Here is a 576,716-nt window from a genome sequence, read left to right on the forward strand (position 1 = left end):
GGTTTCATCTCCTTGCAGTTCAAGGGGCTCTCAAGAGTCTTCTCCAGTACCAGAGCCCAGCTTTTTTTATAGACCAACCCTCAACATCCGTACACGACTACTGGAAAAACCATAGCTTTGACCATACAGACCTTTGTCGGCAAAGTGATGTCTCTCTTTTTTAATACACTGTGTAGTTTCGTCGTAGCTTTACTTCCAAGGAGCAAGCGTCTTTTACTTTCGTGGCTGCAGTCACCGTCTGCAGTGATTTTGGAGCCCAAGACAAGGAAATCTGACCCTGTTTCCTCATTTTCCCCATCTATTTGCCATGAAGTGAATGGTGTGGAGGCAGGAACAGGGAACAATGTAGCGGGAGCTTTGGTCCAGGCCAGAGGCCAGCGCATCCTTGCAGCATGCTCTGTTCAGTTCTAAACGTGGCCTTGACTTTTAGTCTTCATGAAATATGTGCTAAGAGGAAAGGAGGAAACACACATTTCTTATCAGTTTTATTAGCTTTAGTTTTGACTTTTAAACATTTAGACATATGGAATATAGATTTTTTGCCTTACACCCGCTAATGTTAAGAGCCAGCATGCCTGGCTCTCAACTAATTATGAGTATTAAATAAAATAACATATATATAAGAAATTCTAAAAAAAAAAAAGAAATTCTGCTTCAGAAAACAAGACCATGTATCTGACCAGTAATCTCCATATCTTTCTTAAAATGCATCAAAAGCCATCTTTGTACAAGTTTGAAAAAAAGTGATTTGGGGAAATCACTCGATCACTAAAACATTATATTGAAAATTAAAGTTTAAATCTTAACCTTGGAAGAGTAACACATTCAACTATGATAACATTGGCCTAAATGCATTTGTGAAACTATCTTGATAGTCAGCAGGCTGGGGTCTGAGGGGACAGCAGAGAAAATAGGCAAGTTTCAATGAGGAAGGCGACCTTTGGATGGCAGCACAGCCCAGAATTGAGAGATCCAGGAAAGGCCCCACAGGTGGGTGGAGGACAGCAAGGAACAGTCTGAGGAGTGGGGAGGAACTGGGGGAGAGGGCCAGGAAAACCTCAGAGGGGGCTGTGCCCTTGAGAACTGTATTGGAGTCGACCTCAGAATTGCCTGCAGCAAAGGGTTAGGATCTAGGAAAGGTGTGTGTGTGTGTCTAAGTGTACAAGGATTCATTTTGAGACCTTGATAAAAAGTTTCTTCAAATCTTCCTGGCTGAGTGGAGTACATCTCTAATCAAGACTGGAATAACAGAAACCCCCAACAGCAAACACATTAAAAGCATACAAAAAGGAATGATGCACAGTATAATAACCCTTGAAATAGCGTAAGATTCTGAAATGCCTTAATAATTATAAAATATTCAGTTATTGTTAATAGAGATTAAAATGTTAAGTGTAATTCACTGTGTCTCAAGATTTGCAAGTTGGCAGTTTCCAGTACTTTTGAACTCAAAGAATATCTATTGAGGCTCCGCTTTTCCAGGTACTATGCTCGGCACCAAGATATAGTGATGGACAAGACACTTAGTCCCTGCCCTGAAGGAGTTTAGAGTAGAGTGAGGGCAATAAACTTGGGTACAGACAGAAGAGTCTGAGCTCGAGAATAGCAGGGCCAGAGCATCTATTGGTCAGGAAAGGGCTCTTCCGCATAATAATATTTAAACTGAAAGATGCAGGATGAACAGGACCCAACACATTCCTGCATGAGGAAATAGCACGTGCAAAGGCCCTGAAGTTAGAAAAAGTCAAGGAATTTGAGGTACAGGACATCAGCTGGAGAGGTGGTTAATCGGGGCTTCCTTCTAGGCCATAGGAAGGCTTCTGGATTACATTCCAAGTTTGACCACTATTATTTACTTGCTAAGCCATGTCTGACTCTTTTGAGACCCCTTGAGCTGTCCATGGAATTCTCCAGGCAAGAATACTAGAGTGGGTTGCCATTTCCTTCTCCAGGGGATCTTCCCCATCCATGGATCAAGCCCACAGCTCCTGCTACATCTCCTGCATTGCAAGTGGATTCTTCACTCCCGAGCCACCAGGGAAGCCCTCCAAATTTGATGGGAAACCGTGAAAGGGCTTGAGATGGGCAGTGACGTGATCTGACTTTGATGTTAAGGAACGCTCTCCAGCGCTGTGTAGAGAGCAAACCTGCTCAGGAGCCTGTAGTGGAGGGGGATAGTGAGGAGGCTGGGGAGGAGTCTTCATCAGGGCAATCTGAGCCAGGCAAGCGGCAGAGGCGCAGACAGCAGTGTGTGGCTCTCAGAGGTGTTTGGAGTAGCACTGATGCCCCTTGTTGGATGGGGGTGCGTGAGACGGCAGTAGGGAAGGCAGAAGAATGCTTAGGATTCTCATTGGAGCGTCTTGATGAGGGTGAATTATGGAGGCGAGGAAGAGCATAGTCAAGAAGCAAGCATTTAGTTTGGTGTTAGATATATATAGATGCTTGTGTGATGTCTGAGAGAGACTACGGAGTGGGTGGCTGGATGCATAATCCAAAGTTCAGAGAAGAAGGCTAGACTGGAGCCGTGAATTTTAGATTCATTATCTGACAGATACTGCTTAAAGCAGAGAGAATCGGTAAGATGACCTAAGGAGACATTATAAAGAGAGAGGAGAGCAAGATACCACCATTCAGATACCCTCAGACTCCCACAGATACCATCATTAAGAAATCAGGTAGAAAAAAAAATCTGAGAAGGGGATTTAGATGGAATACCAGCAAAGGCGAGGGAGGGAGGCTGATGAGAAGGGAGGGTTTCAAGGAGGGAGGGGTCAGCTGGTGGAGTTAAGACACCGGGAGAAAAGGATTCTTCTTTCAAGTTTTTGGTGAACTTGGCCAGAAACATTTCAATAGAGTGGTGGAACGGCAATTCTTTAGTAACTAGAACATTTAGCCAACTAAATATAACGTCTATTCTTCAAACATTTTGAATAAGTGAGATTGAAATTAAGTACTGTTATCCTCCAAGTGACTCGAATATTTTGGGAAACCCCAAGATTGAACTCATATGCTTACGCCTATAGCTCTCTGCTTCTTTGTTCCTGAAACAGGGACCAAAGCTTCAATGAACATAGATTTTTAGGATGCTTTGGCACTTCTCCATTCTTCAGTTATTGCTGTCAATCTCAGGCTGAATAGATAAATATAATCATAAATTTTCACTTGTTACTTATGCATATGTGGAGTAAAACAATTATAATAGCAGAAACTTTGTTGAACACTTACTGTGTTCAGTGCCCTGTGATATGCTTTCTCCATGTATTAAGTGATATAGTTGTAGAATTATTCTCAGTTTTCAGATGGATAAATGAAGTCTTGATGAAATTACATAGTGTCCATAACCAGGCAGAGCCTAGGCATGAAGTTTTAAACACTGTACTACACTGCTAATTTATCAACTCATAAAAATCACTTTGGTTAAAAATGCAAACAATCAAGCATATCTCTGAAGTTGAGATCAATATTTGTGAGCTCATTTATTTGAAATAAAACTGTTTTAACAGCTACCAACTGACTTGAAATAATAGCTGGGATAAGTTTGTAAAGTCATATGAGGATTATGACCGTAGATGGATGAAAGAGTTCAAAAGAAATAAGCATAAAACCAGCTGTTTGATTTTTAGAACCACACATGTGGTTTTCATATTGAAATTACTGCTTCTAGCTATTCATGCAGAAATATCTAAATCTTGAATTAATTTTAAAATGCTAATCTAGGTATTTGGCACAGGCAGAATATCAAAGATGGTGGCTTTAGTTTTTTTTTTTCCTAAAGAGTGTCTATTGACAACATCTAGCCTTTAGTGTCATGCATTCTTTTCTATTTGACTTGAATAAACTTTGAATTTGGAGAAGGAAATGGCACCCCACTCCAGTACTCCTGCCTGGAAAATCCCATGGACGGAGGATCCTGGTAGGCTGCAGTCCATGGGGTCGTGAAGAGTCAGACACGACTGAGGGACTTCACTTTCACTTTTCACTTTCATGCATTGGAGAAGGAAATGGCAACCCACTCCAGTGTTCTTGCCTGGAGAATCCCAGGGACGGCGGAGCCTGGTGGGCTGCCGTCTATGGGGTCACACAGAGTCGGACACGACTAAAGTGACTTAGCAGCAGCAGCAGCAGCAGCAGCAGCAAACTTTGAATTATGGCAAAAATGGTATAATATGATTTGTATACTTAAAACTCTTACAATAGCTATTCTAATAATACTGCAATTAAATATACTGAGAGGGCCATTATATTTTTACTTGCAGTCTGTTTCCATGTTTTTGTTGTTGTTCAGTCACTCTGTCGAGTCTGACTCTTTGAGACCCCTTGGACTAAAGCATGCCAGGATTCCCTGTCCTTCACTATCTCCCAGAGTTTGCTTAAACCCAAGTCCATTGAGTCAGTGATGCCATCCAACCATCTCATCCTGTGTCGTCCCCTTCTCCTGCCTTCAGTCTTTCCCAGCATCAGGATCTTTTCCAATGAGTTGGCTCTTCCATCAAGTGGCCAAAGCAGGAGCTTCAGCTTCAGCATCAGTCCTTCCAATGATATTCAGGGTTGATTTCCTTTAGGACTGACTGGTTTGATTTCCTTGCTGTCAAGAGTCTTCTCTAGCACCACAGTTCGAAGGCATCAGTTCTTCGGCGCTCAGCCTTTTTTATTGTCCAGCTCTCACATACATACATGACTACTAGTAAAACCATAGCTTTGCTTATATGGACCTTTGTAAGCAAAGTAAGAAGGCAATGGCAACCCACTCCAGTGTTCTTGCCTGGAGAATCCAATGGACAGAGGAGCCTGGTGGGCTACAGTCTATGGGGTTGCAAGAGTCAGACACAACTGGGTGACTAGACAATGACGACAAAGCAAAGTGATGTCTCTGCTTTTTAATACGCTGTCTAGGTTTGTCATTGCTTTTCTTCCAGGGAGCAAGTGTATTTTAATTTCATGGCTGCAGTCACCGTCTGCAGTGATTTTGGAGCGCAAGAAAATAACGTCTGTCACTGTTTCCATTGTTTCCCCTATGCATGAAGGGATGGGATGGGATGCTATGATCTTCATTTTTTGAATGATGAGTTTTAAGTCAGCATTTTCACTCTCCTCTTTCACTTTCATCAAGAGGCTCTTTGTTTCCTCTTCGCTTTCTGCCATGAGAGTGGTGTCATCTGCACATCTGAGGTTATTGATATTTCTCTCTGCAATCTGGATTGCAGCCCGGCATTTCATGTGGTGTGCTCTGCATAGAAGTTAAAGAAGAGTGATAATAAGAGGCCCTGATGTACCCCTTTCCCAGTTTTGAGCCAGTCTGTTGTTCCATGTCCGGTTCATGTTTCCATGTTAGTTACTTCAATATAAAAAAATAGCTTAAGTAACGTTTATGTTTTTCATTACAGGGATTTGTTTTATTAAAATTTTTATTGTGGTATGTACAAAGTAGTAACCTACATCAGAAAGACAAACAATTATGAGAGGTAACAACTAAAGTTAAAAATGATGCCAAGTCAGGCTCAGATGAGATAGGCATTACATATATCCTTTGTTTTTCTTTAAATAGAAGGAAAGATTACTATTCAGAAGAGAAAAAAAATTGTGAAAAATATAATTCTACTTTTAAAATATAAATCATATGACCAAAAGGACAGGCCGAGTGAAAATCACTCAGTTATGTCCAACTCTTTGCAACCCCATCGATTGTAGAGTCTGTGGAATTCTCCAGGCTGGAATACTGGAGTGAGTGGCCTTTCCCTTCTCCGGGGGATCTTCCCATCCCAGGGATTGAACCCAGGTCTCCTGCATTGCAGGCAGATTCTTTTCCAGTTGAGCCACAAAGGAAGCCCTAAAGGACAGGCAAGAAAAGAAAAAGAAAAAAAAAAAAAACAGATAAATTAAACTACATGAAAAAAAAAAAAACAACCTTCTCTGTAGCAAAGGACGCAATTAACAGAGTGAAAAGATAATCTACAACATGGAAGAAAATGTTTGCAAATCATTATGACTGATAAGGGGGCTTCTCTGGTGGCAATGCAGGAAATGTGAGTTCAATCCCTCAGTCAGGAAGATCCCCTAGAAAAGGGCATAGCAACCCACTCCAGTATTCTTGCTGGGAAAATCCCATGAGCAGAGGAGCCTGGCTGGCTACAGTCTATGGGGTCACAAAGAGTTGAACATGACTGAAGTGACTGAGCAAACACGCATGTCTGATAAGGGATTAATTTCCAAAATATACAAAGAATTTCTACAATGCAACAAAAACAAAAAACAAGAAAAACAGATTAAAAAATGGGCAAAGGATTTAGGTAGACATTTATCTAAAGAAGATATACAAATATCAGATAAAAGATGTTCAAATCACTAATCCTTAGGAAAATGAAAATGAAAACCACAATGAGATACCATTTTACACCCATTAGGATGACTGCTATTTAAAAAAATTAAAAAAAGAAAAGAAACAAAGCAAAAAACCAGAAACTAATAATGTTAGCAAGGACTGGAGAAATTAGACCATGGTTCCCTGTTGGTGGAAATGTAAAATGTTGCAGCTGCTAAGGAAAACAGTATGGGAGTTCCTCAGAAAATTAGAATTATCATATGACCCTTTCTGAGTATGTACCCAAATCGAAAGCAGGGACTTGAACAGATTTTTGCACATTCATGTTCATAGCGGGATTATTCACAATAGCTAAAGGATGGGAGCACCCAGTGTCTCTCAGTGGAGGAATGGATAAACAAACTGTGGTATGTACATAGAGTGGAATGTTATTCAGCCTTAAAAAGGAAGAAAATACTGACATATGCTATGACATGAGGACACATGCTATGAGGACATTACTCCAGGTGAAATAAAGTCACAAAAAGATAAGTACAGCATGATTCCCCATATATGTGATTTAGGGCAGTCAGATTAGTAGAGACAGAAAACAGAACGGCGGTTGCCAGGGGCTGGGGGTGGGAGAAATGATGAGCTATTGTTTCATAGATACAGAGTTTCAGTTTTGCAAGATGAAAAGTTATAGATGGTGGCGGTGAATATACAATGTGAAGTACTTAATGGCATTGAACTATACTTTTAAAAATGGTTACAATGGTAAATTTCAATATTTGTGTTTTACTAGGATTAAAGGCTCCGCTGTCCTGGAATTCTCCAGGCAAGAATATTGGCATGGGTAGCCGTTTCCTTCTCCAGGAGATCTTCCTGACCGAGGGATCAAACCCAGGTCTCCTGCACTGCAGTCAGATTCTTTATCATCTGAGCTGCCAGGGAAGCTCCCCTGCCACCACCCCCAATAAAGATATATATATACAAATCATTGTATACGTGGTGTGGTTTTAAAAAGATTTCAAAGAAGAGAAATAAGAGGGTGTATGGACATTAATAAATAGGAACTAATCTGAAAATATTTTCAGAGCTTTCTCATGCATAATAAAGTCTACATTAATATATAGTATCTAATTATAAGAAAAACTATGACAAATGTAGACAGCATATTAAAAAGCAGAGACATTACTTTTCCAACAAAGTTCTATCTAGTCAAAGCTAAGGCCTTTTCAGTATCATGTATGGATGTGAGAGCTGGACCTTAAAGAAGGCTGAGCACCGAAGAATTGATGCTTTTGAACTGTGGTGTCGGAGAAGCCTATTGAGAGTCCCTTGGACTGTAGGGAGATCAAACCAGTCAATCTTAAAGGAAATTAACCCCGAATATTCATTGGAAGGACTGATACTGAAGCTGAAGCTTCAATACTTTGGCCACCTGATGCGAAGGGCTGACTCATTAGAAAAGACCCTGATTCTGGGAAAGATTGAAGGCAGGAGGAGAAGGGGACCACAGAGGATGAGATGGTTGGATGGCATCACTGACTCAATGGACATGAGTTTGAACAAGTTCCAGGAGATGGTGGTGAACAGGGAAGCCTGGCATGCTGCAGTCCATGAGGTCTCAAAGAGTCTGATGTGCCTGAGTGACTGAACAGCAACAGCAAATTATATATAATCAGATATCCAATTACATAATTATATATAATGTGAAAATCTCTTGTGTTCTCCTTGGTGCTGAGGATTTTCTGGGGATGATAATGAAAGGAACTGCATACACTAGCTCAATTCAGACATTCTGTTCTGTTGCAGATCTGTGGCCACTGGTTCCCATGGTTCAGAGGCGCCATGAGGCTCGCTGGCTCTTGGAGGCTTTGGCTCTGGGCAGCAGCGTTCCTGCTTCCTGCTTCCGCTTCCGTGATGAGCAGAGACAAGCCAGGTATCCAGGTCACCTTTGTGTCCAGTCTTCAAATGTTATTTATAGTCTTTATTTTTAAAAAATTATGAAAATAAATCTTATGGTTAAAGAGGACATAGATTAAATCTACAAGTAACAAATAGATAAGAATTTATTGTTTTCCCCATTGACCTTCAAGTCACACATTGAGAATGCCTAAATTTACATTTTTCAATGTATGTATTAGTCTAAATAGCTTTTGTTTATCTCATTGATATTTATAAATATAAGTATGCATTTTGCATCCATGTGTCTATTTCTCCCTTTCACCTTTAAATGATGTTACTTAAATTATTCAGATTATAATATGGAAACTCATTCCCAGTTAGTATTAAGGGATGTATCTAATGTTAATTAGGGAAAAGTGAAAACAGACTAAAATAGAAAAAGAAATGTAGCTTAATTATATGTCAGTTTTGTAGTGTCTGAGATGAAGTGAACAGGAAAATAACAGTCTTGAGAGCACTTTTTGACCTAAATAGATAATTGTTGTTATTTAGTGGCTTCGTTGTGTCCGATTCTTTTGCAACCACATGGACTGTAGTCCGCCAGGCTCCGCTTCCATGGGATTTCCCAGGCAAGAATACTGGAATGGGTTGCCATTTCCTTCTCCAGGGGATCTTCCTAACCGAGGAATCGAACCCACTACTCCTGCCTTGACAGGTTAATTCTTTACCACTGAGCCATCAGGGAAGCCCTAATATTTACATGCAATTGTTAAATTATCAACCTCATAAATATTTCCAAAGGACTTGAAGGCAATTTGAAACAGTTATTTCCATCTCTGATTTTTAAACATGATCAAGTGGCTAATTTGGAAACCTTTTCTTGAACATTGAGTATGTGTAAGTTACTGAACTACATGCATTCTATATTATAAAGTTTAACTAGACCCACTGAAAGGCCATTTGTTAAACAAAAAGAAGCTTTGACTTGCCTTCTGTGCAAATGACCACACATGATGAATTCTGACAATAGTCACATATGATGATATGTCCTGAGAGTGTGAGTTGCCTTGTGCTTATTCTTTTGAATATTTCTTTCAGAATTTTGGCTAACAAGGTATATACAGGTTTATAACACACCCCAGTAGAGACTTTTGAGACTTTTATAACAATCTCTTATAAAGATATAACACATCTGAGTCTCTTGAACATTTTGTAAGTCTTTATGATTTTTCACTAATTTGGCAGGAGGTACATTTCATAAAATAATCTACATGGGAGTTTGAATATGCTAACACCATACCAAACATATCCTGTGGCTCTCATACGTTTTTGGGGTGGGGGAAACACTTTCTTTTATCAGAAAAATCAGGAATGACTCATGGCAAAAAATAGTACATAGGGCAGGGAGTTTATTCTGATAATGTTGCAACTTTCCTGAATTTTTTTAATGTCTCTTCATTTTAAGAGACATAGCAGGTAATGCAAGTAATTACTTAATCAGAGGGGATAGGACTTTTTTGGCTAGAAAGGAGAGTGCATCAGTTTCCAGGCACATGCTAGTGTGTAATAAGTGTTCCTGATGATGATCTGAAGGATCTACCCAAATGGTTTTCCAGTTTTAGTGTGAATAAGGATCATCTGGAGTATTGATTCCCCGGTCCCACTCCAGAGACACCTATGATGCAAGGCAGCCTGGGGCGGAATTCAGTAATTGGCATTTTTAACCAGCTTCCCAGGTGAATCTAATGCCCCGTGTTTTAGGGAAATAAAGAAACACTCGCCTTTTTGATAATTGTCTCTTTTTTCCTCAGCTGGTTATCTTGTACCAGGTTCCTTTTATTTTTTATTTGTTTACTTGTTAATTTACACTTCAATAACTCTTTTTGGAGGGGTAAGAACATTTAACATGAGCTCTACCCTGATAAGACATTTCTTTATTTTTATAGCTGATCTGACCTTCCATTTATTTATTTTTAAAATGTATTATTACTTATTGATTGTTGACTCTGCTGGGTTTTCGTTGCTACAAAGGGTTTTTCCTAGTTGTGGCTAGTGGGAACCGTGCCGCAGTTGCAGTGCACGAGCCCCTCATTGCAGAGGTTTCTCTTGCTGCGGAGCTCAGGCTCCAGGGCGCACGGGCTTCAGTACTTGTGGCACGTGGGCTCAGTAGCTGCAGCTCATGGGCTCCAGAGCACAAACTCAGTAGTTGCAGTGCACGGAGCTCTTGCTCCGCGGCATGTGGGATCTTCCTGGATCAGGGGTCGAACCCATGTCTCCTGCATTGGCAGGCAGATTCTTTACCACTGAACCACCAGGGAGCCCCACACTTCTATGTGTATAATAGAGTACTGTTCGCTGTGGATCTCCAGAAGGTAATCATCTTGCAGAACTGAAGCTCCGCCACCTTGGGATTTCCCTGAATGTGATGCTCCTGTACGTTGCTATCCCAATTCTTTAATCAGGTTTACTGTATATGGGGAAATTGGAATGCATATGTTCTGGCTCAATTTACTCTACCACATTAATCTTTCTGAAAGAGTTTCCTGGGTGTGAATTCCAAGTTAATCAAAAGTCTAGTAAGCTTTATGTAACTTGAAGCATGGAGGGAAATGACTAAAGATGAAAAGTTGATTTTATTAGATTGTCTGGTAGGAGGTGCTCGTGAAACAACTCACCCTAAACCTGCCGTTGAAGTTACTTGATTGAAAGTATCATTTGCATTAATTGAAAACGTCAGCACAGCCTGTCATGAGGATTACTGGAGAGGATGACATTCCGAGCCTGGCCTGACAGGGGCTCTTCTCGTGTCTTGTGTGTCTGATTCACACGCAAGATTCCCTTTTTAGTTTCCTCATGTGCAGACCTGTGTGTGTGGTCACTAACCATTTACCGGAGGGAAGTGATTACAGCTAAAAATAAAATATAACAAATCTGAGGGAGAGGCTAGGATTTCAACTCTGGAGTCTGTGAAGTTGTCAACAGTCTGCTGTTAAACTTAAATATACGAAGGATAATTCGAGTCTTTTAATTGCTTTACTGAACTCAGTGGAGTACTTAAAGGTTACTTGCAATATTGGCCCAGTTGAGATAGAATCAAGAATAATACAGAGAGATTCAATAACACCTTGAAAATTAAAATCCTGAAGCTATTCAGAATTAGTGGTTTCATATACTTGGTCAGTGTTACCATTATGTTGAGATTATAAGACATACTTGAGTGTTTTCACACAGCAGATAAACAATTTGAATGTGGCCATTTCAGCTCAGTTGTCAAAAAACGGTGGGGAAGAAACTTGTATTAACAAATATATATTGCATGCATTAGCTCCAGACTGCCTTTAATCACTTTCTTAAAAATTTCCTCTATGATAGAAGCTTATGTATCATATGGTTCCTCTTTATCTTCCACTCTCCTTAATCTAGGAGCTTCTCAGTTGGCTCTGTGATGTGCTGTGCTAAGTGGCTTCATCCGTGTCCAACTCCTTGCAACCTTATGGACTGTAGCCTGCCAGGCTCCTCTGCCCATGGAATTCTCCAGGCAAGGATACTGGAATGGGTAGCTTTTCCCTTCTCCAGGGGATCTTCCCAACCCCAGGATCAAACTTGGGTCTCCCACACTGCAGGCGGATTCTTTACCCTCTGAGCCACCAGGCGCTAGTAGTAAAGAACCCACCCGCCAGTGCAGGAGAAGTAGCAGACACTGGTTCTGTCCCTGGGTCAGGAAGATCCCCTGGAGGAGGAAATAGCAACCCCACTCCAGTCTTCTTGCCTGGAGAATCCCAGGGACAGAGGAGCCTAGTGGGCTGCTGTCTCTGGGGTGACACAATTGGACACGAATGAAGCGACTTAGCAGCAGTAGCAGCAAAATATAGTGTACAGGGGTCCTAAGGACAACTAGTAACAATCAAAAGAAAGGCCTCTGTCAATAGGGAGTCTGTCAGCCTTAAAAAAAAATGAAAAGCACCTGAAAGTTCTTATTTTGATACATTTTACCCACTTCAGTGTTCTTGCCTGGAGAATCCCAGGGATGGGGGAGCCTGGTGGGCTGCCGTCTATGGGGTCACACACAGTCGGACACGACTGAAGCGACTTAGCAGCAGCAGGAGCAGGATGAAAAGAATACAAGCTAGTTCTATGTCTGTGGTAAACTGCTGTTCACCTTCTCAATTGTAATCCTGAGACAAATGTCGTGTTGTGAGTTTTGTCAGTAGAGGTAAAGAGAACAATGTTCCTCAACACATGTTAGACAACAAGAGTAAGGCCTGTCAGAATGGGTGCCCCCAAAGAGACCACAGTTGACGAACACTGGCGAGGGTGTGGGGAAAAGGGACTCTTTGTACACTGTTGGTGGGAATGTAACTTGTTGCAGTTGTTGTGGAAAACTGTGTGGAGGTTCCTCAAAAAACTAAAAACAGAGCTACCGCGTGACCCAACAATTCCACACCTGGGTATATATGTGAAAAAAACCTCACTAATTTGAAAAGATACATGCACCTCAATATTCATAGCAGCATTGTTTACAGTAGCCAAGATTTGGAAGTAGCCTAAGTGTCCATCAATGGATAAAGAATAAAGGATAAAGCAGGTACACACACACAAGCACACACACAGTGGAACACTCAGCCATAAAAAGGAATGAAATTTTGCCATTTGCAGCAACATGGGTGAACTTGGAGGGTATTATGCTAAATGATATGCCCCATGGACTGTAGCCTGCCAGGCTCCTCTGTCCATGGGATTCTCCAGGCAGTAATACTGGAGCCAGTTTCCATTTCCTTCTCTGGGGAATCTTCCTGACCCAGGGATCAAACCTGCATCTTCTGCATTGGCAGGCAGATTCTTTACCACTGCGCCACCTGGGAAGCCAGACAGAGAAAGACGGAATCTAGAAAGCAAAATGAACTACTGAATGTAACAAAAAAGAAACAGACCCACAGATGTGGAGAACCAGCTAACAGTTACCAGTGGAAGAGAGAGGGGGTAATATAGGGGTAGGAGATTAAAAGGTACAAGCTATTATGTATAAAATATGCTACAAGTATAAGCATTGGCACTTGGAATATAGCCAATATTTTATAATAACTATAAATGGAGTATAAGCTTTTAAAATTATACAACTGTGTTGTACACTTGAAACATATAACGTACATCAACTATACCTCAATAAAAAAGAAGAGTGGTAAACAGAACGCCTGTGAAACTAGACAGACTTAACTGTGATTATAGAGGTAGTAATTCCATAATACTGGAGAAGGAAATGGCAACCCACTCCAGTTCTCTTGCCTGGAAAATTCCACGGATGGAGGAGCCTGGTAGGCTACAATCCATGGGGTCACAAAGAGTCGGACACGCCTGAGCGACTTCACTTTCTTTCTTTCTATAGTTCCTTTTGGAGAAGGAGGTGGCAACCCACTCCAGTGTTCTTGCCTGGAGAATCCCATGGACAGAGGGGCCTGGTTGGGCTGCGGTCTATGGGGTTGCAAAGAGTCAGACACGACTAAGCAACTAACACACACAATTCCATAACACAGTATGTGTACTCCTGAGGATATGAAGAAATAGAAAAAATAAAGCAGTCAAAACAGACAAGAGAGAGACCTGTTGCAGTTTCTCAGGAGGCAGCTGATGCCCTCCTTCCCTGCTCTCGTCGCACACGTTGCTCCCATGTAATCCCTTCCTTCCCTGTGCTATTTGAGAGGAGAAAGAAGGAATACAAACTGCCTTTCATGAATACCAAACCGACGACTTTTACATATAAGTGGGCGTGGAAAGACCAGAGCAGTGATAGGAAAAATATGTTTCGAAAGGCATGTGATCTAGTTTCTGGACTAGAACGCTTACCAGTTGAATAGGAGGCCAAGTCAGCAGGTGAGAACAAGGAGAAGGATTTAGAGATTAAGGCAACAAGTGATTTTTTTCAAGCACATGTTTCAAACTGAGAGCAAGGACAAAATACATTTCTACTAAATAAAGAGAATATCATAGGTACTGTTTGTTTGGAATGTGATTTTGAGAAGCATGTACAATACAGGGGGAAAAGCAGGACTATGGGAAATGAGTTTTATTTCATCACTGCCATCAAGTCACTGTGTAATCTGGGGGGAAGTCACATAACTTCTCTTAAATGACTTGTTCTCGGGCCCTCAGGTTTCTAATTTTTAGAGGAAGAGAAGGATAAAAATCTTTTTAAAATATATGTAATTTTTGTAGATAGTCTCGATGAAATCAGATAATCTTTCCCAAATCTGACCTAGCCTTCCTGTCTGGTGCTTTATCCCCTTGCGGTATCCTTCCAACCCTATGAACTGCCCGGGTCCTTCAAGCTAAGTCAGGCGGAAAGGGGGTCTGACAGTCACCGACAGCATCTTAAATCTGACAAGACTTCTGCGTTAATATTTGGAAAGGTCTGTTGATTAAGGGCCCCCAAGTAGTGCATCTTTGTGGTGAATTTTTAGTAATTACTTTTGAAAGGTTACCACGAGCCTTGGAAATGCTGCTGCTGCTGCTGCTGCTGCTAAGTCGCTTCAGTCGTGTCTGACTCTGTGCGACCCCATAGACTGTAGCCCACCAGGCTCCCCCGTCCCTGGGATTCTCCAGGCAAGAACACTGGAGTGGGTTGCCATTTCTTTCTCCAATGCATAAAAGTGAAAAGTGAAAGTGAAGTCGCTCAGTCGTGTCAGACTCCTAGCGACCCCATGGACTGCAGCCTACCAGGTTCCTCCATCCATGGGATTTTCCAGGCAAGAGTACTGGAGTGGGTTGCCATTGCCTTCATTTGAAATGCTACCCCTGCCTAAATTCTCCTATCTGACAGGATGCTTGGATATGTGGGTCTTATAAGTAGTTCTTCAAGATACATGCACATTTACCCCAAAAGTATGATTTACTTTGTATTAAAATGTATCATTGCTTAAAGAAATTAACATATCCAATTTTTTATATCTACTTATATTGTATTGCCTTTTTTATGCAATGAACAATGAGACCCATGCATTCAGCTTATTGTACCTTGAGTCTTACACCCAAGGAATTAACATTTAGTTGTTTTATTTTCAACAGAAATATAGTTGACTTACAATATTGTGTTAGTTTCAGGTGTACAGAAAATACATATATATATATATAAACATATATATATATATATATTCTTTTCAGATTCTTTTCCATTATAGGTTATTATAAAGGTGCAGTATAGTTCTCTGTGCTATATAGTAGGTCTTTGTTGTTTTTCCATTTTATATATAGTAGTGTGTGTATCCCCACTCCAGTACTCTTGCCTGGAAAATCCCATGGACGGAGGAGCCTGGTGGGCTGCAGTACATGGGGTCGCTAAGAGTCGGACACGACTGAGCGACTTCACTTTCACTTTTCCCTTTCATGCATTGGAGAAGGAAATGGCAACCCACTCCAGTGTTTTTGCCTGGAGAATCCCAGGGATGGGGGAGCCTGGTGGGCTGCAGTCTATGGGGCTGCACAGAGTCGCACACGACTGAAGCGACTTAGCAGCAGCAGCAGTGTGTATATATGAATCCGAAACTTCTAATTTATCTTTCCCCAACTTTCCCTGTTGGTAACTGTAGAAGTTTGTTTTCTATGTTTGTGGGTCAATTCTGTTTTGTAAATATGCTCCTTTGTATCATATTTTTAGATTCCACATATGAAGTGATATCATGATATTTGTCTTTGTCTGACTTACTTCACTTAAATTAACATTTAGTTTTCATTTTTTTGTTTAGCTTTTCATAACAGAGCACATATACTAGAGATATAAAGCTGTATTTGAATTTTATAAACTGAAGACTTTAGTGAAAAGCATTTTCATAAATATTATTGGAAATGTTCAATTTTATTTACTTCAAAGTGACAGGGGTATTATCTTGGCATCATCATATATTCATTAAGTCCGCAGAAGAATTTAAATAAGATATATACTGTTTCCAACTTGGCAATAAGCTGACATACCTTCCAGTCATTACCAATGCATCATAGTAGGAAGTTCCTTCCATAGTCTGGATGTGTGCTTGCCAATCATCTGTTGGAGTCTCCCTATATACATTGTGAAGAACTTAAAGTTAACCTCATTTACAACAGTCATACAGTCATTCAAAGTCATTGTAAAAAATTTGATCACAATTTTGGTGTTTTGTTTTATAAAAATTATTTTAGCTTACAGTGCTTTCTCAAAGACAAGCTGTTTTCCTCACTCTGTTGAGGTATTACTCACACAAAGGTCCACAAATCTTAGGTGCACAGTGCAGTGAATTTTTGCATAATGTATTTACACACCTGTGAAACTGCCTCTCAGATCCTATTATAGAACTTTCCAGAACCCCAGAAGACTTTCCTGGATCCCATCCCAGCTGACACCCTACCAAGGTAACCAGTACTCTGATATAGATAAGTCATACAATCTCTTGAACTTCATATAAATGGAATTCTAAAGTTTATATGACCAACCTAGATAGCATACTCAAAAGCAGAGACATTACTTTGCCAACAAAGGTCCGTCTAGTCAAGGCTATGGTTTTTCCTGTGGTCACGTATGGATGTGAAAGTTGGACTGTGAAGAAAGCTGAGCACTGAAGAATTGATGCTTTTGAACTGTGGTGTTGGAGAAGACTCTTGAGAGTCCCTTGGACTTCAAGGAGATCCAACCAGCCCATTCTAGAGGAGATCAGTCATGGGTGTTCTTTGGAAGGAATGATGCTAAAGCTGAAACTCCAGTACTTTGGCCACCTCATGAGAAGAGTTGACTCATTGGAAAAGACTCGGATACTGGGAGGGATTGGGGGCAGGAGGAGAAGGGGATGACAGAGAATGAGATGGCTGGATGGCATCACGGACTCAATGGATATGAGTTTGGGTGAACTCTGGGAGTTGGTGATGGACAGGGAGGCCTGGCGTGCTGCAATTTATGGGGTCACAAAGAGTTGGACACAACTGAGCAACTGAACTGAACTGAAAGTTTGTATTCTTTGGAGGACGGCATTTTTTTTCACTTATTATATCTATGAAATTCATCCAGGTCATTGCATAGAGCAGTGGTTCATTCCTTTTTATTGCTACACTTTTTCATTGTATATACCACAATTTGTTTATTTATTCTTGTCAATGAACATTTGGTGGTTTCCAGTTTTAGATGCTTATGAGTAATGCTGCGAGGAATATTCCCTTCTAAAAGAGCCTTTTACACCATTTCTGTACTCCTTTTTCTTGGGTTATTGATGTTCCAGGTTTTGAGTTCATGATTATTTAGCTTTAAGAAATGCTATGAATTTTCTTAAGTGGTTGTATTGACTTCCACTCCCATGAGCAGCAACATAGGGAATCTCTCCTGCTCCACATCCTCATTAGCACCTGTGCCGTTCTTTAATTTTTAGGCGTTTAGTGGTCTCTCTGTGATTTTGCTTTGCATTTCCCTGATTACTAACGGCGTTGAGCACCTTTTCATGGGCAGGTTGGCAATATGAATATTCTCTTTTGTGAACTGCTTAGTTTTTTTTTTTTTTTTCACATTATCATGATAGGGTTTTCAAACTTTTCCCAGTCAAGTTGTGAAAATTCTTTTTATGTTCTGGATATGATCCTTTGTTGGATATACATATTGTAATAGTCCCTGGATAGCCTTTTCACTCTTTTAACATTGTCTTTTGATTATTAAGATTTCAATGAAGGCCAATTTGTCAACCTTTTGTGCTTTCTGTGTCCCTGTCAGTGAATATTTTCTACCCTCAGTTCATTAAGATTTTACATGTTTCTGTAGTCCTTTATTGCTTTACCTTTCACATTTATGTCTAAGAGAATCTCTAGTTAATTTCTGTGCATGGTGTGAGGTAAGGGTTCAGTTTTGTTCTACACTGATGTTCCATTGGTCCAGAATCACTGATTGAAAAGACCATCCCTTTCCCATTGGAACTGCACTGGCCCTTTTGTGGTAAATCCGGAGATCATGTGTGCACAGGTCTGTGTCTGGACTCTCTGTTCTACTGATTTGTTTATATGTGCAGCAGCACTACATTATAAAAGTCGCTGGTGTACAATGTTGTAGATCCTCTGGCTTCTTCTTCAGTTTTGTCCTAGCTGGTCTAGTTTTTCTGCAGTTCCACTTAAATTTGAGAATCAGCTTGTCAGTTTTCACATACACACTCACATAGGAATACACACACAACCTGCTGGGATTTTAATTGGTACTGAACTACACCTAGAAATAAAATTGAGAATTGACATCTTAACAATATTTAGTCTTTCAGTCTAAATACTTGGCTAGTCCATTAGGTTATTTAGGACTTTAATTTCTCTCTGCAACACCGTCTAGTTTTCAGTCCAGAGATCTTGATGGGATATTTAGTTTTTATAAAAATGATGATGAACTCAGATAAAAATGGATATGACTTCAATTTTCTTTAAAAAAAATGGGCAGTATTTACAAAATATCCAGTTTTGTTATCATGTTAAGATATCTGAGATAAGAGTTTCCAAAGTAGCTAAATATTCTTTAAAATTATTCAGTACTACATGTTTTAATTGTGTGTGTCACATCTTATACGTCTGATTAAGTGGTAGTACTATTTATAACTTGATTTATCCTTCTGGGTAGGTATATTAAGCTGAGGCCGTGTCACCACCCTTGAAGTCTACGATGCATTTGTTAAGTGAAGGATTGAGAGGCTGAGCAGTTGACCAGGAGAATCAGTAGTTTCCACTTTCCATGGAGCAGGACACAGTTTGATTTTCAGCAGTTCATCTCTGTGTCATAAAATCTTTGAGGTCATTAAACCCAAACCTGAATTTCAGAAAACATGAATTTTTGGAAAAATAAGGTTGTGATTGTAAGATGGCAAAATATTTCATCAATTTAGGTTAAGAATTGTCTAGTTGTACAGTTGGCATATTATAAAAACTGGCTGCAATTATGCCTGAAATGGCTATTAATTTCTTAGAATCTTGTTGTTCAGTTACTAAGTCATGTCTGATTAGAACTGCAGCACACCAAGCATTCCTGTCCTTCACTGTCTCCCAGAGTTTGCTCAGACTCATGTTCATTGTCTTGATGTTGCCGTCCAACCGTCTCATCCTCCGTCGTCCCCTTCTCCTCCTGCCTTCTATCTTTCCCAGCATCAGGGTCTTTTCCATTGAGTCTGCTCTTCGCATCATATGGACAAAGTACTGGAGCTTCAGCTTCAGCATCAGTCCTAATGAATATTCAGGGTTGATTTCCTTTAGAACTGACTGGTTTGATCTCCTTGCTGCCCAAGGGACTCTCAAGAGTCTTCTCTAGCACCATAGTTCGAAAGCATCAGTTCTTCAGTGCTCACCCTTCTTTACAGTCCAACTCTCACATCCATACATGACGACTGGAAAAACCATAGCTTTGACTATATAGACCTCTGTGGACAAAGTGATGTCTCTGCCTATTACTAAACTGTCTATGTTTCTCATAACTTTTCTTCCAAGGAGCAAGCGTCTTTTAATATTGTGACTGCAGTCGCTGTCAGTCAGTTCAGTCACTCAGTTGTGTCCGACTCTTTGCGATCTCATGGACCATGGACTGCAGCAGGCCAGGCCTCCCTGCCCATCACCAACTCCCGGAGCTTACTCAAGCTCATGTCCATTGAGTCGGTGATGCCATCCAACCACCTCATCCTCTGTTGTCCTCGTCTCCTCCTGCCCTCAATCTTTCTCAGCATCAGGGTCTTTTCCAGTGAGTCAGTTCTTCACATCAGGTGGCCAAAGTACTGGATTTTCAGCTTCAGCATCAGTCCTTCCAGTGAATATTCAGGAATGATTTCCTTTGGGATTGACTAGTTTGATCAACTTGCAGTCCAAGAGTTTTCTCCAACACCATAGTTCAAAAGCATCAATTCTTCGGCAATCAGCTTTCTTTACAGTCACTTTTGCAGTCATAGTAGTCTGAATTAAATTTAAATATACCCCAGATAATAAGAAATTAGTGTATACATGTATAGTATTATATTAGTATATCGGGATGCAATGAATATGTAAATCCACTGTGAGTGTAAGCAAACTTGATCATTTCTTTGAACATCATTAACTGCCTCAACACATAATTAGTATTTTCTCAATGATTTTTTGGAGAAGGCAGTGGCAACCCACTCCAGTTCTCTTGCCTGGAAAATTCCATGGACAGAGGAGCTTGGTAGGCTGCAATCCATGGGGTGACGAAGAGCCGGACACGACTGAGTGACTTCACTTTCACTTTTCACTTTCATGCATTGGAGAAGGAAATGGCAACCCACTCCAGTGTTCTTGCCTGGAGAATCCCAGGGACGGGGGAGCCTGGTGAGCTGCTGTCTATGGGGCTGCACAGAGTCGGACACGACTGAAGTGACTTAGTGGCAGCAGCAGCAATGATTTTTATCTCGTTTATTTTTCACTATAGACCACTTTAGTATAGCAGAAGTCTGCTTTTGCTATTTAGTTTTATTTTAATAACTTATTTCAGGCTGCTCTAACAAAAATACCATAGTGTTTGGAACTTAACCTACAGACATTTATTTATCACAGTTCTGGAGACTAAGTCTGAGATCAGTGTGACAACCTGGCTAAGTTCTTGTGAGAACCCTCTTCCTGAATTCCTCACAAGGTGGAAAGAACTCCTATTTCTCCAGTTTTTGTAAAGGATATGAATCCCATCATGAGGGCTGCACCCCTATGACCTCATCCAAACTTAATCAAGTCCTAAAGGCCCCACTTCCAAATACCGTCACACTGGGGATTAAGACCTCAGCATAGGAATTTGGGGAGGGACGCATTTAGTCCATTGCAGTCTCCTTCTGCTCTAAAGTTTAATATCACTAATATCAAAACCTGAATACAAGTTATGTTAAAATAGTAGTAGTTCACTTGTTCTAATATTAGAATATACTTTGAATATGAAAATTTAACAATATTAAAGCTAGCTAATTTCCTACTGTCAAGTATATTGTAGCAATTAGAATATTAGAGCAATAAAATTCTAACAATAGCTAAGACTAACAAGCATTGTCTGTATTCCAGACACTTCATGTATATAACCACATGTAATTCTCATGAACACACAATTAAGTGGGTAATACTCTTATCCTCGTTTAAAAGAAATTTAATAAAAGGATTTAATTTCTTTCCATTTTATCTTACATTTCTGGTTGTGTTACATGATTCACATTTATTCAAAGAAAAATAATAGACCCTATACTGAAAATTCTCAATATTTTTTTTTTTTTAATAGAAAACCAGTGTCCTATACTGAGAACAGAGGGACGCCGGTTTAGAAAAGACAACAGAGATAAACTTGAAGTTTCAGGTAAGCATGATAATCTTTCACAAGGAAGCATTTTTGTGTAAAATTATAACCAAACATGTGTATTGTAGGTGACTCCTTGACATTGTAATTTAAGATGGTAAGACCAATATCAATAAAATTAAGAGCAAAGCAGGCAGATGATATACAAAAACTTCTGAAAGCAGAGTTCTACATTGTTTAACCTGACGACCAACAATTCAACCTCTTGGAGAACAAAAGTTATTTGAAATTATAAAAGTCATATCTATTGTAGAAAATGTGAAATAAAGAAAGTATATGAGAAAGAAGATCTCAATACCCCAGTATGGTGACGGCGCTCATTTTGGAACATACCTACCCTTCTTTCTCTTTTCCCTTTAATCCTCCATTTTCTCTCTCCACCCTCCCTCCACTCTGACTCATGCACGCATAATCATAATCCATACACTGCATTTGAAATCCACGCATTTCCCCACACCAACATATATTTTTCTAAAGCATGATATTTTTAAAAAGGCTGCTTAGATTTCAGTTGGATGGGTTATGCTGCTGCTGCTGCTGCTAAGTCGCTTCAGTCGTGTCCAACTCTGTGCGACCGCATAGACGGCAGCCCACCAGGCCCCGCCGTAATAGTGCTTTTTATTTAACTAGTTTTCTGTCTTTAGCTATCAGAGCTGGTACAATAAGCGACTCTGATTATTTATTTAGAATCATTCCCATATCAAAGAAAATTAATATTTGAATCTCTTGAAATATATTTTGTCCTCTTACAGATTCATGTTGATGTATGGCAAAACCAATACAATATTGTAAAGTAATTAACCTCCAATTAAAATAAATAAATTTATATTAAAAAGTAATTTTACAATTTAACCTGAAATAATGAATCTGCAGATAATGACTACAAAAATACTATTTAAAAATCAGTATCTCTGTGAGTTTACTATATTTAATAAAACTGCTGGATTAAATCATTTGTTACACTTCACAGGTTTTGACCTAGCAGAGCGATTTTCTCTGAAACATGTGTTTTGTGAAGGTGATAAAACCTGTTTCAAATTGGGAAGTTCACTTCTTATTAGAGACACCATGTAAGTAAAATAATAATTTTTCTTTATGTTTTTTAATACTATATAAACTACTTTCTAAAGAGATTCCAAATAACTTGTTTAAAAATAAAAAGTTATCTTGACAGTATCACAATCATTTGAATGCTGCAGTAAATGTGATGTTTTTATACTGTGGTTTTTAATAATCTGCAAACTGATCTTGTTCTGTGGTGTTAATTTACATGTATAGATAGAGGCATGATTATTATAAAATAGTAATTAAATCTATTTTTGAAGAAATATTATTTATGTTTAAACAAATTAATCAAAATTAGATTTTAAAATGTGAATTTGAAACATAAGACCAATGTAGACTTAGAGACAAAAGACTGATATTTATTATATTTATTTCCACATGCTTCATGCATAGGGATAAGCTCTATGATAAATTAAAAGAATTTACCCCTTATTTATTGTATATATTGTATAGAGTAAACAGTAGGATAAAAAAACTTTTTCTTTTTTTTTTGATCTTGATATTTATTTCAAAATGGATTTACCTAAGGCTTTTTTATTGTTTGTTATCTTTATTATACTTCTGATAAATGAGACTAAAAAGAATCACTTTCCACTTGAATATTTCCAGTTGACCAGCAATTATACAAAGCAAGCATTCACTGTATGGCTGACTATAGGTAACTGGAGGATGGATCAACAGTAAATCAGAAAGCCTGAGTCATCAAGAAGGCAGATAGAACATATATGGTTCTGATATTCAGCCTTTGAGTCCAAGGTGAACATTCCAGTGTATGACTACACTGCAATGAATAAAGCATAAAATTCTGCTTGGTTTAATATGCAACACAGATGTTTTTGTGTGAAAACACGCATGGATGTTTCCACTTCCTGATGGGTATTCTAATATTTGAGTTACCAGGTAGAGTTGTTGAGAATCTCAGCTTTGAAATTCTCAAAGAGAAATAGCATTAATTATCTCGTTGCCCATCCTCAGAGGTATCATGTAAACCAGGTTCCTAACTCCTTGAGAAAATTTTCTTTTAAATTTTCTATTTTGTGATCCTTTAGATACTTTTAGTTTAGTGATATGGTTCCTTAAAAGTAAACTGCTCATTAATTGTAAAAAATCAGAGGGCTAAGGAAGAGGGTAATTTGATATCAGGGAATGTAACAGTGATTGTCTGCTGGAGAACTTCAGCAGATGTCACTGTACAGACCTGTGCTATCGTGGGTGTCTTAAGCCTGAAAGTGGCTTCACACGCACACATTAAACCCTCAGGGCTTGACAGCTCCCTGTTTGGGTATTCATATGCAGTAAAGAAGAGTCCGTTTGTGTCTCATATATTTCATATATATTGCTTTAGATGTTTCTTAAACATAAATTAATTAATGAATTTAAGAAAGGCAATAAATCCTTTTCCAAAAATTAAAATGCATGTTCTCTCTCACCTTCTCCTGATGATTTAAACCCCTCTAATTCTGGCCAGGTGGCCAAAGTATAGGAGTGACAATTTTAAGTAGCTACATTGGAAAACTTGTTGCCACATTTAGACAGTGCCATTCTCTTTTGAGTATGCGTGGTAATAAATACTGTGTATGACTTGAAATTTATTTTTTGATTTTGGGCTCTAAATCACTGTGCTACTGCTGGGCAATCGATGTAAGTTAATTCTCCAGCTCTGCACAGGAGAACTCTGGTCCCTCCACTTCAGGAAACTGGAGGGGATCTGGTTAAGCTGACTAGTGAGTGTCAAGTAGCTTGGCTCATCTCCACTTACATTTTGCTCTGTGAGCCAAAGATGCTAGGATGCTTCTCTCACATGATGCCATCTTGATTTTTCAATGAGACTGGAGTAAAGTTGCAGCTATTTATATATTTGTAAATGAGCTGCCTTGCAGAATCAGCATGTGAAAAGGCAGATGCTAATTCACATGGAAATTGGGACTTTTTCTATGCCTGAGCTTGTTTTTTTTTTTTTTTTTTTTTTACTGTTCTGGCATCTTCCAGGTTTAGGAGGGGAGATATCTTATGAACTGTTGGTCTCTACCCAATGGACACTTTGTGCCTTTAGCCTGGCTTAACCTGGGGACCCAAAAGCAGCTCTTGCAAGGGTCCTTCAGGAAAACATTGTTGTCCCCAGAAAGGTCGCACGGGTACAGGAACATGTGACGAACTGTCTATGTTTGGTTTTCTTTTCAATTCATGTCCATCTTCAGTATTCCTTCGGATAGGAAATAATAAGTATTTGGGGCTTGCTACTTAGTTTTCTAGAATCATCTTTCTGGAGGAAATTCCCTTAGCATTTTTTTATCTACAAGTTACATATCTGGTTATGTAGAAGAAATAGTGATTTCTATACACATTGAGAGCAATATTCCAGATGATCATGCTCTGATTATCTTTAAATTGTGTTTCAGCAATTATCAGGGAAAGTGGTGAAGTTCTGAGAGAAAATTTTATAAAACATGCATATGGTATGAAGCACCTTATTTATTTGGTTTAATATAATTCTTTCATTAGTTGCTTGTATATAAGCATGTTTTTAAATAAAAATGTCTTAGTAGTTGAATAAATAAATTTAAAATGTAACATAAAAAGTGAATTTCCTGATTTATTATTGAATTCAAGGATGGTTAAGAGCCTTATCTCTCAGATTTTGTGTCTGTACAGAATAATGTGTTGAGAAGGATTCTGAGGCCCTATTGAGTTCAGTATGTTGGAGTGTTATGGCCCATTAGCAAAAAGAGGGGGGAAGGGAGGGTTCACATATGTCTCAAGTCTGTAGCTTCCTAATTTAGGATGATACATGTGAGTCGGTGGCTTTTGCTACTGAAACAGTTCCCAAAAGTGGGGGAAAATGAGGCTATGTGTGAAAAAATAATCAGCACGGATTAGTAAGATTTTATGAACTTGGATAGTGTAGCTAGAAACAGTTGGAATAATTGACTGATACGGTCCTCTTTGCTTTTATTATAAACAAATACATCTCCAGTGAAGAGGAGTTGTCTCTCTGTCTCTTTCATTAAACTGGTGGTTGCATTCTGGAAGCAAAGGTCTATTTAATTTCACAGCTTTACATGGAAAAAATGAGCTGGAGGAAGATCTTCAAATTTGTGTTTTGTAATATATAATAATCCTCAGCAACTAGGAAACCCCACACTATATACATAGAAAATGTACAGAGTTTTTAAGAAGATTTTCAGTTTTGCTTTTTTTTTTTTTAATTGTTCTGGCATCTTAAGCCTTAACAGTTCCCTTGGAAATATTCCTAAATATGGGAAAACTGTTATGTGTATTGCAGAGCATCATCAGCCCCCAGTCTTTGCTACTATTGAATGGTTTACACTATGGGCATATCTTTTCTACACAAACCTTCACATTATGCTCAGACTTTTATTACTGTATTATATTAAATAACACTACAATGTACCAGAAGGTTGCTTCCTCTGTTTTTCTAACTAAAGAAGCCAGTTAAGACCCACCACTTACTCATCCATTGCCTCTTTGTTTATTCTTCACATATCCATTCATTCAGTAGATGTTTATTGAGCCAAAAAAATCCATAAGATTGATGTTTCGAGTAGAAATCCAAGCTTGTTTTTAGAGATCTTGCTCTATACTTATAATTATGTTCCATCATTTTTTACCCATCTGTTTGCATTTGATATGCAGATATCACCCAATTTCTTCAGTGGCATTAGATATTTTTGTTATTAAGTTCTGTGTTTTAACTCAAAACTTGTAACAATTATAAATAAAAGTCATAGCTTACTGTAAAAAGTATTTTAGGGGTTCCTGAAATTTTCTTTTTTGCTAAGGGTTGAATAAGAGGGAACATTCAATAAGTCACTGAAATGAATCCAGTCTGGTCCAGAGCTCATCCTTTCATTTAACATTTACTAGGCACCCCACTCCAGTACTCTTGCCTGGAAAATCCCATGGACGGAGGAGCCTGGAAGGCTGCAATCCATGAGGTCACTGACGGTCAGACATGACTGAGCAACTTCACTTTCACCTTTCACTTTCATGCATTGGAGAAGGAAATGGCAACCCACTCCAGTGTTCTTGCCTGGAGAATCCCAGGGACGGGGGAGCCTGTTTGGCTGCCGTCTATGGGGCCGCACAGAGTCGGACACGACTGAAGTGACTTAGCAGCAGCAGCTTCCAATGGCCTGAGCACTTCCTTAGGCTCTGGGACTGCCCTGGGGAAGGATGCAGGACTAATCTTGCCTTCCCAGAGCCTGCTGGAAAGACACACAATGCAAACAAAAGCTGCACTCTGTTCTTACCTCGACCTGAGAAGAAACTGAACTGTGTTCTCTCATTTGAGCATAGGCTGCCGGACTCAAAGCCCACAACTCCTCTTGTAAAAGCTACACTTCCTTAAGCATCACACACAGGCTGATTTTCAGTATCTTCATTCCTTCCCTCATAAGAGCCAGTTTTCTAACCATGTTTAATTTTTATTACTCTTTGGGACCTCTCCAAGTTCTCAAAACCAGTTAAATTCTAAATCTCAAAATTACGTTCAAAACTCTGATACTGAAGCTTCTCATTGCTGAAAATTTTGGGAGGATTACTTCATCATTTCATTAAACTATAGAAAATGAATATTTATGCATTCCTTGGATTTCATTTGGGGCATTCTATATAGGAAGTTTCCCATGTAATGAAATGTGACTTAGTAAAAAGCTGTCCAGCTGTTTACATGAGATTGACTGACAGCTGCACATAAGTCTGTTAACCAGTCCAAGCTCGTGCTGCTCTCTGCACCGCAAGCCAATGAGGCGAGAGAAGATGGTGGACTAGTGTCCCAAAGAACCATCTTACCTGAGGTGGAATTCAAGCTTCTTTTCTACTGAAAGGGGAGGGAGTGTTGCTGGTTGTTGCAAACATCTTGGTGTTGGAATCCTTCGTTCTTGCAGCATCCATAGGTCTGGTGTCATAGTGTTCCTATAAACCCTCAACAAGACAAATGCTATTCTCTGTTCTGCAACTTTTTATCTCTGTATGAATGGAAAAACACTATTCCTTTAAAGGTTAGAGTCATGAAAATGGGCTATCGTGTATATTTCAGGCTATAGGTAACATTTTTTTTAATAGATTCAGTTCAGTTCAGTTCAGTTCAGTCACTCAGTCGTGTCCGACTCTTTGCGACCCCATGAATTGCAGCACGCCAGGCCTCCCTGTCCATCACCAACTCCCAGAGTCCACCCAAACCCATGTCCATTGAGTCGGTGATGCCATCCAGCCACCTCATCCTCTGTCATCCCCTTCTCCTCCTGCCCCCAATCCCTCCCAGCATCAGAGTCTTTTCCAATGAGTCAACTCTTCGCATGAGGTAGCCAAAGCACTGGAGTTTCAGCTTTAGCATCAGTCCTTCCAAAGAACACCCAGGGCTTATCTCCTTTAGGATGGACTGCTCAGATCTCCTTGTAGTCCAAGGGACTCTCAAGAGTCTTCTCCAACACCACAGTTCAAAAGCATCAATTCTTCAGTGCTCAGCTTTCTTCACAGTCCAACTCTCAGATCCATACATGACCACTGGAAAGACCATAGCCTTGACTAGACGGACCTTTTTGTTGGCAAAGTTATATCTCTGCTTTTGAATATGCTATCTAGGTTGGTCTTAACTTTCCTTCCAAGGAGTAGGCGTCTTTTAATTTCATGGCTACAGTCACCATCTGCAGTGATTTTGGAGCCCCGAAAAATAAAGTCTGACACTGTTTCCACTGTTTCCCCATCTATTTCCCATGAAGTGATGGGACCAGATGCCATGATCTTAGTTTTCTGAATGTTGAGCTTTAAGCCAACTTTTTCACTCTCCACTTTCACTTTCAAGAGGCTTTTTAGTTCCTCTTCACTTTCTGCCCTAAGGGTGATGTCATCTGCATATCTGAGGTTATTGATATTTCTCCCGGCAATCTTGATTCCAGCTTGTGCTTCTTCCAGTCCAGCGTTTCTCCTGATGTACTCTGCATAGAAGTTAAATAAGCAGGGTGACAATATACAGCCTTGAGGTACTCCTTTTCCTATTTGGAACCAGTCTGTTGTTCCATGTCCAGTTCTAACTGTTGCTTCCTGACCTGCATACAAATTTCTCAAGAGGCAGATTAGGTGGTCTAATATTCCCATCTCTTTCAGAATTTTCCACAGTTTATTGTGATCCACACAGTCAAAGGCTTTGGCATAGTCAATAAAGCAGAAATAGATGTTTTTCTGGAATTCTCTTGCTTTTTCCATGATCCAGCGGATGTTGGCAATTTGATCTCTGGTTCCTCTGCCTTTTCTAAAACCAGCTTGAACATCAGGAAGTTCACGGTTCACATATTGCTGAAGCCTGGCTTGGAGAATTTTGAGCATTACTTTACTAGGGTGTGAGATGACTGCAATTGTGCGGTAGTTTGAGCATTCTTTGGCATTGTCTTTCTTTGGGATTGGAATGAAAACTGACCTTTTCCAGTCCTGTGGCCACTGCTGAGTTTTCCAAATTCGCTGGCATATTGAGTGCAGCACTTTCACAACATCATCTTTCAGGATTTGAAATAGCTCCACTGGAATTCCATCACCTCCACTAGCTTTGTTTGTAGTGATACTTTCTAAGGCCCACTTGACTTCACATTCCAGGATGTCTGGCTCTAGGTCAGTGATCACACCATCGTGATTATCTGGGTCATGAAGATCTTTTTTGTTCAGTTCTTCTGTGTATTCTTGCCATCTCTTCTTAATATCTTCTGCTTCTGTTAGGTCCATACCATTTCTGTCCTTTATCGAGCCCATCTTTGCATGAAATGTTCCCTTGGTATCTCTAATTTTCTTGAAGAGATCTCTCGTCTTTTCCATTCTGTTGTTTTCCTCTATTTCTTTGCACTGATCACTGAAGAAGGCTTTCTTATCTCTTCTTGCTATTCTTTGGAACTCTGCATTCAGATGCTTATATCTTTCCTTTTCTCCTTTGCTTTTTGCTTCTCTTCTTTTCACAGCTATTTGTAAGGCCTCCCCAGACAGCCATTTTGCATTTCTTTTCCATGGCGATGATCTTGATCCCTGTCTCCTGTACAATGTCACGAACCTCATTCCATAGTTCATTAGGCACTCTATCTATCAGATCTAGTCCCTTAAATCTATTTCTCACTTCCACTGTATAATCATAAGGGATTTGATTTAGGTCATACCTGAATGGTCTAGTGGTTTTCCCTACTTTCTTCTATTTAAGTCTGAATAGATTAACTTATAGAAAAAGCATTAGAACCTTTAACAAAGGTTAAAATAAAAGAAACAGATCCAATATAGAGTCAGATTTGTTCTCTGTTATAATTTTTCTGTCACTGTATTTCCTAAACTATAGTTTGGCATACCAGAAATGTGCAGTGAGTCCTTAAATCATACATTCTTAAGACAAAGGCAAAAGCTGATCGGTTCACAATTAATAAATTTTTTAAAATCATACAACTTACCCAAATTTTATTTTATTTTTTATAATTTCTTTTATTGAAGTATAGTTGATTTAGAATATTGGGTTAGTTTGTGCTATAAAACAAAATGATTCAGTAATACATATATATTAACAAATTCTTTTTCACATTGTTTTCCTTTATGAGTTGTCACAGGATATTAAATGTAGTTTCCTGTGCTATCTAGCAGGACTTTACCGCTTATCCATTCAATATACTATAGTTTATATCTGTTAATCCCAAACGCCCAGTACATCCCTCCACTACTTCTTCTCCCCCTCTGCAACCACAAGTCTGTTCTCTGTGTCTGTGAGCCTGTTTTTCTGTTCATAGATAAGTTCATTTGTGTCATCTTTTAGATTCTACATATAAGTGATATTGTGTGGTATTTGTCTTTCTCTGACTTGCTTCATTGTAGTATGATAATCGCTAGGTCCATTCATGTTACTGTAAATGGCATTATTTCATTCTTTTTAATGCAATTTAGGCAAATTTTATATATTAGATAGAAAATAATTTTAAGAGTATTATACATATTTTAAGAATGCATGGAAATATTTACTTCTCTATCACAAAAGCCTCTTATCTTTTTCTAGAAAATTAAGGGGTAATCAGTTCAGTTCAGTTCAGTCGCTCAGTTGTGTCCGACTCTTTGCGACCCCATGAATTGCAGCATGCCAGGCCTCCCTGTCCATTACCAACTCCCAGAGTCCACCCAAACCCATGTCCATTTAGTCGGTGATGCCATCCAGCCACCTCATCCTCTGTCATCCTCTTCTCCTCCTGCCCCTAATCCCTCCCAGCATCAAAGTCTTTTCCAATGAGTCAACTCTTCGCATGAGGCCAAAGTATTGGAGTTTCAGCTTTAGCATCAGTCCTTCCAAAGAACACCCAGGGCTGATCTCCTTTAGAATGGACTGGTCAGATCTCCTTGCAATCCAAGGGACTCTCAAGAGTCTTCTCCAACACCACAGTTCAAAAGCATCAATTCTTCGGTGCTCAGCTTTCTTCACAGTCCAACTCTCACATCCATACATGACCACTGGAAAGACCATAGCCTTGACTAGATGGACCTTTGTTGGCAAAGTAATATCTCTGCTTTTCAATATGCTATCTAGGTTGGTAATAACTTTCCTACCAAGGAGTAAGCGTCTTTTAATTTCATGGCTGCAGTCACCATCTGCAGTGATTTTGGAGCCCCGAAAAATAAAGTCTGACACTGTTCCCACTGTTTCCCCATCTATTTCCCATGAAGTGATGGGACCAGATGCCATGATCTTAGTTTTCTGAATGTTGAGCTTTAAGGCAACTTTTTCACTCTCCACTTTCACTTTCATCAAGAGGCTTTTTAGTTCCTCTTCACTTTCTGCCATAAGGGTGGTGTCATCTGTAAGGGGTATTAGTACATTCCATTAACAGCTTATGTTGAGATGGTTCCTTATTGGTTCACAACCACAGAAATTCCCCAGATGAAATATGAAATTGGCCCCTGTACACAGGGGGCAAGGGGAAACTGCAGAAAAAGGCAGAGCAACCCAGATGGGTAGTTGGCAGGTTTACTGAGCAAGGCAACTTACATGTGAGGCTTTTCTTGCATGCCAGAAGAGCAGTAGATCTCTACAGCCACGGGCCAGAATCACAGTTTATATAGAGCCTTCATGGGGCTCAGTCATGTACACTGTCCAGATGGTCTCAGCTATAGATTACTCTCCCAAGGCTGCACCCTTGAAAGAACTTCTACCACGGAAACGGCAGGCAGAAAAGTACATTCCAAGGACAGGGGAGAGGGTTGCCTCTGGCGGTCCCTCTGGTTGCCCAGGACCAGCTCACAGGTCATCTGGTGGGCAAATCCTGTCAATGACCTCTTCCAACACTTCTAAAATATAATATAATATGAAATATCAGCTTTGTATGTCCATTTAACAGAAACATTTAATATTATCATCAATTTAAGTAAGGATTTTCCTCCTTCAGATTTTATGTAATTATATAATTGAATTTTATATAATTTTATATAATTAAATATTTGACGGTAAAATGAAAAAGTGTCAGTAATTGATCATATCTATATAGATTCTACCTGGGTTGGGAAGGGTAACCTTTCCATGAAGGAGAGCATGGAAACCCACTCCAGTATTCTTGCCTGGAGACTCCCAAGGACAGAGGAGTCTGGCAAGCACATATAGATTCTACAGCATTCATATCTCATTTATTTTGTTTTATTTTATTTTGGAAACATCATTTACCATATCTACCATCTTGAAAGAAGTGAAAGAAAGTGTTGTTAGTGACTCAGTCATGTCCAGCTCTTTACAACCCCATGGACTGTAGCCCACCAGGCTCCTCTGTGGAATTCTCCAGGCAAGAACGCTGGAGTGGGTAGCCATTCCCTTCTCCAGGGGGTCTTCTCTACCCAGGGACTGAACCCAGGTCTCCTGCATTGCAGGTGGATTCTTCACCATCTGGGCCACCAGGGACCCATCTACTGTATTAATGAATGTTTAAGTGGGACGACGGAGCCTGGTGGGCTGCCGTCTATGGGGTCGCACAGAGTCGGACACGACTGAAGCGACTTAGCATAGCATAGCATAGCATGTCATTGCTGACTAGAGGTGTAATGTTGTACAGCAGATCTCTAGAGTTTATCTTTTCAATTATAGTTAATTACATGTAAATTATCTTAAATATCCTTATTCCACTTATCTTGAGAATAGTGAAGTACCAGTTAAATCTACTACTTAGGAGTCATAATAATGCAGATATTAGCATACAGTAATAAAATTAAGATGTCCTATTTTGGTAATTACTTGGGCCACTTTGACAGTCATTAATTAAATGTACTTGTATGGTTGGATTATATATTACATTTTTTACTTCACCTGTCTTTTTATCTTATGAATCAAATCTTATAAGGGACAACAGCAAAGAGACTTTGCTTGGGTGCAGGTTATATATATGTATCTGTGGAATGTGCACTGCAGGTTTCCAGAATACACAAAGGAAAGAAAGCATGGAGGCACATCCTTGAGTCATCTTTAATCTTATTTGCCCCATAAAAATGCTATGACGATTAATCCGCTATTAATCTTTAGTGGTGGCAAATATACTGCTTTTACAATGGCAATAAACCCAAAATTAAGCATGACCTTAAATTTATGAGTTACCCAGAGCACTGATTGTAGTAATATATGATGTTTTGTTATACTAGTGCTTGAGAATAGCTTTAGATTTTTTTTTATTGACAGGACTTCCTATTTCATGAAATAGCACTGGATAGTCTAATCCTCATTCTCAGACACAGAATCAGATAGGAAGATACAATTATGATTTCAGTGAGAAACTTTGAAATCTATGTCAATTCAAGAAAAATAATTTTGTCAACTAATAAGTCATTAATTTATTATCACTTCAGTTCTTTCAACTTAACCATAAAAGCTAATCAGAAAATAAGCATGGAAGTCATAAAGCTTCTCGTGTAATTTTATGTGACTCACACCAGTACGGTAATACCTTGTCTATGCCTTGGTTTAATTAGCACTTACATTTCCTAAAATACATTTTCCAGATTAGGTTAAAGTTTTTATCATTTTAAATGGAAAAGAAATATACTCAAATAATTGACTTTAATAATTTCTCTCACACTGGCTGTGTAATTTAGAAGCAATCACAGGTTCAGTGAAATCTTAAACTTATGTGGACACGCGTGATCATGCCATGTAGAATTAACATCTGGTTGGTTGACTATGAGACTGAATTGACCAGATGTTGGGTCAACAATTATTTCTCTTAATTGAACCATCTCAATTTGGGCTTTCCACCTTGGAATTTCTATGCTTCGGCTGTCCTCTTCCAAGGGGAACCTCCGGTTTCCAAGGTTAACCCCCTTCAATTGTGCTCCTAATCTTCTCTTTGTCAACCTCCTTTGAGACCTTGATCCACACATGATCCCCTTTGCTCTTGTTTTTGATACGCTCTTCACAGGATCCTGTCCCCTTAATCTACAAATACATATTTAATTCTTCCTTGTTCTAGAAACATGTTCCCTTGACAGCCCCTTTTCCTCCCAAACTGCCCAAAGGAAGAATGTAACTGACCACTTTCACTTCCTCACACACCCTGTAACCCATTCAGATATGACTAGGACTCCTGAATACTGTGGAAATGTCTCTTTCCGAGTCAGTGGTGACCACTGTCCTGCACCCAATGCCAGTGACCTCAGTGTGGCTCAGACCTGCCTTTGTGGACTCATTTCTCTCTGTCACAGTTGTACACCATTTCTGCACAGTGGAATCCTGCACATTCTAGACAGTTGAGCTTCTACACTGCCCTCACTGATGTTCTCAAGCAAGTCTCCTTAATGCTGAGCTCTCACTCTGGCTCAGATAATCTAAATATTCCCAGGACTCCTTACTGTGTGGGTTCAAATCATGTCAGAGTAAGATCAGTGCCTACATTGTTAGGAGTCCTACTTTTTACCCGCACAACTGCAGAACCTCAGCTCCCTCTTAAAGGCTGTGCTTATTATTTCTGAGAGCCTCTTGAGTGTTGCACATACGCTCATGTTCAGAAGGAAGTGTGTCTCTGTTCTTTGTGTATGTGTGTGATTTATTGCTTTCTTATAACATCACAGTTAAAATTTTAACCATTTTTCAGTGTACGGTTCAGTGGCATTAAGTAACTTCATGTTGTTGTGTAGGCATCACCACCGCCACTCCCAGAATTTTTTCACCTTCCCAAACTGAAACCGTACCCATAAAACAATAACTCTTCATCATTCTTCCCCTAGCCCCTGACAACCATCATTCTACTTTCTGTCTCTTGACTCCTCTAGGGTTGTGGAACCCTACAGCACTGGTCCTTCGGGGTCTGGCTTATATCACTTAGTGTGCTTCTGTTCCTGTGTCCTAATCTCCTTCTAAGTGCTTGTCACCTCTGCCTTTGCTCTGGTCCCCTCCATGAGAAGGCTTCTCCCTAGGACCCAGTCAACCTCCACTCATGACTGCTTATCATCAGCCTTCAAAGCCAAAGCTGCTCTGCAGTCTGTGGCTAAATGGGGCTTGTGTGTGCTTTGGAGGACGGTGGCATGGGCTCTGTGACCCTTAGCTGTCCTGTGGATCCCAAGGCGGTGCAGCTTGCATGCAGAGCCTCACAGTGAAATTTTGTTCGGCTGGGTGGTGAGGCTTGTGGGATCTTAGTTCCTGGACTAGGGACTGAACTCAGGCCACAGCAGTGAAAGCACTGATTTATAACCACTGGACCCCAGGGAATTCCCTCTCACAGTGTATTTAACAAATATAATTCACCAACTCTTGGCAACCAACTCTGTGGAGCTCAGAAGCCCATTGATACGGATACTAGGCAATCCTCTCTAATATTTTCATAGACAATAGCTCTCTTCCCATTTATCCATGATAAGAATATGAAATTCCCTTTGCTTAAGAGAGCTGTGTAGGCAAAAGTATTCCATGATATGGTCCCCATTATTTCCAAGTTCATATTTGGTGCCAATGAAAGAAGAAATTCTAATGAAGTATTTCACTCAATTCCCAAATAATACTGAATACTCACTCTATGCCAAGCACCAAGGATTTAAGAATAAAAGTCCTGGTTATTTCTGTCTGGGAATTACAGAATTGCAACAGTCTTTAGATATTAAGTATAGAGGATGCTGGAAGAACCAGAGAAGCCTTCAGGAAAGCTTCACAGGGGATATGAAAAGTAGAAGCTTGAGGATAAGCACAAATTTACCAAGTGGTAGTTGGAGGAGGTGTTGTGGTGGTTTTAAAGGTCAACATAATTTGCATACTGGTGAGAAATCCCACATGGTTAGTAAACACAGCGGGGGTGAAGGAGGCTGAAGGGTGCCTGAGATGCTGTTCTGAAAGGCCTTCTGGGTCAGGCTAAGGGATTTGAACTTTACTCATATGAAAAAAGGTAAGGAAAGGTGAAAGATGTCTGGACTCTGAAGAGAAATCAATTATACCTCAACAAAGACATTTTTTCAAAACAGTGAAAGGGAAATAATAGTGTTCTATTCTAGAAAAAGCTAAGTATACACCACTGGGAAAATCACAGCTTCAATAATGTCCTGGGGCTCCCAGGCTGATTCGAAAGCAGAACCCAAACCTCCAGACTCAGAAGCACACTTCACAATTCAGAGGATCTTTTGAGGGGGTTGTTGGGTTTGACACGGGATTTGTTCTCTATTTTGCGGGGTGGGAGACCCTTAAAAAACACTTTCTGAAAGGTAGGTTCTCTGGTCCATCCTCAGTTTTTGTTATCTGCTGCTGCTACTGCTAAGTCACTTCAGTCGTGTCTGACTCTGTGCGACCCCATAGACGGCAGCCCAGCAGGCTCCCCCGTCCCTGGGATTCTCCAGGCAAGAACACTGGAGTGGATTGCCATTTCCTTCTCCAATGCATGAAAGTGAAAGGTGAAAGTGAAGTCGCTCAGTCGTGTCCGACCCTCAGCGACCCCATGGACTTGCGGCCCACCAGGCTCCTCCATCCATGGGATTTTCCAGGCAGGAGTACTGAAGTGGGGTGCCATTGCCTTCTCCGTTATCTTTGTTATCTGAATGTCATCTAAAAGGAGGGCTTGTTTTCAAGGGGAAGTCATTTACAATGTCACAGTGAACAAGTGCTAACTGTAACAGCCGTAATATTAGAGAGCCATCCAAGCTTTGTTTTCCCATTAACAACCTATCTGCCTGAATCCCCTCGGCAAACACAAAAAGGCTAAGATTTCAGAGTCTCTGTGGCTCTGGAACTCAAGCATCATCCCCCAGCTTGGAGAGAAGGCATTTCAGACAAACCCTCAGCCTCACGAGCCAAATTGCTTGTAACGTGACAGGTGATGGTGGATGTCAGCTGGACAAGAAATGACTTACTATAAACTCCAAGCATCTCTCACTTCACTCTCAGGAAATGTAACTTGTATCAGATTTCTCTTCCTGGAAGATATTCAGCAAGTCAAAGGCTCCACTGATACTTGTAAATACGGAAGTTCTTCATAAACCCTGCCTCACGCCTATTTAGAATGGAAGAATTAATTTGGAAGCCAGTTCTTGATATTTAAAAATAGACTTTTTTCCATTTAGCCATTTCATTTTTAAAGCAAAAAAAAAAAAAGGTTGGTCCTACTAAATATGATCTGGAAAACTAACTTCAGCTCTACCAAAATAGACTTTTTAAAAAAGGGCTTTGCTTCGAGGCTTGTGCTATGAGCTAGTGGAATTGCCCCTGGAATCATTGCCTAACACTCCTTGTTATTTAGTTAGGTGAAAGAGCAAAAAAGAAACTGGTAGTCATGGGTTTTTCTTTCTCATCTTCTCTTATTCTGTAGTTTGCTTTTGTCCTTTATTTTCCTATACATGAAATAGAGATATTACTTGCCACATGACAAACTGAGATTCATTTAGGAATACTGAACAAATATATCAAATTGAACTTGTACAATGAAATTGCCAGTTACTTAATATTCTAATACGTAAAGAAATTTGTAAGTTTCATTATGGTCTTTATTCTTCTTGACAGAAACCACCAGGGTATACTGAGAAAAAATAAGATCTACTCCCTAGTTCCATCTGTCTGTAAAACAACTTTATCAATAAATACTTACATGTACTTTACAATGGTGCATTATTTAGTATTTTTAAAGATTTTTTTGATGTGGACCATTTTTAAAGTCTTTATTGAATCTGTTACAATATTTCTTCCTCTTTTTTTTTGTTTGTTTGTTTTTTTTTTTGGCCATGAGGCATGTGGATCTTAGCTCCCTAACCAGGGATCAAACCCACACCCCCTGCACTGGAAGGTGACCTCTTACCCACTGGACCACCAGGGAACTCCCTAGAATGCATTATTTTTTTAATTTAATGATTTTACTTGGCTTTTGCATGCTTGCAGTGCTCTCCATCTGGAAGGGAGTATGGAAAAGCACTTTATCCTCATAAAACAGTGCTTATTGGTATCTCATGAACTGGACTTCCAGGACCACCCATTACTTGTTCAGTTGACATCCTCCTGTCCCTGAGAGACCAGATGCCTCTCCTTCCCTAAAGTAACTTTATGTACAGCTCTGTTAGTCATGGATTCCACAGCTCAAGGGATGAATAGAACGGAAGCTTCCACTGACTCTTGGGCCAGGGAAGCATTAATGGAGGGTCAGTGCTCAGGGTTCTCTTTCTTTCCATAATCTCTTGAAATAGTCACATTAAGGATCATTAATTTTACATCTCAGGGAATTCCATGTCTTTTTAGTTTGGTAACCATTCCAGTGATCGTCTCCCTAAGGTATTAAAATCCCAACATATTGCTTCTCACCAGTAGGATAAACAATGGAGGCAGCTTTTATCAAAATACTTCATGCTTTTCTTCACATTACATGGTTTTTAATATATACACTGTTCTCACATTTTTCAGTCTTTCCCCCAAATTGTACTCATTTTAAAGAAAATGCTTGGTGAAAAATCTTATATTTTTCTAATAAACGATCTCTAAGGAATACATTCTTGCCTGGAGAATCCCAGGGACGTGGGAGCCTGGTGGGCTGCCGTCTATGGGGTCGCACAGAGTTGGATACGACTGAAGCGACTTAGCAGCAGTAGCAGCAGCAGCAAGGAATACAGAGAGAATATTCCTGATTGGTTATCGTCTTCTGTAACATGCATGTCTTGCTAAAACCCAACAGACACTATCCCTATTTTAAAGATATTACTGTGTGGTTTATGATACTTCCTGATATGTGCTCAAAATATCATTAGAAGAAGGAGCTGTAATAATCTACCCCTCAGGACTACTGGTCACCTAGGATCTGCAACTGTCATGATGAATCCTTGCTCAGAGCCCAAAATATGATTTATTGTTGTTATTTATATTATAGTATGATGGTAAACATTTTAATTACTTACTCATTTCTTGACATTAATATTTTACATTTACACTGACCCTGCCCCCACCCGATACTCAGAAAAATAATTTTTTCTCCCTTATAGTCCTCAAACATTACTTTTAAGTCAGGTCAGTAACGATGAGGGAAACTTTATCTTTAGCCTAGAGGATGCAAGCAACTTGATATACTGGAAAAATCCGACCTTGGAATTAGGAGTCCCAAGTTCAAGTCCCATCCTGACCTCTGTTATTTAACAGCGGTCGTTATTTCCCTTCTGTGGCTTTAATTTCTCATTTGTCGAGTGAGATGGTTGCTCTAAGTCACTGTTCAGGTGCCTTTCAGCTTTACAAGTGGAGGACTACAGGAAACTGTCATTGTGATTTCTTTTTTAAAAAAACAATTTAAAATAATCGTGTTTGCTTATTTTGGGCAGTGCTGGGTCTTGGTTGCTGCATGGGCTTTTCCCTCGGTGCAGCGAGGGAGTGGGGGCTACTCGCTAGTTGGTGCACAGGCTTCTCATCGTGGAGGCTTCGCTTGTGGGGCTTGGGCTCTGGGTGCGCAGGCTTCAGTAACTGCAGCATGGCAAATGGGCTCAGTAATTGCGGTTTCCAAGCTCTAAAGTGCAGGCACAATAGTTGTGGTGCGTGGGCTTAGTTTCTCTGTGGCCTGTGGGATCTTGCTGGATTAGGGATTGAACCCGTGTCTCCTGGATTAGGGACTGAGCCACCAGGGAAGCCCTCATGTGTGGTTTCTTATTGTGTTTTTTCCGGGAATTGTTTTGTGTCAAATGTTTTTATTAACCTGCTTTAGGATTGCTTAAGGTTTGTTTCTTCTTGCAGTCTTTTTCATGCTGAATGTGACACAGCCCAGTCTTATAAGGCCTTGACTTTTAAGGCATGGTGCAGAGTAACACAGACTTCATACTGAATAAAATGTTTGACACCTGCCAAGACTGGTCATAGGCATCACCATGGATTTTCCATGAATGGAAATGGACACATTTTTATGAATGCTTCCTATATGCTAGGGGCTGGTCTAGATTCTTGATTTAGAGCAACAAGTCTGGCAGAGCCCCAGTTGTCATGAAAATCACATTCTAGTGGGTGGAGACAGGCAATACATATGTAAACTAATACTTAAAAAAAAAAGTTGGATTGTTATAAGCCTATGAAGAAAAAATAGAACAAAAGTAAGTCTTATATTATATAGACCTTTCAGAGAAGGGACATTAGAGCTGAGACCTGAATAGTGAGGAGAAGCATCTTTGGGATGACTCCTGGGAACAACCATCCTAGGAAGGAATCAGGAAGTACAAAGGCCCAAGACCTTGATGAAAATGATGCGTTCAGGAACAAAATTCAGATCGCTGTCACTGCAGTGCAGGTGCCACCCAGACACTGGACTAGGAGGCAATGTGTCAGAGGAAGGCTAGGGTCAGAGCATTAGGCTTTGTGAGCTATGATCAGTGATGTGCATTTTATTCTAGGAACCATGGGGCCCTGCAGGGAGGTGATAAGGAAGGAAGGGACCTGGTCTGATTTCACTTTAAAAGCTCATTCTAGCTACTCTGTGCTGGCTGTACATCACAGGAGGAAAAAGAGGGAGAGCAATCAAGACATGTAGCAGGAGTCCAGGGCGAGAGGTGGCAGCTTGCAGTGGGGAGTGAAGGTGGAGCTGGAGAGAAGTGGACAGAGTCAGGATCCACTATGTGGTGGAAGCACTTGCTAGTGACGTGCATGGGGTGGCGGGCATAAGGGAAAGGCAAAAATCAGGTATTTTTAGGTGTTTGCCTAGAGCCCCTGGGTGCATGGTCATGTGTTTTACTGAGATGGGCAACCCTCATAAAGGGATGTGTTTGGTAGAAAGCAAAGAGTTCATTTCAGTTATTTAATTAGAGATTCTTTTAATATCCAAGTAGAGATGATGTGTAGGAGTTTGGGTGTGTGAGTTCACAGTACAGATAAGGGGAATAGTCAAGGTTTATCTTGGTCGCATCTACTCCTAGGCTTCACTCCTCTCTTTGGAACTTTCCTCCTAAACTCCTTTCACAGGACACTTTTGCTGCCCAGGGCATCTCATCTGGGTCTGGCTAACTTAGGGCATTTCCTGTTCTGGGATTTATTCCTCCTGCCTTGTGCCGGCCTTATTTAAATTTCTGTGCTTTATAACAATTCCTGTGGATCCTGGATCCATGCTTTCCAAGGAGAGAATTAATTATTAGATGGTTTGTTATTAATAGTAAAGTGTCTGGTTTCTGGGGACTGTTTTAATGATAACAGAGCTTCTGTTTATAAAATGCATTTTCCAGAGAGAAAGAAAGCTCCCTCATAGTAGAGTATTAAGTGTTTTGGCTTCTCAGTGAAAGAACTTCACAGTTAGGGAGAATGTCAGTGTCTCTGAGTTCATACCATGTATACAAAAGATAGGGTTTCCCAGGTGGTGCTAGTGGTAAAGAACCTGCCTTCCAATGCAAGAGACAAAAGAAATGAGCGTTTGATCCCTGTGTTGGGAAGATCCCCTGGAGGAGGGCATGGCAATCCACTCCAGTATTCTTACCTGGAGAATCCCCATGGACAGAGGAGCCTAGAAGGCAACAGTCCATAGGATTGCAAAGAATCTGACATGACTAAAGCTACTTATCACAGCACATACAAAAGACAGTGAGTGAAGAATTCCATTGCATATATAATAACAAATACACACACACAGGGACTTCCCAGATGACTCAGTGGTAAAGAATTTGCCTGCCAGTACAGGAGATGTGGGTTGGATCCTTGTCCAGGGAGATCCCGTGAAGAAGGAAATGGCAACCCACTCCACCTTTCTTGCTTGGAGAACTTCATGGACAGAGGAGCTTGGTGAGCTGCAGTCCAGGGGTCACAAATAGTTGGACACAACTTAGTTACTACACAACAATATACACACAGAGTAATTAAATGCTTCATCCTGTGCCAATATTGTTCCTGTAATACAAATGCCTTATATATCATCATTTGATTTGTATTTTCTAATGATTTTAAACAACAAACCTAGACAGCATATTACAAAGCAGAGACATTACTTGGCCGACAAAGGTCTGTCTAGGCAAAGCTGTGGTTCTTCCAGTGGTCATGTATGGACGTGAGAGTTGGACCTTATATAAAAAAACTGAGCACTGAAGAATCGATGCTTTTGAACTGTGGTGTTGGAGAAGACTCTTGAGAGTCTCTTGGACTGCAAGGAAATCAAACTAGTCAATCCTAAAGGAAATCATCCCTGAATATTCATTGGAAGGGGACTGATGCTGAAGCTGAAGCTCCAATTCTTTGACCACCTGATGCAAAGAGCTGACTCACTGGAAAAGACCCTGATGCTGGGAAAGATTGAAGGCAGGAGGAGAAGGGGCCGACAGAGGATGAGAAGGCTGGATGGCATCACTGACTTGATGGACATGAGTTTGAGTAAGCTCTGGGAGTTGGTGATGGACAAGGAAGCCTGGCGCGCTGTAGTCCGTGGGGTCATAAAGAGTCGGACATGACTGAGTGACTAAACTGAATGATTTTAAATAAATTCTGAGCAAGAGAGGATTTTTCATTAGTCAAGTGGGAAGGAAGATCTAGAGAATGTAGTGTATGTGTGCTCAGCTGCTCAGTCATGTCCAGTTCTTTGTGACCCTATGGACTGTAGCCTGCCAGGCTCCTCTGTCCATGGGATGTTCCAGGCAAGAAAACTGGAGTGGGAAGAAAACATTTCTTCCTCCAAGGGATCTTCCTGACCCAGGGACTGAAGCCCCATCTCCTCTGTCTCCTGCTTTGCAGGCAGATTCTTTACCACTAAACTTCCTGGGAAGCTCCCTAGAGAATGTAGCTATCATGCTATTTATTTATTTTTTTTAATTTTTTAAATTTTATTTTATTTTTAAACTTTACATAATTGTATTAGTTTTGCCAAATATCAAAATGAATCCGCCACAGGTATACATGTGTTCCCCATCCTGAACCCTCCTCCCTCCTCCCTCCCCATACCATCCCTCTGGGTCGTCCCAGTGCTCTAGCCCCAAGCATCCAGTATCGTGCATCGAACCTGGACTGGCAACTCGTTTCATACATGATATTTAACATGTTTCAATGCCATTCTCCCAAATCTTTCCACCCTCTCCCTCTCCCACAGAGTCCATAAGACTGTTTTATACATCAGTGTCTCTTTTGCTGTCTCGTACACAGGGTTATTGTTACCATCTTTCTAAATTCCATATATATGCGTTAGTATACTGTATTGGTGTTTTTCCTTCTGGCTTACTTCACTCTGTATAATAGGCTCCAGTTTCATCCACCTCATTAGAACTGATTCAAATGTATTCTTTTTAATGGCTGAGTAATACTCCATTGTGTACATGTACCATAGCTTTCTTATCCATTCGTCTGCCTAATTAACCTTAAAAGCTTCTGCACATCAAAGGAAACTATTAGCAAAGTGAAAAGACAGCCTTCAGAATGGGAGAAAATAATAGCAAATGAAGCAACTGACAAACAACTAATCGCAAAAATATACAAGCAACACCTACAGCTCAATTCCAGAAAAATAAATGACCCAATCAAAAAATGGGCCAAAGAACTAAATAGACATTTCTCCAAAGAAGACATACAGATGGCTAACAAACACATGAAAAGATGCTCAACATCACTTATTATCAGAGAAATGCAAATCAAAACCACTATGAGGTACCATTTCACACCAGTCAGAATGGCTGCGATCCAAAAGTCTACAAATAATAAATGCTGGAGAGGGTGTGGAGAAAAGGGAACCCTCTTACACTGTTGGTGGGAATGCAAACTAGTACAGCCACTATGGAGAACAGTGTGGAGATTCCTTAAAAAACTGGAAATAGAACTGCCTTATGATCCAGCAATCCCACTGCTGGGCATACACACTGAGGAAACCAGAAGGGAAAGAGACACGTGTACCCCAATGTTTATCATGCTATTTAGACAAATATTATCCATTTTTAAAGTCCTATAAGTCCCTTATGATTAATAAGATGATAATTTTTTAATCTAACTCCACAAATATATTACTAGTTCTTTGTAATTAAATATAAAACATATGGAGAAAGTCTTGGAAAAGGTGTATTTTTATTTGCAGTTTCTCACCTTTTATTAATACCTCAGTGACTTACTTATCATGAAAGCTATGAATTAGGATTTGTAGATTTTATGACTCATATTTTACCTCCCATAGTAGCAAAAATAAGGTTTATTAGTGTTAATTCTTCCTCATCTCTATCTTTGAAGAATATAAGGTGAATTTATAGGTCATTTAAGGTTAGGATTATTTTTTCCTAAACTGAAAATAGTAGTATTTTGAAAAACAATGGTCACTCATATAATTCATGCTCATTGCAAAAATTGAGAAAGTAGAGAAGATACAAAGAAGAATAAAAATCTCTTAATTTTAATACCAAGAAGGAAGCATTGTAATGTAAATATCTTCATGAAATCAATTTTGAGGTCAAAGTCTCAGATGTGGACATTGCCTTCTGCCATAGCTGGTCATTATAAGGAGTCCCACTTCTGATCTTCCACCACTTCCCCTACAGTTTTATAGCATTTCCTCCAACATTATGATTGAACTGAAGGCTGCTATGCATAGAGAATATCAGAAAGCAGATGAAAACTAAATTTTAGAGTTTTTTTTTAACAATCTAATAAATTGTAAGTTCAAAAGAGTCTAAAATATGCAAAATACAAAGGGTTTCAGAGGCACTCCAGATTATATCTAGAACTCTCAGGAGCCGGTGTAAAAAGGACTTCAGAGGCAGTAAGTTTCTTGGGCATCTTTGGGTAATTTGAAATGCCTTTATTTTGGGTCTCTATGACTTTTACTTACTCATATTTTTTAAAAATTGATTTCAGATTGAACATTTTGTTAATTTGGTATACTTCTGCACCTGTCTATGAATATTTAAGTGACTTTCATTTATGTGAATAAAAGTAGAAAAAAAAAGTAGAAAAGTAAAAATAAAAGATTAACTATATTTAAATTTCACTAAATTTTGGCTCTTTAAAAATAGACCAATATTAATTTCTGTGGATGAATTATTCATTTACAACTTTAAACTAGATCCAATGTGTATAAAATGGAGGGAAGGTAGAAAATATTCCATTGAGAATTTCTAGCCTAATATACTTATGAATGACTTTGGCAAGCAAGGCTCAACAATATTTTTTTTAATGGGCGTATCACTGAATAAGCAATGGATAGGATTTCTTATAGGAAATTACACTCCATTCAAAAATATTCAAGCATGGATATCTTAGACATTGCAAACTGTCATTATATCTCTTTGGTAACAGCCCAGTAATCCAATATGGCCTCATTTATAACAGAAACTTTGGCAAGATGCAGCAGAATTATTCTGTGTCACATTAAGTGTTTGTGCATGTGTGATATAAACAAAAAGCATTGCTTGTAGTCTTTAAGAGTTGTTACATTTTGTAACTTATTATTTTTTAAATGCAAAAATTTTTTTTCAAAAATTACAGTCTTGGCAAGCAAAATCATACTTGGCCTTGAAAGCCAGAAAGGTAAATATAGTAATTATAAAGATTTTCATCCATTATAAACTTAGGCTAAGAAAAACTAAATTTTTCTCTAAACATAACTAAATTTATTTCAATGTATTATTTTAAAACTATATTTACTATAAACATTATTGATACTATTAATATTATTTTGTTTTATTATTTTTTTGTCAGAGAAGAAATCTTTCATAAAATATAAAACATTTCTAATTTTTTGAGTTATATTTTAATTTTTTGAAATAATTATATTTAGTTTTATTTATGAAGTATTAAAGAATCATATCAAAATAGCTGCTTCATTTGCTGGATTGCTCACACCACTTATTTAACAAATGATTATAGAGTGCCCTGTTGGTATTGTACTTAAGCTTTGTGGGTGATATAAAGATAGATTAAATGCTGTGTTTGCCTTCAAAGAATTGTAATCTCATGATGAAATGTGACAGGTACCTCTGTGACTATAATCCTGAGTAGAAAATGAGGGAAAGGTGTTTTCATTATTTTTCCTTTGTCACAAGCCACTGCAAAACTAAGTGGCTTAAAAGAACAATTTATTATTTCTCGTGGTTTTGTGAGTTAGAAAAGGCCGGGGATTTATCTACGTGGTTCTGCCTCCTGAGCTGTTCACTCAGGTCACTGAGCACCATTAAGCTTGCTGTTGGTCTGCACTGGAAGTGCAAGAAGATTACTGATGATGTCAGCAGGAATGGTAAAGTAAGAAAAGCTTAGAAAATGTACTTATTCATAAAAACAATGAGGACATAGTATAAATAGTCAAAATCAATATTTCAGAACTCTGGAAATTAACCAAGGGCTTGCAACAATTAATGGGTTTTATTTAAGAAAGACACTGACTGTTAATAGAATAGCTTTGTGGCATTTTAAACTTGTCCTGTTCACATGGCTCTCCAACACAATAGTAGGCTTGAAAACCAACAGCTCTATAATCACGAGTGCAACCTAGCAGTTATTGAAGGGAGGAGAATGAGTTTAGAGGTCAATAAAACCCTATTTCTAGAGAGTTGTCATTATTTTACCTGACTAGTTGTTTCTTGGAAACCCCTACTCACAGTGTTTGTCTTTATTTGACCTTACTCAGCTTACACAGCAAGAACAGCCCTTTCCTCCTGACATTTGTTGAAAATAATCAATAGCAATTGTTTAACATTGCAGCTTCCCAAGACAGCAATTACAATTGGGGCAAATGAGAAGATGACCAAAACATTTAAAAGGAAAAGTTGGGGGAAGAGATATCCATAGAAAGCGTTAGAAAGCTTCAGTGTATTTTTTCAAATCTATACCTATGTGTGTGCAGAGGGATTTGTGGAAACCCAGGAAACATCTGTAAAGGCCCTATGTTCATTGCCCTGACCAAGTCTGAAACTCTGCACATGCAAATAAAGAAGGCTGAAGAGGCTTCCATATTAAGGTATGGAAGCAACCTAGGTGTCCATCAGTAGATGAATGGGTAAGCTGCCTGCCTGAGCATTGAAGGCATTCTTCAGCATGCACACACAGCACCTCAACAGAGGCTTGAATGCTTACAGATCAAAGTCACTTAATTGTTTGATCATTAGCTCCACTAAACTAACTGAGCAGACTCCAGTGGTCACACATCACGAAGAATGCACAATTTACAAAATTAGTTCAGGAAAGTGACTAAGCAAACAAACAACCACAACCACCACTATGATAAAAATAACAAGTAGCAACAATAGCATAATATGGATGGATGGAGAATAATTTGATTCCCAGAGTTGCCACACTATATTATTTAATATTTCTACTATTCAATAAAAGATATGCAAAGAAAAAAATATGGTCTACACACAGAGAAAAGAGCAGTTAATAGAAACTGTTCCTAAGGAAACCTAGTAATTAGACTTATTAAGTAAAGACTTTAAATCAGCTATTTAAATATATTCAAATAACAAAAGGAAACTGTCTAATGAACTAAAGGAAATTATAAAAATGGAGTCTCATCAAAAGGAGCAAAGGACATACAATGGAGAAAGAATAATCTCTTCAATAATTAATGCTGGGAAAACTGGACAGCCACACGCAAAAGACACACAAAAATCAATTCAAAGTGATTTAAAGACTTGAATATAAGACCTGAAACCATAAAATTCCTGGAAGAAAACATAGGCAGTATGCTCTTTGGCATCAGTATTAGCAATAAGTTTCTGGATGCGTTTCCTCAGGCAAGGGGAACAAAAACAAAAATAAGCAAGTGGGATGGCATCAAACAAAACAAACAAAAAAAGACAAGCTACCAAATTGAAGAAAGTATTTGCAAATCATATATCCAATGAGGGGTTGATATTCAAAAAATATAAAGAATTCATATAATTCAAGAAAAAAAAACACAATTTGATTTAAAAATTTGTCAGAGAAGATGAATAGACACATTTCCAATAGCATACAGATGGCCCACAGGCACATGAAAAGATGTTCAACATCACTAATTATTTGGAAAATGCAAATCAAAACCACAGTGAGATGTCACCTTATGCCTGTTAGAATGGCTATTATCAAAAAAGATAAAAAATAATAAGTATTGGTGAGGATGTGGAGAAAAGAGAACCCTTACACACTGTTGGTAGGGATGTAACTTAGCACAGCCACTGTGGAAAACAGTAAGGAGATAGCTAAAAGAGTTGATTTATCATATGATCCAGCTATTCCACTTTTGAGTATTTATCTAAAGAAAAAAGAACACTAATTTGAAAAGCTATATGCACTCCTATTTATTTTGGAGCATTTTTTATGGTAGCCAAGATATGGAAGTAACCTAAGTGCTCATCAATGGATAAAGATGTGGCACATACTTATATATACAATGGAATATTACTCAACCACAAAAAGATGAAATCTGCCATCTGCAACAACATGGATGGATCTAGAGGATATTATGTGAAGAAGTGAAATAAGTAAGATAAAGACAAATACTGTATGATTTCATTCATATGTGTACTATAAAAAGCAAACAAAAATAAAACGAACATACCAAACAAACAAAAAAAACATGTAAATACAGAAAACAGAATAGTGGTTACTAAAGGGGAAGGGGCAGGGGGTGAGTGAAGCAAGTGAGTGAAGGAGGGCAACTGTATGGTAATGGATGAAAACTAAATCTTCATAAATGAAGATGAAGCTAAGATTTTCTAGACGAAAACCTCAGAGAATTCATCATCTGAAAATCTGCCGTACGAGAAATAGTAAAGGAATTACTTCAGACTGAATGAAGGGAAACTAGACAGGAACTCAAATTCACACAAAAAAATAAAGTTAACTGCATCAGATCAGATCAGTCGCTCAGTCATGTCCGACTCTTTGCAACCCCATGAATCGCAGCACGCCAGGCCTCCCTGTCCAGCACCAACTCCCAGAGTTCACTCAGACTCACATCCATCGAGTCAGTGATGCCATCCAGCCATCTCATCCTCTGTCGTCCCTTCTCCTCCTGCCCCCAGTCCCTCCCAGCATCAGAGTCTTTTCCAATGAGTCAACTCTTCGCATGAGGTGGCCATGGAGTTTCAGCCTTAGCATCATTCCTTCCAAAGAAATCCCAGGGCTGATCTCCTTCAGAATGGACTGGTTGGATCTCCTTGCAGTCCAAGGGACTCTCAAGAGTCTTCTCCAACACCACAGTTCAAAAGCATCAATTCTTTGGCGCTCAGCCTTCTTCACCGTCCAACTCTCACATCCATACATGACCACAGGAAAAACCATAGCTTTGACTAGATGAACCTTTGTTGGCAAAGTAATGTCTCTGCTTTTGAATATGCTATCTAGGTTGGTCATAACTTTCCTTCCAAGGAGTAAGCGTCTTTTAATTTCATGGCTAGATAGACTTAAAAAACAGTATGCATTTTGTATACAAAACAAAATGTATTTTATTTGTTAACTTTTTCATTCCCAGCAGATTTAAAGTATAGTTGTATAAAAAACAAAAAATAAATAAAACAGTAATTATAAATCTAAGTTGATGGGCATATAAAGTCTAAAGATACAGTTTGTATGACAATAATAGCACAAAAGAAGGAAGAGGAAACCAAATATTAGGGGTAATATTTCTGTATACTATTGAAATTAAGTTAGTTTTCATCTGAACAAGATGGTTGTAAATTTAAAATGTCAGTTGTAATTCTCAGGGCAACCACTGGAGAAATAACTGAAAAAATATATATAGTAAACAATACAAAGGAATAAAAATGGCACACTGGAAAATAATCTACACAAAAGAAGGCAGTAGTAGAAAAACAAAGAAACTAAAAAAAGGCATTAAAGATGTAGAAAACAAATAGGAAAATAACAAACACAAATCCTAGTTTAGCAGCAATTATATTAAATCTAAGTATTAAACACAAAGGCAAAGATTTGCAGGATGGATTAAAACAGAAAACATAGTTTAACTATGTACTATCAAAAAAAGATACACATTAAATTCAAAGTGAAGCTAAAAAGGATTCATTAAAAGTAAATGGAAAAAATCATATATCATGAAAGCAGAAACTGAAAGATCTTTGAGTGGCTACAGTATTTGTTTTTGTCCACTTGGGTTGCCATAACAAAATACTATGGACTAGGTAATTTAAACAATAGAAATATAGTTTTCACAGTTATGGAGGCCAGAAATCCAAGAGTAGGGTACTAGATGGTTGTGTTCTGGTAAAGACTCACTTGATAGCTGCCTTCTCTCTGTGTCTTCACGTGTCACAGAAAGAGAGAGAGAGGCTGAGGGAGAGCTCTCTAGGTGAGGACAGGAATCCCATCATTAGGACTCCACCTTCATGATCTCTATGAACCAATTACTTCCCCAAGGCCCCATCTCCAAATACAATTTCATCGAGGGTTAGGGCTTCAACATTGTAATTTAGGGGAGACATAATACACTCCATAGCACTAATATCAGACAAAATGAATTTAAGGAGAAAATATTAAAGAGACAAGGAAAGGTGTTTTAATAATGATGAGATGTCACCTCACACTTGTCAGAATGGCCAACCTCAAAAAAAACAACAACCCACAAATAAAAAATATTGGCAAGGACATGGAAAAAGTGAACTCCTGTACAGTGTTGGTGGAAATGTAAATTGGTACAGCCCTTGTGGAAAAAAGTCTGGAGGCTTCTCAAAAAACTATGATACAGCAATTCTACTCCTGGGTATATAGCCAAAGAAACCAAACCACTAATTCAAAAAGATATATGCACCCCAGTGTTCACAGTAACATTATTTACAGTTATTAAGGTATGGAAGCAACCTAGGCGTCCATCAATAGATGAATGGGTAAAGAATATGTGATGTATATATAAAAAGGAATACTACTTAGACATAAAAAGAATGAAATAATGCTATTTGCAACAAAATGGATGGACTTGGAGGGTATTCTGCTAAATTAAATAAGTCAGAGAAAGACAAGTACTGTGTGATATCACTCATGCATTGAATTTAAGTAATACAACAAACTAGTGAATAAAACAAAAAAAGAAGCAGACTCACTGATATAGAGAACAAACTAGCAGTTACCTGTGGAAGAGGGAAGGGGGAAGAGCAACTTTGGGGTGGGGGGTTAAGAGGTACAAACTACTATATATAAAATAAGTTAGCCCACAAAAAGGTTGAAAGCTGACACAACAGAGCACACTCACCGCTCTAGCAGAGGTATACTCAGTGGCTCCTCTCATTGTGGGAGCACTCCAGTCATGCCTACTCAGTACTGCAGATCAGAAATGCAGCTCAGAAACGCATCTGGGAGCTTCTAGTCCTACAACCAAGGAGCAGACCCTGCCCCTGACAGGGCAGTGATAACCACAGAGCAAAAAGGAGGTCCTGCTCAATATCCAGGGCAGGCTCTGCTCACCGTAACGTAAGTCACCCTTCCTATCAAGGATATAATGGTCAGCATACACTGAGGAAAGAGGTGTCAGGCATCCATACTGAAAACAGCTCTCACATCAAAAAATATTAAACTCAGGCAGGCTACACAGGGGTGTTCCCATGTAAAAAAAGATTACAAGATGAATCCCTCCAAGATTACAGTAGATAATTGTTTCTCCTAAGTTAATAGATAAGAGAAATATAAGTTAAATGAACCACTCCCAATTAAAGATCAAGAACAATGAAACAGACCTTCTCAGTCTAATAATCACTGAGTTCAAAACGGAGATAATGAAAATGCTGAAAGAATTAAGAAAGGTTATCAATACAAGTGCAGATGACTGTAAAAAGGCAATAGAAAGTATAAGGAGAAGCCCAGAAAAATTAAAGAATTCATTTGAAGAGACAAAAACTGAACTAAAGACTACAAATAATATAACAAATAATACAGAAGGATGAATAAGTGATCTAGAATAATCTTCTAGATCAAGAAGATGTAACAATGGAAATCAGCCAATTAGAACAGCAGACAGAAAACCAAACCCCCAAAATTGAAAGCAATATCAGAGACTTATGAGATAATACAGAGCATGCCAATCTATACATAATAAGGATCCAAGAAAGAGAATAAAGAAAAAAGGAACTTGAAAATGTATTTGAAAAAATTGTGGTTGAAAACTTCCCAGACCTAAAGAAGGAAACAGATATCCAGAAACAAGAAGTACAGCGGGTCTTGAACACCATAAATCCAAACAGACCTACATCAAGACATATTACAATAAAAATGGCAAAAGTTAAAGAGAGGATTGTAAAGTCAGCAAGAGGAAAAACCAAGAGTCAATTATAAGGGACCCCCCCCCAAATAAGGCTGTCAGCTGATTTCTCTACAGAAATGCTGCAGACCAGAAGGAAGTGACAAGATACAGTCAAAGTCCTGAAAGGGAAAAATGTGCAATCTAAGATACTCTACTGAGCAAGATTAACATTTAGAATAGAAGGAGAAAAAAAGAATTTCTCAGACAAGCAAAAACTAAAAGAATACAGCAATACTAAATCTACCCTAAAGGAAATATTGAAAAAAGTCTTCTATAAGTAGAAATGAAGTAAGAATACATAGGGAAGAGAAAATCACAACTATGAACTAAATCACTTAAGGCAGTATACAGATTTAAAAAACAACAAACAGAAACCAAAATAATTCTGGGAAAGTGATGATAACAAGAGTAAACAGTAAAAAGATGAACATGAGGATGCAAAAGAGGACTTCAAAATTATAAAATGTGTGGGAGGAGAGTAAGAAAACATAGATATTTTTTCTAGAACATGTTTGGGCCTATATGACTACCAATCTAAAAGCAAGCAGATGTAAGAAGGGGTTAACATACTTGAAAAACAGGATAGCCGCAAAAAAAAAAAAAAAATACAATAGATTCACAAAAGACAAAAAGAAGAGAACAAAGCATAATACAAAAGGAAAATCATCAAATCACAAAAGGAAAAAGAGAATAGAAAATAAAGTCAATGGGAAAACAAGGTTTAAAATGGAAATAAATACACCGTTGTTGTTTAGTCACTAAGTCATGTCTGACTCTTTTGTGACCCCATGGATTGTAGTCCCCCAAGCACCTCTGTCCGCAGGATCCTCTCAGGCAAGAATACTAGAGTGGGTTGCCATTTCCTTCTCCAGGAGATTTTCCTGACCCAGGGAGCAGACTTGCATTTCTTGCCTTGCAGGCAGTTGTTTACTGCTGAGGCACATCTATCAATAATTACCTTAAACATCAATGGACTAAATGCTCCATTCAAAAGACATGGAGTGGCAAATCAAATTAAAAAAAAAAAAAAAGGAAGAAAAAGAGCTTACAACATACTGCCTTACAAGAGACACACGTTATGGAAAAGGACACACATAGATTAAAAGTGAGGGGAGGGAAAAAGATATTTCATGCAAACAGGAATAACAAGAAATAGGGGTCACCATACTCATATAGATAAAATATATTACATCTAAAAAATGCAGAATACACATGCTCTTTTCAAGTGCTCATGAAAGATTCTCTAGGATTGACCACATACTAGGGCACAAACAAGCCTGAACAGATTTAAGAGTATAGAAATTATTTCAAGTATCTTTTCTGACCACAATTATATGAAACTGGAAATCAATCATGGAAAAAGAAACAAACAAAAAAACCCAATTACATGTAGATTAAACCACATGCTCTTAAAAAACCAATGAGTCAATGATAAAGATCAGAGAAGAAATTTAAAAATACCTTGAGGCAAATGACATTGAAAACACAACTATACAAATTCTATGGGATGCAGTAAAAGCAGTTCTAGAGGGAAGCTCATAAGGATACAGCTCTTCTTTAGGAAACAAGAAAAATCTCAAACAACCTAATCTACCACTTAAAAGAATGAGAAAAAGAAGAACAAGGAAAACATAACATTTGCAGAAAGAAGGAGATAATAAAGATCAGAGAGGAATTAAAGTAGAGATTTAAAAAATAGAAAGTCAATAAAACCAAGAACTGGTTCTTTGAAAGGGCAAATAACATTGACAAACCTCTGGCCATTATCACCAAGAAGAAAAGAGAGAAGACCCAAATAAGAAATGAAAGAGGATAAATCACAACTGATACCTCAGAAATACTAAAAATACCTTAAGAGAATACTATGAACAATTATATGCCAAAAGATTTGACAACCCAGAAGAAATGGGCAACTTTCTAAAAACACAGAGGCCACCAAAGCTGAATCAAAAAGAAATGGATAATTTGAACAAACAAACCAATCAATAGAAATGAAATAGTAACTGTAATAAGCATGGAAATATATACATTACCATATGTCAAATAGAAAGCCAGTAGGAATTTGCTGTATGACTCAGGGAACTCAAACTGGGGCTGTGTGACAACCTAGAGAGATGGGGTGGGTTGGGAGATGAGAAGAAGGTTCAAGAGGGAGGGGACATATGTATACTTATAGCTGAGTCATGCTGATGTATGGAAGAAACCAACCCAGTGTTGTAAAGCAATTATTCTTCAATTAAAAATAAATTTTAAAAAAGCTCCTGACAAAATTCCAGGACCAGAGGACTTCACTGTGGAATTCTACTAAATATACAAACAATAGCTTATACTGATTATTCTCAAAATGTTCCAAAAAACTGAAGAGGAAGAACACTCCCAAAGACATTCTATGAAGTCACCATCACCCTGATACCAAAACCAGATAAAGACACTACCAAAAAAAAAAGAAAATTATAGACTAATATCTTTGATGAATATAGATGCAAAAATTATTAAGAAAATATTAGCAAACTGAATCCAACAAAAAAGGTCATATACCAAGGCCAAGTTGGATTCATCTGAGTCACAAGGATGGTTCAATATATGCAAATCAATCAATGTGATACACCAATCAATGAGAGAAAGGACAAAAACCGCATGATCAAGATGCAGAAGAAGCATTCAATAAAATCCAACACCTATTCATGATAAAACACTTATTAAAGTGGTTATAGAAGTAATGTATTTCAACATAATAAAAGTTATTTATGACAAACCCATAGTCAATATATTACCCAATGGTGAGAATCTGAATGCCTCCCTGCTAAAATCTGAAAGAAGACCAGGATGCCTACTCTCATGACATCTCTTCAACATAGTATTGGAATTCTTAGCCACAGCAATTATACAAGAAAAAGAAAAGGTATTGAAATTGGTAGGGAAGAGGTAAAATTGTCATTATATACAGTTGACATGATAATATATATAGAAAACCCTAAAGATTCCAAATAAAAGCTGTTAGAACTGATAAATGAATTTAGCAAGGTAGCAAGATACAAGATTAACAGGATTAACAGGATTTGGTTGCATTTCTTTACACTAACAATGAAATATCAGAAAGTGAATGTAAAAAAATAATGCCTTTTAAATCATACCCCTCCCCCAAAATAAAATACTTAGGAATAAACCTCACCAAGGAGGTGAAGAACTTATATGCTGAGAACTACAAAACATTAGTAAAGGAAATTAAAGATGATTTAAAGAAATGAAGACTTCCCTGGTGGCTCAAACGGTAAAGCATCTGTCTACAATGTGGGAGACCCAGGTTTGATCCCTGGGTTGGGAAGATCCGCTGGAGAAGGAAAAGGCAATCCACTCCAGTACTATTGCCTGGAAAGTCCCATGGACAGAGGAGCCTGGTAGGCTACAGTCTATGGGGTCGCAAAGAGTCGGACATGACTGAGCAACTTCACTTAAAGAAATGAAAAGATATCCCATGCTTTTAGATTGGAAGAATTGATATTGTTTAAATGACCATATTACACAAAGCAATCTACAGATTTAATGTGATCTCTATTAAATTACACATGATATTTTCACAGAAATAGATCAAGTAATTCCAAAATTTACATAGAATCATAAAAGACCAGAATTACCAAAGGAATCCTGAGGAAAAAGAACAAAGCAAGATGCATAACTCTCACAGACTTCAGACTATACTATAAGGTGATGGTAATCAAATAGTATGGTACTGACACAGAAACCAATGTACCTATCAGTGGAACAGAATAGACAGCAAAGAAATAAACCCATACACTTAGTCAGTTGATCTTCAACAAAAGAGGCAAGAATATACAATGGTGAAAAGACAGTCTCTCCAGCAAGTGGTTTTGGGAAAGCTGGACAGCCACATGCAAATCAATAATGTTAGAACACCCCCTCACACCATTCACAAAAACTCAAAATGGATTAAAGACCTACATATAAGACAAGACACCATAAAACTCATAAATTGTACCAGTGTTTTTTTTAGTTCAATCTCCCAAGGCAAAGGAAATAAAAGCAAAAATAAACAAATGAGATCTAATAAAATGTATAAGCTTTTACACAGCAAAGGAAAGCCCAAAAGGAAACCATAAGCAAAGTTAAAAAGACAACTTAAAGACTGGCAGAAAATATTTGCTAATGATGTGACCAACCAGTGATTAATTTACAGTATATATAAACAACTCATACAACTCAACAACAAAAAACAGACCCAATCAAAAAATGAGCAGAAGACCTAAATAGATATTTCTCCAAAGACATACAGATGGCCAACAGACACAAGAAAAATGCTCAACATGCTAATTATTAGAGAAATGCAAATCAAACCTACAATGAAGTGTCACCCAACACTGGTCAGAATGGCCATCATGAAAAGTCTACAAACAACAAATTCTGGAGGGGATGTGGTGAGAATGTAAATTGGTGCAGTCACTATGGAAAACAGTATGGAGGTTCCTTAAAAAACTAAAATAGAGTTGCCATAGGATCCCACAATCCCACACCTGGACATACATCCATACAAATCTATAATTCAAAAGTACAGGCACTCCTATGTTCAAAGCATCGTTAATTACATTAGCCATGTAATTAGAAAGACAAGACATGGAAACATGGACAAGACAACCATGGAAAGACAAGACATGGAAACAACCTAAGTGTCCAAATACAGGTGAATGGATATCGAAGATGTATCTTCTTTATCCATTCACACACACACACACACACACACAATGGAATACTTCTCAGCCATCAGTCCAATTCAGTCGCTCCATCGTGTCCAACTCTTTGCAACCCCATGAACCACAGCACACCAGGCCTCCCTATCCATCACCAACTCCCAGAGTCCACCCAAATCCATGTCGAGTCGGTGATGCCATCCAATCATCTCATCCTCTGTCATCTCCTTCTCCTCCTGCCCTCAATCTTTACCAGCATCAGGATCTTTTCCAATGAGTCATTTCTTTGCATCAGGTGGCCAAAGTACTGGAGCTTCAGCTTCAACAGCAGTCCTTCCAATGAACACCCAGGATTGATCTCCTTTAGGATGAACTGGTTAGATCTCCTTGCAGTCCAAGGGACTCTCAAGAGTCTTCTCCAACACCACAGTTCAAAAGCATCAATTCTTCGGCACTTAGCTTTCTTCACAGTCCAACTCTCACATCCATACATGACCACTGGAAAAACCATAGCCTTGACTAGACGGACCTTTGTTGGCAAAGTAATGTCTCTGCTTTTTAATATGCTGTCTAAGTTGGTCATAACTTTCCTTCCAAGGAGTAAGCACCTTTTAATTTCATGACTGCAATCACCATCTGCAGTGATTTTGGAGCCCAAAAAAATAAAGTCTGACACTGTTTCCACTGTTTCCCCATCTATTTGCCATGAAGTGATGGGACCGGATGCCATGATCTTAGTTTTCTGAATGTTGTGCTTTAAGCCAACTTTTTCACTCTCCTCTTTCACTTTCATCAAGAGGCTCTTTAGTTCTTCTTCACTTTCTGCCATAAGGGTGATGTCATCTGCATATCTGAGGTTATTGATATTTCTCCCGGCAATCTTGATTCCAGCTTGTGCTTCTTCCAGTCCAGCGTTTCTCCTGATGTACTCTGCATATAAGTTAAATAAACAGGGTGACAGTATACAGCCTCGACATATTCCTTTTCCTATTTGGAACCAGTCTGTTGTTCCATGTCCAGTTCTAACTGTTGCTTCCTGACCTGCATACAGGTTTCTCAAGAGGTAGGTCAGGTGGTCTGGTATTCCCATCTCTTTCAGAACTTTCCACAGTTTATTGTGATCCACACAGTCAAAGCCTTTGGTATAGTCAATAAAGCAGAAATAGATGTTTTTCTGGAACTCTCTTTCTTTTTGATGATCCAACAGATGTTGGCAATTTGATCTCTGGTTCCTCTGCCTTTTCTAAAACCAGCTTGAACCAGCTTGAAGTTCATGGTTCATGTATTGCTGAAGCCTGGCTTGGAGAATTTTGAGCATGACTTTACTAGCGTGTGAGATAAGTGCAATTGTGCAGTAGTTTGAGCATTCTTTGGCATTGTCTTTCTTTGGGATTGAATTGAAAACTGACCTTTTCCAGTCCTGTGGCCACTGCTAAGTTTTCCAAATTTGCTTACATATTGAGTGCAGCATTTTCACAGCATTATCTTTCAGGATTTGAAATATTTCAACTGGAATTCCATCACCTCCACTAACTTTGTTTGTAGTGATGCTTCCTAAGGCCCACTTGACTTCACATTCCAGGATGTCTGGCTCTAGGTGAGTGTGAGTGATCACACCATCGTGATTATCTGGGTCATGAAGGTCTTTTTTGTACAGTTCTGTGTATTCTTGCCACCTCTTCTTAATATCTTCTGCTTCTATTAGGTCCATGCCATTTCTGTCCTTTATCGAGCCCATCTTTGCATGAAATGTTCCCTTGGTATCTTGAATTTACTTGAAGAGATCTCTAGTCTTTCCCATTCTCTTGTTTTCCTCTATTTCTTTGCATTGATCGCTGAGGAAGGCTTTCTTATGTCTCCTTGCTATTCTTTGGAACTCTGCATTCAAATGGGTATATCTTCCCTTTCCTCCTTTGCTTTTTGCTTCCCTTCTTTTCACAGCTATTTGTAAGGCCTCCTCAGACAGCCATTTTGCTTTTTTGCATTTCTTTTTCTTGGGGATGGTCTTGATTCCTGTCTCCTGTACAATGTCATGAACCTCTGTCCATAGTTCATCAGGCACTCTATCTATCAGATCTAGTCCCTTAAATCTATTTCTCACTTCCACTGTATAGTCATAAGGGATTTGATTTAGACCTGACTGGTCTAGTGGTTTTCTCCATTTTCTTCAATTTAAGTCTGAATTTGGCAATAAAGAGTTCATGATCTGAGCCACAGTCTGCTCCCGGTCTTGTTTTTGCTGACTGTATAGAGCTTCTCCATCTTTGGCTGCAAAGAATATAATCAATCTGATTTTGGTGTTGACCATCTGGTGATGTCCATGTGTAGAGTTGTCTCTTGTGTTGTTGGAAGAGGGTGTTTGCTATCACCAGTGCATTCTCTTGGCAGAACTCTATTAGCCTTTGCCCTGCTTCTTTCTGTACTCCAAGGCCAAATTTGCCTGTTACTCCAGGTGTTTCTTGACTTCCTACTTTTGCATTCCTGTCCCCTATAATGAAAAGAACATCTTTTTGGGATATTAGTTCTAGAAGGTCTTGTAGGTCTTCATAGAACTGTTCAGCTTCAGCTTCTTTGGCATTACTGGTTGGGGCATAGACTTGGATTACCGTGATATTGAATGGTTTGCCTTGGAAACGAACTGAGATCATTCTGTCGTTTTTGAGGTTGCATCCAAGTACTGCATCTCGGACTCTTTTGTTGACTATGATGGCTACTCCATTTCTTCTAAGAGATTCCTGCCCACAGTAGTAGATATAATGGTCATCTGAGTTAAATTCACCCATTCCAGTCCATCTTAGTTCACTGATTCCTAGAATGTCTACATTCACTCTTGTCATCTCCTGTTTGACCGCTTGCAATCTGCCTTGATTCATGGACCTAACATTCCAGGTTCCTGTGCAATATTGCTCTTTACAGCATCGAACTCTGCTTCCCTCACCAGTCCCATTTACAACTGGGTGTTGTTTTTGCTTTGGCAGCAACATGGATGGACCTATATAGATTATCACACTAAGTGAAGTAAATCATACTAATTGAGCAAACTCATAAGGTGGAAAAGTAGAAGGACGTGTGCTAATTCTTCATGAAAACTCCAAAATGCAACCAACCACTGAACAACCATCAGCAGGAGAATGTTGGATTCCACCCAAAAAAGATACTCCACATCCTAGGGCAAAGGAGAAACCCCTAACAAGATGTTAGGGGCGGCAAAATCACATTTAGAATCAAACCCCATACCCGCCAGAGACTCTTGGAGGGTTCAAGCAAAACCTTGTGTGCACCAGGACCCAGGGACACCACAGGAGACTGACCCTGACCTGCCTTTGAGTGTTTGAGTGTCTCCTGTGGAGGAACAGGTCAGTAGTGGTCTGCTGCAGGAACAGGAGCTCTGGCTGAGGCAGACTTGAGAGGGGCGGTATGTGAGCCCCACCATAGAGCCACTGAGCAGACAACCCACAAACTAGAAAACAATTATATCAAAGAAGTTCTCGCACTGTTGCAAAAGTTCTAGGGCCCACCACAGAATTCACAACCTGGTGATCCTGCAAAGGGACAGAGAACCCCCAAGGAATTTGACTTTGAAGGCCAGTGTGATTTGATTACAGAACTTCTACAGGACTGGGGAAACAGACTCTTGGAGGGCACAAACAAAACCTTGTGCACACCAGGACCCAGAAGAAAGGAGCAGTGACCCCTCATGAGACTGAGCCAGACTTGCTTGTGAGTGTCCAGGAGTCTCTGGCAGAGATGTGGGTCAACAGTGGTCTGCTGTGGGATCAGGGCACTTAATACAATAGTCCTGGCATAAATCCTTTGGAAGGAGTTATGACTCCATAGTCCTTTTGACTCCATTACCCCCACCATAGTTTGGCCTCAGGCCAAACTACAGGGAGGAAACACAGCCCCACCCATCAATAGAAAATTGGATTAAAGATTTACTGAGTATGGACCCACCCATCAGAGCAAGACCCATATTCCCCCACAGCCAGTCCCTCCCATCAGGAAGCTTCCACAAGCCTCTTACTTTATCCATCAGAGGGTGGACAGAATGGAAACCACAGTTACAGAAAACTAACCAAGCTGATCACATGGACACAGTCTTGTCTAACTCAATGAAACTATGAGCCATGCCATATAGGGCCACCCAGGACGAATGAGTCATGGTGGAGAGTTCTGGCAAAACGTGGTCCACTGGAAAAGGGAAATGGCAAACCACTTCGGTACTCTTGCTTGAGAACCCATGAACAGTATGAAAAGGCAAAAAGATAGGACACAGAAAGATGAAATCCTCAGGTTGGTAGGTACCCAATAAGCTACAGTGGAGAAATACTTCCAGAAAGAATGAAAAGGCTGAGCCAAAATGAAAACAGCACCCAGTTGTGGATGTGACTGGTGAATGAAGTAAAGTCCAACGCTGTAAGAACAATACTGCATAGGACCCTGGAATGTTAGATTCATGAGTTAAGGTAAATTGGAAGTGGTCAACAGGAGATAGCAAGAGTGAACATCAACATTTTAGGAATCGGCGAACTAAAATGGATGAGAATGGGCAAATTTAATTCAGATGACCATTGTATCTACTACTGGGGGCAAGAACCCCTAACGAGAAATGGAGTAACCCTCAAAGTCAACAAAAGAGTCCAAAATGCAGTACCTGGGTGCAGTCTCAAAAACAAGAGAATGATCTCTGTTCGTTTTCAAGGCAAACCACTCAGTATCACGGTAATGCAAGTCTATGCCCCAACTACTAATACTGAAGAAGCTGAAGTTGAACAGTTCTATGAAGACCTACAAGACCTTCTAGAACTAACACCAAAAAAGATGTCCTTCTCATCATCAGGGACTGGAATGCAAAAGTAGGAGGTCAAGAGGTACATGGATTAACAGGCAAGTTTGGTCTTGGAGCACAAAATGAAGCAGGGCAAAGGCTAACAAAGTTTTGCCAAGAGAATGCACTGGTCATAGCAAACACCCTCTTCCAACAACACAAGAGACAACTCTACACATGGACATCACCAGATGGTCAATACTGAAATCAGATTGATTATATTCTTTGCAGCCAAAGATGGAGAAGCTCTATACAGTCAGCAAAAACAAGACCAGGAGCTGACTGTGGCTCAGATCATGAACTCCTTATTGCCAAATTCAGACTCAAATTGAAGAAAGTGGGGAAAACCACTAGATCATTCATCTATGACCTAAATCAAATTCCTTATGATTATATAGTAGAAGTGAGAAATAGATTCAAGGGATTAGAACTGATACACTGATAGACATAGTGCCTGAACTATGGATGGAGGTTCATAACATTGTACAGAAGGCAGTGATCAAAATCATCCCCATGAAAAAGAAATGCTAAAAGGGAAATGGTTGTCTGAGGAGGGCTTACAAAGTGTTGAGAAAAGAAGAGAAGCAAAAGGCAAAGGAGAAATGGAAAGATATGAATGCAGAGTTCTGAAGACTATTCAGGAAAGATTAAAAAAAATTTTTTTAAAGGCCTTCCTAAGTGATCAGTACAAGGAAATAGGGGAAAATGATAGAAAGAGAAAGGCTAGGGATCTCTTCAAGAAAATTAGAGATACCAAGGGAATAGTTCATGCAAAGATGGGCACAATAATGGACAGAAATGGTATGGACCTAAAAGAAGCATAAGATATTAAGAAGAGTTGGCAAGAATACATAGAAGAACTATACAAAAAGATCTTTATGACCCAGATAATGACAATGGTGTGATTACTCACCTAGAGCCAGACATCCTGGAGTGTGAAGTCAAGTGGGCCTTAGGAAGCATTACTACAAACAAAACTAATGGAGGTGATGGAATTCCAGTTGAGCTATTTCAAATCCTAAAAGATGATGCTGTGAAAGTGCTGCAGTCAATATGGCCACAAATTTGGAAAACTCACCTGTGGCCACGAGATTGGAAAAGCTCAGTTTTCATTTCAATCCCAAAGAAAGGCAATGCCAAAGAATATTCTAACTACCACATAATTGCACTCATCTCACACGCTAGCAAAGTAGTGCTCAAAATTGTCCAAGCTAGGCTTCAGTGGTACATGAACTGAGAAGTTATAGATGGTCCAGCTAGATTTAGAAAAGGTAGAAGAACCAGAGATCAAATTGCCAACATCTGCTGGATCACAGAAAAAGCAAGAGCATTCCAGAAAAGCATCTACTTCTGCTTCATTGACTACGTTAAAATCCTTTGACTTTGTGGATCACAACAAACTGTGGAACATTCTTAAAGAGAATTCTGTATGTAAGTAAAGAAGCTACAGTTTGAACCAGACATGGAACAAGACTGGTTCAAAATTGGGGAAGAAATACATCAAGGCTGTATATTGTCACCCTGCTTATTTAACTTATATGCAGAGTACATCATGAGAAATGCTGAGCTGGAGGAAGCACAAGCTGGAATCAAGATTGTCGGGAGAAATCAATAACCTCAGATATGCAGATGACACCACCCTTATGGCAGAAAGCTAAGAGGAACTAAAGAGCCTATTGATGAAAATGAAAGAGGAGACTGAAAAAGCTGGCTTAAAACTCATTCAAAAATGAGGATCATGGCATCTGGTCCCATTACCTATGGCAAATAGATGGGGAACAATAGAAGCAGTGACAGACTTTATTTTTTTGGGCTTCAAAATTCACTGCAGATGGTGACTGCTGCCATGAAATTAAAATACACTTGCTCCTTGGAAGAAAAGCTATGACCAACCTAGACAGTATATTAAAAAGCAGAGTCGTTACTTTACCAGCAAAGGTCCGTCTAGTCAAAGCTATGGTTTTTCCAGTAGTCATGTATGGATGTGAGAGTTGGACTGTAAAGAAGGTTGACCATCGAAAATCTGATGCTTTTAAACTGTGGTGTTGGAGAAGACTCTTGAGAGTCCCTTTTCTGCAAGAAGATCAAACCAGTCAATCCTAAAGGAAGTCAGTCCTGGGTGTTTATTGAAAGGACTGATGCTGAAGCTGAAGCTTCAACTCTTTGGCCACCTGATGTGAAGAACTGACTCATTGGAAAAGACCCTTATGCTGGAAAACATTGAAGGCAGGAGGAAAAGAGGATGATAGAGGATGAGGTGGTTGGATGGCATCATTGACTCGAGGGACATGAGTCTGAGCAAGCTCTGGAAGTTGGTGATGGACAGGGCAGTATGGCGTGCTGCAGTCCATGGTGTTGCAAAGAGTCAGACACGACTGAGTGACTGAACTAAACTGAACTGAAGGGTAGTAATTTAGAAAGAGAACCACAAATACCTTATGATGTCACTTACATGTAGAATCTAAAATATGACACAAATCAGTATATCTATGAAATAAAAACATAGGCACAGATACAGAGAACAGACTTGTAGTGCCAAGGCAGATGAGCGGTAGGGGAGAGAAAGGTTGGGAGTTTTGGACTAGCAGATGCAACCTATTATATATAGGATGGATAAACAACAAGGTCCTAATGCATACCACAGGAAACTCTATTCAGTATCTCATGACAAACCATAACAGAAAAGAATGTGAAAAAGAATAAATATATGTATAATACACACACATATTGTATCACACACACACACATATATATGTAAGTGTGTCACTTTGCTGTACAGAAGATATTAACACCATATGGTAAATCAAGAATACTTCAATAAAATAAAAAATAAAGATGGCAATGGAAAAAGTAAGCTATTATATAAGAATAAGTATAACACAGAGAATATAACTAATGTTTTATAATAGTAACCAAAATAAGATTATAACTTATAAAAATTGGAAATCCCCATATTGCACACCTGTAAGATATACTGTACATCAACTATATAACTTATACTGTACACCAAGTCAACTCACAGAACTGAAGGGAGAAATAAACAATTCAACAGTAGTAGTTGGAGACTTTAATACCCCATTTTAAAAATCAATAGAACATTAGACAGGAGATTAGTAAGGAAATAGAAGCCTTGAGCAAATATACAAGCCAATTACACCTAACAGACTGTAGAACATTCCACCCAACAACAGAACAATACACATTTTTCTCAACTGCACATGGAACTTTCTCCAGAGTAGGCCATATATTATGTTATAAAAAGCAAGGCTCAGTGATTTAAAAGGACTGAATCCTTCCCACTGTTATAGGATTTTAAAAGCAATCCCATTCCTAATAATACTTTTTCCATTCATAACCTTGAGTTCTAATTTTGTCCAGGCACTGTATTTACCTACTGTCTTCCAATTTATATCATTTCCTTTTATTTTCTGTGGATGTTTTTCCTCTACTGATTTTAAAAACCAATTTGGGCAGGAAATTCCCTTTTACCATCTTTATAAGCCTCCGTGGGTATTCAAGAAACATTTGTGCATATCCAAACTTTGCTAACTAGCAGTCGTTGATTTGGTTTTGCACGATGTTGGTCTGGACAGTGTTTATGAAAAATCCGAAATAATTGCCCAAATTAAAACTCTAAGCTTTTCAGAAAAAAATCTGGGTTTTTGGCTTAAAAAATTGGGCTGAACTGGTAACACTGGACCTGCTTCCCTATATGGTAAGAGCTGGGGAAGCTAATTAGCAGCTGTCCCTGTGACTGGGCTGGGCTCTACATTTCCCTTAGTCTACATGCATGTCCTCTACATGAGGACAGCTACCAATGCTGTTAGCAACTCACTTGCTCTATTAGCTTTTCCTATAGAATTCTTATGAAAAAAGTGAAAATTTCTTATATGGACACTTTTATTCATGATAGAAAATCTAAAGCTAGACTTAGAAGGGGCCATGTGTTATTTTTCATTTTGTTTTTGTTTTCAGATATTTAAACCTGAATTACATTCATAAACTGATTCCTTTAATAATATTTATTGAGTGCCACCTTGCCTACTATTCTAGATGCTGGTGGATAGGATAAACAAGGAACCTCGGGAAGCTTACATTCTAGTTTCCTGGCTGGGCTCTAAAGCCATGTGGTTGTGACTCTTGGTTTATATCACTGAGGGAAGGATGTCTTCAGTGTTAAAACCTTCAGAAGGATGGAGGGTAGTGAGGATTGAGAAGAGACCAGTGGGTTAGGTGATTGGGAATGATTTAGTTCATAGGTGGGGGGTGGCTGACTGATTTTATTAGTTTTACTCAAAGGACATTAAAGACAGATAAGCACAGAGACATCTGCCATCGTGCTGATCAGAAGCTAGTAACGGAAACAAACACTTTCGAAGTCAACATTTTGGGTTCTCAAACATGGTGCCAGGTCTCTCATGTGCACAGAGATTGCATGCTCCTAATGACTTTCCATATCGGAAAGAACTCTGCATGAGAAGTTGCAGGAAATGGCCTGAGGCCCACTCCCTCGCCACTAGCCATCTGGGTGACAGTGTCTCTGGGTGAAGAGTGAGGAGCAGAACTCCGGGTCGTCTGGACTCCAGCAGCGGGGGAGTACTCACCGTGGGTCTACATGGAGGTGGGAGTGGCGGGGACTGCAGTCCTGCCATGTGGGAGCTTGGGTGGGGAAGGAGGAGCTCAAGGACCACGCCCTGGGACACACTTCTCTGGGGCTGGACTCGGGACAGTGGCTCAGGACACTGTCCTCTGGGGCCGGACCCCACGTCCCAAGCATGCTGGGTCTGGAGTGTGGAGGAAGGAGACAAGCTCCAGGATTGGGTTGCAGGGGCATCCCGCAGAACCACCCTGTGCCCTGTCCCTTGGAACCACTGTGGGCCCTGCCCCTCGGATGGTATGTAGCTCCATTCTGGCCAGTCCTCCCCGAGTGTGGTCTCAGCCCCAGGCAGCTTGGGAAAGACACTGCTCTTCCACTCCCTCAATCAGTGCTCCCTCCTTGGTCTACATCGAGCGTAAAAGGGACTTCTCCGGATATGTCAACCAGGCCTTCCACCTGGCCTTCAGCTGCCATGGCACCTTCAGCCTCTTCTGTGATGCCAGTGACATCTTCCTGCAGAATTCAGTTCACTGCAGCCACTGTGCTGGCTGGTGGGTCACTTGACCTCTCCTCCATCCAGGTAATGGTGACCATGGCCTCGCCCACAGCATTTTCAATTTGCCTTCTTCAACAGTTACCCAAAGAATCCTTCCCAAGGCCAAGATTTGGCCTAAAATCTTTGTCAGATCCCACCTGAAAGCTGTTCCTCAAGTGGCTCAAAGGCGCTCGGGACTCGGGTGTGCAAACAGAGTGCCCAGGGTTGTCAGTTTTCTCACTGGAGGAGATTTAGGCACAGGAATGGTGGAAACTGAAAGAGAAGGAGGTCATCTTTTTAGTGCGATATGGAGTGACAGATGGTGCTTCAATATTCCACACGCTCCAAAATGACCAGCTTGCCAATGTCTGGGTGAGGAGGATTTAATAAAGTTTAAAAGGGGGTTATCGTCTCATTATTTCATTGTTTTCCAACATCCCAATTAAAAGCAGAGACAGAAAATAAAAACGAAACAAAACAACACAAAAAAATCTGCAAGCTTTCACAGCAGGGATATTCTAGAACTTCAAGGGAGACATTTCTGATGGGTTCTGTGAACAGTACAAATCCCAAAGTTACTCATTATGGATGGAAAATCCATTTGGAGATAAGTGCATCTGGTTCTTATATTAACTTCTTTTTAAAATTAGTTAATTTATTTTAATTGGAGGCTAATTACTTTACAAACTTGTGGTGGTTTCTGCCATACATTGACATGAATCAGCCATGGGTATACACGTGTCCCCCATCCTGAACCCCCCTCCCACCTCCCTCCCCATCCCGTCCCTCAGGGTCATCCCAGAGCACCGGCCCTGAGCACTCTGTCTCATGCATTGAACCTGGACTGGCGATCTACTTCACATTTCAATGCTATTCTCCCAAATCATCCTACCCTTGCACTCTCCCACAGAGTCCGAAAGTCTGTTTTTTACATCTGCGTCTCTCTTGCTCTCTCGCATATAGGGTCATCATTACCATCTTTATGAATTCCGTATATATGTGTTAATGTATTGGTGTTTTTCTTTCTGACTTTCACTCTGTATAATTGGCTCCAGTTTCATCCACCTCATTGGAACTGATTCAAATGAATTCTTTTTAATAGCTGAGTAATACTCCATTGTGTATATGTATCACAGCTTTCTTATCCATTCGTCTGCTGATGGACATCTAGGTTGCTTCCATGTCCTGGCTGTTGTAAACAGTGCTATGATGAACACTGGAGTACATGTGTGTCTTTCAGTTCTGGTTTCCTCGGTGTGTATGCCCAGCAGTGGGACCGCTGGGTCGTATGGCAGTTGAATGAACAGGCTGCTCTATCTTTGCCATTGGTGGCTGCAGCAGCTCCCAGCTCGTCTGGAGCTCGCCTCAGGAGGTCGCTGCCGCTCACTGGTCCACTGAGGAGAGTTCTTTGATTTGGCTGGAAAAACAGCAACCTGCTGATTGGGTGAGGCTGTATCACGTGATGGTTGTCACGGAAGGAGTGTGCCGAGCATCCTCATGAGAGCAGAAAGCGATGCTTCCAGATTGCAGGACAGCTGACCACTGAGGCATATGACAGTGTAGGTGTTCCCAGTACTCGTTTAAGAGGTTTGATGGATATATACAGGTAATATTAATATACTGTTACAGTGAGGATGGAGAGAACTTTGTTTATTTTACAGCAGGAAGAGGATGAAGATATGCGTATATTTATAAACCAAGATAAGAGGGGTATTGGTGAGGGAGAGGTGGGAGACATAAATGGAGTTTGAACATATGAAGTACAAAAATGGTTGTAGAATGGGAGATGAAGCAACAGAGAAAGAGATGATACATTCCTGGAAGACAGGAAGCAGTGGAGTCACAAGCACAGAGGAAACTGCTAGGTGGGCGCTGTTGGCACATGGGCCAGGATACTTCCCCAGGCACCAGGAGAGGCTCAACCCAGGAGGAATCAGAGAGCGTCTGTGGAGGCTGGAAAGGGGGTGGTGTGTGTGTGTGTGTGTGTGTGTGTGCGCGCGCGCGCACATGTGCATGTGCGCATGCATGTGATGAAAATGAGATCCTGGGTTACATCCTCATTCATCATCCAGCCAGACAAGAGAGCCAGATAGCCTCCGGGCTGGGGGTGAGCAGATTAGTGAAGAAGGTAAAACCAGAGTTTATATCTGTATCTGTGTATATACAGACCAACCTCCTTTTATTGTGTTTCACTTTCCTGCGCTTCAAAGATATTGGTGATTTTTCTTTTTTTCAATATTGAAGGTTTGTGACATATGTGTGTTGTCAAATGATGGCTAGCATTTTTTCTTAGCAATAACATTTTATGTACATTTATAGATATAATAGAGTACAGTATTGTGTAAATACAACTTTTACATACACTAGGCAACCAGAAAACTTGTGTGACTCACTTTACTGCGATATTCACTTCATTCCAGTAATCTGGAACTAAGCCTGCAGTATTCCTGAGGTATGTTGTGTACATGTATGAACATATACATATATGCATAATATGTGTGTACATGTATTTAACCAAGTAAGAACTTTAGGCCAGCATAGCTTTTTCATATTTTTTCCTGATTTCCTTACTACATGTGACTTTGTCTCTAACACAAACTGTAAAACCAAAGTTCCAGAATTCTCCATGAGTTTGGTTGTCAGTTTCAGTGGAGCTTGGTGTGATATTCCCAGTGTCTGACTCTTTGCAACCCCATGGACCGTAGCCCGCCAGGATCGTCTGTCCATGGAATTCTTCAGGCAAGAATACTGGAGTGGGTTGACATTACCTTCTCCAGGGGATTTTCCTGACTCAGGGATCGAACCTAGGTCTCCTGCACTGAAGGCACATTCTTTACCGTCTGAGCCACCAGGGAAGTCCCAGTTAGTAGTTACTATCTCAATATATGATATTTTATGTATATAAACAACCTCTGGCCGTGTAAGCCTCAAGAGAATTTGTGTCTGCTACACATGATTGTTTAAAAGAAAAGCAAGATTCCTGCCTTGCTGAGTGTTTATATACAATGTGGTTAAGTTTATATTTTTGAGATTAGTTGTTTGTCAGTTGCTTCATTTACTATTATTTTCTCCCATTCTGAAGGCTGTCTTTTCACCTTGCTTATAGTTTCTTTTGTTGTGCAGAAGCTTTTAATTTTAATTAGATCCCATTTGTTTATTTTTGCTTTTATTTCCAATATTCTGGGAGGTGGGTCATAGAGGATCCTGCTGTGATTTGCAGCTCAATTCCAGAAAAATAAACGACCCAATCAAAAAATGGGCCAAAGAACTAAATAGACATTTCTCCAAAGAAAGACATACAGATGGCTCACAAACACATGAAAAGATGCTCAACATCACTCATTATCAGAGAAATGCAAATCAAAACCACTATGAGGTACCATTTCATGCCAGTCAGAATGGCTGTGATCCAAATGTCTACAAGCAATAAATGCTGGAGAAGATGTGGAGAAAAGGGAACCCTCTTACACTGTTGGTGGGAATGCAAACTAGTACAGCCACTATGGAGAACAGTGTGGAGATTCCTTAAAAAACTGGAAATAGAACTGCCATACAACCCAGCAATCCCACTGCTGGGCATACACACCGAGGAAATCAGAATTGAAAGAGACACATGTACCCCAATGTTCATTGCAGCACTGTTTATAATAGCCAGGACATGGAAGCAACCTAGATGTCCATCAGCAGATGAATGGATAAGAAAGCTGTGGTACATATACACAATGGAGTATTACTCAGCTGTTAAAAAGAATACATTTGAATCAGTTCTAATGAAGTGGATGAAACTAGAGCTGATTATACAGAGTGAAGTAAGCCCGAAAGAAAAACACCAATACAGTATACTAATGCATATATATGGAATTTAGAAAGATGATAACGATAACCCTGTATGCGAGACAGCAAGAGACACAGATGTAAAGAACAGTCTTTTGGACTCTGTGGGAGAGGGAGGAGGGGGATGATTTGGGAGAATGGCATTGAAACATGTATAATATCATATAAGAAATGAATCGCCAGTCTAGGTTTGATACAGGATACAGGATACTTGGGGCTGGTGCATTGGGATGACCCAGAGGGATGGTATGGGGAGGGAGGTGGGAGGGGGGTTCAGGATTTGGAACACGTGTACACCCATGGTGGATTCATGTTGATGTATGGCAAAACCAATACAATATTGTAAAGTAATTAGCCTCCAATTAAAAAAATAAAAATAAAATAAAAAAATAAAATCCAGACTTTGTAGAGGAAAAAAAAAAAAACAATGTGGTTAAGTTTAAAAGTCAACATGAAGGAATGTGTTTCTCCATGTTTTCCAATGAAAATCTAAATATAATGTGTGTTCACTGTGTATTTTTTCCCCAAAGTTTCTTCATGGATCCAGTGAGACCAGTATTTTGAAACAAATTGAGGCAAAAGTATACTTGGACTGTCTTTAGGTTTCTCTCTGCTACCTAGGAAGAATTTGAGTATTTTTATTTCCTGTAAGAATGAAAAAATCAGCTAAAATGCCTTTATGGTATTTAGTTTCAGTCTTAAATTGATACCTAGGAAATCAGAATTAGGAATTTATTTTGCAAGAGTTTAAGTGGTAAAACTTCTTTGGAATAATATACATGTAATTGTTAATAGTGCTCTTTAAAATCCCCTGTACGTCTCTCTACTAATAAAACCAGGAGATAGTATCTATTTTCTTTATAACTGTCTGCTGTTTGCAAGACTGCAGTGAATTCCGAGATTCTGTGGGAATATCTTGTTGAGTAAAGGAATATCACCCCACAGTACAATAGTCTGAAAGTTGCTCACTTTTACATACCTCAAGCTTTAGCAACACTTTATCAGGAAATTTATAAAAAGGGAAAGAACAGGATAAAAATTCCATAGGTAACTGTAGGTGTGACTGCTTCTGTATTCATTAGGTAGATAACTGTAATGAGTTATAAATTCATTGAGAAAATACAGCTGAGATACTGAGTTGTAGAAACCTTCATACTGAGATACTCTGTCCTTGCCTCCTTCAGTTTCCACACAATGGTTCTTTGTTTTCCTCCCACAGTAAGATATTTCCCAAAGGCCTTCCTGAGGAGTTCGCCATAGCTGCCATGTTTCGGGTGCGAAGGAGCGCAAAGAAGGAACGGTGGTTCCTGTGGCAGGTTTTAAACCAGCGCAACATGCCACAGGTAAGGACGGAACCAGAGAGGGATGCTGATGAGTGTTCTCTCTTGAAACTGTGGGCATAAATTTGGGAGCAGACCTCATATAGGAGTATTCTTTTAGAGGAATCATCCACAGGAAATGCAAGAATTCTTAGCGTTCGGGGTGCGGGGTGGTGTCTCACTGAGATACATAATTGGAGAGCCTGGTGGGTGAGACAAGATTAGAGTTTTGTTTTGTCTTGTTTTTTTTTCTGGATTCCTGTTTTGTCTGAAGGCACTCAAATTGACTGCCCTTTCTGTACAACTGCTTCATTGATGCCAAGTGCATCTCACTAACAACTTCTTCATCTCCTATCATTTCTGATATCTCCTATTATATATTTAAAAGCTGTTAATTGTTTCATCTGACATCCCTAATGAATTAGGGAATGAGATATAAATATTGATTCCATCAATAGAAAATAATTGGACACATGCTAGATGCTAGTTAGTGACAAAATAAGACATTGGCAAAGCATGATTCCTGTTCTCAGGGAGCCTAAGGTCTGGGGATGCCACACCGGAGCACGATCGCAGGGTAGCGGTGGCCGAAGACAGTTTGGAGTTGGGTGAGAACTGTGGGAGTGTGGAAGAGACAACTCCCCAAGATGGCCCATGAAGGGAGCGGGGATCTAGGAACACTTGTGAGAGAGGTTGGTCAGAAAGGAAGGGAGCAGGTACTCCAGGGAGTGAAGGTAAACATCACGGTTACTGATGGGCATCATCTATCTGTGTTTATTTCTGTACATATCCATCAAAATGTTTTTATTACCATACGTGAAATAGATTGCCACTCCAGGTTCGATGCATGATACAGGATGCTCACAGCTGGTGCACTGGGATGACCCAGAGGGATGGGATGGGGAGGGAGGAGGGAGGGGGGTTCATGATGGGGAACACATGTACACCCATGGCTGACTTGTGTCAATGTATGGCAAAACCCACTACAATATTGTAAAGTAATTAGTGTCCAATTAAAATTAATTAATTTTTAAAAAATTTTAAAAAATGTTTTTCATTTTACTGATCTTTTATATCTGTTATCATAGTCAGAATTTTATGATGGAAATATGACTTGAACAGGAAGAATATGCACTCTGTGAAAATGTATTTTCTCTGCACCATGCAAATCATCAAAGGTTAAAGAGGTTGATCTCAGTTTCCATGCTAAGGGAAGTGATCATCTCTTATTTTTATTATTATTATTATTTTTTTTACTTTACAATATTGCATTGGTTTTGCCATACATCAACATGCATCCGCTATGGGCGTACACGTGTCCCCATCCTGAACCCCCTCCCACCTCCCTCCCCATACCATCCCTCTGGGTCATCCCAGTGCACCAACCCCAAGCTTCCTGTATCCTGCATCGAACCTGGACTGGCGATTCGTATCTTATATGATATTATACATGTTTCAATGCCATTCTCCCAAATCATCCCCCACCTCCTTCTCCCACAGAGTCCAAAAGACTGTTCTATACATCTGAGTCTCTTTTGCTGTCTCGCATACTGGGTTGTCATTACCATCTCTCTAAATTCTATATATATGTGTTAGTATACTGTATTGGTGTTTTTCTTTCTGGCTTACTTCACTCTGTATAATAGGCTCCAGTTTCATCTACCTCATTAGAACTGATTCAAATGTATTCATCTCTTATTCTTTTTACATTAGTAACATTTAATTCTTGAATTACTTATACAGAGTTTTTTTATACACACACACACACATATACTCCTACATGTCCTCTCACAAAAGGAGCATACTGCACTCACCAAATACCACATATTTAAATCATTTTTGTAGCTGGATGTTTACTGTTCTTTTATGTTAAGAAATCTGATGGACACAAATGTCATTTAGAACATTTTACTGAGTGCCCCAGTTCTACTAACATGAAACTTGAGTTTTTATTTGTATCTTTAATAATTTTTAAAAATGAATTTCAAACATTTAAAGATAATTTGCATTTTTGCAGGTTTCTGTAATAGTTGATGGTGGAAGGAAGGTGGTGGAATTGATGTTCCAAGCTGCCGAGGGAGATGTGTTGAACTACATTTTTAAAAATCAAGAACTCCGTTCTTTGTTTGATCGTCAGTGGCATAAACTGGGCTTTGGTATACAATCCCAGGCCATTGCACTCTATGTGGACTGTAACTTAGTTGCAAGCCGACACACTGACAGAAATGGCACAGTGGACTTCCGTGGGAGGACTGTTATTGCTGCCCGAGCTTCAGATGGCAAACCTGTGGATGTGAGTTGTGGACTAGTAACTTTTATAACTTTAAAGAAAATGTCTTATTAAAACCTTTTTGCCTTTAATAGCTATATATTTCTTTCTCAACACTGCTTAATTTGCTATCGGATGTGTGAAGCATAGCTATGTATTTCCAGTCACATTTTCACATATATTATTTTCTATCTGTTTTCACTTATTTTTCTCTAGCCTGTGAATTTGAAAGAACTAGGTAATGCCTTAAAAATAAAGTTATTAAAATTAAATTTTAGTAAAATTTGAAAATATTATACAAAACTAAGCTTGATCTAGGCTTCCCAGGTACTTCAGATGGTAAAGAATCTGCCTGCCATGCAGGAGACCTGGGCTCGATCCCTGGGTTGGGAAGATCCCCTGAAGAAGGGAATGGCAATACTCTACAGTATTCTTGCCTGGAGAATTCCATGGACAGAGGAGCCTGGTAGGCTACAGTCCATGGGGTTGCAAAGAGTCAAACAAGACTGAATGCCTAACACATACATACACGTAAGTTTGATCTAAGTTCATATGCTTTGAATAGAAAGTCTGGAAAAAGATGAAGTTAAATGGTTCCAGATTATCTGAAGTTTACATTCAAGAACAATAGGCTCTTTATTCATCCTCAGATTCACAAGTATTTGTATTGCAAACTATTTTTCATTAATTCATAACGGTTTTTCAGAGTTTTGTTGGATAAAAGGGGAGGGGAAGTATATCTAAATTTGATGACTTCATGTGTTCTTATGGGTGGAATGATGGAAAAACCCATACAAATAATCTGAGTGCAGACCACCAACAGGAATTGTTAACACAAAGCACTTCACAGTTAGGTTTTATTTCAAAAGTATGATTCTGTGCAAGTACATGTTTGGCTAGCATATTATTTTTAAAAGTTTCTGTGGAAGACATCAGAGATGGATGACAGATAGATATATAGACAGATATTACACAATAGAATGGGACAGACTAGAGATCTCTTCAAGAAAATTAGACATACCAAGGGAACATTTCATGCAAAGATAGGCTCAATAAAGGACAGAAATGGTATGGACCTAATAGAAGCAGAAGATATTAAGAAGAGGTGGCAAGAATACACAGAAGAACTGTACAAAAAAGACCTTCATGACCCAGATAATCACGATGGTGTGATCACTGACCTAGAGCCAGACATCCTGGAATGTGAAGTCAAGTAGGCCTTAGGAAGCATCACTACAAACAAAGCTAGTGGAGGTGATGGAATTCCAGTTGAAATATTTCAAATCCTAAAAGATAATGCTGTGAAAGTGCTGCACTCAATATGTCAGCAAATTTGGAAAACTCAGCAGTGGCCACAGGACTGGAAAAGGTCAGTTTTCATTCCAATCCCAAAGAAAGGCAATGCCAAAGAATGCTCAAACTACCGCACAATTGCACTCATCTCACACGCTAGTAAAGTCATGCTCAAAATTCTCCAAGCCAGGCTTCAGCAATACATGAACCATGAACTTCCAGATATTCAAGCTGGTTTTAGAAAAGGCATAGGAACCAGAGATCAAATTGCCAACATCTGCTGGATCATCGAAAAAGCAAGAGAGTCCTAGAAAACATCTATTTCTGCTATATTGACTATGCCAAAGCCTTTGACTTGTGTATCACAATAAACTGTGCAAAATTTTAAAAGAGATGGGAATACCAGACCACCTGACCTGCCTCCTGAGAAATCTGTATGCAGGTCAGGAAGCCACAGTTAGAACTGGATATGGAACAACAGACTGGTTCCAAATAGGAAAAGGAGTATGTCAAGGCTGTATATTGTCACCCTGCTTATTTAACTTATATGTAGAGTACATCATGAGAAATGCTGGGCTGGAGGAAGCACAAGCTGGAATCAAGATTGCCGGGAGAAATATCAATAACCTCAGATATGCAGAGGACACCACCTTTATGGCAGAAAGTGAAGAAGAACTAAAGAGCTTCTTGATGAAAGTGAAAGAGGAGAGTGAAAAAGTTGGCTTAAAACTCAACATTCAGAAAACTAAGATCATGGTATTTAGTCCCATCACTTCATGGCAAATAGATGGGGAAACTGGCTGTTTATATTTTTATTTTATATTTTATATAGTGGCTGACTATATTTTTCTGGGCTCTAAAATCACTGCAGATGGTGATTGAAGCCATGAAATTAAAAGACACTTACTCCTTGGAAGGAAAGTTATGACTAACCTAGACAGCATATTAAAAAGCAGAGACAGTACTTTGCCAACAAAGGTCCGTCTAGTCAAGGCTATGATTTTTCCAGTGGTCATGTATGGATGTGAGAGTTGGACCATAAAGAAAGCTGAGCGCTGAAGAATTGATGCTTTTGAACTGTGGTGTTGGAGAAGACTCTTGAGAGTCCCTTGGACTACAAGGAGATCCAACCAGTGCATCCTAAAGGAGATCAGTCCTGGGTGTTCATTGGAAGGACTGATGTTGAAGCTGAAACTCCAACACTTTGGCCACCTGATGCGAAGAGCTGACTCATTTGAAAAGACCCTGATGCTGGGAAAGATTGAAGGCAGGAGGAGAAGGGGACAATAGAGGATGAGATGGTTGGATGGCATCACCGACTCAATAGACATGGGTTTGGGTAAACTCTGGGAGTTGGTGATGCACAGGGAGGCCTGGCATGCTGTGGGACTTGGGGTTTCAAAAAGTCTGACACGACTGAGCAACTGAACTGAACTGAACTGAACTGAATGACAACAGTCCTAGGCAAACCTTTCAGAAAGGTCTCTCCAGAGTCAGAGGAGGAATTGGGTCTCAGCAGCTAAACCTGAGATGTGACTTCCAGCAGTGGGAGCAATGTAGATACATAGGAAATGATCCTCAGGGAATTCTGAGGACAATAGTAGGGAGTGATGGTTGCTCTTGCTGGAAACACTGCTGTTGAGTGGAATCTGCATGGCTGCTGCTGCTGCTGCTAAGTCGCTTCAGTCGTGTCCAACTCTGTGCGACCTCATAGACGGCAGCCCACCAAGCTCCCCCGTCCCTGGGATTCTCCAGGCAAGAACACTGGAGTGGGTTGCCATTTCCTTCCCCAATGCATGAAAGTGAAAAGTGAAAGTGAAGTCGCTCAGTCATTTCCGACTCTGAGCGACCCCATAGACTGAAGCCTACCAGGATCCTCCATCCATGGGATTTTCCAGGCAAGAGTACTGGAGTGGGGTGCCATTGCCTTCTCCGCCTGCATGGCTAGTGAGGGCAAAGTGGGGAACTGCGGGAACCAAAGAGCTTTAGGATTAGGAGGCTGCAATGAGAGAAGAACAAGTTATTGCAAGAGTGGGTTCTGGCTCAGACCTCTGCTCTGGAGATTGAGTATTGTGTCCTGTGTTTCATTAACTTATTACTCAAGGAAACAATCTGAGACTAAAGGATATCTGTGTGTCCTGATAAAAACACACAGTGTGAACATTGTCGCTTTACAATGGTTTTATGGTTTAATGTGGAATCTTAGTTCACTTAAGAATAATATTAAACCATTATCACAATGATGGAGCTTTTAAAAGAGATATTCACTATTTAAGTTGGACAAGTAAAATACATTTTATTTTTCAAAGATTGTTAATCCTACTAAAACTCTAAGTAGACTAATTATTTTTATCATCTCCATAAAAACTCTGTGATTTATAAGATCTGTTGTAATGTGAAAGTGTTTTGTTTATTCAGAATGTAATTTATTGATAAAAAACTTCTAGTGATTGCATTTTATTGCACATGTACTATCCATGTGCTTTTGTGTAGAGAAATAGGTGACATAACTGATAAAAGTATGTTTTAAAATTCCTTGTGACAGTCAGTGTATTCATATTCTAAAGCACTGCACTGTGTCAATGAAAGATTCTAATGTAACTAATGAATTAAAAAAGCATAATTAAACTAGTCTGATTGTAGTTTCAGTGTCATAGGTACTTTATTAGGTTCTAATCCATGAAAAATTGGTCATCTATCTTCAGTTAAGTAAAATAATTCATATGAAGGTCCTAAAACAGTGGATGATACATAATAGAATTTCAGTATTTATTGACTATTCAGGTAACAGTGTTGATGATAAATTAGTTTTAGTTAAGGAAAATATTAATGGGAGTCTCCTCATTCTTCATCCTATATAATGGGTATGTTGCTGCCTGATGTTTCATTAGACTGTGTAAGACAGTGTATTTAAACTTTATAAATAAAAGCTTACTTCAGTAACCTTGGGAAAAGTTATAGAGAAGAAATCATTACGTTTCATTTTTCATTTCATCTCAGAATTTTGCATTGACTGCAAATCTTAAGCTGCTCATGAATCCGAAAGGCGTCTGGCATTCTTAATGCTTTCTATGAGCTGAAATGATTCTGTTCATTTCAGTGTAGAGAATAATTACGGCTTTTTTCCTCCTTTCTTGCTTTTTTGGTGTTGGGGTAGAGATTCAGAGCTAACCACAGATATTTGCTTTCTGTTATCATAGAATTAACTGTTATGTTATTACAGTTGGGTCTCACTGTAGAAAATAATGATCTCAAAGAAATACATAATCTACCTCTGTTACATTAGGATACAGAGAAAGAGGGGAAAGAGAAGAGGAGAGAGAGAAAGAGAAAGATGGGGAGGAGGAAGAGAAGGCAAGGGGGAAGATGTTGTTTATGGGCTATATTGTATGTCAAATCATCATATGATTAATTATTAATAAATTATTAAATTTGAAACCACAGACTAATTTAAAACAGTGCCTCTGCCCATCTATTATGTTGAAATTTTGTCAATAGTCTGTACCATTTGCTTTCTCTGATGTGGTTATTTGGCCTTGCCTTTACAGGAATGACTGTACTTCCTGAAACTACTTTTAATTTCATATCCAAATGCCAACAAATGTGAATTTGCTGAGCAAAGAGAAGAATCAATTATTTTTGTAAAAAGATTATGCGTCTTGGTCAGGTGTATGCCATATAACATAAAATCCATAGGTATTAAACAGAATCCATGAAAAATAGATAAAACTAAATACCATTTTTTTCCCCACTTTGGGAAGTGAGCATCTGTTTTAGTCTCTCAAGTTGGAGGCCTGGAACTACAGATAAAGGCTTTTCCATCATAAGCTCATACCTTTTACTTTACTTTTTCTCCAGAATTTTTTTACTTTGAAATATTCCTCATTTTGTGAGCATACTTTATTGTAGTGCATTATCTCTAATTAAATACTTCTTTTTTCATGGTTTGAAACAAGGAGCAAAGATTTGCAATTGCTCTTATTATGTGATTTTCTTTACATAGAGATCTGTCTCAAAAACTGGCTCCATTACTGTTTCTCAAATGGTCCATAAAATTATGAATCCTAAATGAAATAAAACCCCAAATATCTGCCAGTGCTTTATTTGTATTAACTTATTTTTTTCTTTCCAGTTAACATCATTCTCAAATGCCCGAATGTGATTTTCAAACAACATTAATGATATGTCTTATTACTAATTTTTTAATAGATTGAACTTCACCAACTTCAGATCTACTGTAACTGGAACTTCATAGCCCAAGAAACATGTTGTGAGATATCAGACATTAAGGTAAGTTCATTTTCTCGTGTGTGAAGACCACAGAAGGCCAGTTGCCTGGGCTGTAGAGTCATATGTAGAGCAGCCCAGAATGTGTGCTGTTGAAACCAGTTGAGCAAATAGTTCTGAGCCAGAGACCCCTCTCAAGGCCTTCCCACCATTTCTTGCCACCATTTTAATCCCAGTGTTTTATCCTGAACTTCAGGAATGATATGGCCTTACTTTGGACTCAACATGAGTAAAAGAGAATCCATCCATGCCTTTATTCCTAAACTATGTTCTGACATGTTCTGATGGAAGGATCATTGTTCTCCAGTTATAGGGATTTTACATCTGTGATCATGTTATTCTTATTCACTTCTCTCTTCTAGCCTGCCACCCATTCTGGGCAGTTTTCCTTTGTGAGAGACTTTTTCCCACTGCATCTTCCCCTGCTCCTGTTTCTGCCTTTACTTCGTGCCTAGACTGTTGCATTGTCATGCCATCAGCCTTTCCCATCCCCAGCACAACCAGAATAAGTCTCCAAATCACTGCTTTGTAGATTCATTTACATTCTTCCACTGAACATCTGTTATTTGAAAGCATTGATCTTTTGGGCATTGTGCTAAGGAACAAGGCTAGCTAACATGAATAAGGCGCATTCCCTGCCCTCTACTCATCCCTCTGTTCAAGCCTTTGGTCACTCTCTGTTCACAACAAGTAATACATTCAGTTTCTTAGCCTCTAATTCTTAATATCCTCCACCTAATTCTACAACTATTGCTTTCTTGTGGTAACCTTTCATTCAAATAGTACTCAATTCAGTGCTTTAGGTATATCTCATTGCAATGGCCATGTGGGCACCTTATATCATTAGATATAGTTGTATTTGTTTTTAATTTATTCAGCTACCTTTTAAATTCATTGACGGGATTATACTTTTGTAAGCTTCTTTTATGATTCCTAGTGCTTTGTTTGTAAAAGGGGTCAAAACATTGTTTCTTGACTCTAGTTTGAAAGGGATTAATTCTAAGAAGTCTTTAACAGAAAGAACATATAAAAAGTAAAAGCAAAACATGAAAATATTATTCTTTGTGTCAGATTTCCCAGAAGTTCCACACTTAAACCATTGAAAATAAAATTTTATTAATAATTTCATAATTAAAAACATTTTAAACTTTTATCACTCACTTTGGGTAGTAGAATAATAATGTGACCAACTGACTCAAAGCATAGCTAAATCTCTAAAAATTGTTTATTTTGCTTATGTAACTTGGTTTAATAAATCGTATCTCCAACCTAGTTCATGGATCTCATTTCAATGAAAGCCAGCCAAATATCTTTCTATAAATATCTGAAAAGATAATTGAGAATGCCAATATACAGACTTGAAATACCTAGACTTCCTGGAGCCACACATTTAAATCTTAAAGATGTGAATTCTCCAAAAGTTTTTCTTTCATTAATTACGCTTCTTTTATGTGAGAGCTCTTTAAACTAATAATTTTCCTTGATTGAAAAGTAATATAATGATTTTTTAAATTATTGCTTCATTTTCTTTTTAAAAAAATTTTTAATTGAAGGATAATTGCTTTACAGAATTTTGTGGTTTTATGTCATACATCAACAAGAATCAGCCATAGGTATAGCCATGTCCCCTCCCTCCTGGACTGCCCTCCTATCTCCCTTACCATCCCACCCTTCAGCCTGTTGCAGAGCCCCACTTGAGTTCTCTGAGTCACACAGCCAATTCCCATTGGCTATTCATTTTACATATGGTATTGTAAATTTCTATGTTACTGTCTCTATACATCTCCCCTTCCCACCATGTCCATAGATCTGTTCTGTGCCTGTTTCTCCATTGCTGCCCTGAAAATAAATTCATCAGTGCCATCTCTTCAGATTCCATATATACGTGTCAGTATCAGCTTAGTTCAGTCATTCAGTCGTGTCCGACTCTTTGCGACCCCATGAGCCGCAGCACACCAGGCCTCCCTGTCCATCACCAACTCCCAGAGTCCACCCAAACCCATGTCCATTGAGTCAGTGATGCCATCCAGCCATCTCAGCCTCTGTCATCCCCTTCTCCTCCTGCCCCCAATCTTTCCCCGCTTCAGGGTCTTTTCAAATGAGTCAGCTCTTTGCATCAGGTGGCCAGAGTATTGGAGTTTCAGCTTTAGCATCACTCCTTCCAATGAACACCCAGGACAGATCTCCTTTAGGATGGACTGGCTGGATCTCCTTGCAGTCCAAGGGACTCTCAAGAGTCTTCTCCAACACACAGTTCAAAAGCATCAGTATACAATATTTATATTTCTCTTTCTGACTTACTTCACTCTGTTTCGTCCACCTCATTAGAACAGGCTCTAGTTTTGTTCACCTCATTAGAACAGATTCAAATGTGTTCCTTTTTATGACTGAGTAGTATTCCATTGAATATATGTACCACAGTTTCTTTATCCATTCATCTGTCAATGGACATCTGGGTTGCTTCCATGTTCTAGCTATTGTAAATAGCACTGCAGTGAACACTGGGGTATATGTGTCTTTTTCAGTTTTTATTTCCTCAGGGTATATGCCTAGGAGTGGGATTGCTGGGTCATATGGTGGTTTTATTCCTAGTTTTGTAAGGAGTCTCTGTATCATCTTTCATAGTGGCTGTATCAATTTACATTCCCACAAGCAGCGCAAGAGTGTTCCCTTTTCTCCACACCCTCTCCAGCATTTATTGTTTGTAGACTTTTTGATGATGGCCATTCTGACTGGTGTGAAGTCTCATTGCACTTTTGATTTGCATTTCTCTGATAATGAGTGATGTTGAACATCTTTTCATATGTTTGTTAGCCATCTGTATGTCTTCTTTGGAGAAATGTCTCTTGAGGTCCCTTTCCCACTCTTTGATTGGGTTGTTTGCTTTTCTGGTATTGAGTTGTATGAGCTGCATGTATATTTTGGAAATTAATTCTTTATCAGTTGTTTCATTTGCTATTATTTTCTACCATTCTGTGGATTGTCTTTTCACTTTGCATGTAGTTTCCTTTGCTGTGCAAAAGATTTTAAGTTTAATTAGGTCCCACTTGTTTTTATTTTCATTACTCTAGGAGGTGGGTCATAGAAGATCTTGCTTTGATTTTATGTCATCGAGTGTTCTGCCTATGTTTATCCTCTATGAGTTTAATAGTTTCTTTTCTTATATTTAGGTCTTCTAATCCATTTTGAGTTTATCTTTGTATATGGTGTTAAGTGGTGTTCTAATTTCATTCTTTTGTATGTAGCTGTCTAGTTTTCCCAGCACCACTTATTAAAGAGGCTGTCTTTGCCCCATTGTATATTCCTGCCTCCTTTGTCAAAAATAAGGTACCCATAGGTGCATGGGTTTATCTCTGGGTTGTCTATCTTGTTTCATTGGTCTATATTTCTGTTTTTGTGCCAGTACCATACTGTCTTGATGACTGTAGCTTTGTAGTATAACCTGAAGTCAGGAAGGTTGATTCCTCCAGCTCCATTCTTCTTTCTCAAGACTGCTTTGGCTATTTGGGGTCTTTTGTGTTTCCACATGAATTGTGAATTGTTTTGTTCTAGTTCTATGAAAAATACCAGTGGTAATTTGATAGGTATTGCATTGAATCTGTATATTGCATTTGGTAGTATAATCATTTTCACAATATTGAGTCTTCCTACCCAGGAACATGGAACATCTCTCCATCTGTTTATGTCGTCTTTGATTTCTTTCATCAGAGTCTTATAGTTTTCTGTATACAAGTCTTTTGTTTCCTTCAGTAGGTTTATTCCTAGATATTTTATTCTTTTAGTTGCAATGGTGAATGGTATTGATTCCTTAATTTCTCTTTCTGATTTTTCATGTAATGATGTTTTGATGTACCTAAATATTATATTCTTGACCAATAGTCACTCCAACTTGAATTATAAGAAAATTGTTTAAGGAAATAGGCAATACATTCAATGGTATGATTTGATAATTAAAAGCAGTGACATGACCCCACACATGAAAAAAATCATGTTTTAAAAAGATTTAGTTTTAAAGAGTAGAAAATAAGGTAGGAATTCATCTCCAAGCTTGGAAAAAATAATACAAGACCTCTTCTTTTCCTGCTCACAAGTATTTATGGGCAACATTACCATTATGTTCATGTTAAACAGGAAATAGAACATTCTACATTTACATTTAATGGAAATGTATGTTTTAGAAAGCTAATTCAGTACATCTGCTATAATTCTGGCATCAACTATATATTTTTTTTAATATTTGAACTTAGGAAATTTTAATGTACTTGCTTAAAAATCTAATTTTGTCCTGTAATTTCAACTCAGACATCCTTTCTGTTATTAATATTTTAAAGCATATTTCAAAAGTGAGATTTATTCAGGATAATCTATAAATATATTTCCTTGCTGCTATTAATTAGATTTTCTAAAGCAGTCAGGTTTCATGACTACAGACCTAGACAGAGAGAATGAAGAATAAATAAGGAGAGAAAGAGAAAATCAGCAACATTTGTTGAAAATAAATGAGAGAGATTAGTAAAATGTTGAGGGCTAATTAACTGAAATCAAAACCAGAGGTTTTATGAAGAAAGGGGACCTTACTTGTATGTTTTATGTTCTATGTTGGCACTTTTTGGAATGTGTGGGCAGCTTTATAGTGAAGCCTGAGACATGTTTTTAAAGTCATTTAAATCCCCAATGTAAAATAGTGAATCAGTTATCCACAGCAAAATTGTGAGCTTTGACTGCATCTCGATTACCTTAACTGAACCCATGGGACACAGGGCAGGACCTGGCTGGAAAACTGTATCAAATCATATAAGATAAATGGACTGTTTTAGTGATAATCCTGTGTATTTAATTCTAATGTAATTTTTAGACTATAGACTTGGAAATTTAATGTCAATAACTAAATAGATAATCATTAAATCTGCACATAGTAAATTTGATAGAACTAGTGATAAAGACAGGAAACTATTTGTAGTTTTTCTGGGAGCTATTTTTCTTATAGTGTTTACTGTGTTCAAAAGCATTAGAATGCTACCCATTTTTCAAATTTTTTTTTGTTTGAAAAGCAATATATGTTTACTATATAAAATTTGGAAAATATAGCCACATTCAAGGAAGAAAGTAAATATCAACTGTGATCTCACAGCGATAAATAACCACGGACAATATTTTAACTTTGTATCCTGACAATACTTTCCCAGGCATATATAACTTGTAGTATATAAAGTAATGTGTGAAGCCTTCCCCCTAAACTGCGAATTCAGAGATATGAAATTGTAAATGCATGAAATTGCAGATTCAGAGTTACAAACCATGGTAAGGACTCTTGTAAATGATGTTGAGGGGAAAGGAAACATTTATCTTCTTCAGATGCTCCATCTGGGTTTATTTTTTGATAGAAAAAAAGTTCATTGCTTTGAAACCAAATTTTACTTCCTGTGGCCCCACATGTTATAAACCCAGTGGAGAAGTGATGAAAATCATCACTTTGTTACAGGGAAGATTTTAATAACTTTATAGAACAATGGAATGGAATACGATATACGTATTTTGAGTAAATATATACCACCTTAGAGCGTAAAAGAGTTTATATTTTACTTTTACATGTCTTTATCATCATCCTGTTGAAGTAAATGTTTTAAAAGTTCGAATTACATTCTTTTTTCCTAAATTTGTTTCCAGAACACACATATCAATGTTATTTGTGTAAAGCATTTTACTGTAACAATTCAGTTCTTATAAATGTTTGATGTTGCTGTACTTGTCATAAATTCACATATAATAGCTTTAGAATTTCTCACCAAACCTGGCATTTTAATACACTTCTAGTGTGTTGTCATTGTAATAGATACTAGGAGGCTAGTGAAAGGGTGAAGTTGTTATGGACTTTCACATGCTGGGTGAGCCTTTGGTTGTTAGAAGGAAGTTCTTGCAGGTAAACCCAACCATGCCTAGTTTGGTGGGAGTCAGTGCTGGGAATGTCACGGTGTTTGGAATTGACTCTGTATCCTAAAGCCTCTTTTTGGATTTCAGTGCCCAGAGCAGCCTGGCTTTGGAGGTACTGCAGCATCACCAGCACCTGCTCATGCCAGCAGAATGTCTGCATTTTTGCCAGCAAAGCAGGAACTCACAGACCAGTGCCAGTGCATGCCACACAAGGTATGCTCGTCTTCACCTGTGCCCAGGGGAAAGGCACTCCACACTGTGAGCCAGGCCTATGTGTGGTCCTGGTGCACAGAATGCAGCTTGCTCTCTAATGCAAGTTAAATCAGGCGCCTGGGCCCCTCAGTCCCTGGGTGAGTTAAAGAGAAACGCTTGGGTTAGGATTCCCTGGATTTCAATCTGGATAGTTTCGAGGCCATCTGACCTTCTTTCCTGAGTGGGAAGTAGAATGAAAGGAAAATAAAGGGTACGACAAGTACCCTGTGCAACAAGTTATGTGTGAAGATGAAACACATGTGAGGAATAGACTTAAGTCATGGAAATTCTGGAGAAGAAAATGGCAACCACTCCAGTACTCTTGCCTGGAAAATCCTATGGACGGAGGAGCCTGGTAGGCTACAGTCCATGGGGTCGCAAAGAGTCAGATACAACTGAGCAGTTCACTTTCACTTATGGGAATTCACAAGTTGAGGGAAACACAGAGCCTGCCCTTCAACACATACCCAAAGGTATTCCACATACTGTGTTTCTGTCGTGTGGAGACTGTATCTGTCCACTACTTCAAATACCCACTCAGATTTCCCCTCTGCTGTGAGTTGTATAGGGAATGCAGAAGGGCTGTTATTGCCCAAAGAATTTGTTTCGCTTGCCCTTCCCTGGCCAGGAAGCCTGAGTCCATTGAGGGACATGAATGTCTTTTGTGGATGTTAATGGCATTGTGGGACCTGTCCTTGAAGTAGGCTGAGTGACCTCTGGACAGCTTCCCTCTATACCAGTACCCAAGGGTAGGAAAACTTGTCCTAACTCCTAGAGGTCCAAAGTGCTGTGACTTCTTGCATGCTCAGGCTCAGGGCTTCCTGTCCTGGCTGGAGGAGTGGGGAGGAGTGTAAGTTAGAAATTTAGAGGAACCTTGCATTTCCTCTACCAACCAGTACTACAGTGTGAGCTCTGTGAGAAAGGCTATACGAGGTACAGGGGGCATGGAGGACAGCGCGTATCCCAGCCCATGACAGGTCTCCAGGAGGAGATGATGCTGGCAGGTGTTTGGAAGAGGTGGGTAGTGAGCCTTTGATGAGGGCAGAAGAGACTCCCTGCAGAGGAGGGAGTGCTCCCAGGAGAGCACAGCTTTGTCTTACTATTGTCAGCTGATTTATAAACTATATGTATTTAGTTCAGTGTGACCGAATATGTGTTAACACACAATTCATTTCTGCTCAGGGAGAAGCAGGCTCACCTGGACAGAAAGGAGAGCAGGTAAGACCCCACCGAATGCTGTCAGGATGAAAGAGGATATGCTCAAAGTTGACTTCAAACTTGTTTCCATCTGATTTTTTCTGTGTCCCACACAAATGTGCATTTCTGTAAAAAGCTATTGAATATATTTAAGTGCTGATTATTGAAATACGGAAGACTGTATCAGCATGTAAATCTGTTTTTGCGTTCCTAATTAGGCTGGTCTATTCTCCTGCTATGCAGGAGATCTGGGTTCGATCTCTGGGTTGGGAAGATCCCCTGGAGAAGGAAATGGCAACCCACACCAGTACTCTTGCCTGGAAAATCCCATAGATGGAGAAGCCTGGTAGGCTACAGTCCATGTGGTCGCCAAGAGTCGGGGTGATTTCACTTTCAAAATGTACCTGTAAACCACAAGCAAAATTGTGAAGCAAGAAAGTCTGTTTCTTAGCTGGTGTTTACCCTTGTTTAGCATTTTCTTCTCCAAATACTTGACAAACTCCTGTTTGCTGACAGGTCTCCACTGGAGATTTTTCATCACTTAATTCAAACAGCTTACCTTTGTTGAACACCTTCTCTGCATGAGGCCTAGTACTAGATGTTATAGGGAATAGAAAGAATAGGATATGTTCCCTGTTGGCGAGGATTTTTACATCTGCAAGGAGATAGAAGACCTTACAAGGCCACACATAATAGGTCCTGTAGAGGATTACAGGGACCCTAAGGGAACAGGCATTGGGAAGATCCCCTGGAGAAAGAAATGGCAGCCCACTCCAGTATTCTTGCCTGGAAAATCCCATGGATGGAGGAGCCTGGTCGCAAAAAGTCAGACACGACTGAGCAAAGGGAAGAAGAAGGGAACAGTCTGGGGACTGGAGAGAGAGTGTGCTGGAGGAGATGGTGACAGCCAGATGGGTGTGGATCTGATTCTAGCCAGGATTCATGCTTAGAGACTTACCTTCCCTTCTCCCCATCCCTCTCAGAATGCAACTGTCCTCTTCCCCACTCTCTGAGTCATGTCTTTTTTTAGCTAACTACTAGATATATTAATTCCTGCTAAGGTTAGATATTGATTATGTTCTTACTGTTTTCCAAGGTAAAACAGGTTTAAGTTCTTTTCATGTCTTAACTGGGAAGTCCATGGTTTTAAATTATTTACATAATCTACATGGACTTCTTATTTTAAAAGATAAGAGACTGAAGTCTGCTAAATGACTGATCCATCAAAGTTGCACAGGAAGCTTCAACCAAATTATCCTCACCAGCACCTGTTATATCTTGTCTTTTTGATAACAGCCTTTCTAGCAGTTGTGAGATGTTATCTCATTGTGGTTTCGATTTGCATTTTCCTGATGATTAGTGATGTTGGCCTTCTGTATATCTTCTTTGGAAAAATGTCTATACAGATTTTCTGCCCACTTTGAATAGGATTGTGCGCTTTTTTTCCTGTTAAGTTGTATGTCCTCTTTATGCATTTTGGGTATAAAATTATATATGCCTTACCAGATGTCTGATTTGCAAATAGTATTTCCATTCAGATTTCATGTATAAGCAATATCGTATCATATTTGTCTTTCACCGTCTGGCTTACTTCACTTAGCATGGACCTAATCTCTTGGTCCGTCCCTGTTGCTGCAAATGTCATAATTGCATTCTTTTTTATGACTGAGTAATATTCCACATCTTTTTTTTTTAACTTATTTTATATTGGAGTATAACTGATTGGCAATATTGTTGTAGTTTCAAGTGGACAGCAAAGGGATTCAGCCATGAATATGCATTTATCCATTCTCCCTGAAACTTTCCATCCACCCAGAGTGCTACATAACTTTGAGCAGATTTCTCTGTGCTATACAGTAAGACCTTCTTCTTTATCCATTCTTCTGTCAATGGACAAATTAGGTTGCTTCCATGTCTTAGCTGTTGTAAGTAGCCAACACTATATATTGAAGAGACTGTCCTTTCCTCAGTGTATATTCTTGACTTCTTTGTCATAAATTAATTAACCATACATGTGTGGGTTTGTTTTTGGGTTCGCTGTTCTGTTCCATGGGCTTCCCTGGTGGCTCAGTGGTGAAGAATCTGCCTGCTAATGCAGGACATAAGGTGTGATCCCCAGGTTTGAAAGATCCCTTGGAGAAGGAAATGGCAGCCACTCCAGTATTCTTGCTTGGGAAATCCCATGGACAGAGGAATCTGGCAGGCTGTAGTCCATGTGTTCACAAAAGAGGTAGACATGACTTAGCAACTAAACAATAACAACATTCTGTTCCATTGATCTATATGTCTATTTTGTGCGAATACCATACTGTTTTAATTACTATAGCTTTATAATATGGTTTGAGAACAAGATCCATCTAAATACTACCTACAGTTCACTCACTTTAGATATAAATACACACACAAACGGAAAGTGAAGGGATGGAAAAAGGTATTCCATGGAAATAGAAATCAAAAGATAGCTGAGGTAGCTATGCTAATCCGACAAAATAGTCCTTAAAGAATGTCAAAAGAGACAAAGATGACTTTTATATAATGATAAAGTGATCATTCCAACAAGAGGATGTAACATTTGTAAATATTTATGCACCTAATATATATAAAGCTAAATATATTAAGAAAATATTAACATATATAAAGGGAGAAATAATAAGTAATACAATAATAGTAGGGAATTTTAATGCCCCACTACATCAATGGATAGCTCATCCAGACAGAAAATCAATAAGGAAACATTAGCCTTAAATGATAGATGAGCCAGATGAATTTAAGAGATATATATAGAATATTCCCTCTTAAAGCAATAGAATATATTTTTCTCAAGTGTAAATGGAACATTTTCTAGAATAGATTGTATTTTAGGCCATGAAACAAGTCTTAATGAATTAAAAGGATTGAAATTATATCAAGCATATTTTTCTCACCACAGTGGTATGAAACTTGAAATTAATTACACAAAGAAAACTGGAAAATTCATAGATGTTGAGATTAAACAGTATGCTACTGAGTAATCAATGAATGAAAGAAAAAATAAAAAAGAAATTAAAAAGTACCTTGAGACAAATAAAACTGGAACTATAACATACCAAAACTTGTGGGATGCAGCAAAAGCAGTTCCAGGAAGGGAGTTCATAGTGATAGATGCTTGCCTCAAGAAACAAAAAGAGGCTTAAATAAATAACCTGACTTTCTACCTTAACAAGCCAGAAAAAGAAAAATGAATGAAGTTGAAGTTAGTATAAGGGAGCAAATAAAAATTAGAACAGAAATAAATGAAATAGAGAATAAAAATACAATCGAGAAAATCAATGAAGCTAAGAGCTGATTTTCTGAAGAGATAAAAAATTGACCTGCCTATTAGCTAGATTCACAAAAGAAAAAGAGAGGACTCAAATAAAATAAAAAACGAAAGAGATCATGTCACAACTGATATCACAGAAATACAAATGATAATTATTAGCAGGTTTATTAAATGCCAAGCCTATAAAATATACAAAACTGTATGAGTTATAATGTATTAAATAATTGTCCATTTATGATACATTTAAAAAATACTAACATTTGTTTTAACTTCCAGACTGCCCAAAAGTCATAATGACAAGAGATTTTTGTGGCAAGGCAAAAACAACTGGGATAAAATATATTGATAATCCAGAGAACAAGGCAAATAATTAAATGATATACTTACTTTATTATTTCAGTACATGCACCAGCATTTAATTAAGCCAGCATAACCCTTGCTGTGCAAATATGAACTCAGATGACCATAGCATGAATGTTATCAGCTTTCTTTGCACTTGTAATAAACATAGGTGTATTGTTTTCTTTTGAGAATTTGATTATGAGTAAATTTCTTGTTGTACTTTCTGATTCTGCAGCTTTAATGTACAGTAAATAAAGATGGCTTTCCATCTGTGTTTGAGTCTTGTGTATAATTTTCATTATTAGAGTAGATGCTCAAATTAGTGCCTGCACAGTTTGAAGATCAGAAGTCATTTTTGCTCTTAGGCATTTTGAATAGTCAATTTTGTGAAATGATCAGAAGTAGAGTGTTACTGAGGCAACCAGATAGTATTCTCAAAGTTTTCCTTTTGGTCTGTTAAGACCAAGAAAGGATATTGAGGTTGGTGGGGCAGTGTATTAGCAGGAATACCACTTTGGAGCCTGAATCATTTGGGATTCAATCCTGTCTATCTCTTACTTGCTTTGAAACTGATGCTTTATAATGCTGAGTCAGCAGCTTATTATGAAGAGTAAATACTTAGTACTAGGAGAAGGCAATGGCAACCCACTCCAGTACTCTTACCTGGAAAATCCCATGGACGGAGAAGCCTGGTGGGCTGCAGTGCGTGGGGTCACGAAGAGTCTGACACGACTGAGCGACTTCACTTTCACTTTTCACTTTCATGCATTGGAGAAGGAAATGGCAACCCACTCCAGCGTTCTTGCCTGGAGAATCCCAGGGATGGTGGAGCCTGGTGGGCTGCCGGCTATGGGGTCGTGCGATGGACACGACTGAAGCGACTTAGCAGCAGTAGCAGCAGCAGGAACTGGCACAGAGTAGATACTTAATAAATGTATGTTTTCTCTGCTTTCCTATCTACAGTGTAATTGCTTACATGTTGAAAGAGAGGTGGAGATAATCCTTTTACATTGAGTTTAGTTTCTTTTACGGCTTGATCCAGAGCAAACAAATCTTTGTGAAAGAGTCCCTTAGAATTTTCAGTTGATTAAATGTTTTAGGTTATAAAAATTTTGAGCTGTTATTATATGGCTACTTATAATAAATAGTAATAATTTAATGATAGTTATTTCTTCAAAAGATCCATGATTTAAGTCATTCATTCAAATCTGTGTTTATTTTGTTCCCAATATTATTTGACAAGACTTTTCTTAAATATAGTGTGCTAGTTTTTCAAGAGATTCCTTACATTGTTATGCTTAGATGATGCTGGTTAGGAACCATCCAGAGGTAACTGTAATTTAACTTTTTTCATTAACTATAAGGTATATATTACTAGTCTTTTGGTGCACTGTACTTTTGGCCCAAGGAGATAAAATGGAACAGGTTTTGAGAACACGGTTTCCAAATCTCTTTTCAAATTATGTACTACTCATTACAATGTTCCTAAAGGTGTTAAGTTTTGAGAATCCTTACTGTAATCTGTGTCTGCTTCATAAAGAGCAAATTTTACTTTTATTTATGCCAGTTCACTATGAGTTAGACTGTTCTGAATAGTCCTGTAATTAAATCCTGTTTCACGTGGATCAAAACCCACCAGTGGCTTCCTGTTTCCCTCAAGGTAGTACTGAAGCTCTTTCCAGGGGCCACAGTGTTCCCCACAATGAGTCAAGCCCATCCTAACTGGACTAACCGTCTCTCCTGCACTCGCCCGGTTCATGTCTGTTTCAGGGTCAATGTACCAGGCTACCTATACCTGGAATTTTCTTCTGGATTTTCACTTGGCTCTTTCCATCACATCATTTAGGCTCTGTCTCATAAATCACTTTGAAATAGAAAGGTCTTTATGACATTGCTATGTAAAAAGCATCCTTTCATTCTACCTCTATGTTCTTTATCTTCATAGCCCTTTTATTGTTACTTGCCATGTTATTATTATGCCTCTGTTTATTTCCCCACTAGAATATGAGTTCCGCAAGCACCATACACAGAACAGCACATAATAGGAGCTAAAAATATGCTGAATGAATGAATGAACGTTATACCACAAAGAAAGTCTAAGTCATCAACTCAGCTGTTTCTAGAACCTGTGAATTCTGTGCCCCGTTGCCCAGGGGCCCTTGCCAGGCAAGGCGAAGAGTCAGGTTGTAGAGAAAGAATTAGGCAAGCTAAATCATAAAGAACTGTTATATTATTCACTAATGTTCTATTATACTTTTTCCTTTAAAAACCAAAAGCTTTAGAAAAAACTTTTACATAGCCTTAGCTTGATATTGCCAACTAGATAGTGAAGAATCAGAAATATTTGGAAAAAATGCCCCAAGTTTTGGCTTGACTTAATGTTTATCTGTACTGCCTATTTTCTCCTCCACACTGTGAAGCTTCATTAGTCTGATTTACGGCTGCTTTTTTCTTCATAAAGCTGATGACCCGCTCTCATGGAGAAAGGTGATTTGAGATTCAACCACTGCTCATAAGACACGCAGCTGTGGTGAGCATTCTGTGTCAGGTCACCTAATCAAACCATTCTAACCATGCCCTCTCTCCAAGACTAAACTCTGGATGACATTACATGAAATAATAATTAATGGTTTTCTTTCATTTAGACTCAATTATTGTAATTTTATGAAATCTTTTAATTCCCTTTTCTTAGCAAGTATAGTTAGCAACCTAATTACTTAGCAACCGCTTTACTTTCTCAGTTTTTTAAGACCCTTGTTAATACCTTCACCCACTTCAGAGTTGATATGCCCTCCGTTTTATAAAAGAGCAGCTCACTTTCAATGTTCCTGAACCTAAGGGGAAGTATGATCTGAGGTCTATTTGGGGAATAATTTTCCAGTTTATTTTTGTATTATTATCTTCCCTATAAAGTTCATTTCACCCAAAGTATAGGCTTTTTGAAATAATTGCTTTGCTGGTATAGTTTCAGAGAAAATCAAAATAATTTAAGCTGAAATAAGTTAACTTACTTGACTCTATAATGAAAAACTTTAGTACTGATTTTTTTCTACTACCCCTACCCTCTAATCTCAGTCTATGAAAGTTTCCACTCTGACTTCTCTAGTCTGTTGACTCAGAGATTACTAGTGAATTTCCCTTTATTTCCGATCCAGCATTACTTATATGCCCCTTCCAAAGGACACACCACACCAATAATAAATAATTGAATCAAAATATGTTCATAACATTTAAAGAAGGAATATTTCCCCTTAGTAGTAACCTCAGAGAAGTAGAATTTAACATTTATGGTTTTGACTTTTGGTCTATGTCATTATGGAAGTAAAGAATATTTTTTCATCCTTTCTAATCCAATATTGAATGTATTAGATTAATTGACAAGTTTTTTTTTTTTTTTTGGCAACTTTACTGCATCTGATATAATCTCATCTAATCTGTAGGAACTCGAAGGTGACATTTTTTTGTGTACCTTAAATAAACATGTAATATCAGTGTAATAATGGTATTATATACTCATAAAATTCTGATGTATTTATTAATCTCTACTAAGCATTAGTGATAGAGAAATTCAAAGAGTTTACATTAGTTTCCACTGTCTCAAGAATAAGTTTATTAGCCTGAATTTGTGAAAGAGCCATCAAAGCAATTAAAGGTAGCTCATCAGCTTCACTGAGCAAATTTTTCCAGGCAGGTGGAAGGCCAGGAAGCAGATAAATGGTGTAACCCAACTTCAGGGATTTTCCTGGGGGATGCCATGGAAGGTCAGGCACACTAAATATAAAAATATAGGTGTCTTGGAGTCTGAAATTTCATAACTTACTTGATTTGAAAGCCCCAGGTACTAGTTGAAGGAACAGAGAAAGAGTCATTCCCTATCTTTGATAAATGTAAAAGAAATAACAAGCTAAATTGTTTATGTCTGTGTGGAGAATGTTTGAGTTTTGATTAGCACTTTGATAATTATTGCTAACTCTCTATTGGTTTATTGTCAGCAGTGTAATTTAATAATTTGTGAATAATATGAAGAAAGAACTTAAGGTATATTCTTTGGTGCAAGCAAAAGCAACTCATACTCTTTGGTGCACGCAAAAGCAGCTCATCTATGACAACCTGAGCAGTTAGTACACATTTGAAAAACTCCGAATGACTATTCCTATATTTCAGTGTGCAGTTGGTCTTAAAGGTGAATTGGGTACTCCTGGAATTCCTGGGGAAAAGCTATGCTGATTTGCTACTTGGTTAAACTTTGTGGCTGTTTTACTCAGTTGTATCACATAGGAAGGGAAAGTGCCCAGAAAAGTCTGGTATTTGGGAGGAGGTGGAAGTGAGTCAGCAAACTGTGGCCCTGCGGGAGGGCTGCCAAAAAATGCCTGCTGTGCAGTTTTGTAAATCAGGTTCTACTGGAACATAGTCATGCTCATGTGTCTTCATAGAGGCTAAGGCTGCTTTTGTGGTACACAACGGCGTTTGGTGATTGTAGCAGAGATTCTAAAATGTTTGCTGTCTGGTCCTTTGCAAATAAACAGTTGCTCCAGAACATTGGCCATTATTCTAAGAGACCCAAGGCTTCTCTTAATTTCACTATTTTATGTTTGGTATAGTATCTTTTCTGTGATTGTGGTTTTCATTCTGTCTGCCCTCTGATGGATGAGGATAAGAGGTTGATGGAAACTTCCTGATGGGAGAGACTGACTGAGAGGGAAACTGGGTCTTGTTCTGATGGGCGGGGCCAGGCTCAGTTGATTTTCTGTTGATGGGCGGGACTGTGTTCCCTCCCTGTTTTTTGACCCATGGTGAAGGTATTGAAGATAATGGCCACCTCCTTCAAAAGGTCCCATGCACGCACTGCTGCATGCACTGGCCCAGGCCCTGCAGCAGGCCACCACTGACCCACACCTCTGCTGGAGACTCCTGGATACTCCTGGCAAGTCTGAGTCAGTCTCCTGTGGGGTCACTGCTCCTTTTTCCTGGGTCCTGGTGTGCACAAGGTTCTGTTTGTGCCCTCCAAGACTCTGTTTCCCCAGTCCTGTGTACGTTCTGGTGGCTCTATGGCTGGGTTAATGGCCACCTCCTCCAAGAGGGCTTATGCCATACCTGGATCTGCTGCACCCAGAGCCCCTGCCCGTGCAGCAGGCCATTGCTGACCCGGACCTCCACAGGAGACACTCAGACACTCAAAGGCAGGTCTGGCTCAGTGTCTGTGGAGTCTCCTGGTGCACAAAAGATTCTGTTGAGCACTCCGAGTGTCTCTGGAGGGTACGGGGTTTGATTCTAAATTCAATTTTGTCCCTCTTACCGTCTTGCTGTGGCTTTTCCTTTGCCCCTGTTTGTGGGGTATATTTTTTTGGTGGGATCCAACATTCTCCTGTAGATGGTTGTTCAGCAGCAAGGTGTAATTTTGGAGTTCTCGCAGGAGAAGAGCACATGTCCTTTTACTCCACAACATGCATGGGGAGAGCTCTCTGATGAGATGTAAAACCCTCAGGCCAACTGTGAACTCAAGTGTGTTTCCCAGGTTCCCTGGTCCTGGTTTGGCATCAGCGGCTCCAAGCCCCCAGCCATCCCCGAGCCATGGCCTCTGGTTACACCCCGTCACAGCCACCTGTCAGTCTCTCTGGCCCCGCTGGGTACACGGGGAAGGAGAAGGAGAAGTAGGGAGGGAAGCAGGGGGAAAGAGAGAGGAAGAAAGTGGGGAAAACCTTTAGACCATTCAGCTATGACCTAAATCAAATCCCTTATGATTACACAATGGAAGTGAGAATTAGATCCAAAGGACTAGATCTCATAGACAGAGTGCCTGATGAACTATGGACAGAGGTTCGTGACACTGTACAGGAGGCAGTGATCAAGACCATCCCAAAGAAAAAGAAATGCAAAAAGGCAAAATGGCTGCCTTGAGGAGGCCTTACAAATAGCTGAGAGAAGAGAAGCTAAAGGCAAAGGAGAAAAGGAAAGACATACCCGTTTGAATGCAGAGTTCCAAAGAATAACAAGGAGAGATAAGAAACCTTCTCCAGTGATCAATGCAAAGAAATAGAGGAAAACAGTATTATGAGAAAGATCTCTTCAAAAACGTCAGAGATACCAAGGGAACATTTCATGTAAAGATGGGCACAAAAAAGGACAGAAATGGTATGGACCTAAAAGAAGCAGAAGATATTAAGAAGATGTGGCAAGAACACACAGAAGAACTGTACAAAAAAGATCTTCATGACCCAGATAACCATGATGTTGGGATCAGTCACCTAGAGCCAGACATCCTGGAAGACGAAGTCAAGTGGGCCTTAGGAAGCATCACTACAAACAAAGCTAGTGGAGGTGATGGAATTCCAGTTGAGCTATTTCAAATCCTAAAAGATGATGCTGTGAAAGTGATGCACTCAATATGCCAGCAAATTTGAAAAACTCAGCAGTGGTCACAGGACTGGAAAAGGTCAGTTTTCATTCCAATCCCAAAGAAAGGCAATGCCAAAGAATGCTCAAACTACAGCACAATTGCACTCATCTAACACTAGCAATGGCACCCCACTCTAGTACACTTGCCTGGAAAATCCCATGGACGGAGGAGCTTGGTAGGCTGCAGTCCATGGGGTCACTAAGAGTCGGACACAACTGAGCGACTTTGCTTTCACTTTTTACTTTCATGCGTGGAGAAGGAAATGGCAACCCACTCCAGTGTTCTTGCCTGGAGAATCCCAGGGACGGTGGAGCCTGGTGGGCTGCTGTCTATGGGGTCACACAGAGTCGGACACGACTGAAGTGACTTAGCAGCAACACTAGCAAAGTTGCCGCAGTTCTGCTTATGGGGCAAGAAATTACAAATTTAAAGATTAAGTTGTCTTTAAGGTGCCATGCTGAATTTAAATGGATGTGCGTTACCCCTCTACAAGTGAATGAGTCCATGCACTCTTGGGAACGCATTAGGAATCATATTTTAGGCGTCTGGAATCATTCAGATTTTAGTATTGATATTTCTAAGTTACATCAGGATATTCAGAATATGAAGCAGGTGGAGTCTGACTTTTTCTCTCAATGGCTTTCTAATTCCCTCTTTAAAAATCTGGAGGGGTATCTTTCCCATGGATCCTTTTCTACAATAATGATTAATACGGCCATGTGCTTATGCCTTGAGTTGTAATTTGTGTAATGGCCCCGTGCCTTTTCAGAATACTCAGCTGAAGTGTTTCTGCTCTGTCTACTGAGTTTCATACCTATGTTCTAAAAAATAAAAAAGGGGGAGATGTCAGGAGCCACGTTAGGCATTACTGACAAAATGGAGGCACGGCCCCAGCCCCCTCCCTTCATTCCGCAGGCACCGACATGGGATGAAGGAGTCAGGCCTTGTAATTTTGACTTGTTTTTTCCTCTCCTCAGCTGAGTTGACTGAAAAGGAATATTAAGGTGCTTATTGTTCTTGAGAGGAGCATGAGAAGGCACAAAGCCTTCTGCAGCTGTGCTCAGAATAATTCATAAAGTTAATCATTGACATTTGTTTAAGGACTTTTACAAAAGAGTGTTCCAGGATGAGCACAGAGGCCGCAGCTTGAGGCCATGGGAGGGATTGCTATCTGAAGCCTATTTGTGAGGAAAATGTTTATGGCAAAGGAGTTTACTGAATTTAGGGCTTAGAAATAATTAAAATAGTTAGAAGTTAAGGATTTAAGGAATGTTGTAAAGTGAGCATATTTTACTACAGCTTATAGAGGTTAGGAATTTTAGAGATACTACAGCTGCTGCTGCTGCTGCTAAGTCCTTAGGGGCAAACAGGATTTGGAAAGATAAGAAATAAACTGAGGAATGTAGCATGAGTTACAATGTAATCACAAGTTAACTATAGGACACATAAGAGGAAGTAGATAGTAAAGCTGATTCAGAGAGAATCACTGAAGCAAGAACTCTGTTTGAAGAGCAACAATGATTTATGGAGATAATAAATCTGGGTGAGGGGGAACTGAAAATGTCAAACCTCTGACCTAATGTTTTTGTAAAAGTATAAAAGAGAATCTTAAACTTGAAATAAACAGGCCCTCCAAAAAACTGAGAGGCTGTCTCGTTCACCGACACCGTTCATCTCTTCAGGTTAAATCCCTGGCTGCTGAACTGGACTCTGGCACAAAGTAATGCTCAAAATCTTCCAAGTCAGGCTTCAACAATATGTGAACTGTGAACTTCTAGATGTTCAAGCTGGATTTAAAAAAAGGCATAGGAACCAGAGATCAAATTGCCAACATCTGATGGATCATCAAAAAAAGCAAGAGAATTCCAGAAAAAAAACCCATCTACTTCTGTTTTACTGACTATGCCAAAGCCTTTGACTGTGTGGATCACAACAAACTGGAAAATTCTTAAAGAGATGGGAATACCAGACCATCTGACCTGCCTCCTAAGACATCTGTATGCAGGTCAAGAAGCAACAGTTAGAACTGGACATGGAACAACAGACTGGTTCCAAATTGGGAAAGGAATACGTCAAGGCTGTATATTGTCACCCTGCTTACTTAACTTACATGCAGAGTACATCATGCAAAATGCCAGGCTGGATGAAGCACAGGCTGGAATCAAGATTGCTGGGAGAAATATCAATAACCTCAGATATGCAGATGACACCACCCTATGGCGGAAAGCAAAGAACTAAAGAGCATCTTGATGAAAGTGAAAGCGGAGAGTGAAAAAGCTGGCTTAAAACTCAACATTCAGAAAACTAAGATCATCACATCTGGTCCCATCACTTCATGGCAAATGGATGGAGTAACCATGAAAACAGTGAGAGACTTTACTTTCTTGGGCTCCAAAATCACTGCTGATGGTGACTGCAGCCATGAAGTTAAAAGACGCTTGCTCCTTGGAAGAAAAGCTATGACCAACCTAGACAGCATATTAAAAAGGAGAGACAACTTTTGCCAACAGAGGTCCGTCTAGTCAAAGCTATGGTTTTTCAAGTGGTCATGTATGGATGTGAGAGTTGGACTATAAAGAAAGCTGAACACCAAAGAATTGATGTTTTTGAACTGTTGTGTTGGAGAAGACTCTCGAGAGTCCCTTGGACAGCAAGGATATCCAGCCAGTCAATCTTAAAGGAAATCAGTCCTGAATATTAATTGGAAGGACTGATGCTAAAGCTGAAACTCCAATACTTTGGCCACCTGATGCAAAGAATTGACTTATTGGAAAAGACCCTGATGCTGGGAAAGATTGAAGAAGGAGAAGGGGGCGACATGGAATGAAATGGTTGTATGGCATCACCGACTCAATGGACATGACTTTGAGTAGGCTCCTGCGGTTGGTGATGGACAGGGGAGCCTGGCGTGCTGCAGCGCATGGGGTCACAAAGAGTCAGACATGACTAAGGGACTTCACTTTCTTTCTTTTTCTTTGATTTACAAGGTTTTGTTAGTTTCAGGTGTGTAGCAAAATGATTCTGTTACACTGATATGTATCTATATCTATATAGATATATCTGTTTATATAGATAGATACTAATAAAATAAATCTACACTTTTCCAGCTTCTTTTCTCCTACAGGTTATTACAAAATATTGAATATAGCTCCCTCTGCTATATGTGGGCCCTTGTTTATCTGTTTTATGTCTAGTAGTATGTATATGTTAATCCCCAACTTCTTATTTATCCCTCCCCTGCTTTCCTCTTTGGAAACCATAAGTCTGTTTTCTATATCTGTGACTCTATTTCTGTTTTGGAAATAAGTTAATTTATATCCATTTTTTTTTTTTAGAATCCTCAAATAAGCAACCATATGATATAGTATCTTTTAATATGCATTTCACCACAGACATAAACTAAACATTTAAAAATATAGTACCATATGAGACATGATAAACAACAGTACAAGAAATCTATTTCAATCCATGAGTAAAATGGCTTTTACATTGTCTTCCCTGATACTGTAAAGATGATTCTAAATGATGAATCTACTCATAAGAAGTTAGCATGCTTATTCAGCAAACTTGAAAAAAAATGCTATATTTGTAAATTAAACTTCAATTACCTTGTCTTGTTTTTCACTTAAGTTGTTAAATTATTAGAGTTCGCATGTTTGATGCTAAGAAAATTCTCTTCTTCAGTAAAATAAGTTTAACATAGATCTCCATAGCTGTTATAGCTGCACTAATTACTGCCTCATTATCTAGATGGTTGTGACCCTGTGGTTATTAACCTAACATTGTCACTAGAGTGAAGCTGAAGTGCTAGGAGGTTCTGAAGGTACTTTCTGAGTCCTTCTTAAGCATGTTTCGGATGTCTGAATGCTTCTTTGTTGCTGCGTTGTTTTTCTTAGGAATTATTCAGTCTAATATCCAAATTATTTACTCTTGTAAATGTCAAAATCTGTAAAACCGAACAAACTTTGTCAAACAGTGATACCTTGCTGCAAGGTATTTGGGCTTATTTGTGTTGCTGTCATTAAACGAAGGCTCTTCAATAAGTAAAAGTTCCTTCAGACACCTGTTTAAAGGTCTAATTCCTGCAAAATGCAGTATCCTCCAGAGAACACTATGAAATTTCCTAACTCTTAAAAGAGATTGCTCCATCCACATTTGCTTTGTACATTCATTTCACCAGTCTCTTCCTAAAATAACAATTAGATCGTTAAGATTTCAGATCATTGGGGTTTGAAAAATTACTTGAATATGCAAACTTTTTTTTTAAGCCAAGTAAAGAATCACTGGAGGACTTGGACTATGAAATAGACTATTAGACTTCTTTATTTTGGGGTGTAAAGTAAGATTTATATGTGTTTACATGATGAATGATGGGAAAGCAGATAAAATTTGCCTGTTGTACTCTAAAACATAATTTACTAAGATTGGTATTGAACACTGTTAATTGAATTCTGTGCACCAAGATGACATTTCTTGGATCCTATTTGCAGAAACTCCAAAACATATAAAACTAGGTATAAGGTTGTCTGTGAAGGAAGCTCTCAACTCCCGAGAAGTTGCTCTCAGCAGACGGGGCTCAGTACAAGAGCTTCAGAGGCTCAACCCTGGCAGAAGTTGATCAGATCCATCTTCATCAAGGGCCATGAGAGCAAGAAAGCAGCAGGCAAGGAAGTGAATAACGCAAGTCAAGAAACTCTCCAGAAAAATACAGGGTTTCTTAAAAAAGAGAGGGCATTTTAGGCTGAGTGAAGGAACTGGAGCAAAATGTGGTGTTACAGAGACAAACACGACTCAGAATTCAATATGCTGCTGCTTTTTTTAGAAGCCCAAATTTGTAGAGAACATTTCATGTGGTGATTCATCCTACACTCTACCTATAGTAAGAGTTCAATAGATACAAGAGAACATTCCAGCTGGAGATGATTCATTTGGACTTGGTATTTCTGGGAACAGGAATATTCAGCCCCAGGGGCCCATTTGGTCAAAAAGATGACAGAAGTGAGTCTCACAAGATCTGAGTGAAGACACCATCTCCGGGAAACTTAAAAGCTAGCGTGGTAGAGGAGTCGTGGCCGTGCTGCAGTTGTCCTGGCAAACCCGGTTTCATGTTTCCCACAGCGGTTTGCTTGGCTCGAACTTACTTGAGTTGCTCTCAAAGAGCCTCACAGATAAGCAGAGAACCTGTGAAGCCTCCTGTGGGGCTAAACATGGTATCGGGCTGTGCTCAGCTCTTGGGTCCCGGTTTCCCGCATCTTCTGGGACCTTTGCAGTGTCTGTAGAATCATCAAGTTGTTGACCATAGCCTTTCTTCAAGGTCCCACTGATGGGGCTAGGTCTGCTTCTAACATGTCATTCATTTAGCTGTTAGAGGGCTATAACATTCATCAGTGAAGAAATGTCACCTCAAGAGTGTTTTTCTCATTTCTGTAATCCACAGGTTACCATTTATTTAAAATATCTCTAATAAATATATGCAAAATGAAAAGAGCAATAAAGCTGCTATGTTATCTGATAGCATGATTTGTAAGTTTTCAATATTTGACTCCAATGAAGATACATCAATTTTTTTATTTTAGACTTGCAGAAATTTTAAATTATATTGTAAAGATGGGTACTTATGTCTGGGGTAAAATATTTCCATTGTTTTATAATGAAAATAACTTGATTCTAAGTTTCCATAGAAAAATCCTTCCTAAAGTATCATGTAGCCTCAAAGGTGTGCTCCCACAGTCTTAACCCATCACCTGAAGTGACCACACAGCATCTCCAAGCTTATCTTGGACTCTGCTTCTCCGCGTTTATGACTCTCTGGGGTTCTTGTTTTAGAAGTGCTTAAGAGTTCTGTTACAAGGCAAAATAAAACAAGGTGAATGGGTTCACTCGGAACAAGAACACATGCAAAGTGCCATAGAACATATATCTCAGGTATCGTATTCTCAAAATGAAGTTTCTTTTAAGGTTTAATATTTAAACTAGACTTCCCTGGTGGCTCAGACGGTAAAGCATCTGTCTACAATGCGGGAGACCTGGGTTCCATCCCTGGATTGGGAAGATCCCCTGGAGAAGGAAATGGCAATCCACTCCAGCTACTGTTGCCTGGAAAATCCCATGGACAGAGGAGCTTGGTAGGCTACAGTCCATGGGGTCGCAAAGAGTCAGACACGATTGAGCGACTTCACTTTCCTTTCACTTTAGTCATGTTAATGAAGGGAAGCCTACCCTCAGCAGCACAGAGTAGAATTTGTATAATAACTGCACTTTACACTTATGTACAATGTGATACATGTATTAAATTCAATGATTTGCATTAAATCCCATTATCCTAAAATAAACCTATACTTTGAAGTTTGATAGCAGTAAATATTTTTAAATCAAGGCCCTGAACAAAGTATTAGTTTCTTAAGGTGGCATTTTTCTTCTGGGGCCCAGGAGAAAAATAGTATAGTGAACACTATATTATGAAATCAGTTGATGGATTATGGAATCATGAGGACTTTAAAGATAAGAACTATAATATTGTAAAGTAAATAATAATAATTAAAATTTAAATTAAAAAAAAGAACTATAATATTTAATTATGCTTTTTTGTAATTATAATATGTATCACCTTGCACAGATTTGCATAGATTTTCTAACCTGATAATATATGTGACCTTACTGCCAACACATGGCAAGAAAATAACTGTTCCCTTTACAATTATTCAGCTTAGCTAGGGTTTTTATAAGAGATTTGGTTAGCTTCCCATTCTGGGTTCATATAAGAAAATATACTCTATGTAGCAAATGTTCTTAGATGTTAGTCACTAAGGACTTCTGGTAAGCTTACTTGGACAGAAACCGCTGTGAGTCAAAACGAGGACTTTGGATGGTCCAGTTTCCAGGAACAGTGAGTGGTTTAATAAGATCACACAAGTGCGTACATACATATATACAGCATGCACACACACATATGTGTACTCACGACTCACATCCTCATGATGTGCAGTGGGAAAATGAGATGTGGACACTGGGAGCAAATCCTGCCCTCTGTGTTACCTCCAGACTTCTCACTCAGAGCATGCTTGCCTTCATTACTTGCCTTCATTACTTCATTACTTCATTACTGCAGATAAAAAACCGCCTTACTCCCTATTTCATGTATCAGATATGCTTTTTAAGGATAGTTTTTTAAAATATGAATAATTATAATCTTCATCCTAATAATGTGATAGTAAAAAATTGAATAAATATAGAGCCTGATTTATGCTAAAACCAATTTTTTAATCTTCTGAATTATTTGGAATTTGTCTTAAAATGTTTATTTTCGAGGGAAAACTTTTAGAATGTTAATTTTACTTTTCATGGAGCAAGTGTGCAGTAAGTGATAGCCATCATTGTTCTACCATTCAGTTATTAAATACCCAGAGTTAGAAACATCTGGGATTTGAATCCCAGCTCAAAGCCTTGCTCTGTGTAATTTAGGGCACATCACTTATTGTTTCTAAGTTCTCTTTTTATGAAATAAAAATTATATTGTATCAATTTCCAGTTTTGCTTTAAAGATGAGCTGAAATAATTCATGAGAGTCCCAGCTCAGGACCTGATATATAAATATTTGGTGAACAATAGAAATAATTTTTTAAAAAAGCAGTTTGATTATTTTGTTATTCTAAACTCTAGCTTACTAAAAGACTAAATAAACTAGAACTCATTTGAGTGAATATGTATTATTTATTCAAAATATATCAAGTGGAAAATTTAAAATAAAAGTTGCATATCTTAGATAACTTTGACTTCTTAAAACAAACTGGATATTAGGACTCTAATGAATTTTCAACCTAACTGAAAATTTCATGAGTACAAACTTTTACAATAATAATAGCAGCCATTTGCTAAATGATTATTATGTGTTAAATGTTTATTATGTGTCAAGAGACTTCTTTACATTATTTCATTAATTCCCCACTATATCTCTATGAGGTATGATTTATTGTTATTGTTTCATAGATGGAGAAACTTCCCCCAATTTTCACCACTAACTCCGGGACTTGGTGATGGACAGGGAGGCCTGGCGTCCTGTAGTCCATGGGGTCGCAAAGAGTCAGACACGACTGAGTGACTGAACTGAACTGAATAAATAGTGGAATCAGAATCTGAATCTCTACCCACATGAATCCATGGTTTTTGCACCTTTACCATGTTTTCTTCTCTGAAGGGCCCCTGAGCTGCTCACATTTTTTTTTTGCAGACAGTTCCAAATTAGATCTTAAATTTGTTTGCCTGCAGCCTAGAGAGGGAACTGCACAGGGGGCTTTCCTCCTTCCTGTTCCAGGGAGAGCAGTGTCCCTTGTCTTGAAGTCTATGGGTTCCTTTTTTTAAAATTCTTTCTTTTTTAAATTATGAAAGTATGATAGCACATTTACAGGAGACTTGGAAAATACAGAACAAAGTTATGTATAGTTCAACTGTATATTGCAATTACTTTTTAAGTAGATAAATTAAGATTTTAATTGGACAATATCAAACTCTCAAAAATTTATAGAATGGACAGAAAAGTAGGAGGATATAGTAGACCTGAAATGCACTATGAACCAATTCAACATAATTAAGATTTATACAATTTTCATACAACAGTAAGATACAAATTCTGTCTAAGTTCCCATAGACTAAGAGACACTGGAATATATTCAGGGGGACAAAGCAAGGTGCAAAAACTTCATGGTCTAAAGGTATTGAAATCACATAGAGTCTGTTCTCTTATTACCGTGGAATTGTTATTATAGAAATTCAATATCAAAAGATATTTGAAAATAGCCCACATAATTTAAGGTGCAATGTGACATTTACCAAGAGAGATCTTTGACTTAGCCATTGAAAGCCTCAGTAAAGTTAAAAGACTGACGAAACACAGAGGGTTATTGCAGAGAAAAAAACATTTAAATGAAAAATTAACATCAAAATGAAAAATTAATATCAAGTATACTTTAGAAACCCCATGTATTTGGAAATTAAATGTGAAATCTATAGACCCTTATTTTAGGCTCAATATTTTGATTTAGTAGGAAAAAATGAAATTTAGTTTGCTTATTTAAAATACATTTGAACCAATAGTACATAAGTGTTCCTTTCTCTGCATCTTTGGCAACAGTTGTTATCTTTTGTCTTTTTTTAGAAAAGTCATTCTAACATGTTAAATGATATTTCCTTGTGGTTTTGACTTGCATTTCTTTAAGTTAATGATCCTGAACACCTTTTCATGTACATGTTGGTCATTTGTACGACTTCTTTTGAGAAATGTCAATAATCTGCCTGTCCTTAGAGATAACCCTCCCAACCTCAGAAAATTATGTCTACCTCTTGAAAATCATCAGCATGTTTTTCACCAAATGAAAGGATTTTGTGTAGCTTTACCTTCTGAAATAAGTACTATGAAAACAATACAGTTTATTTTGTTTGGTTTCCAAATTCAAAATTATATTTGAAATATTCTTTCGAGTTTGCCACACCTGACTCTCTGGAGATCTTGTCTGTCCTGCACATCCACCTCCAGGCAGGCCAGTCACGGGAACACTCTCCAGATTAACCTAATCTCAACATCTAACCAAAAAATTCTCTTTATGCTCTCCACCAAATATGCGTTTGATATCTAAATATGTATATTTTTTATTCACTTAACCAATAAGATTTAGATATTCATTTGATCAAAAATACAAGTGCTTCACTTAGTGTCATGACTTTATTAAAAAAAAAAAAAATCAAACTTCTAGAGGTAAAAAGTCACATGCACTAAGGCGCCAGAGTAGTGTATCTGATAACGTGGAGAGAGTTGCCAAGTTGCACTTAAAAATAGCCAGACTAACTATCCTCATTGTGATCTGTTTTGTGTGACGGGTCTTTTCACCATAAACTCTGAAGCCCCCAGTATTTGTAGCAGGATGAGACTAAACCAGGCAAATCCATTGTTCCCTAACTGTCTTTGTATTTCTTTTCTGTTGGAAAATGAAATGACTCTGATCTTTGCATCTCAAGTTTCCCTTAAAAAGACATTTTATGAGAAGACTGCAGCTTCAGGAAAAAAAGGCAGATGCTGTTACAATTTATAAAAGCACAGACAAGGGTGGTAGCTGTTGTGAATTATAATGAACTCTACAGCAGCCCTGGTCCAGATGTAGCATTAATGTCTGAGAAACTCTGAAACTTACAGGAGTGTTTTGAGAAAACTACAGAATTTTTGTCATTTGGCTTTCTCCCTGTATTATCTGGTTTCACCCAGCTTGCCAGTGAAATTAAGAATTAAGACTAATTTCAGAGTTCTTCCCAAGTTAAAAAAGTTAAAATATCTATTTATACGTGACAACTTATTGTCTGAATTGCAAACTAAATAAGGAGAAAAAAAAGTGCAACACAGCTTTATTCTAAAAATGGGATATTTCCGTTCTGTGAATTGTCAAGATTTGTAAAACTGGTACGGGCTCTATGTTAGAGAAAATACCTCTTAACAGAGAATCACATGTATACTCTTGTATTTCAGAGAATTCTGCAGTAAATGAAGGGATAGTTAAATCTGGACATAGGATTGAACTTCTTATCATAAGCAATGTCTATTTATGGAAAAAAAAAATGACCGCAAAACAGTTTTGTCACACTACTTGTTGGCTTCACTTACTAAAGTTACAAGAATGATACTTGAATTATCAGTGAAAAAGGACTGCCTTTACCTAGGGTGAGTCTCATTTAATTGTCTTATCTGCGGGCAGTCTATTGATACAGCTAGCACCAAAATAAACAGAAACCTGAGAAGGGCAGAGGTAATAGAAGAACAGGAAAAAGAAAAAGAAACTTGCTCACTCCGCAGTTGATTTTATTTCTTAATGGTTTCTTATTCCCTCCTAATGCCTTCCACTCACACCCCAAGTGGAGCAGTTGGCAGAGAACACAACAGATGGATGACAGGCTCGACACATGCAGTCTCTCTGGCACCCAGGCACTCGACTTTTATTTGCTAAACAGTTAGCCAGATTTTAAGACGCTAGTCTGCTCATGTTCCTGTTTGGTTTAATGCACCGTGAGAATCTAGCACACAAATATTAAAACATTGCCATAAAAAAGATCACATAGTCTCTGTTTCTCTGCGTAGTTTAGTGGCTAATTGTTTTATTTCTTTTTTAGAATTTATTTTATTGAAGTGTAGTTGATTTGCAATGTTGGGCTAATTGCTGCAAATTGATTCAGTTATACATGTAATATACATATATATATACATACATACATATATACATACATATACATCGTCTTTCATATTCTTCCACATTATGCTTTATCACAGGTACTGAACTCAGTTCCCTGTGCTGTACAGCAGGACCTGGTTGTGTGGCCCTCCTATATAACAGCTTGCATCTGCTGTCCCAGCCTCCCACCCCACCCCACCCCCTGCCCTCCTGCACCCACGTCTGTTCTCTACGTCTGTGAGTCTGTTTCTGTTTTGTAGAGATATTCCCGTGTGTCATTCTTTTAGATCGCACATAAAAGTGACATCACATGATACTTGTCTTCCTCTGTCTGACTTATTTCAATAGTATGATCATCTCTATATTCACCTATGTTGCTGCAAATGACATTATTTCATATTTCAATTTATTTTATAACTGAGGCTTCCCTGGTGCCTCAGTGATAAAGAATCTGCTTGCCAATTCTTTGAGACTACAAGAGATGTGGGTTCGATTCCTGGGTCAGACAGATCCCCTGGAGAAGGAAGTGGCAACCCACTTCAGTATTCTTGCCTGGGAAATCTCATGGACAGAGGAGCTTTGTGGGCTACAGTCCAAGGGGTTGCAGAAGAGTCGGATAAATCTTAGAAACTAAACAACAACAAACACCAAAATACTCGATTCTATATGGGTGCCACATCTTTATCCATTCACCTGTCAGTGGCCATTTAGCTTGTCTCCATGTCTTGGCTATTGTGGCTAGTGCTGCTTGAACACAGGGATGCATGTGTCTTTTCTAATTGCAGTTTATCCTCATTATTTATTCCTGGTGTAGATTACTGAGATATGCAGTAGTGGGTTTAGAGATGCACTTGGTATTTTCTATAGATGTCTACAAGCCCAGATATTAGGATTTTCTTAATGTGGATGGGTCTACATGAGATTTTAGCAGCTTGGTCAGGGATGTCATAGCGCATGGAAGGTCCTTCCTGAGCCTGCTGGGTAAGAGAAGAAAGTTCTAGAGGATAACCACAGACAGTCAGTATGTTTCTTTCCTCCCACCATCACTGCATTTTCACAGATTACTGAATTCAAAACACAAGAAAAATTGCATCTTTTCCATGACGGCTTCTTGGCCACGAGGCAGAATTAGCAGCCCTGGACTCTGCTCACATAGCACTTTATTTATATTACCCACATAGTCTGTGTTCCAGTCCCCTGTGTGAGCTCCTGGAGAACAAGGGCTAGGGGTGCCCCTCATGCCTGTCACCCCATCACCCGGCCAGCACGTGGCATCTGCTTGGTTCTGCCTAATGCTTGCTGAGTTGTTCAGAACTCAGGGGGACTTAGCTCCAGGACAATAGATAAGAGAAACACAGGGTGATTGTCAGACAATCATTCTGAGGAGGATTGGAAAGGCCCCCAGATGCTGAAAGGCTTCAGTGAAAGTCTCTTTCACTGTCTGTGGAAGTGGGGTTTGGGGAAGCAGAAACAGAGGGGAGAGTGTGCAGCCCCAGAACTGGCTTCCCATCTCCCCAGGAACAAGCAGGCTGTCCCTTTTCTCTCAAGCAGAAGTCTCCAGGTGATCTTGCTGTCTTGTCCTCTGTGTTAGGTTTGGAAATCTCCTGACTTTCTTACAACATTGCAAAGGTGTGTTCTTCCTCCAGACTTTCACAACCGTTTCCCTCAGGACTAAAGATAAGTAGCTGGTGCCTTCAGCGCCTTCAGTGTGTTGAAGTAACTGATATGGAGTAGAACTATAAATTACCCAACCCGAGCACTACGGACCGGAAGTAATTTGCAGTTCCGGGTGTCTCACTGTCCCCAACAGGAGCTTACTGATGACACTGTCCCCCTCGTTATGTCTTCAGTTGTCATCCATGTGTTAGAGTACTTGATTCAGATGTCCGCTCCTCCTCTCCAGATACTTCAGTGGATGATTCGCTTCGGTTGTCTTCTGTTTCCTGGTACTTTTGTGATGCTTCAACATCACCTCAAGACTGCCTTCCAGCTGCTCTCACAAGAAAGTGAACTATCCGCACACTCATTGTTAACAGATCCACTGTAAGAAAGCCATTCCGATGACATAAATCTGGAGCCCAGATTTTGTAATGAGGTCAGCAACATTGGCCAAAACTCAAATCCCTAACTTGGCTATAAATGGAAAGAGATGTTTACTTCCCCAAACTATTTCAAAATTTTTTGTTTTTTATTTGAATAATGTGGCTTAGATGGTACAGAGTCTGGCTGCAGTGCAGGAGACTTGGGATCCCTTGGTCAGGAAGATTCCCTGGAGAAGGGAATAGCTGGCTACCCACTCCAGTATTCTTGCCAGGAGAGTGCCATGGACAGAGAAACCTGGCAGGCTACAGTTCATGGGGTCACAAACAGTTGAATATGACGGAGTGACTTTCACTTTCTTTCTTTCTTTTTTTCCAGTGTAATTTGCACTCCAGTAATTTGAAAAAGGATTGTAAAAATATCCTCTTTGAAAGGAGAACTTAGCAGTTTTAGTTGACCAGACATTTACTGTATATACAAGCAATTTAACCTTGAAAAAGCAAGTTATAGTAATGCAAGTATTGTCTAATATCCAGAACAAGATTGTGTGTGTGTGTGTGTGTGTGTGAGTGAGTCCTAATCTCTACTCTGTGCACTTGAGATTATGTGTGGAATAAATAATGTGCTGAGTTCTCAGTGTCACATTTTAAAGGAGTGTGTGTGCCCAGGGGACAGTTACTATGACATTAAAGGACTCCAAACACTCATTTGAAAAATGATTGGCTTGCTGAATAAGCTTCATGCTGACAGAAAGGGATGTCGTGTGTAAGACCCATATAATATTTGTCCTGTGTGAAATAAGACCAGTGGGCAGAAATTTGGGGCTCAGAAGACACTGTTTCAGTATCCACACATCAAACTGTGTTGTTTTGTGCTCCACAATACGAATTAAAAGCAAACATGCCTGACTTTAAAGAGCTTTCAGTAGGGTCAGTACCTTAATATTCTTTGGTGAAACTGGTGGACACAAATGTATCAATTTACCCCTGACCCTGTGTTTAAGAATACTTCCCCTGCTTGTTTTCTCCTGTGTTCCTCTGCATATACTGTGCACACACATAGACTCAGGTTAAAAGTTTCTACTAACAGTAGATGTTGAGTTCACCTGTTACTAACTCCCCATGGTTATATTACTGTGATTAAGACATGTATTGACCATGTATTACCTTTGGTGGGCTGGCTTTCTCTTCTTTGAAAGATTCACAAAAATAAGTAATAATAGGATCTCATTCATTTTTTTATTAAGAATATTTTAAATTTGCCTTATTCTGAACATTCACGTGAATATATCCCCATGTGTTAGCTGCATAAAGGATCCAACAAATACAAGAATTAAAAAAGTTTGAAGTTTTCAATCCTATGCAGTATATAGCTTTTTTAATTTAACAATTTAGCTTTTGAAATGAAGTCTTCACACATAGGAGGAAAAAATACTCCTCCCTGAAATAAAAGGACTCTGATTGGATGAAATATCTGAAAAAAACATAGGAGGTGTATGTTTTATTTCCTAAAATATTTAGTTGAGTGGCAGGAATGTAAGAACCATATAAAAATTCAATCATGAAAGATTATGGTCTAAGTACAGCAGGACTGTTGTCAGAAAGGCAGAGGTCAGGCTGCTCCTGCTGCTGCTGCTAAGTCGCTTTAGTCGTGTCCGATTCTGTGAGACCCCATAATCGCCAACCCACCAGGCTCCCCCGTCCATGGGATTCTCCAGGCAAGAACACTGGAGTGGGTTGCCATTTCCTTCTCCAATGCATGAAAGTGAAAAATGAAAATGAAGAAGCTCAGTCGTGTCTGACCCTCAGCGACCCCATGGACTGCAGCCTACCAGGCTCCTCCGTCCATGGGATTCTCCAGGCAAGAGTACTGGAGTGGGTTGCCATTGCCTTCTCCGGAGGTCAGGTTAGTGATACATAAAATCAAAATCAGATTTACTTCTGGCTTCCTCCTTTATTGGTTTTCATGTTAGGATTCTGGCATTTCACTTCAGATATTTATTTCAGCTATTTCACTCAGCACTCAATTTAAGTAAATTTTCTATTAATGAATATGAATTAATTAGTGGGAAAAGGTGATGGGATTCCAGTTGAGCTATTTCAAATCCTAAAAGATGATGCTGTGAAAGTGCTGCACTCGATATGTCTAGTGCTGAAATTTGGAAAACTCAGCAGTGGCCACAGGACTGGAAAAGGTCAGTTTTCATTCCAGTCACAAATAAAGGTAATGCCAAAGAATGCTCAAGCTACCACACAATTGCACTCATCTCACACACTAGTAAAGTAATGCTCAAAATCATCCAAGACAGGCTTCAGCAATATGTGAACTGTGAACTTCCAGATATTCAAGCTGGTTTTAGAAAAGGCAGAGAAACAAGAGATCAAATTGCCAACATCCGCTAGATCATCAAAAAAGAAAGAGAGTTTCATAAAAACATCTATTTCTGCTTTATTGACTATGCCAAAGCCTTTGACTGTGTGGATCATAATAAACTGTGGAAAATTCTTCAAGAGATGGGAATACCAGACCATCTGACCTGCCTCTTGAGAAACCTGTATGCAGGTCAGGAAACAACAGTTAGAACTGGACATGGAACAACAGACTGGTTCCAAATAGGAAAAGGAGTACATCAAGGCTGTATATTGTCACCAAGCTTATTTAACTTATAGGCAGAGTACATCATGAGAAACGCTGGGCTGGAAGAAGCACAAGCTGGAATCAAGATTGCCGGGAGAAATATCAATAACCTCAGATATGCAGATGACACCACCCTTATGGCAGAAAGCAAAGAAGAACTAAAGAGCCTCTTGATGAAAGTGAAAGAGGAGAGTGAAAAAGTTGGCTTAAAGCTCAACATTCAGAAAACGAAGATCACGGCATCCAGTCCCATCACTTCATGGCAAATAGATGGGGAAACAATGGAAATAGTGGCTGACTTTATTTTTCTGGGCTCCAAAATCACTGCAGATGGTAATTCAGATCAGATCAGATCAGTCGCTCAGTCGTGTCCGACTCTTTGCGACCCCATGAATCCCAGCACGCCATGCCTCCTTGTCCAACACCAACTCCCGGAGTTCACCCAGACTCACGTCCATCGAGTCAGTGATGCCATCCAGCCATCTCATCCTCTGTCATCCCCTTCTCCTCCTGCCCCCAATCCCTCCCAGCATCAGAGTCTTTTCCAATGAGTCAACTCTTCGCATGAGGTGGCCAAAGTACTGAAGTTTCAGCTTTAGCATCATTCCTTCCAAAGAAATCCCAGGGCTGATCTCCTTCAGAATGGACTGGTTAGATCTCCTTGCAGCCCAAGGGAGTCTCAAGAGTCTTCTCCAACACCACAGTTCAAAAGCATCAATTCTTTGGTGCTCAGTCTTCTTCACAGTCTAACTCTCACATCCATACATGACCACAGGAAAAACCATAGCCTTGACTAGATGGACCTTTGTTGGCAAAGTAATGTCTCTGCTTTTTAATATGCTACCTAGGTTGGTCATAACTTTCCTTCCAAGGAGTAAGCGTCTTTTAATTTCATGGCTGCAGTCACCATCTGCAGTGATTTTGGAGCCCAGAAAAATAAAGTCTGACACTGTTTCCACTGTTTCCCCATCTATTTCCCATGAAGTGATGGGACCAGATGCCATGATCTTTGTTTTCTGAATGTTGAGCTTTAAGCCAACTTTTTCACTCTCCACTTTCACTTTCATCAAGAGGCTTTTCAGTTCCTCTTCACTTTCTGCTGTAAGAGTGGTGTCATCTGCATATCTGAGGTTATTGATATTTCTCCCGGCAATCTTGATTCCAGCTTGTGTTTCTTCCAGTCCAGCATTTTTCATGATGTACTTTGCATATAAGTTAAATAAACAGGGTGACAATATACAGCCTTGATGTACTCCTTTTCCTATTTGGAACCAGTCTGTTGTTCCATGTCCAGTTCTAACTGTTTCTTCCTGACCTACATACAAATTTCTCAGAGGCAGGTCAGATGGTCTGGTATTCCCATCTCTTGAAGAATTTTCCACAGTTTATTATGATCCACACAGTCAAAGGCTTTGCAGAAATAGATGTTTTTCTGGAACTCTCTTGCTTTTTCCATGATCCAGCAGATGTTTGCAATTTGATATCTGGTTCCTCTGCCTTTTCTAAAACCAACTTGACGTCAGGAGGTTCATGGTTCACATATTGCTGAAGCCTGGCTTGGAGAATTTTGAGCATTACTTTACTAGCATGTGAGATGACTGCAATTGTGTGGTAGTTTGAGCATTCTTTGGCATTGCTTTTCTTTGGGATTGGAATGAAAACTGACCTTTTCCAGTCCTGTGGCCACTGCTGAGTTTTCCAAATTTGCTGACATATTGAGTGCAGCACTTTCACAGCATCCTCTTTCAGAATTTGGAATAGCTCAACTGGAATTCTATCACCTCCACTAGCTTTGTTCATAGTGATACTTTCTAAGGCCCACTTGACTTCGCATTCCAGGATGTCTGGCTCTAGATCAGTGATGATTGCAGATAGTGATTGCAGCCATGAAATTAAAAGGTGCTTACTCCTTGGAAGGAAAGTTATGACCAACCTAGACAGCATATTAAAAAGCAGAGACATTACTTTGCCAACAAAGGTTCGTCTAGTCAAGGCTATGGTTTTTCCAATAGTCATGTATGGATGTGAGAGTTGGACTATAAAGAAAGCTGAGCACCGAAGAATTGATACTTTTGAACTGTGGTGTTGGAAAAGACTGTTGAGAGTCCCTTGGACTGCAAGGAGATCCAACCAGTCCATCCTAAAGGAGATCAGTCCTGAATATTCACTGAAAGGACTGATACTGAAGCTGAAACTCCAATACTTTGGCCACCTGATGCAAAGAACTGACTCATTGGAAAAGACCCTGATGCTGGGAGGGATTCAAGGCGGGAGGAGAAGGGGACGACAGAGGATGAGATGGCTGGATGGTGTCACCGACTCAATGGACATGAGTCTGGGTGAACTCTGAGAGTTGGTGATGGACAGGGAGGCCTGGCGTGCTGCAGTCCATGGGGTCGCAAAGAGTCGGACATGACTGAGCGACTGAGCTGACCTGAGCTGTGAAGTTGAAGACATGCTATGTATTGCAGCAATAACATAGTGACAAGGCTCTCAGCAGCAATGATAGATTTTTTTCCCTGCTTTTTATTACTCATATTCATCTGTGGCCCATTTGGACCTTGAATTCCTAATAAGAAAGGAGCACAGGCCCTTTGATGGATAAACCTGAGAGAAGCTACATGCCACAGAAACAAGCTTTGAACATTATAGTAGAGACAAGAAGCATTGATTGTAATTTTCTTTCAATAATGGGCTAAAATACTGATGGGAAGCCAAAGAAACTTCTTAATTCTTCCTGTGCTGAGACTAGGAACACCGAGGGACAGCAAGAGTTTAGAAAAAACAGCTAATGTCAGCTCCACCAGTAATTTCAGGCAGGCATTTACTGAATAGAATTCAATTTGATCCCAAGCTGCATGGGCACAAGAGTTTTGAAACTGTGATTCAGAGTTGGGAAGGCTCATTCTATTGACACAACTTAGGTTTTAGATAAAATCTTGACAGGAGAAACATAGTCTGTTAATCTCTTAAACAAAATTTTGCTCTTTAAGACTATTATTTCCTTCAGCTGTTATGCTATGCTGTGCTTAGTCGCTCAGTTGTGGCTGACTCTTTGCGACCCCATGGACTGTAGCCCGCCAGGCACCTCTGTCCGTGGGGACTCTCCAGGCAGGAATACTGGAGTGGGTTCCCACGTGCCATGCAATCCTCCAGAAGATCTTCTCAACCCAGGGATCAAACCAAGGTCTCCCACATTACAGGCGGATTCTTTACTTTCTGAGCCATCAGGGAAGCCCAAGAACAGTGGAGCGGGCAGCTTATCCCTCCTCCAGGGAAATCTTCCCGACCCAGGAATCACATGAGGTCTCCTGCATTGCAGGTGGATTCTTTACCAGCTGGACCACCAGGGAAGGCCAGTTGTTATGCTACTTAATAATATTTTGGGATAGAGTCGAAAACAAATATGCTAACTTGTCCCTCAGGGACTGGAAAAATGCCAAATGGTTTTAAATGATTATAAGTTTCTATGACAGACCTCTCTGGTAACTTTAAGAAAATCTGTGAGAAGAAAATAAATATGTTTCTGAATACCAGAGTTGCACAGTTTAAGCATCAAAAGTTTCCTGATATCTCAAAATCTTCCACATGTTATTGTGTCCTGTGAAGCCAACTCATTTCCTGGGAGAATGATCAGTGCTGTCGATTGGGGTATCATGGAGTTTATTTTATTTTTTTTTTAATTTTTAAAGTAGTTTTATTTATATTACCACTTTAATTATTCTGTAATTTGTTTTGTGTATAGTGTTCTAATTAACCTAAATTTAAAGGGCTAATCATACTTAAAAAAATTTTTTTTTATTATTTTTATTTTTTAACTTTACAATATTGTATTGGTTTTGCCATATATCAACATGTATCTGCCACAGGTATACACGTGTTCCCCATCCTGAATCCTCCTCGCTCCTCCCTCCCTGTACCATCCCTCTGGGTCGTCCCAGTGCACCAGCCCCAAGCATCCAGTATTGTGCATTGAACCTGGACTGGCGACTCATTTCATATATGATATTAAACATGTTTCAATGCCATTCTCCCAAATCATCCCACCCTCTCCCTCTCCCACAGAGTCCAAAAGACTGTTCTATACATCAGTGTCTCTTTTGCTGTATCGTATACAGGGTTATTGTTACCATTTTTCTAAATTCCATATATCATGGAGTTTAGAATTATGTTTACAAAACAAATTTTTGGTCAGGAAAGATCAGAGATCAGTTAACACTGGCCATAGGAAAACATTTTCATTATAACAGTCATAAGACCAACGTCCATCAAAAAGAGAAGCTTTCTTCCTCTTAAGGACTTTTGGTACCCAGTTGCCAGATCATCCAGGTGTGACCCTAACCTGACATAACCCCAGAGGCGGGTCTTTAGGTGCCAGTTCTCACAGCACATGGTATAGAAGAGTGAGCCGTGAGCAAAGACAGCAGGGAGCTACTGGTACTCCTCTCCTTTTTCCAAAAAGTATTTTTGGCAATGTGCACTGTGTCAGCGTGCTTTACTGGATTACATACCATATCTTGTTATCATGTGTAACTTGTAAAATGATATAAAACGTTATATTGAACCAACCCATGAAAATAATTGTGTTCCTTATGGACAAATGGACATAGTTCTGTGATGAGTAACAGAAGCTGTTTCCACAGAATGCACCCTGGGGTCAAATCTGAATGTGCTTTGACTATCACTTTATTAAACAAAATGGGAAGTTTCTAATGTAATTGTGGGATGCCTGAGGTCTAAAACTATATACCTTTTTAAGTAATCTAAATATATTTATTACATAGATAAGAACATAGTATTTTATTGCTGCTTCAACACTTCTTAAACTTAGCCACAAAGTTTTGCCTTTGCTGTCCAGTATATTCTGTGATAAAAGCAGTTTTACTGTGCAACACAGATAATTTAACTGAAGAAAAGCCTTCATCTTTAAAATTATGTGCACGTATATCGCAGTATGGGGCATCCCAAGTGGTTCAGTGAGGAAAGAATCTGCCTGCCAATGCAGGAGACGCAGGACATGTGAGTTTGGCCCCGAGTCAGGAAGAGCCCCTGGAGGAGGAAATGGCGACCCACTCCATTATTCTTGCCTGGAAAATCCCGTGGACAGAGGAGCCTGTCTGGCTACAGTCCATGGGGTCACAAGGTATTGGACACGAATTAGCAACTGAGCACACACATAGAGCAGTCCGCTGTGGCTAAAAATGATGGAACCTTTCCAGAAATGTACTAACTGATGAAATGATAAAGATCTTTCTAGGCTTAAACAGAATATATGATTGCTATTTTAAAATTTGAAGACATGATTTTTTTCTTCATATATTTGAATTTTATTTTAAAAATTCTAAGAAGTGATATCTAACTTCATTCTAGGTAATACTTTAAAAAAACTAATGTCTTAAAAATGTTTGCCGGAAATAAAGTGGTCAATAGAATTGCTAGTTTGTTTTGAGCTTTCTAAACCTGGAAACTCGGGAGCCCAAGTCACTTCCTTGGAGCAGCTGAATTCCTGAGGCTCCACTGGGAATGTGCACATCCTCCCTGGGTATCTCATTCTAGTTCATGTGCTGTTTGCAAAGCAGGCTTGTCAAAGAGATGGCCCGTGAATTCCAGTAATGGAAACTGATAGGCCTCTGCTGAAAACCTTCAGACCCAGCAAAGGAACCAGATGGACTGGGAAGAACTGAAAATTCTCCCAAGTAACTCTTTCAAGTAAAACAGCATCAGCATGTTTTTAAAACTGATCTAAAGACAATCGACAGGAATGAGCAAGAAAGTATATGCTCTTTATATGTGTGTGTGTGCGCACGTGTGTGTATACACATATGCATATATATGTATATATATGTATATGTATATCAGTTCAGTTCAGTTCAGTCGCTTAGTCATGTCCGACTCTTTGCCACCCCATGAACCGCAGCATGCCAGGCCTCCCTGTCCATCACCAACTCCCAGAGTCCACCCAAACCCATGTCCATTGAGTCGGTGATGCCATCCAACCATCTCATACTATGTCGTCCCCTTCTCCTCCAACCTTCAATCTTTCCCAGCATCAGGGTCTTTTCAAATGAGTCACCTGTCTGCATCAGGTGGCCAAGTATTGGAGTTTCAGCTTCCACATCAGTCCTTCCAATGAACACCCAGGACTGATCTCCTTTAGGATGGACTGGTTGGATTTCCTTGCAGTCCAAAGGACTCTCAACAGTCTTCTCCAACACCACAGTTCAAAAGCATCAATTCTTTGGTGCTCAGCTTTCTTTATAGTCCAACTCTCACATCCATACGTGACCACTGGAAAAACTATAGCCTTGACTAGATGGACCTTTGTTGGCAAAGTAATGTCTCTGCTTTTTAATATGCTGTCTAGGTTGGTCATAACTTTCCTTCCAAGGAGCAAGCATCTTTTAATTTCATGGCTGCAATCACCATCTGCAGTGATTTTGGAGCCCAGAAAAATAAAGTCAGCCACTGTTTCCACTGTTTCCCGATCTATTTGCCATGAAGTGATGGGATCAGATGTCATGATCTTAGTTTTCTGAATGTTGCACTTTAAGCCAACTTTTTCACTCTCCTCTTTCACTTTCATCAAGAGGCTCTTTAGTTCTTCTTCACTTTCTGCCATAAGGGTGGTGTCATCTGCATATCTGAGGTTATACACATACATATATGTGTGTGTGTATATATATATAGTTGTTGCTGTTGTTAAGTCACTAAGTTGTATCTGACTCTTTGTGACCCCATGGACTGTAGCATGCCAGGCTCCTCTGTCCTCTGCTATCTCTCTGAGTTTGCTCAAATTCATGTCCATTGAGTCGGTGGTGCTATATATATATATACATACACACACAAACATATGTATACACACACACACACACACACACACATAGATACACACACATAAGTTTTTAGATAAGAGGTCACCAGAACAAAATCTTTTCCATGAGACAATGAAGAGGGGCGGTTAGATGCACAGAAGTGAATTATGTGAACTCTAATTCCAGTTCTATCTCCTGATTGTATAATCATCTGTAAGAAGATGGTCATAACTGTGTTGTCAGAACAGTACTTGGCCCATAGAGAACCTGTGTCAGACTAGAACATTATGCCCAGAGATTTGAAAGAGAAAATAAAACGAAGGACACTAAGTAGCAAATGGGAATGCATGGGCTGTCGAATCAGAGAGACCTACGTTCAAATCTTAGGTGATGCTCCTAGTTAGGTGAAACCTGTCAGAGCCTCCGCGTTCTTATTTTCTGAATGAAAGCGCTAGTCCTGGCGCTGGCAGCTGAGGGGTGGATGCAAAGCCCCTGTACTCACTGAACATTCAGCATTAGGCTGCCTTGCCCCACAACTCTAGAACTGATGGTTATCAATGCAGAATTTCTTCATTCATTTGTGTTTTGTGACAATGAAATTTATTCTGTATGTTTCTTTTAGGGTGAAAATGGTTTACGTGGTACTCCAGGCTTACCTGGTCAAAAGGTAAACATTTTTTTTTTTTAATGTTTCATGTTAGTTAAGAACTTTTAACATCTCAAAAGTTGAAGTTGCACATGATATAGTGAAGATACAGGAAATTTGGTGAGACTGAATTAGTCCCCTGACTTGACCACCACTTGATCTTTCTTCTCAAAGAGAACCCATGGTAGCAATCCCTTCTCAGAGGAGCTGCTCTAGGGCAGAGCTTTATGAGAGGGGCTTGGCCACATGCTTCTCTGGAGAATGGATAGTGGTGCTTTCTGGGGCCTGGGAGTGTGACAGCTGCTCTGGGAATGTTTTCACCAAGAGTCTAAATTTTGGTGGTGTTTAGTCACTCAGTCGTGTCTGACTCTTTGGTGACCCCATGGACTGTAGCCTGCCAAGCTCCTTTGTTCATGGGATTTCCCAGGCAAGAATACTGAAGTGGGTTGCCATTTCCTTCTCCAGGGGATCTTCCTGACCCAGGGGTCAAACCCAGGTCTCCTGCATTGGCAGGTAGATTCTTAACTGCTGAGCCCCCAGGGAAGCTAAATGAAGTCTAGAACAGGATTGACTGCTTTTGACTATTTGTGGTTACTTTTTTTCCTTTTTTGTTATTTCCCAGATTGAGCTAAATGTAATAGTTACAATGGCATAAAATAGTAAATATTGCAAAGATGTTGCAAGTGATCTCCTCAAAAAATGTTTCAGAATGATAAACTTGTACATAATAAGGATTTTTGCATTGGCCAGATTCTTTGAGCCTAGAATCTTTCTTTTCACCAAGCTGAACTTCATTTCATCCTTTACTGTCCAAAGGCTGATTTCTTCCCCTGAGGAGAAATATGATTGGATGTGACCAGCATTATTGGAAACACAGAGACTGGCTTATTCCAGTTTTCTGAAGAGATGAGGGGCCACTTTGGGTGGGGCCAGCTGTCATGATACCACCCAGATAACCCACCACAGGGGAGAGCATTATTGATGCAATATTAAATGCCCACCAGTCATGTCATTTCTATGCTCTGAAGATGTTTCACAGACTTCAGCAACCGGAAGTCAGAAGTTACTATAGCATCTAGGTTTTGCTCTGTAGCTAAAAAACTACCATAAAAAGATAGGCGGTTACCTATAGTTATAGCTTTTGAAGAAATCTTCCTTTACTTGCTTGATGAAAACACCAAGACTGATTTGGCAGAGAAGAAATAGCAAGCCTCTGCATTTCTTCCCAGCAGTTCTAGACAAAACCCAGTAATACAGCATGTGCCACATCTGTGAGTCGAGTTGCCAGCCAAGGGATGTGTAGATTTATCTGCTGGGAAACAGTTTTGGACTCTCCAGAAGTTGTTTGTGGTGGCTGCTTCATGCTGGCGTTGTGGCTGGGGTGCTGGGCCATGTAGCAGCTTCATGTCAGCTTGAATCAACAGGTCAAGTTAAAGTCTGTATTTTAGGAAAAATAGAAGAAAAAGATAGACCACACATTCAGTGGCAAATGTACACAAATCTAACTTGCTTTCTTTCCTGGTACCTTTTTTGAGGATAGATGAAGCAGAAAGTGAAAGTGTTAATGGCTAAGTCATGTCTGACACTTTGTGATCCCATGGACTGTAGCCCACCAGGCTCCTTTGTCCATGGAATTCTCCAGGCAGGAATACTGGAGTAGGTAGCCATTCCTTCTCCAGGGGACCTTCCCTACCCAGGGCTCGAACCTAGGTCTCCTGCGTTGCAGGCAGATTCTTTACCATCTGGGACACCAGATGTAATTATTTAATCATGTATATATGTGTCCATATACACACATACATATGATTTTTTATATATAGTATACACAGACTATATATACACATAGGAAAGAGCTGCATTTTGTTTCAATGTATAATGTAAATTGTATTGTGTCACTTTGTTTGAAGAATTGCAGAAAAAAAACTGGAGATAAAAAGCCCTTCATCCTCTTGTCTTGGTGCACTCAGGAAATGTTTACTGCGCACTTCTTGTAAGTGAAGGGGTGTGTATGACCCTCCCCAACATTTCCTTGCTGGCTATATTGTCATGAGTGCCTGACATACATTTGGCATTCAATGAATAGTTACTGATTTTATGAATGAAACATCAGTGCTCTAAATATCTGTACAGAGTTAAGTGGGAAAATAAGCTTGTCAGATGAGAGAGGTTTAGTTGAAGAATAGGGGGCTTCTACCTCCCAGAGTCAATATGGTGCATGAGAGCCCACCGTGTTCTGTGCTGGAGAGGCAGGCCATCTGGGTGGGAAGGAGCCTGGCGCTGGCCTCAGAGCTGGAGCCAGAACTCTCGGCTCGTTCATCACACACCTCTCCCTGGAACAGTCTTCGTGGAAGTCAGCTTGAGAAGGACGTTCCTACTGCGTCTAGTGGCATCAACAATGAGAGTAGTAATAGCAATAGTGACTGACAGTCTTTGCCAGGCACAGTATTTGATGCATTCAATTGTCAAAAAACCTGAGAAAGGTCTTATGGATGGAGAAATTCAGGCTTGTGAGTATCAAATTGCATTGGAAGTAGTGAAACTAGAGCTTGTACCCTGGAAAATCATTCCTTCAGTGAGTAATTAAAATTTTGTATAACTTTAATATTGGTTTTCAGCTTATATTTTAGAAACACTTTAATATATACAGTTATTGATTTTTCAAATTTAGAAACTATTACTTTTATTGTAATAATTACATGTGTTAAAAGTAGCGTACCTATTATTATACACGTCGTATTCCTCTTCTGCAGGGAGAGCAAGGTTTTGAAGGCAGCAAAGGAGAAACTGGCGAAAAGGTAAAGATCACTTTTCATACTTAACTGTGAGAACAAGCTGTGTTCTTGAAAATATTCTGGACTAGAATATCTAATTTGATTTTGTGCTTTCCATAAAATCAGTTCAGTGATTTTATAGAAATTCTATAAAATGTTTGTCTCACTCAGAGTAGACTTAGCAAATCAGTGACTGTCAGACATCTTTCTAAACTTGTTTAAGTGGTAGTTATTTCTACACATTTCTAGTGAAATCATTCCACTGATATAGAAATGATTCAAATATTTACGGTGTTTTTGTGCCACAACAGCACTGATGGATGATGACGTGTCCAAGTCTAAATAAATGCTTTATTTATATGCCATCAGCAGAATTTTCCCTGAGGAAATAAATAGGTAGAACTAAATAAATTGCAATAGACAGGATCCAACAGAAAATGGGTGGCACATTCAAAATAAAACAGTGTGAAAGAGTTGAATAAAGGGAATATTTAAAAGGCAGAGGCAATGTTTTGGAACATCAAGACTGTGTGATACCACAGATCGGACATAGGGAACTCCTGAAATCCCCTCAGACTGCTGGTTATCAGACTCAGAGGTAAAGAGAACTCACATGGAAAGGGCTGCAGATTAGAGCCGAGGCAAGTTGTTAACCCCTCTGTTCAAGCAATCATTCTGAATCAATTCAAGCTGAAATCATTTGAATTTCAGTTCAAAGCAATTGGCTTTGAATTGAAAGCACGAAAGATAGAAGTGTCTTATTGTTGTTTAGTTGCCAAGTAGTGTCTGACTCTTTTGTAACTCTATGGACCGTAGCCCACCAGGCTCCTCTGTCCATGGAATTTTCTTTTTTTTTTAAATATAAATTTATTTTAATTGGAGGCTAATTACTTTACAATATGGTATTGGTTTTGCCATACATTGACATGAATCTGCCACGGGTGTACATGTGTTCCCCATCCTGAACCCCCCTCCCACCTCCCTCCCCATCCCATCCCTCTGGGTCATCCCAGTGCACCAGCCCCAAGCACCCTGTATCATGCATCAAACCTGGACTGGTGATCTGTTTCACATATGATAATATACATGTTTCAATGCCATTCTCCCAAATCATCCCACCCTCACCCTCTCCCACAGAGTCCAAAAGACTGTTCTATACATCTGTGTCTCTTTTGCTATCTCTCATACAGGGTTATCCTTACCATCTTTCTAAATTCCATATATATGCGTTAGTATACTGTATTGGTGTTTTTCTTTCTGGCTTACTTATATAATAGGCTCCAGTTTCACCCACCTCATTAGAACTGATTCAAATGGATTCTTTTTAATGGCTGAGTAATACTCCATTGTGTATATGTACCACAGCTTTCTTATCCGTTCATCTGCTGATGGACATCTAGGTTGCTTCCGTGTCCTGGCTATTATAAACAGTGCTGCGATGAACATTGGGGTACACGTGTCTCTTTCAATTCTGGTTTCCTTGGTGTGTATGCCCAGCAGTGGAATTGCTAGGTCATACGGCAGTTCTATTTCCAGTTTTTTAAGGAATTTCCACACTGTTCTGCACAGTGGCTGTACTAGTTAGCATTCCCACCAACAGTGTAAGAGGGGAATTTTCTAGGCAAGAACACTGGAGTGGGTTGTCATTTCCTACTCCAGGGGATCTTCCTGACGCAGGGATTGAAGCTGCATCTCTTGCATTGGCAGGTGGCTTCTTTACCACTGAGCCACTGTATAGGATAGAAGTGTCTTAGTTATCCAGAATTTCCCTTCACACAATCGTTTGCGTTCTTCTGCATTTCATATGTCTAGCTTTATCTTCAAATAGAACAAAAACAGCACCATTCTTTTGTTTCATAAAATGCCATGTAATTGGACGGCCAGAACGGAGGCTAGAAGGGGAAAAAGATCATCTCAAATTAGACTGGATGGCCTGTGTTGAGTTTTCTGGGCAGTGGTCAGTAACTTGCTTCTTCATTAGGTATTTATAGAGAGAATGAGCATCTATTATAAGATAAATTATGCATGTTATAAGCTATTTGGTAATTACATTTCCTCACAGAACAGTGAGAGGGAGTCAGGACAGCCATACAATAAACCTGTAACTGAGTCCACTGAGTGATGATTATTTTTTTAAAAGAATCTTCCTTCTTAGGAGTCTCTTGAATATTTTTGCTTTAGAATAATGGTCATTGCAAGACCATGGCATTAAATGAATGCTTTATTTACATACATTCCTATTTTATTAATGGGACCTTACCTGTAGGAATAAATGAGAATGAGCAAGAAAAACAGATATATTCTCTGTAATTTAAAGTCACCGTCTCACTAAAATCTTGGTGGCTATTTTAATATTTTACATATAGAGTTGGTATTGCTCAGTAATAAATAGTTTCTCACAGGTTATGAGTTACAGAAAAACATTCAATACATTTGTCTTCAAAGATTTTCCTTCTAATTCTTTATGTCTGTTAACTGTTGCCTTCAGATAGTCCATCTCACCAAGAGTGAAAATACTTATGGAGAATATGGTTGAGATATCAGAAAGAAAGCAAGCACCAAAGAGAAAAGACAATATCTTGAATGATAAGCACAATTCAAGTGGTTAATGGTCAAATGTAAGATTTACATAACAATCTTTACGTTAGAAAATGTGTTCTGTTTTGATTATTATTTACCATTTGTGGGACGTTTTAGTTTTTTCAGTGTTAATGCTGTTTGATTATGATACATGACCACACATATTTTTCCATAAGATAAATGATTGACATCAAGCCTTCATTTCTAGATTAGTAACTTTTTGTTTCTGGATTAAACAGGAAAATTATGTGAGGCACTCATTTCAGTGTGAAGCCAGAATGAGATTTTTGGACTGCTTATGTCCCAATTTGTTTTCTGAACAAAGACAATCTCATTTGAATTTCAGTTCTTTGTGGAAAACTGAGTATGCAGGGAAAATAAGACTCACCTTTCTTCCTTAGTTACTTTAATGTGGCCTTTACTGTGTTTATTTTTTTCTATTTTATTTTTTTATTTTTTAACTTTACAATATTGTATTGGTTTTGCCATATATCAACATGAATGTGCCACAGGTATACACGTGTTCCCCATCCTGAACCCTCCTCCCTCCTCCCTCCTCCCTCCCTGTACCATCCCTCTGGGTCATCCCAGTGCACCAGCCCCAAGCATCCAGTACTGTGCATCGAATCTAGACTGGTGAATCGTTTCATATATGATATTTAAAATTAGACTGTTATAAATGACATAATTCATTAGTTGCAAAGTGAAATAATTCAGGAAGTTATTGTTAGAGATATCGTATCTATCACAGCCACGTGGCTACTGACCAAAAAAGAAAAGTTTATCAACTAAAAGAAAATGCCACATAAAGGTTTTCAGGTGATATTTCTATAACCCAATATAATAAACCAAGTAGAGAAATCTGCTGCTTTTCTTTATGGCTAGAAAAGGAGCTTTCAGGGTGGCTTAATCCAAACCTGTCACATGGTTCCTCAACGTACTGAAGATGCTGCACTCAGTTCAGACACACACACACAGTGAAACTTGAACAAGTATAGAGGACCTCATTTGAAAGCATATTCCTGAGTCTATTGCAGTTTATAACATGAGAGAAACATAAATAATTCATTACCTGGACATGGACCAGACAAGTCAGTCCTGAAGTGAAAATTACTTGAGAGAATCATTCTTCCCCTCAAAGGTTAGTTTATGGTACTGGTAGGACTCTCCCAGAAGACAGCCCTCTTCAGATTCACCATGTTTTGGTTTATCTTAGGAGTGACCTTGACTCACCACCCTGTTCCTGGTTAGAACATCATCCAGGGATCCCTGGATCTCTGACAGCATGGCCCAGGAGTCAGGAAGGGAGAGGTCTATATTCTGGCTGAGGAACTGACCCTCAGCTGAGGTCCATGTTGGAATTTCTCTGTTTCTGTCAGAGTGGTCATAACCGTACCTTCTTTGAGAGATTTTCCTTAGGTTCCTTCAGTATTACCATAGATGTTATGTGGCTACTGCTAGCAATAAACAAAGAGAAGAGTTCACTCTTATTTTTTAAATTCATATTATTAAAGAAAGGATAGTTGATTCCCAATGTTGTGTTAATTTCTGCTCTACGGAAAAATGACTCAGATATATATATATATATATATATATATATATATATGTTCTGTTTCCTATGCTTTTCCATCATGGAAAATTCCACAGGACACTGTCGTTCCCTGTGCTATGTGGTAGGGTCTTACTGTTTATTCATCTGTATGTAAAAGCTTGCATCTGCTGATCCCAACTGTTAGTCCACCCCTCCCGCAGCCCCTCCCCTTAGTAGCAACAAGTCTGTTCTCTGTCGGTGACTGTGTCTATTTTGTAGATAGGCTCATTTCTGTCACATTTTACACTCCACGTGCCTTTCTCTTACTCTTATTTGGTTTCCTCTTAGATTTGCTTCACTCCGTATGATAATCTCCAGGTGCATCCATGCTTCTGCAAATGTCATTACTTCATTCTTTTTTATGGCTGAACAATATTCCATTGTATATACGAACCATATCTTCCTTATCCATTCCTCTGTTGATGGAAATTTAGGTTACTTCCAGGCTTCTTGGCTTTTGTAAATAGTGCTGTGGTGAACATAGGGGTGCATATATCTTTTTTGAATTATATGAATAGTCTTCTCTGGATACATGCCCAGGAGCAAGATTGCTTTGCACTTCCCTCATAGCTCAGTCAGTAAAGCATCTGCCTGCAATGCAGGAAACCTGGGTTCGATTCCTGGGTTGGGAAGATCCCCTGGAGAAGGAAATGGCAACCCACTCCAGTATTCTTGCCTGGAGAATCCCATGGACAGAGGAGCCTGGTGGGCTACAGTCCACGGGGTTGCAAAGAGTCGGACATGACTGAGAGACTAAACTACCACCATGGTGGTTCTAGTTGTAATTTTTCGAGGAACCTCTATTCTGTGGTCCCTAGTGGCTGACCAATGTATATTTCCACCAACAGTGCAGGAGGGCTCACTTTTCTCCACACCCTCCCTAGCATTTATTGTTTGTAGGTTTTTTTAATGATGAGCTTTCTAACTGGTATGAGGTAGTGAAGAGTCTGCCAACTCATTTGATGTAGCCAAATCATTTCTTGTTATATGGCCAGAAATAAAGGCAATAATTAGACTATGAATATTACTTTAGAAAAAGACCATTTGGCAGAGGTTCAGTGAGGTGATATTTATTCCTAAACTTCATCCCAGTGTTTACTTTAGATCTTTGTGAAAATAGGAATATTACTTGGCTGCATTTATGAAAAGAAAGAGTAAATAGAAAAGCAAATGTAAACATCTGCTTTAAAACAGAATTCAATATTTGTAAATAGTTGTTTCAGATCATGTAATTTAGTTTGCTTTTAAAATTATCATTTTTGTATTGTCAATCAAGCCTTACTGCTGCTGCTGCTGCTAAGTCGCTTCAGTCGTGTCCGACTCTGTGCAACCCCATAGATGGCAGCCCACCAGGCTCCTCTGTCCATGGGATTCTCCAGGCAAGAACACTGGAGTGGGTTGCCATTTCCTCCTCCAATGCATGAAAGTGAAAAGTCAAAGTGAAGTCGCTCAGTCGTGTCCGACTCTTAGCGACCCCATGGACTGCAGCCTACCAGGCTCCTCTGTCCATGGGATTTTCCAGGCAAGAGTACTGGAATGGGGTGCCATTGCCTTAAGTTTAAAAACTAATTTCTTCAGCATTAAACTTGATTCTGCTCTATGTTATTGTTAAATATCATTTAATCGTGAAAAACATGCAGTAGCAACTGTTACTCATGTCACAGTGTTTCTGATATTTTCTAGCTAAAATATTGCCCATTTTTGGTTTATTCAACAGTGACATTTAAGATAACATGGGTACATGTGTGCATGCTAAATCACTTCAGTCATGTCCAACTCTTTGCAACCCTGTGGACTATATAGCCTTCTGGGCTCCTCGGTTCATGGGATTCTTTAGGCAAGATTACTGAAGTGGTTAGCCATGCTCTCCTCCAGAAAATCTTCCCGACCCAGGAGTCAAACCCACATCTCTTATGTCCCCTGCATTGGCAGGCGTGTTGCCGGGGTCCAGCCCCGGCTGATCCAGGGTATTCGAAGCGGGGACGGCGTCGGCGAGGGTCAGGATACAATAGCTTCAATTAGATATTAATTAAAGATATAAAGAGTAATAGAATAAGGATAGCTCAGTAGGAAAATTCAGTGGAGAAAAGAGGCTGAGTGGCTTGGTTTACGCGGGAGACCAATAAAACTTCAAGACAAGAAGTTTGCACCACTTACGTAGGCTGCAGGCGTCCTTCCGTTCTCCCGAAGGAGAGGAGACACTGAGGCCTCCCCGGTCGGGTCTTAGAAGCCCAGGCATAATTAGTAAGCATGGTGGGTTCCGCGCTCCAGATGGAGACTCAGCCAGAGTGAAAGAGAGAGAGACATGGGGAGACCAGTATTTCGAGAAACTGATCCCAATTCTTTATTTTCCAGAGTCTGTTTTTATACACTGAGATGTTATGCAAAAATCACGCGGGGTCAGCTGTCCTGACTTTTATCAAAGTCAGGTGCTTCACACAAATGTATACAGAGGTCTTAGGGGTGTTACATCATCTTCTGGCTAGGGGGCCTGCTGACAATTTACGACACTCTCCTTGTGACGGTGGTCAGTCAACCAGAACACTTTTTTCTCCAAGGGTGATTATTCTTAAAACAGATGCCACCCAAATAAAGTTACATTCCTATAGGGTGAGGGTGTAGTGGGTTTTAGTTAAGGAAAGAATTTACTTAGCCTAAGGTCTAATGTGATTAATATCAAAGGTTAATACTTATTTCTTCTATATATTCATTAATGTGTGTAAGGGCAGGGGATGTGGAGACTTAGCAACAAACATTGGCTCAACAAATGAAAAACCCTTCACCAGTACAATTTCTAATCAGCCCATTATACTTATACTAATAGTTTTCTAACTTTTCTAAGGAACCTGTTTTTAGAAGGTTTAAAGCATCTCGTGCCTCTCACGGTTGGGAGGCTGTGAGTGATCACATGTGGCCAGACAAGCCTGTCAGGCAGGCCAGAGAACCTTCAGAGGAGTTTGTAGGTTAAAACACTCTTGTCACGCCCAGGAGTTTTTATTAACTGGAGCTCTAAGTTAACTCCTTCTCCGAAAGAGGTGGTGGGGGACAGCCCCCCGTAAAGTCAGAGGTGTAGGTGGGAGCACAAAGTAGTAAAGTAGGCAGGCTCTGGTTATGGGGGTAGATGCTCGAGGATTTCCAGGGGAGTCCTGAGGCTCAATCCCGCCTTTGCGTATGTCGAGCCTCCTTCCTCATGACCTTTGTCACGGGCGGGCGGAGTACCTCACTCTGGCCCCCAACAGCGTGTTCTTTAGCACTAGCAGCCCTGGGAAGCCCATCATGCGCACACATGGCAGCAGATTCTTACAAGGATCTCAGATGCTTCAGCAAGTGTGAGACTTTCCATTAGATATTAAACTTATTTGATCTCCTCAAGATCTTGTAAGTTTAGTGAAAAGGAAAAGAACCACCAAATTACTTTTGTCCACAGCTCCAGGAGATGTGACAGTGTACAACAGTTGACATATTCTGAAGCCCACATTGTTTGTGATGCAGCAGGTTCTAACTCATTTTAAAAATTACAGGCAGCATCTTGATCAATGATCTTTTCTCTTACTCTGAGTTAAACTAATAACAATAACTGCAAAACTAACAAAAGCATATGATTCCTGCTTTAATTCATCTCTTAAAACTTTGGAAAACAGGTTGCTGTAAATTTCCAGTGACTTCCTTGTGATTTTCCTTTTCTTTTTTTTTTTTTATTTGACATGCAATTTATTTATGATAAATAAAACAAACACAATTTTAGGTTTGTAAAAGTGATACAGAAAATAGAATGTGACCTCTTTTCAGATTAAGACTTCATTGAAAACGTGGTGCTTCAGAACACAGTCTGATGTTTATCCTTAAAGTGAATATACATCAATTCCCTACAGAAAGCAATTTCATCCTTCTTATCCTGAGAAAGCATTGCTTTTCCTTTAGCAGTATTTTTAGTTCCATCATCACATCTCATTAAATATTAAAGGAGATTACTTCATAGAAGGCTACCTAAGTATCACAGAAAAACGGCCACAAAGCCAAACGTATTTCAAGTTCAAAGAAAGGTAAACAGTTTATACATCAGCACTTCAGTGTCACTCAGTCGTGGCCAACTCTTTGCAACCCCATGGACTACAGCACGCCAGGCTTTCTTGTCCATCACCAATTCCAGGAGCTTACTCAAACTCATGTCCATTGAGTCGGAGATTACAAGAATGTTGTCTAGGTCCTAAAGTACCTTAAAATATATTTGTTTAAACTAGAAAATCACATTTAAATATTTATTACTCTGGTTTTGTAGCTGTTGCAAATATTTTATCTGACAGAAATTCACTGGAAAAAGTCTCACTGTTGCCTGTTTTTAGTGAATTTATTTAACACATATTGTTGTATTATATTACCATCATATAAGTAATATAATCTGTAATATTCTTTTGTAGAAAATGTGATGTTCAAATAAATAAAATTATTAAAATACCTATTGTAATGTACAGTTAAGTATGCTTTATTAATCCAGAATTTTCTGCATCCAATCATTTGTATTTCTTAATTTTCAGATGACATAGCTCAAATTTTCGTAGGCCAGCCTAGAATAAAATATGCATTTAGACATAGTGTTGATTTTATGTATGATGTTCAGCCTTTTGCCTTTGATGGGTGCTTCTAAAGATGTGCTAGGAGAAATGGAAAATGCTTACTAGAAAATATCCTTCCTATCTATTTTATAACTCATGAACTCTTGGTTTCCACTCAAGTGAATATTGAAGAGCAACAGCACTGAGTCCATTTCCTGTTATTCTGATGCTTTTTATTTTTAATATCAAAAATATATCCATGATACATCATATATTGTCTCGATATATAAATGCTAGGCTAATGAGAAAGATCCAACCAGTCAATCCTAAAGGAAATCAGTCCTGAATATTCATTGGAAGGACTGATGCTGAAGTTGAAACTCCAATACTTTGGCCACCTGATGCGAAGAACTGACTCATTGGAAAAGACCCTGATTCTGGGAAAGATTGAAGGCAGGAGAAGGGGACAACAGAGGATGAGATGGTTGGATGGCATCACAGATGCAATTGACATTAATGTGAGCAAGCTCTGGGAGTTGGTGATGGACAGGTGGGCCTGGCGTGCTGCAGTCCATGGGGTCGCAGAGTCGAACATGACTGAGCGACTGAACTGAACTGAATGAGAATGACTGAGGGAAGGAGGAGAAGGGAGAGACAGAGGATGAGATGGTTGGATGGCATCATTGATTCAATGGACATGAGTTTGAGCAAACTTCGGGAGATAGTGAAGGACAGGGAAGCCTAGCATGCTGCAGTGCATGGGGTCGCAAAGTGTCAGACGCAACTGAGTGATTGAACACCAACAATGAGAATGATGGGCATTTCTTTAGTAGTATTTCATTGATTTATTTCTCATAGATTGATTTAAATTTTTTATTCAATGGATAACAAAAGTTGGAAGTTAACTATTTTTATATTCAGTTCAGTTCAGTCACTCAGTCGTGTCCAATTCTTTGCGACCCCATGAATTGCAGCACACCAGGCCTCCCTGTCCATCACCAACTCAAGGAGTCCACTCAAACTCATGTGCATTGAGTCAGTGATGCCATCCAGCCATCTCATCCTCTGTCGTCCCCTTCTCCCTCTGCGCCCAATCTCTCCCAGCATCAGGGTCTTTTCCAATGAGTCAACTCTTCGCATGAGGTGGCCAAAGAATTGGAGTTTCAACCTCAGCATCAGTCCTTCCAATGAACATCCACGATTGATCTCCTTTAAGATGGACTGGTTGGATCTCCTTGCAGTCCAAGGGACTCTCAAGAGTCTTCTCGAACACCACAGTTCAAAAACATCAATTATTCGGTGCTCAGCTTTCTTCACAGTCCAACTCTCATATCCATACATGACCACTGGAAAAACCCTAGCCTTGACTAGACGGACCTTTGTTGGCAAAGTAATGTCTCTGCTTTTGAATATGCTATCTAGGTTGGTCATAACTCTCCTTCCAAGGAGTAAGTGTCTTTTAATTTCACGGCTGCAATCACCATCTGCAGTGATTTTGGAGCCCAGAAAAATAAAGTCTGACACTGTTTCCCCATCTATTTCCCATGAAGTGATGGGACCAAATGCCATGATCTTAGTTTTTTGAATGTTGCACGTTAAGCCAACTTTTTCACTCTCCTCTTTCACTTTCATCAAGAGGCTTTTGAGTTCCTCTTCACTTTCTGCCATAAGGTTGGTGTCATCTGCATATCTGAGGTTATTGATATTTCTCCCTGTAATCTTGATTCCAGCTTGTGCTTCTTCTAGCCCAGTGTTTCTCATGGTGTACTCTGCATATAAGTTAAATAAGTAGGGTGACAATATACAGCCTTGAGGTATTCCTTTTCCTATTTGGAACCAGTCTGTTGTTCCATGTCTTCTAACTGTGGCTTCCTGACCTGCATATAGGTTTCTCAGGAGGCAGGTCAGGTGGTCTGGTATTCCCATCTCTTTTAGAATTTTCCACAGTTTATTGTGATCCACACAGTCAAAGGCTTTGGCATACTCAATAAAGCAGAAATAGATGTTTTTCTGGAACTCTCTTGCTTTTTCCATGATCCAGCAGATGTTGGCAAGTTGATCTCTGGTTCCAATGCCTTTTCTAAAACCATTTTAAACATTTTTATATTAGTACCACAAATAATTGATTTTGCCTGCCTATCAGTTCAGTTCAGTTCAGTCTCTCAGTCATGTCCAACTCTCTGTGACCCCATGGACTATAGCACGCCAGGCCTTCCTGTCCAACACCAACTCCCGGAGTTTACTCTAACTCATGACCATTGAGTCGGTGATGCCATCCAACCATCTCATCCTCTGTTGTCCCCTTCTTATCCTGCCTTCAATCTTTCCCAGCATCAGGGTCTTTTCCAATGAGTCAGTTCTTCACATCACGTGGACAAAGTACTGGAGTTTCAGCTTCAGCATCAGTCCTTCCAATGAATATTCAGCACTGATTTCCTTTAGGATGGACTGATTGGATCTCCTTGCAGTCCAAGGGACTCTCAAGAGTCTTCTCAAACACCACAGTTCAAAAGCATCAATTCTTCAGTGCTCAGCTTTCTTTATAGTCCAACTCTTACATCCATACATGACTGCCTATAAATAACTAAAATATTGATTTCTGGCATTGAATATCATCTGGTTATAGTCAGTAAGTCAATCAATAGTAATCATTTACTACTAGAAACAACAATTATGTCTTAAACTAAGTCAAGATCTTTTATACTGGAAGATATTTTCACTTTACATTAGTCAATTTTCCATCCAGTTTTTGTTATCATAATTTCACATAGAACTTGAGAATATGAAGGCATAGCTGTAATATTTTTCCCATTTAAAAATTGAGTATGAAAAAGAGTGGAGTATGGAGTATGAAAAAAAAGCCTGAATGAGTAAGCCTATACAATATGCATAAATTAGTCTCCAGAACCTTCCAGGATAGCATCTAGGTCATTTGACAGGGAACAAGCATTTCTAGTGTTCATTGTGGAACTGAAAGTGAGCTGTGGTGGCATAAATGGATTCACATTCCTGTGTCCCATGTTCTAGCCCAGCTTTGCCCTGCCAGCTGTGTGAATATGGACATGTCCCTTGCTGTCTTTACCTTAGTCTCCCTTTCTAGAAAATACAGTTCCTATCTTACAAGATTATTGTGGGAGTAAAGTAAGTAAATAAAAGGTATTCAAGAAATACTTATATCCCCAATAGCCAAAAATGTGGGAAAAATGTCAATATTGATATTTGAGAAAAATAGATTTGATATAATTATGGTCTAATTTTTTATTTGCCTAGTACTATTTCCTATTCTAAGTAAGTAAACAAAAGACAAGAGGATATATTAGCTACCTAATATCCGTGTGTAACGAATCACTGCAAACTTTAGTAGCTTAACATGACATTCATTTGTTTAGCTCATGCTCCTTTGGTTTAGCAATTTAGACTGGCTTAGCTCAGTGAGTTTGTTCCCAGCTGGTCTTGTAGAGGTTTGCTCGTGAGCTCTGCTTGGCTGGCAGGTTGGCTGAGGATGGCTGGTGTAGGTTGGGCTTTGATGGACAACATGAAACTCCAGATGGTCTCTCATCCTCCAGCAGTTATCCTGGTCTTGTTCTCAAGGTTAAGGTGGACCAAAGAGAGCAGGCAGGAGCAGATAAGGCCTCCTGAGGCACCTGGCTCAGAGACAGCATGCCATCACCTTTGCCACACTGTGTGGGCCAAAGCAAGTCCCAAAGCCATCCCTGATTCAAGGGGTGGGAAACAGACGCCACCCCTTGACAGCTGAAAAATCTCATGCAAAGGGTATGGATACTTAGAGTGACGAAAAATGGGGTCATTTTTGTAAGAAATTGAACACAAATAAAACAAAGGTTCCTTGTCTGAGGATAACAGTTGAACTCTACCTCGGTGCAAAATGGGTGAATAGATATTTCCTGACTTCATTCACCCTCTCATTCTCCCCTGACTTGCAGTAGAATTCTTAAGTTATGTTTAGACAGTGGGACTTGGAGACTGTGTCAAAAGATATTTCCATATTTGAAATCGTACAGATGCTTTATGTATAATAGGAAAATATTATAGAAAATGAATTCGTAATTAGAATGGAAATAGAGAGTTACAATGTATCAGATAACTAAGTCAAGGGATAACTTGTTCAGATCAGTTCAGTTCAGTCGCTCACTCATGTCTGACTCTTGGCGACACCGTGGACTGTGGCACACCAGGCTTCCCTGTCCATTACCAACTCCCAGAGTTTACTCAAACTCATGTCCATTGAGTCGGTGATGCCATCCAGCCATCTCATCCTCTGTCGTCCCATTGTCCTCCCACCTTCAATCTTTCCTAGCATCAGGGTCTTTTCCAATGAGTCTGTTGTTCCCATCAGGTGGCCAGAGTATTGGACTTTCAGCTTCAGCATCAGTCCTTCCAATGAATATTCAGGAATGATTCCTTTAGGATGGACTGGTTGGATCTCCTTGCAGTCCAAGGGACTCTCAAGAGTCTTCTCCAACACCACAGTTCAAAAGCATCAATTCTTGGTGCTCAGCTTTCTATATAGTCCAACTCTCACATCCATACATGACTGTTGGAAAAGCCGTAGCCTTGACTAGATGGACCTTTGTCGGCAAAGTAATGTCTCTGCTTTTTAATATGCTGTCTAGGTTGGTCATCACTTTTCTTTCAAGGAGAAAGCATCTTTCAATGCAGTCACCATCTGCAGTGATTTTGGAGCCCCCCAAAATAAAGTTTGTCACTGTTTCCATTGTTTTGCCATCTATTTGCCATGAAGTGATGGGACCAGATGCCATGATCTTAATTTTCTGGATGTTGAGTTTTAAGCCAACTTTTTCACTCTCCTCTTTCATGTTCATCAGAGGCTCTTTAGTTCTTCTTCGCTTTCTGCCATATCTGAGGTTATTGATATTTCTCCCGGCAATCTTGATTCCAGCTTGTGCTTCATCCAATCCAGCATTTCTCATGATATGCTCTGCATATAAGTTAAATAAGCAGGGTGACAATATACAGCCTTGACGTACTCCTTTCCCAATTTGGAACCAGTCCATTGTTCCATAGCCAGTTCTAACTGTTGCTTCCTGACCTGCATGCAGGTTTCTCAGGAGGCAGGTCAGGTGGTCTGGTATTCCCATCTCTTTAAGAATTTTCATTCTCTCTAAAAATGACTTAGTACTTTTTTACATAGTCTCATGTGGTTATCAATTTTAGCTAAATACTGAAACCAGAACAACTGGAAAAAGCAGATCAGAGTTGAAATGTATTTGTAACATTTCACCATTAAAGCTTTCTTGGCAATTATGCCTAGTATTCAAACTAGTGCAAGAATGTAAAATACTGTTATTAATAAGTATAGTACTTGCTTATCATCACTTTAAACAACTGTCAACGTGTCTTCTCATTTCCTATGAATTTTTTCTTGGTTCCCATTGTAGAATCTAATGAACATGTTGGATGTTGGACAATGGTTTCATTTACCTTGGTAACATGTAACATTTCTGCAACTTTTAGGAAGGGCTTACTTGTTTAATTTGACAGCTGACTTGAAAAATGAGCAGAACAGATGGAGCAGAGTAAAACTATGATTTCAAAATACACAGCAATTTATCTGTGGCCAATGCCAATTGGTATGAGAGCAACCATGCCAATTTTCAATTAGCCGTGGCAGCAGGCAGTGGGGAAGTGTAATGATAATCCCACAGCCAAGCTGGAGGCTTAACATTAGTCTCCACCGATCGTGTATCATTTTCTTCATTCTTTACAGGGCCAGTGAATAACTCTAGATTATGTCAAATATGTTGCTGTATATTTTAATAGCAGTTATAGAAAAAGTATAATATCAAAAAAGCAAGATATGAAAAAGAGAAGAATAACCATCTGGGGCTTCTATTTCATGGCTATTAGTCTTTCAAAACTTTATTTTTAATAACTGCTTAATATTTCACTGTTTGGATATATAATATTTTATTTGACCAATGCCTTGTTGGAAATATATTCTTCCTGTTTGTATTTTTTTAGATTGCTTCAGCTAGTACATGTAATGCAGAATCAGCATACTTTGACAGGCATCTTTAAGTATATCTCTTGTTCTTTCTTTAAATTGGATTTCTGGAATGGGAATTACTGAGTTGATGAATATGCAGAATTTTAAGATTCTTGGTACATGTACTCAAATAACTTTCGCCAGAGTTTTATTCAATCCGTTTACAAACTAGCTTTAAGTATTACATTTTTCAATTTTTAATCAACAAACATTATTTCCCTTTAAATTTTTATTTCTTTAATGACATCAAATTAAGCATTTACACATACAACAATTCTACATCATATATATTATGAATATTGTTTTCATCATAAGGTTTGCCTTTAGTATTTACTGTTAATTGATATACAGAAATTCTAATTTTTTTGGTTGATGGTGTTTCTTTTCTAATTCTTTAATTCCTTATATGTTTTGATATCCCATGCTTTCAAGAAATCGATTAAATACTCACTCACATTTCCTTCTAGTTTTCCTTTTACACACTGTAACTCTTTCTTCTACCTAAAATGCATTTTGGTGACTTTACTGAGATGAAGATGAAACAAATTTTCCTTCAAAACCCGTCTGATAGTAATTTCCTTACACATTTGTTCATGATGCCTTCTTTTCCATATACTAATTCTTATATACTAAGATCATGTTAGGGATATCTATCTGTTAACTGCTATATTTCTGCCACATTATTTTAACTTTTATGATGCATTTTAACACTGCAAACAAAGGAGCTTCCCATGTAGCCCAAGTGGTAAAGAATCTGCCTGCAGTGCAGGAGACGTGGGTTTGATCCCTGGGTCAGGAAGATCCCCTGGAATAGCGCATAGCAACCCAGTCCAGTATTCTTGCCTGGAGAATCCCCATGGACAGAGGAGCCTGGGCGGCTACAGTCCATGGAGTCATAGAGAGTCAGACACGACTGTGCAACTAACACACACACTGCAAACAGAGTTTCATTACTCTTCTTTTAAAATATTTTCTTGTATATTTTCACCCATTTATAGTGCTACTTGCTACATGTTTAAATTTGGGTGGTTACCCACTCTTTGATTTCCTCATCCTTGAACACAGAATGATAATGATACTTATTTTATTGGTGTCAAACTTAAATGATGTTATCATCAAAGGGTCCTAATCGGTGCCTGGCATAGAGTAAGATGTTGAAAAACTGTTTACTTTTATTTTTGTCTTCTTTATGAATTTAATTTTGTTCTCCTAGTTCCAAAATATATCTATTGGTAACTTTATTGGTTTTATTGTAACTATACACATTGCTTTGGGATAGAGCAGAGTGTGCTGAGCCTCAGGGGATTTGGTTGGAGTCAGGAACTAAAGAGCCATTAAGAACCAGGACACTTCTGCTTCCTCCACTTTTTTCTCTGGCTCCACAATCTCTCCTTTTGTGTGAAATTGCTCTGTTCTCCTGCTTGTCTTACAGCCTGACTCTGCTTGCTCGTTGGTACACCTACTATTAGATGGGAGAGTGGCAGCCTTGTTCCCCAGCTTGCACGCCTACATTACCCCATGCTAATCACGCACTGCCGTCACTGGGTCTCATGCCCATATTCTGAGTATGGAGACTCTAGGTGATGCACCTCTGGTTCCATCACTTGAGTCTGGAAAGCCCTGCAGCCAACTTAGCCAACTTACAGAGAGCACACAGAATTTTCAAGAATGAGTGTGAGGTGAGAAGAGGGTAATACGCAGTCATAGGACTGAATATTGCTGACCTAGGGGAAAGCTCTTCATTTTTGTATCTTTATTTACTCTCTAGTCACTTTACTCAATTCTCTTATTGATTCTAGTTGATAATTTTATCAACTGTATTAATTTTTCCACTGAAAGCAATGGGCTGTATGTGACAGTGTCATAGAGAATATGTATTTTGGCCTCTTTATTCCAATTGTTTTAATTCCCTTCAAGTTTCATGTCTTTCCCTAGATTGGTGAAAAGGGCAGGATGCAAAGAGTACATGTAGGGTGAATACTTAGGAGATTCTGCAGTAGCCAAGCAAGAGTTAATTGCAGCTTGTAATTTTTCCAGAGGTGGAGAGAAGTAGACTGATTTCAAGTATAACTTGGAGAGAGCTCCAGCTGATTTTGGTGACATGGGAATGAGAGAGAAGGTGGTGGTGGTAAGAGATTATTGTCACATTCTGGCCATTGTATGTTGGAAAATGAACAGATTTGGGTGGTGGTTTGTACCATGAGTTTGAGGTGTGTGATGCATCTAATCAAATCTTAGCCTGGCGTTCAGAAAAAAAAAAAAAATCTGTACTCCCATTGAAAATGGGGGGTGATAGGCTGTAGAAATGGGATTGCATAAGGAAAGGAGTTAGAAGTAGAAATCCTATGCTTGTGAACCAAGAAGCTTAAACATCCAGAAGTTGAGTGGAGGGAGAAAAGCATAGGGAAGATTCATCTGGGGAAGTACACGGAAAATCAGTAAACTATGTTACCACATAGAAAAAAAGTGTTTAGATGTTCAAAATGTTGCCTAGCAGTCATATCGGATCACAATACAGCAAGTTCCCAACATACGAACCTTCAAGTTGTACACTTTCAAAGATGTGAACATGCATCCCATCAGATGTGCGTGAAATTGCAGCTTACCCTCGGTCTCCCATTGCTGAGGGCCCCTCAGCTCTACCCTCATCACATTCTCTCCACCCTCCAGTCAGTATCTCTTCTTACCTGTCACTCAGTGCCAGCCCTGTATGCCAGCCACTGGGCTGTACTACTGTACTTTTCAAGGCACTGTACTGTAAGATTAAAGATGTTTTTTGTGTCTTTGGTTTTTTACATATTATTTGTGTAAAGAGTCTTATAAATCAACTATAGTACAGTACTATGTAGCCACTTGTGTTAGTTGGATACCTAGAATAACTTTATTGGACTTACAAATGTATTGGACTTATGATCGTGCCCTCAGAATGGAACTCATTCATACATAGGGGACTGTACTGTATCCATAGCTAATATTTATTAAACACTTACTGTACATGGGCATTTTTCTTCCATGAGCTTCATAAGACTTATTGCCTCATTTAATCCTCCCAGCAGCTCTCTGCTGTTATTATCCCCATTCTGCAGATGAGAAAACAGGGGCAGAAAGTAGAGGAAACACCAGAGCTCTAACTCACTGCTTCCCTAGATGAGTGTGTGAAATCGTCCCTATACGGCCCTGGTGACTTTGGGGGAAAAATAAGGACTGACTTCAAGCACAGTTTGTTGAAGAATAAGTCACAGGTGGAAAAGTGAAGAGAACATGCAGATAACCCTCTTGAGAATGGTCTGTGAAGGGGGCACAGCAGTAGCTGAGGGATGTGGATTATGGAAGAAGAAACTTTAATGCACCAGGATCCAAAGAAAGCATGAGAACTTGAGAGGAAAATATGCTTGATGAAGATGGAACCCAAAAGAATAGTACGGACCAAGCTCACTCATACTGACAGCTGTAAATGTCTTACATTTCATGAGGAATCACAGACTTATGCCAATAATAATAAAATATCTAAGAAATTCCCGTAAAAATCAAGAAGAAAAAGGTAACACCACTATTATGTAACAGTGTTCTGAAATCTTCAGCAAATGTCAGTTTCCCTTCCAAATTATAGTTCTTCTCTGTCCATTTCTCTCCATAGCCCCCGATCCCAACAAGCTGTGATCATTTTTTATCAGCCCCTGACTAATCTTCTCTTTTCACTCTGGCTCTCCTCTCATCCATCCTCTGATTGTAGAGTCAGATCTTACAAGGCTACTCATGGGCCCTTTGTGCTTGAAATATTTAGTTGCTTCTCATTAAGTTAAAAATCCCAAATTCCTGTGGTTGCCTCTCATCGCCCATTCACTCCTCTTTTCTCCTTCTGCTCCAGCCACTGACCTGGTTTCAGTTCTTTGAACTCGCCAACCTTCCTTCTGCCTCAGAACTGTCCAACACTCTTTTACTTACCACATGTTAAAGTCGTTTTTCTCAGGGGAGGCTGCCTTGATGTTCCAGTGAAAACCAGCTCCTCTTGTTTAATTTTTCATTATACCTTGGATATTACACTTCATCCTTATACCACATAAATTTACTCACGTGGGTTTGTTTTTTTTTTTTTCCTTTCTATTTTCCCCAGTAGAACAGTAGCTTCATAAGAGAAAGACCATGTCTGGTTACATCTTTATCTCAGATAACCAACATAATGCTGAGTACATAGAAGAATTCAGCTGGTTAAGTCAGTGCTGGAGGAGATTAGCGTAGACAAGGCTTAGTGTTTCCTTTCAACCTTCTGAAGTATTTAATAATGGTTATTTTTATTTATTCAGCTCAGTATCAAACCTTACCTCTTCAGATTTCTATTGAATTTGTGAGGTGGATGTAAAAATTAGTTTCATATGTATGAAACTTAAAATTCTTTTTTTATGGTATTTGTCTTTCAAAGATGTCACATACGTGGAGTCTGAAGTATGACACAAATGAACATATTGATGACATTGAAACAGGCTCACAGATGTAGAGAACAGGCTTGTGCTGGCCAAAGCGGTGGGTAGGGGAAGGCTTAGCTAGGAGATGAGGATTAGGCAGCTGCAAACTGTTGTGTGTCGAATAGATAAACAACAAGGTCCTACTGTATAGGACAAATAACTATTTTCTGTGATGAACCATAATGGAAAAGAATATGAAAAAGGGTATGTGACATATATATATGACTGAATCAGTTTGCTATACCCCAGAAACTAACAAAACATTGTAAATCAACTATACTTCAATAAAATAAATTAAAAAAAGAAATTGTGTTTCAAAAAAGACAGTATATAAAACATGGCTATATTTCAGTTCAGTTCAGTTCAGTCGCTCAGTCATGTCCAACTCTTTGGGACCCCATGAATTGCAGCACGCCAGGCCTCCCTGTCCATCACCAACTCCCGGAGTTCACTCAGACTCATGTCCATCGAGTCAGTGATGCCATCCAGCCATCTCATCCTCTGTCGTCCCCTTCTCCTCCTGCTCCCAATCCATCCCAGCATCAGAGTCTTTTCCAATGAGTCAGCTCTTCGCATGAGGTGGCCAAAGTACTGGAGTTTCAGCTTCAGCATCAGTCCTTGCAAAGAAATCCCAGGGCTGATCTCCTTCAGAATGGACTGGTTGGATCTCCTTGCAGTCCAAGGGACTCTCAAGAGTCTTCTCCAACACCACAGTTCAAAAGCATCAATTCTTCAGTGCTCAGCCTTCTTCACAGTCCAACTCTCACATCCATACGTAACCACAGGAAAAACCATAGCCTTGACTAGACGGACCTTTGTTGGCAAAGTAATGTCTCTGCTTTTGAATATGCTATCTAGGTTGGTCATAACTTTCCTTCCAAGGAGTAGGCGTCTTTTAATTTCATGGCTGCAGTCACCATCTGCAGTGATTTTGGAGCCCAGAAAAATAAAGTCTGACACTGTTTCCACTGTTTCCCCATCTATTTCCCATGAAGTGATGGGACCGGATGTCATGATCTTCGTTTTCTGAATGTTGAGCTTTAAGCCAACTTTTTCACTCTCCACTTTCACTTTCATCAAGAGGCTTTTTAGTTCCTCTTCACTTTCTGCCATAAGGGTGGTGTCATCTGCATATCTGAGGTTATTGATATTTCTCCCAGCAATCTTGATTCCAGCTTGTGCTTCTTCCAGCCCAGCGTTTCTCATGATGTACTCTGCATAGAAGTTAAATAAGCAGGGTGACAATATACAACCTTGACAAACTCCTTTTCCTATTTGGAACCAGTCTGTTGTTCCATGTCCACTTTTGCTGTTGCTTCCTGACCTGCATACAGATTTCTCAAGAGGCATATCAGGTGGTCTGGTATTCCCATCTATATTTAGTAGTATACTAAAATGTGCAGAGAAGGAATCAGTTAACATAGGTCCATTTTTCACTCCTTGCCTTTGGCAGCCACTGTTTAGCTCCTTATTCTAAAATGACAAAATAATACAGTTCTTTTAATACCAGTGTCTTTTTAACTTCATTGTGGTGTTAATGGTGGTCTGTTGAGTCTGGTGTCATAATTTTTATTTGCAATTACAGTGGAATTCTGGAACTGTTAATAACAGTGACCTTAGGTTGGTTTTACAAGGGAATTTATTCAATAACTATTTTGTGTAATTTAAGGACAAAGATATATGGAAATTTGGGGCACATAATGAAAGATAAGTAGACAAGGCACAATCCTCATTTATATGATGATTAAGACAACTTGACTTTGGGTAGTTTTTCGCATTAGGAGGAGCTGAGTATTCTGAAGGGGTGGTTTACTGTTTGAAGTTTGCTTTTGTTTTGACCTTTATTCCAGTTATCCTGTTTCTTCACTCCCAGCTCCGGTGCTGGCTCAGGCGTCCATTCCTCTGCTGTAGCCTTCCCCCTCCCTTGCTCAGGGTCACCCTCTGCATAGATTCAGTCTCCTCCACTCTCCCGGGCTCCTTTTCCCACAACATCTCCGTAATCTTGCCGACTCTCGGGCTTTCTTTCCCACCTCTTCTGCTTTCATTTCATCCAAGCCTGAGTCTCTTTTCCAATTCCTTTCTTTCCATTTTTATTTCAGGTAGCTCTGAGAAGGGAAGATAAATTTTAATATAAACATATAAATTCATGAACTGGTGACTTGAGTATTTTGTGGATTCAGTAACAAGGAAAAGATCTGCCATGTAGCTCTCCTCTCACATGAGAGCATTCCTTAATCAAACTAGGTGTTAAATTAAGAGGAAGGTAAAGGTAACAGAGATTTTAGTATACAAGAAAGATGTGGTTTTTACAAATTAGAAAAATAAATGGACTTAAAAATTAATCTGGCAATTGCTTCTGCTTAATACAATCATCAAATATTCAAAATGTCTCACTGTTTGCACTGAATCTCAGTTAATAAATATACCTCATTAATTACATCTCTTTGTTGGAGGTGATTCCAGATGGTAGGGAAATAATTAATTCAATGTCACCAAATATTAGATGACAGGTGCATCATTTTTATTTAGAACCCAGTGGCATCTGAGCTTCTCTCACAGTCAATGTAAAAGCAATTTGCTGTATAGTCTTCACTGAACAAGTGTCCTGCCAGCCTGACGTAGCAGAATTCCACTGCGCAGAAAGCAGAGGTTTCAAGCAGCTGCTGTCTTAGTGGACATTGTACAAACAACTGCCTATGTGACAAATTATTGCCTGGGCTTATGATCATCTATTGCTTCTGAGTTTAATATCTTAAGGAATTTAGTTTTGGTTTTTATTTTGCTTGCCAATCCTCACAGTCTTTTTGTAAGACATAAAAGTAACTCCCATCACCTGTTCTAATAACAATAGAGGATGAATGAGAGAAGCTACAGAAAGCAATCAATACTGGCTTTGTCTTTTCTGCCTTCTTCCTTGATGTTCTTCATGTTCTGCTGAAAATCATACCGTGAGATCAAAAATAATGACAAAACGGTATAAAGCATGAATGCTTTGGGCAAGCATTTTGTGGAATGCTGTTTTAAGTCCCGCACTTGCCCCATCCTGGGGTGGACTCTGGCAATGCAGATGGCGTCACCCGCTGGCTGGGTTCCAGGGCTCATGGGCAGTGGTCCTTCCTCCTATTTAAGGTTTCCTTGTGTGTATTCATGGAGCTGGGTCCTGGTGAAAACTCAGGGCCAAGTCCCCAAATAGCACTCAGTGGACAGAGGTCAAACCAAGGTCTCTTCCTTCTAGGGGAAACTCAGTAGGTCATCTCCTCTGACCCTCATTCTTTGTTTGGATTTTGACAGCTTCCAGGCTCTGGTCACTAATGGTAATAACAGACAATTCTAAGTTCTTTAAGTCAAAGGTATTCCCTGTTATTTTAATTAGTTTGTCCCAGTTTGACCAATTTATGCCCTTAGCATTCTCAGATTGTTCTTCAAGATACTGACAGGCTTTCAAAGAGTTGACAATGGTGTATGCCTTCTCCTGAACACTCTATGTCAGGATTTCCAGTTTTTCTTTCGTACCTCATGGTTCCATAAGCCCTCATAGCCTTCCCCTTGTGTTGCTGTGGCTTATCAGGGTACTGTTGCTGTGATGCTTACAAGTTGACAAGATCATCCAATGTGTATGTGAAGTGGGTAATACAGGCTGTAAAACAGAGTGAAGGAACCTGGGTTTAGTGTGGGTGAGTCCTAACCCTGGCTCCAGCTCTAGCTGATTGCATGGCTGTTCCGGAATCTCAACTGCTAAAGAAGAGGAGGAGGCAAAATTACCTCTAAGAACCACAAATATATAGAGCTAGAATGAACCTCAAAATATAAAAGATCTGTACTATTGTCAGGCAATAGGAATTGTGATACTGTACTATTGCTTGTACCAAAGTGTAAGCATTTATATGTGCTTTTATTTGGGGGTTTCCCCCTGATTTTCCTACTTTTAAACTTTAACTCTTGATTCTGACATCTATTTCAATAGTCACTTTTCAACTTTGTAATTTTGTAATTTCAGCCATTAATTTTGCATATATAAATTCTGAGTTTTTGAGTAACTGATATAAATATCGAATAAGACGAGGCCTCGTGCACAGCTTGGTACAACTCTCTTGGAGTACTCTTTCTATGACAACTAAACGTAAATGGATATAAAATTAGTTTATTTAAACACTTACCTCACTGCAGTTTAACCCACATTTATCTGACATCCCAAGAAATTTTGTTAAATGTCTTACTGAATGAAATAAACTAATCTTTTTTTTTTAATTTAAATTTATTTATTTTAATTTGAGACTAATTACTTTACAATATGGTATTGGTTTTGCCATACATCAACATGAATCTGCCATGGGTGTACACATGTTCCTCATCCTGAACCCCCCTCCCACCTCCCTCCCCATCCCATCCCTCTGGGTCTTCCCAGTGCACCAGCCCCAAGCTTCCTGTATCCTGCATCGAACCTGGACTGGCGATTCATTTCACATATGATATTATACATGTTTCAATGCCATTCTCCCAAATCATCCCACGCGTGCCGTGAGTGGGGGCCGGCCCAGGGTGGCTTAAGTCCAAATCCTGAAATAAACTAATCTTTTAACATTGAATAATTTTTGTTTCTCAGTTCAGTTCAATTGCTCAGTCATGTCTAACTCTTTGTGACTCCATGAACTGCTGCATGCCAGTCTTCCCTATGCTAAGTCACTTCAGTCGTGTCCGACTCTGTGCAGCCCCATAGACGGCAGCCCACCAGGCTCCCCCGTCCCTGGGATTCTCCAGGCAAGAACACTGGAGTGGGTTGCCATTTCCTTCTCCAATGCATGAAAGTGAAAAGTGAAAGTGAAGTCGCTCAGTCGTGTCCGACTCTTAGCGACCCCATGGATTGCAGCCTACCAGGCTCCTCTGTCCATGGGATTTTCCAAGCAAGAGTACTGGAGTGGGGTACCATTGCCTTCTCTGCCAGTCTTCCCTGTCCATCACCAACTCCTGGAGTTTATCCAAACTCACGTCCGTTGAGTTGGTGATGCCATCCAGCCATCTCATCCTCTGTCATCCCCTTCTCCTCCTGTCCCCAATCCTTCCCAGCATCAGGGTCTTTTCCAATGAGTCAGCTCTTCCTATCAGGTGGCCAAAGTATTAGAATTTCAGCTTCAGCATCAGTTCTTCCAGTGAATGTTCAGAACTTTAGGATGGACTGGTTGGATCTCCTTGCTGTCCAAGGGACTCTCAAGAGTCTTCTCCAGCACCATAGTTCAAAAGCATCAATTTTTTGGTGCTCAGCTTTCTTTATAGTCCAACTCTCACATCCATACATGACTACCGGAAAGACCATAGCTTTGACTAGACAGACCTTTGTTGGCAAAGTAATGTCTCTGCTTTTTAATATGCTATCTAGGTTGGTCATAGCTTTTCTTCCAGGAAGCAAGCATCTTTTAATTTCATGGCTGCAGTAACCATCTGCAGTGATTTGGAGTACCCCCCACCCCCCCAAAAAAAAGTCTGTCACTGTTTCCATTGTTTCGCCATCTATTTGCCATGAAGTGATGGGACCAGATGCCATGATCTTAGTTTTCTGAATATTGAGTTTTAAGCCAACTTTTTCACTCTCCTCTTTCACTCTCATCAAGAGTCTCTTTAGTTCTTATTCACTTTCTGCCATAAGGGTGCATCATCTGCATATATGAGGTTGTTGATATTTCTCCCAGCAGTCTTGATTCCAGCTTGTGCTTCATCCACTGGCATTTCACATGATGTGCTCTGCATAGAAGTTAAATAAGCAGGGTGACAATATACAACCTTGACATACTCCTTTCCCAATTTGGAACCGGTCTGTTGTTCCATGTCCAGTTCTAACTGTTGCTTCTTGACCCGCATACAGATTTCTCAGGAGGCAGATCAGGTGGTCTGTTATTCCCATCTCTTGAAGAATTTTCCACAGTTTGTTGTGATCCACACAGTGAAAGGCTTTGGTGTAGTCAATAAAGCAGAAATAGATGTTTTTCTGGAACTCTCTTGCTTTTTTAGTGATTCAGCAGATGTTGGCAATTGATCTTTGGTTCCTCTGCCTTTTCTAAATCCAGCTTGAACATCTGGAAGTTCATGGTTCATGGTTTTTGTTTCTAGATACAATGTATCTTTGGATAATCATCTTATTCTTTACTAAGAGCATAAAACCAATTTTGTTAATAACTAATTCTAGAATTTTTCCAAGAATCAATATTCATCTTACTCATTATTCATGGATATTTTTAAAATGAGGAAATACTGTTAGATCTAGATTTATTCTTTCTTTTTCCCAGATTCTCAGAAATTCATGTCAGTGGCTAATTTCCATGAGCTGTTAGTTCTCTGTCCTTAATCTGTCTTTTTGTTCCTTAATGTCTGTCTTGGTCTCAAGGGTAGTTGTCTAGAATCAATGAATTAAAAAGCCTTCAATTTATTTTCAAAGTAATTTGATGGCAACTGGAATCCAATTTGATACTGGTTTCCTTCAAAACATGTGCTAGATTTTAGAACACATTTGTTTGTTCAGTTGTCCATTTACTTGATTGTATATTATCTACTGTATTCTGGACACTGTGTTCAGCACTAGTACAGCAGATAAAAGAGAACACATATTCAGAGAGCATATGTGAAGTGTTGGATGGTCTGTATAGGACGCTGTGGAAGGAAGAGAAAGGAGAGAAAACTCTACCTGGCAGACGGATGTGAGCTGGGGAAGGCTCATTAATGAGTCTTGATGCATAGGTAGGCGTTCTCCAGAACAAGGGAAAGGAAAATGGACTAGTCCACTTATAAAGAATAAGAGTACATCATGAGAAATGCTGGGCTGGAGGAAGCACAAGCTGGAATCAAGATTGCCGGGAGAAATATCAATAACCTCAGATATGCAGATGACACCACCCTTATGGCAGAAAGTGAAGAGGAACTAAAAAGCCTCTTGATGAAAGTGAAAGAGGAGAGTGAAAAAGTTGGCTTAAAGCTCATAAAATGAAGATCATGGCATCTGGTTCCATCACTTCATGGGAAATAGATGGGGAAACAGTGGAAACAGTGTCAGACTTTATTTTTGAGGCTCCAAAATCACTGCAGATGGTGACTGCAGCCATGAAATTAAAAGATGCTTACTCCTTGGAAGGTAAGTTATGACCAACCTAGACAGCATATTCAAAAGCAGAGACATTACTTTGCCAACAAAGGTCTGTCTAGTCAAGGCTATGGTTTTTCCAGTGGTCATGTATGGATGTGAGAATTGGACTATAAAGAAAGCTGAGTACTGAAGAATTGATGCTTTTGAACTGTGGTGTTGGAGAAGACTCTTGAGAGTCCCTTGGACTGCAAGGAGATCCAACCAGTCCATCCTAAAGGAGATCAGTTCTGGGTATTCATTGGAAGGACTGATGTTGAAGCTGAAACTCCAATACTTCACCCACCTGATGCGAAGAGCTGACTCATTGGAAAAGACCTTGATACTGGGAAAGATTGAGGGCAGGAGGAGAATGGTACAACAGAGGATAAGATGACTGGATGGCATCACAGACTCGATGGACATGGGTTTGGGTAGACTCCGGGAGTTGGTAATGGACAGGGAGGCCTGGAGTGCTGCGGTTCATGGGGTTTCCAAAGAATTGGACACAACTGAGCAACTGAACTGAACTGAAGTGAACTGAAAGGGTAAGAGTGGGGCAAATAATATCAGTTGAATGGGGAACCAGACAAAGTGTATTGTTCCAAAAAAAAAAAAAAAGAGAGAGAGAGAGAAGAAAAGCAAGAACCTCCAGTAGGAAAAATAAATAAATAAAAGAGAAGAACTTAAGAAAAAAGAAAAACTGACCAAAGCACAGCTTTAGGCAGAGCACTCAAGCAGGAGAATTGTCAGCAGAAACTAGCAAGAGACTCCCTCTGAGCGGCCAGTTCAGCTCACTGTCACCTGGTGGGAGCACTGCCTGATCCCAACGCAGGCAGTCAGTACAGTGGGGAGCCTTGCTGTTATGAGAGAACCCTTGCTCCAGAACACCCGTCTGAAGGCCAGCGTCCCTATGAAAGACTCAGGCTGGATTTATTAAGACTAGTTCAGCCTTTTGCTTGGCATGTCCCAAGGATTTCTGAAGCTCTCTAATGTCTTTATTCTTGCCATTTATAGAAACTGGCAGTTTTAGCCTAAGAGGAACAATGGATTTGACCTGTAGTCTAGGTTTATTCTGCTGTTTGTGGTTTTGAAGCTATTTAATCTAATTTAAGTTAGCTTATCCTTTATTCAATTAAAGAAAGAAAAGGTCATGAAATATAGCCACTTCTTTCATGAATCAAATGAGTTTTTAGCCTTTGAACATGAAGTCTAAGGGGTGAATTCCCATGCTAACAAATAGCCATGGTCATACTTATAGACAAACCCAATTACTGATCTAAATTTCAGTAATTACAAAGCAGATGTCGAGACTTTTCTTGTAATCTCCCTCCTAAACTTGTCACTAGACCCCTCAGGAATTCTCTGCGTGTCACCTCTGATCACTGTGTGAGTCAGCAGTAGGTCTTGCTGCTGCCTTTACCTCTTTTGGTTCTTGAGAAGAAGAGGAAGAAATTTCAGGTCTAATGTGAGCTGGCTCCTGCAGGTTTCTCTGTGTTTCTGTTCCCTTAGACTGATTGCTGGGAGTGAAACAGCCAGAGAGACAAAGGGGGAGAGTCAGTTATCCAATAGATGATCATTTTGTATGTTCATAGAAAGTTTAGTAAAAATTATGATTCCTTGGGAGAAAAATAAGTTTAAAAGGCAGACATTTTGAAAGATACATTCCTGGATATAAACAATAATGAATTAGGAGATGAAGAAAAACACTCCTAAATATAACCCTTGAGCCAAAGAGTTAGTAAAAAAGATAATTCATAGAAATTAATGAACAAGAAAATACTTTATATCAAAATTATGGAGCATGAAAAAGCTATACTATGGGTGAAAATATACAATGCAAAACATGTTTAAGTATAAAGGAGAAAATAAAGAGAATAAACTTTTATACAATAATGAGAGCAACAAATCAAAATAAAAGAGCAGAAGAGATTAATAAGTATAATCATTAAAATTGATAAAACAATTTTCATTGACATATAGTTGATTTAAAATGTTATATTAGTTTCAGGTGTACAATATAGTGGTTCAGTATTTTTATACATTATATACCAGTAAAAAGTTATTAAAAGATAATAATTCCTTGTGCTATACAGTGTATCGCTGTTGCTTGTCTAATTTATACATAGTAATTTGTGTCTGTTAATCCCATACCCCTAACTTGTCCCTCCCCCTGCCCCCTCCCTGCTGGTAACAGCCAGCTTGTTTTCTATATCTGTGTCTTGTGTTTTGCCATATATATTCATTTATATTATTATTTTTTAGATTCCATGTGTAAGTGATATAAAGTATAAGATGCAAATACTTATATCTCTGGCAACTTATTTCACTAAGTATAAAGTCTTCTAGGACTGTCCACACTGCTGCAAATGGCAGGATTTAATCCCAACAGGATTTTTTTAAAAATTGCTAAAAGGAAAAATAAATCCAAAATCTGGTTTAATAAAATGACCGATAAAATAAATAAATAAAATTCAGTTAGGAAATAGAAAACTTAAAAAAAGAAATGAGACAAATTGGAAATAAGAAAGAAAATTCATAAATATAAATTTGACAGTAGATACCATGTGGACTAAAAAATTCTGAGAGACTACTATATGTAATTCTAAAGAAAGGATTTTTATGACCTGGAAAAATGGATGATTTTCTCCCCAAAATACAAAAAATATATCAAAATAGTTGGAAATTATGACTTCACTAATTATGTAGAAGAAATTGAAGAGATGATTTAAGATCTACCATTGAAATAAGGACAAGGACTAATTTACTTCTTTAGCAGGGTTTATTTAGCTCATGTTATTTAAACTATTTTAAACCAAAGAAAAAGTGGACAGAACTTAAGAGGTCAGCACAATTTTAATAACCAGCCTAATAAAAAATATATAACTGGATATTATTTATGAATATACTATAGATACATATTTTAAAAATAAAATGCTAGAGAATAGAATTCAACAATTCAGTAAAAGAAAGTTCAATACTAGAAAGTCAAAGGTGATTCAATTTAAGGGATTTTATCAACATACTACATGATATCAACCATATAAAGTGTAAAAATTATGTGATCATATAGATAGATAAAGAATCTTTGGATAATACATAATAATGCAATAATCATTTATAATCAAATCTCCAAGTAAAATAGGAATTGATGGAATATTTTTACTAAACTCCAACAGCAAATATTATTCTTTAAAATGGGGAAAACTATATTAGAAATTAAACAAGCAAAGTTAAGATCAAAGGAGTTAAATTGTCATCACCATTGTATCACAAGAAAATAAAATAACTTGTATGCTTTGGAAGGACTCTCCTGGTGGCTCAGATAATAAAAAATCCGCCTGCAATGCAGGAGGCCTTGGTTTGATCCCTAGGTTGGAAAGATTCCCACTCCAGTATTCTTGCCTGGAGAATCCCCATGGACAGAGGAGCTTGGTGGGCTAGAGTCCATGGTGTCGAAAGAGTCGGACATGACTACTAAGCACAGCACAGCACACACGCTTTGGAAAAAAGAGATGAACCTCTACCTTTTTTGCTAAAGTCTGGATTGCATATGTAGAAAGCCCAAGAGACTTTCGTGGGAAAAAAATTTTCGATTTCTTAGAGATTTGGGTAATTGGTTAGATATCAGAGATATATTGAAAAAGCAATAGATTTTCTTTAGCTTAGCCACAAACATTCACAAGGGTAAATAGGAAATATTCTATTAATAAAAGTTGTAAAAGCAGTAAGACTTGGGGAATTTTGATTAAGAAAGGAATATGGTGTATACAAAGAAAATCAAAGCATATGAAAAAGATCTAATTTCCTTAAAAGGTTAAATATTAAAAGTCCAGTAATTCAAAGTCAATATGTCAACTTGATGCAATACAAATAAAAATGCTGAGATGTTTTAAAGTTGGATTTGTTTTGAAATTGGATAAGATTGCTTAAAATTTATAGGGCCAAATAAATACCTAGAAATAGTAAAAAAGAAAAAAATATTAAGAACAATATTAAGGGTAGACTCGCTCTGCCAGACATAGTAACATTCTATAAAGTTACCATAATAAAATAAATGTGGTAGGTAACAGGTAGTAAAATATAGGCGGAACAAAACTGAGCATTTGGAAATTAACCTCTGATTTTATGAGAATTTAATAAATACTGTATTTCAGTTCAGTAGAAATGGATGGGTTGTTCCACAGATGTGCTGGTACCACTGACTCTACACGTGAAAAATATCTTATACCCCATACAAAAATAAATTCCAAATGGACCAAATTCCAGATGGAACATTTTTATGGAAAAATTAAAACAAAAGAGTAAATATTTTGCATTTGTACAATCTAAGGACAAGGATATATTTACCATGATTTTGAAGCCAAAAACTGTAAAGTAAATGACAAATATATTAGATAAAAATTAATTCAATGGTGAAGGACTGTAGTCAAAATTAATTAGAAAATAATTGTTCTGGTAATATTACAATGTAATTAAAAGGCAACCTGTTAACACATGTAATTTTTCAGAAAGTTTTTAAAAATGGATGAGAATGGATGAACAATTTCATTTTCAAAAGTGAAGAAAATATATGAACAGGTTGTTGAGTAAAGAGAAAACTCAAAATATTAACAAACATATAAAAGGCTCAGATTCACTAGTAGTCAGTATGTAATTTAAAGCAATTTTGAGTTATGACTTTACACGACAGCCTGGCACCTGTTGCTGGGTGTGATTCAAAGACAAAGGCATTCCCATACATTGCTATGGTATGTTTAGAGCTGCAGACTCTTTTGGAAAGCAATTTGGCAACATCTATTTTAAAAGACATTTAATGCTTAATCTTAAGACTCTGATCTAGGTAAAGTATACTGTATGTATTATGTTTATTGCAGTGTAATTCGTTGTGATAGAAAGGTGGAAATAGAGAATAATCATTAACAAGAAAACACTTGAACAAATTATGGTACATCTATATTAGAGAATATCATGGAACTATTGAAGAGAATATATTAGGACTATACTGGGTAATCTAAATTGATTTATAGAAAGCAATGTTGGGGGAAAAAATAAGATGCAGAAAATGTGTATATTATAACCAATTTTAAGGCAAAAAGAGATATGACATTCATAGTGGGTGTGTAATCCCGTGTGTGTGTGTGTGTGTGTGTGTGTATGTGTATCCAGCAATGATTATATAAGTTTGGATGGAAAGTTTGGAAGGTTACCTACAAAGTTGATAGCAAAGATCTAGCATTCAGAGAAGGAATAAAAACAAAAAAGTGTGGGAAAAGGAATGTTATTTAGTGTTATACTTCATTATTTACATTATATATGTATACTTTATATTTTAAAATATTTTATATCTGAAACATTTTGTATTTATAAATTTAATATATCATACTTATAAATTTTATACTCATAAAATATATGTATAAATATTTACTTATTATATAAATATACAGATACATATATTTTTGAGAATATGTCAAATATTTTATACAACAACATTTTTAAATCTAAAATATATTTTATGCGATCATGTTTAGGAATTTATGTAAAATTTCCATATGTTTTAGGTTATTTTTAAATTTCTTAAATTTTATTTATTTTTTAATTGAAGATAATTGCTTTAGAGAATTTTGTTGTTTTCTGTCAAGCCTCAACATGAATCAACCATAGGTATACATATGACCCCTCCCTCTTGAACCTCCCTCCCATCTCCCTTCCCATCCCATACCCCTACGTTGATACAGAGCCCTTTTGAATTCCCTGAAACATACAGCAAATTCCCATTGGCTATCTATTTTACATATGGTAATGTAAGTTTTCATGTTACTCTCTCCATACATGTCACCCTCTCCTCCCCTCTCCCTGTGTCCATAAGTCTGTTTTCTATGTCTGTTTCTCTATTGCTGCCCTGAAAATAAATTATTCAGTACCATCTTTCTAGATTCCATATATATGCATTAGCATATGATGTTTTTCTTTCTCTTTCTGACTTATTTCACTCTGTATGATAGGCTCTAGGTTCATTACCTCATTAGAACTGACTTGAATGTGTTTCTTTTTATGGCTGAGTAATACTCCATTGTGTATATGTACCACAACTTCTTTATCCATTCATCTGTCGATGGACATCTAAGTGGCTTCCATGTTCTAGCTATTGTAAATAGTGCTGCATGAACATTAGGGTACATGTATGTTTTTCCATTTTTATTTCCTCAGGGTATATGACTAGGAGTGAGTTTGCTGGGTCATATGGTGATTTTATTCCTAGTTTTTTAAGGAATCTCCATCAGTTCAGTTCAGTTCAGTCACTCAGTCGTGTCTGACTGTTTGCAACCCCATGAACCGCAGCATGCCAGGCCTCCCTGTCCATCACCAACTCCCGGAGTTCACTCAGACTCATGTCCATCGAGTCAGTGATGCCATCCAGCCATCTCATCCTCTGTCATCCCCTTCTTCTCCTGCCCCCAATCCCTCCCAGCATCAGAGTCTTTTCCAATGAGTCAACTCTTCGCATGAGGTGGCCAAAGTACTGGAGTTTCAGCTTTAGCATCATTCCTTCCAAAGAAATCCCAGGGCTGATCTCCTTCAGAATGGACTGGTTGGAACTCCTTGCAGTCCAAGGGACTCTCAAGAGTCTTATCCAACACCACAGTTCAAAAGTATCAATTCTTCGGCACTCAGCCTTCTTCACAGTCCAACTCTCACATCCATACATGACCACAGGAAAAACCATAGCCTTGACTAGACGGATCTTTGTTGGCAAAGTAATGTCTCTGCTTTTGAATATGCTATCTAGGTTGGTCATAACTTTCCTTCCAAGGAGTAAGCGTCTTTTAATTTCATGGCTGCAGTCACCATCTACAGTGATTTTGGAGCCCCCAAAAAAAAAAAAAAGTCTGACACCATCTTCCATAGTGGCTGTATCAATTTACATTCCTACCAACAGTGTAAGAGCATTCCCTTTTCTCCAAACCCTCTTCAGCATTTATTGTTTGTAGACTGTTTGATGATGGACATTCTGACTAGGGGCTTCCCTGATAGCTCAGTTGGTAAAGAACCTGCCTGCAATGCAGGAGACCCCAGTTCAATTCCTATGTTGGGAAGATGCCCTGGAGAAGGGAAAGGCTACCCACTCCAGTATTCTGGCCTGGAGAGTTCCAGGAACTATACAGTCCATGGGGTTGCGAAGAGTCAGACATGACTGAGCCACTTTCACTTTGACTTTGACTTGATTCTGACTAGTGTGAAGTGATAATCTTATTGTAGTTTTGATTTGCATTTTTCTAATAATGAGTGATGTTGAGCATCTTTTCATGTGTCTGCTCACCATCTGTATGTCTTCCTCAGAGAAATGTCTGTTTAGGTGTTTTTCCCACTCTTTGATTGGGTTGTTTGTTCTTCTGGTATTGAGTTGTATGAGCTGCTTATGTAGATTGGAAATTAATCCTTTGTCAATTGTTTCATTTGCTATTATTTTCTCCCATTCTGAGGGTTGTCTTTTCACCTTGCTTATAGTTTCCTGTGCTGTGCAAAAGCTTTTAAGTTTAATTAGGTCCCACTTGTTTACTTTTGTTTTTATTTCCGTTACTCTAGGAGGTGGGTCATAGAGGATCTTGCTTTGGTTTATGTCATTGAGTGTTCTGCCTATGTTTTCCTCTAAGAGTTTTATAGTTTCTGGTCCTACATTTAGGTCTTAATCCATTTTGTGTTTACCCTTGTGTATGGTGTTAGGAAGTGTTCTAATTTCATTCTTTTACATGTAGCTGTCCAGTTTTTCCAGCACCACTTATTGAAATGGATGTCTTTGTCCCACTGTATAGTCTTGCTTTCTTTGTCAAAATTAAAGTACCCATAGGTGTGTGGATTTATTTCTGGACTTCCTATCTTGTTCCACTGGTCTGTATTTCTGTTTTTGTGCCAGTACCATACTGTCTTGATGACCTTAGCTTTGTAGTATAATCTGAAGTCAGGAAGGTTGATTCCTCCAGCTCCATTCTTCTTTCTCAAGACTGCTTTGGCTATTTGGGGTCTTTTATGTTTCCATATGGAAAAGGCAATGGCACTCCACTCCAGTACTCTTGCCTGGAAAATCCCATGGACGGAGGAGCCTGGTAGGCTGCAGTCCATGGGGTCACTAAGAGTCGGACATGACTGAGCGACATCACTTTCACTTTTCACTTTCATGCATTGGAGGAGGAAATGGCAACCCACTCCAGTGTTCTTGCCTGGAGAATCCCAGGGATGGTGGGGCTTGGTGGGCTGCTGTCTATGGGGTTGCACAGAGTCAGACACGACTGAAGCGACTTAGCAGCAGCAGCAGCAGCAGCAGCATGTTTCCATATGAACTGTGAATTTTTTGTTTCACTTCTATGAAAAATGCCATTGGTAATTTGATAGGGATCGCATTGAATCTGTTGATTGCATTTGGTAGTATAATCATTTTCACAATATTGATTCTTCCTGCCCAGGAACATGGAACATCTCTCCATCTGTTTGTGTCATCTTTGATGTCTTTCATCGGTGTCTTATACTTTTCTGTATACAGTTCTTTTGTGTCCTTAGGCAGGTTTATTCCTAGATATTTTATTCTTTTTGTTGCAACGGTGAATGGGATTGATTCCTTTGTTTCTTTCTCTGATTTTTCATTGTTAGTATATAGGAATGCAAGTGATTTCTGTGTATTGATTTTATATTCTGAGACTTTGCTAAATTCACTGATTATCTCTAGTAATTTTCTGATACTATCTTTATGGTTTTCTGTGCATAGTGTCATGCCATCTGCAAACAGTGCAAAAATGCTGCTGCGATATTATGAGACCACCCTAAAACCTTTTCATAAGACATTGATAATTTTCTTCACTTTAAAGAAGGAGTTATTGCAAATACAATAACCAAATTAAGAGCTTCATTTAAGAGCTGGTTGCACTTGAGGGCAATTGATTGTTTTTTAGACTTAATTTGGAAAAGTATCAGTACAAAAAGTCTCTCTACCTGAGGAGCTGGGTCAAAATATAAAATATACATCAAACATGCCTTTTAGGAAAGAGATTTTTTCCCCTGGGCATTTTAATACTTGAAAAAGAGTTTATCACTATTGAAATTCTGACAGTACAAGGTTAAAACTTACATTTAACCTGAGTTTTATTGTACAGGAAGGTCTTGGATTCTTTAGCTTACCGATTCCGTTTGTAACAGGTTCTAACTTTCAGCAGAAGAGACTCCAGGTGAATCAGTGGAGAAGGACTAATGCCAAACATGGAGGCATTACAATCACTTCTTTACTGTTTCCACTGAGAAGAAACACCCATCTGGACATCCAGTTCCATGGTCCAGTGTGAGTTCAGCGCTGTTAGAAAAGATGAGGATGAGAGGAGACACAGAGACTTTGAAGTTAGGTCTGTTGGAGAGAGAGCTTAATCCAAAAAAGCCAGGACCACTGGAAAGTGAGTGAAGACGATGGGAAGTGGAAAGCCACAGGGACCCTGGGACCTGTGTTCCTTTACCATCACTGAGCGTATTCAAAAGTTCCTGAAACATTTCTTTGTCCTCAGAATTATAATAATTTACCTTATTTCAAAAATTTCACTTAAAAAATATCTTCTGGGAGTCTTTGAAAGTTCAGGTCATTTAAAATGCATATTATTAATTTTACCGAGTTAATAGCCATTATGGTCTAGCAGTATGTATAGTATATATCAGAGGACATCTTCAATTTATGATACATTATCATAAAATGTATATTTAAGGGCTTTCCACCTACATAAATTGAATTTAATAAATTGTAACAACTACAGTGGGACTATTAGGATCTTTGTAAAAACACAGTTCAGGGTCTTGTTAAAACATATTTTCTCTTGGTGTCATATTCTACTTAGGGAATTTGTTCTAGTAACCAAGAGCTTGAATGTGTTTGTCTTGCTGAGTTAAAAATAAAAATTGAAAAGTAAGATTTTTTTTTTCAGTGATACAGTCTAAGTCAAGAAGAAAGCAAATTTTGCAAGCAACTGTATTGTTTTTAGTTTCAAATCGTGTACAGAGAAAAGGGTCAATTGAAAATAATAGCTGTCAGTAAAAGTTTTATTATTATGTATTAAAAAAGTCTTCCTTCTGTGTGTTAGAAATGTGAAGGTATCTGTGTTTCAGTTAATCTGAGATTATTAATTGTTACTTATCATTGGGTATATTTAATGAAATCACTGAGTGTTTTTCAGAATGTGATCCTCAGACCACCTATATCAGGGCCTCCTGGGTACTTAAATGCCTGCTTCTGAGTCCCAAGCTAGTCTACTGGACCAAAAGTCTAGGCATATGCCTTGCAATTTACATTTTAATCAGTTCCCTCACAGATTCCTGCACATTAAGAAAAATTTAAGAGCAGCAGTTATTTTAATCTACAAACCTATAATGTAGTCCAATCCTGGAGTCTTATCTGGACTGAACCCTGCTACCTGCACATGCACTCGGACCTCAGAGTATATTCTATCACGCCTTAAACATTCTTCACAGGATACATATCATGTTGATTCTTAAAAATCAAAAGACACCACTCCAGAGGTACCCACTCAAGCCCTAAGGATGTTCAGCGACGGCACTGACTCTCACCTACAGCATACCACTGTAGGTGTCTGACCCACCAGCATCAGACACAACGAGCAAAACCTCTGCTGTGTTGTCTCACTCTGTCATCTGCCTCAGAAATCAAATTATATTAATAACAAATAACCCTATCTCTATATTTTTTCACTATTTTCTCTTATTTTAGAAGTACAAGCAATAGCCTCTCACCAGTGAAAATTGCATTTATCTGTGGCCCAGCTACAGGGCTACATTGAAGGAAAATTCCTCATTTGCTACAGAGACGCATCAACTCTGATGGTTGAAATAAATTCAAAACAAATTTCACACCAGTGGTTAAAGTCCTTAAAAGGATGCCCTGGTTACTGGTTTCACTCACAGTAAAGTGGTTGTAACACAGAAAATCATCTAGAGGTACTTATGTGCTTGAGAAGCTTTCTAAAAGCTAGAGTCATAAGCACCACCATCGGTATCAAAGCTCTTCAGTTCATAGGCTTCTAGGACCAGGACCAAACAAAATGCCTCCCGACTGTGCTTAACTGCCTTGGAGGGGAGGTGATGGTTCTTGATTGTGGAGAAGGATTCCCACCTGTGCTTACTTAGGAGCCCTCTGAATAATACTCTTCCTTTCCCTGTGGAGAACCCCTATCAGAGTTGTTAACACCATAAAATTGCCCCATAAAATCTCGTGAAGTCATGGGCTTTCATAACCCACGGCTGCAATAAATGGAAATGTGAAAAGTTTGAAGTTAAGTATGAACATCAAGTTCTGACATGGGAGGAATAAACCAACTTCAAAAAATACAGTATTTGGATCCCTTAAAGCTTTAAACTAAGTATCTGACGTATAAATTTTGGGAAACATTCAGAAGTGATTTGCTGTTGGCCTTGCTGTTAGAAACAGGCCTTTATTTTAGTTTTTAAAGATTTTAAACTTAAATTAGCCATTATTTAAATGTGCAAAAGCATAGAGTTCTTACAGTTTTCTCTCCTCATTCGTGTAGTTTCATTCGTAACTAACTGCAGCCTTATTTGTCAGTGGTTTGTTGTGTTAGAGACAGGTGAAAACTTGTATCATTTCCTCTACTTTTCCTACTGGCTAGACTTGACCAGTGGAGAAGGTGATGGCACCCCACTCCAGTATTCTTGCCTGGAAAATCCCATGGACATAGGAGCCTGGTGGGCTGCAGTCCATGGGGTCGCCAAGAGTCGGACATGACTGGGTGACTTCACTTTCACTTTTCACTTTCATGCATTGGAGAAGGAAATGGCAACCCACTCCAGTGTTCTTGCCTGGAGAATCCCAGGGAAGGGGGAGCCTGGTGGGCTGCCGTCTATGGGGTTGCACAGAGTCGGACACGACTGAAGCGACTTAGCAGCAGGAGCAGCAGCAGTCTTGATGAGTATTCTTGCCTGGAGAATCCCATAGACAGAGGAACCTGGCAGACCATGGGTCGCAAAGAATTGGACATGACTGAGCAACTACTTGATGACGTGTGAGACTTGACCAACAATTCAATAGTGAATCCTGACATGATCACTTTTTGAGGAGTAAAGGCCAGAAGATAAAGATGACTCCGTATAGAGTTGTATATCTGAATGATCTGGAAAGGGTTCTTTGTCCTGCACTACAGGTTTGGTTTGGGGATTGGCCTTTTCCTATTAGTTGGTTCCCGGATGAAACAGTAAGGGAAAACAAACAAACAAACACCCTCGCTATTGATAAATAAATGCTGTACTGGCATCATTTGGGAGATTAGAACTCTGCTTAGGAAAAGACTCCTAGCACCTCTCATATCTCCTTATGAATCAAACAAGAGAGTTTGCTGAGTCCTATGCTAGATGATTCGGGAGAGTTTTAAAAAATATATGTTATGGAAACTATCTACGTGTCCATCAACAGATGAATGGATAAAGATGTAGTATATATATTACACATATATACCACACACACACACAACAGAATACTCTTCAGCCATAAAAAACAATGAAGTTTTGCCATTTGCAGCAAGATGGATGGACTTGGAGAGTATTGTGCTTAGTGAAAAAGTCAGACAGAGGAAAGCACTATGTGATTTCACTTATATGTGGATTCTAAAAAAATCAACAAATTAGTGAATAAAAAGGAAGCAGGCACTGATGTAGAGAGCAAACTAAGGGTTACCAGTAGGGAGAGGGGAAAGAACCAAAATTCAGGGGTAGGAAAAAATTGTTATGAAATTATATGAAATCATGTGTGTAAAACTTTTGAAAATTGTAAAACGGTGTAGAATTTAAAGAGTCTTTCTTTCCATAAAAATTATTGAAGGAAAAACTCTCTGTGTTAGGAAACTCATAACAGTGTTGGAAATTCAAACCAAACTACCTCCCTGCTTCCCTTTGGTAGACTCAGTTTGTCATATCAGTTCAGCCGTCACCTCTCAGGAGGATGGTTCCTAAATCTATGCCCTGCACCTGAGTTCTCTCCTGGAGTTTGGTCCACTTTCCAAACAGACCTGTCCTCCTGGGTATCAGTGCCCCAGACAAAACCCTTCCACATCCCTCTCTGTCTGCTTCTTTTCCTGCACTTGCTCTTCTGTGCTTGCAGTAATGACCTCACTGTCCTCCTAAGCTTTGTGCAGGCCCAAACCTCTAGTTTTTGTTAACACTTTTCTCTTTATTCAGTGGCATCTCACTTCTCACAGCTGCCCTGCTTTCCCATTCCTGCACCGTTGCAGGAATGTGTCCTACAGGCCTCTCTCTTTTCATCTCCATAAAATACAGTGCCCATCTTCTGCTCAGAAAGTCATTGCCTCCACCATGGCTACCCAAGGATGTCCTCACTCCCTAACTTACCTTTGCAACTTAATCCTCCCTGTCTTCTGACTTCATTTCATAACACTGATCTTGTACAGAATCCTGTGCTTCACCCAAACCTAGGAACCTACTAGTCTTCAGATCTCTGCCTTACTCTTACTTTGGCCTTGTTTTGAAAGAGCCTTCCCTCTTTTATTGTGATCTGGACCATGCCTAAAACATGCAAACTTTCCCAGAGATTAAGTACAGAGTTGAATATAGACTAAAATTGAAGAGCCTTAGCCCTAGAATGGAATTGCTAGAGTTCAAACCCTAGTTCTCCGAGATATTTTATCTTACTCTACTTCAGTTTCCTTACCTAGAATATGGGGAAAACAATAGTACTTACTGCTCTGGTGAAGATTAGTTACTCGAAGTAAAATCTCTGAGAATAGTGTCTCATGCATATAAGATCTTCTATAAATTCTAGACACCATTTGTGAATGGGTAGCTGTTATCTTCATTTGTAGAACTTTACCTTCTAAGAAAATTCTCATACAGGTATCAGAAAGTTTAATTATGAATATGTATGAGTATATAACTTATCTCTATAGTTGTCCAGTCAGCAATTCGTGTCAAAGTCCCCATTATCCCATGGACTGCCACACGCCAGGCCTCCCTGTCCATCACCATCTCCCAGAGTTCGCCCAAACTCATGTCCACTGAGTCAGTGATGCCATCCAACCATCTCATCCTCTGTCATCGCCTTCTCCTCCCACCTTCAATCTTTCCCAGCATCAGGGTCTTTTCCAGTGCGTCAGTTCTTCATATCAGGTGACCAAGTTTGGAGTTTCAGCTTCAGCATCAGTCCTTCCAATGAATATTCAGGGTTGATTTTCTTAGGATTGACTAGTTTGATCTCCTTGCTTCTCCAGCACCACAATTCAAAAGCATCAATTCTTTGGCACTCAGCCTTCATTAGGTCCCAACTCTCACATGTGTACATGACTGCTGGAGAAACCATAGCTTTGACTGTACAGATCTTTGTCGGCAAAGTGTTATCTCTTCTTTTTAATACACTGTCTAGGTTTGTCATAGCTTTTCTTCCAAGGGGCAAGCATCTTTTAATTTTGTGGCGGCAGTCACTGTTCGTAAGTGTGAAAAAATACACTTTACATATCTTTATGTAAAATATAGAACCAGTACTCAGGCATGTTAAAGACATTATTAAGGACCATTTCAAACAATCACAAAAGTCAATAGCAGAGGATTATGAATCCCTCTATGTACGTAGATGGCTTTGACTCCTGGCTGATCTTGTCTCAGCTCTTTGTTATTGTGGGACGATCCCTATGTTTCATCTATTAACAGTTCAGTAAGTGTCTTCAAATGAGAGCTTTTAAAAAACATAACCACTATACTACTTTCACACTTAAAAAATTTTTTTTCAAAAGTTTTAAATTTTATTTTATTTTTAAACTTTACAATATTGTATTAGTTTTGCCAAATATCGAAATGAATCCACCACAGGTATACCTGTGTTCCCCATCCTGAACCCTCCTCCCTCCTCCCTCCCCATACCCTCCCTCAATTTCTCAGCATCATTAGGTCATCATTTGTTGTTCAGATCTCCAAGGATGGAATAAAAGTCATAAGGTTTTTAAAAACAGTTTTCTTGCATCGAACCTGGACTGGCGATTCGTTTCTTATATGATATTATACATGGTTCAAAACCAATACAATATTGTAAAATAATTAGCCTCCAATTAAAATAAATAAACTTAAAGTTAAAAAAATTAAAAATAAAAAAAAAATAAAAACAGTTTTCTTTAGTCAGGATCTAGATGAAGACTCACACATTCCAGTTGGTTACCATGCTTTAAGGTGTCTATTAATCTGTCATTTCCTCTCTCTGTGTCATTTTGTTTTCATTATATTATTTGTTACAGAAGCAGAGCTGTTTGTACTGAAAAGTTTTCCAATGGGGATTTGGTTACATCTCCGTGGTGTAATTTAATATGTTCCTCTCTCCTGTGTGTCTCCTTTAAATGGAGACTTAGGTCAGCCTTAGGCATGCTGTTTGGGGCAAGACGAATTCAGAAGTGGTGTGGCATTCTCCTATCAGAAGGGACCTAATCTCTGGAAATCCCTCTTTTTGTGGGGATAGCAGCCACTGATCATCAATACCTATGCCATTAATTCATTTAGGGTTGCACGATGGTAATAGTTTAATTTCCTCATCCCCTCCACATTTATTGGCTGGAATATTTCTATAGGGAGGAACTTCCCCTCATCTGCTCTCTGACTTCTCAGGGGTGTGGCTCACACAGGAAAGTCCTGCTAAATGCTTGATTCTTTCCATTCCTATACCATTTTTCAAAATAATGAACTGATTCTCTAGTATCTTCCCATGTTTACCACTTATTTTTTGTTTTGCTTTTCAGTTTTGTGAGCCTGTTTTTCTCTATTGTAGTCATCATGGAATCAGTTTGATTGCTTCATTTTCTCTAGTTACATAGACTTAAAATACATAAGCCTTCAAGAATTTAATGGAAATAATCTTGCTTATTATAGAGTTTGAGAATCTTAAGGATTGGTAGTTTAAGACATCCTGATCTTGTGTGTACAATCTTTCTTCAGTCAAGATTCAATGAGTAAAATTAAATGACAGACTTTCTAAAAATAATATCAGCAAAAGTTATAAACAAAATATATTACAGAAAACACTGATATATTCTTTACCTCATATGGTAGATCATTTGTATTCTTCTTCTCTCTTAATGTCTCTCTCCCTCCCTCTTCATATCTATCAAATACACATATAATATATACATCTATAAAATGCATGTAACATATTTAATATAATATATTACATAATAATGTACATAATATATTACATGCGTAAATATATATAAGATTATGTTTTATAATGTAAATATAATTCTAATATAAAATATTAATATGTAAAACATGTTTGTGTATTATACATATTTATGTTATATAATCATGTTTACATATAGTTTTTTCCAAATGATTTGAAAATAAGTTATTTAAATCATGGCCTCTTAGCCCTGAATACTTGATTGTGTATTTTCTAAGAATAGACCTATTCTCTTGTATAACCACAGTACAGTTATCAGCTTCATAAGTTTACATTAATTTATTACACGGTTTGATATTTAATGAAAAAGTAACATTTGTGGGCAGGTTGTAAGCACCTTTCACAGGCAGCAGCTCAAGATCAAGCCAAGAGATAGAAGGTATTAGACTAAGTCTGTTCTGACCCCTGATTCCCGTCATGCAATCTACTGCCATAACTGTCTAACTTTCCCAATGTCAGGCACCCTCTTCTACTAGTCTCACTCAGTCTTTCATCTCCTTAGGTGTCCTAACACATCTTAGGCCTTCCCAGGTGGCGCTACTGGTAAAGAACCCGCCTGCCAGTGCAGGAGACACAATAGATGAGGGTTCGATCCCTGAGGCGGGAAGATCCCTTGGAGGAGGGCATGGCAACCCGCTCCAATATTCTCGTCTGGCGCATCCCCATGGACAGAGGAGCCTGGTGGGCTACAGTCCATGGGGTTGCACAGAGTCAGACAGGACTGAAGTGGCTTAGCACATATGCGCATTTATAAGGAAACAAGCCTACAAAGGCTGTGATTTTACTGAGGTTAAGTTCTTGGCTCTTTACATCTTGCTAACTCTAATTAAAGTGAGACTTCATAGAAAAGTTTATAGAAGGTTTATTTTCAAAACAAGCTAGGAAGAGTTTCATCCTAGTCAGGCCAAGAGCTGGCAGCCGTGGGAAGAGTGAGTCATCGGGCTGGTTGAGATTTGCCCTTGATGACTGTGGAGAGTTTCCTTGTAGATCTGTCATCCTCCCTGGGTTCTCAGGAAGCAGCTGCGGTGGACTGAGCTGTCTCTCCCATTTGAATATAAGGTTTCAGCTCTTTTCCTCATCAGCAAAATGAAATGAAATGGAGAATTTTGCACAGGCCTGAAATATTATTACAGACATTGCTGTGATGTGAACATTTTCACACGAATCCACAGATGATTTGGTAGTTTTGAGAATTCGTTCTACATGTACTCCAAATCAGCCTTCGAGACTGTCATTTAAAATGCCTTTGTTTTACTCAGAATTCTTGCTGATGATACTTCATACAGGGGACATTTGGGAAGGCCTACTGTGTGCCTCTGCCTGCAGGCACCTGAGATGAGGCAGACAAACCCAAGCTGGGGAGAGATGAGCACATCTCACATCCTGCCCAACCTCATGCCCTGCCCGGCTCACACATCACCTTAGGCCTGGTTTCCACAAAGACTCAGGATTATTACTGCTGTTGTGGCTCCCTCCTTTTTAAAGTCTGGTTCATTCATATTCTTTCTCCCTTTCTCTCCCCTCGGTCAGTATAAAAATAACCTGTGTCTTTTTATTTGTCATTCCTAATGTAGTCACCACAATTTTAGGCAAAGGAAGAGGGTGGGCTGTGACATGCCAGCTTGTCAGCCTGGTGCACTGGGACCATCTCTGCAGATGCATCAGTTTACTGCCATATATTAGTTTCTGTAGAAGTTGCAGCATCAGACTCTTTGTGACCCCATGGACTGCAGCACGCCAGGCCTCCCTGTCCATCACCAACTCCCAGAGTTTACCCAAATGCAAGTCCACTGAGAGAGTGATGCCATCCAACCATCTCATCCTCTGTCATCCCCTTCTCCTGCCCTCAATCTTTCCCAGCATCAGGGTCTTTTCAAAGGAGTCAGCTCTTCAGGTGGCCAAAGTACTGGAGTTTCAACCTTAACATCAGTCCTTCCAGTGAACACCCAGGACTGATTTCCTTTAGGATGGACTGGTTGGCTCTCCTTGCATTCCAAGGGACTCTCAAGAGTCTTCTCCAACACCACAGTTCAAAAGCACCAATTCTTCAGCGCTCAGCTTTCTTTACAGTCCAACTGTCACATCCATACATGACCACTGGAAAAACCATAGCCTTGACTAGACGGACCTTTGTTGGCAAAGTAATGTCTCTGCTTTTTAATATGCTGTTGAGACATAATTAGTCACATCTTTATCATCATCATTATCCCTAATAACAAATGACAAAACTGGTACCAATTACAAGCTATATTAAGATGCTAAGTCACAGATATTTTAAGTTAGAAACAAAGTTCTTATTTGGAAAATTAAAGTTCTATTTTGTAACTGATTTTCATTAACTAATCTATGCATATGTGGGTTAGTAACGCAGTTACCTTTAAATTGTGCAGGTTCACTTACATGAGTTTTTTCAACAGTAAATACTACAGTATTACACCATCTTTGGTTGGTTGAATCCATGGAGGTGGAAACTTGAATGTGGAGGATCAGCAGATATGGAGAGCCAACTATAAGTTATATGTGTATTTTCCATTGCTGAGAGGATCAGTGCCCCTGATTCCCTCACTGTTCAATAGTCAACTGTATACTACAGATGTATTCTTTTAGCTTTCAAATTTGAAACATTTAGGCAAAAGAATTTTGCTTAAAATGGTATTTCTTAACTTACTGATTCTTAATGGTGAATGGAAAACAATATATTTTAATGGTTTAAATTAGTTATGGAAAAATTAATTATGTTTCAAACTTATTTGAAAGCTTTAAACCTTAACAAGAAAGGTTGTTAAGGTTTCTTCACAAAAGAAATGTGTTTTAATTGTTTCTGATCTCCTATATTGAGTAGATTTATCTTCATTCCAATAGGCCAGATAATAATGAATCAGATAGCTCCCATATTAAGTTTATTTTGTTAAAGGTTTAGACTGATGCACACACAGAGTGACCTTTGAATGACTCTAGGTATTAGGGGTGCTGTCTGTGCAGCTGAAAATTCTGGTATAACTTCATAGTCAGTCTTCTGTATATGCAGTTCCTCGGTTACAGATTCAGCCAATCACAGATTTGTAGTACTATATATATTTACCATTGAAAAAAAATTGTCTTTAAGTGGACCCCTGCAGTTCAAACCTTTGCTGTTCAAGGTTATGTTATATGAAATATAAAATTCATATATAGGGTGGAAGGATGGTTGGTAAACTCTATGCATATGTAGGAGAAATCCAAATAAGCCCAATAAAATCCAAAGATGACTTGAAAAAGGACTGCAGCTTTGAATGCATTCTCCAAACCATCTATCAGAAAAGGATGAGAGCCTTATGGGCTTGAGGTGCTAGAATACAATTCTTTTCAGACCACTGAATGATGACTGAGCTATTTGGACAGTGGAGTGATCTCAGTGAGACAAGCCAGTTATGTAAGGAGAATCCCAGAAGGAAGAGAGATGGATAAACAAGCCAGAAGCAAGAGTCAAAAACTTCCCAAGTTTGATGGAAAATATGAAGGTACAGACCCAAGAAGCTCAGTAAATCCAAAGTAGGATAAATACAAAAAGAACCACATCTGGACACATCATAGTCAAACTTTTGAAAAACAAAGATAAGCAGTAAGTCCTGAAAGCACCAAGAAAGAACTCATGTATATGGAACCACAATAAAATCAATGGCTAATACCTCTTCAGAAAAAGTGTAGACCAGAAGGCAATAAAATGACATATTCAAAAATGAAATATCAACCAAGAATTCTATATCCAGTGAAACTATATTTTAAATATGAAAGCAAAAGTAAAGATAACAAATAGCAAAATTACTTATTTGCTAGCAAACATGACTAGAAGAGTTGCTGAAAAAGTCTTTCAAGTTTAAAATAAATGGTATCAGGACTTCCCTGGTGGCACAGTGGATGAGAATCCACCTGCCAGTACAAGGGACATGGGTTTGATCCCTGGTCCAGGAAGATTTCACATGCTTTGGAGCAACTAGGCCCACAAGCTGCGATGACTGAGCCTGTGTGCCCCAGCTACTGCAGCCTGCATGCCCAGAGCCTGTGCTCTGCAACAAGAGAAGCCTCTGCGGTGAGAATCCCGCACACGACAACAAAGCCCACTTGCTGCAACTAGAGAAAGCCTGTGCAAAGCAACAAAGACCCAGCACAGCCGAAAATAAATGAATAAACATTTCTTGAAAAATAAAATAAGTGATACCAGATACCTGTGGACGTAAGTCCATAGAAGGAATGAAAAGGGTTAGAGTTTTAAAATAATTTTAGCAACTGTCTGAGATGCTTTACATCTAAGAAGGTGCATACTGAATCATACTATTCATTTGCTTTAAAGTTTCAGAAGATTTCAAACTTTCAGGAAAAATTGGAATGTCCCTTACCTTTTCTTTCTCAGGATGTTGGGTAAATTCTGCTTTTACAGTTCAGCAGTCTACTGCAGGGCTTGCTTTCAGGTTCTTTAATAAGAAAGCTGGATTTTCATTCAGCTGCCATGTTGCTTCAACTGAAAATTATAAATATATGGGTAAATATAAAAGATTTTGTGTATAGCTATTTATACCTATCTGTTTATATACTTTTCTATTAATTTTTAAAAGCATATTTTAAAGCAAAACTATAATACTGCACTGTTAGGTTTATAACATATGGATATAACATATATGACAATAATGGTACACAGAAAGGGGGAGGAAAACGAGCAAATGTGCTATAGTTCACTGAAATTAAGTCAAGATTAGCTAGAATAAATTGTGATAATTTAAATTTGCATATTGGAGAAGGCAATGGCAACCCACTCCAGTACTCTTGCCTGGAAAATCCCAGGGACAGAGGAGTCTGGTGGGCTGCAGTCCATGGGGTCGCAAAGAGTCAGACACGGCTGAGCAACTTCACTTTCACTTTTCACTTTCATGCATTGGAGAAGGAAATGGCAACCCACTCCAGTGTTCTTGCCTGGAGAATCCCAGGGACGGAGGAGCCTGGTAGGCTGCCACCTATGGGGCCGCACAGAGTCGGACACAACTGAAGCGACTTAGCAGCAGCAGCAGCAGCAGCAAATTTGCATATTATGTGTTAGAACTTAATTGCTTTACAGAATTTTGCTGTTTTCTGTCAAACCTCAACATGAATCAGCCATAGGTATACATATATCCCCTCCCTTTTGGAACTCCCTCCCATCTCCCTCCCTGTGGTATGTATATAGAATGGAATATTACTCAGCCATAAAAAGGAACACATTTGAGTCAATTCTAATGAGGTGGATGAACCTAGAACCTATCATACGGAGTGAAGTGAGTCAGAAAGAGAAAGATAAACACAATATTCTAACACATATATATGGAATCTAGATAAATGGTACTGAAGACTTTATTTACAAGGCAGCAATGGAGAAACAGACATAGAGAATAGACTTATGGACATGGGGAGAGGGGAGGAGAGGGTGAGATGTATGGAAAGAGTAACATGGAGACTCACATTACCATATGTAAAATAGAACAATGACTTTTTAAAAAAATCTCAAAAAAACTAAGTACTCATAAAACTAAAATATTATGTTAAAAATGCTTTTTGAGCAAGTTAAGGCAGTAAAGAAAGAACAAAGGAGTGAATAAATGAAATATTGAAGTCAAACACAAAACAGAGTCATTTTCCTAGCCCAGTATCACAAAAGATTTCTTCTATATTTTATTCTAGAAATTTTATAGTTTTAGATTTTACATTTGAGTCTAAAATCCATTTGAGTTAATTCTCAGTAGGGCATAATATTATGGATTGAAGTTCATTTCTTGCACATGGGTATTCACCATACCAATAATTACATTAAACATGATGTAAAAGTCATACAGAAATACAAGTGACCTGGTATACAAACAACTTGGGGGGGGGTAGGTGATACAAAACTAAGTGACTACAACTCCCTGGTTTCAACATTTATGATAAAGTAATCAAGAAAGGGTAATGTGAGTGTAATAGCAGGCAAACAGACAAATGCAAAAGTATAGAATCCAGAAATGACCCCAATATATACATACAACTTATTTTGTAACAGGAAAAACTCAGTCAATGGATAGTTTTTCAACAAGACTATTGGAACAATTAGACATTCATGTCAAAAAGGAAGAATTTTAATCCACATCTTCCACATTATCTATTACACTTATCCATTTATTTATAAATAAGTTTGTTTACAAATTCTTAGACAGGACACTAAAAGGACAATCCATTAGAGATAAAGTTGCTTGACCTTATCAAAATTAAAACTGTCTTTGATTAGACTTTGCCAAGAAAATGAAAAAACAAACCACACACTGGATAAAATCTTTGCAAAGCACAGAAAAGGTGAAGAGCATTTATCCAAAATATGTGAATTATGCTAAACAATCCAGTTTTTAAATGAATAAATAATTTGAGTAGACTACTCAAAAAATAGAGATCACAAATAAACATGTGGAAAAATGCTCAACATAGTCACTTTGGAAAATGCAAAAATAACAAATTTTAAAAGACCATACAAATGGGTGTTATTTTAATTGTTTTGATGGTTTCATTGTTCTGTACATATGTCAAAACATCAAATTGCATATATTTATTATGTGCAGTTTGTCAGTTTTATCTCAGTGAATATGTTACATTTTTTTAAAGTTTAAAAAATGCCATTACAAAAATAAAAAACCAAACCACATTCTGGGAGCAAATATTGACTAATCATATCTGATAAATGACGTGCATATGTAATAGTATGTTATTCGCTCAGTTGTGTCCAACACTTTGAGACTCCATGTGCAATAGCCCACCAAACTTTTCTGTCCATGGAATTCTCCAGGCAAGAATACTGGAGTGGGTAACCATTCCCTTCTCTAGGGGATCTTCCCAATCCAGAGATTGAACCTGGGTCTCCTGCAATGCAGGCAGATTCTTTACTATCTGAGCCAACAAAATGACCTGGATAACCACGATGGTGTGGTCACTCACCTAGAGTCAGACATCTTGGAGTATGAAGCCAAGTAAAGCTAGTGGAGGTGATGGAATTCCAGCTGGGCTATTCAAAATTATAAAACTTGATACTGTTAAAGTGCTGCACTCAAAATGTTAGCAAATTTGGAAAACTCAGCAGTGGCCACAGGGCTAGAAAAGGCCAGTTTTCATTCCAATTCCAAAGAAAGGAAATGCCAAAGAATGTTCAAACTACCATACAATTGCATTCATTTCACATGCTAGCAAAGTTATGTTCAAAATTCTTGAAGCTAGGCTTCAGCAGTATGCAAACTGAGAACTTGCAGATGTACAAGCTAGATTTCTTAGAAAAGGCCAAAGAACCAGAAGTCAAATTGTCAGCATTCATTATATCATAGAGAAAGCAAAGAAATTCCAGACAAACATCTATTTCGGCTTCATTGACTACACTAAAGCCTTTGACTGTGTGGATTACAACAAACTGTGGAAAACTCTTATAGAGATGGGAATACCAGACCAAGTAGCCTGTCTCCTGAGAAACCTTTATGCAGGTCAAGAAGCAGCAGCTAGAACCAGACATGAAACAATGGACTGGTTCAGAACTGGGAAAGGAGTAAGTCAAGGCTGTGTATTATCACCCTGCATATTTAACTTATATGAAGATTACAACATGCAAAATGCCAGGATAGATGAATCACAAGCTGGAATCAAGATTGAGGGGAAAAATATCAACAACCTCAGATATGCAGGTGATACAGCTCTCATGGCAGAAAGCCAAGATGAATTAAAGAGGGTGAAATGGATAAGGGTGAAAAAGGAGATTGCAAAAAGCTGACTTAAAACTCAACATTAGATCATTGCATCTGATCCCATCACTTCATGACAAACAGATGGGGGAAAATGTGGAAGCAATGACAGATTTTATTTTCCTGGGCTCCAAAATCACTGCGGATGGTGACTGCAGCCACAAAAGTAAAAGATGCCTGCTCCTTGGAAGAAAAGCTATGACAAACCTAGACAGCATATTAAAAAGCAGAGACATCACTTTGCCAACAAAGGTGCATACAGTCAAAGTTGTGGTTTCCAATAGTCATGTACAGATGTGAGAGTTGGACAATAAAGAAACCTGAGCATTGAAGAATTGATGCCTTTGAATTGTGATGCTGGAGTAGACCCTTGAGAGTCCCTTGGACTGCAAGGAGATAAAGCCAGTCAATCCTAAAGGGAATTCACCCTGAATATTCATTGGAAAGACTGATGCTAAAGCTGAAGGTCCAATACTTCTGCCTCTTGATGCAAAGAGACAACTCATTGGAAAACACCCTGATGCTGGGAAAGATTGACAGCTGGAAGAAAAGGGGACAACAGAGGGTGAGATGGTTGGATGGCATCACCAATTCAATGGGCATGAGTCTGAGTAAACTCCAGGAGGTGGTGAAGGACAGGAAAGCCTGCATGCTGCAGTCCATGGGGTTGCAAAGAGTCGACAAAACTTAGCAACTGAACAACAGATGTAATATTCAAAAAACTTTTAAAGCTCAATAATAAGAGAAACATTAAAAGCAGGCAAAATATTTGAATGGACACTTCACTGAAAAAGATAATGTGAATGGGTAATAAGCACATGAAAAATCATTAATTATTGAGAAAATGCAATTGAAAACCAGTGAGATACCTCCATGCACTCACTAGAATGACTATAATTAAAAAGACTGAAAATACCAACTACTGGTGAGAAGCAGTAGTAATTTGACACCTTTACATTGATGAATGATACAGGCACTTTGGAAATTGGTTTGGAAATTTCCCAAAAGTTATACATACACTTATAATGTGACCTGGCTATTACACACCTAGGCATTTTCCCAAGAGAAGTAAATCCATGTCCATACAAAGATTTTTATGCCATTGTACATAGGAGAATTTTTTTTTTAGAATTACTGAAAAATGGGAAACTAGTGAGTGGATAAACTAATGTGATATATGCATACAAAGAACACTACTCAGAAGTAAGAAATGAACTACTTACCCATGTAGCAACAGAATTATACTGCATCAAAGAAGCCAGACTGAAAAAAAAAGACTCCTTGGTGTGTTGTCTATTATATGAAATTTCTAGGAAGCAGGCAAAACTGTAGACTAAAATCAAATCGGTGGTTGCCTCAGCTGCAGCTGTTAGGGGCAACTGACTACAAATGGGGACAAGAGAATTTTTTTACATGAGGGCATTTTAATTCTGAATTGTGGTGAACTATATAAATTGCAGAAATATATAAATTTACAAAAACTCAACCAACTGTACCTATAAAGCATGTCAATATTGTGGTATATAAATTATACCTTAGTAAAACTATTAAAAAGATGTTTAGCCTGTAAGTAGAAATTTGAGGCTCATCAGCATCTAGATGACTCTAGCTATAAAAGTAGAGATGACACAGGAAAGTCTGCTGAAAAGGGAAGCCGAAGAAACTGTTTTCTACAGATCCCTGTAGAATAGCAGTATTTAGACGATGCAGCAAAAAAAGAAAATGTGGCTACAGACATAGAATAATAATGAAAGGAATGTAGTGTCTCACAAGCAAATAAGCTGGTTAAAAATATATCAAATGCTACTGATGGATCAAAGGAGGAAAAAGACTGAAAAGTATTTAGTGGTCAGACAAAACCTTAGCATGAGTGGTTTTTGAGCGGCAGGGAGGTTCCAAATCAGCTTGAGTGGCCTGCAAAGTGAGCGAGAGGTAACAGAATGAAGACAGGAAGTATGGGAGCCTGTTTCCAAGAGTTTATCTGGAAATGGAAGGAGCAGATGAAGCAGAAACTGACAGGAGAGAGGGAATTGAGAGATTTTTGTTTTAACAGAAGATTCAATAGTGTATTTCAATGGAACCAAGAGGATGGAACAGAGGATGAAAGAATTCCTCCATGCTTTAGAATAGAGGAAAGGACAGTATAGATGTAAGTGAATTCATAGATTTCAAGGCATTAAGGGGACGCTTGTGTGGCAGCCTCTGTAGGGAGCATGGTCATGGAAGAGAAAAAGCAGGAGTCTTCATACCAAGAGTTTGAAGGAAGCAGTAGTTTAAGGACCTAGAATGAGGTTAGTGATCATGGCTTTATGGTGATACTTAACCCGCCCAATTGTGTGACTCTCTCTAGGATTAGTCAGCAGCCAAAGAACAAGAGCGAAGGTGGATAGTTGGACTCACTGAGGATGGCTCTGGCAGAGGGACAAGAACAAGTGTGTTCAGAGTGGTGGTAACAGCAATTGAAGTGAGAGATCACGGATGTGGGCAAAAATGAAGACATTGTGCGCTAATAGATATTTTTCTCACTTGACTTCTTAGAAGCAGGTAGTTTATTTAAGAGGGATCTCAAGAAACAGGAGTAAGGAGATGGGGAGAATAAGTCAGGAAACAAGAAATAGATAATAAAAAAGGCACAACTGGGGCTGAGTCTTGCTGGGGACCCCTGAGAAGTTGACACATTAATATACTGACTCCTATTATGCTTTGGTAGAGGATTACTTCAAAGGGGTCTTAAATTCTCCCACCCCCTAAATGTTGACAGCATCTAGAAGTCCATAGGAACTGAAGTCAGCTTCAGCTGAGAGCTGAGCCTAGGGCATGTGGTACAAGGTAAATTATAGCGAGTGAATGAAATCCCCATGAAGTTAAAGTAACTAAGCAAATAACTTGGAATGACAGGAGGAGCTCTTCGGCTGTGTGAAAGTTACATTTGTCCTGTTAGCTGTTGATTTGTCATTAGTAAAAGGTGATGAGAACGTGCAACTTGCAGAGTTACTTCTAGAATTAACATGAGCCCTTTCTATGTAAAGTGCTTGGCACAGAGCCTGGCAAATAGTAAAGCACATAGAATGGAAGCTAGTGTAATATTGCTACTATCTATTAAAATATCAGTAACATTAATAACTATCTGCATTGTGGATAATAATAGATTAATTCAAACTCTAAAAGAGCTTCACTACTTACCTGAATGCAATATTTTGGCATTGCACTGCAATTTTGTTTCAAAGTACATTAAGTTTTGGTATAGTTTTTTTAAATTTTTTAATTGAGTTATAATTAATTTACAATATTGTGTTAGTTTCAGATATATAGCAAAGTGATTCAGTTATGGGTGAGTGTGTGTGTGTGTGTGTGTATTGAAGTAAAAGTTGCTCAGTTGTGTCCGACTCTTTGCTACCCCCTGATCTATACAGTCCATGGAATTCTCCAGGCCAGAAGCCTTTCCCTTCTCCAGGGGATCTTGCCAACCCAGGGATCGAAACCAGGTCTCCCGCATTGCAGGAGGATTCTTTATCAGCTGAGCCACCAGGAAAGCCCAGTGTGTGTGTTTGTGTGTGTGTGTGTGTGTGTGTGTGTGTGTACACGTGTGTGTGTGTGTGGGGGCGGGGGGCGGGGGTGTATCTGGAAGCCCTTTGTGTGTGTGTGTATTTGGGTGCCGAAAATGTTCCTTCAGATTTTAAATGAAAATAAAAGACCCGTTTTTCATTTTCAGCAAGAACTTTATTGATCAGTGTAGTCACTGCTTTGCTCCACTGCCTTCTTCCGTTTTTCAGGCAACTTCATAATCCCGTCTTCCCAAAACGTTTTATCTTTTTGAGCAGAAATCTGTCATAGATGTTTTACAGAAGCCTTTCCAGGGAATTGAATATTTTCCATAAGAGAATTTTGTAAAGACTGAAATCAATGAACATTCAAAGGTGCAGTGTCTGTTGAATACAGTGGATGAGTCAGAACTTCCGCCCAGCTGTAACCATTTTTACTGCGCATCAAAGAGACATGAGGTCTTGCATAATCCAGATGGAAGATTATGCATTTTCTGTTGACTAATTCTGGACGCTTTTTGTCAAGTGCTGCTTTTGGTTGGTTTAATTGGGAGCAGTAATTCTTGGAATTAAGCTTTTAGTTTTCTGGAGGGAACCCATAATAGAGAACTCCCTTCTAATCCCATCTTATACACAACATCACCTTTTTTGGATAAAGACCAGCCTTTAGTGTGGTTGGTAGTGATTTATTTCACTTGCCCCGTAATCTCTTCTTTTCCACGTTATTGTACAGTATCCAGTTTTCATTGCCCATCACAGTTTGTTTTAAAAGTGGAATATTTTCTTTATGTTTCAGCAGAGAACCAAATGGAGAAATATGATCAAGAATGTTTCTTTTCCCCCTTTACTTATGTGGAACCCAAAATGAACAACATAACCAAGCTGGTGTAAATTACTTTCAGCATTTTATTTGGATATCTTGAGGATGCCAACTGTCTCCCACATATGTGTGCATTGATTGTTCTCAAGTCTTGATATGTTCACTATCAGCTGCAATTGGTCTGCCTGACCATGGAGCATCGTCCAGTGGGAAATTGCCAACATGAAACTTCACAAACCACTTTTGACACATTTGTTCAGTCACAGCACCACCTCCATACTGCACAATTTTTTTTTTTTTTTTGCATTTCAGTTGCATTCTTACCTTTCTTGAAATAATAAAACACAGTATGCTAGAATGTTGCTTTTTGCCTTCCATCATCAGTATTAAAATGACTACACAAATATTCACCAATTTTGGTAAGTTATTAAGGCACACTTATATGACAACCGTCACAATACAATCTAACAAAATTGTTTTGAATTAAGTTAAAGACAATTAAGTGCTACTTAGTTCAGTTCCTCAAACGTGTCTGACTCTTTGCGACCCCATGGACTGCAGCATGCCAGGCTTCCCTGTCTTATCACCAACTCACAGAGCTTGCTCAAACTCATGTCCATTGAGTCGGTGATGCCATCCAACCATCTCATCCTCTGTTGTCCACTTCTCATGCCTTCAATCTTTCCCAGCACCAGAGTCTTTTCCAATGAATCAGTTCTTCCCATCAGGTGGCCAAAGTATTGGAGTTTCAGCTTCAGCATCAGTCCTTCCAATGAATATTCAGGACTGATTTCCTTTAGGATGTTGAATCTCCTTGCAGTCCAAGGGACTCTCAAGAGTCTTCTCCAGCACCACAGTTCAAAAGCATCAATTCTTCAACATTCAGCCTTCTTTATAGTCCAACTCTCACATCCATACATGACTACTGGAAAAACCACAGCTTTGACTAGACAGACCTTTGCTGGGCAAGTAATATCTCTGCTTTTTAATATGCTGTCTAGGCTCAGTTGATAAAGAATCCACCTGCAATTCAGGAGACCCTGATTCGATTCCTGGGTTGGGAACATCTGCTGGAGAAGGGATAGGCTACCCACTCCAGTATTCTTGGGCTTCCCTTGTGGCTCAGCTGGTAAAGAATCCATCTGCAACGCGGGAGACCTGGGTTTGATCCCTGGGTTGGGAAGATCCCCTGGAGAAGGGAAAGGCTACCCACTCCAGTATTCTGGCCTGGACAATTCCATGGACTATACAGTCCATGGAGTCACAAAGAGTCAGACATGACTGAGCAACTTTCACTTCACTTCACTTTGCTTTCTTCCAAGGAGCAAGTATCTTTTAATTTCATGGCTGCAGTCACCATCTGCAGTGATTTTGGAGCCTAAGAAAATAAAATCTGTCACTGTTTCCATTGTTTCCCTATCTATTTGCAATGAAGTGATGAGACTAGATGCCATGATCTTAGTTTTCTGAATGTTGAGTTTTAAGCCAGCTTTTTCACTCTCCTCTTTCACTTTCATCAAGAGGCTCTTTACTTCCTCTTCACTTTCTGCCATAAGGGTTGTGTTATCTGCATATCTGAGGTTATTGATATTTCCCCTGGAAATCTTGATTCCAGCTTGTGCTTCATCCAGCCCAGCATTTCTTATGATGTACTCTGCATGTAAGTTAAATAAGCAGGGTGACAATATAAAGTCTTATCGTACTCCTTTCCCAATTTGGAGCCAGTCCGTTGTTCCATGTCTGGTTCTAACTGTTGCTTCTTGACCTGCGTACAGATTTCTCAGGAGGCGTGTCAGATGGTCTGGTATTTCCACCTTTTGAAGAATTTTTCACAGTTTGTTTTGATATACACAGTCAAAGGCTTTGGTGTAATCAATAAAGCAGAAGTAGATTTTTTTTTCTGGAATTCTGTTGCTTTTCTGATGATCCAGCAGATGTTGGAAATTTGATCTCTGGTTCCTCTGCCTTTTCTAAATCCAATTTGTACCTCTGCAAGTTCACGGTTCACATATTGTTGAAGCCTGGCTTGGAGAATTTTGAGTATTACTTTGCTAGCATGTGAGATGAGTGCAATTGTGCAGTAGTTTGAACATTATTTGGCATTGCATCTTATGGAAAAACCAAATGAAATCTTTGGCCAACCCAATTTCATTTGGTTATATATATATATTACATACTATATATATATTGTATTAGGTGGGCCAAAAGATATATACATATATATGTATGTGTGTGTGTATATATATATATCCTTTTGCAGTCTTTTCCAAGTTTTTACAAGGTATTGAATATCATTTTCTCTTCTATACAGTAGGTCCTTGCTGTTTGTCTTTTTATATGTAGTGAGTTTGTACATGTTAATCCCAAAGTCCTAATTCATCCCTCCCTGTCCTTTTCATACGTTTATTTTCTATAATAGTGAGTCTATTTCTGTTTTGTACATAAGTTCATTTGCATCATTTTTAAAGATTCCACACGTAGGTGATATATGATATTTGTCTTTGACTTAATTCACTTAATATGATAATCTCTAGGTCCATCCATGTTGTTGCAAAAGGTATTAGTTCATAAATTTTGGTATAGTTTTGAAAATAGTTTCATCAAAGAGTGGGTATTGGAAAAATTTTCATGAAATCTAATTTTCACTTATCTTGTTTCCTTTGGTTAGGATCACATTTATGATTTGTCAGACTAGAATGATTTATTGTATTTTCAAAGAAATCTCCTGAAATGTTCTGTTGGTTTTGTTCTTTAATCTTTTCTGCTTTTGAACGTATCTAAGCACTGAGAAAAAACATAAATGGAACTACTGTCTAACAACCTCCGGTGTCAAATAAATTTTCTTTAATTCTAGCTTATTAAAGCCATAGTTTTGTTTTCACTCATTTTCTTCTCAATGGAGGAAAAAAGGAACAGCTGGTTACTATTGTCAACTTTCTTTTGTTTGGCATTTATTAAGTATGCAATTCTTGAGTATTTTTTTTTTTTTTTTCTGTCTGGATGTAGAACTCCCACTGCTTTCAAAGAATGATAGAATTTACAATAAAGAGCTCTAAATTTACAATACTGAGCTCTACAGCTCACTTAGTACCTGTTAAAATAGTCACAATTGTCATTTAGCATTTCTTTTGTATTCCTTGTGGGTAGTTGCCTGATGTGTCCTTTGCACAACTTCTGGTTGGTATATCATTGTTTTTCTTATGAATGATAAAACCTCTGTGTACTAATGATGTTAAAATTTAAACCATCATATGATGCTTTTCCCATTTTATCATTTACCCTTTAGTTTATAATATTTTTGCCTTACAAGGTTATAATGAATATTTTGTAAAATATATTATTTTTTATTATGAATGTCTTCTTTTGTCTCTACATTTAGACACCTTACTCACCATGAGCTCTGAGCTATGTTTCACTTATATTTCCTTCTGATCATTTAATATTTTTATTTTTAAGTGGGTTCTCTAACCCATGCAGAATTAACTTTAAAGCAAAATTGCACAGTTACTCCTAATCAAGTCCATGGTGCTTATGATAGCATATTGTTTCAGTCTGCTGTAACATTTCATATCATGAATCTGTATTATATATACATATATATTCATAATACATATCAATAGCTCTGAGGTGGAAACAGTTTCACCATCCATGCGAAATTTGGCAATATCTGGAGACATTTTGTTTGTCAAGACTGAGAACAGAGAGCGTGTAGAAGAGACTGGCTACTGGCTAATAGCGAATAGAGGCCAGAATGATGCTAAACATCCTGTCACGTACAGGACAGCCCTCACAAGGAAGAATTGTCAACAATGCCAAGATTAAGAGCTTGATACGAGAGAGGAGAGGAGAGAGACCTTTGCCAGTTACAAGCTCAGTAGTAATGTTACCTGGCTGATGCCTGTGGGAGGCATTGTCAGAGACTTTGCCTCCTGCTTTGCCGAAATCCCGATTTCTACACTGCATTTTCAGTTTTCCCTGGTCTATTTTAAAACTAATGGGCTTAATAGTTTTAAGAGCGCAGGCTGTGGAGCCTGGGCTAAATTGGCATCCTACCCCTTTTAAGTTATATGACCTTGGGCAAGTTACTTAACCTCTCTGTTTTCAGTTCCTTTATCTGTAAAATGAGGGTGATAATTGTATCTTTACTCTAGATCGTCATAGAATTTCAGGATGCTTAAAGCAGTGCTTGGAACATAGTAAACATTATAGAAACATTGGTAGCAATGATAATAGTCAAGTAAATGACTTTTTTATGAACCTTATTTGATCACAGTGGCCCCCTAACTATATACTTAGTTTTTACATTAAAAATAATACTTTAAAAATTCATTGCCAATTTTTGCCACTGATTAATCTGAAGCAGCACATTTCTTCTTTAACTGTCTGCCATATCTCTTGTCCTCTTCCCATGCAATGTAAACCCCATCAGAATATCAACTCTGTTCTCTATGTTATTGTTCATATTATTATTATTATTTAACTTTTATTACTGTCAAGTTGAAGGTTTTCTCGTAGACACTTACCTCTTTAGTATATAGAGTTGCTTATGTTTTCTATCAGAGCCTTTAATTTTGAATAAAGACTATATTTATTTTTAGTTGCATCTGTAAGTTGATGATTATATCTATGGAATTATATTTGTCTTCTAGTGTCAAAAATTTCACTTTATTAACTTGTACTGAACATATTTTATATCAATATGTAAACATGTGTTGTTTTGTATCCTCTTACTAAATATTTTCTTCTGGGTATTTCTGAAGCTCTTAATTCCTATTTTGTTTTCTGTCATACGTGCCACTCTCTGGATTAGCATAGTCCAGTGGAATTTTCAATGGTGATGTAAATATTTTAACCTTCACAGTCCAATATACCCAGCACTACTGAGCACTTGAAATGTGGCTAGGGTAACGGAAAATCTGAATTTTAAATTTTATTAAATAGCCATGTGTGGCCAGTGGCTACCATCCTGGAGAAACCACTCTATAGGCATCTCTTTACCCTCCATTTGCAGTTCAACATCTTCAGTTTCATTCTAACTTAACCCTATTTCACTGAATGACTAAATGTGTTCATGTGGCCTTTTGTTTGCCCTGTATATAATATGGATTTCTTATATTCCAAGTATAACCGAATTATTTTTTGCTTCATTTCCTGCATTTTTCAATAGGGTAATAATGTGTAGTCTTAGATGATTGTTCAGTAGTCGAACATTTTTCCCTTCTTCCCTTCTTGGTCTTTGGCCTAATAATTAAATCAACAAAAGACAGATTAACAGGAGAAAAAGTTTTAGTTCAAGAGCCCTATAAAAACATGACACCTAAAGGTAAGCTGAGGTTTATCTGCCCTGGGAGCTAAGGAGTGCGATGGGCCAGGCTTCAGAGAGAAGACAATTCACAGGCGGATGAGAAGGGCATGTGTGTGGTAATCAGATGTTTGCCTGCCATGCAGTTAAGTCTTTGGATAAAAGGTGAGCTCTGGTAGTAGCTCCGTTTCTGGGCCAAGCCCCCTAGTAAATTCTCTGAGGCAATGAAGGGAGAGAACAAAGCTGTTCCTGAGAGTTATGGTGGCTTAATTGCCTTTAGAGCGAAACAGTCCACGTACCGCATACGAGCGGCACCTTTTGGGGTGGCGTGTGCTGTTGCTGCTTGTTTGGAACTGCACCTGTGTATTTCTACTTGTAGACTATTTAAAATATTCTCTCTTAAAATCAAGTGCTTGCTCTTTTAATTGAAGTATAATTGATGTTTAGTATTACATTAGCTTCAGGTGTACAACATAGTGATTCAGGATTTTTGTAGAGTATACGCCATTTAAGGTTACTACCAAATAACGGCTCTATATTTCTTGCTGTATAATATACTGTTGTAATGTATTTATTCTGTGTATAGTAGTTTGTACCTCTTCATCTCATATCTCTATCGTGCCCTTTTCCTGCTCCACTGATAACCATCAGTTTGCTGTCTGTCTTTATGAGCCTGTTTCTACTGGGTTATGTTCATTTGATTCATGTTTTAGAATCCACAGGTGAGTGACAACATAGAGTGTTTGTCTTGTGTCTGACATATTTCACTAAGCATAGTGCCCTCCACATCTCCACATACTGTTGCAAATGGCAAAATGTCATTCTTTTTATGGCTGAGTAGTATTCCATGGTGTGTGTGTACATCACATCCTCTTTATCTATTCGTCTGTTCATGGACACAGACTGCTTCCATATCTTGGCTACTTGTAAATAATAATGTGAACATTTGGGTGCATGATACATTCTCAAATTAGTGTTCTTGTTTTCTTTGGATATATGCCCAGTAGTGGAATTTCTGGGTCATATGGTAGTTTTATTTCTAGTTTTTTTAAGAGCCTCTATACTGTTTTTCACAGTGACTACACAAATTTGCATTCTCCCCAACAATGTAAAAGGGCTCCTTTTTCTACAAATCCTCACCAACATTTATCATTCAGGGTCTGTTAGATGATAACAATTCTCACAGGTATGAGGTGATGTCTTATTGTATTTTTGACTGGCATTTTTCTGAAGATTACAGTATTAAGCATTTTTTTCCTTGATTGATGTATATCTGTTTGTCTTCTTTGGAAAAACGTTCAGTCTTCTGTCCATTTTCAATTGAATTTTTTTTTTTTTTTGCTACTGAGTTATATGAACTGTTTATGTATTTTGGATATTAACCCATTATCAGTCATATCATTTGCTAAAATATTTTCCCCATTCATTATGGTGTCTTTTTGTTTTTGTTGCTGTGCAAAACTTTATGTTTAATGAGTACCAATTAGTTCTTTCTCTGCTTTTGTTTCCTTTGCCTTAGGAGACAGATCTGTGCAAACTTTGCTATTATTTATGTCAGTGTTCTATGTTTTCTTCTAGGTATTTCATGGTTTCCAGACTTACATTTAGGCTTTTAACCCATTTTTCTTTTCTTTTTTTTCCTCTTTATTTTATTTTTATTTTCTTTACTTTACAATATTGTATTGGTTTTGCCATACATCAACATGAATCCGCCGCAGGTGTACACGTGTTCCCCATCCGGAACCCCCCTCCCACCTGCCTCCCCATACCATCCCTCTGGGTCATCCCAGTGCACCAGCCCCAAACATCCTGTATCATGCATCAAACTTGGACTGGTGATTTGTTTCTTATATGATATTATACATGTTTCGATGCCATTCTCCCAAATCATCCCACCCTCTCCCTCTCCCACAGAGTCCAAAAGACTGTTCTATACATCTGTGTCTCTTTTGCTGTCTCACATACAGGGTTATCATTACAATCTTTCTAAATTCCATATATATGCATTAGTATACTGTATTGGTGTTTTTCTTTCTGGCTTACTTCACTCTGTATAATAGGCTCCAGTTTTATCCACCTCATTAGAACTAATTCAAATGTATTCTTTTTAATGGCTGAGTAAATACTCCACTGTGTATATGTACCACAGCTTTCTTATCCATTCATCTGCTGATGGACATCTAGGTTGCTTCCATGTCCTGGCTATTATAAACAGTGCTGCGATGAACATTGGGGTACATGTGTCTCTTTCAGTTCTGGTTTCCTCAGTATGTATTAACCCATTTTTCTGATAGTTCATTAGTGTATAGAAATGAAGCAGATTTCTGAATATTAATTTTGTATCCTGCAATTTTACTGAATTTATTGTGAGCTCTAGTAGATTTTTGGTGGTGTTTTTAGGATTTTCTTTCTAGAGTATTTTTTTTAATTTAAATTTATTTATTTTAATTAGAGGCTAATTACTTTACAATATTGTATTGATTTTGCCATACATCAGCATGAATCTGCCACGGGTGTACACGTGTTCCCCATCCTGAACCCCCCTCCCACCTCCCTCCCCATACCATGCCCCTGGGTCATCCCAGTGCACCAGCCCCAAACATCCTATATCCTGCATTGAACCTGGACTGGCGATTCGTTTCTTATATGATATTATACATGTTTCGATGCCATTTTCCCAAATCATCCCACCCTCTCCCTCTCCCACAGAGTCCAAAAGATTCTTCTATACATCTGTCTCTTTTGCTGTCTCGCATACAGGGTTATCATTACCATCTTTCTAAATTCCATATATATGCGTTAGTATACTGTATTGGTGTTTTTCTTTCTGGCTTACTTCACTGTGTATAATAAGCTCCAGTTTCATCCACCTCATTAGAACTGATTCAAATGTGTTCTTTTTAATGGCTGAGTAAATACTCCATTGTGTATATGTACCACAGCTTTCTTATCCATTCATCTGCTGATGGACATCTAGGTTGCTTCCATGTCCTGGCTATTATAAACAGTGCTGCGATGAACATTGGGGTATTTTACTTTGTATAGTGTAGTATTGTACTATACTATACAAAATACTTTGTATAGTATTTTGAGTTTATATAATATGAGAAAATGTCCTAACTTTATCCTTTTACATATCCAGTTTACTGAGCACCACTTATTGAAGAGACTGTCTTTTCTCCATTATATATTCCTGCCTCCTTTATCAGAGATTAATTGAGCATAGGTTTATGGATTTATTTCTGGGCTTTCTTTCCTGTTTCATTTCTCTATATGTCTGTTTTTTGTGCCAGTGCCATGCTGTTTTGATTATTGTAGAATTGTAGAATAGTCTGAAGTCAGGGAATGTGATACCTATAACTTTGTTTTGTTTTCAAGATTTCTTTGGCAATTTGGGGTCATTTCAGATTCTATAGAGATTTGAGGGTTAGGTCTTCTAGTCTGGAAAATTTGGTCTTCTAATCATAGGGATTAGTGTATAGAAATGCAGCAGATTTCTGTATATTAATTGTGTATCCTTCGATTTTACTGAATTCATTGATGAGCTCTAATAGATTTTTGGTGGTGTCTTTAGGGTTTTCTATGTATAGTGTCATATCATGTGCAAAAGGGACAGTTTTACTTCTTACTAATTTGGATGATTTTATTTATTTTTCTGTCTGATTGCTATGGGTAGGACTTCTAATACTATTTGACCTTAAGTGTTGATAAAAGACATCCTTGGCATGTTTCTGATCTTGGAGGAAATGTTTTTGGCTTTTCCCTACTGATTATGATGTGAGCTATGGGCCTATTATATATGGCTTTCATTATGTTGAAGTATGTTCCCTCACTACCCACTTTGTGGAGAGTTTTTGTCATAAATGCATGTTGAATTTTGAAAAATCTTTTCTGTATCTATTGTGATGATTATACGACTTCTATTTTTCACTTTGTTAATGTGGTGTATCATACTGACTTACAAATATTGAACTATTCTTGTGTCCCTGGAGTAAATTCCACTTGATCATGATATATGATCCTTTTGATCTATTTTTGGATGCAGTTTGCTATTTTATTAATGATTTTAGCATCAGGGATATTAGTATATAGTTTTTTCTTTTTTGTGATATTTTTGTCTAGTGATGTTAGATTTGTAGAATGAGTTTGGAAGCTTTCCTTCCTCTAATTTTTTTAGAATAGTTTGAGAAGGATAGATATTAACTCTCCTCAAAATGGTTGGTAGAATTCACCTGTGAAGCTACTTGGTCCTAGACTTGAGTTTTGTTACTGATTCAGTTTTATTACTGGCAGTTAGTCTGTTCATATTTAGTATTTCTTCCTGGTTGAGAGAGTATACATTTCTCAGAATTTGTCCATTCCTTCTAGCTTTTCCATCTTATTGGCATGTAGTTGTTCAGAGAAATCTTTTATTGTCCTTCGTATTTCAGTGGTGTTGATTGTAACCTCTCCTTTTCCATTTCTGATTTTATTGATTCAGACTCCCCTTCCCCGTTTTGTGATGAGTATGGCCAAAGGTTTATCAATTTTGTTTATCTTTTCAAAGAACCAGCTATGATTTCATTGATATTTTCCATTATTTTGTATTGTTTGTCTCTATTTCATTTATTTGTCCTCTGATCTTTTTTTTTTTTTTTTTTTTTTTCCTACTGATTTTGGATTCTGGTCGTTTTTCTTTCTCTAGTTCCTTTAGATATAAGGTTAGATTGGTTATTTGAGATTTTTCTGGTTTCCTGAGGTAGTCTTGCATATCACTATAAACTTCCCTCTTAGAACTGCTTTTGCTTCATCCCATAGGTTTTTTAATTATTGTGTTTTCATTTTTTTATTTATTTTTTCATTTATTCTCAGATTTATTCAGGGATTCATTGGTTGTTTAGTAGCATATTGTTTAGCCTTCATGTGTTTGTGGGGATTTTTTGAATTTTTTTCTTGTAGTTGATTTCTAATCTTAGACTACTCTGGTCAGAAAAGATGACTGATATAATTTCAATCTTCTTAAAAATGAGACTTGTTTTGTGGCCTAGAATGTGATTTATCCTGGAGAATGTTCCATGTGCACTTGAAAATAATGTACATTCCTTTGTTTTTTACTGAAATGTTTATATATTTAACTCAACTGATCTAATATGTCACTTAAAGCCTCATTGATTTTCTGTGTGAATGACCTGCCCATTGATGTATGTAGGATGGTAATATCCCCCTACTATTATTGTGTTGGTTACAATTCTTCATTGTCTGTTAACATTTGTTTTATGTATAGAAGTGTTACTGTGTTGAGTTCATATATATTTACAATTGTTATATCTTTTTAGATTGAGCCCTTGGTCATTCTTTGTCTCTTGTTCACAGTTTTAAAATCTATTGTGTCTGAAAAATTATTGCTACTCCATTCCTTTTTGTTAATTTAAGTGTAGTTGACTTACAATATTTTATTAGTTTCAGGTATATAATACAGGGATTCATTATTTTTACAGGTGATATTCTCTTTAAAGCTATCACAAAATAATGGCTGTATTTCCCCGTACTGTACACTACATTCATGTTGCTTTTCCATTTTACCCATAGTGATTTGTATCTCTTGCAACTGGCTGGCAGGGCCAGGTCCTGGGGTCTCTAGTGCAGAGCCCAGGGGTTCCAGAGCTGCTTTGGGACCACTAGTAGAAGAGCCTGATTCCTGACATAGCTAAGTGCAAAGTCTGTGGTGTTCTGAAGCTTGTTTCAGCCTGGTGATGAGTGGTGTCAGGTCCCAGGGCAGCTGGCTGAGTGGCCCAAGGTGTCTCAAAGCTGATGTTGGCCATCTGGTGAGTGGAGCTGAATCCCAGGGTGTCCTGTAACTGGCACCTGCCTACTGGTAGGTGAGGCTGGCACTGAGTCTAGAGCAGGCTGGATGGTAGGCCCAGGCCATAGGTCTCTGGCTACAGGGCCCTGGACATCCCAGGTCGAGTGTGTGCACACTAGTGTGTGAACTGGATCCTCAGTCCACTGGTAGGCAGGGATGTATCCAGGGGCATCTGTGGGCTCGGTTAAGACCGGGGAGTCTTATTTTCCTTCTTCATAACCTGTCCCTCTCTACTCTGCCTTTTGACTTTAGTTCCTCACTGCTTCTCTCTTTGGTTCTATAAAAGAACCTGGCATTCAGACCCCAACAGATGGTTATTGTGTGACATTAGTCTGCTGTCTTCTCAGACATTTTTCTGAATCAGGTCTTATTCCTTGCCTTGACAACAACAACAAAATCTAGGGATTCTTAAGGCATCCTGCTTTCTGATGAGCTCTGTCCTCACCCAGTTAGTTCGTTGTTCTAAGACATCCAGCGCTGGCACCTACACGTCATTGAGTTAGCGCAGGTCTGGGCTCTAGGGCTAATAAGCTAGAGAAGATTTCAAAGTTGTACTTGCCAGCACCAGTGTCCACGTGGTAGAACGAGCTCCCCATAATTGCTGCTGCTGGTGTCTGTGTCGCCAGGATGAGGTCTACCTGCCTCCTTATTCTCTGAGAGACTCCCCAAGATCAGCATGTGGGTCTGCTCCAGGCTTCTTTCAAATTACTGCTTCTGTCCTGGGTACTAAATCATGTGAGTCTTTGTGTGTGCCCTTTAAGTGCAGAGCCTCTATTTTCCACAGCTCTCTGGCTCTCCTGAAGGTGATCCCCACTAGCCTTCAAAGCCAAATATTTTAGGGGCTCATATTTCCAGGGCAGGATCCCAGAGCTGGGGATCTCAGTGTGGGGCTTGGATCCCTTGCCTCTTGGGAGAACTTCTGCAGTTGTAACTATTCTCCCCTTTGTGGGTTGCCCACCTTGGAGTATAAGATTTGACTGTACCTCGTCTCCATTCTCCATTCCACCTACCTGTCATTGTGGTTCCTTCTTTATATCTTTAGTTGTAGAAGAGCCCTTCTGTTAGTTTTCATTGGTAGATGTTGTATAAATAGTTGTGATTCTGGTGTATCTAGGAAAGCAGGTAAGTTCAGGGTCTTCCTACTTCACCATCTTGGCCCAGGAAGTGCTTGCTTTTCTTTTCTTGCAGATAAAAATAATAATGCTTATTGTCTTAAAAAGCAAAGAGCAAAAGAATATATAAAGAAGAGAATAAAAGTCACCCTGGTGGCACAAAGCAGAGATAACTATTAATACTACTGCTGCTACTACTATTACTACTTTACACACAGAGAGTAATGTGCAATGCACTTAGGGCGGAATGAGTTCTTTATACACACAGCATATTCTCTTATTTTTAAACACTTTACAAATTATACACATAATACATGTTTATTTAAAAATTGAAAAACATTGAAGAATATACTGAAGAAAATAAAATTTCCCATAGTCATAGACTGCATAGATTATTTACTTTTATTTTTCTGATTTGTTTGCTTTCATTAGTTCTTCTGAGACTCATAGGTAGATTTAGACACAGGTAGATAGGTGGATGGTTAGGTAGACAGACTTAAAAAAATTTTTTTTTAATTATACCATAGATATGCAGCATGCATACTCAAGCGCTCAGTTGCATCTGACTCTTTGTGGCCCTCTGGACTGTACCCTGCCAGGCTTCTCTGTCCATGGAATTTTCCAGGCAAAAACACTGGAGTGGGTTGCTATTTCCTCCAACAGGCAATTTCCCAACCCAGAGATTGAACCCACATTTCTTGCATCTGCTGCATTGGCAGGCGATTCCTTAACCACTGTGCCACCTGGAAAGCCCACCATAGATATGCAGGGTATACCAATAAAAGCATATACCTTTCAGATAGTAATCAAACAAAAATACCAGCAACTATGAGATGTGTCATCAACAATGTTATTAGTGGCCATTATGAACACTTGTAGCTTTACAGTAATAAAAACAGGTATTCATTAACATTTATTCACTAAATTTGTTAAATAATTGTATCTTTTTATATCATAAGAGCTTTCCTATAGTATAAACTAAAATTCATAAACATGATTGTAATGGTTGGAGCATATACCATTGTATCTCTATGCTGTAATGTACCCAGTTCCCTAGTACTGGACATTTAGAATGTTTCTCTTCTTACTACTATGAATAGCACTGCGCTCTACATCTTAGTGCATAAAACTTTTCATCTCTGTTTATTTTCTTGGGATTCATTCTTAGCAGTAAAATCACTGGTCCCAATGAAATGAACATATTTAAGACCCTTGTTATATATTAACAAATTGCCCTCCTGAAAGTTCTTTGTTGCTTATAGAAAAAAAAATAATCCTTGTTCTATTTATACACTTTAATCATTTTTATGCAGCTTTTCTTTGAACCTTTAAACTTCTTTTTGGTTTTAGGATTCAGAATTGTTTTTTAATAAATGTTTCTTTCAAGGGATTAGCAAAGTAATCATGTTGTTATAAATACCCAAACAATGTAACTCTTTTATTTTCTCTTAGTAAAGATCTTCAGATTTAACATTTTTCACTGTATAAATTGTTTCTTTCTAGGGTGAACCAGGAGAGAAAGGAGATCCAGGTTTGTCAGGCGTTAATGGACAAGATGTAAGCCTAACTTTCTTTTTTCTAACACAGTGTTTACATTTGGCCACTGAAATATGCTTATTGTCTAATGCTACTAAGACTTGACTATCCTTGGAAGAACTAGCTACAATTATTCAATTATTGCAAAGTAAGAATCAAGGTAGTTTGTGTGTGTGTGTGTGTGTGTGGCTCAGTAGAGGCCCAGTTTTTCTTGTATTTTTTTTTTTTGAAGGCCACAGACTTTATTGATTTAAAAAGCTTTACAAGGACAGTGACTGTTCTGCCAAAAAGAGGGAAAATAGCATAAAACAGACCAGGGAATGGGGGGGAGGGCTGCGTGATCGTTGGTCAATTTCTGGTGCTAAAGAAAATTGAAGACCTTTTCCAGGAATGACTGAAGGACACATGCGGTGCCAATGCCAAGCAGGCCTAATATGTTTACTGTCGAAACTACCAGGTAGTTCACTGGTTTTATATACCTCTTATTATACTCATTCTTCACGGTCCTTTCTTCCTTGATAGTCTGGCTTCCATTTCTTCTCTCTTCCTTTCTCGGTCTTTTTTCTTTTTACATATATGCTGCTGTGACCTGTGTTATTACCCAGGCTACACTTTGCATCTTACCCCCAGTCTTTGTCTGCTGAGGGGTCTATTGAGGTCATATCTCAGGGATGAAAAGAAAAAAAGGAGGGGACCCTGTGTATCCGTGTCACTCCCCCTCCATTGCACCTGTTCCCCAATCTCAGGGCTCCTGTCCTAGGTGTCAAGTCCTCCCACCTGCCCCCTCACCCCAAGGCAGTTGTCCCCCCAGAACTTCACTTGTATTCTCATGATGGAATTTAGAGGGTAGATAAAATCTTGATTTTCCTTTAAATGTAGACTACTCTCCTTTCAGACCATAAGATTCACCATTTACTGTAGATATACTCCTTATTAAGGCAAGTATCCACAATGAGAATTATTTCTTTTCCCATGGTTTCCCTTCTTCACTTCATAAAAATGTTTTAAGAAAGTTCTGAGGGCCATACTACTTACTTTTTGGACAGAGGAATAGAGAATAAGCTAGATCGGGTTCCCTAATGCCCAGATGTTGTAAAATCCATCTGGGTCTGCAGCACAGAGGGAAGGGAGGCTGAACACTGTAATCCTGGGGCCTATGAACAAAATAAGACCTGGAGGGTTTGTTGTTGTTGTTCAGTTCCCACTTCATGTCTGTTCTTTGTGACCCGATGGCCTGCAGCAGGCCAGGCTTGCCTGTCCTTCACTGTCTCCCAGAGTTCGCTCAAGTTCGTGTCTATTGAGTCAGTGATGCCATCCAACCATCTCATCCTCTGTTATCTCCTTCTCCTTTTGCCTTCAGTCTTTCCCAGCATCAGGGTCTTTTCCAATGAGTTGACTCTTCATATAAGATGACCCCAATTGGAACTTCAGCTTCAGCATCAGTCCTTCCAATGAATATTCAAGGTTGATTTCCTTTAAGATTGATTGGTTTAATCTCCCACTGTCCAAGGGACTCTCAAAGAGTCTTCTCCAGCACCACAATTCAAAAGCATCATTTCTTCAGTGTTCAATCTTCTTTATGGTCCAACTCTCACATCCATACATGACTCCTGGAAAAACCATACCTTTGACTAGACAGACCTTTGTCAGCAAAGTGAAGTCTCTGCTTTTTAATCTTCTGTCTAGACTTGTCATAGTTTTCCTTCCCCTGGATGGGGAGGGGTCCAAAGAGAACCATCCCAGAAGCTAACCCGACTAATTGACCCAAGCTTGAGGCTCTGGCCCCCACAGTTTTCTTCTCTTACTTCCTAAGAAGCCCTATTTGCACCTTTAATATGACATGCTTCTTGTTCCTATCTTCTTAAAAGGATTTTTCTCCACCAGAGAGAGGGAGTTAGCACCAGTGTCTTGGAGCTAGGGGAGTCTGCCTCTCTCTGCCTCGTTACAGCACACTAGGGTGCTGGATGGCCACTGGCCATTGGCCCCTGCAGGTAGTAGAGCTACTAATTCCCCACTGCCCTGTCACTGGAGATACCTGCTGTAGTGGTCAGAGTTCTACGGTGGGAAGCAGAGCTGAATGTGTGTCCCAGTTCTGTCACCTGTGGAGAAAATCACTTCTCAGAGCCTGTTGGGTTCTGAAGCCCCCATCACTGCAATGTCCTCTCATCTAATACAAAGAGACCATTAAGACTGGTTAGGATTAGAGTCTTGAGAAGTACGATGGAATTTGAAGCCTTCATTCGGGCTTTGGGGACTCCAGTTGCATGTAGGGAAAACACAATGAGAGTCCATCCAGCTGGAGCCGGGCATGGACAGTGCTCTGTGTGTGGAGGTTTGCCCTCCCTCCTCTGAAGGGGGGCATGTGGATCATGCTGTGTTCACGTGAAGATTCCTTTTGCAGTGGGTTCTACAAAATGGACAGAACTGAAGCTTTTGCCTGTGGCTCTGTTCTTTCTATCGTGTTCTTTATGAGAACAAAGACCATTTCTTGGATGCTCAGTTCAGTTCAGTCACTCAGTCTTATCTGACTCTTTGTGACCCCATGAATCGCAGCACGCCAGGCCTCCCTGTCCATCACCAGCTCCCGGAGTTCACTCAGACTCACGTCCATCGAGTCAGTGATGCCATCCAGACATCTCATCCTCTGTCATCCCCTTCTCCTCCTGTTAGTACTTAGTAAATGTTTGGAGTGAAAAAGGAGTAGTTGTTTGCTAAATTTTCATACTAAAAATTAAGATATTATTATAATAGCCTAAAATACAAGTGATTAGAACCTAAACCAGGGAAACAGATGGAAGAGAGGGCACAGTGATATTGCAGAGGTTGAATATATGCAATTTGGTGCTTGGCTGCAGCAAAAAATAGCCCAAGGTTTCGACCATTCATTACGGAAGGATGTTATCTTCTCATAAACATAGGAGTGTTGAGAGAGATTAACTCCACTTGCAAAAGGTAACCAAGCTACATGTATGGCGGCTCCCTGGAATACAGGAGCAAAACAAAGATTTCTAGACGTTTGTTAAGATAGCATTAGAGTAGAAATAGAGAAAGAATTTATCCAAACACTCAAAACTGAGAGGAGGTTTGAGCAAATGGAGCCTGAAATATATTCATGTTAACTTAAGAGATTTGGAAATTTTTTCTATGGGATCTGAAAGTAAAGTGATTTGACTTTTCAGAATTAATCAGTTGTACACACATATTTGCATGCTTTCTACTTGCTCAGATCTAAAACTGTCTTCCTGAGAGAGCTCCCAGCCTCATGGGCAGTGTGACCTTTCCTCTTTGACAATGATCTGGGAAGAGTCCTTCACATACCCCGACCCACAAGTGCGTTATTCCTTCAGCACTATCACTGCCTCTTATAGGTCATTAGGTACATTATAAAGCACAACAAAGCATATTTGCTCACTTGGTTACTTAATTAACACATAGTTGATATCATTTCTTTTCCTTAATTTTGCAAAAGGTATTCAGGAGTCATGACTAAGGATGAATAAGAAAAAGTAATGACAGTTCTCTTTTTCCCTTCTATTACAAAAGCACTCTGCTGTTGTTCAATTACTCAGACATGTCCAGCTCTTTGCGATCCCATGGCAAAGAGATCCCATGGCAAAGCACCAGGCTTCCTGTCCTTCACTATCTCCCAGAGTTTGCTTAAACTCATGTCCACGGAGTTGGTGATGCCATCCAACCATCTCATTCTCTGTAACCCCTTCTCTTCCTGCCCTCAATCTTTCCCAGCATCAGGGTCTTTTCCAATGTATTGGCCCTTTGCATTAAGTGGCCAAAATATTGAAGCTTCAGCTTCAATACCAGTCTTTCCAATGAATACTCAGGGTTGATTTCCTTTAGGATTGACTGGTTTAATCTCTTTGATATCCAAGAGACACTCAAGAGCCTTTTCCAACTCCACAGTTCAAAAGAACCAATTATTCAGTGCTCAGCTTTATAGTCCAACTCTCACATCCATACATGACTACTGGAAAAAGCATAGCTTTGACTATATAGACCTTTGTCAGCAAAGTGGTATCTCTGATATTTAATGTACTATCTAGCTGTGCCATAGCTTTTCTTCCAAGGAGCAAGTGTCCTTTAATTCCATAGCTGCAGTCACCATCCACAGTGATTTTGGAGCCAAAGAAAATAAATTCTGTCACTGTTTCCACTATTTGCCCATCTATTTGCCATGAAGTGGTGGAACTGGTTGCCATGTTTTTAGTTTTTTGAATGTTGAGTAGGGGTAAAGAATCATATGCTGTTATTTATTCCATTGGTGGTGGTGGTGGTTTTAAATATTAAAAAACCATACTTCAAAAACTGGTTTCATGAGGAATTTGAAATTCAATCCTTACCTCAATTTTATGGCTACAAAGTGCAGGAGGTAAGAGTATCCCTATTTTTAGAGTAAAGAAATAGAGCTTAGGAAAGTAAGAAATTTTCTTTTAGAAAATGGTAAAGTGAGTCTTTACCCCTGTTTGACCGAAAAGTCTATTTCCCCACTAAGTCACACCACATTTCTCATTGTCTATTTTTCAATGCTAAAATAAACTGACTCCACAAACCAAAATCACTCAGCATTTATGACAGTTCACTCTGCCTTTCAGTAAGTGTAGGTACACATTCTTAGGGAATGAAAGGCAGTATAAGAGCTATCTCAGTCTGTACTGAAGTCAAGCCATGATGGAGATCATAATTTCAGGAATATCCTGTTGGAACACTGAATAACCTCAATACGTCAGCTCACTGCAGCTACTTAATACCTCAGAGAAAATTAAAAGAATTTAACATTCCCATGAAATGAATTCAGAGCCTTTTTATGGTCTTTATTCTTATATATTAAACATATATTGATGTAAATGTACCTTTTGGTAATAATTTCTTCTGTGCCAGCTTTCCCACATAGTGGACAAGCTCACTTTGGAAAATGTAAACCTCCTTTAAAGGGAAGCATGCAGCAGTTCAGCTTGCTTAATGGGACACTCTTGCATGTTGGTCAAGATGGTACTCTGCCTCATGGGACTGTCTTGCAAAAGCAGAATGTATAGAATCCTTCATGCTCAGCAGTAACAACTCTTAGTCATTAGGGCAAAAAAATTGCTTTGATATCTTTCTCAGTGCATTCTTGACTGTGTGTGTGAGAGAGAAAAATTTGATTGATCCTCATGGTACTGGAATATTGGGCTCATATTTACCTTATAGTTTAAATAATGCATATCAAACATATTGAAATTGTCAAAATTTTGAGTTGCTAGAATTTAGCCTTCAAAATATAAGACCTTAACTTTTCACACATTCTAGTTTATAATTAAATGATTTTGACTGTGACCTACCATGAGATATGTTCAACATTGGCATCTGAGAACGCACTTGAGGGAGCATCTCATAAAGTTAATGTGATCCTTGAAACCAATGATCTGGGCTCGAATTCCAGCTCTGCCACTGCCCACCTGGTGTACTAATTAGCACATTCTTCATTCTCTATGTGCCTATGTCTTCATTTGCACAATGGAATAATAATATTAAGAGCACTTAACTCAGTCTTTTTTTAGGATTAAAGGGGTCATCAAACATAAAGCATTTAAGTCAGAGTCTTGCATACAGAAGAGCTATATAAACATTTGCTATTATTAGAAACTGGGTTAGAAAACACATTTTATCTAATAGATATAGAGATAGATAGATCTTTTCATTTATTTTTTGTGGAGTTATATAATCTTGGAAAAGTGAATTTCAATCATTCAGTTTAGTCTCTTCCACTGCAACTTTATTATTGTCTTTCAAACAACTCTTATCAGAATTATAGCATCTGATGTTTCTAAAATTGTCATGTTAATCTCCTTACACCAATGCAATCTGTGTACTGAATACAAAAATGTTGGAATCACAAAGCTGCAATATTGGCTGCCGACAGCTGGTGCCATTGCTAGGGAAAAAGCAGCAGTCAATAGAGGATGAGGAAAATGATGAATAGATGGGTAAATGTTTTTAACAAATACCATTACTTTGTATCAAATGATCTTTAAAGATGCTACATACTGTTAGTAAGCAGCTCTTGCAATGAAAATTAATTCATAGTCTACCTGCTTTTATAACTCTAGCTGTGATACTGTCCTTCAGCTTTCATTGTGCATTTAAAATTTTTATTGAAATATGGTTGATTTACAATGCTGTCTCAGTTTTAGGTATCCAGTAAAGTGATTCAGATATATATTATTTTTTAGATTCATTTCCACTATAGGTTATCACAAGATACTGAGTGGAGTTCCCCGTGCTATACAGTAGGCCCTTGTTGGTTATCTATTTCATATATTTTAATCCCAAACTTTTAATTCATCCCTCTACCCCTTCTCCTTTGGTAACAATGTTTGTTTTCTATGTCTGTGAGTCTCTGAATCTGTCTCTGTTTTGTAAGTAAGTTCATCTTGCATTTGGATAAGAGTACCTGCCTCTCATAACATATGGAGCCCACTACTGTGCTTTTGAGTATCTTTATTTACAAACATTTTATAGATAACAGTGGTAATAGATGCCTGTCTTATTCATTATTAAATGTGGACTCTGTTTCATTCGATTCTGTATGCTTTATGGTGAGCGCTATGTCTTTTTTTCTCCAATACTGAATAGCCATTGATAGCAACTCTAGTGTCACATGAGGAGAAAAATTACACTTGAGGAAAGCATGACTGATCTGTTCTTAGAGCCTGTCATGATGCCATGACCTTAACAACATGCTGCGTGAGCTCCATGGACACACTTCAGTGGCCAACGACAAAAGTAGAGGCTTGATGAGGGCTGCTGCTGCTGCTGCTGAGTCACTGCAGTCGTGTCCGACTCTGCGACCCCATAGACGGCAGCCCACCAGGCTCCCCCATCCCTGGGATTCTCCAGGCAAGGACACTGGAGTGGGTTGCCACTTCCTTCTATGTGAGTTAAAGGACAGTTGTTACATGTCCATCAAACTGACTACAAAACTGGACAGAACAATTAAGTATCCCTTGGAATTCAGCTTGAAAAGCACAAGCAACATTTATCAAGTACCTTAGATGTGCCAAGTATTTTTAAACAAATGAGTGTCAGAACAACTTTTCAAGACAGATATTATCTTTTATTGAAGAATAGTTGATTCACAATGTTCTATTAATTGCTGCTGTACAGAGTGATTCAGTTATATGCATACATACATTATTTTTATATATATTCTTTTCCCTTATGGTTTATCATAGAAATATAGTTCTCTGTATATATAGTAAAACCTTGTTTTTTATCCATTCTATATATAAAAAGCTTATATCTGCTAACCCCCCCTCTTCCAGCCGCCTCTCCATTGGCCACCACCAGTCTGTCCTCTATGTCTGTGATTCTGTTTCATGGGTAGGTTTATTTGTGTCATATTTTAGGTTTCACATATCAGTGACATCATACGGTAGTGGGCTTTCTGTTTTGGACTTAACTACACTCAGTGTGACAATCTCTATGTCCATCCATATTGCTGCACATGGCCTTATTTCATTCTTTTTTATGACTGAGAAGTCTTCTACTATATATATGTACCACATCTTATCCATTCATCTGTCGATGGACATTTAGATTATTTCCATAAAGACAACTATTACTTATACCTATTTTATCGGGCTTCCGTGGTGGCTCAGACGGTAAACTGTCAGCCTGCAGTGCAGAAGACCCGGGTTTTATAGGGAAACTTAAATAACTTACTTGAGAAAAATGCATGAATCCTTTATTGACTCTTCTGAACTCCACATGTCTGAAGTCATGAGCATCTCCAGGAGAGTCAGGCATCTCCAGGACCTGCCCCCTTCACGCAGGCTGGCACATGTATCGTAGCCCTCAGCGTTTATGTCTCCTGTGGCTGGTTGCTTTATTACCACACCTTGTCCCTGACCATAGACAGCATATTCAAAAGCAGAGACATTACTTTGCCAACAAAGGTCCGTCTAGTCAAGGCTATGGTTTTTCCAGTGGTCATGTATGGATGTGAGAGTTGGACTATAAAGAAAGCTGAGCACCGAAGAATTGATGCTTTTGAACTGTGGTGTTGGAGAAGACTCTTGAGAGTCCCTTGGACTGCAAGGAGATCCAACCAGTCCATTCTGAAGGAGATCAGTCCTGAATATTGATTGGAAGGACTGATGTTGAAGCTGAAGCTCCAATACTTTGGCCACCTGATGCAAAGAACTGACTCATTTGAAAAGACGCTGCTGGGAGGGATTGAGGGCAGGAGGAGAAGGGGACAACAGAGGATGAGATGGTTGGGCGGCATCACTGACTCAATGGACATGGGTTTGGGTGGACTCCGGGAGTTGGTGATGGACGGGAGGCCTGACGTACTGTGGTTCATGGGGTCGTAACTGAACTGTCCCTGACCATAGACGATTGAACCAGAGATAGTTCAAGTACTTCTTGATGCATCGGCAAGTAAGTCCCTTTTCCAGAAGGTGCAATTACAGTTGGTCTGTCAGGTAGGAATGTTGAAAATTTTTAATGTATTAGTTTATACTTCAAATAGTATTTTTGTAACGTGTAACATATATGATGATTATGAATTGTAGAATGTACTCAGAAATCAACATAATGCCATGCCCACTCCAGAGTTAATCATTTTCCTGAATATTGTGTTTCATATTCCTTCCCATTATTAAAAATAATTTCTTCCTACTCATCTGTTCACGGTAATACAGGGTTCTGTCTTGCATGTGTATAGATGTTCCATAATATTTGTTGCAGAAATGAATATTCACTGTCTTTCTCAGCTATTTCTTTCTTCATGTTCCCCCCCTCCACCCCGATGATGTTCTACCAGCAGGAAAAGACCCCTCTTTAGTACACTTCTCAGCTTAGTAAACAGCCCAGACTCCTAGCCAGTCCTGAAGCCAAGTACAAACCAGCCTTAGTCCCTCCTTTCCCAGGGCCCACCTCCAGCATTTCTGCAACTCCATTCCCACTTCTGGCCATCTTGTTCTCTTGCCTGCAAAGCTGTGAGAGCCCCTTTCTGCTTTTGCTCTTGCTGCCTGCAAGTCTATTTTCGTGTTGTAGCCAAAACTCTCTTTTTTGGGAAACACCGTCAAATCCTAAATGGCTTCCCCTTGCTCCTAGATCAAAACCCTGCCTTCTCTCCACAGCCTACAGTTCTCTATGTGCCATGACCCCTGACTACCCTTGAGTTCACGTCGCACTCCTTGCCTCCTCACTTGCTCATGACACTCCTTCCATCCGGGGCTGTTGTGCTTGCTGGTCCCTTACCCCTCCCCCAACACTGTTTCCCAGGATCGGTGCAAGGCTGGATCCTATACAACAACAAACACTCCCTCCACACAGAGCCCATTTCCAGCTGCTACCCTCACTGCCCTGCACTCAGCACATTCAGCCTGTGGACCTGGTCACTGCCAGTCACCCTCCTCGACACCACGAATTCCGCTGCAGCAGGAAATCTGACTTTGCTAAGGGAAAAATTATTCTGACACTTGCTAAAATGGTGAAAAAGTAGTGAAAGTGTTAGTCGCTCACTTGTATCTGATTCTTTGCAACCTCATGGACTGTAGCCCGCCAGGCTCCTCTGTCCATGGAATTCCCTAAGCAAGAATATTGGAGTAGGTTGCCATTTCCTTTTGCAGGGGATCTTCCCAACCCAAAGATCAAACCTGGGTCTCCTGCATTGCAGGTAGATTGTTTAGGGCTTCTCAGAGCCACCAGAGAAGCCCTAAAATGGTAAAGAAGAGTTTTTAGTCAAGGTTATCACAGTACGAGTATTACAATAGGGAAGAGAGATTGGCCTCAATTCTGAATACAGCAAGGATGAGTGGGAATTTATAGCCAAGGAATAGAGAGAGGTGGTCATTGAATGGAATATTGCCAAGAACAGACATCAAGGCTGGGGGATTTTCTTTAAACTAAGTTAACGAGATTCCTGCTAAAACTGGGCCAGACAGGCCATTGATGGACAGAGGCCAGGGTTGAGGCCTAGTCAAGGAGAGGACTCAGAGGAACCCGACTCAGATTTGCTTAATGAGAGTCTTTTTGAACTTCTTGTTCTTTTTTTATGTCTCTAAATAACACTATCTAATTTAAATAAAATATATAGTATATAATATTATGTGTATACAATAGATTTTAAATATAATTTCAAGACAAATATAAATATGCTATACTTTCTCATAGCCACATTTTAGAAAGTAAAAAGAAGCAGGTGAAAAGAATTTTAATAATAGATCTTATTTAATCTCATATGCACATTATCTTTTCAATACACAAAAGTGAAAGTGAAATCACTCAGTCATGTCTGACTCTTTGTGACCGCATGGGTTGTAGCCTACCAGGCTACTCCATCCATGGGATTCTCCAGGCAAGAGTACTGGAGTGGGTTGCCATTTCCTTCTCTAGGGGATCTTCCTGACCCAGGGATCGAACCGAGGTCTCCTTCCTTGCAGGCAGACGCTTTACACTCTGAGCCACCAGGGAAGCCTTTTCAATACATAACCAACATCAAAATTACTAATGAGCTACTGTACATTCATTTCTTTGTACCAAATGTTGAAAACCCAATGGTATTTTACACTCATGGCGTATCTCCATTCAGACCAGTCACATTTCAAGGATGAAAAGCTACATGTGGCCCTGGGCTACATATTGGGCGGTGCAGAGCTGATGATTGTAGTGGTGACTGTACAAAGGGTATCCAATAAATGTCCGCTGAATAAATGGATGACTGAACTTAGAATAAACTTGATTCACAGAAATGGCCATTTTCTTTCTGCAAGTGTTCAGAATATGTTGGTGCCAAGTTTTACTCGAGGCATGTATAAACAGAGTATGTGTTGCTTGATATGGAGAGGAATGGATATTTCAAATAAGAAGAGAATATCACATTTCAATTATAATTTAATTCTTCACTCATCTTTGTTTTATAAATACCCGGAGGTAATAAAGGAAGAAAGCATAGCTATGAATTTTATCCATGAAGGAGTTTATGCAACCACAAAGGTGTTTTGAATTTTTCTTTTTTAACCAATTAGGTATTTTCATCTATTAAATTTTTTTCTTAAAGTATAAGATTGCAGTTTTCACAAGATAACAAATTTTAATAAGATTATTTTAAATATCTGGTTTTCTTTTGTTCCTTTAAATTCATCATCAGCTTCTATATTGGGTAGCTACAAGTGATAGCATTTGGCATTGTTTATTCACTGTAAAATGTCAGAGCAGTAAGAGCTGGATTCCTCAACTGGGAACAGTAAGATGCCTGGATTTACTGTGCATTGTGTGGCTTCAGAATATTTTTTCTGTTATTGTTCTTCCCTCATCCAGTGTGTTAAGAAAAAGTATTTTTCCTATTTACCACATAGGACATGTCTGTCTTTTCTTCCTGTTTACACTGAAAACATTCAGCTGTAGCACTGATCTCCAGTGAAATCTATTGTGGTGTTCCTAACAGCTGTCAAATTCTGAATCAGATCAACCATATACCCACTAAAACACCCAACAGTCCAGAAGACTCATGAATATGTTTATCAGATATGCTATGTCTTATATAGTTTTACTGCTGTCTTTATAAATCCAGGTTAAAAAATGAAATAAGAATTAGAGAAACAAACCAGGCTTTAAAACAGGAGAGAGACTGCATTTTAGCTCCAACTTTATGAGGGATGGGAAAACAATATATTCTTCATCCCTTTTCCCCTCCAATTAGATTTCTCCATAGAGACAAAAAAAAAAATTTTTTATTTAAACCTTGAATTTTAGGGGCAAGCTTTAAAAAAGCCAAATCAATGCTAAATCAGAGGTATTTACAAGATCGACAAATTTAAGCCAAAGTGGATACTTAAAAGCTCATATAGATCTTTAGATGATGCTCTCCCAGATGGTGAATTAATGTAATTTTAGCAGGAAGCAAAGTTGCGCTAATACGCAGTACTGCGGCCTCGCACTGACTTAATGTATCTGTACCCACCACAGCACAGATGTTGTATATCATTTTACTGCCAGTTTTTCTATACCACACACTGAAGAATGGGATATGGGAGTACAGCAAATTATGATTTTAAATTTTGACTAGTGACTTGTTAGAAATTGAAGCTTTCTGTGAACTATGTATAGAAATCACATCGGGTGTGTTCTTTGTACAGGGTGTGAAAGGCGACTCGGGTCCTCGTGGTCCACCTGGCCCAAAAGGAGACAAGGTACAGTATTTACCCAGTCTTTTCTCAAGAAAACCCCGAGAACCTATGCAGTGACTTTTCACTGATATGTTTAACAGACAAAATGTAATTTTGTTAAAATTAACCAAAGGCTATTATGTTTAAAAAAAAACTGAACAAGAAAAGCCTTTTGGTTCATTCAATTAGTTTGAAGAGACTAAATGCACAATTGCTAGTCAACAGTAATTTGTGTTTATAAGATTTCCCTTTTCTGTCCCTCGCTCAGCACCGTTAGGTGTTCATTCCATCACACATTCGCAGCTATGTGCTGCGCTGGGGACTTTGCCAGTAGCGCTGAAATGCTACCGTGGTGAAGCAGGTGGTCTTTGTGGGGAAAGAGGGTAATTGTGCATCTCAGTCTTAATCTGAATGCCCCTCTTCCTGCCACAAGTTCTCATGTCATTTTATAGTGGCCTATCAGCAGGGACCTTGAAAAGAAAAGTACGAGATAGTAAAAGCAAGAGTTGTTTTGAGAAGGTCATTGGGTGATCCTAGTTTGATGACAGTTGTACATATGGGCATTTTGCACTGTATTTTGTTCTTCATTCTCAACATATTTAGAAATCTATGTCTGTCTCCAGTATTTACCTTTGCAATAAAGTTGGCTGCAAATTGCTCCCTAATGACTGATTTAAACTTCATCAATGTTCTTTAACAACTATTGGTTATTTTTATTCAGTTGTTCCCAATATAATGATTACACAAGGCTAAGTCTTCACTTTTCAGGTGATTTTGTTAAATGAGAAAAGAGAATGTTGTAGAGATCCTCCCACATGAGAATACGGTATCCAGTGCCCCCTGCCATACAGTGTTGGTTCCATAATGTCCACTTGAAGAGGGGTTATGGCAGCGATACTTGATTTTTTTTTCTTTATGCAATAACTTTATTTAATTCACCATCAGCACTCTGGGGTTCAATATATTTATCTACAAAATGAGGGGATTTGATGAGATGGAGGGTCTCTAATTGTCAATTTTAACATTTTAAGACTTACCTTTTAAAAATGTATTCACTTTTTATTGAAAAAGTGAAAATGTTAGTTGCTACCCCATGGACTGTAGCCCATGAGACTCCTCTGTCCATGGGATTCTCCAGGCAAGAATACTTAAGTGGGTTGCCATTGCCTTCTTCAGGGGATCTTCCCAACCCAGAGATTGAACCAGGGTTTCCTGCATTGCAGGCGGATCCTTTACCTTCTGAGCCACCAGGAAAGCCCCCCCTTTTTTTTATTGAAGTATAGTTTAATTTGCAATATTTTATTAGTTTCATATATACTAATCAGCATGGTGATTCAAAAATTTTATAGCTTATATTCCATTTAAATCTATTATAAGATATTGGCTATCTTCCCTGTGTTGTACAATATATCCTTGTAGCTTATTTACTTTGTGCATAGTGGTTTGCACCTCTTAATTCCCTACCCCTGTCTTGCCTTTCTCTGTGATGCTTGATCTTAATGACCAAGAGTTCCCATGAAATAAACACATACGGTGACACAATAAAGCATATAGGTGACATATTTATAAATTGAAAAATAATAAACATTTAGATTAACCATATTCTTTAGATTTTGAATAGTTTTTCAATATATCTACCTGGTAATTTGTATTCATGTAATGGTCAGCAAAGCAACATTAGTATTTAAAATTTCATGACTATAGGCAAAGCCTCTTACAAATGTTCACAAGTGCAAGGCCAGTTCAGCAAAGCTTTAAAAGAGGCAATGGGGCTGCTGGAGGTGTGAAATGGGGAGACCCACTTATTATTTTTGCTGACCCACTTATTATTACTGTGCTAACTTTGTCAGAAATATAATCTGTCATTGTGACATTTCCCAGCTGCTCCATTGGCAAGTAACCATATTTGAAGAGATACTCTTTCTAATTTTGGATTAGTAGACAAAAAAATAGAAATTAGATTATTTTAGCTTTTCAAAACAAGTTCTGCTGCTGCAGAAAGCATGAAGATGCACAAGGTGATTTTTATATCATGATAGCTAAAAGCATGTAATAAATTTTTCATTGTGAAGACACTTTTATCAAGATAAAATTCTAGTTTTCTTTCCATCCAGATTTATCTAGATATTGCTTTGATCCATTCTTAAAATTTGTAAATATGTGGGCAAGAAGGGACTATTGGTAATTGCAGCTTTTCTTTCATCCTTTAGGGAGATATGGGACCGCCGGGACCACCAACCCTAACTGTAAGTATTTTTGAAGTCAAAATTCATAACTGAAATATGTTACCCTGTTTACTGCTCACAGTACATCATGACTATACCAGAATTTAAGCCATTGGATATTTTGAGAACTGAAAGTGACTTCAAAGTAGATCTAAGCAAACCTCCAGATTTTAAAGATGGAGCTTCTACCCACAGCAGTGAAGGGCTTAACCTGAGGTCATGCAGGTAGTCACTGGAAAAGTCTGGAAGCAGTACTTAACCTAAGCAATTTTCTCCACCCTCCATATGGTTCATAATTTTTCCCCTTCAGGGTTTGATTATACATTCTTAACATGACATTTAAAGTTAATGGAAGCAGAGACAGTTCTTCTTACTCTAAAAACTATAAAAGAATAAACTATAATCACCCAATGTGTAAAAATAGCTACCTGTTTAAACTGATTGTTACATTCTCCAAAATCCATTCAAGCCCATTGCTTTTTCCTATGTGAGTTGCTTCTAAGATTTGAAAATGATAAAATAGAGATATTTCAGTGACAGATTTATGAGAAAAGTTTATAATGTCCACATAATGGCATTGCTCTCAATTAAATGGTTCATCATTTATTAAACATTTAGTCATAAATACGTAATGCTTTCATATTTGGATACGATTTGCTGTTATAGATTTTCTTCATAGGCCATTAAGGTTTCTCATTTAAGTTAAAGATTTGGTCTGAGAATGACACTAAGCTTAATGGAAAAGAAGAAAGATGTTTAACTAAGATCATGTGTAGCCTGAGGCCTCTCAAATTTTATGTTGATATTAGCTAATAACATAAATTAAGAATTTAAATCATCAGTTTCCTGAGACCTATGCTGATCATAGAAGACCAAGTTTAAAGAAATCTTCTAGCATCTGGATGAGGATCCTCCCATTTGGGCAGCACAGGACTTGCAAAGGCTATGTGGCTTTGATAACATTTATATTTATCTTTGTACTTGAAAATATCATTCTGAACACTATATAAATACCGTCTTACACAAATAATCTTTGCAGTGCTCACTTAGAATGCAAATATTTCTTCATAAATGGAAAATCTAAGGAAACAAACAAATGACTTTCTTAGGAATAGCCAAATTCAATTTAGTGTGGAATTCTGTGTTTGAAGCTTTGATTTTCAAGACAGGAATAAAAACTATTTGAAAGGAGGTTTTAACTGCATACTATTCAATTTTTTGTAATTTATGGAGTTTATTTCTTAAATTATTTGGCAGTGATTTACTTCCCTTTCACTTTTTACTTTCATGCATTGGAGAAGGAAATGGCAACCCACTCCAGTGTTCTTGCCTGGAAAATCCCAGGGACTGGGGAGCCTGGTGGGCTTCCGTCTATGGGGTCGCACAGAGTCAGACACGACTGAAGCGACTTAGCAGCAGCAGCAGCAGCATTTTATTTAAATCACGTTTATTTTTCTTCAACTGAGTTATGTGCTCAATCATTCCATGTAGTTATCTGATTACACAGTCATTTGCAACTTGTGTTTGAGGACTAAAATGTAATCTGTCTGTATCATTTCGCCTGATAAGCAAATTTGGCCCCTCAGCCAGAATATTATATTGGAATATGTCAATGTCAAGTGACAACTGACATCTTTCTGCCAAGTAACACCCTTTAGATGTCTCTTCGCACTATTCAGCGGCCAGACACTAAAGGAGTACAAACTGATTTTCATACCTGTCTAAAGATAGAGAGAGACTCCAAAGTGGGAGGTTAAGAGAGTGAATTAGAAGGATGTGGAGCTTACCATCTTCCAAAACACATCAAAAAGACATCTACACGTGGTCAAATTGTCATTGAAAACTAGCAGAAGACCTCTTACGCAGCCAAAGCTGCAAGAAAGATCCCCACATAACTGGTAGGATAACAAAAAGACATTGGAACAGGACCAGTGCCCCTGGGAGGGAGCTGTGAAAGAAGAAAAGTCCATACAGATGACCCCTTTCCCTGGGAACCCCCTTCATTGGCTGGGAGGTCCATTTGGCCAGATAGAGGATCTGGAGGGGCGTGGACACTGCCCATGAGGAGTCTGCATGTGCTGGCTGGTTAGCTGTTGGGACAGAGAGAGACTGGCTCTGATGGCTGCCACCTCAATGCACTTTCCAACCTTATATGTCCTTCAGGTGGAGCTGCTAGTACATTGAGTGGACAGCTGCTGAAACTTGGGCTTCTGTGGATGGACCCTGGGAATGGACTCAGTCTAGATGTGCAAAAGCAGCCCAGAGGGCAGGAGTGTAGTCCAGGCCTAACCTCCAGGCCAGGCTTACATTAGGTCAGGGACAAGCACAACAGAGAAAGGGATGTGACTTGAACTGCTTCTGAGCAGAACCGTGGATGCCTGCATAAATGGTGCATTGGTTCACAGTGACCACGTGGGTCTCTGTTGCTTCGGCACTCACCTCCTTGGGACGGAGCACAAACTTAAGGGCCTTTTCAAATGCAACCTTCAGGGCTTCTACTGCAACAGCTGGGGAGCAGAGCCTGTTGTTGGCACACACATGGCAGGGTGTAGATTTACCATTAGAAAGCCCACTGTTAGTCTGCTCGTGGCAGGGCACAGCTCCACTGGCAGGCTTTGTGAGTACACACACCATGGGGAAGAGGCTGATTTCTGAGCCCATAATCAGCGCTGTCAAAGCAGGGACATGTGGGGTCAGGGGGTCCTGCAGCAGCAGACTTTGTTGGCGTGCACATCAGGTGAGAGACATAATCCACAGAATCACATGTCTCCAGTGGACGGGCCCTAGGGAGAGGCTTGCAGTGGTTCCTTTCCCAGCAGAAGTGCTCCAGTTCCACCCAGCTCACACAAAGCCTGAAGCTAGAATCTAGGGGGACAGGCCCTGGGAAAGCCCTACCACAGAGGCAGCTCAGGTCTCAGGTGGCAGCTCAACCACTTCAATTTCTGCAGCCACAATGCCCTGATCCACAGGGCCAGCCTTACACTAGGTCAGGGACAAACACAACAGAGAAAAGAATGCAGCATGGGCTGCTTCTAAGCAGAACCTTGGATGCCTACGAGGTGGTGTATACATCGCTGTGACCATATGAGCTTCTCTTGCTTCAGCACTCATCTCCTTGCTACAGAGCACAAACTCAAGAGCAGCAGAGCCTTCTCACACACAAACTTCAGGGCTTCTGCTGCAACAACTGGGAAGTAGACCCAATCCCCAACAAGGCTGTGACAGTCACAGAGAGAAGAGGAGGTGCTGCCCAGCATCCAGTGCAGGATCTCTACACAAAAGCAGTCATAACCTCTATCAAGGGGATAATGACCAGCACACTCTGGGTGAAGATGTGACAGGCGTCCCTAACAGAGACAGCTCTCAAGACAAAGATATTAGACTCACATAGTCTATATAGGGATGCTCCCACATAAAAACAGCCCTCAAGACCACAGTAGTAACTATTTCTTCTAAATTTGTAGAATCACAGAAGTGTAAGTAAAATGAAGAAGCAAAGGAACTACTTTCAACAAACAGAACAAGCAAAATCCCCTAAAAATAATCAATGAAACAGACCTCTTCAGTATACTAGATCCTGAGTTGAAAAAAGTAACAAAAATGTTAAAGGAATCAAGAAAGACTTTCAATAGAAATGCAGGTCACTGTAACGAGGAACTGGAAACTATAAAGAGGAAACAATCAAAATTAGACAACTCAATTGCTGAGAGAAAAACAGAACTGAAAGCAGACTAAATAATGCAGAAGAACAAATAAGTGATCTGGAAGATAGAATAATGGAAATAACACCATCAGAACAACAGATAGAAAGACAAAAGGAAGCAAAAAATGAAAGCAGCATATGAGATTCTGTGGAATCATTTCAAGCATGCCAACCTACACACAATAGGGATCCCAGAAGGGAAAAAAAGAAGAAGATCAAAAAGGTATTTGAAGACATTATGGCTGAACACTTTCCAAACCTAAAGAAGGAAACAGATATCCAGGTATAGGAAGTAGAGAGAGTCTTGAACAAGATGAACCCAGTAGACCCACACCAAAATATACCATAATTAAAATGACAAAAGTTAAAGAGGATTCAAAAGTAAGGAAAAGAAAAGCAAAGAGTCAGTTACAAGGGAACCCCCACAGGTTGATTTCTCTACAGAAAATTTGCAAACCAGAATATACTTTTTGCAATATATATTCAGAGTTCTGAAAGGGGAAAACTTGCAACCTAGGATACTCCCCCCATTAAGATTATAACTTAGAATAGAATGAGAAAGAAAGAATTTCTCAGACAAGCAAAAACTACAAGAATACAGCATTAAGTCTATCCTAAAAAATAATGAAAGATCTTCTCTAAACAGAAAAGAAGCAAGAATATGTAAGAAAGGCTAAAACCACAATAGAATAGGCCAATTAAAAAAAAAAAAAGGATTAAACATCTTTTGAAGAAACTAGTACATAGATTTAAAACAATAAGTATTTTATTAAAGCAACTAAGACTACAGTTAACAGCAAAAAGAAAAACATCATGCTGTAAAATAGGATATAAAAATCACAAAATGCAGAAGAAGGAAGTAAAGACTGTAGATTTTTTTTTTTTTTTTTTTAGAATATGCCTGAACTTATACAACTATCAGTCTAATGCAAGCAGATATAATTCTGGGTTAACGTACTTGAAAGCCAGACTGACCACAAATCAAAAACATTCAACAGATTCACAAAACTCCAAAAGGAAAGAAACTCAAGTTAATTCAAGAGAAAACCATCAAACCACAAAAGGAAAGAAACAAAGAGAACTGCAAAATCAACTAGAAAATAAGGTTTAAAATGACAATAAATACATCTTATAAGTAATTGCTTTAAATGTGAATGGACTAAATGCTCCAATCAAAAGACATTGACTCAAAGGTTATATTAAAAAAACTAGTATCTACAATATGTTGCTACAGGAGACTCACTTTAGGGTTAAAGATGCTATACTGATAAATGAGGGGGTGGGAAAAGATATCTCATGAAAATGAAAGCAACAAAAAGCCAAAGATAGCAATACTCATATCAGACAAAATAGACTTTAAATCAAAGTGAATAACAAGGACAAAGAATGACATTAGATACTGATAAAGGGATCCATACAAGAAGATATTAGACTCATTAACATATTTGCCAACAAAGGTCTGTCTAGTCAAAGCTATGGTTTTTCCAGTAGTCATGTATGGATGTGAGAGTTGGACTATAAAGAAAGCTGAGCACCAAAGAATTGGTGCTTTTGAACTGTAGTTTTGGAGAAGACTCTTGAGAGTCCCTTGGACTGCAAGGAGATCCAACCAGTCCATTCTAAAGGAGATCAGCCTTGAATATTCATTGGAAGGACAAATGCTGAAGCTGAAACTCCAATACTTTGGCCACCTGATGCAAAGAACTGAGTCTTTGGAAAAGGCACTGATGCTGGGAAAGATTGAAGGCAGGAGGAAAAGGGAACAAGAGAGGATGAGATGGTTGGATGGCACCACCAACTCAATGGACTTGAGTTTGAGTAAGCCTGGGAGTTGGTGATGGACAGAGAGGCCTGGCGTGCTGCAGTCCATGGGGTCGCAAAGAGTCGGACACAACTGAGTGACTGAACTGAACATACATGCCAATGTAGGAGCACCTAAATGTAAATAATGTAATATAAAGCAAATAATGTAATGTAAAGCAAATAATAACAGACATAAAAGGAAAAGGTAACAGGAATGCAATGATAGTGGTATACTTAAACACTGCACTGACCTCAGAGACCTGTCTTCTAGACAGAAAATCAGCTAGGCAACAGAGCTCCTAAATGACACATAGAACAGCTGGACTTAATTGATATCTACAGGAAACGACATCCAAAAAACCCAGAATACACATTCTTTCCAAGTGTATGTGGGACATTCTCTAGAACAGACCACATACTAAGACATAAAGCAAGTTTCAACAAATTTAAAAGGGTAGAAGTTATTTCAAACATCTTTTCTGACCACAGTGGTAGGAAACTAGAAATGAACCACAGAAAGAAAAGAAGAAGAAGAAAAAAAAAAAAACAGTATGGAGATTAAAAAACACACAATGAAAAAACCAATGGATCAATGATAAAATGAAACAGGAAATCAGTCAAGACAAACAACAGTGAAACCATAGTCTTACAAAATCTAGCGGATGTAGCAAAGCCTGTACTAAAGGGGAAATTCGTAGTGATACAGGCTGTCTTCAAGAAACAAGAAAACCTCAAATAAACAACCTAAACTGTCACCTGAAAGAATTATAAACAGAAGAACAAAAAAAGTCAATAGTAGCAAGGAAATAATAAATATCAGAAGAATAAATAAATAAAATTGAGATAAAAATAATAGAAAACATCAATAAAACTAAGAGCTGGGTGTTTGTTTTTAACAAAATCAACAAATCTCTAGCCACGTTCACCATCAAGAAGAGAGATGGGACCCAAATAATCAAAAAAAGAAATGAAAGAGGAAAAATAACTACAAATACCACAGAAAAACAAACAAAAATAACATTATGCTGTGAACAGTTATATGCCAACAAATTGGACAACCTATAAGAAATAAACAAGTATCTAGAAATATACAACCTTCCAAAACTGTGTTGCTGCTGCTGCTAAGTCACTTCAGTCGTGTCCGACTCTGTGTGACCCCATAGACGGCAGCCCACCAGGCTCCCCCGTCCCTGGGATTCTCCAGGCAAGAACACTGGAGTGGGTTGCCATTTCCTTCTCCAATGCATGAAAGTGAAAAGTGAAAGTGAAGTCGCTCATTCGTGTCTGACTGTTCGCGACCCCATGGACTACAGCCTACCAGGCTTCTCCGTCCATGGGATTTTCCAGGCAAGAGTACTGGAGTGGGTTGCCATTGCCTTCTCCAAAACTGTGTTAAGAAGAAACAAATCTTTGAAAAAGATTGACCACTAGAAATGAAATAGAATTTGTAATGGAAAAAAAAAAGAACTTCCTACAAACAAAAGTCCAGGACCAGATGGGTCTCTGGGGAATTCCACCAAATATACAAATAATAATTTATACACATCCTTCTTAAACTATTGCAAAAAATTAAAGACGAGGGAACACTCTTGTAGTCATTCTATGAAGCCACCATCACTCTGATACCAAAATCAGAGAAAGACACTACAAAAAAAGAAAATTATAGGGGAATACCTTTGATGAAGATAGATGCAAAAATCCTCAACAAAATATTAACAAATTGAATCCAACAATACTTGAAAAGAATCATACACCATGATCAAGTTGGACAAATACCAGAGTCGTAAGAGTGTTTCAACATGCTCAAATCAACCAATGTGATACATCACATTAGAAAAGGAAGAGATGAAAACCACATGATCATCTCAATAGACACAGAAAATCATCTGATAAAATTCAGCATTGACTTTTGATAAAATCCTCTCACCATAGTGGGTATAAAGGGAACATATCTCAACATAATAAGAGCCGTTTATGACAAACCCACAGCCAACACTGTACTTACCAGTGAAAAGAGGAAACTCTTCCTGTTACATTCTAAAACAAGCAAGAGAGCCCCCTCTCACTACTTACATTCACCATTGTTTTGAATGACTCGGTCACAGCAATCAGACAAGAAAAAGAAATAAAGCGTATCCAAATTGGAAGGGAAGAGGTTAAATAGTCATTATGCAGATGACATGATACTCTATATGCTGCTGCTGCTTCTGCTACTAAGTCGCTTCAGTCCTGTCCGACTCTGCGACCCCATAGACGGCAGCCCACCAAAGAGTAGCAAGGACAGATAAGAAAGCCTTCCTCAGTGATCAGTGCAGAGAAATAGAGGAAAACAATAAAATGGGAAAGACTAGAGATCTCTTCAAGAAAATTAGAGATACCAAGGGAACATTTCATGCAAAGATGGGCACAATAAAGGATAGAAATGGTATGAAACTAACCGAAGCAGAAGACTTTAAGAAGAGGTGGCAATAATACACAGAACTATGTAAAAAAGATCGTAATGACCTAGATTATTATGATGGTGTGATCACTAACCTAGAGCCAGATATGTTGGAGTGCAAAGTTAAGTGGGTCTTAGGAAGCATCACTACGAACAAGCTAGTGGATGTGATGGAATTCCAGCTGAACTATTTCAAATCCTAAAATATGATGCTGTGAAAGTGCTGCACTCAATATGCCAGCAAATTTGGTAAACTCAGCAGTGGCCACAGGACTGGAAAAGGTTAATTTTCTTTCCATTCCTAAAGAAATGCAATGCCAAATAATGTTCACACTACCACACAATTGCACTCATTTCAGCTGCTGGCAAAGTAATGCTGAAAATCCTCCAAGCCAGGCTTCAACAATACATGAACTGAGAAATTCCAGATGTTCAAGCTGGATTTAGAAAAGGCAGAGGAAGTAGAGATCAAATTGCCAACATCTGTTGGATCATAGAAAAACCAAGAGAATTCCAGAAGAACGTCTACTTCTGCTTCATTGACTAGACTACAGCCTTTGACTGTGTGGATCACAACAAGCTGTGGAAAATTCTTCAAGAGATGGGAATATCAGAGCACCCTACCTGCCTCTGAGAAACTTGTATGCAGGTCAAGAAGCAATAGTTAGAACTGGATATGGAACAAACTTCCAAATTGGGCAAGGAGTATGTCAAGGCTGTATATTGTCACCCTGCTTATTTAACTTCTATGCAGAGTACATCATGAGATATGCTGGGTTGGATTAAGCACAAGCTGGAATCAAGATTTTCAGGAGAAATATCAATAAACTCAGATATGCAGATGACTCCACCCTTATGGCAGAAAGTGAAGAGGAACTAAAAAGCCTCTTGATCAAAGCTAATGAGGAGAGTGAAAAAGCTGGCTTAAAACTCCAGATTAAAAAAACTAAGATCATGGCCTCCAGTCCCATCGCTTCATGGCAAATAGATGGGGAAACTGTGGAACAGTAGACAGACTTTATTTTCCTGCAGATGGTGACTTCAGTCATGAAATTAAAAGATGCTTACTCCTTGGAAGAAAAGCTATGACCAACCTAGATAGCATATTAAAAAGCAGAGAAATTTCTTTATTGACAAAGGTCCATCTAGTCAAAGCTTTGGTTTTCCCAGTAGTCATGTATGGATGTGAGAGTTGGACCATAAAGATGGCTGAGTGCCAAAGAATTGATGCTTTTAAGCTATGGTGTTGGGAAAGACTCTTGCGATTCCCTTGGACTGCAAGCAGATCAATTCAGTCAATCCTAGAAGAAATCAATCCTGAATATTCATTAGACGGATTAATGCTGAAGCTGAAGCTGCAATACTTTGGCCACCTGATGTAAAGACCCAACTCATTAGAAAAGACCCTGATGCTAGGAAAGATTGAAGGCAGAAGGAGAAGTGGAGGACAGAGGATGAGATGGTTGAATGGCATCACTGACTTGAATGATATGAGTTTGAGCAAACTCCAGCAGCTGGTGAACGACAGGTAAGTCTGGGGTTCTGCAGTCCATGCGTTCGGAAAGAGTCAGACTTGACTGAGTGACTGAACAACAGCAATGGGAATAAGAGCAATGTGCCTGCCCTTCCCATTTCTATTCAACACAGTACTGGAAGTCTTAGCATGAGAAACTAAGGAAGAAGAATAAATAAAATACATCTAAATTAGAAAGGAAAATGTAAAACTTTCTTTATTTGCAGATTTTATGATCTTTTATACAGAAAATATAAAAAAACAGTTAGAACTGGACATGGAACAACAGACTGGTTCCAAATAGGAAAAGGAGTATGTCAAGGCTGTATATTGTCACCCTGTTTATTTAACTTATATGCAGAGTACATCATGAGAAATGCTAGACTGGAAGAAACACAAGCTGGAATCAAGATTGCTGGGAGAAATATCAATAACCTCAGATATGCAGATGACACCACCCTTATGGCAGAAAGTGAAGAGGAACTAAAAAAAGCCTCTTGATGAAGGTCAAAGAGGAGAGTGAAAAAGTTGGCTTAATGGCATCCAGTCCCATCACTTCATGCCAAATAGATGGGGAAACAGTGGAAACAGTGTCAGACTTTATTTTTCTGGTCTCCAAAATCACTGCAGATGGTGACTGCAGCCATGAAATTAAAAGACGCTTACTCCTTGGAAGGAAAGTTATGACCAACCTACATAGCATATTCAAAAGCAGAGACATTACTTTGCCAACAAAGTTTCGTCTAGTCAAGGCTATGGTTTTTCCTGTGGTCATGTATGGATGTGAGAGTTGGACTGTGAAGAAGGCTGAGCACCGAAGAATTGATGCTTTTGAACTGTGGTGTTGGAGAAGACTCTTGAGACTCCCTTGGACTGCAAGGAGATCCAACCAGTCCATTCTAAAGGAGATCAGCCCTGGGATTTCTTTGGAAGGAATGATGCTAAAGCTGAAACTCCAGTACTTTGGCCACCTCATGTGAAGAGTTGACTCATTGGAAAAGACTCTGATGCTGGGAGGGATTGGAGGCAAGAGGAGAAGGGGACAACAGAGGATGAGATGGCTGGATGGCATCACTGACTCGATGGACATGAGTCTGAGTGAACTCCAGGAGTTGGTGATGGAGAGGGAGGCCTGGCGTGCTGCGATTCATGGGGTCGCAAAGAGTCGGACATGACTGAGCGACTGATCTGATCTGATCTGATATAGAAAATTTCAAAGCCTCTAACAACAAACTCTTAGAACTAATAAACACATTCAGGAAAGCTGAAGGATATAACAGTTTCATTTTTGTACACTAACAAAATACTGAAAAAGAAATAAAGCAATCTTGTTAACAATAGCATCAATAACATTCTAGGAATGAATATAAACAAGGAAATAGTAAGATCTGTGTGTTGAAAACTACAGGACTTTGGTAAAAGACAGTGAAGAAAACACAAATAAATAAATATATATGCTTTCTTCATGAGTTGGAAGAAATAATATTGTTAAAATATTCATACTCCCCAAAGCTATCTATAGATCCAGTGCAATCCCTTTCCGAATTTTAATGGCATTTTTCACAGAAATAGAAAAAAACTCCTAGAACTCTTATGGAATCATGAAATACCCTGAAGAGCCAAAGCAATCCTTATAAAGAAAAACAAGGCTGGAGGCATCACACTTCTTGACTTCTAACTGTATTACAAAGTTGTATTAATCAGAACAGTATGTTAACTGTTGTAAAAAGAGGCACATACACCACTGGAACTTAACTGGGAGCCCAGAAACAGATCCATGCATATACAGTCAACTCATACTCGATAAGGGAGCCAACAGTACTCACTGGAGAAAACACAGTCTCTTCAACAGATGGTTTGGGGAAAAACTGGATAATCACATGCCGAAGATTGAATTGGTCCCTATCTTACACCACTCACAAAAATTAGCTTGAAATGATTTAAAGACTTACATATAAGAGCTGAAACTATGAAACTCCTAAAAGAAAACATAAGGAAAATCTACTTGACATTGGTCTTAGCAATAAATTTTGGCTATGATTCCATAAGTACCAGTAGCAAAAGCAAAAGTAAAAATGTGGGACTACATCAAACTGAAAAGTTTCTGTACTGCAAAAGAAACAATCAACAAAATAAAAAGCCAACTATGGACTGGCAGAAATATTTCAAACCGTATATCTGACAAAGGCTTAATATACAAAATATATAAGAAACTCAAATAGCAAAATCCCAGATAGTCACATTTTAAAATGAGCAAAGGACCTGAATAGATATTTTTTGCAAAGAAGACATTCAACTGACCAACAAGTACGTGAAAGACGTTTTAGCATCACCAGTCATCAGGGAAATGCAGATCTAAACCGCAATGAAGTATCCCCTCACACTTGTCAGAAGCACTGTTATCACAAAGGCTAGAGATAACAAGTGTTGGCAAGGACATGGAGAAAAGGAAACCCTCGTGCACTGCTGGTGGGAATGCACATCAGTGCAGACAGCATGAAAAACAGTATGGAGGTTCTTTTAAAAACTTAAAAATAAGACTATCATATGATTTAGCAGTCTGATTTCTGAGGATACATGCAAAAGAAAAGCAGTCAGTACAGCTGACCCTTGAACAACACAGATTTGAGTTGCACAGCCCCAGTTATATGCAGATTTACTACATGATCCATGGTTGGTGAAATCCAAGGATGTGGAACCATGGATACTGAGGATTGGCTGTAAAGTTGTACGCAGGTTTTTTACTGTACTCCTAACCCATGTGTTGTTAAAGAGTCAACTGTACTTCAGGAGAATATCTACATATCCATACTTATTGCAGTGTTCTTGATAATAGCCAGGACATGGAAACAACCTAACAGTGACTAGTGGATAAAGAACAGGGAGATACACACGCATTCCTACACACACACACACACACACACACACACACCAATTTTTAGCCCTAAAAAGAAGGAAATCCTGCCACTTGTGACAGTATGGATGAGCCACTGGGCTGTTGTACTAAATGAAATAGGTCAGAAACACAAATGCTATACATTCCTACTGGTATGCAGAAGGTGAAAAAGCTGAATTCATAGAAACAGATAGTAGAAGAGTGGTTGGGAGGAATGGAGAGTGGGGGAAATAGGGAAATGGTCAAAATGCACAAACTTCTAATTTCATGATGAATAAGTTCTGGAAATCCACTTTACAACATGGTGGCTCTAGTTAATAGTGCTGTGTTATATACCCAAAAGTCACTAAAAGACTGGGTCTAAACATTATCACCACACATATAAAAGAAAGGTATATACGTGAAGTGATGGAGGTGTTAACTAACCTTATTGTGGTAATCATTTCACTATACATATATGTATCTCGAATCAAGTTGTTCACATTAAACTTACATAGTCTTATGTATCAATTATATCCCAATAAATCCAGGAAAAACATGAGTTACTGATAAATTTGCAATGTCTCTTCTGTTGATATTTATAACTTACAAAGATATTTATTTCTGTAAGCTAAAACTAAAATTCAATAAGGAAAACATTGATAATAACATCCAAATTTGTTTGATCAAAATACAGTTTATTCTGAGATCATAATTTGAATTTGTATTTTAAAAGATTCTTAATAATTTTTTCTGGAATCATGAAGATTTTGACCTAATAATCTTTTATTAAAGGTAGATATTTTATGGTTTATTTACATTAGTTGAATTATGGTATTTTACACTAGCTTTTTATGTTTAAATATTAAATAGAAATCCTTTACATTTAAATATTCAGATATGATAAGTAAATTTTCTTTATTCTTTGTCAGTTGTTGTTAAAGTCTTAACTTTGTGTAAATGTAGTGTATCTTCATATATATGACTTTTTAAAACTGTTGTGTATGTTTTATTTTTATTTTTTTTTTGTGGTAAATCATCTCAGGTTTCTTTTTTTTTTTTTTTTTATCTTTACTATGAGATTCTCCTCAGCTGGATAATATACTACTCTTTTTCCTTAAAGCCTGGCTAAAATCCCCGACAGGAGCTTTAGAAGCAGGGCAGCGACTGTTCTGCAATAAGGCAGTCAGCTGATGCCCCTCACCCTCCTGCTTTCTTCCTCTGGCCTTTACACCTGTGTCAGGAGTGACAGGCGAAGGAAGGTGGGACAATGCCCTCTCATATACTATATCCACACATTTCAGTTCCCAGGAAAGTGCCTGTGTGGCTCCGGCCTTGTCCCTTTGGGGAGTTACTAAAGTCTCACCCAGATGGCAACAAATGTTGACACAGAAGCCAGAGGTTAGGTTAATCAACAGCAGAAATGTCTCAGGCATGCACACTAAATGGCACTTTAAATGCAGTCCTGGAGTCAGATAAATCCAGCTTGTGTGAGTTTTGGTCACAGAGGGGACACAGACTTCACCCTATAACCACCTTAAATACCAAAAGTGACTGAGAGAGGATCTCAGCTGGTCTTTTGTAAATCAAATGACACAAATTAACAGATGGCCCTAGTGCCCTAGAGATCATATCGTGTTCACCTAATGAGAGCCTTGAAATAACGCTTTTTTCTACACTAGTGTGCTGCGTTATTTTGCGTGTGTGCTCAGTCATGTCTGATTCTTTGCAACCCCATAGACTGTAGTCCACCAGACTCCTCTGTCCCTGGAACTTTCCAGGGAAAGATCCAGGAGTGGGTTGCCATTTCCTCCTCCATGGGATCTTCCCGACCCAGAGATCAAGCTTGCATCTCCTGTGTCTCCTGCATTGCAGGCAGATTTTTAACCACTGAGCCACCAGGGACCCCCAAAGTAGTGTGTACAAGATACAAATCAGTTTAGGAGGTGATACGGTCCCTTTTCCTCTCCTCCCTCCGTTTTACCTACTTCTACTTATTCGAATGCTAACTATGTATCAGTTACTATGCTAAATCTTGGGGACACAGAGATAAACATTCACTGTCACTGCCTTCACAGGACCTGTATAGTTTAAGAAAAAGCTACCAGTTAGTTAAAGCTGATCATTTTATAAACTGGTCATTTGCAATTAGAATACAAATAGTGTACAAATATCAGTACAACTATTTTTTCAAAAGAAATTTTTACTAGAATTTTTATGCTCTAATTTAAAAGTCTTTACTTTGAATACATTTAAATCACAGCCTCAACAACTAAATGATGCTTTCTTATTAACATTCCTAAAGAATTGTAGCTATCTCTTTTTAGGTAAATGAAGTAAAAGTTCTTGTTAAATGTCCATAAAGCATATTTTCTCTTTCTGCTTTTATGAGAATAAATATATGCTCTATAGCATTTTACATATTTATATATACCTAAGAAATATGTCCTATAGCATAGTAATTGACAGGCAATTAAATTTCAGATTACTTTGAATTCTTTACATATCAAAATCCTTTATACAGTCTTTCTATGAATTGCCTGAATTTGAATTAATACTATTAGTCTAATAAAGTTGTATAACTCGTATTTAATTCTTATTAACTAGCTGATATTGAGATTATTGAGACTTTTAGGGTACTGGTATGTCAGTAGAAAGAAGGCAGTTGAAATATATTTTAAAAATTAATCCTTTTTAAAATTTGTGGGGCAAAAGACTTACGTAAATGAATTAGTTAATTAAAATAGAGGATGTTTCCGTATTATATAACTATTTTTATTGACTCTATACAGAAATATAGGGGAGTTGCTGCTTAAGGCCCTAGAAAGATTTATGCTTAGCCTCAGAGAAGATTTATGTTTTACAAAAACTTACCATCAGCTCATTTGATAAGGAGGTGATTTATATATTTTTCATGAGGTGAATGATTTGAGAATAGCTCCTCTGCCCTTTGTTTATAGTTTGCTTCTACTTCAAGCAACATTTCAAATTGTTTCCATCAACATTCTAAATTATGCCTCTTAAGACTCAGTAGTAAAACTTTCTTTCCTAAAAGTGCTATTCATTGGCAACTTAAGACTTTTATGAAAAAAAGCAATTTTATTTCAGGTTGAGATACTCAGCAACCTAGAAAAATGCCTTAAAATGTATATCAAATACCATTAGAAAATTATAAAATGGAGATATCTTTTGAAAAATTGTGTGCAGAAAACATGTACTTAAGTCACAAACCTGAACAGAAATTAGTTAAATTCCATTCTGTTTAAGCATTAGAAAAATTTTCAGTAGAAACTTTATATTGATCTATAAAGTAGAACCTTAAAATGGTCATTCTCTAAAAGGATTCTAATTATATTCATTCCAGTTACCCATTCCGTTGGTTTTGGCAAACCAAAAATTCAGGTGTTACAGCTTAGGAGTTACACAGACCCTTGATCCAGACTGACTGGTAGTGGCTTTGAACCTGGCCATGTTGCCTGACTTTTCTATGCCCACATTTGATCATATAAAAATGGGATTATATTTCTTAATGCATAGTGTTGTAGTGATGATTAAATTAATTAGTACATGTAAAATCTTTTGAATAATGACTGGCTCCTAGTGAGCATAAGTATTGTTCAACTTTTAGCAAGTGTTCTTACCATCATTACATTGCTATTCAGAGGCAAAAATATCAATAAGAATGAGGCCTTTATGAAGGAATCACCAGGAAACGTTTTTTTTTGTTTGTTTGTTTTTTATTTTTAAACTTTACAATATTGTATTAGTTTTGCCAAATATCGAAATGAATCCACCACAGGTATACCTGCGTTCCCCATCCTGAACCCTCCTCCCTCCTCCCTCCCCTCCCCTCCCTCTGGGTCGTCCCAGTGCACCAGCCCCAAGCATCCAGTACCGTGCATCGAACCTGGACTGGCGACTCATTTCATACATGATATTATACATGTTTCAATGCTATTCTCCCAAATCTCCCCACCCTCTCCCTCTCCCACAGAGTCCATAAGACTGATCTATACATCCGTGTCTCTTTTGCTGTCTCGTACATAGGGTTATTGTTACCATCTTTCTAAATTCCATATATATGCGTTAGTATACTGTATTGGTGTTTTTCTTTCTGGCTTACTTCACTCTGTATAATAGGTTCCAGTTTCATCCATCTCATTAGAACTGATTCAAATGTATTCTTTTTAATGGCTGAGTAATACTCCATTGTGTATATGTACCATAGCTTTTTATCCATTCATCTGCTGATGGGCATCTAGGTTGCTTCCATGTCCTGGCTATTATAAACAGTGCTGCGATGAACATTGGGGTACACGTGTCTCTTTCCCTTCTGGTTTCCTCAGTGTGTATACAAGTGGTGCTGGGAAAACTGGTCAACCACTTGTAAAAGAATGAAACTAGAACACTTTCTAACACCTTACACAAAAATAAACTCAAAATGGATTAAAGATCTAAACGTAAGACCAGAAACTATAAAACTCCTAGAGGAGAAGGCAAAACACTCTCCGACATACATCACAGCAGGATCCTCTATGACCCACCTCCCAGAATACTGGAAATCAAAGCAAAAATAAACAAATGGGACCTAATTAAACTTAAAAGCTTCTGCACAACAAAGGAAACTATTAGCAAGGTGAAAAGGCAGCCTTCAGAATGGGACAAAATAATAGCAAATGAAGCAACGGACAAACAACTAATCTCAAAAATATACAAGCAACTCCTACAGCTCAACTCCAGAAAAATAAATGACCCAATCAAAAAATGGGCCAAAGAACTAAATAGACATTTCTCCAAAGAAGACATACAGATGGCTAACAAACACATGAAAAGATGCTCAACATCACTCATTATCAGAGAAATGCAAATCAAAACCACTGTGAGGTACCATTTCACGCCAGTCAGAATGGCTGCGATCCAAAAGTCTACAAGCAATAAATGCTGGAGAGGGTGTGGAGAAAAGGGAACCCTCTTACACTGTTGGTGGGAATGCAAACTAGTACAGCCACTATGAAGAACAGTGTAGAGATTCCTTTAAAAACTGGAAATAGAACTGCCTTATGATCCAGGAAACGTTTAAAGAGAACTTTTGTATAATCGTCCGTGTGGTTAGCATTCTTTTATCTGAGAAAACTAATAAACTGAATTGAGCTATTGTAATTTTTACCTCTAGTATAATCTCCATGAGGGCAGAACCTTGTCTACTTTATATGCAACTATAGCCCCAGAGACCAAAAATACTTGGTGCAGTGTATGGATCCAATAAATATTTCTTATTCATAGGAAAAGGAAACAAATATTTTTCACTGATGAACATACTATGAAAACAGTTCAGTTCAGTTTAGACACTCAGTCATGTCTGACCCATTATGACCCCATGGACTGCAGCACGCCAGGCCTCCCTGTCCATCGCTAACTCCGGGAGTCCACCCAAACCCATGTCCATTGAGTCAGTGATGCCATCCAACCATCTCATCCTCCGTTGCCCCCTTCTCCTCTCACCTTCAATCTTCCCCAAAATCAGGGTCTTTCAAATGAGTCAGCTCTTCGCATTAGGTAGCCAAAGTATTGGAGTTTTAGCTTCAACATCAGTCCTTCTAACGGACACTCAGGAATGATCTCCTTTAGGATGGACTGGTTGGATCTCCTTACGATCCAAGGGACTCTCAAAAGTCTTTTTCAACCCCACAGTTCAAAAGCATCAATTCTTCGGCGCTCAGGTTTCTTCACAGTCGAACTCTCACATCCATACATGACCACTGGAAAAACCATAGCCTTGACTAGACAGACCTTTGTTGGCAAAGTAATGTCTCTGCTTTTGAATATGCTATTTAGGTTGGTCATAACTTTCCTTCCAAGGAATAACCGACTTTTTATTTCATGGCTGCAGTCAGCATCTGCAGTGATTTTGGAGGCCCCCCAAAATAAAGTCTGTCACTATTTCTACTGTTTCCCCATCTATTTGCCATGAAGTGATGGGACTGGATGCCATGATCTTTGTTTTCTGAATGTTGAGTTTTAAGCCAACTTTTTCACTCTCCTCTTTCACCTTCATCAAGAGGCTTTTTAGTTCTTCTTCACTTTCTGCCATAAGGGTGGTGTCATCTGCATATCTGAAGTTATTGATATTTCTCCCGGCAATCTTGATTCCAGCTTGTGCTTCATCCAGCCCAGCGTTTCTCATGATGTACTCTGCATAGAAGTTAACTAAGCAGGGTGACAATATACAGCCTTGATGTACTCCTTTTCCTGATTTGGAACTAGTCTGTTGTTCCATGTCCAGTTCTAACTGTTGCTTCCTGACGTGCATACAGGTTTCTCAAGAGGCAGGTCAGGTGGTCTGGTATTCCCATCTCTTTCAGAATTTTCCACAGTATATTGTGATCCACACAGTCAAAGGCTTTGGCATAGTCAATAAAGCAGAAATAGAAGTTCTTCTGGAACGCTTGCTTTTTTGATGATCCAGTGGATGTTGGCAATTTGATCTCTGGTTCCTCTGCCTTTTCTAAATCCAACTTGAACATCTGGAAGTTCATGGTTCATGTACTGTTGAAGCCTGGATTGGAGAATTTTGAGCATTATTTTGCTAGCGTGTGAGATGAGTGCAATTGTGCAGTGGTTTGAGCATTCTTTGGCATTGCCTTTCTTAGGAATTGGAATGAAAACTGACCTTTTCCAGTCCTGTGGCCACTGCTGAGTTATCCAAATTTTCTGGCATATTGAGTGCATCATGTTCACAGCATCATCTTTCAGGATTTGAAATAGCTTAACTGGAATTCCATCACCTCCAATAACTTTGTTCGTAGTGATGCTTCCTAAGGCCCACTTGACTTCACACTCCAGCATGTCTGGCTCTAGGTGAGTGATCACCTCATCATGATTATCTGGGTCACGAAGACCTTTTTTTGTACAGTGCTTCCGTGTTCTTGCCACCTCTTCTTAATATCTTCTGCTTCTGTTAGGTCCATACCATTTCTGTCCTTTATTGAACCCATCTTTACAAGAAATGTTCCCTTGGTATCTCTCATTTTCTTGATGAGATCTCTAGTCTTTCCCATTCTGTTGTTTTCCTCTATTTCTTTGCACTGGTCACTGAGGAAAGCTTTCTTTATCTCTCCTTGCTATTCTTTGGAACTCTGTATTCAAATGGATATATATTTCCTTTTCTCCTTTGTTTTTTTGCTTCTCTTCATTTCATAGCTATTTGTAGGGCCTCCTCAGACAGCCATTTTGCTTTTTGGCATTTCTTTTTTTGGGGGATGGTCTTGCTCCCTGTCTCCTGTATAATGTCAGGAACCCCCGTCCATTGTTCATCTGACACTCTATCAGATCTAGTCCCTTAAATCTATTTCCCACTTCCACTGTATAATAATAAGGGATTTGATTTAATTTTCTACCTGAATGGTCTAGTAGCTTTCCCTACTTTCTTCAATTTAAGTCTGAATTTGGCAATAAGGAGTTCATGATCTGAGCCACAGTTAGCTCCTGGTCTTGGTTTTGCTAACTATAGAGAGTTTCTCCGTCTTTGGCTGCAAAGAATATAATCAATCTGATTTCAGCATTGACCATCTGTTGATGTCCATGTGTAGAGTCTTCTCTTGTGTTGTTGGAAGAGGGTGTTTGCTATGACCAGTGCATTCTCTTGGCAAAACTCTACTAGCCTTTGCCCTGCTTCATTTTGTATTCCAAAGCCAAATTTACCTGTTACTTCAGGTGTATCTTGGCTTCCTACTTTTGCATTCCGATCCCCTATAATGAAAAGGACATCTTTTTTGGGTGTTAGTTCCAAAAGGTCTTGTAGGTCTTCATAGAACCGTTCAGCTTCTTCAGCATTACTGGTTGGGATATAGACTTGGATTACTATGATATTGAATGGTTTACCTTGGAAACGAACAGAGATCATTCTGTCATTTTTGAGATTGCATCCAAGTACTGCATTTCGGCCTCTTTTGTTGACTATAATGGCTACTCCATTTCTTCTAAGGGATTCTTGCCTACAGTAATAGATATAATGGTCATCTGAGTTAAATTCACCCATTCCAGTCCATTTTAGTTCACTGATTCCTAGAATGTAGATGTTCACTCTTGCCATCTCCTATTTGACCACTTGCAATTTGCCTTGATTCATGGACCTAACATTCCAGTGAAGTCATTCAGTCGTGTCCAACTCTTTGAGACCCCATGGACTGTAGCCTACCAGGCTCCTCCCTCTGTGGGATTCTCCAGGCAAGAGTACTGGAGTGGGTTGCCATTTCCTTCTCCAGGGGATCTTCCCAACCCAGGGATCAAATCCAGGTCTCCCACATTCCAGGCAGATGCTTTAACCTCTGAGCCACCAGGGAAGCTCAACATTCCAGGTTCCTTTGCAATATTGTTCTGTACAGCATCAGACCTTGCCTCCATCACCAGTCCCATCCACAGCTGGGTGTTGTTTTTGCTTTGGCTCCATCTCTTCACTATTTCTGGAGTTATTTCTCCACTGATCTCCAGTAGCATATTGGGCACCTACTGATCTGGGAAGTTCCTCTTTCAGTGTCCTATCTTTTTACCTTTTCACACTGTTCATGGGGTTCTCAAGGCAAGAAAACTGAAGTGGTTTGCCATTCCCTCTCCAGTGGACCACATTTTGCCACAACTCTCCACCATGATCCATGTGTCTTGGGTGGTCCCACAGGGCATGGCTCATAGTTTCTTTGTTTTAGGCGAGGCTGTGGTTTCTGTCTGTCTGCCCTCTGATGCCCTCTCTCAGTACCTTCTGTCTTACTGGGGTTTCTCTGACCTTGGCTGTGGGTATCTCCTCATGGCTGGCCCAGCAAAGCACAGCTGGCGCCCCTGATCTTGGATGTGGGGTATCTCCTCACAGCCCCCACTTCTGACCTTGGACGTGGGGTATCTCTTTTCAGCTACTCGCCACTCCAGTGCTGTACAGCTGAAATGTTATGAAAACAAAATATCACCAAATCCTACAGTTAAAATGTCAATGATGTGCTGTGCTTAGTCGCATCTGACACTTTGCAACCCCATGGACTGTAGCCCACCAGGCTCCTTTGTCCATGGGAATTCTCCAGGCAAGAATACTGGAGTGGGTTGCCATGCCGTCCTCCAGGGGATCTTCCCAACCCAGGGTTTGAACCCAGGTTTCACACATTGAAGGCAGATTCTTTACCATCTGAGCCACTAGGGAAGCCCAAGAATACAGGAGTGTGTAGCCTATTGAACTGCGATCTCCTGCATTGCAGGCAGATTCTTTACCAGCTGAGCTACCAGAGAAGTCCTAAAATGTCAATAGGAGAAATTAAAATCGCTGAACTTGAGCATCGTAATGAAAAGTAGATGCTCTCCAGCTGAAGCTAATTAACTTGGGGCAGGGATTCTCTTTCTCCCACTTTGAAATTTTTCAACAATGGCAGTCCTGATGTCACTTATTGTCCCTGATTTGTTAAAAATCAGTTTGAGAATCATGTTGTTTGTGGGAAACTGGGATTATCTTCTCAGTTGAAGAATCCTACCTTTTGTTTACTATATTGTAGTCATAAACAGAAGCTTTATATTTTCTAATCTATTATTAAAGGCAGCTTTTGAGAAATAAAGAAACACTGGATATGGAGACTAGAAACCTAATCTATCCTGAAAGGTGGAACTATTTTTATTTATTTGTTTGTTTGTTTATTTTACCTTGGACATGTCACCTACAATATTAGGGGTTTTAAATTTTCCCCACTCTAAAATTCTGTTATTTCCTCTTTTGCATTTCCCAAGGGATGCTAATTTGTCTAGCTACACATGATCTAACATCTATCCCTATGATAATGTTTTTTCTTTGAACTCTATTTTGTCACATTATGTTAAAAGTATAAAGACTAAATATAAATAATACAGTGAGGTATATCACAAGTGTGGAGAAAGGGTTTGACTTACCAGTCTCAAGAACTGTGAAGGGTACAAAATTTTACAATTTATCCTGCCATATTTTCATGGGTCCTGGAAGAGGACATGAGACTCCTGGGTCAGAAACAAAGTTATTGTTCATAGACTCAGGCAGCACAAGCGTCACGTTTCTGTGGGTTTCCCCTGCAGCCAAGCCTCAGGAGTAGATGCTAAACATCCTTAAAGAGATAGTTTAGAACTAAAAGGCAATTTGTACTTCCCTCACGAGATACACAGGATATATACAAGAGCCATGGAAAGACCCACTATCTCCCAACAACACCCCCCTCTCCTATCTCTGCTGTCTGAACTTTAAAAGGGAAATTTACCCACGAGTGTGCCACTCATTCAGCCTCTCGGATTAGCCTCACCAAAAGAGGCTGGAACAAAACTTTCAACTTTTCTCATCTAGCATTTAACAAGGGCCACTGTTAACGGGATGCCAAGCAACCTGAGGCGAACCATTAATATTGACCTCACCGTTTCCCAGAATCCCACACCCAACCTGCTGAGCAAACCACCTGAAACATCCAACTCTGTTTTAGAAAACCAGATGATTTTATCAAGTTTCTGAATTGACCTTTCCCCTTGACTTGAAACATTAAACCAGGAACATCAGTAAGGACATACAAATTTTTAAGACAACTTACAGAGACCCATCCTGTCTCTCACTTTAGCCAGGTGGGCTGCTATAAGGGTGCTGAGTGAGCCATGTTATAAACCAAATGGCCATTGTCTTTTTGATCTAGGACCACATTCAGCCAACGAGAGCATCCAGGTGACTGAGCTAGAATTAAATCCGAATTCTCTAGGTCGCCTTCTGGTTAGGCTGCCACCTGCAGGGTAAAAAGATAGTTCAGAACATAGAGCAGTTAGTGCTTACTCACAACACAGGCAGAAATGCAAAAGGTTTGTGGAGAATTGTCTCTAAAACAAATCCTAGCAAACAGTTGCTTTTTTGTTTACCACACTACTGCTAACTGCACTGCTGCCTCATTCAGCTTCTAACCAGTTCTAATACTCAAATGTCAGCTTTGCTGTTCTTAACTTCCCTTGAGTCTATGCTATTGGCTTTTAGTTCCATTTTTTTTAAATAGAATGTCATCCTGTTTCACAACCACTGTTAGTTTCCCAGTATAATATATTCTGGAAATTTTAATATCTTAATATATCAATAATGGGAGAAGGCAATGGCACCCCACTCCAGTACTGTTGCCTGGAAAATCCCATGGATGGAGGAGCCTGGTAGGCTGAAGTCCATGGGGTCGTTAAGAGTCAGACACCACTGAGCGACTTCACTTTCACTTTTCACTTTCATGCATTGAAGAAGGAAATGGCAACCCACTCCAGTGTTCTTGCCTGGAGAATCCCAGGGACGGAGAAGCCTGGTAGGCTGCAGTCTATGGGGTCGCACAGAGTTGGACACGACTGAAGCGACTTAGCAGCAGCAGCAGCATATCAATAATGTTGAGGATCTTAAATACAAGATTGACCTGAAATGCAATCCATGGTTTAAGACTATGCATATTGAAATAAATCATATGTTCCAAATAATTCTTTGGAAGTGGAAGTAGAATATTATCAAGGTAGAATAGGGCTTGGGGGTCAGACACACTTGAGTTTAGACCTCAGGTCCCTCACTTATTTTCGGTATTATCTTCAGGAAGTTTGTTTTCTCATCTATTAAAAGGGAAAATTATATTTCTTAAAGTTATTAGAATTAAATAAAATCATGTAAGGTGGTTAGGAGGATTCCTGACATGATAGCAGGTACTCAATAGTGTCAGTTCCTATCTTGCTCCTGTTTTGGATTGTGAGTGTGTGAACATCATCAAAGGGTTTGTTGAAATGATGATGAACCGTTGGATTAGAGCAGCAGTCCCCAAGTTTTTTGGCACCAGGGACATTCCCTGGAAGACATTATTTTTCCCATGGACCAGGGTGAAGAGGATGGTTTCAGAATGATTCAAACCCATTACATATATTGTGTACTTTATTATTATTACATCCGCTCCACCTCAGGTCTTCGGGTATTAGATCCCAGAGGTTGAGGACCTTTGCACTAGATCATCTGCCTTTTGGTTCTGTGCTGATAGGAGAGTCTTTTTCTTCCCTGTTCACATTGGGTTTTACTCACTGTTGTTTGGTTGCTTGTCACAGCTTCTGTTAGTACACTGACTCAAATTATCCTGATTTGTTCACTTGATACACTAGTTATTGTTTTTCAGAAGCTTGAAAATAACTTTCTGAATGCTCCATTTCATTGAAATATTAAGAAAACATCAATTATAATTTACTTTCATGCCAACTTTCTAGTGCTTTATTGGTAGCTTGAAAAGGTTTGTTCCTGGCTATCATAGATAACATTTACATAAATAACATTCTGGTTATTTGGAAGATACATCATTTTACCAACCCAGCAGATTGAAAAGTGACACAGGAACAGCATCCTGGAGGGTGTATGTGACACATTGAAACTAATCTTATGGATGTTATGTGCACTGAAGTGGAGGTACACAGACATGGCATTAATTCATTCACTCTATAAAATAAATGTGAGTATGTAGGGTAAGGTTTGAGCCCATTTATAAAAGATTGTGTTTAAAACAATACTTACATATAGACTAATTTGTCCATTGAACTTCAATATAATTTCCACAGAAATGGAGTTAAGCTCTCAAATGTATTTAATGAAGTCTCAGGATTCTAATATTTATCCAAGGATTAGTCTTTTTGGTCAATATAAAAAACCATTAGCATGCATTTTCTCATTTAACATTCACAAAAAATCAATAAACAGATAAGGCAACTACTTTACCCATTAGTGCATAAAACACCAAAATGCACCATATAGTTCATTCTTAATTCACAGAGAGTTCTCACTGATTTTGTGAATTAAGAATTATCTGTTCAATATTTAAGCAGCCACCTTGGCATTCTTCAAGTGTTCTACAGAGTTAACTAGGCTTGTGTAATCTATAAAGGCCATTTCTTTTATTCTGCCATCAGTAAGTACAAGGTAATGGCAAACCACTTCAGTATTCTTGCCTTGAGAACCCCATGAACAGTATGAAAAAACAAAAAGATATGACCCTGAAAGATGAACTCCTGAGATTGGTAGGTGCCCAATATGCCACCAGAGAAAAGTGGAGAAATTATTCCAGAGAGAATGAAGAGACAGAGCCAAAGCAAAAACACCCCCCAGTTGTGGAAGTGACTGGTGATGGAAGTAAAGTCTGATGCTGTAGAGAGCAATATTGCATAGGAACCTGGAATGTTAGGTCCACGAGTCAAGGTAAATTGGAAGTGATCAAACAGAAGATGGCAAGAGTGAACATTAACATTTTAGGGATCAGTGGACTAAAGTGGGCTGGAATGGGTGAATTTAATTCAGATGACCATTATATCTACTACTGTGGGCAAGAATCCCTTAGAAGAAATGGAGTAGCCATCATAGTCAACAAAAGAATCTGAAATGCAGTACTTGGGCGCAGTCTCAAAAATGACAGAATGATCTCTCTTCCTTTCCAAGGCAAACCATTCAGTATCACAGTAATCCAAGTCTATGCCCCAATCACTAATGCCAAAGAAGCTGACATTGAGTGGTTCTATGAGGACCTACAAGACCTTCTAGAACTAACCAAAAAAAGATGTCCTTTTCATCATAAGGGACTGGAATAAAAAACTAGCAAGTCAAGAGATACCTGGAGTAACGAGCAAGTTTGACCTTGAAATACAGAATGAAACAGGGCAAAAGCTAACAGAGTTTTGCCAAGAGAACGCACTGGTCATAGCAAACACCCTCTTCCAGCAGCACAAAGGATGACTCTACACATGGAGACCACCAGATGGTCAACACCAAAATCAGATTGATTATATTCTTTGCAGTCAAAGATGGAGAAGCTCTCTATAGTCAGCAAAAACAAGATCGGGAGCTGACTGTGGCTCAGATCATGAACTCCCTGTTGCAAAATTCAGACTTAAATTTAAAAAAGTAGGGAAAACCACTAGACCATTCAGCTATTACCTAAATCAAATTGCTTTAGTGCAAGTGACAAATAGATTCAAGGGTTTAGACCTGATAGAGTGCCTGAAGAACTGTGAACAGAAGTTTGTGACACTGTAAAAGGAGGCAGTGATCAAGACCATTCCAAGAAAAAGAAATGCAAAAAGGCAAAATGGGTGTTTGAGGAGGCCTTACTGAGAAAAGAAGAGAAGCTAAAGGCAAAGGAGAAAATGGAAGATATACCCATCAGAATGCACAGTTCCAAAGAATAGGAAGGAGAGATAAGAAAGTCTTCCTCCGTGATCAATACAAAGAAATAGAGGAAAACAATAGAATGGGAAAGACTAGAGATTTATTCAAGAAAATAGAGATACCAAGGGAACATTTCATGAAAAAATGGGCACAATAAAGGACAGAAATTGTATGGCCCTAGAAGGAGCAGAAGATATCAAGAAAAGGTGGCAAAAATACACCAAGGAATTATACAAAAAAAGATCTCAATGACCCAGATAACAACGACGGTGTGATCACTCACCTAGAGACAGACATCTTGGAACGCGAAGTTAAGTGGACTTTAGGAAGCATCACTTCGAACAAAGCTGGTAGAGATGATGGAATTCCAGTTGAGCTCTTTCAAATCCTAAAAGATGATGCTATGAAAGTGCTGCACTCAGTATGCCAGCAAATGTGGAAAACTCAGAAGTGGCCACAGGACTGGAAAAGGTCCGTTTTCATTCCAGTCCCAAAGAATGCTCAAAATACCGCACAATTGCACTCATCTCACATGCTAGCAAAGTAATGCTCAAAATTCTACAAGCCAGGCTTCATCAGTACATAAACCGAGAATGTCCAGATGTTCAAGCTGGATTTAGAAATGGCAGAGAAATCAGAGATCAAATCGCCAACATCTGTTGGATCATCAAAAAAGCAAGAGAGTTCCAGAAAAATTTCTACTTCTGCTTTATTGACTATGCCAAAGCCTTTGACTGTGTGGATCACAACAAATTGTGAAAAATTCTGAAAGAGATGGGAATACCAGACCACCTGACTTGCCTCCTGAGAAATCTGTATGCAAGTCAGGAAGCAGCAGTTAGAACTGGACATGGAACAGCAAACTGGTTCCAATTTGGGAAAAGGAGTACATCAAGGCTATTTATCATCACCCTACTTATTTAACTTTTATACAGAGTACATCATGTGAAACGCTGGGCTGGATGAAGCACAAGCTGAATAAAGATCGCCGAGAGAAATATCAATAAGCTCAGATATGTCAATGACACCACCCTTATGTCAGTGTGTGAAGAGGAACTGAAGAGCCTCTTGATGAAAGTGAAAGAGGAGAGTGGAAAAAGCAGGTTTAAAACTCAGTATTCAAAAAGCGAAGATTATAGCATCCTGTCTCATCACTTCATGGCAAATAGATGGGGAAACAACGGAAACAGTGACACACTTTATTTTCTTCGGCTCCAAAATCACTGCAGATGGTGACTTCAGTCATGAAATTAAAAGACACTTGCTCCTTGGAAGAAAAGCTAACAGCATATTAAAAACAGAGACATTACTTTGCCAACAAAGGTCCATCTAGTCAAAGCTATGGTTTTTCCAGTAGTCATGTATGGATGTGAGAGTTGCACCATAAAGACAGCTGAGTGGTGAAGCATTAATGCTTTTGAAGTACGGTGTTGGAGAATGACTGTTGATAGTTGGACTGCAAGGAGATCTAACCAGTCCATCCTAAAGAAAATCAGTCCTGAATATTCATTGGAAGGACTGATGTTGATGCCGAAACTCTAATACTTTGGCCACCTGATGCGAAAAACTGACTCATTGGAAAAGACCCTGATGATGGGAAAGATTGAAGGCAGGATGAGAATGGGAAGACAGTGGATGAGATGGTGGGATGGCATCACTGTCTTGAAGGACATGCTGCTGCTGCTAAGTCTCTTCAGTCATGTCCGACTCTGTGTGACCCCATAGACAGCAGCTAACCAGGCTCCTCTGTCCCTGGGATTCTCCAGGCAACAATACTGGAGTGGGTTGCCATTTCCTTCTCCAATGTATGCCTGCATGCTAAGTCTCTTCAGTCATGTCTGACTCTGTGTGACCCCGTAGACAGCAGCCCACCAGGCTCCTCTGTCCACGGGATTCTCTAGGCAAGAATACTGGAGTGGGTTGCCATTTCCTTCTCCGAACAAAGGACATGAGTTTGAGCAATCTCCAGGAGCTGTGATGGACAGGGAAGCCTGGCATGCTGCAGTCCATGGGATCAAAAAGAGTCAGACATGACTGAGTGACTGAATTGAAGTGAATTGAAGTACAAACCTGAATCCTAAGACAAAGTGATGATTTTAAAAAGTGTGTTAACAGATTTCCTAGAAAAGAAAGAATAAGGTCACTCTTCAACATATTAAAAACATCTTAATTCACTTATAGTAGATCAATGTAAACTAAAATGACTCTGAAATACTAGTTTTCACCTGCAAATTTGGCACTTCTCTCAATTCCTTTGGATATATACTCAGAAGTAGGGTTTCTGATTATATAGTAATTCTATTTTTAGTTTTTCTAGTAACCTTTATACTGTTTTTCATAGCAGCTGTACCATTTTACCTTCCCACCAACAGTGTACAAGTGTTCCAATTTTCCACATTTTTGTTAACATTTTTTTTCAGCAGTAGTCATTCCAGCAGGTGTGAGATGGTATCTCACTGTGGTTTTGGCTTGCATTTCCCTAATGATTAGTAGTGTTGAAGATCTTTTTCTATGTCTGTGCCAAGATATGGAAATAACCTAAATGTCCATGGATGGATAAATGGATAAAAATGTGATGCATATGTGGTGCTGGTGGTTTTAGTCACTAACTCATGTTCAAGTATTTGTGACCATATGAACTGTAGCCTGCCAGGTTCCTCTGTCCATGGGATTTCCCAGGCAAGAATACTGGAGTGGGTTGCCATTTCCTTCTCCAGGGGATCCTCCTTATCCGGGGATCAATCCCATGTCTCCTGCTTGGCAGGTGGCACTGAGCCACCTGGGAAGCCGGGTGTATATATACAGTGGAATATTATTCAGCCTTAAAAAAGAAGGAAACCCTGCCCTATTCTAAAACATGAATGAACCTGAAAGACATTAACTGACATAAGCCACTCAACAGAAGGACAAAGACTGTCTGATTCCACTTGTATCTAAAATAGTCAAATTCATAGAAACAGAGAGTAAAATGATGCTTGCCAGGAGATGGGAGGAGAGGAGATTAGGGAGCTGCTATAAAAAACAGAAAGTGAATGTTCAGTTCAGTTCAGTTCAGTCACTCAGTTGTGTCCGACTCTTTGCGACCCCATGAATCGCAGCACACCAGGCCTCCCTGTCCATCACCAACTCCCAGAGTTCACTCACACTCACGTCCATCGAGTCAGTGATGCCATCCAGCCATCTCATCCTCTGTCGTCCCCTTCTCCTCCTGCCCCCAATCCCTCCCAGCATCAGAGTCTTTTCCAATGAGTCAACTCTTCGCATGAGGTGGCCAAAGTACTGGAGTTTCAGCTTTAGCATCATTCCTTCCAAAGAACACCCAGGGCTGATCTCCTTCAGAATGGTCTGGTTGGATCTCCTTGTAGTCCAAGGGAGTCTCAAGAGTCTTCTCCAACACCACAGTTCAAAAACATCAATTCCTCGGTGCTCAGCTTTCTTCACAGTCCAACTCTCACATCGATACATGACCACAGGGAAAACCATAGCCTTGACTAGACAGACATTTGTTGGCAAAGACCATCCCCATGGAAAGGAAATGCAAAAAAGGCAAAATGGCTGTCTGAGGAGGCCTTACAAATAGCTGTGAAAAGAAGAGAAGTGAAAAGCAAAAGAGAAAAGGAAAGATATAAGCATCTGAATGCAGAGTTCCAAAGAATAGCAAGAAGAGATAAGAAAGCCTTCTTCAGCGATCAATGCAAAGAAATAGAGAAAAACAACAGAATGGGAAAGACTAGAGATCACTTCAAGAAAATTAGAGATACCAAGGGAACATTTCATGCAAAGATGGGCTTGATAAAGGACAGAAATGGTATGGACCTAACAGAAGCAAAGATATTAAGAAGATGTGGCAGGAATACACAGAAGAACTGTACAGAAAAGATCTTCACGACCAAGATAATCATGATGGTGTGATCAATCACCTAGAGCCAGAAATCCTGGAATGTGAAGTCAAGTGGGCCTTAGGAAGCATCACTACAAACAAAGCTAGTGGAGGTGATGGAATTCCAGTTGAGCTCTTTCAAATCCTGAAAGATGATGCTGTGAAAGTGCTGCACTCAATATGCCAGCAAATTTGGAAGACTCAGCAGTGGCCACAGGCCTGGGAAAAGGTCAGTTTTCATTCCAATCCCAAAGAAAGGCAATGCCGAAGTGCATGTTATATAGGATTAATAAGCTCTAGAGATCTGCTGTATGCCTTTGTGCTCAAAGTTAGCAATACTCTGTTGTGCACTTAGAATTTTATTAAGAGGGTAGATCTCATAATAAAAATTCTTACCATAATAAAAAAATTGATCAGTAAAAGTCTAAGAGTTTAATAGTACAGTATATGTACACAAATGTAAAGAAACACACTCATATATTCTGAGATAAGAATGCCAGCATGCAGTCTCTGTGGATGAAGATTTGATTCTGCCTACCATCATTTCAAATTTTCTCTGAACCAGAAAATATAGCTACAGATAGTCTCCCTCATTTATGAAATTAAGCACATACAAGGGTAAAATTTCAGCAGTGTTTGAAATAGTAAAAGAATGGAAACAATCTAGATGCCCACCACAGGAGAAGGGTTAAAGGAGTCATAGTATTATTCTTATTGTAAAAATATAAAATGTTCACATTTTTATGATTGCATGAGTATTTGCAGAGCCAAGTATGTACTTTCCTTTCTTGAATTGTTTTATTGTTGTTTTCTGGTGTTTCTAGTTATCTGTTTCCCCTGCATTTATCTTCCATACTTTGCAAATGCTCTCACCTGAGGGAGTCCCTTTCAGACCTCTTACTTATCCTTAGCTACAAACTTTCTAGGCCAACTATGAAATTCTCATTCTGTGATTCCCTTTATTTTTTTTCCTGGTTTGATTCCAATGTTTCTTTGCCTTGTCATCTCCTATCTTCATTTTATTCTTTCATTTATGTGAACACATCCTTGAGAAAATTATTAAGAAAATGTAAAAAGGAGGTAATTTTTCTGAGTTTTTACACGTCTAAAAATGTTTCTATTCTACTCACATTCTTGGTTGATAATTTGTCTTGGTATATAGTTCAAGATTGAGAATTATTTCCATCAAAATTACAAAAGTTTTGCTCCATTGTCTTTTAGCATCAGTGATGTTGCTGATAAATCTGATGTTTTATGAATTCTTTTTTCTTCCTAGTTTTCTAAGAAGAGAAAAAGCAAGAATTCTATTTTCTGATTACCTCACCATTCTTCTCCTGAAACTCTTCACTCAGGGAAACAGAGGGGAAACACACTCTTTTCCATTCCCTTTCCAAATGGATAGAAGTGCCCTTGTATCTGCTCCTTCCTCTGTGCCATGTGACTTATGGTTAAACTTTATGATCTATGGGAACATCTCCCAGTAGATGGTGATGACGTTTAGAAACACTCTTCTGCTGATAGAGTCTACTTTTCAGCCCCCATCTATGTCTATGTTGACTCTTCCATTGACTTTACATTTATACTATTATTATCTTAGTCTTCCTGAGTAAAATTAATGCCTTTGGCAGAAAGGAGGGAGGTCAAAAGAAGCTAAAAAGTGGAAAGTCTTCAATGTATATTTTAATATTTAGAATGTTTTCTTTGTTATAGTATAGAACATGTTCCCCATTGGAAGTTTCATTTCACCATCTTACTCAATTGCAGCTTACTTAACCTCATGTTGTATAAACCATCTTCAGTTATCTGATTAAACTCCTAGATCTTTTATATAGTGTATGGATATCTCTGTATACTTAATTTCTGTTTTAATCCTAAATTTACTATCTTATTTCCTTCAGCCTAGTCATTTATGTTGCATAGCCCAAATGCAAACATTATTGATACTATTACATTTAGAATTTTATTTCTGTTATGATATCTATTCTTCAGAAGACATTGGAAGATATATGAAAACAGCCTATGTACAGACTCTCCCTCTTTCTGCAGTAGAACTATGTCTTCCTGTGGTCACTGAGCTATGCAACGCCAGCCCAAGGTACAGATTGTTATGAGAATCAAACTAATCATTAAAACTAATCAATCACATTCTCCCTCACACAAATCATTAAAGCAGATAATACAAATGGATTTTGTACTTGTAATTTTTTACTTGTAAACAGAGCCTTGAGTTTAACTGAAATCAAGCTGTTTCATGTAAGATTTTCACAGCCAAGAATAATTACAAATATGAAATTACTAAAATATGAAATTGCTTATGACTAATCAATAAAAGTGAGTCAAGAATAATTGCCAAATAGGAAACTACATTATTTTAGATGATAATAAGCATTTAAAGTAACTCAATTGGATCCACTGCTTTGTAATTAATGGTTTATATGGATACTTTAATCTCTGCAGTTCCTGTTGTATTTTCAAAAAGTAAGTACTTAATCCTCATCAGTGTGAGATAAATTAAAGAAAGAAGCTTATATTTCTTCTTCTGATGAAGGGCAAACTCCTCCAAATAGAAGTGTAGCATCTACTTTGCAGTACTACCACATAAGAATTTTAAATAACTTGGATTATTTTGGTACCAAGTGGGATTTGAGGATGAAGAATATAGGTTTCTAAATTGGAATTTCTGTAGCTATGGCAATTAATGTCCTCAGTAGAGCAGAAGTACCAGGAGAAGTGCAAAGAATCAGAATCTTAGCAGTCATTCATCCATTCAACACCTTCTAAATACAGTCCATATTGCTAGATAATATGCAGAGGGAAATGGAACTGAGGATATCTATATCTATATCTATCTCTCTATATATATATAAAACACTTTTGAAATGTAGTGCTTCATCATAGAGGGAAAAGTCACTGTTAGAGAAAAATCTGTGGGACATACAGATTCCCCACAGCATTCCAGAGTCAGAGACTAGGTTCTATTATTTAATTTAGAATATTTCTAGTTTTTATTGATTGAAACAATAGTGACTGAAGAAATGCTATTTCAGAATCTATATAATAATAAGAAATGTGATTTCTGAGTTCAGAAAACATAGAAAAAGATTAGTGTTAAAATTTACCCTGCAATCACAAGGAACAATAATTCATTATGTTTCATGTCTAAACTGCTGCCAAAGCTTTCGAATGAAATAGTTAAGTTTTGAAAGCACAGCGAATGACCTCCATTTTTTAAATTGTTGAAGGTAAGATAAAATTGTCCATCCAATTATGGAACCTGTTTACTGTGACTGAGAATGATTGAAACATTCCTGTTCACACAAATCTGTCATAAAGTTTTCTTTCTGGTGACAGCTCTTATCCTTCTGTTGTCAGTGTTACTGAAAAGGTTTGCAAGGGCTTTTTCAGTATACAGAAAAGGTTCTACTGTTTTTCTTTCAAAAGAATCTATTTCTTAGTGTGTGACAACTGCTTATGATAAAATGATAGGCTCTTTATGTGTAATATAGAATTCCCTTGCTGAATACTTACACACCCTAAGGGAAATTCTTTCTTGTGTTAGTCCTGATAATTCTGTAAAATAGTATAAAACTGGCTACTCCTTTCTCATCATAAACATTCTTAAATGCCGCTTCTCAGAACTTGTATGAAAATCGCTTCCCATGACTGTGGACTTTATTATACTTTTACTTACTTGTTTTTGTGTTTTGTTCTGATACCTCCAACTTATGAAATTTTTTCCCATTATTCTCATATTAAAGGCATGAAATTTTCTATAAAGACAGATAACTTTGTTTTCCATCTTAATTTTGTACACACTCTTAGAAAGACAGAAAATGCCCTGGTGGTAGCCAAAGAATTTATATAGATTCTGCTTAATTTTGTGTCTCAAGCCTATGAAGCATATTCTAAAGTAATAATCATAACACTTAAAATACACCTACTGGCATAACATTTTTGTTGAAGTGGGTTTTAGGGATCCTATGTTCTGCAACATTTCTGGCAAGAGAGTACAAAGAATATTTTTAAATGAAACTTCCATTTTTTACTTTAGCTCCTTTTTTTTGATTGAGAAGTTATGAATATATTTTGCCCTCATTTCACAAATGAAAATGTGTTAAAATGCAATTAATCTACCACATTAACTCTAGGAAACATTGTCTGTATTTGTTAAACACTTCAAAATTCTGCTGTGAACCAGTTAATTCTAAGTAATTTCTCAGTTAAATATTTACATGGGCTTTCATGTTGATAAGCTTTCGCCTGTCTTAAATAATCAGCAGATTGTCCAGTGTAGCACACCGTAAAAGCAACTCACTAGGACTTAAAATGGTTTAGCTGGTTGGGACTATTTTTTGCATAGTTTTATCCTAGCTAAAAGAGGTAACAGCTTTAGGAATTCCTTTCCTTGTCTACATTTCTAATGTTCAGAGTTCTGTTTTAAAATGAATGCTTGTATGGGGATGTTTACATCATGAATATCCTAAATACAGTCTTAAGTTTCTCTTCAGAAAGGCAATAAATCTTTATGATTTTAAAATTTTAGGAATAACTAAGTTTAAAGTTATTTTCATAAAGCCTAAGTAGATGGAAAAAGTAAAACAAAAAAAAAAGGATAGAAATTATTCTTCACCAAATTAGACTGAAGAAGAAAATAATGCATAGATTATGCAAAGATTCTATATGCACAAAGATACTTAAGACATGATTCTCCAAATAGGAAAATGGTATAAACATGTAAAACATCAATAGTAGTCAAAGATTTAATAATCATAATAGAGATGATGTCACAAATAGTAGATGATTAATTCTTTTTTTTTAATTTGAGCTTTCACAGACTTCAGAGATTTTTTTTTGTTTCTTGAAGTATAACATATATACAGAAGAGTATATATAACAAGTTGTAGTTCAAAATATTTTTTAATATATCCACAATTGAATATATCCACATTACCAACATACAGATCAAGAATAAGAGCAGTTGGACATACCCATGATACCAAAATCCAGATCAAGAATCAGAGCAAAGGCTAATGGTTTTTTGATTCTATTACAATAAGAGTGGATGATTAATTCTTAGATGAACTGTAAGGCAGTTTTACTCTTAGACATCAGAGAGTGGAATGATCACTTCAGATGAGAAATAGAGACAAGACTGAAAGTCCTCCAATGTGGTATTTAAGTCCAAGGCAAAGTTTTGAAAATAAATATAATTATATGCAGACCAGGAATCTGTATCCTACCACTGATGCTCAGTATTATTCTATCTCTGTTTAGTTCCTTATGATCTAGTTTTGTAAGTACTTACTAATTCTCTTCTGTAAGTATGGTAAAAGATAGAAAAAAGTGATTTTTTGCCCTCCAAAACTCATAGTCAACTAAGATGATGAGTAAAACATACGTATAATGGCATTTACAATGTTAGAGTAAGAAGGAATTATTGAAGGGTTCTGAGGCAAATGCTGAGCTCTGCCCAAGTTTAATTTGAGGAGCTTCAGCCTTGGTATAAGTTTTGCTAAGTGATAGGTTAATCCATTGTTTGACTTTACTAAATACAAAGAATAGTTAGATGGAGAATTGCAAATAATGTTCAGTTCAGTTCAGTTCAGTTGCTCAGTCCTGTCTGACTCTGCGACCCCGTGAACCACAGCATGCCAGGCCTCCCTGTCCATCAGCAAGTTCCGGAGTTCATCCAAATTCATGTCCATTGAGTCAGTGATGGCATCCAACCATCTCGTCCTCTGTCGTCCCCTTCTCCTCCTGCCCTTAATCTTTCCCAGCATCAGGGTCTTTTCCAATGAGTCAGCTCTTGGCATCAGGTGGCCAAAGTATTGAAGTTTCAGCTTCAGCATCAGTTCTTCCAATGAACACCCAGGACTGATCTCCTTTATAATGGACTGGTTTTATCTCCTTGCAGTCCAAAGACACCCTGGTTTTTATTCCTGCCTAAATCTCCTTTAAGATGGACTGGTTGGATCATCCTCAAATTTGAATTTCCTAATTCTGGAAAAAATATGATTTTTCTATACTTCGTTGACCTATGTTTTACTAATGATAATATTGATTTTCTTTGTAAATCAACTAATAATATTTAATAAAGTCAGATCAAAAATATTCTGAATATTAATGTAATAGAGCTAGGATTAAAATTTGGTCATGGATAATCCAAATAGAGAATTGGATTAAAAATAGCATTGGAGATGAAAAATAATTCCCCTTTTTCATCAAATTCCTTGCTGAGTCCTAGAGTTAGCAAAGGTCAGGAGTCGGGGAATACTTAGAATCATGACTGTCTGGGAGGCATGTTAGTGGGTTTATCTGTGAGTATACCATAAATTTTTTTAATCCATTGAATACATTCCAAGTCAAGTTAATATTTTCATCTTATGTAGGCTTTTGCTTTGTAATTTTTCTTAACTAGTAAAGGGAATGGAAATTTTATTACATGTGGCTCAGAATTAACTGTACTATCTTGATGAATGTTCAGTATGTGTATGTTTTAGTAGCTCACATTTAAAAACACTGAAAGACCTGTCAACATTTGGATGTATATCAAAAATGTTATGTGTAAGTTTGACTATTCATGAAATTATAATAGTTTCCAAGGGTAAAGGGGAAGAGTTTTATCTGAAACCAAGATTGTGTCAATCTCAAAAAAATGACACAAGGCCTTGTGATTATCTTGTAATTAATCTTTGGTATATTTTGATTTGAAAATTTGGTTTTCTTATCATGTCAGAAATTTACCATCCTCAAGTTGACCTAATTAGGCAGTTTTCTTTCGTTATCTATCATTTGGCAGGTGTTTGTGGTTAAATAAACAAACAAAAAAAAGAACTGATCACATTTTTCACTCCCTGGTTTTTCAGTTCAGTTCAGTTCAGTCATTCAGTCGTGTCCGACTCTTTGCGACCCCATGAATTACAGCACACCTCCCTGTCCATCAACAACTCCCGGAGTTCACCCAAACTCATGTCCATCGAGGCCGTGATGCCATCTAGCCATCTCATCCTCTGTCATCCCCTTTTCCTCCTGCCCCCAACCCCTCCCAGCATCAGAGTCTTTTCCAGTGAGTCAACTCTTCGCATGAGGTGGCCAAAGTATTGAAGTTTCAGCTTTAGCATCAGTTCTTCCAAAGAACACCCAGGACTGATCTCCTTTAGAATGGACTGGTTTTATCTCCTTGCAGTCCAAAGACACCCTGGTTTTTATTCCTGCCTAAATCAATAAATACCAACCCCAGGTTGGTAGGTGCCCAATATGCTACTGGTGATCAGTGCAGAAATAACTCCAGAAAAAATGAAGGGATGCAGCCAAAGCTAAAACAACACCCAGTTGTGGATGTGACTGGTGATAGAAGCAAGGTTCAATGCTGTAAAGAGCAATATTACATAGGAACCTGGAATGTTAGGTCCATGAATCAGGCAAATTGCAAGTGGTCAAACAGGAGATGGCAAGAGTGAACATCGACATTCTAGGAATTTGTGAACTAAGATGGACTGGAATGGGTGAATTTAACTCAGATGATCATTATATCTACTACTGTGGGCAGAAATCCCTTAGAAGAAATGGAGTACCATCATAGTCAATAAAAGAGTCCGAAATGCAGGACAAGGATGCAATCTCAAAAATGACAGAATGATCTCTGTTCATTTCCAAGGCAAACCATTCAATATCATAGTAATCCAAGTCTATGCCCCAACCAATAACACTGAAGAAGCTGAAATTGAACACTTCTATGAAGATCTACAAGACCTTCTAGAACTAACACCCCAAAAAGTGTCCTTTTCATCATAGGGGACTGGAATGCAAAAGTAGGAAGTCAAAAAACACCTGGGGTAACAAGCAAATTTGGCCTTGGAGCACAGAATGAAGCAGGGCAAAGGCTAATAGAGTTCTGCCAAGAGAACGCACTGGTCATAGCAAACACTCTCTTCCAACAACACAAGAGAAGACTCTACACATGGGTATCACCAGATGGTTGACACTGAAATCAGATTGATTATATTGTTTGCAGTCAAAGATAGAGAAGCTCTATACAGTCAGCATAAACAAGACTTGGAGCTGACTGTGGCTCAGATCATGAACTCTTTATTGCCAAATTCAGACTGAAATTGAAGAAAGTGGAGAAAACCACTAGACCATTGAGGTCTGACCTAAATCAAATCCCTTTTGACTATACAGTGGAAGTGAGAAATAGATTTAAGGGACTAGATCTGACAGACAGAGTGCCTAATGAACTATGGATGGAGGTTCGTGACATTGAACAGGAGACAGGAATCAAAACAATCCCCCCAAAAAAATAAATGCAAAAAAGCAAAATGGCTGTCTGAGGAGGCCTTACAAATAGCTGTGAAAACAAGGGAAGTGACAAGCAAAGGAGAAAAGGAAAGATAGACCCATTTGAATACAGAGTTCCAAAGAATAGCAAGGAGAGATAAGAAAGCCTTCCTCAGTGATCAATGCAAAGAAATAGAGGAAAACAACAGAACGGGAAAGACTAGAGATCTCTTCAAGAAAATTAGAGATGCCAAGGGAACATTTCATGCAAGGTTGGGCTCGATAAAGACAGAAATGGTATGGACCTGACAGAAGCAGAAGATATTAAGAAGAAGTGGCAAGAATACACCGAAGAACTGTATAAAAAAGAGCTTCATGACCCAGATAATCACGATGGTGTGATCACTCACCTAGAGCCAGACACCCTGGAATGTGAAGTCAAGTGGACCTTAGGAAGCATCACTACGAACAAAGCTGGTGGAGGTGATGGAATTCCAGTTGAGCTATTTCAAATCTTGAAAGATGATGCTGTGAAAGTGCTGCGCTCAGTATGCCCGCAAATTTGGAAAACTCAGCAGTGGCCACAGGACTGGAAAAGGTCAGTTTTCATTCCAATCCCAAAGAAAGGCAATGCCAAAGAATGCTCAAACTACCGCACAATTGCACTCATCTCACACGCTAGTAAAGTAATGCTCAAAATTCTCCAAGCCAGGCTTCAGCAATACATGAACCGTGAACTTCCAGATGTTCAAGCTGGTTTTAGAAAAGGCAGAGGAACCAGAGATCAAATTGCCGACATCTGCTGGATCATAGAAAAAGCAAGAGAGTTCCAGAAAAACATCTATTTCTGCTTTATTGACTATGCCAAAGCCTTTGACTGTGTGGATCATAATAAACTGTGGAAAATTCTTCAAGAGATGGGAATACCAGACCACCTGACCTGTCTCTTGAGAAACCTATATTCAAGTCAGGAAGCAACAGTTAGAACTGGACATGGAACAACAGACTGGTTCCAAATAGGAAAAGGAGTACGTCAAGGCTGTATACTGTCACCCTGCTTATTTAACTTCTATGCAGAGTACATTATGAGAAACCCTGGGCTGGATGAAGCACAAGCTGGAATCAGGATTGCCTGGAGAAATATCAATAACCTCAGATATGCAGATGATACCACCCTTATGGCAGAAAGTGAAGAAGAACTAAAGAGCCTCTTGATGAAAGTGAAAGAGGAGAGTGAAAAAGTTGGCCTAAAGCTCAAAATTTAGAAAACTAAAATCATGGCATCCGGTCCCATCACTTCATGCCAAATAGATGGGTAAAGAGTGGAAACAATGGCTGACTTTATTTTTCTGGGCTCCAAAATCACTGCAGATGGTGATTGCAGCCATGAAATTAAAAGACACTTACTCCTTGAATGGAAAGTTATGACCAACCTAGACAGCACATTAAAAAGCAGAGACATTACTTTGTCAACAAAGGTCCGTCTAACCAGTGGTCATGTATGGATGTGAGAGTTGGACTATAAAAAAAGCTGAGCACTGAAGAATTGATGCTTTTGAACTGTAGTGTTGGAGAAGACTCTTGAGAGTCCCTTGGACTGCAAGGACATCCAACCAGTCCATCCTAAAGGAGATCAGCCCTGGGTGTTCATTGGAAGGACTGATGCTGAGGCTGAAACTCCAATACTTTGGCCACCTCATGCAAAGAGCTGACACATTGGAAAAGACCTTGATGCTGGGAAAGATTGAGGACAGGAGAAGAAGGGGACGACAGAGGATGAAATGGTTGGATGGCATCACCGACTCCGGGAGTTGGTGATGGACAGGGATGCCTGGCATGCTGTGGTTCATGGGGTCGCAAAGAGTTGGACACAACTGAGAGACTGAACTGAACTGAAATCAATAAAACATAGGCTCTACGTACCCCTGTAACATTAATTTTTCCAAAAATAGGTAAAAGAATAAATACGTACATTTTATGAATGCTTGCTCAGTTGTTCAGTCGCATCCAGCTCTTTGAGACCCCATGGATGGTAGCCTACTAGATTCCTTTGTCCATGGGAATTTTCCAGGCAAGAATACTGGAGTAGATTGCCATTTCCTTCTCCACATTTTATGAATACTGTGTGGAGGAAGACTCAGGAAGATTTGGGGAACACTGAGCATTGTTGATGGCTTGCCACGTGGATCAACAGTAAAGAATTCACCTGCAGTGCAGGAGGCACAGGAGACATGGATTCGAGCACTGAGTCAGGAAGATCCCATGGAGGAAGATAGCAACCCATTCCAGTATTCTTGCCAGGAAAATCCCATGGACAGAGGAGTCTGGTGGGCTACAGTCCATAGGGTCACAAAGAATAGAACTTGACTCAGTGATTGATCACACATGCACAAGCATTGGTGATACATGTAGAATTTTTTGTATAAATGCTTTTTCAAAATTAGTTACAGGAATTTATACTAAATTCTGACAGTTTTAATCAAAGAAAAGCTATGAGTGAAAAATTAAAATATATTTGTGATATTTTTATTCTAAATAAAATTGGATGGTATGAAGATTTAATTTCTATGAAAAAACAAAAAATGTATACATAATAATACATAATAAATACATCCTCAAAGCAAAATTAAAATATATTTGTGATATTTTTATTCTAAATAAAATTGGATGGTATGGAGATTTAAATTCTATGAAAAACCAAAAAATGTATACATAATAATACATAATAAACACATCCTCACAAGCACACCTGATGTTTTACTTTAAATGTAGTTATGACTTTTAAAGAAAATGGTTACATTATAAAAATGAATCTTAATTTTTAAAAATTAGATAATAATGCTTCTCCTGAAGGGATGAAGATGAATTCTTATGTTCAAGTGTGTCTTTACTGGAGTTCTCATATTCCAAAGAGTTTAAGGCATTTAATATATAATAGATTAACCATTCAGTTCAGTTCAGTCACTCAGTCGTGTCCAACTCTTGCGACCCCATGAATCACAGCACGCCAGGCCTCCCTGTCCATCACCAACTCCCTGAGTTCACTCACACTCACGTCCATCGAGTTGGTGATGCCATCCAACCATCTCATCCTCTGTCATCCCCTTCTCCTTCTGCCCCCAATCCCTCCCAGCATCAAAGTCTATTCCAATGAGTCAACTCTTCGCATGAGGTGGCCAAAGTACTGGAGTTTCAGCTTTCGCATCATTCCTTCCAAAGAACACCCAGGGCTGATCTCCTTCAGAATGGACTGGTTGGATCTCCTTGCAGTCCAAGGGACTCTCAAGAGTCTTCTCCAACACCACAGTTTAAAAGCATCAATTCTTCGGCACTCAGCCTTCTTCACAATTCAACTCTCACATCCATACATGACCACTGGAAAAACCATAGCCTTGACTAAACAGACCTTTATTGGCAAAGTAATGTCTCTGCTTTTGAATATGTTATCTAGGTTGGTCATAACTTTTCTTCCAAGGAGTAAGCATCTTTTAATTTCATGGCTGCAGTCACCATCTGCAGTGATTTTGGAGCCCAGAAAAATAAAGTCTGACACTGTTTCCACTGTTTCCCCATCTATTTCCCATGAAGTGATGGGACCAGATGCCATGATCTTTTTTTCTGAATGTTGAGCTTTAAGCCAACTTTTTCACTCTCCTCTTTCACTTTCATCAAGAGGCTTTTGAGTTCCTCTTCACTTTCTGCCATACGGGTGGTGTCATCTGCATATCTGAGGTTACTGATATTTCTTCTGGCAATCCTGATTCCAGCTTGTGCTTCTTCCAGCCCAGTGTTTCTCATGATGTACTCTGCATAGAAGTTAAATAAGCAGGGTGACAATATACAGCCTTGACATACTCCTTTTCCTATTTGGAACCAGTCTGTTGTTCCATGTCCAGTTCTAACTGTTGCTTCCTGACCTGCATACAGGTTTCTCAAGAGGCAGGTCAGGTGGTCTGGTATTCCCATCTCTTTCAGAATTTTCCACAGTTTATTGTGATCCACACAGTCAAAGGCTTTGGCATAGTCAATAAAGCAGAAATCGATGTTTTTCTGGAACTCTCTTGCTTTTTCCATGATCCAGCGGATGTTGGCAATTTGATCTCTGGTTCCTCTGCCTTTTCTAAAACTAGCTTGAACATCTGGAAGTTCATGATTCACTTACTGCTGAAAAGCCTGGCTTGGAGAATTTTGAGCATTACTTTACTAGCGTGTGAGATGAGTGCAATTGTGTGGTAGTTTGAGCATTCTTTGGCATTGCCTTTCTTTGGGATTGGAATGAAGATTAATCATACATATTCTAAAAACCCTTTGAAAATGCTGGCTCTACCCAAAAGCTTTTTTTTTTTTTTTTTTTTTTTTTTTTTGAACATTGGATTGATTTCTCATTATGATTTTTTTTTCCAATCATTAACAGGTGCCTGATATTGAATAAGACAGTGATTCTACCATTGTCCTTACAGCCTGGTGAATCATTTCCTAAACAATTACTTAAATGGAATTATGATAAATAATTTAAAGGACAAGTACAGGCACCTTAAGACTGGTGCAATAAGGCATTCATCTCTTTATGTGGACAATCCAGGGAGGTCAGGCTGGCTTTTCTTGAGGTCAGTTTGTGCTCTGGAGGATGGAGGGGTCTGTGTCTAGTATCACCTAGAAAGCTCTTACAGGTGAGCAAGCAAGCAGGTGGTGGAGCAGAAGGATGGAGGAGAGTAATAGATGGATGAAATCCACCTATTTGGAGTTACATCAGTTGGACTTGGGGACTGGATGTGAAAGAGAAGTGAGAGAGGCAAGTATGGAAGGCGAGTTCTAGGTTCCCAACAAGAGCTCTAGCAGGATGGTGCGTGGGTCTACAGAGTTGGGGTGCTGGAAAAGGCCCAGTTTTGGTGGGAGGGCCCTAAATGTGCTGTTGCTGTGCTAAATTCACATGCTGGGGAGAGAAGAGTGGGTGTACCAGGCAGGCATTTGGATGTGTGGACCTACAAGCTCAAATATAAATTGAATAAAACTTTTGGCATCATTGGCCTGGAGAATCTAAAGTCCATGGTATAATATGAGATCATGGCAGGAGAACGGGAGAAAATGGGCCTAAACCCTCGCATTGAAAGGCGTTATAGGGAAGGAGGAAGCAGCCAGAGAGACTGAGAAGCCTCCAGAGGGGTAACAACTAACCATCAATCCCAAAGACTTTAAACAGCAACGGTATCAACATTCTGGTTTTTGTGTTGAGAATTTCTGTGTAATAGTAATTATCTGTGAGAATCGGGAGATTCAGATTAGTCATCTGGGACTTCCTGCACATTTTGTAGAATTGAAAAAAAAAAAGGTTATTTTTTCTACCACTTGAAAGAATACTTTTCATGAGAAAGAATTAAATAATGTCTATGAGGCTAAAAATTAAGTGGTATGAATAGATAAATGTTGAAGCTGATGTCATAACCGGGTGTTTTTTCAGAGGAAAACTACAGAGCCACTCTCAACCAAAAATGCTGTTGCATTTATAGAATTTAAATACATGAAGAGGCATTTTTTTCTGCCTGTAAATATTGTTACCATTTATTGATGGCAGGTTGATTTAAAAAAAAAAAGAAGACATGGTTCCAACCAAATGAGAGTCATCCCTGGGAGTGATCACTGTTTAAGAGTCTTTCTTTTCTTTTGTCTTGTTAACTCTGAAGATAAACCAGTCAAAGAAGGACAGTTCACCATTATTAATGTATTATATAGTCTAAGCTTGGAAGAGCTCAGATCACTTTAAAAGTTTTTGTATAATCAATAAAATTAGTATTAATTTTCACAACATTCTTTGTAAGGCAGGCATGCTTGAAGCAATCTACTAATATGTGTCCCTTTTTTTTTTTTTTTTTGTAGGGTTCCCTGGGGATACAAGGCCCCCAAGGTCCACCTGGAAAAGAGGGTCAGAGGGTAAGTAAACTCAGAACAACTGGCAGGCATACTAACTCAGAGGTTACTTATTTCTGAACACTTATAAAAATAAATTGGAATACATCAGGCAAATGGGCAGTGGGAGAATATCAACTATCTGAAAGCTGAAATTTGAGATTTTGACAGAGCTTTTACAATCCAGAAAATTCTATATATTTTCCAGATTGGCAGCACAAGTGTGGAGATACTGTTTGGGTGAAATGAATTAACTGTTATTCGATCTGGAACACGTGATCCTATTTTGGGGGTTTTGAGTTAAGCTCATCTTTGCTGATTTAAGTTTAATGAGTTATCTTTGCAGAGTTTTAGCCTGTTCATGAATTCTGGAAAGACTGTGGATATTAAGTGCATTCTTTAGCCAAATTAAATTATTGACATTAGTGACTCTTTGTAGTTAACTTTTCCTACCTTTGAGATATGTATGTATCACGTGAACACATTGTACTTGCCGAGGGAGTATAGCAGTCACCTTCCAGTTCAGTTAGGCTTACTGGCTCCCAGTAAAAGGAAGCCCTGCGGTGAGACTTGGTCAGTCCTCCATGAACACTCTCTGCAGTGGGGTAGCCCATTCCTGTGGCCAACTGTTATTAACTATTTTCAAATCATGCTAAAGATTCCAAACATTTTGTATGTGCTTTCTTATATGAGTAGTATTTTTAACTTTTGTTACCTTATAGATGAGAATTGTGTAAAGTTATAGAACTAATGAAAAATCAAGCCAGGACTTGAATTTGGGCTTTCTGACTTTGGATTTCATGTTCTCTTTTACTGTCTCAGCATGTTAACCCCAGAAATCTTTCTTAGTCGTTTAAATTTATTATTCCCTGTTCTGCCCCCTGGCAAATAAGTCTGTTGCCTCAGATATATGAGTCCTTCAAATATTTGAAGACCTATGGTATTTTTACCAAGGTTTGCCTTTTGTCAGATTGATAATACAATCCACATTCTCTAAGCTCTTCCTCTTGTCTTGATTACTGACTACCTAACATGCCAGTGGTCTTTCCCAGAAAACACTCATGAACCTTCTGAAGGTGTCAGTAATGGAACTGGATGTATATATGGTATTTAGGGCAGAGTTAAGTGTGGCAAATATGCCCTGTGCCTATGACCACAGGCTTCTATTGCAACCTAAGATGAGCCAATGCTCCTGTGAATGGCATCACACTTTGTTTTTCCTAACTCCTTCTACTACAGCAGCTCTCATTTTTACAATTTGTTTTCCAGAGTTACAATTAAAAGTTTATTAGGAAAAAAAGTGAACTAGATGACATTGAAGTTTGTTCAGTTAAAAAATTCTGTGTTCAGTTCTTTTTCCCAGTGGCTATTTCAGTGAACATAATAGGGCTTAATAAGTTTGGATGATGAAAAAAACAGAAGGAAAATTTTGTGAATAATAGCTAACATTTATGGGCTACCTATTTCTAATTTCATTTGTTTCTCACAATAGCCCTGTGAGATAGATTCTACTACAGTGCTCACAGGGAATCGGAGTTTGTTCAGGAGCCTGAATAGAACACATTGCTATTAAGTGGATTATATGGATATTTTAAAACTATTTACAAAGTAGTCACATTTGGGTTCTACTCTCAACACCTATGTGTATAATTATAGTTTCCTCTTTTTAGCTCTCCAGCTCACTATCCAAGAGTTCATTACTCTACCTGATCAAAGTTTTAAGTAGTCTAGAGAAAAAATTGAAGATTACTTCCCTAGATCTGTGCTTTTGAGGCTGTTTTAAGCATTTTACCCACTGGAGGCAGAGGACTAGATGAAATGACCTTGTGTAGTTAATGCCTAAGCTTCTTATTTTCTCACAGTCGTGGCCAAGATGATTGTTCCATCTAGGAACATATTTCTTAATTAACTTCTGTCTTCAGCATCCAGGGTACATTTTGCTCATAGTAACTACCCCTTCATGGAAACTGAGTGATCAGTTATACCCCCTAGTTAATATATAAGGAACAAAATAATTAAGGAACACATATCAAAATATGTAAGGAACACATGCAACTCAGTAGCAAAACATGCAATAACCCAGTTTTCAACCGGACAAAGGACCTGAATAGACACTTCTCAGAAGACGACATACAAATGACCAATGGCTGTATGAAAAAGTGCTCAATGTAGCTAATCATTAAGGAAAACTAATCAAAGCCACAGTGAGTATCACCCCACATTTGCTAGAATGGCCAGTATCGGAAAGACAAGAGATAAGCATTGACAAAGTTATGAAGAAGAGGGAACACAGGCTCCCTGCTGGTGGAATGTAAATTGGTGTAGCCACCATGGAGAACAGTATGAAGGTTCCTCCAAAAAGTAGAACTACCTTATGAGCCACCAGTCTCACTTGTGGGTACATGTCTAAAGGAATGAAACCAGTCTTTTGAAGAAATATACATACTCCGATGATATGGAAGCAACCTAAATATCTATTGACAAGTGAATGAATAAAGAAAATACAGTTAAACACACACATACAGTGGAATATTATTTCAGCCTCAATAAAGAAGGAAATCTTGCCATTTGTAACAAAATGGATGAACCTGGAGGACATTATGCTAAATGAAATAAGCCAGTCATGGAAAGACAGATGCTCACTTATATGTGGAATCTGAAAATGTAAAAATCCATAGAAACAGAGAGTAGAGTGGTGATTACTATAGGATGGGGGAGAGGGGAGATGTGGATCACAGGGTACAAAGTTTTAGGTATACAAGATGAATAAGTTCTGGGGACCTAATGCACAGCAATGAGAGTGTAATTAATACTGTGTTGTATACTTGAAATTTGATGAAAGAGTAGGTCTTAGGGGTTTCCACCACAAAGAGGTAACTATTTGTGAGCAGGTGGATCCGTTAATAAGCTTGATTATTGTAACTATTTCACGATGTGTTAAGTATATCAGATCAAATTGTATACCTTCAATATGCGCAGTTTTAATTTTCAACAATGACTCAATAAAGTAGAATGATAATAAAACTAAGAAACAGAGTTTTAATTTCAACTCCAGAAAGTAGCTTATAGTCCCTGGGTGGTTTGAGATGGAAATTATGGAGCTAAGTGGGTGAAGGTAGGCAGAGTGTCTGACTTCCTCCCTCGGTAGCGGCAGTTGTTGTTTTTTTTTTAATTTGTGTGGTAAGAACATTTAACCATGAGGTCTACTGTCTTAACAAATTTCAATATACAATGAAGTTGTACTTCTTTTTAAAAATAAAGTATAGTTGATTTGCAATGTCAGGTTAATTATTACTGTACAGCAAAGTGACTCAGTTATATAGGCATTCCTTTTTAATATTCTTTTCCATTATGGCTTATCATAGAATATTAAATATAGTTCCCTGTGCTATAGCGTAGGAGCTTGTGGTTTATCCATTCTATATATAAAAGCTTGCATCTGCTAACCCCAACCTACCTCTCTATAGCTCCCCCAACCCCCTCCCCCTTGCAACCACAAGCCTGTTCTCTATATCCCTGAGTGTGCTTCTGTCTACAGTGAAACTGCACTTCCAACTTGGGCTGACATGTGGTCATTTCAGGGCACCGCCTCCTTTATTTTAATGAAAACTTCTTCCCAGTCAGATCTTTGCCTGTCCTACAACTGTGCAGTGGCCTTTCTGAATCGCAGAGTAAGAACTGATCCTTGTCGTCGTTAAATTTCACCTTCTGGGTTTTAGTTTCTAACACCATTCTGTTAGGTGTTTCTCAGTGAAATAGCTCTGCTGCTGCTGCTGCTGCTGCTAAGTCACTTCAGTCGTGTCCGACTCTGTGTGACCCCATAGATGGCAGCCCACCAGGCTCCCCCGTCCCTGGGATTCTCCAGGCAAGAACACTGGAGTGGGTTGCCATTTCCTTCTCCAATGCATGAAAGTGAAAAGTGAGAGTGAAGTCGCTCAGTCGTGTCTGACTCTTAGCGACCCCATGGACTGCAGCCCACCAGGCTTCTCAGTCCATGGGATTTTCCAGGCAAGAGTACTGGAGTAGGGTGCCATTGCCTTCTCCAATAGCTCTACACCACCTTAAATTTTGATAAGCCTACCCTCTGAGTCTTCATTCACATCACTAATGAATCCTGAGCAGGACAGGCCTGACTCTGTGTAACACCTTGTCTACCATTGATGTTCGTGTGGCGTGATACAAATCATGTACAAATACATTTGACCTCTCCTTCCTTCCCACTCACATTTCTTAATCTGTCTTGTAAGATAATTATGAGAGTCTTTGTCAGACTAGCTGAAATGAAAAATATTCAAATGAGGTTCTTTAAAAATAATGATGCTTCAAATTGAAATTGTACCCTAGTAAAGCTTACATTTCAGAAGAAGGTGAGTTAACCAGTAATTCAAACTTATGTATTCTTCATGATAATTATGAAGGAACATATTCAAATTATAAAGTTCAACCACTATATTATGCAAATTTACTCCATTTATAAATATGTATAGTCCAGGTAATTTTATATTACTTTTTATTCTATCTTATCAAGAGTAACAGTGTCAGAAACTAAAGAATGTAGTAGAATTTTACAGATAATGTTAGACAAGCTTTATTATTATTACTATTGCTTTTTTACAAATGCCGTATAGTTAAAGGAAGACATTTAGGTCAGGTATTATTGATGTTATTCACATTTACAAATGATTATTTCCAAATGTGCTCAATGATTCATTCTGCTTTTCAGTTACTTGAAGGGGAAGCACATTAAAGAAATAAGTATTCTTAAATATTTTCATTTAGGCCCAACTTACTGCCACTATTTCTTCTCTGCTCAAGAGTTAAGCAGCACACAGCTCTTTTGGACACACAAATGTACATGTCTGTGTATGAGTATGTGTGTATACATACGCACAAACAGATGCACACACTGAAAGCTAAGACCAATACTATTTCATTTCTCTGAAATTTGCAATAGAAAACAACAGAAAAATCTAGGAATTTAACATTCTTTTCTATTAACCTATTCTCAAGCAAATCTATATTTTTTACAGGTGTTTGAGCAGGAAGGAGTTGACTATCACTAAGTTTATTGAAATGAAATATATAATATGTGCAAGTTTATATACCTTACTCCTAGGTATAATGTCTTTAAGGAAAGTAGAAGAAATCATTGATTTGTTAGTTTTTCTCAATGATTAAAAAGAGAGTATCTTCTATTCTACAATATCAAACATGAGTGTCAAATGTAAACATACCTTAAAAAAATTATGTTTCTATAAAGCATCATAGAAAAATGTTAATGATACTACTGTTATTTCTATTAAGGCATAAGGACTCTGATTGATAAATTCCTTTTATTTTTTTGTTTAACCCTTTATGTAGTTTTCTATATGCACAGTAAGAACATTATTTTTTCACAAGTACCAGACCAAAAATTCTGTTTAAATTTTCATTAGTTGACTTTATCTTCTTCACTGTCTTAGAAGCTACTAAATTTCAGATTATGTGTTCATTTAATAAAACATAGTAGCAGTGTACTTCTTGTACTTAAAAGCTGCTGTTAACCTTAACAATGTTTGGTGGTGATGTATATCTGAGATTTGTGGTTTTATGTTTTTGTTTAACCTCCTTATTTCTTCTTTGAATCTTTTATAGGCCATTATTTTTTCCCTCTGTTATCTTTTTGAAGTCCTATAAGTAAAACATTTGACTGACACCTGTTTGGCTCTAACATCTTTTATAGATTAACACGGTTTTTAAAATTCAACTAATGTTGAATATTAACCCTAAGCCTCAGATGAGGGTTTATCAGGGAGTAGTAGAGAAGGGCATGCTGGGGACACTTGTCTGGAGACCAAGGAGATGTCCAGCCATGATGACAGAGAAAGCCTAGGAGGGCGACCAGGACACTGAAGGGCCAAGAAGTAAGCAGAAGAGAGTTTAGGGTGCCTAGAGGGTTCAGCAGCATTAAAATGTGGAGCAAAGTTGGGGGAGAGATACTGGTTAAAAGAAGAGGTGACTGGAAGTAGTGCCAACTGAGAGAGAAGGTTTGGTTGAAAACATGGGAGAGCATTGGAAACAAAACTTACGAGAAAAGATATGAGGGAATTAGGAGGTACACTGTAAGGAAGGAGAGGCAGCGATGGGGAATCTGGGGTGGCGGGGGGAGAAAAGGATGGGAACTGCATGGGAGCCCAAGGAGATGTCTTAGTGAAAAGGGGAATATTTCAGACGGCTGAGCACATCTGTGAAAGTTTACAGGAAACACCTCAAAAGAACTGGCATTTGTACAAATTCCCTCTATAGATTCCTTATGCTTCCCTGGTGGCTTAGCTGGTAAAGAATCCGCCTGCAATGCGGGAGCCCTGGGTTCGATCCCTGGTTGGGAAGATCCCCTGGAGAAGGGAATGGCTACCCACTCCAGTATTCTGGCCTGGAGAATTCCATGGACTGGATAGTCCAAGGGGTCACAAAGAGTGAGACGCGACTGAGAAACTTTCACTTTTATTTTTCTTAATAACATTTCCAAAAACATAAAAAATAATTATCATTTTATGTGTCCTTGGATTTCTCCTTACAGTCACATTAAGTGCATATCTGAACAACCTCTTGGTTTGAAACAGCCAGGGCCTGTTGTTAGTTAGTTGCTCTAGGTCTCTGAAAGAACATTTATTGGTGAATCAGTTAGGGACTGCCCCAAACACGAGATTGTTTGGAATCTGGATTGCTGGACCTAGGTGACACCACACCCTTACTTTCTCTGCTGCTGGATCCTAATTTCAATCCTGAATAGAGAATTTACATTTTAAATGCCATATAAGTCACCTTCTTGGAGAAGGAAATGCCAACCCACTCCAGTATTCTTGCCTGGAGAATCCCATGGACAGAGGAGCCTGGTGGGCTACAGTCCATGGGGTCACAAAGAGTTGGACACCACTAAGGAGTACGTCAAGGCTGTATCTTGTCACCCTATTATTTAACTTACACACAGAGTACATCATGAAAAACCCTGGGCTGGATGAAGCACAAGCTGGAATCAAGATTGCTGGGAGAAATATCAATAACCTCAGATATGCAGATGACACCACCCTTATGGCAGAAAGTGAAGAACTAAAGAGCCTCTTGATCAAAGTAAAAGAGGAGAGTGAAAAAGTTGGCTTAAAGCTCAACATTCAGAAAACTTAAGATCATGGCATCTGGTCCCATCACTTCATGGGAAATATTGGGGAAACAGTGGAAACAGTGACAGACTTCGCTTTTGGGGGCTCCAAAATCACTGCAGATGGTGACTGCAGCCATGAAATTAAAAGACATTTGCTCCTTGGAAGAAAAGGTATGACCAACCTAGACGGCATATTCAAAAGCAGAGACATTACTTTGCCAACAAAGGTCCATCTAGTCAAAACTTTGGTTTTTCCAGTGGTCATGTATGGATGTGTTGTTGTTTAGTCATAGTCGAGTCTTACTCTTTTGTGACCCCATGGACTGCAGCCTGCTAGGCTCCCCTGTCCATGGGATTTTCCCAGGCAAAAATACTGGAGTTGGTTGCCATTTCTTTCTCCAGGGGAACTACCTGACCCAGGGATTGAACCCAGGTCTCTTGCATCTCCTGCATTGGTAGATGGATTCTTTACCACTGAACCACAAGAAAAGCCCTTGGATGTGAGAGTTGGACTATAAAGAAAGTTGAGCACTGAAGAATTGATGCTTTTGAACTGTGGTATTGGAGAAGACTCTTGAGAGTCCCTTGAACTGCAAGGAGATCCAACCAGTCTATCCTAAAGGAGATCAGTCCTGGATGTTCATTGGAAATACTGATGCTGAAGCTGAAACTCCAAACTTTGGCCACCTGATGTGAAGAACTGACTCATTGGAAAAGATCCTGATGCTGGGAAAGACTAAAGGAAGGAAGAGAAGGGGACAACAGAGGATGAGGTGGTTGGATGGCATCACCAACTCAATGGACATGTGTTTGAGCAAGCTCCAGGAGTTGGTGATGGACAGGGGAGCCTGGTGTGTTGTAGTCCATGGAGTCGCAAAGAGTCGGACAAGACTGAGAAACTGAACTGCAGTGACTAAACCAGGTCACCCTCTGTCTTGCTCTCAGTTTAGCTTCTCTGCCTGTGCCTGTCTTTTTCATTTTAATCCCCTCCAGGCAGCCATCCCTTTAATTCTCTCCTTTTAACCTTCTGCAGATTTTACTTTTTACTCTCCCTTGAAGTGCTTGCTCCAAGCCACCTTGCAGCCTGCATCTGGGGTCAAGGTTCCTTGTGTCCTAAACAGCATGGAGGATTCACCCTCCATATAAACACAAAGGGAAAGCATGGTTTTTTTGTTTTTTTTTGGCTTGGACCCATGTATAAATATGTAAACATACATGTGAATGACAACTGAGAGGTTTGCATCCTGTAACTAGTGGTTCATGTTTATTGCACATGTTAAACTTCTGGCATTCAGATGACACGTTTTTCCATTTACTTCCTGTGACATTTCCTGAAGATTTCTCCTTAAGGATTACCTTGAGAGTTTTGGAGAAATACCCATCTTTGAGCCTATCTGCCGTCTAGACGGGAAACTGGGCAAGTGTGTACCCTGTGCAGGCTCAGAGAGCTATGCCTCTTTCCCCTAAAAGCTTCTGTGAATGCGCAAACTAACATGAGGCACAGAGGGTGGAATCCATCAAATCTCCACATGTCCCAGCAGTCCTGTTTGCAGGGCTCCATAGACGACTTTGGGGAACTGTTACTGTTGTTCCAGTACCTAATATTGCCAACTTTGCCTTTACTTGACTTTCTTTCCAGAAACTCACCTTCCTGGAGAAGGAAATGGCAACCCACTCCAGTGTTCTTGCCTAGAGAATCCCAGGGACAGAGGAGTCTGGTGGGCTGCCGTCTATGGGGTTCCACAGAGTCGGACACGACTGAAGTGCCTTAGCAGCAGCAGCAGTTATCCACAGTTTACCTACAAGACTATCAAAATTAACGCTTATAAAAGGTCAACAAATTGAGAAAACATTTATTGAGTTAAATTAATATTGGTGAGAAAATATACTGTGATATGAATTCCACAATATAATAAATCATATGTTGGTTTATTTTGTCTTTTAATTGAAATGTAGTTGGTATTATATCAGTTCCAATTATACAGTGTGGTGATTTGACATTTTAATAGCTCATACTCCATTTAAGTTATTACAGAATAAACGCTGTATTCCCCTATACTGTAGAATATATCCTTATTGCTTATTATTTTATTTATTATAGCTTGTATCCCTTAATCCTATATCCCAGTCTTGTGATTCCTCCCATCCTTCTCCTCACTGGTAACCACTAGTTTTTCCTCTAGTGTGTCTGTTTCTGTTTTGTTATATTCATTTGTTTCTTTTATATTTTAGATTCTGCATATAAGTGATAACATACAATATTTGGCTTTCTCTGTACTATTTATTTCACTAGGCATGATACTCTTCATCCACATTGCTGCAAATGGCAGAATTAAATTCGTTTTATGGTTATAAATTCCAATTTACGTGTGTAATATATATCACATCTTCTTTATCTATTCATCTGTTGAGGGACACTTAGGTTGCTTCCATATCTTAGCCACTGTAAATAATCCCGCTATGAACATCGCAGTGCCTGTATCTTTTCAAATTAGCGTTTTCATCTTCTTTAACTATATATCCAGGAGTGAAATTGTGAGATCATATGGTAGTTCTGTTTTTAGTATTTTGAGGAGCCTCAATACTGTTTTCCACAGTGACTGAACCAGTTTACCTACCCGCCATCAGTAGATAAGGCTTCCATTTTCTCTGCATTTTGCCAGCATTTGTTATTTTTTGTCTTTTTGATGATAGCTCTTCCAACAGGTGTGAGGTGATATCTCTTTGATTTTGCCTTTCTGTGATGATTACATCTTTGCATGTGCCTATTTGCCAACTCTATGTCTTCTTTAGAAAAATATCTATTCAGGTCTTCTGCCCATTTTTAAATTGGATTTTGGTGGGGTTTTTTTACATTTAGTTGCATGAGCTGTATACTTATTTTGGATAGTAACCCGTTATCAGTCATATTATTTGCAAATATTTTCTCCATTCAGTAGGTTGCACTTTTGTTTTGTCAATGGTTTTCTCTGATGTGCAAAAGCTTCTAAGTTTAATTAGGTCACATTTATTTTAGTATTTGTTTCCTTTCCTTAGGAGACAGATCAAAAAATGTATATTGCTATATTATGTCAAAGAGTATTCTACTGTTCTCTTCTAGAAGTTTTATGGTCTTCAGGCCTGAAGACTTACAGTTAGATCTTTAATACATTTTGATTTTATTTTTGTGTACTGTATAAGAATATGTTCTGTGTCATTTTTTACATGTAGATGTTCAGTTTTCCCATCAACACTTACTGAAAAGACAATCTTTTCTCCATTGCATACTCTTGCCTCCTTTGTCATTGATTAATTGACCACGAGGGTGTGGGTTTATTTCTGGGCTGTCTATTCTGTTCTATTGATCTGTGTGTTTGTTTTTGTACCAATACCATGCTGTTTTGATGACTGAAGCTTTGCAGTATAGTGTGAAGTCAGGGAGCTTAGTAATTCGGGTTTGTACTTTTTTCTCAAAAGTGCTATAACAATTAAGGGTCTTTTGTGGGTCCATGTAAATTTTAGGGTTATCTGTTCTACTTCTGTGAAAAATATAATGGATATTTTGATAGGTATTATATTAAATCTGTAGATTTTGTAATTTTAACAATATTAACTCTTTCAATTAAAGAACATGAAATATCTTTCCATTTCTTGGTATCATTTTCTGCATCTATTGAGAGGATCATGTGATTTTATTCTTCAGTTTGTTAATATAGTGTGTCACATTGACTGATTGGTGAGTATTGAGCTATCATTGACTCATTGGAATAAATCACACTTGAGCATAGTGTATGATTCTTTTTTATATTTTGTGGAATTGATTTGCCAATGTTTTATTGAGAATTTTTTACATTTATAGTCATCACAGATATTGGCATGTGATTTTTTTGTAGTGTCTTTGTCTGGTTTTGATATTAGAGTAATGCTGGGCTCATAGAATGAATCTGGGAGTGTTCCCTCCTCTTCAGTTTTCACAATGGTGGAAGGAGATGGCTGTTGCCTCCTCTTTATATGTTTGGTAGAATGCCCCTGTGAAGCCATCCAGTCCTGGACTTTTGTTTGCTGGGAGTTTCTTTTTTATTACAAATTCAGCTTTACTACTAATAATCAGTCTGTGCAGGAGACCCAGGTTTGATCATTGAGTCGGGAAGATCCCCTGGAGGAGGGCATGGCAACTCACTCCAGTATTCTTGCCTAGAGAATCCCATGGACAGAGGAGCCTGGGGTCCATAGGGTCTCAAAGAGTCGGACATGACTGAAGTGACTTAGCACTCAGTGATCAGTCTATTCATGTTGTCTATTTCTTTCTTATTCAGTCTTTGAAGATTGTATTTTTCTAGAAATTTGTCCATTTCCTCTAAGTTGTCCAATTTGCTGGTACATAACTGTTTACAGTATTCTCAAGACTTTTTGTATCTCTATGATATCAGCTGTTTTTCTCTTCTTTTATTTATTTCATTTGAATCTTTTCTTTTTAATGAACCTGGTTAAAGTTTTATCAATTTTGCTTATCTTTAAAAAAAAAACAAAACAGTTCTTGGCTTCATAGATCTTTTCTATTGACTGTTGGTCTCTATTTTATTTATTTCCTCTTTGATCTTTGTTCTTTCCAGCTTTCTTCTGACTATGGGTTTTGATTGTTCTTCTTCTAATTCCTTTAGATAGAGGATTAGATTATTTGAGACTTTTCCTATTTATTGAAGTAGGCCTGTATTGCATCCCATAGATTTTGGAGTCTTGTGTTTCCGTTTTCATTTCCCTTGAGGTATTTTCCTATTTTCTCTTTTATTTCTTCATTGACACATTGGTTTTTAACTAGCATGTTGTTTGTTCTCTACTTGTTTGTATTCCTCCCTTTTTTCCTCCTGTAATTGATTTCTAGTTTCATACCATTGTGGTTGCAAAATTATGCTCGTTGTAATTTCTATGCTTTCAGTTTATTTAGATTTGTTTTGTAGCCTTGCATGTGATCCATCCTAGAGAAGTCTCATGTGCTCTTGAGAAGAATGTTTGCTCATCTGCTTTTGGATAAAATGTCCTCTAGATATCTATAAATCCATTTGGCCTATTGTGGACCAAGGCTGCCATGTTGATTTTCTGTCTGGATGAGCTGCCTATTGATGTAAGCAGGCTATTAAAGTCCTCCACTATTATTGTGTTTTTGTCAGTTTCTTCCTTTATGTCTGTTAATATTTGCTTTATATATTTAGTGCCCCTATTTTGGTTGCTTATATATTGACAAGTGATATCCTCTTCTTGTATTGATCCCTTTATCATTATACAATGTCCTTTTCTTTCATTATAGACTTTGCTCTAAAGTCTATTTTATCTGACATGAATATTGATATCCTTGCTTTCTTGTCATTTCTAATTGCATGAAATATCTTCTCCCATCTCCTCATTTTCAGTCTATATATTTTTAGCTCTGAAGTAAGTCTCTTGTAAGCACCATATAGATGGGTCTTGTTTCCAATCTAACCAGCCACCCTGTGTCTTTATTGGAGTATTTAGTGCATTGACATTTAAAGTGTCTATAATAGGTATGTACTTATTGCCATTCTGTTATTTGTTTTCTCATTTTTTTGTCATTTTCTCTGTTCTTCCTCTAGTTTCTTCTCTTCTGGTTTGATAATTGCCTTTAGTGGTATGCCTGTGTTCCAAGTTTTTGTATGTCTATTGTATGTTCCTTTTGTTTGTCTGTTTCATGGAGTTTCTAACCCTTGGTCTCACCCTAGAGGGAAAGGAAAGGTAGAGACGATCCTTCCCAAGCTTCACTTACTGTGGGCAGTGTCCTTCAGTGTTTTTCCCTGAGATTCCTCACCTTGTGTCTCCCTGGGGCACTGGAGGGCAAGGAGGCCAGAGACGATGCTCCCTAAACTTAGCTAGCTGTGGACAGCTCCTTCCAGCTGGTTTCACAGAATGTCTCACCCAGGTTAGAGATGATGAAAAACACCTTAGTCCACACCTCTTGGGCTTCCCTTGCACCTTGCTTCCCATCCCAGTTCTCAGTAGGACCTGAGAGTGGGATGGCAGGCATGCTGGGGCACTGGGATTTGCCTCCCTGGAACTACAGCAGGTACAGACAGAGACAGTGGTGGAGGACTCAGGCCTGATGTGGATTGTGGGGTGCAGGCCATGGGGTTCAGGGTGCAGGTATATTATAGGTTCTTGATTTGTGGTCACTGTGAGGTTTACATATGTTGACCTATAACTGTATCTATGTATTTTTAACTGATAATCATTTAAGTTTAAACATATTCTAAAAGACATTTTTTAATTCTCCTTTCTCATTTTTTACTTCCCTTTCCCATGTTTGTGTTAGTTACAGTTGACTTTAAGTTTTTGTCTTTTAATGCTCATCAGATCAGATCAGATCAGTCGCTCAGTCGTGTCTGATTCTTTGTGACCCCATGAATCGCAGCACGCCAGGCCTCCCTGTCCATCACCAACTCCCGGAGTTCACTCACACTCACATCCATCGAGTCAGTGATGCCATCCAGCCATCTCATCCTCTGTCGTCCCCTTCTCCTCCTGCCCCCAATCCCTCCCAGCATCAGAGTCTTTTCCAATGAGTCAACTCTTCACATGAGGTGGCCAAAGTACTGGAGTTTCAGCTTTAGCATCATTCCTTCCAAAGAAGTCCCCGGGCTGATCTCCTTCAGAATGGACTGGCTGGATCTCCTTGCAGTCCAAAGGACTCTCAAGAGTCTTCTCCAGCACCACAGTTCAAAAGCATCAATTATTCGGCGCTCAGCCTTCTTCACAGTCCAACTCTCACATCCATACATGACCACAGGAAAAACCATAGCCTTGACTAGACGAACCTTTGTTGGCAAAGTAATGTCTCTGCTTTTGAATATGCTATCTAGGTTGGACATAACTTTCCTTCCAAGGAGTAAGCGTCTTTTAATTTCATGGCTACAGTCACCATCTACAGTGATTTTGGAGCCCAGAAAAATAAAGTCTGACACTGTTTCCACTGTTTCCCCATCTATTTCCCATGAAGTGGTGGGACCAGATGCCATGATCTTCATTTTCTGAATGTTGAGCTTTAAGCCAACTTTTTCACTCTCCACTTTCACTTTCATCAAGAGGCTTTTGAGTTCCTCTTCACTTTCTGCCATAAGGGTGGTGTCATCTGCATATCTGAGGTTATTGATATTTCTCCCGGCAATCTTGATTCCAGCTTGTGTTTCATCCAGTCCAGCGTTTCTCATGATGTACTCTGCATATAAGTTAAATAAACAGGGTGACAATATACAGCCTTGACGAACTGCTTTTCTTATTTGGAATCAGTCTGTTGTTCCATGTCCAGTTCCAACTGTTTCTTCCTGACCTGCATACAAATTTCTCAAGAGGCAGATCAGGTGGTCTGGTATTCCCATCTCTTTCAGAATTTTCCAGTTTATTGTGATCCACACAGTCAAAGGCTTTGGTATAGTCAATAAAGCAGACATAGATGTTTTTCTGGAACTCTCTTGCTTTTTCCATGATCCAGCGGATGTTGGCAATTTGATCTCTGGTTCCTCTGCCTTTTCTAAAACCAGCTTGAACATCAGGAAGTTCACGGTTCACGTATTGCTGAAGCCTGGCTTGGAGAATTTTGAGCATGACTTTACTAGGGTGTGAGATGAGTGCAATTGTGCGGTAGTTTGAGCATTCTTTGGCATTGCCTTTCTTTGGGATTGGAATGAAAACTGACTTTTTCCAGTCCTGTGGCCACTGCTGAGTTTTCCAAATTTGCTGGCATATTGAATGCAGCACTTTCACACCAGCATCATCTTTCAGGATTTGGAATAGCTCAACTGGAATTCCATCACCTCCACTAGCTTTGTTCGTAGTGATGCTTTCTAAGGCCCATTTGACTTCACATTCCAGGATGTCTGGCTCTAGGTCAGTGATCACACCATTGTGATTATCTGGGTCATGAAGATCTTTTTTGTACAGTTCTTCTGTGTATTCTTGCCATCTCTTCTTAATATCTTCTTCTCCTGTTAGGTCCATACCATTTCTGTCCTTTATCGAGCTCATCTTTGCATGAAATGTTCCTTTGGTATCTCTGATTTTCTTGAAGAGATCCCTAGTCTTTCCCATTCTGTTGTTTTCCTCTATTTCTTTGCATTGATCGCTGAAGAAGGCTTTCTTATCTCTTCTTGCTATTCTTTGGAACTCTGTATTCAAATGTTTATATCTTTCCTTTTCTCCTTTGCTTTTCGCTTCTCTTGTTTTCACAGCTATTTGTAAGGCCTCCCCAGACAGCTGTTTTCCTTTTTGCATTTCTTTTCTATGGGAATGGTCTTGATCCCTGTCTCCTGTACAATGTCACGAACCTCATTCCATAGTTCATCAGGCACTCTATCTATCAGGTCTAGGCCCTTATATCTATTTCTCACTTCCAGTGGTCATACTTGCCTACTTAAGTGCTGATCCATGTGTGCTCTGCTCCTTCAGTCATATCTGACTCTTTGTAACACCATGGACTGTAGCGCACCAGGTTCCTTTGTCCATGGAATTCTCCAGGCAAGAGTGCTGGTATGGGTTGCCCTTTCCTTCTCTAGGGGACCTTCCTGACCCAGGGATCGAACCTGGGTCTCCCACATTGCAGGCAGATTGTTTACCATCTGAGCCACCAGGGAAGCCGTAGCATTTACCATATATTTACTAGTGGGATTTTCCTCTCTTCTAAATTCTTGCTTCTTGTAGTCTTTTCCACTTAGAGAAGACCTTTTAATGTTTCTTGTAGAGTCAGTTAAGTTTTGACGAATTTTTTTTAGTGTTTTGCTCATCTTAGAAGTTTATCTCTCCTTTAATTCTGAATTTTCCTTTAATTCAGTCCATGGGGTTTCAAAGAGTCAGAAACGACTGAGCGATTGACCAAAAACAACAAAATTCTGAATGATAACCTTGCTGGGTAGAGTATTTTAGATTGTAGATTTTTCCCTTTCAAATCTTCAAATATATCATGCCACTCCCTTCTGGTTGGAAAGTTTCTGAAGAAAAATCAGCTGATAGTCTTAAGATTGCTCCCCATGACTCTTTGTCTTTCTTGTAACTTTTGCCATTTTAATTGCATAGATTGGTGTGAGTCTCTGGCTTCATCTTGTTTGTGCCTCTCTGTGCTTCCCATATCTAAAAACTCTCTTTCCTTCTTCATCTTTGGGAAGTTTTTAGTTATCATGTCAGCAAATATATTTTTGACCCCTTTTTCTCTCCCTCCTTTCCTTCTGGGACCCCTATAATGTGAATGTTAGTGTGCTTGATGTTGTTACATAGATCTCTTAAACTGTGCTTTTTAAAACATATGTCTCTTTTTGCTCTTCTATTTGAGTGATCTTCATTATTCTGTCTTCCAGATAAGTTCTGTGATCTTCCTTATCACCTAATCTGTTATTCATTCCTTCTAGTGTGTTTTTCATTCAGTTATTGAATTATTTACTTCTGTCTGATTATTTATTGTATTTTCTAGTTCCTTGTTAGAATTCTTACTGTGTTCAATTATTATTTCCTTTAATTTAGTTAGCATTTTTATTGCTAATGCTTTGATTTCTTTATCTGGTAAGTTTTTATTTCTGTTTCATTATATATATGTACATATATGTGTGTGTGTGTGTGTATATATATATATAGAGATAGATAGATAGATAGATATATTAGGGGTTTTATCTTCCTCTCTCAATTGAGACAAATCCCTGTAGCTTCTCATTTTGTCTCTCTCTATGAAATTAGGTGAAACAACTACCTATGATGGTCCTGGGGAGGTGTCCTTATGTGGGAGTGTCCCTGTGTAGTCTGCAAGTACCCTGTGACTTTAGTGGGACTGCTGGATTGATGTGAACAAAAACTGTGTCTTGCCTCAGGGTATGATGACAGTCATTAGCTTGATAGGCGGAGGGGCTTTGGATGGTGGGGCTAGAGTCAGAACCAGGTTTGATCCTGTGTGTCCCCTCTGCTCAGTGATCTTCATTACCCTATCAGGGGTGGAGTCAGGTCTCAAGCTGCTAGAGCAGGAGCCTTGAGGTTTAGGTCCCTTCCAGGGTGTGCTGTCTCCACTCCCAAGAACCAACAGCCTCACCCTAGAGGGAGCTGTGCTGGAAAAAGAGGACGGGTGGGTACTCAGCCTGGGTCAGGGTGGGGTCTGTGGTGGCCCCCCATGGTCAGAGATGCACTTCACCATCAACTGGTTCACATAATAAGATATGATTAAATATTTGTGAGATTTCTTAATAGTATTTTGGAGTTCTTGTCAGTTAGATGTCCTTCAAGATATAGAATAAGGATTTTAGAGAACTTTGAAAAAGACTGTAAGGAATGACATTGGTAAAATTTGTACTTCACAATTTTCTCCTAGTATCCTGCCACCCAGATATTCCTGCTCACTATGGCTTGATTTCCCCCAAAACTGCCTCAAATATAGCTGCTGCAGCAATGGAGTAAAGCAGGAAGAAGAATAAGAGGCCAATATATGTTAATGTCAAACAAATGTCTCCAAGGGAATAGTTGTGTGACCAGGAAAAGAATCCTCCACTTTTGCTCATACTTGGACTAGAATGAAAGAGAAATTGAAGGAACAAAATGTTGCGAGACAATGTCTAGCTCAGTCTAATTAGAATCAGGTGAAAAGAGACACAGTAGAGATGTAACCCTGACTTTCTGAGACCAGGCAACCCCTTAGATAAAGTTAAAGATCACATTTGTTAATGACGGTGAGCCTGTGGTCCACTGTGGTGAACTTCACTCTAATTAGGGAGTCTCTGCAGTGCCCTTGAAGCACAAGACCCAAAGTGCCCTAGAAAGGCTGCAACAAGAATGAGATTGTAATCAGTGGTTTTGTTCCAATGAGTCTTGTATAGATCATTAAACAACCAGCTTAGGTTCTTATTTATTTAACTTAAGGGTCAGATGACACTATTGATTGTAGCAGCATGGCTTTATAAGATGTCTCTGTTATTTGGATTGGTAAAGAGGAAAGGTTTCATGTATTCCCAATAGGATCTTGACTCAGAATGGCTTATTTATTTATGTGAGTGTGCCCAAGAGCTGGTCTCTACTGTGGAAGAAGACCACTATCTCAAGGGGACTCCTCCAAACTGGAGGCACTCAGACACTGAGGCATAGAAAAGCTAGGAGCCATTTCAGATAAACAAGTTGGGGATGCATTTCAGGGACATTAAATTGTCACATTTTAGAGCTACAAGGCAAGTGGTTGTGTCATTCCAATCCACCAATAAGGGAAACTGAGGGTGGGAAATATTTGACAGTTTTCCAAGGCTACAGGACTATTAATCTCATTATTCTGTATGATAAGAAAGTACCCACTGTCTGTTTTGTGGCCTCATGCCAGAATCCAGATTTGCATGTTGAGAATTTAACGAAAGCCACATTATTTCTCTTGATGAAAGTGAAAGAGGAGAGTGAAAAAGTTGGCTTAAAGCTCAACATTCAGAAAACTAAGATCATGGCATCCAGTCCCATCACTTCATGGCAAATAGATGGGGAAACAGTGGAAACAGTGGCTAACTTTATTTTTCTGGGCTCCAAAATCACTGTGGATGGTGATGGCAGCCATAAAATTAAAAGACGCTTACTCCTTGGAAGGAAAGTTATGGCCAACCTAGACAGCATATTAAAAAGCAGAGACATTCCTTTGCCAACAAAGGTCCGGCTAGTCAAGGCTATGGTTTTTCCAGTAGTCATGCATGGATGTGAGAGTTGGACTATAAAGAAAGATGAGCGAGGAAGAATGGATGCTTCTGAACTGTGGTGTTGGAGAAGACTCTTGAGAGTCCCTTGGACTGCAAGGAGATCCAACCAGTCCATCCTAAAGGAGATCAGTCCTGGGTGTTCATTGAAAGGACTGATGTTGAAGCTGAAACTCCAATACTTTGGCCACCTGATGCAGAGAGCTGACTCATTGGAAAAGACCCTGATGCTGGGAAAGATTGAGGACAGGAGAAGAAGGGGACGACAGAGGATGAGATGGTTGGATGGCATCACCAACACAATGGACATGGGTTTGGGTGGACTCCGGGAGTTGGTGATGGACAGGGAGGCCTGGCGTGCTGCGGTTCATGGGGTCGCAAAGAGTCGGAGATGACTGAACAACTGAACTGAGCTGAACTGAACATTATTTCTCTAATTAAGGCCACACATTAAAAGGGACAAATGTGAATAGGTACAATTGGTCCTTTTGTGGTCTCCATGCAAATGGTGTAAAGCCTGCACTTTCAGCTCCAAACCCTGCTTATCTTGCACCAAGAATTGGGACAGCACTGCCTGGCCAGCAAGGGGGTAGGGGTGGGGTGGGAAGATTAGGGTTGAATCAGAGCAGCTCTTTTTCCAGGTGTAGGATTGGATTAATTTGTGACTTCAGGCAAATCACTCAAGATTCTAATCTAGTTCATCATGGTCTAGCTCTCAGGTAGATTATAGGATTAAGCTGGAAGCACTGAGTGAATTCTGGTGACCTGTGTTCTATGACAGTGACTCTTTGCGACTCCATGGACTGTAGCCTACCAGGCTCTGCCATCCATGGAATTTTCCATGCACAAGTACTGGAGTGGGTTGCCATTTCCTTCACCAGGGGATCTTCCCGACCCAGGGATCAAACCCAGGTCTCCCACATTGCAGGCAGATGTTTTACCGTCTGAGCTACTAGGGAAGCCCTGTGTTCTATGAAAGAGTCTTATAAATATTGTCTACTCAGCTACAGAAACACTCGAAGAGAATGGAAAAGGAGGACCAGGGGTAGTGGTGACATGCCACCTTTCTGCCAGTGGTGACATGCTAGTGCTCGTGTGTACATCAGTATCTTTATTCAGAGCATCACGCTGAACCCCTTAGCAGCTCTTTATCACTCTTTGTTGGCACAGTGGTAAAGAATCTGCCTGCCAGTGCAGGAAATGCAAGAAGCATGGTTTCAGTCCTTGGGTTGAGAAGATCCTCTTGATAGGAATTGGGAAATGGCAACCAGCTCCAGTATTCTTGCCTGGAAAATTCTATGGTGGGCTACAGTACATAGGGTTGCAAAGAGTTGGGCATGACTGAGCAACTAAGCTCACACACATTAAAGTAATTTGGGAAATATAAACATGCATGTTTTCAAAAATGCAAAACATTGGAACATGAAACATTTTTATGGCCTAATGACTTAAAACCCAGCAAATTATGTTTATTTCTAATAAGTGTTACAAGGCTTTGACTTTGTAAAATTCCATAGTATCTTGAGATACTTTAGGTGTTAGTACAGAATTCTCACTGAAAATTTAACTTTCTAGCACTTTAGTCTTTTGAGTATGTTATATTTCAATTCTCAGGGGAGAATAGAGCCGTAGCAAAATAAATATAACAATTCTAAGAAAAGTTAGAAATTTCTCTTTTATGGATTGTAAATTTGAAATTACATTCAGAATAGCTCTTGAATTGCACAAAAATAGCTTAGGACCACTTTTCCTAATTTTCCTTTAAAAGTGGTAAACTTTTGATTGGATTTTTTCATGAATCATTGGAGAAGGCAATGGCAACCCACTCCAGTACTCTTGCCTGGAAAATCCCATGGACGGAGGAGCCTGGTAGGCTGCAGTCCATGAGGTTGCAAAGAGTCCGACACGACTGAGCAACTTCACTTTCACACATTGGAGAAGGAAATGGCAACCCACTCCAGTGTTCTTGCCTGGAGAATCCCAGGGACGGGGGAGCCTGGTGGGCTGCCGTCTATGGGGTCGCACAGAGTTGGATATGACTGAAGCGACTTAGCAGCAGCAGCAGCATGAATCATTATAGATACATTTGACACACATTTGACACTTTTTAATATGTTCAGCAGAAGCACATGCTTACATGTATGTGTGTGTGAGTGTTATCTCTGTGCTTTTCAGATTCATAAGTGTATACATGTGCTCAGACCATTACACTATGTTCCTTGTCACTTGTGGTACTAAAGTCACTAAATAGTGGCATACATTGAGTGCTAGCAAGAATTGTTATTTGTATTTGTATTGTCAGAGATGTTAGCAGTGTGTCCATGGGATAATGAAAAAGAGTATCTGAAAGTATATTTCATGTCTTGAATGCACATATAATTTATACACATTCAAGAGTAATAATAATACATTTTAATTCAATAATAATAATGTCTTATTAAAATTAACCCTAAAAATACAATGAAAAGACCTAAACACAAACATTCACACTCCTCTGCAGTACTGAAGTTTCTGCCATTTCAGCTCCCCACTGGCCTCCCTGGTGGCTCAGGCAGTAAACAATGCAGGAGGCCTGTGTTTGATCCCTGGGTTGGGAAGATACCCTGGAGGAAGGCATGGCAACCCACTCCAGTATTCTTGCCTGGAGAATTCCCATGGACAGAGGAGCCTGGTAGGCTACAGTTCCTGGGGTTGCAAAGAGTCAGACATGACTGAAGCAACTTAGCACAGCACATATTTAAGAGTGAGTGTGCAGGTGAACGAGAGAGTTAAAAGTATAGATAAATAGAAATAGAGGAAAGTTTTGAAGCAGGAGGAAGGTGGTCACCTGATGGGAAATGCTTTTGAGGCATGAAGGCAGATGAGAGCTAAGGAAATGCCGTTGGTGACCTTGGATGAGGCTGGTCTCTAAGAGTAACTGTGCTGTGCATGGGTAGGCATGACTTTTCATGCCTTGGGAAAAGGTCTTAGGAGTGTAACGCATATTGAAAAAGGGAGTATGGACTGAAAAGAAACACATACAACCTAAAAGTTGTGAGTTATGTTTTTTTGGGGTGGCCTTAAAACATAAGAACTCTATATGAGGACTATACCCTGGGAGACAGCTTCTCGGACAACTCTGAGGAACTGTTCCAAGAGATAAGGGAGGAACCAGGATATATAGGAGTCTGGGCTGAAAAAAATTAAAATGTAGTCAAATGTCAAAATATTACTGCTAATTACAAAGAACAGACATCTAAAGTTAATTGGTTTTACTGCTTTTCTATGTATGGGACAATGCAAGAATCTGGGCTCATTAAAATTACTAAGATATGCATCTTAACTGTCTAGGACCAGTATCCAGCACAGAATGTTTCCTATTTTTCTCCATCCTGAAATCCCCTCAGGACACACTGTTGGAAGGGGAAGGGAGTGGCTACAGTGGCTGATGGCTTGATGTCATGCAATGTTGATTGTTTATTGGAATAGAGGCAGCATTCTTTATCCACAGGATTGCTGTGCTTAGTTGCTGAGTCATGTCCAACTCTTTGCTGCTGCTGCTGCTAAGTCACTTCAATTGTGTCCGACTCTGTGCGACCCCATAGACGGCAGCCCACCAGGCTCCCCCAACCCTGGGATTCTCCAGGCAAGAACACTGGAGTGGGTTGCCATTTCCTTCTCCAATGCATGAACATAAAAAATGAAAGGGAAGTCGCTCAGTCATGTCCGACTCTTCACAACCCCATAGACTGCAGCCTACTAGGCTCCTCCATCCATGGGACTTTCCAGGCAAGAGCACTGGAGTGGGGTGCCATCGCCTTCTCCGACTCTTTGTGACTCCATGAACTGTATGTAGCCCAACAGGCTCTTCTGGCCATGGGGATTCTTCAGGCAAGAATACTGGAGTGGTGCTGGTGGATTCTTTACCGACTGAGCTACCAGGGAAGCCCATCCACAGGATTATGGACTATTCTTTTCAGAAGCTGGGCTATAAAGTGAGGTGGTGTAAGATCACATTTGGAGAGGTCAAGGAAAAGATTATTTTTTATTTGAGTCCATTTGCAAACTGAGGCAAGGAAGTCAATAAATAGGGGAAAACTGAAGTTCCAAGCAACGTAGGTTATTATTCATAATAATAAGCAATCTAGAAGTACCAGAGGAGGTTGAAAGATAAGACACAAGGTGAGAACATATGGGAAGAGAGGAGAGGCATGGACACTTTGGGGACAAAGCAGAAATCAAGGCAGTGTGTGTCTCTTACAGAAAGGATTTTCCAGTGTAGATATAATTTCATGAGACTTCTGCTGTAAATAAGAGGCAAGGGTCTCAAGACTGTGCACTGTTTTCAGACCACTAAAATTTACACCTACTACTTTCTTCTTTCATGAAAAGCAAGCCCAATTCAGTCAAGTAAAAGCAGATTGAAATATAAAAGTTAGAGGAAGCTGAACTGAAAAATAGGATAGGAGGCATAGGGCATTGGGAGAAGGAAACGTCTATTGTAATTTCAGAGCTTTGCTGGATTCCTCAAGTGACTGGTAAAATGCGGGCACCTCATTTTACTCCTATCCCCATCTTTTTTCCTTTGTAAATTACCAGTGGTATCTTAGAAGAGCATTTCTGTTATCAGCCATTGATCTGAATTTATGCATTTTGTTTTATAACTAGAATACATTTGGCTAGAATGCAGTCCTAACTCCTTGGAAAATTTTGCTTTATTGATATAATATAAATGATGACAGTGTAAAACATTACCAAAATTAAATTGTTCTTATCTTTATTGCTTTTGGAAATTTTAGCTTTTTATATCTCTGTACACATTCTGGAGCCTGCCATTCATTTTTTTTTTTCTAAATGATATAAATTTCTGAAACATGCTAATTAAGTATAATTCCCAAGCTAGAATATTTCAAGGGAATGGTTTACCATCTAAGTATTTCTGCCTGTGTCTTTTTGTCAATAAATTCTTGTGGTTATAGTTATAAATTTTTGTATACTATACTGCTAAATTTCTATAGGCTTAAAATCTTTTTTCAGTGGGAGCTGATGGAAATAAATATGGTATATTTCTCTGCAGTCGTTTCCATAGTGATAAAACTTTTCCAAAGTAAACCAAGGATGTCATAAAAATTACTAATTCAAAAGAAGTTATGCTTATAATTTAATATTGAAAATGGTGCCCTGCTCACTTTCTTTTTTATTTCATCAAAATTGCAAGGCTAAAATGTGTTCTGTATACTTCTATTAGATAACAGTCCATGGGGTCCCTACGAGTCGGACACGACTAAGTGACTTCACTTTCACTTTTCACTTTCATACATTGGAGAAGGAAATGGCAACCCACTCCAGTGTTCTTGCCTGGAGAATCCCAGTGACGGGGGAGCCTGGTGGGCTGCCATCTCTGGGGTCGCACAGAGTCGGACACGACTGAAGCAACTTAGCAGCAGCAGCAGCAGCAGCAGTATTAGACAAGCCAGGGCTTCCCAGGTGGCTCCGTGGTAAAGAATCTGTCTCCCAATACAGGAGCCACAGGAGATTCAGGTTTGATCCGTGGGTTGGGAAGATCCCCTGGAGGAGGAAATGACAACTCACTCCAGTATTCTTGTCTGGAAAATACCATGGTCAGAGGAGCCTGGCAGTCCATGGCATCACAAAAGAGTTAAACATGACTGAGCACACACACATATGAAGAACTAAAAACAAACAAACAAAAAAGAAATAGATGAATTCCCCACAGCATTCAGATAGTTGAAACTTTCATTTTAAATATTTTCTTCTTAAAACTTACACATTCCTAATTATCTGCCTTATGCTGCACCTCCATATTCCTTCTTTATATCTTGCTATTCAATTTTAAATCTAATTACCTATAATGAGTTTTCTCAAAAACAATTGATTTGCTTTCTTTTTCTGCCACATCATTTCCAACAATTAGACATTTTCTAGCAATACCATAATTACAAAGTTGGACAAATCTATGAAACTTTCTCAGATCTTATTGCTATTCATGTTCAGATTTTGAAAGTCTTCCCTTGAAAAACCAAATTAGAACACTCTTGGAAAACATTCTGACTTAGAATTGTTTCACTCAGTCATTTGATTCGTTACAAAAATGTCAACATCATCACTTTCTAGAGACATTGGGATGAGCTAAACCAACACTGAGATAGATGGTTAATTTGATGGGGAAGAGTCAATCAATGAAACAACACTCTCCTGGACCCTGTGCCCACAGCATCCCTAGGAGGACTGTGTGATGGAAGAAGAGGAGAGGAGACAAAGTCAGAGAAAATTGACCCTACTTTATCTGCGTGTTCTTCTAACCTGGCCCTGTGTTTGCTTTCTTTTAAAGCATAGACTACTGTCCACCTAGTTAAAAGGATCTAAAAGAAAGCAGAAGAATGGAAACAGTCGCTCTTACACAAGAGATAGGTGTTAATAAACCAGAGGTGCTGTGGAGCACAGCGTTGCTCAAGTGTGGTAACTGAGTGTGACTGGACCATGATAAACAGAGAAGTTGATAATATGTGTTAGAAAGTTTTACAGCAAGTTAACGATCATGTGGCTATTAGGTTTATCCAGTAGAGCAGGCTGTGGATGAGTGCTGTTGAACAAACACTGGGAGTTGTAAGAGTGCTGGCTGGCTGCAAGTCACAAACAGCAGGGCCACACTACCAACACGTGACTTTTTTTTTTAAATATATTTATTTTAATTGGAGGTTAATTACTTTAAATATTGTAACACGTGACATTTTAAAGTTAGCTTGTCAATTGTAATCAAATAAAAATTTGAGAAATTGTAATCATTTACTTTCTGAATTATATTTTTTATTATTTTAAATTTTAACTAAGTTATAGAAGTAGAATTTACATCATTTATTTTTAATCATTAATGAAGATTAATAGTAAAACAAGCTTCATAGGATTTTTTGAACATATGTTTTCAGTATGGAAACGAACTGCCTGATGTCCGTGGAAGTGATTGCAAATAAATGAAGAGCAAAAGAATTGATACTGATTTTGCTAGGAAGTATGATCACTCATATACTGAATTCAGTTAATTGAAGGTGAAGTATTAAATCATAGCAAGTTATGTGCAGGAGTCAACTGGCTAATGAAACAGTAAGATCATTGAAAGGAAGCAACTTCTTACACAGGAAACATAAGTAAATTCAAAACTAAAACAATTTTGAAAGCATGAACACAGACTTAAAAGGCAATTGAAGCAAGGTTCAGTATTTCCTATTTAAACATTAGTGTTTTGGAGATGTCTTTTAAAGTCATACTTCAGATTTCTGAGGCTAGAAAATAGCATGCCGTTGTGGAGCCAGTAGTGAAAGATGACATCAGAGATATTTTCTTGGAAATATTGAACACACGCACGACACAATTGAGTGAATATGTGGCAAAGATTCCATTGCTTGACCTATTTCAAAAAACGAGCTAATACCAACTCAAAGAACAAACAGAACTAGCAAGGTATTTTTGCTGCATCTTGACAAATGCACTGGCAATGCCCGTGTTGCACTTCTTTTGGTAAATGTGCAATTGTAGATGATAGTAATATTAGGAAGAATTTTTTCTTCTGCTTTGCCAACAAATATAACTAACTCTGAGCTGGGAAAAAAAAACAAAAACCTATAAACATAGTCATTGAACTATGTAAAAACCTTGTCAGCAAACATGGTTTGGAGTTCAGTTTTTGTACAGGAACATGTTCTGATGGTGCAGCTGCAATGGTAGGAAACAGTCTAGAGCAGTTTCCCAATTAGGGAGTTTGTGCCAGAATGTGAACTAATACCCTGCTTCCTTCACTGAGAAGTCTTGCTCATAAAGGAATGTCAGCTGAACTAAACAAGAGGCTTAATGACATGGTAAAAATTGTGAATTTGTAAAGGTTAATATGCTAAACATAAGATTTGAAATTTTTGAGATAATATGGAAAATGGTCAAAATGATGATTATTGCATACTGAGGTACTTTGATGGTTATCAAGGAGAAAAACTTAGGAATGTTAACATTAGAGAATCAAATAATTGTTTCTGGCAGTTAAAAAATCAGTCACGAATTACCAAGGAAATGCCAATCATAACCACAACCAAAATGAGATGTCACATCACAGCTGTTAGGATGGCTGTCATCAACAGTTAAAAGCAAACAAGTGTTGGAGAAGATGTAGAGAAAAGGAAACCCTGATTCACTTACGGTGGGACTGTCAATTTGTACAGTCACAATGGAAAACAGAATGGAAGTACTTCAGAAAACTAAAAACAGAAGTACCTTTTGATCCAGAAATTCCACTTTTGGGTGTATATCCAAAGGAAATGAAAGCAGGATCTCAAAGAGATATATGCATGCATGTTCACTGCAGCATATTCACAATAGCCAAGACGTGGAAATAATCTGTGTGTCAATGAATTAAATGGATAAAGATACAGTGGAATATTATTCAGCCATGAGAAAGAAGAAACTTATGTTGTTGAGACCACACAGATGGACTTGAAGGTATTGTGCTAAGTCAAATAGGTCAGACAGAGAAAAACAAATACTGTGTATCAGTTATATGAGAAATCTAAAACAGTCAAACTCATAGAAACAGACTAGAATGGTGATTACTGAGGACTGTGAGATGAGAAAAATTGAAAAAAAAAAAAAACAGAAACCAGTTGCTTTTCACCTTTTAAAAAAAATGTAATTAGGACAGTCTGATGGGCAGATGTGCTTGTCTCACATCTTTAGTATTTTTTAATAGTATCAGTGTTGTTTGGTCACTAAGTCATATCCGAATCTTCTGTGACCCCATGGACCATAACCTTCTAGTTTCCTTTCCTTCCAGTTTTCCTGGGACTTCCCAGGCAAGAATACTGGAGTGGGTTGCCATTTCCTTCTCCAGGGGATCTTCTTGATCCAGGGTTGAACCTCCGTCTCCTGCATTGGCAGGCAGATTCCTTACCACTGAGCCACTAGGAAAGCCCAGTAGTATCAGTACTTCCATGCAAAGTAAGAATGCAATGTGTTTTTCAATAACTGAAAAAATTGAAGAGCAAAAACTGAAGTTTCTACAGACTGTCACAATGTTTCCTTAGTTTCACAATAGGTATCAAAGAAATGATTTTTATATTCTTCTGGGTTTGTTGAAGCCAGTTTGAAAGGTCTTAGTCCGTTCCTTTCAACATACCTCTGTTAAAGTGATTTCTATACTGAATGTCATTCAAACAAAACAAACTGAACTATAGATAAAAGGTGTGCCCTACAAGTGTTACTGAGCCCAAACCCATACTGCTTACCTCACAACAGGTCAATAAAGTGAGAGATGAGTTGGGGTAAGGAATAACAGCTTTACTCAGAAAGCCAGCAGACCAATATCTGAAACTTAGTGTCCCAAAGAACCATTGTCCCCTACTAAGAATTCAGGCTTCTTTTATACTCAAATGGGAGGGGTATGGTGGGTTGCTGTAAATGTCTTAGTGCAGAAATCCTTTGTTCCTGTAGCTGTCCATGTAGGTCTGGTCACCGTGTTCCTGTACACCTCCAAGGAGACAGATGTTATCCTCTGTTCTGCAGTTTTATATCTCTGTATGAATAGGAAAGTGTTATGCCCTTAAAGGTCAGGCCCTTGAGAATGCGCTGTCCTGCACATTTCAGGCAGTAGGCAACATTCTTCACTTGTAACAAAAACAATAGAATACAGAGGTTAAAGTAAAAGAAACAGACCTAATATGGAGTCAGATCTGTTCTTCCCTACTACAGTTCCTCACTATCAGTGATCCATACGACAATCCTGTAAGAAAAGGGGTGATTTATACAAGTAGTCTTGACATGTCAACAAACAAGAATAAAGCTCATTTTCTTGTGTGAAAAAGTTTAAATCCAATATAATAGTGTTTGTTTGTTCAAACAGTATATATAGACATTTAATACGGGGAATCACTATTTTGCTCATAAATTTTCTTTCTATTGTATTTGCAAAACAACAGAAAGTTCCAAATATAACAGTGAATCTTTTTTATTAGCAAATACACACATTTTCAACAATGTGGACAATTTTGCACTTTGCTCCTTCCTCCATCTGTTGTTGGTTTGATTATATTTACTAAAGTATAATCTTATGTCTATTGAATCCAGTGATAAATGTTGGGACTTACACTCTGTATGTCCTTATTTCTTTTTTCCTAGTAATTTAGATTAACTGTAGTTTATAAAAGTACCGGTCTACAACAAAATGGAAATTTAAAATCCAGTTCTCCACCACAGAGTAGTGAGTTACATTGATTATAGGCTAAAACCATAATAACAAACACTTTATTACCAGCAGAGAGAATTTATTTTATTTAAGTAATGCTAATTAAGCTTTTTAAAATAGTTTAACCTTGTGATAATTAAGAGAAATGTGCACATAGCCTGGTAAACTCTAGGAATTAACTATTAAAATATCCAATGAGTTCTCAGCTATGCAGTACATGCTAGCAGCCGTATTCTATATAAAGTACGGAGGGGTGACATGTTTAACTGTCTGCTCTGCTTTATTCCTGCTGCCTAAGTTAATTCTCCTGGAATCTCTGTGCAGGTCAAGACAACTAGTAGGGCTAAAAGTGATTTAAACGAAGTCTTTTTGTAAATGGAGTCACTGAAAAAGTATTCTAAGAGTGCTTTCCTCTCTTGCTCTTTCTTTTCTGCCTGGGAAGAAGAAAAGGAAGTTGTGGATAAAATATAAACACTTATCTTCCTTAATATATATACATATATATATATATGTGAACATTTATATATTTTTATTTATTTGGCTGTGCCATGTCAGTTGTGGCATGTGAGATATAGTCCCCTAATCAGGAATCAAATCCAGGCCTCCAACATTAGGAGACAGGAGTCTTAGCCACTGGACCACCAGGGAAGGCCCTGACTTACCTTTTTAATATCTGAGGATCATTTACACAATGTGATGGATATAGGTGTTTAGATAGGCAAACAAGAAGATATAGTTGAAGGTATCCAAGTAAGAGTCTGTGAAGAGAACCAATTTTCATGCCCATCCTAGGCTCAGGCTGACCACCTTCTTTGGGTAAGACAGTGCCTAAGTTTGACAAGGCTAAAGATGGCTTGGTCCCCAAACTGCCAGATTTTGGACCATCTTATCAGCTGTGGGTACTATATTACAGTGATAACAATAATATATGCAGTATTGTAGCAGTAAAAATAATATGTATGGTAATTCTATATTACCCTGATTACTCACAACATCCTTCTGTGTTAAGGATTAATCTCTCCACTTCTCAGATGAAGACACTGAGGCTTCGCGAAGTTAAAGTGATTTGTTCACGGCCACAGAGCAAAACGTTTTTAGAGTCGTTTCAACCAAAGTCTGATGCCAAACTCTGGTCCCACAATAGCTGTTTTTTCAGATTGTATTTTCAAATTGTATCCATTAACAGTTCAGAAATCAGCTTCATGGATCACATTCGGTCTTTTTGTTTGTTTTCCAGAATTAGACAGATGCTATAGAATATACAAAACAGTTTACTCACTCTCAGGGAAAATGGGTGATGTCTGAAGCTTGTCTGCCTGTTTCCTCTGCCCAGCACCAGCCCCCTCCATCTGGGCTGGCCTGATTCCCTCTCTCCCTACCCTGTCGCCGCTCCTGCTCTCCCCGACTCCCGCTTGTGCACATGAATACTAATTGGTGAGTGGAGACGCTTCTCCTGCTGTAGAGTGGCCTGGGTGATGGCAGCTAGCCAATGGAAGGACCATTCAACATTTGATTGGTTCATACTCCATATGGGGAAATAGTTCTCTGAACTTTTTATTAGTAAAATGTCAACCTCTGCATCAGTGAAAGCCCTCAGAGGTCACAGGTCCTGGAGTGATGCACATTTCTGGGTAAGCCCTGGCTCTGTGACCCAGGGAATGGTACCCAGCCTCTCTGAGCCCCTGTCTCTTCAGTTATTCAACCAAAATGATACTAATGACACCTATTCCAAAGTGATGATTAGAAAAATATATGATGATTAGAAAAATACTGCTGTCACACAGCAGGGGCTCGATGACTGTTATTTATGATGTCATACTTTCAACATTAATTTCCAAGTATTACAGCACAACAAAATCCACTAGCTCTGGAACCATGGGAACCATTTAGTGCTTCTTTGAGAATCCCAGAGATGTTTGTGGATTTTTCACCTAGCACAGTCACCCTGAAGCAGGGCAGCAAGTCAATGGGTATTTAGGGGCTGAAATCCACTAACCAGCTGTGTGCCCAGTGTGAGACTGCGTCCAGCAGGAGGAAGGTGCCTTTTCCTCCTTTTCACAAGAGCATGGATCAGCTCACTGATGGCCCATCTTCTGGGTCATCAAAGTCAGCACTCATGTGTGGGAGCTGGAAGTGCCCTTCGGTGGCCTTTTCCAATAATAAAGTGCTAAATGAATAGTTTCACTGTAATTGGTGCCCCCCCCCCAATATTTGTACTTCTCATGGTGTTCAGAACAGTTGTAAGAGGTTCTTTGTCATCACACAGACGCCACACCATCAAGCAGCACATCAGGGATAACTATTTATAGCATAGGTTGATAGAATATTTTTTGAAGTGTTTTATGGACTGCAGATGTTTCATAAGGATTCTTCATTCTTTCTCCTCCCATTCCTTGATGTTATGAAATATGACAGAGGCTTTTTAAAGGTCACCATTTATCTAGCTTATTGAAAACGGATACTCTGATTCAAAGCTCTAAAGAAACTGATACTTGGGATCAGTAGAGCCAGATTTGATTTCAGCTTGCTCAGTTTACACTTTAAACCCCATTTAAAATATTTGCCATTATTGTGCTGTTACAGAGACCACTGTTTTGTGTAACTGGAAGTTTTTTTTATCCCCAACTAGGTGTTTTAAAATTTAGCTGCATAAATTGAAATATTAGAAGTGAGTTATGCTCTTGCCACACTGACTGTATGTTAGTACTGAATTGAGGCTTTACAGGATAAAATTTTTCCATCAGAGATAAGTAAAATGGTGCTGAATTCCCGGATTCCTTGGGCCGTTGATTCTTTTCTTAGGTGAAAGACTCAAGCAACACTAAACCTCAACACAGAAAACCTGAAAAAAAAAGTGGAGATTGCCTTATAATAAACAGTATTGTACTTTTTGTACTTCTGTATTTTGCTACTTTGAAAATATTTTTATTTGCAAATGTTATCTATATACACACACTCAAACATTTCCAGCAAGGATAAATCTTAGAAATATAATATTGAGTACAAAAAATTTTGTTAAAGGATACATACAAAAAATAATTTTTACAAATTTCAAAATATTGGACACTACTCATTCATATACATAAGCATATGTGTGTATATATGTGTGTGTGTGTACCTATATGTGTGTGTGCTTATCAAGTACATGAACCAGAAGGGTAACAGCCAATTCCTGAGAGTTATTCCCATTAAATCTGTAACATTTTATTTACTTTTAGAAAGACTTGAAGAAAATATTGCAAAATACTACCAGTTGTTAATTCGGTGCTGTGCAGAAATAATTATTTGTTACATTGCTCTTTTTATATATGTGCATTTTCAAAATTTCTCAGCAAAATAATTTCAAACTAATGGAGTTTTTGTCCTGTGTTCTTTACAACAACAATAATAAAAACACCACCAGATCCTAAAGAACTTTTGAGACATAATCCCACAGTTATGGTGTTGATCCTTGTCTAAATAATTAATGAATGAAATCATGCTGTTTTCCTCATTAGTGCAGAATCTTCATTTGTCTGGTATCTTTTCAAAGCATTATGTTTAATTCCATTTTAATTGTTAGCTCAGACCAAAATCAGAACAAACATTTTTTGAGCACCTACTATTTGCCAGGCATTAGTAGCCATAGAAGATAGCCAATGAAAAGAGTAGACTGAGATGCAATAAACTATGGCCCTCAGGCCAAATCTGATCCACATGTTTCTGTAAATAAAGTTTTATTGGGACACATCCATGCTCATTTGCTTACATATTGTGTATGGCTGCTCTACAACAGAGTACTATGCTAGAGTGAAGTATTTACCATCTTACCTTTCACAGGAAAACCTTGCCACCCCGTGCGGTAGACAAAAACGTCTCCCTCCATGGAGTTCACAGTCTATTGCAGGCAGACAATAAGAAAATAAATATCTTGGAATGATTGGTGATGAAACGTGCAGCTGAGAATAAGGAAGCAAAAGAAGGGGTTAGGGAGTGTTGCGGGGAGGTTGGAGAAAGCCAAGTCACAAAGATGATCTAGGAGCAAAGATCTAAGAGGAGGAGAGGGACAGACTGCGGCAATCTGGGGGAAGCAGCTGCTGCCGCGGCTTGAGGTAGAAATTTCAGGGAGCTGCAGGAAGCTGTGTCTGGCTGCGTGTGAGAGGAGAGGATGTGGAGCCAAGCCCTGCAGGCTGCTATGAGGAGCTGGGCTCTTACTTTGAGTAAGGGCCTTGGTTCGTCCTTTGTAAAATCAAGAATATTAATTTCATTCAAAGACTGAGGACAAAACTATGGATCCCACATTTTTAGGCAACACGCTATTTACAATTGAAAATTTCAACTCTAAGTCTCTGAGCCATCCTGTCAATTCTGACCAGTGTTTGGAGACGAGAACAGGCAAGCTGATTTGGCTGGATATTATTACATTTGAAATACATTCCTGCACACGTGGCTTATCCAATGAGTCAGCCACACTGACAAACTAGTGTCAGTGTGTTCTCTGTAAGGCTTTGATTTGAGCCAGGAGATGAACCTCAAAAGTACTAAATTTCAAAATGAGTATTTGGGATATATTTTTTCTTGTTATTTGCCAAGAATATAGTTGATCCACCAGCTGTATACCTGAATGTGCTTGACCACCTTCTCCTTGTTCCATGGAGTGTAGCCCCTCCCTCCGGACGAGCTTGGATCGTCCTGTTCAGGAGGACGGATGGGCACTAGGGGAGAACTTGCTTGATACCAGATATTGTCCCTGTGTTCAAGGTTACAGGCTGATTATGGGGAAAGATTACAGAACACTATTTTAAAACTTTGATATTTCTCTTAAAGTAAACATTTCTCAAGTATTCATATATTCCAGCCCATTGTTTTTAGGCAGGTATATTTTTAGTCCTTTTGAAAAAATGGTATAGATAATCTTATGGGAAAACAGAAGTAGAGACACAGATGAAAGAACATATGTGTGGACAACAAAGAGGAAGGGAGGGGTGGGATGAACTAGGAGACTGGGATTGACATATATGAACTATTGGTGCTGTGTATAAAATAGATAGCTAATGAGAGCATAACTCAGGGAACTCTGCTCAGGGCTCTGTGATGACCTAAATGAAAGGAAACCCAAAAGAGAAGGGATATATGTGTACATAGGGCTGATTCACTTTGCTGTATAGAAGAGAAATCCAGAAACTAGCACAGCATTGTAAAGCAACTAAACTCCAGCAAAAACTATATGTGTGTGTGTGTGTGTGTGTGTGTGTGTGTGTGTGTATGTGTATATATATATATATATATACACACACACATAGGCTACCCAGATGGCTCAGTGGTAAAGAATCTGCCTGCCAATGCACGAGGCACGAGTTCGATCCCTGGGTTGGGAAGATACCCTGGAAAAGAAAATGGCAACTCACTCCAGTATTCTTGCCTGGGAAATCCCATGGATAGAGGAGGCTGGTGGACTAAGTCCAGGGGGTTGCAAAAGAGTCAGACATGACTTAGTGACTAAACAACAATTATATACATATATATATTTCCCATATATATATGGGAAATGATGTGCTTGGCCCAGGTTTGCTTAGCTGATAAATACAAGAAAAGGTACTAATGGTGAAGTCTCGACCTTCTCAGTACATTGTATACTTTTCCATGCTGTTTTTGTTGTTTGTCAGTGATCAATTATTTTGTCATAAATATATAAGTTAAAATTTATATTCACTTCCACCTATGCATAGAGAAACATGACCACACCACAAAATTAAAGCATGCCAAAGGTAAGATCTGTATCAATTTTCTCTTCAATCTCCAATATTCAGCGTATAGTAAGCAGTTACTGTGTGGATCACAATAAACTGTGGAAAATTCTTAAAGAGATGGGAATACCAGACCACCTGACCTGCCTCTTGAGAAACCTGTATGCAAGTCAGGAAGCAACAGTTAGAACTGGACATGGAACAACAGACTGGTTCCAAATAGGAAAAGGAGAATGTCAAGGCTGTATATTGTCACCCTGCTTATTTAACTTCTATGCAGAGTACATCTTGAGAAACGCTGGGCTGGAAGAAGCACAAGCTGGAATCAAGATTGCCGGGAAAAATATCAATAACCTCAGATATGCAGATGACACCACCCTTATGGCAGAAAGTGAAGAGGAACTCAAAAGCCTCTTGATGAAACTGAAAGAGGAGAGTGAAAAAATTGGCTTAAAGCTCAACATTCAGAAAACTAAGGTCATGGCATCTGGCCCCATCACTTCATGGGAAATAGATGGGGAGACAATGGAAACAGTGTCAGACTTTATTTTTTGGGGCTCCAAAATCACTGCAAATGGTGATTGCAGCCATGAAATTAAAAGACACTTACTCTTTGGAAGGAAAGTTATAACCAACCTAGACAGCATATTAAAAAAGCAGAGATATTACTTTGCCAACAAAGGTCCATCTAGTCAAGGCTATGGTTTTTCCAGTGATCATGTATGGATGTGAGAGTTGGACTTCGAAGAAAGCTGAGCGCTGAAGAATTGAAGCTTTTGAACTGTGGTGCTGGAGAAGACTCTTGAGAGTCCCTTGGACTGCAGGGAGATCAAACCAGTCCATCCTAAAGGAGATCAGTCCTGGGTGTTCATTGGAAGGACTGATGCTGAGGCTGAAACTCCAGTACTTTGGCCACCTGATGTGCAAAGTTGACTCATTGGAAAAGACCCTGATGCTGGGAGGGATTGGGGGCAGGAGGAAAAGGGGACAACAGAGGATGAGATGGCTGGATGATATCACCGACTCGATGTACATGAGTTTGGGTGAACTCTGGGAGTTGGTGATGGACAGAGAGACCTGGCGTGCTGTGATTCATGGGGTCGCAAAGAGTCGGACATGACTGAGCGACTGAACTGAACTGAACTGAACTGAAGCAGTTAAATGCAGCTGTGCTCATCGTTGATGAAGATTATCTGTTTACTGCATTTCTCCACTCATTGTGTTCTTCTGGCAGTTGATTTCTCATTATAGTTCCAAATAGATCTGTTATTTTGATCGCTTTCAACAGTGGCTGTTGTAGTTTTAGCTATCGGTGTTTCTGAAGGACTTAAATTAAGGTTCTGTCTTTAGAAACCCAGACATCCCAATGAACGTGCAAATATTACCAAATAGTTTATGTTTAGAATCACATAAACACATGTTCAGATTTTTCTCTTTGCCTTTGACTATCTTGACATCAAATAGACCCCACCTCACATGCTCTCTCCTTTAAATGGACTTAACTCTTGTATCTTAAATCTGATTTTCTCCAAATAATCATTTGGTGAAAGTACTGTATTATACGTAAGAAAAAGATAATGACATAACTGCATGCATGCTCAGTCGCTTCAGTCATGTCTGACTCTCTGTGACCACATGGACTGTGGCCCGCCAGGCTCCTCTGTCTATGGGATTTCTCCAGGCAGGAATACGGGAGTGGGTTGCTGTTTCCTTCTCCAAATGATATAAGTACTTCAGTGTAAACTTTTTCCCCTAGCTGTTGATTTTTCAGCTGTGATCTAACATTGAGACCTTTTTTTTTTTTTTTGCACATATATAAAAAGAGTAATGTAACAAATAAATATTGCTGCACAGCCTCCCTGAGTTCCCATTCATGAAGGCATTGGGACCTTTGGTCATCTGTTACTTTCAGACATCTTTGTAGCTTTGATTCTATATTTTATAAGATGTACAAGCTATGGCATCCTTTCTCAATAGAGACTCTAAGTCATTAGTTAATCATAATATAAAAAAAGATTGTAAATTGCTTTTGCATATCTCCATGTATATTAATTTAAACATCCTTTTTTTTTTCCCCCTGCAAGGTCTTTCACTTGAGTGAGGCCAACCAACTGATATATTGCTCATTAATCATACATATTAACGGGAGTAGTTAAAGCTTTAAAGTCTAACTCACCATTCTGTCCACGGGGACTAGTTCTTGTTTTCTAAATCTGATGACATAGTCTTCAGACACTGCTAATTAGGTCTTTCCCTTGAAAATTCATCCTGACGTGTTTCAAGAACATTTTTTCCCTCGAGTACAAGTTCATTAAATTATTAATATCTTTATGTAAGTCTTGCAACACTACTTAAATAATACAGCGTTCTCTATTTCAAACCATGGTTCCCAGTGAAGGATAAAGTATATCTCACTTCCTCATATCTTTTTTCAGTCAAACACAATGGCCTTGGGAAATATCAGAGAACAATAGATATTATGGTCAGTAATGTTAAAGGAAGGTAAAAAATCCTTTGTACCCGTAAATGGAAATGGGTGTTAGTCAGAGTTCTCTAGAAAAAAGAAACATAATCAGCAGGATGTGTATACACAGAAACAGAGACAGAGACTGATTTTAAGGAATTGGCTCACACAATTGTCGAGTTCTGGTAAATCCAAAATGTGCGAGGTGGAGACCCAGTGAAGAGGTGCAGTTCAAGTCCAAGGCCGTCTGTGGGCAGAGTCCCTTCCTGTCTGGGGGAGGCCAGTCTTTGATGCATTCAGGCTTTGCACTGATGAGTGATGCTCACCCACCTTACTGAGTGCAGCCTGCTTTACTCAAAGACCACCACCTAAATATTAATCTCATATGAAAACCACCTTTACAAAAACATCTAGAAAAATGTTCAGCCAAATACCTAGGCACCCTGGCTTAGCCAATTTGAGGCATAAACTTAAGCATCACAAAGTGCTATATAGATAATCAACTCCTGATTATCTACAGAAATGGAAGGAAACGGTGCCCTAAGCAATCTAAATCAGATAACCTATAAGCGGTTCTGTTGAGCCTCTGAATTAAGTGATGAGTTTGCAGCAGTTGTTCCTGTGTTATCTGCACAGCAAGTACTTAGGTCAGGCTCATTATGTGGCCCCGATTACAACAACTCCCAGTGCTTTCCCACCACAATCATAGTGCTAATCTGCTCTGCCAACCACCCATCGAGCGGTTTGTTGTTCTCCAGCCACCCCTGTTTCTTGCTGACTCTTCAATCACTTGTGCTCAGGGCTGCGTTCTCAGTGATGCCTCTGCTCCATGTCCCTTCTCAGCCCTTGCACGGCCCACAGACTGGTTCAGGTGTCTGCTGACCTCCCCTGATTTTTCTATCTGAAGCTGCACACATTCTAACTCTGTATCCCTTTGCCCTTGCTTTACTTTTTGTGATTCATATTGCTATTCAGGATTTATATCTCTACTCATGTAGTTACCAGATTTGCACAGTACAGCACAGTTACCAGTACAGCACAGTGGTGATGACCAGATATGACACAGCCAAGTTTCCTGAATGCAATCCCAACTCTGCTGCTTACTGGACATATGACCTCAGGCAACTTGCTCTGTCACTCAGTTATCTCATCTGTATAACAGATACCTCAAAGATATTTCGAAGACTTTGAAGATTTAATGGATCAGTTTGGTTCAGTCACTCAGTCCTGTCCGACACTTTGCAACCCCATGGACTGTGGCACACCAGGCTTCCCTGTCTATCACCAACTCCCAGAGTTTTCTCATACTCATGTCCATTGAGTCCGTGATGCCATCCAGCCATCTCATCCTCTGTCGTCCCCTTCTCCTCCTGCCCTCAATATTTCCCAGCATCAGGGTCTTTTCCAATGAGTCAGCTCTTCGCATCAGGTGGCCAAAGTATTGGAGTTTCAGCTTCAACATCAGTCCTTCCAATGAACATCCCGGACTGATCTCCTTTAGGATGGACTGGCTGGATCTCCTTGCAGTCCAAGGGACTCCCAAGAGTCTTCTCCAACACCACAGTTCAAAAGCATCAGTTCTTCAGTGCTCAGCTTTCTTCACCGTCCAGCTCTCACATACATACATGACTACTGGAAAAACTATAGTCTTGACTAGACAGACCTTTGTTGGCAAAGTAATGTCTCTGGTTTTTAATATGCCGTCAAGTTTGGTCATAGCTTTTCTTCCAAGGAGAAAATCTTCTAATTTCATGGCTGCAGTCACCATCTGCAGTGATTTTGGAGCCCAAAAAAGCGAAGTCTGTCACTGTTTCCAATGCTTCCCATCTATTTGCCGTGAAGTGATGGGACTGGATGCCATGATCTTAGTTTTTTGAATGTTAAGTATTAAGCCAGCTTTTCACTCTCCTCTTTCACTTTCAAGAGACTCTTTAGTTCCTCTTCACTTTCTGCCATAAGGGTGGTGTCATCTGCATATCTGAGGTTACTGATATTTCTCCTGGCAATCTTGATTCCAGCTTGTGCTTCATCCAGCCCAACATTTCTCATGATGTACTCTGAATATAAGTTAAATAAGCAGGGTGACAATATACAGCCTTAACGTACTCCTTGCCCAATTTGAAAGCAATCTGTTGTTCCGTGTCCAGTTCTAACTGTTGCTTCTTGACCTGCATACAGATTTCTAAAGAGTCAAGTAAGGTGGTCTGGTATTCCCATCTCTTAAAGAATTTCCCACAGTTTGTTGTGATCTACAGAGTCAAAGTCTTTGGTGTAATCACTAAAGCAGAAGTAGATATTTTTCTAGAATTCTTTTGCTTTATCTGTGATCGAATGGATGTTGGAAATTTGATCTCTGGTTCCTCTGCCTTTTCGAAATCCAGCTTGGACATATGGAAGTTAACAGTTCATGTACTGTTAAAGCCTGACTTGGAGAATTTTGAGCATTAGTTTGCTAGTGTGTGAGATGAGTGCAGTTGTGCGGTAGTTTGAGCATTCTTTGGCATTGCCCTTCTTTGGGATTGGAATGAAAACTGACCTTTTCCAGTCCTGTGGCTGGATTTAATGGGTATATGGATGTAAACTGTTTTGAACGATGTCTGGCAGAGAGAAAAAACCTTGTATTATGTATTACTATCAGTGTTCCCACTAGAATAAAAGCTCCATGAGGACAGAATGGATTCGAGGTAATTCCAGAGCGCAGAGAAGGATCTGGCCCACAGTAAGAACTCATTAAATGTTTGTTGAATGAATTAATGATTGAATCTGGGCACATGCCAGCTGAGAATGGGAAATATACTCTATTACAAAAATGCAGTGAAGAGGTGGCAGGGTGGTGGACTGCACTCCACAGGCCTATAAGGCCTGCACTTGCCCAGCTTAAAGACCAAAGAAAGAGCCAGAGTCAGCAACAGAGGCATTGGTGGTTTAATGGATGGGGAGCTTACATGTCTGAAACAAGGTCTTGGGGCCATTACCAGTTATGGGGGAATTGATGTCTGAGAGTCGGACACAACTGAGCTATTGAACTGAACTGAACTGCTGACAGGTGGCCTCGTTAGTTACCAGGGAAACAAACAAAGGGCTGTGAGACCCTTAACTGCCCTTTGATAAGAAAAATCACAGCTGGGACCTGGAGCAAGTCTGTAGGAAGGTCAGTCATGTCAGTTGATGTAGGTGAAGCAGGCACTGGTTGGGCAGGGGATGTACAGAGAGCAAGAGAACAGCCATCTTAAATGACCTGACTGCACACAGGTGAGCAAATGATGAGTTAAAAGTTATCGAGTGGTTGAAACAAAAGAGTTGATTAGGTTTTATGTGTGTATGTATTTATATGTATGTATGTATGTACACACTATGGAGCAGGATGCTTGGGATAAGATGTATCTGGGGTTTCTCCCTGAAGAATACTTCTCTAAAGGGGATGCAATAGTCAAAGGAGAACATAAAAATAATCCAGCAAGTGACCCACCGCTGTCTCTTGCAGGGCTAACTGAGGTACCAGCTTTGTCAGGGCACCCTAACATTATTCTGGGGAAAGGTTGGGTCTGAAGGAGAAACTGTGGGAAGGCTGATGGATGAGGTCAGATTCAGAGTTCCCTTTACCCAGTCACACTGGCAAGTGACCTTGGATGCTAGGTTTAAGGAAATGAAAAGAGTATTCAAGAAAAAGCATACCTAGTATTTACATAATGGCATTCAATGTTTGAAGGTCATCAATGTGTAGTCCCAATACTTAAGTCGATTATGAAAGAGCAAGTAGTGGTGGACTGGGAAATGCCTCCTGAGCATAGTCGCTTGAAAATTTGGCAGTAAGTATCAGAGGACACGCGTCTGAGTCAGGGCACAAGTGTCCGGGGAAGCCATCTCTGTCGGAGGGACTCTAGCCCCTTCTCGTTGCCAATGGTGTGCAGGTAGGTTTCTCCCCCAACATTTCTGTCCCATCCCGGTGACCCCCACCACACACACTTCCCCTGCCAAACTAAAAGCTGGAGAGAGTTACTGAAGGGTTTGGAAAGGAACTAAAGTCTCACCGTCCCTCCCAGGAACTCTTGAGTTTACCTGCAACAAATGAACAACACTCTCCAAACAGCTGTTGTGAATAACTGTCTCTCCTCTCCTACCTTGAAGGCAAGATCCAGGCCTTAATCATTAATATATTTCCCCTAGTGTTAGTCACCGGAGAAGGCAATGGCACCCCACTCCAGTACTCTTGCCTGGAAAATCCCATGGGCGGAGGAGCCTGGTAGGCTGCAGTCCATGGGGTCGCTAAGAGTCGGACACGACTGAGCGACTTCCCTTTCACTTTTCACGTTCATGCATTGGAGAAGGAAATGGTGACCCACTCCAGTGTTCTTGCCTGGAGAATCCCAGAGATGGGGGAGCCTGGTGGGCTTCCGTCTATGGGGTCGCATAGAGTCAGACATGACTGAAGCGACTTAGCAGCAGCAGCAGTGTTAGTCACTCAGTTGTATCTGACTCTTTTTGACCCTACGGACTATAGCCCACCAGCCTCCTCTGTCCATGGGATTCTCCAAGCAAAAATACTGGAGTGGGTTGCCATGCCCTCCTCCAGGGAATCTTCCTGACCCAAAGAACAAACCCGGGTCTGCATTGCAGGCAGATTCTTTACTATCTGAACCACGAGGGAACCCCTATTTCCCCCTAGAACAGTATGTAAAACACAGTACATTTCTACTGAATAAATTTATTCATCTTTTTGATAGGGTTTGAAGTCAATTTAAATTTCTAAATGCAGTTTAAGCCATTAAATTCAAATTGGCATATTGAGAATTCTGCAGTGAAAATTCTTGTGTCTCAAAATGGGATGACCCTCATAGTTTCATCTTCTGGATCCTCAGAAGTTCTCTTTGCTTACAGCCAGTTGTTGAATAGCTACAAAATGTATTCCACGAATTTATTTGGTGCTGGTCAATGCAGTCCTTCTCATTGAAGTCCACCCCTTGAGGGTACATTTCATATGTTAAAGTGTGTCATCGTGTCATAAATGATTTCTTTGTTCCAGTGCTGACTGACAAAGCTGAGTTCCTTCTTATTTAAGGGCTGTGGCTCTGGCCTGACTGAAGTGTGCTGAAGAACCGCATCTTGTTGCTTTCCTGTTAACATTTCTTTTAAATAAGACGCTATTGGTCTATATGCAATTGTTTGTGGCTCTACATGTTTATTTTACCTACAGTAAAATGGGGCAGTTCCCTTAATAAAAGTGGAAAATGCTTGAGGCTCTGAGAGTCCTTAGAGATGAGTCTCTCAGAGCATAGCTCTGGGACAAGGAAGGCAGTGTCCAAGCCTGGTTCTTCCCCTCCAGTCTGTGAGCAGCCTGTGTGAACTTCCAGATTTGGGGGGAGGAATGCCTCCAGCACCCACCCTCTCACTGCCGCTCAAAGATGATAAAATGTGTCACAGATGGTCAGGAAGCAGTTAAGTCACACCCTACCACCACCCCACCTGTGAACTGAGATGAACCAAATGCCTTGGCAGAGATTGGCAATGGCGGGCACAGAAAATAGAGCTCACGATTGGGACTGAAAGAGCTGGTGGTTTGGCAAAATGCTCAGGAGTCCAGACAAGTCTACGTGGAAGCTTGCGGTCGGCCTGCTGGCAGCAGGTGGGGGTGCACAGCCATCATGGGAGTGGGGGAAGACCAGGAAGACCTAAATTCCAAAAGGCAAAGTAACAAGATATGGGGACATCTGAAAGTCTGGCTTGGTGGTGAGAAAACAAGAGAACCTCAACAGTTAGAGCAGCAAAGTAACTGAAATTGTGAGTGACCAGGATACCACGCGCCCTAAGGAAACCTTAATCCTGAGGATTATGGGTGTTAAGATCAGATGCGCTAGGGTTTAAATTTTAGCCCCACCAATTAAAAGGAGAGTGATTTGGAGCTCAGTGTTTAACATGTCTCTCTGTGTAAAACGGGAACATTATCACCCACCCCCAGTCGTTTTGGATGGATTAAAGGAAATAATGTAAGGGGTTTCCCAGGTGACGTTAGTGGAAGAACCCACCTGCCAATGCAGGAGACACAAGAGATGGGTTCAATCCCTGAGTTGGGAAGATCACCAGAGAAGGGCATGGCAGTCCACTCCAGTATACTTGCCTGGAGAATCCCATGCACAGAGGAGCTTGGTGGGTTATGGTCCATAGGGTCGCAAAGAGTTGGACACGACTGAAGCAACGTAGCATGGACGCATGTGTAAGCACTCAGTGACTGGACCATGGCAAGCATTTGATCAGTGGTAACCATTTGAAGACTCATTTGTCATAGACTTCTGTTTCTTCGTACATGGACAGCTTGGAGCACACAGGAAAAGTTGATTTGGGTTTCATCCAGTCAGAGGGTACTTAAGAGATCAGACTTTGACTAACTTATTTTCATGATCAAATTAGTAACACCATAAATACTAAACAGCGACTGTAGACAGCATTGACCACAGACCAGACCATTTGGCCCAGGCCAATGCTTCAGTGAAGTGTTGTTTACTCAGATTATCATTTATTCAATTGTAGCTGAGGGGGTTAGCTAATACTGTCACATTTCTATCTTGTATTTGAAAAGCCACATTAGTTACAGGTAGAGTCCATCCAAGGGGAAGAAAGGAAGGGAACAGAGAGATGGGGAAAATGTGATATGATTTAGACATTTTAAGATCCTAACTTAAACGAGAAAAGCAACGCTGGGAATAGCACCACGATATGGATTCATCTTTCCTTAGCTCTGAGCCTATATCAGATTCTTTGTTCATGCTGAATTACATCCTCTTTCCATGTCCTTACAAGAGCTACTTGTCTGATCCCTCAAATAATGAGACCTTTATGACTGGCCACGTTGCTGTCTTAGATGTATTTTTAAAGATGTTAAGACATAAAATTCACTTAGGCTATTATGCATTGCTCATACAAGTATTCTCCCATTTTTTCACATATCGTTGATTTCAAAACGTGCTAACTTTTTACATCAGTCATAAATCTTATTTCCGTTCACAATGTAGAAAAGGAAAACTAAACTGCCAAGATAGCCCGTGATGTTTTCCTGTGTAATTAACACCTCCTTCACAGTTGTGGGTGCCGCTCAAGGGCCTGTCTCCTCTTCCTTGACATTTCCTTGGTACCTTGTTCAGGCTGAGCTGATGCCTAAGAGTGTGCTACATACACATGTGGGAATAGGGGAATTCTGGAGAGTAGCCAGCTGCATTAGCAAGACCTGGCAATTTAGAGAGATTACTTATACACGTCTCCTCTGTGGGCTTGAGGTCTGCATGTCGCCCTTTATTTCAGTCTGATTACTTCTGTAACTTATCCTTCTCATCATCATCCTTATCAACAACAAAAACCATCTGTCAGATAAGTACCAGTCATCTGTTATTTGCATTCTTGCCTTCTTAATGCTCTTGGATGTCCAAGTGTTTATAAATCAAGTAGCTAATTTAAGATCCATGTGCTCTCATACTGCAAGTCATCCTGGAAGCATCAGGTTATTTTTACTGTTGAAAATTTGTAGATGTCATTTATTTAAATAGACTTGGATTTTTTCCCCCCCTCTTCTGCCAATATTGACCCATGCAGCAAATGCAGATGGGTGAAGTCACTTGATAATTCAAGTAAAATCATTCCTTTGTAGAAATCTCCTGTTTAAAAATATATATATATATTGAGATAGAGTATACATTCAGAAAGATGCATGTATCCTGATGAAACAAGTTTGCTGAGTTTTCACAAAGCATGAATACCCTTGTGACCAGCACATGGTCCAAGAGACAGAACATCAGCATCACCAACCCTGTAAGCCCTCTAATGCTCCTAGTTCCTCCCGACTCCCGCATCAGTGACCTGTTGCAGCTTCTAACAATTTAGATTAGTATTGCCTGCTTTTATTCCTTATATAAATTGATGAACATTATGTTTACACAATTCAACCATATCGACGCATGCAATTGTATTCCATTAATTTCCATCACTATATTGTATTACATAGTATGAATAATCTACAATTTACTTTGTCTATTTTTAAATTAAAAAATGGATAATTGGCTAAAGGATGGTAGAAGGACAGGGCAAAAAAGAACTAACATTTATTATTACTATTTTATCAGACATTATAGTAGGACTTTTTGTTGTTAATTGTGGAAAAAAGCAGGTAGCATAAAATTTACCATTTTAACCATTTTCAAGTGTATGGTCCAGTAGTGTTAAGTATATTTGCATCGCTGTGAAAAGATTTCCAGAACTTTTCATCTTGTAAAACTACAACTCTGTTCCCATTAAATAAGTTCCTATGTCCGCCAACCCCCCAGGTCCTGGACAACACCATTCTACCTTCTGTTTCTATAAATCTGACAACATATGAGTGAATCATGCCGTATTTGTCTTTTAGTGACTTATTTCACTATGTCTGTTTCAGTTAGCATGATGTCATCCAGGTTTGGGCTTCCCTGGTGGCTCAGATGGTAAAGAATCTGCCTGCAGTGCAGGAGACCCAAGTTGAGTCCCTGGATTGGGAAGATCTCCTGAAGAAGGGACTAGCAAGCCACACAGTATTCTTGCCTAGAGAATTCCATGGACAGAGGAGCCTGGTGGGCTACAGTCCTTGGGGTCACAAAGAGTCAAACATGACTGAGTGACTGAACACACACACACATATCAAGGTTTACCCCTGTTGTAGCATGTAACTGAATTATCTTCCTTACTGAATAGTATCCCATTGTCTGCACCTCATTTTGTTTTATCTACTCAACCGTCCATGGACGTTTGGATTGGTTCCACCTCTTGGCTATTCTGAATAGTGCTGCTTATGAACATGGGTGTGCAAATATCTCTTCAAGACCCTGATTTTCAGTCTGTTTGGATACAGACCCAGAAGTGGGATTTCTGGATCACATGGTAGTCTTAAGAATCTGCATAGTGTTTTCCATTGCAGTTGCTCCACTGTACAATTTCACCTGTAGTGATAAGCATTCTGGTGTCTCCAGATCCTTGCCAACACTTATTTTCTGTTTACCATTCCAACGTGTGTTGTGTGGTAAGAGTTTTCCATATGATCTCTTTTTTAATTAACAAATGGGCTACAAAGTATAAGCACCAATTTTACAGCGTGACATCTTGACACAATAAGCTTCCATAAGAGCAAAGACTGGGATTCCAATCCAAGTGGTCCTGAAATTGACAGTGAGGTTTTTATTCTTAAAGAGACATGTGATCATAGAACCAACACAGCACTTCTGTTCTAAGCTATTAGAATGAAGGGCTATATAAGATCACCTGAGTTTGAAATAGTAGATTGAGGCTTAGGACAGGAGTTCTCCAAGTGTAGTCTCCAGGCCATTAGCAGCAGCGTTGCTGGGAACTTGTTATAAATGTGAAGTCCCATCTACTAGGCCTCCTGAGGATTCAAGTAGGCCCCTGAGGATGCTGATATGTGATTAGAGCACCACTGGGTTTAAATCATTGGACAAACACGGAAACCACTGTCTAATAGCCTTCACACTGTTGCCAAACAGGAAACTTACATGCTGAGCACTTTGAGGTGTCCTGGGCACCTGATATGGCAAATCTGCATTTTATGCTTCATACTCCAAATGGCAACCCACTCCAGTATTCTTACCTGGAAAATCGCGTGGATGGAGGAGCCTGGTAGGCTACAGTCCACGGGGCTGCAAAGAGTCGGACATGAATGAGCGACTTCACTTTCACTCCAATCTTAAGAAAAGTATTGGATTAGTCCAATTGTAGTTATGCTGAAACAGTATGTCTCCAACCATTTGGAGATTCAGCCAGACTCCAACTGGTCAGAGCTGCTCCTGAGCAAAAGGCCACCTGTTACCAGGTGTCCTGATCAGGATGGCCATGCCCAGCTCAGCATTTATCTGTTTTTTACCGGGATTTTCATCCCAATCCAATCCGAGTCTCCATTCTTGTCTCACTTTACAAGGGGTCTAGAGTGAGCCCTGTAATGAAGGGCCTGACATAAGACCAAAGTTGAAACAAATACATAAAAATGGTTCCTCCACCCTCATCAGGGCGGTACTCCTAGCCCCAGCCCCAGAATATGGAATCTAAAAAAGCAGAACTCACAGAAGCAGAGACAGGATTTTGGCCGCCAGAGGCTGAGGGCGGGCAAAGTGCACAAACTTCCAGCTAGAAGATGAGCATGTTTGGGGAAATTATAATGTACAGCATGGTGACCATAGTTAACAATACTGTGTTTATATGTGAAAGTTGCTGAGAGAGTAGATTTTAAATATTCTCAGCACACACACACACAAATGATAATTATGTAGTGCGATGGAAGTATTCACTGACTTTATTCATAATATAGAAGTGGATGAAGTCATCAGTTTGTACACATGAAACTTATACAATAGTACCTGTTAGGTGCTGCTGCTAAGTCGCTTCAGTCGTGTCCGACTCTGTGCGGTCAGGTATGTCAGGTAAAGCGGAAAAGAAAATTTCAAGTCTGCTTCGGAATGTTACTAGAAATTCAAACATTTAAACTGCATATATGTGCTGGCTGAAGTTGCTGTGTATAATATGTTCTGATAATTTGACAGTCCTCAAAAACCGAGGTCCTTGACCCCCTGTTTGGGGAGCTGGGCGTCACAGCAGGCGATGAGTGGTGGGTAAGCCAGCGGAGCTTCATCAGCCACTTGCCATGGCTTCCCATTTCTCGCATCACTGCCTCAACTATCCTGCCCGCCATCCCCATCTGGGAAAAAATTGACTTCCATGACACTGGTCTTTGGTGCCAGAAAGATTGGGGACTCCTGCTCAAAAACATTTTGCCTGCTTGTCCACTCTTTGCAAGGAGATGTGAAGAGAATCAGCATTCCCCCGTGCTCCTCCAGAGACACACTGCACACTCCGATAATTGCAAGGCTGACTTGAATGATGGTGTAAATCAGCAGTGATGAATTAGAATTCAAAAGCTTGCCCATACCATATGGAATCGTGAATGCTTTTTCCTCCTCTCCCTAAGCCATGCCGATGCTGTGTTACAGTATCTGAAAATTGGTTTATCTTCAACATGAACGCTGGGGTAAAAGGTCATCAGTAGCTTTGTTTTCCCCACTTCCTGCCCCAAGCAACATATATACCTCCTTAAGGAAAAGAGACTGCACCAGAAGTTGGTCCTGTGGATTTAACCTACGTCAACTAAAAGAAAGAACTGGTCACCTCCTTCCATGTCACTGATTTTGTTTCTTTGCGCTCTCATGAATTAATCAACTACAGCGCTTCCACTTTCTAAGTCAACTTTTTATCATTGATTAATCCTCAGGGGCTGATTGACTTGCATATACTAAAAGATGCAATATATTGATTTTCAGAATGTGTAAACTGCAAGACTAGTAAAGTATGAACATATGTATAACTTTCATTCAGTATACAGAATATTATATATTTATTCCAATCTTGCAAACCCTAAAAAGAACTCCAGGGTTCAGAACTCTAAAACAGAAGGTACATGAAAATACTACTAATTATATTTCTGGTTTTAATAAAATTATTAAAAAATCTGTTCTGTAGATGTTAACCAGGATTTTTTTTTTTTTCTGAAAACAACTGCTATCGTTAGAGTCTTTGATAGTAGGAACTTAACTTGCCTTCAGCATTCCCCATGCAATCGCAGTGTCTTATGTGCTAACCTACCTTCTAAAGTTTGCTCTGTTGCTTCAGCTTATCTTGGATTTCTTACCCCACTCCAAGCCTAGTTGAAGACCAAAGAAATCAGGAAACTTTGCCTGACGCTTTCAGAGTAAGAAAGTTAATCAGTGAAATTGGGCCTTTCTCACAATTCTGTGAGAGCTTGTGCTCACAATTCTCCTCAAAAAGAGTTGAAAGATCACTAATACTTTTACCTTTGAAATGGCAAGCCTTTATATGTATTAACATACTACCAATGTGGTAATAAAATGAAGTTATTAATAACAATGAAAGAGAATGGTCATATTTAGAAACCATACATAGAAATGCTTCTCATTCAAAATGTATGCTTTCCATACCTAAGCTTGCTTCCTTCTATTAGAAAGGAAAAAAAAAAAAGAAAATAAGTGTATAATAAATAAATGCTCTTCAAATGATATCAAAAATACAGATACTTAGAACTGTCATTCTGACTCTCGCTATTGTGATTTAGCTAGTCGTAAACTTGGCGAGTTAATGAAGATTAATAAGCAAGGAGTGAACATTTTAGTTCACTTATAAAACAGCTTAGCCATCCAAAGGGAAGAAAAGAGCTAGGTAATTTGCTTTGCATAATGCATATAATTATAATATACCTTTGTGAAGTGCTTTTCAAACTTTAGTGAACATGAGAATTACCTGAAGTATCTTTTTTTTTTTTTTTTATTAATGCAGATTCATGGATCCCTTCCCCAGAGATTCTAAACTGGTAATTCCAGGCTGGGGCTCAGAAAAAATATATTTTGAATACTTAATCTCACCCTTAGGAAATTCCTTTAAAATTGAAATTCAGATCACTCTCTGAAAATACCAATTTAAGGTGACAAATGCATTGATTATTGCACCTGAACCCATTGAATTATCAAATAAAATGCTAATCTTAGCCAACCTTTCAGATATTTTATATTACTTTGCTAGAGAGTCAAGGTAGACAGCCTTTAAAGGGCTGCTAATAAGAGTCACGATTTATTCATTCCCGGCACTACTGTTCTTATCTTCGTTGTTAAGAATTGTCCCATAGCTTTTAGACTTCACTGACCTTTAAAGGTCATGTGGACTTGGGATTGTTTTTTAACTTTGAGTTAATTTTTACAGTCTTTGAACTTCCATCTAATACTGTCTCATCTTAAAATGGAATCACAGTATTTATTATCTGTTTCTCTTTGGTTTCCAGGGAAGACGAGGAAAACCAGGGCCTCCAGGAAAACCAGGGCCTCCAGGACCACCTGTAAGTAGACAGCAGCATGTTTCATCAAAGCCTCTCTGTATGTCTGTGTGTTCATCTACAGGTCACTTTAATCCCCTGTAGATAATAATTTCCATCTCTCCACTGTTTAACATGGTCGTGTTCCCTATGCCTTTCACCATCACAAACAAGAGGTCAGGGAGGCTGGATGCTGGCTGTCCTGGCTCCCACCCACTTCATTCCTGGACATGAGTAAGTACACCGCCTGCACAGGTGACCCAAGCCAAGACCCAGGTTAGCGAATCCCGTGCTAGACCCACCTGAGCCCCATCTCCTCAGTGTCTTAACATCCAGCCTGGTGGTCAGTTAGGTGTCTGTGGAAGTTTGCCCACCTTTCTTGATACAGCTGCGTTGCCAGTAAAATTTTATAGAACGTTCTTGCTAAAGATAGCCATAAAGATCTCATAGCCAGTTATCTGATCTTGTTCTTTATCCCAAGCTTCTACAAGAAATACTCCATCTCTTGTGCTCCTGCTCACTCTCCAGCTCCCTAGAGTCTGGTTTGTGTCCAAGCTACTGCATTGCCCTGCATCCTCTATGGTCACCAGTGTGTCTGAGTCACAAGATTCCCTGGGCACTTTTAAGGCTTCACTTTATTTCACTGCTGAATGGGCTTCCCTGATGCCTCAGCAGATTAAGAATCCACCTACAATGCAGGAGACACAAGGGATGCAGGTTCGATCCCTGAGTTGGGAAGATCCCCTGGAGGATGAAATGGAAATCCATTCCAGTATTCTTGCCTGAAAATTCCCAAGGACAGAGGAGCCTGGCAGGCGACAGTCCCAAGAGTCGCAAAGAGTTGGACATAACTGAGCAACTAAACACACAACACAAAGCACACATAGGAATTGACACTGTTGACTGGTCATCCTTGAAACTCTCTATTCTCTTGGTTCATTGATGGCGGATATTTTTCTATCTTTGGATCCATCCTTTTGGTCTCCTTTCTTAAAGCTGTTCCCTCATCCCTTATTTCTGTGTTGTATGGTTTAAAGAATCCCAGTCTTCTCTTTCCACCCAGACATCCTCCTGAGTTCCAGACTCCTACACCCGACCACCTGCTCAGTATCTGTACTTGGAAGTCTCCTGCATGCTACAAACGTGGTCTGTCCAAAGCTAAACTCTAAAATGATCCTAGATATTTGCTGTCTCTCTCTATGTCCACATCCAAATAGTTCCTAAATCATGTGAATTCTATGTCCTAGTAGCTCTCATTCTTCATGCCACTGCCTTATTTAGGCCTCTGCCAACCTGTATCTGTTTCTGTAGCCTTCTCCCGGCTGGTCTCTTGGCCTCTACTTTCTACAAGTGGAGTCATATTTTAAATCATAACTCTGATTGTGTAGGTCTTTGGTTGAAAACTCTTTAATAATATCCCTTTCCTTCTAGATGGATTCCACACTTTCTACAGACCGTTCTAACCCTTTCAGAGTTTGCCCTTTGCCTTTCTTTGTCTATCCTTCTCTGTGCCCTTCCTACATTTGCAACTTATAGTGTCATCTTTCTTTACGATCTCAAAAATGCCATGGGTTGTGAATGCTCTCCCTGAGGTCCAGGTGAGCTCCCCCACCTGTCAGGCTCTGCTCAGTCCCCAGATCTCCCATGTAGCCCTTTCAGGTGTTTTCAGCACATGAGGGTCATCTTCCATGATCCTATGAGCTTAAACCTCCTGCAGAGAGAGCACATTGTTTTGTAACTCAACTCTTATTTTTCTTATCTTTCTGGCCACTGCCTGTGAATTTATTTTGAACCTCTCAGTTCAGTTTAGTTGCTCAGTCATGTCCTACGCTTTGCAACCCCAGGAATCACAGCATGCCAGGCCTCCCTGTCCATCACCAATTCCCGGAGTTCACCCAAACTCATGTCCATCGAGTCAGTGATGCCATCCAGCCATCTCTTCCTCTGTCGTCCCCTTCTCCTCCTGCACCAAATCCTTCCCAGCATCAGAGTCTTTTCCAATAAGTCAACTCTTCGCATGAGGTAGCCAAAGTATTGGAGTTTCAGCTTTAGCATCAGTCCTTCCAATGAACACCCAGGACTGATCTCCTTTAGATTGGACTGCTTGGATCTCCTTGCAGTCCAAGGGACTCGCAAGAGTCTTCTCCAACACCACAGTTCAAAAGCATCAATTCTTCAGCACTCAGCTTTCTTGACAGTCGAACTCTCACATCCATACATGACCAATAGAAAAACCATAGCCTTGATTAGACCGACCTTTGTTGGCAAAGTAATGTCTCTGCTTTTGAATATGCTGTCTAGGTTGGTCATAACTTTCCTTCCAAGGAGCAAACACCTTTTAATTTCATGGCTGCAGTCACCATCTGCAGTGATTTTGGAGCCCAAAAAAATAAAGTCTGACACTGTTTCCACTGTTTCCCCATCCATTTCCCATGAAGTGATGGGACCAGATGCCATCATCTTCGTTTTCTGAATGTTGAGCTTTAAGGCAACTTTTTCACTCTCCTCTTTCACTTTCATCAAGAGGCTTTTGAGTTCCTCTTCACTTTCTGCCATAAGGGTGTCATCTGCATATCTGAGGTTATTGATATTTCTCCCCACAATCTTGATTCCAGCTTGTGCTTCTTCCAGCCCAGCGTTTCTCATGATGTACTCTGCATAGAAGTTAAATAAGCAGGGTGACAATATACAGCCTTGACGTACTCCTTTTCCTATTTGGAACCAGTCTGTTGTTCTATTTCCAGTTCTAACTGTTGCTTCCTGACCTGCATATAGGTTTCTCAAGAGGCAGATCAGATGGTCTGATATTCCCATCTCTTGAACAGTTTTCCACAGTGTATTGTGATCCATGCAGTCAAAGGCTTTGGCATAGTCAATAGAGTAGAAGTAGATGTTTTTCTGGAACTCTCTTCCTTTTTCGATGATCCAACGGATGTTGGCAATTTGATCTCTGGTTCCTCTGCCTTTTCTAAAACCAGCTTGAACATCTGGAAGTTCATGGTTCATGTATTGCTGAAGCCTGGCTTGGAGAATTTTGAGCACTACTTTACTAGCGTGTGAGATGAGTGCAATTGTGCGGTAGTTTGAGCATTCTTTGGCATTGCCTTTCTTTGGGATTGGAATGAAAACTGACTTTTTCCAGTCCTGTGGCCACTGCTGAGTTTTCCAAATTTGCTGGCATATTGAAGCATAATTGTGTAACACAGTTTCTGGCATGTAACATGTGACTATTAATTATTCAATGAATGAGTCAACAAATGAATGTACTTTGTAGATGAGAAAATGAAGATGGTGAATTGAGTGTCTTTTTAAAGACCAGAAGCACCTGTACCACCACTAGAGGGCTCTAGACTAGACCTCCCAGGAGTCACTTAGGGTGTGGTCACGTGCCAAAAATGAACAAGACTGCTGCTCTATCCTGGTTTCGTTTCATCCATTTAGCCATTCAAGTAAATTGTTCTCTTAGCAATGTACTGGTGTCAGTTGATATTGTTATGAAACAAGTGTGGTGGGGAAAGGGGGGAGACATTAAATTGGGCATCCTGGAACCCAGTCTTTAAAGGAATCAGCTTTGTTATTCCAAATTTTCTAGCAAAAGAGGACACATTGAAGGATTTTCTGTAATTGTCTCCTGCTATAAACAAGAAAAGCTGGTACAAGCTAACAGGCAAGATTAGACCATCACATAGTTTTCTAAATGTATGACACTGCTTTCAAGACAAGATAATTGTTGTCTCAAAGGAGGAATTTGAATGATGAAGGTCTTTATGACAAGCTTGCCAAATGTCTAGGACAGAAGAGGATTATACCAAATCCTGGAATGAGTTCTCAGCTATAGATCAAATGACTTTACTGGAGAATTTAGAAGATTAAGGAACATGCAGCCATATGAAAGTTTATAATATTCAATTCCACAGGTTTTATTTTATTGTCAGAGTGCTTGGGAGAGAGAGGTAGTTGTTTTATTTCAAGTGTTAGATTTAGAATATAAACTCAGCTATGGGTCTGATACAAAGTGTTCATTAAATCCTGAGTACATGGTATTTGAAAGAAAAATGGTTTACTATATTTTATAATATAAGAAAATATCAATTTGTTAAACTTCAAAATAAAGGAGAAGAATCTATGCCCCCCAAAAGGTTTTTATTCACAGTTAGCTTTTGTTTTAAAAGTATTAGACTGTACCATCAGCTCATTTTTGTTTAAGAATTGTGGTTCATGGAAATTCTTTGTCTTGTGTCTTGTTTTGTTTTAATTGGAGGATAATCGGTTTATAATGTTGTGTTGGTTTCTGCCATACAATTCACAACATGAATTTAATTCTAGGATAACTCCTCTAGTTGATTAAAATATCTTTTCTCTAATACAAGTATTATCAAAACTCTATCTTGGGGTGCATTTTTTATCAGCTTTTGAATTTTTAAATAATTTAAATTATTTACATGGTTGGTTGAATTAATGTCATGCATGCCACCATACTGTAAAAATTCCCATGAAGCACCTGGTCATTCTTGCAGGAATTAGTTAAGAGCAGCATTGAAAATAGAGGTGAAATATCTGGCTCCGCATATTTTTCTATGCCATCTTCATGTTTAATTTTTCTATGCCATCTTCATGTTTAATTTTTCTAAACATAATGTACTTTAGCAAGAGGACTTTTATTTCCCAACTGGTTAGAAATGATCAGAGTTTTCCCAAATCAGTCCTTTCATGATCACATTAACTAATATTTTCAGGAAATGAGCTTATAAAAAATTAACCTGTCCCTAATTCACATTGTTTAATAGTTTCACAAACTATTAAACATTTATTTAAGGCCTACTCTGTGCCTAACACCCTGTTAAGAGCTGGATTTGCAAAAATGGATATGATACGGTCCTTGCCCTTCACGTATTTAGGTTTAGCTCACAGAAAATTGGACTAGAGGAAGAAAACTTAGAAACGATAATGCCAAGGTGGTTTCTTTCTGGAACTGACAACTGAGGCATAGAGGTTGAGCCTTACAAACATGGAGGAACTCCTGCTCATCACGACAACATGGGTGAACTTGGAGGATGTTATGCTGGGTGAAATAAGCCAGTCACCAAAACAAGGACCACCTTATTCCACTTTATGAGATTTCTGAAATGGTCAGACTTGTAGAAGCAGAGAATACAGTAGTGGCTGCCAGGGCTGAGGAGTGGGAGTACTGGGGAGTTGTTATTCACTGAGTATAAAGTTTCAGTTTTGTGAGATGCTTACTTACTTTCCAGAGATCCATTATACAGCATGGTGCCTATAGCTAGTGATATAGTAGTGTGCGTTTCAAAACTTGTTAAGAAGGCAGATTTCACATTAAGTGTTTTTACCACATACACACGCATGCCCACACACAAGGGCCACAGGAAACCCTGCGAGGTGCTGAATATATCAGTTACCTTGGTTGTGGGGATTGGATCACAGGTGTTTGCATCTGTCCAAATTCAACTCATTGTACACATTAAATGCGTGCAAGTCTTTGTATATCAATTATGCTCCCCAGATGGTGTCAGTGGTAAAGAATCCGCCTGCCAGTGCAGGAGATGCAAAAGATGCAGGTTCAATCCTTGGATTGAGAGTTCCCCTGGAGTGGGAGGTGGCAACCACTCCAGTATCCTTGTCTGGAAAATTCCATAGACAGAGGAGCCTGGCAGGCTACAGTCCATTGGGGCACTAAGAGTCGGACACAACTGAACACCTGAGCACACACACAGCAGATATCTCTACAAAGCTGTTTCTATTAATATTAAAATTGTGGAGATTCGCCCAGTAAGGCAAGTAGAAGGGAAGAGGAGAGCGAGCTGGGTGCAGCTGACAGAGGGAAGTAGCCTTAACAGAAGCACAGGTGCTGAGCCCCAGGGAGCCGGGCAGCTGTGGTCCCAACACTGACTGGTCGGGTCCAGCCTGGGAAGTGTCTTGGCAGATCTGCTGTGAGTGCCACAAGTCCCCAGAAGCCAGGAGGAGTCTGTGGGAGCTCTGAGTGGAGAGTCACAGGCACAGGTTTCTTGATAGGTGACTCCAGTGGGAAAGTGGTTGGATTGTTGAGAGAGTGAGATCCTTTGCAGCTCTCAAAGGACTTACTGTTTAAAAGGCCAGCAGAGTATTTTTTATCTCTGTCAGTATGTCCCATACAGTCATTTGTATTTTATTACCACTTACATATAACTTCTTAAGGGGATGTTCCCAACCCAGGGATTGAACCCAGGTCTCCCGCATTGCAGGCAGATTCCTTACCAGCTGAGCCACAAGGGAAGCCCAAGAATACTGCAGTGGGTAGCCTATCTCTTCTCCGGGGGATCTTCCTGACCCAGGAATTGAACTGAGGTCTCCCACGTTGCAGGTGGATTCTTTACCAACTGAGCTATCAGGGAAGCCCTTGTGGCTCAGCTGCTAAAGAATCTGCCTGCAATGCGGGAGACCTGGGTTTGATCTCTGTGTTGGGAAGATCCTGGAGAAGGGAAAGGCTACCCACTCCAGTATTCTGGCCTGGAGAATTCCACGGACTGTATTCCATGGAGTCGCAAAGAGTCGGACACAACTGAGCGACTTTCACTTTCACATATAGCTTAAGAGATGTCCCCCTTTACCTGTGGGCACTTTTAGATCAAAATGTTTTTCATTTATTCGTCCTTTTTCCACGTTATACTGTATGTGGTTTGAGCCCCACTTCACAGCAGGAAGGAAGGTAACATGAAAAAGAAGGGAAGGTTCACAGAGCCAAGACCCTTCTGACTGAGACTGGGAGATGGCATCTGATTCACCCTGCTGGCTGCCATGAGATTCCTAAAGTGTGTGTTACAGGGTCTTACGACAGTGTGAAACAGAAAAACTAGTAACTCTCTCTCTTATTGAACAATAATCAAATAATATGCAGTGTCCCTCAAATGAGTGAATAGTGTAGTATACAATTTTAGCACATGTGTTTGAGCAATTAGCCTTCAGAAAAGTTAGGGGAAATTCTTTTATTGATTTATTCTGATCAGTGTGAATGTCTGAAAAGAACCAAGGAATAGGAGTTTTCAGGAGCCATGGACCCTTGGATAACAGCATACTTTGCTCAGTTTCTTCAAGAAAATGTCTTTCCCTCCAAGTCTTTAAGAGATGTTCCCTAAATCTTCCCTAAATCAGAGATAGGGTTGTCATTCAGGGGAGTGTCAAAGAAGATTTTAGAAAATTAAAGAAAGAAATCTTGAATGGCCTGAAGCATCTCATATAATTAAAACGTTTTAACCAACCATTCTATTTTTGATTCTTTGTTCTGAGGCCAAATTTGTGTTTTTTCACTTTCTTAAGAAACTTATCTTTTTACAAAAAATAATTTCCCACCACTTTGTGTGTGTGGAAGGACAACCTTTTTCAGCATAAGAAAGTACATTTCCTAGGGGAAAAAAATCTAATAAAGGAATATTTACTAAAAGTAGATTTTTTGAACTAATGTTATTAGATTTTCTTTCATCAAAAAAAGATTGTTTCATCAAAGTCATGTGTATTACTCCAAGTTAGCTTTCCATACTTAATAGCAATTTTTTTTCTCTTTGAGGAAGCTTTAGTTGAAGTTTACATGCATGTAATCTGCATATAATAAAATTATTCTCAATTGGAATGCTGGTAATTGAGGAGCAAGTGACTCAATCTTAGAGTTGGCAATAACCCTTTATGATGAACATACCTTTTATAAAATGTTGGTCCAGTTTCCTGATAGTAAGCAGAGCTGATCTATACAAAGGAAAGCTCCCAAATTCCAAGTGACTTCTCTCGTCTTAGTTTGAATGAATATTCTTCATTGGAGGGAAACCAGTATGCCGCGATATCTTCAGTTGGGGGGTGTGTGTGTGTGTGTGTGTGTGTGTGTGTGTGTTAGTTGCTTATCGTGTTTGACTCTTTCCAACCCCATAGACTGTAGCCCACCAGGCCCCTCCGTCCATGGGATTCTCCAGGAAAGAACACTGGAGTGGGTTGCCATTTCCTTCTCCACTGATTGAAAGCAGGTTTTCAGAGAGGACGCACAAGACCCTTAAGCATCTGCCTGGGGAAGGAAGAGCAGAAACCGGAGGAAACAGTACTAAAGACAGAGCAAGATGAGTCGGGACAGACAGTCAGAGCACTAGCTCTGTGTTCGTACTCCATTGCCAGTGCCTTATCCTCGGAACTCTTGTGAGAGCGTAAGCGATGCTCATTTTACAGTGGGGTAAAGGAGGCTCAGAGGCATCCAGTAACCTGACTGGGACAGCTCAAGTGTAAGTGCTGGTTTAGTCACTAAGTCATATCCAACTCTTTTGCGACCCCAGCCTGTAACCCACCTAGCATGTCTGTCCGTGGGATCTCCCAGGCAAAAATACTGGGGTGGGCTGCCATTTCCTTCTCCAGGAGATCTTCCCCAAGTATAAGTAGGTGTTGAAACCCAGGAATGGATCCCTAAACCTCCCTTTATTCTGCTAGATCCCAAGTGTGAAAGACAAGATTCTGCACTGCAGCTGGACTAGGGTCAGCCTTACTTAAGCAAACCCAGAACAGGACTTGATGTTCCCACGTGAAAGCCCAGCACTGCGGTGCCTTGGGATCAAGTAGATGTTCCGGGACATTTCATCGGACGTTTCCAGGTCTCCGCTTCCTTTTCCCTAAACTTGAAATGATAGCACTTTCTTCATCTGCCTCCATGTATGTGAAAGAACTTTTTGGAAATGTAAATCTCTAAGTATACCCTAAATACACTCATATTATTTTGAACTTTTCTGTTCAAAATCCAGTTAACCCAAACTGAAATGTCTGTCAGTGAATTGCTCAAGTGCAAGACTGCACGCTCTGTAAATGAGTATGTAATAGCCTGTCTGGGTGTATAAACCTGCTCCTGAAGACACACACAAGTTACTCCCATCAGGCGATGCTATCAGCACATCGACAGGGATGTCTTCTTCTCCCCTGGTTTATTTTGTGGGACTGACGTCCTCATGGACTTGCTCATCTCTGGTGAGCTGCTGAATTTTATTATATGTCATGTTCTCTAAGTCCTGGCCATCTTCACTTACTCTCCCAAAAAAAAAAAAAAAAAAAAACAATTCTTTGTCTTTCAAGCCTTCCAGTCGTCTGAGCGGCATAAAGAATGGAAAATAGTGGCTTTGTGTTAGGATGATGCTTGGAGAGTCTCAGGATGTAAAATGCCTTAGTTTATTTCCAAGTACCCTGGGTTTTTGTTCCTTCAGAAGCAAGAGCAGAGGAGCTGGCAGTGAGGCGGAGCAGAGCATTTAACTAATGAGCCATTAAAAGCCGTACATTTGAGCCCACCCTTCTGACATTTGCCTCACTTCTCATTCATCATCACTGTAAACATGTTTGTTAAAAACTGCAATAATTTGAAAATGTGTTATTATTCCTCTCGGTTGCAGGCAGAGCTCTTGATTTCTTTTCTTTTTTTTTTTTTCTGGTATTGTCTTTGTGCATTGTTTCATTGTTGTGGTAAGAGAATTGAGCAGTGGGCTCACATGTGTCACATTTCAGCACAGCGATTTATTTGAAAAGAGAAATTCACGTAATTTGTAACATGGGGCAGCAGCTCCCTCTACTGTTTCCACTGGAAGAGTTCTAGGAAAAGAATGTTGAGCCAATGTCTGCAAACTGTTCAGTGTATGAGGCTTAATTATAAAGCTGCATGATTTTCAAACTTTATTTTCAGGGTTTTGTTACATCTTATGCTTATCCTATATTTTAAATACAAATACCAGTTCATCAGGGCTTCCCAGGTAGTGCTACTGGTAAAGAACCTGCCTGCCAATGCTGGAGACATAAGAGACCTAGGTTCAATCCCTGGGTTAGGAAGATCCCCTGGAGGAGGGCATGGCAACCCACTCCAGTATTCTTGCCTGGAGAATCCCCATGGACAGAGGAGCCTGGCGCACCACAGTTCATAGGGTCGCAAAGAGTTGGATATGGCTGAAGTCACTGAGCACGCATGCACCAGTTCATCAACAGTCATTTTCAATGTCAACTTGATGCCCTCTTGAAGTGAAAGCCCCTAGCTCATGGATCTCTAAAATGCTGACCTATTTTAGCATGCTTATAAAACTCCAGCATGAGTTTTGTGGGAGCTGACTCCAGTGGAATTTATGCTTTTTTACTAAAGCAACTGTATGATTTAAAACATACACAACCATGTTGTTTTTATTTTCATTTTAACTTCAGTGTAGAATTTCTTTCACCTTTAGGATATGAGTCCTAGCTCAGTCCTGAAGGTTAATGGTCACACAGCACTTGTTCAGTCGCTCAGTCGTGTCTGACTCTTTGCTACCATGGACTGCAGTATTCCAGGCCTCCCTGTCCTTCACTATCTCCCGCAGTTCACCCAAACTCATGTCCATTTAGTTGGTGCTGCCAGCCAACCACCTCATCCTCTGTCGTCCCCTTCTGCTCCTGCCTTCAGTCTTTCCCAGCATCAGGGTCTTTTCCAGTGAGTCAGCTCTTCGCATCATGTGGCCACAGGATTGGAGCTTCAGATTCAGCATCAGTGCTTGTAATGAATATTCAGGATTGATTTCCTTTAGGATTGACTGGTTTGATATCCTTGCAGTCCAAGGAACTCTCAAGAGTATTGCCTAACACCACAGTTTGAAAACATCTATTCTTCGGCACTCAGCCTTCTTTATCGTCCAGCTCTCACATCCATGTATGACTACTGGAAAAACCATAGCTTTAACCTTTGTTGATAATGTAATGTCTCTGTTTAATATGCTGTCTAGGTTAGTCATAGCTTTTCTTCCAAGGAGCAAGTGTCTTTTAGTTTCATGACTGCAGTCACCACCTCCTGTACAATGTTCAAACCTCTGTCCAAGGTTATTCAGGCACTCTATCAGATCTAATCTTTTGAACATGCTTAAAGGAGTAAATTTAGGGTGTGAAATTGAATTCATTTATCCAACAAATATTTATTGATCATCTACCAATGTGTTAATCACTATTACAAACCTTGAGGACACACTGTTTTGAAAACAAAAATGTAGCAACAAACAAACCCAAGGCCTCTACCTTTTTAGTAACTTACCCTCTAGCACGTGGGTGGGATGGGGGATGATTAAGAGACAATTCCATGGGTAGACAAAACAATGTCAGCTTAATATGCGGTGCTGCGGGAAATAAAAAGGATAATGTGCAAGTGGTTTGGAAGGAAGAGGCGTTGCTCTAGTTAAGGTGGTCCAGGTGGCATCTCTGAGCATCTAGGTGACCTTACTTGAGAAGGAACCAGCCATCTGAGGCCCAGATCAAGAACCTTCCCACTGGGAAGACCTGGATGTGCAGAAGGCCTGAGGTGGCAAAGAGGCTGCCGGCTGCCATAAGCAGAAAGGAGCCGGGAGAAGAGCAGCGTCAGAGGGTGCTTTGGAGTTGCGTGGCTTGGCCTTATGAGGGGGGCGCTGAGGGGTGGGCAATCAGTTGATAAGGAAGATAATCAACCAGTCACATCTCCCTCTTCTAGGTCTTTGTATGTGGTTTTATCTTAGGGGATTAGATTTTTATTTTGATGTGATGAAATTGTCCCTACTGATAACACAAAAGGCATCATCATTGTAGCACATCATTCCCAGTCTTTGCACAGACAAGGAATAGATTTGTTTGCTGAGAAAACAAGGAAACAGACAAAGCTTTGAGAGTAGCCCACTTCATTTCTGCCCTGCCTAAATCCAGGGGACACCATGTTTTTCCTTCAAGATGGAGACTCTCACCACAGATAAGTCATTCTTCCCTCTTCCCCACACCTAGACCTAAGGCTTCCTACCTGTCCGGCTGCAGGTTCAGTGCGATGAGCACTATAACTATGAAAGTACGTGCTCTGTAAACACCATGAAACCAGTACCTTCCTGCATCTGTGCCCTGTTATTTATCAATCTCCCTACCTTATCTGTCTTCATGTCCAACCTTATTTCCTTACATGGAGGACTCAAGGTGCAAAGTTAATGTTTCAGCCAATAGCAAGGTCCCCTCTGTAAGAAGTCAGTACCCCATACTTTGCACCGCTGAATGAAGTAGATGACAAGAGTGTCCAATTAAAACATTTTGCTTCTTATTAAAACACTCTGTGTGTGACTATGGGCATTTTGAGATCCACCATGTCTCAACAGGAATCCAGTTCATGATCTTAACATTCATCTCCAAACCTTGAACTAACCAGGGTTTTCCATTTTTCAGTTTTCCTTTCAGCAAAGACCCTTAGTCTCTCTGGCCTATTAAACAACTAAAGGCCATGTACTGTAATGATAGTATCTTCAGAGGAAATGAACCTAACCGTTTATCTATGTCATTGGGAATAGTAATTTTATTCTTAATAAAAAATAAGATGACTTCCTCGGATTTAAAAATAAAGACCTATAAAATGAAGACATGGTCATTTAATCATTTTTATTGCCACTTGTCCCCAGCAGGGTCATGGTCCCAGACAAGACAGCTGTTGCCAACATTGCTAAAATTCCGCTGTCACCTTGTACAGCCACAGAATCCATAGACATGCATGTGAGGCAGCTGGGGTCTCAGGTTGAGAATGTGAAAATTAGCATGTGGGTTCTGTACCCTAATTACTTCTCTCTTTTTCTCCCCATGAACAGCAGTAGTGAGACATTATTAGCCATTTTTGACTGCCTGAGTTTTTTTTTTTTTTTTTTACTAATTATAAATACACTCAGGAAGAAAAGGATTTTATGTTCTTATAGCCACTGACTCCTTTTTTTCATTCCAGGTCATGTTGTTGAAACCAACTATTAAGACTTCTGAGTGACATGCATTGTGTATAGCAATGATGGGACAGAATGATTAAAATCCTTGCTATATGGTTACCAAACTTGTTATTAGTTGGCTCAGTGCATGGATTAAATACTGTTTCTTTGCAGTAGGTAAACAGTACTGCTACTGCTAAGTCACTTCAGTTGTGTCTGACTCTGTGTGACCCCAGAGACGGCAGCCCACCAGGCTCCCCCATCCCTTGGACTCTCCAGGCAAGAACACTGGAGTGGGTTGCCATTTCCTTCTCAAATGCCTGAAAGTGAAAAGTGAAAGGGAAGTCATTCAGTCATGTCCGACTCTTAGCGACCCCATGGACTGCAGCCTACCAGGCTCCTCCGCCCATGGGATTTTCCAGGCAAGAGTACTGGAGTGGGGTGCCATTGCCTTCTCCGAGGTAAAAAGTAAGGATTTAATAAATCTGATTGGCCTTTGAGAAATATTCAGAAAGGGAGGCTTGTTTCCTAAATATCTTATAATTTGTGTTTGATGATATGGTTTCCAAAAGTATCTCCATATAGTATTTAATTTCACTGCTGTATAATTCTATACAGGCAAGAAAAGATTACCTCCATTTTAACAATAAGGAAAGTCTGTACTTTGGGAAGTAAGGGGCTTAGCTAAATCCATTTAGTTGGTTTTCTCTGCACAGCAACTACAACCTGCTAGGAAATTATTTCCATCAAAAGAGAGAAAAAAAGAAGTTACATGAGTAGAGAAGCAGCAAGTTTTCAGCATTCCCCGGGGGACCTGAAACATGGGAAGAAGTTCTGCAGAAAAGAAGACTCGAAGGGCCTTCGTTTATATCTGTAGTTGCATTAAAAAGTAAAAAGGTCTAAAGCAAATATGGCAGGTGGTGTGAGTCAACAACATTGGATTGTGGATTCACGGGATTTATCATATTATACTCTGTACATGTTAGCATGCTTGAAATATTCCAGATTTCTTTGACAAAACAGGAAATGTATCCAGTGGGACAGAGTGAGGTTAGTACCACTAATTTCCTCTTCAGTGGCCTAGAGTGTCAGCATCTTCTCTTTTGCCTGAAATCCCTTGTAGAATGGGGCCAAGTGTTTCAAAAATGAAATCTTTAAGTATTTGTTTCTAGATTCATGTATTGTATGTAACCATGCAGATCAATTGAGCCAAGAAATGTCATTTGCAGATTTAGCATCGGTACAACCTACAGATCAGAAAGAAACCGTGATGTCACACATTTGAGCTGAAAGTGGAAGCTACAATCACCCCCAAAATAAAACCTCACTTTGCTTTGTCCAGGATGTCCACAACCATTTGAGTTTGGCACACACCCTTGGTCTCCAGCAGCTCGGTAGTACCCAAGCCAGTGTCATCTGCCTGGCTATGGTTAGGTCTCAGCAGTCTGCCTTGGAAATCACAGTTTGCTATGCATAGGAAGCATTGTCATCCCAGCAACACTTTTTTTAAAAAGTTTTATTTTGTTTCGGAATACAGCTGATTAACAGTGTTGTGTTAGTTTCAAGTGGACAGCAAAATGATTCAGTTATGCGTATACATGTATCTGTTCTTTTTTTCCTATTCTTTTTCAAATTCTTTTCCCATTTAGGTTTTTGCATAACATTGAGCACAGACTTAGGGAACGAATTTAGGGTTATGGGGAGAAGAGTTGGGGGAGGGATAGTTAGGGAGTTTGGGATTGATGTGCACTAGCTCCAGTACTCTTGCCTAGAAAATCCCATGGACAGAGGAGCCTGGTGAGCTGCAGTCCATGGGGTCACTGAGGGTCGGACACGACTGAGCGACTTCCCTTTCACTTTTCACTTTCAGGCACTGAAGAAGGAAATGTCAACCCACTCCAGTGTTCTTGCCTGGAGAATCCCAGGGGGATTCTGGGGGAGCCTGGTGGGCTGCCGTGTATGGGGTTGCACAGAGTCGGACACGACTGAAGTGACTTAGCGGCAGCAGCAGCAGCCTTTTTAAAGAGAGTGAATATTACCAGTTATAGCAAATGGAAACCCAAAGCTTTGATAGGTGCAGGCTGTAGAAGCCAAGCCCTCCTTGGAGTTGAGAGGCACACTGAGAGGCTCCTGAGGTCAGAGCAGGGAGTGGTAGAGGTGCCGCTGTCCCCCACGTATGGCTTCTGCTGATGGTAAACGCTGGGGGACGCATCACTGGATACAGATCATTTGTCCCACGACGTCCGTCCTTCCTAGTTCTCCTGCCCCTGTGGCTTTCATCACCTTGTTCGGGGTCAGTGATGTTGCTTCTGTGAGGAGGCAAGCCACTCTCCAGACCCCTGCTGCTCCTTAGATTACAGGAAGCTAACAAATAATATTTTTGCTTTTACAGAACACACTGAAGAGAGATGAGTAAGACACATTTTATGGATGGATAAGCAAAATCACAGCATTAGGGAAGGAATCATTTTTTTTTTTTTCTAACTATCACGGCATAGAAATCAGCCAACAATTTCCCAACAATGCACTCTATCAGGAATGCAGTGGGCTTTCTACCAGTTAGATGAATTTGTTTCATGGTATCAGGGAAAATAAACTCCTTTAAAAATGATCTTTTTTTTCTCCCTTGGAAAGTAAAGTGTTAAAACCTCCCGTGCTTCCCAGCATAATTTAGAAAATCTGCTTTTATGAAATGGGTTAATTACACCCATTGAATGCATTCACTGTCACAGCCTCATCCTCCCACTCCTGTTCCAGAATGACAAGTAAAACCAGGGACTGTGCAATTTTGGAAAACAATCAGGTCACATATTGAGTATTTTGCTTATTCATACAACCATAAACTGCCTCTGCTTGAGTTCCCTCAATTACACAGCTCAGTGTGCAGGCCAGAAGAGACGAGCCCAGCTCAAGTGAGCACTCCTGGAATACACAGAGGGATGAGTTTGAAAAATGTCCAAAGCGGCAGATGTGAAAAATTCTCATTCAAGATCCAGAAGCTGCCTTTACTGCAATCCCTCACCTGTTAATCCTGCTGCTTCTGAACTTCTGAATCAGGGCTGCTGGCAATAACTTAGATAGACACTTAGGAGCTGTTGATCTTTCTAAGTATAATGCAGGTATATGCTGTTTGAGCAGGGGGTGGTGGGGTGGGGTGGGACGGCAGGGATGTGGCTGAGACAAGAGAAGATCACTGCTTCTCAACATTCCACAGGTTCACCCAGAATAAGCATTGGCTGCTGGCTTCTAACAAAGCTGCTCTCACCTTCTTGTAGGGGGAGCCCCCAGAAGACGCCCTTGACAAATGCTTGAACCAGTGTGTTGCCGCATCACTTGAATCCTTTCCATTCCCACATGCTGATACACAAATCTCTCTTCCACAGAAACACAATAGCACGATTGTAGTCTTACTTGAAGGGTATTTCATCTTCTTACTAAATGTGACTTCTTTCCCATGACTGTTCTCTACTGCAATTTCATGCTCATAGGAACGGTCAGCCAATCAAAATGGTCCCTCAGCAGTCTTCTCTCTTGATTAGGTAGTCTTTTCCCACCAACTCTGAGCGTTTTCGGGTTTTTCTTCCACCATCTCATACATGCCAAGATTCCACTCTGCGTTTGGTGTCATTCGATGTTTAAGAGATACTTAAGATGCTGACCAAGATTGCCAGCGTCTTTCCTTTTTCTTCTCAGAAATCTGCCTCTCCTTATCTAAGCTCTCCTCGATTTTAACATTCCTTGTATCTGCCTGTGGTTTCTCTCTCTTATCCCTCCCTGCCTCCCATTCTGCTCACTTTCCTCTCCATCTCTTCTTGTCATTCACATCTTTGAAAATGTGCATCTGCACCACGCCCCACAGCTCCCTGTGCTTGGTGCTTGTAGAGTCTGTCTCTCATGAACAGATCTGTGATCTCTTAGGCTTGAATGCCCTACTTGATATTTTTAACCAGCTTTAAGGAGATTGTTTTTTGTTTTTTTTTTCCCTGTCATCCCTCCTCTCACTGTGAGACCAATAGAGGAGTTAAAATATCAAAACCGACCCCCATAGGGTCAGGCCAACTTCGGTCGAAATCTAGCTCTTGTTTATTAGTTGTATGACCTTGGGTAAGCTAGTTAACTTTTTTATTATAAGAAAAATAAGGTTAATCTCTACATCATTGGATTGTTGTGAGAGTAAAATGCCATAGCATATATACCTGCCGCACGGTTATTACTTTCTGAGGATATCTATTGTTATTTATGACAATTATTGTCATTATCCCATTGTCATTTTCTGCCATCTGCTCATTATTATTTACTTTCTTTCCCAGATTTAATCCAGGACCTCCCAGTTCTAAAGCAAAAGTGTTGATGCTTTGCCAGGTTCTTAGATTATAGTTCTCATGTAGATTTTCTTCTGAGTCCCACCTCTGACAGTCCAAGTTTGTATTAAGACTTAACTCCATTTCTCAGAACCTCATGCCAGAAGGTGAGCCCCAAGGCTGGGGGCTGAGAAGCCGCAGTCTTCAGGATCTGCACCCCTTTCTGTGCCCTCTCCTCCCGTGCACCGTACCCACCGTCCCACTGCCCCACCGTCTCCACCGTCCCACGTCCCCACCGCCCCACCACCCCACCATCCCCACTGTCCCCACCATCCCACCGTCCCCACCACCCCACCGTCCCACCTTCTCCACCGTCCCACCATCCACCGTCCCACTGTCCCACCGCCCCCACCTTCCCACCACCCAACCATCCCCACCGCCCCACCATCCCCACCGCCCCACCGTCCCCACCGTCCCCACCGCCCCACCGTCCCCACCGTCCCACCGTCCCCACTGTCCCACTGCCCCACCGCCCACTGTCTCCACCGTCCCCACCGCCCCACCGTCCCACCGTCTCCACCGTCCCACTGTCCACCTTCCCACCGTCCCACCGTCCCCACTGTCCCACCGTCGCCACCGCCCCACCGCCCCACCGTCTCCACCGTCCCACCATCCCCACCGTCGCCACCGCCCCACCGTCTCCACCATCTCCACCGTCCCCAAGTCCCAGCATACCCACTGTCCCCACCATCTCCATGTCTCCACCGTCCCCACCGTCCCACCTCTGCATACCAGCCCTTTACTCCTCCTTTTCTGTCCCAGCCAGCTTGCTCTCAGGAAGTACTCCCTGAGTGTCCATAAGAACATACTCAACAACAATAGGAGAACAACTCTTAGACTTGGTTCTACCACTTGTTTGTTGTGTGATTTGGGGGTAAAACTTTGGTTTTTCATGTCAGATGGAAAATATCCATCTCACTTAGTTTTTATGAGAATCAAATAAGGTGACATGTTTTGCAGTCACATGACCCTACCATCTAAGAAAATGTAAGTGAAAACTTATTTAGACTCATCATGAGCTGTGTGAATATGAAATATCTCCTAAGAACATTCATATTTGAGTCCATGAAGAAACTCAACACTGAATAAACCAATCTTTCCTTATGGAGTTTTAGGCATAAACCAGAAGTTGGGTGAGACATTTTCAGAATTAAGAGCCCCTTCCCAGGAACCTTAAATATCACCAAATATGTACTATCTCACCCACATTCCCATTTTAATCCTATGAAGGAGAACTTGAGGTCTCTGTGTTAAAATAGAACTATAGTATAAACACTTAATGAATCCCCTCCTTGCTTCAGAAATCATACTTTGCAGTTTGGTGGAGAAAGCGGCATGGGGGTTGGAGTGTTGTTATCTTTTTAGCCACTACAAATCTGTTGCAGAAACATTCTCAGAAAAATAATCTACTCTAAAATTACTACTGTTTAACTTAATTAAATTCCAAGAGAATGAAAAAACTCATTTAGAGCAAATACTTAGGTAAATAAAAGGATCTGTGTTTAAAAGAAAAAGAAATTGATTTCCCAAAGATTTTCTAAAGAGTATTATTGATTTTTCTCTCAGAGTTAGGAGACAACTTTCCATGTTGTAATTCTGGTCAAAAATCCATCCATGGGCTCTTTTCTGCTTAAGTGGAGCTTGCTGAAACTTTGTTTTCAATAATTTAGCCGTATTTTTACATTAATCTGATTCTGTTGGCCTTGTCTTCTGCGAGTTTGAAAGCAGCAAGACCACCGCTCAGTTTGCTACCATTTCTAATTGAAATGAAAACCAACAAGTGGCTATACCTTCAAAACTTTTCTTTCAAAAGATTCTGTTAAATTCAGCAAACGTGGGTGGGTGTGGGGTACTATGTGTATGATAAGATTAAAAAAATGGAACTCCTCATCTTCAAGGACTTTTCATTCCAGCTGAAAAGATCAACATGTACTCAAAACACCATAATCAGTGTAAAGGTGCTTCACCAAGTTATATATAAAGTTATAAATGGAAATATATTGATGTATATGAGAAAAACTCACTCTTAACATTAACTTTCCCCAAATTATTGTATTATTGAAATATTGCCCCATCTTACCATTCCTGCGGATGAGGTTCAGCTTCCTAATCATTTTTTAATATCAGAAAAATAATTACCCATCTCTGCCTTTTCTACTAGCCATTGGAAAATTTAAAATATTTCTTGAAAATTAACCCAAATGAGTTTTCAGTAACAAACTTTCTATTATATCTCTGCTTATAGCAAAGTTGCCTTTTGAGCATGTTTTGAAGAAAGTTGATTAGTACAACTTTTTTCATAGTTAGGGTTTTGATATTTCAAAGGTTGTTAGCAAAGTTAGTTGGAAACCCACAAGGCCAGAAAGCAGTTGAGTACAACCTGAAAATATGTGTTTGTGAATCCTGAAAGGAGCTCCTGATGAGAGATCCTGAAGAGCTCTGGTGTGCAGAGATGAGTAGTACCCAGATGGTGCGCGGAGGCCCCGTCAGCAGTTATGGGGAACTGAAGGATGCTTTCAGAGAAGAGGGAGGAAGGAAACAGTTCAGGAGAGGACCGGGGCGGGGGCAGAGTGACTGAAGAGCCACAGAGGCCTCAGTTCAGAGCACTGAGGGTGCGCTGAAGCTAACCCAAAGGCCCAGCCCTGGTGGGCACAGAGGGCTCACAGCAAAGGCCAGGGAGGGGAAAAAAGGCAAAAGTGGATTCTTCAAGTTCCGCGTGCTGCATGAACTGCTGAAAAGCAAAAGTGCAGCCAAGACCAGGACTGAAGAAGCCTTAACAGAGAACCCTTCCATGCTTCAAACACAGGGAATCTATAGCCCAGACTGAATTCTGAGGAAGTGAGAAGGCCAACAGTTCACCATATTCCACACTAGCATCCGGTGATGCTGGTGGCCGACATCATGTTATTTCTGTCTTCCACCTCTAGCAAGGTGTTACCAAAAAAAAAATGCTTTAAACTACCACTAACAGTTTATGTTCCCAAGTTGAATGCAGCTTTCATTCACTTCTTCACGCCAGGTCCAATTCTTCGCAGCATGAAACAGCATCTGGGTCTCTCCCCACATGAGGCTGATAAACAGCTCAGATAAGTAACACGTGAGCACAGTTGGGTTCTGAACAGGTGTGTCTCGCTGGAGTTCATGAGTGTTTTAAAACTGCTGTGTGGTTGTGTACTTATCACATTAGCCCACATATCCTGTGTATCCCAATTCAACACAAATAGAGTGAAGCAGAGTGGCACAGGAGACAGATACTATGTAGCCATGATGTCCATACAGCTGTGCTGTGGGTCATTGTCAGGGACAGGATATCGGGACACGTTTCTTCTGCATAAACCTTCAGCTGGTCTTCCTAGTAGAACCCCTGAGAATGTTAACCAAGGCTGACATGCCCTCCGTGGCTGGCCCCTCTTCTCCTGGGCCTGAGTCATCTAAGCATGTCTCCTTGCCATGCGTGTGTGCTGTTGCTTCAGTCGTGTCTGACTCTTTGAGACTCTGTGGACTGTAGCCCGCCAGGCTCCTCTGTCCGTGGGATTGTCCGGGCAAGAATACTGGAGTGGGTTGCCATGCCCTCCTGCAGGGGATCTTCCTCAGAGAAAGCCACCTCTTGAGCACCCAGGAGCATCTACTGACGCCATGTGATGCCTGAGGATTAGTCACTTATACACGTCTTTCATGTCTTCCTCCTCATGCTTTGTTGATGATCTACAGGGCTGACAGCTCTTAATAAACTTGGAAACAAATGAGTCTGGATCTCCTCTAGCCATGCTTTGTATCAGCACGGAAAACAGAAAAATAGCACATCTCTAGGGGATGTGGCTATAGGGCAACCACTGATTCCAAGACCCCGGGGTCTGTATTGTTTTTCTGACACTAATCAGAGAACTGCCTTTGGCGTTTACATGCACCCTGTTTCTCTGTGGTCACTATCCCCGACCTGATGGAGGTTGATCAGCGCATGGAGGCACCACAGCCCTGGCTGTAGTCCGGCAGGATGGAGGCCCCAGTCCCGGCTCTTCTGCCAGTCACCAGAGGGTTTTTCTGCCCCCTGGGAGAGTTTGTGAGAAGTGCTGCCTGCAGGCTAGACTGTTCGCTGTAAATCTCTGTTACATTATGTTTGGAATTTGTGGTGCCCAATGTATCCCAGGGACTGAAAAGAACAAGAAAGAAAAAAATCATCATAAGTGCTCATCAGCAAATGAAGCCCCAGAGACTAAAATTTCTGGTTGGCCTCATTTGGAAGGCGACTCTATGAGTCTGACATTTTATGGCAAGAACAGGACATGAGAGAGTGTTCAGTTCAGTTCAGTTCAGTCGCTCAGTCGTGTCTGATTCTTTGCGACCCCATGTGTGGAAGTAACTTTTATAAGTTTATCAATCTTGTGGGTATCTGAATAATGTTGTTCAGACTTTTCTGTTGACCAGTGACCCTGTTCAGCCGGCTCTGCTCTTGCTATTGTTTTTAGAGGGAAGAGTGGCCCTGGGCTCCCCTGCCTCGCCCTGGGAGGTGTGCTCACCCACAGGCTTCTGAGTGAAGAATGTGTTCTGTATTCATGGAAAACAGGTGCATGCCACAGACAGATAACCAGTCTGTGAAAGACCAGACCCAGTTCTCACCCAACTTTTTAAAAGATTAGCCCCATCCCATTATTTTTTCTGTCCTCATCCACCATGCCACCTGTCTGTGCTGGGCAGGCCCTACCATGGTGCTCCCTGCAAGACCCTTCCAGAGGCCCTCTGTGTGTGCCCTCTGACCACCTTCTCGGTCAAGCTCTGCAAAGGAAGATAAGATGCATTTTGAGTATAGTTGTGATAGGGAGGTATCTGGGGGCTAGCCAGGCAAAATCTCCCTATCACGACTAGAGAGAATATATGAAGACAGATTCAGGCCGTAGAGAGAGGCCTGGCTCAGCCCTCCAGCAGCACTGCCTCCAGAGAAAGTGTGTCAGGCACACTGCTGGCTCATATGAAGTGCTAAGTCCAGTTTTGCTTATCTTATTTTCAATTTCAGTATTGTAAGTAAAACAGGAAAGAGCAATCAGACACTCTGTATCCTTCAGGTCATGGTCAGCATGACAAAAAAATTACCCCCAAAGTTATTTTAGGCTGAGAGTCTGCTTTACGTTAAAACAGTAGAGTAAATAAGAAGTGAGTTTGGACCCAGGCTGCCTCCGTTTAGTATCAGCCCTACCGATTACCAGTTGTGTGACCTTGGGCCAGCTAACCATTCCAAATGCTCATTTTCTGTACCTTTGAATTGAAAATAATGAGAGTAGGTACCTTGTGGTGTCATTGTAGAGATTAAATGAGTTAGTCTATTTAAAACCCTTGGTGTAATGCCTGGCACACAACACATACTATATAAATGTCTGCTATTATTATTTGATTGATTCTTATGCTCTAGTTGAGAGATGTTATTAATTGCTCTGCTATATTCGGCACCTTAATTGTTCAGCCTTTCACTTTTAGTTAAGATGAATGTGTCTGAAGCTAAATTTACCCACCACATCACTATTCTTTGATCTAATTGGGCTTATGATCAACACCCATTCACCATTCACCAAATGCCTACCATGTATATACTCCTAAGCTACCTGTTGTGGCTACCACTAGATATATATATCTAAGATTCCTGCTTGCCCCATTAAAAATGGTTGCAGAAGGATCAATGGACTCTCCTGTCTGCTGAGTTTCAAGAATGAGTTCCTAACCCACACCTTCTTGGCCTGGACACTTTGTGAAATAACTCCAACTCAGTGATTGCCTTCCTCCTCACTTCAACTACCTGGCCTAGAATACATCACGCAAAGCTGGCTGATGGGAAGAGAATCTGAAAAATATATAATGCCTTGAGAATTCTTTTCTGACATTAGCTCTGTTTTGATTCCAGCAAGGTAACAGCATCATTTGTCTTTCCAACCACAGTAAGCTCCATTCCTCACAAGGCCTATTATTTTCTCACGAGTTACACCACCCTGATTCCATCATCCATCATTACATCTTCCTGTCCTCAACGTTTAATGACACAAAGCAAAGGCTTCGTGTTAGAAGAGATGTTACAGGCCGTTCATAAGAAATACCTGTCATAAATGTTGACCAATGTTCATCTTTTTCAATATACTTAAGGTGTTACCCATATCAGTGAGTGCCGACAGCAAATGTTTCTTAAAGTATTTCTTTTTTTTTAAGTTGTAGTTGATATACAATGTTGGGTTAGTTTCTGGTGTACAGCAAAGTGACTCATTTTTATAATTTTCATATTATTTTCCATTATGGTTTATCACAGGATATATTGAATATAGTTCCCTGTGCTGTACAGTAAGACCTGTTATTTATCTATTCTGTATGTAATAGTTGACATCTTCTAATCCCAAACTCAGACTCTGATGCTGGGAGGGATTGAGGGCAGGAGGAGAAGGGGACGGCAGAGGATGAGATGGCTGGATGGCATCACTGACTTGATGGACGTGAGTCTGAGTGAACTCAGGGAGGCCTGGCATGCTGTGATTCATGGGGTCTCAGAGAGTCGGACACAACTGAGTGACTGAACTGAACTGAATCCCAAACTCCCAATCCATCCCTCTCCCCATTTGCCAACCACAAGTCTGTTCTCTGTGAGTCTGTTTCTATTTTGTGGGTAAGTCTATTTGTGTCATTGTTGAGAGTCCACATTTAAGGGATAGCATATGATATTTGTCCTTCTCTGACTTTACTCAGTATGACACTCTCTAGGTCCATCCATGTAGCTGCAAATGGCATTATTCCACTCCTTTCGATGGCTGAGTGATATTCTACTGTACATGTACCACATCCTTTTTATCCATTCACCCGTCAGTGGACACTTGGGTTGCCATTCCCTTCTCCAGAAGATCTTCCTGACCCAGGGATCAAACCTGGGTCTCCCACATTGCAGGCAGATTCTTTACCATTTGAGCCACCAGGGAAGCCCAGTGGACACTTAGGTTGCTTCCGTGCCTTGGCTATTGTAAAAAATGCTGCTGTGAACATTGGGGGCCACGGATCTTTTTGAATTATATTTTTCTCCGGAAGTATGCCCAGGAGTGGGATTGCTGGATCACAAGGCAACTCTATTTTTAGTTCTTTAAGGAACCTCCATCGGAGAAGGCAATGGCACCCCACTCCAGTACTCTTGCCTGGAAAATCCCATGGATGGAGGAGCCTGGTAGGCTGCAGTCCATGGGGTCGCTAAGAGTCGGGGACGACTGAGCGACTTCACTTTCACTTTTCACTTTCCTGCATTGGAGAAGGAAATGGCAACCCACTCCAGTGTTCTTGCCTGGAGAATCCCAGGGATGGGGGAGCCTGGTGGCTGCCGTCTCTGGGGTCACACAGAGTCGGACACGACTGAAGTGACTTAGCAGCAGCAGCAAGGAACCTCCATATTGTTCTCAATAATGCTTGCCTCTTAAAATGTTTCTTCGCTTTTCAAAGCTTGTTCCCTTTTTAAAATAATAATCTTTGTATAATAGTGACTTTGGTTTGCTCAGTCACAGTTTTTTGGCGTGTTACCTTGTGAGAACTTTGCTTCTCTAACATTTTCTCTCCTCCTAGAAGCTTTTGAAGTGTAGATGAAATTGCAGTCTCTTTTCTTAGATAGCTGAATATATCTTAGCCTGAACTACTTGAATTAAAATCATGCTAATCTTTGCATTTTCGTATACCCTTCTCCCCAAAATGCAATCCTTGAAAAACTCAGAAAGTTTTAGGGAGAGACAGGTTTCTTTACTTCCTTTTTATCTTCCTGCAGCTCACTATAATGCTTCGTGAATATCCCCATATCAACTGAAAACCACTTAAATGTCTCAAACCTGACATTACACAGCAAATATCTTTTTGTGGCCTGAAGGCTTATGGGCAGCCCATTTTTATCCAAGAAGAGTAAAGCAAAAGGAAAAAGGAAAACTGCTTTTCCTTTATCTTTTAAGTTAATAACACATGGACGGCACACATTTATTTCTGTAACACGTTGATCAAAGGCTTCTAAGAAGTGTCAACAATAAACTGGAGCCCTTGAGCTCTTCCCTTGAGGAGTTTCATGGGTACAATTCCTTTCAATAAAGAATATGCTGATGGCTGACTGTCTAGTAATATGTTACATGTTCCCAGTTAGGACCTTTCTTTGGATTCATGTAGGATTCAACTTGGAAATATATTTGGGAACCTGATAAGTTAATGTCCATGTAATTCTCTATTAATTAGAATACTTAACTTAAACAGACTCTTCCTTTTTCTTACCTGTAAGATTTCAAGAATTCTTAGGCATGTTATTTAAATATACATTGTTTTGATAAATGTTTACATATGCCTTTGATTTATTTCTAATACAGGGACCCCCTGGAGTACAAGGAATGCAACAGACTCTCGATGGATATTATCACAAGGTATGGTTTCTTTCACTCACATCTTGTATACAGAGATTTTATGTGATGTTATGTTTGAAAAATAATTGCTAACTGCTCAGACCTTGAAGCATAATCACATGTGCTTAACATCTTTCTATAATGAAAATATATTTCCGAAAAACTATTTTGCTCAGCATCTTTTTACAAAACCAGGATTTTTAAATAATTCATTTCAAAGTTTGCAAAACTTCATGTAAAAAACTTAATGCAAAACCATGTTTCACCAGTGATAGTATCCTATGTTTAGCTTCCCTGAGGGCAGAAAGAGATTATTTACTTTCTTAGAACTCTGGGTAGTGCAACAGATGTCTTACCAAACTACCAGGTGCTACACTGAAATCTCAAACAAAGGTTGATATACTCTAGGTCAAGACTGAAATTGCCCACCTTTTAGGAAGGAGCCAACTTCCCCAAGGTTTTAAATTACAGTTAGTCTGGATGGAATGTGACCTGGAAGGACCCAAGAGTTTTGCCCCCAATTCTACAAGGAAGCACAGCAGATGGAGAAAAATGGGTGTCAGCAACTGAGTGGGACTCAGAGACCCGAGTGAGACCATTGAGTGACTCATCATCCATCACATGTTTGGGATCCGATTGCTTTGTGTGGGGCATTCCAGCCACTGACTCAGATCCCTTGTAACATCACACTTTATCATTGATAAGCTGCAGATTTGGAGACACTCCCTTTATGTCTCTCCTGTGTTCCTGGCCTCCCTTCCTGCTGACTACTGTTGCTCCTTTGTTTAAAATCCCAAAGAAACACGATGCCCGTGACAGCAGGGCCTTCAAAAGTAGCAGGTGATCAGAAAAGTGCTTATTAAATGACAAGCTAATTAATTCAAAGCCCCAATTCTTATTTCATCAGATTAAGTTCACCATGAAGACATGGATTGTTTGTGGCTGATAAATTCAAAATCAAAAGCATGTAAAGTCTCTTCTGCTTCCTGAATAATCCTGTCTTAAATTTTCTCATCTACATGGATTTCCCAGGGAAAATGGAAAGGAATGTTTATTACATTCTAATGTATATTAGGAAGAATGTTTGAGGTATATTTTATGATTCTTTGGTAAACGTTTTCTGGATAGATCTATCTATACTAGCTTTTCAAAACTATAAGCCTTGGCCTCCATGAAAAAAAGGAAAAGAAGCATATCTAAAATTAATCAATTAGGATATGGTGTGCTTCTGTAATGACATCTATTGGTACAAAGCAGGGTTTAGTATTGGAGAAGGCAATGGCAACCCACTCCAGTACTCTTGCCTGGAAAATCCCATGGACGGAGGGGCCTGGTGGGCTGCAGTCCATGGGGTCGCTAGGAGTCGGACACGACTGAATGACTTCACTTTATTTTTCACTTTCATGCATTGGAGAAGGAAATGGCAACACACTCCAATGTTCTTGCCTGGAGAATCCCAGGGACGGGGGAGCCTGGTGGGCTGCCGTCTATGGGGTCGCACAGAGTCGGACACGACTGAAGCGACTTAGCAGCAGCAGCAGCAGCAGCAGCAGCAGCAGCGGCAGCAGCAGGGTTTAGTATAAATGCTTCAAAATAATGAGATGAGTTAGCTCTGATGTCACAGTGTTGGCTAAAAAACCGGAAGACTACGAAATATCACTACCACCCTTAGTATAAAATTTACCAAGTTGCTACTTAGCTACTTGAATATTTGCTGTTTCTTGCACAACTTTTAATGCTCATATCTGTACACAAGTCTCAAACGCCACTTCTATATATAGTTTGTCTTGCCAGTGAGTCAGTTTTCCCTTAAATGAAGATATATAGTACATTTATATTTTAGAGTTTAAAGTTGAGAACATAAATCTTTTAACTTTAAGATTTTATTTCCCCAAAATAGGGCTGACCAGGGCAAGTGAGTGGAGAGTCTTTCTGACAGCAAATCGGTTCTTTGAATTTAGCTGTTGCCTCACCTTAAAAAGGGCTTTCCTGGTGGCCCTGCAGTAAAAAATCTGCCTGCAACACAGGAGACAACAGTTCGATCCCTGGGTCAGGAAGATCCCTTGGAGAAGGAAATAGCAGCCCACTCCAGCATTCTTGCCTGGAGAATCCATGGATAAAGGACCCTAGAGAGCTACAGTGGGGTCGCAAAATGTTGGACATGACTTAGCAACTAAACAGGAGCAACACCTAAAAGAACTCTGGCTGTTGTTACTAACATTACAAGACTGAGGTTCAAGGTATTTAGTCTACCTCTGCTCAGAAGATGACTTCAGAATCAGAGCATGACTGTGTAAACAGGGAGACCTTAGCTTCTCTTCCCCAGATGAAACGTTGTTAGCATTTAACATCAGAAGGCTTTAGACCCACCTGGAAATTAATGGGCCGTAACTTCCAAATGCTTGACTGTTTCCTTCTGAGAATAGTTAAGGGTCTTCCACTGAGATCAGGCTGTTCTACTGAGGTCAGCCTATAGGATGGACGGAGGAGGTGTAGCCCACCTTCCCAACACCTACATTGACTACCTTTCTGGGTTGTAACCACCGCCTCCTCACCCTCAGCTCCACAAAGTAAAGGGGCAAACATGCCACGGTGAGTGATCTGTGGTTTTTACCTGGTGTGTCCACACCCACCCCATGCCACCCCTATCTGTTGGGGATGCTGAGGTTGTTTCAATTTGCAATTCATCGCATGCCTGATGGTCTGGCTGTCCGAATAAGCACAGAGTCAAAGGGGGCCCTGAGGGAAACTTTCCTGGAGATTAACTAATGAACCATGTGTTGAAACACATAAAGGGACATCCCAAGGTTAAAATAATCTTCCTGGTTAAATTGGCATTGATTGATGTAACATCTGCATTTGAGTCCTGGGCCTCGGCACTTCAGCTTGCGGTATCTCCAACCATCCTGCAGCCAGGATTCTGCTGAAACAGCTCCCCCGAGGGATGAGTGGCAGACCACTCAGACACCTCCCCTCTGTGTTCTCACCTAAAGAGTTCCTGGCTCATTCCCTTGTACCAGGAATCCTCAAAGGCAAAGGAATTGCCTTTGGCCCCTGTACGAGAGTTGATATTTTCCTGTACATTTTCCTTGTCATCAGAGGAAGAAATTCAGGCATAAGAAGCCATCTCCTCTCACAGCACAAATCAAAAATGGAATTAGGGAAGAAAAAAGGAAGTGAGGAACAGAGAGCCCAAAGAGGGAGATGGGGACAATTCTAAGTGTGTTTCTATGCATTTTTGCATGCTCTCTTGAGGATGCAATGAGTAAAAGGTAGACTTCCCTCTCCATCAGAAAAATAATTTGCAGAACAGCTAGCTGCTCCCATCCTGCAAGACTGTTTGCAAAGAAGCAGCAATGCTGAGCATGTTCTTCCCCGCAAGGAAAATCTGCTCACAGTCCAGCAAACTGCTCTGCATTGTCTCCAGCTCTGGGGATTGTAATAAAAATTTGATAGGCTCTGTCAACTGCTAAAGCCGTCGGAACCAGAGGTCCTTACAACAATCTAGATTGTAAAGGAAAAAAAGCGTGTTCTCTCTGGAGGCCACGTACAGCAGATTTTACGTTTGATATTGTTTTTTAAAGATCCACATGGAAAATGTGTATTTGGTTATCTTAACATCATCACACTCAGTGCAGTTTGCAGAGAATCAGTCTCATCTGTTGGAGATGGATGCTCTGCCTCCTGGCAACCGATTCCAGCCTTCACTCCTCCACATCATTGATCCAAAAAAACCAATTTGCCAGCAAAATAATCTATTTTTCCTTGTGAGTATCAAATCACAATTTCATTTTCACATGCACAGACTAGCAAGGACAGAAAACACTTCTCCAAAATAAAATATTCAAGATCTTTCCGAGCAGTGAGTTTAACCCAAAGATGGCACAGAGCATGAACGCTTCCTAGGAGGCACTGCAGGGAACCCTTCTGGGCCTAGAAGATTTACAGATATAATTTCAGTCCTAATTTTTTGCCTTCCCTTTCCCAGTGCCATAGGATCCACTAGCTTTGGAAAACATGGATTTGGGCACAGACATGGATTTTTGGATTTTTAGCATTATCATGGAGAATCCTGACACTCACCTGGGTCCGCTCCTCCCCTCCAAAGACAACCACACTCAGACCTGGTGAAGTGTGTTTCTGTGAGGCCCTGAGTTGCTGGATGTAGAGCCAGCCTTGGGCTTTCTTTCCAAAGGAACACAACCCTCTTAGGCCACATGTTAATTTGCTAGAATTGTTCTAACAAAGCGTCACAATCTGAGTGGCTTCACCATCAGAAACATGTAACCTCAGAGCTCCGGAGGTACTGGCAGGGCCTCACCATCTCTGAAGCTGCCAGGAGATGTGCATCCCAAGCCTTGCTTTCAGCTCCTGCTGGCTCACTGGGCTTGGGACCCCATAACTCTCATCTTGACATGGTGTTCCCCCATGCGCATGTCTCTGTGTCCAAAGTTTATTTTTATAAGGACACCGTCACATTGAGTTAGGGGTCCACCCTCCTCCATGACCTCACCTGAAGTCACTACTTCTGAAAAAAAATAAAAATTACTTGTAAGTGAGGTCACATGCTGAAGTACTAAGGTTTAGGACTTTAACATGTGAATTGAGGCGACGGGGGTGAACACAATTCAGTGCATAATAGATAACCAGGTTTTTTTGAACCTTATGTCCCCTCATGCTTAGAATTAAATTCCTAAGGACTAATCTGTGGAATTTTTAATTACCTCATGTCCTGTGAGGGGTTTCGAGTCCTTGGTCTCTTTTATTAGATTGAGCCATAGGAAATTGCTGACATTTGACTCTTAGAAGCCTATAGGGATGGCTGTCTCCTATTGTGCAGCCTGCAGATTTCTGGAAACTTTCATCTTTCCAGAGAATACCCTCCAGAGGGCAGTTGAAATACTTTGAGTCTTCCACCTGCCTGACTATAGATTACATTAGCCATTTCCCACAAGGAAACAAAGGACATGTCCTTACATCCAAGAATGCTTTTACAAAATTAAAAAAAAAATTATTGACATATAGGTGATTAATGGGCTTCCCTGATAGCTCAGTTGGTAAAGAATCCACCTGCAATGCAGGAGACCCCAGTTCGATTCCTGGGTTGGGAAGATCCGCTGGAGAAGGAATAGACTACCCACTCCAGCATTCTTGGGCTTCCTTGGTGGCTCAGCTGGTAAAGAATCTGCCTGCAATGCGAGAGACCTGGGTGTGATCCCTGGGTTGAGAAGATCCCCTGGAGAAGGGAAAGGCTACCCACTCCAGTATTCTGGCCTGGAGAATTCCATGGACTTTATGGTCAGTGGGGTCACAAAGAGTCAGACACGACTGAGTGATTTTCACTTTCATAGGTGATTAATAATATTATACTGATTTTAGGTATACTATATAGCATAGTGATTCTATATTTTATAGATTATATTCATTTAAACTTATTATAAAGTATTAGCTATCTTGCCTGTGCTATACTTATACCTTTGTTGCTTATTTATTTTATACATAATAGCTTGTACTTCTTAATTCCATACCCCTATCTTGCCCCTCTTCTTCCCTCTTCCCACTGGTAACCACTAGTTTCTTCCCTATATCTGCGAGTCTGTTTCTCTTTTTTATATATACATCTACTTGTCTCATTTTTTAGAGTCCACATATAAGTGATAACATACAGTATTTGTTTTTCTCTGTCCAACTTATTTTACTAAGCCTAATACCTTATGAGTTCATCCATTTTGCTGCAAATGTCAGAATTTCATAATTTTTTATGATGGAGTATTCCATTATATATACTTCACACCTTCTTTATCCATTCATCTGTTGATGGACACTTAAGTTGCCTCCACATCCTGGCTATTGTAAATAGTGCTGGTATGAACACTGGGGTGCATGTACCTTTTCCAAATCAGTGTGTTTTGTTTGGATATATACCCAGAAGTAGAATTTCTGGATCAATGATAGTTCCATTTTTAGCTTTTTGAAGAAACTCCATACTGTTTTCCAGTGACTGCACCAATTTACATCCCACCGGCAGTGTACAAGTATTTCATTTTCTCTACATCTTTGCCAGTATTAGTTATTTGTAGAGTTTTGGAATTAGCCATCCTGATGAGTATAAGGTGATATCTTATTATGATTTTGATTTCTGTTTCTCTCATGATTACAGTCTTGAGAATCTTTTCATGTGACTATTGGTTCTCTGAACGTCTTCTTTGGAAAAATGTCTATTCATTTCTTCTGCCCATTTTTAATTAGGTGTTTGGTTTTTTTTTTTAATGTTGAGTTACATGAGCTGTTTATGTATGTTGGATATTAACACCTTATCATTCATATTACTTGCAAATATCTTCTCCAGTTCAGTAGTTTGCTTTTTGTTTTCTTGATGGTTTCCTTTGCTGTGCAAAAAAAAATTTAGTTTAATTAGGTCCCATTTGTTTATTTTTGCTTTTGTTTCCTTTACTTTGGGAGACAGATCCAAAAAATTATTCTTATGATTTATGTTGAAGAGTATTCTGCCTATGTTTTTCTCTAGAAGTTTTAAAGTATTCAGTCTTATATTTAGTTTTTAATCCATTTTGAGTTTATTTTTGTAAATGGCGTTAGAGAATATTCTCCGTTCAGTTCAGTCACTCAGTCATGTCCAACTCTTTGTGACCCCATGGATTGCAGCACGCCAGGCTTCCCTGTCCATCCATCACCAACACCCAGAGTTGAGTTTAAGAGCTTGCTTAAACTCATATCCATTGAGTCAGTGATGCCATCCAACCGTCTCATCCTCTGTTGTCCCCATCTCTTCCTCCCTTCAGTCTTTCCCAGCACCAGGATCTTTTCCAGTGAGTCAGTTCTTCATATCAGGTGGCCAATGTATTGGAGCTTCAGCTTTAGCATCAGTCCTTGCATTGAATATTCAGAACTGATTTCCTTTAGGATTGACTGGTTTGATCTCCTTGCTGTCTAAGGGACTTTCAAGAGTCTTCTCCAACACCACAGTTCAAAAGCATCAATTCTTCAGCGCTCAACTTTCTTTATGGTCCAACTCTCACATGGCTTTGACTAGATGGACCTTTGTAGGCAAAGTAATGTCTCTGCTTTTTAATATGCTGCCTAGGTTGGTCATAGCTTTTCTTCCAAGGAGCAAGGGTCTTTTAATTTCATGGCTGCAGTCACCATCTGCAGTGATTTGGGAGCCCCCCAAAATAAAGTCTATCACTGTTTCCATTGTTTCCCCATTTATTTGCCATGAGGGGATGGGACCAGATGCCATGGTCTTAGTTTTTTGAATGTTGAGTTTAAAACCAGCTTTATCATTCTCCTCTTTCATCAAGAGGCTCTTCAGTTCCTCTTCACTTTCTGCCATAAGGGTGATGTCACGTGTACTCCAATGTTCATCACAGCACTGTTTACAATAGCCAGGACATGGAAGCAGCCTAGATGTCCATCGGCAGACGAATGGATAAGAAAGCTGTGGTACATATACACAATGGAATATTACTCAGCTATTAAAAAGAATGCATTTGAATCAGTTCTAATGAGGTGGATGAAACTGGAGCCTATTATAGAAAGCGAAGTAAGTCAGAAAGAAAAACACCAATACAGTTTATTAATGCATATATATGGAATTTAAAAAGATGGTAATGATGAGCCTATATGCAAGACAGCAAAAGAGACATAGATGTTAAGAACAGACTTTTGGACTTTGTGGGAGAAGGTGAGGGTGGGATGATTTGAGAGAATAGCATTGAAACATGTATATTATCATATGTAGATCACCAGTCCAGGTTTGATGCATGAGACACGGTGCTCAGGGCTGGTGCACTGGGATGACCCAGAGGGATGGGATGGGGAGGGAGGTGGGAGGGGGATTCAGGATGGGGGACACATGTACACCCATGGCTGATTCATGTCAATGTATGGCAAAACCCACCACAATATTGTAAGGTAATTAGCCTCCAATTAAAATAATTTTTTTTAAAAAGAGTGGTGTCATCTGCATATCTGAGGCTATTGATATTTCTCCGGCAATCTTGATTCCAGCTTGCGCTTCATCCAGCCCGGCATTTCGCATGATGTGCTCTGCATATAAGTTAAATAAGCAGGGTGACAATATGCAGCCTTGATGTTCTCCTTTCTGAATTTGGAACCAGTCCATTGTTCGATATCTGGTTCTTTTACATGCGGCTGTTCAGTTTTCCCAGCACTTCTTACTGAAGAGACTGTCTTTTCTCCTTTGTATATTTTGCCTCCTTTGTCATAGATTAATTGACCATAGGTGTGTGGGTTCATTTCTGGGCTCTCTATTCTGTCCTGTTGAGCTGTGTGTCTGTTTTTATGCCAGAACCATATTGTCTTGACTTTTTAATATAATCTGAAGCCAGAGAGTGTAATAACTCCAGCTTTATTCTTCTTTCTCAGAATGACTTTGGCTATTCAGAGTCTTTTACAGCTCCATATAAATTTTAGGATTATCTGCTCTGGTTCTGTGGGGAAAAATGTAATGGATATTTTGATAGAGATTACATTAAATATGTAGATTGCTTTGGGTAGTATAACATTTTAACAATATTAAGTCTTCTGATCCATGAATATGGATCTTTACATTTCTTTGAATCATCTTCAATTTCCTTAATTATTGTTTTAGAGTTTTCAGAGCATAAATCTTTCATTTTCTGAGTTAAGTTTCCTCCTAGGTGTTTTATTCTTCTTGATTTGATTTGAAACAGAGTTGCTTTCTTGCTTTTTCTTTCAGACAGTTCATTATTAGTGTATAGAAAAGCAACATTTCTGTATGCTAGTCTCATAGCCTGAAACTTTACTGAATTCATTTATTAGTTCTAATAGTTTTTTGGTGGAGACTTTGGGGTTTTCTGTACAGAGTATCAAGTCATCTGCAAAAAGTGACAGTTTTTCTGCTTTCCTTCCTATTTGGATGCCTTTTATTTCTTTTCCATGTCTGATTACTGTGGCTAGGACTTCTAGTACTACATTAAGTAGAGGTGGCAAGAGTGAGCATGTATGTTTTCTTCCTGATTTTAGAGGAAAGGTTTTCAGCTTTTTACTGCTGAGTAAGATGTTAGCTAAAGGTTTGTCATAAATGTCATTTATTATGTTGAGATATGTTTCCTCTACACCAGCTTTGATGAGCATTTTTAATCATGAATGGATGTTGAATTTTGTCAGATGCTTTTTCTGTGTCTATTGAGATTATCTGATTATTTTTATCTTGCCTTTGTTAATGTTTTGTATCATATTGATTGATTTATGTTTATTGAACCACCCTTACATCCCTGGAATAAATCCCACTTGATCATGATTTATGATCCCTTTTATATATTGTCAAAATCAGTTTGCTAATATTTTTAAGGGTTTTTGCATCTATATCCATTAGAAATATTTTCTTTTTTTTCTGTAGTTTCTTGGTTTCAGCATCAAAGTAATGGTAGCCTCATAGAATGAATTTTGTAGTGTTCCTTTCTTTTCAAATTTTTGGGATAGTTGGAGAAAGATAGATTTTAACTCTATTTATTTGGTAGAATTCCCCTGTGAAGCTGTCTGGCCTTGATTTTTTTTTTTTTTTTCCCGCAAATTCAATTTCACTGCTAGTGATTGATCTGTTCAGATAGTCTATTTCCTCTTTATTCAGTCTTGGAAGATTGTATGTTTCTAGAAATTTGCCCATTTCTTCCAGGTTGTTCAATTTGTTGGCCTAAAACTGTTTGTAGTATTATCTTATGATTTTTGTATCTCTAAGACATCAGTTCTTACTACTTCTCTTCCATTTATTATTTTATTTGGATCCTCTCTATTTCTTGATAAGCCTCATTAAAGGCTTATCAACTTTAGCTTTTCAAACAACCAGCTCTTAGTTTCACTGATCTTTTCTATTTTTTTTTTTTTTTGCTTTTATTTTATGTATTTCCTCTCTGGTATTTATTATTTCCTTCTGCTGTTCTTCCTTTTATCATCCCTTTATATGATAAGTTAGATTTTTCACTTGAGGTTTTTTGCTTGTTTCTTGAGATAGGTCTGTCTCACTATGAACTTCCCTCTTAGGACTGCTTTTACTAAATCCTACAGATTTTGGAAAGTTGTGTTTTTATTTTCATTTGTCTCAAGTAATTTTCTGATTTCCTCTGTGATTTCTACATTGACCCATTGTTTTTTTTTCGTAGCATGTTGTTTAGCCTCCACGTGTTTGTATTTTTCCCATTTTTCTTCTATAATTGATATTTAGTTTCATATTATTGTGCTTAGAAAAAAATGCTTGATATATTTTCTGTCCTGTTAAATTGTTCAGACTTGTTTTGCAGCCTAACATGTGATTCATCCCAAAGAACATTCCATGGGCTCTTGAAAAGAATGTTTCTTTTGCTGTTTTTGGATGGAATGTCCTGTTAAGACCAACAGGACTTACCTATTAAGTTCAACTAGTCTAGCGTGTCTTTTAAAACTACGGTTTCCTTACTGCTTTCTTTTCTGAATGATCTATGCACTGATGTCAGTGGAATATTAAAGTCCACTACCACTAAAGTATTGTCAGTTTCTTCCTTTATACCTGTTAATATTTATACATATCGGTGCTTCTGTATGGGGTACATAGATATTAACAAGTATAATATCTCTTCTTGCATTGATCTTTGTATCGTTATATAATGCTTTGTCTTTTGTTACAGACTTTGTTTTAAAGTCTATTTTGTCTGATATGAGTAATGCTGCCTTTGCTTTCTTGTTATTTCCAACTTTTTCCATCCCTCACCTTCAGTTTGTTTCTCTTTACCTCTGAAGTGAATCTCTTATAAGCATCATACAGATGGGTCTCGTATTAATACAGTCAACCACTCTGTTTCTTCTGACTGGAGCATTTAGTCTGTCGACATTTAAAGTGAATTAACAGGAATGTACTCGCTGCCATTTTCTTACTTGTTTTCTGGTTGTTTTTGTAATTCTTCTGTTATTTTCTTATTGTTGTAGTTTCTTTTCTTGTGGTTTGATCATTTTCTTTAGTGGTGTGCTTGTACTACTTTCTCTCTAGTTTTTTGTGTATTTATTTTAGGTTTTTGGTTTGTGGTTACATATATGTTGACCTGTAACTATTTCTTTTTGTTTTAAACTGGTAGTCATTTAAGTGCAATCACAGTCTAAAATATTTATATTTTTTATTTTCAGTCATATTTTGTGTTTTTAATGTCATATTTTACACCTTCTAGTTTATCCCTTCACTGTTTATTATAGTATATTTTATAATTTTATTTCCTTTTAATCTTTGTAACTAGCTTAAATAGTTGATTCACAGCCATTGCTATATTTTTCCCTTTTCTAGTGGGATTTTTTTCCTTCCATAGATTCTTCCTTCTAACTATAACCTTTTCTTTTCCATTTAGAGATGACTCTTTAACTTTTCTTATAAGGTAATTTTAGTATTGATGAACTTTTTGAGTTTCTTCTTGTCTGAGAAGTTATCTCTCCTTCAATACTAAATGATGACTTTTCTGGGTAGATTAGTCTAGGTTGTAGATTTTTCCTTCTCAGCACTTTCCCTTCTGGCCTACAGAGTTTCTACAAAATCAGTTGATAGCCTTATGGAGGTTCCCTTGTATATGATTCTTTGTTTCTCTCTTGCTACCTTTAGAATTCACTTTAACATTTGCCATTTTAATTACATGTCTTGGTGTGGGTCTGTTTGGGTTCATCCTATCTGGGACCTTCTATGTTTCCTGAACTTGGATAATATTTCCTTCTTCAGGTTTGGGAAGTTTTCAGACATAATTTCACCAAATGCACTTTTTTACTACTGTCTGTATCTCTTCTCCTTCCGAGTTCCCAATAACACAAAGATTGATATGCTTGATGTTGTCTCAGAGCCCCCTTAAAGTGTTCTCATTTTTTAAAATTTGTTTTTCTTTTTTATGCTCTGATTGGGTGATTTTCATTATTATATCTTCCAGATCATTTATGTGTTCTGTGACACCTAAGTCTGCTGTTCATTCTTTTGTGTGTGTGTGTTGCTTATTTATTGTATTCTTCAGTTCTTCCTGGTTCTTTGTTATATTTTCTAGTTCCTTATTAAATTCTCAGTGTGTTCATCTATTCTTTTCTCTAAATCACTTAACATTGTTATTCCTAATGCCTTGAACTTTTTAACTGATGAATTATTTATTTGTTTTATTGCTTGTTTTCTTAAGAGTTTTCTTTTGTCTCATTTGAATCAAATTTGTCTTCTCATTTTGCTAACTTTCTCTGTCTCTGACATTAGGTGAAACAGTCACCTGTATGGTCTTGAAGGAGTGTCCTTTAGTGGGAGCATCCCTATATAGTCTGTATGTGCCCAGTGGGAGAGCTGAAGCTGACCTGAGCCTGAGTCACGTCTTCCCCTAGGATGTGCTGACTACTACCACCTTGGTAGAAAATGGAGCATGAGATGGCATTAGAGCTGGATCCAGGTGTGATTCAGGGCTTCTCCTCTGCTTCGTGATCATCACCACCCCCTTGGGGTGGGGGCAGGTTCCCGGTTGCTGGAGCAGAAGTCACGAAGGTCAGGCCTGAGGTGCTTCCATTCCCTCTGTGTGTGTGCTCTTGCCTCTCCCACGACCAGCACCCTTGCCTTAAAGGGAAGCAGTGCTGGAGCAAGAGGTCCTGGAATGAGTGCTTGGTGTGGGTCAGCATTCAGACTGTGGTGGTCCTGAGACCGTTGGAGTTCTGGACAGCTCCCAATCTGCTGCCTCCTGGAGTGACAGCAATGGCTGCTGCCCCCCATTCAGATGCTGTGCCAGGTCTTCATCCCCCTACTACTGTATACCTCCCTTGGCCTTGGCAGTCCTTACCCTAGTGTGGCGCTGTGCCACAGAGAAAGCGAGCTGGACCGGGCACTCAACTTGGGCCGGGCATACACTGAGGTAGCCACAGGAAACCATGCAGAGTTCAGATAGTTTTTATCTACTTCCTTCCTTCTTGGGCAAAAGCCAGTGTGTATGCTCTCTTCACAAGCAGACCTTAGGTTTCTTACACGCTCACTGTCAGTGACACTGCTTTTCAAGCCAGCTAAGGAGACGTACGGAGAAGGCAATGGCACCCCACTCCAGTGCTCTTGCCTGGAAAATCCCATGGATGGCAGAGCCTGGTAGGCTGTAGTCCATGGGGTCGCTAAGAGTCGGACACGACTGAGCGACTTCCTTTTCACTTTTCACTTTCATGCATTGAAAAGGAAATGGCAACCCACTCCAGTGTTCTTGCCTGGAGAATCCCAGGGGCGGGGGAGCCTAGTGGGCTGCCATCTATAGGGTCACACAGAGTCGGACACAACTGAAGCGACTTAGCAGCAGCAAGGAGACGTATCCTCCTGACATCAGTCCCTAAGACTGGGGTGCCCAAAGTGTGGTTCAAACTGCTCACTCCCCAGGGAGAATCTCTGAGCCTGTGTAATCCCCCTTCTCATCTGTGCCCTTCACTACAGGCACAATCCCAACCTGACTGCTTCTCTTCCCTTCCTACCTGATTTGTGTGCACCTCTCTTACAGTCTTGATTGTGTAAGTGTCTCTCTGTCAGTCTCTGGTTTGTTTGTAGTGAGAGCTGCTCCACACATGGATGTGTTATTGTTGTGTTCGAAGGGCGAGGTGAACTCAGTGCTGCCTACTGTGCCATCCTGATTTCCCCAGAATTCCTGAAATGTACAGGCATCACCCCACACAAAACAACCCTCATCACTGCACCACAGGGACTTTTCAACAATATATTCAAAATTGTACGTCTATTAAAGCTACTCAAAAGGTTTTTGAGAACCATTCAAATAACATGGCAGAAAGGCACAAAGTGACCTGGTAAAATTAGAATAACATCTGAGGCAGACTGTGGGCTCCAGAAACATAAGGACTAAGTCACCAAGAGTCAGACGTGACTGAGCAACTGAGCAACAACAAGTCTCTTATTATTTCTATGTGGTATGAAAGTCGCTTGGTCATGCCCAATGCTTTGCAACCCCAAGGACTGTACAGTCCATGGAATTCTCCAGGCCAGAATACTGGAGTGGGTTGCCATGCCTCCATCCAGGGGATCTTCCCAACCCAGGGATCAATCCCAGGTCTCCCGTATTGCCGGCGGATTCTTTACCAGCTGAGCCACAAGGGAAGCCCAAAAATACTGGAGTGGGTAGCCTATCCCTTCTCCAGGGAATCTTCCTGACCCAGGGATCAAACCCAGGTCTCCCACATTGCAGGCAGATTCTTTACCCACTGAGCCACAAGGGAAGCCATATTATTTCTATAGAGTCAAGAAATTGTCTGGTACAATTAGCTTGGAGAAAGCAGAGAGGAGAATCTCACATGTCAACAAATCAATGCAAATGAAGTTCAAGTTTGCGTCTGCCTTGAGTGTTGTTAGCCAAAGAGTGGATAACACCTATAGAGGCCACTGAGGGTCCTTATTTAGATAGGTTTCCTGAAATAGCTATTGCATGAAGCAACCATATGATACTCTGCTTGGCAGTAAATACCATGTTGTTTTTCTGGATGTGAAAACCTCCAGAAAAGTCAAGATTTTAGAACAATCGAGTATATGGATAGAATAATATGACTTGGTGCTGCAGAGGCATCTCTTCATCTCACAGCATCTGTGATGCCCTTTAGGTTGTTGGGGGATCAGCTAGGGAGGAGGACCTAAACCAAGGTGCTGTGAGATGCTCTCAGCAGATGTACTTTGAGTACTCTTCTGCTTTGAAAGTCAAAAGCATGGGGCATCCCAGTCCAGAACCATCCCTGACAACCTATGTCTTAGACCTGGGGTCCCCAACCCCTGGACCACACAGCAGGAGGTGAGCAATGGGCAGGCAAATGAGCAAAGTTTCATCTATATTTATAGCCACTCCTCATCATTTACATTACTACCTGAGCTCCCCTCCAGTGGTGAGATCAGTGGTGGCATTAGATTCTCACAGGAGTGCAAACCCTACAGTTCCCTGTGCATGCAAGGGATCTAGGTTGCACACTCCTTAGGAGAATCATCCTGAAACCATCCCCCCACCCTGTCTGTGGAAAAATTATCTTCCACACTATTGGTCCCTGGTGCCAAAAAGATTGGGGGGCCACTGTCTTAGACCAAGTATGTTCCACCTTCCCCACATATCTTAGCATAAGCACAGCCAGGCAGAGACTCTGATGGGCTGTGCATCAGAGCCCATTGGAGCCCATTGGCTCTAGGCCCAGATAGCAGTATTTTCAGGAAACTCCTAAAGTTTTATGTTTCTGTGGAGATTGCATTCAAACAGCTTACCATTTCATAACTGCTCATTCTTTATATATCTGACTCAGAGTGTCATACCTCACTTTCATATATGTCCTTGCACAGAAGAAACTATACAAAAAAATCTTATGATCCAGATAACCACGATTGTGTGATCACTCACCTAGAGTCAGACATCCTGGAGTGCGAAGTTAAGTGGGTCTTAGGAAACATCACTAGGAGCCAAGCTAGTGGAAGTGATGGAATTCCAGCTGAACTATTTCAGATCCTAAAGATTGATGCTGTTAAAGTGGTGCAGTCAATATGCCAGCAAATTTGGAAAACTCGGCAGTGGCCACAGGACTGGAAAAGGTCAGTTTCACTCCAATCCCAAAGAAAGGCAATGGCAAAGAATATTCAAACTACCGCACAATTGCATTCATCTCACACACTAGCAAAGTAATGCTCAAAATTCTCCATGCTAGACTTCAACAGTACATGAACTGAGAACTTCCAGATGTTCAAGCTGGATTTAGAAAAGGCAGAGGAACCAGATCAAATCGCCTATATCCGTTGTATTATAGAAAAAGCAAGAGAATTCCAGGAAAAAAAAACATCTGTTTCTGCTTCATTGACTATGCCAAAGCCTTTGACTGTGTGAATCACAATGGGAAATTCTTCAAGAGACGGAAACTACCAGACCACTTTACCTGCCTCCTGAGAAACTTGTATGCAGGTCAAGAAGCAACAGTTAGAACCAGAAAGGAGTACATCAAGGCTGTATATTGTCACCCTGCTTATTTAACTTACATGTTTCACATAATGCAAAATGCCAGGCTGGATGAAGCATAAGCTGGAATCAGTATTTCCAGGAGAAATATCAATAAACTCAGATATGCAGAGGACACCACCCTTATGGCAGAAAGAGAAGAGGAACTAGAGAGCTTCTTGATGAAAGTGAAAGAGGAGAGTGAAAAAGCTGTTTAAAGCTCAACATTCAAAAAACTAAGATCATGGCATCCAGTCCCATCACTTCATGGCAAATAGATGGGGAAACAATGCAAACAGTGAGAGACTTTATTTTGTGGGGCTCCAAAATCACTGCAGACAGTGACTACAGCCACAAAATTAAAAGATGCTTTCTCCTTGGAAGAAAAGCTATGGCAAACCTAGACAGCATATTTAAAATCAGAGACATTACTTTGCCAACAAAGGTTTATATAGTCAAAGCTGTGGTTTTCCCAGTAGTCATGTATGGATCTGAGAGTTGGACCATTAAGGCTGAGTACTGAAGAATTGATGCTTCTGAACTGTGGTGTTGGAGAAGACTCATGACAGTCCCTTGGACAGCAAGGAGATCAAACCAGTCAATCCTAAAGGAAATCAGTCCTGAATATTCATTGGAAGGACTGATACTGAAGCTAGCTCCAACACTTTGCCCACCTGATGTGAAGACCCGACTCATTAAAAAAGACCCTGATGCTGGGAAAGGTTGAAGGCAGGAGAAGGGGACAACAGAGGATGAGATGGTTGGATGGCATCACGGACTCAATGTACATGAGTTTGAGCAAACTCTGGGAGATGGTGAAGGACAGGGATGTCTGGCCTGCTGCAGTCCATGGGGTCGCAAAGAGTCAGACACGACTGAGAGACTGAACAACAACAGCAAATGATTTATAACTTAAGATTTGGGGACTACAATTTTTGTTTTCAATTTAGATATCTGAGATCAAAGGTAAGTAGGAAAAATGAGAGACTATCACAGGACCAGTAATATGTATAACAGCAGTTATTAACTACTTATTTTTTACAGAATTTTTAGTCTCTCTCTCCTCAAATTTTATTTTAATTTTTTCATTTTTAAAAATAATTTTATTTATTTATGTATTTTTGTCTGTGCTGGGTCTTCATTGCTATGTAGGCTCTTCTCTAGTTGCCATGAGCAGGCTTCTCATTGCAGTGACTTCTCATTGCAGAACAAGGGCTCCAGGCAGGCAAGCTTTAGCAATTGTGGTTTGTGGGCTGCAGAGCACAGGCTCAGTAGTTGTGCCTCATGAGCTTAGTGGCTCTGAAGCATGTGGGATCTTCCCAGATCAGGGATCAAACCCATGTCTCCTGTATTGGCAGGCAGATTCTTTACCACTGAGCCACCAGGGAATCCCCTAAACTACTTCTTTTTGACTAGAGTAGCATGAGTAATATAAAGGCACATTTAAAATGTTAAACTGTAACAACAGTGACTGGCTTATTTATTCAACAAATATTTATTGAGTGCTTCCTATATGTTAGATACTGCTATAGGCATGGGGTGGGCATTCAGTTCCAGGCCTCACAGGTCTTACATGCTAACATAAGAATTTTTGAAGAAATACAAAATTTTAAATGTTAGTTAGTATTAAGGAGAAACACAATGTCCAATGAGAAGGTGTGAGGGGAACCTGTCTGGAGACCCTCAGAATGCATTTTGTAATAGCTGAGATCTGAGTCACTGCTAACCAGATGAAGAGGTGAGGACAGAGTGGGGGACTACAGGGAGAGACAAGAAGGATCCTGGTCCATCTGAGAGGCTGAGAGAAGACCCTTTACATGACTTTGCTGAGGTTTTGAAGAAAGGAAGTCAGAACATCATTTAAAGATTGCATTCTGACCTTCTATAGAGAACATGTGTGTCAGAGGAGCAAGAGTAGGTTATAGAGGCCAGTGAGGGAGCCTTTGCAATGATCCTGCAAGAGTGCTGGTGGCCTTCCAGTGGAGGTAGCTGGAGTGAAGAGACTTGGGGCAGAGGCAACCGGACTGGATGATGTTATCCTTAAGGAGTAGAGTGTGTGTGAAGTCGCTCAGTCATATCCTGCTCTTTGCGACCCCATGGATTGTAGCCTACCAGGTTCTTCTGTCCATGGGATTCTCCAGGCAAGAATACTGGAGTGGGTTGCCATTTCCTTCTCCAGGAGATCTTCCCGACCCAGGGATTGAACCCAGGTCTCCCACATTGTAGGCAGACGCTTTACCATCTGAGCCACCAGGGAAGTAGAGGAGGCCAGTGTTAACGATGACACCTAGATGGAAGAAGAAAGAGTCTATGGACAGGAGAGGTTGGATGCAGATTTTCTTTCTTTATGTAATTTGTTTCAATTATAAAATGAAATTACCACTCATTTTCACAAGTCAAACTGCACAGATATGTTAGGAAGAAGTTAATTATCATCCTCCCACTTCTGGACTAACACCTGTTAACAATGAGTTATTCTCTTGTCTTTCTTACTCATATATGGCTGCGTTTTTATATTTTTAAATTCAGTTTTGAACTTGTTGAATATAACTCTCTTCTAGAATTTACAAGTGAACACATTAAGTAGAAAAGTAGATATAGGGGTCAAAACCCAGAAGGGAAACATGTGCTGGGTTTAGAGATTTGTCTGTCCTCGTGTAGATAATGCCTCAGCCATGGGATGGGCAAGCATACCTGGGACAAAAGGTTGAATCACAAGAAGAGAGCTGGAGGTAGTCCCGAGGAAGTCCAGGCTTGACCAGTGAGGAGCTGGTTGAAGAGGAGAGGTCAGAGAGACAGGAAGAAGAAGTAGAGTACATGTAATACAAGTCAAGAGCATGCCAAGTGCAGCCGAAAGGTCGATAATGGAACATCCATTACACTGAGCAACAAAGATACCACTACTAGTCTTGAAAGTTGTATCAAAACCAAACCAGGCTGCTGGGCATTAGTTTAGAGTTTTGCTATTTCGCCCCTGGAGAGGTGCTGTTTCTCCAGCATCACCTCCTGACCAGATAGGGTGGAGGTCACAGCAAGGACAAATAGGGTCTCAAAAGTGAGAGTTTTTCAGGAATGTTTGACAGAGGCAAATATTTCAGGAATATTTGACAGAGTGTGAGAGAGGCAAATCAGATAAAAGCTGTTACAGTGCTATTGTCTATTTTTATGTTAAAGTAGGGACTGTTTTAAAAATAAATGGATTTTTTTAAAATTTTTGTTTCATGTTTACTTAGGGAAATGTTGGTGAACATGGAGCTGGTGGTCTAAAAGGAGAGAAGGTAAGCAAATTTGCAGAGTGAGTAGAGACATCTAGGTTTTTACACCAATTCACACATTCACACGTCAGGACAGCCTCACTGCCCCGCAGGTTCCATGTTAGCCTGCAGGGGGCGCTACTCTCCCCGCCTCCTGACCAAGCAGAACTGAGCTCCGCCTCCCCTCGAAGCCCTGAGTAAGCTGACCACAGGAAGGGAACACTTCCACAGTGAAGGGAAATAGCTGTCACATAACTGTCACGGGTAAATGAAATTAGGACACATGTTTCAGTGTATAGTTAGATGTTTCTTGGATCCGCATCGGTGGCAAAAACAATCTGAAAGGCCCTGTGACAGGATGCCTGAGGCTTGCCATTTTTCTGTCCTCCTAAGTGTCCACACATAAGCTGTCATGGGAGCATTTTTGGGTGGGTTTTTATCATGTACAGTCACAGTTTAACCAAATAATTATTTCAAAACAGCTTTAAAATTAAAACACTGGTGAATTTCCGTTGCCTTCTCATTGTCATCATTCATGAGTTTAATTAATTAGCTGTGAAGATGACAAATACACTTGCCTTCTCAAAAAGATGTCTCACTCCTGTTTGATCCTGCAATTGTGATGACCTTAGACTCAGTGAGAAATTGCCATTGTCAAGGGAAAAAAAAATGAGGAAACTATATTCAATATTTTGTAATAACCTATAGGGAAAAGAATCTGAAAAAAAATATATATGTATGTAAAACTGAATAACTTTGCTGTACACCTTAAACTCACATGACATTGTAAATCAGCTATACTTCAATTTTAAAAAGAAAAAAGCCGAAAGAAACAATGCACATCAAATCTACAGACAGAGATGAGTAGGACTGAAAATACTCTGCAGGAACATGGCCTGTGAGCGCTCCCTTCCGTCATTCACCCAGTAAAAATTCTCATGATTGAGGGCAGGGTATTTCAACATGAATCCAAGAAAATATGACTTCCGTGCCTTATAAATCCGTGCAGCCCATCTATTCACAAGATCAAACCTCCGTCACCAGAAAGAAAAAAAAAAAACTGCTAGGAGATAGTCTCCGCAAAATGGGGAGCTTCTTATAGATTGACCATTGCAAATGAGATTTCCTGCAAAAAATAAAAATAAAAACCTTGACATTCTTAAAAAGACATCCCTAAAAATTGATTATACAGCAGTAATGTCATTTATGTGTCTTGGATTGCACTGCTAGTACATTAACATTATTTCCTGTAACCAAATAGCTTATGGAATTTCTACACCACCATAACGAACACATTATATTTTAAGCAATTACTGCAGGACACATGCAGACTAAGGAAAAAAAAAAAAAGAGCTTGTCACTTGGGACAGCTGAGCAAAGAGAGCTGTGGCACTTTTAAAGTATTTAAATTATGATTCATTCCTTGAAACAAAGCAGCTGGCTCTCGTATTGCTCTGTTCATTAGGAAACACATGTTACTTAGGAATTCTGAAGACCTCAATGTTGAGAAATTTGATTCTGTAAAACAGGTGTATTTCTAACTCTAAGGACACTTTCTATGGCTCAAAATCTTTTCTAATTGCTTTAGAATCTTAAGTGGAATTAGAAAAAGCCAGGGGCATGACTGTTCCCTCTTCCCACCCAAAGAAATAACCCAGAGGAGTCTACAGAGAACTGGATACAGTACCTGATATAAATGCCCGTGTGAAGTGATTTGTAGGAATTTTAATTAACAGGAGAAAGGCTCTCTCAGTAAAAAATGCATAGGATGAATTCTAAAATGCAAGCACCACCCTTGCTGGAGGAGCAGAATCACCTCTAACTGTGCACACTCAGTACCTGGGCTGAGTCTATACTTCATTCTTGGTGATGCTGTTCAGAGGTCACTATAGTGAGAATTTAAGGCCCCTTCAACCTTCTCCCTCGGACCACACCCCTGGTGGACTCCGGTGATTCGGCTGCACACTGGAGTCCCCTGAGGGCTTTTGGAAATTACCAGTCTTGGGCCCCATCTCCAGGACTCTGATGTGGGGCAGAACTCATGTCTCTGGTTGATCTGGAGTGGGGTCCATGTTGCTTTATTTTAAAAGAGTTTCAGATGATTCCACCTGGCAGCCAGCGTTGAGAACCATTGAATGATGGAAGGAACCTGGGCTCTGGGGTCAAAACCTGACTGTGCCATTAACAGCTCAGAAAAGACACTCCAACCCTCTGGTCATCAATTTACGCATTTGTGAAATGGGCAAAATTATATCTACACAGAGTTGATGGCAGGATTAAAATCAAATGAGATGAGATGACCTTACCCAAAGCACAATGCATGACACATATTAAGCCCTCACCAACACTTTGCTCCTCACTGTTCATGCATTCTAAACTTTCTTTCTTCTCGTGGAGTATCATGTATGTCTTTTTGGTATTCATAGTTATCATACTTAACATCCAGTCTTGATCATCTTTGCTTCTCCCACCATAATTTTGGTGGAGAAGAGATTCAATTTATGTTGTAGAATTTAAGATTGAGCCAGAAGTACAATTTCAACATATACATGACTTTTGCTGTATCGTACTCCACTTCTCAATGCACCAGCTGGCAGAATAGAATCACAAAGCCAGCCTACCATTTGGAACCCAAAGTGGTAAAGAACCCGCCTGCCAATGCAGGAGACATAAAAGACGGGGGTTCCAACCCTGGGTCAGGGAGATCGTCTGGACGAGGGCATGGCAAACCACGCCAGTATTCTTCCCTGGAGAATCCTGTGGACAGAGGATCCTGGAAGGCTACAGTCCATAGTGTTACACAGAGTCAGACACAACTGAAGCGACTTAGCATGCACACACATTTCTAGTAAAACACCAGAGTCAATACAAACAGCAATAGAATTGACACACAAGTCACTCCGAGGTTAGCAGCCTCGTTCTGATTCAAGATACAGGAAGAAAGAACAATGAATACTACCAGCTTTTAATAGTAAATAGTGACAGAGACCCAGGCATCATGCAAGCCACCTGCCAGGACTGAAATGATGACCCCTGCTCTGTAGCTTCCTGAGAAAGACAGGCTGCAGTGATGGGATGGTGATGTATCTGCAAGTCGGTCGGGGATAGCTGCTTCTTTATAGAGACAGAAGAATCGGGAGGTGGAATATCTAAGGACCCCTGAGAAATTAGCAGTGTCTTTCAGAGCAGTTGTCAGAGGAAAAAGATGGAGGCTCAACACCACCAGACCTTTCAAATAACATCCAGAGTGTCAAATTAAATGACTGCCTTTCCCGAAGCTAAGTAAATCCATCACTGATCTTTCAACTCATAATTACAGTGATAAATTACTAAACATCCATTTTAAATATGAAGAACAACTCCATATGTGAATAAGATTCAGGAGGGAAATGCTTTTGTTTGTAGACTTTTGTATAAGGATCTGGTCTCTAAGACTTCCTCCAAGCCCAGACACACTTCCATACCAGAGAGAGGTGGACCAAAGCCTCTGCCCGGTCTTTCCTCTGTATTTCAGTGGAGACTTGTATATGTTGGTTTAAATACTTAGCAGCTGTGAATATGGTTATTCTTCCTTCAGGCATATTCCTCTCCCCTTACCATTTGATATCAAGCACATGTGACTCTAATAGTAACTCCTAGACCCTTTCCTTGATTTCTACCTTTACTTTATGCAGCTGGCTTGAATTACTGGGCATATTTTTTCCCCAGTGCACTGAGGCTTTTAACATCTATCAGATGGGTGATAGGAAGGCCACACTCTATACAGTCTAACACTTGTACAAGGCCAATTGTTTAGTCTGTCAAACCAACAGCAATCAGTCCCTTAATGTCTCCACCAATTTCTTCCTCTTTTCATTATGGATAGAACTTACTATCTGTAGGAAAATGGATTCTCCTACAATATGTTAAGTGTAAAACTGATGTTACATTGTATGTTTAGATGGTACACTATAAGGGAAAATACTTGTATTAATAAATGAAGATTAAATTTACAAAATATATCCCACAAATCTAGAAGCCTCCCTAAAAAAAAAAAAACAACACATGACATTGTCTATCCATTATGAATGACTGACTCCCTCTTCCTCTAAGCTAAATCACAAGATACTGATTAAGATAGAAATATAAAAGTAAACCAGTGTCTTTAGGGCTATTTGAGGCTTCAAAAGCAACAGATAAACATATCCACACCAGGGGACATGTGTAGAGATGTTCATTGCAACCCTGTTTATAAGACAACAAAATGCGCATTTGTGCTCAGTCTCTCAGTTGTGCCCGACTCTTTTGCAACCCCGTGAACTGTAGCCCACCAGGCTCCTCTGTCAATGGGATTTTCCAGGCAAAAACACTGGAGTGGGTTGCCATTCTCCAGGGGATCTTCCCGACCCAGGAACCAAACCCATGCCTCTTGCATCTCCTGCATTGACAGGCGTATTCTTTACCACTGAGCCCCATGGGAAGCCCCAAATACCCATGAGTGGGGCTTAGATGATCCCCAATCCATTAACACACTATAATACTATCCAGAGTTTCACTGGATAAACTAGATCTCTATGTATCAATAGAGGATGGATATTAAAAACAACATTGAGTTGGGGGAAAAGTCACAGAATGTCATATACAAGATTAACCAGTGGCTTTTATAAAATTTGTTTTAAATATCCAAAATAGCATACTATTTATGGTTCCACATATGCAGTAAAAGTACAAAAATACAGACTGAAAATGTAAGTACTAAATTCATAACAGTGACTCTCTCTGGCACAGAAATAGAGAGGGAATATGAAATTTCCTCTTTGATATAAGGTTTTTTTTCTTCCATCTTGGGTGCCTTGTCCATGGAGGTTTGACATATTCAACCATATCTTTTTTGTATTTTTTTCTGAAATAAAAAAGACACAAGGGGCAGAAAAGCTATATGCTTGGAAATGCAATGATGAACATTGTTTTGCAAAAATGCTCTTAGGGTTGGAAAACAACCCAGCATTATATAAGTTCTGGTTTGTGTTCAGTCACTCAGTTGTGTCCAACTCTGCAACCCCGTGGTTGCAGCCTGCCAGGCTCCTCTGTCCGTGGGACTTCCCATGCAAGAATGCTGGTGTGGGTTGCCATTTCCTTCTCCAAGAAATCTTCCTGACCAGTGGATCAAACCCATGTCTCCAGCATTGGCAAGAGCTCCCGGGAAAGCGCTACATGCATTCTAGCGGCTGCACTTAACAATTGTGTGGTATTCAGGGTTGTTGTGGAGAAGGCGATGGCACCCCACTCCAGTACTCTTGCCTGGAGAATCCCATGGACAGAGGAGCCTGATGGCCTGCAGTCCATAGGGTCACGAGGAGTTGGACACGACTGAGCGACTTCCCTTTCACTTTTCACTTTCATTCATTGGAGATGGAAATGGCAACCCACTCCAGTGTTCTTGCCTGGAGGATCCCAGGGATGGGGGAGCCTGGTGGGCTGCCGTCTATGGGGTCACACACAGTTGGACACGACTGAAGTGACTTAGCAGCAACAGCAGCAGCAGGGTTATTGGCTAACAGTAAACAAAAGCACTGAGATATCTCTATCGTTTAATTAGTGGTACACTTCCTTGCCACCAATATTATTTCTATAATTTTATTTTCTCAAAATACTCTTTATATGTCCTATACAAATCCCTCTTCTGGATTTTTCATCAGAAACTCTTAGACTTTTCTAAGCCACTGCTATCCCCACGTCATCAAGAAGGCCTTCTTTGCAACTGAACAGTGGTGAATGAACGCTGGAAACAGTGGAGAGACATCTTTTTCTTCCTGTATCTCCCCCTACTTGAAAAAAGAAAGAAATCCTTGAAATAACATGAATTTGGATTACTGTGTCAGTTAAATAATGTGATGTCTTTAAGGCCACAAAAATTCCTTTTTGTTCTTTTGGTGCAGCAGAGCATAATTATAATTATTTTCTGTAAATGTTCTTTGCTTGAAAAATAATTGACTTTGTCTCACATTAATTTTAAAGATCTTAATGAATACTGTGGATTTCTAAAAGACCTAAAGGCATTGTGGAGTGCTTATAAACACATTATTATGCGAATAACCTACTGGATTCAGAGCTTCCCACTGCCCCTTGGGGGTTAATAGATAAATTCCACTCTTAGAAGGGGTACAGGTTGTGCTTTCACCCTGAGGGTCACAACAGGACTTCCCTAGCCTCATGCAAAAACTGTCTTCTGCTTTTCTTGAAAGGGTGAGACCGGATCGCCAGGATTTCCAGGATCTATTGGCCCTAAAGGTGAAAAGGGAGAATCTGTAAGTACTTTAGCTTTGAGAGCAGAGGGAGAATATCCAAAAAATAGAATTAAGATATTTTTCTTAATCAGCCCCAATTCCATGTACATTGGTTGTCCCTGGCATAAGGAACAATAGATCAGATATTTGGTCATGTTCTTTAAATGAGGTACTGTTTTTACATGTATTACCTCACTTAGTTCATTAAAAAAAAAAAAACAACAACAACATTCTTCAGATGAGGAAACCGAGGCACAGAAAGGTTAAGTAACTTCCCTAAGGTCCCTAGCTTAAGTTACTTAAGCTAGGAAGTACTGAAACCATGAATCACTCCTAGGTAGGCTGATTCCAGAACCCAGAGTTTAAAAATCACTAAGCTGCCCTGCTATAACTAAAGATAATAGCTAAAATGAATAATAAAATCAGTATATCAAAAGGGCTAATTCAAAAAAAATAGAGAAGTTTATCTTTGCTCAAACAACTACTCTCAGCGTAGTCTCTGAAGTTATTCTAGGTTTTTATAAGATCAAAATGACTTCTTAAATATTACTGAGGCCAGGTTCTTCCAAAATTTAGTTCTTTTGGTGGAAAAAAGTACCTTCAGTATCATTTATATTCAAATGGGACTACCTAAAGAGATGACATGAATCCTAATTACAAAAATAATTTTTGGAAATGGCAATCCACTCCAGTACTATTACCTGGAAAAATCCCATGGACAGAGGAGCCTGGTAGGCTACAGCCCATGGGGTCACAAAGAGTCGGACAGGACTGAGCGACTTTACTTTCACTTTAAAACAAAACAAAACAAAACCCCACAGCAGCCCTCAAGAATCACCAAGAATGACTTAACAAATGTTTCATCTTTGTTTAAAAAAAAAAGGTAACACTTTAAAAAAATTTTACTTTTACCTCTTCCCTTGCTGGGATAAACAGAGAATATTGGTTGGCCAGAGATAAAAATGAAGAGCTCACTAAAATGCCTGCATGCCTGCCAAACGGGAACAATATAAAGAGTATTTAATATCACAAAGTCAAATTCTCCTTGTGCTTCAGCTTTAAAAACGAAGCGTCTTTGGCGATGATGGTCACTCTCTGACAGCTTTAGAGTTCAGGCTGTCCCCCTTGTGCTCCGAGGGGTCACTTTTGCCGTTGGTTTTCTGTCCAAACCAGTAACAGTCCTTACTGGGGTTCCACACCTGAGAATTTCCAAGGCTTTCTAGGAAATCTCTCTCTCACAAATCAGCCCAGGGTCTGCTGACTGACTGACTGACTCCATCTGCCAGCTGACTCCTACAACTCCACATTTATGGGCATCTCTTCTCAGCTCTTATCTGCCCCTTGCCCCCCACCCCGTCTCCCCTCCACACTTTTCTTAATTTCCACATGCTGCGTGGCAAACCAGGACCCAAGATTTACTAAAATTCTACTGGAATAGCCGGGACTTGTAGAGCAGAGAGAGAAATTTGAGTGGATTAGAGTAGTACCTCTCATACTAAATGTAAACTTGAATTGCTGAAGATCCTTTTGAAATGCTAATCCTAGTTCAGCAGGTCTGGGTAGTGGTTTATTACCAAATCCAAGTTCAGTTCAGCTGCTCACTGCTCATAAGTCAACAGTTGCAGAAGCAAGGGTCAGCAGAAAGGTGCTTTAATCAGAAAAAGTCACAACCTGAGAAGAGGGACTCATGTCCTGAGACCAACTCCCAAGTTTCTTTTCAGCCAGGACAGTTTTTAAAGAGAAAAATGATGGGGGTGGAGGATGGGGGAATGGCAAGAATCTCAGTGAGTCATTGAGGCAAGAGGTTGGAATCTGAATCTTTTTTCTTTCCTTTGAGTGCAGACTGGCTGACTCTTTCTTCAAATGTAATCTTGATGCATGATCTCTGGTAGGATTACTAAGGGGGCCATTGAGGGAGAGAGCTAGTCATTTTTTAATGGCTTAATTCTTCATTCTTTTTATCTAGGAAAAAATCAATAGCTTAGGCAAGGCATAGCATGCATTCAGGACAGCATAAGTCAGGAGTTAGTTTCAATTGCTTGGTGATCTCATTTTTATATTTAGATTCTTTTGAGTTCAGAGGGGAATAGGAAAGGGGCAAAAGAGCCGCTTTCAGATTGAGCAGGTGTATTTCTCAACGTGCTCAGGCCATGCTCCTGGTGTGGATCCTGGGCCGTGCTATGAGTAGCAAGAACTGGAGGATTTCACAGTTCCTGAAGGTTTTCCTCTAGCTTTCTGTCCTGTTACCAAGGCCCACCCCCTGAAACCATCTTTCTCCCCATCTACCTTACCCTCCCAGCTCTTCTCCTTGTCAGTTCCCTCTTAATCTGTGAATTATCACACCTTCCTTATATTAATACATCTTTGCCTACCTTTCTCCCAGCTTCCCACAGGAAAAAACACAAATTTCACATCATTAGTAAAGCAGCCTAGCTCTCTATGGTCTCAGCCTTTCTATTCTGGAACAGGATCTGAACTTAACATAATAACCAGAATGTCCAAACAGAAAAATAATCTTCATCCAAATCTGAACTCTGAGCCTGAGTAGTACTTTAAATGGCAGTTTGTCCCTTGTTACAGAACATTTACTACATGACTAGGTTAGATATCGGAGTGAAAATGCCATCTAGTTGAACCCCAGGATTTTCTAGATAAGGAAAAAAAGGCTGCAAAATGTGAATGACTTGCCCCAGATAGTAGCCACTGGAATTAAAACAAAATATCAGCTCTCTAGATAACCAGGCTCCTGGATTTGCTTTTTCTGCCCCAACTAGAAGTTACTTTAGTCACTGTAGCTTGGCAGAGGTTCTAAATAACCAGTGACATAAGTAATGTAATATAATCAGAAACAAGCAGTTGCAAAAGCAATGCAGCCCGTTGCTCACATCTCATTAACTTCATCTCCTATCTTAAAAATCAAATTGATTTTTAGAATTAAGACTGAAATGCAAGAATATAAATAAAGATCTCTATATATCTAATATATAGAAATTATCCAGTAAGAGATTTAATTATGTTGGATAGATATGGGCCATATTAGTCAGAGTAGGTAGGTTATACTAAGCAACAAATTAACCCTGAAATTTCTGTGGTTTTACCTCCAAGAAAAGCTTTCTCTTGCTCATACTGCCCAGCCAGTGTGGTTGGGAGGAGTGAGTGTCCTGCTCCACACAACCCTCAGTAACCAGTCAGCAGGCTGGTAAGCACCAGGGAGCTATGCCCTCTGACTTAGCCACCCCTGCCAGGACCGCAGGACTGGAGCGTGGTGAGTGGTCTCCACACGCCTCAGCCTTCACGTGCCCCACAGCCCTGCCGAATACATTTCACAGTCAGAATCAGCAGCTTGCCCCCACGTAACTGCAGGGAGGTTGGAGACATGGGGGAGAAGACGGGGCCCCCAGAAGTCCCCGGGTCATGAGGTATGACATTTTTCAGTAACCACTCACTGCCTTATGGTGATCTGAAGATCAAATCCTTACCAGGACCTTTGAGAGCAGCATTGCCTAGCATAGCGGTCCTCAGCCTTTCCCTTGACTTTCAGATGCAAAATAAAATGTTTTAAAATGTATGGTTTCCGTCTTATTATCCATTCACTCAATTCACATAATAAGGCAATTAAATTGTAAATAATATCAAACAGACTGAGTAAGTAAAGTCTAATTTTGAAGCCAGGCTGCCTCAGTTTAGATCCTCAATGACTTCTTATTGGTTTTGTGACCTTGGGGAAATGAATTAACTTCCCTGTGCCTCAGTTCCCCCTCTGTAAATGAATGTACTAACAGTAACTACCCTGTTGACCCAAGAGGTTAATTGTATTAATGTATATAATGTGATTAGAACAGGGTTTAATACATTGTAAGAATTCAATAAAGGTCAGCAATTATTGTTTTATCTGTAAAACTTTAAATTCCCTAATTTAATAAATTTTGCTGGGAGAGCAGAAGTGTACCCCAGAGATGCTATGATAATCAAGGTGAATTGTATCTCTTCATTCACAGATTTTGTAGGCAAGATAAATAAGGGAACAGGGAACATACAGTAGGTGAATGCTGCTTTAGGAGAAACATTAATAACTTAGGGTTACTCAGAACCTTTCTGAATCTCTTCCCATTCTGGTAGTGGGACAATATCTCCCTCACAGCAGTGAAGTGAAGGTTAAATGATATCACGATATGGACCTTCAAGAACAGAAGCTAATACAGGGAAGCCTCCCCATCTGTGTGTGTGTGTGTGTGTGTGTGTGTGTGTGTGTGTATGTGTGGAGGAAGGGTTGTGTTGTTAGTAACACAGTGACCATGGGGAAAGCGTTGTATCGTAAGAGGCATTCCTTCAAAGCTTTGACTCCCACCAGAACCTTCAAGCCTAAACCCAACAGCAAGAACCAGTATCAGTTCCACAGACTTGTACAGTTATTCACCCAGTAATTAACTCCTTCATGTCATTTTCGTTAAAAGGAAAGTGAAAATCAGTAAGTATTTTTACAGTAATGACTTATTTTAAACACTAATTTAGAACTCTGGCTGTATTTTTTAAGGACCAACTTAAGTAACTGGAAGAATTCAAATGAATGTCCTTCCACTGATCACTCCAGCATCTTCTCATTCATTCTGCCTCTGTTTGGATGCTTGCGTGTGTGTGTGTGTGTGTGTGTGACCATCTTCTCTTTGAACCACACCAGAGGAGGCTTTGGCCTTGGACCATATTCTAATTTGTCAACCACTCAGGATTCTCAAAATAACATTAAGATGATTAAGTTACTGTTCATTTGGGAATATTAAAGGGTTTTCTAATTCAGTTGCATACTGGTCTTCTAAGCTGCACAGGCAGACAATGTGACATTCTGGATCATTACATGTTTGCAGTGGAGGTCTGAGTTTGACCTGCAGGATTTGTTCACATCCAGGTTTGGAGAGATTATCTTTAAAAGGGTTTATAGTTGATTCTTTTTTCTATGCATTTTCCTAGGGGGAACGCTTTACAAAAGGCGAAAAGGGAGATAGAGTAAGTAGATGTTTTATCACTATCTTGGGTTTTCTATTTCATTGATTTCCTCCTCTCCGATTTCTATCATGTTTACTTTAGAGCCTACTAGATTTGATAAGATAAGCTCCCTGAGGATTCTGCTTTTTCCTCTGTGAATTTTGACTCTTTTATTTTGATAAGTATGAAATTTTAAACCTTGTTACAAGTAGTGTTTATTTTCTGTAACACATTGCTATTTGTGATTGGACATGAATGTAATGAAAGATATACACCAAGGATATTTCAGGTACAAAATTATTATGTAAGATAGTTTTTCCAAAATTTGTGTTAATGATATAAATTGGATTTACCAAACAGGATGGTTTTATCAAAAGGATCAATGATAGGTCCTCTCTGGTGGTCCAATGGTTAAGACTCCAAGCTTCCAGTGCAGGGGGTACGAGTTTGAGCTCGACTCTGGGAACTAAGATCCTGCAGAACAGCCAAAAAAACATAAAAGGATCAGTGATTAAGTCATGGAAAATAATTTAATTAAAGTGAACTCTTTGTGGCCAACTTTGTACTCTTCTGTGTAACTTTAATTTTTGTGTGATTTTTGTTTCATTAAATACATGCATCTGATAGTAGAACCTCCATGACATATCAACTTAAATTCTATTCTTTCTTTTTTGCCCTTATCTGAAGTTTTATTTCTCTGAGCTGTAGGATTAGCTGATGACAAACCAGCTAATAACAATGTCAGTTGAGTAGAGGACACAACGATTGCTAATGGACCATGATGACTACAGTGTCAAAAGTGACATTGGGGAAAAGCTGTTACAGAGAAGAAAGGAAAATAAGAAATGGTTTATTAGCAATTATTATTTTGAGTCATATGTTAGGATGAACCCTTCTTGACTTCATCATGACTTTATTGCATGTCAGCTACTGAAAGTGTAAATGAATTGTAGCATTAGAGACTCTGTCCTCCATCTGAATATAAACACATGTATGGTGATGATTTCATTTACAGGGAGAACCTGGAATAACAGGATCACAAGGAATAAAGGTAATCCCCTGACAGCCTTCTCTTGCATCTCCAACATAATGAGATTGTGAAAATTAAAGTAACCATTTCTTTCCCACCCGTGTGTTTAGGGCGAGCCTGGAGATCCTGGTCCACCTGGTGTAATTGGAAGCCCAGGACTAAAGGTACATAAGAAATCACTCAGGGAAATGTGGAAGTTGTTTTGAAGGTATAGCCATTTCTGTGTAAAACAAGGAGCTCTGATGTACCACTCATTTTCATCACAAATGTTGTCAGGGATTTTATCATGTTTTCATAGCGATTCCCCCCACAGACACACTCCCGTATCGGCTGCATTTATTACACACATGGTGCCTCTGTCTTTTGGATCACAATAGGATATTTAAGTACTTTTCAGACCATATTTACAGTACCATCCCTGAAAGCTTTAAGAGTAAAAAATATGAGCCACATCTACGACCCTGTTTCCTTAAAGAGAACAGGATTTATTTCCCAAGCCCAAATTCTGCAGCCCACAGGCACTTGAGTTTCCCACACAGAATTCTATAGGACTGTCCCAAAGGAGACCCACTGCTAGGAGGCACTAGAAGGATCCGTGTAATGTGCCCGACCCATGTGTATGGCAGGTTATCCAGACTCACCTGCTGGTAAGAACATGCATGTGTGCTCAGCCGCTAAGCCATGTCTGACTCTTTGAGACCCCATGGGCTGTAGCCCACCAGGCTCCTCTGTCCATGGGATTTTCCAGGCAAGAATACTGGAAAGGATTGCCATTTCCTCCCCAGGGAATCTTCCCAACCCAGGCATCAAACCTGCGTGAGAGCAGACTCATTTGAATGAAAATATCTTGAAACTGTAAGCCCAAAGCACATTTCAGTGTTACACAGAGGAGCCTGGATACTTTTTCTATAGATAAAGGTCACAGCATGTTTTACATATATTCAGGTACAGACTATATTTTTAGCACAAGTAAAGTATTATATTGCCTTCTATTTTAGGGTCAGCAAGGACCTGCAGGCTCTGTGGGACCCAGAGGACCACCAGGAGATATTGTATGTATAGTAGATGCATGTGTCATTTTAAAGACTGTCCGCATCTGTTCATGCAAATGAGTTATACTGCATTTTCCAAGGGCAGGGGTCATCTCTACAACTGAAACCGATCACACTAATGTCAGAGGCTGTTGAGAAGGCTCATATCTCCATTAGTTATGTGAGATCCTTTTGAATATTATTAACCTAACAAATCAGTCTTTGAAACCCAAGTTATTAACATTTCCATTATACATCATTATACATGGCTTTTGATTAAATTCTCCATTCAAGAAAGACATTTCCAAAGCTTCTGTTGTATTCTTGCAGAAGTCTCCAAAAAGGGGGCAAATCTTTTGGCTGAAAATACTTCTATAATGCAGTTGGTGAAAGGTCCTCAGGTTGCATTATAGCCTAGTTTTACTGGACTCACAATTCCCTCTCTCTCTCACACACACACGTACATACGTATCCTCACACCCCTTAAATGCACCGTTTTTCTTTTTTTGGATTATACTTGATTTACAGTATTAGTTTCAGGTGTACATAATAATTCAATATGTTTATAGATTATACACCATTTAAAGTGACTACAAAATAATGGCTAAATTCCATGTATTGTACAATATACCCTTCTTGCTTATTTATTCTACACACAATAGTCTGTATTTCTTAATCCCTTTCATCTATCTCCCCCCTCTCCTTTCCCCCACTGGTAATTAGTTTGTTCTCTATTTGTATGAGTCTGTTACATTTGGTTATATTCATTCATTTTATTTTTTATATTCCACATATAAGTGATAACATGCAATATTTGTCTTTGTCTGACATTCCATAAAGAACAATACTCTCTAAGTCCATCAACACTATCGCAAATGGCAAAATTTCTTTCATTATTATGGTCAAATGGCATTCCATTAAATATATATGATATCTTCTTATCCACTTATCTGTTGGTGGGCACTTAGGTTTCTCCCATATCTTGGCAGTTGTAAATAATGCTGCTAAGGACACTGAGGTGCGTGTATCTTTTTGAATTACTGTTTTCATTTCCTTTGAATATATAACCAGGAGTGGGGTTGCTAAATCATTAGGTGATTCTCTTTTAGATTTTGAAGAACCTCCATAATGATTTCTCTAGTGGCTATACCAATTTTCATTCCTACTAACAGTGTATTCAGGTTGCCTTTTTGCAACATCCTTTCAAACATTTGTTACTTGTGGAATTTTTGACGATAACAATTCTGATGGGTGTGAAGTGATACCTTACTGTGGTTTTGATATGCATTTCTCTAGATGATTAGCAATATTGAGCATCTTTTTATGTGCTTGTTGGCCATTTGTATGTCTTTTTGGAAAAATGTCTATTTGGGTCTTCTGCTCATTTTTTAAGCAGGTTGTTTGTTTTTCTTAATATTGAGTTGTATGATATATATATATATATATATGTATGTATATGTGTGTGTGTGTGTGTATATATATATATATATATATATATATATATTGACCTCTTTTCAGCCATATCATTGGCAGATATTCTCTCCCATTCAGTAGGCTGTCTTTTCATTTTGTCCATAGTTTCCTTTGCCATGCAAAAACTTTTAAGTTTAATTAGGCCCTGTTTGTTTATTTTTGCTTTTTTTTTTCCCTTGTCTTAGGAGACAGATTCAAATATATTGCTAAAATTTATGTCAAAGAGTGTTCTGCCTATGTTTTCTTTTAGGAGTTCTATGGTTTCAGGTCTTATCTTTGAGGCTTTAATTAAGTTTGAGTTTATTTTTGTATATAGTGTGAGAAAATGTTCTAACTTATTCTTTTATATGTAACTGTTCAGTTTTCCCACTTACTGAAAATATTGTCTTTACTGTATATTCTTGCCTCCTTTGTCATAAATTAAGTGACCATTAATCGGTTTATTTCTGAGCTATCCATTCTGTCGCATTAAGCTATGTGTCTGTTTCTGTGCCAGTACCATACTGTTTTGATTACTGTAGCTTTGTAGTATAGTCTGAAGTCAGAGAGTATGATATTCCCAGCTTTGTTTTTCTTTCTCAAGATTGCTTTGGCAATTAGGGGTCTTTTGTGCTTTCATATAAATTTTAGGATTATTTATCCTAGTTCAGTGTAGGGATTGCATTAAATCTGTAGATTACTTTGGGTTGTATGGACATTTTAACTATATTAATTCTCCCAATCCATGAACACAGGGTATTTTTCCATTTCCTTATATCTTGTTTGGTTTTCTTCATCAGTGTTTTATAGTTTTTAGAATATAGTTTTTTCACTTCATTGGTAAAGTTTATTCCTAGGTATTTTATTCTTTTTCATTCAGTTTTAAATGGAATTGTTTTGCTTTCTCTTTTGGATGGTTTATTATTAATATATAGAAAAGCAACAAATTTCTGTATATTAACCTCATATCCTGCAACTTTACTGGATTCTTTTATTAGTTCCAATAGTTTTTTTGGTGGAGACTTTAGAGTTTTCTATATATAATATGTCATCTGCAAATAGTGACACTTTTACTTATTTCTTTCCAATTTGGAGGCCCTTACAATGGAGAAAATGTTGTCGTTGTTCAGTTGCCCAGTCATGTCCAACTCTGCAAACCATGGCCTGCAGCACAGCAGGCCTCTCTGTCCCTCACCATTTCCCAAAGTTTGCCCAAGTTCATGTCCATTGCATCAATGATGCCATTCAGTCATCTCATCCTCTGATGCCCTCTTCTCCTCCTGCCCTCAATCTTTCCTAGCATCAGGGACTTTTCCAATGAGTCAGCTGTTTGCATTAGATGACCAAAATACTGGAGTTTCTGCTTCAGCATCAGTCCTTCTAATGAGTATTCAGGGTTGATTTCCGTTATGATTGACTGGTTTGGTCTCCTTGCTGTCCAACAGACTCTCAGGAGTACTCCAGCACCACAGCTCAAAGGTATCAATTCTTCAGCACTCCACCTTCTTGTAAGACCAGAAACTACAAAACTCTTAGAGGAGTCAGGCAGAACACTGATGTAAATCACAGCAATTTGGATGCCTTTTATTTCTTTTTCTTTGCTGAGTGCTACGTCTAGGACTTCCAATGCTGTGTTAAATAGAAGTGATGAGAGTGGGCGTACATGTTTTCTTCCTGATTTTAGAGGAAAAGTTTTCAGCTTTTCACCACTGAGTATGATGTTAGCTTTGAATTTGTCATAAATGGTGTTTATGATATTGAGATATGTTCCCTCTATACCAGCTTGAATGAGCATTTGTCATGAGTGAATGTGTAATTTTGTGAAGTGCTTCTTCTGCACCTTTTGAGATTATCGTGATTTTTATCCTTTCTTTTATAAATGTGGTATATCGCACTGATTGCTTCATGGATATTGAAACATCCTTGCATTCCTGGAATAAATCCCATTTGATCATGCTATGTGATTACTTTTATATATTGTTGAATTCAGTTTGCTACTAATATTTTCAGAAGGATTCTCACATCTGTATTCATCAGAGGTGTTGTTGTGTTATTTAGTCACTAAGTCACATCCAACTCTTTTGAGACCCTATAGACTATAGACTGACAGGCTCTTCTGTCCATGGGATTTCCCAGGCAGGAATACTGGTGTGCATTGCCATTTCCTTCTCCAGGGGATCTTCTCAACCCAAGGATCAAACTTGTGTCTTATGCTTGACAAGCAGATTCTCTACCACTGAGCCAGCAGAGAAGTCCTTCATCAGTGGCATTGGCCTGTAATTTTCTGTTTTGCTCTGGTTTTGGTATCAGAGTAATGGTGGCCTCATAGAATGAATTTGGGAGTGTTTCTTCCTCTTCAGTTTTTAGTAATCTTGAAGGGTAGGCGTTAACTCTTCATTATATGTTTGGTAGAAATCACCTGTGAAGCTGTCCAGTTCCAGTTATTTACTTTCTGTAATTTTATCATTATTATTATTATAAATTCAATTTCACTACTAGTGACTAGCCTGTTCAGATTGTCTATTACTTCCTGATTCAGTGTTGGAAAATTTTATGTTTCCACAAATTTGTCTACTTCTTCTGCTAAGTCGCTTCAGTCGTGTTCGACTCTGTGTGACCCCATGGACTGCAGCCCACCAGGCTCCCCCATCCCTGGGATTCTCCAGGCAAGAACACTGGAGTGGGTTGCCATTTCCTTCTCCAGTGCATGAAAGTGGAAAGTGAAAGTGAAATCGCTCAGTCATGCCCGACTCTTAGCGACCCCATGGACTGCAGCCTACCAGGCTCCTCCGTCCATGGGATTTTCCAGGCAAGAGTACCAGAGTGGGGTGCCATTGCCTTCTCCCCTACTTCTTCTAGGTTGTCCAATTTGTTGGCATATAACAGTAGTGTTCTTTTGTTATCTCCTTGTATCTTCATGGTAATGGTTGTTATTTCTCCTCTTTCGTTTCTTATTTTGTTTATGTGTTGTCCTCTCACATTTTTTCCTGATGAACTCTCATGAAAAGTTTACCACTTTTGTTTATCTTTTAAAAAAACACAGATGTTTGTTTTGTTGATCTTTTATATTGTTTGGTTTTTTTTTTTTTTTTGGTCTTTATTTCATTTATTTCCTCTCTGATCTTTGTTATTTCCTTCTGCAGACTTTTGGTTTCACTTGTTCTTCTTTTTCTAATTCCTTCAGTTGGTAGGTTCAGTTTTTTATCTGAGATATTTTTCTTGTTTCGCAAGTTAGGCTTGTATCACTACAAACTTTTCTCTTAGAACTGTTTTTGCTGTACCCCATAGATTTGGGAAAGTAGTGTTTCCATTTTTATTTGTCTTGATGTGTTTTCTGATTTCCTTTTGATTTCTTCATTTTCATCCTGGTTTTGTATAGCATGTTGTTTAGTCTCCATGTTTTTGTGTTTATCCCATTTTTATTCCTGTAATTGATTTCTAATTTCATACCATTTGGGTTAGAAACAATGCTTGATACAATTTCTACTCTCATGTTTATTTGGACTTGTTTTGTGGCCTAGCATGTGATTGAGCTGGAGAACGTTCCTTCTGCACCTGAAAAGAATAAGAATGGGTACTCTGCTATTTTTTTGATTGAGTAAATTCACTTTTATATCCCATCTCTGATGTTTGTGTCCCTTGAACAAATTCCCTGGCCTTCTGACATCTTTGGAGTCAAAACCTCTCCATCGGTCCTCACTTGAGCAAAACAAGGAAAATGCTTCTTGGACACTGACCTCTATCTGGCAATTTGATTATGCTCTGTGAAACTGTTAGAATCTCTCCTTTTCCCATCATTTTAGGAGCAGCCCCTTGACATCTTGCTTTATTATCAATGCTGCCAGGCTGAGCCTCCAAGGTTTCATCTTTCAGCGCATTTGGTCATTTGGTACATTGAACATTCAGTTCATGGAGCAAAAGTTTTTGGTGCTCCCCCGAGCCATTTAGTGAACCATTGCAGGTGAGCCTAATGGAGAGATCTTACAAGAAAAGAACAAAATGCTGGTGGCACAGGTGGAACCACAGGGTATATAAGAAATGAGGTTATGTGATAGGGCCTAGGCTAAAAAAGAGAACAAAATAAAAAGAGAAAATGCCTCTGTTGCCAAGTCAAAGTAAAAGTATATTTTCTGTTTATCCTGTTTGGGGCAGTAATACGGATGGGCATTTGGTTCAGTTCTCCCTTATTTATTTTTTTTCCCATTACATCCAGGTTTCCTCACTTGAAACAATAAGCCACATACTTTCATTAATGTTTTTCTCTCTCCAGGAGACCAAAATCAGCACATTCCCATATGTTAAAATTTAGTTCTCCTGACAAAGACTCAGAGACAGAAATGTTTTTACAATAAGAAATGTTCTAATTGCTCTTGCCCTTTAATTCTGAATTTTCTAGGGGTTACCAGGAGAACACGGGATCCCAGGCAAACAAGGCAATAAAGGAGAAAAGGTATCGCTTCTGTTTCATTCACTCTGCATGTTAAGTAGCTGAGGATGAGGATGAGACGGGATCATAAGGACTTTGGAGGAGTGAAAGGACAGGACACGGCAGCTGATGTTGCACAGGGGATAGGAGTTCACGTGGACTCTGCAGGAATGGCTTCTCTGGGGTGGTTCACTGTGGCAGCCGGGTGCTGGCTCTGAAACACAATGTGACAAAAGGAACCGCTTTGGAGATGAAGATCTCAGAACTTGGAAAGTCTGCTTCATGCTCAGCTATAGTTATAGACAGCACAGGTATAGACCTAAGAAGTCTCAATCTCATGACATGTTGGAAATAGTATATTAATATGGAACCATTCCTTGAGAATAACTTAAAGAAAATGTAAAAATTACATGACGAATAGATTTTCCCTTCTGTGCATCTATCTATTCACTTACATACATTTCAGGAGACCATAAACATAGCTCTCCACAAGATCCAAGTGCACTTAAGACAACAGTGTCTGTGTGGATTGGGCACTCAGTACACATTGTGAAATGAGTGAATGAGAGAATGTAGTGTGACTGACTGTGATGACAATTTAAAGTATGGTTGCTGCCACACCGCCCACCGTGAACCTGAGCTGTGAAGTGAGCATCTTACCTTGTTTCCTCAGGGAGACCCAGGTGGGATTACAGGCCCTCCTGGACTTCCAGGTCCAAAAGGTGAGGCTGGTCCTCCAGGAAAAAGCCTGCCAGGGCAACCAGTAAGTAGTAACCTTTTTGCTGATATTTCCTTTGAAAGTTGATGAATCACTGTTTGTGTACTCCCTGTTTCTGATCACAGGTATAGCAATAAGTTTAGGTCTGCAGAAAAAAGAAGCATTCATCTTATTCTTTAGATCAGAGGTCTAATCTTTTTGGAAATTTGATACAAAGGCCTCTCTTCTGAAGACAATGCACATACACATACCATTTTACATACAATTTTGGAAGATTTATAGCCCCACCCCACCCCCTGAATCTTCTTTAGGGATCGAAGAAGCCTAGTAAAGTATGCTAGTTTTAAAACATGAACCTTCCTTGGACAGTCTTAAACAAACTGCTTGAAATTTCCCTTCTAGAGGCTCTGCATATGTGGCACGTCATCTATTAAAAAAAAAAAAGTCCTTGTGGCTTGGGCTAATCCCAGGACATTTTATGGAAAATCTAAACCATATGCTTATTTCATGTGCCTTTTTTTCCTCATCCCCTTTGACCTTCTATATAATAATAATAAAGTTCTCAATATCAGATGCCTCATTTTAAAGATGAAAACATCTTATATTTTAAAGTAACTATACAAAATTTATAACCTAGTAAAATGTGTATTCTTTTACAAAAAAAGGTTTATGCAAAAAAGATGAGGAGCAATGAAATATTTTTGAGTTATAACTTCTTAAGTGTAAGTAAACTTTTTAGAAAAAGAAAATATATTAACCTCATTTTCTTTTCTTTCTTTAGGGATTAGATGGAAGTCCTGGGACACCTGGTCCACGAGGGCCAAAGGTAAAATATCAAAGATAATTTTTAAAGAATTAATAATTTGCAAAATGTGCCTAGAAAATTCCTGTCCCTTGAACCTCTCACTAATAGAAGCATCTCATTGCACAGGGCGAAAGAGGACTTCCAGGTGTCCAAGGCTCACCAGGGGACATAGGCCCCCCAGGGATAGGGATTCCTGGCCGAACTGTAAGTGAAATTCAATCAAGTTCGTGAAACCCGGTTGACCCGCTATTGTGAAATAAGATCTTGTGACATATATGCATAACAGAAAAGAATGAAATGGTCAGAGGAAGAAATACAAAAAAAATGCTAGTCAGAGGGCAAGAATTAATGGGCCTTGTAGTTACATCCTAACACAGAAGGTAGCCACTGTTTATTGACTTACAGATGCTAATCACACATACACTGATTTTCTGAATTATAAAACGTGGACTTAACCCTTTAATCCTCCATTCTATATATTAAAAAGAACCCTTTAATCCTCCATTCTATATATTTGTTCTTTTAATATATAGATTATATATAGATTATGAGAATGCCCCAATATTAGGTTATTCTATATTACTGTCTGTTTTCAATTAGAATAAAATGAAAACTTAATTTTAATGGAGTGCATATAAATGAGATATCAAAAATCTCTATGTATTATTTTAGAGAAGAGGTAATAAAAATTGTTTGTGATAGTTAAGACAAATAATAGCCATAAGGGTAATAATGACCATTGTATGTATGCTTGTGGACTAAATAGCAGTAAGAGATAAAACTTTATATTTACTATGAAAAAACATAAAAGATTTTTACGCAAGAAAAGTGAGATAAATGGTTATTCTAATGACATTAATTTGGGGATTGGCCTTGAAATGAAATTATCCTGAGAGGTAAAAGAAGATGTAAATAGTGAATGGTTGTACTGTGTTTGACTGCTGTTTGATTTTCCAAGGCGAGAAGGTAAAGACCACTGGAGATGGGAAGTTAAAGTAAAAAAGTAGTTTAGGAAATTATTAGGGGAGTGAAGGAGGTTGAAGCAAGAAAAAAATAATAAACCAACAAACCAAAAATAACTTAAACACACAGAATAAATAGCAAGGAAGCAAAAAAGTAGCTTTGACAATATGAATATTTATTTCAAAGTAAGAAGAGAGAAGGCAGCAAGCAGGTAGTGAAGTCAGGTACTAGGACCCCAGCTCGTTGCTTACCCAGGTAGTCAGTCACTTCCTCAGCCAGAGGCCCACAGTCATGCAGTAGGGAAGGATCTGTCATCGTTAGGTTCACCGATAATCTTCTATCCCATTTTAGTTTCCCCCAAATTCCAGTTTTCTAACACAGAAAAGAATAATTGATTGAAGTTTTATTTCCTACTCCTATCACTGAAAACCGGTTCTGGCAATTTCTTCAGAGAAAGGACTCACAGTAAAAAGCAGGAAGGAAGGAAGCCTGAGCTGGTTACCCTGTGGGCGGTCAGTGTCTGACAGACAGAACTCAGGTGTGGTGTTTATACACTCATGAGTGTGCAGGAACCATGGCAGGGCCAAGACGAACGTCCTGGGCATCCAAGCGCAGTCATGGTGGTACCTCCAGCACTGCATTTGGTCAGAGGTCTATCTGCCACCCAGAACTCTTAGCCAACTTTGCAGAGAGTTTTCAGGGTGTGTGTGGTGGCGAGCCCCGCTGCTCCACTAAGTACATGACAGTATCTGTTCCTTTTTCCCTTGTGGATAATTTATGGACATTCCCAGCAGAATTATGATCATTGAATCTCCTTCTACTCAGGGCTCCCAAGGACCGGCTGGAGAGCCAGGGATTCAGGTAAGCTACTTAACCAAGCTATTTGGCACCACAAATCCACTTTGCTGACCTGGAGGGTAATTACTAAAGGACTGTCCTTATAAGTATCTATTTTTGCCCTTTTGCAGGGTCCTCGAGGTCTCCCTGGGTTGCCAGGAACTCCAGGGACCCCAGGGAATGATGTAAGAACAATGTTTACCTGCTTCCCCTCTCCCCCAAACCTGTTTTAATCTGCTCTTATGCCAAGGTGCAAAGATTTGAACATGATGTTTCTGTTTGCAGGGAGCTCCAGGGAGGGATGGAAAGCCAGGTCTGCCAGGCCCCCCAGGTGACCCGGTATGTTGACAGACTGTGCCTGATTTATGTATCTTTAATGCACCCAGAAGCCAAACAGCCTACCAAGCAAGTTTTGCTGTCTAAACCAATTAGAATGCTCAGTGACTGCTTGGTGATTTTGTTTATCCCCATTATTTTCTAAAGGGGAAAAAAATTCAAGCTACATCAGCATTTTTGTGTATGTGGTGAATACTTATTTCATGAGGGCATAATTCAGTTGTACAATTTTGCCCCAAATTGAACCTTGGCATATGTCTCAATCCCATGGAAAACTGAGTTAAAATACATAGCCACAGATTCTGTTCTTTCTAGTGCTAGTGACTAAATGAATTTCATTTTTCTAAATGAATGTTTGCAGATAAGTTTCCCACAATACGGTACATATCTATTGATTCTGTGGCTTTAAAAATGCTGAAATGATTAAATTACAAAACTGCCTTGAGTAGGCTCTTTCAAAATGGGTTTAGGCACTAAATGTGTGTCCAAAGTTTTATTTTAGGTTAAACTTTGCTTTGAGTGACAGTGAAATCCCTTTAAATAGCCTCAGAATCGGCAGTTATAATTTAAGAAGCCATATGGTACATGACATCGTATTAAGAATTTTGTATAATAAAATCCAGATCTAGCCTCTCAGTTCTAAGTCTCACAAATCCTTCTGCTTCTCACACTGTGCAGGGCTTACATGCCTTTATAAGCTATGTGCAGCGAGGTATTTTGGCCTTTAACTCCCCAATGTAGTGAATCATGTATGTATTGTCTGGGAGTCTAAAGCGTTATTGGGATTTATGGTGTCTCTCTGAAAGGACATTTTAAGACACGAGGGAGATTCTGCCTGAGTCTCCCAGTGTCTTATTTTGCCTATCACCTAAGCCACCTATTGGCTCTTTTGAATTCAATGAGGAACAGCTTTAAGAGAAACATCCTGTACTTTCCATATTTCTCAACAGACTGATGATTTGCTTGGCAGAGGAATGGTTTCCTTTTAACAAATGATTTGTCTTTATGTATAATTTAAAACCAATAATATGTTAAGGTTGGCATGACGGTTGCCCGGCATGACTCAGAATTGAAACGATATGTGTTTCCGTGTTCATGGTAAAGAAATGGTATTTCTCTATTTCTCAAAAATGGTTATGAACTCTGTTAGTGTCCTGTATTTGTTTCTGAAGAGGAAGCCTCATGTTAGCCAACCATCGTGATGGCAATGGGAGGCTCTTAGAAGCTTTATGATGAGAAATCTCAGCAGCTCAGCATTTTGAGGGCATACATTTGTTGTATGTTTGTATTATAAGTGCCTGTATATGTCTAAATACCTGTATTTGGTTTTTTCTTCTTATCCACAGATTGCACTTCCTCTCTTGGGAGATATCGGGGCCTTATTCAAGGTATTCTGTTGCCGTGTAAGAAATTGTGTGCTAATTTCCAGAAAAAAAATCAGAAAGGAAATCTTTGCCAGAGGTTGAGTTAGCCTGAACTAAAATTCCATTTTTTTTTTTTTTTAATGGTAGAGCATCTTTCAGACAGAAAAAGGAACATGGATCCATCTGTATCTTGTGCCATTGGTACTAATCCCCTGACTCTCTTCTTTACTGGCCTCTCATATTGGGACTGGAGGGGTGGGGAGCCAGGGCGCAGGGAGGAGTGGGTAGTTCTGAGGTGAGCTGTGAGTTCTGAGGTGAGTGGGTAGTTCTGAGGTGAGCTGTGAGTTCTGAGGTGAGTGGATAGTTCTGAGGTGAGCTGTGAGTTCTCAGGTGAGTGGGTAGTTCTGAGGTGAGCTGTGAATTCTGAGGTGAGTGGATAGTTCTGAGGTGAGCTGTGAGTTCTGAGGTGAGTGGGTAGTTCTGAGGTGAGCTGTGAGTTCTGAGGTGAGTGGATAGTTCTGAAGTGAGCTGTGAGTTCTGAGGTGAGTGGATAGTTCTGAGGTGAGCTGTGAGTTCTGAGGTGAGTGGGTAGTTCTGAGGTGAGCTGTGAGTTCTCAGGTGAGTGGGTAGTTCTGAGGTGAGCTGTGAGTTCTGAGGTGAGTGGGTAGTTGGGAAGTGACCTATGAGAGGAAGAGTGCCATTAACACCCTGAGCGGACTGTTTTCTCCCTGGAGTGAGCTCTCTCTTAATGGTGGTCACCACCCCCTGGGCTCTCCACTGTGAAACCCAGTCCTCCTCACAGTATCTGCCCTGGCCAGTCCAGAAGGAAAAGCTGCTCAAGAAACAGCCAGTTTGAAGGCTGAGTTTTATGTCATGGGATTTTACAAAGTGCTTTACAAAATTCCAAAGCTGACAATTACCCTAACACCTGTGACTCTACTAAATAAAAATAATCTCTACCTATTATCCACCTGCTAGGGAATTAATCTCACTGCCATTTTTTTCTGTAATACTTCCCTTTATTTTATTTGTAAAACAAATGGGGGAGGATGATAATGGAACATATGTAGGATATGTATTTGCCTGTTTCTTTGTGGAATGTTAAGATTGAACCCTTTACATTCCACTTAACTTCATGCGCAGTATCTGTCAATGTATGAATGGACAGTATATTTATATACACACACATGGGCTACAGGGCTTCCCTGGTGGCTCAGCTGGTAAAGAATCCACCTGCAATGCAGGAGACCTGGGTTCAATCCCTGGGTTGGGAAGATCGCCTGGAGAAGGGAAAGGCTACCCACTCCACTGGAGAATTCCATGGACTGTATAGTCCATGGAGTTGCAAAGAGTTGGATACAACTGAGTGACTTTCACTTTCACATGGGCAACATGTATATATGTGTGATTTATTTTATATTCCTAGTATTTAGCCCTGGAGAAGGAAAAGGCAACCCACTCCAATATTCTTGCCTGGAGAATCCTGTGGACAGAGGAGTCTGGTGGGCTGCTGTCCACCAGGTCACACAGAGTCGGACATGACTGAAGCGACTTAGCAGCAGCAATACAGTGGGAAAGAATCTGAAAAGATATATATCTATATATAACTGAATCACTTTGCTATGTACCTGAAATTAACACAGCATTGTAAATCAACTATACTTCAGTTTTTAAAAAATCAATTGAATAATCCATTCTAAAATGTTACTATTTCCAAAGTCTACAGATACAGTAATTCACCTTCTTTATACTTTTTGAAACAGGGAAAGCTTTTTGGTTCTCCTAAGTCCTTAAGCATCTTGCTACCTTCATAGTTTTTCAGATTTAATAGTTGTTGTCCTACAATTAGGTATGTGTTTCTTAACTCCTTACCAGCACATTAACTAAATGAAATGATCCTGGTGGTCAAATTGGTTTGGGAAACTTTGCACACTCCAACTCCTTCTAATGTTTTCCAGCACTAAGAAGGACCACCATAAAGAGAATTGTTCTAATCCAGCATTTTTTAGGCAAATTGCCTCAGAACCTTTTCAATACCATACAAAATTAGTCTTCCATGGAGCATATGTTTGGAAATCAAACTTGTCCTCATATGCACTGGGTCAAAATATTGGACTTGAATAATATGGACTTTCTTGTCAATTTCTCATCAATGGCAAATTTTAGTTCCCACTTCATGTTTAAAGATTTTTCCACTTGGTTAAAAGGATGAAAGAATAGAAGCTTCTATTGTCCTACCTTTGGTCAATTGTTAAATTTAAACTATCTCCCCCACTCAGTGATCCCTATTTTATGCCTTTCCTGATCATATGTTTATAACAATGTATTTAAAAATAAGCCTCTGTAGAGCTTTACATGATAAGAACTTTTATCTTGTGAGCTCAGACATCTAAATTCAAGCCTTTCCAGATCAGCTAAAGATTACAGAGAAGGAGACGGAAAGGTAATTCCACTTAGATTTCCTATCTGCACTTGGATTTGACTTAGAAGTCAAGTCCAAGTCACTCAAGTAATTATTTCCCACATGAGTGCTTCAGCTAACAAAATGTTAGAAAGCTGTGTATAGGTTTCCAACTGATTGGGCTCTCAGAAGGAAAAATCCTTTCTTCACAGCTTTCTCTTTTTTTCTTTCTTTTTTTAAGGATTTATGCTCTTGGTTGTATGAGCTCTGTGATCTTGCTGATTATTCCAAACTTTATTGCCACCTCTTTTTTAACATGCTGCTAAGCATTTGGAACTCTATGTCCTTGAATTATGAGTTTATTTTTTTTTTTTTTGGCCACACCATGAGACATGTGGGATCTTAGTTCCCTGACCAGGTATCAAACCTGTGACCCCTGCATTGGCAGCATGGAGTCTTAACCACTGGACAATGAGGGGAGTGCACTGAGTTTATCTTTTAAGATAGTTTTTGCCCCCCCAAAAGTAGTCATTCTAACCGATTAAATTATAGAATGACATAGCAGTGGCCGTCATTCAGCTCTCGCAAAGGTTCAGATAGAAGTTCAAATCCAATCAGAGCTCACTTTTATACATTACTGTGATGAATCTATAAGTGATCTTATCTCTATCCTCATTAGAATTTCTGTGGCAACTGCCAAGCCAGTGTCCCTGGGCTGAAAAGCAACAAAGGAGAAGAATCAGGTGCTGGTGAGCCCGGAAAGTTTGATTCTGCAGCCCGGAAGGTAAGAAGGCGAGGCTTGAGTGTGGACCAGGGGACCCTGGAAGTCCCACATGGTGCCTTCACTTACCTGCGACTGCTCTGTCCTCTAGGGCGATCTAGGGCCACGGGGTCCTCCAGGAATCCCAGGCAGAGAAGGACCAAAGGTAGGGAAATCTCTCTTCTGTGCAGCTTTCAGTTTGGGGTTAAAAAAAAAAAATCCATTTTAAAATACAGTACCTTTTCTAAAAATATCTTGGAAAAGCCGTTTGCATATGTCATGTATTTGTTTCCCAATTCTGTCCAAATGACAGGCCCCAAGTGTCCTTAGAAGGATATTTTCATTTTTCCAAAGATGACAAAATGACTGAGCATACTAACTAAATGTATTGTCTTTCTAGGGGAGCAAAGGCGAGCGGGGCTACCCTGGCGTGCCTGGGGAGAAAGGTGATGAGGTAACAGACTCCTCTGACCATGGAATCCTCCCACTGAGCCTTCATACACAGGACACAACAAAAGGACATCAGTTTCCCTATAGTTCATGTCTGATGCTAAACAAATAAAAACAAAAACAGTGTTTTTTCCCAAATGTTAGCACATTTTAAATAATATGTTGATGTTTGTTGTCAGTGGTCCAGTTTTTGGGACAAGGAAATTTAAGCACAAAGTTAACATATCAGTTAATTGATATGTTTTCATGCAGGAGGTAAAAATTCTAGGTCTCTCAAGACAAAAGCAAGAGGAAAGAGGAAACTTACTGAAAAGAATCCTAAAGGAGCTCATAGAATTGAAGGGCTAGTTAGCAACCAGCCTAGGGCTAAGGGCAGCTCCAGAACTCAGTAGAACTTCCTGGTCCTCTGCCTTAACGTGACTCAGTTTCAATGACCTTGGTCTGTCTGTATCTCTGCTCAACTTTCAAACTCATGGGAGGAAAACACACACACACACACACACACACACACACAATCAAAAGGGTCTGCCTGGACTGCTTTTAATCATCTGCTCACCCTCCCACTAAGGTTCAAAGTCAAATGTGCTTTTGAGATGGTGATATAATTTTCTGACTCTCAGCCATGCCGATCTCAGGATAGCATTCTTTCCTGCATAATTCACATTAACTCTTAGAAAAACCAATTAGGATGATGAATTGTTGTTAGTTTAAACAGTTTTGATACTAATAATTCTTAATGAAAGTGGGTAAGCCATCTGGCATATATTAACCTTGATGTTAGTGTAGAAAATCATGACAATATAAAGTAGATGTATTTTTGAGCTGGAGTTATATATTTCACATTATAAATTACCATGTTATTGTTTTTAATTAATGTTGATTCTATTCAAGAAGACAGTAAGGATTGGCTTGTTTTTTTCCAAGTTAAAAATTGAGGAGCAAAGAAATACATTTATTTTCATCCATAAATAAAAGAGTAAAGGCATTTTATTTTCGAAATAAGGAAGAGTTATTGAGCTTTTGCATCTTCATGCTCCACAGAAAGTTGCACTAAAGTACAAGCATAGTATCTGATTTTAATAGTCTAACAGCTTTTAACTGCCTAGGTTCAAGAAGTAGGCTTTAAAGGCAATTGAGAAAGTAATAGCAAAAAGATCAGGAAATAATTGGAATTCGGGTTTTTTTTATAAGTGACTCTAAATTAAATTTATTAGAAGTTAACTTTTATTGATTCTGCAGTGAACTGAACCCCTCCTTAATTCCTCCACTATTTTAGTGTGCTTTTCCTTAAGTACAACTTGTGGATTTCTTTAACACAGGGTACACAGATCTTGCACAAGACTCTTAGACATTCAATTCCAGCTAGTTCATAAGGAGATTGTTTTTCATTGTTTCTTCACATCACATGAAAAGTATGAATACACCTGAGGTAATATACAACTCAGTTGGGCCTTTCGGAAGGTATGGGTCAATGCAGTTTGTTTCTCTCTGACAGATGGGAAATACTGAATATTATCTTGTCTTCTTGGACTCAGATACTCCCTGAAATTTTAATTTGTTGATTTGTTGATTTGTTTAAGTAAATGAAACTTTGCCCAAGAACATATATATTGCCAACTGGCCAAGAAATTATCCTATTTTAATACACACATAACAGTCCATGGGGGTCGCAAGAGTTGGACATGACTTAGCAACTAAACCACCACCACCAATATCTAATTACAAGACCTAAGATGTCTGTCCTACCCTTACTGGAAAAGATATAGAATGACATCACACTGTCTCTTTGAGGAATTCCCAATTACTATTTAATAATGATCATAGTCCATTTGGAAACTTAAAGAGAAGAGTTCCCTGTTGTTCTTGCTTTTACAAAGGGGACATTGCCCTCTGTCCAGTCGTTACAGATGCTTTGTCACAGCTCAAGGTAACAAACTGGCAGACACTGATAGGGCACAGACTCACCTCTTACAGTCAGAGGGGATTCTTGCTTGGAATGCAGGTCTTTTTTACAGTATTTTAGAATAATAATCAATAAGTGGGACTTGCAGAATATCTTCAGCCATAAATTGCAGCAGTGGAAAAATAAATATTCTTGATAGCAACTGAGCTATGAATGGTAAAATCAAAATATTAGAACAGGGAAAGAACTTAGTTCTAATGATCCTTGACTATCTATGCAATAAATTTTAATTTGTATTTTAGTTTGGTACAATATGCTAAATTGACTGTCTTACTCTTTAATATGTATTTGTCTTCTTTAATGACGTTCTTGTCTTCTAAAATTATCTTCTTGCCCTTTATACATCCACAGTAACTTTTACCCTTAGTACAGAATTTCAGCTTGTTCAGAGAAAGACTGCTGAGAACGATTTTTTTATTTATGGACTGAGGTTTATTTTAAAGTTTAATGTGGTCATCAAAGGTTAATGAGTCCCAAGCTTATAAATTAGACTACCTAAAGACTCAGCATCTCTAGACTGATTCAGTCTTGAGACTAAAAGTAGCAAAAAGAAGAATACATAAGAACATACATATCTTATACATGTACATATAGAGAGAATTTTATGAAAATGTGGCTATTTTGAGATAAAGCAGTTTGTGGTACACCATTTATAATCTCTAGATACTTAGAGGTCCATTCCCAAAGGAATTTTTTTTTCCTTTTCACTTATAACCCCATAAACAAGTTAATAGTGGGGGAATAAAAAGAGTCAAAACAGCATGCTAATGTGTACCACCCGCAGATGCATACACGTGTGCATGCACACACACACACACAGAGCATTGCCACTGAGGACGAACCCATCTTGAAGAAAGTTTAGATCCACATTCTTTAACACAAGTGTGCCTAAGGTTCTACCCAAGACTCTTATTACAGGAGGCATTTCAGCACTCCCAAGAAGTGCTGCTGCTTTTCTTCCAGCATTTCTTCCCCTCCTATCACATGAAAAACCTGAAGGAATATATGATCCCATTAGGCATTAGATGGACATATTCCGTAGAGCTTGATCCTTGATCCCAGTAATGCAGTGAACCCTGACCCTGTGCAACCCTGCTCTTCTAGGGCTCCCATAAACAGCTATGTAGCAATTAACTATGTAGCAATTCTACCATGGTCACTGTGTCTGATATTTACAATGTGTACCACATGTGTTGGAGAAGGCAATGGCACCCCACTCCAGTACTCTTGCCTGGAAAATCCCATGGACAGCGGAGCCTGGTAGGCTGCAGTCCATGGGGTCGCTAAGAGTCGGACACAACTGAGTGACTTCACTTTCACTTTTCCCTTTCACGCATTGGAGAAGAAAATGGCGGCCCACTCCAGTGTTCTTGCCTAGAGAATTCCAGGGACGGGGGAGCCTGGTGGGCTTCCATCTATGGGGTCACAGAGTCGGGCACGACTGAAGCGACTTAGCAGCAGCAGCAGCAACCACATGTGTATTTCATCACAGTAAAAAGAAAGGGAACGTACGATAACAATGAATGATTTGGCACTATAAAAGGATTACTTAGTAAAGAAAATTGAATCCTGAAGAAGTGGAACCATTCAAAATAGAACTTGATACATCATATGGTTATCTGAGATAATAAATGGGTATTTTAAAGTATATTTTTCTCATCAAAGAAGTCATCTGAGTTTCTTATGGAAAATCTGAGAAATATACAAAAAGAGTAAAAGTTACTCCAATTTGTGCTTCTCAGACTGTTGGTAACATGTATACCTGTGGTGGATTCATTTTGATATTTGGCAAAACTAATACAATTATGTAAAGTTTAAAAAAAAAAAAAAAAGTCCTATTGTGGTCCACAATCTCGGATCCACAATTCCAAAGCTCAAATGCCTCTGAAAACCTGAGAAATTTTTCCCAAGTTTGGATTAAATTTCTTCAGCAGAAAAATGTGACCTGACGTCAAATGGAGCCAATCTATGTATCCCATTTGGTGAGAATATCATGTGTTTTGCAATAGAAATTATTGCGTGTTCGTTAGTGGGTGCTGCCTTAAGTGCCACTGGGAGTATTATGTAATACCAGTATAAGCACATGTGTTTCCTTTAAAACAAATCTGAAAATTCAGTACTCTGAAACACATCTGATATAAAGTTTCCAGATAAGACATTATGAGCCTCCATCAGTCTCATCTCTCAGGAACTGCATTTCTAATTTTTTTAATAATTTGGACCTTACCCTATGTAACATTTTGTAACTTTCCCTTTTTCTATACTATTCAATAGCTTTTGAAATATTATTTTAATAGTGAAATGGTTCATATTTTGAGCTTATTTAAATATAATATTCTGTTGCTGACATATCTGATAAAGGAGCAAATCAATTACATAAATTATCAGTTAATCTTTGCAATTCTTCCTTGAATATATAAATGTATCCAGTGTAACTAGCATGATGCTACAAATCTAAGACAGAGCAAGAGAGGCTTTGTGTTCACTTTTATGCTTAAGCCACTAAAGGATTCCAAATTTAAATTCACTGATGAGCCAAATTTCTCAAAATGAACTGGCCAGCTAAACTAAATATGATATCATAACACAGATTCCATTGTTCCACTAGTTGAATGAAGTGTTCATGTAATCATGTATTTCTTTGATGGCATTCTGCTCCTCTGAAATTTGTATTTTCATGCTTTAGCAGTGCCGGCTTCTCAAAGATGTTATTGATGATTCTGAGGATATGTGAAATGTGAGATCAAAAATATTCAATGAATCATCAAACACATTAAATTATGTTCATTACAGATGCCATGCATGCCACAGCATTTTAGCTCAACATCCTTATTCTTAGAAAGTGGGTCTTTGCACATGACAAACACCTTGTTTCTTGATTAGCCAACATAGATGTTTTGTTTTCAATAGTCAAAATATTTGCTGAGCTAAATGCTTTGTTTCCAATGAGATAACAGATTTTATGGCAGGAACTCTCTCTTCTAGGGTCTTCAAGGAATTCCAGGCCTTCCAGGTGCTCCTGGCCCTACAGGACCGCCTGTAAGTATTTGCTACAACTGTTTCACTCACAACTCGTGTCTGCTGAGATGATGCCATGAACTAATACTCCTCCTTGCTTTTTTGTTCTCCATTCCTCCATGTAAATTTTTCAAGCATTGCCTGGAAAAGTAGCATCTGATGTCTCGGATTTTTGTTAGTGTTACCTGAGGCTGCTAGGGGTTGTGGAGACTTGTCTGTGATTAAGCAAGTCAATTTGAATAGAAGTTGGATATAGAAGAGAACATTATCTCTTTTAGTTATAATTTTTTGGCATTGACCTTTGGGATACTCAGATGGTTACACCTTACATGTTAAGCACCATAAACTAAGAATTCATTCTCTGGATGGAAAAGATAAAAAAATGGGTCAGGGATTATCAGATTCAATTTCATTTTATTCAACTTTATGAATTAAAATATGCTCTGCTTTAGTTGGCACCTTTTTTCACTGTCCCTCAAACACAGTATCACATTCTTTGTGTCTTTAGGTATCCTGTTTTCTTAAAACAGAAATCTCTTTTCTTTTCCCACCTGTTAAACCCAATCTCTCCATAAAGCAGAGTGCAAAACTAGGGTTGCTGGTTAAAATATTGGATCTAAGGTTAAATTTTAATTTCATATAAATAAATGGTTTCATAGCATGTTTATCCCAAATATTGTATTTTTATTTGTTAAATCTAGCAATCCTATTCAAGCCTCAATTTTTGCAATCCTCCTCTCCTTAGAGTTCCTATGCAAATGGTATGTAGGAATGTAATCATGATCCTTAATGTTTTGAATCATGGATTTGCCATAATGAAAATTTTACCGTTCATGCTTTCACCGCAGTTATATTGAACAAAGCTGAGTCTAAATTGTAGGCTAAAATTAAAAGTTAAGAGCAAAAATTGTGAAAGGAATCATGGAAATTATAGCTAACTGTTTTCAAAAAAGATTTTAAATTAAATTTTGTTTTCCATTGGTAAAATGCAGATCGCATAACTCAATATGCACCTTGTTAATTCTGCTCTATGAAGTATTAAAATGTTGATCACTACCAAAATTATAGCTCATTTAGGAAGGCATAATGTTATGTAAATTGCTATTTAAACAGCAAGGCTAAATTTTTAAATGTATTAAAAGGTTCCAATTAAGGTCACTAAATGTGGTTGGCCAAGGTGAAAAAGCGACCACAAATACAAATTTTTTCCTTCCAAGGGCTTATCAGCAGGATACAGCTGCAGTATCAGCCTGAAGAAATATACGCTTATAGGACTGATTTAATTATGATCAAATGACCTTCAAAATGTATCAGTTTGAGCAACCAACTTCCAACATGCTTGGCTTTTCTTGTTGTTTCGGTAACAAACTTAGTTTTGTCTTTTACAGGGCTTATTAGGAAGAACGGGACACCCTGGCCCCATGGGAACAAAGGGTGACAAGGTACAGAGGGAAAATCTCACTGTCCAAACTAGGGTTTGGGGTGGATGCAAGGTAAGACCACTTTTAGAGAAAGTCTGGAAAATCAAGCAAAGCTTCAAAGTAGGACAGGTGTCAGGGAAGGGGGCTTGGAAGGACATAGGTCCCAAAATTGGTCTGAATACAAGAGATATGCTCCCAGGGAAAAGGATGAATAGAATGTGGGTACCACATGCCAGCTCCAGGCTGTATACTAGGTCCTGGGCATCCACTGTGTGAAGGACAGGGCGAGAGCCACCTCCTGACTAGAGCAGGAAGGTGGGTAGTATCGGGGCATCCAGCCACAGGTGCCAAGGCTCCCAACAGCTCACAGCTCTCAGCATCAGGATTCCAGTAACTGATGGGCTTGCTGAGGAAATCTGCAAGTTTCATCCTTTGAGAGTCATAGGGGAAGTCCTCTAAAGAACCATCACAGCTTGCTTCATGGGGAGTCCAGTCAATGAGTCAGCAGGGAAGGGCAGCAAAAGAGGGGTCTCAGCAGGAAGTTCACACTGTACCCGATTTAATATCTGAAGCCCCCCACCACCGCCCACCACAGTGTGATAGAGCCAGCACCTGAGTCATGTGGACTAACTATTCAGATTCGAGAAATTTAAGAATCAGGAATCCATGAGCCGCTTCAGTGGCTCGTACCCCGAAATGCCCACAATGGGCATAATGGCATCAAAGAGCAGAGGAATCCCCCTCCCCCAAATTGAAAAGCGACCGTGTGCATATTCTAGACAGTCTCACACATTTTTCTCTGATAGCATCCTAGGGAGTTTGCCCAGCCCCACCAGCCTTTTCTCCATGTTCTTGATGGAAATTATTCTGTTGGAGATTTGCCTTTTGAGGTTAATGGGAATTCCACACAGAGATGAGCTTTGGGCCACAGTTGAGAATGAAAATATGCCTTTTAATTGTGCCAGAAAAAAAAAGTCCTTTCAGTAGGCACATGTTTTCCTTGTTTGTTGTCCTCTTACAGTTCAGGAGAACCATGACATAATTCTCTGAAGGGCTCTGCCGGCAGCCTGCAGGACCTGATTTGTCTTAGAGAGAAACATGCAGTACACTCATTGTTACTCAGCCTCAGGGAGATACATGGCAAGAAAATCTTTACAGTTGGTCTTTATTGATAAAGACACAATCAGGAGGTTTATATGACTATTTGGTTTATAATGAAAAAAATGGGGAGATTGAAATGAAACCCATCAAATTTATGAAAATGGACTAAAATCCCTCAAAGTTCTTGAGCATGATAAGTAAGAATTTACTCTCTGATTCTTCTTTAATTAACCATTTCTTGCCATTGCCCCTGATAATCAAGAGACTAGGAGATTGTTAGAGGCTATTCTTTAAAAAAAAAAAAAAAAAAAGCAGTTACAGGAAGAACTGGTTAAAGACACCAAAGGGAGTATCGTGCCTCTGCTTATCATGGACTAATAACCAGCCTATGTTTTATAAAAATATAAGTCAAATCCCATGTTTCAAGTTTCAGCTTGAATTCATTTTTCAAAGATGTCATTTTCAGTCTGCCTTGCCTGGAAGCAGAATGTCTGAGGCTGTTTATGTTGTATAGAATGTTTCCTTTAAATAGCACTGTCCCTCGGTCACCTCTGCTCAAGGGGACACGCCTGACATTAACTTAGGTAGTGAGAGAGGTTTCTCCCCGCAGACACAACTCAGATTGTTATTTTCCACTTTAGTTAAAGTATGTGGATGCCCCCTCTGGTTCCCCAAAGATGAAGGTGGTGGGGTGAGGATCTGCCCCAGAGAGCCGAGTCCCTGAGCCATCCCCACTTGCAGTAAGTCTGCTTTGCACCCCGAGGTGGGGAGAGTTCCCCCAGTTGCGCTCAAAGCCCAGGACCTCATCGCCTGGTTGCCTGGCTCCATCTGAAAATAAGCTTTGTCCCTGGGGGTCAAACGTTGAAGATCTATCTGAATGCCTGTGGGAAAAGATGTTTAACTTTCCTGTGGGCTAGTAATTCCCCAGGTGAAGAAAAAAGCCGAGCTGAATAAGACTTTGCAAGGCTGACAAAATGGCAAGTCATATCAGTTTCAGAATGTCTGGTTCGTAAACCTGGGGTAGAAACGTCTGTCACTGATGTTGGTCTGTCTACCCTTCGCAGGGCAGTGAGGGGCCCCCTGGGAGACCTGGACCGCCTGGACCACCTGTGAGTCGTTTCATGTTTAAAACGTAAATGCATGCTTCTCCTTGAGGCTTTTTATAAGCAGTAAAGTCCTATTGTCTAGCACAAGGAACTATATTCAGTATCCTGCAATAAACATATCATAATGGAAAAAGTAGGGGGGGAAGCCTTTTGTAAAGGTGTTGGACTTCAAGGATAAAAGTCGTCTGAGTTTTATGTATGAATTTGAATGGCAGCCAGTATGGCTTGGGGAGCTCTGACTCCCTGTGAGCTCAGCCCTGAGGCACAGCGCTCAGGTTTGCATACTGTGGGCCTCCCTGCTGTGGGCTCAGTTCACCTGGGGGTGCCTGACTCACCACTTCCTGGCGAGGGGATGCTCGAAAAGTCATTTAACCTCAATGAGCCTCATTCATGGAAAATAGAGGGGCCATAAAGAGATCCCTTCCAGCATTGTGAGATGATAGAAAAATTGTGTTGTGCTGTGTGTGTTTATTACTATCCATGATGCCTGAGATGCTAGGAAACTCTATTTATACAGCGCTTAGTGAATGAAATGTACAAGGGCCATCAGTGTTCTCCTCAGGGCTGAGACAGATGTTGTCAGGAGGCTGGGGAGAAGACAGGTGCCTCTCCCTGGAGCAAGTCTGCCCTCAAGTGGGGTCTCGCTTGAACAGCATCTCAGCTTCCATCTCGCCGAATGTTCCTTCCCATTGGCCTCAGAGGGAGAGTTTAAGAAGCCAAACTCACCCAAAGCGGGCAGAGGTCATCTGTGACTTTTTTTGGAGAAAAATAATCGAAAGTTTAATAACATGTGCACCTCTTATATACAAGGGAAACATCCAGGAAAACTGGGTAACTCCCTGAAATGGCCCAAGTCATCACCTGAAATACCGTCTTCACCAAAAAGCAAAAGAAAGGAAGTGTATGTTGTTGTGCCGATTTATGTCTTAGCTTTCTCCATTGGTAGGTTTCTTGAGATTCCGAAGACAACAAAGATAGGTTGCTTGTCTGTGTGCTTTGCACACTTCAGTGAAGACATCAGCATCTGTTTTCCTAAACCTGCTCTTCATTTTACTTACCTTCTCCCTTGACACGGAAGCAGGGCAGACAGCACCTGAGGCTCAAACACTAAAATGCACTCCCTCCCTAGTGGACAGCACAGCAAACTGCAACATGAGCCCACAAAGGGGACCTGTATTTTACAATGGACTTAAGAAATCGCCCTTCCTCCTCCCACCTGGATTCTCCATAGCTATTTATTCTTCAAAACAAATTAAATGCTGTCTCTCCTGGGAACCCTCCCACCCTGGCCCTAGAAATCTCAGACAAAAGTATCCTTTGCCCTCCAGGACTATATACAGTAGACATTCAGCATTTGTCAAACTGCTGAATTGAATTGTCAAAAGGATGAGTGAAGTACTAAAGGAATAAATGAACAAAGCTTTTTTCCTTCCTTCACAAGTGTTTGCAGGATGCACGCAGGTCACGTGCCCTGAGCACCGCTGGCTACCATGGTCCAAAAGCAGGGCAATGAAGGACCTTCAGTTTTGCAGCTAAAATGTGGAAATCACAGTAAAGGAAAATGCAAGTTATTGATTCTATGGGGATTTAAAAAAAAAAAAAAAAAAGGCTAAAAGATCTGAACTAAAATTTTCATGTGCAAATTTTTCCTGAATGCTAAAATATATGACTATGAAAGCCTCTCAAATGAGTTCTCTTTAAAGTGTTAGCCTGGGACTTGATTCACAGATTAATTTTATTAGGAAGTTTCTATTCCCTATTGTTTTAAAGTATATAATTTTGTAGTACATCCACACAGGGTTGTGTATAAAATCGTATCCCCTGTTTCTCTTAATTTTCTATTCAGTATGAAAAGACTGTGGGAAAAAATTACCTTTCAGTAGCCAAATTGTTCCCTATTCACATCTTCATCAGCACTCCTGTATTATGGCCTGCAGGTCAGCATGCTGTAAACAGTTAGCATAAATAGGCAATTCAGAAACTGAATTTTAATGAGCAAATAATATTTTCCTCTGAATACATTAGTGTCTTATCTGTCAAATCAGTACATTCATCACAGTCCTGCAGAAAGTGTGTGTGTGTGCTCCAGGTGGAGCTCGCATGCCTTTGGGATTTTTTCCTCTACATTTGCTTTAGAAAAACCAAAAATGGAAACACTGTTATTTTTACTGATAGCATTAAGCTCAGTTTCTAAAATAGAAGAGGAAAAATATCATTTGGTAAAACAACAAAGTTAGAGACTCTCACTGTTAACGTAAAAGAATAATTCCGTATCTCATTTCTCCTCAAGGGTGTACCATTCAATGAAGGGAATGGAATGAGCAGTTTATATAAAATCCAGGTATTTACTTTTCTAATTATGTAAAGTCACTTTCTGGTTCCAGGTTACTACAAATTCGTCTCACCTTTTTCTTTCTCTTTTGAAGGGAGGTGTGAACGCTCCCAGTTACCCAGGGCCCCCCGGCCCCCCTGTGAGTATAGTTGTTTATCATGAAGCCTATTTTCACTGAACAGTCACATATACACAACAAAAAGACATCCTAAGGTCACTGAAAATTATGCATTAGAAATATAACCAAAATGTTCTGCAGGAGGAAATAAATGAAATCAATAATAATAAGATTGTACACAAAATAAAGAAAAATTGCATTACGCGTAGAGATGTCACATTTTGGAAATCTGAGAACTAAATCAACATCCAGGCGATCGCCATCATGGGAGTTCTATCAAGTTAGATTTCGTCATCTTATGCTTCAAATCCAAACGGTAGCAAAGCAAGGCTTGCACATATTTTTACATGTATTAAAGCAAATTGGACAAAAATTCTTCATAGTTTGTGATTTTGCTTCAGTCGTTATTTTCAAGGTGACTTCTCACATTTTTCTTACAGGGCCCCAAAGGCGATCCTGGCCCAGTGGTATGTATATTCCCATGTTTTGTGTCATTTAGAAAATACATCTTTATTAGTGTTTAGAAGAGCTCAGGAGCAATGCCTTCCTTCTGAGATGTGTGTCAGTGAGCATGAAGGCAGCAGGCCCGCTCCTCATCTCAGAAAGCCTTAGTCCTGATGTCACTGCCCTTGACATTTCCCCATCAGTGCATTTGGAGAAATCACCCTGGGCTGGAAAGAGATACATATAAAGCTCCTGAGAAATAGAGCACTTTCTTCCAATAGAACTATTCTGATGATCATGAAAGTGGATCATGAAAGAAAAATATTAGTGGATCATGAAAGAAAAATATTTATTGAAAAGAAATTCTTTAAGATGTCTGCCATAGCTCCCAACAACGACAACAGAGATAGGGGCTGTTTATTTACTCTCAGTCTGAGGCAGTTTTTCTGGAGGAGATTTGGTGAGCTGTGATAACCCCGTTTACTGCGAGTGATGTGTCGGGAGGTTAACCCTCCGCCTGGGGAGAGATCCTGTCCTCCAGCCCCCCAAGGATGATGACTGCGGTCAGGCATCCTCCTCAACCACGAGGTGTCCCTGGAAAAGTTCTGCCAAATGCAGTTAGATTACTTTTATTCCCTGGCTGACTTATCTGTCATGTCCTTTACAAGCAGATGCTCTGTCCTTCATATTTCATTTCTCTGTACTTTGACCTTTGGATATATGCTTGAAACTCAGATGTACCTGAAACCGATATAAATTTTCAAAGCACTTTCCATTGCCGTGAGAAGAGATTGAAGGCCCTTTCGTTACAGTGGAGTTTGGTAAAACTAGATGGATACATTTTAAACAAGCAGGACAGCCATAAAAAGCAATCTTTTCGCATCTAAATACATTTTCAAAGGAGATGCATGAAAGAGCTTTTTGTTGTGGTTATTATTAGGCAGTTAAAAACTGATTTGTTTTCCCCTAAAATCATGAATTAACCCAGTTAGAAGCATTTTCCAAATATGTCATGTGGGAGTTTCCTTTGTTTTGTTACTCATGCTGTGCTTTCTTTATCTGTAACATTTTTTAATGCTTTAATCCACTATATCCTTCATTCCAATATCGGTCTTCTTTCATCTTATTGATAAAAATTTCTTCTTGGTATTTCCTTCTTTCTCACACACACACACACACACATCCCTTCTGGATCATTTAGGAGCACACAGGCTTCTCACTGCCTTCCCCAAAACACCAAAGTTTTTTCATTAGGTGAGAAAAACATATAATAATAAAGGATAAGTTATATTTATTTGGATTGGAAAGTGGGTGGTAACAAAAATGTAGATAGATGTGAGTAGAATCTGAAGAGATGAGGCTTTGATTTTTCTTAGCTGCAACAAAGGATAAAGAATAAACACTAAGTGAAGGCTGTTCCTTGCTTTTAGAGGCGTGAATTAAGTGGGTGAAGCACAAAATTGGAATCATAAAATGTGAAATCATGAAATTAACCACTGTGTACTCCTTCAGGTTTATCTTAGATGAAACTTTAGATTATTCCTTTGGAATTCATGTTACCAGTTGCCCCTAGGTAGAGAAATACTACCTCATACCACAGAGATAAGCCAAGAATGGTGGAATCACAGGTCACTGAATAGGGTGAAGTGAAGTTCAGTTGTGTCCGACTCTTTGCGACCCCATGGACTATACAGTCCATGGAATTCTCCAGACCAGAATACTGGAGTGGGAAGCTGTTCCCTTCTCCAGAGGATCTTCCCAACCAACGGATCAAACCCAGGGCTCCCCCCTTGCAGGTGGATTCTTTACTAGCTGAGCCACAAGGGAAACTCAAGAATACTGGAGTGGGTAGCCTATTGCTTCTCCAGCGGATCTTCCCAACCCAGAAATCAAACCAGGGTCTCCCGCACTGCAGGTGGATTCTTTACCAGCTGAGCTACCAGGTCACTGAATAGACAACGGAAACTCCTCTTGGGGCTTTGGGGGAAGATTTACTCTTCCAGCCTCCTTCAAACCCCAGGCTACCAGATCTGCATCACTGTCTCTAATCTTCTCAGTGAAACATTGCAGATAAAAATCACCCCGATTGAATTTATTCTTTCCTGAAGTGATCCATTTCATTCCCTTGGTATTCAATTTATAATTGGTTTTCAATTAAATATTTTTTTATTAGCTACTTTCAAACAAATGTCAATTGATTGGCTGAGCACTGTTCAACCAATTCCTCTGTCTTAAGGATAACTGAGAATATAAACAAGGAGAATCAAAGAGCTTATTTCCTTTGTCAATGACCCAAGGCCTCTATTACAGAGCTTCATGCAGAATAGAATCTAAACATCTTTTTTTCTGATTGGCAGGTTACATATTGGTAGATGTCTAAAAAGATTTTTGGAGCAAAGAAAGTATCCAGATCATATGCTTCTCATTAAGCATCTCATAATAAGGACAATATCATAACTCATAATAGAAGTTAGTGTTGGTAGTATTTTTGAAGTAGATTAGCATTAGGCATGCAAAAATTTATAGAGAATGGACATTTATAGAGAATGGACTTGGAAAGCTACATTTTCTATATGATTATGTTGAAAGTATCCAGTGTCCTGAGAATATATTTGTAGTTAACATTAATTTATGGTTCACAGCAAACTGTGGAAAATTCTTAAAGAGATGGGCATACCAGACCACTTAATCTGTCTCCCAAGAAACCTGTATGCAGATCAAGAAGCAATAGTTAGAACTGGACATGGAACAATGGACTGGTTCAAAATTGGGAAAGGAGTACATCAAGGCTGCTTATTCAACTTACATGCAGAGTACATCATGCGAAAAGCCAGCCTGGATGCATCACAAGCTGGAATCAAGATTTCCAGGAGAAATATCAACAACTTCAGACAAGCAGATGATACCACTCTAATGGCCAAAAGTGAAGAGGAACTAAAGAGCCTCTTGATGAGGGTGAAAGAATAGAGTGAAAAAGCTGGCCTGAAGTTCAGCATTCAAAAAACTAAGATCATGGCATCCGGTCCCATCACTTCATGGCAAATAGGAGGGAAAAACAGATTTTATTGTGGCAGATTTATTTTCTTGGTCTCCAAAATTTCTGCGGACAGTGACTGCAGCCTTGACACTAAAAGAATCTTGCTCCTGGGAAGGAAAGCTATGACAAACATAAACAATATTAAAAAATGGAGACATCACCTTGCTGACAAAGATCCGTCTAGTCAAAGCTATGCTTTTTCCAGTAGTCATGTACAGATATGAGAGTTGGACCGTAAAGAAGGCTAGGCTTGAAAAACTGGTTCTTTCAAATTGTGTTGCTGAAGAAAGACTCTTGAGAGTCCCTTGGACTGCAAAGAGATCAAACCAGTCAATCCTAAAGGAAATCAACCCTGAATATTCATTGGAAGGACTAATGCTGAAGCTCCAATACTTTGGCCACCTTATATGAAGAGTTGACTCACTGGAAAAGACCCTGATGCTGGGAAAGATTGAAAGCAAAAGGAGAAGGGGGCGACAGAGGATGAGATGGTTAGATAGCATCACTGACTCAATGGACATCAATTTGAGCCAACTGTGAAAGATAGTGAAGGACAGGGAAGCCTGGTATGCCACAGTCCACGAGGTTGCAAAATTGGACACGACTTAGTGACAGAACAACAACAATCAAACCACTTCAGTTCAGTTCAGTCATTCAGTCGTGTCCTACTCCTTGCGACCCCATGAATTACAGCACGCCAGGCCTCCCTGTCCATCACCAACTCCCGGAGTTCACTCAGACTCATGTCCATCGAGTCAGTGATGCCATCCAACCATCTCATCCTCTGTCGTCCCCTTCTCCTCCTGCCCCCAATCCCTCCCAGCATCAGAGTCTTTCCCAATGAGTCAACTCTTCGCATGAGGTGGCCAAAGTACTGCAATTTCAGCTGTAGCATCATTCCTTCCAAAGAAATCCCAGGGCTAATCTCCTTCAGAATGGACTGGTTGGATCTCCTTGCAGTCCAAGGCACTCTCAAGAGTCTTCTCCAACACCACAGTTCAAAAGCATCAATTCTTCAGCACTCAGCTTTCTTCACAGTCCAACTCTCACATCCATACATGACTGCTGGAAAAACCATAGCCTTGACTAGACAGACTTTCATTCGCAAAGTGATGTCTCTGCTTTTGAATATGCTATCTAGGTTGGTCATAACTTTCCTTCCAAGGAGTAAGCGTCTTTTAATTTCATGGCTGCAGTCACCATCTGCAGTGATTTTGGAGCCCAGAAAACTAAAGTCTGACACTGTTTCCACTGTTTCCCCATCTATTTCCCATGAAGTGATGGGACCAGATGCCATGATCTTCGTTTTCTGAATGTTGAGCTTTAAGCCAACTTTTCACTCTCCTCTTTCATTTTCATCAAGAGGGTTTTGAGTTCCTCTTCACTTTCTGCCATAAGGATGGTGTCATGGGCATATCTGAGGTTATTGATATTTCTCCCAGCAATCTTGATTCCATCTTGTGCTTCTTCCAGCCCAGCATTTCTCATGATGTATTCTGCATATAAGTTAAATAAGCGGGGTGACAATATACAGCCTTGACATACTCCTTTTCCTATTTGGAACCAGGCTGTTGTTCCATGTCAACCCACTTAGTCTCTCTTAATTTAAAACCCATAATGTTTATTGTTATAAGTTAGCAGCTTCCTTCGCCCTAACCTTTCTAAATGGGTTCCTTGAGGACCTAAAGTTTACAGTCAGCTGTGACCATACAGCAACATATGTAACAGATTTTTTTAATAGAAAGGCTTACTCGTCTCCTCTCAGTGACACATCAGCAGTAACTGCCCCTGGGGCTGTCCTCTGAAGCACCAAAGTTCATGTCCAGCTCCAGGGAATATTGAGGGATGATAAACTTTGGTTTGAGAGCTCCATCTTTAGTCTTGTTTTCTGACAATCTGGAAGCCTTAGGTACCTCACAAATGCAAAGTTTATTAAAGCCCAGCCTTTTCTTCTATCTCTTATTGAAATTGGAGTTATCACTGACTAGAGGAATTCATTCAGAGCAGATTCTTAATCAGAATAAAAACAGTTAATTAGAAAAAATACTCATACTTCAGGGAATAGCTTTATTTTCTAACTATTTTCAAATACCAAATGCAAGAATACAGATGCTTGAAAATAGAGCATACTGTTTGCTTGCTAAATTACCAATCAGTATTTGAGAGAGTACTTTCTAGGCAAAAAAATAAAAAATCCTTGCTTTTGAAATGAATGATTTAGAAACCTTTGATTGTTGCTTTTGTGTTCTTATGTTCATATTTAACAGGGAGAACCTGGTGCAATGGGGTTGCCAGGACTAGAAGGATTTCCTGGTGTAAAGGTAAGTGCAGGGTTAAGCGTGTGCTCACCAGTTCAACATTCAGAAATGTTTACTGAGCACCTACCATTGGACCAGGAGCTGTTTTAGGTTTGGGGATACCTAAGAGAACAAAATAGACAGAAATCTCTGTCCTTGTGAAAATTATGTTCTAAGCGGGAAATACAGAAACTAAGAGAATAAATACAAATAATTAATAATATTGTTAGTAAGTGCTGTGGAAAGAAAGAAAAAGTAGAGGCGATTAAAGGGCATCAGGAGTGCAGAAGGGGAGGGTGTGATTTTAAATCAGGTGGTCTGAGAAATCAGGAACTAAGCAGACTTGGAAGGGGTGGGGGGATGGTGAGTTAGCTAAACCCCTGAAGCCAGAAGGAAGAAAGTTCCAGGCAAGATGAGTAAGTTCTTGAGATTTAATGTATAGCAGGGTGATGCTAGGTAACAATACTAAATGTATGCTTGAAATTTGCTAAGTGTTCTCAACACACACACAGACACACACACAGTGACCTGTGAGAGGTGATGGAGATGTGAATTAGCTTGATTATGGTGATCATTTACCAATATATATGTATATCACATCATCAAACTGTATACCTTAAATATATACAACTAGAAAAAGAAGGTCTTAAATGCCCTGAGACGGGAACAATCCTATACATTCAAGGAGACCCGCGAGTGAGCGAGGGAAGCATGCTAGGAGATCAGGTCAGAGAGGTGGGGTGGAGGTGAGGGGCAGCCCTGCCCAGCAGTGCTGCTTGCTGGCCCATGGAGGACCAGGGCCAGTCTGCAAGTTTTGTCATGGGTTTGGAGGCAGGGTAAGCACACAGATGGAGAGCAAGCATGTAAACAACTTGACTTTTGACATGGCCATAATATGCAAACATGTGACCCACATTGGTTCATGATGCATTAGAAAATAAATAAGCAAGTAAATTGCTCCTTCACCACAGGTAGTTTGAGAAGCACTAATTAATAAAGAGGCTTATCAGCCATCATAAAGACTTTCTCTCTCACTCTGAGTGAAATATGGAGCCAGTGGTGGCTTCTGAGTAGAAAAGTGACATACCTGCAGCTGGAGTGTAAGGAAAGCTCCTCTGTCCATGGGATTCTCCAGGCAAGAATACTGGAGTGGATTGCCATGCTCTCCTCCAGGGGATCTTCCTGACCCAGGGATCGAACCCATGTCTCTTACATCTGCTGCATTGGCAAGCGGGTTCTTTACCAGTAGCACCGCCTGGGAAGCCCAATGGGACAGGGAAGACACAGACTACACCCATATATGGGGCAGTGGTGTTGGCTCAGACAAGAGCAGAATCAGTGGAGCTCCTGAGGAGGCTGAGGCTCTGGACATGTTGTGAAGGAAGGGCGATGGGGCTGACGGGATCTGGGTCTAAGAGAAGAGTCAGGGATGGCTCCAAGGTGCTTGACCTGAGCACCTGAGATGATGGCATGTTATCAACAGAAATGAGGAAAGCTCTACACAGAGTCTGTTCAGAGAGGGTAGGATGAGAATGATCCATAGTATAATTTTGGACATGGGACCAATTATGGGAATTATCTACTAGACAGCATAGTGGGGGTACTGGAGTAGGTGGTACAATAGAAAAGTGTAGAGTTTAAAAAGAGGTCTAAGTGCAGATATAGATTGATTGTGTAAGCCTATAGGTGCTATCTGAAAGTCAAGAGCCTGGAAAAGATCACCAAGAGAATGACAGTAGATTTTTTTTTAAAGAGAAGAGGATCACAGACTGAGCCTTGAAGCCCTCCAATATTAAGATCAGGAAGAAAGCAGGGGGTGAGCAAGGGAGACTGAGATGCAGGGACCAGAGGTCTCATCTGAGAGTGAGGTAGGGAGAAGAGTTTGGAAGTTTGAGGAAAAGGTCTTCTACGAGAGGGCAAGTCCAGGAACCACAGAGTGTGGTGGCTGAGCAGAAGCCCCTCGAGACTCATGGTCATGAACTGAAATGAGACCAGTCAGTGAGATTGTGTCCATGCGCACAGAGCAGGAGGGGAGCTGGGTTTAAACAAGTTCCCGTTTTGACAAATAAGTGAGAGACGTGCGGATGGAACTGTGAGCCAGCAGTATATATAGGGAGTGATTATAACCAGTGACCATGGGATCTAAACTAGATACACAAGCAAGAGGGGCATCTAGGGAGTGAAGGAGCATGAAAACTTTTCTACCAGGGATGGTAGAGAGGTCTTTGTGACATCAAAATTTTGGGGGGTTCAAGGTACTCAAGGGAGTGATTTACAGTGATGGAAGATGGTGGTCCAAGCTTGGAATGCAGGCAGTGGAGGTTACAGAGAGATACTGTTTTTGATTAGGTCTCAGGTATAATTATGGAAATAAGAGTTCTGCCAGATAATTAAATTAGACTGATTCAAAGTACTGTGAGATCCAATCGTTGGAAGGACCATATGATCAGACAGGAGCCCTCTTAACTTCATCTTTATCAGATATGCAAATATTTCCATTGAATGAAAAGCCCCAGTACATTCATTTCCAGGGTAAAAATCCTGCAGTTTAAAAGAGCAAAGTGAACTGAGGACTATCTGTTTAGGTCCTTCACCCATTTTATACTAGTTCTTTTTTTTTTTAACTGTAGCTACGGTTTATATAATGAAGACACTACTTCTATATTATATGATGGAGTCTTTATCCTAATTGGTCCTTGCCTTTCAGTTTTATGTTTAATCTTACAGAATTTATATGGAGTATAATGCAAAGAGAGGAATTAGACTTTTTCAAAGAAATTATTCAATTATTAGCACTATTTGTTGAATAATACAGCCCTTTCTTTACTAAAACCCTATTGTAAATGTTGGTCTGTTCCTGAACTTGCTGTTATATTGCATTGATATACTGCTTAATCTTGGGCCAATATTCCATATTTCAATTATTATAGCTTTATTGCATGCTGAAATATGGTATTGCTAATGTCTTTATTATTCTTCTTTTACTTTTTCTCTTATCCTCAAGTATATTTATTATCCCAAGTGAACTTTAATATCATTTGATCAAGCTGCAATTTGTAAAAATTGCATTAAATTTATAAATTAGTTTGGGCGCAATGACACCTTTACAGCGCTGTCTTGCCCTCCAAGAACAAAACATCTCTCTCCGTTTAATCAAATCTTCTTTTATGTCCCTCAGTGAACTTACGAAGTTTTTTAATGTCGATTCTGCCCAACAAAAATTGCCATTTTATTGCCCCATATATAACCATAAGTATTTTTAGCCTTGTCAGCTTTATCTAAAATACCACACTGCCTTTGGAAAAAAGGTTGAGTCATTCCACTGTTCAGAGAAATTCCAGAGGTCTTCTTATTGGCCTCATGAGGAGAAACTACAAAATCCCTAGTTCTAAACCCATTCATTTTAACCCTACATCCAATGAGATGAATCTATTGAAAACTTTTCAGAAGACATTCAAGGTCTTAGTCTTTTAATTATTGGTAATAAGTTACTTTTGAATATATGGAAGAAATGTATTGGCTAATTTTACCTGTAAGTATTATGGGGTTCTGTCTTAAAGAATAGGTTAACAGAAATGATACCATGAATGCTTATTTTCATTAGTATTATTATTTGCTTTGGTATTATGGGGAAAAAAGAGAGAGAGGAGTCTTTAGTAGGTTCCACTGACTGCAGTTCTTATTTTGTCCTTTCCCCATCTGGCCTCTAGCTTCACACCAGCTAATATCGACAACATTTAAAAGTTCCAAAAAGAAGCTTTACCAAATCCAAATCATTATCTGAGCATCAGTTTTGGCAGTGGAGGTTGAGTGGGTTTGATTCTAAGCAGTACATGTTTTTTTCAGGGAGATCGAGGGCCGGCAGGCCCCCCGGGAGCGGCAGGAATCTCGGTGAGTTCAGTTTATCTCACGTTGTTCTCACGGGTACCAACCGCCAAAAGGGCTGGGAGCACAGGGTGACTCCTGAAACTCGCAGTTTAAGAAGCAAAATCCCCCCAAAAAGTTTTTTTTAACCCATCTGTTCCTCTCCCACCTCAAGAATGCTCCTGTCTTTATTTTCATCTTTTAAACTTTTTCCTTTGTTTTTTTCTTCCCAACTTACTTTCACGTGGGGAGGGAAAGCCATTACCTGTGCTAATGCGTCAGTACCACATAGCTCTGAGAAGCTTGTTGGGTTTCTCTATTCTTGTAATAGTTCAAGGTTTCTTAATCTTCAGAAGGCAGAGCTCTCATCCTCAGGCAATGTGCTTCAGTATCTTCGTATTAAGCTGCCATCTGCCTGTTTTCCCTCAGCCTGGTGTTATTAGCGGAGCTTTATTGCTGCTAATGTTTCCTCATAAACTAGCCCTTTAAGCCTCTCAATCATTTTTGTTGCTCTCTGGTGTCAAATGTTTTAAATCTCATCAAGGTCTTTTCAAATGAATAGGAAGTGCTCCAGGAAAGGTTAAAATCATTTCTCGGAGCCCTAGGGATCATTTTGATCTTCATTCATGATGCTCTAATTAAAATTTTGTGGTCAGGCTTTATGAATAAGAGCCCATTTATCCTCACCAGGTGCCCTGCAGGGTGAGCCAGGGTAGGAAAGTCAGTGGAAGCCCTGTACTTCAATCGCAGGAACATGAGGAAGACAAGAAAGGGCCCTAACATCTCTGCACCACCCACTGACCTCTGCCAACACCCACTAGCACCCAGAGCCTCCCAACAATCCCCTCACTCCATCCCTCAAAAGGCCAGAAGCCACTCTGCTTCCCTCTGTTTCATTGTTGAACCTAACAACAAAAAATAAAGACCCGTCCACATGGCAAACCACTCAAGTATCCTTGCCTATAAAATCCCATGGGCAGAGGAGCCTGGTGGGCTGCAGTCCATAGGGTTGCAAAGAGTCGGGCACAACTGAGTGGCTAACACACTCCATAGAGAGGCATCCTGTATGGAGGATGACATCCCCTTCTTTAGCTGTTTTAGGTCAAGTCTAGTCTTAGTATGATTGTAAAAGTCACATGAAAATATTTTATTTAGCAAGCACTGCAGGGTTTTTATTGTTCAGTCAATAAGTCCTGTCTAACTCTGTGACCGCATGAACTGCAGCACACCAGGCTTCCCTGTCCTTCACTATCTCCTGGAGTTTGCTCAAATTCATGTTCATTGAGTCAGTGATGCCATGCAAGAGTTTCTATACCAGAAAGCATTCTTCTTGAAAACTGGCTCACACTTAATCCCATTCCTCCCCACTCTCCCCAGCTCCCTACTGTTCCTAGCAACATATTTGCACCTGCCTTTGGGATCACCTTGGGTCCCCTTACAACCTGCGTCTCTCATATTCACACCCTGTTTTTGTTTCCACATGGTATGGTGAAGTGTAATGCCCTACTGTATTCATCCAGGTGGGACTATAAATTATGTTCAACTAAGTCACTGTATTCATCCAGGTGGGACTATAAATTATGTTCAACTAAGTCTGCCATAAAAGGAAAAATACTAGCAACCACTGAAGTATTTAAAAGATCAGTGACAGACTCAAAAGACAATCCAAATGAATAATTCCAAGAATATTTTTGAAGGATGCAGCATGATTGAAACTAGAGGCTGCCCTGCCACTTGTTTGGGTAGATCCAATATATTTACCTAAAATGCAGTTTTCATATCTTGTCTTTAAGAAGATTAACTGACAATTACAAAAATGGGGGAGGGTTAAAAAAAATTGCATGCTATATATATAAAACTGGCTATAAAAAAAGTTTTAAAACTGTTACTTTATTTTTTTATAACTGGACTTTACCGTGGCTCAGAAAATGAAATAGTTCAAAGATTCTGGAAATAGCTACACACCAGTGTGAGTATACTTAGCCACTGAATTGTACACATAAAATGGTTAAAATGGTGGAGTTCAAGTTATGTATGCTGCTGCTGCTAAGTCGATTCAGTCGTGTCCGACTCTGTGCGACCCCATGGATGGCAGCCCACGGGCTCCCCCATTCCTGGGATTCTCCAGGCAAGAACACTGGAGTGGGTTGCCATTTCCTTCTCCAATGCATGAAAGTGAAAAGTGAAAGTGAAGTCGCTCAGTCATGTCTGACTCCTAGTGACCCCATGGACTGCAGCCTACCAGGCTCCTCCGTCCATTGGATTTTCCAGGCAAGAGGACTGGAGTGGGGTGCCAGTGCCTTCTCCGCACGTTATGTATATTTCACAACAATTAAAAAAAACTTAAGGTGATGGTTCTGGTTGAAGCAAGGATGTTCACTTGCTTTGCACATACAGAACTCTGCTGAGAATCAAGGGCCCAGTCCCACTCTGCCTAGAAGTCTATCCCTTCCTAGTGTGTAAACAGGCCATCCAGGGCCTTCCCTTGGCTCTTCCTCTGCTCCCTCCCAGGATAGCAGGTGGGTCCCTGGGGCACCGTGCCCTCCCCAGGTCCTCTGAGATCCCTGTTGGCACTGCCTGGCCTTTGGGATCTTCATCTGGAGCTCCAGGTGCGAGTTCCCTGTGCCCCTGAGCCCATGCCAAGGCCCTTTGGAACACTGGCTTTCTCAGCTCTAACACATGCCCCAACTCAGGTCCAGGAGATTCCAGGAGCTCCTGCTGCACTTGGGAAGTGGGGGGGCCAGGATGCCATCTCAGGCCTGTGTCTGCCTCGCCTCACCACTCAGCCATCGCTGACCTGCCAAGGGGCCTTCTTGACCTCCAAAGGACCTGCCAAGAGTTCTATACAGCAAGTAGAGACAAAGCCCAGGTTTGCCTCCCTGGAAACCTGCTGGGATTTCTGTGGTCTCAGCCCCACACCAACATCCCCATCCACATGAGGTTCAAGGGGCAGGATCCTCAGGCCTGGTCTGGATACTAGCCCACTGCTACCTGTGCTGGTCCATCTTCTACTCTGCTCTGTCTCAGAGGTCTCTCTGGTCCACAATGTCTCTGCCCTCAGTCCTCCAGGCCTTCTGTGCTGGGTCAGACCAGTTTTGTCCTCTCCTTTCCAACAAAAACATTTTGCAAATCAAACATGCTTCTTTTCAGGCTATCTTACTATGAATGCAAAAACCTTCTTGTGAAATTCAAAGTCTAGGACTTCTATCAGAGAAGGCAATGGCACCCCACTCCAGTATTCTTGCCTGGAAAATCCCATGGGCAGAGGAGCCTGGTAGCCTGCAGTCCATGGGGTCGCGAAGAGTCGGACACGACTGAGCGACTTCACTTTCACTTTTCACTTTCATGCATTGGAGGAAATGTCAACCCACTCCAGTGTTCTTGCCTGGAGAATCCCAGGGACAGGGGAGCCTGGTGGGCTGCTGTCTGTGGGGTCGCACAGAGTCGGACACGAGTGACACGACTTTGCAGCAGCAGCAGCAGGACTTCTATGACCCTTTGTGCCCTCCTTTCCCTAAGGTAAAGAAGAGCTGCCTGTCAAACAAGAGGGGATCCCAGAAATGAAGATACATTTGTTTCGTATTTTCAATTTTTTTTAAATTAATTTATTTTAATTGGAAGATAATTACTTTACAATATTGTGGTGGTTTTTGCCATACGTCGACATGAATCAGCCATGGGTGCACATGTGTCCCCCCATCCTGAACCCCTCATCCACCTCCCTCCCCACCTCATCCCTCTGGGTTGTCCTAGAGGCACCAGCTTTGAGTGTCCTGCCTATGCATTGAACTTGCACTGGCCATCTACATACCAAACATGTATGGTAACATACATGTTTCAATGCTATTCTCCCACATCATCCCACCCTGGCCTCCTCCCACAGAGTCCAAAAGTCTGTTCTTTACGTCTGTGTCTCTTTTGCTGCCGTGCATATAGGATTGTCATTACCATCTTTCTAAATTCCATATATATGCGTTAATATATAGTATTGATGTTTCCCTTTCTGATTTACTTCACTGTGTATAATAGGCTCCAGTTTCACTCACCTCATTAGAACTGACTCAAATGCATTCCTTTGTATAGCTGAGTAATATTCCATTGTGTACCACATGTACCACAACTTCCTTATCCATTTGTCTGCCAATGGACATCTAGGTTGCTTCCATGTCCTAGCTATTTTAAACAGTGCTGCAATGAACATTGGGGTACATGTATCTCTTTCAATTCTGGTTTCCTCAGTGTGTATGCCCAGCAGTGGATTGCTGAGTTGTATGGCAGTTCTATTTCCAGTTTTTTAAGGAATCTCCACACTGTTCTCCATAGTGGCTGTACCAGTTTGCATTCCCACCAACAGTGTAAGAGAGTTCCCTTTTCTCCACACCCTCTCCAGCATTTATTGTTTGTAGACTTTTTGATGGTGGCCATTCTGACCCACGTGAGATGATACCTCATTGTGGTTTTGATTTGCATTTCTCTAATAATGAGTGATGTTGAGCATCTTTTTGTGTGTTTATTATCAATCTGTATGTCTTCCTTGGAGAAATGTCTGTTTAGTTCTTTGGCCCACTTTTTGTTTGGGTTTGTTTTTCTGGTATTGGGCTGCATGAACTGCTTGTATATTTTGGAGATTAATTATTTGTCAGTTGCTTCATTTGCTATTATTTTCTCCTATTCTGAAGGCTGTCTTTTCACCTTGCTTATAGTTTCCTTCATTGTGCAAAAACTTTTAATTCAGTCCCATTTGTTTATTTTTGTTTTTATACTCTGGGAGGTGGGTCATAGAGGATCTTGCTGTGATTTATGTCAGAGAGTGTTCTGCCTATGTTTTCCTCTAAGAGTTTTATAGTTTCTGGCCTTACATTTAGATTTTCAATCCATTTTGAGTTTATTTTTGTGTATGGTGTTAGAAAGTGTTCTAGTTTCATTCTTTTATATGTGGTTGACTGGTTGACCAGTTTTCCTAGCACAACACTTGTCTTTTCTCCATTGTATATTTTTGCCTCCTTTGTCAAAGATAAGGTGTCCATGGGTGCTTGGATTTATCTCTGGACTTTCTATTTTGTTCCATTGATCTATATTTCTGTCTTTGTGCCAGTACCATACCGTCTTGATGACTGTAGCTTTGTAGTATTGCCTGAAGTCAAGAAGATTGATTCCTCTTGTTCCATTCTTCTTTCTCAATATTGTTTTGGCTATTCAAGGTTTTTTTGTGTTTGCATACAAATTGTGAAATTATTTGTTTTAGTTCTGTGAAAAATACCATTGGTAGCTTGATATAGGGATTGTGCTGAATCTACAGATTGCTTTGGGTAGTATACTCATTTTCACTATATTGATTCTTTCAGTCCACGAACATGGTATATTTCTACATTTATGGTAATGGGATCATACTTATCAATAATTACCTTAAATGTAAATGGGTTTAATATTCCAACCAAAAGACAAAGACTGCCCGAATGGATACAATAATGAAACAGGGGTTTTGTTTTGTATCCATTACAAGAGACAATATGCTGTCTACAAGAGACCCATCTCAAACCTGGGGACACATGCAGACTGAAAATGAGGGGCTGAAAACAGATATTTCATGAAAATGGAGACCAAAAGAAAGCTGGTGTAACAATACTCATATCATATAAAATAGACTTTGAAATAAAGACCATGATAAGAGGCAAAGAAGGAAACTACATAATGATCAAGGGATCAATCCGAGAAGAAGATATAACAGTTATAAATATATTTGCACCCAACATAGAAGTACCTCAATACATAAGGCAAATGCTAAGAAGTATGAAAGGGGAAATTAACGGGAACACAAAAATAGTGGGGGACTTTAATACACCTCTCACACCTATGGATAGTTCAACCAAACAGAAAATTAGCAAGGAAACACAAACTTTAAATGATACAATGGACAAGTTAGACCTAATTAATATCTGCACTGCATTTCACCCAAAAACAATGGATTTCACCTTTTTCTCAAGTGTACAAGAACATTCTCTACGAAAGATTACACAGAAATCCCTTACATTCCTATACACTAACAATGAAAAAACAGAAGGAGAAATTAAGGAAACAATCCCATTCACCATTGCAATGAAAAGAATAAAATACTTCAGTTCTGTTCAGTTGCTCAGTCATGTCCGACTCTTTGTGACCCCATGGACTACAGCACACCAGGCTTCCTTGTCCATCACCAACTCCTGGAGCTTACTCAAACTGGTGTCCATCGAGTTGGTGATGCCATCCAACCATGTCATCCTCTGTTGTTCCCTTTCTCCTGCTGCCTTCAATCTTTCCCAGCAGCAGGTCTTTTCCAGTGAGTCAGCTCTTCGCATCAGGTGGCCAAAGTATTGGAGTTTCAGCTTCAGCATCAGTCCTTCTAATGAATATTCAGGTCTGATTTCATTTAGGATGGACTGGTTGGATCTCCTTGCAGTCCAAGGGACTCTCAAGAGTCTTCTCCAACACCATTGTTCAAATGCATCAATTCTTCGGCGCTCAGCTTTCTTTATAGTCCAACTCTCACATCCATACATGACTACTGGAAAAACCATAGCTTTGACTAGACGGAATTTTGTTGGCAAAGCAATGTCTCTGCTTTTTAATATGCTGTCTAGGTTGGTCATAGCTTTTCTTCCAAGGAAAATTCATAAAATACTTAGGAATAAATTTACCTAAAGAAACAAAAGACCTATATATAGAAAACTATAAAACACTGATGAAAGCATTTTCATAATTCTTATCCTCCCTCCCCCCATCCCCCACCACACACCCACACATGCATTGAGGGACTGCCTTCCTATCTGCACAGTGGAGTGTGGTCCACAGACTCTGACCAGCGGGGATGGCGCATCAGTGTAGAGCCACACCTGTAGCACAGGTGCTACACACACGGGTGTGGAAGGAAAACACGTGGCCTTATTCAGAAATTTAGCTCCTAACATTTCCTGGTAATCTGATTCCTCAGGGGAAACCCGGAGCCCCAGGCCCCCCAGGAATTCCAGGAGAACCGGTGAGTTGCCTGTTTCTGACTTAGTGGTTGTCCTTGTGTTTACCACAAGCAGTTCTAAAGTTTTTATTGGCAACTAATGTTTGTCTGTGGACATGTCTACAGGGGGAGAGAGGCCCTGTTGGAGACATAGGTTTCCCTGGACCAGAAGGACCCTCAGGAAAGCCTGTAAGTCTTTTTCATTATTTAAAATTTGCCTCTTTAAGAAAAGTTCTCAGCACAGCCTCTTTACTTGTCACCTCAGAAAGTGAGATGTGAATACAGAGTTTCTGAGGAAGTGACAGCAGGTCTGCCAATGGCTTCTTGGGATGTGGTTCTCCCTGAGGGCCCAGCTCCCTGTGAGTATGTCTTAAATCACCATGGGAACAGTGAGGCCTTTTATTTTAAGTGTCAGGAAATTAGACTCATTATTTCTTAGGTCTAATGTTCTCAGCGGAGTGAAAAATGAAATGGCCTGTCATATCCTGAAATAAGCAGACTCGCAGATTTAACACCTGTGTGTGGAGCTACAGTAGAAAGAGGCTCTGTCTCCACATTCCCTCCTTTATCTGTGGACTTGTTCTTACACCTTCGTTAATCACTGCCAAAAACATTACCCACTCATGTCCTAAAAGAGCTCTTGGCTACTGAGACATAATATTGATGTGACGTTGTAACAGTCATTCTGATTGATTCAGTTCAAGTCAACATATACTCAGCTCATCCCTGCTATGTGCTAAGGGTGGGCTGGGCCCTGAGGGAGGGGAGGCATAGAGGAATAAACAGGGTGCTCTTTATAGAAGTCCCTGCTCCCTCTGCTTGTTTCTGTGTCATGGACTGGGTGGGAGTGGGCTACTGTTAGGAGAGGGGGGCTGAAGGTGACCAAACAGCACAGAACTCAGGGGGCTGATCAGTCTCTGTGAAACCTCAGGGTTGGGGCATCCCCTGGCCACCATCTCCCCAGAGAAGCAACGTGAAAAAAACAGGAAGTATATGCAGTTTAAAGTCAGGGAGATCTGGGTTTGCGATATGACGCCAAGGGTTTGTGAGTCACTGAGGTCACATGACATGGTGCGATGTCCAGTGCCTGCCATGGAAGACGGTCCATTAACATTAGTCTCAGTCTCTACCTCCTCTCCCCTGCCTTTTACCAACTCCCCATCCCAGCCCCTGTAAGGCACTCTCATATGCCATCACATTCCCAGGGAGTTATGCAAAAAGCAATTTATTCAGTCAGTGAATGCTTCTTGAGCACCTAGGACATGCCAGGCACTGTTGTGGGTGCCTGCAGCTCCTTGGATTTGTACTCTAGTGTAGGGATACGAACCAGAAACAAACACACATGATTCAGGTAGAATACAGCCTAAGCAGGGTAAAGCCCTGGAGTAGCATTTCAATAGGGCAGTCAAACAGCATCCAGCATTGGAGCAAACCCTGTATGGTAGGAGAGCTCAAGCCATGGGGAAGTCAAGTAGACAGCAGAGGTGGGGACAGGGGACATTGTTTCAAGAAAAAGGAAAGGCTAGCAGAACCTTCTGTGTTGAAGGAAGGGCAGAAGGCACAAAGTCAAGAGTGAGGTGAGCTGAAGGAGAGCAGGAAAGACACAGAGGGAGAGGCAGGCAGTGGCCAGACTGTGAGGAACTTCTGAGTCAGGGATGGAGTTTGGGTTTCATTTGAAGTCTGACGGAGACCCATTGGAGCATTTGTAGTGGGTAGGGAAATGACTAGACTGCATTTTCAAGTACCACTCTAACTCCTGCCTAGAGAGCTGACCATAGGGAGCAGGGTGGAAGCAGACAGAACCTTGAAGAAGCATTGCCATGATGTGTCTTGAAGGCAGAGCCATCACTACTTGCTGATGGACCAGATGCAGTGTGTGAGAAAGAGACACAGCAAAGCTGTGGTTTGCAGTCTGAGCAACCTGGTCAGTGTGGTACATTTGGTGAGACAGGAAATACGGGAGATGGATGAATTTGGAAGGAAAAACCAGGAGTTCTCTGCTCTAAAATGTTCATCTTGAAGCACTAGTAGACTGCCAAGTGGAAATGTCAAGTAAGCGATGGATATATTCTTCTGGAATCAATGGAGAGGCCAGGACTGCAGAGACTGATTTGGGTCTTTCAGCCTGAGCCTGGATGAAATGAGGTCACTGTGAACTGGGAAGAGAACAGAGCCGTTAGGAGAGGCTCTGGCTGAAGGACCAAGAAGGGGCAGCCAGTGAGAAGAGAAGAAGGCCAGGCAAAGGAGAGTTCCTGTATGTCGAGGGAGCCAAGTGTTTAAGAGAATGGAGAGGAAACCATATGGAAGAGTATCAAGGGAGCTTAAAATTCTCCCCTGGGTTTGGAAATGCAGGCGTCACTGGGAGAGAGAGTACAGCATGGTGGTATCGTGATAAGAATGACCTGCTTGAGAACTTTCCTGGTGGTCTAGTGGTGAAGAATCTGCCTGCCAATGCAGGAGACATGGCTTCCATCCTTGATCTGGGAAGATTCCACATGCCACAGAGCAACTAAGCCCATGCACCACATCTACTGAGCCCACGCTGTGAGCCACAACTACCTCACCCGCATGCCTCGGTCCCGTGCTCCGCAGCAGTAGAAGCCACTGCAATGAGAAGCCTGTGCACTGCTACCAGTGAACATCCACACACAGCAGCAGAGATCCATTCATAAAAGAATGAAAAGTGAAAGTCTCCCAGTCGTGTCTGACCCTTTGCAACCCCGTGGACTATACAGTCCATGGACTTCTCCAGGCCAGAATACTGGAGTGGGTAGCCTTTCCCTTCTCCAGGGGATCTTCCCAACCCAGAGATCAAACCCAAGTCTCTTGCCTTGCAGGTGGACTCTTTACCAGCTAAGCCACCAGGGAAACCCAAGAATACTGGAGTGGGTAGCCTTTCCCTTCTCCAGGGGATCTTCCCAACCCAGCAATCGAACCCAGGTCTCCCGCATTGCAGGCAGCTTCTTTACCAGCTAAGCCACAAATATAAAAAAAAGAATGACTCTGTTGAAAGGGGACATTGGAAGATACAAGAGAGTGGGCTCTGAGTCAGGAGAGAAGACTCACAAGTAGAAACTGGTCTTCACAAGGAACAGGGCAGAACCTCCTTCTTAAGAGGAGCGAGGAGCAGAAGTCAGAGTTCTCATGAGCACAGGTAGGTGGGGCTGGAGGCAGAACAGTGAGTGGGTCCCTTACTGCTGTTTTCTCCATGAAGGATGCAAGTCATCACTGACCATGAGGAATGGGCTGGCAATGCTGGTAACGCTGGAGGTCTCATGAGACAGGAAAATATGTGCAGGCACTTTTGAGAAGGAGGAGCCAAGTCGAGAAATACCGAGGGGTTGCTTGGGGGCTGCTGCCACAGGTACAGGTCAGAACACCTGAGCAAGGGCCCCCTTCCTCTGCAGCCTCAGGCCAGTGCTCAGAGGCAGGCGTGTGGCAGATGGACACCTGAGTTAGAAAGAAGAGTAGGGGTCTTTTGGATAAGTGAAATGAAAGGGAGAAAGGTAAATCCATTGAGGTTTTTGTAAAAATTTCTGAAACTGGGACCTTCCCCGCCCCCCACTGGTGATAAAGAACAAGTTAATAACATCTTCACAGAGAAAAGAGATGGGCTTCCCTGATGGCTCAGTGGTAAAGAATCTGCCTGCAATGCAGAAGACTCGGGTTTGATCCCTGGGTTGGGAAGATCCCCTGGAGGAGGGCATGACAACCCACTCCAGTGTTCTTGCCTGGAGAATCCCATGGACAGAGGAGCCTGGCGGGCTACAGTCCATAGGGTCATACACAGTTGGCCACGACTGAAGCAACGAAGCAGCAGTAGCAGAGAAAAGAGAACACATATGACAGTCACTAATGAATTATAAAAGACAAAAAATTATCTATAAGTTTGTTCATTTTCTTGTATTGTTACCAAAACATGAATTACACTTTTACAGCAGGTTTATCTTCTCTTATTCAAATGACATGGTTGTTTCTTTCACATCCTCTCCTTAACCAGCTTTATCTTTTGCTTGTGTTTCTGGATGGCATAATTCCTTAGAACTCGATGCTTCTGGCAACATGGTCCTAGTTAAAGTGCTCTTAAAGTGCTCTAGGTAATTCCCAGGATGTTCAGGGAGGTTAGGGGACTGGGCTGGGTTCCCAACCCAGTGTGATTACAGCAGTGAAAACACCTCTTGTCGGAAGAGCCATCCTTGTAGACTCCGTCCCAGCCCAGCGAAAGTCTCCCAGGCTTTGCAGAGGAGGGAGTCCATGCGCCTGCCTGCTGCCGAGAAATCACTTCTCACCTTGGTCTCCCTCTTCAAATCAAATCTCAGAGACAAACCTGCTGTGGGGCTCTCAGCATCTGATGTGACCCTGAGTGCTTTCCCTCCTTATACCTGCCAGCTGGGGCTTCTCCTGGGCTCACGAATCTTCAAGCAGGACGAGGCTTTATTATCAACTATGGAACTGCCTTGTAGAGTTTGAGAAGCTTCCAGTTTAATAAGAAGAAACCAGTATTTAATACTCTCAGAAAGCACAATTACATGTTTCTCACTGTCCTTTCCTATTTTCCAACTGAAAAATAGCAGTTGTCTCTGGCTGACAGTTTATTTCATAGCAGGATCAGGCTCTAGCCATGTTATGAAATTTCTCAAGCAGCAACAGAGGCCATTTACTGAGAATGACTGTCTTTGGTAGGAAAATTGTTGAGAGTGAACAATGAATATCATATACTGGCCACCCAGCACCATGGGAAGCCTTCTTATTTCTCAGAATGGACCTAATGGAATAAGTGAGGAGAACAACCCTGGTGACTGTTTATAGTGAGCTAGGCCTTTTCTGTTATTTCCCTAAATCCCTAGTTGTAAGGCCATTATTTATCCCTGCTTTGTGAGTGGATAAGCTGATGCTATTACGGTTAAGTAAATTGCCTGAAGTAAATGGAACTTGTAAGTTATAGAGTCAGAATTTAAACTTGGGGCTAATTCTGTTGATTTTGTTTTCTATTTCACCACACTGCCTCACCAAAATCTCAGTGGAGATATGATACAGTCCTTGAAACTTTACCCTTTTGTTGCATTTAATTATTCCTGTTAATGCAGAATCAGAAATACTGACCATTATTTGTCTTTACAGGGAATAAATGGGAAAGATGGATTACCAGGTGTTCAGGTATGGAACATGTCATTGGAAATAAATGTTCTAATACAAAACTACATCCAGATCACCTGCCAGAATTCCTGGTGGAGTAGATTGATGAGGAATCTTGGCATGCAGTGATTTTTAGTGCTGACATTTGTTTTTCAGGGCATCATGGGTAAGCCTGGAGAGAGAGGCCCCAAAGGAGAACGGGTATGTACGCTCCTACTATGACTGTTAAGTCTGTCTCCACAATTGCCCCATCATTCAAATTATATTTTTAGACCCACTAGAAATCTCTTGATATGAAAAGCCTTAGGGTGTACAGGAACCAAGATCTCTGCCAGGCATAAAACAGGGCCATTCAAGGACCCAGCAGTAGGCAATACGGCAGATACGCCTACCTGCTTGGCCTTTATTCCCAACTATGTCTGGTTTGTGATCCCAGTTTGGAAAGCTCCTATGAGCCTCCTGTGTCAGACACATGACCCACTGTAACCATCACCCGTGTGCTTTTCGCCTAGAGTAGGGTTTCTCCACCTCAGCATTGTTGATGTTTGGGAGCAATAATTCTTTGTCGTAGGTGCCCGTCCCGCGCTTTGTTAAGATGTTTAGCAGCATGCCTGGCCTCCACCCACTAGATGCTGTACCATCAGCCTCACCGTGCATTTTCAAATGCCTCCCAGGGAACAGAGGTGTCGTTGAGACCACCCCCTCCCCCAGTCTGGGGGAGTAATACTTGGTTGAGCAAGGGGCTGGGGTTGGAGGTAGAGAAAGACATATAGAGCTACTAGTAATGCCAGTTCTGGTGTGTGCGTTTAGTGTCGTTGTTTTGGTTGTTGATATCAGTATTGCAACTTCCCATTATTTTCTCTAAGAAACCTTAATGTTTTCTACTAGAATTGGATTTATTACTCAGCCACAGGTTCCTTGAGCACTGTTATTTAGGGGTTCTAGTGAGGGCTTGTGTGCATGTGTGTTGGGGGTGGGGCATGTTCTTACGTACTGGTGTCTGTTTTACTTATCATTACACAAATAATCTGGCTTCCCTGGTGGCTCAGTGGTAAATAATCTGCCTGCAATGTAGGAGACCTGGGTTTGATCCCTAGGTTGGGAAGACCCCTTGCAGAAGGAAATGGCAACTCACTCCAGTATTCTTGCCTGGGAAATCCCATGGACAGAGGAGCCTGGCAGGTCACATGGGGTCACAAGGGTTCCATGGGGTCACAAAGAGTCAGACATGACTTGATTGTTGAACCACCACCAGCACCACACAAATAATCCATGATAACTGAAGGAAATACTAAAATAGAGAAACCATAAAGAAAAAAGAAGAAAGTCTACCTTATGTCACTATACAGAGATAAGCACTGTTGGTATTTTGGACCTATTTCCATCTCACTGTTATACATAAGGTAGTATACACATTTGCTTAATGCATCGATGCAAGTGAGCATATACTTTAAAAAAAAAAATGGGTTCATACCGTTTGGTAAATGACTTTTTTCACCTAACATATGATGACCATCTTTCCATGTCAGTAAACCTAGATCCACATGGACCTTTTAGTGGCTCTATGTTATTCCAGTATTTGGATATACCTTTTCCAAGGTATTTAGACAATACCTGGCCCCTTTTCCTGGGATATTTAGGTTCTTTCTAGTTTTCATAATAAACTTACTATAATGTACCTAAAGTATAAATAATTTTAATTGTGTTTATTTTGCACATACTCAAGGTGTGCTAGTAGTTCTTCTGTTTCTTTTTTTTTTTTTTTTGTCTTAATCATCTCAGATATTTTTCCAAATGTGACCCAGGCTGACATACTTGTAGGAGACATATTTTTATAACTAAGGCAGTAGAATTTAAATTAGGTCCAAATGATTTTCTTCTTTGTACATGGCTTCTTTCTATATCTCTTCATTTAGAATCAGATAGATCTCAGTAACTATTCATTCACTTCATTATTTTTTTATATCAGGAAAAATAGAGTTTGGACTTTTGCAGAAGAATCACAAATAGAAGAATAACACAGTCAAATACGGGGCAGGTCAATGCACCGATCTCTCATATTCAGTGTGATCATCACCTCCTGGAGCTGTGGAACTAATATTTGAAATATGGAAACTGAAATATCTGCCAACATACATACATATTCATTCATTTATATTCCATCTCTCTCTCTCTCTCCCTCTCCCTCTTTCATACTCTCATGCACAAACTTATATGGTAGTAAACGCCTTGCAAGAAAAAGTCAGCATTAAAGAAGCTTCTCAGATTCAAGCACATCTAATTTGTTATGGCATCTCATTCAATGAATTTTTTTATAGTTCATTTACATTATTGAATAAATGATCTCAGTAATGACCTTCCACCCCAGTCACCTGCTTTGAACATTCCCAAAGGCTGTTTTTTCTCACCTTCCTCAGTCATGTCCTTTTAGGACATAGAATGCACTCACACATGTACACACACACACACACACACACACACACACACGGGTAAAACATGAGTACAGAAACCAACCCACAGAAACTAACAAAGACCAAACATACAGGAGAAAGCATAAAAAGAATAAAGTACCTGATTTAGGAGAGATTTTGAGCATCCTGAAGCTTTTCCAAATGGACGCTTTCAGTGATGAAATCTTCTTAGCCATCTTCCTCTGTTATCGCAAAGGAGACCCAGGCCTGAAGTGGCAGCGCCACTCTGGACTTTCAGAAATATCATCACTCTGGACTGAAGACCAGGTGCGAGTAAGCTCATCACTGACTTTGAACTAGTGCTTTCTGAGTGCCAGTGCTGCTCTAGGCACTCCAGGGAGTTAACTCACTTCTCAGCATCATCTATTCAGTGGACACTGCTAATAGCCTTCCTTTAGGGAGAGGAAGCAAGCAGGGTGCAAGGAGTTTAATCCACTTATCAAAGGCTCCACAGCTAACACATGCCAGTATGAATCCAGAGCCTTTGCTAACATGGTTCTAGAAGAGATCATTCTAATTCATTTTTTCCCTTAACAGGGTGATCAGGGAATCCCAGGAGACCGAGGCCCACAAGGTGAACAAGGAAAACCAGGCCTTCAAGGGATCAAGGGAGCCATCGGCCCTGTGGGGCCCCCAGGAAACAAGGGCTCCCCAGGATCCCCTGGGCACCAGGGCCCTCCAGGCCTCCCCGGCCTCCCTGGCTCCCCGGTAAGTGGGCAGAGAGCTCCTGGAGCTCCTGGCTGGGACTGCAAGTCATAAACCTTTCCAGATAAAGTGAACCTAAGCTGGCCTCTACAAGCGCAGCAATCATGTTATTTATTTCAAGTGATGTGCCAGGTCCCATGCTGAGTACTCACTGAACATTCCCTCCTTAGATCCTCACAACTAACCTGAGAGGACAGGTGACCTGTCCTTCCACGTTCACAAATGCAGAAGCCGAACTTTGACCTGTCCAGGGTCACAGTGATCTAGAGGTCAGACAGACCCAGCTCTGATGGACTCCAGGGCCTTGCCCTCAAATACAATCGATGATGTCCCCTACACTACACAGAAAACACACATCTATTTATGTTAAAACTCCATTTTGTTGACTGTCAGAATCTGCCCTGAGTGGTGCTTTGAAGTGGAAACCCATTGGCCCAAGAGAGTATCTGGCTAAGGAGGCCCGTGTCTTTATAAGCATCCTCAGGAGGAGGTGGGTAGCCATCCTGCAGAGGAACTGAATCAGAATATGTCCTTGTCAGGAAGAAAGGGGGGCGGTCCTAGTGTGAGGCCAGAGAATGAAGGACATGCTGTCCCCTGATAAACAGCTAAGTCCAGAGATTGGGCTGAACTGGGCATTCCCACAATACTCTGGTTCACCCACTCTTGCTACGCTCTGCTTGAATCAAGCCTGTGCAATGAACTCTCAGTGCTGTGCCAATATGTGGTATTAGATGCATTCATTCAAACAGTGAAAATAAAATATTCTGAAATTAGAACTATTCTGTTCCACAGAAGCTATCACTCTGTGTGAACCCATCATATTGTCTTTAAAGCCACACATGTATCCCTGGATAGTAACCACCAAATACAAAGAAGAGTAACAACATGCTTTGAACCCTTAACCACTGTGAAAAATGATAGCTCCCTTTTAAAACTATCAAGGTACTGAAATAAAACATTACTATTATAAATGTTAAATGCTATTATAAATGTTAGGTTCTTGGTCAGTCATGTAGATTTATTTGTAAAGGGGTTAAAAATCAAGTGGCATCATCTACCTACTTCCCTTTACCAGACTCCACAGCATTTTCTATCAAGAAAATTTCAGACTTCCAGATATCCATCAGTTAAGGGTCCACCTGCCAAAGCAGGAAACACTGGTTTAATCCCTGGTCCGGGAAGATCCCACATGCCACGAAGCAACAGAACCCATGCCCCACAACTTGTGACCGTATGCCACAGCTGCCGAAGCCTGTCTACCCTAGGGCTCATGCTCTGCACCAAAAGAAGCTACCAGTGAGAAGCCCGAGCCGCAACTCGAGAGCAGTCCCCAGTTGCCACAAATAGAGAAAGGCCACGCAAAGCCGTAAAGACCCAGTGTGGCCAAAAATAAATAAATAAAAATGTTAAAAAGAAAAGAAAATTGCTTAATACAGGTTTGCCTGCAGTGTGTAAATTGCAAAATAAACTTGACCATGAAGTGGGTAAAACTTAGTAAGCTTTAGCTCATGAATGAAACATGTTAAAGAATCAGCCCAGTTAGAGTGCTCATCCTTTGAAGACACATAATAGAATTGGTTAGATATTGACTTTACCAGTATCCAGGGATTATTACAAAGGACAAAACTATTTTGCTAGATCAATGGATCTCTATAGATGTTTCCAGCATGCATGCCAACCCACTACTTCTGTTCTTTATTCATTTGTGCTAGGTTCTGTATTAACAGACCTTTTCTTCCTCTTCTTTAGGCTGATGTGGTTTCATTTGAAGAAATAAAGAAGTATATTAATCAAGAAGTTCTGAGGATTTTTGAAGGTGAGATTTGCGGAGTACCCATTTCTGCATTGTCCCCGCTTCCTCCTCCCCCTTTGCTGTTGACAGTCTCTCCAGCAATGTTTGTCCAAAGATGCTGTGCACCATCCGCCTTAAGAGGTGGCCTGTCCTAGGATGGGGCAGCTCAGATAGGAGCTTCTTACTCACATGGGGCTAAGTTCGCCTCCCTGTAGGTTCTCTCCTTATTCCTGGTCTGTAGCCACCACAAGGACAGGACCTTCTCTTCACACGACAGCCCCCTGAGTGAGCACCCACAGCACCCCTCCTTAATCTTCTCCTCCATGGAGCAAACATGTCCAGTTCCCCCATGCCATCGCCCTGGAGGAACGGCCCTCATTCCCCAGGGGTATTGTGACCAAGCAGAGGACAGTGTATGGATCTAGACCAGGCTCAGTGAACCATAGCCACCAGCCCTGCTTACCTGCCTCTCGCTGCTGTTACAGCCACAAGCTAAGAAGCGCTTTTACCTTTTTGGCAGGTGGAAGGATGTGTTTGCTTTCGTGCTAAGTCGCTTCAGTCATGTCCGACTCTTTGCGACCCTATAGACTGTAGCCTGCCAGGCTCCTCTCTCCATAGGATTTCCCAGGAGTGGGTTGCCATTATCTCCTGCAGCGATCTTCCCAACCCAGGGATCAAACCTTTGTCTCTTTTGTCTCCTGCGTTGGCAGGCGGGTTCTTTACCATTAGTGCCACCTGGGAAGCCCGTGGAAGGAGGATACATTTCTAAATGTTTTTTTAAATCAAAATAATATTTCATGACATGCGAAGTGATCAGAAATTCAAATCTGTGTCCATAAATAGTGTCATAGGAGTGCAGTCACACTCCTTTCTTTATGTATTTTCTCTGCTCGCTTTCATGCTGGACAGCAGGGTTAAGTATATGACAGGGACTGTGTAGCCTGCCAAGCCTCAAATATTTACTTTGTGACCCTTCTCCAAGAAAGCTTTCTGACCCCTGGTTTAGACACTTCAATAATGTAGCCTAAGATAGTGTTCCTTAAAAAAAAAAGTATCTGTATCACACTGTTGGTTCATTTTGACTTTTAAGTGAGCTAACAAGCCTCCATCCACCTTATAGAAACTTTAAAAAAATTGAATGTTTCTCATGCTTTGTGTTCATTTTTTAAATGTGTGTGATTTTTGCCTATTTTTACTCAACTTCAAGTGATTCTCGTGTATACGTTGTTCCAACCTGAAAATATCTTTTGGAATCTTGTCTTGTTGTAGGGCATTTGCCTGACTCTCATAACTTTGTGTCATCTCTAAATTTCATAGGCAGGTCACAATTTTTGTTAGAAATGTTGAGTTAAAAGGATTAGGTCTGAACACCATTGAGTTCCTCCTGTCCATTCATAAAGCATCAATTTAATCTATTTTAGCAAGCTCTGAATCCAAATAGTTGTCTTAAAATCTAATCCATATTTCTTTATTTACAAAGATATTACATAATTTTGTCAAATGATTTGCAAAAATCAAGATCATTCCCCTCAACTATGAGCTTAATAAGGTGGGAATTGTCTTTAGAAAATAAATCCTCATCAGTTCATGATTCCTGCTTCTTTTGCACAGCATCCTTTCTTTGCTAAGCTAAACATGCATTGTTGAATTTTCCAGCGAGTAAGATTACAAGATACCCCAAGTTCATCTTAAGACTTTCACTGCCAGCATGGAGTTACTCTCTCCAGGAAGCCTGATTATTTTAAGCAGAAATTAGTAAGACAGAACAAAATGTCAGCACTTCAGTAAATATCATCGTATTTCACATGAGCACTAGAGAGAGAGCAGAGTAGCCCAGGGACTTAGGTCGCTTCAGTGACAAAATAGAAAAAAAAAACAAAACAGTTTTTTCAATGGTCATGAATTCATGCTGCTGATTACAACTTAGAGGGTTTCCTCAGTGCCAGTCATCCTTGGCCATCTGCTCATACAAAAGCATGGGTTCTAGAAAAAACTGATGGACTATTAGGAGTGAATGATGGGATTGCCAACCATGAGCTTTATTGAAGGTAGTCTAGTTGGTGTTTTTTTTTTTTAATTGAAGGACCCTCAACTTCAGTGTCATGCAGTCTCGTTCTGATCAGATTCCCCAGAAGAAACACTTGCATTACCTGCCTGGCTGCTACCATCTGGGGAGCAGGGTAGGAGGCTCCTGCTGGGGCCTCAGCTCCAAGCATTGCAGCTTCCATCTCTTCTCCTTGTTCTCAGTCTGGAAGCCTGGGTCTCAACACAGTCTGCGGTCTTCCTTGCAGAGATGGTCTGTTTATGCTCTTCAGATAATAAACCTTCAGGCTGGAATTGGGAAGGGGCAGTGAGCCAGCTGCACAAGCAGAGAAAGGGATTTTAAGACCATTTCCTAAACAGGCTTCCAACCAGTCTCCCTCATTTCAGTTCCCCTCCTTCACTCTCACTTCCACATGTAACTCATGCAGTCAATTCTGAATATTTTAAAGATTTTATGGTTTGACACAGGCTGTCCCTCAGCTTCCAGTGTAAAGATTTGGTTTTTGTGAGTCTGCGAAGTTATCCACACTCCACCATCTGAGAGCTTCCAGAGTTTAACCTCATCTCCTTTCATAATATTTTTCTCCTATTCTCATGCTTTTATGCCTTTAAAAATAATTTACTATTGTTTTTGTAGGGATATAAGAACGAGTTAAAGCAGACACATGTGTTCAATCTACCGTCTTTACTCATAATAACATTTCAAAGCAACAAAGGGAACAAAGGATTAGATGGAGCCAGAGTTAGATGTAGCAGTAGCAACCCTCGAGTCATGATGAGCCCCTGAGCGAACACGAAGCCACCAAATGACGCTGCTGAAGTAACAGTTAATATGAAACTGGAACATCATTCTTAGGATATGAAAGGAAATTGCTCTTCTGATATTTTTGTTCATTAGGAGATAACTGTATATAATTTTGGTTTCCACATTTAAGAGATATATGGAAAGCCCCAGAATAGTAGAACCAAAAAGTGACTTACGGAACAGATTGCCAAGCCTATGAGTAAAAGTTACTTAACCTGAAGGCCAAGACATAACAATATTATCAAATTGATGACTGATTTCCCAAGGGAAATCACTCAGTAACTAGTCTCTGTTTCCATAATGGAGTAACAAAAGAAAATAAGTTGAAGCTCTATCAAGAAAATGGGCAATTAAACATTTGAATGGGCTTTAGGAGAAAAAGATGAATCTTTCTTTGAAAATGTTTACAAATTCTATCTGTGAAATAGAAGGTAGACCATGGGTTAGATGATGTCTGAATGTCCCTTCCACCTCTGTCTGATGTACTTTATCACCACATTAATATTCATGTCTGCTTGATTTTAACGAGTCCTTTCTCCAAGGAAGGCCCGCCCCAGTCTCATCTGTTAGAATGACTGCTGTGACTGCTGTGGGTTTGCCTTGGCAGATGGGCTCTGTGTGTCTGCATTATGCAAGCTCCTATCCAGACTCTTTAGTTTCCTGCCTCATTAGAAAGTGTAGCCAAAAACAGTTTATTGACCAAAGATCCGTGAAAACAGAGGAAAAACAATTAAGATTACAGGTCTTTATAATTTATTTACTGGCTCAGAAATGTATTATTTAAAATTATAGAGCATTAGAGTATGGTTCAGAGGAAGTAATTACTCTTATGCTAAATGACTGTTACTGAGTGTATCTTAAAGCTAGATAATTTACAGCTAGAAGTAATTATTTTAAAAAATATTGTTGCCCTGTAAATAAATCATTCAGTACCATTTTTCTAGATTCCGTATATATGTATTAGAACACAACAGTGGAGAAGCAGACATAGAGAATATACTTATGGACATGGGGAGAGGGGAGGAGAGAGTGAGATGTATGGAAAGAGTCAACATGGAAACTTATATTATCATATGTAAAATAGATAGCCAACAGGAATTTGCTATATGGCTCAGGAAACTCAAACAGGGGCTCTGTATCAACCTAGCGGGGTGGGATGGAGCGGGAGAGGGGAGGGAGGTTCAAAAGGGAGGGAATATATGTATACCTATGGCTGATTCATGTTGAGGTTTGACAGAAAACAGCAAAATTCTGTAAAGCAATTATCCTTCAATAAAAAAAATTATAAATTAAAAAAAAATACATCAGGATGGGGTGGGGATGGAGTTGGGAGGGGTGTTCAGGATGGGGGGGGACATATCACTCGTGGCTGATTCATGTCGATGTATGGCAAAAGCCACCACAATCTTGTAAAGTAATTAGCCTCCAATTAAAATCAATTAATTTAAAAAAATTTTTAAAAACTGTATTGCTGAAAATATTTAAAAGCACCAAAAACAAAGTACTTGCAAATTCAATTCATACGTTAAAGAGGAAAAAGTAGTGATAGGAATATTTTGTTTAGACACTGAAGGCATTCAAAAAGGTATGTCTCAAATTAAGAAAAATTGTACTGAAGTATATATCTATCTTTTAAGTGCAAAACAATAACTAATAAGCAAAGTTTCAAGCTGTAAACATTGAATTTCATATTTTTATAAAGTACTCAGTTTACAATTAATGTAAATATATTCTATCTATATTTAATGGGATGATTTGCAAAACTATATATATATTAATTGCATTTGTTTTATATACTGTTACTCAAACAGATGTATTCACACCAACCAAACATGCCCCAGGTAGAAAGGTAATGAAAAGCGTTACTGGAAAGTCAGGGACTTAGTGTCACTTTTGGAGACGAGCTATCAGCCCTCATTGGTCCCCATCGTCACAGTCGGTAACTCTTCACTGGAGATTCTGGTCCCGTGGACACTGTCCTGTTTCCATTCTGGCTTCTTCTTGATTTCAGAATGGGAGTGTAGGGTAATTACTCTTTTGATAAGTATAGCTAATACTCCACATTTGTTGGGGCTTTTTCTTTAATAATTCTATTTGAAAATAATTTTGCTTTATTTCCTAAACCGTGTATGGACCTACATTTTTCAAACAAGTTTTTATTGAAAGCCCATTGAAAAATAGGTTACTCTCAAGAGTAGCTTGCTCTTTATCAAAAATTTATAAAACAGACATATCTGTTTAAGTGAAAAGTATCTTTCAAGTTCAAATGAATCTACACTGAGTGAAAAGTCTGGAGAAAAGTCTGGAAAAGTCTAGAGAAAAGTCTGGAGGTACCTCTTTACAGGTCTCTATCATTTGGCCCTAGTTTTTCCCAGCTGGCAGCTATGGATTCTAATGTGTTACAGTCATTTTGTCCTTACTTGCAAAATTAACACTAATGTAATCAGTAAAACACTTTTCTGGAGTTTTTCACATGAAAGATTCATTTCTTAATACTTATTAGCTGTATCTTCAAAAAACTGTGGTTAGTTTCACAAATGAAATCATTTGAATTTGCTTTTTCAAGAAAATACATGAAGAGAATACTGTTTCTTTTTGCCATAGCAAGGACATGCCCTCCTCCAGTCTTCTGTTTTAAATCTAGTTGTGTACATATTAGATTTGTTAAATATGAGCTTTGTAAGTGTGTTAGTCACTCAGTCACGTCTGACTCTGAGACACTATGAACTATAAGCCTGGCAGGCTCCTCTGTCCATGGATTTCTCCTCGCAAGAATACTGGAGTGGGTAGCTGTTCCCTTCTCCAGGGGATCTTCCCAATGACATAGTGGTAAAATATTGAATATGCTTCTGAGGTGAAATTTAAACAATGGTCTATGTGATATTAATAACCAAGAATTCTCTAATAATAAGTATAACTGTGACTTGATTATTAGAAAAATAATTCTGAGAATAATTATATGACAGATTTCTAGTCATAAAATAAAGCTTATCAGCAGATAATCATTATAGTGCATGGGACTTATAAAAACATGGATAATAGTTGTTACTGAAATGATCATCTCTCTCAAGCTGTCTCCATGATCCCACAACAAGAGCACTGAATACAGAAAATGTTAGGCCCTGTTTATGGAGAATGTTTAATTTAGTTAATAATATGACTTGTTTAGGAATTTTAGAGTGAAAATTCTTATTTATATTTTTTTTTTTTTTCTAATTTTATTTTATTTTTAAACTTTACATAATTGTATTAGTTTTGCCAAATATCAAAATGAATCCGCCACAGGTATACATGTGTTCCCCATCCTGAACCCTCCTCCCTCCTCCCTCCCCATACCATCCCTCTGGGCCGTCCCAGTGCACCAGCCCCAAGCATCCAGCATAGTGCATCGAACCTGGACTGGCAACTCGTTTCCTACATGATATTTTACATGTTTCATTGCCATTCTCCCAAATCTTCCCACCCTCTCCCTCTCCCACAGAGTCCATAAGACTGTTCTATATTTTCAAATTTATCTTTTTTGAAGTTCCTCATTTTTCAAATTGTTTAAATGTTAAGAGTTATTAACATCCCAATAGTCTACAATGTATAACCACTTTTTTCTTGACATTTAGCTTTTTATTTTATATTGGAGTATATAGTTGATCAGGAGAAGGCAATGGCACCCCACTCCAGTACTCTTGCCTGGAAAATCCTTTGGACAAAGGAGCCTGGTGGGCTGCAATCCTTGGGGTCGCTAAGAGTCAGACACGACTTCACTTTCACTTTTCACTTTCATGCATTGGAAAAGGAAATGGCAACTCCAGTGTTCTTGCTTGGAGAATCCTAGGGATGGGGGAGCCTGGTGGGCTGCCGTCTATGGGGTCGAACAGAGTCGGACACGACTGAAGCAACTTAGCAGCAGCAGCAGTGTTTTGATGTTTGACTCCACCTGTGAGGATACTCTCGTGACCCACCAGCCAAGCTCTCTGGAGGCAGCACTCGGGCACAGTCCTCACTGCCTCCCTTGCCTCTCTGTTTAGGCCCCCGATGACAGGCAGCCTGGTAGATGAACGTAGGCAGGTGACAGTGCTGTGTCCTTGAGAAGATTTAGGATGTATTCAGTGCATAAAGGTCACATCACTCAACACTGGCAAAAGATGTTTAAATGTTCTGAATAACTTGTCAGCTTCCTGCAACTCGTGTGTTCTCCTTTTCAGCATCTTCTTGAGGCTCACAGAAATGTACAGAGGCTTTTTGCTGTTTTCACTGTCTGCAGTTGACATTCCCTGGGCACGTGCTTCTCGGCACCAATGCTGTATTTGTTCCTTTGGCCAAATGAGATATCCTTCCTATTGAGACTTAGGCTGGATAATGGAACTAACTGGAAATCAAATCAGAAAAAAAAAAAAAAGAAGAAGAAGAATGAGGGTGTATCATAAGACATTTTATTTTAAAAGTATACATTAGTTTTTGACAAAGTAAAATATTAATTAGCCCAGCTTAGAAATTAAACCAGAGAAGGCAATGGCACCCCACTCCAGTACTCTTGCCTGGAAAATCCCATGGGCGGAGGAGCCTGGGAGGCTGCAGTCCATGGGGTCGCTGAGGTCGGACACGACTGAGCAACTTCACTTTCACTTTTCACTTTCATGCACTGGGGAAGGAAATGGCAACCCACTCCAGTGTTCTTGCCTGGAGAATCCCAGGGATTGGGGAGCCTGGTGGGCTGCCGTCTATGGGGTCGCACAGAGTCAGACACGACTGAAGCAACTTAGCAGCAGCAGTAGCAGAAATTAAACAGTGCTATGAAATCACTATGATGGACATCCTTTCAACAAATAAACCTCTTGGTCAGTGATGCGGCTTTCTGACCTGTGCACACTGCTGTATTTGTTGATTTGTGGCTGCTCTGGGTCTTGGTTGCTGCCCGTGGGCTCTCCCTAGTTGCGGAGAGCAGGGGCTACTCTTCCTGCAGTGCTCGGGCTTCTCATTGCCAGGCTCTAGGTTCGTGGGTTTCAGTAGCTGCGACACAGGGGCTCGTTCGCTGTGGCTTGCGAGCCCAGTAGCTGCGGCTCGAGAGGCCTAGAGCCCAGGTTCAGCAGTTGTGGCGCACAGGCTTAGTTGCTCCACAGCTTGTGAAATCTTCTCAGACCAGGGACTGAACCCCTGTCCCCTACATTGGCAGGTGGGCTCTTATCCACTGTGCCACCAGGGAAGTCCAGTAATGCAGTTTTGTTCAATGCTATAAAGTGCCACCTACCACGTGAGTTATCTATTGCTGCGTAAGAAAGTTTCTCAAAACATCAGTGGCTTAAAACAACAGTGGTTATCATCACATATTTTTTCTGGGTCGGGGACTTCCAGAGTTGCTTAGTTGTGTGGTTCTGACTCAGTCTGTCATGAATTACGTTCAGAGTGCCAGCTGACGTCCCCTGAGGGCTTGGCTGGGGCTGGGAGAGCCACGTCCAGCCTCACTCACGTAGCTGTTGGCAGATGGCTTCAGTTCACCCCTATGTAGGTCTGTTCATGTCCTCAGGATATGGCAGCTGGCTTCCCTCAGAATGAGAAGCTAAGAGAGAACGCAGCCAGGAAGTCACAAGCCTTTATGAATTAGTCTCCCAACTTGCATTTTTCCTATTCATTAAAAGTAAAAGGAAGTCCAGTCTACACTCCATAATAGAAGGATTAGGCTCCATCTAATTCCACTTGGAAGGGAGTGTCAAAGACCTTATCAGGATATTTTAAATTACCACAGGCACATTCATAGCATTGCTGGAAAGAGGCTTAAATTTATTATAACAATCATTTTTTTAATACGAACCTGAGTTCTCTCCACAAGTCATCACAGAGGTTAATAAGACTCTAGGATGTTGCCCACTAGGTTAGCGACATCTGTGAATCACTGAAGGTCTTCAGAGCCTTTCATTGTCACAACTTATCTGTCTTCATGTTGAAGCAACCTTGTACAATTGTTTTACTTGAACAATCAAAAAATCTCTTAGCAATCAGACCAGTTGGTAAACTAGATGTACGTGAATTGAAAACCAAGTTAGTTTTTGTTGAATTTCATGAGAAAGAAATTTGAAAACTTTTGACATAAAAAGTGTTTCCCTAACATGATGTATTATTTTTCCTTTCATCAATGAAGAGAGGATGGCCGTGTTCCTATCCCAGCTCAAGCTCCCAGCAGCAATGCTGGCTGCTCAAGCTCATGGGAGGCCTGGGCCTCCAGGCAAGGATGGGTTACCTGGACCTCCAGGAGACCCTGGACCCCAAGGTAAGTCTTCAAGGACAATATCTGTTTACCACCTATTTCACTCTCAGTATTTATAACATGCTAATCACTGTTAAGTCGTAAGTTATGTATATTAATATACAATTTTTGTTGTTTATTCACTAAGTCATATCCAACTCCTTTGCAACCCCATTTCCTTCTCCAGAATACATATTAAAAACAAGTATTCATACATATAAAATATGTATATAGATTATATATAATATATTTGGTATATATTATATAAATTTGTACTATACATTTAGTATAGGATATCTTGTTAATATTTGACATGCCAGAAATAGATTTTTAACTATTATTCATTCAAATTTAAAGCTGATCATCTGCTAATCTAAATGTATTTAATAATCTTCCAATGATAATAACAGCAATAATGTGTGCTTATTTATCATTATTAACTCAGGTGTCTACTCAAAATTTGCACAGTATCTAAGTTTCAGTTCAGTTCAATTCAGTTGCTCAGTCATGTCTGACTCTGCAACCCCATGGACTGCAGCACACCAGGCTTCCTTGTCCATCACCAACTCCCAGAGCTTACTCAAACTCATGTCCATCGAGTCAGTGATGCCATCCAACCATCTCATCCTCCATTGTCCCCTTCTCCTCCTGCCGCCAATCTTTCCCAGAATCAGAGTCTTTTCAAATGAGTCATTTCTTCGCATCAGGTGGCCAAAGAATTGGAGTTTCAACTTTAGCATCAGTCCTTCCAATGAACACCAGGACTGATCTCCTTTAGGATGGACTGGTTGGATTGCCTTGCTGTTCACGGGACTCTCAAGAGTCTTCTCCAACACCACAGTTCAAAAGCATCAATTCTTCTGTGCTCAGCTTTCTTTATATTCCAACTTTTACATCCATACATGACTACTGGAAAAACCATAGCCTTGACTAGATGGACCTTTGTTGACAAAGTAATGTCTCTGCTGTCTAGGTTGGTCATAACTTTCCTTCCAAGGAGTAACCAACTTTTAATTTCATGGCTGCAGTCACCATCTTCAGTGATTTTGGAGCCCCAAAAAATAAAGTCAGCCACTGTTTCCATTGTTTCCCCATCTATTTCCCATGAAGTGATGGGACCAGATGCCATGATCTTCGTTTTCTGAATGTTGAGCTTTAAGCCAACTTTTTCACTCTCCTCTTTCACTTTGATCAAGAGGCTCTTTAGTTCTTCTTCACTTTCTGCCATAAGGGTGGTGTCCTCTGTATATCTGAGGTTATTGATATTTCTCCCAGCAATCTTGATTCCAGCTTGTGCTTCATCCAGTCTGTCTTTTCATATGATGTACTCTGCATATAAGTTAAATAAGCAGGGTGACAATATACAGCCTTGATGTACTCCTTTCCCAATTTGGAATGAGTCTGTTGTTCCATGTCTGGTTCTAACTGTTCCTTCTTGGCCTGCATAGATATTTCTCAGGAGGCAGATAAGGTAGTCTGGTATTCCCATCTCTTTCAGAATTTTCCACAGTTTCTTGTTATCCACACAGTCAAAGGCTTTGGCCTAGTCAATAAAACAGAAGTAGATGTTTTTCTGGAACTCTCTTGCTTTTTTCATGATCCAACAGATGTTGGCAATTTGATCTCTGGTTCCTCTGCCTTTTCTAAATTCAGCTTGAACATCTGGAATTTCACAGTTCATGAACTGTTGAAGCCTGGCTTGGAGAATTTTTGGCATTACTTTGCTAGATGAGTGCAATTGTGTGGTAGTTTGAGCATTCTTTGGCATTGCCTTTCTTTGGGATTGGAATGAAACTGATCTTTTCCAGTCCTGTGGCCACTGCTGAGTTTTCCAAATTTGCTGGCATATTGAGTGCAGCACTTTCACAGCATCATCTTTTAGGATTTGAAATAGCTCACCTGGAATTCCATCACCTCCACTAGCTTTGTTTGTAGTGGTGCTTCCTAAGGCCCACTTGACTTTGCATTGCAGGATGTCTGATTCTAGGTGAGTGATCACACCATCGTGGTTATCTGAGTCATGAAGATCTTTTTTATACAGTTCCTCTGTGTATTTTTGCCACCTTTTCTTAATATCTTCTGCTTCTGGTAGGTCCATACCATTTCTGTCCTTTATTTTGCTCATCTTTGCATGAAATATTCCCTTGGTATCTCTGATTTTCTTGAAGAGATCTCTAGTCTTTCCCATTCTATTTTTTTCCTTTATTTCTTTGCATTGATCACTGAGGAAGGCTTTCTTATCTCTCCCTGTTATTCTTTGGAACTCTGCATTCAAATGGGTATATCTTTCCTTTTCTCCTTGACTTTCACTTCTCTTCTTTTCACAACTATTTGTAAGGCCTCCTCAGACAACCATTTTGCCTTTTTGCATTTCTTATTTTTGGGGATGATCTTGATCACTGCCTACTGTACAATGTCATGAATCTCTGTCCATAGTTCTTCAGGCACTCTATCAGATCTAGTCCCTTGAATCTATTTGTCATTTCCACTATATAATCGTAAGGGATTTGATTTAGGTCATACCTGTGTGGTCTAGTGGTTTTCCCTACTTTCTTCAATTTAAGTCTGAATTTCACAATAAGGAGTTCATGATCTGAGCTACAGTCAGCTCCTGGTCTTGTTTATGCTGACTGTATAGAGCTTCTCCATCTTTGGCTGCAAAGAATATAATCAATCTGATTTCAGTATTGACCATCTGGTCTTCTCTTGTGTTGTTGGAAGAGGGTGTTTGCTATGACCAGTGCGTTCTCTTGGCAAAACTCTTTTAACCTTTGACCTGCTTCGTTTTATACTCCAAGGCCAAATTTGCCTGTTCCTCGAGGTATTTCTTGACTTCCTACTTTTGCATTCCAGAAATGCAGTCCAAAAAAACCTTTGCACTATAGGATTTGTTTTTAAGAAATATTTGCCTATAGTCATGCTGTATTGATAATCCTGTCAAAAGACACCAGGAAACCTTATTACAGTAAAGAGAAGGATTACTGGTCAATTCTTGGTGCCTCACCACAGCTGACTGGAACTGAAGGGTTTTTCTCTGGTAGATAAATAGATATGAAGTACTCAGAATATGCAGTTAGGAGTGTAACTTCAAAGTTTTGCTCTGCTCAATTTAAAAGTTTTCTCAAAAAGGAAAAAAATATGCATATAAAACTGTTACCCTCTGCATGATGGATGATTATAAAAACTACTGTTAACTTAGAGACCATGAAAGCTCAGAGACTGTCAGCTGATTAGTCCTCTTCTTGACACAGTGTGACTGAGTCTGAGGAAAAGCTGAAGTGAGAAACCCACACAGAAGAAATAGAAGGTGGGCCCGAGCGAGACACCAGGTGTTCTGCCCACACGCAAATTCTGTCTGATGATGGCTCTTCAGAAATTTCTAAAAGGGACATTTTTTTTTCAGTGTTTTTCAGGAAAAAAAAAATTTTTTTTCATTTGAAATGACATAGTTTGGTTTGAAACATGCACTATAGAATGAGACTTTTATTGTCTCATTATCTTTCAGTTCAGTTCAGTTCAGTTGCTCAGTCGTGTCCGACTCTTTGCGACCCCATGAATCGCAGCACGCCAGGCCTCCCTGTCCATCACCAACTCCCGGAGTTCACCCAGACTCACGTCCATTGAGTCCGTGATGCCCTCTAGCCATCTCATCCTCTGTCGTCCCCTTCTCCTCCTGCCCCCAGTCCCTCCCAGCATCAGAGTCTTTTCCAATGAGTCAACTCTTCGCATGAGGTGGCCAAAGTACTGGAGTTTCAGCTTTAGCATCATTCCTTCCAAAGAAATCCCAGGGCTGATCTCCTTCAGAATGGACTGGTTGGATCTCCTTGCAGTCCAAGGGACTCTCAAGAGTCTTCTCCAACACCACAGTTCAAAAGCATCAATTCTTCGGCACTCAGCCTTCTTCACAGTCCAACTCTCACATCCATACATGACCACAGGAAAAACCATAGCCTTGACTAGATGGAACTTTGTTGGCAAAGTAATGTCTCTTGCTTTTGAATATGCTATCTTTAGGGAAGGACAGAAATTTAAAGGGGTTTTATAGAATTTTCTTGGCTTACCAGAGAAGCTGGAGCATGTGGAGAGCAATGAGAAATTGACATGAGACTTCAAGCATGCCCTGCAGATATTATGGGGTGGTTCCAGGCCATTACCAAGAAGTAGACATGTCGGTGAATCAAGCCATGTGAATTTTCTGGTTTCTCAGTGCATATGAAAGTTCTGCTTGTACTATTCTGTAGCCTGTTGGGGATGCAATAGTATTATATCTAAAAAAAACAACATGTATACTTTAATTAGAAGTTACTTCATTACTGAAATCTGCTAACCATCCTCTGAGCCTTTAGTTCTTCGTAATCTTCCTCCTGGTGGACAGTCTTGTGCCCATGTTGGTGGCTGCCAAGTGATCAGGGTCCTACCTCCTGTAGGACCCACTGTAGGTTGTTGAAGGTTGGGGTGGCTGTGGCAATTTCTTAAAATAAGCCAATGATGAACTTTGCTGCATCAACTGACTCTTCTTTTCGCAAACAATTTTTCTGTAACAGCAGCGCTGTTTGATAGCATTTTATCCACACTTGAAGTTGGAATCAGTCCTCTCAAAATTCTGTTGCTGTTTTATCAACTAGGTTTATGCACTATTCTAAATCCTTTGTTGTCATTTCAGCAAGCTTCACTGCATCTTTACCAGGAGTAAATCCTATCTCAAGAAATCACTTTCTTTGCTCATCCATAAGAAGCAACCCTTCTTCCATTCAAGTTTCATCATGAAATTGCAGCAATTCAATCCCATCTTCAGGCTCCACTTCTAATTCTAGTTCTCTTACTGTTTCCACTACACCTGTAGTTACTTCCTCCACTGAAGGCTTGACCACCTCCACATCATCCATGAGGGTTGAAATCAACTTCTTCCAAATTCCTGTTAATGTTGATACTTTGACCTCTTCCTGTGAATTGTGAATGTTCTTCTTTACATCTAGGATTGTGAATCTTTTCTGGAAGTTTTTCTATTTTCCCCAAGATCCATCAGATAAATCACTGTCTATGGCAGCTATAGCCTTACAGAATGTATTTTCTAAAGAATGAGACTTGAAAGTCAAAATGACTCCTTGGTCTGTGGGCTGCATGAAAATAACAGGAATCTTGTTGTATGTTTCTGACAGGTCTCCTGGGTGACCAGGTACATTGTCAATGAGCAGTAATATTTTGGAATGAATCTTTTTTCTGAGCGATAGGTCTCAGCAGTGGGCTTAAAATGCTCAGTAAACCATGTTGTAAACAGATGTGCTGTCATTGAGACTTTGTTGTCCCATTTCTAGAGCCATAACAAATATAATAATCATGAAAAATTTAAAATACAACACCAATACTTTTTGACACAGAGTTGCTACAGACCTTCAATTTGTAAAAGATTCAGTATCTGCAAAGTGCAGTAAAACTAAATATGACTGTTTTAGAAGTTCACAATCCAGTTTGAATGGGGAGGTACTGCTCCTACCGAGATTCTGATGATGAAACTAGTGCACCCTCTTTAACACCCTGATCCTCCTACAGAAAGTGTGATTCTGAGTTGGGTCACCTCACTTGCATTTTTCCTAAATTCCTAAAAGAGGTAATTGTTGACACCTTTTTAAATTCAACGGCATTTCCAGAGAGTTTTAGATTTTTACCTCCTGTGGGTTTCTGATCATTGCCTTCCCGTTGTGCACTGAGCGGAGCACTCCCTGGTGTGCTTCATTCCCACCTGGGTCCTCACTGTAGGACCTAATTTGTTCCTGCTGCCAGGAGTGAATAAGAAGGTACCACATTAGGATCAAAGAAGTCCTGGGAAGCATGATCCAGCTGACGTCCCATATACCTCAGGTCTCCTGAGGTCCTCTTTTATTTAAGAGAGGCAAATTTTTCCAGATCTTTCCTCTTGGAAGAGTTTTATAAGAAAGCACTTACTTATTTTTGTTTTTTTGGTTTTAATTTTTTAATTTTATTACAGAGTAGTTGCCATACAATATTATATTTGTTTCAGGTGTACAGTATACTGATTCAATCTTTATACACATTATATATTAATCACCACAAGTCTAGTAACCACCTGTCACCATAAAAAGTTATCACAATGTTATTGACCATATTTCCTATGCTATATATTATACTCCCATGAGTTATTTATTATATTCCTGGAAATTTGACTCTCTTAATCCCTTTCATCTATTTCCCCCGAACTCCCACTCACCACTGGCAAACACCAATTTGACCCCGGTATCTGTGAGTCTTTTTCTGCATAGTTTTGTTTATTCATTTGTACTACATTGATTCTCCAAGCTAAAACCAAAATTCTCCAAGCTAGGCTTCAACAGTATGTGAACCGTGAAATTCCAAATGTTCAAGCTGGATTTAGAAAAGGCAGAGGGACCAGAGATCAAATTGCCAACATCCACTGGATCATAGAAAAAGCAAGAGAGTTCCAGAGAAACATCTACTTCTGCTTTATTGACTACACTAAAGCCTTTGACTATGTGGATCACAACAAACTGGAAAATTCTGAAAGAGATTGGAAGATCAGACCACCCGACCTGCCTCCTGAGAAATCTGTATGCAGGTTAAGAAGCAACAGTTAGAACTGGACATGAAACAATGGATTGGTTCCAAATTGGGAAAGGAATACATTAAGGATATATATTGATACCCTGCTTATTTAACTTATATGCAGAGTACATCATGTGAAATGCCAGGCTGGATGAAGCACAAGCTGGAATCAAGATTGCCGGGAGAAATATCAATAACCTCAGATATGCAGAGGACACCACCCTTATGGCAGAAAGTGAAGAGGAACTAAAGAGCATCTTGATGAAAGTGAAAGAGGAGAGTAAAAAGTTGGCTTAAAACTTAACATTCAGAAAACTAAGATCATGGCATCTTGTCCCATCACTTCATGGCAAATAGATGGGGAAGCAATAGAAACAGTGAGAGACTTTATTTTGGGGGGCTCCAGAATCTCTGCAGATGGTGACTGCAGCCATAAAATTAAAACACACTTGCTCCTTGAATGAAAAGCTGTGACCAGCCTAGACAGCATATTACAAAGCAGAGACATTACTTTGCCTACAAAGGTCCATCTAGTCAAAGCTATGGTTTTTCCAGTGGTCATGTATGGATGTGAGTTGGACCATAAAGAAAACTGAGTGCCGAAGAATTGATGCTTTTGAACTGTGGTGTTGGAGAAGACTCTTGAGAGTCCCTTGGACTGCAAGGAGATTCAATCAGTCCATCCTAAAGGAAATCAGTCCTGAATATTCATTGAAAGGACTGATGCTGAAGCTGAAGCTCCAATACTTTGGCCACCTGATACAAAGAGCTGACTCATTGGAAAAGACCCTGATGCTGGAAAAGATTGAAGGCAGGAAGAGAAAGGGATGACAGAGGGTGAGATTGTTGGATAGCATCACTGACTCAATGGACATCAGTTTGAGCAAGCTCCAGGAGTTGGTGATGGACAGGGAAGCCTGGCGTGCTGGAGTCCATGGGGTCACAAAGAGTCAGACACAACTGAGCAACTAAACAGAACAGTAAAGATCACATTGATTGATTTGTGGATATTGAACCATCCTTGTATCCCTGGAATAAATCCCACTCAATCATGATGTACGAGCCTTTTAATATTTTGTTATATTCAGTTCACTAATATTTTGTTGCAGTTTTCACATCTATGTTTTTTGGGGGATATTGATCTGTAATTTTCTTTCCTTGTGGCTTCCTTGTCTCATTCTGGTACCAGAGTAATGCCTCATAGAATGAGTTTAGAAGTGTTTCTTCCTCTTCAGTTTTTTGGAATAGTTTGAGAAGGAAAATTGTTAACTCTTCATAAAATGTTTTGTAGAATTCACCTGTGTCGTCCTGAACTTTGTGGCAGTTTTTTTTTTAATTACTGATTCAATTTCATTAATAGTGATTGGTCTATTCAAGTAACATTTCTTCTTGGTTCAGTCTTGAAAGAGTGTGTTTCTAGGAATTTATCCATTTCTTCTATCAACTGATATTTTTATGGGTGTTTCCTTGTACTTAAGTAGTTTTTTCCTTCCTTACTACTTTTGAGATTCTTTAACTCTAGATCTTTAATCATAACATGTCTTGGTATGGATCACTTTGGGTTCATCTTCTTTAGGACTCTCTGTGGTTACTAGGGGCTTCCCAGGTGGCACTGGTGGTAAAGAAACTGCCTGCCAATGCATGAGACGTAAGAGACGTGGGTTCAGTCCCTGGGTCGGGAAGATCCCCTGGAGGAGGGCACGGCAACTGACTCCAGTATTCTTGCCTGGAGAATCCCATGGACAGAGGAGCCTAGTGGGCTACAGTGCATAGGGTCACAAAGAGCCAAGCACAATTGAAGTGATTTAGCTCACATGCACATGCTTCCTAGACTTTGAGGCCTGTCGCCTTCACCAGCTTAGAGGAGTTTTCAGCTTTTATTTCTTTAAGTAGGCTTTCTGGCCCTTTCTCTCTCTTCTCCTCCTGGGGCCCTTAAATTGTAAGTATTAGTAAGCTTTGTGTTGTCCTCAGATTTTGACTCTTTTTTTTCCTGCTCTGACTGGGTGATTTTCACTACCCTGTCTTCTGAATCACTGATTCACTCTTCTGCATCCTCTAATCTGCTATGGATTCCCTCTACAGTATTTTTTATTTCAGTTATTGTATTCTTGAGTTGTAACTGGTTCTTCTTTATACTTTCTATCTCTTCATTGAAGTTCTCCTTGGGTTCATCCATTCTTCTCCCAAGTTTGGTGAGCATCTTTATGACTATTACATTGACCTTTTTATCTGGTTAATTGCTTATCTCCATTTTTCTCAAGAAAAACTTCTTTTTCTGAAGTTTATCTTGTTCTTTCATGAGGAAGGTATTCCTTTATCTCCTCAGCTGGCCTAACTTCCTGTGTTCGTTTCTCTGTATCAGGTTTATCAGCTACATCTCCTGGTCTGAGAGAGTGCCTTACGTGGAAAGTGTCCTGTGGGGTCCAAGAGCACGATGCCCCCTGTTTTCTAGAGCAGTGCTCCCGGGGTATCCCCTGTGGGACTTATGCGTCCTCCTGCTGTAGTTGGGTCATGATTGCTGTTGGGGGCACTTATGGGCAGGATTTGCCCCTAGCTGGCTGGCTGCAAGACCCAGCCATGACTGTGACAGACACACTGACATACGGGGCCAGACTCTAAGAGTGGGAATTACTTTGGGGGGCACCCATGCCACCCGGGGCTGCCCACTGGGTGGAACAGGAGCTGCTTTGGAGTGACTGGCCGGGGCACACATGTTGGGCAGGGCAATTCCTCAAGGAATGCTGGGGGGAGGCACACAGTGTTGTAGCTAGGTGGATGGGGAGTGGCAGAACGCTGCCCACCAGCACTGGGCCAAGCAGATGGAAAGAGAGAGAACACAGTACTTACCAGCACATCTGTCCGCAGAACGGCGGCCACTGCATCCTGCCCCTCTGTCACAGGCTCTAAAATCAGTCAGTGAACCACTTTCTCATATGACCCAGATACTCTTATTTTTCTACTATTTCAAGATCAAGGTTTATTATAGGAAGGCAAAATTGGTTTAACATTTAAAAATCAATTAATGTAATTTACCTCATAAGCAGATAAAAAAAAGAAATTATGATCATATTAATAGATTCAGAAAAAAACTTAATTGATTATATTCAACACTGTTCATGATTTTAAAAAAGAAAAAGCAAAGTCTTGGCAATTTCAGATTAGAAAGTGTTTTTTTTTCTCTTTTTTATTTTTTAAATTATGAAAATATGATAAAAAACACTTATAGGAGACTTGGAAAATGTAGAACAAAGTTACATATAGTTCCACTATATATTACAATTATTTTTTAAATAGATAAAGATTTTTAGTTGGAGTTTCAATATCAAACTCTCAAAAATGAATGGAATGAATATACAGAAAAGTAGAAGGATGCAGTGCCCCTGCAAAGCAGACCCAGGTGCTTTTCAAGCTGCTGCTTGTGTGCTGGGACTCAGAGCAAGTGGGCTTGTGCAGGAGCCCTTAAGGATGGAGGCTTGGTTTCCCACAGCCCTCGGGCCCTCCTGGAGATAGGCCCTGCTGGCTTTCATAGACAGGTGTTACGGGAACTTGTCTTCCCAGGGCAGGTCTCCAAGGCTGGCGAGCCCCACAAGGGACGTGGACCCCTCACTCCTCGGGGTAACCTTCTCGTCAGTGGCGTCCCTCCCCTTGTGGTCAGCACGCCAGGGGAGTGGCCTCTGATTGGACCACTTCTCTGCGCCTCCTGCCCGTCTTGATCTGGCCTTGCCTTTATATCCTCGGTTGTGGAACATCTGTTCTCCTATCTTCAGGCCATCCATCCTCACATATAGTGTTTCACATGCAGTTGTAGATTTGGTGTGTCTATGGGAGGAGGTGAGCTCAGGGCTTTCCAGTTCACCATCTTGGTCAGGAATCCTGAAAGAACTTTACTTAAACTTTTCTCAAACACATGCTGAGTTCCCACCTCTGTGAAAATCCTCAAGAATGGATGCCACACTTCAAAGCCTTATCCATTTTAGAAAGAGCCTTGCACACTCAGCGGATGTGGAGTTAGCAGGAGAAAACAGATCCTGCCTTCTAGCTTCCATCAACCTTGGAGGGACAGTATTGGGAATGATTGTTCTTACTTTTGAACTTATAAAGTTCAGCTGTTATTGGTTCATAATGAGGGAAACCCTCTGTTATTTGTAATCCAGTGGCCCATAGAGTAGTTCATGTGACTGATACAGATTTGACTTTTCAGATTTGTCAACAGTCGGGGCCTTAGGAAGTAGGAGGCGTATGTGTGTCAAAATGATGAAGGACACAGTGGTCAATTGGGGTCAGGACAAACAACGCATAAGGCCTTCAAACAGCTTGTAAGGCCCTGCATGAAGAATTATCCTTCCCAAATGCCAGTAACACTCTTTTTCTGACCTCATTTTTCTAGCATGCATATAAATGCACTGACTTACAACTTTAGAAATAAACCCCGAGAGTCGAAATGGAAATCTCCAAGGCTATTACCTGAAAAACTACAACAAACACAGTTCTTCAATGACAAGACCCTCTAGATACATTGGGTTAGAACACTGCTGCTGTTTTATTTCTGTTTTCCTACAGAGGCTACACTGATACCAAACTATCCTCCTGAACCTACAAGCCATGCAGACACATGTCTCTTTGCAGACAGACCAGCCTTCAAGTCCTTTCCAAATTTCAGGAGAGGCCTGCCCTAAAGGGGTGAAAAACTTATTCTAGAAAAATGGGGAAGCTGTTACTGACCTTATTAGCATTCCTATATGAAATTTTGTTGTGAAACAATTATAAAATAAGACCCTATGGCTTTGGGGAAGGCTTCATAAGGAATGAGCTTGGGACCTTAATAGGAAATTGGAATAAAAATGTTTCATGTGCTTTGTGCAGTTCAACACCTCTATCTATTAATAGCAGGTCGGTATTAACCTAATGATATGAGAGCTTTGTACAAATGCATTTTCACATTTGACAGGAGACATATAAATGTTACTGTGTTTTACAAACACATAAATTATTTTTCTTGTTTTATGACACCTCATATGCACTGAGATTCATGTGGAATAATGTATTTTGCATTATATTAAAATCTGAGAACTAAATTTAAATACATAGCTTTTAGCAGATATGTTCTTCTTTTGGAATTATGTTCCAGTGTTATTAATCCTTGTTAATCAAAGGTTCATATTTCTTCAGTTATTTTTCTTTCTTCCTAATTTTTTAGCCTGTGATATTAAGCACTCACTGAGATGACTGAGTGAGAGTCAGCTTAACAAGGTCTCTGTAATAGTGGGAACTGGGTGGAACTATTAAATACATCCCAGGTAGTAAATATTATTTTACTGCAGAAATGTTTAGAGATTTGGAAGGGTACTTTCAAATGACTTAACTACAAACACTTTTCCTTCTTGTTCACATATGTTAAATGAAAGTCAGCTATAGAAAAGAAATCCTGGTGACTTTTCACGTTTGAATACGTATCAATTTAGGATACTGTTCAGGCCACTGTTCAGTATCCAGTATTGTACTGAGTGTCTGTAGCATAGTCTTCAGATATAAATGTGTGGAGATATTCCACTGGGTGTATTTTCCACGTGCACCTCAAAGTATCTCCTGAATGTGTATCAGTCAGAGAACACGCTTACTTTTTTTTTCTCTCTTTTTGTTTATCTCCTCCTTAGGCTACCGAGGACAGAAGGGAGAAAGGGGGGAACCGGGAATTGGGCTTCCAGGGAGCCCAGGTCTTCCTGGGACTTCAGGTAATAGTGATATTATCTTCGCAGCATGAGCCAGCCTCCAAAAATTGGAGCCATGCCTGCTCCCTGTGGCCCTTTAGTGTCGCTCCAGTTGACACTGAATGACTCGTGTTGGTTGGAGAGAGGGAGGATGATCTGTATGTTGACCTGCATTCTGATGGGGTCTTTTATTTCATTAGCTCCGGGCTTGCCAGGCTCACCAGGTGCCCCAGGGCCCCAGGGCCCCCCAGGACCTAGTGGAAGATGTAACCCAGAGGATTGCCTGTATCCCGTCTCACACACCCGACAGCGAACAGGTGGGAAGTAACCACACCTGAGGAAGACTTGATGCCAGTCACTTCTCCTTGCTGTTGGAGCTTTCTTAATACTGTCAGACCCTCGTGATTGTGGGTGACTTTTTTTTTTTTTGGTGTAGGCAAGACATTAAAAACAAAAATTGGAATCCTATTCCTATAGTAACTGCGATATCAGCCTTTTCAGAATTTTTTCCAAATTCATTCCATGTCTTGCTTCACCATTATTATGCTTTTTATTCAGGGTTTTCTATGAAATATGCAAGCACATCTTATCATTTGTTCTTCTTTAAGAGAAAGTGATATCTCATGATTTAGTAGACTGATGGTGATGTACGTTTTGTAGTCTTATCAACTTGTATTTGGCCTTTCGTTTCTGAATTTTAAAGTTTCGGACTTATCTGGACGTTTCCTTGGTATTTAAATTTACTATCATTGCTGACAATTTCATTAACTTTTTTGAAATAGTGTATTGCTCCTGCTGAATGTTTTTGACTACTTTTATAGCTTAAGAATTCTTATACCATCCTTTATCCATTCTACTTATGTAGAGAAATAGATAGGCAATAAGACCTTCATAATTTAGATTCTGGAAGAAAACTCAGGAGGCTGTCTTATCAGGGAGCCCAAAATCCTACCAGAGCCAACTACTGAAATGATTTTGTTGCTCCTGTGTAATGAGCTCCAGTCAAAGCAGTCCCACCAGCATGAGTGTGTCCTGCGTAAGAAGGAAGGAGCGAAGTCAAGGCCCAGCACTGTGGTCCCTTTGCCGAGTTTCTCATTTGGGAAACAGAAAGTTGATCTTTCTGGGAGGTGTCTGGTGGTGAAGGCACCCAGCTGTCTTTGGTACTTTCAAAGTTTAAAGGGCCTTGCAGAGTCTTTGGGCCCAAGTACATTAGCCTTCTGACCTCGTGACTCTCAGATGTTAGGAACCAGCCATCAGAACAAAGGATGGGACTTCTAGCAACTGGAAAAGAAACCTCCTTGTGCTAGAAGATGAGCGTGTGGTATCCACAGATGCATATCAACAAGCTGAAGCCTGGAAGCTTGTAGGAAGAATGATGCTTCTCAGAAGCTGCAGCTAGAGGTTCAGGGCCGTGAAGGAAATCCATGAGACCGAGCAAGAGTCCACACACTTCAGGGGCACAGACACTGCCTGGACCACATCCTCTGACCAGGAACAAAAACGTGTGATTGCCAACCAAACAGCTGAATGGTAGTTTCATGGCCTGGCCATACATTATTTTGAGAAACTGTTGGTTGAAAACGATTTCCTGGAACCGTGGGCAGGAGGATGTTGTTGAAATCTGAGTGGCGGGTCCTAGGGATGCCGAGGGTGTGCACCACCCCCGCCCCAGCCCCGGCCCCACCACAGACATCTGCCATGGGGCAGATTGTGAAAAGCTGTGAGCACGGTCTTGTGGGCAGCGTGCCTCCATGGAGGCAGCTTTGTTCAAATGCACCCAGGGTTTGAACTGGTTTTCATTGTAGTGGATGAACTGATGGTCAGGTACTATCTACATGGCTGTGCATATGTGCAACCTTTTTATTATTTCATGTTGAAAGATGCTGTATATTTCACTTCCAAGTTTATTTATTTTCATTTCCAAGGTCATTTTATTTATTTCAAGTGTTAATTTTAAATTTATTTTCTCCTTCATTTTCTTTCCTGTGCAATACCTACAATGGTGCTGTGTTTTAGACTGACACAATCAGAATATACATATACATTTTCTTAGTAAAATGATCATTTATCCCCACAAAATGTACAGAGGTCTAAAATCTGGTGCTATGTGTATATCTTGAGCTTTTAATTTGTGGAGCTTTAGTTTGTTGAATTTTCTGAAAGCTTACAACTCCTCTGCCATTCATTAATTTACTTGAATTTGTCATAAAGCTAAAAACATTTTATATGTTTTCAAAGATTATTTTTTCATATTAATTGTTTGCTTATTCTTTTGCTTCTTTGTTAATCCAGAAGTATTTATTTTAGCATTTTACTGCTTTCATGAATTTTTTTGTCACTGGTGATCAGTGCATTGTTTTCCTGGAGTCGATCCCTTCACAGACGCAAGAAGACTCAGTTCATTTTCTTGTTTTACAAATTCTCTCATTTTAATTCCAGAGAATATTTCATGTGTCCTTTCTACAAGTTAAGTATTTCAGAACCTTTCTTTTTCTAAATTCCATTAATGCTGGACTGGTTTATTCCTGTTGCAAGGGTCTGGATTTAGTCAGGTGGTTTGAGGAGTTGATGCCAATTATAAACTTGAGTTGTCACAGTGACTCAGGTCCTTTCTAAACAACTGACATGTGTGATTCAATCCTACTTGGGGATAACCAGAGGAAAGGGCTGCATCACACGGAATGAACTCTGCTTAGCTGCCTGTGCAGGAGAAGCAGCAAAGAGCAGCAAGAAGGGCTGCACCCGGCAAACACAGCACCAGTAAAGTGAAGACCTGGCAGTTGCCTGATTCTTTTAACGAAAAGAACGTGGATAATTTAAGGCCCCAGACAGGGTGTGAAGACTTCCCCTAACTGCCTTGGTGGTGGCCAGTTCTCTTGTCTCATTTTGTTCCATTCCAGAACCTTTGTTCACTTCCACGCAGAAGTCAGCAGTGTCCACAGCAGAGAAAAAGAATGACCACATTTCATGAGTTATCTCTTGTCTGGACTCCACACAACAAAGTATGTTTAAATACAAAGTAATTGCAGGCCACGATGGCAACAGACTTCCCATGTAGCACGAGTGATAAAGAACCTGCCTGCCAATGCAGGAGACACAAGAGATGCAGGTTCAATCTCTGGGTCGGGAAGGTCCCCTGGAGGAGGGCATGGAAACCCACTCCAGTATTCTTGTCTGGAGAATCGCATGGACAGAGGAGCCTGGCAGGCTACAGTCCATGGGGTCGCAAAGAGTCAGACGTGACTGAAGCCGCTTAGCAGGCACACACATGATGGCAATTAAAGTTGTGTGTTTACCCCATAAAAGTATGTTTGAATTCCAGTCTAATATTTTGTGTCAAGATCAGGTAACACTGTCAGATAGAAATCCTTCTGTGCAAAGAACAAGATTTGACTTCAATTAATATTTATGGCCTTTAGAAAAAGGAAGAATAATTCATGACTTTGTTATTCTTCTTTTCTGCTGAAGACATTAACCATTTTTTCGTAACTGTAACAGAAACACAGCCAGTCTTAACCTTTGAAATTTTTCACCTTGTTATCAAAGTAGTGTAATTAATGACTTTAAAGTATTGATAATCCCATATGCTTGTTTCTATGGTTCATAACATTGTTGAAACTTTAAAATTTTAGACACTTTTGTGATAGAGCATCAGTAATTATCTTAAGATATATTATCTGTAAAAGATGTCATTTGATGTTTGGATTATAAAATGATTTCTTATGAGTATGTTTTAAGAGTTAAATAAGATTGAGCTTTTCTGCAGTCTTTCTCCACTGTAGAGAACCTGTGATATATCACCTTTTGTCCACAAGATGGTGTCTTAAGCAATTTGTATCAGAAGAATTGAACAGACTTGCTGGAAAATCCCATGGACGGAGGAGCCTGAAAGGCTGCAGTCCATGGGGTCGCTGAGGGTCGGACACGACTGACCGACTTCACTTTCACTTTTCACTTTCATGCATTGGAGAAGGAAATGGCAACCCACTCCAGTGTCCTTGCCTGGAGAATCCCAGGGACTGGGGAGCCTGGTGGGCTGCTGTCTATACGACTGAAGTGACAGCAGCAGCAACAGCCACAGCAGAAACACAAAAGGCTAGAAACAGCTGAGTAGACAATTCCATCAAAACCTTTGCTTTTGTACTTACTCTTTTTTACTTTTGTAAATAATTTCTTGTTAATTTATGTTTTGTAATTTTTTTTGTTAATTTATGTTTTCCTCACTTTAAGTATCTTTATGAAGCAGGCACAATAATGTCTGATTTGTTGACTGTTTCAGTTTTATTTCATAAGTATATTTATATGGCTAGCTAACTTGAAAATTTACTATTTGTAACTTTAGTTTGTATGCTACCCTCATATTTTAGTGATTAACATGAAAACACTTGAGTAATCATGTTACCTATTAAACAGGATAGAAAATCTCTTTTGGCAAATAAAAAGAATTTAGCTTATCACAAGAAGTAGACCATTGATAGAATTAGACAATGTCCAAATCTTCATACTGTTCAAAGTACTTAAAAGTTTATAATTAGATTTGTATAATTATATTTTTTTAGAAATGTATCACTATTTACAAAATTTACGATGAAAAACACTATTTTTCAAAATACCATTTAAACTTTCCTAACACTGGCAATAATATCCTGATATTGAGAATTTTCAGGTTAAGTTATATGCTTAAGGTTTTTCCAGTGAAGTCTCAGAATAGTTTTGCAGATGTGTTCATTGCTCTTGTTGTTCAATTATTTTTCACATTTTTCTGTGTCCACCTTCTTCAGACACACAGTTTAATGTCATTGTTTCCGTGTCCATTCTTAAACGCTAGTGTGGAGGCTTGGACCCCCTGTTATAGCCCTCTCTCTTACAGCTTACACAGCCTTCCAAGAGGGGAGAGGTATAGACTGAATTGAATTTTTGTCTTTTATGCCTATTATTTCAAACTGACTTAGCCCACTGAATTGTATTCACTCATTAGTTGACTGGTAAAGCGTTCATGACATGAAACGTGTTTAACTACTGGGAGTCTCAGGAAATAAGACAGATTAATGACCTCAGTCTTGTGTGCTGTGGCTGGAGCGGTACCCCAAACACTTCACTCAGCAAAATTGTGCTAGAGTAACTGCTCGAGTTAGTTAAATTGAATGGAAAACCAGGTGAACACAGAGAAAACTCTTTCAGAGGAGCAGACCCAGAATAGCAAAACTTTACCTCAAATTTCAGTTCAGTTCAGATCAGTCACTCAGTCGTGTCTGACTCTTTGCGACCCCATGAACCACAGCACGCCAGGCCTCCCTGTCCATCATCAACTCCCAGAGTTCACCCAAACTCATGTCCATTGAGTCGGTGATGCCATCCAACCATCTTATCCTCTGTCTTCCCCTTCTCCTCCTGCCTTCAATCTTTCCCAGCTTCAGGATCTTTTCAAATGAGTCAGTTCTTTGCATCAGGTGGCCAAAGTATTGGAGTTTCAGCTTCAGCATCATTCCTTCCAGTGAATATTCAGGACTGATTTCCTTTCAGATGGATTGATTGGATCTCCTTGCGGTCCAAAGGACTCTCAAATTTAGGGCAGGCTTATAAAACCAAGCTATCTAAGAAAAATCTAAATGGAAAAAAATGCCATGTTCAGAGCCTATAGTCTTCCCTGATAGCTCAGTTGGTAAAGAATCTGCCTGCAATGCAGGAGACCCCGGTTTGATTGCTGGGTCAGGAAGATCCCCTGGAGAAGGGGTAGGCTGCCCACTCCAGTATTCTTGGGCTTCCCTGGTGGCTCAGCTGGTAAAGAATGTGCCTGCAATGAGGGAGACCTGGGTTTAATCCCTGGGTTAGGAAGATCCCCTGGAGAAGGGAAAGGCTACCCACTCCAGTATTCTGGCCTGGAGAATTCCGTGGACTGTATAGTCCATGGGGTTGCAAAGAGCTGGACATGACTGAGCAACTTTCATTTTCAGAGCCAATAGTGAGTGATATAGGTTACAGCTCCAGGAGTTAGCTACTTGCTTCATGAATGTGTCAAAAGAGAATACTAATAAAGTAAAAGATTTCACTAAATTTAGGGGGTAGTTAGTAAGATTTGAGTTTAACAGAAGGATGTGTGTCACCTGACAAGGATAAGCATATGGGTGTAAAGATGCTAACTGCATCACAAATTTTTATTTTGCTCTTTTATTTAAAGTACATTTTAGGGATAAATATTTTTCAGTGTATTAATGTATTTAAATTCAGATTGTTTTATGACATATTTTTAAACTATTTATTTTTAAAATAAGACTTTGGGTGCATTTTTTGTCCATTCTCTGTGTTCTCTATCTTACCTCATCAAGCTATGTAAGGTTTAATTCAACATACTGCTGTTAAGTGGAATGGCGCGAGGTTTGTTCTAAATCCCACGTGGTTATACTGCTTTGACGAGTTGATTCCTGTGTGTTTGTGTTGCATAATGAGTTTGTCACTTATCTCAGCAATAAAGGATTTGACCCCGGATCAGGGAGTTCTGAGGTGCGGTTATTAGCAGCATCTCTTCTTTAGCTGAGGCTCCACATTTCAGCCCCGCTGACAGGGGTCAGCCACAGGGAGGCTGCAGGCACACTCACCTCCCAAGCTCTCACCTCCATGAGCCCACGGATGCCAAGGGGCGTGCAGACTGGCCTGTTGCAGGGCTCATGTCAATACCACGCTCATAATCATACTTTCGTTTGTCACATGAATCCACACTTAGCTTCTAAGAATTACATTCACAGCCCAGCTCAGTGGCAGCTCATAAAAAGCTTGGTCTGATGAATTTGGATGAGAATTAAAAGCAGAAACAAGAGAGTATCCAGGCCTTTGTGACTTTGGTCACACATGGTGATCTCCTCACTAAATTATGTGGGCTTGAGCAAGATGAAGGATGCCAGAGTTAACTTTTCTCAGAAACATAAGCTCTTCCATCCTGAGTGATGGGCCATTAGGTTAAATACACAGCATGTCTCTTTAACAGAAATGAATCCCATCAAAACCTGCAGATGGATTTAGATTCCTGCTTAGACTGGGAAATGATTTACAGAGTTCTTAACGATCCTCACCCTCAGGTCCGTCATGAAGAGTAAGGTAATCGTGTGCTCTCTGAGGGATAGTCTGAAGTCTCTTCACACGAAAATCTCCAACGTGGAGGCCAGAGACAAATTCAGACAAATCTTAAAAGAAAGTTCCCTGGAGCCAGTTCCCATCATTCACTTTCTCTGTAGGTATTCTTAGAAAATTTGGCCTCAAGAGCAAGATGTGAAGGGATTGTTAAGGGGAAAGTTAGCATGGATTCCCGTTTATTAAGATCAAAAATAGGATCCGTCAGCATCCTCTTCCTGATAACCAGATACATTAAACTGTATGTATAACGTACCAACCAATGCATTATACTTCCTCTAGTTAGTTCTTTAAAGAGCCTTTGGGCATGTGTATCTATAGTCATATGTTCTTATGGTAAACCAATTCTGATTTAATATTTACTGAGCCATATGAATTAATGCTGCCATGTCCTGGATCAAAGCTCACTAACAAAGACTCAGTACATAGCTGAAAAGTATCAATTTTACTCTAGAAAAAAAAAGAGAGACTTGACCTATATTTATTGAAAACAAATGCTCTTTTTCTAAAAAAGGTATTTTAAATAATTTACATCCATTCCCTGTTTGTAAACAGCAGGATTACTTGTTGGCTAGTGCTTTTCTTAATATTGCTTTTTCACACCTTTTGCCAGGGCTCCCAGAAAATGTTTAAAAACCATTTTCTTGATATTTAGTGTGACTGTATGTATTTCTAGTGATCCTCCCCCTCTATTAGTTTCTTTTTAAACTCAGACATGTTAATTATCAGAGAAGCTTTAAGAGTCAAAAAAATAAAGAATACAGAGATTTCTCTTCTAAAGCAGGGATTTACATTAAGCTTATTTCAGGTTGCAAGTAAATCAGATTTTATTTATGATGTTTAAGGATAGCAATATTCATGTAGTTAGCTTGAAATAGTGTGTCCATAAATAATAAAATCAATCATGAAACTGATATGACTACTCATTCATCCCCTTCTGCTAGACAAAGCCAATGATCCCAAACTGTGCTGGGGAATTTATGTGCTCAGTCACTGGGAAGTGACTTCCGCAGTTCTTACCCAACCTCTCAGATCTGTGGGATGGAAATCAGGTCACAGTGTCACAGACACACTGGCTTAGAATTAGATCATCAGCCCTTGAGTAAATAACGTGCATGTTTCTAACCACCTGTAATTACCCCACACTTTTCTCAGCAACTCGGACACCTTCCAACTTCCCGAGGTCTGGAGGATTTCTGTTTTGCTAAAGAGAGAGATTTGGTCTAATTTAGGATTTATCAACATCCTTTCATGGAGAGGATCAGTGAGCTGTTTTCTTTGCAATTTCTCTGTCAAGTCTACACTGCTTCTGTAAGCTGTTTCTGAACTGGATTTACGATGGATTACTCCCACCATTGGGGATGTGCTCATTTCACACAATCGCTTTGTAAGTGGTGGTTTCCAGTTTGCTGTGTCTATGGAGCTTGCTGTACAGCCTTTTGTATATCAAGTTTGTAGAACAGTTCATTCAACTTTTCCTTGAAATTTTATTTTTTTTAATTTTCTTATGAATCTGATAAACCTATTTATCAGAACTGAGAAACGTATTTATTTATCTAATTTTTCTTTTGTTGTATCTGACTGTGTCACTCCAGTTAAAATAAAACCACCTTGGTGAAAATAAAGGCGATTTCTTTGCATTTACTGGATTATATGTCACAGCACCTGAAAAGGTTTGCCATCCATGTGGAGACCATGCAAGCAGTTATGACCGCTGTCTCGTCTGCAAAGATTACCTCTTCCACGAGGAGGAGGACCGTCCTCCCTGGCATGCAGATGGCACTGCCCTACGCAGCCAAGCTGGAATTGTTCCCCTTACACACCAGGAGCACGGGACTCGAGGCTGTGAGCGGCTTTAAAGAAACCCAGATACACATTACATGTTGATTGATTTAACCAAATGAGTGGGGCTAAGATTTTAAAATGCTGAGAGTCCAACTGAGGGCAGAAAAGCTTCACCAGTGAGGTGAGGCATCACACCTATCAGGGCTCACTCCCCGTGACTTGAGAGAAGGGAGTTCCATAAACGGAGAAGATCCTGACTGGCGCACTGTGCTTTGCCTGGGACAGGTGATCATATGCCCTGTGACACAAACTGACTATGTTACGGCTGGTCCGTAGTTAATACAGTTGCTGACAAAACAGCAGGCCAGTGTGATTATGTAAATAGTAATGGAGTGCTTGAGGGGCCAGGCAATACCTATCTTATTGATAAGAATACAGTGCTTTAGCTGAGCTGCCTTTATACAGTTTATAAGAAAAAATTGAGTACAACATAAATCATTTGTGCAGTGAAGTTCTTAACAGGACAGCACTGAAATGAAGGCAGCAGCTTCTCCCCCAGAACCCGAGCCAGGCTAGACTTGGGGGGCCCATGCAATCTGCCATAGCATGCAAGCAGATTTGTGCAAGTGTATTTGTACATTTTTCGGGAGGATGGGTTCATAACTCTCATTTTATTTCTCGAAGGTCCATGAAACCTCCCCTACCACCTCCCCCAACCCGCCACGCTCTACCCCCACCATACACAAACACACAAAGAACTCTGTCACAAGGCCACACCCTCTGGGGAGCAGAAAGGGCTTTTTAATTTCTCTGTAGAACAAAGCACTAACATCATAAACACAGGCCTACAGAAATGCCAGTATTTAAAAAGCTTTACGTATCTGAACAACTGTAAGTGACTTCTTTTCATTGAACCCAGCTATAAAAAAAACATGCAAGAGAGTAAGAAACCATGTTTATTGCTTCTTTGGTACAACAAGAGACGTGACCTCAAACCTTGAAAATAAATAATCTCATCAATAAAACTACTGAATGGTAGGGTATTAAGACTCTTTCTTTGCTTTCACATGGACGAGCCCAAAATACGAATGGGTTTGGATACAGTACAGTTCAGCAGAAAGGCAAGCTGACGCTGAGAACCCCACGGGTGTAAGGAAAACACCCCAAGTGGCACAGCAACTGCAGAGTCCCCAGGAGCACAGTGATGGGGATCTTAAGCACCAATTCTCTTGACAGTAATGGGGCTGCTTCTTAACTAATCTGGTAAATCCTTGCAGAGCTGGAACGAGCGTCTGAGAACACGCGCTCACTACAAAATGGAAGTAACTACTGCAACTGAGGTAAACCAAACAGCGTCTCTGTTTATTGGCACAGCGGCCCGTGACGTACCACACACGGATAGCACACGTGAGTTCAAGAGCCTGGGGATGGGACTGCCGATTCACTCAAAAGGAGGGGTGTTGTCTGTCTGATCCATTGCTCTGTGGCTCCCCTCAAAGAGAAAGGAGAGAGGATTTGCTGAATAGCACCATTGTCCTAAACCTGATGGTCAGATCGACTCCTAGGGTACCACTGAAGGGGCCGTTCTCCCCCAGGCACCTTCTTCAGGTGTGGTTTCCACCGACAGCCGCGTGGCACCAAGCCCCTCACTGATTGGGACCTTTGCTGTTGAATGCCCGCTGACCGGCCTGCAGGGTGCAGGATGCTGGCTCGCAGAAACCAGGGGGACCCGGGGGGCCTGGGGGGCCGGGCACACCGGGGATGCCCGCCACCCCAGGGGGGCCTCGCTCGCCGTCCCGGCCGTTCCTCCCGTAGCTGGCGGGACCCGGGTCACCTGAAACACACAGAAGGCACGCTTGTGAGCAGGAGACCCGCAGACACAGACGCAGAAGGCACTGGGCCCCTCCCCGGCCCGGCAGCGTGTGCAGAGGGCCTGGAGAGACGCTTTTAGAAATGACGGGATGGCCAAACTAGATCTGGATGGTGGCACAGGATCGCTTCATGGCAGTTGAGTCACTGCAAAATGAAAAGTGTTAGGAGACCCGGGAATCTCTCATCCCCTCTCCCATCTGCCGGATACAGCAGCCTCTCCACACAGACGTCTGCTGAGCCCGGGAACAGGCTGACTCAGATGCCAAACACACCTGGACCTCAATCTGTTAATAATTCATCGATACAGTTTGTACTTATTACATAATGAAATTATGTTGGACCCAGTGGGTTAAACAATTATTCCATCATCATATGTATATTAATCATTAAAATGAATTTCACCTGATTCTGACTTTTTTAACTTGGCTACTAGCAGATTTAAAATCATACACGCCAACTCGTGTTTGCGCCTCACGCTGTATCTCTTCAGACCACGCTCCTGTAGCAGCCGCCCTTATTTCTAGCGGGTGATCAAGTTCCAGGCAGGGAGACGTGCCCCTGGGTGGTTGGAAGATGCAGACAGGTGGCTGGAAGGCCTAGCTCTGCCGTACGAGTCACTCATCTCCCTGTCTCCTCATCCACAAGATGGATGATGCCTGCCTGAGAACTATATTCTCTGCCTGAATGCACCTGATGAATGACTATTAGAAAATTAGTGCTTTGTGTTTCTTAGAAGACTGTGCAATGCACCCCACAAAGCTCCTTGAAATCCTTCTCATCAGAGCTTTACCCCAACAGGAACGACACACTGCCCTAAGCTCTTGGGAGGCGGCGGGGGGGCGGGGGGGTTCTTTCTTTCGTTAAGTCCAAAGATTGTTTGGTTCCTCCCTGAACCAGTGAGGCATGGAGTCACAGACCCCATAACAAAGAGACACGTTTCTGCGAACATTCTCTCCATTGCACTAGCATGCCGTCACATGATGCCTGCAACGGTGGTGATACCAGAGGCGTGTAAAAGGAATCCTGTGTGCCCGGATAACACAGTGTTTACAGAGATCCTCCTTTGGGTCCGGGCTTCGCTGGTGGTTCAAATGGTAAAGAATTTGCCTGCAACGCAGGAGACACAGGTTCGATCCCTGCGTCAGGAAGATCTCCTGGTGAAGGGCATGGCAACATGCTCCAGTATTCTTGGCTGGAGAATCCCAGGGACAGAGGAGCCTGGCGGGTCGCATGGGGTCACAAAGAGTCTGACACGACTGAGCGACTAACACTTTGATTTCTCCTCGTGTCCACGGTCTTAACTTGGCTATTAAGCCAAAAGGTGAAAACAAAATCTATACATTCAATTATATTCACTTAGATTTAGTTCCTTTCCCTGTTTCTTGGCAGTTTTTAGTTTTCTGTCCCTATTTTCAGTTCAGTTCAGTCGCTCAGTCATGTCCAACTCTTTGCAACTCCACGAACTGCAGCATGCCAGGCCTCCCTGTCCATCACCAACTCCCAGAGTCCACCCAAACCCATGTCCATCGAGTTGGTGATGCAATCCAACCATCTCATCCTCTGTCGTCCCCTTCTCTTCCTGCCCTCAATCTTTCCCAGCATCGGGGTCTTTTCCAATGAGTCAGTTCTTCACATCAGGTGGCCAAAGTATTGGAGTTTCAGCTTCAACATCAGTCCCTCCAATGAACACCCAGGACTGATCTCCTTTAGGATGGACTGGTTAGATTTCCTTGCAGTCCAAGGGACTCTCAAGAGTCTTCTCCAACACCACAGTTCAAAAGCATCGATTCTTCTACGCTCAGCTTTCTTTACAGTCCAACTCCCATATCCATACGTGACCACTGGAAAAACCATAGCCTTGACTAGACGGACCTTTGTTGGCAAAGTAATGTCTCTGCTTTTGAATATGCTGTCTAGGTTGGTTATGACTTTCCTTCCAAGGAGTAAGCGTCTTTTAATTTCATGGCTGCAGTCACCATCTGCAGTGATTTTGGAGCCCGGAAAAAGCTTATTTATCCCATTTGCCTTCTGTTGGTCTTGTTGCAGTGATCTGGTCTTTTTCAGCTGCCTTATTACACAGCCCACATACTTTTAGAAGGAAAACTACATTATAGACACTGCTTTACACATAACATTCTTCCCATTATACTTACTATTAGGTCCACAAAAAGCCACATTACAGGACAAAATGTAGCGAAGCTGTAAGGGAATAATTATCTCTGACTCTATACATCTCAAGGCTGTAGACAAGCAGATATAAGTAATTTCCCTTCATTTATCTCATAAGCCTTCATTTGACTACAACAAGTGATGAAGCAGGTAATTCTGTGTTTCCCTCTCAAGACAAGGTCTACCCCTAACCCACGGCGCCTGTTGACAAGGCTTTAGCAGAACCCTGCCTTTAAGCAGGGCCTATTCAGATTTCCTGGCACGGAGACAGCTAAAGGTTCAGTTGGTCTTTTAAGGCTTAAAAAGAGAGGCCAGATATAAACGCTTTTAAGTGGTCAGGCTGGACAAACGGCAGCCCATGAGCCAACGCCGGGGTTGTGAACAGTGTTATCAGGACACAGCGTGTCCGCTGTTTGCACACTGCCCTGGCAGCTCGGCACTACACAAGCAGAGGTCCGGGCTGCAGCAGAAGCCGTCTGGCCCTCGGGGCTCAAAAAGCACGGTCTTGCAGCAGGGGAAGGAGAGGGCGGGAAAGGAAGAGAGTGGCACTGACACATAAACATGACCGAGCTAAACAGACAGCCAGCAGGAGCTGCTGTATAGCACAGGGAGCTCAGCTGGCTGCCCCGTGATGACCTGGAGGAGAACAGGAGGGGTGGGAGGGAGGTTCACGAGGGAGCGGGTGTATGTATACTTATGCACATATGCATATATATGCATACATATGCAACATATGTGTGTTTGTGTATATATATATATATAGTTGTAGAAATATAGAAATCTCTTTTCAACTGCTGAAGAGAAAGCATGAATCGAAATTGCTCTTACTCTGCTTTGCCTGCTTCATGGATGTCTGAGCTACACTGCTAAGTCACTTCAGTCGTGTCCGACTCTGTGCAACCCCATAGACAGCAGCCCACCAGGCTCCCCCGTCCCTGGGATTCTCCAGGCAAGAACAGTGGAGTGGGTTGCCATTTCCTTCTCCACTGAGCTACACTAACAGCCTAACAGTTAGGGTTTTCTGAAATTTCAAGGACCTATAAAATGTTACTGTCAAACCTTTCATGATTTTTAAAAAAATGAATGTCTGTATAATTCTCTGTACTAACACTAGAGGGCAGTCGTGTTACACACACAGAGGCCCAGCCTCTCGGCCCTAATAACACCTGCAATGCAATAAAAGGGACTAAGACACAGGCTTTAAAACAAAACAAAACATGGAAATCATTTCCAGCATTCAATAGGGAATTTCTCACCTTGTTCTGAGCGCTTGACAGAGCACACATGTTTCAGGCATTAGTGTATAAAGTGGGTTGTTTACATAAGATCCCTACACCCCAATAAAAGAGTGGAGACAGGACAGCCGCAGAAAAGGGGTAAATGACTATGCTAGACTCAAGCCCGGGCTTCCCAGGTGCCACTGGTGGTAAAGAACCCGCCTGCCAACGCAGGAGACATAAAGGGCTTGGGTTCAATCACTGGGTCAGGAAGATCCCCTGGAGGAAGGCGTGGCAACCCACTCCAGTATTCTTGCCTGCAGAATCCCATGGACAGAGGAGCCTGGAGGGCTACAGTCCATGGGGTCGCATAGAGTCGGATACGACTGAAGTGACTTAGAAAGCACACACACAGACTTAAGTTTAAAGCGAGTGTGCCCTTTCTGTCTGGGGACTTCTTCACTCAGGATCCACAGGTAAAGCTCATCTATCTGCAAACCTTGAACAAGAAACCTGGTACAATAAGTGCGAGTCAGTCTAACGTCCGGGTCACGTTCACACACAATGATTATTTAAGGTCCTCGTTCTCCCAGCACGCTTAGATACACAAAGAAGTCAGGGCCCACTCTTAAATATCTTTTCTTCATATCCCCAGAGTGGGAAGCAACTGGTCCCCAGTGAACAAGTTCAGTGGCAACAGACAAAGAGTTACTGGTGAAGAGACACTCACCAAAGGTCTCTGTTAAGAGACAGACACGGGAGAGGTGAAGGCAGGGGGCAGGGTCTAAGGTCCCAGAGGGCTTGCTCAATGTGGTCCCCACAGCTCTGGGACAGGAGCCGAAAAGGAAATGTGCCAAAGTCAGGGGCCAGAATGGCAAGACAGACCCAGCACACACCTGGACCGCCCGCACGACACTCTGTCCACAGCAAGAACCTGGACACGTGAATATCGGCCTTGTCACTTACTACCCGAGAGATGTCTGTCAAGGCCCGTGACCTTTGTGAGTCTGTGTTTCCTCAAACATAAAAGGAGGAATAATAATAACTAAATTTGCAGAGTAGTTGCCAGAAGCCAGGTGCTATGCTAAGTGCTTTCCAGGTATTAACACATCCACAGATCCTCCTAAATGAGGAGGGTCTTCCCATGCCCGGGAAGCCCAGCTCCACCTCCCTCCCCTCTTACACACCTGCCCTGCCCACCTCTGGCTGTGAGACGCAAACTGGACGATCTGTGTCCATGTTTAGACGACAGGGTGCTACAGCCAATTTGACAGTCCCTGCAATTGTCATGATAAGAACCCAAGGTCTGTATTAGACGATGGACCATCACACCCTCAAGGGGCACACGATACTTCACAGTGAACACGCTGAGAGAAGGAGGGCAGACAGAGGCCGAAAACAGTCCAGAAGGAGCAGAGCCATTCTGACAACTGGCAGATAATGAAGGTATTGCATTTCTTCCAATACATCAGCTATGTTAGCACAAAGAAGAATGACCAAACGATCTTCTTTCCATTTAGAAGGACCCGAGTCCCAAATTCAACAACAGGTGGCAGAATATCCTATTCTGCCAGTTCCCTCCTTTACTTAAGATGTGTGTTATCTACAAGGCTCCAGACAAGTCCCTGAACACAGCCCTGGTGAAGGCTCCCCTGGGTCCCAAAGTCCTCCTCCTGTCAGGATTGTGAGAGACCAGAAATCACTTTCTTACCCACACTCCAAGGTCTCCCAAGGATATTTAAAGTGGCCCAGCTACTTGGTGACGTGATTTCCTGGGACCAACGCTTTGCACTTGCGGTCTGGAGTCACAGCAATTCAGCGGACGGATGGTCTGAGGTGTTAGGGGCAGTGCTGACTGACAGAAGGTCGAGAAAAAGCCACAAAGGCTGAGCCAGGGTCCAGCTCTGCACTTCAGCCACCTCGAAATGCAGCAGTGCGTTTGTCACATTAATAATAGTTCGAATAACTGGCATTTCTGGAGCATCCACTATAGCCAGAAACTGTCCTAGGCTCCTTTCATGGATTGATTGTTCTTTAATTCTCAGAATTAGACTCTCTGGGAGATGGGATTGATTACTATCCCTGTTTTTTAAGTGGGGACACCAAGGCACGGAGCCAGTCAGGAACTAGCCCAACGCCATAAAGCTTGGAAGTGACGGTCAAGGTGTAAAGCCAGATATCTGAATCACAGAGCCCACACTCCCAAGGGCCCACTCTCAGAGGACTCGATTTAGAGGCAGAATGGCCCCAACACCTCTTGCTCAGGGACTGAATGGATTTGAGAAACTGTCCCCTGAGTACGTTTAGGCAGAGACACGGGGATATGAGCCAACCCGAAACCAACGATCCAGCTGGTGCCTCAAAGCGGATGTAGACAGAGACCCGACTGCGTGCTTCGGAGCGAGTGAGCCTTGATTCTTAAAAGACTAATCTGTAACTCTGAGTTCACCCTAAGTAATGTCAAATATCCCCTCAATGAAAATGTACCTAAAGCACAGAAAAACACAGATGGATAGAACCAGGAAGGGAGGGGCGAGGGCTGGAAAAATGCAGCAAGGAAACAGAGGACAGGCTTCCGAGTCCTGGACAAACCTGACTTTAACAAACCAGATTTAAGCCGTAACTCCAAGACTAACATATAGTCATTTTCACAAGGAAGACCAGCTGAGGGTCACGGAGAGCTGCCGCGGATGACTTGCCCTACCTGACCACTCACCCACACACGGATGACTGGTGTCCTAGAAAGCAAACCCACGGAGCCCCTTCCAGGCCGAGCAAGGGTCCCGGGACACCATGCAAACCGCACAAATACAAGCTGGTCTCCACCTTCCTATTTTTAAACGCAAAATGGGATTTATCAACAGATTTTTTTGAAAGCAGAAGTCACCAGATACAATAATGTATTTTTGGTAAATTGTGCCAGTACTACAAGCTGCTGATCCAGGAACTGTAATTTGCCAACAAAATGGGAGAAGGAGAAATTGTCAGGATCTCTTTCAAATACACGGATAATTAGGTAAATCGTAATGATGTTGTTTTATTAGCCTTCAAACATTCTATTCCTACCACGAATAAGGGAGACGAGTCCTCAGAAAAGTCTGTTTTCCTTTTCTTTCTGCTAGACATCCGTCAATGAATCCAGACTTTCAGTTCAGTTCAGTCGCTAAGTCGTGTCCGACTCTTTGCGACCCCATGAACCGCAGCACGCCAGGCCTCCCTGTCCATCACCAACTCCTGGAGTTCACTCAGACTCACGTCCATCGAGTCAGTGATGCCATCCAGCCATCTCATCCTCTGTCATCCCCTTCTCCTCCTGCCCCCAATCCCTCCCAGCATCAGAGTCTTTTCCAATGAGTCAACTTCGCATGAGGTGGCCAAAGTAGTGGAGTTTCAGCTTTAGCATCATTCCTTCCAAAGAAATGATGCTAAAGCTGAAACTCCAGTACTTTGGCCACCTCAACTTTACTGTTTATTAAAATCTTCCCTGGGTCCCATTCAACTCCAGCCAGATTTTCTTTCCTTTTCTGATCACAAAGGCTTTCTTTTCCAATCACAAAAATTCATCAACTTGTGAAAACATCTTGACAGGCCCACCAATTACCATTTTAGAAAGGCAGCGTTTGAGCTATCTCCAAATGCATTCATATTTTTAAAAATTATTTTAAATGAGAAAGTGATCACCAGGAGTAATGAAATGGATAATTAGAAAGCAATGATGTTTGGGGGCTGCAATTATAGCCATGATTGACTACGTAAGCCTCCAGCAGAATTAGAAAACGATCATTTCTTTGCTAGATTTCCCTCAACCAAGTTTTGCAGATCCACGGCAGGAGTGTGGGCCATCCTCCTTCTGCATAAGCCCCCTCCCCTGACCAGTCTCCCCAGGGACTTCAGGGGGCCTTCCTGAGCCTTGGCCCTAAAGCGCTCACAACGTTTACTGGAGGCTCAGGCTATTCACGCTCTTCACCTGAACTGGATTTCAGGCCCCAGGAGGCCGCTTCTGCACTTGGACTTGGTGGTTGCATCCCGCGGATTCACATGGGACAGCCTGGACCTCGGCCACAGAGTAGCCGGTGTGTAAGGAGAGCCGACACCCAGTGAGAGTGCCCGCTGTCACACAGACACGACTGTGTCACCTCAGTCTACCCAGCTGGGCTACATTCTTGGAGTGACTCCTGCGAGTAGGAATGCGCAGGTTTATTTATTTTGGGATATGGGTTTCTGGAGGGTCTGGGTGTTTGAAGGAAAAGCTTTCAGAATAAAATTTCAGTTATTCCCTGTGCAACATGAGTAGCTGAAAACTTGGATTCGTCTTCCTGTTGCTCTGACGTTTTAGTTAAAAAAAAAAGAAGAGGAAACTACCACTGGGCTAGAAACGGACAGGGCCCCATTCATCCAGAATTTTAGTGCATTGTGGCTGGACCTCCACAGCAATTTTTAACGTATTTACTTAAGAAAGTAACATTTCAAGGCATGTATTCTTCTCTCAAAGAATACAGACATGATTTACAGACTATTTAACTCTTCATTAAAGGTGGTCTTCAAAAATCGATGCCGGTCATTATTATCACATGATAAGCAGAGGTAATCAAAGAGCCATACTTTACAGTGTGATCCAGTTCAGACCACCTGCTCCATACCACTTCCCACCTCACCCTGCCTTCATCCTTACCTGGGAGACCCGGAGCTCCTGGCAAACCTTTGGGACCTCTTCCTGGGGGGCCACGATCCCCTCTTTCTCCTGCATCACCTGTGTGTCATAAGAAATGTTACTTTTCTGTATGTCTATAAAAATGAACATAAAGCATAAACATAAATTCAACTTAAAGCAAAGCCTACGTTCAGAAACCAAAAAGTTATGAGGTTGCCACTAACTAGGTCTTACTAAGTACATAGCGAGGCATAAATCGAGTTAATTATATTAAGATATCTAAGGGGGAAAAAAATCAAATGATCGTATCGGTAGATGCTGACAAGCCACTGATACAACATTCAATAAAGTAAGTACCAAGCTACTTCCCTAACATGATAAAGTCCATCCATCTCAATTTTGAAGCTGGCACAAAGCTTAACAAGAAACACAATAGCAGTTTCACTGAAGTCAGAACATTATTAATACAAACACGCCCACTTTATCACTATTATTATTTGGTTTGAGCCATCCCTGCTTTCAGGTGATATGACTGTTTTCTTAAACCCTAGAAAATCAACTCAAAACCTACTATAGACAATAAGAGAATTCAGCGAGGTACAAAATACATGGAAATCAATATTTGTTATATATATAAACAACAGCCAGTTATAAGATGCAGTGAACAAAAGTCTCATTTGTAATGATGACTAAATCATCAATAACTAGGAAAAGAAGTTTAATCAGAAATATGCAAATCCAATATGAGAGAAAATTGAGGGAACTTCCCTGGGGGTGTGGTCGCTAAGAACCCACCTTCCACTGCAGGAGACACGGGTTCCATCCCTAGTCCAGGAAGAGTCCACACGCGACAGAGCAACTGAGCCTGCGCGCCGCGGTTACCGAGCCCTCGCTCCAGAGCCCATGAACCGCAATGACTGAAGCCTGCCTGCCAAGCCCGTGTTCCACAACACGAGAAGCCCGTCCACCACAAGGAAGAGCGGCCCCCGCTCACCACTAAAGAAAAGCCTGTGCCAAAGCGGCGAACACCCGCCGCAGACAAAGAAAGAAATAAGTACAGCGGCCCCCGCTCACCACTAGAGAAAAGCCTGTGCAAAGCGGCGAACACCTGCCGCAGACAAAGAAAGAAATAAGTAATTCTTTAAAAAGAAAGAAAGAAAACTGAACAGAAGCTTAAAACAATCTAAATATCCATTAAAGAGATATATACACTATGGAACTTCCACGGAGTGGAATATTATGCATGGGTAAAGAAGAATCAGGAAGAAGGTTTGTGAAATGATGCCCAAGACATTGTTAAGTGTAAAAAGCAAGGCCCAGATGACTTACTAAAGGACAATGTGATTTGTTGCTAAAAGGACATAGGGAAAATATATATATATTCATAGATCCTTTATAGAATCGCTGGTAAGGGTATATCGAAAACTAAGAACAGCGATTCCCTAATGGAAGGATAAAGGAAACCAGGCAGATAGGAGACAGGGATGGGACAGACACTCTTCACTGAGTGTTTTTTAATACATTTAAAAACTATTGAACCATGTAAATTTAGCATCACCAAAAATAAATTAATGAAGTTTCAAAATGTAAACTGCGCTGTCACAGTGCCTAGGTTTCGTTTCTGTCTTGTTATTTATAGGGAAGGTATTTTGGATTGCAGCCAACCATGTGCATTTGCAAGACTGCTGATTGAATTCAGGAATTCAGCAGCCACACAACAAAACCTGCATTCATTATCCTGGCCCCTGCAGAGGCCAATCTTAGAAACCTGGCCTCATTAACAAAACACCCTAATACCTTAGTTAACAGGTGTTAAATGACATTGACTATGCCTAGGAGAAGACAACTTCTACTACCCATTAGCCAAGTAGTATGCTATTATTATACTATATCCTTAGAAGATGCAATGGCGTTTCACAATAAGTTCTGTATGTAATCTTTTTATCCAAATATTCGTATCAATCCATCCTCATTAAATATCGACAGGTTTGTTACAATTTAAAAAACAAAATCACGCACAGAAAGAAAACAGGAAGAATATCTGTACAACCATCTGTGCATTTGTCAAATAGTCAAAAATCTCTTATTAAGAAATGAATGTTTAGTAATCATACTTTGACTTTAGCTGTGAATGTCCTTTTGTGAACATTTATATGATGAATCAACATTTTGAAGATAATTTAAATTTTATAAATATTATGTAAGGATATACATAATATTCAAGCTCAGCTTGAACTCATATATAAACTAGCTATTTTTTACACTCATCATCAATATGACATTACTATAGTAGGAAGATATGACAATTAGCATTTTAAAAACTAACAGCTTATGCTCTCTTGTTAACTTGGCAATTTAAATGTCATTTCACTGTAATTCTCAAGGCTGGCAGTGAGAAAGTGCCACATTTTCTGAAAACACGAGATGAAGATCATAAATTAAAATGCAACTTTCACGGAGATAGTGACAGTTAAGCACATTCTAGCATGAAGCCACACCAACTTCAAAATGTTTGCAAGGAATAAGACCACTGCCTCTTTAAAACAACTTATATATATATATATATATATATATATATATGTGTGTGTGTGTGTGTAAACCAAGTCATAGGAAAAAATGGATATAATGGGTGAAATGATGTGAAATTTCTGGAGAGATATGAAAACCTTAACAAAAAATCATAATTCTAGAACTGAAAAATACAAGATCTGAAAGTAAAAACTCATTGGATGGAATTGCCAGCATATTTGGACACTGCAGAATGAAGGGAACACAACGTGGTAACATAATTAACAGCACTGTATGATATGTAGAATAACATCTTTTACAAATCAAAGAAAAGACCCTTGTCTTAGCTTCGATGCTCTTTCTGGAGGTCAGTCATGGAAAAACACGTTCTCGACAGGCCCAGGACACAGCCACACTGCAGCCTGCGGCAGCTACGCTGTGCAGGCTCTGCTCCCCGCAGGGTTACTCTGCTTCAGCAAACACTGGCCACATCTTCCTCCAAGATGTAGAGAGCTGGCCTGGGAGCTAAAGCCCACCTCTGTTAGCCTGTTGTGTCAGAAAGGACATATAAAAAGCTTATAAAAGATGCTTTGGATACAGTAGGAAGGGGATAGACACTTTGAGTAGAAAAATAGCTTTTTATGTTCAGAGTGGGGGAATCTAGAGAAATTCATATTGCTCCAAAACTGCTACTGAATCCATCTATTTGGAAGCTATAATCTTTGCTCCATCCTCAATCGAGGATGAACACCGGAAAAGGTGAGGCTCAGGTGTGCCGGTGTACTTTCCCTAGCTGTCACTGACACAGAGACATGTCTGCTTGAGGTCCACTAAAAGATTTTAAAATACAAACAGCCTGTCTCAAAGGGGCTTAAAATTAACAAACCACAAACATTTATAAAGAGTATTTATGACAAGAAAGACTTATTTAATTCTAAGAAAAGTGAACCCAGGGCCAGTCAGGGGTCACCTTTCATGAAATGAGCACACAGCCCTAACACGTTTGCGTAGAAGTGTGTAAGACATGTCGGCAAAAACAAACAAAATACTCAAACACAATGGAAGCTTTGAGTGTGGTCTGAGGCTTATTTCTACTAGCTCCTGTTAAAAATGTTCCGCTGTGTTTTTCCAAGTAACTTTTAAGGAAAAAAACAGTAATTTGATTAAGATACAGCCTGAACTGTTAAAAGCTTAGTAAAACTGGTTTATTAATAGTTAAACTTGTCTGCTTAGGAATTTCCCTGGAAAACACCCTCAAAGTGACTATGGCAAACCCAGACTCCCATCATCCTTTCTCTTATTAAGGATGAAAAAAAAGGCAAAGAAACACATCTCTTCTCTGATCAGTAAAATGGTAAAGTTTCAAGTGGTGGAGTGTTTATTCTCAGGGAAAATTTGAGCTCTAAGCTTTGGGTGTTAGAACACCGCGTGTTTTCTACTAAGTAGGACTATTAATGTCTGTGGAGGACAAGAAAGGTCAAGGCCAGCTACCTAGAACTGTACATCTTCAAACGTGTGTCAGCACTGAATGATATAGAAAATCTGATTATTCCTTTCTGCCCACATCCCAATCTTAAGAAGTAAAACTGAGAGAAGATGCTGCTTTAATGGAACCCAACGGCAAGAAAGGCATGAAGGAGGGCAGGGAGAGAACGTCTTTAGAAAAAAGAAAAGAACAGCCTCACTTCTAGTTTATAAGTTATGTCATGAATCCTGCAGGAAACAGGAGGAAGTCCCAAATACGATCAAACTCTGCTTGACGGATGGACTCAGTGCCAGAGACACTTCTCGGATTTCAAATATGAAATATAGTTTTCTTTCCTCCAAAATAAGGTTCGCTTGCTGGGGCCCATCCAGCCCCACCCAGACACAACTCTGCACTGTGACTCCCAGCTTCCCAGGAAGTTTTCAGGTCATGTCACGCATGTTAGGAGTGCTCCTCAGTCCTGCATGCACATTCAGATCACCTGCAGAATGTTTCTAAAGTCTGACACCAAGTAACCAGGTGGATAGTGGTAAAGAACCCGCCTGCCAATGCAGGGGACGGAGGAAACATGAGTTCAGTCTCTGGGTAAAGAAGATCCCCTGAAGGAGAGCATAACAACCCACTCCAGGATTCTTGCCTGGAGCATCCCATGGATGGAGGAGCCTGGTGGGCTTACAGTCTGTAGTGTCACACAGAGTCAGACAAGACTGAAGTGACTTAGCACCAAGTAACCAAGCCAAGTAGATCGCAGTATCTGGGAAGGGGCTGCAGACACAGGCAGGGTTGAAGGCTCCTCGGATAAGTTCATGGGCAGCCCAGGCTGTCTCCCCTGGGCAGGCCGTCCTGACTCAGCAAGCACACAGATCTCTTCCTTCCTCAGACAGAAGATGGGACTTCAGGAGCCGGCTCCTACGAACTCAAGGTTAAGCTCAGCCCCCAAAATGGAGGCTTCCTTAGAGCCGGAGAAAATAGGGCTGTGATCCCCATCACCCTACAAGGCGGTCCTTCCCAGGGAAGACAGGCAACCGCCCCGCACGAGCACATCTCTGCTGGGGGCCCCTCTCCAAAGTCTCTGCCTCAGGAAGCCTGGGTGGGCGGGAGGATCTGCCTTCCGAACAAGGTCTCTGGTGATGCTGAGGCCTCGGGGACCACTCTTGTGAATCACTGCTCCTTAGTTCCCTTTAGTGACCACATGCAGGCAGAGGAGTCACGTGGGCCGGGGCACAACAGAGACAGCTAAGCCAACAGTCCGACCACGGTATGGGGTTCCCTATAACAGTTTACGTTTGCGGGTGAGTGCGGCGTGATCACAGGGAGTACCTCCGGTATGAATTCCTGAACAGAAGATCAGAGTGGGACCAAGATGAATGGCTAAGGGATCCTTTCATAGAAGAGGTCCAGCTCTCTGTAAGCTGAACTCAGAGCTTTCTGCATAGATGACTCTGTCTAGCCTCCAAAAACATGGCAACTGTGCCAAATTCACAAGAGGCCCCAATTAGAGCTCTTTTTTTTTTTTAACATGCAGCTCTTCACATGCCAAAAAAAAAAAAAAAATAGTGAACAACGCTGTTCCAACTGAGGGTGTTGTGAGCTAAATGCATCTCCCATTCAATTATAGATCCAGAAAGACAGCTTGCTTGACCTCTGACCATTTGCACCATATTTATCCCTAATTGGAGCATCACTGTCTAAAAAACAGAAATCCCTCTCTTGGTTTTTTTTTTTTTTATTGAAGGATAATTGCTTTACAGAATTTTGTTGTTTTCTGTCAAATGGAAACTTACATTACCATATGTAAAATAGATAGCTAATGACAATTTGCTGTATGGCTCAGAAACCTCTCTTGTTTTTGACACCACGTCTTTCTGAAGTTCCCAGAAAGCTGTCAGTCACTCATCGTGATACAGAAACTCCACACTTTTCATCCTTTTGGTCAATTATCCGGGATACACTGGCCCCAAGCTGACCTACTCACCTGAACTAGCAAGCACCATCTGAGGCAGCCCATTCTTCTGCAAATTCTGCAGAATACCTAACACACTCACAATCCTATTTTCCTACAAGACACCGGTTTCAAGAGCTTAACTTGCTTTAAATAAAAGGAGAAACAAACTCTCACACCCTCTCAACATGTTAAATAAGGAATACAGTTGTACTTTAGAGCTGAAAAAAATGATCCATCAAAACAGATATACAATGTCACTCTTTAAAAGGAGAAGGGGGTTTCCCTGGTAGTCCAGTGGTTAAGACTCTGCGCTCCCAATGCAGGGGGCATGGGTGTGATCCCTGGTCAGGGAACTAAGACCCCATATGCATATTTTTGGCATGGCCAAAAACAAATAAATAAAAGAAGAGGGAGGCAGCTTTAACTTGTGATGAGATTTTTCTGACGTCCTGCTAACAAGCCTCATTAGTTGAAGTAATAGATACACTCCAGAGCCAGTCGCCATCTCAGAAGACCTCTACAATGATTTCAGGGTCTCAAAAAACAAACAAAAAGTCTGAACGATCCTGAAGTTTATCTTGAACTACGACCAAAGCAGCATGACTGGAAAAGATCGAGACCAAAAGTCAAGGAACCTGAATTCTGGTATTGGGTCTATTGCCATCACACACCAAGGTCAAGAAAATACCAAATGACAGCTTTTTAATCTTCACCAGCCCCACAGAACAGAACGATAATTTCACGTCACAGACACCTGGCACTTGCCAGGACAAATGAATTCACCTAAAAAAAGAAAAAAAATGGCCAGTGTGTGTTCCTGGTTCCACATGAGTAAAAGGCCTTACCTTTAGGGCCCCTCACACCGAGAGCACCAGGGGGACCCTTCATGCCCGGGAGGCCGCGGAGTCCCATCTGGCCCGGAAAGCCATTCTCTCCAGGGGGACCCGGGGGGCCAGGGGGTCCAGGCAGTCCAGGGAGGCCCGAGGCTCCGGAGTCTGGACGCTTCAGACTCGCAGCCATCTGAGCAAAGTGCTCTACAAGGCAGTAAACAAAACCACCCAGGGAAGTCAGAAACATGAAGGCGATTCAAGGGAAACGCGAACTATTTCAGGTGCCTTTTTTCTAAATGCTTCACCAGAGCTTCAGAACTGGGGGTGAGGGATGAATAAAGCTTGGTTGGTTTTCCCCCAGGGTTTCTGCCCCGAGGCATCGCTGATGCCGCTGTGTTCAGCCCTCTGCGGGGAGAGCTGGTCCTGCTGCCTTGAGGCAGGGGAGGGGATAGAGGGATAGAGAACCTTAACCTTCAGGACCCAGCGTGTCCAAAAGGATAAGTTTGTCACCTGAACCTGGCTGGTTATCTGAAAACCCAGGATGGGAAGGAAGTGAGCTGCTCAACACAGCTGGAAGCAGACATCTTAAAGCTGTGTCAAAGCCAAGGACATTGTCCAGAATTAGTACTAAGACACCGTTTGAGACCTGGGCTCATGTGCTTAGCTTGAACATACTACTTTATGTGAAATATCCTGAGGATCCATGACTTGCTAATAATTCTCCTCAAGTTTTTTTCATGCCTGGAAGATACACCAGACGTTAATGAGAGCCTGCTTCTTGGGAATGGTCACAATCTGTCTTTAAAAATTTATAACTGTGTAGGTGTTTTTAGGAACCATTAAATAGATCAAGAATCATCTACTAAAACCAGAGAATAAGAACATTTTCCCATTAAAATACTCTAAGGGAAATATTCTAGTGTAATGTTTTTTAAAGCTTTGGGTGTGAAGGAGAAAATGAATTCGAAACATATTTCTCACCAAAATTTCTAAATTGGTCATATATGAATACCCTAGGTGGGCCTTATTTAAGTGAGGGTTAGCATAAAGTCATACTTTTCTCAACATGAAATGCTTAAAATGGAAATATCCTTTCAAAATAAGATGTCTTCAATATTGGTTTCCAAATATAGAGGTGACAATTTCATCCTGCAAAATTCTATGCATCTACTTGACAAGCTAGACTATCTCATGAACACATAAAAGGTAAGTGTTTCTTCATGACAGAATTAGTTCCAACTAGAATCAGACATCGAGAAGGCAATGGCACCCCACTCCAGTACTCTTGCCTGGAAAATCCCATGGATGGAGGAGCCTGGTAGGCTGCAGTCCATGGGGTCGCTAAGAGTCAGGCAGGACTGAGCGACTTCACTTTCACTTTTCACTTTCATGCATTGGAGAAGGAAATGGCAGCCCACTCCAGTGTTCTTGCCTGGAGAATCCCAGGGACGGCAGAAACCCAGGTGGGTTGCCGTCTATGGGGTCGCACAGAGTCGGACACGACTGAAGCGACTTAGCAGCAGCAGCAGCAGCAGAATCAGACAATAAATAGGAATTGCCATAACTACAGATGAATTTAGATAAAGGTTAAGAAATGTGAAAATATATATCACCATTTTGGCAAAATTCCAGTTATAGATTTTCTACCTATGTGGTGCATGAATGGAAATAATGGCCTTAAGCTTCTTAAGGGCAGAAGTCTACTGATCATTTCTCATATAATCTGCAGAGAGAGCCTAGGTCAATGCCAGGGACACACCAAGGGGTAGGACATTTAGAAGGGAAAGAGCCTGAGAATTTGTTTTCCAAAGGAGGGGAAAAGTGTGTGTGTGTGTGTGTGTGTGTGTGTGTGCGTGCACCTGTGTGTGTGTGTGTGTGCGCGCACGCCTGTGTGTAGGCTGACCCAGAAATGTACTACTTTTCCTTGAGGCTATAAGCAAATGGCAACAAACTGTACAGAACAGAAGTGAAATTAATACTATTGAAAATCCCCACCTTTTAAAGCCTACAAAAAGTCAAGCCATGACGATTTATTTACCTTGTATGACTCTCATGCAAACCTGCTTGATGTGCTGATCAGTCGGTGCTCTGCCCTGGGACAGAAAAGACAAAAGCCAGTTTGTCCACTAGCGAAGCCTACAAAGGGGGCATTGTTGAATGGAAAACCAACAGGCTGGGCAAGGGACCAGTGGCTGGATTTACAGGAGAACTGGCCCCACGCTCGCTGCGGAGCTGAGGTCGGGTGCCTCCCACCCCCACCTCAGCCCTCCCCCAGCCCCCCTCCAGCCCCCCTCCAGCCCCCAGCTCCCAGCCCCGCCAAGGGGCGGCACCTCAAGGGGAAAACCGCGGAGCCGGCCCGCACTCACCGGGGGGCCCTGGATCCCGGGCAGGCCGGTGGCGCCCTGCTCCCCCTGCACGCCGCGCGGGCCGGGCGGGCCTCGGGGTCCTTCCTCTCCAGGAAGCCCCCGGCTGCCTTCGGGTCCCCTCACGCCAGGCTCCCCAGGGTTCCCCGCCTGGAACACAGGGACCCACGTTAAGTCCAGCTTGAACACAAGGAGGGCGCCTGCTTCAGATTGAAATAAGCACTGACATGAAACTGTAGGTTCACCGACACTGCCTCCCAAGTTAAAAATCTAAGCACCAGTAGGTGTTGCCTCAGAGGTTACAAAGCCTCAAGGTGAAAATCCGTCATGCCACACAATTAACTCTCCAGTCTCTCAGAATTCCAATTCAAGTAAACATTTTAAAGATCTTTCTTTGGGGCCTAGATATTATTTCTAAAGTTTAAAATCACGTTCTTCATACTTTAAGCCATTTCTAAGAGTAAGTTTGTTTTTAATTAAACGTGTTAACTCTTTGGGGCCACAGAAAGACTACTGAGTTCATAAGACATGTTACACTGTGTATCACCAATACGAAAGCATAAAATAAAGATATTTCCAAGAACGTAAGTTACTTAGCCTTTATAACATTCTTTGGAGAATCCGAGGAAGCCAGATGTATCCAGGAATTATAAAACACTAACGTGAATTAAATCAACACATTTAAAATGCTGCATTTAAAATACCAGAACAAAAAGAGTGAGTCCGTAATTTATCTAAGGATACAGGAAGTTAAAAATCTAAATATTAAAAGATGTTTAAACCACTACAATATTGTAAAATAATTAGCCTCCAATTAAAATGAATAAATTTATTAAAAAAATAAAACTTATCAAAAAATAAAGATGCTTAAAAAAACAAATCAATTATTTCCTTAAAATGAAACCATATACCAGTTAAATTTTTCATCTGAAAGCAGACCACCAAAAGCATCTTTACAGTCCTCATCTACAAAAACTGTTTTAAAGAGAAACTAATTTTTTGTTAAGCTACCTCCAGTGGAATTTGTGGCATAGCAGCTACAGTGACTGCTGTTTACAGAATAAAAATGAGAAGATAAAAGTGAAAGAGCGTGGGGGAATGCCACTGCTCTAGATCTGATATTCATAAAGCTGCTCCGTCCAGCTTCCTTTTCATACCAACGTTTCTCTAAGAAAAGTCAACTCATTCAAACGTTCAGATGTTTTAAACTGAAGGAAAAATGGTAATGAAGCGATGCTTCCACCAGACACATCTTAAGAAAGCTCAGGGAGTATGCTTTTTCCAATCTCTTTGTACAAAAAAAAAAATGGTATTCATCTAAGCCAACTTGTCAAAATTGCTTCTTGAAGAAATTATGGCTTAAAAAGATTTCCTGAGAGTCAGGTTCAAGGGAGACAGCTAAGGATGTGCTGTGGAACTAAAGCTGGGTATTGTCAGGTCACTAGAATGCAAGGTATAGCAACTTCTAAAAAAGTCCAGTGTGTGTGTGCTCAGTCGTGTCCAACTTTTTGTGACCCTTTGGACTATAGCTTGCCAGATCCCTGTCTATGGAATTTTCCAGGCAAGAATACTGGAGTGGGTTGCCATCCCCACTCCAGGGGCTCTTCCCAACCCAGGGATTGGACCCGCATCTCTTACATTCCTGCATTGCAGGCGGGTTCTTTACTAGTGCCACCTGGGAAGCCCAGACTGCTGCTGCTGCTAAGTCACTTCAGTCGTGTCCGACTCTGTGCGACCCCATAGACGGCAGCCCGCCAGGTTCCCCCGCCCGTGGGATTCTCCAGACAAGAACACTGGAGTGGGCTGCCATTTCCTTCTCCAGTGCATGAAAGTGAAAAGTGAAAGTGAAGCCACTCAGTCATGTCTGACTCTAAGTGACCCCACGGACTGCAGCCTACCAGGCTCCTCCCATGGGATTTTCCAGGCAAGAGTACTGGAGTGGGTTGCCACTGCCTTCTCCAGGGAATCCCAGACGCTACATTTTAATTTCATCAGTATTCCTTGGGTAGTGACAGAAAAGATGGGGTGGGAAGGGAGGTGATCAATCAAGAGCTAATTCCTAGTATTGCATCCAAATTTATGATTCAGAAGAATGGCACTGAAACATGTATAATATCATATATGAAACAAATCGCCAGTCCAGGTTCAGTGCATGATACTGGATGCTTGGGGCTGGTGCACTGAGACGACCCAGAGGGATGGTACAGAGAGGGAGGCGGGAGGGGGGTTCAGGATAGGGAATACGTGTATACCCGTGGCAGATTCATGTTGATGTATGGCAAAACCAATACAATAGTGTAAAGCAATTAGCCTCCAATTAAAATAAATAAATTTATATTAAAAAATAAAAATAAAAGGAAAATAAATAAATGAAATTAACTCACTTTGACACCTGCATTGTTCATCCACCTTTCTCTTTTATAACTTGACTTCTTGCCTTTGAACATTACTGACTATTTCTAGACAGTGAGGTAGGATTTCCATTATCAGATTCCATCCAGGCTTACCCTTTACAGTGTTTCTCAATCCTAAACCATTTCTGTCGAAGATTCTAAGGCATAGAGGTCGTATGTACACAGGTGTGTGCATTTGTGTGTGTGTGTTAGTCATTCAGTCATGTCCAACTCTTTGAAACCCCATGAACTGTAGCCCACCAGGCTCCTCTGTCCATGGAATTCTCCAGGCAAGAATACTGGAGTGGGTAGCCATTCCCTTCTCCAGGGGATCTTCCTGATTCAGGGATCGAAGCCAGGTCTCTTGTATTGCAGGAGGATTCTTTACCATCTGAACCACCAGGGAAGTCCAGTATGCACACAGGAAAGATAATATAAAACTTTCCATATCAAGGCTGTGTGAAGAGCTCTTGGCGGGACACTGTAACGAAGGCTGGGTGTGTCCTCCCAGAGAAGGCTGGGAGAGGATTGGGCTAAATGCTTAGGTAGGAGGTGCTGATCTACGGAAAGAGAAAGAGTGCCCCAAAATAGGAGAATAGCACATGTCATTAAACAGCATATGCCAAGTAAAAAGAACCACAAACAGATGACATCCAGAGAGGTCAGAGATGAGGCTGGGGAGGCTGCAACTGCTTCATTGAAGGCTTTGTATTCTTTTCCAAGAGTCTGATTTTATTCTACAAATGCTATTCTTGAAGGGTTTTAAGCACAAGAGGGATAGATATGTAAGCTTTATCTTTTAATCTAGATGTCACTTGACATCTGTTGGACAGAGAGGAGTGGCAGGGAGTCCAGACAAAGGAAGGTCTTGGGGATTAATGGAAGTTCCTGATAGATGCCCTTGACACTGAAGTCTGAGCTTCATCCTTTCTCCTTGTAATATCTTAAATTTGTTATTGTATTAGGGTGTATATTCCTTTCAAAGTAGCAAGAGATTCTAGGTTTGCTACTAATTGATTATATAATTCTGAATACATCTAATCTCTTTGCACATCAGATTAGTTTCTGAAAAGTGATAAACTGAAGGAGATGATCATTTTCTAGCCCTAATAATTATCCATATTTTCTTGTGTACCATGCCTATATCTTACTTCTCCAACTAGAACACACAGGATATTATGAAAATTACTGAAATATTTGCAATGATACGACTGACAATGAAATTCAGTTATGTTCTTGTCACTGCAAAGCACAGGTCAGTTCTTGTAAAACAATTCATTTGTGGAAGAAATTACAATATATACTCAGTGAGCCATTTATAATATGAAAAAAAAAAAAAACTTCCTTTAGAGTGGTTAGGTCGAAAGGCAGATCCATTTACACTGTTATGAGTTTTTTCTCCTTTGAACTAATTCACTACTTAAAGCATAAATTCAGACATTAACTTCCTTAAAGGTGAGTCCTTTTAGAATTGAATTTTACAGAATGATTTCATAAAGCAAAGCATTCTGTTTTATGGCTTTATTGATATTTTATTTTTATACCATTACTATTCATTATACTTACAGATCCCTTTGGGCCAGGTAATCCTATATCTCCCTAAATCAATAAAATGAAATCATATTAGAACAATGTATTCACATTTGATAGTTTACTAAAAAACACTGAAAAGTTTATCATGCTGCCAAAGTCAATAGAAAGCCATGAACAGAAGAACCCTGACACTGCAGGAAAAAAATATGAGTCAAAATTTGGATTCTGGTCCCAGTTCTGCTATTTAACTTTATGACCCTGTGTAAACTCTGTAAACCTCCAACCTTTGGCTAACTCGTGTGTTAAATAGTAGGGTTGAATCAGGGCTCTCTAAGGTTCCATCCAGATCTAAAACGCTAAATGTCGAGAATTAAAACATGTAAGTCAAAAGATATTAAACTAGCATGCTGTTATAAAACATAATAGACATCTAAATCAGATGACTTCATTTTTGAAATTCTAGCAGTGTTCTTAAAAATCCCTCAAATCAAATATGCATGCTTTAAAAAAAAAAAAAAAAAAACTTGCATATCTCCTACCACTAGCTCTAGGTATGAATTCAGCTCACGTTAGCACATTGGTGCATGTTCATTACAAAACAGGATGATTTTTAAACATTCTCTTAGCTTATAAAATGAACAGTTTCAACAGAATATAAAATTGAAATCATCCTTTTCTAGTTTATCTAATTAGGAAGCTAATTAGATAATTAGATAAACTAGTTATCTAAAGCTTCTAGTTAGGAAGCTTTGTCTAATTCAGATGTTACATTTATATTAACTCTAAATCCTAAAAAACCTGAATAAAATATTATTCAGCATTTTCCCCTGAACTAAAAACCCTCTGAAACTATTTTCTGAGAACGCTGTCAGTCCCACAGCAAAGGACTAAGTGTAAGTTTCCACACTAGGTAGGTCCTGTTTGATTACATTGTAACCGGAAGGAAGAGCAGGCAGATAGAAGTGCTGTAGGCAGTGATGACTTGTTCTCCTTCTCCCCGCCTTCCTAGAGGTTCAGCAGAAGCCTCCTCTGGAGTTGGTTTTAGACTCCAAAAGACCGTGCAAAACACCCACAGTCAAGCTTGTGACCACAGCTTTCTATCTACAATAAACTATTAATATAAACCACAATAAAGCTTTAGCTTTGTTTCCATGATAGGCACTATTCATAGACTTTCTGCAGTCATATAAGAATCACCTGGAGTTTCTAGATGGAAAAAAATGAGCAAACGTGCCCTCTAAAGGGAACTCTTGGTCCTCCCAGTGCTTTAGGCCAGGTCTACCCACGCCAGGGTATTTCCCCTGCATTTTACTTGACCTTGGCTCGGTTCTGGGGGGTGGTTTGCAAGTTTATGTAAGAAACATCTTAGCCCTGAAAGAAGTCTGCAAGGATAGCAGGGCCGGAGAAAAGAAGGAGGAAATATATCTGATTCAGTTCAAAATCAATGAGGCTCCACCAATATCCAGGGAAAATGTCTTACGAGTTCACCCCTTTCTCCAGCTTCACCCTCTTCACCAGAGGCGCCCTAAAAATTAAAAGTCACATTTTAAAAGTTCTTAGTCCCTTGGTTCAAATTTACCCAGTCAACACTAATAATAAGTCAGAAGTTCCCACAGTGCTCCCAAGGTCACACAGAAATATGACGTGTCCTTAATGGTTTTCCAATCTAGCTGTCAGGGGCTAGTCCAACCCAGGACACAGATCAGAGAAAAGCCAGAAGGTGAAGTTGAGTTTCAGCTAAAGGTAAGGATGAATGACTGTGTCAGCAATTGGATAATTAGGAAAGACTTAAAAAGGGCTCTTATAAGTGGGGGAAAAAAACCTCAGGACAAAAACTAACTCTAATTCATATGCATTGTATTTGCTAAGTTCTTAGTGAAGAAAAACCAAAACACTGTGATGAGGCTATGGAGGCTCCATCAGACTGGAGTAAACCCATCTGGTGAACTAGAGAGAGGGCCACTCTTTTCAAAGGAAGGACAGGGTGTATTCTGGAAGGCAGAGCCACCGTTAGCTTGGATTTTTAAAACAGTAGATAAGGTTACAAACCTAATTAGACCCTGGGTCTCACCCACTATACAGGGTGCTCAAGGCTGGTGCACTGGGACCACCCTGAGGGATGGGATGATGAGGGAGGTGGGGGTTCAGGATGGAGGACACATGTACACCCATGGCTGATTCATGTCAGTGTATGGCAAAGACCACTACAGTATTGTAATCAGCCTCCAATTAAATAAATAATTTTAAATAAATAAATAAATAAAGCCCTTGGAGCCTCCACATTCTACCCACACCAGCCGATCAGCCCGTGCCCCCTGCTGGTGAAACACATTAGCACACGTTAAACACACATTTCACAGGATTCCAATGCCCGGACCTACCTGTTCACCCTTTGGACCAGGTTCACCAACTACACCCTGCAATGAATAAAACATGCTTTTTCAGTATTTTGAGGTTTTTAACTATACAATTTCAAGTGAACCAACTCCCCTACTGGGCTGGTGAACAGGAACAAGGATGAATAATCTCCATCTCCTCACTCTCTAGCTGAGTCGCATCAGACCTGGAGAAACCGACAACTGTGCAAAATCACTGGCGACCTGAAGTGCCCTCTGACCACATCCATGTTAATGTGACAAGTAAGAGCAGAAATAGAGAACTGAATAGGAAGTGTGATTACAGCTGAAATTTTTCCTTTACTCGGCTTTTATTTTTCTTCCATCTGATAAATGATTAATAGGTTGTTTTGCTTCTTAATCTCAGCTCTCTGTAATTTTAGAAATCTTTCTTGATAGTTCTCTATGGCAATGTCTAGAAAAATTCTCCACTGGGCCAAAAGCAAGCTTGGCTTCTCAACATAGTAGAAATTACCCTTCCAAATAAGGAACTTTCCAGAGGGCTGGGTATCTTACCCTGTCACCTTTCATCCCAGGAAGTCCAGGGGGGCCAGGCAAGCCAGGGAGGCCGGGGCTGCCAAGAGAACCCTGAAATAAAACACATCCCCCAGACCCGCTGTTACTGCGACGCTGAAAGTACACACACCAGACGTAACTCATGCCTAGAAGTGCTGCGGTTGGTTTAACATTGCTGCTCAGACTTCCCACTCTCCCAGATCTCAGGAGAAGACAGTCAGGCCCTCCTCCATCCCACTTCTGAGCTCCCCGATTCCCGGGTTTGTACCCCTTCCCAACAGTGGGCTCTTTGAGCTGAGTCCCTGCCTCCCCAGCTGTGTAAACATCACCGCTGGAGAAGTGAAAGGCAGCTTTCACACACGGTTCTCTCCCAGTCCAAGAACAACCATGGCCAAATGGAGCACTTCGTATCTCCCGCAGTTTTAAAATAAATGCTACAAACCATACTGATTAAAATATCCTCTGAGGGTCTCCTAGATTTAATTTGAAATTCCCCATTTACATTTCACACATTCACATAGGAACAGAAACCAAACAAGGATGATTCGATTACCCGTTGCAAATTGCTTTTCTCTCTTTGCTCCCTTGTAAAATTTTATTATGTTTTGCATAAAGCAAATCCACTGCTGAGGACTAGAAATGCTACTTACCAGTTTACCCAGTGGCCCTGGGGGTCCCACTGGTCCTACTTCACCTCTGCTGCCCTAGAAACACACAAGCAGGACAGTCAACCAGGCGGTCTGCCGAAATGCAAATGTATGTTTACTATATCAACAAAGCAATCAAGCTACCTAGGTTTCTGTCTACACATATATAAAGGTCACCAAAGTATTCTCCCCGTCTTCGACTGAAGGCAGAGACCTTTGTATAAACTGTCTGCAGCCTCCTCAGTGTTCATCCTGAGCTCTGAAAGGCCTTACGCTGCTCATTGTGAATAGAGACTGTTCGATAGACATCACTCCTGAAACATCTACAGGAAGTAGCAATTAGGAATTTTCAGCACGTACATCACCATCCAACTTAGATTATGGTTATTTGTGTACACGCTTTATCCTCTCATTTAGACTATGTGTTCTAGAGGTATACGCATAGTAAAATTTTGAATTCCACATAATTGTCTAAAACCCAGAGTAAATCTCAGGTCTACAGTACATTTTAAAGCAGTCGCTGGCAAATGACCTTGAACCTCAGAAGAGTGGAAAGACTCAGGACAGAGATGTTTGCCTTTAAATTACCTCTGCGACTTCAAAAGGACACATGTAGAAGAAATTCATAAAGTTTCCGAAATAATTCGTTGCACCACTCATTCTACATATGTCTTAAAAGATTAAAGACTTTGGAAAGTACAGTTTATAATGTAGTTGCAGCAGAAGAACACTCTAATTTGATTCTGTGAACTAATTTCATTTTTTTATTGGAAACACTAAGCCCTTTGAGAAAAGGAATCATATGAACTCTTCCATTTCTTTCCCTGAGACTTTCATACACTTTTATGAAATCTGCTAAAAGCTTGTTTCATTTCTAATGAAAGTTCAACTAAGTTGAACGCTGAGGTTGCTGGATAAATAATTACATTTCCTGGATGATGTACATGAAAATGAAAGTAGTCTTTTGAGTTAGTTTGTGTTTCAAATGATATGACAACTTCATATTAATGCTTGATATTTATAAGTGCTTCTGATAAGATTATCCTGATCTGACCCATACACTATTCATTCATCTATAAAAAGAACAAAATGTCAAGAGCCATAAACTTTCTGCATTTTCAATTGCTCTAAAGGATCAAGAAATGTCAGCCAAATTACAAGCCTCTATGAGCTATAATTTCATGACAGCCGTTTCTTATGACTTATAGGTGATTTAAACAAAATGTTCTTAAGTGCTTTAAGCTAAAGCTGAAGCTCCAATACTTAGGCCACCTGATGCGAAGAGCAGCCAACTCATTGGAAAAGACCCTGAGTCTGGGAAGGATTGAGAAGGGGAGAAGGGAGTGACAGAGGATGGTTGGATGGCATCACCGGCTCAACAGACATGAGTTTGAGCAAACTCCAAGAGATAGTGAAGGACAGTTAAGTGTTTTACAAAAACTTTCATATGAATGTTCTGTCTAATGTATGAGTCTGAATGACACATTGGTCCTTAACCCTTATGAGCAGCCTGGAAGCCCAAAGCAGTGCCTCATGAGGACAGATGCTGGAAAGAGGCAAGTCAGGTGAAAGCTAGCCACTATGATAGATTCTTCTTTGTGTCTCTACACAGAAAGGTTGGGTTTTACCCCATTACTTTGCTCCAGAACTTTGAAGTTCAAGGTAGATTTTCTTCAGTATATCTGCTCTGCTGGCATTTTCTAATTATTTCTGAATTGCATCCTGATTAAGATCCTAAATATCATTGGGATAAAATTACCTTAATTCACAGAACAACTAATAGTCACTGGTGGAAAAGATAATTAATCGTGTCAGAAAGGGAAAGCAAAGTTCTTGACACAACCTCAAGTATTCATTTCTAAGTAAATGAACCATTATGTCATCCTATCCCAGACAAAGATGATTGATATACCTTTTTTTGTCTTCCACAAACCAAAGGGCTAAACGAAAATAAAGGATTATATAACCTTTCACTTACTTTTTGGAGAGATTAATCATCTTTTCAGGCAAATACAAAGATTCTCTGCTGGAATCTTATTTCCTCTGTCTTTCACGAGCTGGTATTATCCAGTTCCTAGTCTTTTCCAAGCCCCAGCAGCCCTTGGTAAAACCAATAAAGAGCTCAGAACCCAACCTAGGTAGCCCACGCTGCTGACCTACAGCCACAACAGGGCCACACACAGGTCCGAGGGAGGGGTGGGTGACATGGTGAGCAGTCACTCTCCCGCCCCTGCACACATACACGGCATGTGGGGCTTTGTTTTTATTTTACTTCTGTCCTATAAATCCTTTGCCATTCTGAACTTAGGCATTTCTATAGAAATTATTTCACTGTGAAAAAAAAATTAATGTTTATTTTCACAATGACCAAACAGCTATAAATGTTAGGGCAAGATATTCTCATGGCCATTCTGAAGATTTCTATGTGTTCTAAAAACATGCATATTCTTCCCCTTAGTTCTTTAATTTCACGTGTAACTAAGATGAGCATGAGCAATCAAGACAGAAACAGTAATCTTTAAAAACACAGGTTAAACTAAATACATCCTGCAGGGAGCCATTCACCCTAACCTGGTAACCACACGTGTGCTAAATAAATGATAAATCTCTAATGTTTCAACAGCTGTAGTGAAGCCATATTTTCAGATGTGGCCAGGGAGGTTGGTAGGGAAATAGTTATTCTGCCACATGGCTGATATTGCAAACCTCATGACAAAAGTCATGGCTTTTAACAAGAGAATTGGAAGGAACCAGAACAAAAGGCAAAATCCTACCACTGAAAATGTGAAGACCATTAAGAAAATGCTCTATTTTTTCTCTTGAGTGCTCTGAGCCACCATATGTATCTCCAACATGTTAAGATACATCTGCCAATTCATCTCTATTTAAGAAGTCAATCAAAGCTTTAAAAAAGATGCAGATTTCTACCAGTAATTGCCAACTCTGCCCAAGCATCAGAATCCCCTAAGCAGTTGTTAGAAATATATTTCACTGGTGTCTTCACCACCCCACCTTTCCATTCCCCTCCACCGCCCACCCCTCAGCCCCAAGTCCTGATTCTGAAGGTCTGGGTAAGACCCAGGAATCTGTTGCGGGTCGTGTTCTGTTTCAATGTCTTCACCAGCTTTGCTTAGACTTTTGTTGAATGCTCACTGCAGAAGTTCCATAAACACTAAACTCTTAAATTTGCTAAATATGTTTTGTATTATTAGAATTTGCCAAGCTAACTTCAAACAAACGATATCCAGCAGAGCCTTGACTTTGGAGGCACTGGAGCGTGGAGGTGAGGATCTGGACACTCAGCCCCAGGACCAGGTCTGAAGTCCAGCTCCGCTGTGCACCAGCTCAGTCCAGGCAGGCACCTCAACCCTTCTGTGCTAGTAACAATAGTGTTAGCCGCTCAGTCGTGTCCAACTCTTGGCAACCCCATGGACTGTAGCCGCCAGGCTCCTCTGTCCATGGGGTTTTCCAGGCAAGAACACTGGAGTAGGTTGCCAATCCCTTTCTCCGGGAGATCTTTTTGACCCAGGGATCGAACCTGGGACTCCTGCATTGTGGGCAGATTCTTTACCATCTAAGCTACAGGGAAGCTCTTCATCTGTTTCCTCATCTGTTAAGAGGGTTTTGAGAGGATTAAATAGATATATGAAGCACTTAGTACAATATCCAGCTCATAGTAAACACCACAGATATGCTAGTTACTATGCTTATCCAAGGTTTTATCCAAGAAATAAAGACATCAGTCAAAACTATGGTTTTCAATCAAATGATTCATTACATGTTCTTTGCCTTTCAAACCTCCCAGATTTCTTTAAAAGCACAAGTCGTGCTTGGGGAAAAATGTCTCTAGTCTTCATTTGTTGAGTTTCTGTCAAGACCATTGATCACCAAGAAGGCACTCGTTTTATAAGCAAACACTAGCAGCTACTTTGCAAAGCTCATTTCAATAAATACAAATGGATACTTCAATACGGAAGTCTCCCTTTCAAAATAGAACTATCAGACTTCTAAAATATCACAGAAAAGAATCAATTTTATTACACTTGGGCTGTCATAATTATCTTACCAAAAGAGTGGGCTTTACTCTGCTGTGCTCTAGAGTGTGTTGGCTGATACATCTGCTCGATTACCCTAAATGCTAACTAGCTGAAGAATGAACATTATTCTCAGTACCTTTGCAGTTTCAGAAGAGGGAAACTATCACTATACTTAGTCTGCATTATACCCTAAGTGCTGATTTCTGGCAAAAATATGATTAACCTAGAAGATCAGTTATGATTCCTAAAGACTGTTGCTTTTACAAATCATTTTCATAGTAACACTTGCAGATCATATTAATCCTACTACAAGGATAATTTTGCCATAAAAATATTTTTTTAATCTATGCAGTTTTACCACATTGGATAGTTTATACTTCTCTCTAATGTAGGTTTAAATATCTCCTCACACAGAGAGGCAGACCACAATCTGCTCACACTGTAACCATCACAGCTGGTCCATAAAGCACTGACAGGAGTGTTCTGGAGTGTTCCAGAGCCTGGTGGGGCAGGAAGGTGGCGCAGATCAGTCAACAGCATACCAAGTGGGACCTCTGTGTTGAAGCTACTGTTGATGGGGTTGGGGTAGGGGACTTCAAGAGAAAGGAGACAGGCTTCTACACACACTCCAAGAGTGCATCAACTTCAGAAAACCTGGGCTAGATCAGCATGGCACTCATCCCAGTCAAAATCACAAGAGCAGAGCAAACCTAACCCACTAGACAAATGCTCTGGCAAGTTCTGAGGAGCCTGGAAGAGAAAAATGGACCAGGAGCCACTACTCAGTAACACCAAAGCAGAGGTCCCAGCCACCTGCTGGCTCTAAACTAGGAGTCCCCCAGATGCAGGTGTAGACCCTGCAGAGCAGTGTAACGGAAAAAGCCAGAAACACAAGCCAAGTGGGAAAGACATGTGCTCATGTGTACTCACTAGAGAGGCCAAAACGCCAATATTTTTTGCTGTGGCATTGGAAGTATTTGGTGGAACAATGGTAAGGAAAGTGGGGAACACAACTTCAAAGACATATTTCAGTTAGCCTTGATTCTTTCATAGGACACATCAGAAGTGGGTTTCATTTCTTCTACTCAGCTTCCCACCTTGAGATTTGCAGGAAAAACTGATCAAATTTTTGAAAAACAGTTGACATGGCATGAACTTACCTATGAAAATGAATTTAATGATGTAAAATGAAAGAACAAATGCCTCTTTCAGTAAGTAGATTTGGTGCTAAAATTCTGCTCCAGAACTATAATATTTATAACCTCCCATAATACTCTTCTGAAAAATTTATAGTAGGTGAGAAGTCAGTTATCATGAACAGAAGCAGCATGCCAAGAGTTATCATCCCTCCCACCCAATGCATCTCAAGGAATCTTTATCGAGCACAACCTTAGAGTGGGCCCTGAATAAAAAGACATGGGGACACAAACATGGATCAGACACGTCCCTGCCTCTCTGCAGTGTCCACACCATGGGGGCAACAAGAGACCAAGGGTTACAGGGTCAGAATAAGGAGAGATCATGTCTCTCAGAGGAGTAGGGCATCATAAGAGATGACTGCATTGCAGAACTAACACTTCAGTCATATCTAGGAGGACACACGGGATGCTGAGTTAGAGAAATAGGGGAAAACCCCGTCCCAGTTGCAGGGTATCACAAAGTATAAACAGGCTGACTAAGAAGCGTAGAGAGTGTTTGGGAATTAGCAAAGTCAAGCTTAGCTGGAACACGGGCTCTGAGCAAGGGAGAAAGGGGAAATAAAACTAGGGGACAAACAGATGCTTTAGGATTTCAGACTCTTTGATTGTCCGTGGAAACCCACTGAAGGTTTTTAAACGAAGGAGAGAAGTGATGACGGAAACTGTGCTTTGCAAAGATCATCCTGGAGGTGTGTGCTGATGTGGAGTCCTACACTTCACCAGGCTTTTGTGTTTGCTCTCAGGACTGTGGGGACACAGTGGAGTTCTGGTGGTGCAGGACACTCCCCCCTGTGCCACAGTCCTGGAGCAGGAACAACTATCCTGGCCTAAAGACCAACAGCATCCTGCTGGGAGACGCGGGCAGAGAAGGAAAGATGTGAGCAGGGAAGGCAAGTCAGCAAATGATGCGGTAAGCAAGCATCAGGCAACCGCCTCAGCTGGCGCAGGAGGGCCAGGAGTGGGGAGAGGTGGGAAACGGGCTTCAGAAGAAGAGGCAGATGGGAGGCCATAAAGACGCGGTGGTCAGATAAGTAGGTCCCCCTGCAGGTAGGAACGTGAAAGAGGAGGAATACTGTGGCTTCAAGCCTCAGTGAGGAGACAGGGCTTCCCAGGTGACGCAAACAGTAAAGAACCTGCCTGCCAGTGAAGGAGACGTTAAGAGACGCGGGTTCAATCCCTGGACTGGGAAGATCCCCTGGAGGAGGGCATGGAAACCCACTCCAGTAGTCTTGCCTGGAGAACCCCATGCACAGAGGGGCCTGGCGGGCTACAGCCTAGATGGCAAAGAGTCCGACATGACTGAAGTGTCTAAGTATGCACACACAAGGGCAATGGTGGGAAGAATACAGATGCTTACAGAAACTGAACAATCAAAATTGCAGTGAAGCTTGAAAACTTACACAGCCATCACTCCCTCTGAGTTTCCTCCCCACCATGAGAGGATGAAACACCGTCCCCAGCCCATCTCCTTCTGCAGCCCAGCTCAAGTCCATCCGTTTCTACACCCCATGGCCTGGAGCTGGGGATGGGCCAAGCCCGCTCCACCCACGAGGCTTGTGTTTAGTGTGTGATCCCGCCATCAGCAGGGGCCCCACCATCTGCAGGGGTCCTGCCATCAGCAGTACGGTACTCAATTTTCTGCTCTATAACACGAATATGACACATGCAGTCCACTTTTCTAAAGCTCCAGAGCCCTCCCAACAGTGTTCAATCTTCTTGTGATTTTAGAAATGCGATCGAGCTCTGACCTCATTTCTTTGACAGTCAACTTAGGGAAAGTATTTTAATTAGAAATTCATAGACTTCCAGCAACAGAGGAGAAAAGGGTAAGTGAGGCGTGAGGGGCAGGAGCTAGCTTCTTTGGCTGCAGAGAAACGTCTGGAAACCGCCTGATAGAAGCCAGTGGACAGATATATGATAGAAGCTCCACTCTCAACTGGGATATTTCACTTTTCTGAAGCATGAAAAGCCTCACTCACATGCTCAAGAAATGCTCTTTAAAATGTAATGGTGGTGTACCTATGGCTGATTCTTGTTGGTGTATGACAGAAAACCACAAAATTCTGCAAAGCAATTATCCTTCAATCAAAATAAATAAATAAAGTGGGAAAAAAAGCAACGATGATGCCTGGAAACATTGTTTTTGTTACCCAGCAGGCTTTGAGAAACAAGAACTTAAAATGAAGACAAGGAAGAATCTTTTAAAGTTAAAATTGAGTGCATCAGTTCCTCTCTAAGGATTAAGGTCACTCTCTAAGATCACTAAGAATGTATCTAGTGAGAAAATGTACATAGCTATATTTGCTGCAAAATAAATGCACAAACTCACACTGAAAGAAGCATGGTAGGTTCTCAAAAGATTAACATAGAGTTACTACATGACCCAGAAACTCCTCTCCTACACAGGTACTCAGAAGAAGTAAAACAAGTCTGCACAAAAAAGTCTATATTTTCTACCTGTAGAAAAATGTTCACAGCAGCATTATTCATAAGGACCAAAAGTGGAAATAATCCAAATGCCCATCGATGGCTGAATGGATGAATAAAATAAGATATGTCTATAGAAGTGAACAGACATGAGTTTGAGTAAGCTCCGGGAATTGGTGATGGACAGGGAGGCCTGGTGTGCTGCAGTCCATGGGGTTGCAGAGAGTCAGACACGACTGAGTGACTGAACTGACCTGAACTGATAGAATTGAATGTTATTTGACAATCAGTATATCATGAGAAACGCTGGGCTGGAAGAAGCACAAGCTGGAATCAAGATTGCCGGGAGAAATATCAATAACCTCAGAAATGCAGATGACATCACCCTTATGGCAGAAAGTGAAAAGGAACTCAAAAGCCTCTTGATGAAAGTGAAAGTGGAGAGTGAAAAAGTTGGCTTAAAGCTCAACATTCAGAAAACGAAGATCATGGCATCTGGTCCCATCACTTCATGGGAAATAGATGGGGAAACAGTGGAAACAGTGTCAGACTTTAGTTTTCTGGGCTCCAAAATCACTGCAGATGGTGACTGCAGCCATGAAATTAAAAGACGCTTACTCCTTGGAAGGAAAGTTATGACCAACCTAGATAGCATATTCAAAAGCAGAGACATTACTTTGCCAACAAAGGTTCGTCTAGTCAAGGCTATGGGTTTTCCTGTGGTCATGTATGGATGTGAGAGTTGGACTGTGAAGAAGGCTGAACGCTGAAGAATTGATGCTTTTGAACTGTGGTGTTGGAGAAGACTCTTGAGAGTCCCTTGGACTGCAAGGAGATCCAACCAGTCCATTCTGAAGGAGATCAGCACTGGGATTTCTTTGGAAGGAATGATGCTAAAGCTGAAACTCCAGTACTTTGGCCACCTCATGCAAAGAGTTGACTCATTGGAAAAGACTCTGATGCTGGGAGGGATTGGGGGCAGGAGGAGAAGGGGACGACAGAGGATGAGATGGCTGGATGGCATCACTGACTCAATGGATGTGAGTCTGAGTGAACTCCGGGAGTTGGTGATGGACAGGGAGGCCTGGCATGCTGCGATTCATGGGGTCACAAAGAGTCGGACACAACTGAGCTGATCTGATCTGATCTGACAATAAAAAGGCATGAAGTACTGATACATGGTGCAGCATAGAAGAACCGTGAAGCATTATGCTGAGAGAAGCCAGTCATTAAAAAATCCACATATTGCATGATTTTATTTATATGAAATTTCCAGAACAGGCAAATCCATAGAAAGTGGATGAGTGGTTTTCTAGTGTTAAAAGGGAAGGAGGGGAAATGTTGAATCTGCAAGTGGATCTGAAGTTTCTTTCTGAGGTGATGAAAACATTTTAAAACAGACTGTGGTGATGGCTGCACAGTCCTGCAAATGTACTAACCTCAATGGATCGTACACTTTAAATGGGTGACTTGTATATGAATAATATCTCAGTAGAGCTGTTTTATATTATGGTAAAATACTTCCTTCAACACAGGAAGAATAGTAAGGGTCATCATGTTTCTTTTTTTAAATATTTCATCTTTATTTCCACTTTCTGGAGAAAAAAGCATATTGTATATCTAAATAGCATTCCTGTTTCATTGGTTAATTGGGATTAGCAAATGTCAGAAGGCATTTGTGGATGAGTGACTGGAGGAATGAATAAAGGAAGAAAGGAGGGAGGGAGGGAGGGGAGAGCAGAGGAGGCAGTCTGGGAGGGGTCTGCAGAGAAGGAATACTCACAGAAAGGCCCCGGGGTCCTCTGGGTCCCACTTCTCCGGGCGGCCCCTGGCGGCCCTGTTATGAAGAAGGCAGGCAGAGAAAGAGTTAAACTCCCCAACCCTTTGTTTCGCCAAGACAACAGGTTACAAGGCCTGAAAAGGGAACTTAGGATCTTACCGGTTTGCCAGAATTCCCCAATTGACCAGGCTTCCCTGGAGCACCTGTGTTACCCTGAAGGTAGAACACGGTAATTCAGACTAATTCAGAAAGTAAATAAGCAGAACGATCAACCTGACTTGCGCAGACCGGGTCTTTCCTACACTTACACAGCATTAACTTCCTGATTTTACCCTGAGAACGTGGGAGGATTTGGACTCTCTTTCTTGGTGTATACATCAAAGTTCTTTAGATTTAGGATACTGTTTTGTCATTCCTGGAAGTATGATAAGGTGTCAAAAATGTTAAAAAGTGAAGGTCAAATGTCAAAAAAGGAAGGCCTTTAGCCAGACAAGAATAAGAGAAGCTTTTTCTTTTTTTACAGTATTAGTTATATATGCCTTTCTTTATCATTTCCACCTCCAATACACTTCTTTGAGCCATTTTAACCTAACAGTGACACCACTAAAATTGTAAAGGATCATGCCAGCATGAGGAAACAAGGGATGAGCCAGCGAGCTCCGGGGAAAGCAGGTATCTGGGATGCCATCTCCACCGTCAATTGCTCATGGTCTGCTACTGGGGGGCACCTCAGCTCAAGACTGTCTGGGCCAGTATGACCGAAAGGCTGAAGCCACGTAATCCAATCATGACCAATTTCTATATTAGTCACAGTGTATCTGTTTTATTTAAAGTAAAGCTATATTTTGCAAACTTTTCTTTCAACTATTGTTTTTAAGTGCTTGCATATAAGCACCTAACATTGATCATTCTGTGAACAATATGCTTAATATCTTTAAGTTTCAGCTAAATCATCTTAATATTCATTGACAAAACCTCTGTGGTTTAATAATACCTTCCCTATTTTAAGTGGTAAAGAGCAATGAAACCTCTGTTTTACAGTGGCAAAGGATGACTCTTTCAAGAAGGAAGTCTGATCAGTAACACTTTGTCAAAGTACTCTTTCTGCAGCTGCAGTTCTCTTTGATTTCTCCTTAAGGTCAAATATAAATTCAAAGGCAGGTTGGAACTATTTTAAATGATAAAATAGATCAGTAAAAGAATAAAAATAGAGAAAAATATTAATTGCAAAGTTTTCATCTTTTACCTTTTCACCAGCAACACCTTTTGCACCAGGAAGTCCAGGTATACCCTGAAAGAACGCACATGGAACCTGTGTTCAATCACCTCATCTGACAGCCCATGAGATGCCAAGCCCACTGCACACTGCCAAGGGCTGAGGGCATCAGGACAACCTCAGAGCTGCAGTGCCGGGAGGGCCTCCCGAGTTTCCCAATTCTGAACTTACAGACCTATCCACAGTATCCACAAGCCACAGACTACAGACCTATCCACAAAACACAGACCTATCCACAAGCCACGAGACTTTGGCTTGTTGTGTCTGAACACCCTGGAAGCAAATTCTAGCTCTAAACTAAAGTTACTTTTTAAGGATGAACTTCCAAATTAGAATCTGGTACTATTTTCAGGTCAACAGGAACTCTTCCTGGCATGATTTCATGTACAGAATACAAAACAGGAACCTGTCAGTAAAGCTCAGCTGCAAGCAGAAAAACAGAATGGCAGGAACATCCTGGGTCTAACTGAGATTTGGTGCTATCTGGAGGCCTGATATTCTCTGATTATTTTTAAAGTGTCAGATATCATAATAAACCAGAGGGCAGTCCTCAGTACTACCAAGTAGCCCCTTTAACTTGAAATATGTGCCTCCAAAGAGCCAAGAAAACACATAGGATAATCCACATGAACTTCCTGCCACAGTAATGCAGGAAAACACCAATTTGAATAATTCAAAATAGCATACAATCTAAAGAAAAATTTTATGGCTTACATGGTTCCCCGAACATACTCTCAACCTTATGGCTCAACCCCAGTCCTAGGGCTTCAGAACCAGTTAAAGTAGGAGGAAGTATGAAGCCCAGACCACAGCTCATGGTTGGTGAAATGATATAAAGAAAACTGAGTGAACTAAACAGAGGAATGGATGCAAAATATAAAGTTAAATCTTAGTGTGGTTATTGGAGAAATAACTAGTTATTCGGAGAAAAAGCACAAAAATGTACAACTGTAAAAACACAAAATTAAAGCATCTTTTCTTCCTCAGAACTTATCAAAACATACATGTTTTCTCCCCCAAATGCACATGTTCAAAATATGTATATAAAACAATCAACATTTAAATACTCAAATACTTACAGGTAACCCCTGCAAACCTGCTTCACCAGGAGGCCCGGGTTTCCCTGGTTCCCCCTGAAAAAAAAAAAGTTTTTGTTGAACCTGTATGAACTATTGTCTTTCTTTTAAGAAAAGGAAAGACAAAAACCTTCTAAGCAAAAGGGTTATCTGCATAGCTGACCTTACATGCACTTTTATAATGTGACCTTGTTCAGGATGGGAAGGTGGGATAGGACTTAGGATGGAAATGCCATCAAAATATGTGATTTCCTCCTGCCTACGTTCATCAACAAGGCAGTTTTACTGAGCTTCTGAAAATAAGCAAACATTCTTTTTGTTGTGTTTTTTTTTAATTGAAGTATCATTGATTTACAATGCTGTATTAATTTCTGCTGTACAACAAAGTGACTAATATACACATATGTAGATTCTTTTTAATATTCTTTTTCATTATGGCTTATCCCAGGAGACTGGATATAGTTCCCTGTGCTATACAGTCAGATCTTATTGTTTATCCATTCTATATATAATAGTTTGCATTACCATCCCCAAACTGCTAGTCCTTCCCTCCCGCACGGCAACCACAAGTCTGCTCTCCATGTCTGTGGGTCTGTTTCCGGCTGGTAGATAAGTTCATTTGTGCCATATTTTAGATCCCACATGTAAGTGATATTATATGGTGTTTGCCTTTCTCTTTCTGGCTTCGAAGAAGTATTTTGAATTGACCCTTGATGTAAAAAACTAGAAGGAGGGAAAAAAGCCAAAGTCAGCTCATTACATGTCCCAGTGACATAGTGATGGAAGCTCCTTGGCGGGCCAGGGCGGAGACCACCCCATCGCCCTGAGACTAAATTGCACGGCTACCTTTGTTCCCGGCATTCCAGGTATCCCGTCACGGCCATCCACACCTGGCAGGCCCTAAAGATGCACAAAGAAACACAGTGTCCCTTAGAAACACATCCCTCTTCCTTTCATTCTTTTCTAGATATTCTTTTCCTTATTACAATAACCACTTTGAAGAATGCGCTTGATGACTACAGCTCAGGACTTACCGTGTCCCCTTTGGGCCCAGGGAGACCAGGAATTCCTGGAGAACCTTGTGGCCCCTGCAGGGCAAGAGGGAGGAGACAGAACAGAGACAGTTACCGCGTGTACTCAGGTCACGTCAAGGAGATCCGCACGACCTCTATGCTGGTGGTGATTAACGTGGATTCGACTCACTCTGTCTCCCTTGGGACCTATTTCTCCTGGAGGTCCTCGCTGTCCTTGGTCACCCTACACAAAAATAAAATTGTGTTCATGTGAGCAGAAGTAACTTATTGATAGGCTTTTGAAATGATAAAATTCTATCCAAATTATCTTACATTGCTCTTTCATCTCAATGGCTTTGATTTATCATGGATGCCTCAAGAAACCTTTTTATAAAAACTATATTGTCCTAAAAATTGATGTTACCATAAAGATCACCAAGACAATTGATTTCACTGTGAATGCATAATGCTTCTGCACTCTTCGGATAAATAGGTATAATAAAATCAAGGTCTACAATGCAGGTAGCCTTGACATCAGGAACTTTGTCCACACATCCTCTAGCCTCACTATCATGGTGGGTTGAGGTTTGGATGAGTTGCCAACCTTTTCTTTGTATTTTACTTACTTCCCAAGTCAATAATAATGATTTCTGTCAGAACTATCCAGCTGATGCTGATACATGGTCAAGCGGTAACAGATGAGAGGACGTGTCTTCCTAAAATATGGCTTTGGTTGAATTGCTGAGCTGCTATGAAACCTCAAACAGCTTCCGATTGCTACCAGATCACTTACGATTGCCCGGATTGGCATAAAACATTCTATAACGAGCTTCTGCCTTGTCTATTCCAGGTCATCTTCTAACAGGAGCTCAGGCAGTGGCAGCCCTATAGCAGCAGACCCCCATCACCCCAACAGGGCTGCTCCCTGCCTGTCCTTGCTGCTCTATCCCACCTCACACATGTTTGCAGGTCCACCTTCCTCTAAGGTCTGCTTGGCGCACCATGTCTGCAGCTTGATCTTATGATGTTATCCCCCAATTACATTCCTTCTTTCCCACTGGACCTTGACAGTTGGAAATTCTATTTCACTTACACCTTTTCTACTTTTTAATGTGGTATGAGTGAGTATCAACGAACCATTTTTGGTTTATTTACTTCCAGAAAAGGTGTGAGGCAGTCCACAATAAGGACACATCTACACATGGACATCAAAATATCAAATAATGAGATCAGAAATCATATGAGAGGAAAAGCATAGAACTACCCAAGAAATTAAAATGAGAGAGTTACTGTGACTCCTGGCATCCTGGCAACCAGAGTGAAAGGGAAAAACACAACAAGCAAAAAAAAAAAAAAAACAATTTGACTAAACTTATGAGAAAAACAAGACCATGTCAAGTCAGAAGAACATTTCTCTTTACAAAAGAAAAAAAGAAAGATGCTTGACTTAATTTTTAAAAGTTTAGTAAATACAAAAACTATTGCCCATTTTTCCACTTGATTCATATATAATGATACCTGCACACATACATACATACATATATTAATAGCAAAAAAATCTACCACTGATGATTGCTAAAAAATCTATCAGTGGATCCCATGAAAAGTACTTACAGGTGCACCAGGGAGCCCTTGAGGCCCAGGTTCTCCATCTAAGCCCCGAGCACCCTGCAAATAAACAAGACAACAAAAATGAACTCGAGATCAGTGATGCATGCTAAGGGTATTTCAGTCTTTCTAAAGAATTTCAACAGCCAGATAAGAAAGAGGCTTTGTGTCTTGTGTTGCAGTATATACTGATATTCATCAGTGAACCCAAGGAGTATTTAATCAGAAATCTCAGTGGTGAAAACACTAGTTTACATCATCTCATTCCATCAAAAGTACTACACCCAATCTTTGATACCACCTTGGATATCTTAAATGAACAAACACAATACCCACTCCTGATTGCTGATGTGAGCTACTTACTGAGAGAACCTGGAAACCCTATTGGCAAGGTTTGATCATCATGCTCTGGGGTTCCCAGGACCCCAGTGGGAATTCATTGATGATGAAGACCAAGGCGCCACCTAAATAGCAGTTGCCCTGGACCCTGCAGCTGCCACACCCAGGAGAGAGATTTCCGTGACTCTGAATTCCCACCCAGATTTAGAATCAGGACTCCAGGCTTGTGATTTGGAGGAATAAAGTGCAAAAAAAGATGTGAGCATCCCCTCTTCCACCCTGAATAGACAGTAGGTTCAGTTTGCGTAAAGTGAATTGATCTGTTTTCTCCACAATAGCTTCACCCTACCAAGTGATGATGGCTAAAAACTACAGAGCTTTATAAATATAATTATCCTTAAATTATCTCTGACTTCCTTATCTGTGGTACACATCCCCTCCTTATTTTCATTATAAGGATCAAAACATGATTTCAAAACAAAAATATGGGGATTTTAGTGCTCTCCATCTATGCTACATAGCAAACTACAACCCCCTCCCCTTGTTGAAATCTTTTTCTCATTTACCACTTGTATGAGAAGGCAGATGGGCACTTGAAGAGAACAATCCCTCTCCTAATGAACAGGCTTGGGAGAAGGAGATGATGAAAGAAATTAAAAAAAAAAAAAAAAGTCAGAAAGGTATTGGGTAGATGTTAAGCCAAGAAAACCAGGTGGATGGTGTCTGCAATAAGAATTAAAAATTAGCAAACCTTTGATAGAAGGTTCAGGCATGGGTAGAATCAAAGAAGCAGCAGAGATACCTACAGAGCCTTGAAAGTCTTTCATCCCTAAAACCTGGAATAGAGAAGAAGGTATTCTCCATCCACCAGGAAGGAAGAGGTTTGGGAGACCTGTAAAAGCCTTTGAATTCATAGCTCGTGTTGCTGGGAGGTAGCAGAGCCAACCCTCATATTACAGAAAGGCTTTGATGCCTCTCTCTCTCTTTCTCTCTCTCTCTCTCATTGCTGTTCAGCACCAGCTCAGACCCAAACTGCTGTTACTAGGTAACCACTGCATGGGTCTGAGTTCACCAGAAGAGCTTTTTTCTTTTTACTGAAAGCAATCTGACCACAGTCAGAGGCAATGAGAAAATTTTGAAAACTACCAAGTAGCAAAATACCTCAAATAAAGAGCATATCAACAACAGTAACTGGTTCCAAAATAAGGGTCACATATTTTAGGAGATGATTTAAACCCAGAAAACAAGCAAAAGCTTGGGTATCCGCAACTTCAAAATAAATGGGATTTGTTACTTAGTAACAGAAGAGCACCGACAAAATGTGACCTAAGGTAACATGAATACAGAAATATAGAAGTATGTTTTTAAAAACACAATGCTTTTAGAAAAGAAATGTTCCACAGGAGATGGAAGAGGGAGCCAAGTACAATGAGAAAACCCAAAGAGACAGAGAAAAAGTTGAAAAAAAATGACACTGAAGGAATTATTCACTGCTTATTCACAAAGCAATTCCTTCAATCCACAAAACCGTGCATCTATTTTCTTAGAAGGTTGGAGTTCTTTTACTGAGTGCCTGCAGTGTGCACGTTATCCTTTTCTGGTTGTGAATGACAGGCTGTGTGTTTCTGTCTAGAGCAAGAAGGATTAGTTTCAGCGGTTCTGTGAATAAGGTGAGGGTCAGACGGGGTGATGGGCAAAGTGCCTTCTTCTTAATTTTCTGCTGCTGCTGCTACGCTAAGTCGCTTCAGTCGTGTCCGACTCTGTGCGACCCCATAGACGGCAGCCCACCAGGCTCCTCCGTCCCTGGGATTCTCCAGGCAAGAATACTGGAGTGGGTTGCCATTTCCTTCTCCAATGCATGAAAGTGAAGTCGCTCAGTCGTGTCTGACTCCTAGGGACCCCATGGACTGCAGCCTACCAGGCTCCTCCGTCCATGGGATTTTCCAAGCAATAGTACTAAAGTGGGTTGCCAGTGCCTTCTCTCTTAATTTTCTGGAGCCCTACAAATGGATTTTCTTAGTAGACTTTCTAAAAAAGTGCAGACCGTTTTTTTAAAATCCGAGAGGTAAGACACACCCCCTCACTCATGTAAACACACACACACACACAGAGCAAGAAACATTTCTGAGCTCATCATGAATGTTCAAGTTTGAGCTGTTTTCACGTTTGTTATCCACTCAGCCAAGCAATCCCTGCCCTGCCCTCTCCACCAATGACCACGCCTCCTCCGTCTGGCCAGGCATTCTGCCTTCCCCCCTTTTCCACCCTCCTCCACCTCTGCCCTGCACCCCAGGTACTGTGTCAGTGTCAACTACTGACAATGACAAGATACGACATACAACAGCCTGCTTACTCCTGCCTGCCCTCAATAACTTAAGATACACAGTACATAACAAGTATCCCGTGGATGACTCATTTCTATCATCTATGTTTATAACAGAAATGTAAGAACCTAACCAAACTTCTACAAAGCACCCAGTAAGAGATAAAAAAAGTGATGCTGTTGAAGATAAGAAGATATTCTGAAATGGCTCAAAACGTAAACATTTATGTGTATTTATTTTGCTGATCAGCATCATCATCTTACCTTTTCCCCTTTCTCGCCAGCTACACCGGTGATGCCTCTCAAACCTTGAGCTCCCTTGAAAAGTAAACAAAAAGAGAGAGAAGTACATTCTTTGAGCTGAAGCACATATGCTTTGATGTCATCACAAAAGCTGATCCAAAAGAAGGACGCTATCATAACCAAAAGTAACAATGAGAAGAGAGACACGCTTTCCTAAGTTAGAAGAAAAATCCAAAAGGAATTCTGCTGGTGGTAAAACTCTTTTTTTAAAAATGCTGGAGATTTATACAAATCTGGAATTGGAATAATGACTGAACACAAAAAGAAAATACCATTAGCATAAAAGAATTATGATAAAGTATTTTTGACTTTGAACTCACACACAGAATTCACTGCCACCTTTGCCTCCTCTGTGGTTTGTAACTTGGTTACATGTCACAGGGTAGTGATTTTAAACCTTGGAGTAACTTTTCCCCACCAATGTATGCCATCCAAGGCAATTAGGCTCCCAAGGTAGCCCAGGAAAGCTTCTTCCTATAGATATAGCTGGGGTCTCCATCAACCATTTGCCATCACTCTTTGTTACACTGTTTCTACAATAAAAGATACTCTGAATTTCGGTTTGGGACAGTAGGAACCCATCTTATCCCTTCTCCCGCACAGCAGTGGGTAATCCTCAAACTGAGGATGCAGGGTGTTATTTCTAGAATCCGCTTCAATCCTGAATGTTACCATTCTAGACTTCTGGCCCCACAGCTGCAGGGATCCAGAAACAGATGCTGTAGACATGCTGCCTGGGGAACAACAGGGACAGACACGCCATCAGGAAAGGAGGCTGGCCACTTCCAGACAACTTGCTAACTGTCCACACTGGCTTAAGACAAATGGGCTCTAGGCCAGGCATTTCCCTGTGTTCTCACTGCCCCTACACCAGCTCTGTTTTACATCCAGTCTACAGTCTCTGTAGAGCAGTTAGGAATGGCCTGAAATATACATTTCAAGATGATCCAGCTCAGGACACAAAATGAGATGTGGCCAAATCAGATTAAAGAGGCTCCCTTACTGACTTTGGCTCACTTACTAACTCTGAACATAAATCAAAAAGAATTCCAGAAATATTTGGGTCAATAGCAGAGACATGGGAATGACATGTATTATCTCTCAAGGAGAGCTTTTGCATAAATATTCCAAAAAGCATATTTTTTACAAATCTGTGTGTTCCTTGACAGATGTTGTATTTTATATAAAAAGTGAAAAAACTGTGAATTTTACAGAAATATTTTTGCGTGTCCTCTCTCAAACTGCAGAAGTAATGATATCCTCCAGTGACCACTGGGATCATGCAGCGTAAGACTGAAAAATACTTAACCGGAGGTCCTTGAGCTCCAACTTCTCCCAGTCCACCCTGGTCCCCTTCTTCACCCTGAAAAGCAACACAGAGTAGGGCATCAAGCTATTCCAGGAATTGACCTGAAGTGGGCTCAGTCTAACTCTGCACCCCTGAATTAGTCTATTATACTTTCTTAAACTATTTTATAAGAGTAATCCATATTAATTGAAGACTATTCAGAAAATACAAACAAGTATAGCAATAAAGTCACCCAATCCCACTTTTCAACTATAAACACCAGTAACATTTTAGATGCTATCCTTTCCAAAATTTTCCTAAAGAGGGAGAGAGGAGGAGAGGGAAGGAGGAAGAGACAGACACAGAGACACAGAGGAAGGGTGTGTATGCATTCAGGTACTTTGTGTGTGTGTGGGGGGGGGTGTGGGTGTGGGTGTGTGTGTTGTGGGTGTATTATTAGGGAAGTGTGACCACACTACACAAACTTTTCCATAAACTATATTTCTATTATGATTTTCATTTTAATCCTTTTATTACAGTTTTCATACCATGCACAATTTTTTAATTTATTTAAATCAGGCTTTTCTTCCATGACTTCTACTTTTGGTGTCACCCTTAGAAAAGCCTTATCTGCCTCCCAAAAATAAATAAATATTCATCTATATTTTTCTTCTAGTAATTTTATACATATCATTTAATTTCTTATGTAGAAGTCTTCAATTATCAGTAATTTATTTTTATGTAAACATAAAGTAGAAATCTCTTTATTCCTTCTTCTTGTTGTTGTTCAGTCGCTAAGTCGTGTCTGACTCTTTGTGACTCCACGGACTGTAGCACGCCAGGCTTCCCTGTCCCTTGCTGCCTCCCGGAGTTTGCTCAAGTTCATGTCCTTTCAATCAGTGATGTCATCCAACCGTCTCATCCTCCGCTGCCCTCTTCTTTTGCCTTCAATCTCTCCCAGCATCAGAGTCTTTTCTAATGAGTCGGCTCTTCACATCAAGTAGCCACAGTGTTGGAGCTTCAGCTTCAGCAGCAATCCTTCCAATGAATATTCAGGGTTGATTTCCTGTAGGATGGACTGGTTTGATCTCCTCACTGTCCAAGAGACTCTCAAAGTCTTTTCCAGCATCACAGTCTGAAAGCATCAGTTCTTTGGTGCTCAGTCTTCTTGATTGTCCAACACTCACATCCGTGCATGACTACTGAAAAGACCATAGCTTTCACTAGATGGACCTCTGTTGGCAAAGTGATGACTGTTTTTTAATACACTGTCTAGGTTTGTCATAGCTTTCCTTCCAAGAAGCAAGCATCTTCTATTTTCAGGGCTGCAGTTACCATCTGCAGTGATTTTAGAGCCCAAGAAGAGAAAATCTGTCTTTGCTTCCCCTTTTTCCCCTTCTATTTTCCCTCTTACTGGCACTCTATTCAATAGCATTTACTGAATAATAAATTCTCCCCACATAGGTTGGAAAATTCATCTTTAACATGTATTAAATTGATAAATATACTTGTTTCTGGACTTCCTATTAAGCTCTACTGGTTTACTATATGATGTTGTCAACACCACAACATTTTAATTATTGAGATTCTATAATACATTTTAATCTTGGTTGGGAGAATTCATTTACTCTTATTTTTCATTTACAGTTACACTTTTTCAGGTTTTCCTAAATGTATACCCTTAGACATGAACTTTAGAATTGTCGGGCGGATCTTCACCAAAAAAGGCTGCTTGCTTTGTATTAGAACTTCATTAAATTAATAGAACATATAGAGAAATAATCTTTACAATATTGAATCTTTCCATTGTGGAACTCAGTATATCTTCTGATTTGGTCAAAATGTTTCCTGTTTCTTTCCATCAATAAAGTTTCGTTCTTTTTTTCAGACTGAATACTTAAGTGTGTTCTAAGGTATTTTGACTATCTGGTGGCTACTACCGATGGACTCCTCTTTCATCATGTTTTCTAGTTATTCCTTTGACTTTTTAGATCAGTTATATGATCTCTGATACATGTGTTTTTACTTTATTTATTTATTTGGCTGTACCAGATTTTAGCTTCAGCATGTGAGATCTAGCTCCTTGACGAGGGATCAAACTCAGGCTCCCTGAATTGCACTGGGTCCCAGGGACTGGACCACCAGGGAATTCCCTCTGATGTATTTTTAAATGTTAGGATATTCTAAACAGAAATCCAAGTACTACTATTTCTTACAGAAAGATTACTTTATGGACTCTGAAAAAGTCATTTTCTCTCTGACTAGGATTTTGCTTTTTATAATAGATACACTACCCTAAATTTCCTATGGTAACAAAAAACTTAAATTGTGAAGTTAGTTATTAGAAAAATATCTTAATGTTTAATATATGTACATAATAGTAGATTAAAATCCAATTCTGTTGTTTATTACATGCTTCAGTTCACTTATTTTCTTATTCCACAGGCTGCAACTTTGTATTTGGAGATTTTTTTTCACACATACACAAAGAAATACCAAAAAAAATTAGTAGCAGTATTAATATAGAACATTTGGCCACACAAAGCAAAGAACTAGGCTATACCTAAATCATTTACACTTGATTTCTGAATAAACTCTGAGAGTCTTTTATAGTGGATTTTTGTTAGTTCATGGAGTGGATAATCAAAACATGTATAATTAAATACTAATTGTATTTCCCCACCTAAGTATAAAAACAACAGTGATTATAATTTTTCATTAGTAGAGCTTGGGGTATTTTCCTAATGATTCTTGTTAAAACTTAGAGTAACATAGTCGATTTAAATATTTTACCAACAGGCGAATAGCACACAGTAACTAATCAATAACCATAAAGCTAAATGACAAATTTAGGAATAGCAATTTATTATCATTCTACTGAAAGTTTTTTTGATGGTTCATTCTTAGATTCATAACCAATTTTTTAAAATATTCATTAACTAATTTGTGGAGTAAATTCAATGCAAAATTGTGAATCTGAAAGCAAACTTCAAGACCCTAGTCTTAATTCTTCATCTTTCTGCTTTCAGTTCGCAACTAAATGCATCCATTAGCTCTTTCAGGTTTCATTTTTCAAGGAGTTATATTATCTTCATAGATCAATTGTCAAAGACAGCCACTGAAACTTTTAGGGACATAGGCATGTGAAATAAATTAAAGGAACAGTCAACAATTTTTAACTATGAAAAGTTTTTTCATGAAAATTTTGGCCAGTTACCTACCACACCAAGAATTTTGCAGGTTCCCCACTTAAGAAGTTCAGATAACTGGTTTGCATAGGTCTCAAAAATACTAGTTTCATGGGTGAGTAGAGAGACCTCTGATTGACTATTTCATTCCCAAACCCCATGGGATGGGGAAGTGGAAGTTTCCCAAAGAGAAGGGGTCACCAAAAAGAGAGGAAAGGATACAGGGCATCAAAACAGCAGAAGTCCACTAAATCTGCTTTACTATACATATTATCTCGAGGTGTCTTTCAGTGTGGGTTAATATTCTGTTTCTGTGGTTAGATGATATTCTATTATATGGATATGCCATACTTAAATTAGCGACATCAGACATATTTATTCATCTCTGTGCCCATAGCCCGTAGAATAAACCCTGGCACATAACAGGGATTAATAAATATTTGTTGATTTTTTTGTTACAAATTTAAAAATTCAATGGAGGAACGAGCACACAGAAAAACATCCAAAGTACTTGATGTTTTTATAATTTTCTCCAGTTTGTCATCAAGAATCCACCTGTGATATGCCAGATGAATAAAATGGCTCAACTATTCAGAGCCTAAGTAATAAAAGACTTTTAAAATGTAAGTCCACACTGTAATAAGGTACAGGAAATGGGTTTATTTATCTTCATTATCTGAGATTGTTCAATAGTTTTTCCGAAGGAATTCAAGAATATTAGTTCCTGAAGATATTAATAAATTTCTTCTCAAGGTCTTAACCTCGAAAGACAGACTTCTGCGACCCTGTAAAGGTGTGAATGGACATATTCAACAAAGTCTAGATGACCCACATTAATAAGAACAGTTTGACTTTGTAAAAATATTATGGAATTTACAGGGACAAGTATTTTACCATATAAGAAGTCAAATTCTTAGTTACTCTAAGGCGATTTCATCCTAGTGGACGAAAAAAGACAAATAGGTCACCTTACTTTAAATTTCAGCCTTGCAGGACATGCTAGCTCCACTATAAGTTGTGCTGTGGATTCCAAGTTTCTACCCAAAATCAATATAAGTGCTATTGCTAACTTCCAGATGACTCAAAGCCTAAGTTATATTGAAATGAAGTCAGAAACAAAAATTATTTCAGAACTTGAGAAGCTATAAGCCAATTATCAAATTCCCTGTTTGCTTGTCTCAGCAACACTTGTCATAAAATTTTACACTTGTCATAAAATTTTGTCTAGTGGAGTGGAACGACCAGCTTGAATAACATTTGACTATCAAAAGCATCAAGGAAAAGAGCTGAGTGTTATTGATTAGAAAAGGAAAGTGAGGGGTAGCAACACAGAAAAGAATGAAAGTGTATGGTGCTTTCTTTGTTCTTTTTTTGTAACTGAACAACCTTAGGATATGATGCTTAGTCAGAATATTGATGCATCTACTGAGAACTTGTCAAGCAGCACTGGAAAAGGAAGGGGCAAACATCATGCTTTGTTATTCCTTATAAGCCCTTACAATGAACGTCATTACAACCTCTTAATCACAATGTACCCACTAAATATTCCTGTCCTTACCTTGTGACCTTGTCTTCCAGGTTCACCAATCTCTCCTTTAGCTCCTTTATGACCCTAACAAATGCAAAAATACATAAGTATTTATTTCTCATAAAATACATGAGAAATAAATAAATGTGTTGGATTTGACACAGAAAGTGGTCAGATGGCTCATAAAGTGACTTTGCTCCCCTAAATGTAAGTCACCGTGCTGCTAAGAGAAAGGTTATGTCATAAAGAAATGACAGCCTTAGAAGAATTTTAAAACACCATGTGTACTACACGACTGTATATAATAGGTATCAGTTTCAGTTAACTCTGTCCTGTAATGACAAATTCTCCATTACCTAGGTCAGTAACTAGATAATGACACTGCCCACCGGTGTCTAGATCTCTTCTTCCACAACTTCCTCTCACAGCTGGGTCTCCTCCAACATCAGTAACTCATTCTCCAGAGGTGGACCGCTGACCCACCAGACCAGCTGCCCCCTGCTCTCCAGAGCCTCCTCTGAAAACCCTTTTCCTCCTCTGCACCCACGGCCTTACTTGAGGCAGAAGAAGGGCTTCCCCAGATGTACAACTTTCTGCCCCTTCTTGTGCATAGTTTAAGTACAAATTCAGTTCAGTTCAGTTACTCAGTCGTGTCCAACTCTTTATGGCCCCATGGACTGCAGCACACCAGGCCTCCCTGTCCATCACCAACACCTGGAGTTCACTCAAACTCATGTCCATTGAGTCAGTGATCCCATCCAACCATCTCATCCTCTGTCGTCCCCTTCTCCTCCCGCCCCTAATCCCTCCCAGTATCAGGGTCTTTTCCAATGAGTCAACTCTTAGCATGAGGTGGCCAAAGTACTGGAGTTTCAGCTTCAACATCAGTCCTACCAATGAAAACCCAGGACTGATTTCCTTTAGAATGGACTGGTTTGATCTCCTTGCAGTCCAAGGGACTCTCAGGAGTCTTCTCCAACACCACAGTTCAAAAGCATCAATTCTTCAGCACTCAGCTTTCTTTATGGTCCAACTCTCACATTCATACACGACTACTGGAAAAACCATAGCCTTGACTAGATGGACCTTTGTTGGCAAAGTAATGTCTCTGCTTTTAAAGTGCAAATAGACAGCTATAAACAGCAGTCAGCAAAGGCTGCAAAGCACAAGAAACTCCCATCATTCACTGTCAGGACACCTGTCCTAACACTTTGGATCAGTAACATGAAATAAATGTGAAATAAACATTCCAAACATTGTCTATTAGAGTTTTGTCCTGAAAACCTTTCTTGTTCCAAGGTTCAAGTTTCCATGAAAAATAAGACACCCATCCAGGCCCCAGTCTTCTGCATTATGGGCGCACACCCAAGCTAACCTTAGAGAAAACTGCAATGGGAAACCCATTGCCTTGGAGTCTTTTGGATCTTGGCACAACTCCCCTGATTCGGAATTTTTCAAAATCATTTCAGACTCATAGACTAGAGAGAGAAAGTCGATTAACCCCAGCATTTGGTATTTATTTCTTTATTCCAATGGGCAATTTTGAAGCAATTATGATGGCAGTGTGAAAGAAAAACACATTTGGAAAGTGTCTTTTTTTTCCCCCTGTTTTGCACAGTTTTTCCAATTTATTTTGACTAAAACAGTTTGAAATACAGTCCCTGGCCCCCGTCTCTCACTATTGGAGTAAACTTCTGAACCTTCATCTGGCGTTCTAGAGTCTCTCAATCCAGTGCATTTCATTGATATATCTTCCCTGAGAAACAGAAGCACTGAATAGCCAAGTATCTGTGTCTTGTTAGGGATAGCTGTCATGTACCAGCGGGAACTTCCAGGACTGAAAAAGGACCACAGACAAAGCCGCCGAATAAGCGACACAGACTCGCCTAACCCATCAGAGTGGGGTCTGTGCGCGAGCAAGGCCAATGCTTCAGGGAAAGCCTCTGTTTTTCGTATGGATCATACTCTTGAAGACAGAATACAGCACGGACATTATTGTCTTACCCTCATGCCTGGCAGACCTGGGTATCCTGAACGACCCGGTGGGCAGGAATTGGGACACTGCCAGAGAAACAGAAAGAGAGTAACTGAGAGCCTCTGCTTCGTGATAAAATGATACATCTTTTAGGGTTTCCAGCTGCAGAATCCCAATGCAAGTCTATTCATTAAATAACTCTGGCTACTCTTTCCTTTTTTATTTACTTATAAACTCAGAAATATTCCTAGCTTACAGAAACATACAAAGAACATAACAAACCCTTTCCCCACGTATCCACCATCCAGATTTAATGAATACTACTATTTTTCCATATTATTTCAGATTCAATTTGTTCAAGAAATAAAACATTTGCAGACCAACCTCTCCCTCTCCAATCCAACAGCTCTGTCCTGAAGGTCACGTCCCCCCCAACAAATTGACCAAAACTGCATTTAGTGCACTTTTCCTACTGTTTGAGTATCAGTCTATTAATAAAACAAGTCTTAGAGAGTATTATTGGACTTAGATCTTCTAAAATTGGAGTGCTCTGGTGAAAAGCAGGTCTCCTCCATAAAGTAAAAAAGATTATGGAAAAAGAAAGATAATTCTATAATGAAAAAGTTAGTGTGAGTATGTATAAATGACCAGTCCACCAGTCCAACAAATTGCTCTGCCATCTGAGTAAAATAAAACATGAAAATACAACATATTCTAGCAAGATCATCTTAAAGAGAATTCATCTTCTAAAGAGAATTCCTGGTCTTTGACAAAAGTGTATTTTATTCAAAGGAAAATGTCTTACCAATGGATCTCCATCATGAAAGCCAATTGTTCCCTAAAGAAAATGTTAAAGTTAAGAATATAGTGAAATATTTAATTCACTACTAATAATAAAATGTTCATTTGACAAATACAGTAAATGTATTTTTTTCAATAAGCTATAAGGAATAAATAGTCTAAGATATGCTAATATTCTAGAAACTTCACTCATGGGTCTATTCTGTTTGGAGAAATCTAAATTTTAGTACATTATTTATTTCACAGGATTGAAGAGAAGTAAAATGACAGAATAGAAAATATGGAGAATTCTGAATCATAAGTTAAAAGTATGGATTATCTCCCAATTAACCTCATTTTTTAAATTGTTCATTGTATAAATCCTTCATAAAAACTAGTTCATTTGAAAATGTTCCTTTTATATGTCCAAGTTTTGAGCATTTGAGAAGTCAAAAGCCTCAAAGCACTTCAAATATAATGCATAAACCATTCCCTTGAAAATCACCTTTCAATTTATTGTGATTTCTCAACTATACTGGCCTTAAAAGATCATGCTCTGAATGAGTGAAAATATCATAGCCATTTTGAAATTTTAGGACAATGATTCAATTTAAAAGCCCTTTCATTTTTGGCTCTTAGGGTTCTATAATCCCAACTTTCAGACACAGAGAAATTCAAACTGCAAATAACTTACACTGGGTCCCGGGGGGCCAGGGGGGCCCGGTTGTCCTCTTTTCCCAGGGTCGCCCTAAGTTATTTGAAAATTGTGACACAGCAGTTATACACACGTCAAGACACAGTGCACAAAACAGGTGAGGTATGAGAAACTGACATTCCTACACACCCTGCAGAGCTCAGCCTGCATAGGCCTGCCACCAAAATCGATGGGTGACCCGCAATCCAATTAGTCCCACAAAGCTAGAAGAATAAAGGAGTTCCAGCCTCATCAAAGTAAGAGAAGGCAGAGGGAGACTTGGGGAAAAGAGCCAGTTCTTCTCTATACACTGATCACTGATCACTATGGAAACACTATGCATTTTTCTAGTTGATATTCAGGGGAACCAGAATAGTCGCTACTGCCAGCGCTGCCCAGCTAAGGGCAGCTCACGCCTGCCTGAGACTGTGAACAGGAAGGCAACCTCTCAGGGCCAGGCAGCGCTGGACTCTTCACCCGGAAGCTGACCCTCAGTCTGTCACCGCACGCAACTGCAAATGCTACAGAAGAGCAAAGATGGCTAAATATGCCATTCAGATGAAAGTGGATTCCAGCTAGACTTAACCACCAGCGCTTCCTCCCTGCACACCTTGTCCTTCTAATATTCTATCATAAACCAAAGCATCTTACACTCCACTTTATAATCATTTTATATGTATTCTTGCATTCAGTAAATAAATTTATCAAGCAGCAGCACCTACAGAGAAGCTAGATAGGTATACATGTGGCTCCTGCTTTCAATGGATTTACTATTATCGATTCTTCAGATAGCATCACTACTTCAAGATTTTTGGAATATTTATTGAATATTAACATCAATTTCTCCCATGCAGTTCAGCTCTCTATTGACTAAAGTTCTGTCGGTTCGATTATGATTTTACGATACTAACATAAACATACCTGGGAATGATTTTAGACTATTCACTCATTTCATACAGAGAAACTCATACAAAAGACACCGGACCCCAATCCCAACTGAGTCTGTAAAATGAAGGTGACACTTCTTGGCTTAATCACTAATTCTAGAAGTTGGGAAGAAAAGTTCAGCTGAGAACTTTGGGGAAAAATATTATGTAAAGTTTAAAAATAAAATTAAATTAAAAAAAATTAAACCATTACAGAAGAAAATGTGAAATGGAAATACGTAGTTGAATAAATAAGGATTGTAGAGGACTAACAGGAGAAAAAAACAAATAAAATCACTCTACAAAAATGAGATAGCATTATTACCCTGGTCCTCATCCGCATTATAAACTGGAATTAAACTTATTGCCGTGTCTTGGATTTGCAGGGGAAACACACATAGGGCAGTTTGCCATCCCCGGTAACACCTCCTATTAAGTCAGCAAACATCTATCAACTCGCTGTGTTTGTGTGTCTGGTACTCACAATCGGTCCCACACGGCCAAGCTCTCCAGGGAGTCCTGCTCCCCCAGGAGGACCCTGAAATCAACAAATTAGAGGGACATGGTGATTTATGACGTTTTCACAATTTATGACAAGTGATATCAAATACGATAAACAACTGACTCAGAATGATGGATCTGTGCTAGCTTTGGCTTCCAATGAGACAACAACTCATCTGACCGAAGAGTAATTACTTAAAATGGAAATTTCTTAAATTAACAGAAATTTCTTAAGTTAATAAAATATTTTTAGTAGAATAGGCGTGCTGTCACAGTAGCCACCTAAGATCCCTAAGGGAGGACACTGTCAGCACCACTGGTAGAGTGCTGACTGGGGACCAAGGTTGGGATCTGAGAAACAGGCCGTTCTTATAGACTACGTAAAACAAACCAAGGGATGATACTTACAGGGGGTCCTGGAATACCACGGCCCTAAAAGGTTAAAATAAAAGTTGTTACGATACAGGAGCCATACTTCATGTAAATACAGTAGTTACAGAAGTAGCTACAGAAGTTACTTCTGTAAATACAGAACTAACTCAGTTCAGAAACAAACTACAAAGTCTATCCCGAAATCAACATAAAATGCTCATTCGAAAAGAAAGGACTGGGTAAAGAAAGCAACCTCGGCCCCACTTCTAAATGAAGAAGCTTGCTTCAGCTCCTCAAATGTTCTTTTGATGTCTATCCTGTAGCTAGCCTGTAGTATTTTTTTCAAACTTTTTTTTTTTTAAAGAAAAGCAAAGTAAAGAAAACCTACTCTAGTATTCTTGCCTGAAGAATCCCATGGACAGAGGAGCCTAACAGATTATAATAGTCCATAGCATTGCACAGAGTCAGACACGACTGAAGCGACTTAGCACAGCAAGTAAAGAGGTCATCCATGCTTGCTGTCAGGAGAATTTACCATTCCTCACAAAGAGGCATATCACAACTGGACTTTTTCACATTCCTTCCCACTTTAGTTTATTACAAAATAGTGAACATGTGCTATACCGTAGGTCCTTGCTGTTTATCTATTTTATATGCAATAGTTTCTATTTGTTGGAGAAGGCAATGGTACCCCACTCCAGTACTTTTGCTTGGAAAATCCCATGGACCGAGGAGCCTGGTGGGCTGCTATCTATGGGGTCACACAGAGTCGGACACGACTGAAGTGACTTCACTTTCACTTTTCACTTTCATGCACTGGAGAAGGAAATGGCAACCCACTCCAGTGTTCTTGCCTGGAGAATCCCAGGGACGGGGGAGTCTGGTGGGCTGCCGTCTATGGGGTCGCACAGAGTCGGACACGACTGAAGCGACTTAGCAGCAGCAGCAGCAGCAGCAGTTTCTATTTGTTAATCCCAAATTCCTAATGTATCCCTCCCTTCCTTTCCTCTTTTGTAACCACAAGCTTGTTTTCTATGCCTGTGAGTCTATTTCTGTTTTGTAAAGAAGTTCACTTGTAGCATATTTTAGCTTCCACATATAAATGATATCATTTGTCATGTTTTATAAGAAACCGACATTAAAAGTAAGACAACATTGCTTTAAAATTTATAATATGATATTTGGAAATTGCCCAAACATTTAGCACAGAGAGGAAGGGGAGAACCAAAGTGTTTAGGAACACACCCCTTGACAGGTAAGGCTATGTGTCCAGACACCAAACCCAGTAGAAATGGAAAACAAAATGGTGTCACTCCTGAAATGACCTCCAGTGGGATCCTCATTTATGCTGAATTTTATTTTAAAACCAGTCATTCTGTCTCCCACTCCCTTACATTTACTATCTCTTGAGCAACATCAAACTGAGTGTAACCAGGGATTGAAACCACGCCTTATGCAGCCTCCAAGCCTCAATTCCAAGCACAGGGCCCGGCACACAAAGAGCTCTGACTCTGTGCTGGTTGAATTTAATAAAACTGAGCACTGCTGCCTTCAGGGCTCAGTCTCCCAGCCTTGGACCTCCTCGCCATTCTCTTCCCTCTGCGGTCTTGAATCCCTCATATGCACAGCTGTCTCTGACACCATATTCCTGACAGCTTGTACTTCCAGACTTCGTATTTTCTAGACAGAAGTATCTAAGATAGACTTAGATATTTTCTAAAATATCCATCCATATATGAAGCATCCAGGGGAATCACATCCTCTGATAATGATGCTATTATTTCTAATTATTTAGGCAGCCACAACAAGCATGAATTTCACATGAGTAATATGTTTCAATGGTAAATGGGGAGTTTTCAAGGCACTCTTTGAAAAATTACTTCTATTTGAACATTATAATATGTGGATCAATGTGGGAAATAAATGTTATGCTTGAAGATACCAAAGTAATCAAAAAGTTATTTCATTATCAAGAGACCTAGAGATTTGATGAATTTTTTTAAAGGCATCTCTATAAGATGTTGAGCTCTGAGCTAAAAATGTGGGGGGAAAGCCAGCAAACTCTTCACCTCTGAAAATAGACTTATAATGGAAAAGATGAAATATGGCAAAGGAAGCAGTGCAAATAGAAAACAAAGAGGAAAAACACAGATTAATAGCAAGAACAAAAAAGGAATGAAGAACAAATAGGAAAAAAAAAAAAAACCAGCAGCCTGAGAATCCAGTTCTCCTCTGGCTAGAAATAACACAAGTCTGGTGGACTGTGCAACGTGGAAAAAGCCTCGCCAGGGAAGCAGGTGGGTGATAATATGGCTTGTATTTCATTAGACATAAAACCAGTTGTGAAGAAAGTGGCGTGATGCCGAGGTCTAAACACCAAATACTTAGATTTGCTGCTGTTACATGAGATACAGTTTCCATCAATGGGAACAGAGAGGGAGTTATTTCCACTGGTAAATGCCACCTGCAAACAGATGTATGTGTTTTACACCATACATTCAAATTGCTCTGAAATTTTCTACTCATAGTCAGAATTCTTATTATAGCAGATAAGCCATAATCTCTTTGTGATGTATATTATGTGGGCCTCTTTGTGTGTTTCTATTTGTTAATTGAAATATTAACAAATAGAAACTAAACTGAAAAATTTCACAATGGCAGAATTTTACCTAAAGACAGACTATAAATCACTTCACATTTACTTACTGGAAATCCACGAGGTCCTGGCACACCAGGTTCTCCCTAAAAATAAAAATAGCTCCATTGTACTTAGCTTTTTTAGCATGAGTATGTAAGTATGCAAACTGCATAAATATTAAAATCATTAAAACACTCCATCTTACTGTTTGAACGCAATTTAATTCAACTGTTATAAAACATGATTTTGGTTGAACAAGTATATTTCAGCCACTTCACAACTAACCTGTTAACTGATTTGGAAACACTACAATAAAATTATGCTTCAGCATTTAATTGATACGAGCAATTAATACCAGGTGGCTAACTTACTTTTTGTCCTCTTGGTCCAACAGAGCCAGGGGATCCATCAGGACCTGTTAATCCCTAACAAAGCAAGATGATATTAGAACTAATACAACATCCTTAGGCAAGCCACTCAGTGGATAATTCCATTTTATTTAGTAATTACACACAGGATAGTTTACCTACATATGGTGCAAGTCTTTATAAAGAAAAACCTTTCTATATTCCTATTCAAAGGTAATGTCTGACATGACATCTGACTGTTACAGTTACTTTCTTTTAATAAATTGTATCCTGTTCATAACTTCCCACTAAATGCACTGTTTATCACAGGATTCAATAATTTAGTATTTTTGTCTCTGCTTTGGAAAAATGGGAAATAATAATTACAATGTTCTAATAGGTAAGGCTAATGGGACAACTCCAATACTTTGGCCCCAATGCGAAAAGCTGACTCATTTGAAAAGACCCTGATGCTGGGAAAGATTGAAGGCAGGAGGAGAAGGGGACGGCAGAGGATGAGGTGGTTGGATGGCATCACTGACACAATGGACGTGAGTTTGAGTAAACTCTGGGAGTTGGTGATGGACAGGGAAGGCTGACGTGCTGCGCAGTCCATGGGGTCGCAAAGAGTCAGCCACGACTGAGCGACAGAACTGAACTGAACTGAATGGGACAACAGGACTTGGCTCTGCCATTAGCCATGTTATGCATCTCTTGATTTCATTTATAAAGCAAAATGCTTTATATATGTATGTCTCTGTAGCTCTCAATAACATCTTGAGAGTTAAAATGTTCCTTCAATAGTGATTAAAACTAATCAATCTCATTGTTGCCTTTTAGCCACCTAAAGCCCCTCAGTTATCTCCTAGCAATGACAACTGCTTATGGAAAACATTAACTTTTAAAGTTGAATCATTTGAGAGCATGTTTCTAGGTTATCTCTTTTAGTGAAATAGCTACAATTAAATATACATTTTCATGTGTGCCACTCAGTAGGTAGACTCTAAGTACATTACTGTAAAACACATTTATAACATCACATGTAATGCTAAAGTAGTTATTCAAGCATCACTTCCAACCATTGTTGCTTTCCCCACCAGTACTCATTTTATCATCATCCTAATATAAAATACATATCAAACCATGATAATACTACATGTATATCTTAATTTCCACATTGGATGAAGACACATTTTTATCTTTTTAGTTTTTCCTTTATTTTAGATGTTGTCATTTATAATACAATATTGAAATTATACCCTACAAAATACAATTATATGTACCTATATATGTAAATATATACATACATTATGCACATACATATATACACATGTATATAGAAATAACTTGTAAAATCTATTAGCAAGATTTTGAAAAAAATTAAAATGATATTGAGGAATTCCTTGAAAATATGAAAGTCTGACTTAAAAATGAATCACCAAAGTGCGTATTTAATCTGTCAGTCTGCATAAATATCAATAAAATGCATTCATGTAACTCATATAGAAAACTATTTCACCAGCCACCATTTTTACATTTCTGTGCATCAATTAATTTCCTTCATAACTCCAAAGACTGAATCAAAGCAAATAGAAAAGAGTGAGTTGACAAAATTAATTATTGGAAATTTACCAAAGAAGAAAGCTATTAAACACATGTGGAAGGATTTTTGACAGACTTTGATTTTCAGTCTCTCTAGTACAATTACAATGCTCTAACTTGGGAACAGGCCTTAACATCTTAGTTGCTGAGCACTTGTGGTACTGGAACACTGGCTTCTGTATGTGAGCAAATAAACCATACCCCAGGAGCTCTCTGTAAACACATGTGGCACAAGGGCTTTATAAACCTCAGGGCAGGTCTGACTAAAGGGACTTCCAATGCCCACTTCACGCATATACCCTCCAAGACCCGTCCTGGTCAGTTCCCACACACACTGCCAACTAACCACCTTTAATCAGGGGCTAAAACCACTGGCAAAGTTGGAGGGCAGTAGCTACTACATACCCACTCCAGTATTCTTGCCTGGAGAACCCCAGGGACAGAGGAGCCTACTGGGCTGCCCTCTCTGGGGTCACACAGAGTCAGACACGACTGAGGTGACTTAGCAGCAGCAGCAGCAGCTACTACATAAGGCAGAACTTCCGCTACATAATAAAGAAGCAGAGTGGCTGGATAACCTGGAGGCTGCTTCCAGATACTCCTTGTCTCAACTGTCTTCCATAAGACATGGTAGATCAGATCAGATCAGATCAGTCGCTCAGTCGTGTCCGACTCTTTGTGACCCCATGAATCGCAGCACGCCAGACATGGTAAACCACATCTAATCACAAGGAGGCTGTGAGTTAATGAAAATGTATTCTGGCGTCCAATCTAGTGAATTCTGTTGTGGCACAGCCATGCATTAAGGCATAGGCTCTGTGAGGACAGGACTCCATGTCCATTACAATCTGAGCACACTGCCCGAGCATCTAACACATGCAGCACAGAAGATTACAGAAGGCTACTGAACAGGAGATGTGGGCTAGCCTACTGGGTGGAGGGATTTCACACCTGTCGCTCCACATCATCTTTATTTTTAGTTCAAATCCCAGCTCTGCCACTTAGTACAAGGCCACTGTAGGCAAGTTACTCAACTGCATAGAGCCTCAGTTTCCTAATCTGTGAAACGGGTATAATGTTAATGTCTACCTCACATGGCAACTTTGAAGATTCACTGGGATAGTGTACACAGAGTGTTTACAACCATGCCTGGAACAGCAGATGCTAAGTAAATGTTAGCTTTTCTTATAATTATCATTATTATGTAGTCAGATTATCCTAGAAGCTAATGAAGTAACATTTCCTGCTCTCTGGGAGCTTAAAATTTCATTCAGAAGAGATTCTGCAAAAAAAAAAAAAAAAACCAAGCAAAAAATCTGGGTATTAACCACAGGCACTGTGCTTCACAGCCCCCTCACATTTCTCTGATGCCTAACTATTTCCCCTTACACTGCCTTTCAGAATAACTTCTTTATTACTCACTATCCTAATCATATAACATCACAGATAATAGTTGTATACATTCAGAGGATGTTCTAATCTCTCTCCTATAAAACAGCGTAACTTAACTATAATTCATGCACTTAATTCTAATTCCTCTTTTCTGTATCTTAGACAGATGCTATAAGAATGGAAAAGAAATACTCTTTTAGAGCTCTTAGAGCTCACTATGCATGCCACATCATAAGTGCCTGTAAGAGTATAAGTTATTAATGATAACAGCACAGTTGTCCTTTGAGTACAGAGCTTGCAACCAAGCTTGGATTTCTTTAATGTTATGTGTCTATAAGGGAAAAGAATCAACTTAAACTAAAGAAAAGAAGAGTTTTATATATATATGTATGTAAGTCTCTCACAACTTCCATTTACAAACATATGCATAAAACTCCAATTTGCAGTCATTCTTATCTGTCAAAGAAATGACAGAGAAATATATTGCCAGTGGCAGAAAAAATTGCTTTCATATGAATGTTTGTGAAGATAAGGTTTTATACAGGATAAAATTAAAGCCCAGTGTATTCTGAAATTTCCCACTGCTGCTTGGCAAAGCAAGCAACCCTCACTATTAATTTCCTTCCAGCATTCCACCACTCAGTTCAGGAGACCCAAGCCATAATCCTACAAGACTAGCTGCCATGACTCATTTACCTTTTCTGTCAAAAATCCACTTAATTCAGGATAATAACCTTTAAGCTGTATTCTTTTCAGATTCTTCCAAACAAACCATCTGATTAACCATTTGTTAACATTACCAAAAAATGCAGCATGTTTGTGACTGCACTTTAAAAAAAGTTCTACACAAATGCAAATTAGTATAGTTAATTTTTTGCTTAGTTCTAAAAAATGTCTAAAATACTGGCACATGCATGAACTTCTTACTTTTTTTCACTCCTTCCTTTTTCTTTTTCTTTTTCTGTTGCTTTTCTCTGCCATCCCAGAAAATTGATTAAATGCCCTTATCAGTTTCTCCCTGAGGATCTTACAGAGCCAAAGTTCTATGATATAAGAAACCTTACTATTTTACACCTTTTAACTTTGGAAATCTTCTTTGGAAATGGAAATCTTTGCTATGATACTGCAGTTAAAAAAAAAAGTACTTGCAATTATTAGTTACATTGTACTTCTAAAGATTTTGAAGAATTTTCTTTTTTATCCTATTTCTGTTTAAGGGTGGAAACTATAAAGTAAAACCAGACATTGTCTTTATGATTTTATGGTACTAGAGGAAGAAGAATTTGTTGAGCCTGCTACAAAAGCACCATGAAACCCAGACACAGACAAGTCTAGTCCTTTGTCTGAAATTATTCAACTCAATCGTAAGACAAGACTTCAGGTCATTCATTTATGTTTCAACCATGCCAAAAATTAATAATAATAATAATAAAGTCATTTAATCATCCATTTTCTTTTCACATAAAACAAGGTCCAAGGTTGAAAGGAATGCAGAAATAAACCTAACCTACTGGTTTATTTGCATTCATCAGACTTTTTTATTTGGATGCGACAGTTCCAACTAATTCACGGTGTTTCAAAGAGATGTTTGATAGCAAACAAGTTGTATAATTTCCGTTCATATTTTGCAAATATTAGGCTGATATTCAGTTTGCGTTATCCAAACATTAATCCCTAGCGACCTCATGCACTGTCACTTTGCCTACATAGGAAGTTCAAACTAGGATCTTTTAAGTATACAACAAAGTCAGTCTCCTAAAGCAATGAATTGTTGCTGCTGTTGCTGTTTAGTCCCTAGCATAGACAAATATCCCCATTACACTAATCTTGATAAAGAAAGCACATCTTAATAACCACTAACATCTAGCTATTTTTCTTTTTCTCAAAATGAAGACTCTGTCTTAAACTCTATCTAGCCAAAAGTTCTCAGAATCTATAATCATAGGTTTTCAAGGGCTTTGATTTAGAAAAGTCTTCAGTTTGGGGAAATCATATAAGTTGGTAACTTGAAGAACCCAGCACTGTCTGTTTTCTGAGAGCAGAGGTCCGGGTATCACTTTACTTTGTATCCCAGCTGGAAAGTCAAGGAGTGGCCCTCAGTAAACTCTCAACAGTCCAGTGTAGGGAGAGAGGAGATGAGAGCCCTGAAGTCCTTTTCCCTGAAGAAATGTTAACTAGTATCGGGTTTACCACACAGCTCAGCATCTGAGCTTGTCTCCCATAGCGGGAGGCAGGTGTGTGACTGGGTATGTTGGGTGGGGGGCGGCTGCTGGTTCCCAGGCTTCAAGCAACCCTAGTCAGCTTGTTTCTGTCAGTGACTGTGAACCAAGGAAAGGCAGGAGGAAAGACAGAGAGCTAGGTTTGGTTTTTTGGTTTTTTACTTACATTCTAGAAACCATCAAGTCCGAGTCTTCTGAGCTGGATTTCTCTAGATTTTTTTTTTTTTTTAAATTGGAGGCTAATTACAATACTGCAGCTTTTTTTGCCATCCAGTGACATGAATCAACCGTGGGTGCACATGTGTCCGCGTGCCCCGTGTCCAGTGTAGGACCAGCCCCGCCCCACACTCCCGCCCCGGGCAGGCTCTCCCCCAGTCTGTCTTTCTCTGGTCTCTTCCTCGGGGTTTAGGGGGACTCTGTCCCTCCCCTGCCTGCAGGCCCTTTCCCTAAACTCACTTAGTGGGTGCCGGGGAAAGGACAAGAGTGAAGACCCAGCACCCCCCAATGGGGTGAGTGGGGAGTGGCCTTTGAGAGGCAGAAACGGGTACCCACCGCTGCTCCCAGAGCAGAGAGGAGGACAGGCCAGTGCCGCCGGTCCTCGGGGCCCCTCCACGCTCCGCAGACCCTCGCGCAGAAACCGCGTCTCAGCGCCCAGCCCGTGGGCACCGCCAGGATCAGAGCCAGTCTCGCCTTAGCTTGGACCACACCCGCCTGCACGCTGCACTCTCTCTCTCTCTCTCTCTCTCTCTCACACACACACGCGCGCGCGCACACACACACACACACACACACACTGGGCCTGGCTTCACGCCCCCAGCACCCACTACTCACGTCGGCACCCGGTGTGCCAGGCTTGCCTGGAGCTCCTGGTTTCCCCGGCTCTCCAGGGGGACCCTGGCAGGGAGGGGGAGAGGAGGGGGGAGAAAAGGAAGAGAAAATGGGGCAAAGTTGAGCCTCATCGGGTGCAGTGTAGTCTGCAGACCACATTGGAAGGAAAGAAGTGGAGAGCCAAAGCGCTGATGTACTTACCGGGGGGCCCGGGGGACCCTTCGGACCGCGATCACCCTGGAAGGCAAGAGGGAAAGCAGGGCAGTGGGTGAGTGGAGGGTGCTGGGGCCCCTCCGGGACAGGGACAGGACAGGTAGTACGGAGCTGTGATCAACCGCCCGGGGCCACGGGACGCAGGACCGCCTCCCTCCGCAGTCCTCAGGCGTCTAGGCCCCACTCCCAGCCCTCATCCACGTCCCATCCCGCCTCTGGGTAGGGGGCTTCGGGCCCTCTCGAAAAACCCACCCGGGCCGCTGGGAGAGGAGCAGGGGCTGGAGGTGGACACTTACGTCGATGCCGTCGATGCCCGGGACTCCAGGGGGACCCGGCGGCCCCGGAGGACCCTGCTCACCTGGGGGGCCCCTCTGACAAAAGAGCACACGCGGGTTAGGGGGTCACCGGGAGCAAGCACAAGAAGGTGGGCCCGAGCCCGCCGCCTCCCCGCAAAGACAGTGCTTCGTGGAGGCCGGGTTCAAGCCCAGCGTAACACACGGAGACCAGATTTCCAAGGAACCGCGGTTGCTTCCCCTCCTCGAGGTTCTGAACGAGGCTGACAGTGAGGTGAGAGCAGAATCTGGGCCCCCAGAGTGGGGTCCTCCCGTCTACGGAGCTTTAACCCAACGGGTTTTGTGGGGAAGAGGGGGCCTCTTACTCATGGGGTTGGATCATGAAGATGGTGATCACTGAATTACTGAGTTTAATCAGGAAATGCAGGTCAGCCTTTTGGATAAAGTGAGGCAGCTCAGAACCGAGGCGCGCCACCCCAGATCAACTCCAGGATGGTTTTGTAGATCTGTCTGCGTTCAGAAGAAAACTGGGGGGCCCTCTTAGGGAGAGACAGGCGAGGCCGAGAAACCCGGCGAGGGCCTGGCCTCTCTTCAGATCCTCCTCTTGAAAGAGGTCTATGCACCTCGCTTCAGAAAGACGCCAAATTTCAGGCCGACCCCGGGTTGTGACCCCTTTTATCGGTTGCAAATAGCTCCGCTTTGATGGCGCTCGACGGAAGGCTGGCCTCTAAAAGTTTGGACGCGTTTTAGGAAACGTGGGAATTTTAGTTTTTTTCTCTTCTGAATTGGGGGAAAAAAAGGCTTCTTTCATCTGGAAATCTTGGTTTTTCTAAACTCCCGGTGACCAGACAGGTTACAATGGGGTCTTTGTAAGTGAAACCTCAAACGGCTCCGCCCCGCTCCGCCCCCTGCCCGGTGCAGCCGAAATTCCGAGGTGAGCCCGGGCCGCCGAGTCCACGCAGGCGGGATGCGGGGTTGCCTGGGATTGCGCCTTCCCCGGGCCGGGCCGCCCGGGACCAGGGGCGGGGAGGGGAGGGAGGGAGGAGGGAAGCACGGCTGAAAATTAAAGCCCCGGCCTCCATCCTCCTCGGGCCTCTAGGGCCCGAGCCTGCAGTGTGGGGCCCGGTCGGTGAGGGGGCGCCCGTTCTCGGACCTTCGGGGTGTCCCCTCGGGCCCCTGCCTCCCACCTTGCTCGCTGCAGGTGCGTGGCCCGAGGATATACGGAGCCGCGCGGCCCGCGGGATGCTCCGCATCTCCGCGCGCTTCCCCCGACGGAGGCACCCCCGCCTCGCCCTGCGAGCACTTGGAAAACGCCAGGGCTTCTTGCCCCGGGCTTACCTGGTCGATGGTCTGAAGGAAAGAAGAGAAGAGGGGGGAGACAGTGAGAAGGCGGCCCCCCTAAACCCGCGCACAACTTACTTGAGCCGCGCACAAGCAGAGCCCCGACAGCAGCAGTCGCAGCCCGAGGGCCCCATGGCGCGACGCCGCCCAAGCCATGCCCGCCGAGCGCGCAGTGGCGCTTGTCCCCGCCAAGAGCGCCCCGGGAGCCGGGGATGCGAGGGGGCGCCGGCCCAGGAGGCGTGAGTTCCTCCTGTTTATGAACGGCCCCGGAGAGGGTCCCGGGGATTGGAGGAGAGCTGGCAGGCCAAAGGACGGATAGAATGACAACAGTCCCCCTTAACCCTTTCCCCGCCTCCGCCCCACCCGTCCCTGGGGACCTCTCGAGGTTCCCAGAGTCTTCTCAGGTGGCCTGTGTGCCACCGAGGGCTTGAGTAGTCGACCGGCATTTTCCTGGAGAGAGGCTGGGGGGTGAGGGGTCCGGGGGCTGGGGAGGGTCGTAAGCCACCCAAGCTGGATCCATACCCCTTCCGCCGCCCTCCTCCCCCGCGCAAGTGGTTTCTACCCGCCAGACTGTGGGTGGGACCCGCGCTTCTTCAATATCTGGCCTGTGCAGCAAAAGCCTGAACTCTTAGACAAACAGTGAAGACGGGGAGAGTTTGCGGCGGTGTAGAGAGGTAAGCTGGCTGCAAGTGGCCTTTGCAGGTAGTCTAGGGACTCACCGTGATCCTGGCTGGCAGCTCATTGCAAGTTTCTCTCCTGGGTCGCAGGGGGTCACAATGGATCAGCATCCATTGAAGTTCAAACTGGAGGAAGACAGCAGCCAGTCAGTTAGGTCTCTTTGGAGAACAAAAGTGGGTCATTTAAAAGGGAGATGCGATGGTAAATGTGGTCCAACTGTTGAGTCAGGTCATCAATTCATCTCAGCGGACTAGGACTCTTGTTCCTTTTCTTTTTTTTTTTTTTTCTTTTTCTTGTTCCTTGAATACAGTTTTTCCAGGAGGAATGGGCTGGAAATCCTTCCCACGTTTCTCCCATCATTGGATGTCGATGACTTAGCTCTGCATTGCTCCAGCAGAGCCCTAGGCAGGAAACCCACCAGGGATATTTACTTCCTATTTCTGTTCCCACCACAACCATCAAGAGGTAGATTCTATTAAAATGAGTCTCAGAGAGAAGCGGTAACTGTTCTAGGCACAAGCCAATAAATGTCAGAGTCTGGATGGGAACCGAGGCCTACTGAACTTCACAGAGGACATGTTCAATAAGATTTCTCTCAGGAAAAGATTAGAAACAGACAGCAAAGAGGTGGCACCAGGAATGAAATAGAAAAAGGGAACTTGGTCCCTGGGAGAATATACATGATAGATATTGGCCATGGGGTGTCTCTGCCTAAAATGCAAATAAGATCTAGAAGTGGGAGGAATGAGAGAAATCTAAGACTCAGAGAAAAAACAAGAAAATAAAAAATACTTGAACTTTGCATAATACTTACATTTTCATTGGTTGAAGAGAGATAAATTTCCTAGACAACTAAAAGTCAGGTGTCCTGAGAGCTTCTTACATTTTAGCAGGTGCTAAGGGAGAGAGAAAAGTAGGATAGGAAAGAAATAGAAAAAAAGGAAGAATGGCCAGGTCTGAATCTGAAAGCCTCAAGCGAGAAGGTATAAAAAGATTGGTGTACCCAAGGGAAGTTTGAAAAGAATGAAAGATGAACTCCCTTCCCTTCTACCCACAGAGGAAGGGAAAGTTAAACAAAAGGAGGCTTTTCATTTTATAAAGGGGTGAAAATAAGACATGAAGCTTTGACGTTCCCACGCTTATGCCCCTTCTCACATGATTCTAATTGCCCTGGAGTTCTCCTCTTCCTGTTTTTCTTGTTTCCCTCAACCCTCCCATGCCTTTTCTCCAGAAAATGTGGACAACTAGGAAAATGAATTAATTGGGATGAAAAGAAAGCTAAATCAAGACATATTTTGAGATGGAAAGGTATCTAAAAATTGTATGAAAACGATGACAGATCAGCATACACAGTTGTGTATTCTTGATGTGAATTATTTTACAATAGCATATTGACATCCTACAAAGGAACTGTGTTCCAAACCACACAGTATCCTGCAGCTAAGGAATCACTTTAATTAAACACTTTATTTTTAATCAGAATAGTCTTGTTTGCTTGGGAGGGATTTTATTTTGGTTCTGTTCTAAACTGCAGTGGAAGCTTTAAAAGGAAGATAAAAGAAAGAATGGCCCAGCCTTTCCCTTAATGATTGCTAAACATGAGGCACCACCTCCAACAGCTCTTGGAGGCCAGCCATATATGGGTAAAGGGGCTCAGAGAGGTTAAATCATTTGCCACAGGTCACATAGCTAGTAAATGTCAGAACTGGAATTCCAAATGTGCCTGACTTGAAAATAAGGTCAGCCTCCCGGGAGAACACATCCTATCTCCAGAATGAAGTATGATTTTTCAAGCAGGTAACCCCAGCACTTAGTGATTGAACATTTGCATTAAAGATGAATAGAAAAGACAGATCTAGAAATAAAAACTGCATGAATTTGTTTCCAACAGGTACTAGAAAACTTCAGAACTAGACTAAGAAATTTCCATAAGACAAAAAAATTCCCTATTTGCATGCTTCTTATAGAAATATATCCAGAAACAAAATTTCTGCTGTTGCTCCTCAAATTAGTGGCTGCTTCTATAGGCAGTTACATATTCACGTGTATGACAAAATATGACATATAAGAAACATGATTTTTCTTCCTTAATGACCAGATAAGTATTTTACCAAAATAAGAAAAGGTGTCTCCCCATCCCTAACTCTCAAAATAGAAGAGACCACTCATACTATGTTATTCACTAAGTCCTTCGGAAATTGATACCAAACCAGCATTCACTGTATGCATGTGATATTTTGATTCTCAAAAATAATTCATACCTTAAACACCTTGAGAAAGTTTAATTATATGACTAACCAAGAAATCTATATCCTTTATACAGATAGTTCATTTAAGTTACTTCTTGCAAATGCAAAATAATTCATTAAGCTATTTTCTCAGAAGTGTAATCCTCTCTGGATAAATGGGTACAGCTGTGTAAGTATGCCCGGGGCAGTTGTGATACAGGATAAAAGGGAATGAAATGGACTTCATCTGTGAATACAGGCAGGTTGTGACAGAGTGCCAGCCAGGTCAGAGGTTTCTGAACACATCTCTGCTTCCACATAACCACCACCTACGCACTATACAATAACTGTTTGGGGGCATGCAATATTAATTCCAATTTCCATGTTAATTATTTTGAAGGCGGATTGGCAGAGTGTCCTGGTAAAAGTCACTTTCATTATACATCTAAAATGTTGATTTCCACACATCTCATTTTCAAACCTGCAATCATTCTTCTCTTTGAATACCCATGGATGAAATATGTGTGATAAATATTTTAATTTAGTCTTTTACTTTTGAAGTCCCAGTAGAAGCCAAGCACTAAAGAAATATTCTAGAGAAACCACAGATATTTTCCTTTCCACAATGGAAATACAGTATGTGACACTTGAGAAAAAATTCTAGAAGAGAAATAAAAAGTAAAATGTTTTTTATAAATCTGTTAAGCAGAACATAAAGTGCCCTAGGCCAACCTATCTTTCTCAACATAAAATTTTTCTGCATTGTTTCAAGAGAAATAATTGTGTGAGTGTAAGCTACCTTACACCAGCCCAAATTCATCATTACCCAATTCTTTTCCATAAAAGGTGTAATTCGATCCCCTAAGCTAGAGTAGGGTCCAGAGGACAACACATTAAAACATGGAATTTTGGCCCCAACTCTTAACTCTTATTAGGGCTAGAGATTTTTACTTATTTTTCTAGGCTATCAATAAATATTAATAAAGTACTTAGGCCTTTCATAAAAATTAAATAAAAACTAATAGCAGACAACTATCTTTTCCTCCTGAAAGAGAATTCTAATGACAAACTATGGGACTTAGCTCAATATTAAGGAGAATGGAACAAGGCTTAATTTTTTTTGCAAACTGAATTATTGAATTTTATATACAATGCCTAAAACCTAGCTCTTCAAAGATAAATTCTTAAATATGAGATATGTTTCATTTGTCTGCTGCTGCTGCTGCTAAGTCGCTTCAGCCGTGTCTGACTCTGTGCGACCCCATAGACGGCAGCCCACCAGGCTCCCCTGTCCCTGGGATTCTCCAGGCAAGAACACTGGAGTGGGTTGCCATTTCCTTCTCCAATGCATGAAAGTGAAACGTGAAAGTGAAGTCGCTCAGTCGTGTCCGACTCTTCGCGACCCCATGGACTGCAGCCTACCAGGCTCCTCTGTCTACAGGATTTTCCAGGCAAGAGTACTGGAGTGGGTTGCCATTTCCTTCTAGACAGTACAAAAAAGGTTTGGAAAAATTACTTGAATTCACAGATTTCATGCTTCTTTTTAGTTAATGAAGAAATGTTGGTTTCTGCCATCATAAGGGAACTCCTCTAGGTGAAGCTTCCTGGCAACTGAGCAGGAGGCTCTGAGTTGCCACGAAATTGAAAATCCCCCTAAATCTATGTAGACTAGGCCATGCAGTTCCAGACATAGTGCTGGAATGTGGTTAAATATGTTTTACATTTGCTCATTTTTAACTCAACATATCTTCATATAACACATTCATATGCTTCACATTCTTCACCATGGAAGACACCAAAATGTTTAGTCTGTAGGACACTAAGCTGAAAAATGCTTTGACAATACATACAAAGATGAGAAAGATATATTTCTGGCTAAAGCCATCAACAAGGGGGATCATATAATCTGGAATACTTGAGTAGGGACCTAAAGAGCATGTAAGGTTTTCCTAAGCAGAGATCAGGAAGGTGAAGGAGGTGACCATAAGTAGGCACAAGGAAAGTTACGCAGAGAGAAGGGACAGACTCGCTGTAGCAAAGAATTTTCCCCCTTGAATTCTAAGGAAAATAATTTGAATATTATTGAATAGATAATTACAGGATTGTCATCAAAGATTTTTTGCTACAGGGATGAGATGAGGGAAGTGAAGTCGCTCAGTCATGTCCGACTCTTTGCGACCCCATGGACTGTAGCCTGCAAGGCTCCTCTGTCCTTGGGATTTTTCAGGCAATAGTACTGGAGTGGATTGCCATAGACGGGCATTTGAGGGAGATGATGTGGTAATAAATGCTGGTCCTTTGAGGCATAAGGCAGTTACCGTAGCAGAATAACAAGAAGAGTTACACTCTGAGTTCTGGCGAGGATCCTGCGTATCCTCCTCTTGTGCCACATGCCCCTTCAGCTACCATCTTGTTTCCTTCTCCCCTTCATACAGAGCTCGAAAGAGTGGTCTATGTTCATTGCTTCCAATTCCTCTCCCTTCCATTCTCTCTTTAACCCTTTCTGACTGGGCTTTCACTCCCAATACTCCAGTGGATCTTTTCTCAAGATCAGCTCCATTGGTTTCTAAATCCAGTGGCTAACTCTAAGTCCTCATCTTATTTGACCCATCTACAGCATTTGAGTGAATTAACCTTTCCATTCTCCCTGGAATACTATTTTCCACCAACTTTCCAAGTAGCACAATATCCTGGCTCTCTCCTCCACCATGGGCTGCTCGTATTGGTCTCTTTGACAGAATCATCCTCACCTCAGTAAATTCTAAATGTTGGTTGTTTTGGGCCTCAACTTTAGAGTCTCTCTATTACACTCAACTCTCATTTGGTCCATGGCTTTAAATACATATAAACTTACAGCCCCCATAATTCTATTCCCAGCTGGACCTATCTCTTGAACTCCAGAACATATCTAACTACCTGCTCAGCATCTTCACTAAGGTATCAATCTCCTTATCAAACTTAGATATTCCAAATCAACACCTGATATTCTCACTAATACCTGCTCTTTCCCCACGGTTTTTAATGTCTCTATAAATGGAGACTCTATGCTTCCAATTACACCAAAAATATTGGAATTGTTCATGATTCTTTCTCTCTTACACATAAAATTTCATTTGCTTTACTCGAAAAATATTATATCAGGATCTGATCACTTTGCACCACCTCCATCACTACAGGCTTGTTCTAACCCCAGACCATCCCTGCCAGAACTACTGTAGTAGTCTCTTAACAGCTCCTCTTAGTAAACAAAATTGACAAATCTCTAACCAGGCTCACAAAGAAGAAAAGAAAGAAGACATAATTAAACAAAAAAGAAATGAAAAAGGAGACATAACAACCAATAACACAGAAATTCTAAAAGTTGTAAGAGTATTCTATGAACAGTTATTACCAACAAATTGAATCTAGAAGAAATGGACAAGTTCTAAAAACATAAAGCCTGACAAGACTAGGTCAAGAAGAAACAGATCATTTGAACAGATCTATCACTAGAAGTGAAATAGACTCTATAATAATAAAATACTCCAAGCAAACAAAAATCCAAGACCAGATGGCTTCACTGGGGAACCCTACCAAACATACAAAGAAGAACTTATACCTTCTCAAACTGTTCCAAGAAGTTAAAGAGGAGAGAACACTCCCAACCTCATTCTATGAGGCCACCATCACCCTGATACAAAACCAGACAAAGATGCTACCAAAAAAGGAAATTACAGGCCATTTTTTGATGAATATATTTACAAAAACAAAATATTTTGTTTTCCTCAACAAAATATTAAAAAATCAAGTCCAACAATACATAAAAAAAATCATATGCCATGATCAAGTTGGATTTGTTCTAGGGTCACAAGGATGAGTCAACATACACAAATCAATCAATGCAATGCACTACATTAACAAAACAAAGGATTAAAATAACACAATCATCTCAATAGAAGCAGAAAAGGCATTTGACAAAATTAAGCATCCATTCATGAAAAAAATGTTTCAAATTTGGTACAGAGGGAACATATCTCAACATAATAAAGGCCATTTATGACAAGCTCACAGCCAACATAATACTCAAAAGCGCAAAGTTGAAAGCCTTCCTGTTGAATTCAGGAGCAAGTCAAGGATGACCACTCTCATGACTTCTATTCAACATATTACTGGAAGCCCTAGCCACAGCAATCAGACTAGAAAAAGAAATAAAAGGTATCTGAATAGGAAAGGAAGAAGCAAAACTGTCACTAGCTGCAGGGGACATGATACTCTGTATGCTGCTGCTGCTGCTGCTAAGTCACTTCAGTCATGTCCGACTCTGTGCGACCCCATAGATGGCAGCCCACCAGGCTCCCCCGTCCCTGGGATTCTCCAGGCAAGAACACTGGAGTAGGTTGCCATTTCCTTCTCCAATGCATGAAGTGAAAAGTGAAAGTGAAGTCACTCAGTTGTGTCCGACTCTAGCGACCCCATGGACTGCAGCCTACCAGGCTCCTCCGTCCATGGGATTTTCCAGGCAACAGTACTGGAGTGGGGTGCCATTGCCTTCTCCGGATACTCTATATAGAGAACCCTAAAGTCTCTACACAAAATCTATTAGAGTTAAGAAATGAATTCAGCAAGATAACAGGATATAAATTAATATACAGAAATCTTTTGTTTTTTACATTAATAATAAAATGTCTGAAAGAGGAAGTAAAAAAAATCCTGTTTAAAATTGCATCAAAAGGAAAAATACCCAAGAATAAACTTAAACCAAGAAGGTGAAAGAGCTATACTCTTAAAATTATAAAACACTGATAAGGAAATTGAAGGTCATACAAAGAAATGGAAAGATATCCCAAGCTCTTGGATTGGAAGAATTAATATTGTTAAAATAGCCATACTACCCAAAGCAATCCACAGGTTTAATGCAATCCCTATCAAAATACCCATGACATTGTTCATGGAACTAAAACAAATAATCCTAAAATTTATACAGAACCATAAAAGACACAGAATTGCTAAGTCAGTCTTGAAAATAGAAAATAGAAAATAGAACAAAGTTGGAGATATAACCCATCCAGACTTCAGACTATATTACAAAGCTACAATCAAAACGGCGTTGTATTGGCACAAAGACAAACACATAGCTCAGTGTAACAGAATAGTGAGCCTGGAAATAAACCAGTCAATAAGCTGTTAATCTACAACAAAGAATGTAAGAATGCGGTGGAGAAAGCACAGTATTTTCAACAAGCAGTGCTGGGAAAGTTGGACAGCCACATAAGCATCAATGAAATTAGAATATTCCCTCATACCATATACAAAAAACTTAAGATAGTTTAAAGACCTAAATATAATACCTGAAACCATAACATGGTTTCTCTAGAAGAGAAAATAAGCAAAATATTCTTTGACAAAAATCATAACAATATTTGCTTAGATCAGCCTCCCAAGGCAAAAGAAATAAAGGCAAAAGAAAACAAATGGGACCTAATCAAACTTACAAGCTTTTGCACAGAAAGAAAACCACCAACATAAAATGAAAAGACAAACTAGAAATTGGGAAAGAACATTGGCAAAGACTGCAACTTACAAGAGATTAATATCCAAAATATACAAACAGCTCATGTAACTCGATATGGAAAAAACAAGCAATCCAATCAAACAATGAGTTGGTCTACTCAGGTCTAACATTTTTCCAAAGAAAACACACAGATGGCCAACAGGCACAGGAAAAGATGCTCAATGCCACTAATTATTCAGATCAGATTAGATCAGATCAGTCGCTCTTGTCCGACTCTTTGCAACCCCATGAATCGCAGCACGCCAGGCCTCCCTGTCCATCACCAACTCCCAGAGTTCACTCAGACTCATGTCCATTGAGCCAATGATGCCATCCAGCCATCTCATCCTCTGTTGTCCCCTTCTCCTCTTGCCCCCAATCCCTCCCAGCATCAGAGTCTTTTCTAATGAGTCAACTCTTTGTATGAGGTGGCCAAAGTACTGGAGTTTCAGCTTTAGCATCATTCCCTCCAAAGAAATCCCAGGGCTGATCTCCTTCACAATGGACTGGTTGGATCTCCTTGCAGTCCAAGGGACTCTCAAGAGTCTTCTCCAACACCACAGTTCAAAAGCATCAATTCTTTGGTGCTCAGCCTTCTTCACAGTCCAACTCTCACATCCATACATGACCACAGGAAAAACCATAGCCTTGACTAGATGAATCTTTGTTGGCAAAGTAATGTCTCTGCTTTTGAATATGCTATCTAGGTTGGTCATAACTTTCCTTCCAAGGAGTAAGCATCTTTTAATTTCATGGCTGCAGTCACCATCTGCAGTGATTTTGGAGCCCAGAAAAATAAAGTCTGACACTAATTATTAGGGAAATGCAAATCAAAACTGCAATTAGATATCACTTCACACTGGTCAGACTGACCATCACCAACCAAAAAGTCTACAAGTAATATATGCTGGATAGGGTGTGCAGAAAAGAGAATTCTTCTACATTGTTGGTAGGAATGTAAAGTGGCTCAATCACTAAGAAAAACAGTATGGAGTTTCCTTTGAAAAAGCAAAAATAGACCTACCATATGATCCAGCAATCCCACTCCTGGGTATATACGCAGAAAAAAAATGTAAAGCCAATGTTCCTAGCAGCACTATTTACAATAGCCAAGATGTGGAAACAATTCAAGTGCCCATCAACAGACAATTGACTTAAGAAGATGTGGTACACACACACACACAATAGAATTTTAGCCACAAAAAAAGAATAAGATTTTGCATTTGTATCAATGTGGATGGGCCTACAGAATGTTATGCTTTAGAAGTAAGTCAGACAGAGAAAGACAAATATAGCTTTTATGTGGAATCTAAAAAATAATACAAGTGAAAGTGAAAGTTGCTCAGTTGTGTCCAACTCTTTGCAGCCCCATGGACTATACAGTCCATGGAATTCTCCAGGCCAGAATACTGGAGCGGGTAGCCTGTCCCTTCTCCAGCGAATCTCCCCAACCCAGGAATCAAACTGGGGTCTCTTGCATTGCAGGTGGATTCTTTACCAACTGAGCTATCAGGGAAGCCCACAAACTACTATACATAAAGTAGATAAGCAACAAGGATTTACTGTATAGCACAGGGAATTACATCCAACATCTCATAATAACCTATAGAGGAAAAAAGACTATCGCAAAAAAGACTGACTCATTATACTGCACCCTTGAAACTAATGCAATATAGCAAATCAACAATACTTCAAAAAAAGGATCTCCTCCTAAGAAGCCCCTAAATGCCCTGTCCTTTTCTCCCCCTACAATACGTTGTCAAAATTCAGCCAAAGAGATGTTTTAAAAAGAAGAAAACACGTTGTTTATCTATTTGAAATCATCTGCCAGCTCTCCATCTCACACGTGGCCAGAAAGCCGGCGTGTTGACCTGCTCCCCACTCTCGTGTCTGGTCCCTCTCCAGCCTCAGGGCCGGCTTCTCTGCATCTCATCCCAGACACACTGGTGTCCAGGCTTGCTTCAGACAGAGAGGAGAACACCAACACCAGGTTTTTAGCTCATTCCCTCTTCTTGAAATCCTCCTTCCCTACACCACATATACATGCTCACTCCCCCAGCTCCTTCAGGTTTCTACTAAATGTTTTGGGGTTTTTTTCCCTCAGGAGGTCCTCTCTCCAAGCACTCCAATTTTCTTCTTTTTTCTCCATAGCATCTATGACCACCTGGTGATAATATAAATCTCCTCATTTACTCACCTATCTCTGTCTCCTCTCCCTAGGATGAGTGCAAGCACCACTGTAGCTTCAATTTCTGTCTGTAACTTAGCAGATGTTTAATAAGTAGTTGTTGAATATTAAATGTACACATAGATATTGATAAAAAATGAAGAAAGAATTGATAGTATTTGCCTTCTGGTTTGATTACAGCTTAGGGAAAGCCTCTTCCCCTGCCTGGGTTTCAAGTCTTTCAAGTATAAACTGAGAGGTTTGAACTACATAGACTTAGTTTTGTATATCTTTGAAAGACCAGGATTCTATGGAAACCAGGTTGTAACCTAAGAAACTAACCACACAGAGACTGACATGAAGGGAAGTAAAAATGCCATTGAATTAATCTCTTGCCTTCTAGCCACCCGGAAGACATGACAAAGATTTCTGTATGTTCTTAGCCTGTATACATTTTAAGAAAAATAGAAATACTAATAACACTGATTGTTCTCAGTTGCAACAGTCTGGGCATAGCTGAGGCCAATAAAAATTTTCATATTTTCAATTTTCCATTGAAAGCAAGTTTGGCCATCATTTAGGTTTTACTCTAGTTATCCTTAGCACCTGCGCCCATCATGGCTTCTCCTCTGCAAGCAGCTGTTTTTTCTGTGTGTTCCTCTTGTTTCATTGCCACCTAGTGGAAAATCTAGCTGATGTTGTTAATGTGGTCTACAGTGTAGCAGGCTTTATCTCGAAAAACTTGACAGCATTCAAAAATATTCTCATCAAATCACAACACCAAAGAGTTATAAAAAGTATTTTGATGTTGAAGCTGAAACTCCAATACTTTGGTCACCTGACGTGAAGAGCTGACTTATTTGAAAAGACCCTGATGTTTGAAAAGATTGAAGGCGGGAGGAGAAGGGAACAACAGAGAATGAGGTGGCTGGATGGCATCACTGACTCAATGGACATGAGTTTGGGTGGACTCTGGGAGTTGCTGATGGACAGGGAGGCCTGGCGTGCTGCAGTCCATGGGGTTGCAAAGAGTCGGACACGACTGAGCGACTCGACTGAACTGAACTGATGGACATGTACAGGTAACAGTATCATTTCTCTTGTATTTAATACTTTCAATTGAAAGAGGATTTTTAAAAAGTACCTGTCAAAAGCAACATAATAAGAAAACTTAATAGCTTAGATATTTTGTACAGTAGATATCATGCATTTCTTAAATCACTAAAAACATAACTTTCCTATAATATTTTCAAACACCAGAAATGATATTAATCACAACCTCATAGTTTATCTTTCCCATGTTATCATTCATGAAGCTCTGTTTGTTTTTACAGTTGGGAAGTTAGTATGATTTAATTCTGTGGGGTAGAGAGAAGGATGTGGCTTCTGCATCACGAGTTTTGCTAATCATATTTTCTCTGAATTTAACAAAAGTAACATAGTGCAACCCATTTGAAATATACTTTTAAAAGCATTGTATCTGTCTGATTAATCATATTTTCTGCATTGGTTTATTCAAAACATGCATAAAATAAAGGATTTGAATCATGTATTTATAAAGCCATATATACTTTCATCCTTTGGGCTTTCATCATTTGGGCTTTCAAATAAGCCCAAACCCCTAGTGCACATCCTGAAAAGGTAGAAAAGCTAACTTTGTTTTCTAATAGAGCTGTGCCAAATAACTCTCCTGGGCAATCTTGCTGACAAGAAACAATAAAGAACCTGCCATAAAATCACATGCTTTTATGGTATGATGCCAGGAAACTGAGCTTTGCAGCGAAATAAATGGCACCAACCTAAAATATGGGCACAAAGGCAAATAGAAAATATGGAATTTATTGCTATGAAATCAAACTAACCATGTATTATAGCAGTACATTGGGAAAAATATAAACGCTCTGAGCCCACTAAATAACCATGAATGATGTGAAGGCGTTTGAGTTGTTGTGCATGTGAGCAGCTGTCTTGAAACCTCCTGAAATTGGTTCCCTTTTCCAATTTAGAAAAGAGAAAGAGACAAAAGTTGGGCTAGATTGGGAGAAATCACAAACAAGAGCAATATAAACGAGTCTCTTAGCTTCAGCGCTCCATCAAATGTCATTTTCCACTGCATTTTCATTATGCAGTTCCAAGGGCTACCTTTTGACATCAATTAATACCTTTAGAAGGAATGTTTGCTTTTCTAAAGAAAATCAAGTGCTGATCCTGAAAAAAGTATTCAATTCATGTAGAGTGTCAAAGATTAGAAGGAATCCAATTTCATGAAGAAAAATGCAAAAATACTCTGCAACTTGTCGCTTTCATGCTATTGGCACATTTCATTTTAATTTAAAATTTCTCACAAGTAATACTGAATATTTGCTGTCTCCAATCAAGAGGGAAGTGCCCCAGCAGTTCATGTCTCCTACCCCTCCGAATACTCAGATAGCACCATTCACCACTGCAAGTCTTCCAAGGGACCAGTAATTGCCAGCAACTTCAGATTACAGCCTAAGGGGGCAGATCACAGACCACAAACTAAAATAAAAACAAGAGTATAGGGACAACTCATTTGGGTTTGTCTGGAGACTCGCATGAGTATTTGACTATTAGTCTAGAAAAGTGAGGAGGAGTGAGGGGAAATCAATGAAGCTAGAAAAGAGGAGAGTTCATAAACACAGAAATTCCCATATGAGAGTCCCTTTCCCTAGAACACTGGATTTATCTCATCCTGGATAAGTCTGTTCACCCCCGAATTCCTCTCACAGGCCCCTCCCCTAGGAAACAGCCATGGACTTGACTCCTGTGCCTGCCTGCCCTAATGTGAGTGAGGAGACTGTCCCTTCGTCCACTTTCCTGGTCCTAGTCGGGTTCCATTATCATTGCTCACCCGTCTCAGCCACTCAGCCCTCAGGACCTGGGAGAAGGAGACCTGTGGCTTGCAGCTCGTGCGCCCAGGATAGAGGCACACAGAGAGAGCTCACTAAGTGATCACAAGTGCCACCGATGTCTGAGGACATGTTTCCACTGTGTGAACTTCCTTCTTTTAGAAAAGAGTCTTATCTGTCCTGCAAAGAAGATTCTAAAAAACTTACGCAAATCACAAATACCTTCCAAAATGAAAATGATGATATCCTTTATAAAGAATGATATGTGGTTACACATATTTCTATTTTTCTCAAAAGGGAAGTTAGTTGGCACAGAGAAAATAGGGAAGACTAGGAATTTTATGCCCAACACTGTTTTTCACAGGCCAAGAAATCTACGTGAGATTGTGTCTTCAACTGAAAAAATGGAGCTAATCCTATCTGTGCTTGCTATCTTATGAAATTGTTGAAAGGATAAAGTAAGTTAATAAGAGAAAATAAAGCACTTCTAAAACTTTAAATTGGTATATTAGGGGTATGAAGATGCTAAAAAGACAAAAATAGGGTTTACTTATGTAGAATCTTCTACTTCTTTGTCTTGTACAGGGTAAAAATTGAGGAATACATTTTGGTGACAACTTTGGGCTTCCCAAGTGGCTCAGATAGTAAACTGTCAGCCTGCAACGCAGGAGACCCAGGTTCGATCCCTGGGTCGGGAGGATCCCCTGGAGAAGGAAATGGCAACCCACTCCAGTATTCTGGCCTGGAAAATTCCATGGACGGAGGAGCTGGTAGGCTACAGTCCATGGGGTCACAAAGAGTCGGACACGACTGAGTGACTTCACTTTCACTTTTGAAGTTGAGATTGTCACTGCCTATCCTTGGGTGTAAGTAGGGTTTGGAGGGCCTATAACCTTGATCTATTTTAGTCACAACACCACATCATCAAATACGGGACTTAAATGCGACTTTAGGCTCAAGTCTCTTTTGTGGTTCCTTGTGATGGAGTCAGAATTCAATATGAAAGGAAAAAATTGTTCATGCCTGTTGCAAACACTTTTAACATGGACAGTGTGCTGATTCTGAAAAGCTCCTTGGTGGACCAAAAGCAAACGTAACTCCAGCTGCCAGGTATTTTGTTGCATTCCTGCACATGGCAGAATAAAATCAAAGATAGCTGGTCCTAACTGTTCTCCACCATGATGTGAGACTACACTTGGCGGATAACCCACAGTTAGCTGTGACTGGCTAGACTATAACATAATTAATAAATACTACGACTTTACTGCTGTGGCCATTAGACAGCTTAATAGCTTCCTAGCATGTAGAGTTCAGAATTATAATGATGACATATTTTTTCAAGAACGGTGAATTAAATCAATTATACAAGTGCTTGATTGATATTCATCACAGTGAGGATGCACTCTAAAGTCTCCTTCCCCTCACTCATGGTCCAGAGTGACACAAACATGGCAGAGGCTGTGTTGTCTGAAGGCCACCCCAGTGCCATTGCAAAGATCTTGCTGCACAAAATTTCAAGAGGGCGCACCGGTGGTCCCATTGGCTTTCTAACCCAGCCACTTGAGGTGTGATAACTCATTAGCTGGAGAAATACGTGCTCGAGTGTCTACAAGCCAGAGAGGTAATGTGGCAGTTATAAATTGCTTCCTGTCCATCACAGAATATAGAAATTTCACACTACCCTTCACACTAATCACAATTCTTCCCTTGAAAATAGGTTACTTGAACAATTCCATTACTGAGATGCCCGCTAACCTTTCCTTCTTTGGAAAAGCATGCAGGAACCATTCAGAATCATTGTGTCACCCCCTGCTACACTCCACGATATGAGTTCTGTGACTAGAATTTAACAACTCTGTACCAGAGAGAGAGCAGAGAGTGTAGAGGATCAAGCACTTATTTATTGAGCTCTAAATTCTTTAGTTTTTTCCAGAAGATCACTTGCCCTGTAAGATTTAGTTTTTAAATTTCTGTAATATTATATAATATCCTTTTAAAGGATAACTCAGTGCAAGTTTAACAATTCAAAATGATAGAACTATATGGTACTAGTTGGCACAAGTTTACATGTCTTTATGTAATCCCTTATCTTTATGTCCATAGGTCTCTATGGCAAAATCACAAACAGAGCTCTAAAATCCTTTGCTTTCATAATATGTCAAGCAAGACTTGACCACTTCTAAATAAAGAAATATTGTGCCATCTACTGGAGAAGGAAATGGCAACCCACTCCAGTGTTCTTGCCTGGAGAATCCCAGTGACGGGGGAGCCTGGTGGGCTGCCGTCTATGTGGTCGCAGAGTCGGACACGACTGAAGCAACTTAGCAGTACCATCTACATCATTTCTACATCTTCTGGGTCAGATATCATATGACTTCCTAACCTCACCTCTCACATGCTGCAATTACTATCTCTGCCCCCTCTATGCCCCCTCACACACATACTCACATTTTTACATGTACACTTCATCCAAACCATCCAGGCTCCTGATCTGTGAACATGGTTTATTTCCTTTCTATCTCTTTTTCCTTTCATTCTTTTGCTCTCAGCTAGAATGCACTTTCTCCTCTTCTTTTACCAATTCAAATCTTTCCATGTCAAGCTCCATTGCTTCTGAGAAGAATGGGATTCTTGATTAACTAAATTTACCATTCATATTAACCTTACTTTGAATATGGCCATTGGTTATTTATACATAATATGTATCACACCAGTGTGGGTTTTTGCAGGTTGCCTCAGAGGATTCTGGGTGCTCCAGGTGATCATGTAGCATCTTCCAAGTAGGCTTTCAGCTACTCGGGACCAGGAGCTGTCTACTCAACTGGCTCTGCTTCCCCATTCCATGCTACGCTCAAAAGAGGCATTAAAGACGTTTTAAAAAACTGATTGAAAAACCTTTTAAAAGTGAATAACTGCCCATCCGGGTGATTTTTAAAGATGCTGAGGTCTTAATTTTCACCATTCTGGATTCATCTTAATGTCCCTTAGTGTATGGCTGTATACTTACCGGAACAGAAACTTGAGGATTATCCACAAGTTTTCCCAGCACAGCAAAGCCATCAACATCAATTTGACCTCTTGGCTTTATAGGTAAGGACTCAATCCTGTTGCAGTCAACAAAAAGAGTCGCACTGCTCCTTTCCACGCCAATCATGATCTTATGCCACTGGGAATCGAACAAGGAGGGCAAATTCGAAAAGGCTGCAGTTTGGAGACTTCCATCCAGCCCCTTGTATGAAAATGAAACAGATTTTGTTTGGCCATTAATCTTCACGCCAACTTGCTCCTTCCCTGAGGAATCCTGAATCTGCCAAATGCTCCAGTGCTTTTCAAGTGTGCTTCCAGTCATCCGAAAAGTGGTTAGAAAGGAGTATTCTTCAGGCAGCCCATTGGGATATAAATGCCTGAGTAAAATTGTAAGACAGTAAATATAACTCTTGTTTTTTGTATTCAGGTGTATTACCATATTTCCTAATTATGCTATTTTAGATTCCAGACCTACGGAAACACCACAGTGTGAAATCCATGTGCTAGCTGTTCTTTCATGACTGTTCATAAAGACCTTTACTGAAGTCCATTCATGTGCATTAAAGTTCCATCTTAAAATACACATTAAATACAAAACTCCCTCATAGCTAAGAAAGGTCCCCAAATGCCACATAATTTCAACAGTGTTACTATTTATGCTACCTAAAGAGCTACTGTTCAGCAATCCCACCTCAAAAACACATTCTGCCAAAAAACACATTCTTGCAAAGTCCTTGGCCACATTCTTCCACAAATGACAGGAGAACATTTGAAATCCAAATCAGCTCTACCAATTTACATGTTTAATTAAAGCAGGTGCTTAAAATCGTATTTTGATGTAACATGTTAAGATTATTTGTTATTTTCATAACTGGATCTTCTCCTCCCCAAATATAACCTAGACTCACATAAGCATTTTGAGTATCGGTCACTTGCAGATGTGAGATCAGTCCCTTCACACTGAGCATGTTTGTCTTTTCCAGGATCTTCAAAGTATGAAGTTAAAGTGACAGCTGGTTGCTTGTCAGTGGACATGGGACAAGGGAAATGTGACCAGTTCTTACTTCTCTATTGCAACCCAGTTGTTCCCCAATCTGCCAGTTAAAACGGTGACCCCTTCCTAATTCACTGCTTTAAGTGGCAGCAATAAGACGTCAGTGTCCCTCCTGCACCCTCCTCATCTTTGGAGGCAGCTGTCTGGAGCAGCATCAGCTACTTGGGTGGTCTTCTCTTGAAACCAAGCGGCTCAAGGCAGAAGACCACACTTTTAAAAATCAGGACCTAGTAAATGTAAATATCACCTTCACATGTCTATCTTCAAGGTTGTATCATTCTACTTTCCTCCTCATAAGCATAGAGAAATTATTAAGCGAAGGATAAATCTTAGGAAAAGTGAAGTCGCTCAGTCATGTCCGACTCTTTGCAACCCCATGGACTATAGCCTACCATGCTCCTCCGTCCATGGGATTTTCCAGGCAAGAGTACTGGAGTGGGTTGTCATTTCCTTCTCCAGAGGATCTTCCCAACCCAGGGATTGAACCCAGGTATCCTGCATTGTAGGCAGACGCCTTATCATCTGAGCCACCAGGGAAGTTTAGGTAAACTAGATGCCAATTAATTTTGTTTGACATTGCTTAAAACAGTTATGGACCAGGACCCAAAGCCTCAGATAACCTTCCTTCAGATCATACTCCAGTTTATAGTCCTCTTCTGTGTAAAGAAGCCTTCCAAGTGGCTCAGACGGTAAAGCGTCTGTCTACAATGTGGGAGACTGGGGTTCGATCCCTGTGTTGGGAAGATCCCCTGGAGAAGGAAATGGCAATCCACTCCAGTACTATTTTCCAGTACTGGAAAATCCCACGGACAGAGGAGCCTGGTAGGCTACAGTCCATGGGGTCGCAAAGAGTTGGACATCACTAAGCAACTTCATTTTCACTTTTCACTTTCTGTGTAAAGAAGAAAAGATAAGAAGAAATATCTAAGTGGATAGTGGTTTATTTATTACAAACGAATATGGTGGTGGTCATGGTCATTTAGTCGCTAAATCACGTCTGACTCCTGCGACCCCATGGACGGTAGCCTGCCAGGCTCTTTTGTCCATGGGATTTTCCAGGCAAGAGTACTGGAGTGGGTTGCCAATTCCTTCTCTGGGGGAATCTTTCCAACTCAGGGATCGAACCCAGGTCTCCTGCATTGCAGGCAGATTGTTTTCCCATTGAGCCACCTGGAAAGCCCCAACACATATAAATGTATTGTGTTGCCATATGTGCAATGCCAGTTACATTAAGATATATTGTTGGGGTCAGAAATTCCTAAACCAAAACATACCTCAGTTCCAAGAATATTTAGCTATAAGTGAAAATATTCAACTTGCTATGATTTTCTGTCTTTAGCTATAAAATTTTATCATCTTTATTATAGCATAAGCAAACATATAACTTCTTTCACTTCAAATATTTTTGCAAATCTTCAATAAAATGGGTCAACTAAGTCTACAAATGTCATTGTTTTGTTAGTTTTACAAAACTAACAAAAATTGGAAAATTTTCTTTTGAGTACTCTTATCATCCAAGTACTTCTTTTAGCCATTGTTTTCTAACATGACTGGCTTTTATTCATAAGACTGGGTGGATTTCCTTTGCAGCTTTTATTTTTAACTGGTCACTGGTGATGCTTATTATTCTCTCTGAAAATCTTTCAATTCTCTACATATATTTTATATCTGTCATGTGCATGGGAGGTTTAAACATGTACATTTAAAAAGATTCACTTTGGAGCTAAAGAGGAAAAAACATATACAGCAACTATTTACTATCCTATGTTCCCCAGATGGGGATGTTTAACATACATATTTCAATATTTTTTAATATAAGTTATTTCCCTTAAGATTTTTCAGACTGTACCTATTCCAGAGAGCCCTCTAAACTAAGAGGTTCACTAATGACAGTTTAAGATACTGCTTACTGTGTAATTATAAAATCTTACAGAACATTATACATCTCATTTAACCAACTAAATTAGTTTAGAACTAGGAGATACATTTTTAAAGTTTTATTCAATGATGAAATTTGGCATTTTTGCAATTTAAATTACAGATATAGTCTTTTGAGTATTCTTTTCAATAATTGATGTGAATTTAACTGGATACTTAAAGAATTGGTGCAGGTAGTTAAAAATAGTTATTGTTGAGGTGTGAGGTTTTCCAAGAAAAACGATAAACCCTAGTGTTTTGTCTCCTCTTACTTAAACCATTAATTTCCTAGGCTTTTAAAAAACTATATGTGTCACCTATTATTTGTTTAAAGATGTACTGGGGAAGGCTGTAGAGTTTCATCAGAGAAAACAACTCTATTTGTTTTGATTCTAGAAGTCACAGTAACTTCTTCACATGACTCCTTTGCAAAAGACATTAGGAGGTTAACTGAGGGATGTCTCCCAATTTGTGCTTCATCAAATTTTTCCTGCTAAATAAGCAAAGAGATTATGTTGAAGGTAGGATATGATAAAATGTCTTCATTTACTTCTGACTTGGTCAAGTTGTTTTCTTTTTTTTTAAATGGGAGGTTGTTGGGGTCACTAGAAAACCATTTATGGACATTAAATCAAGAGTATCCAACTCTCTCTCTCTCCATATATGTGAATATAATATGTGTGTATACAATATAATCAAGATTGTCATGTTATTAATCTTTCAAACTAAGTTAATGCATTAAAAGGAAAGAGGAGAAACATGATGAGAAGAGAAAACTCCTTTTAGTGTTCAGATTGGTTATATATGTACATTTACTTGTATGTACCTAAGACCATTTAAAAGTTCTCACAAGTCTAATTCATAGAACAGTTAGTCCCATTGTCTTTTTTGGATACTTAAGATTCTGTTCTTGAAAATATGCTATGCATGTCGATAAGCAAACTTGACAGCATACATAATTTAAAAGAGGCTGAATCTATAAATGATTAATTTCATTATGTTACAATCTGCACAGAATATCTTAAGAGGAGAATCATACAGTTTGAATAAAAGATAAGAAGTCCTTGGACCATGGAACATTTGTTTATGACTTTAACCCATGAAAAGCTAAAAATTGTATTTGTTGCTGCAAACAAACACAACATATCTGAAGCACGAGATGAGAATGTAAAACTCTTATGCCTAAAATAAAGAATTAAAAGCATCAAAATTATGTGGTTATGAATATTTTTAAAAATTGAAAAGATAAATAACCACAAATTATGATTCTATCATGTTAGCTCCATGCGCTATAATCTTCCTCCCACGAAGATCAGCCTATATTCTCCAGCACAGAAATCCCCTTAAAAGTCAAGATGGTCTACTGCATGCGTGGTTTGAGAACAATTCCAGTTTCTGCCTTTTTAAAGCAGGACTGCTTGGACTTTCCTGGTGGCTCAGATGGTAAAGCATCTGCCTACAATTCAGGAGACCTGGGTTTGATCCCTGGGTTGGAAAGATCCCCTGGAGAAGGAAATGGCACCCCACTCCAGTACGATTGCCTGGAAAATCCCATGGACAGAGGAGCCTGGTAGGCTAAGTCCATGGGGTCCCAAAGAGTCGGACACAACTGAGGGACTTCATTTGGTTGGTGCAGGGCAACTTAAGAAGAAAGAGTCCACTAAGGAAAAGGCCGCATCAGCACCTCTGCCCTCTAGTGCTCTCCACTATTACAGCAACACTTCACCAATGCCCCTGTGCACCTGGCTCTCCTGGAGCCCTCTCAGTTTAGCAATATTTACTCTTCATGGCAACCAGTGGCATTGCTAGTGTTATTCCTAATTCTAACCTATGGGAACTGGGTCAAAGACAGTTTAAGAAACTTGCCCAAGGGGCTCCATCCATCTCAGCCCTGGTTCTCCTCCTTCCCTTTTTTTTTCCTCCTACTCTCTTCTTCTACTTCCTTCCTCCTTCTTCCTTAATACGTAAAACAAGAGCCTTTAGTCTTTGTGGGGACAGGGAGTCAGAATGATAGAGACTATGGGACATTAGTTGTAGCCTATGAAAAATATTTTGTGACCACTTTAGGTGCTTAAATAAAAACAAGAAAGACAAGCGGGAGGAAGGAAGGCTGCGTGGCCTCCACCTCTGAACTTAGAGTTAATGACAGTCCAGACAGTACCTTAAATTTAGAGAAGAAAGGTCAGCATTAGGGTCTGGTGTCATGTTCAATTATTTTATTAAAGAAATAAAAACCAGAGTATTCTAAACTTATTTAAGAATACATCCAGCTCTTCTGTACATGAAAAGAAAATATATGAAAAATCCAAATGTTAATCTTTCCAAAGGCAACTGGTTTCCAGGGTCACTATGGGGGTAGTGGTTAAAGGCACAGCCCCTGAATCAACTCTGCCTGGATTTCAATCCTCTCAGCACCGCCTCACCCTGCGACGTTATGCAAGCAACTTCAACTCTCTGGCCTCAGTTTGCTCTTCCATGAAATATGGATAAAAATGTCCCCACCACAAAATTGTAATAAGGATGCTATTTAGTGTTGATTAGTAAATCTAGAAAAAGAGCTTATACAGTGTACTATTATTGTTTTATAAAATATAATATGTTCAAAACACGAATTTCTATATGCAATCTGGAACTATATCAGACTATTCTAATTTTACCAAAATTTTCATTATTATTAACACTTAGCATTTCTATGATATTCTTTTGCTGTTCTAATTAGTCATTATTTACCTTTACATCTTAGTTTCTATCGATGTCTTAATTTTCTTGTTCATATACTAAAGAAATCTTAACCACATTTTTTACCTAAAACATTCATTCAGCATCAACATCACATTTAAGGTATTTAGGTAATATAAAGCTGAAAACCCTGAAGCTCATTCATAACAATGTCATGACTCAATACCTACACATGCATTAAAACATCTTGGTTATAAATGATTTAAAGAAGAAAAAGCTTAGCTCCAGAGAAGGAGATACAGGATTTTTTAAAGTATTATCACTGCCATTGTTTCTCTTATCATTATTCTAGTTTTAGTTTTGTCTGGGTCCTGCCAGGAGCCAAGCATTGGATGTGTGGATCTATTTCAGCACCGGGATACTTGAACAGCTCCATTGTGAGCCTTCTAACCACTGGGTGGTTTCTAGTTAAATTTATGCTTAACCCCTGGCACTTTTCACAGAGGGTCCTTTCAGGCAAAAACCAGACAAATTATAGAAAAACAGAGAGCAAAGTAATAAGAACATGTCCTGAATCAATGTATAATAGTCTCAGTGATTTTTTTTCCTGGAATGGAAAGTAAATTACACACTGAAAACATGAAAAGCATTCACATATTTGGGCACTAAAGATAGGTAGGTAAATAAATTCCTTCATCTTTAAATAAAATCATGATCCAAGAAACATTGAGCTGGGAAAGACTCTCTAACATTGGATAGATTTTCATTTTTTAAACTGTGTTTGAAGCTAGTAACTAAATCAAGTATTTTTTTATATTACCTGGTTGGAATCCTGAAGTCTACATTATTTCCCAACTTGTAAGCCACCTGTAAGGCAGTTGATCCAACTACCCTCTGGATAGCCCTTCTGGATGCTGCTTTATCTATCTGGAACTGAGAAATCAAGTCAAATCCTACAGAAAGGGAACATAAGATAAAAGTAAAATGAGACTAGTTTCATTCCTCTCCAGAGCCTTTCCCAGTAAAAGATGTATCAGGTAGATTTGTAGAAAGCCTGCATTGTCAATATGATACACTGCTACTCACCTGGTAAATCATCTTGTCCAATCCTGACCTTTGGACAGAGTTCATTTTCACCATTGGAATTTGAATTAACAGGGAACCCTGCAAAGGAGATAGCATGTCATCTTCCCTCAACCCCTACAGAGATCACAGGAATATACCAATAATAATAAGAGCTGAGCAACGACTTAAAGTGCAATATTATACTAAACAGCTTCATGTCCAGTAGTATATTTGGCTTTAACTCTACAACTCTGTGATTATAATTTATTCATATTCAACCCATCCTGGGTTGAAGACACAAAGTTGCTTTAATAACGTGTGTTGGGAAAATGTTCCCTTTGGGGAAGTTTGGAATTTGTTCTTTTTGGAACCACATCTGCATGATGTTCTGAATGGCACAGTGTCAGAACCCTATTTGGTTTGGGCTAGAATATATTGCTTTAAGCACCACAAATTTTAGAGATCCCGAGAGAATCCAGAGCCAATTCAATGGTACTTCTGAAGAGTGGAGTTCTTAAGAATCTTTGTCAAGTAGAGGAAGGAGCTGAGGATTTCTCAGGATTCCCTAAGCCTACATAAATAGAGAGAATGTACTTGATTTCACTTGAGATCAAATAAGTGTTCCAACTAAAATAATACCAGCATCTTAGAATGGGGAAGAGTAGTGAGGAGAAGAAAAGAAATCATGTGAATTAAACCCTCAATCACAAGGAGGATGAAAAATCCTAGAATGAAATTTGGTGCTTCTTAGCAAGTAAAAGATTGTAGGGAGGGCCACTTTTTTCAACAACACAAAAGCCTTCTTGTAACTGTCCAAACCCAGTGTCCTTCTGAGACTCACCTGGTGACAGACACTTCCTAGATTTCAGAAAAAGCATTTTCCGGTTACATAGCTTTGGCCTGCAATTTCAGTCCATCAAACATACTCTTTACACCTCATCTGACCTCAGATTATTGGCTTCTATCTATTCATCCATCCACCCATCCATCTAACATTACCAACCACCATCTGAACCAGGTAGGTGCTGGGCTAGACACAGGTTAGGCTTCCTGCCCAACTGTGGTCACAGCCAAGACTTCTCCATATGCAGCACTGAACACGGCCATAAAATACACCGACAGCCAAAGCAGGATTGAAGGAGGGTGTGAAGGACCCTGGCTGTCTCACTCAACCACAGACCTGCCTAGTCCTTTCAGGGAACAAGTAGTATTTTGAAATCGAGAAACTGGGACCTCTTACTTGGGCGACGCTTGACAGTCACTGATGCCCAGGTCCCCAGGAAACTGCATACAAAGAAGAGAACTGGAATTTTCCTAAAGAGGAGAGAAGAAAAATGTCTCAAACAGGAGTCCTTCCAGGTGGGGACTATGTCACGATTTTAAAAGTGGCACACCTGATGAATGCAGGTGACTGGTCCTCAGCCTAGTTTATTTTTTTTTCAATTTTCTTTACTAAATTCAATTGAGAGAGTTCATGAATCCTCAATTTCCCAACTCCTATTCTAAAATGATCACGAGACGACTGGTTTTCCCTGTCTCGCTTTCTCCATACCTACCCGTCTTGCTGTTTCTACCCCTCTGTCTCTGTCTCTGCTTTCTTTTATCTTCCTTCTCTGCCTCTCCATTTTGGCGGCTGTCTCTCTTCTCTCTCGTTTTCACTCTTTTCTCCCTCTCTCATCTCTCTCCATCTCCCTCCTCTCCCCTCCCTTCCCTCTCTCCTCCCCTGCTACCACTACTGTAAAAACACAGACCCCTGACTCTGAGCGCCCCCAGTCCAGTCTCCCCACCACTGCTTTCCATCTCAAAGTCTTACCATAAGCTCTTCATTTTCCCAACTGGCTTTCCTTCGTTGCCAACAGTCCCAATGAAGACGGGACTGTAGGGGAGTCAATACTCCCCAAGGCCCCTTCAGTGCCACCCCAGGGCTGAGTTCTGGGCCAGCCTTGGTCCCTCCTGCCCTTGTGAGGGCTAAAAGCAAAGGGAGTGGACCAGAGGCATCTGGTGCTACTTTAAGCCAAAGCAGAGGGAAGGGGTGGGGAGATGCCGCCCAGTAAGGCCAGGCCTAGTCAGGGGTGTGTCCCCAAAGCTAACGAGGTTATACTGAAGGAGGGACTAGCAAGGGAACATTTGCTGAAAAGAAAAAAAAAAAAAAAAATCAGGATGTGGAGAAGTTCACAGGCAAGCTGCTATAAGGACACAGTGGAAACTTTGAGAACTGCTATAGGAATACAGTGGAAGCTTTTAGAGCAAAGTAGGGATGTGGGGGTTCACGGGGCCCGGTGCCCAGTCAACCTTGTTCTGAATCTCCGTTTGTTCTGACATGCTTCAGTTGTATGTCCTCCAGCAAATTAGTTAATACGTCTGTCACTCTGCTGCCTTAACTGCAAAACAAGTTGAAAATAGTTACCCCCAAATAGTTGTTTAGAGAGTTAAACTGGATAGCAAGCAGAGTCTTGCACCTGGTTCAGGAGAACCATCATTATTCCCATCATCGTTATCATTGATGTTAATATTGAGTCATTGTTATTGAGTTAATATTTCACCACGTGTTCCCCTCTACTGAAAGTACTTGAAGCCCGATAACATTTAGTGTTTGTGACATTATAAGGTAAGACTAACATTATTCCCACTTTAGAGGTGAGACAACTGAGGCACAGAAAATGAAGTAACTTATAACTTCAAAGTTGCACGGCTAATTTACTCAACACTTGTGAGCTCTCTGCACTTGTTGGCTAGAGAGCCTGATAAAATCTCAAGCCTCAGGTCTTATTTCTTCCTAAACTCTATGGTAACAATACGAGTTGAGCAGAATATTCTTGGAAATCAGGGACATCTTATGCTCTAAAAACAAGTTGAGTGCAAGTTACCAGGAACACAGATCTGGAGAGAGAGATTTCTATCAGTCCCGTGTCAGACATACTCACCTTCTCCCAGAACCTGAGCAGGTCAAGAGTGAGTCCCCACCCCATCCACTCAGGACAGTCCAGCCCAAACTCAAGGACTGTTAGGGACAGAGGATCTAAAAGTCCTAATGAGCCATGGTATCTAGCATGAAGTAGTTTTGCTTCCTCAACATTTCTTTAAGTTTCAAATAAACTAACTTTTTGTTTCACTGCAAAATAAGCAGTGTTTCTTCTTATGTTTTGTTTGTTCCCCTTGCCCCACCCTCAAAAAAAAAAAAAAAAAATCCTTTCCTCTTCTGCCTCCCTCAGCTCACTGAAGGGTTTGGCTGAGGAAATGGGAGCTAGGCAAACTCCACCACCCATTTGCTTTCATTGCTTTTCTACTCGTGACCTACCTGTTGGAGTCCTGTCTCCCCGCAGTGCTGGGACATCCATTTCCTCATGTTGTTTGGAGTTTTCCATGCATCCCTGTCATTCTCCTTCCATCTATCCAAGACGATTTCCCTGGGCAGCCATTTTGGTTGAGTCACAGAATTACAGGTGGTCCTGCCTTAGCTTACTCTTAAAAGTCAACCAGGGCGTATCTTATCTAAATGGAGCAGTTTACTAGCCCAGAGAACTGACTCTCTAGATAAACCTCACTTAGTCTTTAGAGACATCAACAATGACTCACTCTTAAGTAAGAGTGTGTTCAGACTGAGGACAGAAAAAGTCTGCTGCATAAGCTGGAGCCCTTGGCCTAGAAGAGCCCACATTTCCGTGAGTAAATAAGGAGTGACATCAAGATGCAACCCAGTAAGTGCTCTTCCACAAATATGACAAACTGGGTCAAAGCGATCAAAGTGGGGGTTGCATTGTCACAGCCGTTCTTAGAACAATGTAAAAAGCTTTTGAATGAGCCAAATGACATGATGAAATTCTGCACTGGTTTCTAGTTATAAAAAGAACTTTCTATTGCACAGCATCTCAGTTAGAAAGCACAGAAATCCTCATCTCCGTTACCTTCTGACTTCTGCTTCTAAAGGGCCATATGGGTCCCAATTCTCCTGTTAGTAACCTAATTATGCTCTGTGTAATTCAGGGGGCATATGCTTCCTATACAAAATCAGTGTTAGGTCTCCTTTATATGGCAGAAACCAACACAGACCAGGTTGTAATATCAGCTTTTATCTGCTGCCAATAAACTTTAAAATTGCTTTAATAAAATTCAGAGAAAATTATGATTAAAAAAGAATTGACCCTCTACTGGTAGGACATCAAAGGAGACATCTTGACATCCCAAAATCACACAAGGTAAGCCAACCTTAGATCCATAGGGAAACGGGCTTTCTCCAAAAGCACCCTCTCCACTGAAGTTATCTATTTGCTAAACAAGTCCTCTAATATATTACTCCAGGAAAGAACTGGCAGGTTTCCCCATGGAATTATGGTTTTTGAGAAATTCTTTTGTTAAGTGTTTTAGAAATCTCACGTCTGCTTTTGCTCCTGCCCCACCTCACTTTGAAGAATCTTCTATAGCTGGGATCTGAAGGCAAACTTTTAATAAAAAGATAAAAGAATAGAGAAGAAAATGGGTTTGCTTATAAGTGGTTTGGTGTATTTCCAGTGTGGCAGTTTTATTTAAGATGGTGAAGAGCAAGCAAGTACTCTATTAAGAAAAAAATGTAAATCCAGAGAAAAATATATTTTAAAATATATATATGAATGTAAAATATTTTTTAAAGATAAAAAGATATTTTTATCTAACATGCATATTTAAGGACACTTTTCCCTTCCTCCTCCCATCCCCATTTTCTATTAGTCATATTTCCTAATATGACATTAACCACTATCATTGTGGCTCAGACTGTAAAGAGTCTGCTTACAATGCTGGAGACCCAGGGTCCATCCCTGGGTCGGGAAAATCCCCTGGAGAAGGAAATGGAAACCCACCCCAGTATTCTTGCCTGGAGAATCCCACGGACAGAGAGGAGCCTGGCAGACTACAGTCCATGAAATCACAAACAGTTGGACACGACTGAATGACTCATATGCCATTAGGGTCTCAAAGGGAGCAGTAGAAACCCTGCAGTACTCCCCTCTGGTCATGCTACAGCCTAAAGTCACAGGTACACAAGTTTTTTCATCATTAACTCTATTGCCTCACTATACCTAATAGTTCTAATCCTGAAAAACCATATGGAAATGAAATCTGGTTATTTATGTCAGGCTATAAATGCACCAAGACAGCTTGATGTTTTAAATGATCCATTTTATAAACAAAAGTATTTGATACAGAATAATTGTGCTTTAACCTCTCTTAACCCCCCTCAAAACACTGTGCTCTACATAACAGATATACACACTGATATTTTCCTTTCTATCCCCCCAGAATTTCATTTACTTACAGTTTAAATTAGGGAACATCATTACAAATAATCGTCTTCCTTGATCATCTACTTTCTTCATGTTTACTCAGTCATTCGACAAACACTTCTTGAATCAAGAAGTGTACCCCAAGTATATGTCACGGCTACCAAGTGTCAGGAGTTGAAGAGAGAAGAAGTACGAATAAACACAACCTTGCCCTGAGGAAGATCATGGCTCAGTGTGGAATCAAATGTAAGAATGACTGTGAAATAACACGTGGAAGAGGCTGCACCATCACTGAAAACAAGTATGAACTCAGTCCAGGAGCACTGAGAAATTTTTCAGTTAAAAAAAAAAACATAATTCACCCTTCACCCATTTTGCTGACCCTCCAATCCTCTGCCTCTTTGGTAACCACCAATTTGTTCTCTGCATTTATGATTTTTTTTTCATTTGTTTGTTTGAGGTTTTTTTCAGATTCCATATATGAGTGAAATCATATAGTATTTGTCTTTCTTCTTCTTTGTTTCACTTAGAATAGTACTTCCCATGTCCATCCATGTTATCACAAATGCCAAGATTTCATTCTTTTTATAGCTGAGTATACAATATTCCATTGTATATATGTAACACACCTTCTTTATCCATTCATCCATTGATAGATATGGATTATTCTCATATCTTGACTATTGTAAATAGTACTGCAACAAACATGGGGGTAAGTATGTGTTTTTAATTAGTGGCTGCAACCAATTTATAGTCCAATCATCAATTTAAGAGGGGTGCTTTTTTTTCCACATCCTTGCCAACATTTGTTATTCCTTATCTTTTTGAGAATAGCCTTTCTAATAGGTGTGAGGTGATATTTCATTGTGGTTTTGATATGCATCTCTCTAATAATTAGTGATATTGAATATATTTTCATGTATCTGTTTCCCATCTGTATGACTTCTTTGGAAAATGTCTATTCAGATCCTCTGCCTATTTTTTAATCAGGTTGTCTGTTTTTGTTGTTGTTGAGTTGTATGAGTTCTTTACATATTTTGGACATTAAGCCCTTACCAGATATTTTATTTATAAATACCCTCTTCCATTCAGTAGGTTACCTTTTCATTTGATGAAGGATTCCTTCACTGTGCAGAAGCATTTTTGTTTGATACAGCCCGTATGTTTACTTTTGCTTTTGTATCTGTTGCCTTTGGAGTCAGATCCACAAAAGCATTGCTAAGAACAATGTCAAGGAGTTTTACTCTATATGTCTTCTCCTAGGAGTGTTGTGATTTCAGGTCTTATATTCAACTCTTTAACCCATTTTGAGGTAATTTTTGTGTGTGGTGTAAGACGGTGTCTAGCCTCATTCTTTGCATGTGGTTGTCCAGTTTTCTTAACACCCTTTATTGAAGAGACTCTCATTTCTCCTTGGATTCCCTGTCATAAATTAATTGTCCATATATGTGTCTATATCAGTCCAGTTCTGTCGCTCAGTCATATCCGACTCTTTGTGACCCCATGGACTGCAGCATGCCAGGCTTCCCTGTCCATTACCAGCTCCTGGAGCTTGCTCAAACTCATGTCGATTGAGTCAATGATGCCATCCAACCATCTCATCCTCTGTCATCCCCTTCTCCTCCTGCCTTCAATCTTTCCCAGCATCAGAGTCTTTTCCAATGAGTCAACTCTTCGCATGAGGTGGCCAAAGTATTGGAGTTTCAGTTTCAGCATCAGTCCTTCCAATGAACACCCAGGACTGATTTCCTTTAGGATGGACTGATTGGATCTCCTTGCAGTTCAAGGGACTCTCAAGAGTCTTCTCCAGCACCACAGTTTAAAAGCATCAATTCTTCAGCATCTAGAATATTGGCCTGTAATTTTCTTTTCTGTGTTGTCCTTTTCTGGTTTTGGTATCAAGGTTATGCTGGCCTCATAAAATGAGTTTGGAAGCATTTTCTACTCTTCAATTCTTTGGAAGAATTTTAGATATATAGGTATTAAGTCTTCTTTGAATGCTTGGTAGAATTCATCAGTGAAGAGATCTGGTCCTACTTTTGTTTACTGGAAGATTTTTGATCATTGATTTCTATGTCATTACTAGTAACCAATTTATTCCAATTTCTTTTCATCATGATGCAGTTTTGGCAGATTGTACATTTCTAGAAATTTATCCTTTTCTTCCAAGTTGTTCAATTTGTTGGCTTATAAAATCTCTTGTGGTCTTTGTATATCTGTGGTATCAGTTATAACTGCTCTTTCATTTCTAATTTTATTTGAATAGTCACTCTTTTTTATTGGTTTGTCTAGCTAAAGGCTTGCCAATTTTGTTTATCATCTCAAAGAATCAACTTTTATTAATAGTTTTATTGATCTTTTCTGCTGTCTTTTTAGTCTCTATTTCATTTACTTCTGCTGTGATCTTTATTATTTCCTTCTTTCTACTAACTTAAGGCTTCATCTGTTCTTTTTCTAGATATTTTATTAATAGATAAAAAGTTAGATTGTTTATTTGAGATCTTTTCTTGTCTTCTGAGATAGGCCTATATTACTATGAACTTCTCTCTTAGAACCTCTTTTGCTGTATCCCATAGATTTTGGTATGTCATATTTCTCTTTTCACTATTCTCTAGGTATTTTTTAATTTCTCTTTTGATTTCTTGAATGAGCCTTTGGTAATTCAGTAGCATATTGTTTAATCACCACATTTTTTTTCAGTTTTATTCTTGTAATTAATTTTTAATTTTATACCATAGTGATCAGAAGAGATGTTTGATATGATTTCAATTTTCTTAAATTTACTGAGACGTTTTTTGTGACCTAATGTGATCTATCTTGGAGAACAGTCCATATGCAATTGAGAATATGTATTCTGCTAGAGCATGCCATCTAACAGCATCAGAATATACATTAATCAGTTCTTGTACTTCTTCCTCTGTTCCTCATTTACATATATTTAGTCTATCTGATTAATGTGCTGCTGCTGCTGCTGCTGCTAAGTCACTTCAGTCGTGTCCATCTCTGTGTGACCCCGTAGACGGCAGCCCATTGGGCTCCGCCATCCCTGGGATTCTCCAGGCAAGAACACTGGAGTGGGTTGCCATTTCCTTCTCCAGATTAATGTGCTACTTAAAGCAAAATCTTCCTTACTGATTTTTTGTCGTGATGATCACTATTCATTGATATAAATGGGGTGTTAAAGTCCTCTACTATTTTTGTAGTGCTGTCAATTTCTTCCTATAAGTTCACTAACTTTTATCTATTTTGGTGTTCCTATATTAGGTTCATATATATGTATAAGTGTTATACCTTCTTTCTGGATTGACTCATCATCATTATGCAATGCCCTCCTTTGACTTTTATTACAGTCTTTGTTGTAAAGGTCTATTTTGTCTGATATGAATATATCTCTGCCAGTTTTTTTCCCCTTCCCATTGTCATGGAATCTCTTTGTCCATTTCTTCACTTTCAGTTGAGTGTGTCTTTCCTTCTGAAGTGAGTCTCCCATGGGCAACATATAGATGGGTTTTATTTTCTTATTCATTTAGCTACTTTATGTCTTAATTGGAGAATTTATTGCATTTACATTTAAAGTAATTATTGACAGACATGTGCTTACTGCCATTTTGTTAATCTTTTCTGGCCATTTTTATATTTCTTCTCTGTTCCTTTCTTCTTCTCTTTCTTTCTTCCTTTGGGGTTTGAGTGCTTTTTTTAATATAATGTTTAGTTTGTGTTCTCATTTTTTGTGTGTTTTTACTATATATTTTTGATTTGTGGTCACTGTGGGGTTCACCTATAATATTTTATGTATATCATGATCTGTTGTAAGTTTATAACTTAAATTTGAACATGTACCATAACTTTACATTTTTACTTCCCCCACCAGGTTTTATATTTTTGACATCACCTTTTATATGTTTTCATTTAATGCATCACTTAATTATTGTAGTTTCAGTTCGCTTTAGAACTTTTGTCTCTTAACCTTCATACTTCCCTTATAAGTTATTAATCCATTAAATTTACTATATAATTACCTTTTTTGGTAAGATTTTTTACTTTACTATGTATTTTGTTATTTATTAGTACTGTTTCTTTTTAGTTTGGGAAAGGAGTATGTCAAAGCTGTATATTGTCACCCTGCTTATTTAACTTATATGCAGAGTACATCATGTGAAATGCCAGGCTGGATAAAGCACAAGCTGGAATCAAGATTGCCAGGAGAAATATCAATAAACTCAGATATGCAGATGACACCACCCTTATGGCAGAAAGCAAAGAGGAACTAAAGAGCCTCTTGATGAAAGTGAAAGAGGAGTGTGAAAAACCTGGCTTAAAATTCAACATTCAAAAAACTAAGATCATGCATCTTGTCCCATCACTTCATGGCAAATAGATGGGGAAACAATGGAAATAGTGACAGACTTTATTTTCTTGGGCTACAAAATCGCTGAGGACCATGACTGCAGCCATGAAATTAAAAGACGCTTGCTCCTTGGAAGAAAAACTATGGCAAATCTAGACAGCATATTAAAAAGCAGAGACATTACTTTGCCAACAAAGGTCCATCTAGTCAAAGCTTTGGTTTTTTCAGTAAGCATGTATGGTTGTGAGAGTTGTATTATAAAGAAAGCTGAACGCCAGAAAATTGATGCTTTTGAACTGTGATATTGGAGAAGACTCTTGAGAAATGCTTGGACTGCAAGGAGATCCAACCAGTCAATCCTAAAGGAAATCAATCCTGAATATTCACTGTAAGGACTGATGCTGAAGCTGAAAGTTCAATACATTGGCCACATGATGCAAGGAGCCAACTCATTAGGGAAGTCCCTGATACTAGGAAAGATTGAAGACAGGAGGAGAAAGGGACAGCAGAGCACAAGATGGTTGGATGGCATCACAACTCAATGGACATGAGTTTGAGCAAGCTCCAGGAGATGGTGAAGGACAGGGAGGCCTGGTGTGCTGTAGTCCGTGGGCTCGCAAATAGTCAGATACGACTTTTTAGTTAAAAGAAGTCCCTTTAACATTTCTTGTTTAGTGGTGATGAACTTCTTTAGGTTTTCCTTATCTGGAAAATTCTTAATCTCTCCTTTAATTCTGAAAGATAACTTGCCAGATAGAGAATTCTTGGTTAAGGCCCTCCGCCTTTGACCACTTTAAATATTTCATGCCACTCCCTTTTGGCCTATGAAGTTTCCACTAAAAAATATGCTGATAGTCTTATGGAGTTTCCCTTGTTCATAACAGAGTATTTTTCTTTTGCTGCTTTTAAGATTCTCTCATTATCTTTAATTCTTTTCATTTTCATTATAATATGTCTTTGTCTCTGTAGGTTCAAGTTATTTGGAACTCTCTGGGGTCCCTAGACCTGGATGTCTATTTCCTTCCCATTATGGTGGGGGTACTCGACTGCCGGAAGCCAGCATGAGGAACTCCACCCGTGGCAAAGGTCATGAGGAAGGAGGCTCAGCATACGCAAAGGCAGGATCGAGCCTCAGGAGTCCCCCTGGATATTCTTGAGCATCTACCCCCAAAACAAGAGTCTGCCTACTTTACTGCTTTGTGCTCTCACCTCTGACTTTATGGGGGGGCTGTCCCCCACCACCATCTTGCTCTCTCTGAAAAGGAGTTAACTTACAGCTCCAGTTAATAAAGCTCCTGGGCATAATAGGAGTGTTTAAATCCAAACCCCTCAGATGGCTCTCTAACTTGCCTGACAAGTTTACCCGGACTCTTACAGCTATGCATACGATTGTTTACAGTCTCCCAACCGTGAGAGGCACAGGAAGCTTAAGATATTCAAATAGCTTAGAGCCTCTCGGAGAGTTAGAAACTGTCAGAATAAAACTAGTAGAAGATTTCGTTGATGAGCCAATGCTTGCTGCCAAGTTTCCACATCCCCTGTATTGCATCCTCGGAAGTGTATTAATTAATATAGTTGGTATGTAGAAAAAATAAGTAGTGGCCTTTGTGTTAGCAACTTTAGACCCTTAAAGTAATAAATTCTTTCCTTTGGTGTAAACCCACTGCACCTCTGCCCTATAGGAATGCAACTTTATCTAACACCTTCGGAGGATGGCGCCAAACTTTAAAATAATTACTCTTAGAGAAAATAAGTCTTATGGTTGACAACCCTTTGTCAGAGTTATAAAATGTTAATAGGCCTTCTGGCCAGAAGATGATGTAAAATCACCTAAACCATTTGTATACGATAAATTTGCAGAAAAGAAACCCTGGTTTCAATAAGGATCAAAGACTGCTGACTTTGCATGATTTCACACCCCCTATTATCCTCTATGTGCAACTTATGGTATAAAAGCCCCTGTTGAAAATACAGCTACGGGCCTTGCTCACCGAAGCTTGGTCTCCCCATGTCATTCTTTCTCTCAACCTCTGGCTGAGTTTCCATCTGGAGCGCAGAGGCCCGCCAAGCTTACTAATTTTGCCAGGGCTTCTAAGATCCGACTGGGGAGGCCTCAGTGTCTCCTCTCCCACGGGAGAACAGAAGGACGTCTGTGGCCTACGTAAGTGGTGCAAACTTCTTGGCTTGAAGTTTTATTGGTTTTCTGTGTAAACCAAGCTACTCAGCCTCTTTTCTCCACTGAATTTTCCTGCTGAGCTATCCTCGTTCTATTACTCTTTATATCTCTAATTAATATTTAAATAAAGCTATTGTATCCAGTTCGCCGAAGCTGTCTCCCCTTCGAACTCCCTGGATCAGCCGGGGCTGGTCCCCGGCACTCGACCATTTTTTTATTCAAATAAGTTTTATGGCTCTCTCTTCTTTGCTATTTTGGACCACTATAAGGTAAATGCTAGTCTGCTTGATGTTGTCCCAAAGGTCCCTTAGAGTACCTTTACTTTTTAAAATTCTTTTTTTCTTTTCTGCTCTAAGTTCCATTACTTTGTCTTCCAGTTCAGTGATCTATTCTTCTGCTTTGTCCAGTCTGCTGTTGAATCCTTCTGCTGTATTTTTCAGTTCAGTAATTGTATTCTTCCACTCTGTAACTTCTATTTGGTATTTTCTTATATTTTCTATCTCTGTTGAAATTCTCACTGTGATCCATCCATTCTTCCATTCCAAGTTCGGTGAACATCCCTATGACCAATATTTTGAATCCTTTATCAACAAAATTGCTGATCTCCATGTTATAAAGATTTTCTTTCTGAAGTTTTGCTTTGTTCTTTTATTCAAGACTTATTGCTGTATTTCTTCATTTTGCCTGACTCTCTGTACTTGTTTCTATGTATTAGGCAAATCAGCTACTTCTGCCAATCTCAAAGGAGTGGCCTTGGGTTAAAGTCCCATGGGGCCCAGAAGTACAACCTACCCTAGCCACCAGAGCTGGGTGCTCAAGGGGCATCCCCGGTGTGGTCTGGGCATGCCTACTTTCTGTGGCATGGGTGTGGGCATGGAGGGTGCTCTCAGCTAGCTCAGCTATGACACAACTGTGGCATTGGCATGCTTGGGGGTACTCAGCAGGTACACTTCCCAGCACTAGCACATTAGAAGGAGAGTTACAAAGTGGCTCCTATCAGCACTTGCATTAGTAGGTAGAACAATTCACAAATGGTACCCACCTGCATCTCTGTCCCGGAGAGAGTCACGACAGGTCCCTGTCTGTACAGCTGATGCTTTAGGATTAGTAAGTGGGGCTTCTTCATGTACGGTTCAGACACTTTTCAAACTGGTTTTCTTACTCTGGATCCCAGGGTACTGAATCTGTGCATGAGTCCTTTAAGAATGGATTCTTCTTTCCCTACAGAACTATGGTCTTCTTGACATAATTCCCATTGTTTTTCAATCCCAGGCATTTGAAGACTTCTCTCCTATTGCAGGACATAAGATTTGGGGGTTCCTAATGTGGAACATGAACCCCTCACTCCTTAGGGGGAAATTCTGTTGTTTTTGTTTTTTAGATACCTCTCCATTTTGGATCACTGCTCCTAGAGTGAAGGGTGGTGTGTGTGTGTGTGTGTGACTGTGTCTCTGCTTCTCCTATCCATCTCAATGCTTCCCTTTTATCCCTTCTTGTAGAGGCTCTGTTCAACCAACTTGCAGGTCCATTTCAGAGAAAACTACTCCAAGTGTAATTGCAGATTCAGTATTCTGACAGAGCAGGTGAGCTCAAGATCTTCCTACACTGCTATCTTGAGCCAGGAACTCTCAAGGAGATGAAATCTTAAAGGATGAATAGATGCCTACTAAGAGAACAAACAGGTACAGTACATTTGGGGCAGAAGAAACAATAGAAATCATGACAGAAAGGTCAAATAGAATACTTCAGGAACAGCAAGTTTAGTTCTGGAACTCTTTTACTTGGTAAATATATATATATTCCTATTTACTTATTTGGCTGCTCTAGGTCTTGGTTGTAGCATGCGGGATCTTTGATCTTCATCGCAGCATGCAGGATCTTTAGTTGCAGCATGCAAGCTCTTAGTTGTGGCATATGGGATGTAGTTCCCTGGTCAGGGATTGAACCTATGCCCCTGCATTTCAAGCACAAGAGTCTTAGCCACTGAAACACCAGAGAAGTCCCTCACTTGGTAAATATTTGTTTCCAACTTTTCTACCATGAGCCCTGAACTGACCTCAGCACATAAATAGGACAGAGCAAGACCAGATCCCTGCCCTGGGTAGCTTACATGCTGGTGGGGATGTGTGTATGTGAAACTCACTCAGTCGTGTGTGACTCTTTCGACTGCAGGGACTATATAGTCCACGGAATTCTCCAGGCGAGAATACTGGAGTGGGTAGCCTATCCCTTCTCCAGGGGATCTTCCTAACCCAGGGATCAAACCCAGGTCTCCTGCATTGCAGGTGGATTCTTTACCAACTGAGCTTGTGGGGAGACAGATACTAAAGATGTTTACAAGAATAAACAAGATAATTCCAGCTGGAACTGTCATTTTCAAAATTAAAAAAGATGGCAAAGTGTGCTAGAGGAAGGGAGGGGTTGGTTTGGAGGCTGGTCGAGACTGAGGAGTGAGAAAAGTCTTATCTGAGAGGGTAAATTTTGACTCAGCCAAGGTGAGAGTGAAGAGGTAAGACTGACGAGTGGTACATTAGAAAAGGACTGGATGGGGGAGTGGAAGTTTGAGTAACTGAGTAGATGGTGATACTTTCTAAAATGCAATTAGGAGGACCATAGGGGAGGAGATGAGTAGGGCATCTTGAAAATCTTGGAGTCTGGACTTTAATTCTGGGTGTTAAGCAAATGAGTGACATGGAGAAGCAAATAGCAACCCACTCCAGTACTCTTGCCTGGAAAATTCCATGGATGGAGGAGCCTCGTAGGCTACAGTCCATGGGGTTGCAAAGAGTCAGACATGACTGAGTGACTTCACTTTCTTTCTTTCTATAGTTTCTTTTGGAGAAGAAAATGGCAACCCACTCCAGTATTCTTGTCTGGAGAATCCCATGGACAGAGGGCCCTGGTGGGCTGTGGTCTATGGGGTTGCAAAGAGTCGGACACGACTAAGCAACTAACACACACACAAGCAAAGGAGTGACGAGGTTATGGACAAAAACAACTTTTTTAAGTGTGTCTTCAGAAAGATGGTTCTGGCATTTCTTGAAAGATAGATTAAATGGATTTGATAAATATGCATAAATATGCACAGCTGAAACAGAAGTTTCAGAAGACAGTACTTACATGCGTAATTGTGGTATGTTCTATTTTCTGCTTTATCCTATTACATTTTTTAGTAATGAAGATCAACTCAATAAACTGATTTCAGGACCATCTAATGGGTTGCACCCCATGGTTTGAAAAACACTGGATTAAGGTATAGTAGGCAGTAGAAATGCCAAGAGGTATCTTTCCTCTTATTTCCTGGTATGGGGCACAATAGTTGAGATGCCCAATAAGACTCTTGAATAGCAGGACAAGTTCCTTGTTTTTTACATGAATGTCTTTTTTAAAAGTATCCATTTGAAGTGACATTGCCATTAACGTATAACTTTAAAGATGCCATGAGTCCCACATTTAATTACGTTATAGTTTAAAACAAAGAAGAGGCACTTTAAAAACTGGCTTCCAAATAGTATCTAGGTTTAAGTTTTCTTCCATCTCTCTTATCTTTAAAAATAAGACCCAAAATGCCTAAGGGCACATACCAGTTGTGTGAGGTCGCCACAGATTAGCCACAGTGAGAGCCTGAAATTTATCACAGAAATCTGTCTGAGAGGTGATTAATAATCAGAGAGTTGCTAAAACTAGGACCTCCGCAGTTTTGTGTTGGGTTATTTTTACTATAAAGAAATCTGTCCACAATCAAAGCGCTATTTTTAATCCACTTATTTTGATTCTATACTTGTAATCATAGCCTAATAATATGTAGCAAGCAAATAGAGCCCCATGATGAAAGCCATTCTCTCTGAAATCCCTCACAAATAAATGTGTTCTTGTCATGGACCATTAATACAAGAATGTGTTATTTAACACAAACCCTATCCCCACCCCAAGTCTTTAAGCATGCTACTTTTGCTTCCTCTGAAATACTAATATGGGCATTTCCATGTCCCTAAGAAAGAGAAAAATCAACTCCCCTCCACCGTGTATGTGCCTCCAATACATATTGATACATCTGCTACCCTGTGGGTCTTCAGTTTGTGGAAGCTAATACACCTCCTGAGCCTCTTCTTCTACTTCCAAATAACTTCACATTCTGGTCCCTCAGCATATTTTTCTACATACTATAATTTCCTTTTCTAACAGTTGTTCCCAAAGGCATACCAGAACCACCTGAATGGCTTGTTAAAACCGCATCCTGGGGTTTTAACCCCCAGAGTTTCTGATTCAGGAGATTTTAGATGGGCATGAGAATCTACATTTCTAACAAGCTCCTGGGTACCACTGGTGCTCCTGGCCAAGAAAGGCTGCTCATAAAAGAAACGTTTCCAGCTCCATTAAGCTACTTTTCCTTTTCGCAGCTAACATGGGCTGTAGCATTTAATAAGTATTTGCAGAATAAATTTTTAAAATAATTATCAGTTGAACTCATAAGACTTACAGGTACTTTCAAGCTCATGGAAGAAAAAAAAAAAAACAACTGCACTAATTTCTTTATTGGGTATATGTTAAAGAAATTTACTTGAAATTAAATGAAATAAAGGAACTCAAGCCTTCCCTTCTATACTATTATCACCTATTAAATAGAAAGTGTGTTCCTGAATTCCATGTTATCCTTTATCAGAATACACAGAAAGATCCTTGATTATGAAATCATTCTTTCTCTTTTGTGAAAGAACCCTTAAATAAACATCGTTTAATGTTGCATCCCACGAAATTTTATGTATATTCACCAGCTTCCACACTCTGGGAAAATGTTTTGTCCGCACTAGATGGCAGTGTGATCCTGAAATTCGAAACCTGAACTAAGGCATCAGACTAGGATCTAATTTCCAGGCTTAAAGGAGACAACTTTTGATTTTAAGCAAGCATCCCATTCTTGGTTATTTTCTAAATGTACGCAGTGGAGTATTGTAATTGATTCCATTTTGGAGTTGCTCTCAGAGTAAATGTACAAATACAATGCACGCTGATTGTTCAGAAAGTCTATTGAAGGACAAAGACGCCAAGTAAACACTAAGTAAACTAAATTTAATTCTGCCCCGGGAGGCGAGTCATCCGCCCTCTCCACCTCTCACCACCACCAAACTGAGCCTTATCACTAAGCAGGTCATCCCCAAGGTTAACAGGGTGGGTTATAGAGCAAACTGCTGCTGCTAAGTCACTTCAGTCGTGTCTGACTCTGTGCGACCCCATAGACGGCAGCCCACCAGGCTCCGCCGTCCCTGGGATTCTCCAGGCAAGAACACTGGAGTGGGTTGCCATTTCCTTCTCCAATGCATGAAAGTGAAAAGTAAAAGTGAAGTCGCTGTCATGTCTGACTCAGCGACCCCATGGACTGCAGTCCACCAAGGCTCCTCCATCCATGGGATTTTCCAGGCAAGAGTACTGGAGTGGGGTGCCATTGCCTTCTCCGATAGAGCAAACTAGTTAGGTTCAAATCTCAGCACTAACCTCTTTAAGCTGGGAAACCCTGAAGATGTCATTAATCTCCCTGTAACTCAGCTTTCCCATGTGTAAACATGAATAATAAAAGCATCTACCTAATAGGTATGTTATAAGAGTTAAACTAGAGTTTAACACGGTGACTGGAACACAATAAATTTCAGCCATAAATGTTTTTGTTGCTGTAATTCACTCTCCTCGACTTAATTCTCTCACTCAGTCCCACTCTGCTGGGACAAGTGATGGCTCATTGAGATCACCGTAGAAAAGCTTTCCTTGTGTGGGTTGTGTGGTTGTGCTAGAAGCTAAAGACTTCTAGATGATATCCACTGGTGGAAAATCCACCCACAATGATCAAAGTAAACCAATCGAAAGCCCCCTCTTCCCTTCCGTATGCACATCTTTGACTGCTTGCTACACTTTTATGATTCTTCCTCCTACAAAACTGCTCTTAATGAGCTCCATAAGGTCACTTGAGCATCAATAAAACCATCTCTTTCATAAAGCACTGTGGTTTTTCAAGAACATTTATCATCCTAATATCCTTTGCATCTCAAAGCAATCCAACAAGACAGATGTGACTGTCCTGTTTTCCTGCTGAATAAATTGGTGAAGGTGGAAGGGAGCTGCCCAAGTTCATGGTGACAACAGAGGTACCCCAGTCTATTGATTGAATCTTTAGCAGATACAAATAAAAGGCAAGGCCATCCATCACCATAAAACAGTGAAACTGCTGCTTACTCTCTCTCTCCTTACTCTCTCTGTGTATATTTGGTTTCTTTATTTTAGAAGTAATATGTGATCACTATAGAAAAGGGCTTCCCTGATGGCTCAGGTGGTAAAGAATCTGCCTGCAATGAGGGAGACTCTGGTTCAATCCCTGGGTTGGGAAGATCCCCTGGAGGAGGGCATGGCAACCACTCCAGTATTCTTGCCTGGAGAATCCCCATGAACAGAGGAGCCTGGCAGGCAGCAGTCCATGGGATTGCAAAGAGTTGGACATGACTGTGCGACTAAGCACAACACACACAGAAAAGTAGGTAATAGAGATAGAGAACGAAAAAAGGTTGGGGGGCGGAATCACTCACTGAGACAACTCACTGTTACCATTTAGAATGTTTTTTCCAGTTCCTCTCCTACGTGCAAGTTGTGATCATATTCTACACAGCTTCATGATTTCCATAAATGCACATCGCAAAGAACTTACACACTTTCTTTCCCAAAATTTAAATGCAAAGATGTGTCGTGTACAGAATAGAAAGCAAAGTCCAGTGTAAGAACTCAGCCCTGAAGTCAAGATTACAGCTTTTAATTCTAACTGCAGTAACCTCGAAAGAGAAAATAACTGCAGAGAATGGAACCTTTGAGTAACTGGGGCAGATTCTTCCAGCAGTCCACGGTTTTTTGAAAGACATTCCTTTTCTCACTCAAAGCCACATGGGACCTTAAACTCACAACCAACTGACTAACCGCAAAGCAGCAGAGGCGTGGCAGACATTCCGGAGGCAGCAAGGGCCACCACGGGGGAGCCCTGCCTCTTGCCTTCCGGGCAATTCAAATACCCTTGGAGCCACCACTGATGCCAGGAATAGCAATGGCGACTGACGACTGGGCAGGTGATAAAGAGTCTTTGTCCTCGAGCGCTGACCTTAGAGCCCCCACAAGCTGAAGGGGCTCTAGTAATAGAGCACTCAGGGATTCCAGGCAGAGGTCCATCCAGGAGGGACCAGCAGGACTTCTGGGCAGGGAGCACAGGATGCTGACAGAGGCTAAGAGGGGGGCCGCTGGTGTCACCCCAGTCTGTCTCCACGAAGGGCTCCTCCCAGGCTTCCAGGGCTTTTTCTAAAAGTGCAATATAAGGAGGGAGTAGGAGAAGAAATCCCTCTGCTATGCCAGGAACTGCCTCATGCTTGAAAATGTGTTATCCTCTCAGTCTATGCAGCTCACCGTTATCGCCATTTTATAAGTGAGGTGAGGCTGAAAGACGTTAGAAAACTTGCTAAAGGACACTCCAGATGAGATGCCAAAACTAAGCTTGGGTTTATCTGACACCAGAGCCAATGTCCATCCTATAATTTGTTGTTTCTGAGTCCACACACACACAGACACACAGACACACACACTCACACACATGAGCAATGATCTTAAGCACATTTTCTACCTTACTGTGCATCTAATCCTACACAATTATTTTCCTTTCTTCACAAACCCCAAGCTTCCACGGTAGTGTAATTACTTCCCAGGTTCGCTCATTTGTCCACATTTTAAAAGTATAAAAATATGGTCTATATTGGAAATATTAAAAAATGAATAAATAAATCCCCAAGCTAAAAACCCCAAGAGCTGATAAAATTCATCCTTATATAGACCACAAACTTGGCGCCCTCACTGTGTCCAAAGATTTGTTTCATGGGTGATTTTGCTGAAACTACAAAAAGTGGTAGTAAAGATCTTTTCTATATTTTCAAGTGGTTCTATTCATATCAAAATTTGTCTAGAATTTTAAACTCTCACAGATTAGGGACCTTGATTATTTATAATCTCTCTTTCTTTATGACCTCCTGCAGCCAACCTTGTGTATTCATCAGCAGTCAACACTTCAGCCAACAGCGTGTTTAAATCACAGTGCTGAGTACTAAAGAAACTTTCAGAGCCAAATAATGCCTTATCTGTCCTCAAAGAAGAAGGACACACACACCCTAAAACTGAAGCACACTTTAGCCGTAAAGGACCCCTCAATGAAAATAAGCAGAACCACAAAGTGCTCTAGAGACAGAAAGGCAAAAGTACTGATACTTTCCAGAAAGATTCTAGAACATTTCACAGACAAAGTGACACTTTAACTTGACCTTGAGGAATGAATCAGATTTTACAGGCAGACAAGGCTGTAAGGAGTGACAAGGCAATTGGAATAAGGAGGACAGAACCTCAGAGGCATCGTGATGAGAAGCACATATTGAATTATGTCAAAGGCGTGCCTTCACCTTTTTTAACTTTTGTGTTATAGTCAATTAGCTCCAGTACTCTTGCCTGGAAAATCTTATGGACAGAGGAGCCTGATGGGCTGCAGTCCATGGGGTCGCAAAGAGTCGGACACGACTGAGCGACTTCACTTTCACTTTTCACTTTTATGCATTGGAGAAGGAAATGGCAACCCACTCCAGTGTTCTTGCCTGGAGAATCCCAGGGACGGGGAAGCCTGGTGGGCTGCCGTCTATGGGGTCACACAGAGTCAGACATGACTGAAGTGACTTAGCAGCAGCAGCAGCAGCATAGTCAATTAGGGTGTCCCTGGTAGCTCAACTGGTAAAGAATCCGCCTGCAATGCAGGAGACCCCAGTCTCCTGGGTCAATTCCTGGGTCAGGAAGTTCCGCTAGAGAAGAGATAAGCTACTCACTTCAGTATTCTTGGGCTTCCCTGGTGCTTCATATGGTAAAGAATCCGCCTGCAATGCTGGAGACCTGGGTTCGATCCCTGGGTTGGGAAGATCCCCTGGAGGAGGGCATGGAAATCGACTCCAGAATTCTTGCCTGGAGAATCCCCAGGGGCGGAGGAGCCTGGCAAGCTACTATCTGTAGGGTTGCAAAGAGTCGGATACAACCGAGCAACTAAGCACAGCACACAGTTGATTAACAATGTAGTGACAGTTTCAGGTATAGATATATATATATATATATATATAAAATGACTTCACTTTTTGAAATATGATTTGCATGTCATTATGGACTTAGGGGTTAAGAAAACTAATTTACACATTTAGTAAATAAAAAAATGAGGGCTCTAACAGTGTTTATGACTCTCTTTTATTAGGCTGCTGACCACATTCATATTTTGTCACTGGAAAACAAATCAGCAATCCATTTGCTGCCAGGGAGAAGGTAGAAGTAAGAACTTTGATCCTAGGCTGGCACAGGTCCAGGAGAAACTTAACTGTTGTCTGCAAAGCCTTCTCAGTTTGAGAATTCCATCAAGAAATGGGGACCACCAGGTGCCTGATGCCAGGAGCCAGGGCAAAGGAAGCATGATGCCTTCCCTAGGACACACAAGGTATTTGCTGCCACTTCAATCGCAAGTTATTTTTTCCCTTTAGTATCAGTATTAGACTACAAAGCCTGCCTGTAGTCAGGCAGTCTGCCTGAAGTCAGAGGCTAGGAAGGGTCAATGGCATAACCAGTTAGCAATGCTTTCATCTCCTTGGGGGAAAGCTGATCAGTAAATAAAGATCTACATGACTTTAAAAGGGCTTCCCTGATACTCAGTTGGGAAAGAATCCACCTGCAATGCAGGACACCCCAGTTCAATTTCTGGGTCAGGAAGATCCCCTGGAGAATGGATAGGCTACCCACTCCAGTATTCTTGGGCTTCCCTGGTGGCTCAGCTGGGAAAGAATCCGCCTGCAATGCGGGAGACCTGGGTTCGATCCTTAGGTCAGAAAGATCCCGTGGAGAAGGGAAAGGCTACCCACTCCAGTATTCTAGCCTGGAGAATTCCATCGACTGTATAGTCCATGGGGTCACAAAAAGTCGGACACAAAGAGACGTTCGCTTTCACTTACTTTTAAAAAAATAACAGCCTAAAAGAATCCTGGTACATGCTAAGCGATGGCTTCAGGCTGCAAGAGTGAGGGCACACGGCCAAGAACAGCAGACGTGTTGTGTGCAGGAAGGAGATTTGAAACTGGAGTTTCTATGAACAGTGAAATGGGCTCTGGAGTGTAGCTCAAAAGAGAGGCCGGGAAAATGCAGTGTAGCTGGAGCAACCCAAGTGGAAATCAGCATGCCCATGGCGGATTTCCTAAAACCTATTCTGTCAAGTAGAACGAAATAGCGAAGAAGCAATAAAAGAATAAATGACCTAGAAATATTGGCCTCTTCAAGCGGAACTTGCTACAGAGGGCTGGTTTCAGAAGCACAAGTGGAGAAATTGCAGCCCCACAAGGCTTTCATCACCATAGATGTTCTTATAAGCTTTGTTATCTGACAGGACGCTCTTGAAAGTCAGGATGTGTAAAACATTATTACAAGAATCACAGGAATAACCACTAGAAATCTGTCTCGTGGTACAGTACTGGGAAATGTCATTTGGCTACAGATTTGTACCATAATAAAGTTGTCCATAAATACACACTATAAACACAGAAAGCAAGAAATAAATAACTCTGATGTCATATCCAGAGGCTCAGTGACAGCTCCTTGGTGTGTTACTGAGAGCAGTTATTTTACAAGGAAAATAAAATCCACCAAGTAAGGTGACCCTCACTGGGCTATAAATAATCATAAAATTTAAAAAAAAGAAATTGAAAGATTATAAAAAGCCTCAGGGTTTTGTTGTGTTGCCTACAAAGCCCTATCACTCTGAAACTCCTGTGTCCAGAGTCATTGGCAACAAATTCAACCGTAATTTGTATACTAGCCATTCATGTATCACCTTTAAAAATGAATTTTATTTAAAAATAAATAAAATAAGTACCACTGTTTTATCAAGTGAAAAATAGTGAAAGCAATTGTAATACCAGACTTTCCCCTGCATGGATATATCTTCCCTCTGAGCACCCTTCAGAGTCCCTATCAAGCAAGCCCACCTGCCTGCATGAAGCTCCTTCCACCCTAACTTCTAGCCATGTGTTCTTCTCTCTCTCTTTTTTTTTTTTTTTTTTAAGCGTTTTTTTAAATTGAAGTACAGTTGATTTACAATGTTGTGTTAATTTCTGATGTACAACAAAGTGATTCCATTATATATGTGTGTACACATATATATACAAATATATATACTTTTTTAAATATTCTTTTCCATTATAGTTTATCACAGGATATTGAATATAGTTCCCTGTGCTGTACAGTAGGATCTTGGTGCTTATCCATTCTATATATAATAGTCTGTATCTGCTAATCCCCAACCCCCAATTCATCCCTCTCCCACATCCCTCCTCGGTAACCAAAGTCTGTTCTCTACCTCTGTGAGCCCGGTTCTGTTTCATAGGTAGGTTAATTTGTGTCGTATTTTAGATTCCACACATGAGTAACATCATATGGCGTTTGTCTTTCTCTTTCTGGATTACTTCACTTAGCGTGATGATCTCTAGTTGCTTCCGTGGCATTATGGCAGTCTTCACCGTGGCTGAGTAATAGTCCATTGTGTTTATGCACCGCATCTTCTTTATCCGTTCATCTGTCACTGGACATTTAGGTTGTTTCTGTGTTCTGCATTCTGACTGCTCATGGGAAAAGCTATTTGCAATGAATAATGTCACATTCCATTCCCCAGCAGGAGCGTGTAGTGGAAAAGGCGGAGGCACCTAAAATCAGGAGACTTGGACTTGCTACCCCCTTGTTCCACCAGTAATGCCCTTCACTGGTCTGGAAACCACAGAGGTGGCTTCGTTTTCTGCCCAGTAAGGACCCCCTCAAGGGTTCACTGTGAGACCCAAGCTCATCCAGGCAGGAGAGTGTCAAGTACCCTACAAAGGTAAACCGATGATCATTTCAGAAGTATTTAGGAAGCACCTATGATGCGGAGGACCACAGTTTTAAACACTGCATAGTAATCACGACTGAAGAAGGCAAACTCCCAACTTTCAAATTAAGAACCTTAAAATGGCGCAGAGAAGTGAAGACAATATACCTGACCCAGTAGCAAATATTAATAGTAAGTTCCCTAAGCAATACACCATGGCTTTAACTCAGTTTGACCAACATCCATGATATAAGCTCTTGAGATACAAAAGTAAGCACTGTGGGTCTCTGCCATCTGTTTGGCAGGACAGGCAGCCACACAGTGATGCTGACAGTACAAGCAGATGTTGATAAAGTTCATAAAGAAAGAGCTTACTGGGCATGGATTAGGTCTGGGCAGACAGGCAGACTGAAAGGCTTAAGCCTAGATGCCCATGGGTAAAGTCTGATAGGAGATGGCAGAGCACTGTTGCTAAAGATTGGGTTGTTTTTTTTTTTTTTTTTTAATTTCCAGAAAAGGTGAAAAGGCTCAGATGTGGACTTGGACTGACCAGGGTAGCAAGGCAGGTGGATGCTGGCAGAGAGTGGAGGTGACTATGGAGGCTCAGCTGCCCTAGGAAAGCGTGAGAATGGGTTTGCATTGCCTGACCACTGAGGGGAGGGAAGAGAATGGTGTCAAGACAGGGAATCAGGGATAGAGAAGCTAAGATGGTGTTCCAGGATGATAGGACCTACTCAACAGATTTCTTTTTTCTTCTTTTATAAATAATAACTTTAGGACTTCCCGGTGGTCCAGTGGTTAAGAATCCTCCTGCCAAAGCAGGCGACATGGGTTCGATCCCTGGTCTTGGAAGATCCCACATGCTGTGGGGCAACGAAGCCCTTGCACCACAGCTACTGAAGCCCCCCTTGCTCTGCAACAAGAGAAGCCCCCACTAACCGCAATTAGAGAAAGCTGGTACCCAGCAACCAAAACCCAGGGCAGCCAAAAATAAATAAACTTTTAAAAATGATGATAACCTTAAAATAGCAAGTGTATGGGGTCTGGTACATGCTAAGCACTCCTCTTTTTATCTATATTAACGTATTTAATCACACAGTAACTGAGAGAGGAGGACACAGTTCCTCTGTAGAGACAAGGAAAGTCTGACCACATTTGTGGGCTGAGAAGAAGTCAGAATCCAGAGGGAGAGCAGAGATGCTATCTGAACTCAAAAGAGGGGTTGCTCAGGGATTAGGGGTGATCAGTATTTTCCTCTCCACAGTTTTCAACTCCTGGCTTCTCTACCATAGGCATTATGATCTTTGAAATTAGAAAACTAAACAGTACAAAAATGGGCAATCATGTTACTGATTTGTATTATCTTTAAATTAGTCTTTATGTCTTCTACGTATAAATAACCTTTCCAATAAGAAAGTTAAAATCCTGAGAGTAGGAATGCTGTCTTATTTCTCCTTTTCCCCCACCGTCTACACCTGGTGTGTGTGTGTGTGTGTGTGTGTTTTAAAGGGAACAAAATTATACCCAACCAAACTCGGACCATTGTTAACATTGCCTCAGATTTAGCTCTCTGAAGGCTAACTACCCTATGTCTTTTTGGATGAGTGCCTTAGGACATGCTTTAATCCTTTTTCCTTCCCTTTGTCATTACCCCATCTCCCACCGCCACCACTTAAGGACTTAGGACACAGGCATATCCTTCTGGGACCACCAGGTAGCATGTGTCTCCTGCAGTTGGATCTCACGGCAGGGGAGCTTTCCTGAGTTAGGCATTCACAGCTTTGCCCTGTAATATCACCTGGATATCTAAGGAATAATCTGATTACGCCATCATATTGGTTTACTTGTCATTTTCATAAACTAAATTATAAACTGAAGTCTTTTACATTCACTCTTAATGTAACTTTCCTTCAAATTATTGATTTTTAAAATTTTGTTGTTATTGATGATCTTGTTTATTTAGGGAAGAGAAAGCAAAAATGCCTTTTTTCCTGTATTTTGGTATTCTTTCCTTTATTCTCCTTCCCTCTTAGCAAGCCCATCCCTGAAGTTCATATTTCTCTCTCTTCCTATGAAAACTGTTCCTCTTGGTTTCCTCAGGGGTATACATTAAATCTTCAAGGAAGAAAGCCTGAACTCCTAGGTCCATTCATAAGAAGCACTTACTCCCAAGTTCCATACAGGTCCAGCAGGGCTTTGTCAGGAAGACCAGTCGCGGAAGAAAGCAGTCACGGGCGAGGAAGAAAGGTAAGTATCGGCCTCTGTGGACCCGTGTTGAGTCCGTTCAGGAAAGATGGAGACGTTGTGTGAACAGATTCCCACTTCTTCCAGGAGTGCAGGTGGGAGGGGTCCCAGGAGGGGGGTGAATGCCTGCAGAATAGGGTAGATCAATCCACCAGTCGCCTCCCCAACACCCCCCCTCATCCCCCCACCGTGAAAGCTGCCACCATGCTCTGTATGTATCATCTGGAATCCTTCCAGTGGTTTGCACAATAACTGTCCTCGTTTCAATATTATAAAGAAATCAAGGCTCTGATAAATCAAATGACCTAAGACCACACTGGTGTTTCCTGTGGGCTGAAGCCCATCATGCATAATGTATCTGAAGAATTACATATAGAAGATTTTATAAGAGTTAAGCAAAACTTAAGTAATAAAAGTAATAAAACATGAAGGAAGAGTGGGAATAACAAAGTGTCAGACTCTACATGAATTCAATCAAATGTGAGGCATAAACAAAACAACCTGCAGCTAACTGATGTGTTACAAATCGCCCCAAGTCAAATTCATAAACTGTATAATATCCTTGAAAGTATTCAGATAAATACTATGACCTTAGGCAAAAAGGATGTTCTATTCATATGTATAAAATATTTTGTTCCTAATTATTTCTCCTTAGAGCGAATAATAATGTCTGATATAAATATGATTTGTTGCTTAAGTTTTGGTATTTCAATTTGTCCTGTATATTTCCAAAGAAAACTAGAATCATAAAGTTGCTATGAAGAACTTAAGGGTAAAAACTGTTGATTTATAATTTACATTTTAGCTGTGTGTATTTGTTCTCAGCATGACTCTCTAGGCAAGAACACTGGAGTGGATTGCCATTTCCTTCTCCAATGCATGAAAGTGAAAAGAGAAAGTGAAGTCGCTCAATCGTGTCCAACTCGTAGTGACCCCATGGACTGCAGCCTACCAGGCTCCTCCATCCGTAGAATTTTCCAGGCAAGAGTACTGGAGTGGGTTGCCATTGCCTTCTCCGAAATCTGAGTTTTATCACCACATATTTTGGGGCCAGCATAATTGCAAGGATGTTCCTGAAGCAATTCATGTCTGCTACCTTTTTCTTAACATTGTTTTATACTCCTAATTTCTCCCTATATGTCAGTCTTATCATCTGCTTCCTAACAGTTGACCATTGGTAAAGCATAAACCAAAGGAGATTTCCTCTACTAGCCACACATGGAGAAAAGGAACTGGCATCAGTCAGCGGTAATGAAAGTGAGTCTTGACCACTGACAACCAATGGTAGAGTCCCTGTGTGACTCTCTCAATAGACTGGCAGAGAGGCAGAGTTTTTGGTGCTAACCCTTAATTCATTTTTTAGTGTGTACTCCTAAGCTACATCATTTCAAGGTAAAGAATCCAACTGACAAGCAGGACATATGGATTTGATCCCTGAGTCAGAAAGATCTCCTGGAGAAGGACATGGCAACTCCCTCCAGTATTCTTACTTGGGAAAATCCCTGGACAGAGGAGCTTGGAGGGCTACAGTCTACAGGGTCACAAAAAATAGGACATGACTTAGCGACTAAACAACAAGGCTGTTCAGCAACTTTAAAAAATTAAAATACTCTTAAAAGTAGTTAGACAACCAGAGTTACACGTGGTAGAATCAACAACCAGACCTAAAATTGTCAGGGTCTCAATTATTTCCAAATTCTCCAATACTGTGTGTTACGAAACACTGCCGACATCTGGAAAAGTTTAATAAAATGTCTTTACAATACTTTTCCCATCCATCTTTAGGATATCTTTTTCTCAGAGAAATTCTGGACATAGCACATTTCCATGCTTTCCATAAAGATCTTTTTTTTTTTTTTGAGGTTAATTTAATTTTAATTAATTTAATTTAATTAACTTTAATTTAATTAATTTTAGTTAATTTACAATGTTGTGTTAGTTTCAAGTGTATTGCAAAGTGATTCAGTTATTTTTATATATGTGTTTCTTTTTCATATTCTTTTCCATTACAGTTTATACAAGCTATTGAATATAGTTCCCTGTGCTCAATCGTAAATCCTTGTTGTTTATCAATTTTACGTATATATATATGTTAATTCCAGATTCTTGATTTATATCTCGCATCACCTCTATCTCATTTTGTAACCATGAATTGGTTTTCTATGTCTGTGAGTCTATTTCTCTTTTGCAAATAAGTTCATTTGTATCATTTTCTTTTTTACAGATCTTTTACTGAGGAAAGCCTGTAGAGGCTTTATGTTGGAGGGCGCATTGAAATGTTATACTCTATCAAAAATGAGACGTCCCTGGTAGCTCAATAGTAAAGAATCCACCTGCAATGCAGGGATACAAGAGATGGAGTTTGATCCCTGGGTCGGGAATATCCCCTGGAATAGGAAATGGAAACCCACTCCAGTATTCTTGCCTGGAAAATCCCATGGACAGTGGAGCCTGGTGGGCTACAGTCCATGGGATCACAAAGAGTTGGACATGACTGAGTGACTAACACTTTTGCTTTCAGAGATATTAGCTTGTCAAGCAAAGTGTCACCTCCAGGCAAGCCTTAAACATGCATGACATGTTTCATGGCAGCCAAATCTAAGCACAGAAAAACTCAAACCCAGTTCAAAGCAGGTGTCAGTATCCACGTGAGATGGTAGTAGCCACTGATGACAAAAATTGCACAATCTAAACCAAATGATCATACAATGATCCTGCACAGATGTGACAAAAAAGGTTAAAACTAGGCATCATTATCAAATCCAAAATCTGATTACATACGTACAACTAGAAATTAAACCTCTCTATCTCTTATGCTAGAGACGCTGGGAAACAGGGCAGCAAGGGATGCCAGAGACCTACTCACAAAGGCCAAGGCTCTTCCCACCGAACGCTCGCTACAGTGAGGAGAGCGCGCAGAGGCTGAGGCCACGTTTGCTGGTGCCTTGAGTGACTGCAGTCTCTTTTAAACTATTTTGGGTCTAAACTATTGCAGTCTCTTTTAAACTATTTTAAACTATTTCAAGCTAAGGAAGGTGAAGGGCACTTCCAAACCCTACTGACCATTGAGACCTGTCAAGGGTCTAAAACTCTCACCCCTGGCAAGCTAACAGGACAAGCGACCATATGTTCACAGATGCTGGCAGAGACGGGAGACTGCGGGCTCAGAGACACGGGACAGCTTTACTGTCCGTGGCTGGAGCCAGAGAACCAGCACTTGTGTCGGGCCCTGAGCTCCAGTTCCCACAGGGGGCGTGAGGATGGCCAGGCAAGGCCTGCATGTGGGATGGAGCGTGCTGCAGGAGAGCTTAGGAAACCCCAGTTAAAATGTGCAGTCAGCCTGGCAGACCTGACCCTGGAGGGAGACACACCTATTACACAGCAGGGTAAACAGACTTCCCTCATAGTTCAGTCAGTAAAGAATCTGCCTGCAATGCAGGAGACCCCTGTTTGATTCCTGGGTTGGGAAGATCCGCTGAAGAAGGGATAGGCTACCCACTCCAGTATTCCTGGGCTTCCCTGGTGGCTCAGCTGGTAAAGAATCTGCCTGCAATGTGGGAGACCTGGGTTTGATCCCTGGGTCGGGACGATCCCCTGGAGAAGGGAAAGGCTACCCACTCCAGTATTTTAGCCTGGAGAATTCCATGGACATGGGGTCACAAGTAGCAACTGAGCAACTTTCACTTTCACTTCACTTTTACAAACAGACTTGACTTCCCTTCAGAGACAGTATCTCTACCTTCCAAGGCCACTCAGCACAGCACCATCCTCCTCACCACCCCAGTCCCAGATGGCTGCGTGTTTTTCCTCTTGTTTCCCAGAGGTTTCTCTGCCCTGAATCCAGTCCTTAATTTTGTTCTGGTGCCTGGACTCCTCCTTCTCAGCCCCAGCTCTGCCTCTGAGTCACCTGCCTGAGGCATGAAGACAGGGTGGGGACCAAGGACAGCCTCCTCACCTACAGGCACTAAGGGAAGGAAGAGCACTTAATGAGGCCAAGACGCACAGAATGGCATCTAAAACAGAAACTTTGTGGCATCTGAGCAAGAAACTCTGACCTTGGAAACAGTGGACCATGCACAAATGAAAAGGTACAGGTTGCTGATAACAGGGTTAAAAGACAAAGCAGCTCACCACGGCCCCCCCATTTCTGGGCTAAAGCAGACTGCCCAGCCTGACACATGCACTGAGGGGGTCTCAAGCCATCCTCTAGTAACCTTGGTCACATTGCAATGTCATTATAATATCATTTGAATTGTAGTTTTGCCCCACCCACACCCCACACCTCCCCAACAGAGGTTTTCTTTAGGTGCTCACAGGAAAGATTCAAAATGATGGCTGGTGGAAGCCCAAATGAGGAACCACTGATGATGCAATCCTAGGGAAAGGAAAGGAGAGTCACCCTCACCCAAACCCTAGAAGATTAACCCCATATTAACAACCTAAGGTACCACTATTCACGAGGATGCTCACACTCTTATTTGAGTGTATGATTTTCTGTTAGTTCAGTTCAGTCGCTCAGTCTTGTCCGACTCTTTGCGACCCCATGAACCATAGCACGCCAGGCCTCCCTGTCCATCACCAATTCCCAGAGTTCACCCAAACTCTTGTCCATTGAGTCAGTGATGCCATCCAACCATCTCATCCTCTGTCTTCCCCTTCTCCTCCTGCCCTCAATCTTTCCCAGCATCAAGGTCTTTTCCAATGAGTCAGTTCTTTGCATCAGGTGGCAAAGCTTTGGAGTTTCACCTTCAGCATCAGTCCTTCCAATGAACACTCAGGACTGATCTCCTTTAGGATGGACTGGTTGGCTTTTCACTCCTTCCTTAAATAAACTGCTTCTCTGTGCACTCTCCCACATGTACTGTGCTTCTAACAAACTCTGTGCTTATTTTACAATCATGGTCTCTTTCTTTCTTCAAAGACAAGGACCACCCATCCCACCCTTCAAGGTTGTCACAGAGCATTGGATTTGAGCTTCACACATCATACAGCAAATTCTTGCCGGCTGGCTCTTTTACATATGGTAATGTATATGTTTCACTGCTAGTCTCTCAATTGCAAGGTGGAAGGGAGGTTCAAGAAGAAGGGGACACATGTATACCTGGGGCTGATTCATGCTGCTGTATGGCAGAAACCAACACAAGATTATAACGTAATTATCCTCCAGTTAAAAATAAATAACTTTTTTTGAAAAAATAAGACAAGGCCCTAGGCTCCATCACCTGCTGAAATGATGCCTAGCTCATGCCCCCAGCAAGATGCTCCCACAAGTAATCAGTGGCAGCTTCCTTAACCTCACTAGTGATGGCACCCAAGCTGCCCTAGTAAGAAACTCCCTCCCCTCAGCACATACGTGCCACAAAATTGCTTGTTTCTAGGCTGGGTAGGATGGACAACCTATAGGCAACTAGATAATTGGGTTCAGCCTGCTCTAGCTTTTTATTCCTTTTAATGAGCTTTCTAGGGAAGGAGGGGACTTGTGTCATGCACATGCAATTTTCATTAACGCTATTTGGAATAGTCTTTCAGTCTGTAAATCCAGTATGTTGCCATAGAAACAGATTCCATCTGAAATGCATCCAGTCAATTCTGAAATTATCATTCAGAGCACCGTTATAAACTGGAACAAATCCAGCAGGTACCCAGAACATCAGCACTTAGGCAGCAAGCTGCGTTTTCTCATTTTCAAGTCAAAAAATGAAGAGAGAAGAACCCAACTTAGATATCCATAAAAATGCCAAAAATAGTCAAAGTAAGAACATTTCTTCTTGATTATTTTATTCTTGAAATAACATTAAAATAAAGCTATACACACCATCCAGAGAAGACAAGGTGTATTTTAAGTAACTAAGCAGAATGCAATGTGGGGGAGATGGTTCATTTAAACAGCATTATCCTCAGCAAAGAATTCTGTATATTTATTTATTGGGAGAACTCCAATCTTTGGAGTGAATTTTTCAAGATTGATTGATTTATCTTGGTTGTGGTGGGTCTTCACTGGCCCACAGGGGCTTTTCTCCAGTTGCTGCAAGCAGGAGCTACTCTAGCTAGAGGGCGCACGCTTCTCATCGTGGTGGTTTCTTCTGTTGAGGAGCACCAGCTTTAGGGCACACGGGCTTCAGGAGTTGCTGCACGTGGGCTCAGTAGCTGCAGCTTGTGGCTCTAGAGCTCTGGCTCAATGCTGTGGTGCACGGGCTTAGCTGTTCCCCAACATGTGTGATCTTCCCAAACCAGAGGTCAAACCCATGTGCCCTGCATTGCAAGGCGAATTCTTAACCCCTGAACCACCATGGAAGCCCAGAGTGAATTCTTAATACTCCCTTGCACCTCTCTTCCCCTTGAAAATAGTTTAACCACTTAATGTTCTGAAATGGAAAGTTATTAGGAGTTACATAGCCTGGAAGGAGAAGGCAATGGCACCCCACTCCAGTACTCTTGCCTGGAAAATCACATGGATGGAGGAGCCTGGTAGGCCGCAGTCCATGGGGTCGCGAAGAGTCAGACACGACTGAGCGACTTCACTTTCACGTTTCACTTTCCTGCATTGGAGAAAGAAATGGCAACCCACTCCAGTGTTCTTGCCTGGAGAATCCCAGGGACAGTGGAGCCTGGTGGGCTGCCGTCCATGGGGTCAGACAGAGTCAGACATGACTGAAGTGACTTAGCAGCAGCAGCAGCAGCCCCTGGAACGGGAGTCACAGACTTGAAATAAGGACACAAAATTTCCAGAATTTAGGGACACAACCAGAAATTTCTCCCACATGGAATTTATGATAAAAATAATAAAAATAAAGTTAATTAAACAATCCATCAGTTAAATCAATCCACCTCAAGTGATGATAAGCTCATGTGTTGGCAATAAAACTTAGAAAGAAAGAGAAGTCGCTGAGTCATATCCGACTCTTTGTGGCCCCACGGACTGTAGCCTATCAGGCTCTGCTATGCATGGGATTTTCCAGGCAAGAGTACTGGAGTGGGTTGCCATTTCCTTCTCCAGGAGATCTTCCCGACCCAGGGATCGAACCTGGGTCTCCCGCATTGCAGGCAGACGCTTTACCATCCGAGTCTCTTTCTAGAGTTCACACTATTTTACTAAAATTTCCTCGGGAAAACATTGTGTAGAGTATAGATCAGCACTCTTCTAGGGAACTTTGTGTGATGATGGAAATAAACTAAGCAGGGCTGTCCAGGATGAGGCCACATATGGCTGTTGGGCACTTGTTTGATGCTGTTGCTCTTGTTTAATTCCGGATTTTATATGCATCTCAAATCAGTTAGGAGGGCAAGCACAAGCAGTGACAGTGAAACTCACAAACAGTGGTTTAAACAAGTATGGAGCATGTTTCTCACTCAATAAGAATTCCCAAAGCAGACCACTCAGAGCTGAAGAGGTTGTCACGAGATTCGCCAGTAGTCTACTATTTTCCCGCTGTATTGTCAGTTGCTTGTGGACACTGTCCTCAAAATGGCTGTTGCACTCTAAGCATCATATCCACACTCCCAGAAGAAAAAAGAAAGGGTAGTGTAAATAACAAGACTCTTCTCTTCTTATTTTCTTTTTGGGAAATAAGAAGACAGGCCCTTCTCCTGAAGATCAACCTTCAACCTGTTGATCCAAATAAATAACATGACCATACACAGCAGCAAGAGAAATTGCTTTTCACTTTCCAGGCTCCACAGTAGAGAAAAGTAGGGAAGAAGGTGATTTGAATAGGTTTCACTGGGCGGGTAGCGTCTGCCATGGGCACTTGAATGGAGCCAGTGCCACTACACAGTGGAACTTTTTAAATTATTAATTTAAATCTGAATTGTGGTGTGAATCTAGTGGTAACCATGTGGACACCTTTATATCTTAATAGTAACAAACAGTAAACACTCAGAGTTGAAGTCAAACCAACAAGGCTTAAACAGCTGCCTTCAGGATTTATTCTTGTTACTTTTTTCTCCCCCACTGTTGGGTTGATGTGAAGATTCTATGTGTTGCCTAAATTCTATATAAATCTTAGCAATTGTGGTTTTTTTAGTTTATTTTTATTGAAGTACAGTTGATTTACAATGTTGTGTTAGTGTCAGGTGTACAGCAAAGTGATTGTTACACACACATTTTTTTTAAGATTGTTTTCCCTTATAAGTTATTGTAAGATACTGTGAATAGCTCCCTGTGCTATACAATAGGTCCTTGTTGATTATCTATTTTATATATGGGTGTGTGCTGAGCCTTTTCAGTCATATCCGACTCTTTCCAACCCTATGGACTATAGCCCACCAGCCTCCTCTGTCCATGGGATTCTCCAGGCAAGAATACTCGAGGGTTTTGCCACGCCCTTCTCCAGGGGATCTTCCTGACCCAGGGATCAAACCCACATCTCTTTAGGTCTCCTGCATTGGCATGAGGTTTCTTTACTACCAGCACCACATGGGAAGCCCTTTTATTTATAGTAGAGTGTATTTATTAATCCCAAAATCATTCTAAAAAATGATACAAAAGACCTTATTTACAAACAAAAATAGACTCACAGACATAGAAAACAAACTATGGTTACCAAAGGGGAAGGTGGGGGGGATAAATTTGGAGTTTGAGATTAACATTTGTTACTACTGTATCCTAGTTCAACAATTTGCTAGCCTTATGGGAAAGACTAGGGATCTATTCAAGAAAATCAGAGATACCAAAGGAACATTTCATGCAAAGATGAGCTCGATAAAGGACAGAAATGGTATGGACCTAACAGAAGCAGAAGATATTAAGAAGAGATGGCAAGAATACACAGAAGAACTGTACAAAAAAGATCTTCACGACCCAGATAATCACGATGGTGTGATCACTGACCTAGAGCCAGATATCCTGGAATGTGAAGTCCAGTGGGCCTTAGAAAACATCACTACAAACAAAGCTAGTGGACATGATGGAATTCCAGTTGAGCTATTTCAAATCCTGAAAGATGATGCTGTAAAATTGCTGCACTCAATATGCCAGCAAATTTGGAAAACTCAGCAGTGGCCACAGGACTGGAAAAGGTCAGTTTTCATTCCAATCCCAAAGAAAGGCAATGCCAAAGAATGCTCAAACTACTGCACAATTGCACTCATCTCACATGCTAGTAAAGTAATGCTCAAAATTCTCCAAGCCAGGCTTCAGAAATATGTGAACCGTGAACTTCCTGATGTTCAAGCTGGTTTTAGAAAAGGCAGAGGAACCAGAGATCAAATTGCCAACATCTGCTGGATCATAGAAAAAGCAAGAGAGTTCCAGAAAAGCATCTATTTCTGCTTTATTGACTATGCCAAGGCCTTTGACTGTGTGGATCACAATAAACTGTGGAAAATTCTGAAAGAGATGGGAATACCAGACCACCTGATCTGCCTCTTAAGAAATTTGTATGCAGGTCAGGAAGCAACAGTTAGAACGGGACATGGAACAACAGACTGGTTCCAAATAGGAAAAGGAGTTCGTCAAGGCTGTATATTGTCACCCTGTTTATTTAACTTCTATGCGGAGTACATCATGAGAAACACTGGACTGGAAGAAACACAAGCTGGAATCAAGATTGCCAGGAGAAATATCAATAACCTCAGATATGCAGATGAGACCACCCTTATGGAAGAAAGTGAAGAGGAACTAAAAAGCCTCTTGATGAAAGTCAAAGTGGAGAGTGAAAAAGTTGGCTTAAAGCTCACCATTCAGAAAATGAAGATCATGGCATCCGGTCCCACCACGTCATGGGAAATAGATGGGGAAACAGTGGAAACAGTGTCAGACTTTATTTTTCTGGGCTCCAAAATCACTACAGATGGTGACTGCAGCCATGAAATTAAAAGACGCTTGCTTCTTGGAAGGAAAGTTATGACCAACCTAGATAGCATATTCAAAAGCAGAGACATTACTTTGCCAACAAAGTTTCGTCTAGTCAAGGCTATGGTTTTTCCTGTAGTCATGTATGGATGTGAGAGTTGGACTGTGAAGAAGGCTGAATGCGGAAGAATTGATGCTTTTGAACTGTGGTGTTGGAGAAGACTCTTGAGAGTCCCTTGGACTGCAAGGAGATCCAACCAGTCCATTCTGAAGGAGATCAGCCCTGGGATTTCTTTGGAAGGAATGATGCTAAAGCTGAAACTCCAGTACTTTGGCCACCTCATGCAAAGAGTTGACTCATTGGAAAAGACTCTGATGCTGGGAGGGATTGGGGGCAGGAGGAGAAGGAGAAGTCAGTGATGCCATCCAGCCGTCTCATTCTCTGTCATCCCCTTCTCTTCCTGCCCCCAATCCCTTCCAGCATCAGAGTCTTTTCCAATGAGTCAACTCTTCATATGAAGTGGCCAAAGTACTGGAGTTTCAGCTTTAGCATCATTCCTTCCAAAGAACACCCAGGGTTAATCTCCTTTAGAATGGACTGGTTGGATCTCCTTGCAGTCCAAGGGACTCTCAAGAGTCATCTCCAACACCACAGTTCAAAAGCATCAATTCTTCGGCACTCAGCTTTCTTCACAGTCCAACTCTCACATCCATACATGACCACAGGAAAAACCATAGCCTTGACTAGACGGACCTTTGTTGGCAAAGTAAGGTCTCTGCTTTTCAATATGCTATCTAGGTTAGTCATAACTTTCCTTCCAAGGACTCTTTCCTTATTTTCAGTACCTGACAGTACAGGAAAGTTAGGTAGAACAAATATATCTCTGCAAAAATCTCATTTCAGGTAACTTCACGATGTGTAGCACCCATCAATGACATCCCCAGCTCTAAAAACAACATATTTATAGCCATGACTTTACACATCTCCAAAGGATTTCTTAATATGGTGTTCAAATAAACCAGTAACTCCCACACATATGTTAACTCTCTATTTATATCTTAGCTACAGAACCAAATGATAAAACAGCTAAAATTTAGAGAAATTTTTAACATAGTTTAAAAAATGTTTCTTCAAATGTTGCAGAAGTATGTGAAGTCTGGAAAAGCCAAATAGGAATTCTACGAGTTGCGGCTTAAGACAGTTTTATTTTATGAAAGGACCTGGTGTGCCCTTCTCATCATTTTTCTGGCATCTCTACAGCAGACAAGGACAGTTCTTGTTTGTCCTGCAGTCTCCTTGGTAAAGCCTAAGTAGGTCAGAGCAAGAAGCAAAAAGCTGTTCTTTCACTGAGAAATCAACAACTCAGAGCCCGCTTTATATTTAAAACGACTTTGACCATACAGTTGCCTGAAAGCAAACACGTGGCCACCCCTTCCTCCCAGATGTGTGCTCACAGATCCTGAAGACACAACACACCTTCAGTGTTGAGGCTGCAGATTTCCTGGCATATTTAGGACTCTGCTGATCACAGTTTGTGAAATCGCCAGCTCAATGCCAAAGGCATAGCAGCATGTGGTTATGCTTGGCTGTGGCTGCTCCCCTGGATGAGCAGTTAGTTGTAAATCAGACTCCACCTCTGGCAGACAAGGTCATCTTATTCTGTGTAATATTCAAGTACACATCGGAGTGAGAGGACAAACGTATGAGGGTTGGAATTCGATTTGGACGCAGCAGGAAGATGCTGTGAGTTCGATTTTCCAGGTCTCGCTAGATTGTTCTCCAGTGTCTGGAGCTGACTGTCAGGAAGGCGAGGATCACCTCTGTGCTGAGTCCTTTCTCAGGGGTGAAAGTGAAGGCAAAAGTGTTGGTCTCTCAGTCATGTTTGACTCTTTGTCCAACTCTTTGCGACCCCATGGACTGTAGCCCAAGTTTCTCTGTTCGTGGGATATCCCAGACAAGAATACTGTAGTGGGTTACCATTTCCTCCTCCAGGGGATCTTCCCAACTCAGGGACTGAACCTGGGTCTCTTACATTGCAGGTAGATTCTTTACCATCTGAGCTACCAGGGAAGCCTTCTCAGGGATGGTTCTGTTGAGCTGAACTTTTAACTGACACCAGTGTCTGATGACAATGGTTCTGACAGTGACCTTTAAGTGCTTTATTGAGCTAACATGTGTCATGCAGATGGTAATTGGGGTCTCTCCACTCCCTGAGTTCTTGATGAAAGTGCTCTGTTCTGCTCAGGCCTTCCCCAGGATGTTGCTGATTTTCAGGTGACTATTTAACTTATATGTAGAGTACATCATGAGAAATGCCAGGCTGGATGAAACACAAGCTGGAATCAAGATTGCTGGCAGAAATATCAATAACCTCAGATATACAGATGACACCACCCTTATGGCAGAAAGCGAAGAGGAACTAAAGAGCCTCTTGATGAAAGTGAAAGAGGAGAGTGAAAAAGTTGACTTAAAACTCAACGTTCAAAAAACCAGAGATCATGGCATCCAGTCCCATCACTTCATGGCAAATAGATAGGGAAACAGTGGAAACAGGGACAGGCTTTATTTTCTTGGGCTCCAAAATCAGTGCACATGGTGACCGCAATCACGAAATTAAAAGACGCTTGCTCCTTGGAAGAAAAGCTATGACCAACCTAGACAGCATAAAAAACAGAGATATAACTTTGCCAACAAAGGTCCATCTAGTCAAAGCTATGGTTTTTCCAGTAGTCATGTATGGATGTGAGAGTTGCATCATAAAGAAAGCTGAGCACCAAAAAACTGATGCCTTTGAACTGTGGTGTTGGAGAAGACTCTTGAGAGTCTCTTGGACTGCAAGGAGATCAAACCAGTCAGTCCTAAAGGAAATTAGTTCTGAATATTCATTGGAAGGACTGATGCTAAAGCTGAAGCTCCAATACTTAGGCCACCTGATGTGAAGATTCAACTCATTGGAAAAGACCCTGATGCTAGGAAAGATTGAGGGCAGGAGGAGAAGGGGACAGCAGAGGATGAGATGGTTGGATGGCACCAGTGACTCAATGGACATGAGTTTAAGTAAGCTCCAAAGGAGTTGGTGATGGACAGGCATGCTGCAGTCCATGGGGTCACAAAGAGTGACTCAGTCACACACGACTGAGTGACTGAACTGAACTGAATATTCCCAAGACCTCTTCTGCCTTGGCTTCTTGCATCCACAGATGTGTCTCTATTTCACTAGGCATCAATTTGTACAGAAAATACAAACCTTTCATCAGTTTCCATCCCCCGCCCCCAAAAAAAGTACATTCACATGATCAGTAGAAATACTGAAGGTTTCCATGGCAGGGGTGGGGGCAGGGTGGGCACATTTGAGGAAAGGTCACCTGAAAATTAAACAGCTGGTCACCTAAAATTAAATTTAGGTAAGCAAAAAGACAGACTCTCTCCCACTGTCCAGCCCCACTCCACAGTGTCCTAGGGGATCATGGCACAATGAAGAAAAGTTACTTCCACATAAGACTAAATGATGTTCTAGAATGGGGTTCAAATACAATAAGTGTATACCAGTATTATGAAAGACATAAATGAAAAAAATACACACATGCATGACTCTATTACCAGACCACAGTCTTTATTTCACCACCAAAAACCAAAAAATAAAAGAAACCTTTCAGTTATTACTGTGGCCCAAGTCTACATTCATGATAACTGGAAATTCTTTACATTTAAGATTTAGCTTCCTGATTAAATATGTTGTGTGAACTACTAGATATTGGCGTGTTTCAATTTATAGGTTGCTTTGAGTTCCCCCTATGTAAGGGATTTGGAAAGAATCTCACTTAGAAAGCAAGCTGTTGGGGCAAGGAAGGGTGTATTAACTCACTAAAATCACTATCTATACGTAAGAGAGCCTGTAGCCTTGATTTAAGTGCTGGGCTAACAGTGGAATCTCGTCATACTTCTGTGTTTGCCAGCCAATGCCACTGAGAAGCAAACTGACACAAATGAGGTTCTTGGATTAATTTTCTAGTACAAGACAGTTTGACTGTCACACTGGTGATGTAATTTAAATTAAGCAGAAGGAAATGGCAGAGTCCTTAAATAGATTCCTGCACACTCTTCCAGGATTCAGAAGTGTCTTGTTTGAGTACCAGTGCCTATCTTAATGTAAGTTACTTGTGGATATCAGCTACAGCTATTGAACTGCCAGGTCAGAGGGTGAGTAATTCGTGCGACCCAGATGAATGAGCATACTGCAGAAAAAAATATCCAGCTACCATATTGCTACTCTGATAAGGGATGGTAGCTGTTATGGCTCTGTGTTCTAACCAGGTAAAATTCTGACACCCTAACAGAAATTCTGTGCGTGTGCCCAGTTACTTCAGTCATGTCCAATTCTTTGCAATCCTATGGATTGTAGCCCTCCAGGCTCCTCTGTCCATAGGATTCTCCAAGAAAGAACACTGGAATGGGTTGCCATTTCCTCCTCCAGGGGATCTTCCCAACCCAGGGATCAAACCCACATCTCCTGTGACTCCTGCATTGCAAGCAGATTCTTTACTGCTGAGCCACTGCTATATAGAGTTCTCCTAGCAAATGGTTTCAGAGAATTTGATGCTATTGGTTTATGACTCATCCATACTCTTACATTCACAAGAATGTCTGCAAGATGAAACAAGCTTATTTGGACTCAGAACTAAATTAAAACACTTAGTTACCATAACATAACAGAGTTTGGTGTTGGCCTGTGAAGCCAACCTATCTCTCTCCTTTCACAGTCAGACTCCTGATCAGACTTGTTCATGATGACTAAAGATATAATCTTTTTTTTCTACTTGAGCTCCCTTGCTGCCTAAGTTTGCCTTCCTGGTTCAAACCAGAAGGGTTTGTCTGGGTTTGTCAGGGTGTTGAGCAGGTGCTTAGGACACTCAGCTTCCAGCCTTCCACAGTTGCTCTGACACCTGTGGTCCAAATGATGCTGGACACTTTCCCACACCCTTTGGTTTCCAGGAGTTGTTTCCTCTTCAGTTGCCATCTCCCCTCTTTTATTCCTACCTGTGACACGATAGATAGTGTGGGGAGGAGGCAAAATAACGGTCCTCCAAAGATTTCCACCTGTCAGCTCCCAGAACCTATGACTGTTACGCTGCATAGCAAAAGATGTTGAAAATGTAAATAATGGTATGGATCCTGAATTAAGGAGATTCTCTTGGATTAGGAAAGTGTGCCCATTCTAATCACTTGAGCACTTCAATGTAGAGAGATTTCTCTGGCTGGAGTCAGACAGAGAGATGAGGCAGAACAGGCCTGAGACAGAAGGGGAGGTAAGAGGTAATCAAAACCTGAGGAGGGCTTGACCCATCACTGCTGGCTTTGAAGAAATCCTCTTTTCAAGAAGACATATACAGAGGAAAAGCCCAGCTGTGTCTGTAAAGCCTTTTTGCTAATACGTTAGAAATCTCCAAAGTTCAGAATGTTGCACAAAGGGCTGTTTGAAGAGACTAAAAGTCTCTATATTCATTGATCCTTTCAGCCAGACCAGCAGAAACCATATAGAGATGAGATTATCCAGGAAAGATCTGTGTATAAGCAAATCCCCATGACATACATGGAAGACACACAAAGTCCTTAAGGGTGTTACGGCAGCAGAAACACCCCCGCCTAGGACTGCCAGGGGCTGGCAAACCCCCACAACTTTACCTGTGGAAACAGACTGATAAAACCACTCAGGTGCAAACAAGGGCTGCCTTTCGTGAAAAAGAAAGCACGAAGCAAGAGCCCAGAGGGTGTAACCCAGAGCCAAGGTTCCCTCAATGAAATCTAATGGAGTTTGCACGAAAGGATTTCAAAATTATGGGTCACCGGTGACTCTCCTCTCCCTGTCAACCAGAATGTCTGAAACTGTTGCCTGATGCCCATGACATCACTGCACGTTTGGAGGAAACAGCTTGTTTGTTTAGTTCCACAGGGATATAGATGGAGAGGAATTGTGCTCCAAGAAAGTTTCACTCATAGCTGATTTAGATGAATCAGGTGATTAGATTTAAGACTCTAGAGGAGATGAGATTTTAAGTTTGCTGCAATGAGAAGAGATCATTGGGGATCTTGGTATGCAATGAGTGTATTTTGTTATGTGGGGTGGACGTGAATCTTTGAGTGCCGGAAGGTAGGCTGAGTAAGCGGAAGAGTAAGTGAAGTGAAGTGAAGTCGCTCAGTCCTGTCCGACTCTTTGTGACCCCGTGGACTGTAGCCCACCAGGCTCCTCCGTCCATGGGATTCACCAGGCAAGAATACTGGCGTGGGTTGCCATTTCCTTCTCCAGGGGATCTTCCCAACCCAGGGATCGAACCCAGGTCTCCCACATTGCAGGCAGATGCTTTAACCTCTGAGCCACCAGGGAAGCAGAAGAGTAAGCTCCCCAAATTTCCATAATTCCCAGAACAATGTTATTCTGTGTGGCAAAATGGACGCATAATCACTTTGTAATGTGATTATGGTTATGGACGTTAAAATAGCCATATTATACTGGACCTAATATATCCTTAAGCAAGATGCTTAAACATAGAAGAGGAAAATGGAAAAGTTAATAAGAGAGATGCAACAGAAAAGAAGGCAGGAAAGATAAGCCAAAAGGAGAAGTCACAAGAGATAAGTATGAGGAAAAACTAAACTACCATTGCTGCTTTAAGGCTGGGGAAAGAGGCCACAGGTCACAAATGCATACTGGGTCACCAAGGCTGCTTTAAAGATAGAGAAAGAGGCCACAAGCCAGAGATGCAGGCAGCCTCCAGAAGCAGGAACAACCTTAGCCAACAACTGGTTCAGAAATGAGGGACTCAGTGCTGTACCACACGGAACTGAAATCTGCCAAATGATCAAGGAAGTGGATTCTCCCTCAGGTAAGACTTTAGGCCAACTGGCACCTTGATTTCAGCCTGTGGTACCCTTTGTAGGGAAACCAGCTGAGCCTGGCAGGCTTCTGACCTACATAACTGCAAAATAATAAATCTGTGCTATTTTAAGCTGCTGAGTTTGTGATAATATGCTGATAACAACAGGCAACTAATATACATTCACTTACACTGTCAGATTTAACTTGTTACAAAAATATGATCCACTCTGCTTTTCTAATGGCTTCCCTGGTGGCTCAGACAGTAAAGCATCTGCCTGCAATGCAGGAGACCTGGGTTCAACCCCTGGGTTGGGAAGATCCCCTGGAGAAGGAAATGCCAGCCCACGCCAGTATTCTCGCCTGGAAAATCCCATGGACAGAGGAGCCTGGTAGGTTACGGTCCACGGGCTGGCAAAGAGTCAGACACAATAATAGTATGGTCCCTCTGTACCTTCATAGAACCTAAAATCAAAAAATCATTTTAAACGACCCCATCTTTCACATAAAGTAATTTCAAACATTTGTTTTGTGTCTTGTGCCCCAAACTAAAATGGTCTCTATTATTTTGCTGCTGTGTTTAGGAAGAGTTTAAAGACTCAAGATCTAAAATATACTTCTCCAAAATTAGCCAAATCACAAGACAAATCCTATGAATTTCTCCCCTGAATCTTAGGTGGGGAGTTTGAGTTTCAGAAAATCTAGACAGCCTCCTGGAAATCCATTTGCCTCTCTACATCTCATTTTTTTCCCTCTAGAAAAAAAGGGGTGGGGGCTCTGGGGCTTCCTTGACGAAGAGCTGCTTGGGTGCAACCTACAGGCCCGGTAAGCCTCAGTGAGGTATGAGGGGGGCAGACGCCGGGAGGTGAGCAGTCCAGCAGGCTCAGCGGTCGTGCTCCATATGCCCCATGCCACAGCATCACTCTCCTGACGAACCCGGTCACCAAACACAGAGCCCAGGACGGTCCACAAGTGGGCTTAGAAGAATTCACACCACTCACTGGTCACATCACCTCTGACGAGGCTTATCTGGAAAGGGTGAGGGCTGAGAGAGGACTAAAGTAGAGTGTTTGGGGCTTCCCAGGAAGCACAGCAGTAAAAAAAATTCGCCTGCCAATGCAGGAAACTCAAGAGACGCAGGTTCAATCCCAGGGTTGGGAAGATCCCCTGAAGTAGGAAATGGCAACCCACTCTGGTATTCTTGCCTGGGAAATCCCATGGACAGAGGAGCCTGGAGAGCTACAGCTCATGGGGTCACAGAGCCAGACACGACTGAGCAACTGAGCGCGTGTGCACACACACGAATGTTCACCAGCTTTACTGCTATGGACTGAGTGTGTCTCCCCTCCCAAGTTCACACACTGAGGCCCGAACCCCTGTTGTGACATAATTTGGAAAGGAAGCCTTGGAAGGTAGTCGGCTTCAGATGAGGTCATAACGGCAGGCCCTCTCGATGGGATGAGTGTCCTTTAAGAAGAGACACCAGAGAGCTTCCTCCCATGTCCACCCTGTGAGCACAAAGCAAGAAAGCGGGCATCTGCAAACCCGGAAGAAAGCCCTCACTAGAACCCGCTGTGCTGGCACCCAGGCCTCAGACCTCCAGCTTCCAGAGCTGTGAGAAAATAAACACCTGTTGTCAAGTCTGCAGCATTTTGTAATGGCAACCTGAGCAGACTAAGACAGTTGTAAGGAAGAACTTCAGTTTTTGCTCTGCAACTGCTATTTTATTTAACTTTCCTATGAGAATATATTAATGTATTTTTTATTATTTAAAATAACTAAAAATAAATCCAGGGAAAGAGCCCTATAGCTCACTTACAGTGATAGTTTCAGTTTTCTATTAGACTCAGGAGCAGACCAGCTGCAGGTCAAACCAGCCATCAATGAAAGACATCAATTGTCAGTTCCATCAATGCATGAGTGCATGCTCAGTCATCTCTGTCATGTCTCACTCTTTGCACCCTATGGATTGTAGCCGACCAGGCTCCTCAGTCCATGGGATTCTCCAGGCAAGAGTACCGGAGTGGGTTGCCATGCCCTCCTCCAGGGGATCTTCCAGCCCAGGGATCAAACCCCGGGTCTCCTGCATTGCAGGCAGATTCGTTACTGCTGAGCCCCCAGGGAAGCCCAGTTTCATCAGTATTCACTCTCAATTTGGAAGACGTCTCATTGATTCACTTCTCTACGTTAAAGTGACATAATTAACAAGTATCGCAGTGAGAAGATCCTTTAGAACAATGTCAAAAATTCAAGAAAGTACTGAAATGTAGCTTTTCTGATGACATTTAGAAACATATATAAAGTTCAGCAATTAATTTAAAGGATGACTTTATGAAAAAGAAACATACATAAAATTCACAAAATTCAGACCTTGAAAATTATCTGTAGAACAGTGCATATAATATTAGAGAAAATGTTTAAAGAGGAATTATAAGTTGTCAAATTAAATATCTCTTTTTAAAAGGACAATTATATGCCTGTTATCAAAATTTTAAATTAAAATATAATTTAAGAATATAGTATACTAACGCATATATATGGAATTTAGAAAGGTGGTAATGATAACCCTGTATGCAAGACAGCAAAAGAGACACAGATGTATAGAACAGTCTGTTGGACTCTGTGGGAGAGGGAGAGGGTGGGATGATTTGGGAGAATGGCATTGAAACATGTATAATATCATATATGAAATGAATCGCCAGTCCAGGTTCGATGCAGGATACAGGATGCTCAGGGCTGGTTCACTGGGATGACCCAGAGGGATGGTACAGGGAGGGAGGAGGGAGAGGGGTTCAGGATTGGGAACACGTGTACACCCGTGGTGGATTCATGTTGATGTATGGCAAAACCAATACAATATTGTAAAGTAATTAGCCTCCAATTAAAATAAATAAATTTATATTAAAAAAATAAAATGTAATTGTTGCTCTCTTGGCACTTATAATTTAGTGGATCAAACAGATATTCAGTTTAGTTCAGTTCAGTCGCTCAGTCGTGTCTGACACCTTGCAACCCCATGGACTGCAGCACACCAGGCCTCCCTATCACCAACTCCCAGAGCTTACTCAAACTCATGTCCATTGAGTCAGTGATGCCATCCAACAATCTCATCCTCTGTTGTCCCCTTCTCCTCCTGCCTTCAATCTTTCCCAACATCAGGGTCTTTTCCAATGAGACAGTTCCTTGCATCAGGTGGCCAAAGTATTGGAGCATCAGCTTCAGCAAGAGTCCCTCCAATGAATAACAAAATAAATTAGTATGCAACTATGAACAGTAATTTGGATTTTATTTTGTCTATATTCTCTAAGCAATTTGTCCATAGTACTCTTTAGCTATTGCTATTACTCTTGC

General features: G+C 40.2%; 2 protein-coding genes across 2 annotated transcripts; one reads left to right on the forward strand and one right to left on the reverse strand.

Moving 5' to 3' along the window:
* The first annotated feature begins 8,152 nt into the window (after positions 1-8,152).
* COL19A1 (collagen type XIX alpha 1 chain) lies at positions 8,153-420,669 on the forward strand. Its single transcript, XM_070377142.1, has 50 exons — positions 8,153-8,243; positions 21,438-21,512; positions 22,483-22,582; positions 71,882-72,005; positions 73,999-74,274; positions 79,753-79,833; positions 85,849-85,992; positions 87,196-87,231; positions 116,485-116,493; positions 120,569-120,613; positions 123,343-123,387; positions 191,784-191,837; positions 203,957-204,010; positions 206,197-206,232; positions 250,762-250,815; positions 300,888-300,941; positions 326,337-326,390; positions 345,574-345,618; positions 351,819-351,881; positions 356,826-356,861; positions 357,856-357,891; positions 357,981-358,034; positions 358,869-358,922; positions 364,750-364,803; positions 365,453-365,542; positions 366,279-366,323; positions 366,429-366,506; positions 368,091-368,126; positions 368,234-368,287; positions 368,388-368,441; positions 369,785-369,826; positions 372,883-372,987; positions 373,076-373,129; positions 373,364-373,417; positions 378,362-378,415; positions 379,783-379,836; positions 381,981-382,025; positions 384,313-384,363; positions 384,449-384,493; positions 384,913-384,939; positions 390,221-390,274; positions 394,097-394,141; positions 401,085-401,129; positions 401,232-401,294; positions 406,227-406,262; positions 406,398-406,442; positions 409,250-409,420; positions 411,167-411,233; positions 420,188-420,316; positions 420,650-420,669. The coding sequence occupies exons 1-50, from the start codon at positions 8,153-8,155 to the stop codon at positions 420,667-420,669; spliced, it is 3,237 nt and encodes a 1,078-aa protein (XP_070233243.1).
* A 21,799-nt stretch (positions 420,670-442,468) lies between these two features.
* On the reverse strand, positions 442,469-532,596 carry COL9A1 (collagen type IX alpha 1 chain). The gene is given in 37 exon segments (XM_070377099.1): positions 442,469-443,323; positions 451,420-451,497; positions 458,183-458,371; positions 460,206-460,260; positions 460,534-460,680; positions 464,490-464,522; positions 465,937-465,981; positions 466,838-466,873; positions 467,369-467,440; positions 468,019-468,072; positions 477,462-477,515; positions 477,618-477,671; positions 478,705-478,749; positions 479,814-479,867; positions 480,657-480,710; positions 480,845-480,898; positions 481,014-481,067; positions 482,438-482,491; positions 485,358-485,411; positions 486,706-486,759; positions 491,431-491,484; positions 493,405-493,461; positions 494,181-494,213; positions 494,850-494,903; positions 496,260-496,313; positions 496,685-496,708; positions 499,355-499,390; positions 499,658-499,711; positions 505,678-505,740; positions 505,876-505,911; positions 506,184-506,263; positions 508,225-508,324; positions 524,002-524,398; positions 530,492-530,624; positions 530,758-530,835; positions 531,977-532,050; positions 532,550-532,596. Coding segments are annotated over 37 exon segments (2,769 nt in total). The 5' UTR covers positions 532,564-532,596; the 3' UTR covers positions 442,469-443,135.
* Between the last annotated feature and the right edge of the window lie 44,120 nt (positions 532,597-576,716).

This window comes from Bos mutus, chromosome 9, assembly GCF_027580195.1.
Source record: "Bos mutus isolate GX-2022 chromosome 9, NWIPB_WYAK_1.1, whole genome shotgun sequence".
In the NCBI taxonomy this organism is placed as follows: domain Eukaryota; kingdom Metazoa; phylum Chordata; class Mammalia; order Artiodactyla; family Bovidae; genus Bos; species Bos mutus.

Bases quoted from the DNA above. Each gene is read 5' to 3' on its own strand.
- COL19A1 (XM_070377142.1), top strand. From the start codon at position 8,153: ATGAGGCTCGCTGGCTCTTGGAGGCTTTGGCTCTGGGCAGCAGCGTTC. The intron at 204,011-206,196 runs GTACAGTATTTA...TTCATCCTTTAG, and splicing joins CTGGCCCAAAAGGAGACAAG to GGAGATATGGGACCGCCGGG. The intron at 409,421-411,166 runs GTAAGTGGGCAG...CCTCTTCTTTAG, and splicing joins CCGGCCTCCCTGGCTCCCCG to GCTGATGTGGTTTCATTTGA.